The 576,716-nt window shown below is 44.9% G+C and overlaps 2 protein-coding genes and 2 long non-coding RNA genes across 22 annotated transcripts in view; 1 reads left to right on the top strand and 3 right to left on the bottom strand.

Moving 5' to 3' along the window:
- Positions 1-148,353, bottom strand: part of SEZ6L (seizure related 6 homolog like) — a 221,498-nt gene extending 73,145 nt beyond the window's left edge. For all 8 annotated transcript variants that reach the window (XM_016939845.3, XM_016939846.3, XM_016939847.3 and 5 more), the window contains exons 1-9: positions 147,919-148,353; positions 24,707-25,447; positions 23,425-23,558; positions 20,835-21,027; positions 18,736-18,921; positions 8,363-8,528; positions 3,750-3,916; positions 2,620-2,814; positions 694-832 (exon numbers count right to left, since the gene is read on the bottom strand). In XM_016939845.3, coding sequence (XP_016795334.1) covers positions 694-832; positions 2,620-2,814; positions 3,750-3,916; positions 8,363-8,528; positions 18,736-18,921; positions 20,835-21,027; positions 23,425-23,558; positions 24,707-25,447; positions 147,919-148,012 — 2,015 coding nt within the window. In that variant the 5' untranslated portion in view covers positions 148,013-148,353. The remainder of the gene's footprint in view (positions 1-693; positions 833-2,619; positions 2,815-3,749; positions 3,917-8,362; positions 8,529-18,735; positions 18,922-20,834; positions 21,028-23,424; positions 23,559-24,706; positions 25,448-147,918) is intronic.
- Positions 148,354-148,379: 26 nt separating this feature from the next.
- LOC104003723 (uncharacterized) lies at positions 148,380-155,746 on the top strand. Of its 6 annotated transcripts, none has more exons than XR_010156014.1 (6): positions 148,702-149,858; positions 150,775-150,903; positions 153,164-153,633; positions 153,717-153,861; positions 154,380-154,521; positions 155,241-155,746. It is a non-coding gene; the product is annotated as an uncharacterized LOC104003723 (long non-coding RNA). The 6 variants fall into 6 exon arrangements; XR_008541808.2 differs by having other exon boundaries at positions 153,164-153,861; positions 155,241-155,437; positions 155,524-155,746; XR_008541805.2 differs by lacking the exon at positions 148,702-149,858 and adding an exon at positions 148,380-148,679 and having other exon boundaries at positions 153,164-153,861.
- Positions 155,747-260,251: 104,505 nt separating this feature from the next.
- Positions 260,252-576,254, bottom strand: MYO18B (myosin XVIIIB). 7 transcript variants are annotated; one of them, XM_054675970.1, is made up of 44 exons: positions 576,085-576,254; positions 557,541-557,686; positions 555,287-555,447; positions 549,265-550,578; positions 548,521-548,587; positions 547,713-547,825; positions 546,197-546,373; positions 540,930-541,128; positions 538,508-538,650; positions 536,888-536,988; positions 533,342-533,405; positions 520,772-520,916; positions 494,095-494,268; positions 491,275-491,365; positions 488,802-488,994; positions 484,753-484,833; positions 482,308-482,455; positions 473,895-474,054; positions 471,491-471,674; positions 470,109-470,331; positions 466,194-466,303; positions 449,401-449,466; positions 443,362-443,490; positions 441,428-441,571; positions 439,700-439,789; positions 426,833-426,952; positions 426,296-426,404; positions 422,387-422,511; positions 419,206-419,360; positions 414,892-415,015; positions 413,797-413,997; positions 409,169-409,279; positions 406,551-406,655; positions 396,202-396,354; positions 371,136-371,249; positions 369,572-369,688; positions 366,990-367,073; positions 365,027-365,164; positions 362,079-362,264; positions 325,087-325,217; positions 314,267-314,311; positions 312,718-312,855; positions 289,812-291,057; positions 286,838-287,039 (listed from the first exon to the last, which is right to left on the bottom strand). In XM_054675970.1, the coding sequence occupies exons 2-43, from the start codon at positions 557,575-557,577 to the stop codon at positions 289,824-289,826; spliced, it is 7,704 nt and encodes a 2,567-aa protein (XP_054531945.1). In that variant the 5' UTR covers positions 557,578-557,686; positions 576,085-576,254; the 3' UTR covers positions 286,838-287,039; positions 289,812-289,823. The 7 variants fall into 7 exon arrangements, with proteins under 7 accessions (XP_054531947.1, XP_054531950.1, XP_054531945.1 ...); XM_063807774.1 differs by lacking the exon at positions 576,085-576,254 and adding an exon at positions 288,903-288,932 and having other exon boundaries at positions 557,541-557,674; XM_054675972.2 differs by lacking the exons at positions 286,838-287,039; positions 576,085-576,254 and adding an exon at positions 260,252-260,963 and having other exon boundaries at positions 557,541-557,674.
- LOC134809680 (uncharacterized) lies at positions 349,755-355,176 on the bottom strand. The gene is made up of 3 exons (XR_010155999.1): positions 352,873-355,176; positions 351,823-351,916; positions 349,755-349,953 (listed from the first exon to the last, which is right to left on the bottom strand). It is a non-coding gene; the product is annotated as an uncharacterized LOC134809680 (long non-coding RNA).
- Positions 576,255-576,716: the final 462 nt, after the last annotated feature.

Here is a 576,716-nt window from a genome sequence, read left to right as displayed (position 1 = left end):
TTCATTCAGCAATCATTTCCTGAGCATCTACTGTGTATCAGACTCTGCGTTAGACTGTGGAAACAGAGGGTAGTCAGACCCAGCCCCAGAGGAGAGGACCTTCTGGTCTAGTTGAGGGAGACAAACAGGAAAATAAACAACTGTAGTCCAGTAAACAGGTGTTACAGTGCCCCCTTCTTCCTGGCCACACTGGCCATTTGGTCCTTTGAAAATGAGATGCTTGCCACAGGGCCTTTGCACATTCTGTTCATTTGGGCTGCATCACTCCAACTCATCTTTTAGTTCTGAGCTTTAGTATCAGATCCTCGGGGAAGACTTCTCTGACCTTCCTTTTAATATGAAATTCCTGTTAAAGAATCTCATAGCACCATTAACCTCTCCTTACATCACATATTGAAGTTAGAGTATGCAATTATTTGTGTATGTCTTCATTTCATATTTGTTTCCTAGGCTGAATTTCCCAAAGATAGGGACTCTCTCTCTCTCTCCTCTCTCTCTCTCTCTCTCTCTGTGTGTGTGTGTGTATTTGTGATGCTGTTCTCGGTCTCACTATGGGAATGCCTGTTCTCTGCATAGTCCTGGCACATAGTAGATGCTTAGTTAATATTGGTTGAAAGAATAAAGCAGGAGCAATTTCTTTCTCAATCTCCCCAATTTTGCCAAATTAGAGGGCCACCCATTTTAAACACTCACAACTGGATATCTAAGAAGATCCGTTTCTCTTCTCCCACGTGGATCTTCCAGATACAATCTTCACCTTCCACGTAGGGCTCGGGCCAGTTTGGGGACAATACCACCCCAGCCACAGCAGAGAGCTCCCCACCACACATGGCTGTAAAAGACAGACAGGCAAGAAGACGGACTTTATTTGTAAAGGTCAATGTGGCATAGCAGCTAACCATGTGGGCTATGAAGTCAGACAGCCGTGAATCTCTGTGTACTGTGGACAGGTGTCTTCACCTCGGGCAGCCAGCACGTGTGTGTGTGTGTGTGTGTGTGTGTGTAATGATTAAATGAGAGCTGGCCAGCTGCCTACCTTGCACCTGAGGGTTGGTAAAACTTGGGCTAAGAGGTGCTATTGCTCTTTCAAGACCAAGGACAGAGCTCAGTGGTCAGAATGACTCCTCAACAGCCTCTGCTCTTTTGCGGGGTGAGTAGTGGCTAAGAGACCGCCCACTCAAGTTAGGTGGTCCCGGGGTCCCAATCTTGCCTCTGCTGCTAACAGGCTGTAGGAGGAGGTATGTAATTTCCCAGAGCCTCAGCTCCCTTTCTCTACAAAATGGGGGCAATACCACTGCCAACCTCATTGGGTTATTTTGAGGCTTAAGCTCATGAATGTCAAACATGCTGCACAGCGTCTGGCACATGGTAGCTGCTCGATAATTTAGATAATGTTGCTATGACAGGTCCCGGCCCTGAACTGGAAGCAGAGATGTGGCTGCGGCAGGTGCCCTTTAAATTCCACTCTGTGTTTAGCACTTTGGAAAGGTCTCAACATGGCAGAGGCCAAAGCACCAATAAATTCCGCTCTGTTAAATCGGCACATTTCATATAGGGATCAATCCCTCACCATGGCAAGGCTGTGATTTCACACCAACTGCCATTGAGGCGGTGGCTGCCAGGAGTGAGGGCACCTTTCATTACTCCACATGCCAGCAGGAGACCCAGGCTCAGGGTGGCTCAGCAGCCTTGAATATGGGGAAACGGGCCAGGTGCGATGGCTCATGCCTGTAATGCCAGCACTTTGGGAGGCCAAGGTGGGTGGATCACTTGAGGTCAGGAGTTCGAGACCAGCCTGGCTGATATGGTGAAACCCCGTTTCTACTAAAAATACAAAATTAGCCGGCTGTGGTGTCACACGCCTGTAGTCCCAGCTACTCAGGAGGCTGAGACAGGAGAATCGCTTGAACCCGGGAAGCGGAGGCTGCAGTGAGCCGAGCGAGTCTCTGTCTCAACAACAAAAACAATATGGGGAAACTGGCAGGACAGTCTACTGCAGCCTGTGTAGATGAGGGTTCTATGCAGCCAACACAGTCCAGTGGGGCTCAGAGCACAGTGCTCTGAGAACAAAGAGACGTGAGTTCCATTCCTGTCCCTGCCAATTCCCCTTGTGTGTTCTTAGGCAGGTCACTTCACAGCATTAGTTTCTCACCTACAAATGGGGCCGATAGAATCTACTTTATAAGGCTATGGTGAGGTTGAAATCAGATAATGCACACACACTCTTAGCAAAGTGCTGGTAGCATAATTATTACACACCAATTAAGAACTATTATTGTTCTTATTAATGAGGTTGTTGCGTGGGTTGTGCACTGCACAAGCATGCGTAGCAGAGGGAGTATTTAGGAGCTGAAATCCATGCAGTATTCAGCTCACCAAGCTGTGCACTGTGGTACCTATGCCTGGAAGAAGGTGCACCTTTTAAAATTCACCCATTTTGTAATTTTCTCAAGACCAGCAGCAACCCTGAACCAAAGGACAGTGAACCCTGGAAAGGGTTCTAATCCTAAAATTGGTATGAAAACTGGGGACAGGCCTCTAAGCTGGGGCCTTGGTCTTCTCATCCAAAGGGTGGAGATCCCTGGGGTGCCATGGGAAGAGCGTCGTGGATCCACTCACCTCTGCACAGGGGCTCTGTGTCATTCCAGTATGGGTCCCGCACATTGATGCATTCGATGATGGCCGGGCCCTGCTCCAGGGAGTGGCCGGGGTCGCAGGTGAACTCCACTATAGTCCCAATGTTATAGGTCGGGTCGGATGTAGTGAAGTTCCCATTCTGGATGTAGGGCTCATAGCAGTGGCCTTTCTCAAACGCTGAGGAAGGGAAACAAAGAGAGGCAGCAGTTCAGATGATGCAGGGACTACCCCACGGTGCTGTATTTCAGAAGATGGGTCCCCTGTGCTGTTTAGAAAAGCCCCAAAGAAAACAGGTACCAAATTACATGTCCTGGTTCCAGCTGATGTGCTGAGAACCCTGGGGCCACCCAATTGACTCCTTGGGGCCTCATTTAAAAAAATCTAAAATAGGAGTAAGAATCTCTGTCTTCTCCACCCTGTGGAGTTGTTGTGTTTTAATGCCTTTCCACATCCTATATGGATCCTTCCCATGGCCCATAACTTCAGAGCCCTGATTTTTTGCCACTGGAAACTGTAGGGTTGTCTATGATAAAAGCCAGCTTTTCTTGGCAAAGCCAGAACAGAAAGTCCCCCAGCGTACATGAAATGCCCAGCGAACCCCTTCTTCAAGAGTCAGGGTCTCAGCAGGAGAGGCTCTTGCTAAATTCTTCTTGGAGGAAGAAGTGGCTAAATTCTAAGAGGTCTACTAGGTGGAGTGGAGCAGAGCTTCAGGGCTCCCCAGCACAGGATGGACAGAAATCTTAACTCCACCCTTGTTCACTGGTGGTCTTGGGCAGGTCACCCAAGTTTCTTAAACCTCAGTTTCCTCACCAAAAATCAGATACAATAACAGTTCTAATGTTTCAGTGTGATGAGGATCAAACATGATGCAGAAGCTGAAATCCAATCAGACAGTGCACAGAAGGCACTGAGCACGTAGTAAGTGCACAGTTAATGATAGGCATTGTTATTATTAATGAAACCAAGAGCCTGTCTTTGGAAACCAAAGGATCCACATGGCCATGGGATTTCCCACATCCTTCGCAGCCCAGATTTCTATCTCCCCATGCTTTCCCTGCTCCCAGGCTACCCCCAGCCCCACAAGAGAAGGGGAAGCTCCCAGGGACCCTCACCTTCAAATCGGATGTTGAAGGTGGAGGCCGCCCGGGCCTGGTCAGACGTGAACTCGATGCGGATGGTGTTGCCTTCGCTCAGCAGGCCCTCAAAAGGGACACTCTCGGTTTGAAGGGAGTCGTAGAGAAGAGCTGACTTGTTGGTCTGCCCGCTGTGAACCGTCATCCTGGCAGTGGGAGCAGAGAGGAGGGACACTGACAGATCTTCCTGGGTCACTGACATGGCAGAGGAAGGGATGTGCTACGACTGCCTCTGGAGCCTCATTACCGGATCCCAAACCTAACTCTGCCTCTTTTTTTTTGACAGAGTTTCACTCTTGTTGCCCAGCCTGGAGTTCAATGGTGCGATCTTGGCTCACTGCAACCTCCGCCTCCCAGGTTCAAGTGATTTTCCTGCCTCAGCCTCCCAAGTAGCTGAGATTACAGGTGTGTCCCACCATGCCCAGCACATTTTTGTACTTTTAGTAGAGATGGGGTTTCACCATGTTGGCCAGGCTGGTCTCAAACTCCTGACCTCAGGTGATCCACCCGCCTCGGCCTCCCAAAGTGCTGGGATTACAGGCGTGAGCCACCGCACCCAGTCCTGACTTTGCCTCTTATGTGCTCAGACAAGCATCACCTTATCGAACCTGTTTCCTCTTCTGTACAATGGGACTAAATGCCTGTCCTGGCTTCCTTATGGATTTATTCTGAGGTTGTAGGGAGAGTAATGTATATGATGTAATTGCCGAAATGGTGGCTTTTGTAAAGTCAGGCAGACCTGGGTGTGAGTCCTGACTCTGTCACTTCTCAGCTGTGTGACTTTGCACAAGAACACTTCACTTCTCTGAGCCTCTGTTTTCTCATCTGTAAAATGGGTACAATTGCACCTATATCAGAGTGTGAGGCATGGTGGCTCAAGTCTATAATCCCAGCACTTTGGGAGGCCAAGGTGGGTGGATCACCTGAGGTCAGGAGTTAGATAGTAGCCTGGCCAACATGGTGAAACCCCGTCTCTACTAAAAATACAAAAATCAGACAGATATGGTGGCGCGTGCCTATAGTCCCTGCTACTCTGGAGGCTGAGGCAGGAGAATTGCTTGAACCTGGAAGCCAGAGATTGCAGTGAGCCGAGATCGAGCCACTGCACTCCAGCTTGGGTGACAGAGCAAGACTCGGTCTTAAAAAAAAAATAGTTAACAGGACACGGTAGGTAAGTTTTGTTTATTAAGCATTTGACTCCCACCAGGCTCTGTCTCTGATCCCCATTTTCTAAGAGCACTGTGTGGGAAGTCAAGAGTCATAATTCCCATTTCTCAATTCCCCATCTGGATTTACATTAAGTCTTAAAACATCTTTCAGCCTCAGTGTCCTCAACTGTGAAAGGAGAGACCCGACCATAACGTCGTTCTGACCCATCTTACAGGTGGGCTTTGAGAATATTGCAAAATAAAAAGTGCCCTGAAAAATAAAATGTGTTAAACAAAATGTTGGGTATTTATTTTTATTGTTATTAAAGCTATTTGAAGTTGACTTCTTGCTAGCCTTGGTTTTTTAAAGAAATTATGCAAAAGTGGTGAAGAAAACCGTATACAAATTAGATAAGCTTCTTTTATGGAGTCATAAACACACATTTTTAAGCCTTTGAGGTTTTTACTGACTCATAAAAATAGTTTATTTTATGCTGCCCAGATGAATTTCTAATGTCACTAAGATGTATAAATGTTGCAGCCACAGTTTGTTTATTTTGCCATGTGTCCATTATGGCTGAGGCAAGGATGGGGGCTGTGGTAGAGTCCAGGGGGCATTCCAGGAGTGGGAAGGGGCATCTACATAGTCTTCTGATTCCTGATGACTCTGTTATATCTTAGGGGCTGTGTGTTGGGACACCTCTTTCAAAGAACAGAAGCCTTTGGCAAAGAGGGTTGCTCTGGAGGAAATCTTCAAGATCTCAAAATCTCTGTAGTCTATTAATCTTTTAAAACCAGCAATTTTCTAACAGTATTTTCTAGAATGTCTGCAATAGTAATACATTTTCTCTCAAATTCTTAATAGTCTGTGGTCAAATGGATTTGCAAAATGCTGAATTCAATAAAAATTAAACTTTTTTTTCCCTGCAGGACTTATCAGTGCCTTTGTTAGCTAGTACATATTACGACCTTTCAAGGCAAGGATAGGGTGGGCGCAGTGTCTCCCAAACATGTTTGACCAGAGAACTCACTTTTTGGGGGGCATATTATGAGACTGGAGTTTAGAAAGTGTTCATTTTGAGGAAAATCATCTTAAAATCTTTATTCATGTCCCTCCTCGACTAAAAAGACTTTTATAGGCTCTCTATTGCCTATAAAAGTAGCCTGGCATTCAAAGTCCTTCAGGATATAACCCCAATCTAGCTTCCCAGATCTCTTTCCTCCTGTTCTCATGAGATCTTCTGCTGCAGCCCCCCAACAAATTTGCTAATTCTTTCCCCTACATCTTTGTGCTCATCCTCCAATTCTCCATGCTTGGAATACTCCTCCCTCTGTATTTTTGGATCCATTATCCAATCTCCTTCCATTTTGACTTTAGGTCAAAGTCCCATTTCTTATGTAGAGTCTTACCTAGCTCTGAGTTCTTGCAACTGACATATTGTGGTATTTTAGCCATTTCCCCCTCAATAAAGTACATGGGACAGACATAATTGATTTCTCTTTTCTTCTTGGCCCAGAGAGTAGTGTCTTCATCATTTTTTTGTGTGTGTTGACCTTTAACCTTGATGAACTCTACAAACTTCTCTTCCTATTGATATACTTGAAAGCTGGTTTTTTCCTGGTAAGTGTCAGCTCATGCAGATCTTTGCAGGACCCCAGAGAAACTACTAGTGACCAGTGCCAGTGGGGGGCCCATTTGTCAGGACTTAAACAACTTGCAGAAAATAAGAAAATACTCATTTTGATGCATTCTTTTGTCTCTGCTAATTCTTGTTGTCTAGTATAAACTTAAGCTTGGCTCATCTCAAGCACCGCTCAGAAGAGGCAGATCTGAGGTTTAAGATTTGGAAATGGTCCTTCACCAAGGGTTCCCATGCCCAGATTTTCAGAGTCTCCAGAAGAAAGGATAGGGAATCTGATTTTTAAAGAATTCCCCAGGTTATTATTCTGGTGCTGCTAAAAAGCCATGTTTGGGAGCCCCTGCTTGATACCTTACACTTTAAAGCAGCAATTTATCGATATAGAGTTGTTCTGGATAAAGCTGAACTGCCTAGAGGGAAGTGGACTCAAGAGGTATGGGAAAATTATTCAGTTGTCTTTTTTTTTTTTTAAGTCTTTCCAACCTAAAGACCTCATAGTCTAGGTTTGATCCATCAAAGAAGCCAAAACATTAGAATTCTTAGATCAAAGTTTCTTGGACTCCAAAATTCTAAGGTGGGGGCATTCTGGAAGTGCAGTAAACACTGCCAGTGCCCTACCCTCTCCTACCCTTCAGCAGTCAACTGCTCCCACATTTTCTGCTGGCTTCTGACCACAAGTCTCTGAGAATCAGTCAACTCAACCAGCTCAAAGGGTGGCAGCTGATGTTGGGGATAGTTAGTGCTCCTCATCGCATCTCTCATCCAGTGATGAATGGGAGCTGGTGCATAAATACCCCAGCTCCCTCACCCTTCCAACAGGACCACTCTGAAGTATGCTCAACACATTGCCCAGAGGTCTCCAGTGGACAGAATCCCGGTTTTCCCAGCAGTCACCCACTTATTAATGCAGCTGGTATTCACAATCTCACTTTCCCATGTGCCTCCTAGTGCTTACTAGGATCAGCTCCCCAGTAAACTACTTCCTCTCACATCTTTATCACCATGTCTGATTCCAAGGAAACCCAACTCAAGACAGCAAGTCAAAGCAGCTAAAGTCCTAGTTTTCTAGACTATCTTAGAATAAGATCGCAGAATAATCCAGAATATTCTAGAACAAGACCCCATAATATTCTAGAATAAGATGCCAGAATATCCCAGAATAAGATCCCAGAATATTTCAGAATATTCTAGAATAAGATTCCATAATTTCTAGAATAAGACCCCCAAATATTCTAGAATAAGACTGCAGAATATTAAAGTTTTATAATTCTGGATTCTATGCATATTCTGGATTCTATGCATATTATTAAGAGTCTACAGACACACTCTTGCTTAGATATTGCCTGGTAACTTCTCCCTCATTCTTTCATGTGCATACGTCTAGTTTTTCCATCTCAATTTCCTATCATGCCAGAAACTAATATTTTCTACTTCTTTCATGTTCTCCATGGAGCCTAATATATGGCTGGGTACTGAGCAGATGATCAATACGTACTCTCTTTTTGTTCAACTGCAAAAAGGGGTGTGCAAGAGAAAGAATAGGGCAATTCCCTTTTTGCCTCTTCCCCTAGCCTGCTGTGTGAGCTGGGGCAAGTCCATTTCCTTCTGCATACCCTGGTTTCCTTATCTGTAAAAGGAAGAGATTGAAGCTGATGGTGTCTAAGATCTTTGCCATCCACGCCAGCTCTCCTTTTCTTGAATTCTGAGGGTCAAAGCTTCAGCCATTTCAAGACTCCAAGTCCTCAAGCCATGTTCCAATATTCTGGGAAGAAACGGGGTTGGGTGTGGACCTTCACAGCTTTACCTGTCCTTGTCATGCAGCAACAGCCTCTCAAAGTGCAGGTGCAGCTTCTGGCCCTCTGGAGCTTCAATCGTCCAGACGCAGAATTGGCTCCCATTGGTGTTTTCAGGGTAACTTGGGGAGAGGACGCGGCCGATGGTGGCATTGTGCACTGCCCCTCCACAAGGAGCTGATCCAGAAAGGGGTGGGTGGGCAATGGGAGAGAGCAGAGAGGGAGAGAGAGAGGAGAGAGACAGAGAGAAAGAGAGAGAGAGAGAAGGAAGTGAGTGTTTCATTCTCCCCTGATCTCCACCCCTGCCCCTCGCCTAGGATGAAACATCAGAGACCTGGAGCAGGAGGAAACCGGGCAGGGAGAGAAAGCTTGGAAGGGACTTGTCCTCCTGGGAGGGAATCCTCCTGTTTGACAGGAGATTTCACTCTACAATTGGAACCATCAACATGTGTATTTCATGGTAGGGAATGACTGCAATTTAACGACAGTTCTGTGGTGCTGGCTGTGCCCTGACTTTTAATTACAAAATGGCAATCAAGAAGGATATAAACAGGCAGTTCACAAAGGAAGAAATATATTTCTAGTACTTAGTAAGCACTAAAAAATTCAGCCTCACTAATAATAAATGAAATGCAAATCTAAATTGTATTCTACTTTCATCCACCTAATCGGCCAAGATAAAAATCAGCAATAAAATCTGGAGATGGTAAGGGTGATGGGAAATGCTCACTTTCATCATGACTGGTTAGAATGCAAACTGTTACGACCTTTCGGGAGGGCAATTTAGTGAAAAGCCTAGAAAACGTGCTCAAACACTTTGATCCGCCAAATGCGGTTCTGGATAATTATAATAGGAAAAGATTTAGAGATTTGCACCAAGAGTTAGGAATGAGGATATTCATGGCTATCTTGTTTCTAGGAATGAAAAATAAAAAAAAACCAAGATGAATGTCCACTCACAGATGTTTAGTGAAATACATCATGTGCCACATAACAGTGTTTCAATTTACAACAGAGTGTATATATGACAGTGGTCCCATAAGATTTTAATATTATATTTTTATTGTATCTTTTCTATGTTTAGATAAACAAATACCTTTGTGTTACAATGTGTTCAGCACAGTAACATGCTGTACAGGTTTGTAGCGGAGAAGCAATAGGCTGTACCATATAGCCTGGATATGTAGTAGGCTATACCATCAAGGCTCGTGTACATACACTCTATGATGTTCAAGCAATGATGACATCATCTAAAGATGCATTTCCTAGAACATATCCCCATTGTTAAGTGATGCATAACTGTAAATACACTCCACCCATTCAGAAACTAAATACCATGTTCTCAAAGAATACTTCAGCATATAGGAAGATGCTCACTATTTTTTAAGCGAAAAAAAACAAGTTAGAAAATAGTGTGCCATACCTATTTTAATAAGCTATTTTCAAGAATCAATTGAGACCATGAATATAAAAGTGATTTGTTCCTATTTCTTTTTTTTTTTTTCTTGTTTTTTTTTTTTATTAATTTATTTATTTTTATTGATCATTCTTGGGTGTTTCTCACAGAGGGGGATTTGGCAGGGTCATAGGACAATAGTGTAGGGAGGGTCAGCAGATAAACAAGTGAACAAAGGTCTCTGGTTTTCCTATGCAGAGGACCCTGCGGCCTTCCGTAGTGTTTGTGTCCCTGGGTATTTGAGATTAGGGAGTGGTGATGACTCTTAACGAGCATGCTGCCTTCAAGCATCTGTATAACAAAGCACATCTTGCACCACCCTTAATCCATTTAACCCTGAGTGGACACAGCACATGTTTCAGAGAGCACAGAGTTGGGGGTAAGGTCACCGATCAACAGGATCACAAGGCAGAAGAATTTTTCCTAGTACAGAACAAAATGAAAAGTCTCCCGTGTCTACCTCCCTCTACACAGACATGGCAACCATCCGATCTCTCAATCCCTTCCCCGCCTTTCCCCTGCTTCTATTCCACAAAACCGCCATTGTCATCATGGCCCATTCCCAATGAGCTGCCGGGTACACCTCCCAGACGGGGCGGTGGCCGGGCAGAGGGGCTCCTCACTTCCCAGGAGGGGCAGCCAGGCAGAGGCGCCCCTCACCTCCCGGACGGGGTGGCTGGCCGGGCGGGGGGCTGACCCCCCCACCTCCCTCCCGGATGGGGCGGCTGGCCTGGCGGGGGGCTGACCCCCCCACCTTCTTCCCGGACCGGGCGGCTGGCCGGGCAGAGGGGCTCCTCACTTCCCAGTAGGGACGGCCGGGCAGAGGCGCCCCTCACCTCCCGGATGGGGCGGCTGGCCGGGCAGGGGGGCTGACCCCCCCACCTCCCTCCCGGATGGGGCGGCTGGCCGGGCAGAGGGGCTCCTCACTTCCCAGTAGGGGCGGCCAGGCAGAGGCGCCCCTCACCTCCCGGACGGGGCGGCTGGCCGGGCAGGGGGCTGACCCCCCCACCTCCCTCCCGGTCGGGGCGGTTGGCCGGGCAGAGGGGCTCCTCACTTCCCAGTAGGGGCGGCCGGGCAGAGGCGCCCCTCACCTCCCGGACGGGGCGGCCGGCCGGGCGGGGGGCTGACCCCCCCACCTCCCTCCTGGATGGGGCGGCTGGCCGGGCGGGGGGCTGACCCCCCCACCTCCTTCCCGGACGGGGCGGCTGGCCGGGCAGAGGGGCTCCTCACTTCCCAGTAGGGGCGGCCGGGCAGAGGCGCCCCTCACCTCCCGGATGGGGCGGCTGGCTGGGCAGGGGGCTGACCCCCCCACCTCCCTCCCGGATGGGGCGGCTGGCCGGGCAGAGGGGCTCCTCACTTCCCAGTAGGGACGGCCGGGCAGAGGCGCCCCTCACCTCCCGGATGGGGCGGCTGGCCGGGCAGGGGGGCTGACCCCCCCACCTCCCTCCCGGATGGGGCGGCTGGCCGGGCAGAGGGGCTCCTCACTTCCCAGTAGGGGCGGCCAGGCAGAGGCGCCCCTCACCTCCCGGACGGGGCGGCTGGCCGGGCAGGGGGCTGACCCCCCCACCTCCCTCCCGGTCGGGGCGGTTGGCCGGGCAGAGGGGCTCCTCACTTCCCAGTAGGGGCGGCCGGGCAGAGGCGCCCCTCACCTCCCGGACGGGGCGGCCGGCCGGGCGGGGGGCTGACCCCCCCACCTCCCTCCTGGATGGGGCGGCTGGCCGGGCGGGGGGCTGACCCCCCCACCTCCTTCCCGGACGGGGCGGCTGGCCGGGCAGAGGGGCTCCTCACTTCCCAGTAGGGGCGGCCGGGCAGAGGCGCCCCTCACCTCCCGGATGGGGCGGCTGGCTGGGCAGGGGGCTGACCCCCCCACCTCCCTCCCGGATGGGGCGGCTGGCCGGGCAGAGGGGCTCCTCACTTCCCAGTAGGGGCGGCCAGGCAGAGGCGCCCCTCACCTCCCGGACGGGGCGGCTGGCCGGGCAGGGGGCTGACCCCCCCACCTCCCTCCCGGTCGGGGCGGCTGGCCTGGCAGGGGGCTGACCCCCCCACCTCCCTCCCGGACGGGGTGGCTGGCCGGGCGGGGGGCTGAACCCCCCCACCTCCTTCCCGGACGGGGCGGCTGGCTGGGCAGAGGGGCTCCTCACTTCCCAGTAGGGGCGGCCAGGCAGAGGCGCCCCTCACCTCCCAGACGGGGCGGCTGGCCAGGCAGGGGGCTGACCCCCCCCACCTCCCTCCCAGACGGGGTGGCTGGCCAGGCGGGGGGCTGACCCCCCCACCTCCCTCCCGGACGGGGTGGCTGGCCGGGTGGGGGGCTGACCCCCCCACCTCCCTCCCGGACGGGGCGGCTGGCCGGGCGGGGGGCTGACCCCCCACCTCCCTCCCGGACGGGGTGGCTGGCCTGGTGGGGGCTGACCCCCACCTCCCTCCTGGATGGGGTGGCTGCCGGGCAGAGACGCTCCTCACTTCCCAGACGGGGTGGCTGCCGGGCGGAGGGGCTCCTCACTTCTCATATGGGGTGGTTGCCAGTCGGAGGGTCTCCTCACTTCTCAGACGGGGCGGCTGGGCAGAGACGCTCCTCACCTCCCAGACGGGGTCGCGGCCGGGTAGAGGCGCTCCTCACTTCCCAGACGGGGCGGCGGGGCAGAGGCGCTCCCCACATCTCAGACGATGGGCGGCTGGGCAGAGACGCTCCTCACTTCCTAGATGGGATGGCGGCCGGGCAGAGACGCTCCTCACTTTCCAGACTGGGTAGGCAGGCAGAGGGGCTCCTCACGTCCCAGATGATGGGCGGCCAGGCAGAGACGCTCCTCACTTCCCAGACGGGGTGGCGGCCCGGCAGAGGCTGCAATCTCGGCACTTTGGGAGGCCAAGGCAGGCGGCATGCTTCGCCGGGTGGTCAGAGCTATTCGCCCATAGTCCGTAGCCCAGAGCCCGGGCTGCTCGGCTCTCCGTCCCGGGGGGCCGGGGCCGGGCTGGAGGCGTGCGAGCCTCTCATCGCCGCCTCCTTTCTCTTGTTTTTTGATCAGTTATTTTGTTTACTTTGTGGAGAGTTCAACTTTGGAGAGTTGAACTCTATCACATTTGTGGGTTTTATTTCTGTTTTTAGAGAGAGTCTCACTCTGTCACCCAGGCTGGAGTGCAGTGGCACCATCATAGCTCATTGCAGTTTTGAACTCCTGGACTCAAGCGATCCTCCTACCTCAGCCTTCCCAGTAGCAGGGACTACAGTGTGCACCACCCTGCCTGGCTAATCTTTAATTTTTTGTAGAGACGGGTCTCACTATGTTGCCCAGACTGTCTCCAACTCCTGGGCTAAAGCCATTCTCTCCCTTCAGCCTTCCAAACTGTTGGGATTACAGGCATGAGCCACTGCACCCGGCCAAGTACATACATCTTTATAGTGCTTAGAAATATGAAGCAATAGGCTAGGTGCAGTGGCTCATGCCTGTAATCCCAGCACTTTCTTGTTCCTATTTCTTACACTTCACTATTTCTTGAAAAATTTCTTACCAGAATCATCTATTACTTTTATCATAAAAGTCTAATGAAAAATATTAAAAAGTGATTTGTGCACTGGAAAGAACACTTTCCAGTTCTCAAGCAAGAAGGTGTTCTTATTCTTACTCTAATTCTTAGGAGATATTTGGTTCTTAGGAACCATGTACTATATGAGAGAGCAGTTTTGAATTTTCTTTCCTTTCTTTCTTTCTTTCTTTCTTTCTTCTTTTTTCTTCTTTCTTTTTTTTTTTTGAGACAAAGTCTTGCTCTGTCACCCAGGCTAGAGTGCAATGGCACGATCTCGGCTCACTGCAACCTCTGCCTCCCAGGTTCAAGTGATTCTCCTGCCTCAGCCTCCTGAGTAGCTGGGATTACAGGTGCCCACCACCGCACCCAGCTAATTTTTGTATTTTTAGTAGAGATGGGGTTTCACCATCTTGGCCAGGCTGGTCTCGAACTCCTGACCTCGTGATCCACCTGCCTTGGCCTCCCAAAATGTAAGGATTACAGGCGTCAGCCACAGCACTCAGCCAGTTTTGAATTTTCTGAGGAGAGATGGTGGGTAGCAGACACTTCTCACAGAGCGTGGCAGTCAGTCCAGGAGGAAGGGATGTGAAGAATAGCCCAGGGCCACGATTGGGTAAAGCCCTACACCATGACCAGGGTTTCAAGTCTTGGGAGCCATTTCTATCTTTTAGGAGGATCAAAGGAGCTTGAAAAATATTTCCTTCCCAAGCACAGGACGCTTGGTTCCCCCTTCATTTTCAGAGATATAGGAGAGGAAGCAAAAGTGGGACAGGTTATTTGGAACCATCTCACAGATGGCTAAGGAGTTTGTAGGTTCCACAAAAGCTAGGACTACTTTTTGTTTGTTTGCTTTCAGTCACACTACCAGCAACCAGAAGAGCTCCTGGTATGTAGAATGTGCTCAGTAAATATTTACTGAATGACCACTATTAATTTTGCAAAAGAGGAAAAAAGAAGTTCAAAGGTATTACGCCGCTTCCTCAAGGACATACACATAATAAGTGGAGCAGTTGAGACTCAAGCTCAGGCTGCCTCACTCCAGTATCTCTTATTGAAGTCACTACTCCACTGTCTGTCTTATTTATGATAACCTGCTAATCCAGAAAGGTATATGGCATATAGTAGTTGCTTTATAAAATGTTTGTTGAATGAAATAATAAATATTTTTTCCTTTTTGTATCTCTAATATCAGCTCAAAGCTTGATACATAGCAGGTACCCATTAAATGTTTGTTGAATGACAGTATGACTGAATGGGGCTTGCAGTAGCAGAGAATGGTGGATAACTCTTATCTCTGCTCCAGACTGTGTTGTGACCTACAGCAAAGACATTGCCAAGAAGCTCCATACTTCTTTCAGGACCACAGACAGAAAGCTAGGTTCATTTCTCTCTCCAGGCTGCCCTTCTGTCCTAGAGGAGAGATTGCTCTGTGAAATAAGCCAGCCCTAGGTTGAAACCTTGCCAGTTATCTGCTGTGGATCTAAGACAAGTCACATGTTTACCCACTGTAAAATGGTGATAAGTCCACCCTCCTTATAGGACAGTAGTGAGAAATCAATGAAACGATGGGCATGGGGAGCTTCATGCCATCCCTGGCACAGAGTGGGCACTCAAAACATAGCCAGCTCTATTGCCCTGTGGCTCAGGAGCTGAGAGATGGAGGACACTGTCCCTGGTGGGGGGCTCTGGCCATCTGTCCTCCCAAGCTGCCGATCGTTTGCGGCTTCTCTGCTTCCCTTCTTTGCCTGATTAAGCCAACTGATGGCTCTGTTTGGCTTCAATTTGCCAGCCGTGGCTCCCCATCCATCTTTCTTAGCACAAATTGAAGCTTAATTCCTCCCTGATTTCACACATAGATAAAAATTAATGTGAGAGAGGCGTGAAGACCAACCGCCCTATGGTTTGGAATTTTATCTTTGTTTAAAAAAAAGAAAGAAAAATTCTGAAGGGCCTTGGGGGAACAATACTGTAACAATTGAATCTCAGAATTTATCATTAGTTCTCATTTGCTTTTTGAGCTCCACTTGGCTATGAATAACTGGAGGGCAGGAATTATGTTTCATTAGTTCCAATATTCTCTTCACACATGGCTCATAGCCTGGCACACAGTAGGTGGCAGGGCAACCTATACTCTCTCAACCACCATCAGGACTTTTGAGAATTCTAAAAGGGTTTTGCTCTCTTGATAGCTGAAGATGGCCAAGGCTGTGCCCACTGGTGCAGGGACAGTGCGTTACAAACCAGTGCTTCTCCAGGTGTAATGTGCATATGAGTCACCCAAGGGCCATGTTAAAGTGAAAATTTTGATTCATTTGGTTTTGCATGGGGTTCAGGATTATGCATTTCTAATAATTTTGCTAGTCCGAGGACCACACTCTGAGTAAGGAAGCTGTAAGGGGAAGAGCTCAGGAGAGAAGGGATCTGGACTAAGTTCGCCACTTCAAGTATGTTGCTTCATCTCTCTAAGCCTCATTCTCTTTGCCTATGAAAGTGGTAATCTTATCTCCCTGAGTTCAAGTGAAATAGTAGATATTGTCCATCTTGATTTCCATGGATCCACTCTGACCATCCTCAATCATTTTTGCCAAATAGAAGTCAGAATGATCACCCTTATGCTTAAATTTTTCCAGATATCTCCTACCTAGTCCACCTGTCTTCTCATGACCTTGAGCAATACAGTTTCTGACCACTGCCCCAGCCTCCTGTCCCGATATTTTCTCTGCAGTTTAGTCAGATTGATCTTATTTATTTATTTGCTTTCTCAAACTCATCGAGTTCCTTCTGACCTCTGAACCTTAGCATATGCTAGTGCATCTGCCTGGAATGTTTCCCCCTTCTCCCCCCATTTTCCACCCTCAGTCTATTTCCTACTCAACTTCCAAATCTTGGAGTGTTATCAGGTAATCCTTCCCTGACCCTTCGCTCATCACTGTCCTCCTCCCAGGTGAGGTCCTCTATCACAGCTTCTTCCTGTATACCTTTTCTGCATTGCAGCGCCTCTCACAATAACTGATGTCCTCTCCATCCTCACTCTGCATCATTCCACCATGTGAATTTCTTTCCTCGTCCTTAACACAATCTGTTACCAGCATGTTTGCATCCTTGTTTACTCATTTACATACTACAGCCTCACCTTGACTAGAAACTCTGTGAGAGCAGGAACTGGGTCAGGGACCCTGCAATAGCTCTAGCAACAGGTGCAATGCCTACCACACAGTGGGCGCTCAGTGGATGTTTGTCGAATGAGTACCTAGATAGGAAAGGCTCTGAATGACAAACAACGCCCAACAGGTGCTTAAAATTCCTTCTGTCCTCGAAGTCTCAGATTCTGTCTGCTGGCTCAGAAGGCCCACTTCTTTTTACTAGAGGGCATCAGACTGTGTCAGCAGGCTACCTTCAACAATTTCTACATGGAGGCGTTGAGTAAGTGACTTCACCTACATGAGCCTCATCTGTAAAATGGGGATGATGGCTCCCATCCTATGGCATTGCTGTGAGGATTAAATGCAGCCCCTGGCATGGTGCGCAACACATATTGGCTTGGCTTGAAAAATGGCAGTAGTTACACTCAAAGCACAAGAAAGAAAAGAAAAAAATATTTAATTTTGCCAAATGTAAAAGCTTTGTGCATCAAATAACACTGTCGGTAAGTGAAAAGACAACCCATGAAATGGGAGAAAATATTTGCAAACCACTTATCTGATAAGGGTCTAGTGATCAGAATATATAATGATTGCTTACAACTCAACAACAAAAAGACAAACAACCTGATTAAAAAATGGAAATAAGAACACTTTTACACTGTTGGTGGGACTGTAAACTAGTTCAACCATTGTGGAAGTCAGTGTGGCGATTCCTCAGGGATCTAGAACTAGAAATACCATTTGACCCAGCAATCCCATTACTGGGTATATACCCAAAGGATTATAAATCATGCTGCTATAAAGACACATGCACACGTATGTTTACTGCAGCACTATTCACAATAGCAAAGACTTGGAACCAAGCCAAATGTCCAACAATGATAGACTGGATTAAGAAAATGTGTCACATATACACCATGGAATACTATGCAGTCATAAAAAATGATGAGTTCATGTCCTTTGTAGGGACATGGATGAAGCTGGAAACCATAATTCTCAGCAAACTGTCGCAAGGACAAAAAACCAAACACCGCATGTTCTCACTCATAGGTGGGAACTGAACAATGAGAACACATGGACACAGGAAGGGGAACATCACACACCGGGGCCTGTTGTGGGGTGGGGAGAGGGGGGAGGGATAGCATTAGGAGATATACCTAACGTTAAATGATGAGTTAATGGGTGCAGCACACCAACATGGCACATGTATACATATGTAACAAACCTGCACGTTGTGCACATGTACCCTAAAACTTACAGTATAATTTTAAAAAAATGGGCAAAGGACTTGACTAGACATCTCCCCAAAGAAGATCTACAAATGGCCAACACATACATGAAAAGATGCTTGACATCATTAATCAGCAGGGAAATGGAAACTAAAACCATGAGATACCTTCATACCCATAAGGATGGCTACAATAAAAACAACAACATGGAAAAGAACATGTGTGGGCAAGGATGTGGAGACACTGGTACTGTCACATTGCTGAGGGGAAAGTAAAATGGTGCAGCTGCTGTGGAAAATCGTTTGATGGTTCCTCAAAAAGTTATACATACAATGACCCTATGACCCAGCAATTCCACTCTTGAGTATATATCTAAGAGAAATGAAAACCATATCCACACAAAAAACTTGCATGCAAATGTTCACAGCAGCATTGTTCATAATAGCTGAAAAGTAGAAACAACTCAAATGTCTACTAACGAATAAACAGGTCAACAAAATGTGGGACATCCATACAATGGAATATTTTTCAGCCGTAAAAAGAAATGAAGTACTGATACATGCTACAACATACACGAACTTTGAAAACACAGTGCTAAGCGCTAAGTGAAAGAAGTCAGACATAAAAGTCACATATTATATGATTCCATTTACATAAAATATCCACAATAGATAAATCCACAGAGACAGAATGCAGACGGATGGTTGCCAGGGAGTGTGGGGAGGAGGGAGGGATGGGGAGTGACTGCTTTCTGTACAGTGTTTCCATTTGGGGTGTTAAAGATGTTTTGGAGCTAGATAGTGGTGACGGTTGCACAATAGCGTGAACATACTAAAATGTCTCCAATGGTAAATTTCATATTATGTGTATTTTACTCCAATAAAAACATAAATAACAATAGTCATCCATATTTGGAGCAGTTTCTTCCCCTGGGCTGAAAGCCATTCCCTGAGGTCACTCTTGATGTCCTACAGGTTGGTCTTTCCCCTCTTAGTTGGACCATCAGGTTTGGTCCGGCTGAGGCTGGAGCGTACCTGAACAGATGGGCTCCTGGCTGCTCCAGTGCGGCTTGGAGGCATTGATGCATGTCAGCATCTTAGCGCCCTGGAGCTCATAGCCCAGCTGGCAGTGGAAGTGGGCCACCCCACCTGAGTGCAGGTCCATCACCGTGACATCCCCAGAGTCAGGCCGGCGGGGAAAGTTGCAGCTCAGCATGAAGGCTGGGAAGAAATGCAGAGGCAGACTCAGTCATCACTTGGAGTGGCAGATCAAGAACCTGACCCACATCCTGGGAGCCAGTTTGTGCTGGGGAGAGAAGATGAGGCCCCTGGGGACTCCAGAGCTCTGGAGAATGGTATTTTTGTGACTCTCTTTGATCATATCATGCTGAAACTGCCAGGTTAGCACTTTCTTGGGACTTAAAAATCGCCACCCTGCCTAACCAGAGACAGCAGGTTTGGGATGAAAAATGAGTTTCCATACCTCCTTTGAGCCTATCTCTATCTCTGTGGAGACAGATTGGCCTTCTCTCTGGGACTGGGAGGGGCAAGACCACCCAGGAAGTTTAGTCCCACCTGCGTGCACATCTTGAGTGCTTGTTAAAAATGCAGATGCTTGAACCAGGTCTTTGGGAAATGCCCAAGGATATGAAAGCTCGAGAACTACTGGCCTGCGAGACAAGAGCTTGGGCTTTAGAGAGAAAACTAATGTGAGTTTACAAAACGATGTCACCTTGAGACAAGGACTCAGTGCCTCCACCTCACAGGTGGTGGTGGGCATTAAATGAGATAATACAGAGAAAGAGCCTCCTTCGCAGTCAGTAGATGGGGGTGGTAAAAGGGTGCATGGGGACATACTGAATTCCTCAGTTTTCATAAGAGGATGTCAAATTCATCCTAGCTTCTTCACCCTAGACCATGGTCTGACCTCTCCTGCAGCATAGAATATCTGTATTCTCAGTACTGATGAGGAGGAATACATTCAAGTTCATGATTCACATTCCTTTTTGTTGCTGCTTTTAGATTCACAACAACAGCAAAGGGCAGTATCCCACAATGAAAAGTTGTGATGAAGTGGACACTCCCCTTTGCAGTCATCCACCTGTTTCAGAAACAGGTGAGAGGAACGTTGAAAATGAGTTGTTGTTGATTTCAAATGTCTGGACAATTTGATATAACACATGATGGCTCTCAATATCTGGTTGCATGGTTCACGAATCCACTTTCCATTCAGATACTTCAGCAGTTGGTAAGTATCCAAGGGAAAGTTCCCGGGTGAGGCAAAGGAGACCTGAGGTCATGGGAGCTGCACAGAAGGAAATGGGGGTGGAGGAGAGGGGAAGAAAAGAGGAAGGAAAAGGGGGACTAGGAAAGGAGAAAGAGAGAGAAGGGGGGGGAAATAGAGGGTGGAAAGGAAGAGAAAGAGAGGAGGAAATGAAGAAATAAAACAAGCAAGCAAAGAGGGAGGAGAAGAGAAGGGAGGAGAAAGGAAGTAAGAGAAGAGAGGAATGAACAGAGAGCAAAACAGAAGACAGGAACAGACAAAAAGGAAAAACAGTAGAGGAAGAAGAAAAGAGAGAACTACCCTGTGAAGGCTCTTTATCAGGAGTCTGTGGACGCACAGTGGATCTATATATTGAATTCAGGGCCTGTGAACTTGAATGAAGGAGAGCTGCTTGCTTATTTTCATTAACCTCTACCTTAGCTGTGCTATTTTCCTGGCAACAAACTGAAACATTGTAGTAGAACCTGTGACTTTGACACCAAGAGAAACCACAGATATTTTTCATATCATAATGGATATCTCAACCTATTTCTTATGCTCCTTAGTACTTTGAAATGTCAGCAATTATAAGAACTACTAGAAGACATTGTTTAATGAATTAATAAAAAGCACATAGATTAAGGCATCATAGATTATAACAGTATTTTGATAACTGCAGTTCAGTAATACTGTTTTCTTTAAAATCGTATGTATTTTATTTTATACTTTTAAAAACATTATTCTGAGAAGGGGATTGTAGGTTTTACCAAACTGTCAGAGAGGTCCCTGGCACAAAAAGTTTTAAAATCCTTTTCTCCAGAGGGAAACTGAGGCAAACGCCTATGTTTCATCAGCCTTGGCCTGACCCTACCCTGGTAGTGAAGCTGGAAGGTCCCAAGGCCGTCGTCCTGGAAGGTCCGGAAGTAGACGGAGATGGTGTTGGTGGGGCTTCGGATTACCTGCCCCTCCACCAGGAGTGTCTGGTTGGCCAGGACGGTCAGGGTAGGGCCGTCCACCCCGCGGATGGAGAGCAGTTCCCCATCGGACAGGTTCACACTCTTCACCTGGGAACAGGCAGAAGCAGACAGAGAGGAACTCTGAGTTGTGTTTGAGACAGAGCCCTCTAAGGTTGCAAAGATGTCAATGAAAAGTGGCCCAGGTACTGCTAGCCCTTGGTCAACGGGACCCCTGGGCCCCATGCCGAGCCCACAGGAGCCCTGGGAATATCAAGGTCCCCCTAATTTCCCCAAAAGCCAAGGGGATAGAGTGAAACCAAATTGCAAGGCAGAGGCATTGCAAGGGACTTGCAATGTGAGGCCCCCATTGCTGTGTCCCGTAAGAGGGGCCTTTGGCACAGGCCCTGGATGCTAGAGGGTGGGATAGATTATCCTGGAGCTGGTGAGTGGAGGCAGCAGTTGGATCAGCTTGTGCTTGAGATCCAATCTCCAGGGAGCCGGGAGAGGCATTCTACCAGAATGTATACTCTGCAAGGTTAGGGATTTCTCCATGCTGTTCAATGTTTCCAGTGCCTAGAATAGTACCTGGCACATATTAGGTGCTCAGAAAATATTTAAAAAAGATTGAATATATTCTTCCATTTTCTGCATAAATTGGTAAGTGAGGGGTGGGGGCCTCATTTCTAGGGCACTCTCTGGCCCATTCTCTTATTCTCCCCAATGGTGGCTACAACTGCAGGACAATCAACCCCTATCTCAAAGAATCAGACACTTGCTTTGCCATTTACACTCTGTGGGATTTGAGAAGAAAGAAGGGAGATACTTTAGTTGTATGCAGGGAGGCTGAACAAATGGTATGTGCGCGTGTGTGTGTAAGGGAGACTTTAGTCAGGTCTCAATGCCTAATTTGAAGACTTACGCTTTTATGAGTAGGGCTTGGAACTTTAGTTTCTCTGCCTCTCCTCTAAACAGGGCAGGCCTTACCCACAAGCTCTTCTTCCTTCAGGCCCTATATCTTATCCTCTTTTCTCTTTGATGAACTCCTACTCATTCACCAAAGCCCAATTAAAATTGCCCTCGTCTATGAGACCTTCCCTGATTGCCAAGGAGTTTGCCTGTTCCTTTGCTGCGATTCTACAACAACCTCTAAAACACCAATTAGAGTCCCTACTAAATGGCATCCTACGTATTTCTCTTTTAGGGCAGGCATTGCATCAGTTTTTTACATCAACATATTCTCCTGTGTCAACAGCTTTGCCTGGTGCATTCTAATTGCTCAATGAATGAACTCTACTGTGCCTGGTAAAAGGCTCCACACAGTACTGGACACATACTGGGTCCAATACTCTTCATGACATGGAGGAAAGGGTTCTTAAGCACTATAATCATCTGGACTGCAGGTTTTCTCCAGTTTATTTTAATTCCATGAACAATTATTAAGCACCTACAATGTGCCACACACTTGTGCAAAGCTCTGGGGACTGCAAAGACTATAGGTTCTACTGCTGAGGGGCTTACCTTTTGTCTCTCTTATAGAAGTAAAACAAAAACAAAAACAAAAAACCTTCCTAAGGTAAGGTCATACACCTGCCCCAGCTCAGAAACTTTTGACGGCTCTTTATTTCCCATGAGAAAAAGGAACACATTCAGGGTGATTAGCATACTGAAGATAATTGATAACATGCACTGCATGGTCGCGATTTCTGCTGGGCTCTGACCAAATGATTTCTCTCTCTCTCCTCCCTCTCTCTCTGCTGGGCTGTGGCCAAATGATCTCTGCATTGTCACATTTACTGCTCCCCCAAACTTTACAAAGCAGTAACATTATTCCTATTTTATTGATCGGGAAACTGAGGCTCAGAGAGGTGAAGTTCCTTGCTCAAAGTCACGCAGTTTTAACTGGAAGAGGTAGGACTTAAAACCCAGATGTTTGAGCATTATGCCACCCTGCTTTTCCTTTCTTACTGTATGGGCAAAAGTTTAAGAATAAAATGTCCTAATAACCAGAAAATGAAGGAAAGCAAGCAAGCAAGCAAGCAAGCAAGAAAGAAAGAAAAGAGAAAGAAGCAAGAAAGCAGGAAGCAAGCAAGCAAGCAAGAAAGAAAGAGAAAGAGAAACAAGCAAGCAAGCAAGAAAGAAAGAATCAAATGAATCAGGTGGAGCTTCCGTGTGTGTGTGTGTGTGTGTGTGTGTGTGTGTGTGTATGTTTATGCGCGTGCATGCGTGTGTGTGTGTGTGTGTGTGAGATAAGCAGAGTATCAAGGGATTTTCCTTCTGGGAAATGCCTCAGAATTTGTCAGCATGTTCCCTCTATCCCCGCAAGCTATTTTAGCGAGGCATTGAGTTAAGAACTCCTACTCATTCGCCAAAACCCAGCTAAAGTTGGCCTGGTTGGGCAAAGACAGAACCAAACTAGTTAGCATAACAGTAAGCCTGACTCAGACAATCCTCCTGAGACTTCCTGCTAGAAGAGGCAGCCTCTGTGAGGTACTCTCCTGAGGTTACCTGGAGCTCCACCCCATAGCCAGTGTAGACTGTCACGTTGTATGTGCACTCCAGAAAGTTGTTGAGGGGCAGCAGTGGGTAGTCGCTGGAGTCAATGTACCCCTCAGGATTGGAGAAGCTCACACTGCAGAGAGCTGGAAGGAAGGACTTTAATTAGGACACCAGAGACAATTTGGATGTAAGCTCAACCATGGGCTGTGGGGTGGAATGTGGGCTCTAGGGGAACCTGCATTTTGCTGTTCCCATCTGTCCTTCTGCTGTTAATTCCTCAGCTCCAGAATTGACATGATAATAAAAATAGCAATAATTGACACAGAATGATCACTTACTATATCCTGCTAGGCACCATTTTAGCCAGTCAACGGGGGTGACCCCACTTATTCTCATAGGGAGACTGATAATATTTCATCCCCAGTTTAGAGGGAAGTAAACAAAAGCTCAGAGAGGGGCCGAGCTCAAACAGCAAGCAGGATTTGGACCCACAGCTCACGTGCTTTGAAGGGTGGCCACATTGCACTTGTCCAAAATCCGTGTATGCTTGACAATTGGGGGTCCTTCTCCCATTTTAAAGATGGTAGAGAAGACTGGAACACAGAAGAGCATTTTATCAAGTCTAGAAAATACATGTAATGCTAAAAGCAAATGTGCTTTGAAAAGGCTAGTGGCTTTGAAGCAGGTTAAATGAAGAATTCCTTTCCAAGATGAAAAGGTTTTTGAATCTTGCTCATTAGCTGTGTGACCTTTGGCAGGTTGCTTGGGGGTCTCAGGGTTTCAGTTGTCTCATCTTTAAAATGGGGATGTTGGCTGAGTGTCCTGGCTCATGCCTGAAATCCCAGTGCTTTGGGAGGCTGAGGTGGGAGGATTGCTTGAGCCCAGGAGTTCCCCAGCCTGGACAATAAGCAAGGCCCCCTTTCTACAAAAAACAAAAAAATTAGCTGGACATCATAGTGCATGCTTGTAGTCCCAGCTACTCAAGAGGCTGAGGCAAGATGATCACTTGAGCACAGGAGTTTGAGGCTGCAGTGAGCTATGATCGTGCCATGGCACTCCAGCCTGGGTGAAAGATCAAGACCCTGTTGCTAAAACAACCCCCCAAAACAACAAACAAATGAAATGAGGCTATTAATTCTGAGCCACAGGGCGAAGCTCATAGTCAGTGCTCAATGGACGGTAACTGATGGTGGGGCCGGGGCTTCTTGAGATTCCTCTACCCACATGCCCTGAACATACTGAGTGCCTCATGGCTGTTTCAGGATGGCTTCAGGAGTTGGGGGCTGCATACCTGGTGCCTGCTCGGTGGTGATGACCGTGGTGGTGATAATGGTGGAGGTAGTGGTCTCCTGGCTCTCCTCTGAGGCTGACCCAGTCAGCTCATTCTCACCTTTGTCCATCAGGGCCATGGGGCTGGTGTCCTCTTGGGGGGCCTCCTGGGCCATGTCAGGCCCAGGCTCCCCGGGTTCTGGCCTCTGGGGGAGTGTGTGGGCCACATAGGGCTGCGAAGTGAAGGGGGAGATTTGCAGGGGTGCGGGCGTTGTAGGGACCGCACTCTCCCTTTGGTCCAGCCAAAGGGGCACTTCTGATGCTTCCTCGGAGGCCACGATGGGGTCCGGGTCCCCCGGTGGGCCAGGCTTCTCCGTGGAGGAGGAGAGGAGATCTAGGCCCTGGGACGCTGGCTGGGACCCCGCCCTTTGGACAGTGGCTGCGGAGGTGGCCTTGGGCCTCAGCTGCTTCCTGGCAGAGTTCACCTGCTTGAGCGAAGGCAGTTTCTTCTTGGGGGGCAAGGCGTGCTTGGGGCGGGCCTCCTCTGGAAGCAGCGGTGACAGGGCTGGGGTGTCGTGATGTGCAGAGGGTGCGGTCCCATCCAGCTCCAGCTCGCCCAGCACTTCCGCCGACTGTGAGGAACTGGGGGGCGCTGTTACCACTCTCTCTTCGGGGTGCTCTTTGCCAGGACTGCCTCTCTCCAGGGCTCCTGAGGGCAGGAGGTAAGGACCCAAAGGGCTAGCATCTCCCTCGGGAAGAGCATCTTGGAAGAGGAGAAAAGACACCAGTTAGTTTGGGGAGATTTAGGACCTTCACCTGCTGTCAGACTCTGAGGGTGGCCCTCCTAAGGGCGGTGCCCAAAGCTCGTCCGGCTGGCCTCTAAACCAACTTCTCCTTTCTCCCTCCCTCCCTTCCTTTCTTTTTTCTCCTCCTTCCCTCTCTCCCTCTTTCTCTTTTCTTCCTTCTTTTCCTCCCACCCTCCCTCTCTCCTTCCTTCCTTACTTCCTTCCTCCTTCCTTCCTTCCTTCCTTTCTCTCTTCCTTTCTTTCTTTCCTCCCTCCCTCCTTCCTTTCCCCTTCCATTTTTTTCTTTCTTCCTTCCTCCTTCATTTTCTTCCTTCATTTCCTTCCTTCTTTCCTTCCATCCGTCCTTCCTTCCTTCCTTTTCCTGAAGACTTGGGCTTGATCATGCCAGGACTGAGCTAAGCATTAGGAGTATAGAAACAAAAAGCACAGGGGTCTCACTGCCTGGTTGTATATGTACTGGGAAGGGGAATGGGAAAGTAGACACAATCATATTTGATATGATGCATGCTTGGAAAGAGAAAAGCTTGTGTGCTAAGAGGGCAGAGAGGACGGGCCCTAACCCCATCTGCAGGACAGGCATGCCATGTACATTTGGGCAGATTGTTCCCTCTACAAAGACATACAGCTAAGAGGATGAGTGGGGATGGACACCAGGCCACACTCTCTTTTCTAAGCTGTGTGCTCTGGCTGGGCTTGGGGGATGGGGTAGGAGAGTTTTTTTAAATTTAAATTTAAATTTTAAGTTCTGGGGCATATGTGCAAGATGTGCAGGTTTGTTACATAGGTAAACATGTGCCATGGTGGTTTGCTGCACCTATCAACCCACGCTAGGTATTAAGCCCAGCATGCATTACCTATTTTTCCTAATGCTCTCCTTCCCCCAACTCCACCCCCCAGCAGGCCCCAGTGTGTGTTATTCCCCTCCCTGTGTCCATGTGTTCTCATTGTTCAACTCCCACTTATAAGTGAGAACATGTGGTGTTTGGTTTTCTGTTCCTGCCTTAGTTTGCTAGGGATAATGTCTTCCAGCTCCATCTATGTCCCTGCAAAGGACATGATTTTGTTTGTCTTTATGGCTGCATAGTATTCCATGGTGTACATGTACCACATTTTCTTTATCCAGTCTATCATTGATGGGCATTAGGTTGATTCCACGTCTTTGCTATTGTGAATAGTGCAGCAATGAACATGTGCATGCATGTATCTTTGTAACAGAATGATTTATATTCCTTTGGGTATATATGTAATGGGACCCAGTAATGGGATTGCTGAGTCAAATGCTATTTCTGGTTCTAGATCTTTGAGGAATCTCAGCACCATCTTCCACAATGGTTGAATTAATTTACATTCCCACAAACAGTGTAAAAGCAGGGTTGGGGGAGGTACATTTTAAACTGAAGGAATGTAAGAGTGACCTTGTGGGAGACACAGAAATGTTTTAGGATTCAGAGTCACGAGGCAGATTCAGAACAGAGGACTGTGTGAAGACCCATGGAGGCTTGGAGGCTGGGCAGAGGTGGGCACAAAAGAATTGCAAGGGGTTTTGGAGCACAAGTGGAGAGTACGGGGGATAAAGCTGGTAAGGTAGGGAGGCAGGGGCCAGGCCCTGGAGGGCCTTGTATACCTTGCTAACTTCTTGTAATTCATTTTGTTTTTTCTTGAGACGGATCTCACTATGGCTGGTTGCAAACTCCTGGGATCAAGTGATCCTCCCACCTTGGTCCCCATCCTTGCGATTTATTTTTGTCTTGAAGGTAAAACCATTTAGTCATTTTATTTTATTTTATTTTATTTTATTTTATTTATTTATTTATTTTTTTGAGACAGAGTCTCACTCTGTCGCCCAGGCTGGAGTGCAGTGGCGCGATCTCGGCTCACTGCAAGCTCCGCCTCCTGGGTTCACGCCATTCTCCTGCCTCAGCCTCCTGAGCAGCTGGGACCACAGGTGCGTGCCACCATGCCCAGCTAATTTTTTGTATTTTTTAGTAGAGACAGGGTTTCACCATGTTAGCCAGGATGGTCTCGATCTCCTGACCTCATGATCCACCCGCCTCGGCCTCCCAAAGTGCTGGGAGTACAGGCGTGAGCCACCGCGCCCGGCCCAATAGTCATTTTAAAGAAGGGCTAGCCCAGGCAGCTGTCTGGCAGAATGGTGCTGGAAACCAGCTTTGTTTGCTTTTTAAAGACCCAGTTCTGCCAATTGCTGGTTAATGACTTCACTCTCCAAGCCTCAGTTCCCTCAGCTGTCAAATGGGGCTATTATTTCCTATTTCCTGGGGTTGCCATCATTCAGCGAGTTGATGTATGCAAAGAACTTAGGACAGCGCCTCACCCGTAGTGAGTGCTTAGCAAATGCCAGCTGCCGTCATGGTTTTTACTCTTGTCATTGCAATCACAGCCCCTCGGCAGGAAACTGGAGCAATCAGAACATCCCCGTGAAGATGTCTAGATAGAGAGGAATTACATCATGGGGACAAAGGCCCTCGGACTGATAGCTGTCCTTGTCGATTTTCTGCAGGGAGACACTCACTCAGCTACAGTCTCCAGGCCCTCCAGTGCTGTCATTTAAATTTATTTCAGCAGTCATTGGAGAGGCTCATTTACTTTCATGGAGTTGGCGGCAGTGGCTTAATCTATATAGACTGCAACAGTTTGCAACTGGCATCAACAAATGTTCCTGTTGTGTAACATTGATTACCAGCCAGTGTTCCTTCCAGGCCGCCAGTGATGCTGGGCCAGGAATGGGTATCTGGGAGCAGCGTGAGTGGATGGCATGAGGGCAGGTCAAGGTCATTCAGGCATCAGGCAGATTTCCTAGTCCAAGGTGGGGAGTAGTGAAGCTTCAGAGTTAGGGTTCAAATCCTGCCTGTTACAGTTATGAGCTGAGTGAGTCTGGGCAAGTCCTTGAACCTTGCTGAGGTTCAGCAGCCTCTTTTGTATAATGGAGGCATTCTATCTACCTTGTTGGATTAGACCAGACGTGGATCTGCCTCAAAACAATGGCTTTTATGCTCACTGTCGCTTTTCTAAAATGATTGATGTTGACAATCTTTGTAGACTGTGGAGTGATAAGAGGGCATAGGGACAAAAAGAGAAGGGGGGAGGGGTCAGGACACCCAGCTTCCAAGACCCAGCTGTGGTACAACACAAAGTACTTGCATACAACCAGGAGCTGAGGGATCTGGGTGGTGTCCCATCTTGGCCACTATTCACTAGCATGACTTTTCATGGGTCTCCTCTTCTCTGCATCTTCTCTATGTGTCAAATGGGCAGCCAGACTGCATATGAAGGAAGGGCCTTTCTAGCTCAGACATTGTTGGGTTTTTGAAATGACCAGGGAATTGACAATTATTCTTAGAGCCATTTGTTAACCCTGCTAAATTGGAAAAGGTGACTGCTAAATCCCAACACTGGCGGATGTTGGGAGTTTTTTTGGGGTTATCTGGCCAGCCAGCTCCTTTGCAAACATTACCCCTTAATTATAAGTGGGGATGAGAGAGAGAGAGAGCAAGATTGGAAAAACAAGTTGTGTCATCTGCACACAAGGAGGTGACAAAAAGCACATCAATTCACCTTGGCCAAAATAACAGTGATATTTATAATGTTTTAATTTTGATTGCTTTGTTGAGTGATGAAGAGGGCTTTGCATCCATTGCCTCATTTTTAATTCCTTCTTAACCGTATCAGGCAGAAATTATTGTTCCTATTTTATGAATGATCAAAGTGAAGTTTTGGGATGTTAAATCACTTTTTGAGGTCACACAGCAAAGCTGCGTTTCAAATCTTGGTTTTTATGACCCCAAAGACCATGCTACTAGCTCTTTTAAGAAATGTGGGGTATTGATGTCACTTGGCATCCTCCTCCTCAGCTTGAATCAGCCTCTTCCCTTTCCCTCTCATTTTGTTTGTCTCTGCTGGGTGGGCTAGAGTGTTTTTCTAATCTCCAACCCCAACTCCACAGAATTCAGACCCATCACATCTGAATCTCCAGGGGTGGGTCTTGGGAAGCTGATGATTGAAAAACTCCTCTGGTGACTTTTATTATCAGAGTTGTCAGGGAAGTTTGGGAACATGTGAACCCACCTGACTTACTATGTGTTCCTCATGTGTTTTGTCTTCCAAGTGCCTAAGGATGCAGTTGGCAGAAAACAAAGTGTGGGTTTGTGCAGCAGATGGTGACTCTTTGACTCTTTCCAAGGCTTGTGATCTCCCCTAGCAATCCCAGTCCTCCAAGACCCAAATACAGTCAAAAGAACAGAAGGAAATGCAAGAAAACAGATTCCCCAACTGGCTTCCTCTTCACAGCTGCTGTTCTTACTCTCTGGGTCCCCCAGGGTACAAGGGTGCTGTGTGGTTACACAGCAGCTATAAACCACTCTAAGAAGGAAACCCAGCTGGGTTCAGAGTCAGCCCTTTCCCACTGAAAACCTGACCATCAAGGAGAGTTTTGTATCCACCAGATAAATTCATCTCTCAGTCCCTACTATCCCCTTTTCCTTAATCATACAGAAGCTTGGATCTTGCTAGCTGGCTCCAAACTTAAGGCCAAGTCCAACACAGATGATATGCATCTGTGGTCTGCAACATAGGCAGCCCACAGGCCTCATTCTTAGCCAGGATGCTGGCCAGATTAGTGCCATGCAAAACCAAGTCCCAGTGGGAATCAGCGAAAATTGTACTTCAGGGCCTCAGCAGGAAACTGGAGCAATCAGAATATCCCCATGATGATGTCCAGATAGAGAAGAGACTTACATCATGGGGACAAAACTTAACCAGCAACTTTATAACTTGCCCCAATAGCCTTGTTTTTCTTGGTGTCCGATGACTGCTGAGTTAAATTAACTCATTTTTTTCAGAACATTTAAAATTTTCTATCATGATAGTCACATTTATCTGATTCTTCCTTTATCATGTACAGTCCGTGCTCTACTCAAATGTGGTCAGTCAATCAAAGTGTTGGGTGTTCACTTTCTCCTATGGTTGACACTCGACACAAGAGAGTGAACATTCTAAGATTTGGCCCCTGCCCTCAAGGAGTTAGGGAAACACACACACACTGATAATCAACTGCAGAGATCAAACAGAAGAGATGGAGCTTTCCTTAAATGCATGCTGATGTTGCTCTTCCCCTGAAGGACAGAGCCATGCCACGTAGAAGGCAATTGAACATTTGTTCTGCCATCCAAGTTGGGGCAGCAGCGTATCTCTCTTTCTCTCCCATTTTTCTAACTTTGATGGGGAGATGGGAGATTAGACTGGGAACATCCTATTAAAGTGAAAAAAAAAAGCACAAGCTCGACCGGGCATGGTGGATCACACCTGTAATCCCAGCACTTTGGGAGGCTGAGGTGGGCAGATCACTTGAGGTCAGGAGTTGGAGACCAGCTTGGCCAATATTGTGAAATCCTGTCTCTACTAAAAATACAAAAATTAGTCAGGCATGGTGGCAGGTGCCTGTAATCCCAGCTACTTGGGAAGCTGAGGCGGGAGAATCGCTCGAACCCAGAAGGTGGAGGTGGCAGTGAGCCGAGATTGTGCCACTGCACACCAGCCTGGGCAACAGAGCAAAAATTCCATCTCAAAAAAAAAAAAAAAAGCACAAGCTCTGAAGCTGAAGGTTTGTATCTTAAATCCCCAGCCGCAGCAGAATGCCTGGGAGAGGCACGGAATTCCAAGCAGTAGCATAACATATCATCATGCAGGTACAAGGTGATGTGAGTGAAGAAACGAGAGCTGGGAGATGCTACTGCTATAATGTTCAGTGAAAAGAATGAGACATAAAATTCTATGGTATGTATGAAAATGGCTAGAAGCAACCAAGTAAAACAAATTGCAATGCAGAGAATCATGTTTTGACTTGAAGAATGGCACTAAGATGGAGGCCCTGGTGGCCTCTGGGTGTATTTTCTCCTTCCTACTTTTTGGCATTTTCCAAAATATGTATAATAAGTACTTAAAAGACTTTCTTAAATGAAATAAATATTTACAGAACGAGCTGATTTTAAGATGCTGTCTCTAGCCCCTGGTGATTGAGAGGTCTAGGAATGCACACACAAGGTTGTAATCACAGAAGCACTTCACAGATGGAATCATTGAGCCTCTTTGGAATGCAGTTTCCTGGTAGAGATGATGATCATTATTCCCTCATGGCACTATTTATAGTAACTACCTTTAGGACGCAGGACTGGCAGGTGAATCAATAGATGTACTTTTGGTAAAAGGTACTGCAAAACTGTTAGTCACTATTCTAATCCTCATTAATACCCAATCCAGTGGTTATTTCTTATACTTCAGACTCCACAATATAAAGACTCGCCCAACCTGCCTTGATTGTTTGGCCCCACTGGGGACAAAACTGAAAATAAATATCACATCTTAAAGATCAAAAGGCTCCTGGAGATCACGGTTACAAACTGCCCAGTAAAGGAGTGTGAGGTTCAAAGAGGGGAAGCGGTTGTCCAGAGTCAACACAGCATATCAGCAGCAGTGAAAGAACAAGGCTGTTTGAGGCTTGAAAAACCACAGCAGAGCACATCACACAAAATTAAAAACAAAGCCAGGAACATCTGGATAGTTGAAGGCATAGAACCAACTGTACTGCCAGTTACTTTTATGCCTTTGACATCTAGGCTGGATCATTTTTGCTGGGTGACAGAGGCTGCTCTATGCATTGTAGGAAACGGAGCAGCATCCCTAGCTTCTACCCACTAGATGCCAGCAGCAAACCTCCCCCAACCTGCATGCCCTACCCTCCCATCACCTGCCCAGTTGTGACAACCAAAAATGATTCCAAACACTGCCAGATGTTTCCTGGGTGGCAAGATTGCCTCTGGTTGAAGACCACTGGATTAATCACAGTGTACACAACACAGAGGTGATCTGGCACTGCCCTCAGGACTGAGAAAGTCTTCCTTCCCAATTCCTGGAACTGACCAGCTTTGTGTTGCTTGTATCATTGAATTTGAGGGTTGGAGAAGGTCTTAGTTTAATGTCTATTTTATAAATAAAGACGTTGGATTTAGCGAGAGCCGAGTTTCCGTCTCGGGCACATTTGATCATCACTTCATTTATCCATTTATCATTCATTCATTCAACACTTATTACATGCTCGTCACTGGCCCAGGCAACAGCTGCCGGCCCCCTGTGGTCCACTTGGAAGGATAGATTCATAGTATTGATCCCATTTGCACTTTGAGAAGACCTTCTGGAACAAAAGGCAGAGGTGGTGGTGGCCTTGGGGGCAGCAGGGGTCTTCCCTATCAGTCAGTTGCAACCCTCTGCCTGTATGCCCATGCTAACAATACTGATATTCAAGTGGCGATTTATACTCCACAGAGTTCATTCCCTCTTCGGATCTCATTCCGATCTCCAAACAATACTGTAAAGTTGACATTTTGTTTTTCCCATTTTATAGGTGGAAAAAAATAATAAAGACTCCTACGGGGGAAGTGACTTGTTCAAGATCATAGAGAGAAAACTGGGGTAGAGTTAGACACTTTCTGACTTTGTTTCCTGTGCACTTTTCCTCTTTCCCACATCTTCAAATAATTATTTCCTGTGAAATAGTTTATTCAAAAAATTCAAGAATACCTTAGAGGTAAGAAATCAAAAGTACAAGCACTTCTCTCCTACGTTCTGTTCACCAATCCTGCTTTCTACAGGGTATCCGTGTTAATTGCAATCTTGTTTAAACCGTCATTAGGGTTTTTTTTTTTGGAGTCCTGTTCTGTCATCAAGGCTGGAGTGCAGCGGCGCAATCTCAGCTCACTGCAACCTCCGCCTCCTGGGTTAAAGCGATCCTCCCATTTCAATCTCCAGAATAGTTAGGGTTACAGGCATGAGCCAACATGCCCGGCTAATATTTTTTATATTTTTAGTAGAGACAGGGTTGTACCATGTTGGCCAGGCTGGCCTTGAACTTCTGAACTCAAGTGATCCATGTGCCTTGGCCTCCCAAAGTGCTGGGATTATAGGCATGAGCCACCGCACCCGGCCAAGTCTTGTTTCATCTCTAAATAAAATGTAGTGATATAAAAACACTTACGTATTTTCACTTTAAAAGGCAAAATAGCACCTAGGAGTGTGAGATTGGGAGTCAGAACTGTTTGTGTTCTGGACTTAGCTCACTGTTACTGCCGGTAAGATACTGGACAGCCATTCCCCTCCTCTGGGGCTCACTGTTCTCATCTGTATGGTGGGGTTTCATCAGCCTTGTCTTTTGGAGCTGTTAGAGAGTAAAATGAAATCATGCCAGCAAAATGCAGAGCTCACACAGCAGCCTGCCAGCCATCATGAACACAGTTGTCATTTTCTATCTGTCTGAACATTTACAAAGTTATCACATGGCATATATTGTTCTGTAACTTACTGAGTAACACATTTTGAAATATTTCAGTCAATCAAAAAGAGTTAAAGGCTAACGCAGTAAATACCCACATATGTACACCTTCATCTTAAAGAATAGAATACTCCTAGTATAGTTGAAACCCCTGCCTTTCCTTCCCCATAATATTCTCCATCTCCTTCTCCACCCCCTGGAATGAACTACTGCCCTGAATGTGGCATTTAGCATTCTCGTTTATTATGTGCACTTGTTCTTATTTTACCGCTATTATTTATTGTATGCACTTATTTGTTACAGATATAAATATCTGTGAACAATGTATGGCATTGTATGGCACATTTAAAAATATTATATAAATGCTGTCATACCATAGGAATTATCCTGAAAACTGCTTTTTTCTCTGTTTTTTATTGTTGTTGTTGATCAACACTTTATAGAATTCATCCATGTTGATAAGTGCCGCTGTGATGGATTCATTTTTCACTGCTGTATAGTATTCCATTACATTAGTATTCTACCACCAACTTTGTACTTAGAAGCCGTGGGCTTTCGACTAGAACACACATTGTCACTTTACTCTTTTTAAATGATTACATTAAAATATAAACATATACCTCACTGAACCAGTCTCCTATTGATTAATATTCAAATTATTGCCATTCCCCTACCTTCCTCCAATTAGTACTGCAATTAATACGCATCTTTGGGGATTACATTCACATAATTTCTTAAGGAGGGCATACTAGAAGTCGTATTGCAGCCGGATGCAGTGGCTCACGCCTGTAATCCCAGCACTTTGGGAGGCCGAGGCGGGTAGATCATGAGGTCAGGAGTTGAAGACCAGCCTGGCCAATATGGTGAAACCCCATCTCTACTAAAAATACAAAAATTAGCCAGGCGTGGCGGCACACCTGTAGTCCCAGCTACTCAGGAGGCTGAGGCAGAAGAATCGCTTGAACCCGGGAGGTGGAGGTTGCAGTGAGCCAAAATCGCGCCACTGTACTCCAGCCTAGGCGACAGGGAGAGACTCCAACTCAAAAAAAAAAAAAAAAGAAATTGCATTGCTCATTGCTCAGCCAAAAGATTTACACATTTTAAATTTTGGTTGACATAGAAAAAAAAATCACCTTCAGAATAATCTGAACCTATTTACCCTGCCACCAACTCTATTTGAGAGTGCTGCTGCTCTTCAGCAGTGAAGTCAGCATTTCTTTTCTGATGATTTTAACTAGACCATCTACAATGGAATCTGGGGCAGCTGGATACTGGCACGGTAGGCTTCTAAAAAGCCCCCTTGATGATTTTTGAGGTACTCTCGAGCTTTCTCTAGATGCCGCTTTCTACCTGAAGCTGTGCCTACGGTTGGTCCCAACCTTTCACCTGCCTCACCACACTTTTTTCTCAAGAGCATCCAGGGAGCCTATTCTAGGGTGCTTTGCAGACATGCTCCACATCAACCAGAGTTTATGTAACAGGTCAGACTGGAGATCCATGGTAAATGAGGGCTAGGAAGACAGTCTGGGTTCAATGGCCTGAGAACAAAAGAGGCTTCACTGAAACAGCAATAGATTTTTAGGTAAACAGGCTGCCTGGTCATGTCCCAAAGCTGAGAGACCTTTGTGGTCATTGACACGTACTAGGGTGTTGCAAAGTGTTCACAATACAAAGCATTGTTTATAGTAGCAAAAATCTGGAAACAACATACATACTCATCCATAGGGGACTAGTTACATGATTGTAGAACACAGTAAAATATCTGCAGGGTTTAAAGGAATGAGATGAAGTCACTGGTGAATAACATAGAGTGTAACATGGCAAGAACTTTCAGAATTATTTGTACATCTTCCCTTTGACTCATGAGTCTGCTTCTGGGAATTTATCCTACAGAGAGATGTTTGCCCATGTGCAAAATGCTATGCAGACGGGTTAAGCAATGCGGCCCCATTTGTAGCAGCAAAAGGCTAGAAGATAAATCAAGAATACATCAATAAGGTTAAATCAATTACAGAATATCCAGGTGGAATGCCATGCAGCTGAGAGAAGAGAATGATGAAGCTATCTATGCACGGAAGAGGAGAGATGACCAAGGATTCCGTAATGTTAAAAAGTGAGATGTGGTGGAATCCAAAAGGTTGAACTCACAGAAGCAGAGGGTAGAATGGTGTTTACCAGAGGGGTGGGCAGGGGTAGGTAAGGATTAAGGAGATGTTGGTCAAAGGATACATAATTTAAATTAGGATTTCTTAGTTTGTTTTCCACTGCTTATCACAGAACATCGGAACTGGGTAATTTCTAAAAAAAAGAAGGCCAGGTGCGGTGGCTCACGCCTGTAATCCCAGCACTTTGGGAGGCCGAGGTGGGCGGATCACGAGGTCAGGAGATCAAGACCATCCTGGCTAACACGGTGAAACCCCGTCTCTACTAAAAAATTTTTAAAAAAGTAGCCGGCCGTGGTGGCGGGCGCCTGTAGTCCCAGCTACTCGGGAGGCTGAGGCAGGAGAATGGCGTGAACCCGGGAGGCGGAGCTTGCAGTGAGCCGAGATGGCGCCACTGCACTCCAGCCTGGGCGGCAGAGTGAGACTCCGTCTCAAAAAAAAAAAAAAAAAAAAAAAAGAAAGAAAGAAAGAAAGAAAAGAAAAGAAACTTATTTCTTACAATTCTGGAGGCTGAGAATTCAGGCCTTCCTCCTGGTGGGGACTATCTACAGGGCCTCATAGTGACGCAGTGCATTACGTGGCTGCAGGGCGGAGCATACTAATATGCTCATATCGCTCTCCTGCTTCTTATAAAGCCACTAATTGTACTCCCTTGATAACCCATTAATCCATTAATCCATTATTTCAGGAGTAGTTAATCCATTTGTGAGGGCAGAGCCCTCCTTATCCAACAGCCTTTTTGAGTCACCACCTCTCAATACTGTCACCCTGGGGATTAAATTCCAACATGAGTCTTAGAAGGGACAATAATTTAAGCCAAAGCATAGGAGAGATAAGTTCAAGGGATCTATTGTATGACATGATGACTACAGTGAATAACAATGTATTATATCCTTAAAAATGGTTAAGAGATTAGATTATAAGTGTTCTTACCCCAAAATTAATAAATGTGTGAAGTAGGGCATGTGTTAATTAGCTTGACTTAGCCATTCCACGATGCCTGCATATTTCAAAACATCATGTTGTATGTGATAAATATATACAATTTTATTAGTCAATTAAAAATAGATAAATTTTGAAAAATGAGTTCTCTGAACACCAGGTTTCCCTTGGGTTCAACCCTATGTCAATATAGATTCAGGGGAGGTGAGCAGCTCAGAATTGAACTATGATAGTTCTTTGCTCATAAGGGTGGGGTGGGGAGAGGTGGAGGTGTAGGGTGCAGTTTTAGGAATGTTTTCAGACTGTATAGACAAATTGGCTGCTTAGTCCTACTAGCAATAAAGAAGTCTTCTTCCTTCTAAAAAGAAAACAAAAACCAAGGTGCAGAATGATGTGCAGAGTATGCTACCTTTCGTGCAAAAACAGGGAGATAAAACAAGGCTACATATATTTGCATTTGTTTACCTGTGCATAAAGGAACTTTGAAAGAATACACAAGAAATGAACTGTGCTGGTTACAGGGGAGGTGGGGCATTGGAAGTAGAATGATGAGGAATAAAGATGGAAAGGAGAATTTTCATTATAGACCATTTTTTACATGCACATATATGTATATATATGTGTATAAATGTATGTATGTATTTATAGGGAGACTATTACTTATTCAAAAACTACGTAACAAATTGAAAAATAATAAAAAGAATTGCACAGCTGTATGTCAACACAACTCAGTGTGAAGCAAGAACAATCAAGGTAGGCGGGTGTGCATCCCAGCCCTCACATGTGTAACATTTGAACCAGGTAATGGGCTTTACCTCAGCAGAGTAGAAATGAGGTTTGGGCTCAAAGAGAGAATCACTTTTTATTTTTTTTATTGTATATCATTGTATACAGTTGGGTTGTTTTGCCACATGCATGCTATTTTTATAGCAATAATTAAAAAAGAAATAATTAACTCCCTTTGTCACCTCAATTTCAGAGGAGGGCAGAGAACAAACCCCAGCCTTCTCAGGTTTTCTAACTGCTCTCACATTTCCGTGGGGAGCAGGGAAATCAGCTTCTCTCCTGCAGGGAGTCCCCAAGAAAAGACACTTGTATTCTACCTCTCCAGGGGGAGGAGGGATGTTTGGGGGCGTTTAGCAAATGCTGAGGAGCTGATGACGTTTCCAGAAGTTCTATAATTCTGAATGTAGCTGTGCATGGGTGACAGGAAGCAGGGTGTAGACATTACTCACACAAGATCAAGTGCCCCGGCCCCATCCTGATGGAAACTGCTACGGCCTGGTCCTCGGCCTTCTCATAGATCAGTTGTTCTAACTTCCTTTCTTTTTGTCCAATTTTTTCCTCAGGATGAACATGGACAGATCTCTATTCCATGTTCTTCCTCTAACTGGAGATGAATTTATTGGCAGTGAGACAGGAAAGGCAGGAAAGAAGAGAAGGAGGATGGGGTCACAGATTGACTCTCTGTGATTCAACACCTCCAATGTCACGGCACAGGAAAATCCCAAGATCTCCAGCCCTCCTCTTCCTCTCAGAGTCGGTGGCTGGGTGGGAAAACGAGGCTGCAAGCAAAGCCCCATCACATTCTCCCAGAGGCAGTTCACCCTCCGTGGGAGGAGAGACCAAGAAAATCTCAATACTGGGTCTGCCTAAACCAGGAAGCCATCCAATGGTCAACCCTTAGGTTCTGCTCAACACTCAAAAAACTTGCCTAAGGTTATTACTTGCAGTGGTGTTGTGCAGTCACAGACAGAGCATGGGAAATGCCCAAGGGGAATGCCTAACTCTCCACGGGAAGTCGAGGCACTGGGGAGTCATTCAACGTGGTTGGGGGGGAAGTTGGATGAGCTCCACTTTTCATTTTTTCCTTCATTCCTTCCTTCCTTCCTCCCTTCCTTCCTTCCTTCTTTCCTTCTTTCTTTCCCCTTCTTTTCTTTTTTAAAAAATTCATTCCTTTTAATGATGGAACACATTTCATTGTTACAATACACCAAAGAACCCGGGTCCCACCACAAGAGAAGCCAGGAGAGCAAACTGTCTCTTAAAAAGACATTTTTAGGAATGAAATCATGTCCTTTGCAGCTACATGAATGGAGCTGGAGGCATATCCTAAGTGAACTAACTCAGAAACACAAAACCAAATACCGCATGTTCTCACTTAGAAGTGGAAGCTAAACAATGGGCACACATGGACATAAAGATGGAAATAGTAGACACTGGAGACTCCAAAGGTGGGGATGGTGGAAGACGGGTGAGGGTTGAAAACTTACCTATCAGGCACCAAGTTTACTATTTTGGTAATGGGTACACTGGAAGCCCAAACTTCATCGTTATGCAATATATTCATGTAACACATTGCACCTGGACCCCCTGAATCTAAAATTAAATTTTTAAAGAAAGATATTTATTTTTAGATATCCTATTATTCCCAGAGCAACTGTTAGGAAAGCCCTGCTTCTTGCGCGGCCCTCACTCCACAACCTCCTTGCTGGCCTCCACAGCAGCCAGAGAGATCGTTCTAAACTGCCCCTTCCCTGGCCGGTGGTCCTGCCTGGTAAACTTCAAACTCCTTACCTTTCCCTGGAAGGTTCCTGGTGATCTGTCCCAGCAAATTTCCCCATCCTCATTTCTCACTGCCTGCCTCATGGCAATTAAATTATTTCAGTTCTCTTGAGTTCAATCAATCAATGCCTCTCTCTTTCCCTCTCTTCTAAGATATCCAGCATTTTCATAGGCTATTATCGTTACTTCGATTTACTCTCCTTTCCTTAATTCTTAACTCCACCAAAGAAATAAGCCAAGGCATTAATCACACTCTCATAATTACCTGGCTTCTTTCCTGTCTTCCCTACTAGGAGGAAGTTTCTCGAGGACAGAGATCATGTGTACCCTATTCATCACGGTCTCCCCAGAGCCCATTCTGTGGCCATGGTTCTGACACATAGTAGGCCCCCAGTCAGTATCTATTTAATGAATCACAAATGTGCCTGCAGTGCTGAGAACAAGACTTGGTGTGTATGACAAAGTCGATCTCTTTAAGTGACGGATTGTAGATTTGTAGATGGTGTATGCTACTGGTTATCACAAAGGTTAATCCTTGGTAAAATTAATCCTAGATAAACGTGCTTTGACTTACAAGCAAAGAACATGAAGGCAACTCATCCACATAACTCGCATGGTTTGCTTTAGCATTAGGAGGTCAAACAGAAGCCCAGCTGATTAATTTCTTGCTGTTCTCTTCATTTTCTGGCATATGCCACGGTCATACAGATGGAGCGGGGATTTTTGCCACCCTAAACAACACACCAAACTGCACACGTGAACTCACACCCTGGATACCTCCTGAGTCTGCTGCAGAAACCTAGGGGCCTTTGGGGGACTTCTAGCAGGTGTTAAGTGGGAAAGCTTGTGTAGGCAAGAAAAGATTCTTTCAGTCTGGGTGCAGTGGCTCACACCTGTAATCCTAGTGCTTTGGGAGACCAAGGTGGGAGGATTGCTTGAGCCCAGGAGATAGAGGCTGCAGAGAGACATGATCCTACCACTGTACTCCAGCCTGGCTGAGAGAGAGGCTATATTAAAAAAAAAAAAAAAAAAGGCTCAGTGTTTCGGCTACAAGAGTAATTATCGGATAATCGTCTTCTGTGAGCTGGCTTCTCCCCCACGAATGGGCCTCCTTTGTAATTCATGTTGGGTTCAGAAAGCCTTGAACATTCTTTTATGTCCAGTTACATCTCATTAGAGTGCTGGCTGGGCCCTGCATCCATCTTCCTCGTGAATGAGCCCAGAGAGCCTGGCACAGGCGCACGATCTTGCCCTTGTATCTTTAGCAATCTGATTAACTGTGGCTGACATCAATGCCAACTGATTAGCATTTAAACACTCCTCTTCCTTCCCTCCTTCATAACCACCTCCCCTCACACCCCACGCACCCCCACTGCTTTCGCATCTCATGGTACGGCTTTGTGAATTCTTGCAGGTAGCCAGCAAGGGGGAGAGGAATGCAGTGTGATTTATGTGTGTACACACACAAAAAATCAGTGAGTCATTGAGGGAGGGAGACAGACACACAAGTCAGCACAGAGAGGAAGCTCAGGGTGGGAAATCGATCTGCATTCAATTACCTATATGCTATACTTCAATTACCTATGTAGAGAAATATAATACTTGGAAATGAATCCAGTTTGCCAAGTGAGTTTAAAAGCCATCATGAGTAAGTTAACAATTTCTCTCCACCTGTTTGCTCAGATTCCCAGGCAAGAATAAAGAGTAGCTTGACCTTCCCAGGTACTTACAAGGATGTGCTTAGAGGTAGAAAAGATCCAGGAAATCAGGAGACCTGGGTTCTAGCACTGGCTTTGCCCCCAAGTTGCCATGTGACCTTGAGCAAATTCCATCTCTCCAAACCTCAAGTTTCCTGCTTTGTAAAGTTTGGACAGTGATCTTTGACTGGTTAACCTTAAAGAAACACTGGGGTAAAGCAAGGGTTGGGTTTTAGATGTTGAAAGCAGTTTTACAAATGCAAGGCTTAATTGGTCTCATTTAAGAGGTGGGAACTTTACTCTCTTTAGACACAACAGGGACAGCAGTGACTTTGTGATTGTTAACTTCGTTTTAATGGTGAGCAAACTGGGGCTCTGAGAGAGAGGTGTCACAGCTGGTAAGTGGCAAGGCCAGGATTTGAAGCCGGGCTGGTTGACCACACACTTATGCCCCAGTGAGGTGAGGGAAGGGGCTGTATTTGCTCCATGTCTCTCCTCCAGCCAGCCTCTGAATCCTGGCCTGGCTGTGTCCAGAGTGAGCACCACCTACTACAAACAAATCAGCAGGGGATCTGCTCCAGCTAAAAGGTCCCCAGTGACTCCTCAGGGTAGGAGTCCTGGGGATGAAGGAGGACACTTGGTGGCCCCAAAGGTAGCTGACAGCCAGATGCTCCAACTGAGGACTAGACTGCAGAAAAAGGTGGGAGAATAACTTCTGTACAGGCAGAACCAAAAGGCACCTAGGAGGTGGGGGTGCTGGCCTAGCACCGTCATTTTACAGATGGGCAAACTGAGGCCTGTGGTATGACAGAAAAAGCTCTGGGCTAGGACAGTCAGAAAGCCTTATTAACTCACTCTGCAGCCTTTGGGAAGTCCATTGTCATTTCTGGGCCTCAACTTACCCTCTGTATAATGGAATCATTCCTTCAAATAAAACCTTAAGAGGAATGACAATATAGGTGCTCTTTGACTTATGATGGGGTTACATCCTGACTAACCCGCTGTAAATTGAAAACATCTTAAGTTGAAAATGCATTTAATACACCCAACCTACTGAACATCCTAACTTAGCCTAGCCTACCTTAAACATACTCAGAACACTTACATAGGCCTACAGTTAGGCAAAATCATCTAACACAAATCCTATTTTATAATGAAATTGCTATAAAGAATTTTGAATCAAAATTCAAAGTTAGAAGTACTGAATACGTATCTCTTTTGCAACGTTGTAAATTCAAAATAAAAAAAAGTCAAACCATCGTAAGTTGGGGACCATCTGTATACTGCTGTGCAGTAAAGGATTAACTCAGCAGGTCTGGGTTGTCCACACCCTGCACAGTCTGAAAAAAGGTTTGGCCCTTGAGCTTGGCTCCAGAGAGGTAACCGCTAAGTCCTTGGAATATCCTGCTTGATTAGAGTCTTCGTGTACCTGGGGTCCTTGGGCAACGCCAGTGTTAGCAAGATACTCCATGCTAACATTGTGATTGATGGTGGGGGCCTTGGCCTTGGTATTAGCTTGACCTCTGGAGAGGCTGGAGACTAACGGTAGCCACATGAGTGGTCAATCATGCCTGTGTGACCAACCCCAGATAAAACCCTGGGCACTGAAGGTCGGGTGAGTTTCCCTAGTTTGCAATACTCTGTGGGTGTCGCCACAACACCATTGCTGGGAAAAGTGCTGTCCATGGGGCCCCACACGGAGAGGAAAGCTGGAAGCTGTGCCTGGTTTCTAGGACTCTGCCTCATGTACCTCTTCCCTTTGCTGATTTCAGTCTGTGTCCTCTCCCTGTAATAAACCTTATGGTTATGGCTGGGTATGATGGCTTTTCTGAGTTCTGAGTCCTTCTAGTGAATTATTGAAGCTGAAGTAGTCCAGGGGACCACTGAACCCTAATAATAAGTAAAAAATAGGAGCACATGGATTTAATCAGAAGTGGGGGCAGGAGTCTGAGAGCAGCTCCCTAAGTTTTTCCCTTACTCGAATCATCTTTGATGATGATGGTGGTGATGACGAAGGCCAATGGTGATAACTGCTTGTTACATGTCAGGTCCTATATTCATGGTCCTATATCCAAGGTCCTATATCCAAGGTCCTACATTCAAGGTCCTATATCCAAGGTTCTATATGCAAGGTCCTATATCCAAGGTCCTATATTCATGGTCCTATATCCAAGGTCCTATATCCATGGTCCTATATTCAAGGTCCTGTATCCATCGTCCTATATTCAAGGTCCTATATCCATGGTCTTAAACTTATGGATCATTTCATTTGCTCCTCTCAACATCTCTGGGAGGTAGATAATGTTATTACCCACATTTTACAAAAGAGGAAACTGAAGCTTAGATCAGTTTAGTCACTTGCTCAAAGCAATATAGATTATAGAAGGCAGTGCTGGGACTTGAACATAATCTGAAAAGCACTGGACAGAAAGTTCTCTAATAACCCTTCCAGATCTCATGTTCTATGGATGGGTGATCCTAAGGTACAATTTCTCTTTTGGGGCCATGGCTGAGAATTGCAGGACTTGGAGGGAGAAATAGTGTCTGCTTATCGCCCCTGCTCTCTCAGGTGACTCTGTCCATGCCAGGTCTACACCTGCTGACTTCTCGGTCGACTTGAGGAAGCATTTGGATCTCCAACAAAAGAAGAAAATGTCCAGAGTCTATTCTATTCTATTCTATCCCATCCTACCCCACCCCAATCTATCCCATCCTGCACCATCTCACCCCGCGGCAGCCCAGCCCCCAGTCATCCTGTAATCCTGTATTGAGCACCACTTTGAGCTAGGGGGACACAGGGATGCATAACACATCATCTCTACCCTCTTCCTCCAGAGTCAACGTTCTCACTGGGCATCAGAGCCCCAGTGCATGCGGAGGAGTGGACTGGCATCATCTAATGCCAAGCCCCAGGCTCCTCCATTCTTTGAGTTGTGGGGCTTGATGTCTGCCTCCTGGAGTCCAGCCAGCCTCTGCCCAGAGCCTAACGAGCTCTCGCAGCCAACAAGAACAATGCCTCGGATGTGTGTGGGCCTGAGGCCGAGGCGGCGCACAGAGCCTCCCTTCACTTGCAGGCTTGCCCAGTGGGCAGGTGCTGGGTGTGGGGCTTGGGGAAGCATAGGAGGAGGCAAATTTAATGGTCCTCAGAGTGGCCATTGTCAGCTCCCCACCCGGCAGGGGCTACACAGAGCGCCTCAGTGCCCTGGCGCCCACCTGGCCCCCTTCACAGGCATGATGCCTGCATGCGGTGGCACTAGGCCATTTTCCTGGGGTGGGGGAAAGATGCCCTTTTATTCACTCAGCAGCAACTCTGCCAAGGTTGGCTAAACACACGTGGGGCTTGTGACACAGAGAAAGGGAGGAAGAGAGAGGCAGAGAGATGGAGAAGGAAAGATGCCAATTCCCCCCACCCATGAACAATAGCTACAACTTCATTCACATGATGATAGCGACTCTTTCATAATGACAACCATGGCTACCACTTTTTCAGCCTTACAATGTGCTAAGTGTTTTACATGCATTGTCTCATTTAATCCTCAGAACTACTCTGTCATGTGGGGACTGTTGCTTTCTACATTTTGCAGATGGGCGAACTGAGGCTCAGAGATGGAAGTACACACACCCACAAACACACTGAGAGAGGTTGATAGGTCTGGGATTCAAACCCAGGTCTGTCTGATATGAGCCCCATTAACTACTAGCTCTATTTTATTTTAGGTGATGTTAAGAGCATTCTAAATACATTATTTAACTTTCACAAAATAAAATGAATTCACTCATGAATTCATTCATTCATCCAGACCCTCATATAGTCATTCAACAAACACTCACTACAAACCCAGTGGCTGCCAGGTGCTTTGCTAAGGAACATGGAAGGAAATATAAAATACTCCAGAGTCCCTGCTTTTTCCTCTCTAAGGCACCCCCACCTTTCTGAGGCTGTGGAACCAGGGGCAAGGGACATCCCAAAGTTTATCCTTCACCCCTGCCTATGCAGTCTGAGTTTTCCCCTGGGCATAAGATGACCAGCAGCAGCCTGGCCCAGTGGTGATAACACTGGGTAAAAATTCAGTTTTTTTGTGGCCCAAACACAAACCAAGTGTTTGGGGTCCAACATCCAAAGTGAGGGATGTCATGCAGAACCTATTTAGAGTCACATGGTCCTAAGCATATCTTTTCATGTTTTTCATAAACTTTTATTGAATGTAACTCGTACATAGAAAAGTTCCCCCAATTGTAAGAACACAGCTTGATGAAATTCCTCAAATGGGACCTAGATAAATAGCTACCAGATAAATATGCAAAACATTTCCATCACATTCTGAATTTTTTGGTTTGCTCTCTTCAAGGGTAACCTGTATTTTGCCTTCTATGGCCAAGGACCAGTTCTGACTACTGAGAATTCATTGGCTAATTATGCAACGTGTTCTCTTTTGTATCCCGCTTCTTTCAGTCAACATTATATTTGCAAGATTTATCTATGTTGCTGCATGCAGTGGTAGTTCATTCCTTGTTTCTCACTGTGTAGTATTTCATTTTATGACAACACCACAGTTTATTCATCTTCTGTCTACATCACAGTTTATCCATTTTAGTGCTGATGGGCAATATGAGTTGCTTCACAGTTATTATTACGAATAGTACAACTGTAGACATTTCTCTGTTAGTCTGCTCTTGCACTGCCATGAAGAAATGCCCAAGGCTGGGTAGTTTAGAAAAAAAGAGGTTTAATTGGCTCACGGTTCCACAGGCTGTACAGAAAGCATGGTGCCAGCATCTGCTGGGCTTCTGGGGAGGCATCAGGGAGCTTTTAATCACGGCAGAAGATGAAGCGGGAGCAATCACATCACACGGCAAGAACAGAAACAAGAGAGAGAAGGGGGAGGTCCCAGATACTTGTAAACAACCAGATCTCACAGGAACTGACTGAGTGAGAACTCATTCATCACCAAGGGAAAGACGCCAAGCCATTTATGATCATGAGGGGGGATCCGCTCCCATGATCCAACACCTGCCACCAGGCTCCACCTCCAACACTGGGGATCACATTTCAACATGAGATTTGGAGGGGACACATATCCAAACAATATCAACTCCATTCCATGTTTTTGGTGTATGTGTATATTCATTTCTGTTAGGAATATTCCCAACAGAATGCTCGTTGCAGGATATGGTACTTTTGTATTTAATAGATACTAACAAAGATTTAGTGCAAATGTTCTGATTTTGATGAAGAATCTAGACAGCTGCTTTCCTATGATGCTGTAACCAGCAGAGCAACAGAAACCTAATGTTGTTTATATAAATACTACAAATAATTACGATTTCATTGCTCTTCTATGGTTCCTATCCTTCAAGGACTTGGGAATGAAGGGATATGCTAAGCACCGAATGAATGGTTTGAATAAAAACCCAGACACATGTGCACCCAAAGAGGACAATCAGACATTATTATTCTAAGACAAATTGTCATCTTCTGAGGGTCGACTGGCCACGCTTCCTCCTTATTTTTGTATCTGGATCATTAGTGGACATCTCATTACGCCCTTGAATGGGGATTGCTTCTCACAGCTTCCTCTTTAACTAAGCATGAAATGAATGCAGGGGCTGGGCTTGCCTTTAATGAAGTTTCAAGGTGGCTGCCCACTTATGAGGGTTGGAAGCTCGAGGCTGGGGAGCAGGTTGTCCAGGCAGGAGGAGGAAAGATGAGTGTCCTAGCAGACACCAGCGAGGGGTTTTCCTTGACAGCCAGCCTTAGGCAATCAGGCTTTAAGCTTGAGGCAATGTCTCCTCCACTGTTCCACCTGATCCCCTCTTGATGAGGAAGAGATAAAGAAGGGGTATAAAGATAAAATTGCTCAAATCTTCAATAATCCAAAATGTAAATCACTAAGGGATCCGAATGCATGTCCTCTCCCTGCAGAGCACTGAAGGTGTCTATAGCTCCTATTCCATACATTTGCCTCTTATTTTTTGTCCGTCGTATCTACGCTGTTTCTTCCTCCAGGAGTGCTTCACTCTCTGACACACACACACACACACACACACACACCCCTCACAATTGTCAGCACCAACATCTCTGTTCCCCAAATCTCTGATAATTCTATTTCAAGTTAAGCCTCCTGTTTGGTGTTTTGTTTTTGTTTCATAGATGCAAAGGAATTCTTATTTTAGAGTTGGGGAAATTGAGGCCCAGGGAGGAAAGGTGACTTGTCTAGTGTTATCCAGGAAGAAATAAAGATGACAACAAGAGCAACAGCAATAATATCTCCATAATAATCACTGAGCCCTCCCTGTGTGCATTAACTGGGCTAAACATTCCACCACGCATTGTCTTATTCAATCCTTCTGTGCCAGGTTCTATTTTTGGGGGGTCCATTTTATAGATATGAAAACTGAGGTTCAGAAAAATGAAATTGTCATCATGAAGCTTCTGAAGGCAGGCTTAGCAGTGTCCCTGGGTCTGTCCAAGGCTGGGGCAAGTGTCCTTAACCACTTTTCATGTCCTTGCTTCTCTGAGTCTTTCTCTGGGGTCTTTTCCCTGATACTGTCTTTCTTGTCCCCTTCTGGGCTGGCTTCTCTTCCCTCTTTTTTCTGGTCCTTTTCCTTTGTGCACTTGACTTGTAACACGAGAATGACAACTCATTGGCCATAGCTGGAACAACACTGGTGGCCAAGATAATACAATATTGATCTTCCCACAGTAGACTCTATTCCTTGTAGCCGAGCAGAAGGGAGATTAATGCCAGGCCCTGGCAGATAGCAAACAGCATCTGTAAGGCAGCTTCTGTGACAGGCAGGATAACATGCTTTATTAGCCTCATGACAAGACGATGTTTTACCACAATTTTTGATCAGAGACTGGGAGATGTTAGCAGCAAAATATGTTTGGGAGGCAGTCACGCTGCATAAATAGCAAATGAAAAATAAAGGCAAGGACGGGAGCTGGTGCGTCGAAGATTGGGATTAACCTCAAATTTCCAGAGGGACACAGAAAATGCAATAAATGCTCAGATCAGCAAACAACGAGGTTAGGGTTCCAATCTTGACCTGGGGCGGTGTTAGCAATACCTTCTCCCACTCCTGCTCTAGGTTTATGCATCCATTTAAGTTCCTGACCCCCTGCCAGAGAGCAGTGGGTACTGCTAGTTCAAGCTCTGAGGAAGCCTTCTCCTACACGCGTAAAAGACCACTTGCAGCAGAATCTCCAGGGATGATTTTTAAAAGGCAGATTTCTAGGCCTCATTCTGACCCACTGATGTAGGTGGGAGCAAGGTGTTCGCACACTTACCAAGGACTCCAGGTGAGTCACAAGCCTATTAACATTTAAGAACCACGGCCTTCAGGAGTTCTGGACATGGAGAAAAATACATCCCATAATACCCCCCAACCATGCCATTATACCAGCACAGCATTGAACAGCATCACAGTTAATCATGTGACTTTTAAGCACTTTTTCATGTCAAGTGCACAGTCACATCCATTGTCCTGTTTGATCCTAGAGCAAAAACCTTGCAGGGGAGAAATTATCCTTCTCACCTTATAGATAAAAGAATTGAGGCTCAGAGAGACTAAAGGGCTGGGCAAAAGCCCTCACGTTGGGTAAATAAACCAGGCAGTATTTATTCCCTAACCCTTCTTCAGACACATCTTGCTTTCTGAAATTTTCCATAGGCCATTGGTTCTCAACTGACGATAATTTTGTCCTCCAGAGGACATTTGGCAATGTCGGGAGAAATTTTAGTTGTCACAGCTAGGGCAGTGGTGCTACTGGTATATAGTGGATGGAAGCCGAGGGTATTGCTAAACATCCTACAATGCACGGGACAGGCACCTTTCCCATAACAAATAATTAAACATCCCGAATGTCAGTTGTGCGGAGATGGAGAGACCCTGGCCTATGTGCCCTCTGCTCCATCTTATCAGATTTTATTCTGAATTCATTGGGATGCCTCCGGGGAATTCTTGGCTTAAGGGGTCATATGATCAGATTAAGGTGCTAGATCCCCCTGGCTACTGAAGAGGGAGTGTACTGGACTGGAGAAAGAGTCAAACTGGGAGACCAGTTTAGGAAGCTAATTTAACAGTTGTGTGACCTTGGTCATGTTGTCCCTCCTTGCTGAGCCTCAGTTTCCCCTTAGGTAAAGCAGGGGTGGAGGGGCTAGGCTAAACAAGATGCCTCTTATCACTTTAAAAATGTCCTGTGATCTAATTCTATCGACTTTTCTGTTCATACCGGGTGATCTCCTTCAGAAAGAGAGACAAGATCTGAGAAGCTGGCCCAGGCAGAGGACAAAGTCATTGTGCATGTTGGCCAATCCATCTTCCCACCTCATCAGCCAGATTTGTTCCACGTTACAAAGGAAACTCCTGAGGCAGAGAATGCATTGGAAGGAAATTGGATTGGTATTTAATTGATGGCCTGGGCGATTTGCCACAGTCATTAAATTGCCCTGAAAAGCCAGCCCATTGTTCTATAGAGAGGCAGTATGGCTTTGTTTGAATAGTGCCATGTGTATGAATTCAGTTTCTTCCCCACTGGACCCACTGTGAGTAGAAACCTGTCTTTGATGCCAATGGGCCAGATGCAGCCAGACTTCCTCTTCCTGTTGGTCTTCAGCACATCCTGACTGGGAGGGTCTTGAATTCAGCAAACCCTCTAACTCCTGCCTCTTAATTTCAGTCACCTTCCCTGCAGTCCTGGTGACCCCTCTCATCTGACCTTAAATCCTTAAATTCCCTCCATGGATCTCCATCATCTATGCTAGCAATGCCCAAATTCACTATTCTATGGGTTATTGAGAAATACGCCTCAAAAATTAAGTTCGAAGTGCCTTTTCTGTCTCTTGCACAATTAAAATGCCTACTTTCATGGTAGAGGCTCTGACAAATCCTGCAGCAAACAGAAAATGTGTTTAGCTTGGTCGAAGCTATGTTTCCCAAATAATTTGCTTAATGAATTTCCCCCCTACTCCCTCTTTACCCAGAGCTCACTTATTTACATCTTGTAAAATAGTGTTTTGCAGAATTCCAGTTTGGGAAATATTGACCACAAGATCTTTAGCCTAGCATTCAAAGCTCTCTACAAAAAGGTCCTTGGTTATATTACCAGCCTCATGTCCTACTTTCCAGCACTCATTTTACAGCCATATCAAACCCCTGGATACTTTCCTGTGTTTTGAAAACCCACGTTTTGGAAGGGCAGGCAGGAAAACCTGGCGGTGACAGCCAAGCTTGGTATCACAGGATTAGTAAAGCCACTGAGGCACATTTTTGTCATTTTCTAGAAGTGTGAGCTTAGAGAGTTAGCCATCGTGACCTCAATCTCCTCACCTGTGAAATGGGTATGAGAGCACCACCTCATATGGTAGTTGTGAGAATTAAATGAGCAGATGCAAGTAAAGAGCCTAGAACATAGTAAATAATAAATGTTAGCTCTTGGTTTAATTATATTATTTTGACTCTGTACACACGATTTCCTCTGCTCAAAATACCTTCCCTCTAATTGGCCATCTGGTGAAGATGAGCCTTTATTCATCTCAGCTCTAACATCATTTCTTTGCAAAGCCTTCTTTACATCCCTTTGATAGAAATAGGTGCTTCTTCCCCCATATTCCAGCAGCACTTTGCATTCATTCATTCATTGCTTTCACCTTGCATTCATTCATTCATTTGTTGCTTTATGCATTTAATTCTGATTGAGCCTCTACTCTGCTTGCCACTTTATAGGTGTTGGGAACACAATAGAAACAGAACTGACCTGGTCTCTGCCCTAAGTCTAGAAAGAAAGTCAGACTTGAATAAAGCATGGCAAAGATAATGAGCTGCAACCAGGATGAGAGCTATGGGGACACTTACTGGGGCCTTGGTTTTTATTCTTGCTCCTAATATGTTGCTATTTATTTATTTATTTTTTTTTTTTATTTTTGAGACGGAGTCTCGCTCTTTTGCCCAGGCGGGAGTGCAGTGGTGCTATCTCGGCTCACTGCAAGCTCCGTTTCCCGGGTTCACGCCATTCTCCTGCCTCAGCCTCCCGAGTAGCTGGGACTACAGGCGCCCACCACCACACCCGGCTAATTTTTTTTGTATTTTTTTTTTTTTTTAGTAGAGACGGGGTTTCACTGTGTTAGCCAGGATGGTCTCGATCTCCTGACCTCGTGATCCACCCGCCTTGGCCTCCCAAAGTGCTGGGATTACAGGCGTAAGCCACCGTGCCCAGCTGCTTTTTATTTTGATTTTTTTAACACACAACATAAATGCTTCATTTAATAGTCACAGATCATCTCTGTGGGCCAAGCAGTCAACTCTGCCATTGAGGACTCAGCGATCGAGTGCAGCACAGCCTCCGCAGCCTCTTGCTCTGACTCACCATAAATTCCACACACACCCGTGTGCACTGTCCTTGTGAGCTGGTCCTGCCCAGCACCTTGGTGGCCTTGACTAGCTTGACCGGAGGCACACAGCTCATGTCCATGATGGCAGCGAGGCAGTGGTCAGGTGGAGAGCCTTGTATGTTGCATTATAATGACTTGTTTTCAGGAACATCCCCCCACCAGACTGGGAGCTCCTCCAGGGAGCCAGAGTGAGTTCTTGGACCATGGAAGGTGCACCCAAAATATTTACTGAATAGGAAGAAGGCCTGGGAGCAGCAGAGGTTGGGAATGACCCTCACCTCCCTGTCTGCTCCTAGGACATCAAAGGCATGTCTGCCTCTTGCCACCGACCACAAACCCAAGCCCTTAAGAAGAAGAAGAGAGAATGACCTGGTTTATTCTATTTGAAGAACTCAGAGTTCCCAGTGCCCTGGGTGCCTCTTAGAGCTCCATTTTTATTTCTTAAAGAAAAATAATAAACCAGGTTATCTCTAAAGAAGATGGATAGGAACGAAGGCAGGCTAACAGGCGGTTTGCAGCTCTCTGAGGTGCTTTCCTTGTCAGTTCCAGTGAGAGGAAGAGAGAAAAGACACGATTCTTCAAATAGCTCTTCTCTTTTTGGGGAATATGTAATCGTCTCAATTAAAACACAGACCAGAATATTTAATGGCATGGAAATTGATTTTGATGCTATTTAAATAATTTCCCCCTAGAGTACATGGGTATTACTTGGCCTAATTTGATGGAAGCATTCATTTTTTTTCTCAGCTCAGAACTTGCGTGCGGGAGGTTCTGTTCACACAAGGCAGATCTGAATTCCTATCAGGCTCAGAGGACTTTTCCGGGTTACCAGAAGAGGACAGAGCATAAGCTAAGGCAATTCAGGTTGACAAGGGAGGTGCACAGGGTGGTGTAAGGAAACTTGCCCGAGCTATGCCATCCCTACCTCCTCCCAGGATAAGTTTTCATGATGCCCAGCCACAGGGAGGAGCTTCCAGAGAGTGGGGAATATAGGATCCTGCTACACTGTTCAAAATGTCACTAAGAGTGGGGGCTAAGAGGGGGAGAGATCAGTGATAGGTGGTCCTGCCTGTAAACTTCCTCCACCCCTAAAACACATCTAGTGCAATATGAATGCACCGTAACCTGCAGAATATCCCCATATTATTGTCTCTAAGTTGCTTTTCTTGGAAGAAGATACAAGGAAGGGAGGAAATAAACTCATATTTGCTGCTTGCTAAGCACTTGCAGAAGCTCCATGAAAACTCCAAACTTCACATCCCAATCATTTCCCCTTCCTGTGATAACAGAAAATCTATGGGTTTAAAGCAGGTGTTGGCAAACTACAGCCCACTGGCCAAATTTGGCTTTCCTCCTGTTTTTGTAAATTAAGTTTCACTGGAACATGGTCCTGCTTTTTCTTTTTATGTATTATCTAAGGATGCTTTCATGCAGAGTTGAGACGCCCCAGAGACTAAATAACCATCAAAGCATAAAATATCTACTATTTGGCCCTTTAGAGAAAAAGTTTGCCAACCCCGGCAAATGTCTGTTCCTTTAGAGAAGTATAAACATATGATATTACCATGTATTTTAATAGGTAAACTTTAAAAAGGTCAAATGTTGATAATTTCATGGGTTCTATCTAATGACCCATTTTGGCATTAAATTCTGGAAGTCATACAGCTTGTTTCATCCATCTTCCTCATTTGTATTTGCATAGTAAATAGAACTGAAGCTCAGAGAGGTTAAATGATTTGCCAAAGCTCACACAGCTGCAAAGTGACAAGATCGGGGCAGAAGCTTTTCCTGATCCATGTGCCTCTGACCAGAGAGAGCCCTGACAAAGCCTGTGCTCTGTTGTCAACCTCAGAACTCTCACAGTTACCAAATATTCACATCCTCCCAGGCAGTGCTTGCCCTAGCCAATGCAGCCTCAGAATCTGCCAAGAATCCAGAATTGGAATGACCCTGAGTTTACTCTTTGTGTTGCTAACACCAAGTTTTGTGACTGGAATCCTTGATCTGAGAGATGGCCAAAGATAATCTTAGCTGTCCGTGTTGCAGGATTTAGACGCTCTGTCAAAAGCAATGGGGGGTTTCACACGTGAGGTAGAGGGGACATCACTAGAATTGCAAAGATCACTCTACTTTCTGGCTGGAGCTTGGAGAGGGATTAAGGGTGGAAGCAAAACGATCAGTCCAGGTGAGAGATGATGAGGCATGGCTAGCTGTGGGGACTAAAAGGTGAACAAGATTTAAAACAGATCTGTTTAGAGTCAAGAAGTCTTGGGATTGAGTTGGATAGAGAGGGGAGAAGGCTGAGAGAAGGAGGAGATCAAGGAGGATGCCCAGGCTTCTGCCTGAGCAACCAGGTGGAGTGGAGATTTTCCTGCACTGTAAATGCTGAGTAAGGACCAGCTTTGGGAAGATCAGATTTGCCCTACAGGCCACTGCATAAAAGGGAAACTGTCTATCTCAGATGATTGTTGGGAATTGGGACAACATTTGTGCAGAGCTGGACGTAGGGTCTGTATTCCTTAAATGCGTGATTTGAGAAGATAAAAGGATGTCAATAAAAGCATTATGGCAGGATGGAAAGAATGTGGATTTTGGAGTCACAGAACTTTTCATTCGAATCCAGCATCTTCCACTTACACATGAGGTGACCTTGGATGCTTTATTTTACTTATCTGAGTCTTGATGTCTCATCCAGAGATATTGAGACATGGATGAGCAGACACAGTGCTAAGCGCACTTGCACATCTCCATTCGCCGTCACATGCACCCTGACGGGTGGGGGCTACTTCTGCGAGGCTTGTTTTACAAATGACGACAAGAAGGCTCGGAGAAGTAAACATACTTGCCTCCAGGTTACACAGTAGGCAGTGGTGTTGGATTTGAAATGCAGGACTGTAAACTCTGCAGGTAATAACTTCCCCCTCTTGGGTGGTTGTGGAAATGAGTCCAGGGGAGGAGTTCATGTGGCATGTGGCACCCGGTAGACCATGGGAAGCATGAAAGTGCTGAGTGATACCAAGAGTCCTTTCCATAGGAATTTAGGGGAACCAGGGCTAGGTGCTCATGGGGGCTTCTTTGTGGAAATGACATTAATTCTGAGACTGAATGGTAGTCAATATAGCAGGGCAAGACTATGGGAAGAAGGGAAAATAGCTGCTGAAAATATGAGCTTAGTAATTTTGTGAATTGAAAAGAAATCAAAGTTCTCAGCCCTGTGCTCAAACCATTTCGTCACCCTTGTGATTCGCTTTGAAAGTCTAGTGAACTCATGGTGGTCTCCCTTTAGGGACCAAGGTTTCTCTTGATAAAGAATTTGAGCTTCATGTCCTGGGCTTTCAGAAGCTCTCCCATCAACCCATGCACATGCTGGTCCTCCTTCTCCCCTCTGGCTAGTCTTTCTTACCTGGATTTCAGGTTCTCTGCTTCAACATCACCTCTCTGGCTTTCTAGACTAGTTTTGTCACCCATTACAAGCTCCCTGAGCTCCCTGTGCTGGTAATACTTACATCTGTCCTTCACACTAGGAAAGAAGCCTGAGAATGGGAATGGTATTTGCGTTTACAAAACTAGCACCAGCAGCTGCAATATGGGCACATAGAAAAGGCTATGTACTAAATACTTGAATACAAGAATAAATGAATGAGTTTGTGTGTTACATCCTGGTTCCTAATCACATCTGGATTAATATCTTTCCCTTTTTCCCTCAAAGATTTCTGCAGATTTACATGAGGAGATGTGCTGCAGTTGAGTCTCACACCTGCCATATATGTTCTTCTTCTCACAAGAAGGGTCACGTATTTCTTTTTAAAAGAGATAGATAGATAGATGATAGATAGATAGATAGATAGATAAAATATATCAATATATAAAAGATGCATTATATATCTTTTATATATCAATATAAATATATATTTGTTTGTATATCAATATATTAAATATATATATATTCCCATTATACCTCTGGCCACCAGATTATTTCCAGAATTCTTTTATCTCATAGAACTCACTTGCTACCCTGGAAACAAGAGAAAACCCAAATGGTTTGACTAAGCTTTCAAGACCCACTAGGGCTGGGTCAAACAAACCCCTTATTTCCCTCTGTTTCCCAATCGTGGAGGCTAACTCTTCCTCATTTCTGGGTGATCACTCAGCTGAAATCCACTGGTCTCCTCTGTTGCTCCTCCTTGACCAATCCCACCTCCTCCTTAAAGCTACCTCCAATAATCTCAGTCCAATCTGACTTCTCCAAAATACTCGTATCAATTTTGCCCGAACCACAATTTTTATTATTTTATCCCCATTTTATTCATGCTTATCTACCCTCCCAACTCTATTCTTTCAAAGGAGAGACCTCACCTTGGCCAATTTTGTCTTTTTACAGCATCTGTACTTTATGCTTAGTAGGCACACACTACTTGTCTCCTCTGTGTAACCAACATTTCTCTTCTAACTCCTTGTTCAGAGTCTGTCTTCCTCATTAGATTGTAAATTTCACAAGGTTAGGGACTATGATTCATCTCTATACCCTCTGTTTCCTGAATCCATGCAGTACAGTAAGTGGTCAATAAATGGTTTGTTGAAGCAAACGAAGACATAAAGTGGGGAAAGGACACCCTACACAACAAATGGCGCTGGGATGATTGGCAAGTCACATGAAGGAGAATGAAACTGGATCCTCATCAGTCACCTTACACAAAAATCAACTCAACATTGATCAAGGACTTAAATCTAAGACCTGAAACTATAAAACTTCTAGAAGATACATCGAATAACCCTTCTAGACATTGGCTTAGGCAAAGACTTCATGACCAAGAACCCAAAAGCAAATGCAACAAAAACAAAGATAAATAGGTGAGACTTAATTAAACTAAAGAGCTTCTACTCAGTAAAAGTAACAGTCAGCAGAGTAAACAGACAACCCACAGAGTGAGAGAAAATCTTCACACTCTATACGTCCAACAAAGGACTAATATCCATAATCTACAATGAACTTAAATAAATTAGCAAGAAAAAAACAAATAATCCCATCAAAAAGTGGGCTAAGGACATGAATAGATAATTCTCAAAAGAAGATATACAAATGGCCAACAAACATATGAAAAAATGCTCAACATCACTAATGATCAGGGAAATGAAAATCAAATCCACAATGCAATACCGTCTTACTCCTGCAAGAATGGCCATAACAAAAAAAATCAAAATACAATAGACGTTGGCACGGATGCAGTGAAAAGGGGACACTTCTACACTGCTGGTGGGAATGTAAACTAGTACAACCACTATGGATGACAGTGTAGAGATTCCTTAAAGAACTAAAACTAGAACTACCATTTGATCCAGCAATCCCACTACTAGGTACCTACCCAGAAGAAAAGAGGTCATTATATGAAAAAGATACTTGCACACACATGATTATAGCAGCACAATTCGCTGTTGCAAAAATATGGAACCACCTCAAATGCCCATCAATCAATGAGCAGATAAAGAAATTGTGATATATATATAATGTCTATATCTATGCCTATATGTAATATATCAATTCTTTCCAAAAGAATTGCCTCAATTCTTTCCAAAATTGTCATATGTATATATGATGGAATATTACTCAGTCATAAAAAGGAACAAATTAATGGCATTCGAAGCAACCTGGATGGAACTGAAGACTATTATTCTAAGCATAGTAACTCAAGAATGGAAAACAAAACATTCTATGTTCTTACTCATAAGTGGGAGCTAAGCTATGAGGATGAAAAGGCATAAGAATGATACCATAGACTTCAGGGACTCGGGGGAAATAGTGGGAGGGGGTGAGGGATAAAAGAGTACAAATTGTGTTCAGTGTATACTGCTCAGGTGATGGGTGCACCAAAATCTCACAAATCACCACTGAAGAACTTACTTATGTAACCAAATACCACCTGTTCTCCCAAAACATATGGAAATAAAAAAATTTTTAAAAAGTAAATGTTTGTTGGATATATTCATCAAATGCATGCCTCAAACTGATGTTTATCTTTGCATTGTGTATAATTTATTCCTCTATTAGATTAATAATAACCCTAAGCATGCCAAATCAGGATATGGGAGGGGGGTAGTGGTAATGATTTCCCCACTCAAGTTCCCAGAGGGAAAATCAATTTGTAATTGTTGGAAACATAATCAAATGTTCATAAAATTAGATCCCTACATAGTCACACCTAAATCGTGGCTCAATTTTTTTCTTTAATAGCACATAAATCACAAGCTTTTCATCAATAAATTAGGAGAAATTATGAGCTGTGGGAGATGTGATAGATATGATTGACATTCCAGGATTAGAAGGTGGCCCTGCAAGCAGCCCAGAACACGATGGCATTTCAGCACAGCGGACAGCACCCCGCATGGGTGCCTCCTTTAAATACTTGAGCTATTCACGTGGTGGATGGCGACCTCAGCAGATCATGCCCTTAAGAGCTCCGACACCTGTGTTAAGAAGCCTCAGGGTATCTCTCTAAGTTGAGTCTCCTCTCTGCCCTCCTGACCCCTTTATTCTACCATGATCTTTCCTGTTGTTTCAATATTTGTACTCAGTTTTTGCCTCTTACCGATCTTCTTGAATTTGTGCTTTTGCTTTTTCTTGGTAGGCTGAGTTGAAAAGGAAAGCTAGTTGGAGCAGAGTAGCCTTCCAGCTGCAATTACATGGGTTCCTCACCTTTCTCTCCTCCTCAGATTGCCCTTGAAGGCTAAACTCTATTTTGAAATCATTACTATAGGTATATGGGCTATTTTTGCCTCAATTCTTTCAAAAATTGTCAAGGATAGAGAGAGATATCAACAATTATTATCCTACCTCTCTTGGTGCTGACCATTTCATCCTCACCTTCTCACCCCAACCTTACCCCAAAGCTCTTTTCTTTCTCTCATTTGGGATGAAAAATATTTTTCTTCTCATTTCAGCTATTGTGGTAGTCCTAGCTCAAGCCAGAAATCTGAAAATCTCCCATTTCTGCTCCCTCTGTATCCAGTCAATCACAAAATTTTGTTTGTTTTTAAACTTTATCATTTCCTTTACCTCCATTGGGCCATGCCCACTGGCCCAAACTAATATCTTCTCTTCCTTAGATGATTACAGCTGTCTCTTCACTAGTTGCCCTGACTCCAATCTCTCCCTCCAAAACTCCTTCCATGATGATTTTTCTAAAATTCTAATAGGACCATATTATTCCCCAGCTTAAAATCCTTCATATTTCCTCCCTCAGAACAAGGTCTGACTTTTTCAAACATTGTGTATAAGGCCCTTCAAGTCTACCCAGGTCTGCACTTGCAGCCTCAACTCCTTCACTCCTCTTCTTACCACAGATCCTTTATAATTCAGTTATAGAGAATTATGTATCATTTTCTAGATAGATATGACATACAACATAGTGATTAGAAATACAGGCCCAACAGTCAGACTGCAATAAATACTGCAATTTGCTAGCTGTATGTAATATCATTGTACCCCAACTTCCTCATTTAAACACAGAAAAAAATGTAGTAGGTGAATGAGATAATTCACACAAGAGGTCTCAACATGGTGCCGTTTTAATTATCATCAAATGTGCTGTGTTCTCTGTCCTTGGTTCATGCTGGTGCTTTTGCCCTCTCTTTTGCATCTGGTTAATTGCTAGCTTGTCTTCAACTCTCAATTCAGGCATTGCCTCCTCCAGGAAGCCCTTTTGGATTCTGCAGCTGGGGTGATGACTCCCTGCCCACTTCTTACACTGTCCTGTAACCATTCACATGTCTGACACACGCTATGTGAGTATGAGCTTCCTTTCTTCATCCTCAGTGCCCGGTGCGGTGCCTGATGTGGGGTTTAAACTCGGGGAGCACCTGTTGAATGAATGGATATGTAAGAAACTTACTCTCCCTATGCGTCTTTGTGTATTTCAAAGGTAGAGGCTGTACCTTCTCCTCTGGTCTCTCCTCCATAGCTCTCCACCCAGATCTGGGCAGAGCAGATGCTCACAAAAGGCTGTTTAGTTAGAATGAATTGGAGATGACAGACTCATTCCGGAAGTCCTCTCGTGGCCATCTTGATAGAGGGAAAGGGCAGCTGGCTGGCAGGAGCAAGCAGATAAAGCGGGCCAGAGTTGGTATAAGCATTTATTCTTCTGAAAGAATTAAAGCTAATCTTTCATGAGCAGTCTGTTCGGATTCTCATTTCTAATACAGATGCTATCAGGGTCTTAGATGTGATAAACTCCCTGGGGTTTCTATAAGACTCTGAATGCCGTCTGGAGTTAAATGCCTGTTCTTTTCCAAGCTCCAGCAACTCCCTCCAGATCAGTGAGTGGCAGACACCTGGCTGCAGGGAGAAGCTAGGTTCTCCTTGCAGGCTGGAGTAATGGAGATAGGACAGCCTCTGTACTACCTGTTCCCTCTCTTCATGGTTTTCCCTCTTTAGTCCTCAGACCTCAGCATAAATGTCACCTCCTCAGAAGAGCCTTCTCCTGCCACCTTAAATTAAGAAGTCCTTATAATTTTACTGATGCCTTTGATTATTGGGAGCTCCCTGAGGGCAGGAATTGTCCATCTGGTCTGCCATTACATTCTTCTTATCAGCACAGTACCTTTCACTTAGCAAGTTTTCAATAAATATTTATGGAGGAAATTAATAGACAGGAATTAGGAGTGTTGTGAGATGCTAGAAAATAATTTCATTTTTCCGGCTTGTTTTCTCTCCTGTAAAATGAGAAGTTAAATGGGATTTTGTAGGGGATTTTTCCCCCAGATCCATCATCTATAAGCTTATAGGAATGAGATCAAGATAAAAGTATTTTGCATTGGGTGCTTCTCTTCAAGGACTAGAGCTTGCTTAGGTGCATTTACCTAGATTGGGGTTCCTTAACCTCAATACGGTTGAAGTTTGGGCTGGATAATTCTTTATGATAGGAGACTGTCATGTGCATTTTAAGATGTTTAATAGCATCTCTAATCTCTACCCTCTAGTTGCCAGCAGTAACCCCACCCCACCTGTTGTGGGGATGTTGTGACCATCAAAAACATCTCCAGACATTTCCATATGTCCCTTGGAGAGCAAAATTGCTCCCCGTCCTTGTTGAAAACCACTGGCCCAGACCATGGTGGCTCTGATGATCATGCTCAGGAGTCTACACTTGGTCCTGCTTTGAATCTAACCTGAACTTTCTCTGCTGCAACAGGAGCATGTTTCCTCTTGAAGGAATCTCAGCAGATGACAAACTCCCTCCATGGCAGTAGATGTCAGGCTTCAGTGAGCATCAGAACCCCAGGGAGGGCTTGTTAAAGCACAGATGCCAGGCCCCACCCCCAGAGTTTCTGACCCAGTGGGTCTGCGGAAGAGTCTGAGATTTTGTATTTTTAACAAGGTCCCAGGTGATGCTGATGCTGCTGGTCCAGGGACCAGGCTATGAAACCAGTGCCTTATGGCAGTGGTTCCCAGCCGTGGAAGTCCACGAGAGTCACCTAGAGAGCTTTCAACAATCCTTATGCCTGGGCAACACCCCAGCCCACTGCATCAGCCTCTTCGGGGTGGCACTGAGGCATCTGTGTCTTTTAAAGCTCTCCAGATGATTCCAATGTTTCAGACAAGGCCGAGAACTTCTGTACTATGGCACAGAGCAAGCCATGGGTCTCTTCTATGTTTTCTACATTCTGTGTGCATTTGGAAAGAGCCTTTTGACCATTTTGGCTATGGGGAAATATTGGAATGGAGGAATCCTGCTTTTCATTCATATGTTGGTTTCCTCCTCACTCAGGTGGCCTCTTATTCACTTCCTTTGTTCACTTCTTAGCTTATCTCCTTGTCACCATATTCCTTTGTTATTTATTCTTTCATGCACACATCCCTGGCATCCCCGAATACCCCTCTAGCTTATCTGCCTTTCATTGTTTACCTAGTCTATTATGCATTTCCTTACTTCTCCAACTACTCGCTCATGCTCCTTCCCATTTTTATCTTTGCTCATTTATTTCTCCTTTTGTGAGAAGAGAGGGCAGGAGAAGGATGAATAAGGCAACAGGTCTTTGTACATAGAACTCTCTTCCTCTTCCTTCCCTTCCTTCCTAATCTTCCTTTGAACTTCAGCTTAACCATCACTCCCTTGATCTCCCAGGCCAGCCTAAACCCCACTCATGTGCTCTTCCAACACTAAAGATCTCACAGATGTAAGTTTACAATGATTTTAAATGGGATGATGGCTGCTTGTCTGCCCCACATGGCTGTCTGCTCCACGAAGGCAGAGGCCCTATTTATTTCACTTTTATTGGATTCCCAGTGACTAGCACCAAGCCTTCCCTGAGCAGGTGCTCCACACTGCGAGGTCAGATAGACAGCTGCTGCGTGTTACCCTCTCCTGCCTCTGGGGATGCTTTTGCTATGCTGGAGAAAGTAGACATGGAGGTGACAGCCCCATGACTCTTTCCCCAGCAACTGTGAGCTGGGATGAGTTCTGAGATTTCCTAGCAGAGATAGGAACAGGCCTAATTCCCTCTGTCTTGGCAAAAATTATCCTCAGGAGTCATGAAGGATTTCTCAGGGTGGCCTCAGGTGCTGGCGTTTTGATTCAGGCTCACAAACCGCACAGAAAGTCCTTCTCTTCCATGTAGTGGGCAAGGGAGGCTTGTGTTAGCCATCTTCTTTGTTTGGAGACACCACTTTGAAATCTCAAATTGTTTAATGTTTACACAGCAGAGGGGATTCTTCTTCTCTATGAAGGCCACCCAGATAGGAAAGCTTTGGGGATTTATTCTAGGCCTCCTTCAAGCATTAACCAGGCTCCCGAGGGAAGCAAAAGGCAAGTTTGTAAATGCAGATGCCTGGGCCTTAGATGGATAAGTCTTAAGATGCCTTCACATCCTTAGGTCATAGGAAAAATGGGCACTGGAGGTTTGCACTGATGTTTTCGTGGGTGTGTACTCATCTCCAAATCCATCAAATTGCATGTAACAAATACCTACACATTTTGGTATGCCCGTTACACCTCAATAAAGTGGTTTTAAAAAGAGAGAATTCTAAAGTATTCTTTAGAACTGGTCTGCACAATGTATCCCAGGTTGGCTCTGCTGGAAGCTCCTTTATCCAAGGAAACTGGAAACAGTGGCTTGCTCATCAACAATGAGCTAGGACCAGGTGACAGAATTCTGAGGACAGGAAACAGCCCTCAAATTCATGCCTGGAGACACCCACTCCTTAATAAAGAGAGCTGTGTAGGATATCCCTCTATCCACTATCTTGGCAGCTGTCCACTATCTTAGCTTGCTGGGGTTGTATTCTAGACCCTCCTCATTAAGACCCCTGACACTCACCCTCCTTCTGAAGCCCCCCAGTAGGACAGATGCTCAATTGCTCTGGTCTTACTGCTAGTAGAGAGGAAGAATTAATGGCGATAGTACTGTCTGTAGAGCACTCACCAAATGCTCAGCACTATGTTGGGTGTTTTACATGTGTTATTTATTTTTAAAGACAGGAACTCATTTCATCACCCAGGCTGGAGTGCAGTGTCATAATCATAGCTCACTGCAGCCTCAAATTCCTGGGCTCAAGCAATCCTCCCGCCATGGCCTCCCAAAGTGCTGGGATTGCAGGCATGAGCCACTGCAGCTGGCCTACATGTGTTCATTTTGTTTGACATTTTTCCTTCCCTCCCATCTTCCTTCCTTTCCTCCTTCCTGCTCTCCCTTTCTGCTTCCCCTTCTCCCTCTTCTGTCCCTTTCCCTCTTCACTTCTCCTCTTCCTTTTTTTTTTCAGTGCTAGCTGTAGTTAATGAGCATCTTTGTGTATACAAATTTTGCTACAGTTGAATCCATCTTCAAGCAGAAATTCCCTGGAATGAAATCCTTTGGTCAAAGGGCATGAACAGTTCTACCGCTCTAGCTGGACAGAATTGCTGTGTTGCTTTCCTAAGGGGTCTTTCAAATTACAAAGCACCTGAGCTTACCAATGTTCTAATAACCTTGCCAACACCCAGTGTTATTGGTTTAAACATTCTAAGCTAATTTAGTTGGTGTAATGTGGTCCCTCAAGGGTAGTTTCAGGTGCATTCACTTGACCTCTACGAAGGATGAACATTTCCCATGAGTTTTCCACTTGTGTTTCATCCTTGGTGAGTTATTTAATTATGTATTCTGTCTATTTGTGTTTTGTGGTCCAGATTTTTAAGACTAAAACTTTGAATGAATTATATTATAAACTCATCCTTATAAAATCTTTTTTCCTCATTATCACCTGTCCCAGGAGCCTTTTAAGATGACTTTTTCCATGAAAATTTAATACTGCAGATATACTGTATACTTATTTATATACCATAGGAGATCTGTTTTTTATACATACACAGGAACCTAAGCACCAATTTTTGTCCCTTTGGGGGCAACATTGCCCTCATTGAGAATGTATACAGTAAACTAAATTTAACTAAATAGTTCAACTAAATAATAACGCACTAATGATAAAGAACCAAATAATAATTGAACTAAATAATAAACTAACTTCAACAAGCATTTTCTGGGCATCTATTTTGTACAAGCAATGAGCTCGGCACTGTGGGTTTAAAAAATGAAGTCAAGAGCCCTGATATCTTTTCTTCTAGGACTTTTAATGCAAATAGGTGAAAACGTTGAGAAAGGACATTGCAAGTAGGGGGGTAAAAGGAACAGCCTAAATAAGGGTCTAGGGACAGTCAAAAAAACCAACTAAATATCATCAGCAGCAGCAGCATCAGTACCACCAACAATAAAGGTTCCAGAGGCAGGGGAACTTACACATTTTATGCAGGAGTGGAGAGCTGAAGCCAAGACTATGCTGGTGATGCCCTTCTGATGCATAAGAAAGGGTATCCTGGTGGTCAAAAGAGGCCTAGGAGCAGGAAGACCTCGTTCAAAGCCAGATGTGTAATTTGCTTACACTGTGATTCTGGGCCAGCCACATCATTTTGGATTTCAAATTTATAAAATGGAGGAGAATAATAATACTCACTCCTCTAGGCAGATGTGAGGATTAAATGAAATAATTCACTCTAAACTCTTAGCCCAATGCCTGGCCCAGAGGTAGGCCCCGAATACTGTCTGCTACCATTATTAATATTACTCTTTGTTGAACTTAAAGCAGAACTACAATTCGACCTAGCAATCCTCTTACTGGGCATATATCCCAAAGAAAATAAGTCATTCTACTAAAATGACACATGCACTTGCATGTTAATTACAGCACTATTCACCATAGCAAAGACATGGAATCCACCTAGGTGCCCATCAGTGATGGATTGGATAAAATAAATGTGGTACATATACACTGTGAAATACTATGCAGCCATAAACAAAGAACAAAATCATGTCCCTAGCAGCAACATGGATGCAACTGGGTGCCATTATCTTAAGTGAGTTAACTCAGGAACAGAAAGCCAAATACTGCATGTTCTCACTTATAAGTGGAAGCTAAACATTGGATGCATATGTACATTTAGATGGTCACAATAGACAGTGGGGCTACTAGAGGGAGGAGTGAGGGAGGGGGACAAGACTGAAAAACTAAAGATTGGGTAATATGCTCAGTACCTGGGTGATGAGATCAATCATACTCCAAATCTTAGCATCATGTACTATACCCATGTAACAAACCTGTACATGTACCCCATGAATCTAAAGTAAAAGTTGAAATATCTATATATATACACACATGTTTCTTTGTCAATTTTGAGAACTTCATCTGAGGTAGGGAATGATTCTGCAAAGGGGTTTTTCAAGGATCTTGGGTAGAGTCTGAACTTCAGATAGATAATCAAAAATAAGTGCATAAATCACTGAAAAACTAAATTACTTCCTTTCTAGAGTTAGGTTACCCTTTTCTTAGCCCAACCCTTTCCTTTTTTCATTCTCCAGTCCAGCTTCTTAAATTTGAATGTGCACATGAGACACCTGGGGACCTTGTTAAAATGTAGACTCTGACTGGGTAGGTCTGGGATGGGATCCAAGAGTCTGCATTTCTAACTAGCTCCCAGGTGCTGCTGCTGCCTTGCTGCTGCTGTCGCTGCTGCTGCTGCTGCCACCATTCACAGACAACCCTTGGAGTTATTTTGCCCCATTGAGTTTAAATAGGGGTGGGGTGGGGGTGATCTCAGAATTCCAAAGGCATCCAGGGAGATGCATGGGGAGGAGCAGGGAGTGGGCAGGACACCCCCACTTACTTCCAGGGGGATGAGTGGCCACACACAGGACCACTCCTTTGCTCTATCAGGCAAGACTTGAATGTGTGTTGGGATATAGATGTCCATCCTGGCTCAGGGGCTGTGAGTCTCCCTGGCCTGGGGTGAGACACCTCCATTTCACAAATATCACTGAGCAGTTTCCATAATGACATCCCCTTTTCAGGGGGCACTGATTCTGTGCAGGCACTTTGCTGCCTTAGCAAGGATCCTCCTAGCAGCCCTAAGCTAACCAAGATGGGATTTGAATGAAAAACTGACTCCAAGCCTCCTCCCACCCACCCAAATACACAAACCCAAGATGCCTGACTTTCTCCAGCTCCCCTTCAGTCTTTACAGGCCCTGAAGTAGCTTCTGGGACATGCAGCACTTGCTGATGGTTTAATATGTGCAAATCAATAAATGTGATACACTACACCAAAAGAATCAAAGACAAAAACCATATGATTATTTCAAGACTTGCAGAAAAAGCATTTAATGAAATTCAACATCCATTCATGATAAAAAAACTTTCAACAAATTAGGAATAAAAGGAGAATACCTCAACACAATAAAGGCCATATATGGAAAATCCACAGCTTACATCATAATGAATGGATAAAAGTGAAAAGCTTTTCCTTTAAGAACTAGAACAAGACAAGGCTGCCTACTCTCACCACTCCTATTAAACACAGTGCTGGAGACCCTAGCCAGAGCAACTAGGCAAAGAAAGAAAGAACATCCAAAGTGGAAAGGAGGAAGTCAAATTGTCCCCGTTTGCAGATGACATGATCTTATATTTAGGAAAAACTAAAGACTCCACCAAAAAACTCTTAGAACTGATCAACAAATTCAGTAAAGTTGCAGAGTATGAAATTAACATACAAAAATCAGAGGAACTTCTATACATCAACAACAAACTAGCTGAAAATAAGAAATCAAGAAAAACAATCCCATTTACAATAGCTACCTCAAAAATATATAAAATGCTTAGGAATAAGTTTAGCTAAGGAGGTGAAAGACCTCTATAAGGAAAGCTATGAAACACTGATAAAAGAAATTGAAGAGGACACAAAAAAATAGAAAGACATCCCATATTCATGAATTGAAATAATTAATATTGTGAAAATGACTATATTACCAAAAGTGATCTACAGATACAGTGCAATTCCTACAAAATACCAGTGACATTCTTCACAGAGATAGAAAAAGTTCTGAAATTCCTACAGAAGCACAAAAGATCCCGAATAGCCAAAGCAATCCTGAGCAAAAAGAACAAAGCTGGAGGCATCATACTACCTGACTTCAAAATATACTGCAAAGCTATAGTACCTAAAACAGCATGGTGCCAGCATAAAAACAGATACATAGACCAATGGAACAGAATAGCAAACCCAGAAATGAATCCATGTGTTTACACTAACTGACTTTTGATAAAGGCACCAAGAACATTCACTGGGTGAATGGACATTCTCTTATTAATGGTGCTGGGAAAACTGGATATCCACATGCATAAGAATGAAAATAGACCCCTATCTCTTATCATATACAAAAATCAACTCAAAATGATAAAGACTTAAATGTAATATCTGAAACTATGAATCTACTAGATGAAAACATAGGGGAAACATCTTGGTTCATTGGTCTGGGCAAAGATTTTTTGGGTAAGACCTCAAAACACAGGCAACAAAAGCAAAAATAGACAAATGGAATTATATCAAACTAAAAATCTTCTACACAGCAAAGAAAACAATCAACAGAGTGAAGAGACAACCTGCAGAATGGGAGAAAATATTTGCAAACTATTCATTCAACAAGGGATTAATATGCAAAATATACAAGGAACTCAACTCAACAGCAACAAAACAAATAATCTGATTAAAAATGTGACAATGTGCTGAATAAACAAACATCTCCCAAAATAAGACATGTAAATAGCCAACAGGTATATGAAAAAATGTTCAACATCCTTACTACATCAGGAAAATACAAACCAAAACTACAATGAGATATTATCTCATCTCAGGATGGTTATTATCAAAAAGACAAAAAATAACATGCTGGCGAGGATGCATAGAAAGAACTCTTATACACAGTGGGTGGGAATGTAAATTAGCATAGCCATTATGGAAAACAGTATCAAGGTTTCTCAAAAAATTAAAAGTAGAACTACCTTACGATCCAGCAATCCCACTATCGGGTATATATCCAAAGGAAAGGACATCAGTATGTTGAAGAGATATCTGCACTCCCATGTTTATTGCAGCACTATTCACAATAGCCAGGAGAAGAAATCAGCCTAAGTCCATCAATGGATGAATGGATAAAGAAAATCCAAGAAATGGACACACATACACACACACACACATGAATACTATTCAGCCATTTAAAAAAGAAATCTGTCATTGGAGGTAATAAGGATAAGCTTGGAGGCCATTGTGTTAAGTGAAATAAGTCAGGCACAGAAAGATAAATACCACATGTTCTCACTCATCTGTTGAAACTGAAAAGGCTGATCTTACAGAAGTAGAGAGTGAAATAGTGGTTACTAGAGTCTGGGAAGGATAGTGGGAGAGGAGAAGGAGAGGTTGGTTAGTGGATACAAACTTACAGCTAGATCGGAGGAATAAGATCTCATGTTCTATAGCACTAGAAGGTGACTATAATTAACAATTGATTGAATATATTCAAATAGCTAGAAGACTGAATTTTGAATATTCTCAAGACAAAGCAATAATACATTTTTGAGGTGATAGATATGCTGATTATCCTGATTTGATCATTTGTGTACACGTATTGAAATATCACGCTGTAGCCCATAAATATATAAGCTTATTATATGTCAATTAAAAAATACTTAAAAAAGAGAAAGTTTTAGTGCAACCAGAAGATGGTTCTTTTTGAATCTTATTACTTTAGCTTTACCATTCCAAAATATTAAAAGACAGTTCTTATCAGGAGAAAAAAGAAAAGAAATGCATGGGGCATGGGCAGGTTCCCCTAGGAAGGCAGTCTTGCATAGCCGCTTCAGCCACTGGGTTGTTTGTACCAGCTTTGCAGCAGGATCCACCCCATGAAATTTCTTTCCTTAAAACCAGATTCCTTTCCAAGGAAAATGGAGTTGGTCTTTTATGCAAGGTCAACCTAAACTTCCAGAGTTGAAAATGCCACTCACAACTTAACCATTCTGTCTCCTTGCTGGAAGCAGAAGGCAAGTTGGCAAGAGAGGATCTTCGATGCATGAGGTCAGAGTCAGAATTGTATGTCCAAATCCTGGATCCCGTGATTCACGGCTGGGCAACCTTGTGCCAGTTATTTTACCTCTCTGAACCTCATTTTCTCAACCGTGAAAAAGAGGTCATTACAACAATCAAAATAGAAAAACCAGCTGGGCATGGTGGTCCCAGGTACTTGGGAGGCTGAAGTGGGAGGATCACTTGAGCGCAGGAGTTCGAGGTTACAGTGAGGTATGATTGTGCCTCTGCACTCCAGCTGGAGCAAAAGAGCGAGACTCTGTCTCTCTCTAAACAAAAAAGATACCAATAGTAGTTCCCTCTTACTAAACACTTATGTACAAGTCATTATGTATCCTTAATCTCATTCCAATGCTATGAGGTAGGAATGTCACCATTCAGATTTTACAGATGAAGACATTGTGGCTTAAGGAGGTAGTACAATGACGTTGACACTGGAGGCATTCTGAATATTTGGTGTGACTTCTACGAACTACCTGGCACACAGTAGGTCCTGATGCTGAGCTGTCATCAGGGACTTGTCCAGGTATTGCAGCTTTTCCTTGTCCCTGCCCTGCAATCCTCCAAATGCACCCTGAACTCTTTGTCCAGGCTGGCTCTCTGTGATGGAGGCATGGACAGAACTCTCAGTTAGAGTCAGGTGACTACCTGGACACTCTCTGGAGGCTGAGGGCAGGCAGGGACACCAATGAGACAGCCCAGGTCATTGTGGGTTCTAATGGTGATGGTGTCAATGTGTGATCATCTGGAGACCGTTTAAGTGCTGGCACTGTTCTACAACCTTTGCATGGATCATCCTGCAGAATCTGTCTAGTGAGATGTGAGATTTCCGCTATATCATCACCATTTTATAAAATCCCAAAGCCTAGAGAGGGTATATTAGTTTCCGAGAGCTGCCACAACAAATTACCACCATCTAGCTGGTTTAGAATAACAGAAATGTATTCTCTCACAGTCCTGGAGGCTAGAAGTCCAAGATCACAGTGTCAGGAGGGCCATGTCTTTTCTGTAGGCTCCGGGGAAGAATCCTTCCTTGTGTCTTTCAGTATGGTGGCCCCTGGCAATCCTTGGTGTTCCTCGGCTTGCAGTTGCATCACTCTCCTACCTGCCCCCATCATCACATGGCATTCTTCTCTGAGTGTGTCTCTCTGCATCTTCCACATAACCTTCTTAGGAAGATACCAGTCATTGGACTTAAGGCCCACCCCAATCCAATATGACCCCATCTGACGAATTACATCTGCAAAGACCTCATTTCCAAATAAGGTTACATCCTGAGCTTTTCGGCAGACATGAATTTGGGGGAGGGTGGGGACACTATTCGACACAGTACAAAGGAGGAATGACTTGCCTGAAGAAGTAGCAGAGCTCAGTGTTGAACCCAGATTCTGTGAAGCCCAAGTCCATGCCTATTTTAGTGATTTTCTTAATAACATCATTGGGACCTACCTGCCCTACAAATGCCCTTTGTTTACTTGAATCTTAAGTGTGCCTGGTGTGGGCAAAAAGAACACAGCCAGGCAGTCATTTCACATCATGAGATGAGGGTCTGGGGTTTTTCTATTCATATAACAGAGTCTATCTCTACCTCTCAATTCAGACAACAATAAAATAGCACACCCTTGATATTTGCAAAGCCTTCTAGAGTCTGCAAAGCACGTTCGCACTCAGCACTGTGAGAATGACCTCTCAAGAATTTCACATAGTTCCAATTGTCACCCCCATTTATCTGACAGAAACATTGAGACCCAGACGGTGCCATAAGGAAATGCATTAGAAGATGGGTTGGAAGTTCCAAAGTACTGTGCTAATGAAGGGGGTTATTAATAGCTCTAATTAAGAGCAGCAACAACAATGCTAATCATCTTTACCCATTACAGATTCAATTCTATGCAATAAACATTTCCAGGCGCAGTGCTATGTACTCAACAAATATTATCTCATTTAATTCAATTAACGGCAACCACCCAGGAGAAATGTTGTGGGATTAATCGACTGCATTGTAAGGAGGAGCACGAGTGGGTTTGAAACTTTGTACTTTCGTACTTGGAAATACCTTTTTTTTTTTCCTTTGGGCATTGGTGAGTAAAAAAAGAAGACAGAAAGTCTGGAGTTAGAGGGGAAAAATGGCTTTTCCACTGAGACGAATATGAGAGCGTTGGCTTCTACCTTTTTCTCTAGATCAATAACTAGAGGGTCTTGGGATTAGAAAGCAGTATGCCCCATTTTCTTCCTTCTAATTATTTCTTTCTTTTCTTCCTTTCAACAAATGTGAGTGTCTATTACATGCCAAATACTCAGGTTGGGTTAGGGTTAAGATTAGTAATACAATGTGGACTAAATCTGTATTAGGTAAAGGAAGGTGTCTTTCTACAACAGGAGAGGCTGTGTCTTACAAGGGTCTGAACTCAGGATTCTCAATTGAATTTAGGATCACCTAGAATGGAAACGGACATGGAACCCAGACCCAGTGTGAGAACTCAAGGAGAGGAGATTTGGTCAATTATTAAGACTAAGACAAGTGAATGTCTAAGGACTACCTCGCCTAATAAGTTTCAACACCCACAAGCAATCCTATCTTGATATGTGTAGAATACAGCATTTCATTTTTATAAACTCTTCATGTAACAATTTCTCAAAAACTCATTTTTGCATTGTCTGCTTTGGCATAGAGTTTTGTGTTCTAACTACGTGGAGTATTTACAGGAATCATCATCATTGCCCTTTGTAGCAGGTAGCAGCAACATAGGTGTTATAATAATAGCAATGATAAAACAGCAATAGTAATAATAATGGTGACAATAGCAGCAGTAGCAGCAACAACAACAACAATAAAATGCTAATAAAGAGACTGTAGAGCCAGCATCCCCATCTGACACATAAGAACAGGAAGATTAAAGGGAAGGGAAGTGACTTTCTCAAGGTCACACATCAATCAGCGGCCACTCTCAGAGGAGGACCTGGTGTTCTAAGAGCCAGCATTCTTTAATCACAATGCCAAATAACAATAACTGCTAGCATTTTGACCTGCTTACCCTGACCCAGGCATTGTGTGCGAAGCTTGGCAAACAATATTGCAAGTCATCACAAAAACTTAAAGGAGGCACCACCATCAGGTCAGCCCATTTTCCAGGTGGCCCAAGTCCCCATGGTGTAAAATGCATGCCAAATGGGGAAGGGTGGGCTTGGAGAGTCCCTCCCTGGAGGAGGGAGAAGGAGCCTGCAGAACAGGTTCAAGGGAATTCAAGGGCTGCCTGGGAGCCTGCACCCCTGTTCCAGCCGAACATCTTTGTCTCTCGTCTCTCTTGTTCAATTTTACTGCATCCCAGTTTTTCTAAAGTCAGGCTCTCAGCAGCCGGGGATGCTGGCTTCAAGGTCCACAGGAATGGTGCCTGGGGAATTTGCATAGCTACCTTGGCTACAGGCAAGCAAAAGGTTGCCATGGAAACCCTTCATCCCTTCTCAGACCTGCAGCCTGTTCTCCCTCCCCTGATGCTCCATCCCTCACCTCCCCACCACAAAGGGGCACGGGAAACCAGAGCGCCCCAACAAAGGCAGATGTACTTAAGGGTTATCTTTTGATGAGAGCTGGCTTCCTTGCCTCTGGTCCCCTTCAAACCCATCCTTGCGTGCTGCCGAAATAATTATTACTTGTCCAGTTCAGATCATGTCATTTCCCTGCTCAAAACCCTCCGTGGCTCCCCATTGCTGAAGGAACAAACACAAACCCCTCGTTCTGCTATTTAAGTCTCCCTCTCTGCCTCTCTTCTCCAACTCAGCTGCACTGAAATCCCATCAGTCTGTGGTTTCCCAGAGGGATCCCTACAGCCTTGTTCATTGTTGCTTCCCTGGTGCCTCGTATAGCTCCTGGTGCGTAGTAGGCACTTGGGAAGGGGGAAAAAATATAAAAGAAGGGAGGAATAAAAAGTGCCAACTTTTCCTACCCTCAACATAGCCTTTGCTTCAGTTTCCTGTGAGACAAATTGGAGTTTGACATCCCTCCTCAAGATGTCTCCTCCAAGACCAGGTAGGTGCACACCTCAACACCTGCCAAATTCTTCCTATCCTTAGAGCGCTCAATGCAGATGCCACTTCCTCCAGTAAGACTTCCTAGATACACTATTTAAAACAAATATCTCTCTGTTCTAGAGTTCCCTGTGGCTGAGCTGTATGTGCAGAGAGCACCTTTCTCTCTCCTTGGGAAGCCCTTTGAATGTAGAAACTCTGCATTCCTCATTCCTGTGCCCTCCCTCTCCCCAGTGGCTAGGACTTAACACCAAAGGGTGCTCAGGAAACAAATGGAAGCAGGTAAGTTTTTAAGTCATTCACATAACAGGGCACGGTGATTTTCCATGATTTCGGGGCTTCTCAACTGAGCTCATTTTATTGCAAGGTTCACAGCTTCTTTAACGCACATGCAACTTGGGTGATGGGTCACCCTGCTCATTTTTCTACTCCCTTCCTTCCTTCCTTCCTTCCTTTCTTCCTTTCTTTCTTTCTTTCTTCTTTCTTTCTTTCTTTCTTTCTTTCTTTCTTTCTTTCTTTCTTTCTTTCTTTCTTTCTTTCTTTCTTTTGAGATAGGGTCTCACTTTGTCACCCAGGCTTGAGTGCAGTGATGTGATCTCAGCTCACTGCAGCCTCAACCTCTCAGGTTCAAGCGATCCTGCTGCTTCAGCCCCCTAAGTAGCTGGGACTATAGGTTTGTGCCACCATGTCTGGCTAATTTTTGTATTTTTAGTAGACACAGGGTTTCACAATGTTGCCCAGGCTGGTCTCGAACTCCTGAGCTCAAGTGATCTATCCACCTCGGCCTCCCAAAGTGCTGGGATTACCGGTGTGAGCCACCATGCCAGGTCTCCCTGCTCATTTTTCTTCTCTGGGGGCTTAATGGGTTAAATAAAATTACCAGACCAGGTGCTTTGATGAACTTAGAGCTCTGTCCTCCTCCTCTTCTTTTAGTTGCCCTACTCTCATCCTTGTCCTTTTTATAATCTGTTCTCAACGCATCAGCTAGAGTGATCCTTATAAAATGTAAACCACAATAAGGTCGCTCCATGGCTGAAAACCCTCCAGTGGCTTCCTGTCTCTTTAAGACACCCTCAGTCTCTAAGCTGATTGTTCGGCTCCATCTCCACCCTTCCCTCACTTATTCTGATCCAGCACCCTGGACTTTTTGCTGTTTCCTGCACATCCCCAGTGTGGTCCTGCCTCAGGGCCTTTGCGCATGCTCTGTCAGAATGCTGTGCACCAGTTATTTGCATGGCTCATGTCCTCATTCACTCAGCTCTCTCTGCTCAATGCTGTCTTCTCACAGAGGTTTTTCCTGCTTATTCATTATCTGAAATCCTCCTTAACCCTGCTTCACTTTCTCCATGGCACCCTCTGATAAATTCAATGGATATTTGTTTATCCTTGATATCCTTGTGGTGGGTCAAATTGTCTCCCTCAAAGACATATGTTCAAATCCTAACCCCCTGTACCTGTGAATGTGCCCTTTTTGGAAATTGAGTCATTGCAGATATAATCAAGTTAAGATGAGATCATTCAGGATTACAGTGGGCCTTGATCCAATGACTGGTGTCCTTATAAGAGGAGGGAAATTTGGCCACAGAGACAAAGAAAAGGTCATATGAGACAGAGGTAGAGCAGAGACTACCAAGGGTTGCAAGGCAAACAAACACCAGAAACAAAGACACGGAACAGATTTGCCCTCAGAACCTCCAGAAGGAATCAACCTTGCTGATACCTTGGTTTCAGACTCTTGGCCTCTAGAAGAGTGAGAAAATACATATCTGTTGTTTTAAGCCACTTGGTTTGTGACACTTTCTCATGGTGGCCCTAGGACACTAACAAACTCCAGGAGGACTGGGAGCATGTTTCCCGCTGAATCCCTGCCGTCTTGACCACTGCCTGGCAAGAGAAGACACTCTACCAACCTTTTTTTAGGTAAATAAAAGAATTCATTTTTCAAGTCTTCATCAAGAACAACTACGTGTACAGTGCTATGTTAAGTTCTGGTAAGTTTCATGTTAATCCGAGGCCCCAGCATCTCCTCTTCCAAGGAGCAACCAACTTCAGAATAATAATAATTGTTCTTTTTTACATTGCTTTTATTTTTCTTTTTTCTCTCTCCATTTCCACGGGTATCCATAGTCGTGGTTCTTAAACCACTTTTCCAGTTTCTCAAGCACTTTCAGCCCTGTGATCACTCAAGACCCTCACCAACAAGCCAGCAAGCCACGATCTTGAGCTGGACTTACTATCATTATCCCGATTTTCCAAATAAGGAAGCCGAGACTCAGAGAGGTAGAGAGGTTTGTCCAAGATCACCCAGCCAGGCAGGGGCTTGAGCCCAGGGCAGTCTACCTTATACAGATTGAGCCTGGACCCATGGCCTGGAGGGTATCAGTGAAGGAGCATCTCAGGAAGCAGCCCCGAGGTTGTGTTAGGAAGCATTTTTGAGTGCCTACTGTGTGAAGTCAGCCTCTGTGCTGGGCATGGCATGCAGCCCCGTGCACTGAGACAGAAATGGGGAATTGGGGCTCCATGATTTCAGCAACCTGCCTGGGCAGCAAGTCTGAATGCCAGCTTCACTGACAGCTGTTTGATTTGGTCAAGTGACACCTTGTCTTTGAGCTCTGGAGACACCTGTAGTGGCATCTGCATCCACCTCCCCTAACACCTGCCCACCCACTGAATAAGTCAGTTTTCCATGAGCCTCTGAGGTATGGTGGCTCTCCTCAGTGTGCACCAAGTCCCTTAACCATAGTTAATCACAGAATCCCACTTTAAATAAATCTTAAGGGAGCCTAGCTTGTCCTCCCGGTGTCCTTGGTGCCCAGACTCATGTGCCATTAAGCCTGTGACATTAATGGAGAGTTACTCCAGCCTGTGGCATGAGGCAAAGAGGCCCCTCCTAAGATAAGATGGGAATCTGAAAGCCCAAAAGCTATATTTAAGGGAATTTTAGAAGTGTTTGTTTTTAAAATGTAATGAAATGGTTATTATCAACTTTTTTCCTTTCTCCTCCTGTCTTCTTCCCAAACAGGTGCAGTGAGATTAGTAGTAATTTAAAAAGCAGGATTGCCTCTGTGTCAATTTCCCGCTAATGAGCAAAACACGCCGTGTAATTGCTATGTATTGAACGAAGCAACAATACATTTTCAGTGGCTGTTTAATATGCTGGGGCTTGGTTTAACAGATGTTCTGAGACTCGCTTTCCAAGACGGAGGAGCCAAGCCCAGAAGAAGAAGGTGACATTTCCCTTTCTTTTGCCTCTGTCCAGTGCTGCATCCCTTGGAGGGCATGAGGCAAGGCCACGTGAGACACAGTCGGCGCTAGATTCCTGGAGGCAGAGCTGAGGGGAGGTCTTGAAACCAGCGAGGGTAGCAAGCAGAGGAAGATGACGATCCATTCCTCTTATGATCTTCACTATAAGGGACACCAAGCCCTGGGTCATGACAAGGTCTTATATTTAGCATGGACTTGCAACCAGTAAGTGCTGTCCCTTGCTAGTTCTGTGACCCTCTCATGTGACTTAACCTCTCTTGAGTCTCAGCTTCACCATCTTTCGAATGGGGATAACACGTAACATATCTCATGAGGATGAAATGATGAACGAACAGGGCTGTTCCCCTGCCTGGACACTCTTCTCTAGAGTGTCTACATGTCTCTCTCCCTCACTTGGGTGCATGGACGCCTACTGTCCATTGCCCTCCTCTGTCTGCCTCTGGCAAATGCTTTGTGCTGGGGGTTGGTGGATATGAAGGTCAAATGTCACCATCTTCCTAGGCCTTTCCAGAATGCCCTCTTGCCTGCTCTCTCCTTGACATGCTCCATGTTTCTCCCATAGCACCTGACACCCTCCAACACTCTGTGTAACTCACATATTTTTGTTTGTTTGTTTCTCACCCTCTGTCTCTCCTTATTAGAAGGTAAGCTCCACGAGGGCAAGGATTTATGGCCTTTTTCTTCCATGGATGACTCTGAAACGCCTAGAACAGTACCTGGCACACAGTAGGTGCTCCACTAATGCTGAATGAATGATGCATGTGGAAGGCTGAGTCTAGTTCCCACAACACAGTAGTAGCTCAATAATGATAGCATATAACATTATTATTTAATTATTATTAAATCGCCACAAGCAATTTTGTGTCCACTGTCTGTCAGGACTGGATGGGACCAGATGCCATTAACTACATACTCAGTCCTACCAACAACCAAGTATAAGGCAGGTACTATTATCGTGCCCATTTGACAGAGGCTCAGGAATGACTGCCCACATTCACATAGTTGACAGGGAATAGGGGGCTGATTCAGCATCATACCTAGGCCTGAGTCCCAAGTCCTCTTTTCAGGACTTGGGTGCCTGAATGTGGGACGTACCTGATGAATGGGACTCTCCTTCCATCAAAGAAGAGGGGCTGTTTGGTTTGAGCCTTTGAAAAAAAGTCCAACACAAGAGGAGAGAGGGTATATGAGACAGAGGGAACAGCATGAGCAAAGGTGTGGGGGTCTACCAGATGTATTTCTTGTGCATCCTCTATGTGCCCAGCCCAAGGCAAGATGCAATGGTGTGTGTGCGTGTGTGTGTGAGTGTGTGTGTGTCTGTATGTGTGTATGTGTGTGTTGAGGGGATACACAGAAAGCTCCTTCCTTGCATTGGAGAGGGGGTGGAGGGAAGTAGCTCCCAAGAAACACCAGTGGGTAATAAAAGAAAGAGTAAAACAAATTCCACAATGTAATTAATATTTGCAGCTCAAGAAGCCCCAGCCCCAGCCTTGTTGAGGGAAGTTGAATTCTCTGAGTTAAGCCAAGGGTGAGGTGAAGGTGCAGGTGGAGGGGGCTGTGTGCGGTCGTGGGGGGATGGCAGAGGGGATTGGGGTTGGGAGAGAATGAATACAAAATGAATGGCTTTGTGCTTGGGCCTGCACGCAGCAACAGAAGGTCATGCCAGCAGGTTCAGGATGCATTTGGCCAGCATGGAAAGTGAAAAGAGAATGTTTTACAACCTCAGTGGCTCTGTGAGTCAGAAAACCACAGCCGTTCCATGCTGATAAGAAACCAGGGGAAGATAAGTTGCCCCTTGGATCTGAGGAAGAGGTAGCAGGTGGAGTTAGAAGGATTTGGGGTTGGAGTCAGGGGTCTGGGGTCTCATCTTGAATCAGTCCTCCCAGAGGCTCCAAGGCTGAGGGAAAGAACTTTGGTTTCAGAGTACTGGAGGCTTGGATTTAGGTGTGGATTCCCCTTCTCGCTAGTTGCAGTTCCTTCTATACAAAATGAAGATTCCCACAATCCCTTTTCATGGTCTCACTGGATAAAATGCTGCTTTGTGAACAGCATTGAACAAAAGGGTGCAGAACCTGTCTGATGATGCTTGAGAAGGCTTCCAAAGAACTTGCTGGCTAACTGGCAAGTGCTTCTTGACCACCTACTATGAGCAAAGGCTGAGGTGTGTGCTGGGGACCTAAAGCCACAGCCCTCTCCACTCCACTCTGCCCCCCAGCTGGCCAGATGCTCCCCCTCCTTTTTTTGAGACAGGGTTTCACAATGCCGCCCAGGCTGGAGAGCAGTGGCCCGATCATGGCTCACTGCATCATCAGATTCCTGGATTCATGCAATCCTCCCGCCTCAGCCTCCCAAGTAGCTGGGACTACAAGCACATGACACCATGCCCTGCTAATTTTTTAAATTTTTTGTAGAGATGGGGTCTTGCTATGTTGCCCAGGCTAGTCTTGAACTCCTGGCCTCAAGTGATCCTCTTACCTTGGCCTCCCAAAGTGTTGAGATTACAGGGTTGAGCCACTATGTAGAGGCCCAGTTACACTTCTAAAGTCACACTGGACTTTCTGCAGCTTCAACCCAGCAGTTACAACATGTTGTTCTAGTTATTCGAGAGGCAGAGCAGCCTAGTGTGACCAGCAGGGGTTTAAGTTGGAAGGAACTGGTTTGAATCATGGTTCCTTCCTAACTGCGTGAACCTCAGTCAAGTGACTAACGCTTTCCATGCCTCAGCTTTTCCATCTGCAAACTCAGGGTAAAAATAGGACCTATCATCTCATTAAGCAATGGAGAATATTGAATGAAATAACTTATGTGAAGCCTGGCTTATTGTTGGTGCCCAAAAAACAGCAGGTATTACTATTTTTGCTATTATTGTTACAGCTGTTATTATTTATGTACTTTCTTTATCTGGCCACTTAGGCTGCTGTCTCCTGGGAAGCAGTGCCTGCGTTTTACTCCTATTTGACATCCGCAAGGGATCGGAACTGCCTGGCTCAACACAGGTGCTAATCAACAGTTTTGAAGTGGATGAAGGAGTGGTTGAATGAACGCCATCTTGTCATGAGGCCATCTTCATAAACACGGTTCCTCAACTTTTGTCTTCTTCCAGATGGAATGCATATTTTTAGTTCTTGCACATCCTTCTGTGTTTCCCTCCTGAGTGCTTTGCCCCGTAGTGGCTCACAGTGGGTCCATACAAAATACCAGCCTGAATGCCTACGCAGCCCTTCAGGCTAAACCCTTCTAGGACACAACCTTTTCATCAACTGCATGGGGCCCAGAGCTACTCCTTAGCCCCTTTGCCCTTCTGCCTGCTCTGACCAATGCCCTGCCCCTTTAATTAATAATAGGGACATGATTTGCTCAAATCCCGACCTCTGTTCATCCACTGCCCTGGGATATCAGTAAGATGTTTACTCTTCCACCTCCCCCAGGGAACTTGGGTTCCACAGCTCCTTTATCAACAATAATCCTGGGCTGCAGGCTTGATGGTGGAAAATGAATATTCTGGCTCCTTTTCAGTTTCCAGATTGATTGGGGACAAACAGGAACTCAGCCCTCTCAACCAATCATCCAAGGCAGTCAGCTGTAACTAGGTGTACACTTAAACAGCCGGCGTGTGAAATAGCACACTTGTGTTCTGCTGATTAAAAAAAAAAATCCAAATCATTATTCCCCACCTTCACAGGCTTGGAGGCCTAGGAGCAGGTGGGGTGGGGTGGGTGGCAGATGAGGCTGCCTCAGTAGCCCTAACCATTTCATCATTAATATCCACCCACCCACTATGCATTGTACACAGTAAAATGTGCTTTGTCTTCCACACTATATTGGTGAACAAATAAATCACTCAGTTCCTTGGTTTTAGTAAAACAATAAGAGCAACACTGGTGTAGTGTTTACTTTGTTCCAAGCACTTTGCATATATGAACTCACTTCATCCTCCTAACAACCCAACAGGTAGGTATCATCAGGATACCCATGTTATAGATGAAGAAACTGAGGCACAGAGAGGTGAAATAACTTGCCAGGTTTATCCACTGTATAAGTGGCTCTGGCTTCCACTCTGACATCTTTGGATTCCTTCATGCAAACATTTTATCGGGAGTTTCCTATTTGTGAGACGTTGCACCAGAACCTGAGAATAGACAAAAGACCTGGTCCCTGCTCATTGTGGGAAACAGGCGTGTAATTGAAGGAATGAAGCAGTGGCTAACAAGAATTAGAGCTTACTCAGCGGCGAGTCAGTGCTAAGAACCTTTACGTAATAGTTCTCATGACAACCATATTAGGTAGAAACTTGATTATCCTTGTTTGACACACAGGGAAACTGAGGCTTAGGGAGGGGAAGTGGGGAAGTCACACCTTGAGTTGAGCAGCTAAGCCTGGATTTGAACCTATCCCTGTGTGACTCAACATCCCACTGCCTAGAGACTCCCTGGCAGCTAGCCCAGCCTGGATGGTCAGTGGCAGCTTCTGGGAGTGGGAAGACTGAGAGCGAGGCAGAGAATGAAAGGGGGAGCAGGGACAGGTTCTGGTAGAGGGTTATGGATGTGAATAAGGCTGGTGTGTTAGGGGGACTGTTGTGTATGGGGGCTTCTGCATGGCCAGAGGCAGAGGAGAGGCTAATGGTAGCCACACCAAGCTGAGGCTCAGAGGCCATGGTCAGGATGCCATCCTGCAGGTATCACTGATTGATTTTAAGCCAGAAAAACCTGACCTTTTTAGCTAGCACATTCAGCCTTAGTTTTGCTAAGTAGAATCTCCATTAGAGTTTTCAAAACCCTTCGTTTCTCTCTCAGCCCCCTCCTCTCCCTGCCCATCACTCCTTTCAAAGACTATTAGAGTCAGGGGGACCCCAGATTTGAAACTGGTGGTTTAGTCTGTAACCAACTTTTTGAAGGATGCTTTGGAAATAAATGTCACAACCTCAATCAATCAAGTCCACAGGCTCAGAAAGTTTGACTATCTCCTGTTTCCATACCCAGTATTTTAAAAACTTACCTTCCCAGAGAGATCAACCAAATGCATAAATAAATGGAATAAAAAGTAAGACAGGGTCTGTTTTGGAGAGCCACTGGCAATGGCCGAGCCACACTGTGAGAGTCATACATCATTCAGGCATGAGGGAGTTTCAATAATACCCAAGTTCTCAAGCAATTAGAGGGTCAGTCCCCCTCTGTTCAGCTCCAGGAGAACTAATGGGTTGGCCATGCTGAATCTCCAGAGCTGAGCCACACGTTGCACTGCCATCTGCCCTCAAACTCCAAAGGCAATTTGGGCTCAGTGGCAGGTTTAATGGCATGGGTAGATAAAACACTTTCCTGCATCCACCTGGAGGGACAGTCATGGCTGGGAAACTGGTGGACGGGAAGGAGGCTTTTGTGGGCACAGCAGCCTGAGATGCAGATTTCAGGTTGCCCGAGACAGGGGGGCGAGATCCAACCTGAAGGGCAGGGCCAAGGCCAGGCCAAGGCCAGGAGGTGCCTCTGATGTTATGAGAGCATCTTCCAAGGCCGCAAGCCCAGTGACATGCAGCTTCATGAAACTTCTCTGTCACTTTGCAGCCAGAGTTTTTCTTACTTGATCTGATCATATTCCTTCTTTCTCCGCTTGGAATTCTCCGATGGCTTCCCCATGGCCCTCCGGATGAAGCAGACTCTTCTCAATGACTGGAGAGTCCTCTATTCTACCCCTCTAGCCTCCTTGGAGATCCATGCTCCAGGTATGAGCTGCTATACTTCCCCAAAAGGGCAAGTTAATTCAAGCCCCTAAGCCTTTTGCTTGTCATTTCCTTGGCTTAGAATGCCTTCTCTTTCTTCCTTGGCCTAGAATGCCTTCCCTCTCTCTCACCTGGCTAATGTCTATTTATCACCTCATCCAGGGACCCTTCCTGGAATGTGTCCACATCTCAAATGCCCTCACCCTACATGCTCCCACAGCCTCTGTGCTTCCCCATCATAGCCTTGTCTCTTTGCCCCTCCAGACAGGCAACTCTGAGGGCAGCAGCAGTGGCTGTATCTTATATAACACTGTGTTCCTAGTACCTAGCAATGTGTCTGGCCCATGGTGAATATTCAGTAAATGTTTGTTGAATTCATTAATGAAAATTAAGTAGATGAATAAATACATGGATACTCTATGACAGTGGTTCTCAACCAAGAGTGATTTTGTTCCCAGAGGGACATGTTTGCTTGGGGATATGGAGGAGGTGCTACTGGCATCCATTGAGAAGAGGCCAGGGATGCTATTAAGCATCATACAATGCACAGGATGGGCTTCCCCTTCTCCACCCTCCTGTCCCAAACCAGGAATATCCAACCCCAAATGCCAATAGTGCCAAATTTGAGAGACTCAGCTCTATGACTAGGTCCTGTTTTCACTACTGTAGGGGATGGAAGAGAAGGCAAAGGCATATTTCCCATTCCCAGTGAACACGCAATATGGTAAGACACACAAAAGCAACATCCGAGAAAACACTAGGAAACAGAATAAGACACTAACATTTATTGAATTCCTCCCAGTATCAGCCATTGGGGGTATCTCTACCCTGTTGAACTCTCAGCCATTGGGGGTATCTCTACCCTGTTGAACTCCTACTCACCTGTCAAGACTTAGCTTAAATATCACCTCTTCCAGGTAGCCTTCCCTGATACCTGAGGTCATTTCTCTCTGCTACTGCAGTTTTCATCACACTTTCCTGTAATTATTTGTATATGTGGCTGTGTCCCTTCTAGACTGAGGACAGGGGCTGTGCTCTATTTGCCTTTATTTCTCTGGTGCCTAGAGCACAGTATATAGTTTACTAAATGTTTGGGAAAATGAACTTCAGAAATAGGCCTATTGTGGCTATCAAGCCAGCAGTTGGGTTTCCCCACCTTCTGCTGAGATGCCCAGGCATAGAGATGAGCCCCCAGCCTTATTCATGACCTCATACAGAGGAGGAATGCTGTTCTGGGCTGTCAGTACTTTGTCATTGACTTTGCTGCCAAGCCAGAGAGCAAGACGTTCGTTCTCCCAAGGAGCACGTCAACCAATGAGCTATAAATTAGAAAGGAAAAAAAAGGTCTGCTAATTCCAACCCACTCTATTTTTTACTCGCAGCTGCTAGGGAGGGAATGCACTGGCTTTCAGATGGAACATTTCTTTGGCTTAAGTTCCCCTCTCTCTGCTGGCCCCATTATTTCCTTCCCCCAAGGTCCAGCCTAGCTGGAGCCAAGAGAGCGTGGGCTTTGGGATCACACAAACCTGGGTTCCAATTCGGGCCAATCTGTCTTTCCTGGGAATTTCCCAAGATGCAGCAAGGAGCTAACGTGATGCTTCAGAATGACTCCCCTGCCCCCTCTCTTGGATCCTGACACCCCAGTTTCCACAAGGTGGTCAGGAAGTCCTCTAAAGTGTCAAGTGGCTGATTCACGTCCCCCATGCCATGGCTTCCAATTGCACTAAGAATACAATCAAACTCCTACATTGGCATCAGAACCCCATGTGAACTGACTACTCCTGGCTTCCCAGCCTCACTTCCTGCACTCCTGCCTTTCTTCCCAATGCCCAGCCAGGATGGGTGAGCCCGGTCCTCCATCTGGTGCTTGCCTTTGCCTGGAACCATCTTATTCCAGGTCTTCACCTGGCTGGCTCCTCCTCACTGCCCAGGCCCCAGCTGAAATGTCACCTTCTATGGGGGACTACCTTTCTAGGGAACCACATTTACCCTCTTCCCCCATACCCCAACACTCATTATGACACTGCATAGCAGGGGTCACAATTTCAAATTACCTTGCTTATTTGTGGGTTTACTTGTTTGTCATCTGTGTTCCATGTTCAGACCAGAGGCTTGCATGTAGTACGTGCTCAATAAATACATGTGGAATGAGGGAATGGAAGTTCTGATCTGGCACATTCTCCCTAAGCTTGGAGAATCAGGGACTGGAGCAAAGGTGTGGGACCTTGGTCCACATGCTCGACTTCGAGCCTCAGCTTCCTCATCTGTAAAATGAGCGTAATAGACTTCCCTTCCTCATGATGGTGCCAGGAGGCATGGGGTTCTATGAATACAGCATAGCCCTCCTCTTTCCTTATTATTTCTTCCCTGGGTGGGAAGGTGGAGAGTGAGGACTTCGGGGAGGCTCCTCCAGGGTCCTCAGCCCGCAATCCTGGACAAATGTCCACCTTCCACCTGCAAAGATGTGCCGGGGAGGATCACACCACCCATGACAGGATGAAGGCAGCTCCAGGAAGAGGCGCCGCATGAGGAGAGAGAGTGAATGTCCCTGAGGAAGCAGCTCCGCTGGAGACAGGGAAAGGCTTCAGACAATATCTAATTTGTATTCTCTAAGCAATGCAAAAGGACACTGCATCTCCAAAAAGGGAACAATCGGAGATTAGGGACGATTGCTGTGAGAGAAAACCTTGTTTAAATCTATTACTGAACAAAAATGGTCTTCGGGTTTTGAATGGAAAATTTGTGTCTCTGCTTCAATCTTAGATTAACCCATGGCGGAGCGCTGCTGAGTACACAAGGGTGTGTGTGTCGGGGGAGGACAGAGTCTAACAGCTGACATTTGTACAATGATTCTAAAACCCCTGGGCTAAGTGCTTACCTGCAGGGTCCTTCTGAAGCTCCAAACCACTTTCTGACATTGTCCCCGTGGTCCTCCCTGTTTTACAGATGAGGAGACTGAGGCTCGAGGGGTTAAATACAGTCATGTGTCACTTAATGACAGGGATATGTTCTGAGAAATGTATAATTACATGGTTTTGTGGTTGTGTGACCATGATAGAGTGCATTTGCACAAGTGCACTAGATGGGACAGCCTACTACACACCTACGCTGGATGGTGTAGCCTATTGCTCCTGGCTGCAAACCTGTACAGCATGTAATTGCATTGAATACTATTGGCAGTTGTAATGCAATGATAAGTATTTGTGTATCGGAGCATGAAAAAGGTGCAGTGAAAATATGGTATTATAATGTGATGAGATCCCCATTGTATATGTGGTCTGTCTTGACTGAAATGTTGTTATGCGGCACATGGCTGTATTTTGTACAAAGTCACATAGTCAGGGCAGGTAAGGTTGACATTTGAATACACGTCTGTCTGTTTCCAGAGTTCGGGCTCTTAGCGTGTGTGTGTGTGTGTGTGAAAGACAGAGAGAGAGAGAGAGAGACTTAATGACTTTCAGGGCAGGAGGGTCCTCAGAGTTCAGCTCATATTGCTACTTCCTTTCATAGATGGGGAAACTGAGACTCCCTTCGGGTAAGGACTTTTCCTGGTGCTATAGTTGCTCTGAAACCAGAAGAAGAATGGGAATTCTGATTGAATGAGTGCTCACTAGGTGCCAGGAACTGTGTTAAGCCTTCACTTTTTTCTCCTCACCTACCCCATGAGCCCCATTTCATACCTGAGGAAACTGAGCCTTAGAGAATCTAAGTCATTGCTCAGAGTGACGGAACAAGTAGGTGGTGGAGCTTGCATTCAAACCCAGGTCTGTTGCAGTGCCCCATGGAGTGCTGTGGGGACCCCAGGGCAGGTAGCCTTCCCCTCCACGTGCATGTGCCTCATGTCACAGGATGACAAACTGGCTTACCAGGGTCCACAGCCATGGCACTTGCAGTTGGCCTCCACTCAGGTGACAGCTAAGGGCCAAACTTAGGTTGGAATTGATTTTGACCAGGGGTCACTTGCTTAGCAACAGAGGGCTGGGGGCTTCTGCATCGTGGGGGCAGACAAGGAAACGCAGAATGCTTTCTGCCTCTGCCAAGTTGTGGAGCCAGACGCCAAGGCAGGGCGGGCGAGGAATGATCTGTCTCTTGGGCCTTGACACAGAGATATTAGCTTGAAGGCAGCACCAAAGGAAGAATAGAACCGATGTGGACAGCAAGTCTACTTCTAGCGCCATTACTCAGTGTGGTAGAAACTGCATCCCCTACTGCAAACTCTCACTGGACAATGACTGCTGGTCTCCTTGCAGTACAGATAAAGGCATCCCTTCCAAACAGAAAACTCCGCATAGGCTTCCCAGCATATTGAGAATCAAGCTGAGGTAGGAGGCAGGACTAGACACTGGAAGCAGGGCTCAGACACTGAACCAAATTGAGGACTAGCTAAACCAGGGCGAGGGTGGGAGCATCTCCCATAAGACACGCTCACCAGAGTTCCATGTCAGTTTACCATTGCCATGGCAACACCCAGAAGTTACTGCCCCTTTCCATGGCAATGACCAGACAACTCTGAAGTTACCACCCTCATCCTAGAAATTTCTGCATAAACCACCCCTTAATTTGCATGTAATTAAAAGTGGGTATAAATATGGGTGCATAACTGCCTGTGAGCTACTGCTCTAGGCACACTATTATGGGGTAGCCGGGCTCCACAGGGAGCAATACCTCTTGCGCCTGCTGCTGTGCATTGCTACTTCAATAAAAGTTGCTGCTTAACACCACTGGCTGGCCCTTGAATTCTTTCCTAGGCAAAGCCAAGAACCCTCCTGGGCTAAGCCCCAGTTTTGGGGCTTGCTCGTCTTTCATTAAAACTAACTTCCATGCTGGCCTGGAAAGCCTTGGGCGACTTGTCCCTAGGTCACTGTGCTGGCCTCGTCAATAATCAGCCTCTCCATGGCTCACTATACTTCAGCTGCACTGGCCTCCTTTTGGTTCCCTAGACATATCAAAATCTTCCCCTCCTAAGGATCTTTGCATTCACAGCTTGGAATGCATTCTCTCCGGCGCTTCCCAGAACATTCTCCCTGGTTCTTCCCGGGGCTCTCTCCCTCCCTTTTCTCAGGCTTCTGCTTAAATATCCCCTCCTCACTGAAGCCTCATCTGGCCACTCTGGCCAGTGGTGACTGCAGGCAGTCTCCAGTCCGTTTCCCTGAAGGATTTCCTCAGTCCTTGTTCTAGCAGCACTTTCTGTTTATCTAGCTGTGTGCTGAATGTTTATTATCTGATTCATTCCATTAGAAATTAGAATATAAGGACCACAAAAGCAGGAACCTTGTCAGTCTTGCTCATGGCTGTTATCCCAGCACTCAGCTCTGTGCCTGGCGCAGAGTTAGTGCTCAATAAGTATTTGTTGAATGCCTGAACGACCTGACCAGGGTCCCAAAGCACGAGAGAGACAGTGCAGTCAAGGCAGGCTGCATGGAGGAGAAACTTCTTTTTTTTTTTTTTAACCTTTATGGTTAAGGAGTAACCCTCAAGTGGTTATCTTTTTTTCTCCCTCAGTTTCCCAAATTGTTAAGTGAGGGGCTTGATGAGATGGTTCTCATGGCCCTGCTAGCTCTGCCTCTGGGTTTCATGAAACAGCAGATTCTGCTTGTCTCAGTCACCCTTAGCTCTACAGCCTGTAAGCTGAGCTGGAGGGATGCCTGTTCCTGTGGATGCTGATGCCAGGACCACGGCTTAGCCTCAGCTCCTACACAGCAGACGTCTTCACAGCTACGGGCACTGTGCATGGCTTCTCAGATGCTGTGCCCAGGAGATTATTGACGAACATGATGCCACATGCATTAAGAACAATTCCAGGGTTCAGAGAGAGAAGGCTTATTTTAGCAAGAGAATTTGGGCCTTCCATTTCTTCTGGAATATCTGCAGGACCTGACTTGCCTTTCCTGGCAGAGCAGGGGGCATTTGTTAACACCTGCACCTGGCTTTGAACAGCCCTAGCCTGATGTCCCGAAATGCTTCTTAGCTCGGTGGTGGTTCCCAGTCCTGGCTGCACATTTGAATCATCTGGGGAACTTTCAAAACAATACCTGCTTCCAGGTCCCATCCCCAGGGACCCTGTCTCAGCGGATCTGGAGTAAGTCCTATGCCTTGGTGTTTTGTAAACGTTCCCTAAGGGATGCTGAGGTGCAGTTATATTAAGGACCTCAGGCTACACACAAATTGGGGCAGCAGAGTCAGAATCCTCCAGAGGATGTTTCTTAAGTCACAGATTGCTGGGCCTCACCCCAGAGCTGCTGAATCAAAATCCCTATTGGCAATGGGTGGGGTCTGAGAGTCTTCTAATATGCAGCCTGAGAGATTGTTATGCATATTAATGATTTTGATTATTATTATTTTTTAAAACAGCTGGAGACATTATTGACATATAATAAATTGCACATTTAAAGAGTACAGTTACAGGCCCGGGGCAGAGCCTGACATATAGGAGACACTCAATAAAAGTTAACATAATTGATTAAAATATCTCTGGAGGCTGGGAGCGGTGGCTCACACCTGTAATCCCAGCACCTGGGGAGACCAAGGCGGGTGGATCACCTGAGGTCAGGAGTTCCAGACAAACCTGGCCAACACGGTGAAACCCCGACTCTAGTAGAAATACGAAAATTAGCCAGGTGTGGTGGCGCATGCCTATAATCCCAGCCACTCGGCAGGCTGAGGCAGGAGAATCGCTTGAACCTGGGAAGCAGAGGTTGCAGTGAGCCAAGATCGTGCCACACACTCCAGCCTAGTGACAGGGAAAGACTCTGTCTCAAAAAAAAACAAAGTACAGTTTAATACAATTTGACATACATACATCCATGAAACCACCACTACAATCAACATGGTGGTCATAGGTAATCCCTCAAGGGCATCCTCTGATGCACCTTAAACTTTGAGCTTCACTTGCTTAGAGTAAAAACTTGAGGAGGCGAGCACAGTAACAAAGAGGCCAGACTCGGGTTCCTCTTCTGGTGCAGCCAATGAATAGCCGTGGGACCTCGTGGAAGTTGCTTTTCCTCTCTGAGCCTCAATTTCCTCATTGCAATGGCTTCCTAACCCATGGTGTTATTGTGATCATTAAAGGAGATTTTTGGAGAGTACTTTGCTCTAAGCAAGCCCCCAGTAAGTGGCAACTACCATTCGTATTAGATTAGATCCACCATCATCTCTGCTATCCTCAAGGCGGGCTGAGAGGAGGAAGCAGAACTGGGAAGGAGGGAAGGTTGGGAAGCATGAGGAGGTATAGAGGGCTGAACGGTTTTGTCCTCTTCTCCACTGGGTACCCATTGCCCAGCACCATGCTGGTGTATACATGTTTTCCAGTAAAAATGTGTGGAGTGACAAATGGCACAGTGTCACATACAGGACATTGGGGCAGGGGGCAGGGTGTGTATTGTAGCCTTATCTTCCCATCCTAACTCCGCCCCTCACCTTCATTAACCTCGCCCGACCACATTTCCCCACACTGATTTGGGCCACAGAGCATGGTTATTTCCTGGGAATACTCCTTTCATTTTCTAGCTCGTTTGTTTTTCTTCAGAAGTTCATTTGTTCATGCACTTGCTCATTTAATCCATTGTTCAGGCAGGCAAGCATATTCATTTAATCATTTCTGCACCTCTCTTGGTGGGTGCCTGTGTTATCCTAGCACTTAGCTGCTTCCTGGAAGGTGATTGACAAGTGTTTGTTAAGTAAGTGAATGCAGAGGAAGCAGGCTCCCTGTCCTGCACTGTACCCAGGGACGATTTTATCAATGCACATTATTTTGCCCCTTCCTCCACTCTCGCAGGGCCTGTGTCCCTTCTGTGGCTATTGGCACATTTTTACAGATGGGCATTGTGAGTTCTCCATGCATGTGTGCAAATCTTCCATCACTAAGTGAGCAGCCCAGTCCTGGAGGGCAGAGGCCACTCTGCAGGCTTCCCTGGCACCCCAAGGGCCTATCATAGTGCCTTGTACACAGTCAGCACCCAAAGTGACATTTGGAGGTGACAGACCCAATCACTCATAATCGTACTATGAACAAAGGGTGGGTGTGGTGGCTTCTGCCTCTAATCCCGGTGCTTTGAGAGGCCGAGGTGAGAGGATCACTTCAAGCCAGGAGTTCAAGACCAGCCTGGGAAACATAGCAAGAACCAGTCTCTACAAAAAAAAAAAAATTAAAAATTAGCTGGGCATGATGGCGTATGCCTGTAGCCCCCCAGCTACTCGGAAGGCTGAGGTGGGAAGACTGCTTGAATCCAGGAGTTCAAGGCTACAGTGAGCTATGATCACACCACTGCCCTCCAGCCTGGGCAACAGAGGGAGACCTCAACTCTAAAAATAAAACAAAGCCCTATTTTGTTACTAAAAATAGTAACAAATACTATTAACTGAGCTTCTAGTCAAGGTCTGGCACTTTCTACACGTCAGCTCATTAGACCCTCAGAATAACCCCTTGGGATGTTATCATCCAGTTTTTATGCTTGAGGAAATTGGGGCTCAGAAATTAAGCGGCCACACAGCCTTCAGCTGCAGAGCAAGACCCTGAGCCTGAATATGCAGGACTCCAAAGACCGTGCTCTCTCCAGCCACTCATTCAGCAGATGTTCGCTGAGCAGAGACTATGTGCCAGACACTGCGCTGGGGATGCGTGGGGAACAAAAATAGACACGGTGCACATGTTCATGGAGCTTGTATCAGTTAGAATTGAACTGAGCTGCTAGTAACAGGAAACCCTGACCTACTGGCAGTAAGAGTTCCGTGGTACGTGGACCAAAGCTGACCAGACCACCAACAGTGACAACAAGGACCCCAGCTCCTCTTTCTGCTCTCTCATCTTTATTGTGTGGTGCATTCTTCATGGTAGAAGGGGTTTTTGTCTCTCTATTTCAGAGAGGAACAAAGGGATGGGGCAAAAGGAAAAAGGGCATCCAAGTTGAGTCTGCTGTCTTCAAAATCTTTCCTGCATGTCTCAGCTGGCAGCTTCTGCTTACATCCCATTGGCCAGATGGTGTCACATGGCCATTCCTGGGTGCAAGGAAGGCTGGAAATTCAGCCATTTTACAGAAAGGCTAGAGAGGATGGGAGGGGGTTGGGTGTTCAGTAAACTTATCCACAGTTTCTGCCACAGAGCTCACCAGGAGTCTGATTTCCACTGAATAATCAAACACACACACATACATATACACACAAAAAACCCACAAAGGTATATTTACTAGCTGAGATAAGGGCACTGAAGGAAAAGAACTTGATTCTCTGATATGCTTAAGGTTCTGATTTCAAATGTAAGGGTATTTGGGAGCAACAGAGAGGTGCTATCCAGAACTGATGCTTGAGCTGGAATTTGAGAAGCTACTAAGTGAACTTGGTGAAAGTTGGAGGGAAGTGTGTTGCAAGCCCATGGAACAGCTTGAGCAGTGGTGAGAGGTGGGCAGGGAACCAGACCACGCTGGGAACAGTGGATCACATTCATCATTTTGGTCTTTATTCCGAAAGCAATGGGGAGTCACAGAAGGGTTTTATAACAGGAAGGTGGAATTGGCAGATGTGTGTTTTGAAAAGATCTCTATGGCAAGCAATGTGAAGGATGGATGGAAAGCAAGACAAGCTGGAAGCCAAAGGCCCAGTGAGGGATGGTTGCAGTTGGCCAGGTGAGAGCTGATGGTGGCTTAGACCAGGGTGGTGGCAGCAGGGATGGAGAAAATCGAGTTACTTTGAGAAATATTTATGAGGCAAAATTACCAGGACTTGGAGATGGATGGATAAGGGAAGTGAGAGAGAGCAAGGAGTAATGGATGACTTCCAAGTTTTTGTTTTGCTCAACCATACGTATGGTGATATCGTTCACTAAGCCAGCAAATAATGCAGAGACAGGACCAGGTCTAGGGCATGGGGGGAATCTTGAGTTGAGAAGTGAAAGCCAAGGGAAGATTTGCTGCTGGGTGCAACTAGAAGCCATTCTTTATTTGCAACTCCTTCACCTTCCAGACAGCCACAGTCAGTCAGCCCAGCTTGTTCCTAAATGCAGCTGCTTAAGGTTTCTCGTGGAGTCCCACTTACTTACTTCCTGTCCAGATTGCAAATTACCATTTGGGATGGCAACAATTTTCCTCAAGCACATCCCTAATCCCTCTTTCTCAGTGGGGAACACAATGCATTACCCTAACACAGCTAAAAACATCATTTTGTCAGTTGTCTTTCTTCTTCGAGTCATCTAATTCCTCAGCCATGGATGCTGGGCTAGGGCCACTGTGTTTTCCCTTCTATGTGTTCAGCTTGTCCTTGAAAAAAATCCCCCCACCTTCTTTCTCAAAATCAGCCAATCCGAGTCTAATAGCTTCTGACAGACTGAGTGGTCCCGCTGCTCAAAACTAGTAATGGAGGAGCAAGGGCTGGCTTGGCAGTGGTTGTGACTCTTAGTGTTTTGTGGATGGCATTGATTAGGGGGAGGCAAGCCAATCTCTCTGACTGAGTTGGCTTCCTGACCAGTGATGAGCTCGTCCTGTGTTTGGTGTGACAAGTCATCTGCCCAACAGAGTTCCTGAGAGCTGCACCAAGCTAATCAGAAAACTTAAATTACTTGAGCCTGGGAGAAATTGGAGTGTTCCCCTCTCTCTTGATGCCCTGAGTTGTAGAATGGCTGGGACAAATCTTTTCAGGTCACTTTAGTGTCAGACCACCACAGATTCTTCAACCATTGATTTTTTTCATTTGTTAAGAGTAGCTTATTTGTTTGTTTTAGGCCCCAAAGTAAAACATGTTAATTGTAGGGCTTTTTTTTTGTAACAATAGCTAGTGGCACATCTAAAACAGATTTTCTAATTATAGCCCAGCTGAACTGCAGATGGTTGCAGAGTCATGTGGTTGCAGTTCTAAGTCCCTGAGTTGGGGGTAGTTTGTTACACAGCATTATCGTGGCAATAGCTGACTGATGGAGGTTATCAACATCTACCTAACTATTTAAGCTCTAATCTAGGCAGCATCCTGGATTGCCTACCTTCTCCTTTACCCTCCACAGCCAGTCTATTAGCACTTCCTGACAGCTTGACTTCTAAAACATATCCTGTATCTGTATGCTCTTCTCCATCACCACTGCCACCACCCTAATCCTATGTCAAACCTCTGTAGACTCTTATCTAGACAACTGCAATAACTTCCTACCAGTTTCCCACTTTGTCTTTCTGAAGTCTAGTGGCCAGAGTGAGTTTTACACAATCCTATGAAGCTACTCCCTGCTCTAATCCCAACAAAGACTTCCCATTACACATAGAGTAAGCCCAAACTCCTTGCCATGGGCTTAAGGGCACTAGGTGATCTGTGTCTGTCTCCTTCTCTGATAGCTCATATTTCTCTCCCCCTTTACTCCTGCACCCAGTAATAGAGAACGGAAGCTGAGCCAGGCCCTGCCAGGCTGACTCCTAGTTCAGGTCTCCTTCTGCCCCATACCCCTCGTTGGAGTAATAGGTTTCCTCAAATCTCCCTAACTCCCTCTTGGTTATAGAACCTCTGAGAGAGCCAGCATGAGTTGAATTCTTCATTTCTTCTTCTAACTTGGTTTCTGCCTCCAAAGCTCCTTCATGATTTACAGACTCCTAGAATTAATTGTCAGCAACAGCCAGTGTTATTAGGGATTTTTCAATTGGCTCCAGGATTGTGTATTAATTCAACTTTTTTTTTCTCCTTGAGACATTTTATTCAATGACGATAACCCACTGAGTCCACCATTGATCCCTTGATGCTTAATAACGAGGCCAATTTAATAGTAATTAGTTCCAATATTGAATATATTTTCATTAAAAGCAAAAATGATGGGTCAAATTTAGTAAGTGATGAATTATCAGATCCAGACTGTACCAGCTTTGTTTTACAAATGCCTAGTATTCCCCAAACTCTCCAATCTACCACCTTCTCCCTATCCGGGGGCCTTAATTATAATGACAATTATGATGACAATGACCATGATGATAATAATTATTACTGTTGATATTTATTGAGGGCATTTCATGTACCAGGCACCATACGAAGTGTTTTATATGCATTATTTGATTTAAAATGCACAATAATCCTTTTAAGTGGGTTCTGTTGTTATCTCCACATTTTGGAGGAGGAAACTGAGTTCCAGAGAAAGGAAGGGATTTTTTTTTTTTCAGGGACACACAGCTAAAAATCAGCTGGGCCAAGATTCAAACTCAGGCTGATCATAAATCCACATTCTTAGCTCCCAAGCAATACCTCTTACCACTGAAGGGGAGGCTGAGGAGCCACAATTTGTGCTTGAAATTAAACTTGTGAAATCCAATTTACTCTACAATATAATTAAAAATAGACTGTGTTCAATGCAAGGAAATTTAGTGGCTTATGTTGCAAAATATATGGAGTATATGGAGGATTCATCTATGAGGCAAGAACAACACTTGAAATATCATTAATTCTGGAATGAGACCTACCTGGACTTGGAGTCTAATTTTATTTCTTGGTAGCTGCATTATCTTTGACAGGAGACTTGGTTCACATAGAACCTATTTTCTGTCTTCTTCTACTCACAACATCTAACACCACCTTGATATACCCATTTTGTGGGTGGAAGACAGAACAGCTAAGGAAAGAATCCTGTGACTACCACGTTTGGGGTGAGCTGCTACAACTCCTACGGTGGAGGTGGCCACAAAGATGTCACAACAAAAGTAAAAAGTTCACGTCTTACAGATCAGGAATTCTCAACCTAGGCGCTATTGACATTTGGGGCCAGATAATTTTTTTTTTTTTTTGTGGGAGGCTGTCCTATGCACCATTGTATGTTAACCAGCCTCTCTGGACTCTACACAGTAGATGCCAGTAGCAAACACCCCAGGTGTGACCCCCAGAAATGTCTCCAGACATTGTCAGATATCTCCTGGTGGGCAAAATTGCCCCTGGTTAAGAACCACTGTGATGGATAAAATTCTAACAACAGCAAGTCATGGGCCAGAGATTTCCTACTGAGTTCTAGCATATAATATATCCTGCTTACATAAATGAAAAAAATTTTTTCATGTAAACCCATTTTCAAATCATTTCACATGTATGTGGGGGTTCCCCCCGGTTTTTCCCTATGATATTGAGATTTGTCTTATACACCAGAGGATTTTGCTGTTCAGCAAACATGATGCTTTCTCTCCAATCCTCAGTTTTTTTTCTCCAGAATGATAGGCATGGTAATACCTAGCCTTTAGGATTGCTAGAAGGTCCTATGTCAAGTGGCTAGAACACAAGAAGGGCTCAGTAATGCTGGTCATCTCTTCCCCTTGCAGAGCCAGCAATAACTCCTTCCAGAGGAAAAGGTGGGTGATGCAATGGAGTAAAGGCAGCTGGCCAGTGAGGTCTTCGGTTTATGTCTCAGCCCTGTCACTGCCTTGCTGTGTGACCTTGCATAAGCCACTTAACCTCTCTGTGCCTCACTTGCTCCATCTGTAAAGTTAGGAAGTTGGACTAGAAACCCTCAAAGGCCCTCCAAGTGCTGCACTCTAAGTTCCTGTGAGGCTGGGCATGGCAGCAGTTCCCTGAGCATGCACCGGAATCATCTAAGGAGTGGGCTAAAATGCAGATTCCCAGGTTATAACTCGAGAGTTTCTGATTTAGTAAGTCTGGAATGGATCCCAGAAATCGTCATTTCTAACCAGCCACCCACTGCCACCCCAGGCGATTATGTGGAGGGAGCACCGGGCCCATGTTCTGGGAAACTATCTTCTCTTCTATTGATACCTCGACAGGGAAATAGTATTAGAGGCTCCCACAAGCTTGTTGACAACATGCACGCAGATTGCCTTTTCATTTGTCTCTGGTTTCCTGCAATAAGGCCCTTTCTAAAAGACTGGCTTAGATAAAACCATTGGCGAATTGATTCTCACCTACCATAAATCTTTAGAAATGAAACTTTCTTGACTTGGGTCCAAGCAGAAATCAACCAATAAGCATTCTGGTTATCCAGTCCTGTGCTAGGGAGTGTGTGTGTGTGTGCGCGCGCTCGCATGCACACTCATGAGTTCAGGTGCACACACACCAGGTACGAGAGATGGTGCTTTTCTCTTAGAACCTTAAAATATTGTTGAGTAGATGAGACAATCACAGGTTAGGCAACAATAGTAATGATAGCCATTGACACGAGCGAGTGCTTGCTATGTGCCGGGATTCACATGAAGCTCCTTGCACACTTCCTCAGGGTGTAAGTCTTCCTAATACCTCTGTGAGGCAGTGTGTCTATTTCATACTTGGGGCAATGGAGGCTCTGGGAGTTGGAATGACTTTCTCAGTCACTTTCTAGCAAAGTGACAGAGCCAAAATTCTGCCAGCTAGTTTTCCTCCTATAGGCCTGTGATGGTAACCACTACCCAATGCTAACAAGTGCTATGGTTGGTTTCAATTAGGGGAGGTAAGAGTGTGCAACCAAGATGTTAATTGGAAATTAGATTGGAGGAACACTACAAGGCTTGAAAAAAGACCAGTGTCTGTGGGCTGGAACAGACCACAGGGGTAAGATTTAACTGCAGTTTGAAGGATGAAGGGAAGGTCAGGTGAATAAGGCCAGGGGGTAAGCTAAGCAGGCAAAAGAAGGGATCTGGGTTGTATTTAATACTTTATTTGTTCAACATTCATTGACTCTTCCAAAGGAAATTTGCCTATTTCTCCCTCTCTCCATCCCTACTTTTTCCTCTTCCTCTCCCTCTCTTCTTTCTTTTCTTTTTTCTTTTATCCATTCACCTTTCCTTCCTTCCCTCCCACCTTCCTTCCTTTCTTCCTTCCCTCCAAACAACCACTCATCATCTATCCATCCACCCACCCATCCATCCATCCATTCATACAGTATTTATTGTGTGATGTAAGCACATTCCCCCTTCCTTTCTCCTTCTCTCAATTCATCCATTCTTTTATTCATCATGTGCTACCTGAGTGCTTACTGGGTGCTAAACCCCATGCTAAGCTCTGGGGATACCCAGTGGCCCCTGTCATGGATGAGCTCACAATCTAATGGGGGAGGGACAGGCAGAGGATTGCAGGACCATATGACAGTGACTGTGACAGCTTCTGTAGGCTTTACATATAGTGACATCATAGGGATGAGTTCCAGCCAGAGGAAGAAGCCTGTGTAGCACCTGTCTCATCATCATCTCACCTGGCAATGAGACCTGCTTCACCCAAGGCAACTGACAGACAGGCAACTAACACACAGGCAACTAAGTGGAGAGTCAGGAGCCCTGCAACCCAATGCTAGGTGTGTGACTAGGCCTCGGTCTCCTCATCTGCACAACGGGGACACAACAGCTGCTCTGCCTGCCTCAAAGGGATGTGGGGAGAATTGAGGAGGAGAGGGTCAATGGCAGATTCACTGTTATTACTGATGCTGACTTACAGTTCTATGCAAATATCAGCTTCACTGGCAGGGTTTTGCCAGTCTTGTTCATTGATGTAGCTCCAGGACCCTGCCTGGTACAAGGCCGGAGAGCAGTAAATATTTGTTGAATGATCAATGTATGATGATATCCATTTTGCAGATATGGCATCTGTGGCATCTGTGGCCCAGAAAGGTGGAGCCGCTTGCCTGGGGTCTCACGGTGAGTAGGTGGTGGACCTAGGGTTCTAACTGGAGCTATCAGACTCCCACATCTGTGTCTCTCCACTTGCTGTGAGGCTTACTTCACCCATCAAAGCTCACTGGCATCCCCACCACAGAAGCCTCTTCACCTACCTGGTGTGCTGTTGGAAAGACACTGTTCTTTTTTCAGATTTTTATTTTATTTTAAGTTCCAGGATACATGTGCTGGATGTGCAGGTTTGTTACATAGGTAAACGTGTCCCATGGTGGTTTGTTGCACTTGTCAACCCATCACCTAGTTATTAAGTCCCGCATGCGTTAGCTGTTTATCCTGATACTCTCCCTCCCCCACCTCCCTCAACAGGCCTTGGTGTGTGTTCTTCCCTTCCCTGTGACACTGTTCTTTTTATTTTCATCGCTGTCACCAGGCATTGCATGATCCTCTTTATTGCTGAGATTACATCTTCCCTATTCACATACCCAGAACTTTAATGATCCTCTTTGAACTTCTCCTCTTAGTTGTTTTAATTATTATTTCTTTTTCTCATGGCCTCAGATTTTTAAAAATGCCCTTAGAAAGTGGTTAATTTACTGGCTTGTGTAGGTTTCCTGGGCTCAGGAGATGGATTCACATCAAATAGGTTCTTGAAGTCTGAGACAAGAGTCCGTATGGAAAATAAAGAAGCAAGCACTATAATTCGCTCAGTGAAACTTTCTAATTTCTTGATTCTTTCAAACTGTCTATATATAAAACAGATTTTGTAAAAAAAACAAACAAAAAAGAATAAAAAGGCAAGAGGGCTCAGACTTGGCCAATCTTGTTCATTTTTGTCATTGTGGGGTTGTTTTCTTCCTACCTGCTTTCCTACTGATATTTGCCAGGAGCGAAAAAAAAAAAAAAACTTGTATTTCTCGAACATCTTCTATGACCAACTGGGAATATTTACAAGATTTGTTTTATTTAAACATCACAGCCGCCCTGTGAGTAAGGTGATGCTATTTCTACTTTGCTAGTGGAGGGAGCTCAGGCTTAAAGAAGTGATATACCAATTAAAGGCATAACCAGCACTCAAATCCAGAACTTTCTGGCTATGGCTGGGGAATGATTTAAGGCAAAGAAATAGAAAGGAAAAGCCTATGACTCTTCAGGGGGACCGGGTGCTTTGCTTACTTCACTTTTTTCTTTTTTCTTTTCTTTCCTTTTCTTTTCTTTTTTTTTTTTTTTTTTTTTTTTTGAGACGGAGTCTCATTCCGTTGCCTAGGCTGGAGTGCAGTGGCACAATCTTGGCTCACTGCAACCTCCACCTCCTGGGTTCAAGCGATTCTCCTGCCTCAGCCTCCCAAGTAGCTGGGATTACAGGCATGCACCACTATGCCTGGCTAATTTTTGTATTTTTAATAGAGACAGAGTTTCACCATGTTGGCCAGGCTGGTCTCAAACTCCTGACCTCAGGTGATCCACCTGCCTTGGCCTCCCAAAGTGCTGGGTTTACAGGCATGCACCACTACACCCAGCTAATTTTTGTATTTTTAGTAGAGACAGAGTTTCACCATGTTGACCAGGCTGGTCTTGAACTCCTGACCTCAAGTGATCCACCCGCCTCAGCCTCCCAAATTGCTAAGATTATAGGCATAAGCCACCACGCCCAGCCTACTTCACCTCTTTAAGTCTCAGTAATATATATAAAACTAGCAGTTCAAATGAGAAGACATGGACACAGGGAGGGGAACATTACATACCAGGACCTGTCGGGAGGTGGGGAGCATGGGGAGGGAGAGCATTAGGACAAGTACCTTATGCATGTGGGGCTTAAAACCTAGATGACGGTTTGATAGGTGCAGCAAACCACCATGGCACATGTATTATACCTATGTAACAAACCTGCACGTTCTGCACATGTATCCCAAAACTTAAAAGTAAAAAAACAAAACAAACAAACAAAACTAGTGGTTCAGATGGCTTTGGTTAGGGTTGCAAAGGGATAATGAATGGGTATTTATAAAGTGCTCAGCACTGGCCTGACACAAAGCATGTCCTCAACAAATGGGAGACATTGTTTTTCTTTCTCTCTACCTGATGGCTGTGTATATTCCTGCATCTGTTTTCCTACTCAACTGTGTGTTTATCAAAGGCAGGAAGTGTGTCTAATTTACCTCTGCTCTCCAGCACCCAGGAGATTGACAGGACAGAGAAGGGTCTCCAGGAACTGTTTGCAGAGGGAGCCTGTGTCTGTGTTCATTTCTTGTTGACATCAGCCTCAGAAGTGTCTTCTACGTTCAGAATTCAATTCAACTCTCATGAAAGAAAGCCAGGCACTTCGCCTTCCATCGCAGCAGGTGGCAAGGGAATTTTAGAAAATGCCGTATGGCAGGACCTAAAGGGGAAATTCCTTGAGGAGGAGGAGTCCCACCAACATGTTGTATTTACGAGGCCCACTTGGGGCCATATAAGCTGATCTTGAAAGAACCGTGGGGCCTTGTCATCCATTTTACAGATTGGAAGAGTGAGGCCCAGAGTGGGGGACTTGCTCATGGCCATACAAATTGAAATTGGATGGGCAGAGACTTAACATTACCTAATTAAATAATCACATTAATGTGGACCCACTAATAGACGGATACCCCAGAGGAAGAGACAGAGCTGTCTTCAGAAGTGACACTTACACTGAGATCTGAAAGAGAAGTAGAAGGTAATCAGGCCAAAAGTCAGGAAGGGGTTTACAGAAATGTTTAGGAAGAGGGAACAGCAGGTGCAAAAGCCCTGTGTTGGCAGAAGCCACAAGAAGATCAGTGTGGCCGAAAGAAAAAAGGGAGGATGTCACTGATACAGAAGATAGCCAGGACCTGATTGTGCATGTCTTGTAAGTTCCAAAGAAGAGTCTGGGTTTGGTTTCAAGGGTTGGAGGGTTATAGTCAGTGTTGGGTTTGGAAATGTCACTATGGTGGTGGGAAGGGAAGAATGGGGCATTCTGGGGTCCCAGCTCTGCTACCTACTAGCACTGCAATCCTGGAGGAGTGCAAGTTGCCACGCAGGTACTTAAAGCTATTGTGTGGAATAAATGAGATGATAATTAATGAGTTACTGTTATCATCATTAGTCAAAAAAGCAAAGCACTAAAGAGTCAGAAGTCCTGGGTTCAAATCCCAGTTATTCCCATTTAACCCTCAGGAGTGCAGGAGAGCCCAGTGGTTAAGAGCTCTGGCATTGACACCAGACATCAAGGGGTCCAGGCTAAACCCTACCACTTCCCTCGTGGTTATATGGCCTTGAGCAAGTGACTTTACCTCTCAAAGCCTTAGATTTTCCATATGCAAACTGGGGACAATAATGAGAATGACCTAGTGGGTGGTTGTACAGATTTAATACAAATTAATAGCATGATGTCTGATAAATTTTGGCCATTTTGATGATGATAATGATGATTGCCAAATTGGTTTTATTCACATAAGGACACTACTTTTACCTGCTGGACCATTTCTTTTTCTTTTTCTTTTTCTTTTTTGAGATGGAGTCTCACTCTGTCACCAAGGCTGGAGTGCAATGGCGCAATCTCGGCTCACTGCAACCTCCGCCTCCCGGGTTCAAATGATTCTCCTGCTTCAGCCTCCTGATTAACTGGGATTACAGTTGCACAACACTACACTCAGCTAATTACTGTACTTTTAGTGGAGACAGAGTTTTACCATGTTGGCCAGGCTGGTCTCGAACTCCTGATCTCAAGTGATCTTCCCGCCTCAGCCTCCTAAAGTGCTGGGATTACAGGTGTGAGCCACCACACTCGGCCCCTGCTGGATCATTTCTTAGGACAATAAACTAAACATCCACCACTTGGGGACAGGTCAGCTGTCCCCTTAGGGATTGAGTGATTTCTCAGGAAAAGTTCTGAGACAGGAAAGACTGATTTAGCAGAAAGAGCTAGATCATTTCCAGGTCCTCCACTAACTGACCACGTGGGACTGCGCAAGGTCCCAGCTCTCCCTGGTTTTCTGTTTCTTCCTCTCTGGGCTTTGCTTCTGACAGGGTTTCTGTTTCTTCCTCTCTGGGCTTTGCTTCTGTTCCTTTAAGCTTGCTGGATGGTCAGAATGCTCTAGTTTGGGGGCAGGGAGAGAGGAAGATGGGAATCACTCAAATCCAATTTCTGTGGCTTCACCTAGTGCTCCCGTCATGCAATAAGGAGCGTCCGGGACCTCTGCTCTGCTTCTGTCAGCGAGAAGCTGGGATGGTTCAGTGCCTTGCAAAGCGAGCTCATCACATCAGGCTGTTCACACTGCTCTGTAGATAAGGCTCAGCTCATCAGTCAAGATGCCCTAAACGTTTCCTCAGATCCCTGCTCACCCCAGGCGAATGGCCCTTCTTCCCAGAGGTGAACACATCTGAAAGGATCCCTGACAAGTCACTGGGATTGAGCACTTGATCCAAACCCACCTCAGGCTGGGGGCACAACCTTCAGTCTATGAAATGAAGGCCTGGGGAATTCTTTTCATTCATTCATTTACTTCTTTATGGGGTTTCCTTTTGCTCCCTTTTTTCTCTTTACCTCTCACAGCTAGGCTCTCCAGTGTTCTTAGGGATTGATATGGATTGAGCCTTTTCTTTTTTTCTTTCATCCCTTCCTGAGTCTCCATTAGGGATCTGTTTTCTTTTGGAAACAAAACGAATCGCCTCTCCCATTTTGGTTTGCCATTTCAAGATGGTGGGAGTCATCTATCCAGCAAGTTTTCCAAGCAAGGAAAAAGAAGACCAGGACCTCACCAAGAATATGCAGAAGTATGTCTGAGTGGCAGGTGGGGTGAGGGTTGAGAAATTACCTATTGGATAAAATGTTTAATATTTGGGTGATGGGTGCACTAGAGTCTAACCTCCGCCGTTGTGCATGTAACACCTGTGTAACAAGCACATATACCTAGTGAACCTAAAATTTTTTAAAAAAGAAGTACATCTTAGGCCAAACATAAACTCTACAATGATCTCAGTTAACATCATGATTAAAACAATAAATTTAAGTAAATTACAAAGTTACTGATACATGTAATTCGGTCTTTGCTTCTAACCAAGCACCACCCACGTGATGAAAGTTCAGGGCTGAGAAACATTTTTCTTGAATGATTCTGTTCTCCTCCCTTAAAAAGTATGTACCACTTTCATTTCTTTAGTTCAATAAACACTTGCTTAGTGCCTGCCCAATGAATACGTACTAAATCACATTGAGCATTTTTTTCGTCATATGCCAGGCACTCTAAATGTATTCCTTTATGTAGTCATTTATATGTTTCTATTCATCAGTGTTATAAGTTTGATCAATGCCATGCCCACCACCCACCCAGAAACATCCCCGCAAACTCTGTCTATTCCCCAAGTCATAATTCTATGTTTTCTACTTTTTTCCCCTTCTCCTTTCAGTCTCTTTCTGACTGCAGGCAACCCACTCTTTTCTTCCTCCCCTCCAAATCTGGGCCAACTGGCGCCAAAATCCTTTTGTTGAAGCTTCTGAAAAAAACAAGGTGTTGCTGTCTGTCTGTTCACACCTTTTCTCTGGGCAAGCTGCTTCCTTCCTGAAATTCCGCAGGAGATCCGACCAGCATTTCTTATATATAATACTCCACATGATATTCCTGCTTTGTATAGTTCTGGCTCCTTCAGGACTTTAAAGTTTTTTCTTCCCTCTTCTTCTCCATCAGGGAATCCATAACCTTTAATCCATGTTCCTGCAAATGTTCTATCTGAGAAAACGGGTCTAGGATGCAAGTAGCTAAGAATAGCTGATGTTTATTGGTTCTTTTCCGTGTGCCGGGCCCTGCATGAAATACTTCACATGCATCTACTTCTTTAATCCTCAGGACAGCTCTGTGAGGCAGGAACTATCACTGCTTCCGTTTCTCAGATGAAGAAACCAGGCTCAGAGAGGTGAAGTGAGCTGCTCTAGGACACACAGCTAGGTTTAAAGCAAAATTTATCCCAATGCCTTTTTTTCTTAACCATTAGACTGTATAGCTTTTCCTTCCCAAGATACTCAAGAAGGTCACTGATCTCCAAAGTCATTAGTTTCTCTTGCAATGGCAGATCTCTTTGAATTCTTGAAATACTACTATGAATGCCACTGGTTATTAAGCAATGTGTAGACAGAGGCCATCATTGGGAAGTCCTTGTACTGCCCTGTGCCTTGCACAATGTTGGGCTTGTCCTGTGGGCCCAATCCATCCTTGCTCAAGATCTTTCTTTCTTTTTCTTGTTTTTAAGAGACAGGATCTCATTTTATTGCTCAAACTGGAGAGCAGTGGCATGATCACGGTTCACTGCAGCCTAGACTTCCTAAGTTCAAGCAATCCTAACACATCAGCTTCCCAAGTAGGTGAGACTACAGGTGCACGGCACTACACCCAGCTAATTTTTGTATTTTCTGTAAAGACAGGGTCTTGCTTAGGCTTGTCTCAAATTCCTGGTCTCAAGCCATCCTCCTGCCTCAGCCTCTCAAAATCCACACTCTAATTTAAGAATTTTGCCTAGTCCAGCTGTGTGCTGGGTGTTAGGAAGAGAAGGGAAGGTTTAATCCTTCTTGTCAAGGAAGAAAATAAATAAAAGTAACCAGGGGTTGTTAACTTGCAGGGATAGCCCCGGGTTAGTGATCTGTGAATGAACTGCATTTTGGGGTGACAACGTCCATGGCTGTGAGTTGATTACAATCCTCTAAACAGATAAAGATTGCATGTGTTATGACAGCTTCCATAGTAAAGGCAAAGTTCAAGCTAAACTGAACACATCAGTATTTCCGCTCTGCAGGTCGGAAAGCGAATGCCCAGCATGGTAAGGGTTCATGTCCAGGACCACCCAGCCGGTGTCTGGAGCCAGAAGCTGAATTCACTTCCTTGCTTCCTTGTATTAGGTCTCTAATGCTCTCATGTGGAATTGTAATAGTCCATTGTTAAGTCAAAGACTCTGTTTCCATGATGAAGCAGGTATTTTGCTTTAAAAGAAAACCTGGGGGTCAGGGAGAAGGTTATATGGCTAAGTTAAACCTCACCTCAGCCAGCCACATGATTCATACTGACCATTATTAGTGGGAGGAATGTAGGGAGCCTAAGCACCCCCATCCTCCAGGATTTAGAACCCAGCCCTCCTGGATGCACACATATCTAGCACTGGGCTTCGGTTCTGATAACAGGGCTTCTGTCTTCATCTGGACCTTCAGCCCATGTCTTATTAATTCTACTTTATTTTTGCCAACCCCCATCCCAAGCATGGGAGTTCTGACCCCAAGGCTGAGGTCCATCCTCTCACTCTAATCCCACTCTGATGCATGGCTACCATTTGCAGTCTTACTCTCCAGGGACCACATTTGGCTTTTCCTCTCATCTCCAGCTTCTCACTCTTTCTCCCCACTGTGCCATCCTTCTTTCTCAAGGGGCAGGGTCTACTTTCAAGGCCCTTAACCTGGCCAGGCGTGGTGGCTCACACCTGTAATTCCACCACATTGGGAGGCCGAGGTGGGAGAATCCTTGGAGCCCAGGAGTTTGAGACCAGCCTGGGCAGCATGGTGAAACCCTATGTCTACAAAAAATACAAAAATTGGGCGGGCATGGTGGCGCATGCCTGTGGTCCCAGCTACTCAGGAGGCTGAGGTGGGAGAATCACCTGAGCCTGGGAAGTTGAGGCAGCAGTGAGCCATGATGGCGCCACTGCCCTCTATCCTGGGTGAAACAGTGAGACCTTGTCTCAGAAAAAAATTAAAAAAAAAAAAGCCCTTTGTCTTGAAGTATTGCTTGGAGCAATGGGTTTTCCAACTCGTTTTAGCTATAGAATCTTTTATTCCAATGAGAACATATCATGAATCTCAACATAGAAAGAAGATAAAAATGGAGTTTCCTGGCTGAAACTCCATGGGACTGTAAAACCTTTACATTCTGTTTATGATAAAGACCAGGCCCCGTGCCATGATCTGAAAGGCCATGTGCAGTCTGAAATTTCCCCATTTCCCTGTCTCATCTCCACCCACTGACCCGCTTCTAATTCCTTAAACTCTGCGTGTTCCCTCTCATCCCAGGCCTCTGAAATCTGCCATCCTCTTTGGAATAGTCTGTCCTTGCTCCCCTTCACCTAGTTAGCTTCCACTTGTCCGTCACATTTTATTATTTCACTGGGAAATCTTTCCTAGCCATCAGGTCTAGCTGAAATCCCTGTTATGCAAATGAATGGCCCCCATATCCCTCTCCTCGTTTATATTTGATTTATTTTGGGTGGGCATGAATTTTGTCTACCTTTGCTTACCATTCTGCTTGTCACAAACAGTCTCTTTAATTTTTTTAATTTTTATTTTTATTTAATTTAAATTTTTTTTTTTTTTTAGAGACGAGGTCTGGCTATGTTGCCCAGGCTGGTCTGAAACTCCTGGCTTCAGGTGATCCTCTCACCTCAGCCTGCTGAGTAGCTGGGATTACAGGTGTGAGCCACCACACCTGGCTACAAAATGGGCTATTAATAAATATCTGATGATGCTTGAATGGGATGGGAGGCTCTAAAGCCATCTGGCCTGACCATCACTTTCTTGATTTCTATTGGCTCCTGATGGAAAAAAACACTGGACTGAATTATTTGTAAGGTATCTTTTGAGCCTAACGCTCTGTAGAGCTATTGTTGCAGCTCCAGTTGCATATAAAATGGAGTAGCAGTGTGGGCAGGTGGGCAGAGCTGGATCTACCTTCCTTTAGACCTTATATTCTGGGCCTAGGACCTGGAGGTGGGTGGTTGGGTTGCTTCTTCCCCATAGCCTTGCTTCTGGATGACACTGATCTTCAGTGAAATGGCAAAGAGTTTGGCCAACACCATTAGCAGCCCAATGTCATTCCAACAAACTGCATCAACTAAACGGCAGGACTGAAAGTGTACTACAGCAAAACCTTTTGAAAGAGAAAAGGGAAATCTTGAACTAGTTCTTCCTTTCATTGGGCGGAAATTTCCATCACAACAGTACAGACCCGGTTGGCTCCCAGAGCTCTCTTCTTCAAGAAATAGAGAGACCTAGGCTAGTCTGTGGAGAAGACCAGGGCTTGAGGCTTCCAAAGCTTAAGGGCAGGATTGGCAGGGTCAGATGCCCACAAAGGCTGGCAAAAAATGCAGATGAGTGAAGTGGAGCTGGTAGGTCCATAGTATATAAGAGAACGTGGCAGGCCAAAGTAAGGGGCAGGCTACTGCTACTCTACCCCAGCCAACTGTTGGAGTGCAGGAGGGTGAGTCCCAGGTTGTCAACTCTTCTGATTTTTCTAGGGATGCCTGACATTGGAATTGCCATGCAGTCTTCTATTTTAAATGTTGGAACAAATCCTTTAAAGTGTTACAAAATATTTCCAGGCCAAACCCGAAAATGCATGTGGGCTAGTTTTGGCTTGTGGACTCTCTTCTGATTAGGAGTTTGGAAAAATCTCCAACTTCTTTTGTCTCCCTAGGAGTCCTTTGGATTATAATAAAAAAACCATTCTGAGAATGGAGATGAGAAAAGAGGAAATGTGCACGGGGCTGCCAGGCTGGTATATGAATGTCCGCGCACCCACTCTCCCAGGCAAAACACAAAAGAAACCGCCCCCAGGGAAGCTGACTAGGCCACTGTGGCGTGTCACTGACATCGGAATTACATTAAATTATCACCACACGAGCGCCTTCCACTGTTGTTATTTGTGTTCCAAAATATCCCAATGAATTCTAAAAGGAGCGTTATGTTCCCTTAAAGAGAAAAACCTAATGTTCTGTCCTTTATTAGAACCCACTCAGGAAAATGAGCTCATTGTGAATGTGAGCCTTCCCTCCTCTCTGGGGGCAGAGAAGGAAACAGGGAGAATTGATTAAGGCTTTTGATTAGTTCACCGAAAAGTTTTCTTTTGCTTTTATTGTTGCTTTGTCTTTCCCCCAACAGAACTCCACCTGATGGTCTCAGATCAGAACCAATGTGAAGATGTGGTATGTGCACTGGCCTGAAGGGCAGGGGGAGGGCCATGGTTCATCTCTACTGAGAGGCTTCCCAGGTGGTTGGACTAAGTGTCATCCTCCCAATTCCTCACCTTGGTTCACAAACAAATGATATTTTTTGCTAACATAGTGCATGGTATTTACAGCTTCATAATACATATTATTTTTTTCATTGACCCATCCTTCTTCCTTGCTTCCTTCCTTCCTTCCTCCCTCCCTCCCTCCTTCCTTCCCCCCTCCCTCCCTTCTTTCCTTCCTTCCTCCCCTTCTTCTTTTTCTTCCTACCATCTACCCATCTATTTATCTTTGCTCCTCCTTCCCTCCCTCCTTCCCTCCCTCTTCCTTCCTGCCACCCATACACCCATATATGCATCTTCCTTCCTTCCCTCCTTTTTTCCTTCCTTCTTTCCATCTTTCCTTCCTTCCTTCCTTCCTGTCTCCCTCCCTTCCTTCCTCCCTTCCTTCCTCCCTCCCTCCCTTCCTTCCTCCCTCCTTCCGTCCCTTTTTACTTCCTTCTTGCCATCCATTCATGCATATATCCATATTTCCTCCTTCTTTCCTTCCTTCCTCTCTCCCTTCTTTCCTTCATTCATTCCTTCCTTCCTCCCACTTTTTTCCTTTCTTCCATCCATCCATCTATTCATCTTTGTTCCTTCCTCCTTCTTCCCTCCCTCCCTTGCTTCCTTCCTTCTCTCCTCTCTCCCTCTCTCCTTCCTTCCTCCCCTTCCTCCTTCCTCTTTCTTTTTTCCTTCCCTTCCTGTCATCCATCTCTCCATCCATATATCCATCTATTTTTCTTCCTACCTTACTTCTTCCTTTCTTCCCTCCTCCCTCCTTCTTTCCTTTTTTCCTACCATCTATCCATCTTTCTTCCTTCCTTCTCTCCTCCCTCCCTCCTTCCTTGACTTCCTCTTTCCTCTTTCTTTTTTCCTTCCTCCCTGCCATCCATCCATCCATTCATCCATCCATCCATCCATATATCCTTCTTTCCTTCCCTCTCCTTTTCATCCATCCATTTGCTAGAGCCCAACTAAATCAATTGCCAACTGAAACAAAAATATCAACACTCTTCAAAGAAATGTAACCAAATCTAAAGTTTCTACAATAAAGTATTGGCAGCATATCAGTTACAACCCTGAATACCTTGACATATGAAGAATCAGGGAAATTTGACACAGGCTCAGGAAACAAGACATCAACTAAGAACCACTCCATGATGATCTAGATGTTGAAATTATGAGACCAAGATGTCAAGGAAGTAACTATAACTAAACCTAATAAACTAAAAGAAGACATAGTTGAAATCAATGAAAAGATAGAAAGTATCAGTAATGAAGTAAAAAGTATAAAAACTCTGGAATTGAAAACTATATCTAAAATTAAATATTCACTGATGGAGCTTAAAAACAGAATGATGACAGAGGAAAGTGTAAATAAACTCGAAGCTAGGTCAACAGAAATTATTCAATCTGAAGAAAATAAGAAAAAAGATTAAGAAGAATAAAACCCAGGGATTTGCGGGAAATATCAAAACATTACACACACACACACACACACACACACACACACACACAGAGAGAGAGAGAGAGTCAAGAAGTAGAAAAAAACAGAATGGGGCAGTAAACATGTTTAAATATATAATAGTTGAAAAATTCTCAAATTTGATGAAAAACATACATTTACAGAATCAAGGAGTTAGCCAACTCCAGCAGGATAAATATGAAGAAAACTATGACTATGTATGTCATAGTCAAACTGCTAAAAACCTAAAATAAAGAGAAAATATTGAAAACATCTAAAGAAAACAAACATATCATATACAGGATGTATTTGAAACTGTGTACATATTGTACGCATATGCATGATAAGTTGAAACCTCATAGATTTCTCATCATAAATTATGGAAGCCAGAAGCCAAGAACTAATAGCTTTAAAGTTTTAAAAGAGAAAATATTTTTCAAAATAGATTTCTATACCAAGGTAAAATAGCTTTCAAGAATGAAAAGCAAACTAATGACATATTCAGATAAAAGTAACTAAGAAAATCTATCACCCAGAAAAGCTAAAGGAAATTCTTTAGGCTGAAGGAAAATGACACCAAATAGAAATTAAGTTCTTCAGGAAAAATCAGGAGCATTGGAAGTTGTCAGTATGTGAGTAAATGTAAATAACCAACTAATGTTTTGTCTCAGTTTCCTTAAAATACACATGAATATTTAAAGCAAAAATTATAACATTGCCTGTGGGCTTATAAGTCATGTAGATGTATTACACACAGCGACCATAGCATAAAGGATGGTGGATGAGGGGTCAATCAAAGGGTCAATAATTGCAAAGTTTCTAAATTTCATGTAAAGTGGTAACCTTAAGTAGAATATGAAAAGTTAAGGATATATAATGTAATTCCTAGAACAACCACCCAAAATGCAAAAATGTATAGCAAAAAAAAACCAACAGGTAAATTAAAATGTAATTCTAAAATATTAAAATAATTTGAAAAAAGACTGGAAAGGAGGAATAGAGGAAGAAAAACAGAAGGGCAAATAGAAAAAAATACTAAGATGGAAGATTTAAATCCACCCACATCAATAAATACCTTAAGTGTTGTTATGATGATGGCTAACATTTGTTAAGGACTTATGATGTGCCAGGTACTTTACGTGAATTATTTCATCTGATCCTGATAACAACTTTGTAAGATAAATATTTGATTTCATTGATGAAGAAATTGAGGGTCAGGGAAGCTAAATGTCTTGCTTCAGGTGATGAAGCAACAATTGATAAAGCCAATATATGAGGTCTCCCTGCAAAGCTTACAATCATTTTACAGCATCCTGCCTCTAACTAAGGTGGTTACCATGCCTTGTGGTGTCAAAGCAAGATGAATGGAATACTGTGGTGCCTTCTCCTTCCCAGTTATCTCCTAACAATTATAGTGGGTGCAAGTGACTTGAAAACAAAACAAAACAAAACAAAAAAAGAGCACCATAAGAGAAAAATACCTGTCCCAAAGTCTACCTTTGGCAAGAGTGACCCTATATGCCAACCCTTAGTAAAGCTAATATTGAATTTATGCTTTTCGCTTTAAACAAAATTTTAGATGCATTAAGAAGAAAATAAGCGTTGTCGAGGTTCACAAAACACTGGGTTATTCCAGAGATCTCCATTAGAAATAAATTGTCCCTGGAGCTTTCAAAATAAATCACCGTGGCTTCATCAGGCCTAGAAGATTAGCTTTAAGTCCGATACTTCAATGCCATTTTGAATTTTCTGTCCAGAAAGAGATAGCTCAGTTACTCTGAGTTCATCTAACTTTCTCGGATAATTTAATTTAAAACAAGTTTCTCTCGGTTATGTGACAGCAACTCAAATGGGTGCTATTTTTTGTTTCCTAGGATACTGTGATTATCTACGCTAGAGGTAATACATTATGGATGTCTAGACCATCTCGCTGTTTCGTCACAGACAAGGGCCAGTCTGTGCTTTTTGGGATTTTTAGGTCGCTCATGTTATTGGCAGCAGTTTAGTGTTAATCAGATGGCTGTGGTTTTGAATCCTGACTCTTCATCTTATTAGCTCTGTAACCTTGGACAAGGAATGTTACCTTTCTGGGTTTTAGTTTCCTTATTTTCAAAATGGGGATGGTATCTACTGCATGGGAGTTTTGAAAGGTAGTTAAGATAAGACATGCAAAGGATGTAACAAAGTGGCTGGCATATAGTAAGCACTTAATTAAATGTTTTAAAAATTATATACTATGCAGAACTCTTGGATCATAGGGAGTGAGGTGCTGTCACTTCTCTGGAGCAGGAATTGGGGGTAAAGGAGGTGGTTCTGGACATTTTCTCAGAAAAGGGACGATTGGGGTTGGGCCCTCAAGGGCAAGCAGTAATTTTCAAAGGGAGTAGAATGAAGAGGTTATTCCAGATAGTACTAAAAGTATTTGCAAAGACAGGTAGTGAAGCATTGCCTAGAGTGGTGGGAATAAGCCTGGAAATTTATGATATGGCAGAGTTGTGAAGGGTTATGTTTGTAGAGTGAAGGAGTTGTACATTTATTCTATAGGAGAGGCCAAGTTATTGGATGCTGAGAGTGACACATTGCAGGCTCTTTTAGGGGAAGATCACTGTAACAGGAGGGTGAAGGATGAGTTCCAGAGCATAAACTGGACACCTGGAGGGTCTGGAAGTTCTGACATGATGGTTCCCATGAGTGGGAATGGTGGCCTGGACAGCGTTGGTGTCTCAAATCATTACACAGACTACTAGCTAGTCACTGGGAAATGCTTGAAAAGAAAAAAAAGATTCATTCTCTTGAGGAGGAAGAGATTCTGCTAAATTGATTCTTGAAGAGACTCTCGGGAGAATTACAATTAATTCACGAATAAAGAAATTTAGTTAGAGCAGTGTGATTGGATTGGAGGAGTTGCTAAAATGCCAATTTCAGCCTTCCCTTTCCCCATCCCCCACCACCGAGATTTTGGTGCGGAGAGGTTAAGATGGAGAATCAGAAACCACATTTTTAATAGTTGCCCCTGGGTGATTCTGATGTAGGTGGTCCAGGACTCACACTTAGAGAAACAGCGGTTTAGGGATAAAAGAGTTACAGGCATGGTGTAGTTAGAAAGCCTTGCAAAACTGAATTGAAGCAAGGCTTTGTGAGATAAGCAATTAAGGTAAACCTCAGGAAGAAGGTCAGTTGTGAGCTGAATCACAAAGGAGGAGAAGAGGAGTGGGGAGCACATTTTAGGTGAGGAATTCAGAACTAGTAACAACTGATGTCTACTCACTGGCAATGAGAAGACCATCCTGATGCATGTACGTCACTGAAGATAATCTTGGAGAGTAAAAAGTCACTAGACTTGAAAGGGCCTTGAATGCCAGGAAGGCATTGGTAATTGGCAGTGTTTAAGTTGATGGACTGTACCAAAGACAGGCATCCCTATTCTTGAACAAGTAAGAGGCAGTGAAATCTGCCACATAAAGCGAGTTTCTCTTCTCTTTAAATTTGACATTGAGATTTATTTGCCAGTTATACCAATGGAAAGGAATAATGAATGGGAAAACAAGGATGAAAGGGAACCAGATCTGGTGGTTCAGTTATCTCTTGATTACCTGACATGGGTCTGTTCACATGACAAGCCAAGTGGGCTTCTGGCTGGCACATGTCACATTGGTTTGAAGTGAGGTCTTTTATCAGAAAGAGAGATAGAGCTGGGCAGGGGCAGTGAACAGAACCACTGCACAGATTGCCGTGAAGTTTCTTGAAAAAGCTGTCAGAAGGTCCAGAAAATGGATCCAGCTCATTAGAGCATATCTGCTCCTGTCTTTGGCAAATGTGATGAGCTCCAACCTGCCTGGAGCCTTCCCATATAGCGTTCCCTCTGGCAGAACACTCTTCGACCTGCTCTCCACCTAGGAAACTGCTTCACCTCTTTCCACTCTCAGAAAAAAAAGGAAGCCTTACCAAAGTTCCAGACTAGATTAGAAATGGATTTTAGATACTCTCACAGCAATAGATCTTGGTAGTTAAGAACAAAGGCTCTGGCATCAGAATGCCTGGATTTAAGTTATACCACTTATAGCTGTGTGATGTTGGGAAAACTCCTTAACCTCTTCTAGCCTCAGCTTCCTTATCTGTAAAATGGAGTGATATTTGTAATATCTGTTTCATAATTCAATTTGATTATATATTGAGCTAATGGATGTAAAGTGCCTAGAATGATGACTAGCATGTAGTAAGTGCTATATTTGTGGTATGGCTATTATTTTAAAGCCCTCTATACTGTTATTTTCAAGCACCCATCACAATAGTAGTTAGTAATTATGTGTATGATCATCTGTGTCATGACTGACTTCCCATATGGATTAAGAGTCCCAAGAGGGACCATGTCTGTATTGTACCTTTCTATGACTCTAGTACCTGGCACATTGTAGATACTCAAGAACTGTGTATTGAATGGCAGTATCTAATCAAATTGTCATAGTACACATGAGAAAGCAATAAGATGTAGGAATGGAAGAGTACTTTCCTGAGGTCACAGAGGAGTGGGTACTAGAATTGCAGAGTAAGTTCTAGAATTAGGGTGTCTGGAGATTTGAAACACTTGGGGAAGCATTTTGGAAGCTTTCTCCCCCATTCAAAGCCATGGCAGTAACAACCCTCTTGCCTCATAAAATGTAGGGCAAATTACCAGAAATAAAAGTTGAAACATCACCTTACCCTCTCCCTCTCTCTGCTCCTACTCTTCTTCAGCTCTTAAGGGGTCTACATTGTTCAAAATAACCCTTTCTGCACCTCACTTAGAGGTCCATGTGATGGTTCAGGTCTTGAGCTCTTGAGTGAAACATACCAGGGTTCCAAACCTGGTTAACTGTGGGACCCTGGTCGTGTCCAACACCTCTCTGAACGTCAGTTTTTTTTAACTGTAGCATGGAGTAATAAAGTGTCCATATTCTAGAGCTGTTGTAAGATTTAAATGAGAAGATGATGCCTGGCATACAGCATGTGCTTAGTAAGTGTTCCTGTGATTGTTACATCCTTATTTTATATAGGAAGACTAGGCTCAGAGAGGAAAGAAATGTGACAAATGATAAATCCAAATGAATTGACTCATCCATTCAAGAAGCTTGTACCTACACCTTCTATATATTTGCTGCTTGCCAAAGATGTGAACAATAAACAACCCTTATCTCAGAGAGCTCAGAGGCTAGGGGGATAGAGCTATTAGTTAACAATCACAACATGCCCAATGGTGCTATACGTCAAGGAACATATCTGGGATGCAGAGAGCAAAAAGGCCTCATCTAACTCAATCTGGAGGGGTCCAGAGAGGGCTAAGGACATTCCAGTCAAAGGTGCATGGCACAGAGATGAAAGTGAGCAACTCGCAACTGACAGCTTCATTTCAACAAATGTCTAAGGAGCCACACTTTTGTACTCCACTGTGTTCTAGGACCTAGAGAGATGTTCTAGACACTGACACCCTGATGATTCATGAATGAAACACAAAGGCAGAAGCTCTAAGTTGCAGGCACAGATTTGCAGTGGAGCTGCTTCTCACCAAAGCAACTCTAGGAATTTCTCCACCAGTGGGAGCTGCAATGATAATCTGTCCTCAGTGGTGTAAGCAGAAAAATAAAAGTGCTCTGCAATATATGGAAACTTTGTTACAAATTTGAAAACTAAATAGTGCTCTCTAAATATTACAATTAGGAAAAATTATTGCAGCCCAGTGTTAAGGTATTAAATTATTTCTTTTGAACTTTAGTTAATGATGACTAATGATTCGTCCTATGCAAGCTCGATACTACAGTTAGTGGAGAATACTCTAAATCATCCAGGGGCTGATCATTCTTCTAAAGGTCTCCTCTATTTTTGTGTGGTTGTGATTGAATAGCAGATCTGTCCTTCCACCCACATCATCATTAAATTCTCCCTCCCCTCTGCCACTAACCTCATCTGAAAAAAAGTAAGACATAAAATTGATGAATTGTTTACTGAAAAAAGAATATCAGAGTTAACCCCTGTCACCTTCCTGTCGCTCTAGCTTAGGATTCTGTGCCTGACAGTGTCCTCAAGGGAGAGTTTTGGGGAGGAAGCTGGGTAGCCCTCTCATCCATCAATCTCAAGGGTTAGGAACATTCCATAGACAACCCGTGCCTCCTTCACTGTCTATTAGGGAATGTGCCATCATGAATTTATGAAGACCCATGAGAACCTTTGTGCTGCTTCAGCTGTACCTTCCTGTGGCTCAGGAGGATGGGGAAGTGACCTTTTCATTTTCCTATGGGATCATCTAGCAATAGATTCTGCTTTTACACAATTCAGAGATTTAACCATTTGTTTAAAGGAATGTATGTGCAGATAGATGCAGGCATGAGAGAGAATAAAAAAGTCTGACTTGGCCGGGCGCAGTGGCTCACGCCTGTAATCCCAGCACTTTGGGAGGCCAAGGCAGGTGGATCACGAGATCAGGAGATCAAGACCATCCTGGCTAACACAGTGAAACCCCGTCTCTACTAAAAATACAAAAAAATTAGCCGGGCGTGGTGGTGGGCACCTGTAGTCCCAGCTACTTGGGAGGCTGAGGCAGGAGAATGGCGTGAACCTGGGAGGCAGAGATTGTAGTGAGCGGAGATTGCACTACTGCACTCCAGCCTGGGCGACAGAGCCAGACTCCATCTCAAGCAAACAAACAAACAAACAAACAACAACAAAAAATCTGACTCAGCTGTTGCCTTCCTTTTAGAAAAATAATAAAATAATAATAATATCAGTTACCATGTATTGGTCTCCTACTCTTGGCCAGGGCTGTGAAAATGTTTTTGGAGGTATTAGCTTATTTGACCAACGTCAACTGCCCTGAAAGGCAGATATTACTTTTCTCATTTTAAAGATAAGAAAACCGAGGCTCAGAGAAATTAAGGCAGTTGTCACAAACAGTGGTAGTATGGGCTTTAAATATAAGTAGTCATTGCTAAAGCCTATGCTTTTTAACATCCCACCCTTCTACCACCTCCAGAGACGTTTTATTTTATTTTATTTTTATTTTTTATTTTTGAGACGGAGTCTTGCTCTGTTTCCCAGGCTGGAGTAGAGTGGCACAATCTTGGCTCACTGCAACCTCTGCCTCCCAGGTTCAAGCAATTCTCCCGCCTCAGCCTCCAGAGTAGCTGGGATTACAGGCACAAGCCACCATACCCGGCAAATTTCCTCTTTTTTTTTTTTTTTTGTATTTTTGTATTTCTGTATTTTTAGTAGAGATAGGGTTTCACCATGTTGGCCAGGCTGGTCTTGAACTCCTGACCTCAAATGATCCACCAGCCTCAGCCTCCCAAAGTGCTGGGATTACAGGCGTGAGCCACCGTGCCCAGCCTCCAGAGACATTTTAATCAATTATGTTAACTTTTATTGAGTGTCTACTGTATGCCAGTCTCTGCCAGAGGCTCGGGCTCTGAGCTGCATAAAACATGCTCTCTCTGAAGAGCTTAAAGTTCAGCTGAGAGAAAACACAAGTTCACTGAGGAGCAAAACCTAGATGAGATAGGAAAAAGAGTGCAAGGACCCATAAGGCTTCAAGAAGGCCTGTCGGGGGAACCAGCCCTGTTGGGGGAACCGGAGGAGTCTTTGGATTGGGCTGGGATTCTGCATGGGGTTTTGACTGGTTGGGGTTTTGACTGGAGGAGGTAAGTCATATGGAAGGTCCAGCTTGAACAAAGGCTGAGAGGTGGGGAATGTGTTTGGGGGATAGTGAGTCATCCACGTGGTTCAAGCAGAGAGCGATTGTAGGAGTGAGGTTAGATATGTTACCCAGAACCCCAGGATGAAAGCTGGAACTGGACAGAGGCACAGAGTATGTTTAATCAGGGGATAGGCATGATGAGAGAAGTCCTTTAAAATGACAAATCCAGCAACTGGCTGGAGGCTGAGAAGGCTGATGGCACACTGGGAGCAGTGGCCAAGCTGGCTTTCAAAGTCATATTAACTGAGATCAAAGCCTGGGCTATGCCCACTGCACCACATTGCGTTCCTCATCTCCTTCCACCCCTTCTCACATAGGGACTCCAGTAGCTCAGAAATAGTGAGATCTCAGCCCAGGAAGGTGATACTGGGAAGGAGGTGGCTGGTGGGGATTCCACAAGTCCTGCCCACTAACTTGAGGTGGGACTGAAGAAAGAAGGACTTGCTGTCAGCCTGTGCACCCCTTGAAAGCAGAAGCGGTGTCTCTTGCACCAACCACCAAGCCTGGTGCATAGTCAGTGCTCAAAAAAAATTACTGAAAGGATGGATCATATGCACACAAACACACATACACAGGCATGCACATGCATACACACACATACACATACATGCAAACACATACACGCACACAAACATATACACACACCATCATACACACACTTCCAAAGTTCAATACTGGAAGAAAGAAGGGAAGTTAAAAGGTAATATATACATTAGAAGGAGGAAGTTGTTTGAGGCAGGGAGAAGGAAGGAGGGGAATTCAGGAATGCTTGGGAAGCAATGCTACATTCCAGTCCCATCCCCACCACTTCCTATTGGTGTGATCTTTGCTCAGTAGCTTAACTACGTAGTCTCAGTGCCTCACCTGTAAAATAACAGTACCAAGTTGGAGGGCTGTTGTGAGATTTAAAGGGGCCAACTCATGTGAAATGCTCAGCCAAGCACCTGACTCCTGATAAACACAGATGTAAGGTGGTGAATATGAGATGTATGAGACTCACTGGCCATGGGAGGTGCTCTAGAGCTGTCAGTTCCCTTTCCTCCTCTTCATTTGTTTAGTTTGGCCTCAAGTCTTGTGGAACTGAATCTACAACTTCCAGTCTTGGCATGCTGAAAGAGGACTCTACCCATTTCCTGAGAGTATAACTTAGCAGAAGGGAATTCACCAAACTGCTAAAAAGCTGCACTGACAGTCTGAAATGAATCCTCGCCTCTAGTCCAGGATGTACTTCTCTTTGCTTAAGTTTTGCTGCATAAATATGCTCTGGAAGCATCGAGAGGTAATGGAACTTCACATATGAGAGAATCAATTAAATTAATCTCTCCCCAAAAGCATCAGGTAGACAAATTGAACCAATGCAATTAAAGAGATTACTTTTGCCTCTCCTTTAAGTTGTCATTTTGTATAAAGTGGCTCCCAACATCATCAAACTGTGGGTTTTCTCTCGGATGAATAGATACAAGTTAAATCGGTTCTCAGAAAAACCTTTCCCTCCCAGGCTTTCTATTCTGAAAAAAAAAACAGACTAAAGATTAGCCCAGAAGGTAAACAGTAGCTGGAAGTTGGAAGCTGTGTTCAGTCCCTACTAAGCAACAGGCCCTGGGAGCTGTGTGCAGTCCCTACTAAGCAACAGGCCCTGGGAGCTGTGTGCAGTCCCTACTAACCAACAGGCCCTGGGTTCTTTGAGCGCTGGGTATGGTTCTTCATTTTTGCGCCATAGGCTTTAACTCAGTAATTGGTGCAAAAAGTTGGTTGGTGATTGGTAATGGGCTAATTTTCTCCATTGCTAATTTGTAAGTGAGTTGGACCATCCTTTTCCATTCTTTAGGCCTCAATTTTCTCATCTTCTCAATGGGCAGAAGATTATTTTAGAGACCTGTCCAGAGCTGATAATCTCTGACTTGTCCTTAGTAAGCTGGATGTGTCATGACGTTTCCAATGACTCTGCTTATCCAGTTGTCTCTCCAAGTTACTGGGAACATTCCCACCAGCTTCCCATTGGCCAGAACATGCCACATGGCCACATCCAACCACAAGGGAGGCAGAGACTTGCAGTATATTCCAGGTGGCCACATCTCCAGCTAATGTGAAGATTTTGTTATTAAAGACAGGAGGAGGTGGGAATGTCTACCAGGAGCAGTCTCAGCTTCACAGGTCCTAAAGGAAATGTCACAAGGATTCTTCCCCCATGAATGGGATCAGAGCCCTTATAAAAGGGCTCCAGGGAACTAGTGAGGCCCTGTTGGCCATTCTATCTACTGCTATGTGAGGCCACAGTGTTCATCCTCTCTGGAAGATGCAACAACAGGCACCATCCCGGAAGCAGAGAACAGCCCTCACCAGACACCAAACCTGCCAATGCCAGCATCTAGAACTGTGAGAAGCAGATTTCTATTATTTATAAATTACCCAGTCTGTGTATATGCTGGTATCATATCAGCATAAACTAACCAAGATATTTCCTGGTTTTATTTTATGCTTGTTGTCCCCATTGTCTCTCTGAACATCTGTGCTCTTGCAATGACTGTCCATACCACAAGTTTTCAAAGGAATCCCTGAATCTAAGCTTACAGTCTTTGGATAATCTCAGTGACAATCAACATTTATATAGCTTTATGGACTTTCTGAAGTACTTTTACATGTATTATCCATTAGATCTTGGCCAGAGCCTTGCTAAGCCTTTAAGACTAGCCTCATTGTCATCATCATGATAATTGTCATCATTCTGATCACCTCTGTTTCACAGAAGCAAAACCAGAGGCTCAGCATGATTAAATAACTTGCCCAGTGGAAGCCAAGATTTGAACTCAGTTGTGTCTGATTTGTACACATTTGTAGTGTCAAAGAGCAAAGAGATGGATAATTGCATGAGTTAAGAAAACCCTAGGTAGACCAGTAGCTTCTCCTTTTGCCCCAGTCCATCTGTAAGTTTGGTCAAATCTTCAGGGAGATCTGGTGTCACCAAAGCCCTCTAGAGAATCCACGAGAGAGACGACCATGCCAGGGTTGCCTAGGAATTCCATGCAAGTAAAGGAAGCTACACAGATTGCCCATTTACCCCTTTCTCTAAATCCATCCTTTATTGGATGGCGGCATTCTCTTTGGTAGCAGCTTGAAAGCAACCCAAAGGCTACTCGCATGTCTAAGTCACCCAAGTCTACTGGAGATTGGAAAGATCAAGGTGAAAAGTCTCTGTCACCTAGGAAGGAAGCCTGTGTTCCATTTAGAAAAAAAAGTGTTTCTCTTACATATTATATAACCCTGGGGAGGTAGTTGCTTAGCAACTGAGCCCAGTTGACTGGGCTGGGAGTAGTTATTAACTCTTCCTACAGTCAATCAACATTGTTGAGTCTTCCTGGAAGGCCACCAGCCACCCCATTTCCATAACAGAAAGCTCATGCCTTTCATCTGTCACTATACCAGGACCCCTCCTGTCTGTCTCCTCAGCAGAGTTGCAGTTCTCTCCTCCTGGGAAGGATGACAATGTATGCACAATGTTACTTACTCGCCCAGTAAGACCAGGCTCAGGCTTTCCCCAACCTGGGAAAACCCACTTGGCCATTTTAGTTATGTGAAACTGAACACCTGTCATGCAACAGAAGGTAAATGTACACGTAGCAATGTGAAAAAATTATGTTTTCAATGAGCATTTATGGAGCGCCTACTATGTGCCAGTACCCGGCTTAGGTGCTGGGAATCAATAGGGAACAAGACAGTAAGTGCCTCACACTCATGGACCTTACATTCTAGTCGGAGAGATAAAATGAAAAGAAATAAATAACAAGAAAAAAATAAATAATTCTGATTGTGGTGAGTGGCTTGAAGGAAATAAAATAAGATGATGTGAAAGAAGTAGTGTCTGTATGGAAGTGGGTGTAGCTATACCTAAAGCTATCTACATGCATCTCTCTAAAATGTATCAGCAAACAAGATGCATCCACATGCCGTATGCACTGTGTTGCTGACAATAGGGATTTTCCATTCAACGTTAGTGTTGCAAGAGCCTTAAAACTGATCTTGTTTACTCTCTAAAGCCTTCCCTATTGCGGCAAAGGTACCATCTGATCCAGCCAGTCACTCAAGCAGTAACCTGGGAGACATCTTTGAATCTATTTTCTCCCATTTCCCCACATTTTATCTATCAGCAAGTCTATGGACTTTAACTTCAAAATAGACCTTGAACCTGTTGCTTCTCCCTGTCCACATAGGGTCCACTCAAGTCCAAGCCACCAGTCTGCCTCACTGAGATGAGTCCAGCTTTCTGCCTGGTCTTTCCCTACCATTCATTCTCCACCCAGCAAAGTGAGTTTTGAAAATTGAAGCTCAGACCCCATCACACAATCCTCTGCTTAACACCTCTCAGTGGCTTCCTTCCCACTGTTCTTAAGTTGCCTCCAAATTTTGCTGCAAGGCTGTGTGTGTTCTGGAGCCTGACTTTGTCTTCCACCCCACTTCTGAGCAGGCTTGCCCTCATTTGCCATGCTCCAGCTACATTGGCCTTAGTTCTTACTCAGACAGAGTGAGATCATTGTATTAGGGCGTTCTTGCACTGCTATACAAAAATACCTGAGACTGGGTAATTTATATAGAAAAGAGGCTTAATTGTCTCATGGTTCTGCAGGCTGTATAGGAAGCATAGCGGCTTCTCCTTCTGGGGAGGTCTCAGAAAACTTACAAAACTGGTGGAAGGTGAAGGGGAAGTAGGCACATCTTACATGGCCAGAGCAGGAGCAAGAAGAGAAAGGGGAGGTGCCACATGCTTTTAAACAACCAGATATCATGAGAACTCACTCACTAGCATGAGAACAGTACCAAGAAGATGGTGCTAAACTATTCATGAAGGACCACCCCCATGATCAAATCTCCTCCCACCAACTCAATTTCCAACGTTGGGGATTACAATTTGACATGAGATTTGGGCAGGGACACAGATCAAAACTATATCACTCACTCCTTTCTTGGGGCTTTGCACATGCTGTTTCCTTTGCTCTTGGCCTGATAACTCCCTATTCATCCATCAGATCTTAGTTTAAAGGTCAATGCCTCATAGAAGCCTTCCATGACCACCTGATCTCAGCACCCTGATTGATGCTTTCACAGCATTTATTCCTATTTGTAATCACACACACACACACACAAACTATATATATATATACACACACACTATATATATATACATACACACTATATATATATATACACACACACACATACGTATACATACACACACATATTAACTTACTTATTGTCTTTCTTCTGTGATAGATTGAGCATGGAGACCACATCCATTTTGTCACTGTATCATCAGCTTCCACCCCAGGGCTTGACACAGAGTGGTAATTTTTACATATTTCTTTTTGCTAAATAAGTGAATAAATACAACATAATAGAATATCTAGAATATATTGAGTGCTTACTACATTCCAAGCACAGTGCCAAACACTTTACATATTATGATCTCATTTAATCTTCATGGTAACCCAATGAGACAGGCATGAGTACCCCCATTTTCGAAATGACTAGACTGAGATTAGGAGAGAGGTGCTGGTAAGACCAAGGTCACATAGGTAGGCAGTGGTGAGGCTGAAATGAGAACTAAGCTTCCTCTGACTTTCCAAGCTGGGCTTTTAAGTCACTATATAATTCCTAATACTCTGAAGAGTTTTACCACACTTTCATCACCCCCTCTTTGCTTTATCATATGAGGAATATTTAACTCATTGGCAGTGTATCAAAGATAGCTTGAGAGTTTGAGGAGGCACGTCAGGTAAGCCCAGTCTGGCTGGTCTTGCAAAGTCAGGCAAAGTCCAGTTATCTGAACAACCAGAGCACAGCAGACAAAAGAGTGAACCAAAATAACTCCCCACACTGAGTCATTCCCAGTTGTGCCTGGGAGGCTTTGCAGCACAGAGCATCTTTCTATTTCTTTATGTCCTGTCCAGCAAAAACTGTTATTAAAAGGAATATGTCAGTGGATAAAACTGACCCCAACCAGCTCTGGAAGCTGAGGGAACTTGGTTTGGATTAAAATAAGATAATTCGAACTACACCATTTGCCGGGCACTTAGGATGTGCTGAACACTTAAGTAAGATCTTTACATGCTTTTGTATCTACACAAAGTCCCTCCAGGTGGGAGCTATTCCAGCTCCCATTTGACAGGTGAGGAGACAGAGAAATGCAGTTGCTTGCTTTGTTTGCACAGCTTGTAAGTGGAGGAGCTGGGATTCAAATCAAGGTAGGTACAAGTCCAGAGTGTAAGCTCTTGACAATTGTGTTCTATTTCCTACACTACCAGGAACATCTCTTCCCCATGATCCCTCAACTCTTTTCTAAGAGCCTAGTGCATATTATGTCCAATGGTTGATTCATTGCTGATTCCAAAATGTCATCAGCTCGGCCAGGATTAAAGTTACAGTGGATCACAAACAGTTGACCTGCAATCCAATCTTGCCAACCAGTGACTGTAGCGCCAGGCCTTCTGAATTCAGGGGTAAGGATAGCACTCCATGCACACATTTAATCTACATCTTCTTAATTTCAGGATGCCCTAGTTATAACAAAGATCTGCAGGATAATCATGCTAGACAATACCATTGTCTTCCATTTGCATCCCACTGCAAATAACGTTTGCTTTTGTAAAGGCCAAAAAGAACAACAGAATGTGCTATCTTGTGTAATGGCACCAAGGGCTTCAAAAAGATCTTCGTTTTCCCATCTGTGACATAGGAATTATGGGAGTATGGTGGCATGTAAGGTTGCTTTCAGCCCCAAAGTTCTTGCCTACAAGCCTTGAGCTTGCTCTTTCCTGAGCTTGCAATGCCTTTCTCTCTCCCATCTTTACGTTGTCAAGTTTTACTCATCCTTTGGGATCTAGGACGGATCATCTCCTCCAGGAAGCCTCCCTTGACTCCCAGTGTGGGTCAGTGCATCCCTGGACTTCTGTGTCTTATCCCTATCACAGGACACATTGCTCTTTGTCAAAATTGTTTATACACAGAACCTCCCCCCAGCCTCTAAGTCTCTTGCAGGCAGTGATTCCATTCTGGTTAACTTCTTTCCCTCATTAACTAGCACAGTTCCTGATATCCAGGAGATACCCAACATGAGTGTACTGCATACACGTCACCATGAACTCCAGCATGGTAATTATTCCTGGAAGAATTTGGTCCAAATAGCAACAGACGATTGAGCAGAATTGAATGCCATGGGAAGTCTGTATATCATGGAGACTCAAGAAGCATATAGAAACATAAAGAGAAAATTGCTTTTCAAAATTGTAACAAAAGAAAGAAAAGATTTGCACAGGCTGTTAACAGAGGATTCCTTGGTGCAGTGGGATGAGGATGGGTTAATTAACTTTCTCAACACATCTCCCAAATGTTCAGAAATGTCTAATAAAGAAAAAAAGCAAATTGTAAAAAAGAATACCGTTCTCATTTATGCATTTTCCACTATTTTAGGACAAGGTACACCATGTGATAGCAGAACCACATTGGGCCAGGGTCAGCCATTGGTCTGTCTAGGCACAAACTTGCCTTGTGATCTTGAGTATGTTACCTCCACTCCCTGTGTGGAACATGCTTCATCATTAAAAAAGGGAGACAGGCTAGGATATTCACCAAGGGCTCCAATTCATATACATGCTGAAGCATTAAGCCATATTTGTCTCACACGAATTTTTTCCAGTGACAAACTGGGAGTTTTTCTCCCTGGAGAATTCTCTTATTTTCCCATGTTCAAAGACACACAAACTGCTCACAATTCCCTGCTGTTGTAAAAGTAATTTGCCTTCATTATCCTAAACCTTTCAGCACTTCTTGAAACCTCTTTTTATATAGGAAAAAAAATGTTCCCAATGTGATCACAGGAGATAAATCTGCGATTTCACATTTCAAAAAGTAATCAAAATACTCCCTGCTAGAGTAGGTACTCATTACGATTTACAGTGAGCCCTTGAAGTCATCTTTACCTTCACCCCGCATCTGTCCAGAATTATTGTTTCTATTCAGGACAGGAATACCTAAAGGGGTGGAGGGCAAACGTGAAGCAGTTTCCTTAGTGTGAGGTTGATGCTTCATGTATGTTTCCTTTACACATCTATTTTATTATCTTGGGTTGACCAGATAGGCCTTTTGCATAATCTGTCTGTCTTCATCCAATTAGGATCCGGGAAATGCAGGAGGGATGTTAAAAGACTTTGGAAATGGGCCTATTTTACCCATTAGGCCCTGAGGCCTACAAGCTTTTTAAGAGCCCATGAAAATGCCTGAGAGCTGAAAGTAATATATTGGCTCCAAAATAGTAAAAGAAAACTGCAAAAGCAAAATTAATAAAGGCTTAAATTAAATGCCTCCACAACATACCGTTATATCAACCTCAGTGTTTTTTAAATTTAGTGTTCATAAAAGTTTCATTATATTTGAAAAAGTTGATGAGTTAGAGTCTCATTTCACAAGAATTCCTGAGTATGCTTGATGATTTTCAAGAAATTACAGGTATATATAAATTGAGAGAGTTACTGGTAACAATATAATTTCAAAAACATAACTTTAATACTTCTTAAATGTTACAATAAGAATTCTTTAAATGTATATGCTATGACGTGAGTGTGAGACTCCAGAATAATACTGCTTAGATCAAACCAAGGTCTTAAAATGGCTTTGCATAGGATGGGTTGATGAATGGACAGGTTGATGGAGAGATGGAAGGATGGATTAGTGGAAAGATGAATGAATGGATTCATCAACAGGTGGATGAGTGGACAGATAAAAGGATGCATTGATAAATGGATGGATAGGATGTGATGAACAGATGAATGGATGAAAGGATGAATGGATGGTTGGATGGATGAAGAGGTGGGTAGATGGATGGACAGATAACTGGATGCATTGATGAATGGATGGACAGGGGAGAATGAGTGGATGGATGGATGGATGGATGGATGGATGGATGGAGTGACTTGCTTACTATCATTCAGTGAGTTAGTGGATGTGCCCTCACTCCTGACTTTCAAGCTGTCATTAAAGACATTTAAATTTAGTCACAATCACTTGAACACAAGGACTGGAAGTGTCCTGTGAGGCCAGATGGTACAACTGGCTCATTTTGCAGATTAGGAAACTGAAGCTCAGAGAAGGGAAAGGACTTAGTTGATGGCAGATTATTTCTTATTTCCAACTTTTATTTTAAGTTCAGGGATACATGTGCAGGATGTGCAGGTTTGTTACATAGGTAAACATGTGCCATGGTGGTTTGCTGCACAGATCATCCTGTCACCTAGCTATTAAGCCCAGCATTCATTAACTATTCTTCCTGATGCTCTCCCTCCTCCCACCCCCCAACCCTCCAACAGGCCCCAGTGTGTTTTGTTCTCCACCGTGTGTCCATGTGTTCTCATAATTCAGCTCCCACTTACAAGTGAGAGCATGCAGTATTTGGTTTTCTGTTTCTGCATTAGTTTGCTGAGGATAATGCCTTCCAGCTCCATCCATGTCCCTGGAAAGGACATGATTGCATTCCTTTTTATGGCTGCATAGTATTCCATGGTGTATATGTACCACATTTTCTTTATCCAGTCTATCACTGATGGGCATTTAGGTTGATTCCATGTCTTTGCTATTGTGAATAGTGCTGCATTGAGCATACACATGCATGTATTTTTATAATAGAATGATTTATATTCCTTTGAATGTATACCCAGTAATGGGATTGCTGGGTCAAAGGCTATTTCTGGGTGGCAGATTTTCTTTATTCTCATTAAACAAGAGGTTGTTGCTTAAATGTTTGCCTCTTAGAGAGACCTGGCATGGACCTATTGCTCAAACATCCTACATTTATAGGATAATGTTTTACAACCAATGACAAGTCACTGCTAAACTGACATGCCTCTGTCTTGCCACACCCTGTATCTTTTTCTGCACACTTCCCATGCTTTCTCCTGCAGAAGGTAAGGTAGTAAATGGCAGTGTTGGGTCTGGATGCAAGCCACTTTGTTAACCCTGCTGGAGAGAAACATATCTGCTTAATTCACAATTGGGTCATTGTATTATTAGCACACACTCAGTTCCTTTATGAGTCTTTCAGATTTTGATTGAGACATGGCAGGAAAAAAATAAAAAGAAAACTCTTAGTTCCTTAACATGCTGGAGTTCTCTGTGACTTTTCTCTTGGCGAACATCTCCTGACATTCCTTTGGCAAGTCCCCACCTCTCTCTTTCAGTCCATGTGTTGGGGGAGGTCAGGGCTGGCCAATCAGGGTCCTACATGGTTCCAGCCCCAGCGACTTGTTCAAAGATGAGCACATGAACCAAGGCCGACTATAGACTTAATCCCCTCCACAACCCTGTGAAATTGGTACTATTATAAATACCTGTTAAAGATGAGAAAACTGAGGCACAGAGAGATGAAATAATTTGCCTGAGATAAGTGGCAGAGATGGGACTGGAACTCAGGCAGCCTGATTTTAAGTCAGCGTGCTTAACCTATCATCATCCTGCCTTTTAGTATACTGTGTCCTCCAAAAGTACCAGTTGATGGGTTTTATAGGTGCTAAAATATATACGTATATATCTTTGCTCCCATCAAGTGCATAATTTATAACTTCAAAGTGAGTTAATCCCTGGGAAAATTGGACTCAATAACCTCATGCAACTTTACACATATGACAACTTGTTTATCTGAAAATTTGCTTCTTGGTAACCTCAGCTATGTGGAAACCACCAAGAACTAACAATGGGTGAAGAATAAAAACTTCCAAATGGTCAAAGCGGGCTTTAAAACTGGTGGAAGTTTTTCTTTTCTTTTCTTTTCTTTTTTTTTTTTGAGACACAGTCTTGCTCTGTTGCCCAGGCTGGGGTGCAGTGGCGCCATCTTGGCTCACTGCAAGCTCCGCCTCCCGGGTTCAGGCCATTCTCCTGCCTCAGCCTCCCGAGTAGCTGGGACCACAGGTGCCTGCCACCACGCCCAGCTAATTTTTTGTATTTTTAGTAGAGACGGGGTTTCACCATCTTAGCCAGGATGGTCTCGATCTCCTGACCTCGTGACCCGCCCGCCTCAGCCTCCCAAAGTGCTGGGATTACAGGCGTGAGCCACCGCACCTGGCGGAAGTTTTTCATAGAAGAGTCCCTCATTCTGATTTTTCATATTACAGTCGTCTGTCAGTATCCATGTGAGACTCGTTCCAGGACCCCCAGGATGCCAAGATCCACGGATGCTCAAGTTCCTTATAGAAAATGGAGTAGTATTTGCATACAACTTATGCACATCATCTGATACAATTTAAATCATCTCTAAATTATTTATAATACCTAATAGAATGTAAATGCTATGTAAATAGTTGTTATAGTATATTGGTTTTTAAATTTTAAGTTTGTATTATTTTCTATCATTGTATTGTTATTTTCATTGTTTTTAAAGAATATTTTCAATCCACAGCTGGTTGAATACTCAGATGAGAAGCTCTCAGATACAGAGGGGAGGATTGACTGTATTTTTATGTGAATGTTTTCTCAGCTCAAAGTAATTTAGAAAATGGTAATCTGGGAGGAATTAAGTGTAGCATTGTGGAAAGAGTCTTTGACTCAAGAGTTAGACTGATCCAGATGCAAATCCCAGCCAGGAAACATAAAATCCCGGACAAGTCAAGGACTTCACCTCTCTGAGCTTCAGTTTCCTCATCTGTCAAATGGTAGCAATAATGGTATCTACCTCACAACATTGCTGCAAGGAGGAAATTAAGTCATTGGTGTAGAGTGCAAATAGTAGGTACTTGACAATATCAATTTTAATTGACTATTGACAAGTTTCTGTTCCTTCCCAGACTCAGTTTCCTCATTTATAAACTATGACTTATAACAAAAATCCTCCTGGGCCATTTCACAAAGTTGTTGAATAGCAAAGTAAGGTAACGGAAAAAAATTATTTTGTAAGTGGTCAAATGCCTCTTAAGTGTAAGGCAGAATTACATGTATTAATGCTAGAGCAGTAGAAATTATACTATTGTTAGTACTTCCTACTACTATTAATCATCATTATGACTACTGCTATTATTTTTACTGCTGGTACTATAAAAGAATACTGATGCTGGCCCTTAGATTCCTGCATTCTCTCACCATAATCTCCCGGGTTAAGAGTGACCACACTTGGCGTGAACACTTAGAGCCATGGCTTTTCTGTTGAACCTGAACTAACTGCACCTCCTTCGTTGCAGAAATGAATTAGACAAGGGTTCCTTTGTGCAAGGAGACACAGACATAAACCAATGATGGAGTACAGAGTGCCGAATACCTAGCATAGTACCCGCTCAGCACATGGGAACAGCACTATATCATGACTTAGTACAAGGGGGTGGTAGGTTATAGATGGCTGCCAAGTCATGTTTAGAGAGCTTCACCTTTCACTTTTGCTCTTAGGACACTCTCTCTTGGAATCCAGCTCCCATGGTGGGAGAAGCCCAAATCACATGAGGGAAAACTTACATGCTCGGGTGACAAGCAGCTCAAGCTACCAGACAGGCGGTTGAACCCCTTGGAGGCTCAGAGATGATTTGGCTCTTTTCAACACCACGCTGAGCAGAAGAATCTCCAAGCTGCACTCAGTCAAACCACAGAATCATGTGAGATAATAGTAAATATTTGTTATTTTAAGCCACTAAATTTCAGGGATGGTTTGTTACACAAGAATAGTTAACTAAAACAAAGTGGATATGGGTACTGCAATGCGATGCCCCTAACTCAGCTGAGACAGGCAGGGAAGGCTCCCTGGAAGAGGGTACATGTGGAAATCATATGAGATTTGCTGGTTTATGCAGGTGAAGAAGGAAGGGTCCCAGTTCTCAGTTATGGGTCAACTCTCTTCTTTACATGATACATTTTGAGTCCAAGTTAGGTCAGTAATGAGGACCAGAATTTTAAAATCTCCTCTCACCTGGATTATTGTTTCTCCTCTCTAGGGATCAGCCCCACTTCCCCGGCTTTAAATCAAAATGACAGGGCTTCCAAATTGGTTCAGGTTCTCATGCATTTGTAAAAATGTCTTTTGCTGGAAAAAGCTTGGTATGTCTAATTTCTGCCCCAAGCACATTTTTATAGTTCAGCTATATTATAAATGTTGTTTAATTTACCCAGCAATGTTGGCCCTACATTAAACTGAGAGCCAGTGATAATATATATAAGATTCTTTTTGTACAGTCTGATCGGGGTTTGGGAGGCAGGGAGGGGTGGATTTAATCATCATTTGCCCAAATTTATATTCTTTTCCTCTCCTCTCTGCTACTTTTTCTGTATTCTAGACACTATGGGGGAGCAACAGAGAAAATCTTTCAAAGCACCCAGCCACGTTTAAGACGGCAAGTCTGCAGATGAGTTGGAGGTTTTAGACACAGCCAAAGGGTCAAAGGCTGGGGATCCTGTGGATGTTATAGCAAGTGCAGAGCATCAGCCTCCCTTCCATTGCAATTGAAGAGAAATTGCACCGGGAGCAGTAGGCTTGGTGGAATGAAATTTTCCCCACCTAAATCTCATCTTGAATCGTAAGGCAAATTGTAATCCCCACGTGTTGGGAGAGGGATCTCGTGGGAGGTGATTAGATCATGGGGGTGGTTCCCCCATGCTGTTCTCATGATAGTGAGTGAGTTCTCACAAGGTCTGAGAAGGGGCTTTTCCCCCTTCACTTGGCACTTCTCTCTCCTGCCACCATGTGAAGAAGGACATGTTTGCTTCCCCTTCTGCCTTGATTGTAGGTTTTCTGAGGCCTTCCCAGCCATGCAGAACTGTGAGTCAATTACCTCTTTCCTTTATAATTTAACCAGTCTCGGGTAGTTCTTCATAGCAGCATGAAAACAAACTAATACACAAATTGTTCCTAACCTTAGCGGAGAGGCTAGAAGAGGTGACCCTATCTTAAGCTGGGAGGTGTGGGGTAGAATTAACTCCTTCAAGTCCTATCTGTGAGGACCTCCTAAATGATTCCTCTTTTGTCTTTAATGCTCCCATTTTCACATCATAGACAGCATTATCCAACCCAAAAATCCCCTCCCGTGCTCCTAAGCACAGCTGAGAATAAACTCCCAACACCTCTCAGCAAGTCCTCCCTGCCCTATAGGATCTGGGCCTGGCCACTGACAATGATTCTCTGCTTGATCAAACTTTAATCAGGCTCCTGAACCTTCTTCTAGGCCAATTGTGCACTTCTTTGTGGAATCCAATTTTAGCAAAGAACCCTGCTAGTCACTTTAGCAAGAACCCTGTGCTCTGGATATCTGATCACCTTCCATATCTGATCAGGTCCCTCATCCTCCACCATCTCCAGGTGATGTCTGATCATGCTGGTGTGCCTTCAGCAACAATCCTGTTAGGTGGATTTAGGAGAATCTCCCTTACCCCTGATGTTTCCTTTTTTCCATCCACTAACCTCCCCACCCCTACTCTGCACCTTGGCTATAAATTCCAACTTTCCCATTTATATTTGGAGTTAGCCCAATCTCCCCCACTGCAAAATCCCATTGCAGTGGTCCCCATCAATGTGGTGGTCCTGAATAAAGTTTGCTTTATTATGCTTTAACAAGTATAACAACGGAATCATTGTTTTTCTTTAATACTTTCTCTTAACTTCATTTGCCCACTTCCTTCTCTGTTCAGGATATTCTGGCCATGCTGGCTTCTTGTCAGTTCTTCAAATGCCCCAAACTCTACGGACTTATCTCTGGCCAAGCCCAGAGTTGAATCCTGAGTGTCCACAGGTCCCTGGCTCAGCCGTTCCCCTGCAAGTGTAGGAGCGGAAAGGAGGGCTGATGGTAGCAATAATTCATGTCAGGGAGGCTGTCCCCGGTGCGCGGCAAACCTGTGCTTGGTTCATGGGCAGCCAGGGTGTGATCGATCACACACTTCACAGGGCACATTTATTTGGCTTATTAAAAGAGTTAACTAGATTTTCAGGGAATAGAGGAGCCAGGAGAACAGGGCTACCTCTGGGGAGGGAATACGGTGGGCTAAGAGTAGATTCCCACCCCTATTCATACTACAGAGAGGTGGCAAATTCTTTTAAAGTCACATAGACACGGATATGCATGCAGGATCTTACTAGCTGTGTGATCTTGAGAGAACTGCTTAACCTCTCCAAGCCTCAGTGGTTCCTGCTGTAAAATGGAAGTATCAGGCCCCACCCCACTGGTCTCATATGTGGCTTAAATGAGATCATGTGAGTAAAGGGTTTAGCATATGCCTGGCATATAAATGGTGGACATAATTATCATGAACAAAGGAATCATAAAAGGTCATGGCTTGGGGGTCGAATCATCCAGGTGAAGTTTACTGATGGCCTCAGAAAAATCCAGAAGGCAGCATGTATAGCTCAATCATGGGTCCGACTCAGTAGGCAGGGGTATAGCTGGGTTTCTGGGTCTTTAAAAGCTCTTCATGTGATTTTAACTCATAGTCCATTTTGGAAACTATGATTCAGCCCAGGCCACTAAATTTAGAGATGGAGAAACTAAAGACCAGAGAGGGACAGAAATGGGCCCAAGGTCACACAGCATATTTTTGGCAACCGTGTCATCTCCAGAACTCAGGTCTCTGACTCTCATTGGGTGGTCTTTCTGGTAATTCATGCTGAGAAATTATATGTCAGATCAAGGTGTCTGGCTGTGGCTGGTGCCCCCAAGGGCAGTGTGACAGAGGGATTCCCATTCTCTTTGAGATTCTAGATGTTCTCAGAATCCCCCAGCTCTCTTTTTAACCCCTTCACATACATAGTGTGCATTAGAATGTCTGAAGTTCATTGGAAGCCCTTAATCTTGTTTACTATCACAGATTTGTTTTGTTTTGTTTTGTTTTGTTTGGACAGATTCTTGCTCTGTTGCTCAGGCTGGAGTGCAGTGGAGCAATCTCAGCTCCCTGCAGCCTCTGCCACCCGGGTTCAAGCAATTCTCCTGATTCAGCCTCCCAAGTAGCTGGGACTACAGCCATATGCCTTCATGCCTGGCTAATTTTTGTATTTTTAGTAGAAATGAGGTTTCACCAGGTTGTCCAGGCTGGTCTCGAACTCCTGACCTCAGGGGATCCACCTGCCTTCTTGGCCTCCCAAAGTGCCGGGATTACAGGCGTGAGCCACCACAGCTGGCCTCTATCAGAGATTAATAAGCCTAACCTTTTTTTCTTTTATTGTAGGAGTAGACCATTGTTTCTACCCCATTATGCAAACATTGAATGATCCGCATGCTTTGGGGTATGCAGCCCAGCACACAAAATATTAATGAATATTTATTGAATAAATGAATGAATGTTTCGGGCCAATAAATGAATGAAAGATCACAGGGAGCATACATTTCTTGAGGGCTGGCACTATTAGTTTTTGTTCCAGCACCTACAGCAGAGCCCACAAAGTAGACATTTATTAAATATTTGCTTCTTGGGGTTGAATCAGTGAATCAGATTCTGAATTTCCCATGGCCTAGTGGGAAAGAGAGATGCATAAACAAATACTAAGAATAGAGCAGGCTCGTTACTATAGCAAGGGTACCAGCCTGGTGCCGTGGAAGCATTGTGGCAGAAGTGGGGTGGAGAGGGAGGCAGGCATCTGGTTAGGGATACCAGAAGTGGGGTAGAGGGGCACCCTTGCTTGGTACTAGACACTGGGGTAGAGGGAACCAGTGAAGACAGCCTGACTTGGGGGAATTCTAGGCCTTGTTTCAATCATAGCAAAGACACCCAAAAAGGAGAAAGGCAAGTGATAGGCCAATATGGGCTGCATGCTGACATTTTGTAAGAATCAAAAGTCTATATGCCCAAATTGAGGGTCATTCTATAAAGTAATGGGTCTGTACTCTTCCAAAATGTCAATGTCAGGATAAATAAAAACCAAGGCACTGTTCCATGGTGGAGTTTCTCTGACCCTCAGTTTGCTGAAAAACAGAAGTAATTTTCCATAGTACTAGGTCCTCGGAGTTGTTTTTGACAATCAAATGCAATAATGGATATCCTCTGCCATGTGCTAAGCATAAGAAATGACTATTTATTTTTATTATTACTTAGAATAAAACTACCCCAGGACCCAAAGGAATTAATTTGTTTCTGGCCAAACCTTATTAACTGATTGTCCAAGTTTATGCTTTATGGAAATAGTGTGCATATTATTTATATCTATACACATGCTCAGCTGCATCTATATAATTCTCTGCAGTTCTGCTCAGGATATATTTTCCCACATTCACAAAAGAAGGAAATGCCAACATATTGTTGCAATAATTGAAGTCAGCAACGTCGCTCTCAGTAGGCCCCGTTGGAGTTCTCCTCTGCCTCTGTGAAGTCTGAGATGGTTATTGGAGGTTCCCTTAAAGTGACACATTTATTTCACCCATTAACGGAACATCAACTAGATTTTTTTTTCTTGTTGAAGTTAAGGAAGATCAAATGAGCTTGCTTTGTTTCAATAGCAACTAGGGCTATAGGGAGTGGTCCCAGAAATTCATGGCTCCCAACCCTGGTCCCTTGGAGAAAGTTGCCCCCTGCCCGGAAGTCATCAGGACAACGTAGAAGTGAGGAGAGGACAGAAGAAAAGAACTTGGTCCTACCTGAGTTTGAAGAATGGTTAGATAAGTTCTTGAGGGCAAGGATATGTTTTGTTTCTCTCTGTATCCCTAGTACTTATCAAGTGATTGGTACAGAGTAGAATGTCTGAAATAAAGAGAAAGTAGGTCTTGGATGAAAGAATAAAAGAGTCGCAACTCCAGCACTGCTTAGCCATCTGACCTCAGCTTCTTTATGTATAATCAAATGGCTGTAAGGCACCTTTGAAGGTTCTGCTAATAATTAAGCAAGATTCTGTAAATGAAGCCATTAATAGGGATTCTAGTGCATTATAGGAGTTTGTTTCCTTCTCAGCCTTCCCAGGGGTCTGCTTTCTTTAGAAACAGGGAAGGAGTCTGGTGGAGACACAAGCACTGTTGTCTGGAAGCCCCTTGCTAAGAAGTTGCTCTTGATGTCACTCATTCACAGATGGAAAGGCTCCCAGCAGACAGGCCACGCCCATGTGGTGCCTCCTCTAGGGTTTTATGGCTGATCTGAGATAAAATTTGATTATAAAACAACAGCCAGAGAATGATGGATTTACTCACTTGGACCCCTGCCTTCTGCTTGGAACTTCCATTTTATTAAATGAGATAATAACATACCTTAAATTGGGAAGGTGTGCATAGATGTGGTTGTTTTAAAGTCAATGCTCCTCGTTGAATTCCCACAGAATGTTTTCTCTATGGGGATCATAAAATTGTAAATTCTGTTCTAGCTGGTTATTATACACCAGGGCCCCTTTCCTGTATCAAGACACTTGGGAAGGGCCATGCATACATTTATTCACAGTAGTATCTATATTGGGTACCTAATTTGTGTGTCAGGGACTGTGCTAAGCTCTTGATCAAAAATTCCTGATTTTTGTCTCACATCAACTCAATGAAAAAGGTACAGTTAGTTATTTTCCTTGCACATGCTATTTCCATAAAGCACAAATATCTTGCCAAAGTTATGCAGCCAGTAAATGATAAAGCTGGGATGCAGAGTCAGGCCTTGGACCTTAAATTCTGAGGTCTTAAGCACCATCATACACCAAATGAGCACCTGCTGACTACCTGATACGCCAAGCACTGAGCCAAATATTGGTGACCTAGACGTGAGGAGTTTCTAGTCTGCAAGGAAGACAGCCATTCATTCATATGCATGCTAATAAGAATCATTTCTTGCATACTAATTAAGAACAATAACACTTCAGCATTTATTCATTCGACATGTCTGCACTTACTGAGTTTCTACTATCTGGGAGATGTAGTGTTGAGAGGTGGGGATTGGGAGGGAGATAAAACAGTGCCTGCCTTGGAGGGACCTCAGTCTAGAGGGGAGAAAGGCTTTCAAACACATGCACCTATGGGGCAGTGATTAATAATGATGATAATGCATTCATTGTAGGGCAGCCATGCATCTCACGACTGAGCTCTTGCTGTGTTCTAGCACAATTCTAGGTCCTGAGCTCAAAATAACTTCATGTGGGTACACAATGATATGCATTTTTTAGAATTTCTTGTAATATCAAGTGGACAAGATACATTGCATACTTAATGATAATGATATAATATGTTATTATATATTACATATACTGTATAATTATTGAACTTCTGCTACGTACCAGCCACTATTCTACAAGTTTTACAGAGTCACCTCATAACTCCTCACCACAATCCCAGGATGTAAGTCCATTTATCATTTTCATTTCACAGTTGAGGAAATCGAGGCCTAGAGAGGTTAAGTAATTTACTCAAGCTTACACAGTCGGATTAACAAGAGAGGCTTTCTTTAAAAGCCACAACTACAAATAGCAACAACAACAAAAACTTTGTTTTAACCCCAACTGAAGTTAAAGTATGCAAATTAACCTGGCATATCATTTTTTATTTATGCCATAAATTATGCAAATTTCCTTTCCTGAAGCCCTGGAAAACTAGGCTTGATTCCACATATTTTACATTAATTTCCAAGGTGGTTGGCCCAAAATTAGCTTTCCACTCTGTTAAACCTGCTTTAAAAGGGGGCATAGAAGGTGGAGGCCTGATCAGAAGTCCTTAGGGAATGAAAAGTCTTGGGAGCTCTGTCCTTCTTCCTCTGCAAATTGATTCATAGTTTGGTGGCATACTTCCATATTCAGGGCTGCCACATATGGCAGCATAGGTTGTATACTGCTTAATTCCAGGGGTACCATTCACATACACTGCAGTATAAATAGCTCCCTCTGGAGTTGTGCAGGATAGTAGTGACATGCATTGCATTCTCTCTATCCACCCTGCAGAGAGGGGCAAGGGAAGAATTCTGTTCTCATTTTGCAGACGGAAACTGAGGCTTGAGGAGATTCGGTGACTTGCCCCAGCATGACACAACGCAGAATTGGCAGAGTGGGGATCCACAGTCAGTCCTACCTCAGTCCTAATCCTGTGCTGAGTCCCCCCATTCAGAATGCTCACTCTGAGTACATTGTTCTAAACATCTCCTCTCCCTGTTTCCATAATATTAAAACTTTGTAGAAAAATGGTTACCAAAACCATGCATGGAGCCACATTCTGTGTTCCTACCAACCTCCCTTATTGCTCTTAAATCCACTGTCATCATTCCAGATGAATCTCTCATGGGAAAAGGGGAGAGCTCCTGGGACCCCACCTTGAGGCTTCTCTTCATTTTCCACTCCAACCTGATTTTCAATGCCTGGATCACTTTTAAATGTCTAAATACACCAGTTTCTGAGGCTCCTCTTTTCTAGCTCTCTATCACCCACAACTCCTACCCTAAATTATTTTTTCCTAAGTCATTTACCCAAATAATGTGAAGACTGCACATTTTTTGCAAAGACTTTTGTGTTCTATGTCCAAACACTTTTGAGTCATAGCTGAAGACTGCATATCATTCATTCATTGATTCATCCATTCACTCATTTATTCAACTGAATAGCTAAGAATAGAGAGATAATAAAAGTCAACTCCTAATCCCGAAAATTTCATTGTACAGCACTGAGGGAGGCAAGTCAACAGATAGTTACAATGATGACAGGATTCTTCCCAGTTTTCTCGGATGTGATTATCAGACAGGCCACATCTTGATGAATATGTGTCTTAACTGGCAAAAGGGTTGCAGAGCCACATCCTAAAAATGAGAAGAATTGAGAAGCAGCTATCAAGGCCAGCAGTGAAAGTGTGTGAGACACCATCAGTGGCGATTGCTGTATCCCAAGGTATGGTTTTGTGTCACATGGCATGCTTCCCATACCAGTTAGAGATGACTGGATTAAGTATGAAGAACCAACCTATTGCCCAGTTGCCCAGTACAAAGGACTGGGCAGAAATCATTTGTGCTCTCTCCATGCTGTCCAATATGGCGGCCATGAGCCACACATAGCTACTGGGCACTTGAAACGTGGCTAGTAGGACTGAGGAACTCAATTTTTAATTCAATCTGATCTTAATTAATTTAAATTTAAATATCTACATGTGGTTCGTGGCTACCATATTAGACAGTGCACATGTGGTGATTATGCTGGAGAAGCCATAATAGCGAATGGGTAAGTGGAGGTGATGAGAGATCTATGGTGAGTGAGCAGAGGAGTTAGGCAATAGAGAGGAAGCCAGAATGAACAGATGCGTGGGGAGAAGCAGATGCATGCAAGAGAGAAGTGGAGAGAGTCCTGGAATGTTCTTGGCTCAATATTTGCAGTGTCCTTAGAGCAAACCTTCTTATTCTTCAGCTATCCTGAATAAGTCTTTGTTCTAAATGCCTTAGACCCTTTTTGGCTTCTACAACAAAATACCATAAACTGGGTAGCTTATAAGCAACTGGACATTATTCCTCACAGTTCTGGAGACTGGGAAGTCCAAGATCAATGTGCTGGCAGATTCAGGGTCTGGTGAGAGCCTGTTTCTTATACATCACAGCTTCTTGTTTCAACATTTCTACCTCTCATGGTGAAAGGGGTAAGGTGTGTCTCTCCATTTGTTGTTTTTTAAATACAAGGTCTTGCTCTGTCACTCAGGCTAGAGTGCAGTGGTGCAGTCATAGCTCACTGCAGCCTTGGACTCCTGGGCTGCAGTGGATCCCCCCATCTCAGCCTCTTGAGTAGCTGGGACTACAGGCATATGCCACCACACCTGGCTAATTTTTAGAATTTTTTGTAGAGATGGGGTTTTGCCATGTTGCCCAGGCTGGTCTAGAGCTCCTGGCCTCAAGTGATCCTCCTGCCTCAGCCTCCCAACTGCTGGAATTACAGGCACGAGTCTCCACACCTGGCCTCAAGCCTCTTTTTTTAAGAGCATCTATTCCATTCATGGGACCTCTACTTTCATGACCTAATCAATTCCCCAAAGCCCCACTGCTAATACCATCAGCAGAGGGGTTGGATTTCAACCTATACATTGGTGTCGGGGGAGGGGACATAAATATTCCAACCATAGCACTATACCACAAAAATCACATTAGAATATACTATTTCCTCTCTTGGAAGCCATCGCTGACCTGAGAATCAGCTCGGTCCACCAGTAACAACAGCAACTCATAATTCCCCTCTTCATCCTCATCACTACCACCCACTCCCATCATCTCAGAGTTAAGTGACTTGTTCAAGATCACAGCATTAGGTTTGAACCCATATCTCTTGGACTCCAGGGTCTGTGTTTTTTTTATTATGGTGTATGGCTTTGAAGAGCCCATTCCATTTTGGCAATGTGAACTCACCAATTTATGACACTAAGCTAAACTGGGAACAGGTGAGACCAGACAAGGAAACTGACACCCAGAGGCTTATACCCACTAAGACTTGTCCTGAGCTCCAGACCCCAGGTGCTATACTGTATCCACCTACCTTGTTCTAATCTCCAGCCCCAAAACATCACCAGTGTCTACTACTTGCTCCGGGCTGGCACCAACTACATTAGCTATGCCTCACTCAATCCTTCCCTGCTCTCCACATCCCAGATCCCCAGTGGGTTTCTCAATCAGCCACTATCCATGACCCATGGTGAGAGTGAGGAAGCCTAGGAGGGATACCTAGCCTGGGCCTTGGGTCTCCTTGAGCCTCTTCATTTAACTCTTGCTTGCTTGACTCAAGCCAGATGCTTGGATGGCACCATTCCCCGGTGCAAGCTTATCTGCTGGTGCCTTGAAGATTCAAGCGCCAGGTCAGCAGAGGAGGGAGCTATGGCTTGATTTCCACTTCTACCAAAGCCTCTTTCATGCAGTCAGTCTTCCATGGCCACATAATGTAAATGTCCCATGTAGGTAATAGACGCCAGTGGTTTACTGAAAACAGATACCCTTAAAACTTCCATTGCCACACTCCTTGGGTCTCAGGACATAAACTTGAGAGGGATAGGGATTCCATTTTTCTTGAAAGTAGGTGGAAGTCACTTTAGCATGGGAGTCAGAAGACATGAGTGAGGGGTTCAAGTCCTGGCTCTGCCACTCACAGTTGGGACTTTGAGTAAGCCCTTTCTTGTCTCTGGGTCTCTTTCCTCAATAAAATGAAAATATCAGGGAGAGGATTGAGGCAGATAAGAATCCCAAATAACTGCTAGAATCTGATTAATATTACAGACACCAAGGAGGCCTATTCTAACTATACAACCTCTCTCCCATATCATATTATCCCTGAGAAGTGGGCAGATCATAGACCCTCACTCCTATGCAAGGCCCGGTGCCAGCTCAAGGTGACAAAGTGGCTTGACTAAGGATACACATCTAATAAGAAGCAACAGACTGAAACCCAGGCTGCTCTGACTCTAGAGCCTGGGTTTTTATTCACTTTGCTATACTGTCCCAGTTTTCAGCTGGGCATTTGCTGTTTTTGCAGCTGCCGGAGACTTAAGAGAAGGCAGATTCAACAATAAGCAGTAGGATGTCCAGAAGGTTTCTGCTTTGAAATGAGCTTAGGCACAGGGCAAACAATTGCATCCAATATTTCCTTTGGAAAGAAAGATGGCTTTAGTGAGGACCCGATGAATGGCCTATCTTGTGGTTTTGTGTTTGCACAAAGGTTTTTTCTTTTCTCTTTACAAAGTGTATTTCTCTCCTTCCACTTTTTAATTTTTCTTTCTCTTCCTCCTTTTTTGTAGAGTTACTTAGTGATTTCACATCTATTATCTCATTGGTTTTCCTCTACAGCAATCCTATGAGGTTGGACACTATTATTATTCCCATTTTTCAGATAAAAAATCAAGGTTTATACAGGCTGCCTAAGACCACACAGGATAGGAGAGTCAGGAATTAAATTCAGATGTCAGGACTCTAACTTCACCTCCCCAAAACTAAGATTAAGAGGAAAAGTAATTTAACATAATGGGTTGAGAATTTATACTGGATTAGATACAGGCTAAGGGGCATATGAATGAGTAAGATTCAGTTGAGGTTTTCTAAGAGTTCATTGTTTAGGGGGAGGGAGTTATGTAAATTGGCAACTCAGGCATTATCAGTGTATGAATTACCCATAGTAGAGGGATAAAATGTGATAAGGGGCCAAGAGGATCATTCATAATTGGCATAGACAGGAGAGGAGCAAGAGAAGACTTCACAGAAAAGGAGAATTAGGACTGGGTTCTGAAGGATGAATAGAAGTTTACCAGGTTAATAGTAGAGCAATAATGGCAAATTTTTATTGAGTGCTTGCAATGAGCTATGAATATGCACATATATTGACGAGTCTTAACAATCTTGTAATGTAAATCTAATCCTCTCATTTTATATGTCAGGCCAAAACAGGCCTAGAGAACTAAAGTAAATAGCTCAAGATCATACTGTTAAAATCAGCCAGTTGGGAACTTGATTTAGTCCTCTCTACACAACCAGCTATGCGCTCCTCTAGGATGACAGTCCAGGCTGCAGGAATAGCATGAGTAAGATGAGAATAAGGCTCACGCACAAGCCATCAAAGTAGGTATGAAAGAGGCTGGGATAAACTGTTTTCTGTCTCAGAAAGCTGACTTGGGACACCTGGCATTTGCCACTGGATGAGAAAGCATCTCTCCTCTTGGAGTCCTGTCAAACCACCTTGATCTCCAGGCTTGCATCAGCTCTCCATTTCCATTTTGCTCTGTGCTATGTGATACCCACATCTTCATGCCCCAGTATTTAGAACAAGCGTGGGCTTTGGAATCAAAAAGTTCTGGGGTTGAATCCTGACTCCACCGCTCATTGTCCATGAGACCCTGAGCAAGTGCTTGTACCGTTCTGACCCAGTTGCCTTATCTGTAAAATCTAGTTTATCATACCACCTGATAGGAACACATGAGGATCAAATACGTGAATACAGGAAAAGCACAAAGACAGCCTCCTGGCACAGAGTAGGTCCACAATCAATGGCAAACAGCAGTGTTATATTTGCTATAATGCTGGCTATAACAAGCCCAGGAAGAAACACATGGGGGTGTTTGAGGTCTTCAGCCTTCCATGGCAGCACTTACTTCCTCAAGGACTGATTTCTTGGTATGTGCAAAGCATCTTAACTCTCTTGTCCCATCCCAGCCCTGTAAGGACAGCTTGATGAATGTGGTAGTGATTATTGTGATCCATTTTACAGAAGGAAAAATTGAGACTCATAGATAGGAAATGGTTTAGGTTAGGTCCTGAATTTAGGGGCTTACAGAAACCAATTTTATACAATGTGAGTTCTCCATTAATGGTTGGGTGACCTGGAAACTTGAGAAATTGCAAGCAGTCACATAATCTCGGTGCCAACCAATGAAACAGCTGGACTGCTCACTCTCTTTTACGAGGTCTTCTCCTTTCCTCAACTGGAAAGAATAATCCCTATGTTCATCTTTTTTGCGAACTACTGAGGGTTGGTTTTGGTTTCTGTCCTGTCAGTCTTTGGAGTTTGGTGCACTTACCCATCCAGACTATCTGCACATTAATGGTGAAACGGTCTTTCTCACACGTTTCATTTAGAAATACAGAAGGACCCAGCTTGGAAGGCACCAAGAATTTAAACCTTACCTATGCATAACTCAGCTTCTCTAAGCCTTGGTTTCCTCATCTATAAAATGAAATGATATTGTTAAAATTAATTAAAATAACCAACGTAAGTGCCTGAGATATAGTAAATGCTCACTAACTATAATGATTGTGAATTAATTGCCTATAAATAAAATTGTAACCTGTTTTACCTTATGACTCACTTCAATTTGACCAGCTTTACTTAAATGCTTGCTATGTGTGCCAGGGACTGTGTTAGGCATTGAGTACACATCCCATGCGCATCTGGCAAACATACACCATCCCTTCCTATGAACCATCAGAATCTGCACGTGGTCTTGGGGAATGCAGGATATAAAAGGTAGTAGTGGGACTTGATGTCATGATTCTGACACCAGCCTGGATCTGAGGCTGGACTTCAATCCCTTTGTGATGTTAGGCATTGCTTAACCTCTCAGTACCTCAGTTTCCCCAGTCCATACAATGCAGATAACAACTGCATCTCTCTCATGGGCTATTGTGAGAATTCTCTGCACATATCTATATAAAGCACTTATTATAAGGCTTGGCACAAAATCAACACTCAATAAATGCTGTTTGCATTGCTTAAACTCAGTCCTTGCCATGTTCTAGTAAATTATATCTCGTGCATCCACTGACCTCCTCCCAACTCACCATACTTTTACCCTTTCCTCAAAGCAGTCCTATTCCCTGCCCTGCTCCCTATTGTCACAGCCACCAAAGGGATGCTTCTAAGGAACTACAGTAACCAGAGGATTATGCAAACATGCAAATCCACTAAAGCAGTGTTTACCCAGGGCTGTGTGATGCTGTCTGTGCTCAGCAGCTGGGCCTCGCTCCCTTCTGAGAAGATTCCTTCGGTGTCATCACAACCTCTAGTGGACAATAGCGAACACCGCGGCTCAAAGTCCTTTGTTCCAGCTGTCGTCTACCCAGCCCGTGAAGTTCAGGGGAGAGCAGGGAGGACAGGCAGGTCCGACAGATTATCTTTTTTTTGAGCGTGAGCATGTGCACCTGCCTACTTTCTCCTCCCACTCGCTCCTCTGTTTCCTCTCTCCAATTCCGCGGGGGTGTGATGTGTTCTGAGAGTGAAGCCTTCAGGATTTTCCTTATCCTACTGTAGAAATTTCTCCTCTGGCTGCTGGTACCTGTCCTATCCCCTTCAGGGCCAGTTCAAATGCTACGTGCTCCAGGAAGCCTTCACTGACCACCCCTGGTGAGAATTAAACACATCCACGTGAGGTCCCATAGATGTCTGATATCCCCCCACCAAAGAACTTACCACATGGCATGGATGGTAGTAGTTTACCTGCAGATGTCTCTTGCTAGGCTGCCATTACTGGGGCAGGAGCCTTATCATATTATAGTACTCCAGCACCCAACACAAGGTCTACCGCATGCGTAGTGCTATAGATCAAGTGTCTGTGTCCCCCCTAAATCAATACGTTGATGGCCTTATCACCAATGTAATGACATTTGGAGGTGGAGCCTTTGGGAATTAATTAGGTTAAAATGAAATCATAAAGACAGGGCCCCCATGATAAAGATTAGTTCATTTCTAAGATGAGGAGACCCGGGCTCTCTGTCCCTCTTGGCCATATGAGAATTCAGCTAGAAAGTGGCTGTCTGCAAAGCAGAAAGAGAGATGCCAGACACTCACCAGATACTGAGTCTGTTGGCGCCCTGAGCTTGGACTTCCCAGCCTCCAGAAATGTGAGAAATAAATTTCTGTTGTTTAAGCCACCCTATCTAAGGCATTTTTGTTATAGCAGGTTGAACTAAGACACATAGGAAGTGCTCGGTAAATTCAAATGAATGAATGAAAAGGCAAATATCTTTTTCCAGAAGACTTGCTTCTTATGTCTTCTTCCCAACCATTAACCTGCTCTCCTGCATCCGCTCGATCTCCAGTACCATGAACTCTGATTCCTGATGGTAATATTTAGATTCAAAAAGAAATAGCATGAGAGTTTGGAAGGGAAGGGTGTCCGCACCAGGCAAGGTCAAATTCTCATCTGCCAAAGGTGAGAATACAGGTAACTGGAGTTATTCACTATGCCCTTCAACCCCTTTCTACTTTAGCCTGAATAATCCCAATATTTACACCAACATCTGCTTCATGCCAATCGCAGAGATTTGTTTTCTTGGTGTCTACTAATAGGAGCAGTTTGCCCTTTGGAAAGCAGGGAAAGAAAGAAAGAAACATTACTTGAGCACCTACTCCGTGCCAGCTGCTTTTACATGCATTATGTAATCCCTGCAACCATCCTTCCAGACTGGTATCATCAGTCCTCCTTGCCCTGCCCCCATTCCTCAGATGGTGAAATGGGAGTTCAGATAAAATAGTTCTGCTGAAGGCCATGTGTTAATAGACAATGGAGCTGGCCTCTGGACCCAGGTCACTCTAATTATGGAGCTGCACTTCTTTTCCTGGACTTTATAAATCTAATTCCAGTGCCCAGCTCAGTCAAACTCCCCAGAACAGCCTTTCCACAGCCTTTTGGATGTTTTGCAATTTGGCTTCATGAAGGAAACTGCAAAAATACAAAAAGGGCAGTTGGATTGACATTTTCCTTGGAGCATTCTCCGGGCTTCTTTTTACCTTTTCTTTCTCTTTTTCACTGCATGTGTCAAGGGTGACCAATAATTTTTCTCTGAGAAACAGTAATAAAATGTAGTAATCAGAAAGAGGGAGGGGAGAGATGATAGCAAGGCCTCCAGGCTGAGAGGAGCTCCATTCTGCTGACCTTTGGTGTTGCACACACCTGGTTGTTCCACAGGTCAGAATTCCCCTCTCTTCTGCCCTTAGTCGCCAGCTAGATCTTGGAGCGCCCCTAGTGGAGGTCTGCACAGTAGGTATATTGGATAAATTGTCTCTGGACAGAATAGGAGGGCCAGTAAATCGAGCTCATTTGAACAGCTTGCAGGAATGGACTTGTAAGCAAAAATAAGAAAACAAGCCACTCTGATCAGAAAATATCCTTTTGCCTTGGAAGGGGAAGGAAAGGAATGTAACATTATTTTCTTAATACCTAACTGAGCCATATGAACACAAGATGAATCCCTCAAGCTTAGATACGGTGGCCCCTGGCAGGAACGGGCAAAACTCTATGGAAAATAATGCCAATCCATAATGAAAATAGTCTTTAAGTGAATCTAACCACAACACACGTTAGAGACTGGGGAAGCAGCAAATTTGAGTCTTATTGAGCAATACAGAATTTGCCTTATTAATTCAAGAGAAAAAGAAAAGAAATTATTCTTAGGCTTTGCAGTCTTTGCATGTAGTTACAATTATTCCCCATGTGCATATCTTAGACAATAAGGAGGCTCTTCAAAAACAAGTTATACTTTATACTTATTCATGCCTTACAGCGAAATGGCCCAGAGAACCACGTGACCTGCATAAGAATGTAGCAACAAGTCCCTTTTGAGTATTTACAAATCCCCTCACTTCACCGCAAGCAGAAGAACTAGTTCGCAACAACGAGTTAGGTGAATGGTTCTCCATCTGACATTAGTGGATGTTGGGCTCTATATTAAAAATAGAATTTATTGTGGAAGGTCAATTGTCTCCAAATGCACCACCAGACTCGGCAATGCTCATTGGCCAGTATCACTCCCTCCTTATGACTCAGAGTCAGAACCACACACTTATTAATGAGCTTTCTGAAGTAGCACATCACTTGACTTTAATTTGGTGGTGACCTGAAGTCAATTTTTAAAATATGCTGGCTAGCCACGGTGTTGAGCAGTTGGAAAAATAGTATGAAATGTCTTAAAAATTAAAACACACACATGTCTCCCCCTGCTTTTACAATGTGTTTGCAGCCCGTGAAGGAAACAGAATAGGAAATCCTTGTCTTAGATGACAATTCAATACGTGCCATTAAGACAATTTTTTTTTTCCCTGCAAGGTGGTGTATTGGAGAGTGGAGTTCTCAGAGGTAGAACTGCTTTAGAAAATCCAGTAAGCTGCTGGGTAGATTCAGGTTCTTTTTATATGTGTGTTAGTCACAACACAGATTCAAAAGGGGGTGGGGGAGGGAGAGCTGGACTCAGTTCAAGGCCACCAAGCCATTGTTAGAAAGAGACAGCTAATTAAGAAAGGCCATGCTGTGGTGGAAACGATTTGTTTAAACCAAATCTCTTTCCCTATCTTTCCCAGAGAAACTGTCCAGACCTGGTGTAAATTGTGGACATTATTGCCTCATAAAAAAGGGGTGGGGGTTCTTCAATGATATGCTTTGTTAAACAAAAGGTGATGAACAATTTCCTTTGCTCTGCACTCTGGGCTCTACATTTAAAAAGATGGGGAGATGGGGGATAAAATGCCTGATTTATGCTGAGGGGGGCACTCCAGGCCACCGGGAAGGGTTGAAGGGAAAGGGACCCAGAGCCGGGGGCCCATGGAGCTGAGAGCTGTCCAGGGCCTTTGGTGCTGAAAGCAGGTGCGCGCGCTGGGGGTCCAGAACTCCCCGGAAAAGAACACCGCCTGTCCCCCAACTCCGAGTCAAGACGGTGCAAATGACAGAGGCGGAGCCCCAGATGAGCATAGTGCCTGCGCTCCCTCTGTCTTCAGCCTGGGCAGACCCTGCAGCTGTCTGCTTTTTTACACGTGAGGAGCGCATTTCTGGGACCTTGCAAGAAGGCCGGGTCCTGTGGCCAACTAACGCTCCCATTGATTTTCGGGTCTCCTAGGTGCCTGAGAAAACCCCCGAAGCTCTGAGGGTTAGCTTTGGGTGAGTTAGGCGTTGCACCCCTCTCTCTATCTGGCCCTCTCCCCCACCCATAACTTTTCCTGGGGTACCTTACCGGGGTGGAGAGAGGGTATGGTTCCAGGTCTGAGAAAGAGGAGCTGTCATTCTCTGCTAAACTTGGGCCCCTCTTCCCATTCAACAAACACGTGGTAGATGAAACTAACACCCCTCACCCCCATTCCTAACAGTGATCAGAGATGCTAGGCAGTAGGGGAGAGAGTAGAGGGGAGCCCGTTCAGGTTCCCAACTGCTAACTAACATCTCTTCTCCCTCCCCTACCAAGTTCTCAGAGCCCTCAGCCCCCTCCACCGGCCTCTAGCGAAAGCCACACCCAAGTCCGGTATCCTGACGCTTGGCTGAGATCGATCCAGGAACACAGACCCTCGGGGTAGCCTGAACCAAAGGAGTCAAGGGTTTCTGTGGTGTCGGGGGGAGCGGCAAATGCACTGTTTGAGTCTAGTCCTCAGTTGCAGGGTGGGTCAGCTTCTCACCCCCCTTCCTGTCCTCTCCCGGAGAGGAAGATAATTATCTGGCACCCAGCCCCGGGTGCGGTTGCAGAGAAGCGCCGGGAATTTGGGGTTTGGAGGCGACCCCACTCCAAGGAGATCCTCTTTGGCTGCAAAGGAGAATCAGCCCCACAGCCGGGGAAGACCGAAAGGGAGCCCGCAGCCGAAGCAGGGAAGCGCCCGAGTCCTTCAACACATCCCCGCCTCCACACTCCCATCAGCCCGGGCCAAGGGGACGTGCGGTTCCTAGCCCCGATTTTGGACAGCCACCACCGCTTCCCATCCCGGCGGGTGGTGCCTGAGTCGCCCTGGTCAGCCCCGACCCCTGGCTGCCCCGCTCTCCCGGCAACTTTGCCCCCTGCCCGCCCCGCCCCTCGGGGCGCTTACCTCGCTCCAGCGCTGCCGCCGGGCTCCCCAGGAGCAGAGCGAGGAACAGCGAGATCCCGCGGAGTCCCGCGGCGGGCGGCCGGGCCGCGGGCATCGTGGCTGCAGGGGGCGCGGAGCCGCTGGCTGTGGGGCGGGCGGGCGGCGAGGGAGCTGGGGAAGGAGGGCGGCGGTGAGCGAGAAAGGGGAAGCGGGAGCGAGGGAGGAGGCCGCGGGCCGGGGCAGCTTCCGGAGCCCCCTGGGCGGACGCGCGCTCAGCCCCGCGGTCGCTCTGGCCGAGCTGCGCCGGGCGCGGGCGGGCGAGTGAGGAGGAGCCGGCGAGCGAGCGAACGAGCGTGGAGCTAGCGGGAGGAGGGAGGGGGCTGGGGCCGAGTCTGTGCCGAGCGAGTGCAGGGAGGGAGGGGGCGGGCGAGCGGGCAGTGAGCTGGAGGGGCCGCGGCGGCACCGGGGGTGCCAGCCGCCTCCTCTGGCCGCCGGCCCGTCGGCCCTGCAAAGTTTAACGCCAATTCCCCTTGCGTCCTGGGAGCCGAGCGTTTTCTCTCCCTGCTGACGCTCCCAGCAGCTCTGCCTGGCCAGGCCAGGCTGGAGAGCACCCGGACCATTTTCCAGACGGTGAGATGGAGCCCTGGAAACCGAGCTTATGAGCAGCCCGGAGCTTTCCATTGCCTGCCCAGCCTTCCAGATACATCCCAGTTCCAGTTCTTTCCAGAGCCCTCTGGGATCCAGCCAGCCTGCTTCCCCGCCAGGGCCCCACTGCTTCCAAAGTGAGTCCCCATAACCTAGAAAGTCTGTAACTCTGTGGATCTGGTGACAGCTGTGAATCTACTAGAACACTACACATAGCCACAAAATCGTGCATCTAACACGAGGGAGTCTGGACCCCTCTGAAGCCCAATCACGAACTCTAAATTAAGATCCACCTCCACTTTTTAATCTGAGCCCTGTCTCCCATAACCCCTCTGCCGGCAGGGCACTAGCGCTGCGAGGCTTCCTCTCAGGTCAGCCGCTTGCCTCTTCCTGTGTACCCGCTTCCCTATCTGAGCAGGACTACAAGGCCCACCTCTGCAGCATTCTTGCCCAGGCCTGAGTCTCAAGCAAAGTCTTTTCTCCACAAATAGAGGTAGTGAGGGACAATCAATGAGGGAGACAAACAGATACTTGGGGACAGACATTGGCAGAGAGCTAGGTGGGGACAAGCTTATGCACAGTCCTGGAGACTGACTGTCTCTCCCTGCGTAGCCTTGGCAGACCGGTCAGGCTTTACAGGCCTCTCACCCAATTTAGAAGCTGTACTCCTCCCCCCACCCTACCTTGCCATACTATCTACACACTGCAGCCTGAACAGGCAGAGGGAGCAGATGGAGAGAAGGTTGCAGGCAGCAACAGGGGGAGGAATATGTCTTTAGCAGCGTGGTGGAGCCGGGAGTCCCTAGAAAGAATGGGTGGGGGAGGTGAACACTGGATGGAGGAGGGAAGGAGAAGCACTCTGGCCCAGGGTTTCAGAAGACGCTCCACACCCAGAGCTTCCCCATTTACTCACTCAAACAATGCTCTTTTACAGGCCACTGACTATAGGCCCAGACCTGCCTCAGGCTTTGGGGGACAGAGAGCCCCCCCATAAAATCCTATCTTCAGCTGCAAGAGGTTTCCATTCCTGGCAGTAAACCCAACTGGCTTTTATAAAGAAGGTGGCTGAGGCAGGGATGCAGGAGGGCTGATTTCTCCCTTGGAGAAGATGAAGCACTCCATGCTTTACTGTATGAGGCTGCCAGCTCTCTGTGGAATGACCTTGCCTGTTTGTGGCTATACGCTCAGGCTCTGTATAGTATAATGCAGGCATGCAGTGGGTGCTGAGTGAGACTTGTTCAATGGAAACCTAAAGAAGCAAGAAAGATGGAGGAGGAGGGGAAAGGGAAGAAAGCGAGCGAGAGAAAAACGAAGAGGTAGGTTAGCTCCATACTTGGAGGCAAGGAAACTATTTTTAATTCCTAGGTTCAGGGGTACTTGTGCAGGTTTGTTATGTGTGCAAACTTGTGCAATGGGAGTTTGTTGTACAGATGATTTCACCAACCAGGTATTAAGCCTAGTACTCAATAGTAATTTTTTTCTGATCCTCTCCCTCCTCCTGCCTTCCACCCTCTGGTAGGCCTCTGTGTGTGTTGTTCCCCTCTATGTGTCTGTGTGCTCTCATCATTTAGCTCCCACCTATAAGTGAGAACTTGTGATATTTGGTTTTCTGTTCCTGCATTAGTGTGCTAAGGATAATGGTCTCCAGCTCCATTCATGTTTTTGCAAAGAACATGATCTCATTCTTTTTTATGGCTGCATAGTATTCCATGGTGTATATGTACCATATATATGCTCATTCATTGATGAGCATTTAGGTTGATTCCATGTCTTTGCTCTTGTGAATAGTGCTGCAATGAACATACGTGGGCATGTGTCTTTATAATAGAACAATTTATATTCCTTTGGGTATATGCCCAGTAATGTCAGACAACCTACAGAATGGGAGAAAAATTTTGCAAACTATGCATCTGCAAAAGTCTAATATCCAGCATCTATAAGGAACTTCAACAAATTTACAGGAAAAAAACCAAACAACCCAACTGAGAAGGAAACTATTGTGTAAAGAATCCACTGTTTGCCAGGTGCTGTCCCACACCGAGCATGGTCTCTCATTTCAATTTCATAATCGTCCTGAAAACGAGGTGTGGTTATTGCCATCTGAAAGATAAGTATCTGATTTTTTGTGGGGGGTCCCAACCCAGCCAAGGTCACTCAGTCAGGAAGCAGTGGGATTTGGCAGATTCAAGGCCAGCCCTGACTACAGAGCCAGAACCCATTTCACCTTCACAGGCTACTTCCCAGAAATTTGGTGGCTGCCTCTGTGCTATGATTTGATTGCTACCTGCTGAAGCTTCAACCTCTCATCACTACCAGAAGGGCCACATCACTAAAAGTCCATCAAAGGGGTTACTCACTTTGGTAAGTACATTGAACTTCTAGATCATTGCTTGCATGCAGGTGTCTTATGTGGAAGAAGTGACACTGTAAACCATTAACCCATTGAACATGTGGACCGTGATTTACTCATTCCATTTGCTGGCTAAAACAAGGCACAGAGAAAAGTCTTGAGGAAATGGGACACAGACCTCATTATCTGAGATTGTGATGTTGGGAACATAAAGTGATTATTTAGGAGCAGTATCAAGACTATTTTTGGAAGAAGAAATAGCATAATAGAAATAGAATTCTGAAAGGGACTAGAACAGTTTGCAGATGAAAATCTGCAATCACAATTCTGATAGCCATTTTACAGATGAGGAAACTGAGGGCCAGGGAGGCAAAGTAACTTGCTTGATATCACACACTTGGTTTACCTGTTACCTTTTACTGTTTCCATGGCAGTGATGTTGTGGTCTGTCTAATAGGGCACGTCCTGCCTAGATTCTGGTGTCAGGGTGAGCTTCCTGCTACCCAATGCCACCTGGGGAGATAATTTTAGCTTCTCTGCAGATTAGATGATGTGTGCCTACAATTCTATTCACCTTATATTTTGCCATGTGATAAACAGAGCATCAGCTCTTATGCGGTTAAAATTAGTGCAGTGGTGACAAAGGGTTATATCCTAGCCTTGCCTCTTCCTTATAGGATGACAAGGGCAAGTTACTTAACCTCTCTGAGCTTTATTTTCCTCTTCTGAGAAGTAGGGATAAAAATAACACTTATCACATGGAGTGATTGACATAAATGGATAATAATATCCTCGTGGATGAGGGGATATTATGGCACTTATTTCCTAGGGCTATAGAGAAGATCCCATGAACTGATGGACTAAAGGCTAATGCTGTGTGATATTAAGTGAGTCACCAGTCTCTCTGGTACTCTGTTTCCTTATTCATCTACCCACCTATCTACACAGCCACCTATTTGTCCATATATTTACTAGTCCATGCATCCATCCAACAATTTATCTATCCCTCTACCTACCCTTCCTTCTTTCCTCCCTTTCTGTCTTCTTTTCTTCCTTCCCTCCTCCCTTCCATTCATCCATTCATCTACCCATCCATCCACTCAACCACCCACCCACTCATCCATCTGTCCATCTATCTACAAATACTGTTTGAGCATTTACTATTTATTGAATGGCTACCACGTGGCAAGCAGTGCTGAGTGCTGTGGATGCAACAGACTCTGTCTCTGGCTCTCCAGGGCTGACAGTCTAGTGAAGTCTGGCAACACAAGGGCCCAAACCACTTCCAAAATTAATGCTGTATGCCAGGGGAGGCAGTTTAGCAGAGCAGTTAAAAGCCTGGACCTTCAAACCCAACAAGCCTCAATTTAAATGGTTTATCTGCCACTAACTAACAGTGGTGTGATTTTGAACAACTGAATTAACCTTCCAGTAATCATTTCAACAAAAGGCTATCATTTAGCAATCAATGACACAATCATTATAAAGCACTTAGGATAGTGCATATGTCAGGCACTGTTCTGGGCACTGATAATACACAGTGAACAAGACAAAGTTCTTGCTCTCTAGAGCTTATTTTGTACAGATGAGAAATAGACCATAAAGTCATTAATAAATAGGAATTTCAGAGAGCTTTAATTCTATGAGGAAGATAAAGCAAGGTGATATGAGAGTAAAAGAGGCAAATTCTTTTTGAATGATCAGGGATGGGTTCCTAGAATAGGAGACATTTAAGTAGAGAAAGGAATGATGAGACAGACACCAAGCGCAGATTGCAGCACATTCCTGGTGGAGAACACAGCAAGTGCAAGGTCCTGAGGCTAAAATAGCATCATTGCAATTAATGGAAGTCATTGTCGTCATGTGTCTGTGATCCCATTTCTTTGTCTACTCAGATTATGATTAATCAGGGGCTTGATTTTGAGGTCATCAGACAGTCTATGCTCAGTGACTACTTTCTCCATCAACGCACATTTATTCACACCCCCGCCCTGCCAAACCTTGCATCATGTATCCCCCTTAGGAACACCTGGTTGATGGAAAGATTTTAATCACTGAGAGAAAAAAAGAGAAAAATCTTTTGTCTTAGGGTAAAAATGAAATACAAAAAAAAGTCATCTTAAAAGATAAGAAGAAAATGAAAAGAAACAAAAAAGTCCCAGCAATAGTATGTCTCAGTGGACAAACCCACCGTGGATCTTTCAAGGGAAGGCAGAGTATCCAACCAATGTCTCCATGATCTATTTTCAATTTGGTCTTTGTAACTTGCAGATGGGCCTGTGCAGTGTCATTCAGGAAGCCCGTGGTACTCACATCACTCTGGCCAGACGCTAACAAGAAAATGATCCACTGTGACGCAGCCGACCCCATCCAGTGCATCCACATTACCTGGAAAGAAGCAATTATGCCCCTTTGGTTTCCTTGGAAATGCTTGGTCTGTCTCTACCATCCGCCCTGGCTCTTGAGAAATACTCATGCACGGTAGAGCTTTGACAGGGAGACAATGTGTTTATTTTCCAACTGAAAGTTTACAGAATACAAAGTGAGCCTGTAAGATGGTGGCCACTCTCCAGAGGCTTGTTGGTCAGACAGGAAAGAAAACCAGTGCACCATCAGGAACGTGGAGGAGGCTGAAAGAGAGGGACAAACATATTGGATTGGATCGGGCCCCCACAGTCAAGTTCCTGCAAACCAAGCTGGGAGATTTTCCTGACTAAGGGTTATGTTCTTGGGCCTCAAAGGTGAGAAGAAAAATCAATTAAAGATACTGTGTATATTTATACACTCTTTTGGCATTATAAACTGTAACACATACATTTTTCAGTCCATAAAGAACAGGCTGCATCAGCACAGCAGCACACATCTATGAGTTATTCTAAGACTTTTGTGTTTGGGGACCCCATGAGGTCACGTACCCTCTGGAATCAGCAGGTTTATTTGGAATCAGACATATCAGAACTCTGTCCTATGTGAGTAACTTTTAAATGTGGATTTACTTGTCTGTATAAGGTGAAGACTATTAATAACTACTTCCTAGGGTTATTATGGAAGTAAAAGAGGGGATGCATGTTCACTGCTGAACTGATTGTCCAGCCTGTAGTAGGTGCTCAATAAACAGGAGCAATGATCATGCATTATATAAATTGTATATGAAAAATAGAACCCAAATGCTAGAAAAATCTCTTCTCTCATAGGGTTTATTATGTGTATTTATGGGTGTCTATACCCAGAGGAAAGCCCAGCTGGGGTTAAGGGTGCAGAATAAGTAAAACTTCCAAACCCATCAGGGGCTTGGTCAATCTGACCCATTTTTTGTGTGAGCCTCCTCACTCGAAATTAACTAAGGCAGCACTGCTCTGTTCAATTACAGGAACATTCTCCAGCCCTTCGACTTCCTCTCAAATCTCACCACTCTCTTAGTATGGAATATTGAAAAGGCCATACTGGGTCAGGTCCCTACTGATCAATAGCCTGTCCTTTCTCTCAGCTCCCCAGCCAACGCCCAGCTTCTGTGCCGGGGAGGATACAGGAGGACAGACACAGCTTCTGTGTCAGGAGGAGGGAAGAAGGACTAATGTCTGTGGACACTCTGAGGCTCACAGGGAGAAGCCACACACTCGCAGCACCAGGTCTGTGGTTTTTCATGACCCTACACTGTCCCCTAGAAGGAAGTACCACCCAGCAGAAACAGAAGCCAAGGAATTTCCCCATAGAGATCATGGCATGGGCTTGAGTTCAAGAACTCAATGGACAGTGGGCAGAAATTGGAAAGCCCAGAGCCTCCACCACTAACTCCTGTGTGACTTCTGTAAGTCCCTTGCCCTTAATTCATCCATATGAAAAATTAGGAAAAATGATCTCTCACTTCTGAAATTCAATAATTCTATGATGTCAGCAACTAGACCCAAGAGACGATGAGTTCTGCTACAGTTGTCTTGATGAAAGTAAAAGCTGACATTTTTTTAAGCAGCTGCTTAGAGTTTACCACTTGAGATTTCATGTAATCCTTACAACCACTCTAGAAGGTTAGTATTATTATAACCCAAACTCCTACCTTATCCTGTAGGACCCTTCTGATCTGGTCTCTCCTCCCTGTTTGGCCTTATCTTGTACCTCCTTTTATAAAACCCCAGCTGCAAGGATTCTAATCTTAGATCTGTCTAGGACTTTCCTCTTGCCGTGTCCCTGCCTGGAAGGCCTTTCCTTCTGATATATAAGCAGCTGGCTCTTCCTCCTCTTTCTGTGGCCAGCTAGACTGGCATCTCATCAGAGAGAACAACCTTGGCTTTAAATCTTTCTTAGCCTCTATCACTATCTACAATTATGTCTCTTATTTATGTGTTTGCAGGTATATTATCTCTGTTCTCCCACTAGACTTTAAGCTCAGTGGATGCCAGGACCCTTAGAACAAAGCACATAGCAAGTTTTCAGTGAAGTCTTGTTAACTTTCAAATGAAGGAATAAACGAATGACTGTATTTCCACTTCGCAGATGAGTAAACAGAGGCTTGGAGGGGTGATGAAATTTGCCAACAGTCATCAATCAGTAAGTGTGACAGAAGTAGGACTGGAACCCAGGGCTGTCTGACCTCTGGCTTGAGTCTATAACCGCTTGGCCATACTGCCTTTCAGTTCCAGGAACAGGTGATGCTTCCCGGCAGTGAGACTCTAAACCAGCGGGAGTTCCCAGCCAGAGACATGATCTAAGTGCCAATGGCTGAATGTCTGTGAGCATTTCAAGTCATTTTAAGAATAGGCAACATTAGCGGCACCATTAAAGCCTGCTGTTCCTCCAGCCCATCACTGCCATCCCCACCTATTAAAATAATGGTATGAAAAATAAACAGCCTTTATGTACAATTTTATACAGTGCACGCATTGTTTGTTTCTCTTACTGTTTCCATGGCAGTGACGTTTGTTCTCAGGATAACTTCAGGTTTCTGCATGATGGAAGGGAATGGAATAAAATTACTTGAGAGGAAATTGCCAAGCACAGACGTTTTCTTCTTCAGATGCCCCACACTCCAGCACTTAACAGCAGCCACACCCTGAAGTCTTAAGCACAGGATAAAGGCTTCCCCTTAACCTACAGCCTTCCATGGCTCCCCAGTTCCCATAATATGAACCCCACAGATCTAAGCCTGGCTGTAAGACCTTTGCTACCTGGATTCCTCTCCTACCCTTTCACCCTTTGCTATATAGTCCTGCCTATAGGCAACTTCCCTCCTCATTTTGTCCCTTCTCCCTAGAAGTTTTTCACCAACCCACATTTGTTCATGCTGTTCAACCCTGAACAGCTTGGGCTATCCACCTTCCCCCTACCTCTCTACTAGAGAAGACTGCTACTCATTTTTCCACGTTGTGCTTTAGGTGTGACCCTGCACCCGCTTCTTTCCCACGCATTCCTGCATTTGGGTGATGTTTCTTTCCTCACCGCTCCTGTGGCCTTCTCAAGCATTGTGTTTACTCACTGTATGGCCACCCAGACTTCAAGCTGCTTGAGGACAGGAACAGTGCTTATTCAGTGGCTAACAATGTTCCAGGAACATAGTAGATGCTTAACAAATGTTTGTGGAACCAAATTTGAAAAAAATTAATAATCCAGTGGTCTGTGTGGCTGCCTAAGGAAATGGTGTCTGGGTATATCTCCTTCTTTAGGAATAAATATGGAAGATTAAATCAAAGCCCTAGACAGTGCTTCTCAACTTTGATTGCTTCTTGGAATCATCCATGGAGCTTTTAGAAATTCGGTTGCACCCTGAGTTAATTATGTGAGATTCTCCGGGTGTGGGCCCAGGATCTGTATTTTTTTAAAGTTCCAAGGTGATTCCAGTGTGCAGCTGGGACTAAGAACCACTGCACAGAAAGTTCCTGTTCAGAACCATAACCATGGCTTTGCATGAAAGTTTCAGAGACCAGGAGTCTCCTCAGGGGCTGAGTTCACCCCAGAGTCCAAGGACCCAGAGCCAGGACAGAGCTAATCCCCAAACCTGGTTAGAGTGATAACAGCAGCATCGAATGTTGACTAAGCACCCTTGTGTGCTTGGCACATGCCAGCGTGCCTTCCGTAAACCACATCATGATCCTCACTTTAACCTGTGAAGTTGATATTATTCAGATGAGAATGAAAGAGTGGTGGGATTGCTCAAGTTCACCTGTCCAGGCAATGGCAGAGATGGGGTTTGAACCCAGGAGAACCCAGGTTCACCTATATCCCAAATCCATGCCCTGGACCATTTCTTGAATGTAGTCAGGATAGGGCAGCAGGGAGGAGCTGGAGATGTTGGAGGAACTGTACCCTAGCCACCTGGGTCAAAGCCACTAACCCACTTCAGAGGCCCCACAGTTCTACCTGCTTCTCTCCAATGAGTTACAATCCCCTACCTCCTAGTGCACTGCTTTTCTGTTCTCTCTCCCTCCCTCCTTCCCTCTACTTCCTCTCCTTCTTTTTCCTCTGTCTCCCCCTTTCCTTCTTCCTCTATCCCTCTTTCTCTTTTCTCTCTCTTTCCTTATCTCTTTCTACTTTCTCTCTCCCTCTTTGCTCTCTCCCCCTCCTTCCCTCTCTCCTCTTCTCTTTCCTCCCTCTCTCTTCCACTCTCTCTTACTTCCCTTCCTCCCTCTTTCCTCTCTCTTCCCCTCTCTCTTCTCTCTTCCTCTGTCTGTCTCTCACCTCTCTCTCCCTTTCTTTATCTGTCTCCTCTCTCCCCCTCTTTCTCTTTCTTCTCTCTCCACCATCTCTTTTTTCTCTCTCTCTTCCTCCTATTTCTCCTTTCTCTCCCTCTCTCTTCTCCCCTCCTTCCTCTTTCTCTGTCTCACTTTCCTCTCCCTCTCCTCCCTCTCTTTCCTCTTTCTCTTCCTCTCCCCACTTTTCTCTTTCCCTCTCTCTCTCCCCACCTGCCCCCATCTCTGTTGGATGTCCCTAATTAGAGTAGTCTGGGTCAGGGTCTGGTGATCTGAAGGCCCAACAATTTCTGAGGCCTCAGCCTTAGCAGTTCCCAGGACCTGAAGGAGAAGGGGCTCTGCATGGGGCCTCTGAGATGCAGCAGCCTCAGTGTGACAGCTTGGGATTGGAGGGTGAGCGCTGACGCTCCCCACACACCCAGAGCTGACTTGGCATCTGAATGGCGGCTCCTTCGAGCTCGTTTTCCAGATGATGTTTATTGCGTACTTATTAAGTGTCAGATCCTGTTCCCACAACAACCCTATAAACCGAATCACCTGCAAAATGGAATTTGGAGACATGAACAAGAGAACACACAACTCTATTATCCAGGTTTTGCTCAAATCTCTGCAAGGTCTTCCCTGAACAAGGAGTTTAAAATTGCGATGCCTCTTCATCTGCCCCCAGTTCCTGTTCCATGTTCTCTCTGTCCTCCTGCCCTGTTTTATTTCCCCATTGCACGTCTCAGCATCTGAATATTATATTGTTACTTATTTGTGCTGTTTATGTCTGCTTCTTCCAACTAGAATGTCAGTTGCATGAGGGCGGTGTTTTTTTTTAAATCTGTTTCATTTGTTGCTTTATTCTTAGTACCTAGAAGTGCATTTGCTTATAGTTGGCAATCACAGTATGTTTGTCGAGTGAATACATAAAACTACATCTTCCTTATCTACTGAGTTATGTTGACTTCGTTTATGATTATGTTTACATCAGACATAAAATACATTCCAAGGTTAGAATAATGAGACAACAGAGTGCAGCAAGGCACCAGCATATGACAGGGGCTTTGTTGACATGGGATGACCTTCATGACTATACATTTCTTAGGGTTCTTTGGTGGAAAGGAATTGAGGCTGACTACATTTAGCCAGAAAAGGGTTGGAGGGCTTTGTTAGAAAGATAGGAGTATCTCACAGACCAAAGGGAGTTGAACCTGGGACAGCACCAAACCAGTTCTGAGGATCTAGGAAGCAGGGACCCTCCCCACTTCTTCGAAGTGGCTGCACTTTGGCATGAATCACTGCTGAGGTTGAGTCATGTGCCCCCTTTTGGGAAAATGAGGATGGTGCCTTTTGATTGAAAAGCCCACCAAGCTTGCATCCAATCAGTGGTTTTCAAAACAAAATTAAGGTGCTGGTATCCAAATAAAGGTGAGTGTGGATTCTGGTCAGGGAAAACAATAGATGCCCATGGTATTCCACATATTAATTCCACTGGGCACCCCAATATGCCCAGGGGGACTATGTGACTGTAAAGGAGCCAGTTGAGGCCCCTGATGTTTGGGCTGTCCACATTCCTTCCTCTCAGCTATTTAAGGCATGTGAACTGTAAGGGAACAGCTTCAGATTGCATAAAAGGGCACAAGTGTCATGGCAGATCTCTGGACTCAGGAGTTCCAGGTTCCATCTGCTCTACACAAAATCTGCTCTGGAAGTAAGTCCATCAGCCCCTGAGAGGGCAGTATCCACCAACCCACTAATGCATTCAGAGCAAGAACCACAATCAGATAAATGGACTTGATTGATCAATCATTGTTTTAATCAGTATAGGTTAGCATATGCCGCTGTAACAAACTTCAAAACTGGAGTTGCTTAATGCAACAATGGTTTATTTTTCGCTCACAAAAGTCCTGTGGAATTTCAGCTGCTTTCCAGGACAACCGTCTTCCCTGCAGTGACTTGATAATCTGTCACTCCCATTCTGCAGTTTTGTTATCTCTAGTGATGGCTTTCTGACCACTGCTCTTTCCCTCTCTCCAAATGGAAATGCCATGTTTGTGTTCATAGTCTATTGGATAGAAGTAGTCACACAACCTCACTCTGGCCACAGAGAAAGCTGAGAAGTGCAGGGGAGCAGGTGGAATGTGTGATGAGCTCTACAATCCCTTCTATGATGACAGAAATACTCCCCAGCAACTAAAGCCATGACAATGGAACACTGGCCTTGTAGGAGGCAGTACTGAAAAGCCAACAGGATGCCTCTTAAAGACATCTGGTGATTAGAAACCCAGAGACTATTTTATATTCTGTACTTGCCTGAGATATACCACCAACTAAGCAGTCTGTTGAGGATACAGGACTGGATATGGGAGATGGGGAGTCAACTTTGGTTAAATGACTTGTTCCATGCCAGGCATAATCAACATTCCTCATTACATCTTCAACATCCTCTTGAAAGCTGTGCTCATTTTACAAATGAGAAAACAGATTTAGAGAAATATAATGACTTGTATGAGGTCACATAGCTTATGAGTGGCACAGAGTGGAAGGCTACCTGAATTCAAAGTCATGTTTTCACTATGCCATGAAGCTCATTAGAGCCATGACAAGCATTGAGTTTTCTCTTTATTAGATGAAAATAATAATGATGATGTAAATAGTGATGAAGATGATGGTGGTGGTGTGGATGATGGTGGTGATGATGATGAAGATGGTAGCAACTCCTAATTATCAATATTTTACTACAAGCTGAAAAAACTGTAATCTCATTAATCCTTCCAAATACCTTATGGGGTAGGTTCTATCATTATCCCCATTTCACAGATGAGGAAACCGAGGCTCAGCTAGGTAAAACAACACTTTTTCAATATCACCTAGGTAGTAAATAGCAGAGTTCAGACTTGAACTCAAAGTTGTCTTATTTCAAAGCCACTCCACCATACTGAAAAGAGAACAATTCAATTGGTTGTTTCATCCACATGCCTCCAATCACCCGGTTCGACTAATCATTTTTCTTTTAACCAACCACTTCTTATTTTGGCATCTCTTAGATGTCTTTATGACTTGCATCTTTTTTCAAACCAATTTTAAATTCCTCTTAAAAAGGAATGACAACCTGCCCCACCAAAGATCCAGGAAAGAAACATGAAAGCCCTGATTATGTTTCACGGAAAAATATACATTCCCACCTCGCTATCCTTAACAAAAGACAGATGCTAATTAGAGTTTTCACTGGAATTTACAGGCTCGGTTTTAATTATACCAGATCTATCTGAATTTACTGTAGCCCTCTGATTAATAGAGGAGGAAAATCAATAAGCATACCAAAAAATTTGGATGTGTTATACAGCTAATTTCAATTTTATGTTATAATCATGTTTTAATGTGGGTCCTAATGACCATAATTAAGCTGCCTGTGACAGTGCTGGCTGGGACAGAAGCTGTAACTATTCTAAGATGATTTGTTGAAGGCTTTTCCCAGATTTTGGGTGCATTTTGCCATTTGGCTGGTTTGGGGTGCTGTGGGAGTGGGAACAGCATGCCTGTAGATGAAAGTTTCTGGAAGCCCGGCTCTTCCCAGGAAAGCCCTAGATCTAAGGTTAAAGCCAGACCAGGCACTATGGCTGCATCACTCACTTGAGCTGTCATCAAATATTTATTGAGCACTTACTATGTGCCAGGTGCCATCATGAGCCCCGAGAACATGGAAGAGAGTTTTCATTCCACTGGGAAGAGTCAGCCATTAAGCAGCTAATTACATAAGTGAGAAATACCAGGTGATACAGGAGGTATTATAGTTACATATACGTGTGACATAATGGAGAACTCTGGGAGGGCTTCCTAGAGGAAGCAAATTCTTGGCTGAGACTTAGTTAAGTGTAAGGAGACACATCTTAAAAAGAGACCATTCCTGACCAAGGAAACAGAAGTTGTAAAGATTTGGAGCTGAAAGGAGGCTGATGTGAAGTGTTATGAAAAAGGGAATGAGTGGTGCAAGGGGAACCTGTGGTCTGAGCAAGGACCAGACCATGGGGGGTTTTATAGGCCACTTCATGAATGCTCAGTGCCTGGCTACTTCAAGCCCCAAGCCTCTGAGACACCTTCTTCCCTTTCCTCCCTCCCTCCCTCCCTTCCTTCCTTCATTCCCTCCTTCCTCCCTTTCTCCCTTCTTTCCTTCCTTCCCTCCTTCCTCCCTTTCTCCCTTCTTTCCTTCCTTCCCTCCTTTTTTCTTCCCTATCCATACAAAAAGCATTTATTGAACACTATGTACCAAAGCATAAACTTCTAGCCTTTGACTCTTTTCAATGACCATTCATTCATTCACTTTTTCAAAACGCATTTTTTTTGTACCAGAAATTCAAGTACAAGATTTATAGGGATCTACCTTGAACTCTATGCATTTGTTGAAGGCTATTCATTCAGCAACCTCCCACAAAGGCTTCCTATGTTTTAAGCATATAGTATGCTAGCCCTCCACCTCTGTTCATTAAATCTTTAGTCCTTCATTAATTCAACAGTCATGCTAGCATGGGTCCCTCAGCAGCTGACCCTAAGGCTAGCATGGGTCCCTCAGCAGCTGACCTAAGCTGACCAGTTGAGGGCAAGTGGTTGATTTGGGAGGTGATCTTGGAAAATGTCAGTAGGGGAGTGGAGAAGTGAGAGAGAAAACAGGACAGGAGCCAAAGACAGTGCGTGTTATCAAGCAAATGGCTTCCATGAGCATCTGGGGCTCCACTCCACTGGGGGACTCCTACAGATGGTATAGTGTGTTTGTTTCAGAGTTATCCTTCTGAGGAGTGAGGGAGCTGGGGTATTTATACACCAACTTCAATCAGTTCTTGGTTCCAGGACTGCTGGAGGTCATGAGCCAATTCCTGAGGATTTCTGGGCTGCCGTGCTTGCAGGCGGTAGAGAAGGCCTTCAGCCAAAGACATGTAAATGTAACAGTTAGGGGTCAGCACAATGCAATGTTAAGGGCTGAAGGCATATGGGGGATGAGCAGGGGCAGATATTAAATTGACTTACTATAGCTGCATTTATAATACCTACTATGCACCAGGTATTTGAATTTCACTTAGTGACATACATTTGTTCAACAAGTATTTATTGGCCACCACTATCTGGCTTGCACATAAGATCCCACCCCACACTCCTTATTTTATCCACCCCAGAGTACACCACTCACTCGGTATTCTGCATGCATTCATTAAACTTGCACTGGGTTCCTGATATATGTTGGATGCCTAGGCTTTCAGCTTTAATCTCAGGCTCTGGGAAGAAAGGCATGTCCCCCTAAGGACTGTAAGAGGAGGCTTGACAGATCCCAGTGTACCCTCTGTAGACTGGATGCCCAGTCAATGCTGGAGTGCCCTCCTGAGGTCTGAGCTATTATGGGGCAGGCCAGCTGTGGTTGCTGTGGCTCCTGTCCATGACCTGTGGGAGGCCACAGCAGCTAGACAAGTAGCCAGGTGTCAATAGCATCCCCTCCCAGGAGCCTGACATAGCTTTTGAGCATGGAGATGAGAACCAGGCTAACCAGCCCAGGTCAATCGCTTTCTGCCTGACAAAGAATAGAAAGGAGTTTGGAGTTCAACCACACAGAATATTTAACCACAAAACTGTGATGCTCAGCCTGTAATAATCCATAAGAACCACCTGTGAGACTTGTTAAGCATGAAGGTTCCTGGGCCCCACCCCAGATGGTGATTCAATAGGTCTAGAGTGAGCTCTGGGGATCTGCATTTTAAATCTTGTGTGAGTGATTTTGAAGCAGATGGCCCACAGGGCAAATTGAAAGAAATACTGCTTTAGCCTAATAGCTATCTTTTACAGTTGGGGAAATTAAGGCTCAGGGAGAGACCCGAGTTGCAGTGACCCACAGGACCAGGATCCAAGCTCCCCACTGCACAAGCCAGAGCTGCCCTCCATTAGAAGAGATGAGATTTCCAAAGCTCCCAGCTACTTGAGTATTTCAGACGCATTCTCCATTATTGACAGGCACTAATGGGGTAATGAACTAAAGAGACCTGAGTTCACCCAATAATTGCAGGTAAGACTAAAAGAGTAAATATGATCCTCATTAATGTAAAGCAACTTTCTCCACTATAGAAATCTCATGTGAAGCTTTAAGCACAGGCATAGGCCAACCATATCTCTTTTAGTTTTGTTTATTCATTCATTTAGCTTTCAAGAAAAATATACCAGAGTGCTTATAAAATACATACAGTAAGAGAAACCAAAATATGTCAAATTTTCAAACATGCAATCTATCTATATTTGAGTAGGATGGTATGAACATGGACACAGGCATGCATCTATCCGTCCACACTGAGTAGTTACCTGAATGCAGAAGTAAGAGGTGAGGAAGAGAAGGCCTGAGAAAAAATGTATCAGGATGAGATAATACATATGGCATAATGTTAATTGATGCAGAGTATACAATTCTACATATATATTATTGCCAAGGTATAACAATTTTTTAAAATGCAGCTATACAAGTCCTAAAAAGAACAAAATAAGAAAAAAAATTTTCAGGTAATTAAGGACTTTTTTGGGTCAATCACCCCCGCCACCGCCACCCCTTGACCAAACATACACAAAAATAGGAAAAAGAAATTGAGGAGAGAGAAATACAAGAATGTCATAGCAAGAGATAGTGAAAAAAAATTACATTCTGATATATATGCCTTAGACTGGGATTCTGAAACTTTCTTGGAAATGAGAATTGTCTGGGGAGTTTCTTAAAATGTGGATTCCCAGGCTGCCCCTCAGAGATGCTGGTTTTGTTTATTTTGTTTATTTTTCTTTGAGACAGGTCTTGCTGTGTTGCCCAGGCTGGTCTCGAACTCCTGGGCTCAAGTGATCCTCCCACCTCAGCCTCCCGAGTAGCTGGGATTACAGGGGCACGCCAGTGAGCCTGGCTCGAAGATGCAAATTTTTAAATTTTTTATTAAAACCCTTTATATTTTTATTCTATTTTAGCAAAAAATGCTGATTTTAATGAGTCTCTCATATAGTCTTCATTGTCATGAGGACACAATTTGGTCCTAGACAATAATGCCCTTCTCCCAGCCCTTCCTCTACCCCAGACCAATTTAATCACGCCCCAAATCCCAGTTAGAATCTATTTTCTGTAACAAGACCATATTAAAATGCAACCTCTGTCTGGGTGGTCATCTATTGAGAGTGACCATTATAACACTGAGTGATAAGATGAATCCGACCTTCAGACCCTCTCCTGAAACTGGGTTCATGTACTAAGAATAACAAATATTTGTTGTCCACTTAGGGTGGGCCCAATGTTAAGAGCTTTGCATGCTTTCAACAGCTCCAGGGGGTAGTACTCTTCTTATTCCCATTTTCCAAATGAGGAAACAGGTACAGAGAGGTTAAGTAATCTGCTCAAGGTTACACAGCTAGTAAGTGGAAGAACTAAGTTTTGAATCCATATTTTCTTATAATTTAGGAATACACTACCTCTCCCTAAATAAAGTCAAAGAGAAGAGATAGCATCATGCTCCTGGGAATCCAAAATGAATAAAAAGACACATCAAGAGAAGGTAGGGTAGGAAACCAAATCAAGCCTACTGACCATATTTCCCAAGCCCAAATCCCTGAGTGTGGTCAAAGAGCCCCCCTTTTTCCCCATTTTGCAAAGGTATGAAGCTTGAGATGTGAAGTTAAGTAAGTAACCATATTTATTTATATTCTTAAGGTATATGGTATATTCCTTAAAACTACACAAATCTATGGAAATGAGACTGAATCCCTCAATCAGTATGAAGATATGGACTCTGGGTGTGATGATTACAAAGGTGGGTCTAAAAAGACCTCAGCACTTACCTTTGGAAGTGCTTACATTTTAAATTCTCTGATATCAGACAGATTTCCCATACAGTCCGATGCTGTCAAGAAAACAGGTACCGGCCTGGCGCGGTGGCTCATGCCTGCAATCCCAGCACTTTGGGTGGCCGAGGTGGGCAGATCACGAGGTCAGGAGATCGAGACCATCCTGGCTAACACGGTGAAACCCCGTCTCTACTAAAAATACAAAAAAATTAGCCGGGCGTGGTGGTGGGCACCTGTAGTCCCAGCTACTCGGGAGGCTGAGGCGGGAGAATGGCGTGAACCCGGGAGGCGGAGCTTGCAGTGAGCTGAGATCGCGCCACTGCACTCCAGCCTGGGTGACACAGCGAGACTCTGTCTCCAAAAAAACAAAACAAAACAAAACAAAAAACAAAAAAAAAGAAAGGAAAAGAAAACAGGTACTGTCACCCACTAGACGGATCAGAAAACTCCAGACACCAGTGGTATTCATTGTATGTCTGTATCACAATTCGTCTTCCCACTCACCTATTGTTGGGCATTCAGGGTGCTCCCGCTTTTGGGTTACTACAAATAAAGCTGCTACAAGGACTTTTGCCCAAGTTTTTGTGAGGGTGAATGTTTTCACTTCTCTTAGGTAAATACCTAGGAGTGAAATTGTTATATATATGGCAGGTGGATGTGTAACTACTTAAGGAACTACCTAATAGTTATCCAAATTGACTGTTTTATTTTGCATTTCCACTAGTAGTGTATGAGTCTCAACCACTTAACATCCTTGCCAATACTTGGGATAATCAGGTTTTCAAATTTAAGCCATTCTACTGGGCTTGTGGTGGTAGTATCTCATTGCAGTTTTCATTTTCATTTCCTTAATGACTAATGATGTTGAATATCTTTTCATGTGTTTATTTGCCATCGATATATTTTCTTTACTAATAAGAATGTTCAATTCTTTTTTCATTTTTCATATTTTTAAATTTTTGCATTGTGTGAGTTCTTCATATATTCTTGAGACAGAAACCTTTGTTGGAAATGTTTGTTGTTGTTGTTGTTGTTGAGATGAAGTCTCGCTCTTGTCCCCCAGGCTGGAGTGCAATGGTGCAATCTCGGCTCACTGCAACCTCCACCTCCTGCATTCAAGCAATTCTCTTGTCTCAGCCTCCCGAGGAGCTGGGATTACAGGCGCCTGCCACTACGCCCAGCTAATTTTTGTATTTTTAGTAGAGACGGGGTTTCACCATGTTGGCCAGGCTGGTCTTGAACTCCTGACCTCAGGTGATCCGCCCACCTCGGCCTCCCAAAGTGCTGGGATTACAGGTGTAAGCCACCACGCCCAGTCGGATATGTGTTTTATAAACATTTTCTCCAAGTTTGTGGTTTGCTTTTTCATTTTCGTAAGTGTCTCTTAAAGAGCAAAATAATTAAATTTTGATTTTCTCCAACTAATTGATATTTTCTTTTATAGTTTGTGTTTGTTTCATGTTTTAAAAACCTGTGCCATACCCAAGACCACAGTGATTTTCTCTTATGTTTTCTCTTGGGCATTTTGTATTTTTAACTCTTACTTTTAGGTTTATAATCTATTTAGAGTAATTTTTTCGTATATGGTGGGTTTTTTTCAGCATACGACCATCAAATTGTTTCAGCATCACCTAAGGAAAAGATTTTCCTTTCCCCCATTAAATTGCCTTGGTAATTTTGTTGAAAATCCGTTAATCATATATGTATGTGTCTATTTCTCAACTCTATTCTATTCCACAGATCTGTGTATCTTTATGCCAATACCACACTGATACCACCTTATCTACTGTAGCCTTATAATACATCCTAAAATCAAGCAGTGTAGGTCCTTTTTGTTCTTTGTTTTCAATTTTTTTTTGCTCTTCTAGGTTCTTTGATTTTCCAAATTAATTATATAATCTGCTTGTAAATTTATGCAAAAAGGTCTGTTGAGTTTTTGACTGGAATTGCCTTCAATCCATGGATCAATGTTTGGGAGCATTGGCATCTTAATACTAACTGTTCTGATCCATAAATGCAATTTATCTCTCCATTTATTTCTGTCTTCTTTAATTTCTCTCAGCAACATTTCATAGTTCTCAGAGTACAGATCTTGAATAACGTCTGCAAGTTTGTCACTAAGTATTTCATATTCTTCATAGTATTGTGGTAGATTATTTTACTTCAACTTCCAAAAGTTTGTTACTAGTTTATAGAAATGCGGTTCATTTTTGTGTACTGACTTTGCAAAACTCACTTATTACTTCTAGTGGCATCTTTATAGATTTCTCAGGATTTTCTACAGAGATGATTATGCCTTCTGCAAATAACGTTAGTTTTACTTTCTCCTTTTCAATTTATATGTTTTTGCTTCATTGCCCTGGGCAATGTTGAATGGACATGATAAGACCGGACTATCTTGCTTTATTCCTCATCTAAAGGAGAAAGCATTCAGTCTGTTGCCATTAAGGATGATGTTAGCTGTAGGGTTTTGTTTGTTTGTTTGTTTGTTTGTTTGTTTGTTTGTTTTTTAATAGATACCCTTTATCCAGCTGAGGAAGTTCTGTTCTTTGTTGTTGCTGTTGTTTGAAACAGGGTCTCATTCTGTCACCCAGGCTGGAGTGCATTGGAGTGAGCATGGCTCACTGCAACCTTAACTTCCTGGGCTCAGCATTCCTCGTTTCAGCCTCCTGAGTAGCTGGGATCACTGGCATGCACCCCCATGCCTGGCTAATATTTATTTATTTATTTATTTATTTTTGTGGAGACAGGGTCTTACTATGTTCCTCAAGCTGATCTCAAACTCCTGAGCTCAAGCCATCTTCCTGCCTCGGCCTCCCAAAGCGCTGGGATTACAAGCTTGAGCCACTTCACTCAGTGAGGAAGTTCCCTTCTACACCTGGATTGATGACTTTTTTAAAAAAAATCAGGAATAAATGTTGATTTTTTTCAACATCTAATGAATACTTTCTCTGCATCTATTGAGATTACTTTGTTTCCCTTTTTAAAGAAAGTCTCTTATATGACAAATTCCATTTATTGATTTTCAAGTTGTAAACCAACTCTGCATTTCTGTACTTGATCATAAGATATTTTTTGTCTTATGTATTGTTGGATTTGATTTGCTAAAACTTTGTTAAAGATTTATGTGTCTAAGTTTATGAGGAATATTGATCTAAAATTTTATTGTAATGCCTTTGTCTGATTTTGGTATCAGGCTAGTGCTGGCTTCATAGAATAAATTGGGAAGTTCCCTCTTCTCCTATGCTTTGAAAATATTTGTGTTTGATTGTATTATTTCTTCCTTAAATGCTTTGTAGAATTTACCAGCGAACTCACCTGGATCTGAAATTTTCTTTTTTGGAATGTTTTTACCTACAAATTCAAGTTTTTAAAGATACTGGGCTATTTGGGCAACCTATTTCTTCTTGAGTGAGCTTTTGTAGCTTGCGTTCTCCAGGGAATTTGTCCATTTTACCTAAGTTGAGTTTATTTGCATAATGTTACTAATAACATTCCCTAATTAACCTTTTAATATCTATAGCATCAGTAGCAATGTTATCACTTTCCTTCGTGATATTAGTAATTTATATCTTCCTTTACTGATAATTATGGCTAGAGGTTTATCATTTTTATTAATTTTTCACAAATAACTAGCTTTGCTTTCATTGATTCTATTACTTTTTTCTATTTTATTGATTTATGCTCTGATCTTTATTATTTCCCTTATTTTGCTTACTTTTAGGTTTGACATTCTTCTTTTTTTTTTGGTTTGTTAAGGTAGAAACTGAAGTGATTGATTTGAGACGTTTCTATTTTTCTAACATAACCATTTAATGCTATAATTTTCCTTTCAGTACTGTTTCAGCTGCATGCAACAAATTTTGATATATTGTACTTTGAAATTAATTTCAAATAGGTTTTAATTTTTTTATTTCTTCTTTGCCCCATTGGTTATTTAGAAGTTTGCTTTTGGTTTCTAAATATTAGAAATTTTCCAGATATGTTATTGATTTATAGTTTAACTCTATTGTGGTTAGAGAATATGCTTTGTATAATTTGAATCATTTTATATTTATTGAGGCATACTTTATGGCTCATAATATAACCTGTATTAGTAAAATATTCCATATTTTAAGGTAAGACCCATAATATGAGCTCATATTATGAGCACTTTAAGAATATGTATTCTGCCGTTGTTAGGTAGAGGGTTCCATAAATGTCAATTAGGTCTAGTTGGTTGACCATGTTTTTCAGGTCTCTAAACCCTTATTAATTTTATGTCTACCATTCTATTAATTATTTAGATGGGATGCTGAAATCTCTGATTATAATTGTGGATTTGCTTACTTCTGCATCTAGTTCTGTCAGTTTGGGGTTCATATATTTTGAAGTTTTGTAATAGGTGAATACATATTTATCATTGTTACAGCCTGCTAATGAATTGACCCCTTTATCATTACGGAATGACCCTCCTTATCCTTAGATGGTGTTCTTTACTCTGAAATAGACTTTGTTAAGATACCAGCTATTTCTCAAAACCACAGAGGTGAAGTTACTGAAGGGATTCATATTGGTAAAGACCTAGATTCATTATGGAGTGACAATAATGACAATGAAGAAGAAAATACCTGACATGTGTTAACTGTTTACTATCTTCCAGGAACTGTACCAAGTGATTTATGTGCTAATTTCACATTCATAGTCTCACTACATGGTGGCTTTTGCTATTATTTTTCATTTTATGAAAAAGAATCATTTCAGCTCAAAATGTAAAAAACTTTTAGTGGTCGTCTCATCCAGCTCCCCTCTTTTGCCCAAGGGGGAAGCTAAGGCCCAAAAGGACAGGGCACAGAGTAGGAATGCAGAGAGTCAACCCTCAGGAGAGGTTGTTTTGCCTTTCATTATCCACCTTCCCCCAAATAGGCAACAAATGAAGTCTAAGGGTTCAAGTTCTCTCTATTAACATATACTTCTTACCATCTATGGCTTTGTACTATAGCCATTTATTCAGTCTGTCCACCCATCAACCCACCCAACCACCCATCCATCCATTCATTCATCCATCCACTTACCAACCATCCATCCATCCATCCATCTGCTCACCCATCCCTCCATCCATCCACCTATGCATCCATCCATCCACCCATTCATTTATCTGTCCACCCATCCATGCATGCATGCATCCATCCATCCATCCATCCATCCACTCACCCATCCATTCACATGTCCATCCATCTATCCATCCATACATCTACTCATCCATTCATTCACCATCTATCCATCCATCTAAACCATGATCTAGACATGTATATATCCAGCATTCTTATTCTGGGGAAAAAACAACCAGACAAAATCCCCACCTTTAAGGAGCTCACAGTCTGGCAGAGCAAACATCTGCACAGATGAAAGACAGCTTCATATATGCATTAAAATAGAGAGCTGTGCTTGAGAAACCACAAGACAGTTCTACTCCCTCTGTGTAGGGAGTCACTTTAGGCTTCCAGGACAAGAAGATATTTGAGGAGGGTCTTGTAACAAGAGTAAGTTTAAAACAAATGTTAGACAAAGACTCCTGAGACAAGAGACACAGCACCTGTCTTCAAAAACTCTGAATACAGACCAGTGGTTCTCAAAGTGCAGTTTGCAGACCAACAGCATGAGCTTACCAGGGAACTAATTAGTAATGTAGATTCTTAGGCTCTATCTACTAATTTAGAAACTCTGGGTGTGGGACCCTGTAATCTGTAAATAATAGTCCCACTGCGTGATTGTGATGCATGGCAATACTCGAGAACCACTGCTCTAGAGGAGAAGGCTACAAAACAATAATTCAATGTGAAAAACCCTGAGGATGCAGAAGCGAGAGCTAATAACTCTTCACCTGTACCCGTCTTGCCTTCTTGGTTAGGCTTTGAGCTTCCTGAGGATAAGAACTGCATCCTGCTGTTCATTCCATCTCTCCTGGGTCTTACCTATAATAGACGTCCAGTAGGTGAAGATTGGTTTAGACAGAGTCCAGCAGGAGGCTGCAAGCTTCAGGGGCTCCAAAAGGGAGAGTAATCTTTTAGGTAACTAGAGAAGGTAGCCATAATGGGTAGTAAAGGACAGGGCAGTTTTCAGAAGGCTTGAACAAAGGTTGGGCTTCTCTTGGGCAGAAGATCTGAAGCTATAGTGACCACCATTCCTCACAGCTCACCCCTTAAAGACTGTGCAAAAGGGCCAACCTTAATCTCATTTGCTTTTTTTTTTTTAATCAAGCCTACGAGGAAGGCAGGTTTATGGCCCCCACATTACAGATGAAGAAACTCAAGCCCAGAGAGGGATAGTGACTCACCCAAAGCCACACAGCCAGTTTTCAGAAAAGAACAATCCAAAGCAAGTCTTTTGAGGTTCATCCATCGCTCTTTTCAGGAATTATGCAAATTCTTGTCCACTTCTCTGAGCCTGGGTTGGTCATTTGATATGGGCATGGGGTCCATATAAGATTCTTTTCCCTACAGTTTCCTTTTCTCGCAGTTCCGGAGGTAGTAATTCAATGATCCACCCCCACATCTAAAATTCTAAGGATACCAAACAGTTATTTTGACCAGAGATGTGAAAAAATTCCATCTGTTAAAGACAGGAGTTGATAGCATCTCCATTGCTCCCTTCTGATAATCCCCTAGGTTTGTCTTTTGTCAGCTTGCCCACGGGAAAAGTAAGGGAGATTCCCTCTAACAGCCAGAGAATAAAGACCTGTACCCAAGGGCTTAGAAAAGCCAAAACCTCATCCTTTCTCTTTGCTCCCCCAATATGGGGCAAGGAGAGTGTCTTATTCCATGGGGGCTGCTATAATGAAATATCATAGACTAGGTGGCTTCAACAATATACATTTATTTCTTACAGTTTTGGAGGCTGGAAAGTCCAAGATCAAGGTGTCAGCCAATTTGGTTCCTGATGGGGCCCATTTTCTTGGCTTGCCGATGGTTATCATCTTGCCGTGTCCTCACATGGCAGAGCAAAGGGGGGTGGAGGAGGGAGAGAGAGAGCACACACACTTTGTGCCTCTTATTGTAAGGGCATTAATCTCATCATGAGGGCTTCACCCTCTTGAACTGATTACTCTCCTAATACCATCACATTGGGGGTTGGGGCTTCAAGGTATAAATTGGGAGGGCCACAAGCTTTTGGTTCATAACAGGGAAGGAGCAGAGCAGCCACCCACAATGACAACGCCCATATCTGGCTCTGCCACACTGGACAGCTCAATCTAGGACCAGACAAGCCAAAGCATTGTCTTCCTCCTTTAGGCAATGGGTTTTTAGACAAGGATCTTCTCTCAATACACCAAAGTGGTGAAAAATCAAAGTTGGGGATTTCTTGGAAACAAACCCATATGAATACATTACTTAGGTAATACTAAATATCCTGAACACAGCCATATAAGCCATAGAAAAAGTTTGGACCAACCTCTTTATTAACTTGTGAAGTCAAAGAAGTTTGGACTCTGAGCCTCTAAACTCTGTCATGAAGGCTTTTAAATGCGTCTAGTGCTTCTAGAATCTGTTCTCCATTCTCTGAAAATTGTATAAAGACACGGAGTACCTCCTGTATGCCATTAATTTACTTAATATTCCAGCTTGGCTCCCTGGCATGTCTTGGAAGAACCATTAGCTACTGTTAAATAAATAAATCCTTACTGTAACTCACCCTAGAGGTGCCTCTAAGAGTTACCTGTGTGAGATGCAACCGGATCACAAATTAGCGTCTGCAACTCAGTTTATGGCCTTTAATTTGGGGTTCCTATTTGAGGCCATTGTCCATTTCCTCCACTGCATCATCTTAGAACATACAATGTCCTTCCTGATTGCAGTAACTCATGATGCTCCCAGAAAAGCTTTCATTTATACCACCTATATTTTAAGCCAGGCCATTCCAAACAAACCTTTCAAAAGTGGTGAAAAAAACAAACAAAAAAACCCCCAACTCTATTAGCTATCTATTGCTGCATAACAAACTATCCCTCAAAGCTTAGGGGCTTAAAACAACAAGAATTTATTATTTCTCATGAATCTATAAGTCAATTTGATGGTTCTGTTGATTTGGGCCAAGGTCAGATGACTTTGGACCTGCTGTTGCACCTGTGATCAGCTGGCAAGTCAGCTGAGGACTGGCTGTTCTAGGATGACCGCATCCACATATGCAGCAGCAGACTGGTTATAAGCTGGATCAGGTGGTTTTCATGCTTCAGTGAACTAGCTTACATTGCTCTTAGTTGTGGCAAACTTGGAATTGTTCTTAGTTGTGGCAAGATTCCAAGAAAAAAAAGAGTAAATATTCAAGGTCTCTTGAGGCTTAGACTCAGAACTGGCACATCATCACCTACGCTGCATTCTTTTCTCTTTTTTTTCTTGAGATAGAGTCTCGCTCTGCTGCCCAGGCTGGAATGCAATGGCCCGATCTCGGCTTGCTGCAACCTCTGCCTCCCAGGTTCAAGTGATCCTCCTGCCTTAGCCTCCTGAGTAGCTGGGATTACAGGCACCTGCCATCATGCCTAGCTAATTTTTGTATTTTTGTAGAGACGGAGTTTCACCATGTTGGCCAGGCTTGTCTGCAACTCCTGACCTCAGGCTATCCACCCACCTCAGCCTCCCAAAGTGCTAGGATTACAGGCATGGGCCACCGCGCCCAGCCTCCTCCACTGCATACTATTGGTCAAAGCAAGTCATGTGACTCCCCATTTCTTGATGGTAGGACCTGCAAAGTCACATTGCCAAGGGTATGGATAAGGGAAAGGGCAGAGAATTAGAGCCATTTTTAGCAATCGATCACACCTGTCTACTATTGTGGTCACAAACAGAAATTTAATTGTATTTTTGTAGATTGAAACCTCAAAACCCCCATAAGCAAATAATTTGGTTGACCCACAAAAATTTGACTTTCTTTTTCTTTTTTTTTTTTTTGAGACGGAGTCTCGCTCTGTTGCCCAGCCTGGAGTGCAGTGGCGCGGTGTTGGCTCACTGCAAGCTCCGCCTCCCGGGTTCACGCCATTCTCCTGCCTCGGCCTCCCGAGTAGCTGGGACTACAAGCTCCCACCACCACGCCCAGCTAATTTTTCGTATTTTTAGTAGAGACGGGGTTTCACTGTGTTAGCCAGGATGGTCTCGATCTCCTGACCTCTTGATCCGCCTGCCTCGGCCTCCCAAAGTGCTGGGATTACAGGCGTGAGCCACTGCACCCGGCCTGTATTTGACTTTTTAAAACAGCTTTATTGAAGTATAATTTACATATCATAAATTCATCCATTTTAAGTGTGCAATCCAATGATTTTTAGTACATTTAGAAACTTGGGCAAACATCACTATCATCCAGTTTTAGCACATTCTTATCACTCCCGAAAGATCTCTTTTGCCTGTTTGCAGTCAGTCCTCTCTTCCCACCCCCAGCTGTAGGCAACCACTGATATGCTTTCTGATTCTACAGATTTGCCTTTTCTAGAGATTTAATATAAATGGAATTCCACAATATATATGGTCTTTGTGTCTAACTTCTTTCATGTAGCATATTTTTGAGGTTCATTCATGCCGGTGCATGTATCAAATACTTCATTCATTTTCATTGCTGAATAGTATTCCATTACATGGATGTATCACATTTTGTTTATCCATTCACCGGTCTATGGGCATTTGGATTAGTTCCATTTTTTGGCAATTCTGAATACTGTTGCTGTACACATTTGTGTACAAGTCTTTGTGTGTACATATCCCTTCACTTTTCTTGGATGGATTCCTTGGAGTAGAACTGTTGGGTCATATGACAAGTTTATGTTTAACTTTGAGAGAATCTGCCAAACTGTTTTCCAAAGTAGCTACACCATTTTGCACCCTCACCAGCAATGGATGAGAGTTCTAGCTTCTTTACATACTCACCAACACTTGCTATTGTCAGTTCCTTTGACTACCAACAGCTTTTGACCCACAAAAATGGCATTTCATGTAGTTCAACTGAATATCGCCGTCCACATTTTATGGATACAAGACTGAGACCCTCGGGTGAGAGAGAAAATTAGATTCAAATTTGCATTGATCTGTCATGTAAACTTAAGCCTTGTGAGCTGTGTGTGTCTGCCTCCCTTTCTCATTGGAACCTTGCCCCTGGCTTGCTGTTCCAGTCACCAGAGAGGCATGCTCCAATCTCAGATCCCCTTCCACCCATCTCTCAGTCCCTCTGGAGGCTGGCTGGGCCTGCAGGTTTGCAGCCTAGACTCAACTGCAAAAAACAACTCGTTCACGCCTGCTGCTCCACACAACTGATGCCAAGGGAAATCAGTGCTTGCTTGGGTGTGTCTGAGCCCCATGTGCTTATTCCCAGATGAGTATTTATAAAAGGAGTTCTTTGGCTTCTACTTAACGCATCCCCTATGCTATGATTTGATTGTGTCCCCTGGAGTTCGTGTATTAGAAAGAATCCCCAATGCAACAGTGTTGAGACATGGGACATTTAAGAGGTCATTAGGTCATGAAGCTCTGCTCTCATGAATGGATTAATGTCATTAACCCCGGAAGTGAGTTAGTTACCTTGGGAATGGGTTCTTTATCAAAGTTGGCCCCCTTCCCTCACTCTCTTGCTCATGTGATGCCTTCTGCCACGGGAAGAACTTCAACAGATATAGACCATCGATCTTGGACTTCCCAGACTCCAGAATCATGAGCCAAATACATTTCTGTTCATTACAAATTACCTAGCCTGTGGTATTCTGTTTTACCAGAATAAAATGGATTAAGACACTCTATAAATTGCAAGATAAGCTCATCAGAGTCTGTTACTACTTTATTGTTATAAAAAACCGTCTTTTAGGTTTGCTGAATTTGTGCTGTTACCTGGGGAGGAAAATATATATTTGTGTGTGTGTGTGTGTGTGTGTGTGTGTGTGTATGTATGTATATATATGTGTGTGTATATATGTGTATATATGTATATATATGTGGGTATATATGTGTATATATGTATATATACATATATGTATTTATGTATGTGTACATATATATGTAGATATATATATATATAAATTTTTTTTCCTCCAGCTACTTATCAGCTGATACTTTTCTGGAAACACATTATTTTAGAAATGTGTTCTGGCACCCCAAACCTCTGTGCACCCTCCTGCAGAGCCTTGGCAGGGGAGTAAGGCAGTGCTTTTAAAATGCTGGCCTGAAAACCTGGGATGACCTCTGATGAGGTTTCCACTGGTCTTTGTGGAAATGAAGAGAATAATGTTGAGAGAGTGTTCAGAAAGCTACATTTATTTAATTTAAAGGGCTTTCCTGTATCCTGTGATTCTTGCCCCCCACCGTTAGGTGTTAAAATGCCCTTACCTTCTGAAATAATGGAAGTAAAAGATGGTAGTAATTTTTTAAAAATGTCTGCTTTGGTAAAATAGAAAATGGAATATGCTACATCTATCTATCTATCTATCTATCTATCTATCTATATATGTATCTATCTCTCTATCTCTCTATCCATCATCTATCTATCCATCTATCTATCTATCTACCTACCTATCATTTAATTTTTTTCAGCTGCTAAGTGATGTCCAAATATCTGGGAGCCACTGTCTTGGTAGCAAAAACATGGGGATAGGAGAGAAATTATTAAATCTACTTTTTAAAAAGAGACAGGGTCTTGCTCTGTTGCCCAGGCTACAGTGTAGTGGCACAATCATAGCTCACTGCAGGCTTGAACTCCTGGGTTCAAGCAATCCTCCCGCCTGGGCCTCCCAAAGTGGCCAGGACTGTAGCCGTGAAGCATCTTAAACCTACTTTTGAATTCTACAATCCTGGTTTTAAACGTAACCCTGTCTGTTTGTTGCAGCTTGATCTTGGGTAGTAATAATCATGGCAACAATAATGGCAGAAATAAATACCTGCAGTACTCTTTCTATGTACCAAGCACCATTCTAACCACTTTATATTCACAAACTCATTTGGTCTTTAAGATATTTCAGTGAGGTGAGTGCTGTGATCATCCTCAGTTTACAGAGGAGGGCATAAGATCAGAGAGGGGAAGTCATTTGCCTCTGGGGCAGGTGGATGCCGAAGTAAGGACTCTAACTTCAGAGACACAATAATGCCACACTGGATCTGCCACTTCAAGCGTCTGAACCTCAGTTTCTTCATCAGTAAAATACAATGAAAATGACTAGGGTGGTAGTAGATAAATTCATGTGAAAAGGGGCAAATATCTTGATCAACCCATGATTTGTGCCTGATTACTATTAATGTTTCTTTCCATCTTTTCCTCAGGGCAAACTCTCCAGGTTTCTCACAGAAGGCAGGTTAGCTAGTTAACTGCTTGGGTTTGGGAAGATCATAGACCTCGATTTACATCCTAGCTCCTCTGTTTCTTGGCTGTGAAACCCTGGGTGCATTGCTCACCCTCTCTGTGCGTCGGTGTCCTCAACTATTGCAGGTTGAGAGCAGTTGGGGTCATTTTTCACTTTGTATAACATTTGTCCTCTGATGGGGGAAAGGACCAGACATGAGGGATGGGGATGCTGAGTCTTGATCTGCCTGTTTCTCTCCTCTGGCCTGGGTCCACTGCCAACGGCAGTGATGTGTAACTTAGAGTCTCCCATTCTCGGCCTGGCAGAGCCGACTTCCCTGTAACCCCATGCACCCAGCCAAGCTCAGCTGCGAGGCCAGCTCTAACCCCAGAGGAGGCAGGTCTGGCCAGCCGCAGCCAGGCATTAACAAAAGCCTGAGTCAAACTTCATTTCCTCTTGCCTAGGGAGCCTCACCAGCCATGGGCCAGGTGCCAGGCCAGAGTGTTATTGGCAAAGAAATTGATGCTGTGTGAAAGCTCTGCTCACAGTGCCAGTGAAAGCAGGCACTCACACATCCATCCTCTCCCCTGCCATCATGGAGCCCATGGGGACACCTGTCCTTAGGCCCATTGTCCAAATGACAAACTGAGGCTTGGCTATACAGGGTCTCTTGCAAAGCATCCCAGAGCAAAAAGTAACAACTGGGGTTTGATTCCAGGTCTCTTCCAATGCCAATTGTCCCTTCTTTTATGCCATTTGTTTTCCTTGTTTGCTCTTAGGTACAAATGACTCATTAACAAAGCTCGAAATGTGAGGCTGTCCTCTGAGAGCTGCATGCAAAGAAAGATGTCTTAACAGCAGATGATAAAGAGGAGGATTTTAGTGGCAAAAGAATTGTCTTGCAGAGTCTAGAATGGTACCAAGTACCATTTTCTGGGCATCTAAGATGTGCCGGGGTTGGGCTTTTCATATCTAATTGAATCCTTACAATAACCCAAGTAGGTCAATACTAACAGTCTCCATTTTCCAGATGTGGAAACCGAGGCTCAGAGAAGAAAAATAGCTGGACCAAGGTCACACAGCCAGAAAATGCAGGGGCCAGAATTTGATCTCAAGATGGGGGCTTCAGAGCAAATTCTCTGTTGCCTGTGAATGTCAGCCCATGTGGTGGTGACCTGTCCCTCCTGTGTGTAGCCCAGGTGGTGTGCTACACCCACATTCACATGGGATGAATCTCTGGTGCCCTCTCTCCTATACACACATGATGTGGTGCTGGCCACAAAAAAAGTTATAGGTACAGCAACACAGAACTCTGTGGCTCCAGCTAAACATTCCCAGCTGGGGAGCAGAGACACTTGGTTTGTTTTTTTTTTTAAGTTTTAAAAATTAAAAATTTTTTTTTTTGAAACAGAGTCTTGCTTTGTCACCTAGGCTGGAGTGCAATGGCACAATCATAGCTCACTGCAACCTCAAACTCCTGGGCTCAAGCAATCCTCCTGCTTCAGTCTCCCAAGAAGCTGGGACTAAAGTTGTGTGCCGCCATACCTGGCTAAGTTTTAGTTTGTAGAGATAGCATCTCACTTTGTTGTCTAGGCTGGACTCGAACTCCTGGGCTCAAGTGGTCCTCCCACCTCAGCCTCTCAGAGTGCTGGGATTATAGGCATGAGCCAATGAGCCCAGCCCTGGTTCTGTTCTTGGCACTGCCATTCATTGTCTGGCCTTTTCCTCCTTAAGCTTAAATTCAGATTCCGTCAAGGAGGCCAATTAATTCCAGCTTACATACCAATTCTGATCAATTGGAAGTTGCTGTCTAGAGTGCTATATTGAAAAGAACTGTGAGGCTCCACGATCAATTAGCGATGTCTATCACTAATGGGTAGAGGTGGTTCAAGGCAAACATACACTAGGCATTTGCAAATCCCAAACCAGTGGATTTCTAAGGGCCCTACAAAGAACCTCAACACTGTCTCAAAGATCAGATGGCTTCCACTTAAGCACTGGGAGAGAGGGGCCAAGAGCTTAGGGTCATCAGATAAAGTATAAGCATCCTGTATTTTTATTTGCTGAATCTGTCTACTCCGAAAGAGCTACAAACCCAAGAGACTCTGAGAGTATCTCTAAGGCAGCTAGATTTATTCTCAACTTTAGCCACACCGGATATACACAGTAGTCTTCCTTTATCCTTGCAGGGGTATGTTCCAAGACCTCCAGTGGATGCCTGAAGCCATGGATGGTACCAAACCCTGTACACTATGTTTTTTTTTTCTATACATACACATCTGTGATAAAGTTGAATTGATAAATTAGGTACAATAAAAGATTAACAATGATCACTAATAATAAAATAAAACAATTATAACAATATACTGCAATAAAAGTTATGTGAATGTGTATTCTCTCTCTCTCTCTCTCTCTCTCTCTCAATACCTTAATATTTTTGGATGGCAGTTGATCACTGGTAACCGAAACTGCAGAAAGAGAAATCACAGGTAATGGGGAGCTACGGGGGTCACAATGGCCACAGACTTCTGAAAACTTTACTCTTCTTTATAATAAACTCAGTTTATCCCCCATGAGCCTTTTTTTCTACCTGCAAATGAAGATATTCATCTTGTGGAATCAAGGCAACTGAGTCATCTTGGGCAATTACCTGGTTAATTCTGCGTTCTCTTTTCTTGCCTTTTTTCCTTATCCTTAGGTGGCATCTGAGTTCAAGGAAGGCTTCAGGTTGAGCGTGGTTGCTCATCCTGTAATCCCAGCACTTTGGGAGGCCGAAGCCAGAGGATTGCTTGAGGTCAGAGTTTGAGACCAGCCTAGGTAACATAGTGAGACTCCATCACTACAAAAAATTTTAAAAGTTAGCCATGTGTAGCGGTGCATGCCTGTAGCTCCCAGCCACTCAGTAGGCTGAGGTGGGAGGATTGCTTGAGTCCAGGAGGTCGAGGCTGCAATGAGCTGTGGTCATGCCACTGCACTCCAGCCTGGGCAACAGAGAAAGACTCAAAATCTAAAAATAAAAATTTAAATTTTTTTAAAAAGGAAGGCTTCTGTCCTCGCTGGCTCTGCTAACCTCCTGCCAGAGCCCAGGACACAGCCGTCACCCTGCTAAGGTATAAAGCACACCCACATCTGCAGTTGGGCTCACAGGCCATTCTTCTTGTTCCAGCTGAAAGCCTCATCAGGAGATAGCTTTACTGCAGCCCAGGGAGCTCTGAGTGGCTTTGTGAGGTGTGGACAACTCCTTTGGCCATGGGCTTCTAACCCAGGAGTTATGGTGAATGTCAGCCTTATCAATGAATCCTGTGGTTTGGAAAGCCAGGGGCCTAGGATGTACCTCAACTTATGTTGGTTCCAAGGGCCACTGTCTCTTATTCAACCTGAAAGTCAGGGCCCTGGGACCCTTCTGAGGGACGCTTTGCTAATTCTTTCAGCTCTGCAGCATGGAAAAATGGATATTATGCCTTCATACGTTCTCCCAATTTCTGGTTTATGCTCTAGGTTCTTGATATCTGAAGCCAGCTTCCAGACTTTTAAAAAAAGGTGGGGAGATTTTTTTTCTGTGCAAACATTTGATACTTCAACAACAAGGGCATTAGCATTAGCATTATCCTTGCTAGGATTAGGGTTGAAATACATGGGCTTCCATACCATGGCTTCTGTTATAGATTCATAAACATCTATCCAAGGATGCAAAGCTGATACTTTGATTCTTGATTTTTTTTTGTTCTTTTGACTCCCTTTCCTGATGGCGTTCTGATGGCATCCCTCACTGCCGCTAGAAAGATAGGCAAAAAGAGGGAGTACAAGGACTTGAATATAAATACAGTTTTTAATATCAATATATTATGCTGCTATGGATAAATTTGGAATATGTTATAAAATCCACAAACCAAAACGATTCCATTCCTGATACAAAAAAGAACCATGTAAACACAAGCTGTGCATCTCGTCTGACTTATTTCCAGGAGTGCTTATATGTCTTTGGCTATGATCCTACTTTCCCAAGGGTATTTCTGCCCATCCATCATCACACTTCCATCTCAACCACACTGTGAGAAGGCTGTACCAGACTTATTTCTAGAGTCCTGGTGCCAATTTTTCATTCCTCCTCTCTGTTATTGATTCATCTATTCACCCATAGTATTTCTTACCCCTGCACTCTGAGTTAGGGATCCAGTGATAAATCAACCAGAGACAGCGTCTGCCCTCATGAAGCTCATGGTCCAGTATTTAGCCGTCTCAGGAAATGCCTGGTGAGTGAATGAGAAAAATCTGGTTGAATAGCCTTTGGTTAATGTATGACTTTGCTTGGGCTGCCATGATGAAGTACCACGGACTAGGTGGCTTAAACAACAGAAATTTATTGTTCCAAGATTCTGGAGGCTGGAAGTCTGAGATCAAGGTGTCAGCAGCATTGATTCCCTCTGGGGACTGTGAAGGAGAGTCCATTCCAGGCTTCTCTCCTAGCTTCTCGTGGTTTGCTGGCAGTCTTTGGTGTCCTGTGGTTTGTAGAAGCATCTCCTGATCTCTGCCTTCATCTTCAGATGGCATTCTCCCTGTGTATGTGTCTGTGCCCAAATAGCCCTTTTATAAGGACACTAGACATATTGGATAAGGGCTCATCCTAATGACTTCATGTTGGCTAAACTAATTACACTTGTAATGACCCTATTTCCAAATAAGATCCCATTCCAAGATACTGTCAGTGAATACTTCAGCATGTAAATTTTGGAGGGACACAATTCTATCCATATCCGTTACATATGTGGCCACGTAGTTCTCATGTCCAACTGCAAACTCCTTGAGGACAGGCTGCATCTTACACTTGAGTATCCCCAGGAACTCGCAAAGGACATGGCCTGTAGGGGGAGCTCCATAAATGTGTCTTGACCTATAAAGTAGCCACCAATTTATGGAAGAAAAAATGGACACAGTGAGATTAATGACTGGCTCAAGGTCACAGGTGCAGCTAGCTAATGCACAGTGTCCAGCACAGAGTAGGAACTCAAGAAGAGTTTCTGGAATGAGGGAAGGAAGGCAGTACCAGAAACTAGACTGCCTGACCCTTGTCTAACGCATTATTTGCCAGCCATGCAGCAGGTGAGGACGTCAGTAACAGGTAGTTAGTTAAGTGTGTATGTGTGAATGTCTGTGTGTGTGCATTTGAGTGGCAGGTGAGTGTGTGAATACATGTTTGAATGTTATTGTGAGAGTGTGCCTCTGCATGTGCACATATGAATATGTGTGGGAGCGAGTATGTGCGGGTGTGTATGAGTCTGGATGAATATGTGTGAATGTGCATTAGTGTGAATATGCTATGAGTTATGAGTGTGCAAATGTGTGAGTTTATGAGTGTGAGAGTGTGTATGACAGTAAATGATTATTTGATTGTGCATATATGTGACAGTAGGTCTGAGTCTGTGAGCAAGTGTGGTGTTGTGTGTGAGAGTATATAATTATGCAAATGTGCATACGTGTGAGAGTAGCTGTGAGTCTGTGAGCAAGTGTGAGTGTGTAAAGATACAGGTGCATGTGGGGAAGTGAGTGAGTGTGTGAAGGACAATAAATGTGAGCACGGAAATATATACGATTGAGGGAGTGAAAATGAGTATCTGGTGTGTGTCTGAGTGTAATGTGAGAGAGAGTGTGCCTCTGTGTGTGCATGAGTGTGTGCATCTGAGTCTGTGCCTGTTTGTGGTAGAGTGTGTGTTAATGTACACGGGTCTGTATGAGTGAGACTGTCAATGTGTGCTAGTGTTTCTGTGTAAGTGTGAGGCCATGAGTGAGTGTGTAAGTGTGAATGTATGAGACCATATGCATGTGTGAATGGATGTGCCTGTGGTGAGGTGTGTGTTGGAGTAAGTGGGAATCTATAAGTGAGTGTGAGATTGTGTTGTAAGGATTGAGGGTGTATGAGTGAGCTGATGAGTGTGCATGTGAATGAGTGTGAATGTGCTGTGTGCAAATTTGTGGGTGCATGTGTGTATGACAGTCTGTGAGCAAGCATGAGGGTGTGGGTGCATGTGAGTGGATGAATGTGAGCATGGAAGCCTATACAAGTGTGTGTATGAGAGGGTCTGTGAGCAAGCTTGAGGGTGTGGGGGTGTGGGTGCCTGTGAGTGAATGAATGTGAGCATGGGAGTGTGCAGAGTGTGGGAGCCCACACAAGTGTATGCGTGTGAGTGTGGAGAGGGGAGCAAGGACTTCCTCAGAGTCTTCTGCATGGGTGAATGCCTGAGCTAGCTCTGCAGCCAGTGATGGCAAGAATCAAGGATGTGCAGGGAGAAGGTGGGGGCAATCCCAAACCCCACGGCTTCTTCTTTTCCCTGGCCTAACATGCTGTTGTTTTATTTATTTATTTTTCTTATTTTTTTATTATACTTTAAGTTTTAGGGTACATATGCACAACATGCAGGTTTGTTACCTATGTATACATGTGCCATATTGGTGTGCTGCACCCATTAACTCGTCATTTAGCATTAGGTATATCTCCTAATGCTATCCCTCCCCACTCCCCCCACCCCACAACAGGCCCCGGTGTGTGATGTTCCCCTTCCTGTGTCCATGTGTTCTCATTGTTCAATTCCCACCTATGAGTGAGATCACATCTTAGCAAGAAGCCCATATCACCTGAGAACAAGGAAAATGCTAATGCTAATGCCTGTGTTGTTGAATTTTCATTACCAGGACCATGACATGAGCATGAGAAGGATGGTACAGGGGAGAGATTCAGAACTACTAATCAACTTTTCTGAGGTGGAGGTGATTGTCCTCAAAGATACCTGGGCTAGTGATACAGCAAAAACATGGTAAAGTTTCACAAGAACAGAAAACCAAACACCGCATGTTCTCACTCATAAGTGGGAGTTGAACAATGAGAACACAGGGACACAGGGAGGGGAACATCACACATCGGGGCCTGTCAGGTGTGGGGGACTAAGGGCAGGATAGCGTTAGGAGAAATACCTAATGTAGATGACAGGTTGATGGGTGCAGCAAACCACCATGGCACGTGTACACCTATGTAACAAACCTGCACGTTCTGCACATTTATCCCAGAACTTAAAGTATAATTTAAAAAAAAACATGGTTAAGTTTTCAAAAGTCTCTTAACCTCAGAACTTAGCATTAATAATTAATTATTTTACAGGCTTTTGATACCCAAATTAGGAAGTTAAAAAGATACTGAACACACACGTCTATGGTGAAGGCTGCACTTCTGGCTGGTAACTTGCACACACTGCTGTACCCTTAATATAATCAATTCATTGCTGAACATTTATTGAGCACCTATTCTTTGCCAGGCCCTGGAGTAGGTACTAAAGATACAGTAGTATTAATAAATATGAAAGAGACTCATTCATTCATCCATTCACTTACTCAGTCACCACCTTTCTGACTACTTCTCTGTGGTTCTATATTAGAAACCAAGGCTACCATGAGGAATTACACAGGGATACATTCATTCACCCAACAAACGTTCATTCGATACTTACCAGGTATCCAACAAAGTTATTCGTTCATTCATCAAATCTCTGACTCTTACCCATGGTTCTATGGTAGACATCGAGGTTACCATAAATTACACAGGGATATGTCAATTCATTTGACAAATGCTCATTGAGCATCTACTATGTGTAAGACAGTCAGTCCGTCTGTCCATCCATCCATCCATCCATCCATCCATCCATGCATCCATTTATGATATATTTATTGGGAGCCTATTTCACGCCAGGCTAGTCCTAGGTGCTAGGGATACTGTGGTGAACAAGACAGATATGGTCTCTGCCCTTGGAGCATCTGGCAGAGTCACCCCTTTGTTGGTGGCTTTAGGGAATCAGAAAGTCTAAAGGAGAGAGACCATTTCAGGTGATGGGACAAACAGGCTTGCTCCGGGCACCCACCTGAGGAGCTGGAGGTGAGGATAAGGATGGGGCTGCATCCTCCAGATACCCAGAGCCTGTCTTTCGCTGCATTCCTTACAGGCAGGCTCTGCTGCCACATATGAGCATTCTCAGAAATCTCTGCTCACCAAGGACAGGACTGCCCTATGCCATTCCCTGTGGTGCAGACTCTCTTGACCCAGGTGCAGCACTTTTCTCCCTCTGAGTGGTTCTGCCTTCAGCCTAATGTGTGGATATTTCCATTTCAAAAGCACTGTCATGATGCATATCCACCTCATCCCCCTACTCTCAGCATCACGGAGCTGATGTCTGGCCGGGGGGCACTGCACGTCTCATAATAATGCTTGTTATTACAGTCAAGACTCACCCCAGCCTCCATTCTGAGCACACAAATTAAACATCGCACTGGCTTCCCCTCCAACAGCTTCCCGGCCCTACCTCCTCTGCAGGAACTCTGGCTTCAGGCAACTTCTCAGGGATTCCATGGCTTATTTTTGCCTGACCAAGCTGATTTTTTTCCCCTCTCTTATTCTCTCAAGGTTTTATTCTTGGCACAGTTGCTGGAGATGCTCCAGCTTTGCAGTGAACCAAAATGTTATTCGTTACAGGAAAAAAAACAAAAACAAAAACCAGCAAACACTGCAGCTTCCCATAAAATACTTTTTTAACCATTAGGGAAAAGCTGTGGTGAGGAGCGGAAGTAAAAACGTAACTCTTGTGGCAACATTCTTGCTACTAATATTTGCTTAAAGCAGGCTACTTGGGTTCGAATCATTAGGAGCCTTATTAGGAACAGAAGCCAAGAAAGGTATTGGACAGGGAGGCAGCCCAGCCAGAAGAGTCTCCAGACAACCATTGTTTCATTCATTCACTCATTAATTCATTCAATAATGAATTTTCGAAAAATATTTATTGAGCACCTTTATGTGCCAGGCACTGTGCGAAGTGTTTGCCACACATTTATGAGCAGAACAGACAGGCTCCCTGCCCTCGTGAATCTTAAAGTCATGGGCAGAGAGATAGACTGTTAAAAAATCATGCAGTAACCTATGATATGGGAGAAAATATTTGAAAGTTGAATATTTGATAAGGAGTTAATATACAGAATATATAAAGAATTCCTACACTCTGCAACAACATCAAAAAAAAACCCAGTTAAACGATAGGCAAATAACTTCAACAGACATTTTGCACATGAAGGTATGCAAATGGCCAACGAGCACCTGAACAGGTGCTCAACGTCACTAGTCATTAGGGAAATGCCAATCAAAATCACCAGGAGATACCCCCTCTCATCCATCAGGACAGTTACTATCCAAACCACAAAAAATAACAAGTGTTGGCGAGGATGTGGAGGGATTGGAACCCCTGTGTACTGCTGGTGGGGATGTAACAAAAGTGAAATAAGCCAGTCACAAAGGACATGCAGTGCCAGATTCTGCTCAGATGAGGTAGCTACAAGGTCAAATTCAGAGACAGAAAGTAGAATGGTGGTTGCCAGGGCTAGCAGGAGTGGGGGAATGTGAAGTTATTTGTTTGTTTGTTTGTTTGTTTTGTTTTTTGAGACAGAGTCTCACTTTGTCGCCAGGTTGGAGTGCAGAGGCATGATCTCGGCTCACTGCAACCTCCGCCTCCTGAATTCAAGCGATCCTCCTGCCTCAGCCTCCCAAGTAGCTGGGATTACAGGAGCGTGCCACCACGCTCAACTAATTTTTTGTATTTTTAGTAGAGACTGGGTTTCACCATGTTGGTCAGGATGGTCTCGATCTCTTGACCTCATGATCTGCCTGCCACGGCCTCCCAAAGTGCTGGGATTGCAAGTGTGAGCCACAGCACCTGGCTGAAGTTATTGTTTAATGGCTATAGAGTTTTAATTTTGCCACCTGAAATGGGTTATGGTGACAGAGGGCAGTGGTGGTTGCACAACAATGTAAATGTACTTAACACCACTGAACTATTCATTCTAAAATGGCTAAGATGGTAAATTTTATGTTATGTGTATTTTACCATAATTTAAACAAATTCCCAAGTGCATGCTTTTAAACTTTAACAAATGCTATCTGGGAAAAGCACAGAGCTGTGACCAAGGTGCAATGAGGCAGATGATGCCCAGATCCTGTTTGAGGAAAGCCAAGAAAAGCTTCCCTGAGGGGGTGACACTTAAGCCAAGACCGGGAGGAGGAGCTGGAGGAGTCAAGAACACAAAGAAGGAAGGAGGGAAGGGCATTCCAAGCAGAGAGAATGGTGTGAGAAAGGCCTAAGGTGGGAGGCAGGATGTCTGTGGATAGGGCAGGCTGAGAAATAAAATGGCGATATTGTAGTGGGAGGTGAGTTTGAAGAGGCGGAGGAGAGTAGAGTATCTGTCTGTACCTCAAGTTCAATGGGAAATCATTGGAAGGTTATACCCAGATTCCTCCTGACCAGATTCATATTTTAAAGAGCTGATTCCAGCTTCATTGAAAAGATCACTCTTGGCTGGGCACGGTGGCTCATGCCTGTAATCCTAGCACTTTGGGAGGCCGAGGTGGGCAGATCATGAGGTCAGGAGATCGAGACCATCCTGGCTAACACAGTGAAACCTGGCCTCTTCTAAAAATACAAAAAAAAAAAAAAAAAAAAATAGCCGGGCATGGTGGTAGGTGCCTGTAGTCCCAGCTACTCAGGAGGCTGAGGCAGGAGAATGGCCTGAACCCGGGAGGCGGAGTTTGCAGTGAGCCAAGATAGCACCACTGCACTACAGCCTGGGCAACAGAGCGAGACTCCGTCTCAAAAAAAAAAAAAAAAAAAGAAAAGAAGTCACTCTTTTGCAGAATAGACTGTAGAAAGCAAAAGCAAAAGGGAAGAGACTAAGAAGAAGGTTATTGCCTTAGTCCTGGTGAGACATGATGGTGGATTGGCACCCAGGGGTGGCAGTAGGGGCTGGAGTTAGTGCAGCAGCTGACAGTGAGTAAGGAGACCTCACAAGTGAGGAATCAGAAGCCAGGTCTTCAATGGGGCAACTGTGCCAGGTTTTGATCTGAGATGGATAAGGTTGTAAACTGGGACGTAGTCATAAGGTCAAAATTGGAAGCAAGAAAGGAGACAAGGGTTGGGACAAGGGGCTCAGGAATGAGCCCCCAATGCTGGAGGTCAGCTAGCATGGACTTCACAATATGCAGGCAGACCTGATGCCCAGGAGGGCTGGAATGTCTCCATATGTTTACTGCAGTTACACAGGTAATTTTGCAAGCTGGTGAAACCTTCTAATGGGACCAACTGACAGGAGGCTCTTGTTGAAAAATTCTAAAGCCTGTTTCTGTTAAGGTGGGTGCCCTAAGTGTCCTATTCTTGTATCACAATGCTGAGCTCGTGAGAATCAATGATCACTTTCAGTTTTCTGTGCTACTATAGTAACCTTCCTTCATCATGAAAGTAAGACCCCCATAAGAATGGAACAGACTAAATTGTCAGTATCTCAAAGAAAGATGGATCGCGTGATCTTGGGGAAGAAATGTCTATTCAGGTTTATTAAGAACTTGCGCTGCCGTTCTGTCATGAACGTGCTTTATTTGTGTAAAAAAAAAAACAAGGGGGGAAATAACACTGGTTTCATTCATTGCCAGAGGCCTCGTGTATGAATACAAACACTCACAGAAAGTGGTGAGGGCAGTGAGATACTAAAATTCGTAAATTGTTTATGACTTTTGTTGCAATAACAGTACTTTCCAGATCCTTTCTTCATGAAATAATCCTAAATGTGAAATAAAAACTTTATGGATAGAATCGTATTAGCTGCTGTTACTTGTAACAGGTGAAAAATTGAAAACAACCTAACTGTGCAGAACTACAGCCAATAAATTTTGCCTCATTCCACTCAACAGAATATTACATAACCATTAAAAAATGATGATTAGAAAATACATATGCCAAACTGGGCAATGCTTATAATAAAGTTGAGTGAATGTGTATTTAATATCAACTACAGAAAGACAAATCAGCAACAGCAAATATCATTCAGAACAAAACTGGAAGGAAATGTATCAAAATGTTAACCACTGTTGTGTTGCAGTCATGGAACTGTTAATAATTTTCTTCATTCAACTTTATGCAACCATATTTCTATAATGTGTAGGCACTTGATAATTGAAGGAAGTTATTTTAATAAGAAAAGCCATCGCCAGTTAGCTTAGTACTGGAGAAATGGTCTGAGCCCTGCGAGAAGCCAGGTTTTCAAATGTTGATACAGGGATCAAGGGAAGGAGGAGATGAAGGCAGTGTAGGGAGGCACGTTGCATGGTGCTTATGAACTTGGCCTTGGGCTTGGTATTAAACAGATTTCGAGTCTTGGTTAGGCAATTACTGACTGTGACCTTGTATAAAGGACTCAACCTCTCTGTAAGTGGTTTCTCTTCCTCACCTGCAACATGGAGATAATAATAGTGTCCCTACACAGGGCTTGTGAGGATTATTCAAAATGATGTGGGTAATCACTTAACAATGTACCTGGCATGTAGCCTGTCCTCTATAAACGTTAGCTATTCTTAATATTATTGCCAAGAGACCGTCTTAAAGAGACACTTGTAGAAATTGATGACAGCCGAAAAATCCAGATTTCTTTAGTCCAAAGGAAGCAGGCTGCATGGGCTCTTTGCCCTGAAAGGAGAGTGATGTTGTCATTGTCTACTGAGCTTTGTAAATGGAGTTAGTGGTGCATGGCTGAGACAGAAACTCAGGCTACTTGTGACTCACCTTCTCCCAGGAGCTGCCAAGAGCATCTGTGAAAGGTTCTGCATCAAATAGGCTCGTGCAGTCACTGTCACACCAACTGAGGCCACTATAACTGTTCCCTGGCTGAAAAAGCAGCAGGTATCAAAGAGACATTGTCCCCCCCCTCCCCGAATTATCAAAGCACCAACTCAAGCTTTTTGGCATAACCTCCTCAAAGTATGGACTGGGTTGTCTTAGTTGCTGGATCACAACCCCTATTTAACCTCCCCCAATTACTGGGAGAAAGTAGGCTTCCAAAATTCAGTTGAGGGTCCAGCTTCATCTTTTCATCCAGTTGGGGTGTATGATTTTGCATTTCTACAGCTCTGCACAGTCTATTTCCTTCCGTTTGAATGTTTCTTCCGCCACTTCCACCTACCTATGAACTACCTACTCAGCCTTCAAAACTTAGCTGAAATGTCACTTCCTCCAGGAAGTCTTTCCTCAACACCCCTTGCTCCAGAATTAAGGCCTCTCATAGAAATGTTTTCCTACCTTGTACACTGTTAAAGCTGCTTTCATTATAAACCATGCTTTTCTTCTCCTTTGCAGCTCTTGTCACCACCATATCAAAACCAATGAAAGCAGGGATTGTGTCTCTCTTGTCTTGGCTGTCATTTTGAGCAGCTAGCGGAACTTGGCACCCAGCAGTTCTTTAATCAATACTGAATAGATCAATGAATGAATGACTTTTCACCTTCCTAGTTACTCCATGTTGCTCCACAGAACACCTGTTTTTTTCAGACAGAGGAAAGCTCTTTCGGGGGGATGGGATGGTGCTTTTCATGTTCATCGTCCTCTCTCCTGTGATGGACATGGGGATGCACAGCCCAGATCCCTCTTCAAGCACTATTGGCAGATGGCCCTCTGCTGTCAGGGAAGGCTCAGCTGCAGAGAGCTGCCTCGCCCCAGGGCATGGCCTTCCTGGGTGATGTGGGGTAGAAAGCCTGATCTTGTTGGCCAAATTTAGGACAATGCTGAAGGGCCATCCTAGGCCCCGGCCTCCCATGCAGATGGCCAAGACTGGCCCTGATCTGTATCACGGTTCCTCATGTCTCTCTGCCCAGTTCTGCATTCTTCCTCATTCTTTCTACAGGTGTTCCTCCTAAAGGTTCTCTCCATTGCTCTTTAACTGTCTCTGGGTCTGCTTCCCTGAGAACCTGACCTGCAACATCTTCAGTCCCTGCAGAATTTAGGGGTACTGAGGAGCTACTCACTAAACATTTTACGCATGAATAAATGGTGGAGTGAATCCCTTTCTGAATGCATGGTAGCTCTGCCTGCCTCTCACTCTAGGCTGTGAACTCTCCACAGGGAGCTACTGTGTCTTTTTCACCTGTTACCTCAGTACCTAGCACCATTCCAGGTACACAACAGGTGATCAATAGGTGCAGGAGGAATGATGGGCAAGTGCATTCCATAGGAGGATAGATTTAGACAAGAGAACATGAATGAATCAGCATACTCCCATTTACACTCCCAGACCTTAAATTTAAACAATGCTTTCAGCAGCTGCTTTGCCAAGGGTGGGCCAGAGCACCTCCCTTTCCATTTTCATTTCCTTTTCATTTCTAGAATGATCAGGTGGAATGGGTGAGTTTTCTCCTCTGCTTCCCTTCTCAAAGACCCTTTAGATACTGCTTGTTTGAAGAGTAGGCATGGGCTTGGAACACAGCTGAAGATGATAACAATAAATATCTCTTTACAAATGACTTCCATTACCTGTGGTCAGTTTGAGGCTTGCAGGCCATAGAAACAGGTCTCAGCAGGCTTGGAGTTGCGGGGGATTAGCGCAAATTGATTCTGGCAATTAACTCGGCAGTTCTCTAAGGCCCAGGCCCATGAGAAGCTGCTCCTCTTGCTGCAGCCTGAGTTCTGAGTGCAGATGTACTCAGGGCTGCAGAAGGCATCTGGCCTTCACCGACAACCGAGGGGCCATTTTCTAGCTGGGTAATCTCAGTCACAGAGCCTCAGTGACCTCCCTTGTAAAATGGGGCCACATTATACCATACAGAGCCTCTACCAGAACAGAGGAGAGCAGCAGCCATTGCAGGCTTATGATGAAGGAATGCAGACAATTTCCTTCCAGTGAGACTTTAGCTGCAGCTTAGACTCTCCACCCCGTGGAAGCCAGCTTAAAGGCTTAGTCAAACAGGATTCAAGCTAAATCTTGAATCAGCTGGATAGGGTTGCAACCATGCCCCCTTGCTAGCTGTGTGACCTCGAGCAAGATTATTACCCTCTCTGAACCTCAGCCATTTACCTGTAAAATGGGAGTAATAATGCCTATTCTTTGAGGTCAATGAGAGAATTAAAATAGTGCATGGAACACATTTAGTGCACTGCCTATGAACCAGGGTTTGCTACTGTAATAATTCAGACTATGAATGCAGTTCTATGTCCAAGGCAATTATTTCAAAACCTCTGTGGAGTCTACAAAGTGGCTAACAGAGGCTGGACCATGTATCCATCATTGGCTGGCCCAGTTATTTTTTACCAACCTAAATCAATTTTTTTTAAATATTAAACTTCAATTTTTTATGATTATACAAGTAACACATGTTCATTGTAGTATATTTGGAAATCACAGAAAAGCACAAAGAAGCAAATAAATATCACCCAGAGAAAAACATTGCTAATGCTTTGGCTGTCTTTCTTGTAGTCTATATTCTATGCTGTATTCACATATGCAAATGTGCATAAATATTGGTGCTTCCTCCTTTAATTTGGGTCACATGCTGTTACATGGTATAAATCAGACAGTAACCTGGCCTTTTTACTTAATATATTGTGGGCATTTTTCTGTGTAATAAAACACTCTTTCATAACATGATTTTAATTTTTTATTTTATGGTATTCTCTTTTATAGATGTAGTCTTCTTATTTAGCCATTTTCCCTATTGAGATTTCCTCTCCCCCCAAATTCCATTATTATAAACAACACAGTAATGAACATCTTTGTGCCTAAATATTTGCAGGCCTTTTAGATTATTTCCTTAGGACAAATTCTTCAAGGGGAATTCCTCCTAGGTGAGAAGATACACATATTTTTGAGGCAGGATTCATGCATCCAGGGGTCCTGTGGTATAATATGATCTATTTACACATTAAATATCAACATGATTTCTAAGTATTCTGTTGCCAAATGCCTCTCTCTCCAGAAAGGCTTACTAATTTCCACACTTTCCAGCTAGTGTACAAGTGTGATATTTCCTCATACCACGCCAACATTTGTGTCTTGGTCCATTTTGTGTTGCCATAATAGTATACCTAAGACTGGGCAATTTATAAAGAAAAGAGGTTTATTTGGCTCATGATTCTGTAGACCAAGAAGTTCAACAGCATGGTCCTGGCTTCTAGTGAGGGCTTCCACGCTGCATCACAACATGGCAAAGAAGGTAAAATGGGAAGCAGATGTGCGAAAAGGGAAAAACAGAGGAACATCCCAGCTGACAAGGTTTGGGTGTTTGTCCTCTCCAAATCTCATGTTGAAATGTAATCCCCAGTGTTGGAGGTGGGGCCTGATGGGAGGTGTTTGGATCACAGGGGCAGATTCCTCATGAATGGCTTATTGCCATCCCCTTGGTGATGAGTGAGTGAGTTCTTTCTCTGAGTTCATGAGAGATCTGGTTGTTCAAAAGTGTGTGGCACCTCCCTGCTCCTGTCTCACTATGTGACTTGCTGACCCCCCTTTGACTTCTGCCATGACTGTAGGCTTCCTGAGGCCTCACCAGAAGCAGATGCTGGCACCATACTTCATGTACAGCCTGCATAACTGTGAGCCAATTAAACTTCTTTCTTTATAAATTACCCAGCCTCAGATACTTCTTTATAGTAATCCAAGAATGGACTAACACACTGGCTGTATAACAATCCACTCTCTTCCACTCTCTTAGGAACTAATCTATTCCCAAGAGAACTAATCTAGTCTCACTGGAGCAAGAATTCACTCACTACTGCAAGAATGGCACCAAGTAACTCATGAGGGATCTTCCCCATGACCCAAGCAGCTCCCACTAGGCCCCATCTCCCAACACCTCCACATTGGGGATCCAATTTCAACATGAGTTTTGGTGAGGACAAACAAACCATATCTTAACCATGGCAACTGCCTACCAAAAAAAAATTTTTTTAAGCTTTGTCTAATGTGCATTTTTAAAATATAGAATTAAAGTGAAACTACGTTCCTTCGTTCATACTGGTTTCCACCACAAGCTTGCTGCATAACTTTGGGCAAGTCACTTCCCCGCTCTGGACTTCAGAATTTTTATCTATCAAATAAGGGGGTAAACTTTAACAGGATTCTTTTGGTTGCAAGTGACAGATGCAAAACTCAGCTGGCTTTTGGCAAGAATGAATAATTTATTGATTTATGCAACTGTAAAATTCAGTGAGTAGAAATTCAGGCATAGTTGCATCCAGTACTCAAATAATATCAAGAATTGGTTTCTTCTGTCTTTCAGAGGTTTTGATTTTGTTTGCTTCTTGGGCAGTCTCTCTCTCTCTCTCTCTCTCTCTTTTTTTCTTTCTTTTTTTTTTTTTTTTTTTTTTTTTTGAGACAGAGTCTCCCTCTGTTGCCCAGGCTGGAGTGCAGTGACCAATCTCGGCTCACTGCAACCTCTGCCTCCCAGGTTCAAGCGATTCTCCTGCCTCAGCCTCCCGAGTAGCTGGGACTACAGGTGCGTGCCACCACTCCCATCTAATTTTTTGTATTTTAGTAGAGGCAGGGTTTCACTGTGTTAGCCAGGATGGTCTTGATCTCCTGACCTCATGATCCGCCCGCCTCAGCCTCCCATAGTGCTGGCAGACTCTTTTAGTCAGCTCTGGCACCTCTAAGCTGACATTCTCCAGCTTAGCAGCACCTCTTGTGATAGAATCCCTAGATCCATTTCAAGTGCACCGGCGTGAGGCGGGTGCCCATTATAAACCAATCGTTGTGGAGAAGGAGGGAGGTCTATGCTGATTGACCATATCTGTATCTTGCAATCTCCCGGCAGTTAGGGAGAGATGGCTCCAGACAAACCCTGAGGATCTTCTAACCCTGACATCCCAGTAGTCCAGGACACTCTGGTTTCCCCAGCATATTTCCTACAGAGGTTTTGCGTATGTAGTTCCTCCATGGCCAAAGTCCCCCACCCATTAAATCTCATGGACACCTCGTTTCAGTTATCTTTGCTTTCCGGGGGGTACTGGAATGGATGGGGAGGATAATTATCATATAAATTTATAGACCTCTGTTTGACAAACAGGGGACTTTCCTTGCAAAGGCACAAAGCCAGTTTCATAAATATTAATCAGAAGGAAACGGCAATCAACTCAAGTGGGAGAGGAAATGGCAAATTGCTTTTTCCTGTCTAGGACAGAAGAGCAACATTCATTTGTTGTATGACCAGAGGGTGTCTGGCAGGCTGCCTGTTTCTGCCAGCTTTCAATAATAATAATTAACAATAATATTAGTAGCTACTACTGATGATGTACCTAGTGTGTACTACACATAAATGTGATACTTCACATGCATTCATTTTAACTCCTATTTTATAGATGAGGAAACCAAGGCTCTGGAAGACAATGTCACTTGCCCAGGAAGACACAGATAATATGAAGTTGAATCAGGATTCAAGCCCTGTCTACCTGCCCTCAATATCTGGGCCATATCTGCTTATCAGGCTGCCCAGGGTTTCTCCATGAGGGAGGTACTTAATTGTCCCTTGTCATTTGAGTTTTGGGGGTACAATAAATCACATTCCTATTTTATGCCTTTTGGGCAACAGGGAAGGTAGCCAGGGGGTCCTGGCTGCTTTTGTAAAAAGTTGTCGACATGCAGACCTCACAGGCTGAGGGCTTCGGAAAGATCTGCTCCAACCCTGGCTTTGGGCAGGAGCTAGGAGCTGGGTGCCAGGTTTATACACTTGTGCTCATCTCGTGTCAATGATAACTTTGCCACTTAACTAGTCTTGGGCCCATTTTACAGAAAAGGACGTTGAGGCCAGAGCGATGATTGAGATTAGATCGCAAATTTCACTCATTTATTTAATGCATATTTAAGTAAATACTTCACTAAATCTTAGCCAATTTCCTCTTAACAAACTTGCCATGTTTACAGACTCTCAGTCTTGCTAAAAATCATGAGGACTGATGCCCACTGATGGCTAGCAGACACCACTCTCATTTCCCCGGGCACTTGGCACCTCTTAGCCAAGGTGCACACTTACTCTAAGTCGTTTGTGTTTGTTTCCAAACCTGTTTATGCTGGTTGTATATGTTGTTATAATTACACCATTTAATTAAGTAAACCTATTAAAGAACTGCTATCAAATTAGGTGTGGGAGGTGACTGTTTAGGATCAGAGTTAGTGCATATCACATAGATATCACTTGGCAAGAAAAACTATATGAAACACCAATAGCAAAAAACATTCTCGGCCAAAAAAGCCTCACCTTTTGTCTTAAGATCAGTGAATGAATGTACACATCTTTAAGTTTAATAAAATGTGTTAAGGAATTTATCATTTTCATTCTCAGTTTTAACCATTTTCCTTTTGATTTACTGACCAATTACTTATGTGTATTCGGTAAAAAGGGCTCCTCTGTATACACAAGATAATCAGGTGCAGAAGGACTTGGGGTAGGCAGGGAGATAGAGGAATTTGACACATTGAAAATGAACTCACACTTTTTTCTCCTGTTGCAAACGTTCTCCTTCCTCATGAAGAACAAATGGCACCAGCGTCTGCCATCATGACCAAGCCCAAACCAGATGTCATCATGCATTCCTTCTTTCCCCCTTGCCCACAGCCAAAGTCCTGTTGAGCTGCTTCTTTGACATTTCCCACCCCATCCCACCTTCTCTCCTCTCCCCTTTTCCTCCGTCCCTCCTTGAATCATTCCCTTCCTCCCTTCTACCCTTTTCTCCTCCCTCCCTCTCTTCATCCCTTCATCCTCTCTTCCCTTCTGTCCTCCCTTCCTCTTCTCCTACCTGCAAGTATTTATTCAGCCTCTTTTATGTGCCAGCCACTCAGCTGACTCTGGGGAAACATTAGTGAGCCCAGTTAACAAGATCCATGCCCTCAAGGAACTTACAGTCTAGTAGAGAGGACAAAATTAAGTCAGTAAACCAGAAAACACAATAATTACAGATAGACATTGAGAGAACTTTAGAGGGAGCTTATCTGGAAGAAATCAAGGAGGGCCTCCATGAGGAGGTGATGTTTAGGCTGAAACCCAAATGACGAGAAGGAACAGCTGGGAGAAAAGCCAGGAGAAGATATTTTGTGGAGCGAGAACATCACAGAAGAAGGCTGGAAATCAAGTTAGAAAGGAAATGAAAACAGCCCAGGATGACTGGGGTCTGGAAAATGGGGCAGCATGGGAGAGTCTGGGAGGTCAACAGGGCCTGGAAGTCAAGATGAGCATTTGTATTTTATTACAAAGGCAATAGGAAGCTTTGAAAGGTTTGGAGCAGGGAGCCAATTCTCTGTTTTATAAAAAATTGAACTTTTTATTTTGAGATAGTTGTAGACTCACATGCAATTGTAAGAAACACAGAGATCCATTGTACCTTTTACCTAATTGTCCCCAGTGGTAACATCTGGCGAAACTAGTCCAATTTCACAATGTAGATATTGACCTTGATACAGTCAAGACACAGAGCACCCCCACCACCGTGAGGATTCATTCTGTTGCCCTTTTACAGGCACAGCCACTTTCTTCTCACCCCACCCCTTCCTTAAGCCCTGACAACCACTCATCCTGTCTTCATTTCTGTAATTTTGTCATTTCACAAATGTTATATAGATGAAATCATACAGTCTGTGACTTTTGAAATTGTCTTTCCTTCACTGAGCTTAATTTCCTGTAGATTCATCCAAGTTGTTGCAGATATGAAAATTTCATTTCTTTCTATTGGTGTGTAGTGTTTCATGGTATGGATGTACCACAGTGTGTTCACCAAGTACAATCAGCATAAACAGATTCGGAAACAAACACAGCCAATTTGGAGTAAGCATACATTCGCTCATTAAAGGATCCCTGGACTGTTTCCAGTTTTGGGCTATTACAAATAAAGCTACTATGAACGTTCGTGTATAGATTTTTGTGTGAATGTGAATTTCTGTTTCTCTAGGACAAATGCCTAAGAGTGTAATTGCTGGGTCTTGTGGTATTTGCATATATAGTTTTATAAGGAATCGCAAAACTGTTTTTCTGCATGGGTATTCCATTTTACATTCCCACCAGCAGTGTATGAGTGATTTAATTTCTCCACATCTTTGCCAGCATTTGGTGTTTTCATTATTGTTTATTTCAGTCATTCTGATAGGTACATCGTGATATTGCATTGTGATGTCTCATTTGCATTTTTCTGATGCCTGATGAGGTTGAGCATCTTTTCATGTGTTGATTTGCCATCTGTGTATCCTCTTTGATGCACCAGCAAATACTCTTTTACAAATGTATTACTCTGCCTTTATGGACAAACCCCTTTCCCCAGTTAGACTGTGAATTCCTCAAGAACAAGATACGACCACGGATGGTGCTGGACAAATGCGACTCAAATGAACAAATTCAGAACTAGGAACACTGTTGAAGCTTGGACATGGTTTGCCCTGGGTCAGTGTCTCCTTCTCACATCCCAGACTCTGCCACCAACAGTACAAACCTCACCCTTGCTCACTGGCACACAACTGATGGTGTCAGTAAATTTCATCTAGAAAGAATTTGATACCCAGAGACTTGCACTTGCTGTATAATTAGGTCTAGCAAAGCTTATGAAAGTAGTCCCAGATCATAATCACTTTTTAATTATATTTACCTTTGTCGGCAAAGAGGTGAGGTATATTATTGGCTCTGGGAGGTAACAATTCAAATCTTCATCCAAAGAGGCAGGTGCTCTGAGGAGGATGTACAGGCAGAAAAAAATTGCTTGGGAAAGAACCAAATAAATCGAAACAGATCCAAACATAGAGCTTTGGCCTCCTGACTCAGTCTTGGATTCTGAGGCCAGGAAGTTGAGGGTCCTATGGTTTCTATTCTCAGTGAACCAGAAGGGCAATTTTTTTTAACAGTAATATTTACTTATGGAATAATATCAGTGATGAAATAAATGAGCCACATTTCCATGAATAAATAAAGATAAAGTTAGCAAGCAATGTTGAGTGAAAACACCAATTTCAAAAGATAATATGCAGAGTAATATAATTTGTGTAAAATTTAAAACATATATATATATATATATATATATTTTTTTTTTTTCTTTTTTTTAGATGGAGTCTCACTCTGTCGCCAGGCTGGAGTGCAGTGGTGTGATCTCGGCTTACTGCAACCTCCGCCTCCTGGGTTCAAGTGGTTTTCCTGCCTCAGCTTCCCAAGCAGCTGGGACTACAAGCATGTGCCACCACACCCAGGTAATTTTTGTATTTTTAGTAGTGATGGGGTTTCACCATGTTGGCCAGGATGGTCTCGAATTCTTGACCTCATGATCTGCCCACCTCAGCCTCCCATAGTGACAATTATATAATTTTTAATGGTCACATTTTGTGTCAGACATTGCTATTTGCCTACTCAGTATTTGTTTTCTCCTTCTTGATTGCTAAAGTATTACATTATGATCAGAGTGGTGGTGTGTTCACTTAAAAATGCTCACACCAGAGACTTCTTGCAGCTAGGGATGCCCATAGGGCCAACTCTTGTCAACAAGAAGTCAAAGCAGTCTTTCAGGGAAGCTTCTGGTCTAGATGATTCTTATTTTTATTTTTTCAAAATTTCAACTTTTCTTTTAGATTCAGGGGTACATATGCAGATATGTTACACAGCTATATTGTGTGATGCTGAGGTCTGAGATATAAATTATCTCATTACCCAGGTAGTGAGCATAGTACTCAAGAGCTAGTTTTTTTTAAAGCCTTGTCCCTCTCCCGTCTCCCCCCTCCATTAGTTCCAAGTGTCTATTGTTATCATCTTTATGTCCATAAGTGCCCAATGTTTAGCTCTAGCTTATAAGTGAGAATAAGTGGTATTTGGCTTTCTGTTTCTGTGTTAATCCGTGTAGGATAACGGTCTCCAGCTGCATCCATGTTAATGCAAAGGACATGATTTCATTCTTTTTATGGCTGCATAGTATTCCATAGCGTATATGTACCACATTTTCTCCATCCAATCCACCACTGGTGGGCACTTAGGTGAATTCCATGTCTTTGCTATTGTGAATCGTGCTGTAATAAACATTGTTTGGTAAAACAATTTATTTTCTTTTGGACGTGCATCCAGTAATGGGGTTGCTCGGTCGAATAGTACTTCTGTTTTATGTTCTTTGAGAAAACTCCAAATCATTTTCCACCGTGGCTGAACTAATTTACATTCCCACCAACAGTGCATAAGTGTTCCCTTTCCTCCATAGCCTCACCAGTATCTGGTTTTTTATTTTTATAATCGTCATTTTGACTGGTGTGAGATGGTGTCTCATTGTGGTTTTGATTCGTACTTCTCTGATGATTAGTGATGTTGAGCACTTTTTCATGTTTGTTGGCTGCTGTTATGTCTTCTTTTGAGAAAGATCTGTTCATGTCTTTTGCCCATTTTAACAGTGTTGTTTGTTTCTTGCTTATTGAATTAAGTTCCTTATAGATTCTAGATATTAGACCTTTGTCAGATGTATGGTTTGCAAATATTTTCTCTCTTTTTTTAGGGTATCTGTTTACTGAGTTGATAGTTTCCTTTTCTCTGAATAAACTCTTTAGTTTAATGAAGTCTCACTTGTCAATTTTTGGATTTGTTGCAATTGCTTTTGAGAAATTAGTCATAATTCTTTCCCAAGGCCGATGTCCAGAGTGGTGTTTCCTAGGTTTTCTTCTAGGATTCTTATAGTTTGAGGTCTTATCTTTAAATCTTTAATCCATCTTGAATTAATTTTTGTGTGTAGTGAAAGGCAGGGGTCCAGTTTCTTTCTTCTGCATGTGGCTAGCCAGCTATCCAAGCACCATTTATTGAACAGGTAGTCCTTTCCTTATTGCTTATTTTTGGTGACCTTGTCAAAGATCTGATGGCTGTAGGTATTTGGCTTTATTTCTGGGTTCTCTATTCTGTTCCATTGGTCTATGTGTCTGTTTTTGTATCAGTACCATGCTGTTTTGACCACTGTAGCCCTATAGTACAGTTTGAAATCACATAATGTGATGCCTCTGGCTTTGTTCTTTTTGCTTAAGATACCTTTGTCTATTTGGGCTCTTTTTTGTTCCCTATGAATTTTAGAATAGTTTCTTGTAGTTCTGTGAAAAATGACATTGGTAGTTTCTTAGGAGTAGCACTGAATTTGTAGATTGCTTTGGGCACTATGGCCATTTTAATGTTACTGATTCTTCCAATTCATGAGCATGGAATGTCTTTCCATTTGTTTGTGTCATCTTTCAGGAATGTTCTATAATTCTGCTAATAGAGATCTTTCATCTCCTTGGTTAGATGTATTCCTAGGTTTTTTTCTTTTCTTTTTTTTTTGCGGGGGCGGGTGGCTATTGTAAATTGGATTGTGTTCTTGATTTGGCTCTCAGCTTGAATGTTATTGGTGTATAGAAATGCTAGTGATTTTTGTACACTGATTTTGTATCCTGAAACTTTACTTAAGTCATTTATAAGCTCCAGGAGCCTTTTGGCAGAGTCTTTAGGGTTTTCTGGGTGTAGAATGTCGTTGTCAGTGAAGAGAGACAATATTCTTCTTTTTCTCTTTGTCTGCCTCTTACTCCTTTCTCTTGGCTAATTGTTCTGTTTAGCACTTCCAGTGCTATGTTGAATAGGAGTGGTGAGAGGGAGCATCTTTCTCTTGTTTCAGTTCTCAAGAGGACTGCTTCTGGCTTTTGCCCATTCAGTATGATGTTGGCTGTTGGTTTGTCATAGATGGCTCTTATTTTGAGGTTTGTTCCTTCAGTGCCTATTTGGTTGAGAGTTTTTATCCTGAATGCATGTTGAATCTTATTGAAGTCTATTGAGATTATCATATGTTTTTTGTTTTTAACTGTTTATGTGGTGAATCACATTTATTGATTTGCATATGTTGAGCCAGACTTCCATCCCAGGAGAGAGGCCTCCTTGATTATAGCAAATTAACTTTTTGGTTTGCTGCTGGATTCAGTTTGCTAGTATTTTGTTGAGAAATTTTACATTTATGTTCATTAGGGATATTGGCCTGTAGTTTTTTCTTTTGATGTTGTGTCTTTGCCAGGTTTTGGTATCAGCAAGATGCTGGCTTTGTAGAATGAATTAGGGAGGAGTCCCTCCTCCTCAATTTTTTGGAATAGTTTCAGTAGAATTGGTACCAGCTCTTCTTTGTATGTCTAGTATAATTTTGCTGTGAGTCCATCTGGTCCACAGCTTTTTTTGGTTGGTAGGTTTTTTAGTACTGATTCAATTTCTCTACACATATTGGTCTGTTCAGGGTTTCAGTTTCTTCCCGATTCAATCTTTAAAGGTTGTGTGTTTCCAGGAATTTATTCATTTCCTCTAGATTTTCCAATTTGTGTGCATAGAGGTGTTCATAATAGTCTCTGAGGGTATTTTGTATTTCTATGGGATCGGTTATAATGTCACCTCTGTCATTTCGTTTGTGCTTATTTGGATCTTCCTTTTCTTTTTCTTTGTTAATGTAGCTAGTGGTCTGTTAATCTTATTTAACCTTTTAAAAAACCAACTTTTAGTTCGTTGATTCTTTGTATGAATTTTTGGGTCTCAGTTTCATTCAGTTCTACTCTGATTTTAGTTATTTCATTTCTTCTGCTAGCTTTGTGGTTAATTTATTTTTGTTTTTCTAGTCCCTGTAGATATGATATTAGGTCATTAATTTGCGATCTTTGCAAATTTTGGGGGCAGGTATTTAGTACTATAAACTTTTAACACTGCTTTCACTACATCTCAGAGATTTTGATACGTTGTTTCTTTTTTTACGTATCTCAAATTTTTTTTTTTAATTTCTGCCTCAGTTTCATCATTTACCCAAAAGTCATTCAGGAACAAGCTGTTTAATTTCCATATAATTGTGTGGTTTGGGGAGATCGTCTTTGCATTGACTTCTATTTTCATTCCATTGGTGGTCTGAGAGTATGGTTGGTATAACTGCATTTTTTTGAATTTATTGAGACTTGCTTTATGGCTGAAAATGTGGCCAATCTTGCAGTATGTTCCATATGCTGATGAGAATACTGTATATTTTGTGGTTGATGGATGGAGTATTCTGTAGATGTCTACTAGGTCCAATTGATCAAGTGTCAAATTTTAGTCTGGAATTTCTTTGTTAGTTTTCTGCCTTGATGATGTGTCTAATGCTGTCAGTGAGGTGCCGAAGTTTTTCACTTTTATGATGCGGCTGCCTAAGTCTTTTCATAGGTCTAGAAGTCTAGAAGTAGTTATTTTATGAGTCTGGGTATGCCAATCTTGGAGATATATATATATATATATATATATATATATATACACATATATACATATACATACACACACATACACACACACACGCATATATATATATATATATATATATATATATATATATATATATATGATAGTTAAGTCTTCTTGTTCAACCGAAGAGGGCAATTCTTAAGTGCTGAATATGTGCCTACTATTATGCTAAGCAATTTCTGAAAGTATCTCATTTAATCTGCAACATAAAGTTAGTAACAAATGTGTAAAAGAGTATTGGTTAACCAAAGAGGATACATAAATGGAAAAGCAGATGAAAAGTTGCTCAACATCATTAGACATCAGGGAAATGCAAATTAAAATCCCAATGACATATCACTACACAACTATCAGAAGTGTTGAAATAAAAAGTATCTGAAAAGTAGATACTATTATTATCACCATAATTTTACAGAGAATACTGAAGCACAGAGAGGGTAAGTAGCTTATGCAGGATCACACAGCCAGGAAGAGGCAGAGCCAAGATTCAAATTCAGCTCTGCCAGGTATCAGAGTCTTTTAGGAAACCTCAATGCTATAGAAGATTAATCTGGTTTGGATTTGTGTCCTCACCAAAATCTCATGTTGAATTGTAGTCCCCAGTGTTGGAGGAGGGACCTGGTGGGAGGTGATTAGATCATGGAAACGGACTTTCCCCTTGCTGTTCTCAGGATAGTGAGTTCTCATGAGATCTGGTTGTTCAAAAGTATGTAGCACCTCCCCCTTCTCTTTCTTCCTCCCACTCCAGCCATGTAGGATATGTCTGTTTCCTGTTCACCTTCTGTCATGATTGTAAGTATCCTGGGACCTCCCCATCCATGCTTTTTGTACAGCCTGCAGAACCATGAGCCAATTAAACTTCTTTTCTTTATATGTTACCCAGTTTCAGTTAGTTCTTTACAGCAATGTGAGAAGAGACTAATAGGGAAAATTGGTACCAAAAAGAGGGGCATGTCTATAAAGATACCCGAAAGTGTGTAAGTGACTTTGGAACTGGGTAATGGGGAGAGGTTGGAAAAGAAGGGAAGGGCTCAGAAGAAGATAGAAAGATGAGGGAAAGCTTGGAACTTCCTAGAGACTTGTTAAATTGTTGTTACCAAAATGCTGATAGTAATATGGTCTATGTAGTCTAGGTTAAGGAGGTCTCAGATGGAGATGAGGAACTTATTGGGAACTGGAGCAAAGTTCACTGTTGTTACGCATCAGCATAGAGGTTGGAGGTATTGTGTCACTGCTCTAGGGATCTATGGAACTTTGAACTTGAGAGAGATGATTTAGGGTATCCTCCCATTAGTTCTGTTTCTCCAGAGAACTCTGACTAATAAACTCTACAACCAGAACTATTTTGGAGAAATCATAAGTAGTTCTCATATTCATAGATTTTTCAGTTTACTTGAGAAAACAAAAAAATCAACCAAAAATTACAATACATGTGTTAAGAGTTGTGCTACAAGACATACAGGGTCCTATGTGAACCTAGAAAGGTTCACTTAGATATATTAACAGTAGACCCCCAAAATATTCAATGGATGAATTAATTGACCAATTAACTAATAATTTAATTTACCCCTTAGGCCAGATATAGGAGAGTCCAAAGAGATGACACTTGCAATAAGTAGGAATTCTTTGATTGAAATCTACTGAGAAGGGCATTCCAGGCCAAAGGGAGGGGCATAGAAGCTTGCAATAGTATGCCATAGTCAGAAAAACTATGGTATTTTGGTGCATTTATTGTAGAGGATGTTTGTTGCAAGGGCAGATGAGAGAAAAATTTCTGGACAAGTTGGTAGTGGCCAGTTACTAAAGGATTGTGTTGCCCATGTCAAATATTTTAGATTTTATTTCAAGGTCAATGGGAGCAATTTAAGAGATTAAGGTAGGAGGGTGTCATGATAAGAATTACATTTCAGAAGATTACTTTCTGCTGCGTAGAGAATAAACTGGTAAGTACATCAGTTTTCTATCACTATATAACACATTATTTCAAAACACAGCATATTAAAACAACACACGTATATTACCTCACAGTTTCTGTGGGTTGAGAATTCAGGAGCAGCTTAACCAGGTGGTTCAGGATCAGGGTCTCTCATGTGGTTGCTGTCAACTAGGGCTGCAATCATCTGAATGCTTGACTGGGGCTGAAAACTTCTCTTCCAAGATGGCATACTCATACAGCTGTTGGTAGAAGGCCTCAGTTTCTTGCTGGTTTTTGGCAGAATATCTCTATCCCTTGTCATATGAACCTCACCAAAAGGCTGCCTGAATGTCTTCAGAATGTGTCAACTGGCTTTTCACAGTGCAAATAATTGAGGTTGGCGGGGGGAAGGGAGAGAGAAAAAAAGTAGGAGAAGAAGGAGGGAAAGGACAAGAGGAGGAGAGAAGAAAACAGAAGAGACGAAGAGGAGAGGAAGAAGCAGAGGACAAAGAAAGAGGGGATGAAGGAGGAGAGAAGAGGATAGAGGAAAGGAGAGGGGAGAAGAGGAGCAAAAATAATGCCTTTTATGACTTAATCCTAGAAGTCACTCACTATCACCCCCACTACATTCTACTTGTTAGAAATGAGTCTTGTCCACATTCAAGAGGAGAGAAATTAGTCTCCACCTTTTGCCAGGAAGGTTGCTAAATAATTTATGAACACATTTGAAAACCACCACAATGGGAGACGAAAAGGAGGCAATTGAGAGAAGCAGTTAAAAATCTTCAGGGAGAATACGTTTATGGAAAAGAGGGAGCAGATACAGAATCTGAGGGTTAATTACCTATGTGTGTCTGGGATAGGGAATTAGGAGGAGTCCAGAGTAACTGTCCAGTTTCTGATTTGGGCAGGGGATTGCATGATGGCACCAATTCCCAAATCAGAGATTGTAGAGGAGAAGCAAATCGGATGTGACACATGCATATGGAGTCTATGTGTCTCCCACATGTACAAGTACAGAAGGTGGTTAGATATTTGGATTTATAGCTCAGCCAAGAAGCCCCAGCTAGATCTATGGACTTGGGAACTCTCAGCCTATCGCTGAAGGATGAAGCCACTGGCTTGGGTGGGATCCTCCAGGGAACATTTTGGGTAGTGGGAAGAGGAGAGGACTGAACTTAGAAAATCCCTGGGGCACATTGATATTTTATGCTGAAACAGCAGAGAAGAGCCTGAGCAGAAAAAGAAACAGTAGGAAAAGACCAGAAAGGTAGGAATGAAACCAAGAAAAGGAAGTGCTTCAGAGCCTAACAGAAGAGGAGTTTCATGGAAAGGTGTTATCAACAGTATAAATTGCTAAAAAGAGGTCAAATCATAGCAGGCATCTTGAAATCTCAATTCAGCTGCCCTACCTTGGTCAGGTCCTTTCTCTTCTGTGTGCTTTGGTTTCATCATCCAGAAATGTAAAAATACTATCTCAGGGCTACTATGAAGATTCAGACAATATGGATGGTCTAGTAGTGTGTGAGGTACAGCGGGTGCGTAAATATGTGATAGTTTTTCATTCATCATGCCCCCATGATAGACACATCAATAAATGCTTCCAACAAAAAGAGAACCAGAGCATCCTCTATTAAGTGTACATTTAATTTTTTACTCTCACATGTAAAAAGGGTATGTGCTGTGGGAGAGACAATTGGTGGGTTGGGTGATCCTTCTTCAAATGGTCTGGGCTGTCAAGGACTGACTCCTCCAGTTCAAACTGCATGACGACTGTCATTTGACACCACTAAAAGCCAGCTCAGAGTGAACTCCCATAGGAAGAGACTACCACCCGTACCCTGGGCATGCACCCCTATCTGCGGCTGACGAGAGAGCTGAGGCGTCAGAGCTGTCAACCCAGCCTCTTATTTAAGCAGTGAATTTCCAGCAGATGGGGTGTGTATATAATTATCAGGGATGTCGATCCTGACATTAAAACAAACTGTCTTAAACCCCCATCACCTCTAACGGATGGCAGTTTAGGAGGGAGCTGTGGGCAGATCCAACTTGTCAGCAATGATTAGGAGAGGCATATAACTCAGCACGCTGGGGAACACGTACAGCAGAAAAATGGAGGAGGAATTTAATAGCGCAGATTATGTTTTTAATTACTTTAGCAAAGAACTGTTCTTGTGCTTGAGTGGAGTTGTTGGGGAAGCCACCCCCAGTGTTCCCAAGCTGCCTGAGTCACACTATGATGGGGGCTGGTTATGGGGAGCTAGAGAACTTCCAGGATGGCACAATTGGGCTTGCAAGCTATGTTGTCTTTCCAGAGACTCCTTTGCCCCATCCATCTATGGGGAAGACTATTATCAGCATATTCAAGCACACAGATGCTGCAGACAGCCTAACCGAATTTGAAGCCTGTCCCTGCCATTTATTAGCTGTGTGATCTTGAACAAGATAATTGCTATGGATTGAGTTGTGTGCTCCCCAAATTTGCATGTTGAAGTCCTAATCCCAAGTTTCTCAGAATGTGTTCTTATTTAGATACAGGATTGTTGCAGATGTAATTAGTTAAGATGAGATCATACTTGAGTAAGGTGGGCCCCTAATCCAATATGACTTGTGTCCTTATAAAAATAGGGAATCTGAACACAGACACACACACTCAGGGAGAATGTCATGTGAAGATGAAGGCAAAGATCAGTGTGATGCTTCTACAAGGCAAGGAACACCAAAGATTGCCAGCAAACCACCAGAAGCTAAGTGGGGCCTGGAACAGGTCCTCCCTTAGCACTTTCAGAGGAATCATCGTCTTGTTGACACCTTGATTTCAGACTTCTGGCCTTCAGAACTGGGAGATAATACATTTCTATTGTTCTAAGCCACCATTTGTGGTACTTTCTTATGGAAACCATAGCGCACTAATACAAGAACTTTCCCTGTGTCTTGGTTTTCTGGTCTATAAAGATAGCGATGGTACCTAGACCTCATAATACGATTATGAAGCTTAAATGCAACTTGTGTAAAGCACTTGAAACAATGCCTACTACATAGCAAGCTCTCCACCACTGTAAGCTGTTAGTTTTGTTATTGAAAGCTCTTTGCAGTGGGACAGGATGGGGAATTGTCTTTAAATTATAATTAAAAGAGAGAATCAAATGGAATTGGGTGCTTAATATTTAACGGGAGCTGTGTTAGTCTCCTTACACACTTTGTCTAATCTGATACTCACATCTAGAAGGGATTTGAATTCCATTTACTGACAAGAAAGTTGAGGCTCAAAGAGGTGAATTGACATCATACCCAAGTTTCATAGGTTGTAAGTATCAGATGAAATATTCAAAGCATGGGTATCTGACTTGGAAGACAATAGCCAAGCCCTCTTCTAGCTTAGTGTCTCCACATGCATTAACACTGAAGACATTGTTCATGTTCTTGAGATACAGAAAGCAGAAAGTGGCGACAGAACAGGCAGCATGAACAGTGAGCAGCCACTGGGGAGGGAGAGATCTGGGTTCTGGACTCAGCACCATTACTTCCTGGCTGTCTCACCATGGACAAGTCACTTCTCCTGGCCTTGAACCCTAATTTTATCATCTGTGAAATGGAAACAATAACACCTACCTGGCAGGAGTATGGTGAAGACAACATTTAACAATGTCAGTGAATGATGAATATTCAATAAATCTTTACTCATTATTACCATTCTCACCAGGAGAGACTATCACGTTACCTGTATTGTATGCCAGGAGCTTTACAAACCTGGATGTGGGTTGGTCTCTGCTTGATCATTTCATGGGCAGTCTCTCTGGACCTCAGTTTCATCACCTATAAAATGAGGTTATTAATCATCATGATCATTTTAGGTGGTCACTTTTGATATTCCCACTTAGTTGATGAGTTATGACTTCAAGGTCATTGCTAATACAGAGATAAGAGTTTAATGGCCCCTCTGATTAATTTCTATGCATTCACAATTTCTTTGAGTCTCTATTTTTGTATTCCAGTCTGTTTCTGCTGCTTCAGCTGTATAACAGATTGCCCCGGAACTCAGTGGTATAAAACAACCATTTAGATGCTCACAGATTCTGAGGGCCAGGAATTCAGACAGGGAACAGCAGGAATGGTTTGTCTCAGCTCCACAATTCCTAGAATCTCTGCTGGAAGACTTGAAGGCTGGAGCTGGAATCATCTCGAGTCCCATTTATTCTTATGTCTAGAGGTTGATGTTGACTATCGGTTGCAACCTCATTTCTTCTCTGTGTGGCCCCTGTCTGTGTAGTCTTTCAGCATGGGCTGGTTTGGGCTTCCTCATAGCATGATGGATGTATTCCAGAAGTAATTGGAAAGAGAGAGGGGGGTGAGAGAGAAGGAGAAGGAGAGAGAGATGCGGAGGGGAGCTGCAGGAGAAAACTGTCTCCTGTTTATGACCTCACCTTGGAAGTCCCATGGCATCACTTCCACCATTCTTATATATACACACACACACACAGTTTTGAAAACTACAACCTGCCAAGTTCTTTCATAGATCTTAGGTAAAAATATGTCATCAAAGGTTACTAGAAGAGGCAATGTTTGAATAACAATGGGTAGAAACCATGCATGTTTCCACAACAGAACACTGTCCACCTAAGACCAAACCTATCATGATTTGTGACCACAAAGGCCCAAAAGGAGTTTATAAGAGACAAATCCATTGTAGGACACCCTCCTGAGGCCCTGATATGGTTTGTTTCTGTCCCCACTCAAATCTCATCTTGAATTGTAGTTCCCATAATCTCCACGTGTCATGGAAGGGACTTCCTTGGAGGTGACTAGATTATGAGAGTGGTTCCCCCATGCGGTTCTCATGATAATGAGTGAGTTCTCATGAGATCTTATGGTTTCATAAGGGGCTTTTCACCCCTTTGCTCTGCACTCATTCTCTCTCCTGCCACCCTGTGAAGAGGTTCCTTCCGCCATAACTGTGAGTTTCCTGAGGCCTGCTCAGCCATGAGGAACTGTGAGTCAATTAAACCCCTTTTATTTATAAATTATCCAGTCTCAGGTATTTCTTCATAGCAGAGTGACCATGGGAATGGACTAATACAGGTCCCTAACAAATAGAATATTTTGGATCTCATTTCCCTAGTTGCTGTCAACCCAGGGGAGTGCAGGACCCAGCAGCCCATATCTTATTAGGAGGAAAATACTTCCCCACCTGGAAAGAGGGAAGAACAATAGCTAATGGTATCCACTGCACTCTTTGCTTAGTCCCTGCCTAAACCCATGGAGTTTTCACTCTGGACAAAGAAGAGCATTATTGGCTTCTCAGCCACATCCTCTGTCATTTTAGGGCTGGCTTAACATGTCATGTGGCAGACAACTCTGAGCTGAAGAGCAGCCTGGTGTGGTTGCCCCTGGGGCAGGAGGCAAATTTGGGAAGCATCCTGGAAAATTATCTAGTATCACACAAATCATGTTTCGCTTGGGGAGAATTGCATTCCTTTCATTATTCATTATGAAAAATTGATTGAGGAGCTACTATGTACCAGGTTCCAGAAATATTATGGTGAGCAAGTATAGTTTATGGAATCACTGTCAGACAGTTAGAACTCAGTTTATTGAGTGCTCTAAAGCGGGAAGCTGAGGCAGCTTGAGAGTCCAGAGGAGACCGGATTCAGTCTGAGGATCAGAGAAGGCTTCCTGGAAGGGGGGATATCTAGAAGGAATCTTAAAACTAGAGAAGCTAGACAAGCAAAGAGAAGGTGAAGTGGAAATGAGAGTTTTAGACAGAGGACGCCCCATGTTCAAAACCCAGGGATCCAGGTGTGGGGAGAGCAGCAGGGCCACAGCCTCTAGCCCCCAGCAGTGGACAGAGTGAAAGTTTTAGTCTCACCACTACTGAAAACATCATGCCTATTGGATATGATGATGCTGGCAGCTGGCAGCTTCTCTCCACCTTGCTGGAGGCAGCAACATTCTCCCTCTATTTAGAGGACTGAGGGTCTCTAAAAGTCCCTGGTGCTGGGCTGGAGATGGCGGGGGACTTGGAAATAGGATGGGAAGAAAAATGCCAGAGAGGAATGTGGCAGTCAGTTTGGAAAGGGTGCAGATTTTTATAAGGCAATGGGCAAGAGTTGTAACGAGGAAGGGAAAGAAGAGAGTATGGAGGAGATGCGGCTGTAAGGAAGATGGGAAGGGACTGGCTGAGCTGAGGCTGCTCAAGACAGAGAAGGGGCAAGCACCATGAGAAAAGTGGAAGGCTATGTGTGTGTGCAAATGCATGTGTGGGCATGTGTACATGAATGCATGTGTGTGCATGCATGTGTGTGTGCATGTGAGTGTGTATGTGTGTGAGTGTATGAATCCCACTAGATGGGATTCAGGTGCTAATGCAGGCATACACACACACACACACACAAACACACACACACCCCTACACATAGGTTCCACTTTGGTCATTTCAAATGCCCAGGGGGCTCTTTGCCTTGGCCAAACTGTTTTTTTGTTTGTTTGTTTGTTGTTGGTAGCTAGGGAAATGACCCCAGTTCTTCACCCAAAGAAACCATAGGGGAGATACCTCAAGCAGAAAATGAGAAACAGCAATGCACCATTCTTGTGGCTAAAAACAGGTAACATTTATAAAGCACTTTGCCCCAGGCACTGTGTAAGTGATTGTCACAGATTATCCTATTGAGCCCTCTGTAGACTCCCAGGTGGGCCACGGGTTGGCTGGAAAACACCTTGCCTCATCCCAACCCCAAAACATGCTCCGTGAGATTAGACCTATACCCTAAAGCCAAGGGGCCTGGCAGAACTGAGAGAAGCTCGTTTCTTGCAGCCTTATAACTCCATTTATTGGAGCTATCCTTTTAGATAGAACCTACATGGTCTATGCCCTTTTTAGGCCATTCTGACAGACACCTGGGTCTCTCTTGTTTCCAGGCACTGGGAGAGCATCCTGGTGAAAGCACTCTGCAGCAGCATCCTTAATTCTAAGGCCACACCTGGGTTAGTGTCCAGTGAGCCTAGACAATCTGGCTATTCTCTTCTCCAGTAATCTAGAGAGTTCCCCCTCCTGCATCATCAGAATAGCCTTGGGAGAGTAGATAACCCTGTTGTCAAACCCATTTTTACAGATGGGGACACTAGGGCTCATAAAATCACCTGAGCATAGGCAATTAGTAACATACAATTAGTAAGTGGTAGAGGCTGTGTGTGGGCCAGGGATTCTGAATCCACGGCCCATGCTCTTCTCCAATGCCCTACACAACACACATAATAAAGTTAAATTCAAGTGGGAATGGAGTACTCTGATAGTGCACTGAAGAAACAGAAAGTCATCCATTATTTTTTTCCAGGTGGACTATGGGGCTAGGTCTTCAAGGCTATGTAGGAATTTGACTGGTGAGGAAGGTATGGTGGTCAGGGGAGGAAATGGCACATGCAGAGATGAAGCACTGTGATAAGTTAAGGTGAATGAAGGATTTTGGTGTGGCTTGAGAGTGGGGTGCATGGTGATAGGTGAGGCAGGAAGGAGACTCCAGGAGATAAGTCAGGAATCAGCTTTTGAAGGACTTGGGTGCCATATTGAATAATGCCATCACTATTATAGGATCACCACCATCATCATCATTATCACCATCATTGTGACTTTTTCTTATGACCATTAAGGACCTGAGAGTCCACAGAGGGCAACAATGGATTAAGTCAGTTTGCTGATGGGAGGTAGGGTTGCTCTACGGTTAAAAACAAGCTAGAGAATCAGACAGCTGCATTCAAGTCCCAGATCTCTGTCTCCTTGTTGTGTGTCCTTGGATAAATCATGTGACTTCTCTAAGTTTCATTTTCCTTATCTGTAAAATGGGGACGTGGTAATAAAAATATGTAAGTCATAATCATGGAGAGGAGCAGATAATATAATCCACACCTAGTATTGAGCAGTGTACCCGGCACACGGTAAGTGCTTAACTAATATTAACTGCCATTAGCATTATTATTGAAGGAAACCTCTGGAGGAAGCATTCAGGGGCCATGGGGCAGTGGATAGACAGAGGTTAGCAGTTTGGAGGCTGCAGCAAAAATCCAGAGCAGCAGTGATGAATCCTGATTCAAGGCCAAAGCTGTCGGAATAAAAAGTGGAGGGTAGATTTGCTAGGGGACTGGTGAGCATCATTTAAATAGAGGATTAAATAAGCTAGCATATATGGAGGCATTCTGTAAACTGTACACATTTGAGTATGATTACAATCAGGGCTATTTTCATCAGCTTTATTTCTTGGGGGCCTGTCAGCCTCAGTCCTCTAGAGAGAAAATGCCATTTAATTCTCCCAGATCAAATATTTAACAAACATAACACTGCATAAACCGAGCTTTGCCTATTTAGCATGCACTCTGTATTTTTAGTTGCTGACTGAAACTCCAGAGATTTTCCCACCTTGGCCGACAATTCTCTGCCTGAGACTGCTATCTGTAACAGGGACTATACGCACATTCTGACAGCCAAGAACACAGTACCTGGAACTCAAATGCCTGGGTTTGAATCCCAGCTCTGCTGCTTAGCGTGTGCCCTTGGGCAAACTACGCAACTTTTTTTTCTGTGTCCCTGTTGGTAAAATGAATAGAATAGCAGATTTACTTCATGGAACTGTTTTAAAGATTCTGACCTAAAGGTAGGACAGAATCTGGTATGTGAGCATGTCTATTATCATTATCACCATTATACCATGACCATCACCATCATCATCATCACTGTCATCATCGGCATCATAACCGTCACCATCATCATCATCACTATCATCATCATCATCTCCATTATTAGTATCACCACCACCATCATTGCCATGATTATCATTATGATCATCACCATCATCATCATCAAGTTATCACTATCTTCATCACCAACATGGCCATCATCACCATCATCACTATCATTGCCATCATCATTAAATTATCGCTATCACCATCATCATCACTACCACCATTATCATCATCATCATCATCAAATTATACAGACCCCTACATCAGTTATCCTGAATCTAGACTGATTAAGAAACAGATCCATGTTTTTAGCCACTATAGATGTGACTGAGGCTCAGAGAGGTAATGTCTCTTGTCTCTGGTTGGGACACAGACAACCAGAGACAAGGGACATTACCTCTCTGAGCCTCAGTCTCCTCATCTATAGTGGATGAAGCACTGAGAATAAATACTAAGCCTCAGTCTCCTCATCTATAGTGGATGAGGCACTGAGAATAAGTACCACAGTTTATTTACCTCCATATCTCCAGTTCTTAAAGTACCCGAAATGCACGCTGAATTACCATTTGCTGAGTAAATGACTGATTAGATGAATGAATAAATAATGTTGATACTAAAATTCAGTGGCTCTCAAAGTGTGGTCCAAGGACTCCTGGGAGTGCCTAAGAATGTTTCAGAGGGTCCTGGATGTCCTCCTTTCTCTAAATACTTGTCTGTGTGAGAATTTCTTCATAGACTTCCACCAATACCAACACATCACAACAGACTGCATGCAGAAGGAGCTAGAAGAATCTAGGCATTCTATTCAGTTAGGCATTAAAGAGAATTGCAAAAAAGTAAAACAATGCCACTCTTCTCCATATTTTTTCTTTGGTTATGCAAAAATCTAGTTATTTCCCCATAGAATGAATATGTTACTTTACTTATTGGGTTTATTATTGTTTCTTTCTTTTTCTTTTTCTTTTTTTCTTTTGAGACAGTCTTGCTCTGTTGCCTAGGCTGGAGTGCAGTGGTACAATCTCAGCTCACTGCAACCTTTTCCTCCCAGGTTTAAGCGACTCTTGTGCCTCAGCCTCCCAAGTAGCTGGGATTACAAGCGTGCACCACCACACCCGGCTAATTTTTGCATTTTTAGTAGAGATGGGGTTTCATCATTTTGGCCAGGCTGGTCTCGAACTCATGGCCTCAAGTGATCCACCTGCCTCAGCTCCCCAAACTGCTGGGATTACAGGCATGAGCCACCACACCAGCCTATTATTTTTATTTATAAATTAATAAATGCATGTTTTTAAAAACATTTCTATCTTAATTTCTAATACTAGAAATTTTGTTGATACAACCCACATGAACAAAAGTTTTTTGGGGTCTTTGATCATTTGAGAGTGTAAACAGACCAGCAACTTTGAGAACAAGACAAACTGGTCAGTTACAACACAGCAGGAATATATGCACTCGGAATTCCTCATGGGTAGCTGGGATCAGTCCCAGAACTAAGACTGCAGTGGGGTTTCTGGACCCTATGCCATGGTGGGGACTGCTGATCCTGGCCAGACAGGGCTTCAGTGACCACAGGTGACTGGCCCATACGGGAGCAAAGGGAGGTCTGACATCTTTTCAATCTGCAATTCCAAAACCACTGCAGATTGACTGCCCTCCAGAAGCCACAGGCTGAACCTAACAAACAGTTGTTGCACCACTTTACAGACCATTAATCTCCACCATGTCAGGATGAAATGCTTGGCTCAGGTTCACACACTTGTCCGCTCTGGGAGTTGCTTTATTGTCTCTTTACTTTGGCCCCAAAGAGCATCATTCTACTAATTAAAGAGGTCTTTATTCCAGAGCCCTCTAGAGAGAAGGCACACAGAGACTTATTATGCCAGGCTCTGAGACTGATCTCTTGTCGTAATGGTGTCCTTTCTGGGAGAAGAGCAGGAACAAAAATTTTCTAAGTATGTGCTAGATAGGGAAGGTCATAGCATCTGGACATTTTCATGCATGGTTAAGAAGACAGGCTTCAAAAAATCAGCTCCTGCATGCTGCCTACTAGCTGTGTGACCCTGGGTAAGTCTCTGAGCCTCTCTGGTCCTCAGTGTCTGCACCTGTGCAATGGGTATAATCATCACATCAGCCCTTGTAGGACTGTACTGAGGATGCATTGAGAATCCTGTTCAAGGGTGCTTAGGACCCACTGGCTGCTACAGTCATCATCACTAACAGTGCCTGATACTATCCCTGAGAACAGGCTATCACTACTATTTTAATAAACCCATGAGTAACAGAAGAGGAACCCAAAGCTCAGAGGATTAAAATTAGTATTCAAGGTTACGTAGCCATTAAGTGACAAAGCTGGGATTTGAGCCCAGTTCTGCTCGAGTCAGGAGCAGAAAGTCCCATGGATGGTCCTCACTGGGGTGGGCTGAACAGAATCCAGGAGCTGAAAGAACATGCTGCTTGGTGACTCCTGCTGTTTCTATCTGAGATCTCATTTTCCCTCTTTTCACCTTGAGGCGAGTTGCTAATATTTGATAGGAAGCCTGAAGAACAAAGATCTGAAACACAGGATTTGTGTAATCATTTTATCTCCACTCCTTACTTTATTTCTCTGTCCCTGAATGGCAAGAAGGGGATTTGTAGGCAGTCTTTTCGACTAGAACAGCAGTCCTGTTGCAAACACAGCTTTAAAATGATCCAAAGATATTTTAAATCATTACTGTTTTCTCCTGAAATATATCAATTGTAAGGATATTATGCAAACCAGGTGTGGAATGAATGAAGAGGGGGAGGGGAGAGAAGTATGGCAAATGAGGCCTAGGGGGAGATCATGGAAAGAGCATTTCCAAAATTGAGCGGTTGAATTAAGGAATCAAGAAAATGCCCCAATTATAGTATCAAATGGAGGGAACAAAGAGACATGAAACTTACCTTTAAAATGAGCAAGGTAGTGGAAAATTTAAGACCTTGCAGATCAATGGCTTCTACCGATTTGGAGAGAAAGAGCTGCCTTTATGTTCTTGATATCACTTGTGGAAGAAGAGGAAAACTGTCAGATAAGAGACAGGTGTGTGTGTGTGTGTGTGTGTGTGTGTGTGTGTGTAGAGGTGTGTGGAGAAAGAAGCAGAGACAGAAATACAGAGCAAGTGGAAGAGACACAGGTGATAATAGAATCAGTGAACACCCCAGGTTCAATCCCAACAGAGATGCAAGTGGATTTCTGACCTCATCTGTCCCAAAGCCCTCTGACCCTGTCCATCCAGGTCCTCCAGGTAAGAGAGCTCAGGTGCCTTTACCAGCGTGAAGGTTCATAAGACCCATCTCCTGGAGTGTCCTGACTGGGACACTCCATCTGAGTGTCCAGTCTGTATCTATGGGCTGAAGTCCAGCCTGGGAAATAAACAAACTCCTTGCCACCTGTAGGAGATGATGGTGGGGACAGGGGTCAGAAGGTCTATCCAGATCCAGCTCTGCTGGAACTTGCTGTGTGCCCTTGGGCAAACCCACCCAAACACTCTGGGCCTCAATTTTTCCATCTGTAAAATGGGAAAGAGCATGCCTGTCCTTCCTACCTTCCAGGGCTTACATGAGATCATGTAAGCTTACATATTAGGCTTACATGAGATCATGGTTCTCAGGCAGGCTTTGAAAATTTCAAAAAAGGTTGGACACAATGCTGTAATCCCAGCACTTTGAGGGAATAAAGTAGCAGGATTGCTTGAGGCCAGGAGTTCAAGACTAGCCTGGGAAACATAGTGAGATCCCATCTTTTAAAAAAATCAAAAAATTATCCAGTCATGGTAATGTGCACCTGTAGTCCCAGCTAGAGGCTGAGGTGGGAGGATCGTTTGAACCTGGGAGGTTGAGGCTGCAGGGAGCTGTGATCCTACTACTGCACACTAGCCTGAAAGACAAAGCAAGACCCTGTATCAAGTAAATACATAAATAAATAGGAAAAGTTCAAAAAAGTGAAAACAAATGTATATAGAAGTAACAAATTTCTAGTATGATTTGTGGATGTCGAGGCCCACTTTGTTGCATTTCCTGGATAACTCTCCAGTCCTCCTCTTAACCAGGAGGAGTCAATCTGCTCAGTAAAAAGATCATTGTATTTTCAGGCTGAGGGAGGAAACTGTTCAGAGAATTTATGTCTTGTTCTAGTCCAGAGAAAAACCCCTTACAACAGGCCAGGAAACTCAATAGGGAGAAGAATGGTAATGATAATATAATAATAATGATAATAAAAAAGGGAAAAACAAAGCCACTCAGATCAACTAGGATAAAGTATGGCCAAGGGAGATGCCTTGTGATTTTTTTTTTTTTTTGTAAGAGTCTTGCTGTGTTACCCAGGCTGGAGTGCAGTGGTGAGATGGTAGCTCGCTGCAGCCTCAACCTCCTGGGCTCAAGCAATCCTCCCACTTCAGCCTCTCAAGTAGCTGGGACCACAGGTGTATGCCACCACACCTGGCTTCTTTTTTTTTGTATTTTTTGTAGAAATGGGGTCTCACTATGTTGCCCAGGCTGGTCTCGAACTCCTAGGCTCAAGCCATCCGCCTACCTTGACCTCCCAAAGTCTTAGGATTACAGGTGTGAGCCATTGCACACATCCCCTGTGATTTTTATCTTCCTCTCAGACTTACTGGCTTAATCTTCATCAACTTTTTATTTTTATTTTTTGAATGGGCCAATGGCTGCATGGTAATTCCTTTTGGAAACAGTTTGTGGAAGTGATCTTCAGTTTCCAGCACACCCCAGGTCCCTTCTTCCTTAGAGGCCTCCTCTTTGTCTTGAGATGGATTCTGAAGGGAAATGGCTCATCAGGGCTCTCACCTCGCTTTCAGCATTCATCTTGCTCTGTTCAGAAACAAGCCCAGGGAATTTACCAACTGGAAGAAAACAACAACACCGACAATAATTCCAGTCTAGAGCCAGGCATCTTCTCCTTCTCAGGCCTGTGGGCAGCCTGAGGATAGCAGATTGATAATTGCTTACTAAATCAAGGGAGGTGGCAAGAAATGGATTCCTCTGGGCATCTCCTTCCTCATTGCCTAGAATTCACCAGAAACAGGAAATGGAATTCTTCATGGGCAAGAACCTTCTAGATGAAATAACTAAGTTGGAACCAGCTGGGATCCAGAAGGGCCTGCAGCCCTGCAAGTGTGCCTAGCATTGTGCTCTCCTTTGGCAGCTGTAGGCAAGCAATCTTCACCTGCTCTGGGAGGTGAGTTTCGTCAACATCCTGGCTTGACAAGTGAAGCATGGGGTTGTCATGGCAACATGGAAGGTGTGTGGGCTCTGAAGGTCAGAGAGATGAGGGTTGGAATCTTGCCATGGCTCACTGTGTGACTTTCTGCAATTTATTCATCCATTGAGCCTCAGTGTTCTCATCTATAAAGTGGTGAAAACAATTTCCACACTGTTTCATGGAGTAGAGACAGTGTATGTAGAAATATCTTGCATTCAGGAAAATGCAAATCAAAGCCACAATGAGGTATCATCTCACCCCAGTCAGGATGGCTATTATCAAATAGACAAAAAATAACAAATGCTGGAGAGGATGTGCAGAAAAGGAAACCCTTATACACTGTTGGTAGGAATGTAAACTAGTACAGCTACTATGGAGAGCAGTATGGAGGTTCCTCAAAAAAACACAAATAGAGCTACCATATGATCCAGCAATTCCACTACTGGGAATTTATCCAAAGGAAAGGAAATCTGTACTTTGAAGAGACATCTGCACTTCTATGTTTATTGCAGTACTATTCACAATAGCCAAGATATGGAATCAGCCTAGACATCCAACCACAGATGAATGGTTAAAAATGGTTAAAGAAAATGTGGCATATATACACAATGGAATACCATTCAGCCATAAAAAATAATAAAATCCCATCATTCACAACAACATGGATAGAATTGGAGGACATTATGTTAAGTGAAATAGGCCAGGAACAGAAAGTCAAATACTGCATGTTCTCATTCATCTGTGGAAGCAAACAAAAGTTAATCTCATAGAGATAAAATGTAGAAGAGAGGATGCTAGAGACTGGTAAGGATAGGGGGAAGGGAGAGAGAGGGAAAGATTTATTAAAGGATATAAAATCACCCTGATCTGATCACTATACATTATATGTATTGAAATATCACTACGTACCCCGTGAATATTGTACAATTATTATTTGTCAAAAAAAGTTTAAGAAAATATCTTGCATTATATATGAAGTAACAAAAAGAAAAGAGAAAGAAATGACTACCATTAGCTCATTGGTTAAGGGCCTCTGAGAGGTCTAGTCACTTGCCCATGGAAACATTCCTTGTGGGTTTGGGGTTGGGTTTGAGCCTTTGTGCTGAGACTAGACCCCAGGATCCTTTCATTATGTACATATCTTGCATAAAGCAAAGACACTACAATGCAGGATAAACGGCACTCCGCCTATCTCCCTGGTACCTGGTGGTTTCCTACCACAGTCCTCCCTTCCGCAGAAAACATTTTGTTTGTGAAGACAGATGTTATACTTTCCCTTTCATTGAGACTTACCTGACCAGAGTCCCACCCTTTTACGGTTCCACTTTCAGCTTTTTATCATTGCATCAGAATCCAGAACTGATGTTTACAATCCCGGATTAAAACCAGATATCATTCAGTTGTCATAAATGTGAGAAGCAGCCACATATGAGACATCAGGGAATGCTCGGTTCTGGGACAAACCCAATCTAAAATTGTCTCAATCAAAAAATTTTAAAAATATATCAAAGGTGAAATAGATCTCTGGGATGCAAGTGGCTCATGGACCACTTGTAACCTTTGATCCATTTTTCATCTTCTGTGTTCTGCAGAGGGAAATGTGATTTGCCGACAGCCACAGCCTTAATAAACTCTCTGTACAGCCACAGTGGTTTAAAAGCCACATTTCTCTATTCCCAGCCCAGGGTTTTTTCTGCTCTCAAGTCTAACTCATTCATACTACTGTGTTAATGATTGACTAAGCACTTATGCTACTCTTACGAGGGTAACAGTAATGGTACAAATCTGGCTGGGCATGGTGGCTCAGGACTGTAATCCCAGCACTTTGGGAGGCTGAGGCGGGTGGAGCACTTGAGGCCAGGAGTTGGAGAGCAGCCTGGCTGACAGCAAAACCCTGTCTCTACTAAAAATAGAAAAAAATAGCTGGGCATGATGGTGTGCACCTGTAGTCCCAGCTACTTGGGAGGCTGGGGCATGAGAATTACTTGAACCTGGGAGGCTGCAGTGAGCTGAGATTGCACCACTGCACTCCAGCCTGGGCAACAAAGTGAGATCCTGTCTCAAAAAATAAAAAAGAAATCGATGGACAGAGACAGTATGTTGGGAGACATTTGTGGGTAGAGGCCCCACTTGCCCCTTGCCATGTAAATGTTCATCTCTGCTGCATACATTTATTTTCCAATCCTCTCCATTGTTCACGGGAAATGGTGATGTCCATTATTTCCTGCTTGTTTTCCAGCATGGGAGGCTTTCTGCACCCACACGGCTCCATTCTAGGGGAACAGCCCATTAGTTCCTGGATGCTCCCCTCCTCTCCAGGTCTTGGGCTTTCCCACAGCACAGGAACTGACCTGGCAATGAATTCAAAGTGAATGCCGTCTCGCTATATTTCCTTATATGCTCTCTGCAAGAGGGAAGGAAGCATCACGCTCTTTATTTGAATTCCATGACCTTTGCAAACACATGTCTGCTTCTTATTTTATTCTGTTGCAGAGGAAAATGCAAAAGCCCGTGTGATAGGAGAGGAAAATGTGAGACCCCAGAAGTTTCCCTTGGCTGTGTCTCAGTGATGTATGTGTTAGGAGACCACACAGTGTTTGCAGACAGAGTGCTTGACTGGCAGTGCTGGCTTGTGCAACACGCAGGTTTTGAGGAACTTCTATTTTTCCATTTCTAAAATGGGGAGAATAATGATGCAAGAATGTAAAGATTATATAAGAACTGATGTAAGAATAAAACCAGAAAATGCAGCCCAAGTGCCCAGCACAGTGACCAGCACCTATAAATGCTCAATAACGAAGGATATTCTTATGAGTCAGCCTCAGGAGAAGTGGCAGGTAGTGCAGGGTGGCACACCGGTCCGTGGGCCAAATTAAGTAATTAAAGTTTTACTGGAACATAGTCATGCCCATGTATCTATGTATTATCTGTGGCTGCTTTTGTGTTGCAATGACAGCATTGAGAAGTTGCTACAGAAAGGGTATGGATCTTAAAGCTGAAAAAATTCATTATCTGGCTAAAGTGTAGTGACTTCTGACCTAATGGTATCAGACAGAGTTGAGTTCATGTCCTGATGGTTATGGGGCAGTTTGCTTTGCTTCTCTGAGCCTCAGTTTTCCCATCTCTAAATTGGGAATAATAACTGACCCTTCTTAGAGCCTTCTTACAGAGATATTAAGAGGTGAAGCCAGCTGGACTTCCTGGGTCGAGGGGGGACTTGGAAAACTTTTCTGCCTAGCTAAAGGATTGTAAATGCACCAATCAGCATGCTGTAAAAACGCACCAATCAGTGCTCTGTGTCTAGCTAAAGGATTGTAAATGCACCAATCAGCACTCTGTAAAAATGCACTAATCAGTGCTCTGTGTCTAGCTAAAGGATTGTAAATGCACCAATTAGCACTCTGTAAAATGGACCAATCAGCACTCTATAAAATGGACCAATCAGTGCTCTGTAAAATGGACCAATCAGCAGGATGTGGGCGGGGACAAATAAGGGAATAAAAGATGGGCGCCAGCCAGCAGCCTCAACCTGCTGGGGTCCCCTTCCACTCTGGGGAAGCTTTGTTCTTTCGCTCTTCACAATAAATCTTGCTGCTGCTCACTCTTTGGGTCTGTGCCACCTTTAAGAGCTGTAACACTCACTGTGAAGGTCCGTGGCTTCATTCTTGAAATCAGAGAGACCAAGAACCGACTGGAAGGAACCAACTCCGGACACAATATCATGAAGAGTAAACATTACGGTCTGAAACATGGTAGGGACTTAAGTGTTAGTTCCCGTTCCCTCACTTGGCTGCAGCCACTTGGTCTCAGACTGAGGCCCTCTGAGAGCTTGTTCTCTCTCCAGAGACTGAGATCTGGTTTCTGGTAGCAGATGGGCCAAGACCATGTAGGAGACAGTACAAGAGCTGCCATTTGTGAAGACCAGAAGCCAGCTCCCTGCTAAATTCTTGACCTGCATGAGTACAGTTACCTTGTACTATAATTCCGTACATAGGTGTGTGTTAGCATTCATATTCTACAAATAAAGAAAATGAGCTTTGGAGAGTTTAAGTTAGATAGTGGCAGAGCTGGGCTTTGAATCCAGGCCTGCCTGACTCCAGAGGCCAGGCTCTATGAAAGGTGGTTCTGCCATCCAGGCAGGACAAGGGAGGAGGCTGTTGAAGCCTCTGAAGCCAGAATGAGAAATTCAGTCTAGGATGTCAGAGTGGGAAGAGAACTTACAGATTACAAATGGGTCCAGTGCACCCATTGACAGATGTGTAGACTGAGGTCTTAAAGGGTACAGACTTGTCCAAAAGGATTTAGAGGCAAAACACGAATTGCCACTGGGTCCCCAGCTCCCACATCAGTGCTCTGCCTGTAGGCTGTGGCCGCTGAGGCCTGCTCAACTCAAGGCCTTGCCTCTCCCCAGCCCTCTGCTCCAGGCGGACTGGTTCCTCTTGGTTCTTTGCGAGTGTCCTGTCACCCTGCCATCTCCATGCCTTTGAGGGGTGGATCTCTCTGTGCTGGCTTCTTCTCGCATCAACTGGCTGATTGCCCTTCATCCTCTAAGATCTCTCCTTAAATACATCACTACCTGGGGAAGCCTTCCTGAGCCTCCCAGCCTGGATCAGGTACCTCTTCCAGGCTGCCAAAGCCTCTGATGCTTCTCTCATTTTGCTTTATGGTGATCAATCTCACCCATCAGGGCAGGAACTCAACAGATATTTGTTGAATGAATAAATGATTGAGTGAATGAGGCCAGTCACGGTGGCTCACGCCTGTAATCCCAGCACTTTGGAAGGCTGAGGCGGGCAGATTGCTTGAGGTCAGGAGTTCAAGGCCAGCCTGGCCAACATGGTGAAACCCCGTCTCTACTAAAAATACAAATATTACCTGGGCAGGGTGGCACATGACTGAATTCCAGCTACTCCGGAGGCTAAGGCAGGAGAATGGCTTGAATCTGGGAGTCGGAGGTTGCAGCAAGCCGAGATTGCACCACTGCACTCCAGCCTGGGTGACAGAGTGAGACTCCGTCTCAAAAAAATAAATAAAAGTAAAAATAAATGATTGAGTGAATTAAAAAACAGTGCTCAGAGAGATCTCACAGGAAAGGGAAGGGGATGTGGTGAGCAAACAAGAATTCATGAAATGAGGAACGGTTCCCTCATTGCCTTCCATTCCTTCTTCCACATGCCTACTCCTTCCCTCCATGGAAGAAGCATTGGAGAGAGAGTCAGGAGATTATTTCAGCTGTTAGCCCTGCAACTGACTCTTGAGAAACCTTGCATTGTGCCCTCCCTCTGTTGGGGTCAGGATTTCTTCATTGATGGACCCAGAGTGAGGATTGGCCTTGGAGCCGCCGAGGTCTCATTAGCAGCGGGATACAAGCACACTTTGTCCTCAAATGCCACGTGGGATGTTTCCTGAAGGATGACCAAGGGGTTTTGAACCCCACTCCCTTGTTCTCTAATTAGGGCCTGTCTCAGGAATCAGAGACATTTTTTTGCAGAGATATTTTCCTATTTTCACCAAGTTAATATGTGAGAGGTAGACAAACCACTTCATGGCTTAAGATCGGTACCAAGCTAACATGCTCAGTAAACGTGCTGACACTGAGGCCGGGTTAATGACAATTTAGCCAATTCATCAGCTCTAATTAAATCAAACTGAAGGCTGATACCTATGGCCATGACTGGGCAAATCGGGAAGAAGGTTACATAGGGTATCTTCACCATTTAATAATTGTATGACCTTTGGCAATTTGTTTATCTTCTCTGCGACCCAGTTTCCTTCTCTGCTGAATAGAAATGATATTGAGATTATCGTCATGAGGACTGAATGAGTTACTATTTGTAAAATTCTCAGAACACTCCCTAGAATACAATAAGCTCCCTACAAGTATTTTTAAATGAATAAGCTTTCTAATGAGGGTAATACTAGTTTGCTTATATGTAAGACTTAGAATGTAAGGGCCAATAGAATAGAAGTTTTGTCTGTTTTGTTCACTGCTGGGTACCCTCTGCTTAGGGTAGTTCTTGCCCTTAGTAAGCCTGTGAATATGTGTTAGGTTGAATGAATGCACGTAACCATGATGCTGATAAAGAACTATATATAAACTCTATTCTAAAATATAGAGAAGCTCTTCATGCAAACATGTTGAACATGCAATGCAAGTGAGTCTTAAAAGAGGATGTATTAGAAAAATAATGACATTTATGAGTAATAAAAGTAGCAAGGACATCTATAGTCCTTACTAGGTTCTAAGCACTTTACACAAATTGACCCATTTAATCCACACAACAATCTATGATTACCTCCATTTTACAGATGAGGCAACCGAATCACAGAGGTCGCTTTACTTGCCCAAGGTCACGCAGCAGAAGAGTTAGTGGAACCAGCATTTAGACTCCAGCAATCTGACTTCAGAGGCCATGCTTTTAACTGCTATACTATACTGTCTCTTCCAAGGCAGAGCTGAGGAAATTGTGGCTACAAACAAACAAAACAAAGAACAATCAAGTAAACAAACACCATCATACACACACATACACAAAAATCTAAGGGGAAATGTTGAAAAAATACAAAATCCCTCTTGCCTCAGAGAAATGTAATCTCAGAAGACTGGGAGAGGCCCCTTCCCTGTCTGATTCTTAGTTTCTAGGTCTGGAATATGGCGAGGACATATCCACTGCTGTCCTTTCCTGCCTGAGGTTGTGGGTTTCTCTGCAGACACTCAGTTGCCAACTTCAGAACCAGGAGCCTGCAGCTACCATGAAATTCAGGTCCCATGGGCTGAAATATGCTGCTCGTTTTCCAGCAAAATCTGCCTCCCCATAGCCTTTCAATGTGCAGAGCAAAACGGAAACCAGAAAGACTGAACACTTTTATCAAAGGAACAACTCTGGGAGAAGCTGGGAGGCTGCGAAGCCTTGGGAAGGCAAATCAAAGGCAAACTTTGTGGAAACACTCTGTGAAGCAACAGAAAATTCCATCATGCTTGCAAGAGTGTGATCGACTCGGAGGGTAATTTGCTTGGAACAGAGCGAGGCTGTGTCTGCTGGAGCACACTGAAGCAGCGGACCCAGAAGGGAAGTCGGACAAACATCCAGACAAGCTGTCAGATAATTGGCATAAAAATTTTGTTTTTCCCTCACCTCTTGAATTATTTGGCTGCTTCACGAAAGATCTTACATCTTCAAATTTTATGTGGAAACACAACCATGAAGAGAAATTTGTTCTTTATTATTTCCTTTCATTCTTTTCTATCTATCTGAGGATATGTTAGATATATTAGGTTCTATCCATCTATCTTCCAGCTATATGAATATAATATATATATGTTAAGTTCTATCCATTTATCTATCCTCTGTCCGAGTAAATATTAGATATATATTAGGTTCTATCCATCTATCTTCTATATATCTGAGTATATATTAGATATAAATTAGGTTCTATCCATCTATCTCTATCTGAGTATATATTAGATATATATTAGGTTCTATCTGTCTATCTATCCTTTATCTATCTGAGTACATATTAGATTCCATCCATCTATCTGTTCTCTATCAGTCTACATGAGTATGTATTAGATATATATTATATTCTATCTATCTGAGTATATATTAGATATAAGTTTCCATCCATATATCTATCTTCTAAGTATATATTAGATATACATTAGGTTCTAACCATCTAGGTATATATACTATCTATCTAGACAATCTAATAGCTATATATTAAGTAATATAAATGAATCTAAAATGTATCAGAGACACAGAGAAAATATATGTATCAGGCACTATACTCCTAAGAGTATACACATAGATTAGCCTACGTGCTAGGTTATGAGGATTTAGTAATGTACAAGACAGACATAATAAGACAGGGACAATCTGACCTCACGGTAATTATCACCTAGTGGACTACAATCCATCTGTTAAATGGTGGCCTGGAGGAAGTACAGAGGAGTGGGTAGCTATGGGGTCAACAGGAGGCCCAAAATCAGCCTAAAGGGTGAGAAGAATGATCGTCAATAGGGAAGAATCACTGGAAAAAGACATTATCAACAGAGAATGGTAGTCATCAGGAAAGAATCACTGGAAAAAGACACTATCAACAAAGAGCAGTGGACTAAAATTCAGCATCAATGTCTATAGTGTTTGTTTCTCTCTCTTTATGTGATAATGAGCATGTCACTTCCCCTAGGGACCCGTGTCCACATGCATTAAATCAGCTCAGCATTTCTCAAAGTATATTCCACAAAACCTCTGTCCTTCACTCTGTGAAAAATGAGTTCCCCAGCTAACCAGGCATAAGAAACCCATGGGAAATCTTTCTCTGTTGAGAATGCATACTGCATTTTAAGGTATAATAAAGGCTCCAACAAATATTGCAGTAAAAATAATAATAATAATTGAGTTGAACTCTATTTCCAAAATGTCTTTGATAATCCATGCTTTTAAAGTAGAATCTCACTGTTCCATGATTCCACACAATGCTTTCTGAAAACTGCGGAAATGTAATTATGACATTAAAAACACACTGGCTGGGTACGGTGGGTCATGCCTGTAAAACCAGCACTTTGGGAGGCCAAAGGAGGTAGATCACTTGAGCCCAGGAGTTTGAGACCAGCCTGGGCAATGTGGAAAAACCCTGTCTCTACAAAAAATACAAAAAGTAGCTGGGCATGATGGTGGGTACCTGTAGTCCCAGCTACTTAACAGGCTGAGGTGGGAGGATCACTTGAGCCAGGGAGGTTGAGGCTGCAGTGAGCCATGATTGTACCGCTGCACTCCCACCTGGGCAACAGAGTGAGGTCCTGTCTCAAAAAAATAAAAATAAAGAATAAAAACACCTTACATGTGAATATTACTTCAAAGTTTGCAAGCATGTTCATAATGCCCTGTTTGATTCTCACGGAAAGTCTGAGAGGATGATACAACTCCTTCCTCCATCCCTCTTTTTCTTCCTTTCTTCCTTCCCTGAACAAATTTTTTTTGAATGCCTACCTCTACCAGAAATCAACATTTATAAAACATGAGGAAATTGGGGTCTAGAGAGAAGAAGCAATTCACCTAAAGACAAGAGCTGGAGTTAGAGCCCAGGCTGTGTAGCCCAGGGCAAAATCTGAGAAACAGCAAGTCGGGGCCAGTGGTTCCAGCAGCGACGCATTCTATGGTAACCTCTCTGAAGCCATTCTCGGCTCTCGCCCACGTAGAAGTAACCACTGACTCCTTTGTATTTTCATCTTATGCTCCTATCAAAGGTTGTAAGTTAAAACCGTCCAGAGGCCAGGGAGGCAGCATAAATAAGCCCAGTAGACCCGGTGCAGCAATAGGGAGTGGTGGTGACTGAAGCCAAATGAAGAATTGAGCTCTTCTAGTGGGGAGTTGCCACTATTCAACTCCAGGTAATGGTGGCCCTGTGGGAATACAGTCCCGGGATTTCCAGATCTTCTGATTTTGTGTGTGTGTGTGTGTGTGTGTGTGTGTGTGTGTGTGTGTGTGTGTGGACCTCTATTATAGATTCTTATAGATGCTTCCTGATGATTCTTGGCCACAAGTTTGATATTTATGATGACTTCAAAATATGCTAAAGGGCTGAATTTGACTCAGAGGGCACCAGTTAGAAATGCCCCCAATGAATACACTTCAATCACAGCATTTGACATCCTTTATTATACTTAATTTTCATATCTATTCCCTCCCCCGACAACCAGATCACAATGCCCTTGAGGGGAGGGATTGTGGTGCACTCATCTTGGCCTGTCCCAGCGTCCACTAAAGGGGTGGCACCTCAAAGGGGCATAACAAATGTTTATAGAACGAAGGCTTACATTCCCTCCCTCTAAAGCAGCTGAAAAATAAATATATGATAGCTTTTAATTAAAAAGTAACAGGATGAAATATGCATGAGAATCCTATTCTTTGACAGGAGGCAGCATGTTGAAGAGAAAGATTTTCAAATTATGTTTGCCAGCGATGCTCCCAAAAGACTAAAAAAGTTTTCTGGGCATGCGGTCTCGGCTGGCGAAATCCCCTTCTCAGTTCTGCATTGCAACTAATGCTTATTATGTTTGGATAGTTCTCAAAGAAGAAGAACACTGCTTGTGAAAATAGGTTACCGCCCTTGGCGGCTGTAGAGATCTACAACTGAGGAATCCAAACACATCTCAGCTGACCTCACTGCCATTACTTGGACTATTAATGTCTGGGAATGCCTCTCCTCCTGATAATGAAATAATACTAATCGTGTACTGCCTTCAATAAGAGATGTGATTCAGCAGCCTGAAGGTTTAATTATGGGCTTCCAAATCAAGAGAGATCTGAATTGGACTCCCTGGTTTGGCACAACTACCAAGGTGACCTTAGCCAGGGATTGAACCGCTCTGAATCTCAGTTTCCTTTTCTGAAAAATTATATGAATAATAATGTTTTACCTTGTTTTATTACTGCAGGTTGTAAACAGCATATGTGAAAGGCTTGGCATATAATAGATGATGAATAAGTGACAACTACCGTCATCTAAGGAGATGGTTTCCAAACTTTTTGTAGCAGCAGGATCCCTTTCCAAATTAAATCATACCTGGAATTCTGATATAGAAAATAGAGCAAATGAGAGATGCCCAGGTTTGAGTAGAGGAGGGTATACAAATCTTCCTCCATCCCGGGGAAACTCTTCAGACTCTTGGAACTCTAACAAACAAAGTGTAGAAACCATGGGTCTATTCCAACTGTCTCTTTCCAAGATGTAAAGACTGAGTTGCATGTGGAAGTGCGACTTGCCTCAAGACACTCAGTAGGTCTTCAAAGGAACGGGGGATCAGACCCAGAAAACTGGGCTCTTAGGCTGGTAGTGCTAAGAGAGCAACAGGTAGAGATTTAAACAATGGCTTTGGAATCTCTCCATCCTGATTTATATCCAGGATCCGTTTTTGCTGTCTGTGTGTCAATGCATGTGTCACCTACCCCCTGTGAAACTCACTTTCCCCTTCTATAAAATGGAGACTGTGATTAGTACCTAACTCGCAGAGCTATTATGAGAAACAAATAAGTTAATATACATAAAAGCGCCAAACAAAATACTTGGCACATAGTTGACATTTTATCAGCAATTAATAATAGAAATAATTATAACCGCATTCACAATACCTTAAGCCCATATCAAAATTCACATGACACCAAGGGCTTTAATAGTTGTTTTATTCTTACAACAACCAATGACATAGTGATTGTTCCCTCTATTGTACAGATGTAAAAAAAAAGAAAGAAAGAAAAAAAGAAGCTCCAAGAGATGTAGTCATTTGGTTAAAGTCACTGTATAATACACGGGCAAAGTAGGATTTGGATTTATCTTTTGGCAGGGGTCTACTGAAACTCTACCCTATTGACTTAGAGCCACACTGCCATCTAGCTGGACTGATATGCTTTCCACAAAAACATCCTTGGTTCACAAATGGCAGATACACGGCATATGTACTGCCACTCTCCACTTCTATGTTCATGGCAGACATTGCTAATCAATTCCTACAGTAGATTTCTATGGATGACAAATGGCTGATACTTGGTATGTGTACCACTGCTCTCCACCTCTGTTCTTATGGCAGACATTATTAAACAATCCATACAGGTTTTCCAAGTGACCCTCAAAATCTCTCCTTGTGCAAGTGTCTGTTCAGCCATTTACAACAGATAGAGGTTGGGCTCCAGAGCAGCAACTCTCTCCCCACACCCAACCCTTCACCCCCACCCCCGGTCCCTTGCTTTGGGCAGTTGTGCTATGCCTTGCTGAACACACAGAGTTTCGAGTCAGATGGGTCACTGGGACATCTCTTGTCCTCTGGCTCTCTGCCTGAGAAAAGGAACAGCTATTACAGAAAAAGCTATTTGGGCTTAAAAATAATCCTTTATCTAAGAGCTGAATCACATAATTAAGAGACTTTCCCAATAAGATTTAACATTCCCACTAGTATCAATGGCCATTGTCCACCTCCCTGTTGAATTTAGCTTCCTGCCCTCTGCCTGCAGTCCAGCAATTTTCTTGTACCAGAATTATACACTGATGAGAATTGGCTTGTCCCAAATTGGCCCCACTGAGATTTATGCCTCTGAAGGGTAAGGGGAGGAACTCAAGGGCATTTGGATGAGAGGAAAAAACAATCATTCATGATCCCTTGAGAACCTGGTACTTTGTTTTAAAGGCACATGGAGCTGGGGGAATGAAGAGAAGCATCTCAGCCACACACTTCTAGTTTTGTAGCTGTCGCTCCTGACTTCCTCCTTCTCAGATAATCACAGTTTTTCTTTGTTTTTGTTCTTTGGCTTGATGGGAAAAAAATATGATACACCAATGCAGAACAAATGCAACAGTCACGTTCGGATCAAAATGTACGCAGCTCACTTCACAATTATGGAGCTGTCACATAGCTGATAGCTCTGTCATATTTCTAAAAGTTACAAATACCTCTCTCCATGTCCCCTCTAGAGTGAGTTGTAGAGACAAAGAAAGAAAGGTGGGGAAAGGCAGGTAGATGCCCATTATCGTATTCACTTCTTTGCTTTCAATCTTAATATTCTTGTTTTTCTTCCTCCTTTACACTCACCTGGCAAAACTTCAACCCAGATTGAATCCAAGTGCTGATCTTTTCCACACCTGTGTCTCTACAGATACAAATGGCTGGAAGACAAAAAACACCTAGGTCAGCTGGTATCACTTTAACTGTATGCTCAGAACCTATTCCAAGTCCATGATCCCAGCTGCAAGACAACTTTCACGACCCTCCCTTCAACTCTCCAACTCTTCCTCCTCAGTCTTGGTTAATGTCCCTGCTTCCTTTCCCCTAAGAAAACAGGAAGGGGTTATTTGCCCCATGCCACACTTCTGCCACACTCACCCTGCCAACCTTCCCCAGATGAGATCATGTACCTGTCCTCTCCCTGTCCTATGAATGCCTGTCGATGCTGACAGCTCCTCCATGGGAGTTCTGGGTTCCTCTGCCCACACCCAATCAAGCCACATCACTCCAGTGATCAATCCCTTTCTCTCCCAAATCATAAGCGTTTCTCTTTTTACTGGATTATTCCCATCAGCAAATAAACTTGCCATAACTGTTCCCTTCTTAAAGCAAAACAAGTAAAAACAACAAAGAACTTTGACCCACATCCCACTCCAGCCACCATCTGTTGCCTTCAGGAAAAAAGTTACTCAAGAGTCATCTAGATTTCTCCAATTCTTCCTTTTCCATTCTCCCTTGCATTCACTCCAGTCAGGGTGCCCTGAGACCTGTGCTGTCGGGATCACTGATAATCTTCATTTTTCCACATCCAGTGGGCCATTCTTAGGCTCATCTTACCTAAATCAACAGTATTTGTTACAACTGATTGTTTGCTTCATCTAGAAATGTTTTCTTCACTTGGCTTCAAGTGAAGCCACTTAGCATAAGCATGCTACTGGCTTCCCTCCTCCCTATGTGGCTGTTCCCTTCCTATCTCCTTCCCTGGCTCCCCCTCATTGGCTGAATTCTACACACTCTACACAGAATCTCAGGACTCTGGACTCTTCCCTGTGTACACTCATTCATGCAGACTGGGTCTCATTCAGTCTCCTAGCACTAACTACAAGCTCTACCCCAAAAACTCCCATATAAAATATGTATATCTCCAGCCTCAGTCTCTCCCTCGAGCTCCAACCTATATAGTCCTGCTCATCATCTTCCACCTGGAGATGTCTACTAGGCATCCAGCCTAAGGTGTCCAACCCCCTGCACACCTGCACCTCCCATGTCTCATGAATGACAACCCTATCCTTCCAGCTACTTGGAGTTCATTTCGCTGCTTCCTTTTTCTCACTGTGTACATAGACTCCATCAGGAAATCCAGACTTCTCAAATCAGCCAGACTCTGATGACTTGCTAAAACTTTCATTGTTATTATTCTGGTCTAAACTGACATCATGTCAAATCTGGATTATTGTAGTGGCTTCCCCTTGGTTCTTCCTGCCTCCATCCCTGTCCCTAGCATTCGTTCTCCACATAGCAGCCAACAGGATCATTCAAAAATGAAACATTTTATGTCACTTCTCCACTCAAATTTCTCCAATGATTTCCCATCTGACTTGGAGACAGAGCTGTAATTCTTACCATGAGCTGCAAAGACCCTGCATGATCTATCCTCCACTATCTCTATCTTCCTTGCTCGTTTCAACCAGCACCTGGTCTCTTTACAGTTCTTTGAACATACCAGCCACAGTCCTGCCCCGGGGCCTTTGTGCTTGCACTTCCCACCTCCTAGAATGTGCTTCCCCTGAATATTTGCACAGCTTACTCTCACTTTCTGTTATCTCTTCTTAAGTCTTACCTTATCAGAGAGATTTTTTCTGAACACATCATGTAAAATATACCCATGCCCCTACATACATATATACCCTGCCAGGAGAGGCAAGAGCTCGTGGAAATTATTCCAGCTCCCATGCCCAGTTGGTGGGAAAATATAAAGTATGTTTTTTGAAGTCTCTGCAAGGGTCTCCAGCAGAATTGAATTTCAGCTGCCCACAGGAAAACCCACTCAATATCATGTCCTTGACTGGCTTTCTTCTCTTTCTTGTCTCAATTTCCCACTCCCTAATGATGCTTTCTTGGATAACCTCCTAAATAAATGACCTCCACTTGAACCTTCCACTCAGGATTTTCTTTTAGGGGAAACTACACTAAGTCCCACTTTTGTGTCAATTATATGACATGATGTATATTTACCAATCTATTATCTTTGTCATCTGTCTCTTCCCACTGGAATACAAGCCCCAAAAAGATGCACCATGCTCTCCTCTTGGGATGGCTGGTGGGTACTTAGCACATATTTGCTCAACAGAAGAGTTAATTTATTCATCTGACAATTAGTTCTTCAATGCCTATCTTGTGCTGGGCTCTCTTCCAGTTACTAGGGATACAGTGGCAACCACAATGAGTAAGGTTTCTGTTCATAAGGAGCTCACATTCTGAGTGGATAGATGAATAAATGGATGGATGGATGGATGGATGGGAAGATGGGAGTGGAGGGCAAATGGGACCCACTACAGCCTTACAGTACCCAGCATTTGGATGCTAAGGAATCATATCTACTCAAGGACATTTTGCAAATAGCCCCTCATGACCTGTGCTTACTTCTTCTACTCTATTACCTCTACCTCTTAGCCATGTCCCTGCCAAATGATTTTTTTCCCCAGAAATTCTTGTGTATTTTCTCACTTCTGGACAAGCGTCCTGTGCCCGCTCATGGCCTTTGCAGACCCCACTTCACATCCTGTAATGTCTTCTCTGCCCACTCTGGTGCTGATGCCATTCTTCTTCTGGTCCGGGACTTTCAAGGCAATTCTGCCCAAACTCTACATGCAAGGTAATGATCTTTCCTCATGCACTGTTTTGAGTGTAGTGTGATTTGAGTGTGTGTTCATAGGAAATTCTTCTTTCTTGCTAATGGAAAAGGAAGGCAAGGTGAGGAGTGTTCCAGCCTTTCAGATGGGACTCACATGGAGTCTTAGCACCTCCTAGCTGTGTCCCCTTAGCCAGTGACTTCATCTCATGGGGACTCAGTTTACTCATTTGTTAAATATGGATGGGAATAGTTCCCCTCCGCCAGAATGCTGGATGATTCAAATGAAATTATGAGTGTAAAGAAGAATTTTTATTCAAATCCTGGCTCTGTCTCCCACTCATTGTGTGACCTTGGGTAAATATCTTCACCTGTCTGTCCTTTTGTTTGTATAGCAATAAAATGGAGATAACTGTGAGTGCTTTATAAGGCTGTTTGAGAATTACAGAAAACCATGCATAAAAAATGCTTGGCCCAGAATCTGGTACATAGAAAATGCTTAATAAATTCTTACCATTATTATTTTTCTAAAGCCTTTGAGCTCAAAAGCCATAGTGAAATAACAGCCACCAAGCATGCTGGGCAAATCTCTAGAACATCAAGCTGCTCCAGTAAAATGCGATGTCATTGGTGATAAAATCTAGCCTAGAGATGCTGCAGTTCTGGAGTTCAGAATCTTCTGTTCTTCCCTGGGCATTTTGCTTCTCAACAAGCACTTGAGAAGCAAGCCAAGCTTCTTCAATTCTGGGGAAGGCAACTGCTGGAAAGCCTAGGGTAAAATATGAAAGCCTTCCTCTTCACGCTTATCCTGCTAGCAATCTTAAAGAGGGCAACACACCACCCTTTTATCTTCATCTGCAGATGAATGTAAAACACGCTGCTTGGGGGATGATGAATGGGGGAGCCTGCTGAACAGATCAGTTCCCCTCCAGAAGGTTGAGGCTCTTTTTGTGAAGGCAAATACATCATCCAAAGGCCTGCAGAAAAGGGGAGATTCTAGCCAGGAGGGGGGGAAAGAATGATGTTGGTCCTTTTCAATAATTAATTTCATTTAATCTTTAGGAAATTTTACTGGGAAATATATCATACCTAAAAAAGTAGTGAAAATCTATATATACAGTTAAGGAATAATAGCAACATAAATATCTGTGCACCCACTATTTGGCTCATGAAACAGAACATTATTAATAATTTAGAAGCTTCTAAAACATATCACTACCCTGAATTTTGTTTTAATCATTCCCTTGTTTTTCATACAGTTTAACCATCTTGTATATGTTCCTAAATCATGATAGTAATCACAATGGTAATAACAACAACTAGTCAAAAATAATAATAAGGGCTAACATTTACATAGTGTTTGTTCTGTGCCAGGTACTCTTTTAAGTATTTTACATATATTAATTCATTTAATCCTCACAACAACTCTTTGAGGTAGGAACCATTGCTATCTTCGACATTCTTTAAATGAAGAAACTGAGGTACAGAGAGGTTAGGTAACTCATTAGGGTCACTGAGCTAGAAAAAGGGAATACTCAGTCATGAACCCACTTTTGGCCCCAGAGTCCATAATGGCTATGCTCTCCTGTCTCTCAGTATAGCACTAGTTTTGATTGTTCTTGAACTTTATATACATGGACTTATATATTTTGGATTTTTATGGGATTTATCTCTTTGAATGAATATTAAGTTTCTGAGATTCATCCCCATTAATGTGTGTAACTGTAGTTTATTCACTTTTTACAGCTGCATAATGTTCCATTATATCCATTCTCCTCTGATGTGTGTGGCTGTAGTTTATTCATTTTTTACAGCTGCATAATATTCCATTATATCCATTCTTCTATTGTTAGAAACATGAGTTGATTCCAATTTCCCATTTGCTCTCTGCAGAGATCCCACCAAGTAGAATATGATCGTCTTGGTTTTACGGACCAGGAAACTGAGGCTGAGAGATGGGAAGAGGCTTTCCCAGGTCACAGCTGGCATATGCAGAGAAAGATGTTCAACTTGAAACTACCAGCTTTCAAGCTCTAGAGCTTTCTGTTGTTCTGTGCTGAGATATCAACTGCTAAGCACAGCCTTTTAAATCTGAAACTATGGTGCTATTTTTAATCTTTTTCATAAAGAAAAGTCTCTAACACCTCCCTTCTTTTCCTTCTGGGAAGAGCCACATTCATCCTTTCATATAAACAAATGTACATATGTTTGTAAACATACATACATGTAAATGACAATCCCTGAGTTAAGTTTTCTGGATAGAGAGATAAATAAGGTATGCCTGGCCTTAGAATTTCTCTGAGTGGGAAATTCTGAGGGAAGAAGGACAGACATTCCTAACACTAGTTAAAGTGTTAGGATCTAGAAGCACAAGGGAGGAAGCAAAAAATCAAAGAAGACTTCCTGAGGCTGAATAGGAGTTATACTGTTAGGCAAGGGAGGGCATTCCTGATGAGGAAACAACATCAAGACCGTGCAGTAGGAAAGTCATGGCATGTTCAGAGAGTGGGGAGAAATTTGGGGTGCCTTGAATGTCAACTGAGGGAGAGAAGGAAGCATCTAAAGAGAAAAGTCCTATGTTGAGTAGTCCTGGATGCCAGGCTGAGGTGTTTGAACATGGTCTTATGAGGATGATTGTCATTGAGGGTTTCAAGTTGTGAAGGTGACAGGATAAGGCAACTGTTTCAGAATAATCTCATGTCTGACATGGAGATTAGTCTTGGGAAATAGTCATGGAGCTCCCCTTTGGAGAGAATGAAAGTCTAGGATCCCATTCTGGGCAGTGCTGAGGCTCCAGGTGGGAATTCAAAATATGTGTTTATGATCTTTTATTTTTTTCACGATAATAACTATACACAATGTGTTTGGGATGTACTCCATTAACTGGGTGAGTCTGGGAAAATGATTTAATCTCTCTGTGTTGTGGGTACCTTATCTATAAAATGAGCATAATAATATCTCCTAATAATATAAAGAAATTTTACGACAACTAAGTGAATTCATACTTGTGAAGCCATTAGAACTCTGGCAGGCACACAACCTTCAATATTATTGAAAGTTTTATGCTGTCATCATCGGCGTCATAATCATCATCATCATCATCACATTTTTAGGGCACAAAACCAGGCTTTGAAATATATTTAATGATATTGCATCTTTTGACTATCCCTGTGGAGTGGGTAGCACATTTTCCTTCATAGACAGAACAGAGTTTTGAGAGGTTGAGAGAGTTGCCCAATGTCACCAGAATCAATAATAGGCTTGCAATCTCAATTCATATCTTCTTCTGTGTTTTCAGCCATGAACCCTTACACCCACTCTCAGGCCAGGACATTGTTCTATGCCCTACCTGGAATGTGAAAGGCCTTGGAAATGATCAACAATTTGAACTCTGCAATATCTCGGTCAGTACCTTGGACAGTGATGGGCATTCTTAAAGAGTTAAGCACTTAAGTCATAGAGCAACATTCCCCTAATGTTCATTCTAGCATAACCACTATCAGCCTTACGACAAATTAAATAGCATCTTCAGGGGGAGTCTGAATGCCTCCTTACTCACTTTATAATTCTGCAAGACATCCCCCCAGCCTACACTCTTCTTGTTTATCTTCAAGGCTAGTTTTTTATTCTGATCACAGTGGGAAATATGTGCCCAGTTACTGAGCAGTTAATAAAGGTCAAAACTCATTTTCTCAAGAAATAGCGGTAAGATTAAAGCTGCAGAGTATAAGGTATCCTTCATTATTCAGGAAACAGGCATATGCTTGAGGGAGGATGGGGCTGGGAGGAAGATATGAAGGAAAGGGTGAAAATTACATGTTGGCAAACTCATGGGTTAGACCATTAAGATTACAAATCCAAAAATTCCATCTGTTGGATTTCAGGGCCAAAACATGAAGACCAAGAAGAGTGAATCCCTTAAAATAAGCCCAAACAAGCCCTTGTTCTAAATCTCTTAGACTAAGATCAAAGGACCCCAACAAGGTCTTCCAATGACTTAACTCAACCTCTACTGAATCCAGAATTTTCTTCTTTGATGTCCTTCTCAGTGAAACTAAGGAGGATTCACAGATGAACAATATAAATGGAGCAGTCTCTCTCTGTAGCAGCTCTTATTAATGTTCAGCATTTGGACTGGTTCTGGCCACCAGGAGGCTGTTTGGATGCTCCTGGTGGTCTGGTGGAGAAAGAACCCAAGCTGGAAGCTGGAGACTTGGGCATGATACCAATTTTGTCTGTTACCTGAGCCAGTCCTCTATCTTTTCTGGGCTTCAGCATCTGTATCTGTCAAATGCAGATAATACCTACCTTGGTTTCTTTGGTGGAGTGTGTGTGTGTGTGTGTGTGTGTACGTATGTGTGTGTCCACATGTAATCATAGATTGAATGATATAAGCACTTTGAAAAAGTAAACCCAAAAGTGTATAGTTCCCTTGTTTAGCTCTGATCACAGATAACTTAGCAATTATCTGTTTATACGTATTTCTTTCCCAAATGACAATGTGCTTCTTGAAGGTGGGGTCTGTATCTCATTCATCCTTGACTTTTTAGCACCCAAAACAGCTTCTTGTACAGAGTGGTCCTCGCTAAATATTTGTGGAACAAGGGGCAGGATAACCAAATAGTGTAGAGCACAAGCTCTGCATTAGAAAAGCAGGGTTATGTCTTGACTCTGTCACATCTCAGCAATGTGACCTTGGGCAAATCTTGTAACCTCTGCCATCCCCAGTTTCCCCATCTGTAAAAGGGTGATGGCCACCTCAATGGGCCATTGGGAGTAGTAAATGAGGACATGAATATAAAACATTTAGGAGAGCTCTTGGTATCTAGTCAGTGGTCAAGAAACCTTAGCTAACATATTTATCTTCTGTATTCTAATTTTTGTGTTGTGAGCCATGAAGGGTGTCATGAAGGAGCTTAACCACTAAGTGAGCGCTCTGTCATTTTTTGTGTGATTATCCCAAATCTATTGCAATCTAACTGCTTTGTCTACCAGTGGATATACAGAAATAGTCATGACAGTCTCCAGGTGCTGTGGAAAGGTGGGCAGATTACAGTTGGCTCTGTTGTTGTTCTGCTTAGCAACCCCATACCAATTGCTTTCCATCTCCCAGCCTTGGTTTCCCTAGGTAAAGAAGTAGCAAGAACTGATTTCTGAACTCATCCCACTGTTTCTAAGCACCTTGAATAATCTCTGTGCTAAAAAGAGGTCATCCTTTCAGAAACCCCTGCAGCTGCTCCCAGGGAGGATGCTGGCGACCCAGTCCAAACCCAGGATGCCTGAAAGACACAGTTCAAAGCTGAAACAGAGACATGCACTCCGCATTTCATTTGAGGACATCTAAGTGGGAGGGCTCTCCTGAATCACACCCTCATCACCCCAGGGAGTCATTTTACCTGAGTAATACATTTTCCTGAACTGAGTACTCGCTCTTTAAAGGAAGTCATCAGTGGCTGTAATTCAACAAGAAGACCATTGGTGCTATACTGAAAAGTAACTAGAATCCATTTTCTTTCAAGAAATAGGATGCCTGCTTAGGGAATTGAGAAAAAAAAAAAAAAAGCAAAGTAGGCTCTTCTTTACCTCCTTCACAAATTAGACAGAGCATGCAAATCTCGAGGCATCAGCAGTACTGGAAACTGGGGTCTCTTTGTATAGCCTCAGCAGGAACTGAGGATATACCAAACGACACTTGAGAGTTTTGGCTCAATTGCGGCTTTGCCATGAACCAGCTATGTGACTTTGCGCACATCCTTTCCTTTTCCTGAGGCTGGGACTCAGTTGTCTACTCTGACACTGGCTTTTTCTGTCCTAACACAAAAGTAAGTAAGAAGAATTGTCCAGGATGGGTCAAATGCCCCTACTGTGAGTCCAGTACTGATCTGGGTGCTGGAGATGCAATGTAGTTCCTACGTGCCTAGAGCTGATGTGTGAGGAAGCAGAGATATAGAAAAGTAAGTTAGAATAATATTGGCAGCAGGGTTGGAGGAAGCACAGATGCCTTGGGGGAGATATGGGGAGGGCTGTGTGTGTGTGTGTGCATGTGTGAATGCATGTATGTGTAAGTGCATGTGTGTGTGCATATGTGTTCATATATGTGCTTGCATGTGCATGTATGTATATTTTAAGAGGAGTCAGAGAAGCTTTCCCAGAGGCTGGGTATCTAAACTAAACCATAAAGAAATAGAATTAAGATTATCATTTTGTGAGCACTTACTATATGATGGGTAAAGAATTATCTCCTTTAACTTTTTAAAACTTTTTTTGAGGCAGGTAGTATTATCATTATCCTCATCTTAGAGATGAGGAAACTGAGGCCCACACAGGTTAAGTCATTTGCCCAAGGCTGCACAGCTAAGAAGTGGCAAAGTTGGAGTTTGAACTTAGACTCTTAGGCTTCAGAGCCCATGGACTAATCAGCCACCACACTGCCTCTTAGTATGGAGGCTGGTCAGACAAATAGAATGGCAAGAGGGAGTGCTAGCTGGAGAGAACAGTTCATGCAAAGGTCTGCATATGATCTACAGGGTGGTGAGTCTGAGGAGCTGGATGCTGTGTATATTGCCTGGAAGGTAGTGTGTAGGGTGGGTGGAGAGGGTCAAGGAAGCAGTTGGTGGCACCAGATGAGGCCAAAGAGAAAGGTGAAATTTATGCTCATGCCTGCAATCCTAGCACTTTGGGAAGCCAAAGTGGACGGACTGTTTGAGCCCAGGAGTTTGAGACCAGTCTGGGCAATATGGTGCAATGCTGTCTCTACAAAGAATACAAAAAATTAGCTGGGCATGGTGGCGCATGCCTGTAGTTCCAGTTACTCAGGAAGCTGAGGTGGGAGGATCACTTGAGCCTGGGGAGGTCAAGGCTGCAGGGAGCCGAGATTGTGCCACTGCGCTCCAGCCTGGGCAACAGAGGGAGACCCCATCTCAAAGAAAAATCAAAGGTAAAATTTATACTAGGAAATAATAAACCAGAACTTTGTCCTGGGGCAACAAGGAGTTGCTAGAGTTTTCAGCATTGGAGAGCTATCATCAGACTTCTTGTTTCAAACAATCATTCTGGCTACCCTGTTGAGAGTGGAATTTCTCTGCCCAGTGCTGATGGCATAGGACTTTTTCAGGAGACGAAGTGAATTGTCACCACAGAGGAGAGCAGTACTCAACTACCGTCATCCCACCCACACTCAGTGTCATCTTCTCTCCATATATGACCCAACAAGCTTCTGTGTCATCATGGTGACAACATCTCACAATGGGTCACACCTGTCACACAGGGGCCCATGAGGGTTTAGCAGGAAAAGAGCCATTGGCTACTTCCTGTTCATTCCTAGTCAAGGTTTGGGAGAGGTATCCATTGAGAAAGAATTGATAATAGTTTGGAGAAAGAATCAAAGGCAATGAGTGGCTACTCAATGAAAGCAAGTTCGACATTTGGTTCTGTATGCAAATTGTGCTCCCTGCCAGATTGATCGGTGATAACTACTTTGGAGCTTTAGTTTTCTCATCTGTAAAATGAACTGGTTAAAGAAGGGCAGTATTTTCCAAAGCATATTCCAACTTACTGATTTACAAGATGCTCGGGGGGAAATAATTTTATGACAAAATAAATTTAGGAAAGGCTGCTTACTATGGCCCCCTTTAGGCGCTTCGTATGATGCTTTGGCACATTAAAGGCTCTGACAAGTTCTGTAGAGAAGACATTTGCTTAATCTACAGACTTTACACTTGACAATGGACTCTGATGTGACATCTCTGAGCATCACATCAAACCAGTGACCTACAGTATCCACACTGGGGAAATGTGAAATAGAGGATGCATAACTGCTTTCCTTGCTCTAGGAGTTTCTAGTTTGAGATAAAGAGCTCCTGGATGGCAGGAATAATACCTCACACAGTGGTGCTGATAAAATATTGCATGAAAGGAAGAAGTTCATGATTGCTTCATGCCTGTGGATAATCTAAAAAGAATCCCTAATCTTTCTATTTTACCAGGTGCTGTATGATGTACCTGGTAATTCCTATAACCATTTATCGATCACATACTATATGCCAGATTTTGAGGGTGCAGATATAAACAAACTAATTCTCTGTCCACCAGCATTTCCCAGCCTCTAGGGGACCTGGCACTAAACAGCAAGTGCCATAACAGAGACCTATGCAGAGAATGGTGGATATTGGGCTTCTTTTGTTTGCCTTTTTACCCTTTTCCACCCTGCTCTGGCCTCCAGACCCTGATCCATATGGACTATGTCAGCAGACTTCCTTGTCTTTTTGCTGGCTGTTGTTTCCAGCCAATGAAAGGCAGCAATGAGATACTGGAGAGTCAGAGAGAAGTGAGGTTGAGATTTTATTCTCTTGGCTCCCTCCTTGACAGGTCACTATGGTGTGGGTGTGTCCCTTTTTCAAGGCTCCTGCCAGGGAATCTTGTCTATACTTCTAGCCTCTGTGAATGTTATAATTGCTCCTCCTCCCTTTGCAGCTTCAGGACTAGAGGTAGTAACAGCTCTCCAGTATTGCTGGTCCCAGGTGCTGTATTATGCTTTGTCAGTTTCCTTTAACCCTGCCCATTGTAATGCACACTCCATTGTAAACAGTCTCTTAATTAAAGTCTCCTTATGGTGTCTAGTTTGAGTGTGGCATTTGTTCTCAATTGGGACCCTGACTAATGCATGATATGAACATAGAGAGTGGTGTGGTTGATACACAGAGGTGAGGCAGGAAGCTAAACCTCAGGAGAGGAGGGTGATGATTCGTAAAAGTTTCACAGAGGAATAAACATGTGAGCTGCATTTTGAAGGCCAACTAGGAGGTTTCCCATAAGATTTTATATTGATGAGAGATGCACCTGAACAAAGATATAGGGGTAATCAAAGGTAAAATCCATGCCAGGAAATAATAAGTCAGAACCTTGTCCTGGGGCAAGGAGGAGTTGCTAAAGAGGTAAGCTTTACAGGGGTAAACTTTAAGAATAGCTTAAAGTTAAATGATGCTGGCTCTTCCAGAAAATCATTCTCCCATGTCTGAAGCTGGCCATCTTGGAGGATGTGAAGGTAACCTCTGGTCACAAATTCTTCAGGATTCAATGACAAAGATGCTGCAAATAAGCCCTGGTAGCTCTGAGATTGCAAACAAATAGCCTATAGGCAAGATTGGAAATGCAAAGAGTTATACTGGACCCACAAAGATCTTTGAGAAGAAAACTCAAGGCAACACTTACAAATTGAGATAGTGTACTTCAAAACTCTGACTTCTTAAAAATGAAGAGAGAAAGAGATAGTCTGGCAACACCATGCTTGCATTCCCACTTGGCAGCAATCAGTTGGAGCTGGGATGCTCTCTCCAAGGCTAGCATAGGTCCTGTAGTTTTCCACAGTCCCCGCCACTCCCTATTGACCTGGTCTGTGTACTGTTGTCTGCAAAGCTCTATAAAAATTATCCACTGAACTCTATAATGATTTAGATTGATAACCCTGGATATAGAAGATACAGTTCCATCTATAAATTCTCTACTGTTCCTTTTCCCTCTGCCTGTGCCTTAGTTAAACAAAGAACATTTCAACACTCTGACATGTCTTTCTCTGGATCAGTGTCTGGGAAAGGCTGGAGCATGTTTTTGCCTCACCACCTTTGTGCAACTTACACACAGCCTTTTTCTTAAGTGGGCAGAAGGTGGGTTTGATCTGCCTCTCATGATCAGAGCTGGCAGGATTTTAAAAGACTTCACCAGAAAAACGCTTGTTCTTTGATATACGATGCCAGCCCCAGAAGGACTCTGGGAGCGTCAAAATCATCCCCCTCATTTTACAGATGGGGAAACAGATGGAGGTAATGGTAGGACTCACACAGGCCCACACAGTGAATAAGGGGTGGAGTGAAAGAGAAGGGAACCAACATTTGGTGGCTCACTACTAGGTGCTTCATAGGGGAGGGTTGTGTTCTTTTCATAATCAATTAGATAGTTCTTAATTCCTTTTTACAAATGAAGTGATGAATGCTTGGAGAAAATGAGTAAGATATCAGAGGTCACGTGGCCAAAATAGTGTAATGGTTTTGAACTTAGGGGCCCCAGAGTCAAATAATGGGCATAGGTGCCAATATCGGCTCTGCTACTGACAAAAAAGAAGTCACTGACTCATTCCACTGACTCTTCCTAAAAGAAACTCCAGATTTCTAAGCTCACAGAGCGAAGTTGTCTTGGACAATAAAGGGTTATCATGACAGGGACAGTCTCTCCTCTCTATAATGGAAGCTACCATAGTGTGACATTGAAACGGGACAGCCTAGGTTCATAACCCATCCTTCCATTTACCAGCTTTGTATCCTTGACTAAACCACTTCACCTCTCTGAGCCTTGGTGTTCTAATCTCTAAAATGAGAACAGGATGTCTCTCAATGGAGGGGGGTGGTGGTTAAGAAGATCAATGCAATAATATTGTAAAGTGCCTTGGAAATCATAGACTGTGCTTTAAAGATTTGGTCCTGCCTGGGTTGGGGGGTGGGGTGTGGTTCTCAAGACCATCCACTGATTTACTAGAAGCACTCACAGGACTTAGCATGCAGTTGTACTCATGGCTAAGGCAACACTATAAGGATTCACAATCAACCCAGTAAAGGAAAAGACACAGACAAGGGTCTGGAAGCCATGGTCAGGCTTCCTATGTTCTCTTCCTCCTATGGAAGATCACACAGAACACTCTTTCCAGTAGCAATAATGCAGCAATTCATTTGTAATATTTATAATGCCCAGTGTAGCCCGTTTGAGATTCAGAGTTTAGAGTGGTTTTTGGGGGCTGCTCATATCGATTTTTCTGTCTAGCAACAACCAAAATTCCACACTCTCAGAAAGAAAGCAGGTGTTCACCATAAATCACATTGTTTCTATAGACAGTCAAGGCACAAAGAATCAACCTTATCAGTTAGGGAATGGAGGAGACATTTTAAAAGCCAAGTTCCCAGACGCCAGCTAAGGAGCAACTTGCAAACAGGCCTTTAAAAGATTACATCCTCAGCCTTGCTGTTTTAATTCTTTTCTGCAAAGACTCCCTTTCAGAACACTTTTGCTCATTCTACAAATCTTTTTGAAGCTTCTATTCAGTTTCTGGGACCACAAGGCTAGATGTAGAGAACAGAAAGTTCTGAACTCAAGAAATGGGCAATCTTTGGAAGAACAAAGAAAAAAACAAAAGCAGTGACAATATAAGCCTGTGCAGGACAGGAAACCTGTTGGTTTTTTCTACCTGTGCCCTTTCCCTGTTTCTGGGATAACAGTATCCCCTCCTTCTCTTTGGAGAACTGCACCACCATCCACCCAAGAAATTCTCTGCTAAGACTGCCGATCGCAGATGGCCATGGACACTTGCATATAAGCCAAGCCTGGCCAATGACATTCTATTGGCCACCAAGGGACAGAAAGTAGTTGAGACTGTCACCCATGGCAATGTCGTAGAGAGACCATTCGCCAACTCCTGCTTTTATGGTCCCTAAAGCTTGACTGGTCCATGCCCTTTCAGAAGCCTGGTGGTTTCTTCCAATAACTCCTTGTTCTGATTCAAATGAGCTAAAGTTGTTTTTTGACATTTAGACCCTAGCTGGAACCTGCAGGAGAAATGTCTTTGCTGGAGAAGAAGAGTATTGTGGGATATGTATCAGGGACAGCTATATCCTAACAAAATGTAAAATGGGAAGGGATGGCACTGAAATTGCAATCACTAAGAAGGGCAGGGAGCATATTCTATGTGCAGAGAGTATCATACCCAAAGGCCCAGGAGTGTGAGGGTGCAGAGTGAGTTTGAGCAACTGAGAAATTCAGCATCTGAAGTGCTGCCCGGAAGCAGTTGGGGTAGACAGTTTTGGAGATGAGATGGGGTAAGCCAAACCACTGAAACTTGCATGCCACTTGAGGGAGTTTGGATTTTATTTTGCAAGCAAGCATGGAAAGATGCATATTTTGGACAGATTATGCTGACTACAGGGTGGAAGCCTCATGAATGGACATCTGGAGAAAGCCATTATCAAGATCACTTTCTTTATCAGAGAACTTTCATGCTCTTATCTGCATTCCATCTTCATCACATTCCAGAATGAGCGAGGGCAAAATCTATCTCCATTTTTACAGATGGGAAAGTAAAGAACCACCTAGAGGGAGACTAGAGCTACAACATGATGAAGCGGGGTCTCCACACAATGACTCTTGATCTGGAGGGTTTGTCATTGCCGTGAGTAAACCAGGGTCTCTCCCTGTGTACCCCGAGGCAAGCCAATGGGTCTAAAACTCAAATGATTCATAGGCCTAGCAGGTAACAATAAATGAGCATTTATTTTTATGCATCTCTTTATTTACTGGCCATGTGGGCCAGTAGGGGTGGAGATGGGAATGAACTGCTAGCAAAAAGGGGGAAGTGTGACTAGATATCAAGGGAAGGTGGAAGTCTGAATTTTATGTGAAATGTTCTTATTTTTAAGCGCTGTGCTGGTCAAACTAAAACATTCCCACCTGCAGGCCACAGGTCTTCAGCCCCTACGTTAAATTTCCACCAAGCCCCAGCTAGGGTTGCCAGATTTAGCAAATAAAAATAAGATGTCCAGGTAAATTTGAATTTCAGACAAGCAATGAATAATATTTTAGTATAAGTGTCTTAGTCTGTTTGTGTTGCCATAAAGCAATACCTAAGGCTGGGTAATTTACAAAGGAAAGAGGTTTATTTGGCTCCTGGCTCTGCAGGCTGTACAAAAAGCATGGCACTGGCATCTGCCTCTGGTAAGGGCCTCAAGCTGCTTCCACTCATGGCAGAAGATAAAGGGGATCCCGCTTGAACAGCAATCCCATGGTGAGAGAGGAGGAAAAAGAAAGAGAGGGGGGATGTGTTAGGCTCTTTTAAACAACCAGCTCTTGCAGGAAATAATGAGTGAGAGCTCACACTTACATACCCCACTCCCCCAGAGGTTGTTAATCTGTTCATGAGAGATCAGCCCCTGTGACCTAAACACCTCCAACACTGGGGATCAGATTTCAACATGAGGTTTGGAGGGGTCGAATATCCAAACCAAATACGGCATGGAGCATACTTGTGCTAAGAATTATTTTTTTGGCTTTTTAAGTCTAAAATTCAAATTTAACTGGGGTTAGGATTAAGGTTAAGGTTAGCAACCCTATCCCCACAAACCTGCTTTTGCCTTACCCAACACAGAAGAAATAAACTGGCTTCATCTTCACCTCCAGGCTCATCTGGGGCCTGTGCTAATTCTGCACCTTCATCAATAACTCTTGCTGCTCAACCCACAATTCCCCTTGAGATCTATCCTGTCACCTTCTCCTACTGCCGTTGACGGATGGGGACCACAGAGGCTTATTAGAGATATCTGGAAGAGCCCCATGCAACTGGGGCTTGCAACATCCACAGCACAACGCCTATGCCATCCAAAATTGACAGCAATGCAATATTGGGCTGAATATTGAATATCTTCTGTCTTTTGATCTTATAAGAGGGGAGGAAATCCTCCCGACCCTCACAAAGCCAGGAGCTCTGGTTATCTGGTGCTGATTAGAGACTCCGGAGCAGCTCGTTGGGATCCGGCTCCCTCAGTTCACAGATAAGATGATAATATGTCGTGCTTACCTGGATGTGTTACTTGGGAGTATCCAAACAGCCAAATGCAAAGTTTTCTTCCTCTGCCCATCAGGTAGACAAGCCCCCGGTTGCAAAGAATCTTTGTAAATGGCTGAGTAATTGGAGGTGTCCTGATTCTCATTCTTTCTTCTAAATGCCCTTCCTGTTTGTCTTTGAATGTCCTGCTGATGAATGGGCCCACTGTCAGGCAGAGATGAGGTGACAGGAGTGGAGTAAGTCCTGTGACTCAGCTTATTTCCTCTGCCAGGCCCAGCGGCTCCAATACCCACTTACCCGTCTTTCCCATGCCTCAAGGGAGAAACTCAAATGTCCCTGTGCCCCTAGGGCAAAAATGACCAAGACTCACCAAACTTCTCTGACAGTGGGAATGTTTGCCTCCTCTCCCCAACCTGCTTCTCTGACCATTTGAGTCTTCTATGGTTCAACCCTTTGTTTCTCTCCAAAACTGATTCAATTACTAATGGGCCTCCCTGACACCACCCCCTTCTGCCTTCAATCCAGGCTCAGATGAGCCTGGAGTAGGGAGAATTTGGGGTCGGAACGAGCCAGTTTGGAATCTTGGCCATTCCCTTGGAATGCTGTGTGACTCTAGACAAGTTACTTCACTTTTCTGAGGCTTATTCTCTTCATTTGCGACCCAAGGATACTCATTCCAAGCTCACAGTATTTTAGGAACAATTAAATTTTGTATGTGATATCGGTGGTGGGTAAGAGAGGAGGAAACAGTTAAGGTTGCAGAGAATGTTAGCTTTTTGAATACTCCCTGTGTTCCAGACACTGTATCAATTTATAAGTTAATCACTTTGTATAGATTATGAACTATTTAATCCACACATCCTTCCCCATGCAATAGAAATTGTTTTGGGTCTCTATGTTACATAAGAGGAAACAGGCTCACCAGGTTTTTACTGAGCACTTCTTATGTGTTAGGCTCTATACCAGGATCTGACAATGCAATAAATAAAACGGGCACACTCCTCTTGAAGTTTATATTTGGCTGGAGGAGACAGATATTAATAAAATAAAGAGATGCATAAAAATAAAATTACAAATGCATGAGTGCTGTGAGCAAAATATAGAGGGGGCATCACTCCGATTTAACTCAAACTCCTGATTGGGTCCAAGATGTTGATGGAGTTCTTCCCCCAGGAAGTGACATTTGAGCTGAGAGTTGAAGGCTGCTGCCTTAGTTTGAGTTCTCCAGAATCTGACCCTGAAACAAAGATTTGAATAAAAGTAGCTGATTCAGGAGATGATCCAGGGAAGCACTTGTAGAGGAGTGAAGAGATGAGACAGGGATAGGAAAGAACCAATAGAAGGTGCATTATCCAGCCAGGAACCATTCTAGGGAACTAGAGTTCCCAACTGGAAAATCTGGGAGGCTCTGTAGAGCATACTGCAGCCTCCAACTCCCGTCACTTAAGGGATGAGAGGGTCAGAGTTGTTCTCTCCTAATTCTCATCGGTCACTGGTTAAGGGATGCTCCCAGAGAGCATTAATCCTGGTGTGCTTTGTGCAAGAGCAGCCAGGGTTCAAGTGCCCAGGAGAAACATCCCAAGGGTGCTGGAAAGGGCTGCTGGCAGTTGATAGTTGGGTGGGCATGCACAGAAATGGTAAGTGCAAGGGGCTGTGGCAGGGCACCAGCAGTGTTCACTGTAGATGTGTAAGTATCAACTGCACACAGATTTGGAGAGATGGGGAAGTCTTCCAAGTAGAAGACACTGCTTTTGCACGGGCCCTAGGTGGGAAGAAGGAACTTGTCCCCCATCTTATTTATAATAAGGAACTTGTCCCCGATCCTGTTTCTAATAAGCAGTAGACCCAGGTTCAAACTGGGGCCCAATTGACTCCAGAGCCTTAATTTCTAAGACTTCCTGTCTCTATTCCAGCAGAGTCCAACAGGATCCAGAGACAGAAACTGTCAGATCACCCGCACGCTGGCTTCCCAAACCACGATTTAATTACAGCACCAGTGCCAGGGGCTTTGAAAGTCCCAGACTAGGTGTTTAAAACACAGGAAGTAAGAAGGATTTTGCTGTGACTCCCTTCCCCTTCAAGGACTGCTCCCGGGGACACATCAAATCCCCAGCCTCCTTTCATCCTCCTTTTGCTTTTCTAGCTCTTTAGCTGTGGACTGTTTTTTTCTCTTCCAGATAATTATTTACACAGAAGGAGAATAATTAGCAGCCCAGGAAACGCCGCTTTGTTCTCAGCTCTCTGCCCCTGCCTGCCTCTCTTGTCTGAAGTGGCGCCTCTGCTGGGAAGAGAGACATCAAAGCCTGCGGAGGAGGCTTTACGCAGAGAGGGATTTTCTTTGTCTGGCTGAAAAGCAAAGAAAGACAATCTTGGCTTGTTTGTCTCTCTACCCCCTGACTGCTGCTGTGTCTCAGGCCTGAGGACCTGCCAGTGGCCCTGCAGAGGTTAGAATAACAGATTGCTTTCCTGGGTGGCTGTTTTCCCTCTTGGGCTCAATCTGTCTCCCTTGACCCTCTTGCCTTTTGGTCTCCTGTTCGTGAAGGGTGTGTTCTGCCATCTCAGAAAATATCAGAGGTGAAAGAACATGGCCTCGAAAACACAAACTCAAATGCTTTTGCAGTCAGCAGGTTGTGGGCTGAGTGAGGCAGGCAAGCATAAAATAAGGGGAAGAGGGAGGTGGGGTCTCGGGTGGCTCAGAGAGTACATGCCCCTTCTAAAACCTGTTTGTCATTGCCATGTGGTAATAGGGGCCCAATGTTGCTGACCTCCCAATTTTCCTAAAGAAGTTGGACATCTGAATTTTCTCATGACATTTTATGTATTGTAAAATACTGTGAGGGCTAAATGAAACACCAAAAGAAGGTCTGGATCCATTCCCTGACCACCAATTTGCAATGACTGATCTGTTCCAATTCTATCTTCTTACAGATAAGGGAAACAAGCTCAGACAGGATTAGTAACTTAGCCAAGATCACATGTAGGTGATGAGGTCGGACTGGATTCCGAGCCTTCTAGTATGTTATGGCTGTTCTTATCACTTCACAATCAGCATTATGTTATGCGAGGCATACAAATAGTTATCGACTAAATAATTAATAACAATATTTACTTTATATTGTCACTACTACGTTTTAGCACAGTGCTAGGTGCTATGTAGCCTAGATATATTCATCAGTACTCTTTTGGTTGCAAAGGACAGAAACTCAACTCAAAATATTTAAGCAAACAAAGGATAGATTGGCTGCCACATGCAAAGGTGCATGAGCTTTGGGTCACACTCATCATCAGTTTGCTTTGCTATCCCACATTCTCTCTCCTTTTTTTTTTTTTTTTCTAGATGGAGTCTTGCTCTGTCACCCAGGCTGGAGTGCAGTGGCGGCGCGATCTCGGCTCACTGCAACCTCTGCCTCAGCCTCCCGAGTAGCTGGGATTACAGGCACGTGCCGCCATGTCCGACTATTTTTTTGTATTTGTAGTAGAGTTGGGGTTTCACCATGTTAGCCAGGATGGTCTCAGTCTCCTGACCTCGTGATCCACCTGCCTTTGCCTCCCAAAGTGCTGGGATTACAGGCGTGAGCCACCGCACTTGGCCAGGCAGTGGTTCTTAATTGGAGACAATTTTACCCCCAAAGGGATCTTGGCAATGTCTGGAGACATTTTTGGTTGTCCCAGCTTGGGGTTGCAACTAGTATCTAGTACATAGAGGCTAAGGGTGCTGCAAAATATCCAAGAATGTACGAGACAATTCACCACAAAGAATTGTCCAGCCCAAAATGTCAATAATGCTGTGGCTGAGAAACCCTGTTCTAAGCGTTTACAACTAAAGCCTCATGGACATTTATTCAAAGCAGGTAGATGGGCCACAGTCCTGCCTCCCTTCAGGACCTTGTCCATTTGCTTACAATAGGGTGGGGCAGGCAGAAGGATCACAGCTAATCCCACCTCTTGGAAAAGGCACTCCACACGCTGGTGGTCAAAGCGGGTTCAAGCTGGTAGGAAAAAGCTGGCCATTCACAGAGTCAGCTCAAGTTCTAGCAAGCATGATCTGTGGGAATCCAAAGTGTCCCACAGGCAGGGCACCGAAGAGATCAGAGAAGGGGGCACCAGGGGAGTCTGTTTCAGTATCCAGCCTCTGTGCTGGGGTCCAGGGCCCAAGAGGACCTGGAAAGACTGAGGCAGAGATAGAGATCCAGGCCAAAGTGTCTGAGAAAAACCAGAGCACAGGTGAGGGCTGAGGGAACAGAGGGCAAAGAGGAGGCCCAAGTGGAAGATCAGATTATGGGCCAGGGCAGACAAATACCCAAAGTCAGCCCCAAGGCATGGGAGCAGCAGAGGCTTAAATATGGCCCATCTGTAGGCAAGCTCGGTCCTTCAGGCTGAGGAGCAAGTGTGGGTGAAGACCAAGTCCTTACAGGTGTAGAAGGGTACAGGCATGCACAGGTTAAACCCAGGCATATCTTGACTAGTAGAAAATCAAGCCAAGACTTTAAGAATGTATTGTATGTGTATATGTCTGTGGATATGTGTGTGTGCATGTTTCCATTTGTGTATGTATGTTTATATGTTTCAGTGTCTGTGCATTTACCAAAAAGCATATGAAGTGGCTCTCGATCTAAGACCCCCCTGACACATAGTGGGTGATCAATAACTGCTTTGCTGAATGACAGTAAAGTATACTGAGTACAAAGCTATTATTGTCTATAAAGTTCATAAGCTAATGTTTCTCTAGGATCAGCAAACAAAAAAGATGTTTATGCTGACTTGACTATCTCATCTCAATGGTTTGTTAATTCATTCAATTATTGTATTATTTTCTAATCTAAGCACCTGCTTCATGCTCCGTGCTCTGCTCCTACTGAGCATATAGAATAATGAACAAGACAGGCACATTTTTCCTGGAGTTTATGGATGAGTTGGGGAGAAAAACACTAAAGATATGTTAATTGTTTAACTGATGGCCGCTGTCCTTATTAGGGACTGTTAGTTCATCTTAATGGAGTTGGTTGGGTTTGCAAAGAGAGAGAAAATTTACTTATGTCCACCATATTTGAAGGATTGTCTTTAGTATAATGGATCCTCCTCCCCCAACAAAAAATACCCTTTAATGTCTTAAGATGCCATAATAGGCTTTCAGCTAACAAATCAAGAAATAAATGATTAGGAAAAAGAAGAGCTTTAATTGCTATCACACTATTTTTAGTTCTTAACCCTTTATGGTTTGAGCTGGAATCTATAGTCACAGTTTCCCCAGGTGACAACTGGGAAGCCTAATGGTGGAAGGAAAACATAGACATTCCAGCAAAGTGGTGTTTAGTGTTGAGGGGCAAACTTTGGATTTTGGGGTGGAGTCGTTGGGATGGCTGAAAAATGGGAAATAGAGTCAGCTCCATGTTGATCAGAGATGGAAACCAGCTAACCATCCCTGTCTGATGTGCAAAGAGACCTGGACCTGAGTCAGGCATCTCACATTCAAGCCCTGACTGCCCCCTCTGGCTACCTGATATGGGGCACTTTGGGTCATTTTGTATTCTTGGCCACCTGGATGATCCCCTCTGAAAAATGGGGCTAATCACCTTCACCTGTTGAGAGGGTGGTTTGAGCATCACCAAGATTGTTTGTGGAAGCTCTTTTCCAATGTTGAGGGGCATTCAGCATACGAGGTAATATTTTCATTGTTCTCTTCACGCATCGGGTTCTTCTCATTTCTGCCACTTGTTTACACCTGTATTCTTGGCACTTCTGCCATTCCACATGAGTAATTTCTGAATGAAAACTGCTTCTCAGCTGGAAGGCCTTGGAGTCTCTCATTTATTAATCTGAATATCATTCGAGTCAACATATGTTGTTTTCTAGTTGCACCAAGTAAATCATTCCAGGGCTGGAATCAATGATCTTTGGTGTTGGAACGGGTAACAGCAGAGAAGATGAAAATTTAGGGCACATGTAGAATCATGGCATAATTTAAGAAGAGGCACAGTGCTGGGTGTCCATTCCCTGAAGGCCCCATCTCATGGGTTCACACAAAACCAAGATCCAGGATGTCGAGACTGCGACCTGGCTTTGGAAAGATGAATTATGGATGGAGGCTACCCTGTGTTCCTGTCCTGCTCCATCTGTCTTCTCCCGTTCAAGCCCTGATTTCTACATGGCCTTTTCTCTTCAAGGGACCTTGAGTGGTTGGGACAGAATACCAAGCACAGGGCTTGGCCTTGGGGATTGCATTCTAAGGATTCAAAGCCAGCAGGGGGCTTCTGACCCAAGGCAGCATGGCATGTACTTTGAGCCAGAAGAGGCTGTGTTTTCTCCATCTATTAGCCAGGCATATTTTATTTGTGAGAGACAAAAGGGTGAACTCAACCTACCTTAAGCAAAAATAAAATTATTAATAATAGTAAAATAAAAATGGAATGGTAGGATTTATTAGCTCATGTAACTAGGGAGTCAAAGGAATGGAACCAGTTTCCGACTTGACTGGGTCCAGGGGCTCAGGAAATATTGTCAGCGTTCTGCTTTCTCTCTAGCTGTCAATTCTGTTATGGCTCTTGGCTTGGTTTCTATTCCAATAGCTTCTCCATACCTGACAGCCATTAGACCCCTGGCCCACTATTATTCTAGCAACACAATACCCCCAGTGAAAGAAAGAACAAGTTCTCCCTGAAATCCTTGTTAGAAAAGTCTCCTGAGGACTCTGGTTGTCCCAATTTAGATACCTTCCCATCCTCAATCACTGTGGACACAACTGGATGACATCACAACTCTGTTGTTGAAGATGATGGCAGGAAGGTCAGTCCCACCCATACCAGATGGAAAAGGTCTCTGACTCAAGAGAGTTATCCTGTCACCAGAAGAAGGGGGTAAGAGAAAGATGGAATCTGGACAGACAGAAACAACAAATATTCATCATATCAAATAATGTTTCATGGATCCTAAGCCCCATGAGATGATCCCCACACAGAGAAGAAAAGTTCCATGCTCAAATTAGTTTTGAAAACACTGCTGTCTCAATTGCCTCTTATTTTAAAGGCTCTGAGAAGTCCTGTATTGAAGAGACCTCTTTTAATTTGTTTAATCCAGTATTTTCTTAAATGTTCTGACCACTGATTTTTTTTTGTTTTTCAGGATCAATTTTTAAATCATGGAAAAATGATGGGCTAGGAAGGGCCAAGATTCAAATGTTGACAGCATCAAAGCCAAACAATCTGTGGTAGGAGTGAGGTTGGAGTTATTATTCTAGGCTGGAGTTGGGCAGAGGTGTGTTGGGAGTGTGAGCACTGTGGAAACAAGCAAAGAGCATCAGAAGAATGACCTTTCTCGGTGGTAGATGACCTTTCTCGGTGGTAGATGACCTTTCTCGGTGGTAGATGACCTTTCTTGGTGGTAGATGACGTTTCTCGGCAGTAGGGACACAGGAACTGAGAGCTATGATAGTGCCACCTCCCTGGGGTCCCATCTCACTGTGAGCAGCAGAGAGATATTTGAGGATGGAGATGGATATTCATCTGGTGAGGCTAGAGAAGCCCATGATTGTAGCAAGGACTCCTTAGCTAATGAAGCTGTCTGCTCCAACAATTTGGAAGAACACAGCCACCCAGTATTCAAAGCAAAACTCCAACAGCCCCATCAAGGTGGAAAACAGAAAGCAGACCCTAACAGGACTTTGGTGCTATGGCCAGGATTCAGGGTCAGGACCTGGACCTGTCAGGATCCAACCAACAAAACAGAAACAAATCTATGGATTTAAAATCAGGAATTTGATAAAAGAAACTGGTTATACAGGGGATGGAAGGGCTGAGGAATTTACTAACAACCATGGGATATCACAGAGAACAGTACAGCAGGAAGCTCCTACCACCTCCTGGCTGGAGGGTCAAAGGACAGTGTTACTGGAGTCCAGGGTCTGGGGCTCCTCAGCAGAAGCTGGCACTACAGGGGGCCAAGCCAACAGTAGCTGGGGCTACAGAAGGTTCACAGTTGCCACTGGAGATGCTGACTGAATTGTGTGTGTGTGTGTGTCTGTGTGTGTATGTGTGTGCATATGTGGTATGTGTGTATATGTGTGTTCATGTGTGCATATGTGGTGTGTGCATGTGTAGGTGTGAATGTATGTGTGTATATGTATGTTTGTGTATATGTGTGTATATGTGTATATGTAAAACTGTGTGTTTGTGTATATATGTATATGTGCATATGTGTATATGTATAAATGTATGCATGTTTGTATGTATATGTGTATATGTATATATGTGTGCATGTGTGTATATGTATCTGTGTGCATGTGTGTATGTATGTACATATGTGTGTAGTGTGCATGTGTGCATATGTATAAATGTGTGGATGTGTGTGTATATGTATATTTGTGTATATGTGTATGTGTGTATACGTATCTGTGTGTGTATACGTGTGTGTGTGTGTGTTTAATCTTCTCCCTCTTTAGTCTACTGTCAGTATCTGCCATTGCTGAATCCAGACAGAAGCCAGTTGACCCAGGAGCCTCAAACACACCTGTGGGAGACAGCTCCTTTGCAACTTCCTGCATTGCAGAACAGAGCAGGGAAAAGGTCAGGAGGTCATGGACCAGCAGAACCCAGCTTCAAAACACAAGGTTAGGTGGTTTCTCTGATATTTTCTTAAATCACGGGTTGGTGAACTTTTTCCTATAAAGAGCCAGGTAGTACATATTTTAGGCTCTGTGAGCCATTCAGGGTATTTGGTCTCTGCTGCAGCTACTCAAATCTTCTGTTGTAGTTCAAAGCAGCCATAGACCATATGTAAACAAATTATATGTTCTGATGAAACTGTATAAAAACAAGGAGTGAGTAGAATGTGGCCCACAGGCCATAGTTCCCTGATCCCTGCCCTAGAGAGCTCACTAAAGGACGCTGGGGATGTACGAATGCTTTACTTCTTTCAACAGGAACAGAATCCTGTACTGCACTGATCACAAGACTAATAAAATAATCATTTAAAAGAAACATTTTTATGCTTAAAGTTGTTTCCCCAGAATTCTGACTAGCAAAGTCTGTCCTCAGCTGTCACAATAATCGACCACGTTATTCTCACATGTGTCTTTAGGATATGCCAACATGTTGCAACCTAGTCCCATACACCTTCTCCAGCCTTTCCCAGGACAGCATGCAATTTCTTCTTCCAAGAGCTCCAGGCACAAGGGAAATGTGAACAACAGGGGGTTGATTTTGAATTGTACGTAATTAACCACAAGTCAAGGGCTGATCTCTCATTGCAGAGGCTAATTCTGTCTGTGGAACTGTGAGACTAATTCTATACAATGCATTCTTGGGGTTAGAAGATGGAGTTTGGGAGGCAGTGGCAACATGTTCAAGTGGAAATTGATCCAAAGTGGTGCAGACAGCTGCTTAGCCCAGGAAGACACTGTACTCTTTCCCAAACTCAGGGCATCCTCAATGGGCACCTGAGCTTCCCTTGCCTATGAAAGGGGCTTGGTTCTAAATTTTGACACATTCCTGACATAGAATTTCTCCCTTGATGAACAACTTCTCTAGAAAACTCTCATTTCTTAGAATTCCAAAGTGGAAATGCTTATCCTGGCATTTGCATAATTCCTCTTTTCCCACCCTGGAGTAGGGCTGTTCTATACTTCATAACTCACACAATCTCCATCTCATTCACTCCACATTTGGGTCCTCTTCCTTTAGTTCTTTTGACTCCATTTGCTAATGCTTCCAAGATCCATCATCCCAGTAGCCATTGCCTTTAAAGAGGTAAAGTAGCAAGCAAGATGACATAGACTTGTTTGGCTGGAAGAGTCTTGACAGAATTTGCTGACCACGTGGCATTCGCCACTTCTGGGAGTCAGAAAATGTCCTTGTCCAAGTCTACTTCAGAGTGGGAAACAGTCCCAAAGGTTTTGGGAGGGCCTATATTATATTGTCCTTTTCTCCCAATTCTATAACTTTTTCTTTTATCATGGTCACTTATTTTAAAAAGGCGAAGAGGCAAAGAGAAGAGCTATCTTACTCACAAGTGTTGATATGCAACAATTAATACTTTTAACCTGCTCCTTCCACCCTTAAATCTCAGCTTTGTCCATGTCTTAGTCCATTTAGTGTTGCTATAAAGGAATTCCTGAGGCTGCGTAATTATAAAGAAAAGAGGATTTTTTGACTCGTGGTTCTGCAGGCTGTACAAGAAACAGTATCTGCATCTGGTGAGGGCCTCAAGCTGCTTCCACTCATGATGGAAGACAAAGGTGAGTGTATGTGCAGGGATCCCATAGTGAGAGAGGAAGAAAGAGAGAGAGGCAGGGGAGATGCTAGGCTCTTTTTAACAACCAGCGCTTGCAGGAAGTAATGAGTGAGAACTCAGTCATTACCATGAGGACAGCGCAAAGCCATTCATGGGGAATCTGTCTCTTTGACCCTAACACTTCCCATTGGGCCCCACCTCCAGTTTTGAGGATCAAACTCAACATGAAATTTGAGGAGACAAACATTCAAACTATTGCAGTCCCTGAAGCACAGTGGATACCGCATTCTCTCTCAGCTATCAATTTTAGTGTCCCTCCTTGTCAAATTACACTTCCACCTCCACCCTCAGCTTCATGCACTCACACATTTCTCTTGAGTTAATGCCTTCTCCTATTGACTGGCCCTCCAGCAACCACCTTCTCCCACTCACATTCTCATATCCCGTCCCCTCAAGGTGGTCCCTATCCCTACTCTCATCCTGGTTGATCTTGATTTTGTGAGCAGGTTATCAATATCAATTCATGATATTGCCTGTCTCCAAAAATCACTGGTATTAGAAGTTGGTCTGCCCTAGTACTTTGAAATAAATTACTTTGGACTGAAATAATTTTCTGAAAGTGATAGCATTTTTGAAAGCAGACATTCATTTTGTGCTTGTTTTACATCATCTTGAGGACCTTGAACAGTGTTGCATATGGTGTCAATAGTGAATAAGTTTTATCTCATTTGCCAATTCTAATGGATTGGGAGTGCCTGCATGGAGCCACATCCAGGTTCAGCAGGAAAGATTTCCATGATTGATTAGTAATGTCTGCCGTGGCTATTTGGTTATAAGGGTGATGACATGCTTGCTACTTATCTGCTCTCCCTCTGATAGGTGCTCAACTATTACTTGCTGAAGCTGAGTGTGACATAAAGAGCTCAGAACCCAGAATTTTAAAAACTAGCATTTAAAATCAGTGTTACTGCTAATTAACTAGGTTGATACTGAGCAAGTTTCTAGCCCTCTGTGGGTCTCCATTACCTTAACTATTAAGGGAAGAGTTGAGACCAAAACAACAATACTTAACCTAAAGCCTCCAACCTTGCAAAAGCTTGTGAAGAAACTGATGGGCATTCCCCCAAATGAGTGTCAATATTTCAAAAAAACCAATAGAAAAACTGTAGCATGGTTAAAAATAACTTTGTAAAGGCAATGTCCTTTTGAAGCTAAATCCAAAAAAAAAAAAAAAAAAGTGACTTTGCAGTCAGATAAATCTGAGTTTTGAACCTAGTTTGGTAAGTTACAGAACTCCTCTGTGCCTCTGTTTCCTGAACTGTGAAATAAAGACAACTTTATGACAGTCTCATAAGGATTAAGTAAGATAAGCATTGTAAATCCCTCATCTGGGCTTTAGTAAGCACCCAATAAAATCATATTATTATTGATATTATGATTATTTTAGATGAGACAGGCCACTTATCTTTTAGAGGCATCGTATTAACTGAGTGATCATTCGTTATATAGATCTGTGGTTATTCTGTGGGAAACATATCCTTTTTTTTTAGATGATCAGAGCAGTTTAGTTTGCTGGCTGCATCCTTTAGAACAAGGGACCCTAGGGAAAGAGGGGAACATATCAAAGAGTCTTCTGATGTGGAAAAGGCCGGGAACCCAGGGGACGGTTGTCCTCTGAAGCCCTTTCTTATTTTGAACGTCTGCACTCCTCCAAATGCCAGAAATGTGTCTCTACAGGGCTTGGTACACAGGAGGCTTTCCTGATGGGAGGTGAAGCCATTCTGAGATTTTCTGTACTATTCTGTGACTCAGTGTACAGTTCACGTCCCCTGTCGGGCCAATTACCGACTTAAAATGTTGTTAGGAAAAGGCAGGCACGTTCATTATGTAGCAGTGAGCGCCCGGGCCCACTGGTTTTCTATTTATGCTGTTTGAAAAAGCCATTCTTTCCTAGTCCTTTGAATGTGCATGTCACCAAAAGGCTCCCAAATCACAGATTCTTCCCTGGTAGCTGTCCATCTCCCATTTCTCTGCCCATCCATCACCTTCTTCCACTCTGCAGGGGTCGGGCAAGACAGGAATTGCAAGGAACGAAGAGCTGAGTAGGAGTGGATGTTGTTGTTGGCAGAAATGTTACTTCCTGTGAGAAGGAAGAGAATAGAATAAAATGAGGCAGGAATTAATTGATCAAGTTAGATTCTTGTGGCTCAAATTGATGGGAGATCACAGGATGCCATACCTTGGTTAATTTCAATGAAGAACTTGAAACCATCAAATAAACCAACAGGTCTCCTTTGTGGAAGGTAGACAGGACCAGGAGTGAGGATACCTGGGTTCTAGTTAGGGCCCGTTTGACCTTGAGCAGGCCATCAAACCTCTCTAGCTTCCAACCTTTTCTTCTGCAAATTGAAATTGATTGATAAGATTTTCATTATGTTTCCATCCAGCACCTATAATTCATGGATATTTTATTTTATGAACTGAAAGTGGTTGAGAAACTGAGTTCTTTGGAGGGTTCCTATTTTGGCTTTATATAGACCCAGTCTCAGTACTTACAAGAGCTCAACCAGCTACGGCTGAGGATTTCAAAAATTTGAATACACTTTGGATAAATCTATATTTGTTGGAGGACAGAACTTAAAACTTCAGCAACCTGGAATACTATTTATTCATCTGGTCAATTAATCTTTCTTTAAAATTCTGTAATAAATATTTTATTGCAAGAAATACATACATAGGCACTTTTTTTTTATTAATCCAAGTCTGCTATCAATCAGGAAACAGATTAATGCTTTTGCTTTGCTTTTCCTAAGCAAGCAGAATGAGCTCATCTCAGGCGAAGGATTAGTTCCTCCAGCAGTGTGCAGTCTTTTCTGCATCTTCAAGCCAGTTTGACATCTAAAGTCCTTGCCTCATTAGGTGCCTGCTGTTTAGTAAACCAGTCTTTTACTGTCTCCTACACTGGCTCTCCTAATTTTGTTTTTCTTTATTTTTTCTCTCTCTCTTTTAAAAAAATCACTTGCTCTTAAGTATAGGGCACAAGGTTTCCAGAAGGAAGCTTAGGAAGCCTAGATTTCTTGATAAGGTAAAATACAACTCCTGTCCCTCCTGCCTCTCCTCTTGCCTCATGATAAACCAGAAAGATAAAGAGTTTCAAAGTGGTTTGTTCTCTTTTCAAACACCACTTTCCACGATGGCTTTTCCCCTCCAGTCCAAAGGGAATTGTTTTCCTTTCTCCTTTTCAGGGAAGCCATCAGCATCCCAGTATTTACTGATTTAATATGACAAAGGTCTCCTTAGCAACCTCATTCTCACCGGATTAGAGTAGACAGGCCCTCTTCAATGCTCCAGGTCTTGCAAATCCCAGCCAAGACCAGAACATGGCTCTTTCCAACCTTGGTAAATGGAATATAATGAGGTTATACTTAAAAGCCCGAGATAGATGATAGTTTCTCCCCAAGTAACAAGGGAAGGTTGTCATGCTACAGAGTGGTCCTCTTTAACCAAGGGCTTGGTGGATAGAGGATCATATCAATCCCATCCTTAAATGAACTTAGTGTTTTAAAGAGAAAAAACACCAGGCTCTATACAATGCTTACCTCTCAGCTTTTGGTTGAAGCTGCAGATAATAATAAACAAAAGCTCCCAGTGTGGTGTCTGGCACACAGGAGGCAGTCACTAATGAAGCCTGAGGGGTGTGAAGATCTACTAGACTGTGCTGTCTAAGAAGACAGGCGGCCAGTCTGCTTTATTCAGCATCGATGTTGAGCATGCTGTCTGATGCTTGAAAGTTTATGTTGCTTAAATGCACTTTATATCTGGGATCCTCAAGATCCCAGATGAGTTAAAAATCACATCATCACCCTATGTTTCGCAGATGAAAAGTGAGATTCAGAGGCACAGTCTCTGGACTAAGGTTCCACAGTCAGTGGCAGAGCCAGGCTGTGTCCCCAAGTCCCATCGACATTGGTGCCAAAGCTCTAGACCACTCTATTAAACCGTCTCTATAAACAGTAGCTCTTTCTCTGGGCTCTGTGAGGAAAAAAATCAAGGCTCAGTTCCTCTCCAGTGCTCTCAGCTCTGTTTATCAACCAACTTGGAAGAAGCAATTGCAATGAGGAGATTCCTCTCAAGGAACATACAATGTCCTTGTTGCTTTGAAATTTTGTAACTCCACCTCATCCCGTGCTCCCTGGAAGTTGCCTACAAATTTGAAGCCTGAATGATCCCAGGTTCAACACAGCTTGTTCTCGTTCACAGAGGAGAGCTCACTTTCTGTTGCTTCTCTGACATATGTTTATCCAAATTAATCATAGTAACAGGGGATTGTACATCTCTGGCATGGGGCTCTGCTGCTGGGGCAGATTTTCTTGGCAGGGAAACTGAGCGGGCACACAGGACTTGCAAAAGGGGTGGGCTCAGAGCTAATTTAATTGAGCTCTGGTAAGAAACTGTCAGCCCCTTTCCACAGGGCAAGGATTATGGAATAAGAAGGAGGTAAAAATGCAGAAAGCAAGTGATACAACAGAACTCTGTCCTGGGGCTGCAGGATTTATTCATGTTCCTGGGACTCCTTGCTCTGGGCTGATGCTAAGCAGTGGCCTGGGAAAATAGCAGTCACCCAGACTAGAAACCCCAGAGGCATCCAGGCATCCTCTCCTTTTCTCAGCCTCCACATCCAATTAGTTTCTAAGTCCTTTCATAGCCCTTCCTGTTGGCCCGAGTTCACCCATTATCATCTCTTACCTAGACTTTTTCATCAGTGTTTCCATTGTCCTCCAACCCCTCCCAGTTCTCCTTTCTGTTGCATCATCTCTTTTGCAGCTGGTGTGATTTTTTTAGAAGGGAAATCTACTCAGAACCCATCAAAGATTTCTCACATCTTTATCATAAAACCAAATCTGGAAGCCTGGCATTCAGATTCCTTCATAGCTAGTCCGGGTCTGATTCTGTGGTCTCATCTCTTGGCACCCAGACTCAGTCTCTTGAGCATCAGTAGACTTCCTCAACTCCATGTCACTGGGTCTTGTTTCCTTTACCTACAAATGCACTCCAGCCCTGATCACCCTTATGCAATTCCTAGGAGTTAATGCTTCATTGTTTCCCAAGGGATGCAATCTAGCTCTCTAGGAAAATTTTTAGGCAACTATGAATTTGGGGTTCACTACCAAAGGGCTCAAACATATATTTGAGGACAAATTAAGAACACCCTTGCATTAATATAGATTACAGTAATAAGACGGTGACCAGGATGATAGGGGATTCAAGCACGGGCTTTTGAAATAGACATGGGTGTAAGTTCCAGCCCTGGCACCAGCCATGAGGCCAGGAGCAAAAAATGCTGAACCACTTTCCTCTGTTTTTTCCTCTGTAAAATAGGTATAGTAATATTACCTACCTTACTTTTTAATTAGGTAAAACATCTAATGCTGTATCTTTCACAGAAATGTGTTTAACAAGTAGTAGCAGTGATGATGAGGATGGTTGATGATGATGACAGTGATATTAGCATAACCCAAGCACATTTCGGAGTACTACATGGTCCAGTTTTGGAGGAACGTGACATTCAAAGAATCAGTCTAGCAGCCAAAAGGCACTAAAAGGCATTTCCAATATTAATCTTAAAAAGACACCCAATTTGGCCGGGTGCGGTGGCTCACGCCTGTAATCCCAGCACTTTGGGCGTTCGAGGCGGGTGGATCACGAGGTCAGAAGATCGAGACCATCCCGGCTAACACGGTGAAACCCCATCTCTACTGAAAATACAAAAAAAAAAAAAATTAGCCGGGCGTGGTGGCAGGCGCCTGTAGTCCCAGCTACTCAGGAGGCTGAGGCAGGAGAATGGCATGAACCCGGGAGGCAGAGCTTGCAGTGAGCCGAGATCGCGCCACTGCACTCCAGCCTGATCGACAGAGCGAAACTCTGTCTCAAAAAAAAAAAAAAAAAAAAGACACCCAATTCATAACTCACAACATATGTTTAAAGCCTCCTTTTCCAATACCTCTTATCCTTCCATACAGTAGCAGCTTCAAAGTGATTCCCTTCCTAACCTCTCCACAATTCTCAACTCTTAATCAAAAACTCAGCAAGCTGCCAACTTTTCCTCTTCTTTCTTTCTTGTTCTTTTCATCTGTGGACTAAATCTCTCCACTCCCACCCCTTGGTTTCTCACCCCTCATGAATTTTCCTTTTTGCATAATAAATGTCTGGTGGGGATGATGGGAATGCTGAGTGAACAATGAAAACATTTTCCTTAGTAGGGGAAGGGAGGGAAGGAGTGAGAATATCCATCCATTAATCCCAGTGTTTCTGTTAAAACAGCAACAGGCCAACCTATAAAATGACACAAACACTAAATTGCTGAATTGCCACCATTATCTTTGGTAACCAGCCCAATAAATTGGGATGACCTTTCTTAGTCGACAAGAAGATAATGTATGAAATTATCAATACCGTCTCAAAACAACCTGCAGCCAAGTTGGAGGGAATCCCATCCTCCAACCTGTGCCTTTAACCCCTAAAAAGCCAACCCACAAAACAGCCAGCAACAGACACTGGGGAGGTTTAGAATAGTGAAAAACCACACCCAATTTCCATTCCAGTAAAGTCTACTAAAACAACAAGAAGAAAAATACACCTTTCAACATAGCACTTGCCTTTAAAAATTCCTTCCACAAATGACCTCAAACGTATATCCAAAGATGCATATGCAAGGATATTCATTACAACATGATAGAAGCAAAAGGCTAAAAACAATCCAAGTGTTCATCCAGGGGGACTGGTTAAAAAATGATGGTATATTCATGCAATGGCATATTACGGTGGTATTTTTGTGCTAATACAGAAAGATCCTCAAAATACGTTTTTAAGTGCAAAAAGTAACGTGTAGAAACATTTATTTAATATCCTCAAATTTGTGTTTGTAAAATTCACACAAATGCATACATTTGTAAGACACATACCTTTAAAAAATTGTGCATTTTATATTCCTGCTTGTCCATGCATTAAAAATATATCAGGAAAGATAACAAGAAATCACTGGGAATGATTACCCATGGGGAATAGGGCCAAGGGTAGAAGTAGGAAGGAAACATTTTTCACTGCATGTCTTTTTATACTTCTTTTTTCACAGGCAAGTCTTACTTTATAATGAAATTTTTAGGAAGAAAATTGCACTCACTTGGAGACAGACTTGGATTCAAATCCCATCTCTTTCCTTATTAGCTATGTGACTTGGCAAAGCATTTCACTGCTCAGACCTCTGGTTTCTCACTGTAAAATGGGACCAATTACAGGAGATCGAGACCATCCTGGTTAACACGATGAAACCCTGTCTCTACTAAAAATACAAAAAATTAGCCGGGCGTGGTGGTGGGCGCCTATAATCCCAGCTACTCAGGAGGCTGAGGCAGGCGAATGGTGTGAACCCGGGAGGTGGAGCTTGCGGTGAGCAGAGATTGCGCCACCGCACTCCAGCCTGGGCAACACAGCGAGACTCCATCTCAAAAAAAAAAAAAAAAGGGACCAATTATCCATATCTTCTCTGGCTGTGACACTATGTACCTAAAATACCTAGCATGCATCTACAAGATAATAGGTACTCAATAAATTGTAGTTTTCTGCTTGGATCACTGTCTTGAAGTCTTACTTGTCATGTAAGTATTAAATATGTAACACGTGCTTTGTTCCTGCAGGTGACCTGTCTCCCAACCCTGCATCTTTATCTCCCTCTCTCTCAGAACCATATCTATCCTTAAACTTAATAGCTTGTCAGGTTTACCTTCAATACTTGCTTCTTAACATCACTTGTAACTCTTTCCAGCAATTTTTCTCCCCAACCTCATCCAACCTTTTATCCTACAAATAGGAACTATTCGCTGGTGGACCTTCTCAGGGTCCCTCATCACTACTCATAAGCAACAATAACAATATCTAATATTTATTGGGCATTTTCTATGTGCCTGCCACTGTTCTAACATGTAATTCATCTAAATACCTGGGGAGGTAAGGACTCTTAGTATCCTCACTGTACAGATAAGAAAACTAAAGATAAAGCATAGTGGGGTTAAGAAAGTTACCAAGAACCGGGACGTAGCAGAGCTGTGTTGTCCTTCTGCCTTCCATATTCCTACGTGCCCTGTCGAGAAAATTCAGATACAATAAGACCAGGAGATCCTCAGCCTATCAGTGCCATTTAATAATGATACATCCCCAGATCCTCGTCTATTCAAATAGTTTTGTTATTCTCTTCCCTAACAACCCTCCACCCAACACCAGCAGAAGTGACTGCAGAAGGCAATCTTGAAACACTCCCCTAGCCCAGTACAGAGCCATGGCTGAACTCTGAGAACACTTCTGGTCTACAGTCTGTATACTGAAATTCCCAAGGAAACTACCTTGTCCTCATGATGACAGGGCTTCGACTGAACACTGAACCCTGCACGACATACTTCCGGTGTGTAATTATGACACTGTCAGTGCATCTGTGAGTCTGTATCTGGCCACAGATAAATGGCTTCCTTTTCCCCACACTGCCAACTCATATTTAGGTAGTGATTCTGCGGGAGAAATTAATGACGGCTCATCAGTTTCCATGCACCCATTGCCACAGCCTGATGGGTGATGTTCACCCTGGTTTACTTGTTTTATAATTTGATTTCCTACCAGAGATAAATAGTGCTGTTTTTCTGAGGGCATTGCTTGTAAGAATTGAAATCAACTGAAGCATTGACTCCGAATCACTTTGTAAGGACAGCTGTACTTTAAATTTTTAGAAGCTCCAATGTATTGCGTCTACATTTTGACTTTGCAATGCAAAAGAAAGTATGCTATTATTTTGTACTTGTTGTATACCAGCCACTGTGTCCAGCACTTAGCATACATTTTTCCACTGAATTCTCAGGGCAGGTACTATGATTATAGATGAGGAAACAGTGGCTCAGAGAGGTAACATGATTTGCCTAAGCCCACTCAGAGGTGTGGTCAGGACACAAACTCAGGCCTCTGGAGTCCCGGCCCAGTGATTATTCATTTCTTCATTCAGCCACTCATTTATCCAACAATAGTTATTAGTATCTCCCAGTGCTGGGCACTGAGGATTCAGTGGTGAACAAGATGGTCTCACTTCTGTACTTATGAAACCTTTAGGACTGTTTTATCAAGAGCACATTATGCTTGCAAAATAACCATCACCTCTTATCTCCCAGGCACTATAAGGTTTACAAAATGCATTCACATCCATTACCTCATTTTGAATAAACTTACTGTACTCCCCAATGCTTAAATAAATGGCAAATAAGACCTGTGACTCTGGAGTAGGCTGTTACAAAAAGTATATCCTCTTCCACTCAATCTTTCCAAAATCAGACGCTTGTGTTTATTGTACTTGAAGAAATTGCATTGAAATTAAATTACCTTTCTTCTTTCATTCACTTCACCCCTGCTTTCTGTTGTTCTTAAAATGCTCCTTGGGTCTCTAGATAGATGGTTTCTGTTTTCCATTGCCATTGCATCTCAGATGAACAGGTGCTGGGGGCTGGTTGCCACTTCGGAGATCTTTAGGGTACTGTTTTGACAGCTGGGGGCAGCCCCTGAGCAGTCAATCCCTGTCCTGGTAGTCTGCTATTCCCATCCTACATTCTTTTTTTTCAGATTTTAGAGGTTTTTAACCTTTATTTTAGGTTCAGGGGTACATGCGCAGGTTTGTTATGTAGGTAAACTCATGTCATGGGAGTTTGTTGCACAGATTATTTCATGACCCAGGTACTAAGCCTAGTACCCAATAGTGTTGGCGAGGTTGTGGAGAAAACACTTCTACCACTGTTGGTGGGAGTGTAAATTGGTTCAACCATTGTGAAAAGCAGTGTGGCAATTCCTGAAAGAGCTGAAAGCAGAGGTACCATTCAACCCAGCAATCTCATCACTGGGTGTTTACCCAAAGGAATATAACTCATCTGTCATAAAGACGCATGCATGCATATGTTCATTGCAGCACTATTCACAATAGCCAACACGTTTTGTTTTTTTTTTAATAATGAGAGGAGATAACAAGCAAATACTCCTTGAGCATCAATTATGTGCTTATAGTCCTGTAGGTCAGCATAAAGAGTTGAGAGGTTTTGGCCCCAGGGTAAAAGGAAGCCATAGAATGGTGGGTTCTAGCTGTGAGAAGGTCTGGCATGTTCTGCGCCACTTTCGTTTCTGCTGATGGAGAAAGACCCCACAGGCAGGTCACAGGAGTCATGCTCTGCACCCCACCCCCGTTCCTCAGAATTCCCCAGAGGTCTTTAACCCCCAGCCACTAAAAACAATAATGGTAATAACAATGATGGCACTATTCGTAAATCTAAAGCTTGATCTTGGGACTTGGAATCTGGGACTCCCCCACACATTTATCACATTGGTCTAGAGTCTGGGGACTCTTCAGTATATCTGCCAAGACTTTTCAGGGCAGTCTTTTAAAATTATATTTTGAGTTTCTGTTTCATGCCAGGAAAGAGTTCTTGTCCTCGTGGCTTTTACTGAGTAGTAGCGGAAACAGACAAAAACAAAACAAAACAAAAAAACACGCAGACCAATAACTACAGTACAACGTGTGATGCAGACCACAAAGAAAATGAACAGTGAGTGGGGACTAAAGTAACCGGAGGAAGTCTACTCTAGACTCTGACAGCAAAGCACGTTGAAGCTGAGATGTGAAGGATGAGAAGGAGCCGGCCATGAGAATTCCAATGGGAAGAGCATTCCACACACAAGGAACAGCACAAGAGAAGGATCAGAGGTAGAAAAGAAACTGACAGGCAGCCAGTGTGGCAGGAACTGAAGAATGAAAGGAACATGGTGTTAGATGTCAGAGGGGGTAAACAGGGACTGGAGCTGATCTATGCAACTAAAATAGAATGCAAGCCAGAATATGTTTAACATTTCTAGATATTCAAAAGAATATAAATAACCAAGAGAAATTAATTTAAAATATTTAACCCAATATAATGAAATATTTTCAAGTTATTTTATATATATACAATTATTAATATGATTTATTTTACATTTTTTATATCATGTCTTTGTAATCTGATATGCATTTTATGCTTACAACATATCTGTTTGGACTGGTCACTTGAAACTTTCAGTAGCTGAATATGGCTAGTGGCTATCTTATTGGACAGCACAAGGATAGATCATGGTGGTAACCAGTTATATTGGTGACACCTCCTCCAGAACTCCCAGTGAACTACATCTCTCAATAGTCATGCCTTTTTGTAGCATCCCCCCTAAACATACATACAATAAAAATGGGCCAACTGGCTGGGCGCGGTGGCTCACGCCTGTAATCCCAGCACTTTGGGAGGCCAAGGTGGGTGGATCACGAGGTCAGGAGATTGAGACCATCCTGGCTAACACGGTGAAACCCCGTCTCTACTAAAAATACAACAAATTAGCCGGGCATGGTGGCGGGTGCCTGTAGTCCCAGCTACTCAGGAAGCTAAGGCAGGAGAATGGCGTGAACCCGGGAGGCAGAGCTTACAGTGAGCCGAGATCACGCCACTACACTCCAGCCTGGGTGACAGAGCGAGACTCTGTCTTAAAAAAAAAAAAAAATGGGCCTACTAATAGAAGGCGGTAGAAGTGATACCGCATAGTTTCCAAGACTTGGCCTTTGGAGTTCTGTAACCTCCCCTTTCACCTCTTGTAACTCTTGCACTTGGGCTCAACCACCACGGTTGGAGGAAGCCTAAGCAGCCATGTGGAGGCAAACCCATGGAGGAGAACTGAGGCACCCACCTGATGGCCCCACTGGATCTCTGACAGCAACCAGCTCTAACTACCAGCCATGTGCGTAAGGTGATATTGGACTTTCCAGCTACCCCAGTGGGAAATAATATTATTTTAAGCTCCTAGGTGTTGGGGTGGTTTGTTTCCTGATAATGGATAAGAACAACTCATGGTAATACTTTTGTTTTTATTTGGAGTGACACAGGGAGCCACGGAAGAATTCTGAGGGAAGCAATGTCTTGATTGGACTTCATTTTTAACAAAATCGCTTTGGCTATTGGGCTAAGAACAGACAGCTGGGGGCAAGAGTGAAAATGTAGAGCTAAGTAGGGGATGATCACAGCATCGAAGCAAGAAATGCTGGTGCTCTAACAAGAGTGGCAGTGGTGGGAGCAGAGGGCAATGGACCTATTTGGATATTTTCCTGGTAGAGTCAAAAGTCCCACTGATAGATTAGATAAAGGAAGCAAAATGGAGAAGTTGAAGAAATGCAGGGGAAATACTTGGGAGGTGCCCTTGAGGACATTTCTGAGGCTTTCACATCTGTCATGGTGCCCCACTTTAGAATAATTCTGAGTTAGTGCAAGTTAGAAGGTGAAATTGCCTTCTCTCCCTAGAGGCCATTATTTATGGTATTTCCCCAGATTCAATGAGCACAGACAATAATGCTTACCCTCTGCCCCCAAATCACAAGTGTGTAAGTGGATGAGCATGAATAAGTAACAAGTATCCTAAGGTTTTTTTGACAGTTGCTGTATTTTAGTGGCTGCATAAAATCTCCCCCATCCCCTAACCCTCAACAGCTGCTGGGACGCCACAATTGTGCTACTCAATACAAACTGATACTTACTGAAGTCATAAGCACAGATACTATTAAATGGAAATGGGTTCCCTAGCAGAGTCAGGCACATATGCAATTAATAACCACTATTTATTTATTCAGCAGTAGCAGAGCCTCCATTTTTCCCCAATGAGAGGTGAAATGCCTGTCAGTTGAGAGCACAACTAACTCATTGTATCAGTTACCTGTTGTCACGATAACACTGCTAACAAACACTCACAGAAGCCCAGTGGTATACACGGGTAACTGTTTATTGCTCATGTGCTTGGAGTTGTTGGCTAGGTGGTTCTGCTCTGCTCTGCTGGTCTTGGCTGGGACCTTTCAACTATTTGCGGGTGGCAGTCTTGAAGGTACATTGCTTGCATCTCACATCAAAAAGAACTTTATGTTCAGCTGCAAAAGCCGCAGTTACTTGACAGCTTCAAGTTGCTACTCCCTTCAGAATCTCCCTTGGTTTCAAGCCAAGGCCCCACAGTTGGGGTGCAGCCCTCGGATAATGACTTAACAGAGCAGAGTGCCAGAGCCTGGCTGTTCTGCCCAATGCTTGATTCCTATATAAGAGAGTTTTTGCTCCAGAGCTCCCTTTTGGGTTGGTTGAGACTTTGTCCAATATGATCATGATCTTAGGCTCTCTGTTCAACCCTGTTTCTCTTCCCTCATTTCATATAATAGGTATCAGATGGACATTGAGGTCTAAAGCCTTTCCCTGACTAATTCTGCTTCTGTCACCTTTTGTCTTTCACCATCTTGTACTCCTAACTCCATCTACATGTCTGTTTTTCAGATGACCCAGCTGACACACTGGAGGTTGGCTTGCTGGCTATTGGCAGGTCTTGAATGGCCTTGCCTAGGATGTCTGAAGTGACTCAGCCATGCTCCACGTGACTCCCATGAACCAGCAGGTCAGCCCAGGTGTGTTTCCATGGAGATGACAGAGACACAAGAGAGCAAGCAGAAATGTGCAAGCCCTCTTGAGACCTAGGCTTAAAACTGGTATACTGTGTATTCTGCCTCATTCTGTTGGCAAAAAAACAAACAAACAAAAAACAGTCACATAGGAAGGAAATACTCTGCCTTGATGATAGGAACTCCAAGGTCACATGACAACCCAAGAGCATAGGGAGAGATGAATTACTGAGGCCATGATTACAATTTGCCACACTCATTGCCATTGGACAAACCATCTCAACAATAGGCATTCCAGCCTCTGCACCTTCACCCATGCATTTCCTCTCCCTAGAGGCCTCTTCTTCTTATACTTGAATATTGTACCCAGCCTTCCACAGCTATCCCAACCCTCTTCCTCTGTGAAGTCCTTCCTGGCTACAGTTGCTGTTTTCTCCACATCAGAACTGAGAGTCTTCAATGTGATGGTCAAATGCAAATTCAGATGCAGTTCTTCCCGGCTCCAAAATGAATGGTAGGCAAGTATTTATGGAACAAAGAAGTAGATACATGAGTGAAACTCAATAAGAGACCTAAATGAAAGTCATCCTATGTGAAAATGGAGATAATGTTTGTATCTTCTTCATAGACGTGTCAGGGAGAATTAAATAAGACACTCCATGTTAAGCACTTAATATGTCCCTAGTATATTATAAGTGATCATAGATCTAAGTATAAATTATAAACTAAAACAGAAAAGATGCTGGAAGAAAAAGATGAGAGAATATCTCAGTGACCTTTTGAGAAGGCAAAGATTTCTTAGAAAGGGTTTAGAAAGCATGAATCATGAAGGAAAAAAAATAATAAACCGGCTTTACCAAAAATAAAAACATCTGCTCATCAAACTACATCTTTAAGAATACAAATAGGCAAACCACAGACTGGAAGAAAATATTGCAAAACATATCTCTGACAAAGAACTTGCATCTAAAACATATAAAGAATTCTTACAACTGGATAATAAAAAACAAGCAACTCAATTAACAAAACCTGAACAGACACATCACGCAAGAATATTATGCAAATGGCCAATAAGTTCTTGAAAATGGGTTCAACCTCATTAGTTATTAGAAAAATGCCAATTAAAAACACAAAAAGATACTGCTATACACCCACCATAATGGCTAAAACTAAAAAGACCAACATCATCAAATGAGGCTAAGGATGTGGAGGAGCTGGGATTCCTTTACACAGCTGGCAGGAATAGAAAAGGGCACAGTAAAGCCAGGTGCAGTGGCGTGTGCATGTAACCCTCAGGAGGCTGAGGAGCTCAGGAGTTCAATGCCAGCCTGAGCAACATAGTAAGACCCTCAACTCTAAGAAAAAAAGAAGGCCGGGTGCAGTGGCTTATGCCTGTAATTCCAGCACTTTGGGAGGCCAACGAGGCAGGTGGATCACGAGGTCAGGAGTTCGAGACCAGTCTGGCCAACATGCTGAAACCCCATCTTTACTAAAAATACAAAAAAAAATTAGCTGGACGTGGTGGCGCACGCCTGTAATCCCAGCTACTCGGGAGGCTGAGGCAGGAGAATTGCAAGAACCCGGGAGGCAGAGGTAGCAGTGAGCCGAGATCACACCATTGCACTCCAGCCTGGGCAACAGAAGAAGACTCCATCTCAAAAAAAAAAAAAAAAAAAAGAAAGAAAAAATAAAGGAAGAAGAAAACAGCAAATTCTCAAGAAATTGCACATATATCTACCCTAAGACCCAGCAATCTAGACAAATACAACTAGGTATTTATCCAACAGTAACAAAAACGAATGTCCATAAAAAGCCTTGAACACAAATGTTCATAGCAGCTCTCTTCACAACAATCCCAAACTGGAAACAGTCTAAATATTCATCTACAGGAAAATAAATAAGATGACTGTGGTATATTTAGACAATGAAATATTACTCAGCAATAAAACAAAAAAACTACTGACTCATCTAATAATATGATGAATCTCAAAAATGTTTTGCTGAGTGAAAGAAGTCTGCACCAAAAAAAGTACATTTTGCATGATCCCATTTGTATGAAATTCTAGAATAGGTAAAAATAACCTATGACGATACAAATCAGGTCAGTGGTTGCTTGGGGGAGGAGGGAACACTTGACTGGGAAGAGACACGAGGGAACTTTCTAGGGTGATTAAAAATGTCCTGTCCTGATATGCATTCATCCAAACAGACTGAGCAACACACTCTAGGTCTCAGCAATTTCACTGCATGCAAAGTAGATCTCAACAAAAAAATTAGAAACATGAGCTATGGTCATTGTGATTAGTCATTGCTTTGTTGTGTACCAGGCACCAAGGTCCGGTGCCATGAAGGCAGGACCCTGTTTTCTCTTGCTCCTGCTTAGTTCTGTGGTGCCTAGCCCAGTGCCTAGCACATAATAGGTACTCAATAAATGCTTGTTGAGTGAATTCATAAATGAATGAATGAATGAATGAGTGTTTGAAGAGGGAGGGAGAAGGAGTGAAATGAATTTCTGGCTTTCTAAAACTGGAGCTGGGAGAGAGACTGTCCTGATATTTACAGCCTTTAGCATCTCTGTTCTGGTTTGCTGGACAAACGGGGGCTCCTGTAACACTCATAGCTATGTATTTACAAAACAGCCCTGAGGCTACTTGGGAACTAATTCCGCCTCTCTATGAAATTGTTTGCCTTTAGAAAAGACGATGTAAATATTCCCCACTCAGCTGGACAGAATGGCTCCACTGGGCTCCCCCAAACAGTCTTTAAGAACATCTTTTAACTTAGAAAAGATTTGCAAGGGCAGGCCGGGGGATGGGTCTAGGGTAAGAAGGGAAGCTGATATTACTGAGGGCCTACTAGGCGTCATGTTCCGTGCTGTGCTGAGCACTTTCACAGGCACAGTCTCCTTTACTTTTTAGGATGCAGCTGGCAGGGATCATTGTGTCCATTTCACAAATGAGAACACTGAGTCTTAGAAGTGTCCCAGGTGAGTTACACTCTGAAAAGGTTGGCATTGAATACCAGGCCTGCCTGACACCTGGTGGGGGAGTGAACCCAGGGCGCAGTTCCAGCTCTGGCACACGCTTGATGGGTGCCTGGGGGCCTATCACTCTCTGAGCTTCAATTTCTTCATCTGTAGAAAGAAGGCACAGGCCTCGCCTTCTCTGGCTCCTTAGGGTGGAGCCGTGATGACAGCATCCTGGGGACACTCAGAAGGTGCAGATAGTCGCTATTTCTTGGCTTCTCCCACCAGTGAGACTGAGAGGAAGCCCAGGGAAGAAAGGATCTAGCTCTTGCCTTACCCAGGGGAGCTGGGCATGTCACCTGCCAGGAGGTCATCTGCCAGGTTGTGACAGAGGGAACAGGCCCTCATTTCTCCAGTGCAACTTTCCTGTTGGTGCTGCCTTCTAAATTTATTCAGAAGTTCATTCCTTCTCATGCCTGCACTGCTACCACTCTGGTCTGAGTCATCTTCATCCCTCACTGGGATTCATAACCTCCAAACTGGTCTCCCTAATTCTGCTCTTGTCTCCTTAGAGCCTGTTTTGTATCCAGCAACCAGAGAGATCAGCAAAAATCTCAGGTAAAGTCATGTCAAAACTCTGCTCCAAAGCCTACACTGGCTCTAGGCAGGGTGTCCTGTCTTTTTATTATTATTATTTTTTTTTTTTTTGAGATAGAGTCTCACTCTGTTGCCTAGGCTGGAGTGCAGTGGCACAATCTTGCTCCCTGCAACCTCTACCTCCTGGGTTCAAGCAATTCTCCTGCCTCAGCCTCCCAAGTAGTTGGGATTACAGGCATGTGCCACCATGCCTAATTTTTCTAGTTTTTTTTTTGTTTTTTGTTTTTTGTTTTTTTGTTTTTTGTTTTTTGTTTTTTTTTGGTAGAGACAGGGTTTCACCATGTTTCCCATGCTGGTCTTGAATTCCTAGGCTCTAGTGACCCTCCCACTTCAGCCTCCCAAAGTGCTGGGATTACAGGCGTGACCAATCTTTTGGCTTCCCTGGGCCACATTGGAAGAATTGTCTTGGACCACACATAAAATACCCTAACACTAATGATAGCTTATGAGGAAAAAAAAAAAAAAGGCTCTAAAAGAATCTCATAATGCTTTAAGAAAGTTTATGAGTTTGTGTTGGGCCACATTCAGAGCTGTCCTGGGTCACAGGAGTCCCACGGACCGTGGGTTGGACAACCCTGCTCTAGGACCTAGGTCAAACCTCATCCTAGTTTGCTCAGGACTTTCCCTGTTTTAGCACCCAAAGTTCTGTGTCCCAAGAGCTGCCTCAGTCCTGGGCAAAGTGAGATGATTGGTCACCCTAAATGGCTCCCATTCTTACTCTCAGTTAAAGCCAACATTTTTACAAAGTCCTACAAGGCCCTACATCATCTGACCCTCATCACCTCTCTGATCTTGTCCACCATTCCTCACCCACTCGATCACCCTACTCCAACCATACTACCCTCCTTAAAGGTGCTCAAACCCGCCATTCATGCTCCTACCTCAGGGCCTTTGCATTGACTGTTCCCTCTGCCTAGAATGCTCTTCCCCAAGTTCTAGACAAGGCTGGTTGCTTCACTTTCTTCAGATCTTTACTTAAATGTATTTCCCAAGGAGGACTTCTCCTGCCCACTCTATCTAAAATGCTCGCTGCACCACTTCCAATGCCTTCTAGTCCCTTCTACAGCTTCTTTTTTTTCCTCCTCCACGCTTTCAGCGTCCTAATATCTTGTATAGTTCACTCACTCCTCTTGTTTACCATTTGCTCCCACCCCCAACTATCATGTAAATTGCAGGAGAACGTGAATTATCTGTCTGTTTTATTTACTGCTTTATCTCTGGTGCCAGATAAAGCCTGACACCTAGTAGGTGTTTTATGGATACATTTCCTTAGCATCAACCATGAATTGGGCCCTGGACCTCACAGCTGTGTAGAGAGAGCCCCAAGTAAATAGAGAGCTGCAAACCTAAGGGCGGACATGGACCAGCGAATGGATAAAGAAAATGTTATCTTTATACCATGGAATACTACTCAGCCATAAAAAAGAATGGAATAATGTCTTGCAGCAACTCAGATGGAGCTAGAGGCCATTATTCTAAGTGAAGTAACTCAGAAATGGAAAACCAAATATTATATGTTCTCATTTATAAGTGGGAGCTAAGCTATGAGGATGCATAAACATTAAGAGTGATATAATGCCAGTCTCGGCAACGTGGCAGAAACCCATCTCTACAAAAAAAGTATAAAAAATTAGCCAGAGTTGGTATCATGCATCTGTAGTCCCAGCCACTCAGGAGGCTGAGGTAGGAGAATCACCTGAGCCCTGGAGGTCGAGGGTGCAATGAGTTGAGATCACGGCACTGTACTCCAGCCTGGGCAATACAGTGAGACCCTGCCTTGAAAAGAAGACTGATATATGGACTTTGGGGACTCAGGGTTGAGGGGGAAGGTTGGGAGGGGAGTGAGGGATAAAAGACTGCATATTGGGTACAGTGTACACTGCTCAGGTGACAGGTACACTAAAATCTCAGAAATCACCAATAACAAACTTATCCATGTAACCTGAAACCACCTGTACCCCCCAAACTATTGAAATTATATATACATATATAACTAAAAAACAAAAAAAAACCAAAAAAACCTAAAAACAGAGGGAGGCACAGGTGTGCAGGAGGCTGTGGCAGCATTCCCAGCCCCACCTGGAAGTCGAGGAAGGCTGACATCTGGAGGAAGGAGGGCAATTAACAAGGTGAAAAGGCAGGTGAGACTGGTGTAAGCCTTTAAGACCAGTAGATGGTCTTTTGAGTGGATGCTCAAAAAATACTTGGGCATGAGTGAGCATATGAATGAATAAATGAGTGTTCCAGGTGGAGATAAAAGCATGCAAGAAAGCCCAGAAGGGAGAAAGATCATGCTAGGATTGGAGCAGCATCCAGGGCAGAGGCAGGCAAGAAAGGTAGGGACCACATCACGGAAGAGCCAGGTATATAACATCTATAGTGTCTGTGAGAGTGTTGCCAAAGGAGATTAACATTTGAGTCAGTGGACTGGGAGAGAAAGACCCATCCTCAATCTGGCTGGGCACCATCTAATCAGCTGCCAGAGCGGCAAGAACAGAGCAGGCAGGAGAAGATGGAAAAGCAGATTTGCTCAGTCTTCCAGGCTTCATCTTTCTCCCTTGCTTGATGCTTCTTTACCTCGAATATCAGACTCCAAGAGATATTAACAGCCACCATAATAACGACAGCAGCTCACATTTATGGGTGTTTACAAAGTGCTAGGACCAATTCAAAGTGCTTTTTCATGCAAATTCTCAATACCCTTTGCCTTGGCTTTAGTCTTGATGCAGGCTCCCTAGAAAATGCACCTGGGGCAAGTTTTAAATGCTCATATGCCCTTGGAAGGTACAGTCTCAGGGCAGAGAGACTAAGGGGAGAAGGAAATGAGGCAGGAAAGATAAGATACAAGGTCAGTCACGCATTACCAAGCTGGTTACAGTAGTTGGTTGGCTAATGTGGTCTGTCCCCAGTTAAGACCACATAGGAAAATTTCCTGGTGTAATCCAACAGGAGGAGGAGTGGAGAGAGAGTGTAACTACAGCTCCCTCAAATCTCCTGTTTGCCAGAGCTTAAAGTGCACCCTGCCAGGAGATCCTCTTCATAATATGCATGTGGTAGGAGGAGCCAGAGACCCTGGACTTTGGCTTCAGGTGGTGGGACTCCATGGGCATGGAGTATGTTGCCATAGCAACGGCTGTGAATCAGGAAGCAATTGAGATTCCAGGAGTTATGATACCAAGAGAACCTAAGAAGGCTCATGAGATGGATCCAATATCATCGTTGTCCTGACTTTACAGCAGGAAACAGAGGCACAGAGAGGCTACATACCTTGCCCACCCATACAGCCAGCCTATGGTGAGCTTAGCACCACATTGAACAGAATTTGGGCCACTCAGGATTGCAGAGAAAGAAAGAATGTAGACCTAAATCTTTGAGACCAGAACTTGGAGGTGCTGTCAGGATTCTTTAGTGCACCCTAGTTATTTACAATTGACCCAAAGACTGAATTATCCTCAAATCATTTCTCTCCAGCTGTAGAAGGCAGCAGGAATTAGAGGGAAAACACTAGGTTGAAGTCTGCTTCCAAATTACTGTGTGACTTTAGGCAATAGATGCTCCTTCTCTGGTCCTGTTTCTGCATATAAAATAATGATGGGGCCAGTGTAATGTACTGGTACCAGCTGGGCCCTGCCAGCAGTGTTTGCTCCTCAGCCACAAGGAACACTCTTGCCTGTCCCCATCCATGCCCTCCAAACCCACTCCTGGGACTTCCATGCACAGGTATGGGGTATTAGTCCATGGACCATGAGCCATGATGCCCACATAGCCCTAAATGAGACACCCAGTGAAACACCAGCAGCAAGAATAATTTCCAGTACTTCCCTTTATTAGGAAAGGACACATTTAAACTCTTCTAGAGGCCTTTGATGCCAAAAATTGGGTTCCCTCAAACATGGGAGAAGGGAGAACAGGCTGGGCACCTATGGAACAATCCTCTTACCCCACCCCATTTTTGAGGTAGGTCGCTTGAGATTGAAGTGAACAATAGGGATGAATGCCTCCTAGGGCTGAGTGCTGTGTTAGGCCCATATTGGAGCACCGCCTGCCTGTGCTAGTGCAGGGAATTCTTTGGAACTCTTTCAAATGTTCCCTGTACTGGCCGGACAACCAGGCCTGGGACTCGAAGGGGGTCAGAGTGACTGTCTTAGGAAGAGCACTGAATGAAGAGTCAGGAGCTCTGAACTCTAATCCCAGCTTCTCCACTGCTAACTCAGGCCAGTCACTTGGCCTTGCTGAGCCTCAGCTGCCCCATCTGTAAAATGGGCATAATAATCCTTGTCCTGGTGCTCCTGCTGGCCAGACAGGCTCTAAAGATAGGGTCTCCACTCCCACCCCTTATTACTCGAGAAGAAACCAAGAATTAGAGGGATTTAACAAACCACTTGAGGTTACACAGCTTAAAAGATGGCAAAGCCAGGAGTAAACCCAAGCCTAGTCCTAGACACTGGTCCCCGTTGCCTCCCAGATGGAGCAGGCAGGCTCAGGTTTGTTTAGCCAGGAGATGGCACAGGTGAAGTGATGTGATCCATAGGCCCGTTCAGCCAGCTGACCTTATAGGAAAGCACGATCTGCACTGCAGGTTTAGCCCATGGTGTTAGTACCAAGAATGCCTGTATTTGGAGATAGAGCCCAGAGTTCAAATCCCAGCTCCACTTGTCTGTGTTTCTGTCCTGAGTCTCAATGGCTGGTATGGGGAAAAGTCATTAACTTGACCCCTTGTTACGTTCTCTCTCCTCACTCGCTGAACAATGAAAATTGCTCTTTAATTGGTCACCGTCAGCCACAGACACTGACTCACTTTACCAAGGGTGAGGCCACTGTGCTTTAAGGGACTGCATCCTCCAATGTCCTTCCACCTTTTGCTGCAGACCCCCTTTATGCATAAGCTGAGGATCAAGGGAAGACCAAGGGCTTTTGGTAAATGCAGCCATGTCTTCCCCTACCCTTTGCAGCAAGCCTAAGCAGGAAGACCATAAACTTTAGATTCTAGGAGATGGGAGATGGAAAGAGGATTAAATAAGCCATTCCAGTGAATCCCACAAGCTGTAGGCATGCACTATGAGCATGATTTTCCCACCGAGCCCAGAATAAGACTACTGGGCCTTCATGCAGCTATTTACAAAGGAGCATTTTGAGTCATTTTATATTTCTCCTTGCACGTATAGAACACATGGATAGGACAGTGGATCCCAACCACTGTCTCTTAGAAGTGATGTTTGAATATCACCAAGCACAGTGCCTATCTCCTCACAGACACACAGGAATGGGAGCTATGATGATTCTTAACAAAGGGTGACAGGATCACTGTGTCACCTTGTCACCAGAGCTGCTGCTTAACATCTGTCACTATGCTCTGAAGGGAGCTGCCTATATTGACAGCTAAATAAGCAACCAGGTCCAGGGAGTGGGAGTCCATTGTGAACTGTCCATCACCTTCTGAAGACAGCAGCAGGAGCTTGGCCAGGCCATTAATCACAACCAGAGCCTTCTACGGCTGCATCCAACATCCTTTGACACCTGCCTCTTCTAGCTGCAACAACAGTCTCCCCTCTCCTCTGCTTCCTATGTACAATCTTTGGGAGTGGGAAAGAATGCAGAGCCTTAACTCCCCATCCTTGAACTCTGCAGAGAGCCAGGGGCCTTGAAACAGGGCTGGGTCTGTGTTGGCCTGGAGAGGGCCTCTGAAACTTGAGAAACGTACATTTGGCTTATCTGAGTTCCTTTCTCAGGAAATTGACCTTTGGGCCTCCTGGATGGTATCAGAAAGCTGAGGCTTTCCAGATTGCTGCACCCAGACAATGAGACACACCTGCTGCCTGTTGACCAACTCCTCTTTCTTGCTGCTCCTGTTCTCCTTTCCTGCTTTACAAACCCCTAACTTTAGTTGGTTGAGGAGGGAGAGGTTTGACAGTTAGGCTGACGTCACCTCCAATACAGCTTTTCTTCTGGAGCAACATTTGTTGTCTCAATGATTGGCTTTCTGTGTGGTGAGCAGCCAGACCTAGGTCAAACCCCTGGAGTTTGCCAACAAAATTCTGGTTCTCCGATCAGGAATTCATTGCTTACGGCTCAGTGGCCATGGATCAGGAGCATTTCAGAAGCCCTCCTAGCAGCTTCCCAGGCATATTTGGCCAGAGATGGGTTTCAGTCTCCTTCTCTTCTGCATCACCACTGCCAGCCCCAATTGCATTCCTGATTGCCTAGGAAGAACAGGCTTTGAAATCTGACATCTGCATCCAGACAGGTGAGTGCCCTCTATGGGTCCCTGACAGCAGGAGTCTCTCCTCTCAATCTGGGGGAATTCCAAAGAAATTTCCATTTGTTGCAGTTTGGACAAGCCCAGTTGACTGGCTTGAGAGTAGAAGGCACCCTGACTGTTTTGGTTTGGACACTCTTGGGCTTGTTATTTGCTACTGCAGTTAGTATTTTGATAATTGTTCATTTCCATAATAAAGATTTTCTTCCCTGGCAATACTCATGGTCTGCGATATGAGCAACTGGACTTAGGCCAAACCCCTGATGTTTGGCAAAATATCATGCAGACACAGAAGGATGACCTGTAGCTTCTGGACTACTGGTGGGACATCAGGTGGTAGGGGCATGGCCAATGTATGTATTTCCAAGTATATTACCTATCCCCCCCAGTAAACCATAAGCTTCACAAAGACAGGGCCTTTGCCTATCCCATTCTTAGCTTTATCTACAGTGCCTGCAACCATGCTCAGGACATGAGGTGCTATTTGTTGAATGAATAAATGTTGAGTTCTAAACTCAGCTTTGCTATTGAGTGCCTTTGGAAAACTCACTTTCTTCTCTGAGACTCATTTTCCCCACCTGTAAAATTACCTTGAGGCTTTCATCTAGTCCTTATGGTCTAGGGTTCTTTCAAGACATGGGCGCCCTGTTAAAAATGGCCTCAGGGTATAAAAGCAAGAGGAAACATTTGCAGGAGAGCATTTAATCCACATGGATTCATGACCACCAACATCCTCACCTTTGAAATAATTTTGGTTACATCGGCAGGGATGCCATAGCAGGGCACAGCCATATGGTTGGAGCCACAGACTTAGGCGTCAGGGAGCAGTTCTGAGACCAAAGAACAATGATGCCACCATTTACTGCAGGCTATCTGCCAATCAATGGGCTGATTCATGAGCTCTTGATTCCTTACAAGGATGCTGGGAAGCTGGTACTAGTTTAGACCTATTTTCCAAATGAGTGAAGGAGAGGTCAGAAAGCAGTGACATCTGTGAGGTCACACAGAGAGAGACTCTCTGACCTGGGGCTAAGTGGCAAAGCCCAGGCCAGGGGCCAGGCCATGTTGATATCCCAGGTAGCAGAAGTGGTAGTGTCACAGACTTGGATGACGCTTACTACGCCGGGTGCTAAGGGTGAGCACACTGCCTATGTGACATCAGGGCCCACTGCAGAATTTCTGGAGTCATCTTGTAGGAAAGAGGCTCAAAGCCTGGCCAACATGGTGAAACCTCGTCTCTACTAAAAATACAAAAATTATCCAAGCATGGTGGCGGGCGCCTGTAATCCCAGCTACTACGAAGGCTAAGGCAGGAGAACCGCTTGAACCCAGGAGGCAGAGGTTGCAGAGAGCCAAGATCACACATTTCACTCCAGCCTGGGTGACAAGAGCAAAACCCCATCCAAAAAAAGAAAAAGAGAAGAAAGAAGGAAGGAAGAGAAAAAGAAAGGAAGGAAGGAGAGACAGAAAAAGAAAGAAAAAGATACAGAGAGAAAAAGAGGGAGAGAGAGAGAGAAAAAGAGACAGAAAGAAAAGAAAAGAAAGAGGATGAAGTTGAGTAAGTACCTTCTGCTCCAGGCTGTGTTGGGTTGGGGGATTTGAGAGGCATGGGGATGGTTGTCAACTTGCAGCATGTTAAATTGACTTTTAATGAGCATCTTCAGGATTTCTGTTTACTGCTGCATAATGAGGAAGACTTTGCTGTTATTACTTGAAATTAACCTTTTTGGATGCATCCCTTACACATCATTGAAGAATAATGACTGATTTCTTCTTTTATAAAAATGTGCTTCATAAAATAAACGTATTATAAATTTTTAACACGGAACTCACAAGATAATTTCATCTTTATTTTTCTTCATAGTACAGCTTGCTCCTGACAGTATATTCATTTTCTTGCTTATTGTCTGTCTCCCCAGCTAAGATATTCCCTGAAGAAAGGCAGGGTGACTCTGCCTGCTCACTAGAGCTTGGGTGTGGGGAATGGTGCCAGGCACTTAGAAGGCACTCAGAAAATACAGACTGAATAAATAATATTACTGGCACATGAAGAGAAGTGCATGGAAACTCAAAGGTTCCAGGCTCTGAAATGCCCAGGTAACATCAATGCCAGGAAGGCAATGTGAGTCTGTTCCCTCCGGCATTGATAATCTCTTCCTGACTTCCAGAATTACCTCTGTTTGTGGACCAAGCTGGGAGCTTGGGACATATGTATCCTGTATGAATAGTAAATTATTCTGTATAATAATATTCATTCTGTATGAAAATTATTCTGTATGAATAATAAATGATAAATTATTAATAGATTAAGTGATAATAATTAATAATTAAATCACCACTTCCTTTTGCATTGTGTGTTACAGGCTGAATTGTGAACCCCTAAAACTCATGTGTTAAAGTTCTAACCCCCCATACCTTCCAATGTGACAGTGTTTGGAGACGGGACCTTTAAAAGGGTGATTAAAATCCCAGCACTTTGGGAGGCCAAGGCAGGTGGATCACCTGAGGTCGGGAGTTCAAGACCAGCCTGACCAACATGGAGAAACCCTGTCTCTACTAAAAAAAATGCAAAATTAGCTGGGCCTGGTGGTGCATGTCTGTAATCCCAGCTACTCAGGAGGCTGAGGCAAGAGAATCGCTTGAACCCGGGAGGCAGAGGTTGCAGTGAACTGAGATCACACCACTGCACTCCAGCCTGGGCCACAAGAGTGAAACTCCCATCTCAAAAAAAAAAAAAACAGGGTGATTAAAATCAGGCCATCAGGGTAGGCCTTGTTTCAATATGACTGCTGTTCTTATAAGAGAAAAATGTGGACACAGAGAGAGATGCCAGAGGTGCAGCCACACAGAAGAAAAACCATGTGAAGACACAGCAAGAAAGCGACTATCTACAAGCCAAGGACAGAGGCATTAGGAAAAACCACCCCTGCTGACACCTTGATTTCAGACTTCCTGCCTCCAGAAACATGAGGAAATAAATTTCTGTTGTTTAGGCCACCCAGGCAGTGGAATTTTGTTACAGCATCTCTAGCAAACTAATACAGTATGCTATACTTTCCCTTTCCCGGGTTTTATTAGAGTTTAGTAACTGTTGTTCCCATTACTGAGATGAGAAAACTGAGACCCAGCAAGGGATGTGACTTGGCTGAGACTCCATGACTCGATGGATTTCACTGCAGAAACCTTTGGGAGAGCCTCGTGCAAGAGCCTGGGTCTTCTCCCATTCCCACCCCACACCTAAGTGTTGGCGAGCTTTTGGGTGGTGCCTCCTCTTTGCCGGGGCTTCTGACTCCGCAGAGGTCCTGGCTCCTTTCCCCGTGTGTCCCAGCACTCTCCAGTGACCCAGAGCCCTCCTGTGAATGGCAAGAGGTGGATGGTGGATTCACTAAGTGGGAGACTGTGTCTGCATCAGAGACAACAGGGTCCACTGTTCCACCAACGTGCTCCATCAGAGAGGCAGGAAGGTCTCCAGAGACGGTGAGGTCTCCAGTGAATTTCCCTCCTGCCCCATCCTCCTCCCTTGCCTCACTTCTACCCAGAGTCTCTAGTGAGGATGATCAGAGATGAGAGCTCCTCTTTTTGGAGTGACCTTACCAGTTATTATGGGTTGAATCGTGTGCCCACTTCCCCAGCCCCACTCAAAAAATGTTGAAGTTCTAACCCGCAGTACTTCATAAAGTGACTTAATTTAAAGGTAGGGTCTTTACAGGGTAACCAAGTTAAAATAAGGTCATTAGGGCAGACCCTATCCAATATAAAATGGGGAAATCTGGATACAGACATGAACAGAAGATGAAATGAGGAGATACAGGGAGAAGACAGCCATCTACCAGCTACGGAGAGAGGCCCTCACAGCTCTCAGAAGGAATTTACCCAACTGACCTTGAATCTGGACTTCAACCCTCCAGCTATGGTACTTTGTCACAGCAGCCCTAGCAAACACTAACACAGCAGTGATCCAAATGGGAATTCCCTCCCACGGGTGGGAGCTATGATTGGCTACACCAGAGGGGTCCTGGGGATGGAGACAAATTTGGGGTAGGATATGGAGTCTATGCTAGTGGGAATTTAAATAAAGGCAGCATTTGCTACCTAAATGTGGGCACACATATGCTAGCTTCGCCTTGGTAAAAAGGGAATAAATTCAAGGTTCTTGAATGTTGATGTGGGTGCACATTTGTAGGATGCATATATATCAGTGTGTCGCATGCATTCAGGGTGTGTGGGCTCATTTATTTGTTCTTTGGCTCATTCATTCATTCATCATTCATCAGTTTCTTGAATGCTTGTACACACTTATACATACACAGGATAGAGAAATGAATTGGCAAAGGAATATAATAGACAAGCATGGGGATTAAGGGAGCATGGAGGAGGAGCATTTGTTTCAGTTTGATATATCAGGAAAGACTTCCTGGAGGAAGTGAGCTGAAACTGGCCAAGTGAAGAGGAGGAGGAAGGTCATGGCATGTAGACATGTAGGAAGAGAAATAGAAGTATATACCCCAAACTACACACAGTTTGGGTTGGTTCTATTCTTTCTAACAGTCCTACCCCTATCTGCACCCCATCAACACTCTGGAATCCCAGGTAGCAAGGCCATAGAGAAGGCACAGATGCCCAGGAGTCAACACTTTATTTTGTTCAGGCCAACCACACTGGGAGCCCAGCATCCCCGCAGGATATGCCTCTGTGGGCTCATCTCGCCTCTTGAGGGTGGCCATGCTGGCTGGCTCTGGCCACCGGGGAGGCCTGGCCAGTCTCTCTGTCTCCAAGTTATTGCCGAGTCGGGAAGTCTTCAAGGGCAGCTTCAAGGAGGCTGGAAGCAAACATAGGTCAGAGTTGATGAATGGGACAAAGGATGGGTAAGGTTTTTCTTTTTCTGGAGGCAGGGTCTCACTTTGTCACTCAGGCTAGTGTGCAGTGGTGCAATCATAGCTCACTGCAGCCTCCAGCTCCCGGGTTCAAGTGATCTTCCTGCTTCAGCCTCCCAAGTAGCTAGGATTACAGGTGCATGTCACTACACCCAGCTAATTTTTTATTTTGTATTTCTTGTAGAGGTGGGGTCTCATTATGTTGCCCAGGCTGGTCTCAAACTCCTGGCCTCAAGTGATCCTCCTGCCTCAGCCTCCCAAAGAACTGGGATTATGGGCATGAGCCACTGTGCCTGGCCAGGAAGATGGGTACATTTTGATAGAGACAATGAATGGGGTGGAGGGCCTGGAATTCTGTATACCCAGGTGGCGTTACTGTAGCAACTCCACAGAAAGGGATGGCAGAGTGTAGGTGACAGAAGGAGAAAAAGTTGGGATAGATTTCCCAAAGGTCCAAAAATTCCAAAGTAACCTGGCATTTACTGCATCCACGGGGTGCCATGCTCTATTCCAGGAATCTCTCATATTCTCATGAAATCCACAGCGTTACTTTAGGTAGTTGGTATTCTTACCCCTGTTTTCCAACTGAGGACACAGGGGCTTGGTGAGACTGTATCATTTGCCTAGGGTCCAATGGCTAGTTACAGGGCAGAACTGAGCTTTGGGGGGTCTTGCTTGGTTCCAAAGCCCACCATGCATTTGCATCGTTGGAGGTGTTGCATTGTATAGCTGAAAAACTAGCATCCTTGGGGAAGAACCTTGCTCAGGGTAGGGAAGGGGGACTTGAGTTTAAAACGGAATGGCAGAGACAAGATGTTCTGTGATGACTTCTGCTAAGGACTGTTCCCCTCATGGATGTGTGCCCTTTACTTGGCCTTTGAAACTGCTTTCTGTGTCCCCGAGAGCATAATAATGTAAATGAATATCAGATCTTTACTCGGTAATTGAGAGCAGAGAGAAGGCCATGTTAAGTCAAATTAGTTTGCTCTGATATAGTCCAAACCTGTCTCCGCGGAAGGGGCAATGGCTTTTTGATGGGCTGAGGCTGTCTCTCGAAGAAATAGAGGATGTGTGCCTCATTTGGGTCAAGGAGGCCTGGGGGTTGCAGCAGGTGCACCCTGAGAGCCATGTGCAGTCGCTGGACCATCAGAGCCTTGAGCTGCAGCGAGTTCTGAGATTCAGTGACTGGGAGATTTACGAAGGCTCATAGGCTATCAGACAGCTCTAATTTCACTCATGAAGATGCCTGGAATGTGTCCCTAGGGACAACTTTTAAAGATAAATGTAGGGATTCTAGAGCTGGAAACCCAATTATGCCCTGGTGATTCTGTATAAGTGACTTTAATCTTTCTGATACTCAGTCTGTCAACCTGGTAAATGGGAATAAATAACATTCACCACTGCTTGGGGATATCAGGAGTACTAAATGACTGTCTGATGTGTCCTCTCAATAAATGTAAGCCTTGGTTAGCAATGAATTTTTTTTTTTTTTTTTTTTTTTTTTTTTTTTTTTTTGAGACAGAGTCTCGCTCTGTCGCCCAGGCTGGAGTGCAGTGGTGAGATCTTGGCTCATTGCAAGCTCCACCTCCCGGGTTCATGCCATTTTCCTGCCTTAGCCTCCCTAAGTAGCTGGGACTACAGGCACCCGCTACCACGCTCTGCTATTTTTTTTTAGTGGAGACGGGGTTTCACTGTGTTAGCCAGGATGGTCTCAATCTCCTGACCTCGTGATCCGCCCGCCTCGGCCTCCCAAAGTGCTGGGATTACAGGCATGAGCCACCGCACCCGGCCTGAATTCCTCTTCTTACCTTGACTCCAGATGAGTGGCAGGATGAGTGCTAGGAGAGGGAGGAAGGGCAGCAAGTAGTTACTTCTCCTGCATTGTTGCTCTGTTATTTTTTTTACTTGTTCCCTCCCCCCTGAACCTAGGGCCTCAGTTTCTCTCCATATGCAATGCAAGTGGACTCCACTATTCTGAAGGTCTCTTCCAACTTGGCCCTTTGCATGTCTGTGATCCCACCACGGATCTTCTGTCATTATGTGGACAGAACACCATCACAGCTCCTTCAAACCCAGGTGGAATGACGTTAAGAAAAGAAAATGACAGTAGGGTGAGGTAACTTTAAACATCTGGCACCTTTTTTTTTTTTTTTTTTTTCCTGAGACAGAGTTTTGCTCTTGTTTCCCAGGCTGGAGTGCAGTGGTGGCACCCTCAGCTCACTGCAACCTCTGCCTCCCTGGTTCAAGCGATTGTCCTGCCTCAGCCTCCTGAGTAGCTGGGATTACAGGCGCCCGTCAAGACACCCGGCTAATTTTTTGTATTTTTAGTAGAGACGAGGTTTCACCCTGTTGGCCAGTCTGGTCTCAAACTCCTGACCTTAGGTGATCCACCCGCCTTGGCCTCCCAAAATGCTGGGATTACAGGCGTGAGCCACCGTGCCCAGCCACATCCAGCACCTTCTTTAGCGTCATCCCACAGGAACCTCTTACTTTCTGATGTGTCTGCATTTCAACGTACAAGGAAGTAGAGGTACCCAGCAGAGGGCTTCTGAAAAGCTTTGCATCCATCAACACATGACTTCAGCTAAAACCTCTAAAAATCTTGGTCTCTAGAGAAATTGGTTGTGGCATTAAGGACAGTAGTGGCACCTGCTCTCCCCAAGGCTGCAAGGTGAACTCTCATTCCCCCAAGAATAGCCCCAGCCTGTTGCTTTTACCTGAACTGGTTCCTACTTCTGGAGATATTTTTTCATTATGCTCGCAACATCGTCGTGTTTCCTCCCCATCGCTGGCTCTCTCTGCTCGGGGGACGTTCGCTCGCCACCGTCACCCGCAAGTCGTGGGATTCCTGGTCGACTTTTGATGCTGTCAGCACTTTTGAAGGACACGATGGAGCTGGAGGATGAGGACGAGTCGGACAGGTGAGCAGGATCCTCCTTGGGCTCCGGGCTCTTCTTCAAAATGGTCTTGATCCCCGAGAGAAAGGAACGGTTAGCCTCTTCCGTTTCAAAGTGGATGCTTGAACGCTGTGAACCGTCTTGCCCACCTTTGGCTGCTCCAGCCAAGGATGTAGGCGTCTGGGGCTTCCGGATAGCTGGGAGGAAGTCATCGAAGTCCACTTTGGTCTTGCGTTCGTAGTCGAGGCTTGGGAGTTTCCAGCTGAATGGGTCACTGCCTAGAGGTTCCTCCATCAGGTGGGCAAACTGGCGGTTCTGGAAAACAAGCGGCTCCTTTCCAAGGTCTGGACAGCCCGCATCGTCCACAGAGGACTCCAGACACCGCCTCCGAGGACGCAGTGTGGGCGACAACAGCGTGTGCCTGGGTGTGGTCGGAGAGCTCAGTTTTCTCCCCATGCTCGGTCTGGATTCTAAGAGGGACTCGCAGGAACTGAATCGGGTTTTCGCCTTTTCGGGGAGTAGGGTTGTGCCCCCAACACCGTCTGAAGAGATGCATTTGAGGCTGGTGGACCTCAAGAGACCACCAGCGGCCCCTTCGATTTCCAGGGGTGACTTTGCCCCAACCCTCAGCGAGAGGTTTCCCTCGTCACTGCCAGCCCTGCCCCTCCTTAGTGTGGAGGCCCCAGTCGTCTGGTAAATGGGGAGAGTGGGCCAGTCCTCTAGGCCCAGCGTGGACCCCTGGCCTCTCTGGGCTCTCTTCCTCCGGAGCCCTTCCACGAACTCCGAGAGGGCCGCTGAAGGACTGGGCAGCTTTTCCCTCGACAGCGGGGATGTATTTGTACTCCGAGAAGCCAGGCGAGAGGAAGCAGGTTCTAATCTCTCTGTGGACTTTTTCTGGACGGCAAGCCCTTCGCCGTCCCCAAAATGACAGTACTTTTGCCGGCGGACAAAGTGGGGAGAAACAGGCTTGTCTCCCGAGGTCTTGCTGCGGACATCGGTGGACCGGGCTCTGCTTAGTGCCAGTGCCGACTGGGTCCTCTCAGTGTCCCCAGCCTCTTCGTTTATCCTGTGCCAAGAAAAATGCAGTCTGTAGAAATTGTGCAATTCATACAATTTGTGCAATCGGTGTGAGAGCCCCTAAGCACAGGCACTAATATTATTTTTCTTTGGAAATACCATCCCTACCGCACTCTCAAATGAACCATATGATTTAATGTGCAAATTCAAGCCATGTAAATGATTTCTTGTTGCTTTCCGAATGCAATTTCTATCTATAATTAAACCCAGCTAAGTACATTTGAGTAGATTAAAACTGCAGCTAGGACGGATGAATTAGATTTATGAGGCATCATATCTGACATGATAGGACCTATCATCCCAGAGCTTACTGTGAAATAAGTAGTTTGCTTCTTCAAGACCGGAAGGGGACATGCAGTGGGCTGTTTGTTTATTTGGGGCCAAGCCTAGAGGACAGTCCCACCAAGTGGGGCTTCTGAGAGTCAAGACCCAAATATGTGTCTCCACGGGATACCCCATGACATCCCTGATTGTTTCATGGGGTGACGGTGTAGGTAAAATCTTTTTCCCCCAAAAGGGAAAGATTCACATGAAATCAACTTAAAACCAAGACTATACACAAGAGGACAGACGGTTTCTATTCTGGGACTACACCAGACGTGGCTTTTATGCAGAGGGAGTTTGTGGCAGCAGCGCCAAAAACACTTTGCCTCTGAAAAGTAGGAGACTCACAGTGGGACCAAATTATAGACTGTAAAATAAATGGCATCATTCAAAGGAGAGAGACTGGAGTCCATCAACCTTTCCTTTAATAAATAAAATCTATTTGTCCTCTAAGAGAAACGACCCCATTCCCTCCCCACACCAAAGTTATAATTTATTTTTTGAAAAAGTAAAAAAGTTGCCAAATGTCAGAGTGTTGGCACTGCAGATAAAGCCACTGTGGGCTCAGGCCTGAAGAGATGCTGAGGGCGATGCACACACGGGTTTCCAATCATGGGGTCCCTGCCTCTGAGTGCTTTGCTGCTGGAACTGTAACAATCAGGACGATTGTAGGATTCGGAACTCTATGTATAAAGGGTGACTGAGATTCTGCTACAAGACTTTGAGGAAGACTTCTTGCTTACCCAGTTGGGTAACACCACTTCCACTCCTGATCACACAGGACAGTTTAGGAGAAATAGAACTGACCACAATGACCCAATGGGCTTTTGAATCTGGGAAGGAAGCCAACCCAAAGCTCCCTTGAGGTGATGGCCATGGAAGGCACAGGAGGGAATGGCTGGGGTAGGAGAGCAGTGTCTTTCCCAGGGAAATAGGTGGGGGCTGAAATAGACTCAATGTTTGTCTCCCCCGAAAATTAATATGTTGACACCTAATCCTCAATATGATGATATTAGGAGGTGGGGCTTTTGGGAGGTGATTAGGTCACCAGGGTGGAGCCCTTGTAAATGAGATTAGTGCCCTTATAAAAGAGGCCCCAGAGGGCTCCCTCACCCCTTCCACTGTGTGATGACACAGTGAGATGGCCATCTATGAATCAGACAACAAATGTAACTGCTAGCACCTTGATCTTAGATTTCCCAGCCTCTAGAACTGTGAGAAATACATTTCTGTTGTTTATAAGCCACCCAGTCTATGGTGTTCTTGTTATAGCAGCCAGAAGAGACTGAGACAGGCACCTAGACCCTGCCTTCCTGAGCGCCCCTGAGGACAGAGCTTCAGTGATCCCACAAACCTATCTCCTCCAGGTCTGGCAAGAGCTCCCCAGGCTGGGGGCCTGTGTGAGATCGCCATGGCAATGATGGGCCCGGCTAAAGGGCTTCATGAGGACAAGACACAGAGCTGGCTGTGATCATCTGCCTCTCCTTACTCCCTATGTCAGATGGGTGGAGGAGGGTTACAGCAGCGGTCTGGTGACGGTAAGACCTGGGTGTCAAGGTGGCAATGTGGAGGAGCTACCTCCTTTCTCTCTCTGACCATCACCCTCAATCCTTCTCCTGTGTGATCAGGCTTGCTATTCCTGCCCTCTTGCTCACCCTGCTCCAGGACGCTGGTCTCCTGGGATAGGCCAAGCCCTCCCTGCTTCTGGGTCTTGCAGGAGTGGTTCTACCTGGAGTACTCCTTCTACTCCCCGACCCCTAGTCATGGTGCCTTCCTCCTGGGGCAGCTGGGACAGTGAAAGAAACGCCCTTGATACTGTCTCTGGCACCTAATTACCCAAATAATGGTTAGTGGTTATGATGAATAATTTATAGCCAATAATAAATGGTTATTAATCATTAATAATTAAAGGCAATCAATATTACTATTATTTAATTTCTGAATCTCCAGAACCCAACCCCACACTGGACTCAATAAAAGCCTCAACTGAAGTTCAAAGAGGGATGCACAGAAGAATGAATGGGCAAGTGACCTTCTGTCTCACCGTAAGAAGAAAGGTTGGTTCCTATGTGCTAAAACAAAAGCCACACGTTTGCTCAGAGCAGCTCCCTCCTTTCCTATTTCTTGTCTGTTCCCAACATAGCTGGACATGGGCTGGAAGAGGAGATGGAGGGCTCTTTTGTGATTCCCTGAAGGTATATTTGTCAACTTCATTGCTTTGGAATCCCTCCTCGAATACACAGCAAGATGGCATTCACACGCCTGTATTTTTTTTCTTCTTTACTTTTTATTAATAAACAGCTTGGAGCTGCCAGGGGCAGTGGGCTGCCGCAGAACTGACAAAAGTCATTTCCATCCTGTCCTGGCCCTGAAAGGAGGCGGGTGTGATGAATGAGTGTCTTGGATGCTCTGTCTCATCCACCACCTGCCACCTGAGGAGGGCAACATTGAGGGCTCCTGTCACTGAATCTCCCGGGACTCTGCCATCCTGCTCACCCTAGCTCCCACTGCCACTGCTGGCTGCGGACACCAGGGCAGGGCATGAAAACGGAGGGTGAAGAAGTCCCAGGAGGAGGAAGAGGAGGAGGGAGGAGGAAGAGGAAGAGGAGGAGGAGGAGGAGGAGGAGGGAGGAGGAAGAGGAAGAGGAGGAGGAGGAGGAGGAGGGAGGAGGAAGATGAGCCAAAAACATAAGGGGGAAAAAAGGCATAAAAGTAGGAGGAAGGAGAATCACAGACCACAAGTCTGAACTGACAGTGTCTTGCTGACTCTCATTTCTGCACCTCCGGAACTGGCACTGAGCCCAGTATGTAGTAGATGCTCAGCAAATGCTGTCGAATTCAATCAAGGTAGATGAGAAAGAAGAGGTAGTCAGGATAAGAAAAGTGGAGGGAGGGCAAAGAAATGTGGGCAGAAGAGAAGGAAGGCTAGAGCATGAAAGAAGAGGAGGCAGTTTAAACAGGAAAGAAGTTGAAATGAGATGGAGAGAAAGAGGAAGGAGACCCAGAAGGGCGGTGGTGATGGAGAAGAAGGAAGGAGACTTAGGCAAATGCAAGAAGGAGAGACGGGAACATTGCAGAGGCCTTTCAGGCCAGCAACTAAGGATCTGCCATCTTGGCTTTAACAAAAAGGCGAGATAGGCTGGGGTCCATGGCGAAGCAGCCAGCTGCCCAGAAATGGGGATCTGGAGGTCACAGTCTGTGAGTGCTGGCAATCAGGTACAGAGGCCATAGGTTTGCTGGGCCCAAGCCAGGAAGGTTCCCAGCTATGCTGGCACAGGGCAAGATCCACTCGCCTTCCCTGGGGCCCTTGAGGAGCAATGCCTTCTACAAGGCATGGAAGCCAAGATGTCCCAGCACAGCCACTCAGGCCTAGCCTGGCTGTCATGGGGTCTGATGTCTTGAGATTGGAGTGAGCTGAGTCCTACCTTTCTGAAATGGTCTGGTGCCTTTGAAACCTCAGCTGGTGAGCTTAAAACAGGAATACAAGCCACATAGTGTAGACTCCTGGGGGGCTGGAGAGGAGCAGTAGGGGTCGAGTGAGGAGAGACAAGGAAGAGAGGGCAAGAAGCACGGCCAAGTGCTTCTTCCTGGCTTTCCCATGCAGAAATCCACCTACATCTCTGCAAGTGCTTTTTCTACTTCCTGTCTGCACCACCTCTCAAGGTATAAAGTTTCTTGCATCCACTTCTTTCTGTATAGAGACTGAAGAATTTAATCTGAATTCAGATGCCGTTTTGTAGGCTTTGGGATAAGGATCCCAAGTTCTGCTGAGTGAGGCTGGATGATCATCCCCATTCCTGTCCCAGCACTGGACACTTCAAACACATCCTGTCTGACTTCATCCGGGGACCAGTAAGAGTCTTTTTTTTTTTTTTTTCTAGCTGTCCTCACAGGACCAGGTCGGTGTGGCTCAGATGGAACTCTCCATCATCATGATGGAGGGATGTCAGATAATCAACATGTTACCGTGCCTGCTTCCCAGAGCCTGGGCCAGGGAGAGGGATGATGTATAGAAGGCTCTCAGAGTCACTATGAGGCAGGATAGGCAGGGGCACTGTTACTCTTCAAGGAGAGGCTCCAGAAAAGCCTTGGAGACTTCTTCTGCCTGCCCTGCAGTCTGTCCAAAAAGGAATATCCTTCTGGTATACCTGCTATGGGAAAGAGCCAGAGGATAAGCATCCAGCCACAAAGATGCCGGGGCTGGTTCTACAACTTAGTGGATGAAATAGTCATTGGTCACAACAGCTACCCCTGACTAGATACCTACTGTGCGCCAGGTGCTGTGCTGGATACCAGGAATATAGGAGAGAGCAAACGGATGGCTCCTACCCTCATAGCCACCCTGAGAGATAGGGATTATGACCTCCAGGCACAGAGAGGCTGAGTAACCTCTGCAAGCACACACAGCTGGCAACCAAGTCTGGTTTCACCACTCACTAGCCATGTGACCTGGGGACCATTGCCTAACTTCTCTAACCCTCAGCTTCCTTAGCTGAAAAATGGGGGAAACTAGATTGGCCTTGCAATGCTGTGGAGATAAGAACTCCATGAGGGCAGGATTTTTATCCATTGTATTCACTGCTACCAGTGTCTACAGAATAATGTCTTAGGACACAGTAGGTGCTCAATGAATTTGTGTTGAGTGAGTGAGGGAAGCACCAGGGCCCTAACACATTGTAGGTGCTCCATAAACATGTGTTGGATACATGAGTGAATTGCCAGTCCTCAGGCACATAGTAGGTGCTCAATAAAATGTATGTTCAAGTTATGAATCATGCTCCAGTGCTTGTCACATACTAGGTTCCAATAAATACTGGACTGATTAAATGAACTGATGAATAAGGGTATTTATATGAAAATGCTGTAAGTATGGGTTGCTTCAAGTTATAGAAGTTTATTAGGTAAACTAGGACATGAAAACTCAGGAATACTGAAATTGCCACTCTTTCTAACCTGCAAGGCTAAAAGCAAAAAAAGAGCTTCAGATGCAGAGACCTGAGTTCAAATCCCAGCTCTGTCTATTCCAAGCCAGGTATTTTTTCTTTTCTTTTTTTTTTTTTTTTTTTTTTTTTGAGACGGAGTCTTGCTCTATCACCCAGGCTGGAGAGCAGTGGCACGATCATGGCTCACTGCAAACTCTGCCTCCAGGGTTCGAGTGATTCTCTTGCCTCCGCCTCCCGAGTAGCTGGGATTACAGGTGCACACCACCATGCCAGGCTAATTTTTGTATTTTTAGTAGAGATAGGGTTTCACCATGTTGGTCAGGATGGTCTCCAACTCCTGACCTCAAGTGATCCACCCACCTTGGCCTCCCAAAGTGTTGGGATTACAGGCGTGAGTCACGGCGCCCGGGCCCCCAGTTATCTTTTGAAGCCTGAACTTGCACAGGTGTAAGAGTGAGAATGACACTGCCCTAGGTCCCAGGGTCTTGTTAGAAATGAGAGATGATGCATGCCATATGCATATTCAGTATTTAAGAGTGGAAGCCACTTCTACCTCCATTACCCCCAGTACTACCAATGAGGCAAAAGACACTACAGTTAAACTTCCATACATTACTTATTTATCTCAAAGTTAATCCTTTGACATAACAGTATAACATAAATTTTAAAATCTTAACCCTTGTCTGATTGCTTTTAATGACCTCTTTCATCAGTGCTAGAGAAGTCCCCAGATTGAGGACAGATGTTCAAGAGTAAACAATTCCTATGTATGAGCCTACTGTGAACAGCACAGAGAAGGGAAGTGGAGACTGAAGTGGTTGGTTCAGCCTCAGAACGAGCTAGTGTCTGAGACGGTGTCTGCTGCTTGGACCATACCCCTTCCCCTTTCGGATTATCTTATGAATGGGGCCCCATCATTTTATCTCTAGTGTCAGCCACAGAAGCAGATGCTCCATGAAAATCGGTGAAGAACAAAGAAGGAGGCACCTATATCTGCATGTATCGTATGCAGCATCTCATCAAGCTAAGAAGCATCACCGCATCAAAATCAGAGGCATCATCCCATCTTGCAAATGAGGAAACTGAGGCTCAGTGGTGAGAAACCATTTGCTCAAGGCCATACTGCTAAGTGGCAGGGCCTGCATTTGAACCCTGGTGGGCCAGATCTGAATCCCATTCTTCTTCTTCCACTACATCACACACCTACTGGGCAGAAGGCTGACGGGAAACTCAGCCAGTTGAACTTACATCTACACGTACATATTTTTCAAAATCCACTGCGATGTAATGAACCAAGAAAGTCCAAGTCAAGGAGATGCTGGATTTACTGTTATTAGACTTAATCACACAGCAAAACAAACAAAACATAATTCCCAGGACTGAGTGTGGTCAGAGCCTGGCCAATTGTAGCTACAGGAAACTCAGTGCAGATTTAATGACACCGTGAATCATCCCCCAAAGTGTGCTGTCACCCCCCGTTCTTCATCCACTCCCTGAAATTAAAGAGGAAATTAAAAACATATTGATGTTCTTTAATACTGGTGAGGCCTGAGATGGGAAACCAGATGCTCTTTGAAGATGACCTGAATATTTGGTAACTGAGTCCAAAATAACAACGGAGAGTCTGTAACAAAAGTTGACATGGCACCCAGGACTATGCATTATGCAGGGAATGGGAGGCACTTACTAAGCCACTGTGGTGTGCAGGTAAATAGCACATCATTAGAGTTATCATGTATTATGCCTTTAGGCTTTGCAGACTTTACTCAAGTTTACGCTCACAACAGTCCTCTAAAGCAGATATTGCAGTCTTCCCAAGTCAGAACTGAGGCTCAGAAAGAATCAGTAATTTGTCATGTAATAAGTGGGAGAACATGGATTTAAACCAAGGAGTCCTACCCCAGGCCCATGGCTCCCAACTGCTCTGCTCTACTGCCCTTTATCGTCCCATTTTATAAATGAGGAAGCTGAGGCTAAGACAGGCAAATGGGCTTGCTGAGAAGGAGCAGAGCTGAGACTCCCATGCTGGTCTGTCTACCTATAATGTTTTGAGCACATAGCAGCAGAAGATGGGCTGCCCTCCCCTCCTGGGGAGAGCAGTGTAGGTGTTGAGTCTAGAAAAAAACCATGGAGAAGGGTCAGCAATGCAAGAAATTCCAGAGAAATTGTGAAGCACAGACTATAAATGCAGCAAGAGATTGGCAAGGGAGACAGCAGTCAATACTGGTGCCTGGGTGCACAGCGTTCCTTTCTTTTTTTGAGATGGAGTTTCATTCTTGTCACCCAGGCTGGAGTGCAATGGCACAATCTCGGCTCACTGCAACCTCTACCTCCCAGGTTCAAGCAATTCTCCTGCCTCAGCCTCCCAAGCAGCTGGGATTACAGGTGCTCGCCACCACCACATCCAGCTAATTTTTGTATTTTTAGTAGAGATGGGGTTTCACCATGTTGGCCAGGCTGGTCTCCAACTCCTGACCCCAAGTGATCCGCCCACCTCAGCCTCCCAAAGTGCTAGGATTATGGGCGTGAGCATCCACGCCTGGCCATGCACAGCCTTTCTTGACGAGATGGGTTGAGTCAGGCTTTGGAAGAAGGGTAGGATTTCAATGGCGGCGATGGCGCAAGAAAGACACTCCAAGCAAAAGCAGAAGATTCCTCCTATTGATTCTTAGCTTATTCAATCTGCAAAACCCTTGACAAGCAAGGGCTGATATCTAAATTGCACAGGCAAGAAAACTGAGGCTTAGGAAGCTCCCCCACCCCTACATGAGAGGGAAGTTCAAAGCAAGGTGGATGCTGGGGTTTGGGGGAAGGATAGCCAAGGAAGCAGAGAAGTGAGGAGGAGGTGACATTAGCAGCAATCTGTCCCCATGCTGTCCCCATGCCTGGCCACTCCTGACATGGGGAATAGAGTCAGGAAACAGACACAGTGAATATCCTACATTCCTTACAATATGGCAGTTTTTATGAGACAAGGTCGCTCTCAAGGCTTGCTTGCTGTTCTCTCTGATGCTTAAGGTCGGGGCCGAGTCTTTGACAATTTTACAAACCAATCCATCGAGCTGCCCTGAGTGGATACCTGCCTGCATGCCTTCTGTGACTCAGCAGAATTTGCCTTGACTTCACCTACACATTCTTACTGGCTACCAGGGACTAAGGTCAGTGATTTATGCATAGAGTTGCCCATTCAAGTCACCCCTGGAACTCTACACCCCCTGCCCCCGCAAAAAAAAAAAAAAAAAAAAAAACAGTTAAATTGGAGCTGGGTGGTGATAAGGGGATCGTTCTCATTTAAAAGAGATGGAGGAGTAATGCAAGATGTTAATAATAAGAAAAACAGAACAGGGAAAAAAGGATATATGGGAGCTCTCTATGCTTTCTGCTCTTTTTGTGAAAACCTAAAACAGCTTAAAACTAAAAAGTCTATTATTTTTCTTAAAAGCGACTAAAGAAGCATAATCAAATATAATGAGTATCATTCTTTAATAGAATCATTCTTTGAATCTTAGCATCATGCAATATATCTTGGTAGCACACCTGCACATGTACCCACTGCTTTTAAAAATTAAATTTGAAAAATAAATACATAAGGGGATAATATAAAAATACAGTGATACAGGACAGTTTTAGGATAATTGGGTAATATAAAAGTTGAGATCTTAGATAATGTTATGGATTTGTTAATTTTCCTAAGTGCGATACTGATACGTTAGAAAATGTCCTTCTTAGAAGAAAGATGCGAAACTATTTAAGGAGAGCTGTTGTGATGTTGTCAACTTCTTTTCATAAGGGGAAGGAAAGGAAAAGAGAAGGGAGAGGAGGAAGGAGGAGGGGAGGGAGGAAGGAAGGGAGGAAGGAAGGGAGGAAGGAAGGAAGGGAGGAAGGAAGGAAGGAAGGAGGAAAATGTGTTTAAACATAGATGTAGAGGAGGAGCTAAAGACAGAAATAAAGTCAATGTGGAAAATTCTAACAACTATCAAAGTAGAAGCTAATAGTTGATAGTGTCCTCTTTTGTTAACAAATTTAAAAAAAGAAGGAAGAAAGAAAAAGGAAGGAAGGAGCAAGGGAAGGAAAGAAGGAGGGAGGGAGGGAGGGGAAGGGAGGAAAGAAGGAAGGAAGGAAGGAAGGGAGTGAGTGAGGGAGGGAGAGGGACAGAGAGGAAGGAAGGAAGGAAGGAAGGAAGGAAGGAAGGAAGGAAGGAAGGAAGGAAATTAGCCTAATAAGAAAGAATTATGAGGGAGTCAGAGAGGAAGGAACTGACACTCTGCAGGTGATTCTGATAAACCATTATTCTATATTTAAAGAAAAAACAGACAAACAAACATTTTCACTCACCCTTTAATGTTCAGCCCAACTGTAGCTTCCCCCAGGAAGCCTTTCCACCCTCTGGCCTGGGTTGGGGCCTCTCCTGGCTCCCACAGCCTCCTGTGTCCCCCTCTGTACTGTTGTTGTCTATTTACTTATTTGTATCTCCCAGCAAGACTGGGAGATACTGGAGTTTCTGGAGTAGACCATGTCTTTCTTCTATGAATCCCCAGCACCAGGACTGCCTCAAAGAAAGCTTGTAGAATGGAAAGAATGAAGGAATGGAGGAACAGAAAGATGGGAGATTGTGGAACCGCAGAAAGAATGTGCAAAGGGCTGCCTCACCTGGGCTGAATAATTCAGAACCCAGTATCCCCACTCACCGGTCAGTCACATCCACTTCTCCTGGCTGAAAAACAAAATTCAAAACCCACTTCCAGTACACAATCTAAAGTGAGTTCTCCATATTTCTAACACCAAGCCAAGAGCCTTGTTTCATTTCTACAGGATGTGATCAATTTCTAGGATATCAAATTGAGAGGGAGGTGTGGGCCTCATCTGGTTTGAACCCCTCATTCTACACCTAGGAAAACAGAGAAGGGAATAGAACTTCCCAAGTCACACTCTGATGAGATGGTGCAAGTACTGGCTCTACAACTCGAGTCTTTTATCTTCTGCTACAATTTTCACAATGTTTTGAAGAACACAATTCTAGATTTGTAGAGTAATTAAAATCTACTTGGCTTGTAGATTCAATTTGGATTCAACATATTTAACTGAATTTAATGCATCCCTTCACTTTCCATGCAGAGACATTGTCTCACCAGAGTATGGTGAAATGGCAATAGTGACAGAAAATCTCAGACTCATTCATAAAAGCACCCAGTTCCCCATGAAGATGCAGCTTTAACTGGATGGAAATTATGCATCCATTAATATTTCCTTGCATCCATCCTGAATCATTTATTGAGTGTCATGAAGACAGATGCTGTCAATATAGAGATGAATAGTGCTTGTCTTCAAGTAACTTACATTCTAGAGGGGGTGGTAGATGCACTAAGTTAGGACTGGAAGAAAATATAAGTGAAAGTTCATGTTTCCCTAGGTGTAGAAAGTAAGAAAAAAAACTTTTAAGTTCAGGGGTACATGTGCAGGTTTGTGATATAGGTAAACTCATGTCACAGGGGTTTGTTGTACAGTTTATTTCATCACCCAGGAATTAAGTCTAGTACCCACTAGTTATTTTTTCTGATCCTCTCCCTCCTCCCACCCTCCACCTTCTGATAGGCCCCAGTGTGTGTTGTTCCCCTCTATGTGTCCATGTGCTTTCATAATTTAGCTCCCACTTATAAGCGAGATGATGTGGTATTTGGTTTTCTGTTCCTGTATTAGTTTGCTAAGGATAATGGCCTCCAGCTCCATTCATGTCCCTGCAAAGGACATGATCTCATTCTTTTTTATGGCTGCATAGTATTCCATAGCATATATGTACCACATTTTCTTTATCCAGTCTACCATTGATGGGCATTTAAGTTGATTCCATGTCTTTGCTATTGTGAATGGTGTTGTGATGAACCATATATATGCATGTGTCTTTATGGTAAAACAATTTATATTCCTTTGGGTATATACCCAGTAATGGGATTGCTGGGTCAAATGGTTTTTCTGCTTTTGGTCTCTAAGGAATCACCATGCTGTTTTCTACAATAGTCAAGATGGATTAAATACTTAAATGTAAAAGCCAAAACTATAACAACTCTGGAAGACAACCTAGGCAATACCATTCTGGACACAGGAACGGGCAAAGATTTCATGATGAAGATGCCAAAAGCAATTGCAACCAAAGCAAAAATTGACAAATGGGATCAAATTAAACTAAAGAGCTGCTGTACAGCAAAAGAGACTTATCAACAGGGTGAAGAGACAACCTACAGAATGGGAGAAAATATTTGCAAACTATGCATGTGACAAAGGTCTAATATCCAGCATCCATAAGGAACTTAAACAAATGTACAAGAAAAAAAAACCCATTAAAAAGTGAGCAAATGACATGCACAGACACTTTTAAAAAGAAGGCATACATGTGACCAACAAGCATATGTAAAGAAGCTCAACATCATTGATCATTAGAAATGCAAAGCAAAACCACAATGAGATACCAACTCACGCCAGTTAGAATGGCTATTATTTAAAAGTCAAAAAAAGACAGGTGCTGGTGAGGTTGCAGAGAAAAAGGAATGCTTATACACTGTTGGTGGAAGTGTACATTGGAAAAAAAAATGTTTATTTATGTAAGAGAATAAAAGCCTAGCTCAGCACTCAGCTTCCAGATGTAATAGCTTGCACCAGAGCTACTTGGAAAGCCAGAAAAGTAGAATTCAAATTTAAGGACAGTGGGAAGCCATCAAAGCAGCCAGGACTCAAAAGGCCAAATCCTGGAAAGAGGGAAATACACTGAAGGTGAATACAGTATGATGTGGCACTTTCCCTGAGAGTCATTTGCTGACCTGAAAGAATAATTAATATGGAGAACTTATACTTCCAATGCTATATTGGTTCAAGGATGGACACATAGAAAAGTGAAATAGAATAGACAGACATATATACATAAGATCACTTGATTTATGACAAATTTATACTGTTGTGTAATGTGGACAGTATCATTTCTCTAAAATATATGTGCTAGACCAACTCAATATCTATATGGAAAAGAGTGAGCCCTACCTCACACCACAATGAGCCCTACCTCACATCACAAATAAGTATCAATTCATGATGCATTGTATATCTAGATATAAAAGGTAAATCAATACAATGTCTACAAAAAATAAGAAAATACTGCATGATTTCAAAGTAGGCAAATAATTTTTCAACAGTATATAAAGAGCACCAACCATAAAGGAAAACATTATAAACTGGGTTACATTAAAATTAAGAACTTTTCTTATAAAAATAAACCATTAAGAGAGTGAAAAAGGTAAGTGACTGAGTGGAAGAAAACCCACATACCTTATAAAGGGCATGCATTTAGAATACATAAAGAACTACAGAGCAATACAAAAGAGATGGATAACCAAAGAAGAATAAAAATAATGGACAAAAGACTTTCTCAGACACTTCATTAAAGAGGATATTCAAATGAAGATATAAGCATATAAAAAGGTTTATTTACCAGGGAAATGTGAGTGAAGATGAAAATTTGAAACTACTAACATCTATTAGAATAGCTAATTTTTTAAATAACAAAACCAGGCGTTGGCAAGGATTTAGAGCAACCAGAACATTCATTCACTGCTGATGGTTACATAAATTGGAATGACTGTTTTGACAGTATTTACCAAAGCTGAAAACACACCTAGCAATTCTACTGCTGAGTATACGCCCGACAGAAATCTGTATATTCATGCAACAAAAGATGTGTACAAGATTGTTCACAGTAATACTATTCATAATCATGGGAAACCATAAACAACCTAATTGTCTATTAATAATAGAATAAATTAATTATTACTCTATGTTCACACAATGGCATATTATTGACTATGGTTTCTCAGTGGTGGTATAATTGCCATTTTGGACCCGATAATTCTATGTGGCCTGTCCTGTGCATTGTAAGACATTTGGCAACATCGCTGAACTCTACCCATTGGATGCCAGTAGCATGACAGCCAAAAATGTCTCCAGACATTGCCAGCTGTCCCCTGTTGAGATGGGTAGTGGTGCAGAAGTGCCTCCAGTTGAGAACCACTGATATAGACTATAGAGCAATGAAAATAAATGAATTACTGCTACATGCAACAGTGTAGATGCATCTTGAAAACATAATATCGAAAGAAAGAGGCCAGACACAAAAGAGGACATATTGGATGCTTCCATTTACACAGTTCAAAAAGGGGCATATCTAATATACAGTGTTAGAAGTCAGGATGGTGGGTTTCTTTGAGGAAGGAGGAGGTGGTGGCTTGAATGGGCACAAGGAAGTTGTAGGGGCACTGTAATGGTCCAGTCTTGATTTTGTTAGTAATTACAAATTAATTAGGTATGATCAATTTTTTGAAAATTTCCTCAAGATCCACTTTCCTGTATATATATTTCAATGGTAAATTTGCGTAACAAAACCTTAGCTTAATCAGAGAACCACAGATTATAAAAGAATGTTCTGAACCATCAATGATGTATCCAAATAGTTTTCTACAAACTTGCAGCTTAGGTGAACCTCAAATTTTCTAAAAGGTCCACAGACCTACCATCCAAGACCTCGAGTTCTAGACAGGAAACAGCCTTCCTTCCTATAAATACCTGTCTGAGAGGGATTTGGGTCCTAAGGATAAATCCTGTGTCTACATTCAGACTTCACCTGTTTTCACTTGCTCAGGCCTTTGGTCCATGGTTAATGTGTTTGCATTTAATATTTCTGTGCATTCAGTTTCAAAATCTTTTCCACTAATCTTCCTAATACTGATAAAACTAAAAAGACTCCTTATGTCCTAGGAAGACATAAAACCATATTCATGAGAGGCCCTTTCATTAAGTATTTCCAGGATGGATTAAAATTATCCTGAGCTCCAGTTCTAAGAATGCCGAGACCAGTAAATAAATGTACTATTGAAATAAAATTAGCATCAGATGCTTACCCCACTTTGGGAACGAGCTGTTTTTTAAAGCTAAGTACCATTTATTCACATATCCATAATTAATGAACTAATTACAAACGAGTCTTATCTCATCATTTAAGCAGCCCTCACATGACCCATCTTTGGCTTCCTGTCTGTAGTAGAGTAATTGCCCTTCTTTGAAAGTAACGCAACTTTTTTTTTTAAAGACAATACTGTGTAATTTAGACCTTTTTACTTATTCAAGCCAGCCTTATCCCAAATAAAAACAAACAGGGTTGGTGGTAGGGTCTGGATCTTTCCTTTTAAACCAAGAACTGCAAGCCAAGAGTTTGGGGCTGCAAATGTTTACAGAAAGCAAATTTTCCCCTGCAAAAAGGAAAAGTTGTAATGCCATCTTTTAGCCAAACGAAAAGCAGTTGTGTTAAATCGGCACCAAAGCAAATGATACATACAACAGTAATTAGCAAAGATTACACAGTAATTAAAATCACGATGATTATGTGAGTGAGAATAATTTATACAATAATCTCCATGCTCACATTGCAATATGGTACAAGTCCAATAGCAACAGCAGAAAGCCAGGCTTGGTAATAAATTCAAAGCACAGCATCACTAATTATGTGATGATACATTGGCCATTGAAATTTAGGGATAAATAAAGTCTCTGATCAGGAGACACCATTTTCGTTAGATTTCCCAAGGTTACTGAATGGGGACCCCAAACACTCTAATAAGTTTCCTTCCTCCCCACCATTCTTTCTCTTCATAGTCTTGCCCATTCCTGTAGTTCATTCAGCTTCCCCCTTGGTGGAAAACATTTTCTATGCTTATAGTTTTCATCTACCAAGTCCTCATTCTCCTGCTTCAGGTAAGGCCCTTCATTGTCCTTTGGGGAACCCCTCCTCCCTTCATGTTCTCATGGTTTGGTGGGAATTTCCAAGAGCCAGGTGAGAAGACTGACTTAGGCCAAAGGTAAGAGGCTCCTTCAGTCCCCTTGTCCATTCTGACTGGTTCAGGCTCACTCAGGCTTGCATTTTTTGTGAAAACTGTGAAGAAGAGAGAAATTCTCTTTACTACTGGACTCAGAATGGTGCAGGCATGAGTTTGGAGCTGTTGGCCGCCATCTTGTTGCCCCAGAAGGAAACCAACATAGAAGACAGCAGAGCAGAGAGGTTGGTGGGGAACCAAATCCCCATGATCATTTTTGAATTCCTGGATCTAGTAATGCCTGAAGCTAGATTTTCCTTTTTGGTTTCCCAGCTACAGGAAACAATAAATGCTCCTTCTTACTCTGGCCAGGTTGATGGGTTTTATGTCACCTACACTCATAAGAATCCCAACATTACGCAGAGGTTTCTTGGTATCTCCTTAGGGCTCCAGGTCAGAGTTTAAAAAGCTTCTGGACAATTCTCTTTGGATGTCCCCAAACACACGAAGTTTAACATATTTAAAACTGAGCTCACCAAAACTCCACTTTCACTGCCAAGAGGTTTTCTGTTGTGCTCATGGTTTTCTGCTGTGAGTTTAGCCCACTTCTGCAATCTCTGGTATGTGGAGCACCCAGTCCTAGTTTTCCCTAGTCCTGCCTGTCAGCATCCATGCCTTTGGCACAGCAGCATTACCTGGCCTGCTCTGGGATGAAGGACAGAGGATGGAAGGGAGTTTCTGCTTATTAAACACCAACTTGGTGGCAGGCCTTCCAATGAGCACTCTAGAGTGCTAATTTTCTACAGTTGTTAATTCTTCAGCTCTGCAAAGGGAATATTATTAAAGGCTATTTAACGGTGGAGGGGCTGAGACTCGGAGACTGTAACTTCCTCATAGTCAGGAACTAGTAAAGGAGAGGTTGTATTAGAAAACAGATCTACCCTTTACTTTCTTGAAGTATGTTTTCCAGGCCCGCTGGTCAGGCCCTGTTGAACTTTCTGAGCCCACGACATGCTTCTGCCCTCAACCTGCACTCTGGGACCCCTGCTGTAGGCAATGAGGAGCCACTGAAACCAGATTTTCCTTTTAGAGGAATCAAACTGGCTAAAGTATAGAGGATGGACTAAAGGAGGGTGGAGTTGAAAGGTCTTTGCCAGAGTCTAGGAGCACAATTATGGTAGCTTGACTTAAAGGTGTTGGCAGTGGGGGACGGAGAGAAGCAGAAAGAGTATTTGTTTGGGTAGGGGGGTAGAATACAAGACCTACGGATTCGTTGAATATGGGGATGAGAGAGGGGAATGATAACCTAAGATAACAAGGGCTCCAACATGGTGCTTTATGAATAACAGAACCACTCAATGATCCTGATAACACAGGGCTGGTGGGGCAGGATGAGTTTCCTCTTGGACATGCTGAGTTAAAACATCAGGGAGATACCTGGTTGGTGATCACTATAGACAATAAGACAACATACATAAATTTAAAACTTGGGAGAATATAAAGATGTTCATCTGTATTTAGGGGTCACCTGCTGAAAGCTGCAGAGCCAAAATCACAAAAGGAGAATTGCCTGCTATCAGGTGGAGAGAGAATCAGCCAGGTGAGGGCAGTAACCTGTGAACCCTGCATTTGGAGATAAGGTCGTGAGGCAAAGACCAGGGAAGAGCAGTTTGAGGAGAACCAAGGAACAGAAATCTTGTCAAGGCCAAGCAGATAGAGTTCCATGAAATGTTCAACAGTGGCGAAAAGTCCAGGAAAATATAAAGACTAGAGAATTTCCCCTGATTTGTGTCTCTGGAAGCTGCTGACACAGTGAGAAAGGTTTCAATGGAGTGGCAGGGCAGTCTCTGGGCTGTAGTAAATTGAGGCATGAATGTGGAGTAAGTGAAGATGGTACCTATTAACAACACGTCTGAGAAGCTCGAATCAAAAGGAAGGAAAAACAGTAACTCAATAGGACAGCAAGGTGATGGATGAGGACATGGTTAGGATGGGGAGGACCTCAGCTGTTTATAACCTCTGGGGGAAGAACTGAAACAAGGAAAGTTGAGGACACAAGAGACAGAGGTGACGCTAGATGAATCAGAGTGTTTTAGGGGGAAAGAAGACCTGGATCCCAATTAGCTTCAGACAGGGCAGGACTGGACCTCATCTTCTGAGACCAGAGGGAATATGGGGGCAGATAGAGATGAATGCATATACATCACAGCAGAAGTTAAAGCCATTATTATTTTACTTTGAATGAAACAGAAGTGGAGGTACCTCCTGAGAGTGATGGGGAGAGATCAGAGGGAAGTCAGGATGGTTTGGAATAATTGCCCAGGAAATGAGAACAGCGACTGCCCGATGACAATACCTTGGCAGTCTCTACAGCTAGGTCGTCATGCCTGTCAGCATGTGGACCTTGCAGAACAGGGTGAGTGACCATGGCTAGGGTTTTACTGGGCTTGGGGTGAGGATCTAGAAAGAAATGAGGCTTAGACCCTGCTCAGGAAGCCCAATGTGTTGTAAGGGTAAGAAGAAGTTGGGAGCGCCTCACTGCCCTCGCACTCTCATCCACAGAGCAGTGGAAGGAGTGCGAGAAGGAGAGGCCAGGCATGCAGCAGGGACTGACGTAAGCATGCCAGACCCTGGACAGCCCAGGCACCACTTGTGGCCAGATGTTAAGAGAAACTCCTGAACAAAGTGTGACTGCCACCATCCAGCCCATAAACTCCCTCTCTGTGGCCACAAAGGTAATTTAGTGTCTTCGTCTCCAGAAGCGCTTGCACTTATCAGCGGCAGCAGCATGATTCCTAGGCTGTAAATCATAACGCTTTAGGTGTATTTCTCTTGAGTTGACATCCCCTTATAAATAATGTGGGGAATGCTTTTATTTTGTTGGCAGAAGACTGCTTTCTCCCTCTCTTCTGTTTTTAGAGTGACCTTCTTTCTCAGTCAAATGGGATATATCCAAGAGGCTCATTTATTGGGTCTTCCCACGCACCAGGTAATATGGGAGTGGGTATAAATAGGAGTCTTGTTCTCTACTATGATACAGTCTCCTAGCAGAAAGGACATTCATATCTATTAGAGTTTAAAATGCAAATGCCCTTTGATCCAGAGAATCATTTACCCATGTTTATAAGGATGTGTGTTTTTCAAAGCTTGACAAGTTAATATCAAATATCTGGAAAGCACCTAAAAGTGAAATAAAGACACTATAGTTAAATAAAGCATGGCAGCTTGTGCAGGAATTACAAAGAATGAGATGAACTTATGCATACTGGTAAGGAAAGATCTCCAAGGTGTATTGCTGAGGGAAAGAAGTATATTGTAAAAATTTATGAAAAGCATTACATGTAATTATATAATTTATGTTTTTAAAAATCCCACAAATATGCTATATATTTACTACAAGTACATGTATATGTTTATGATATATACATATAAAAAAAGATAGAGAAGGATATACACCAAACTGAAGATGATGGATCCTTCTGAGAAGGAAGCTTAAGACTGCAGTGGTGGCCAAGGGGATTTCAGCCTTCTGATATATTTTGAGTTCTTTGAGAGAAGTATTCATAGATTGCTTGTGCAATTAAAAAGAGCTAGAAGTCAAGACACCTGTACTCTGTGTCAGTTCATACCATAAATTTGGATAAGATATTTCCCTCTGCAGACCTCAGGTTTTCCCATCTATACACTGAGCAAGTTGGGCTGGATAATCCCGGGGTCCTTTGCAACTCAGAATGCCTTGAGTCCTCAAGCTGTAAACATATTCAAAGGAAGGGGTTCATAATTTTTAGGGCTTAATGTCATAGGATCTGGTGCTCAGTAGCACTTTGTCTTGGCTGAACATTGAAGGTTGAATAATAATCCTTAGGCAGTTTTAGTACTAATGAACAGAGGTCAGATTTTTCCAGTAAACTTTACCAGGTGAGTGATCTACCTCCCGGATGAATGCCAGAGAGCTGTGGTAGCATGGCAAATAAAATAGAGGCTTTGGTGGGATTCCAACCTAGGTTCAAACTCTGGCTCTTCCACTTACCTACTTTGTGCTATTAGTGAGCTACCAATCCTCTCTGCGCCACAATCAATGCTGAGCTGTGACCAAATACAATTAATATTTCTGCTCCAGCCTTGATGTTCTGGTCAGTTATTCATTCAACAAACATTTATTGAGCACCAACTGTGAGCCAGCCCTGGGGATGTGGCCATGAGGAAGACAGACAAGAAATCCCTTCTTACAGATGTGTAAGTATCTCCCTTGCCTCCTGCCCCCTCCCTGTTCTTGATGCAAGCACTTTCACTCCAAACAGCAGCTGAACATGCCCAAGAACTTGGAAGGGGAAAGGGAAGAGAAAAGGGAAAGAGACTCTGGATAGGGCTCTCTGGGAGATGCTGAAGACCCACCTTGCCTGAGGGGCCGCTGCAGGAGCTGTAAGACCATCTATGCATGGATCAGTTGCTCCCCCTTCTCTGAGTCTCAGATTTCTCTTCCGTAACATGAAGATAGACAGTGAAGTCCATCTCCTGGGATTCCTCCGGGCATCAAATAGTTACTGCTGCTGATAAAAATGGCTAATTTTTTGTGGCTCTTTCTAGGTGCCAGGCTCTGAGTAAAGAGTGGCTTGTGCATCACCACATTACCCCTGACAACAATCATGATTTACTCAGGAGGAAACATGAACAGAGAAGTTAAGCAGCTTCTCCAAAATCTCACAGCTGCAGATATGCAAGTAAAGAATTGGAATATTATTTTTTAATCTATGTCCGGGTCCATACATAGTAAGCATTTGATAAATGCTTATTGAAAGTTATATGTACTGGTTTGTCTTGTTGTTCTAAAAACGTTGACTTTAAAAACTATACATTGTATACGTTTTCCTATAGATTATGCTTTCTAATCCAGTGCTAGAGAATTCAGTGAATTTGGAAGCAGCCAGAACACTGATTAAAGATGAATCTCTGTATAGAATAACAATTCTAAAACTTTTCAACAGGCCATTACAATGTAAAAAGTGCCTACTTTTTGTTTTGGCAATATTGATATTGCCAATTATATCTTAAACATATATAGCAAATGAAAAAAAAAAAGAATTGGAATCCAGCTCTGACTTCAGATCCTGCACCGAAACCATAATACCCTACCATCTCCCATTCAAACAGGTGCCAAACAACTTAGGTTAGGCTGCAATTCATCTGTTAGGATCCTTATTATCCACCCTAATATAATTAGAATTATGAAACTTGGTTATTATGTTAATGAGCATTCATATTCTTCTCTGGCTGCCTCCAATTCTCCTGCTGCCACTGGCAGACAGGCTAAAGCAAAGGTATTTAGTTTTCAGAAGAGATAAAGTCCTCATAGTTTGGAGTTCACAGAGGACACAATTCCCTTCTTCATACAGGCCTTTGTTTTTAATTAAGAGCAGTAATCAGATAATCTTGCTTTAATTAGCTCCCCAGAAGCAACCCATTCTTGGAGGCTGTCTTTGATATTTTCTACATCAAATCTTTCAGCCTAAGATTATCTGCAGACATGCACCAGACATTTGCCATTTGCCAAATATGCCCAAAAGTTTAGCATAAACTCCCACTCCCTTCTTTTTGTAAAGACAACCCCTGCATCAAAGCAAACACGTTTTGAGTCAGGAAGGGGTTGTCTGGGTTTGCTCCATGAGTCTGTGATTTTTCCAGTCTTATCATATTGGGCCTTCTGTTCACAAAAACTGTGAGCATCTCATCTTAATTATGCATATCTTAATCCATAATTTCTGACTTATGGCCATTAACTCCTAATTACAAGAGGGCCACCCTTGAAAAGGGAAACCAAGTGAGCTCAGAGAAATGGAGCTGAAAAGCAAGAAGGAAGATGGATGATAGAAATTGTGCAACTAAGGGTGAATCCAAAGGCCCATTTATTGGAGGCGGTTGTTGTTGGCAATTCTGTAGATTTGTGAGGCTCCCATATCAGGCCACACCTGAATTCATCCCTTTCTGTGGTAAGGAAATTATAAAATTAAAAATAAAGCTAAAATTCGAATAAAGCTAAAATCTCCAGGTGATAAATCATCTGGCCCAATTTCTTTATAATGACTTTCCATTAAAAAAACTTAAGTGAATATGTTTATTAAAAATTTTTTGAACCTGTAATTACCCATAAATGGAAAAAAGAGTATGATGTGCCTTAAGTAGAAGGCAACTATAACAACTATTACTATTTTTTTAAATGTTCACCCTGTGCTATTTAAAAATCTGGAAAACCATGCTCTGGAGAGGACTGCATTAGGTCCTCATTGCTTCAACCATTTGGATCAGTAAATAAAATTATATTCCATGTATTGCAGATGAGGAAGTAGAAGCTCAGAGAGGGTAAAGGATCTGCCTAAAGTCACACAGCTAGGAAGTGGCAGAGTTATACCTCAGACTTTCAGGACCATGCTTGTTCTTGCCTATGCCAGAGACAATGAAAGACTTGAACAACAACTTTCAAAGTCTGAGATTCTTCAAGCTATTAGCCATCCAGAGGCAGCAAGGAGATACTCTTACCTGGGGCTGAGGATGCGGCTGCTGGTGGCTGACTGTCGAGAAGGAGTCCTCATAGTATCTGTGGCCAGGGACAGAGTACAGCTCAACCAGGACTGCAGGCTGCCCTCTGGCTGGGAGCTGAGGATGGAGACGTTATCCCTAGAATAAGATTGCAGGACACCATCAGCACAATGACAATCACAGTAACAGCAATAATTAGATATTCACCCATAGCATAAGCCAGGCATTGTGCTAAGTGATATACCTGCATAACCTCACTCACCATCCCAGAGAGGTAGGAGCCAGTGCTGTCACAGTTACACAGATGGAATTACTGAGATTTGGAGAGGCCAATTTGGGTCTTGGCCAAGGTCACCCAGCTAGTCAATGATGAAATTGGGATGCAAACCCTGTTCCTTTTTATTCCAATGCCCATGCTATTAATCATGGCACTCTTCCTTGGGGAGATACACACTCCACTACAAATGTTGAGGTCTCTCCAATTTAGGAGTAAAGTTTGGCATTGAATTTGATGTGTTCAAGGAATATATCAAGTGTGAAGGTCTTAACTCCTTCCTTACCTTATCTGGATCATCTTTAAAACAGGGACTCTACTTTTATGTCCCCTGATTCTGAAAGCGGCACAGAAAGAGAGGGGGTCGTCATAGGTCCTCAATGAGACCACGTAAGTTGATATACTCATTCAACATTATGTATATGTGTGTGTATATGTATGTGTGTATATTTGTTTATTAATATTATTTATATGTGTGTATGTGTATATATATTATAATATATAGTTTTTTAATAGGACGCTCTATTTATGCCAAGCACCAGTTCTTGTCCACGTGAACTTAACATTGACCCTGTCCTCAAGACCCCATCTCTATAAATAACAATAAAATTTTTAAAAATTATTAATATTTTCTAGAGGGACAGAGGGTAGGTTTTACTAGAACCTGCTCTCTGTCCCTCTATAAAGCATTAGTAATGGTAGGTTCTAATAAAACCTACCCTCTGTGCCTCTATAAAGCATTAATAATTTTTTCTTTCAAAGAGGGAGCCTTGATTTGCTTCTTGGAGGCCTAAGGAAAGACATCAAGTAGTGAAAGTTGAGCTACATCTTCTTTGAAGGTTAGGGTTTGGCCACGCAGGGACTGAAGAACGGAATTTTGGGTGGAAGGAATCATGTACACATAGGTACAGAGGTCATAAAGGTCGGGGCATAAACAATATGGAAACCAGAAATCACAGTTGGAGGGGAAAGCAAGGGTCTGAATGTGCAGAATACAAACATCAGTGTAAAAAGTCTGTTCTGGGGCAATAGGGAGCCATTGAAGGTGTCTGAGGACAGTAGCATGAGAAGGCATAGGCTTCTTTCTGTCTAAAAGAACTAGGGCAGTTCAATACGATGTTCCTAGTGCTATAGGTTATGACCATGAAGGCATTAGTCTCATGGGCATCACTGATAATTCTCCAAGTGGACATGGATGTTCCCTCTGCAAACTGGACAGAGAGAGCCAGGGGCTCACCCTTGTGAGCTGCTCAGTTCTACTTGGGGTTAACTTACATCTCTTTTCGGCCACTGCTGCCACAATCCACTGCCGTCTGGACACTAGTAAGAGGCACAAGAAAGAGTGTGTTATCCTTGTGCTGCCAGGGGCTTGGAAACATGGTTATTGACGTTAGACAGACATGAGTGTGAATCCCACTTCCAACATTTGCCCCTGTGTGATCTCAGGGAAGTCACTTGCCTTCCCTGAGCTTCCTTTCTTCCTTCCTAAAATGTGGCAAATAATGGGGCTCTGTTGTGGAGCAGAGTAAGTGAGATAACCCTTGTAAAGATCTCAGCATGGTTCCTGGCAAATAGATAGTGCTAATTAAGTGGTAGCAACCATTACCGCTACTCTTGTTTTAGTACAACTAGTACTGCTATTATTAATAGCATTGTTATTGCTAACAAGCAAGGCATTAGCTGTATGTTCTTTGTGAGTGCTAGCAAATCAGACATGGAGCAGGGCAGCTTCCCAGGGCATTGTGGGAAACTCCAATACTAATTACGATGGCAGCTGTTCTTTAGAGAGCATCCCTCCATTCAACAAATATGCTACCCACACAATCTCATCTACCTACCCCATGTGTCTCCATTTTAGAGATTAGGAACTTGACATACTTGTCTAAGTCACACAGCTTTTGATCCCAGGCCTGTTAAGCTCATGCTCCTAATCAGCATGCAATTGTTCAGTGGGTGGGTGCGGACAGCCAAACTGCAAACCTCAGACACCTAGGACATCATTTTAATCTGGATCATCAGGCTGGGGCTTCTCAGTATTCTCTGCTGTAATCTGGACAATTCCTCTTTTAGAAGATCAAGCTGTTTCCTCTAAGAGCTGCACCTGCTGCTCCTTGGCTCCCACCCTCAAAAGCCTGTCACCCTGGGGGCTTCTATTTACATGCATTTGTCCAGGCAGTGACCAACATCCCTTCTGGACCAAGAACAAGTCTTATTCATCCTTCAGCCCCAAAGCTCAGTCAGACCAGAAGTTCTCAGACAATGCTTGGTGAATCCAACAGAAGAAAAGTCAGTAAGCAACAGCCATGGGCCAATTCTAGCCTACCATTTATTTTTATAAATAGAGATTTTTGTCTGTGATTGTTTTTGCACCATAATAGTAGTGCAACAAAGACAACATGGCATGAAAAGGCTAAATATTTACTATCTAGCCCTTTTAAAGAAAAAGACTCTGCAGTGGAACAAAAGCAGCTTTTGTGAACGGCCTTGTAGGAGGCAGAATAATGGTCCCCAAAGATGTTCACATTCTAATCCCCAAAACAAGGGAATATGTTTCTGTACAGGGAAAAAGTTTTATTGGAACACAGTCACCCATTCACTTACATTTTGAGTACTTCCTCACCTACTTTGACTAAACACCAATCTTTACTTGAATCCAGCACTCAGGAAAGTCTTTATAGCCCAATAGCTAATCAAAGCACACACTGGTGTTAGTTCTTGTTTACTATTTACCCTGGCTGACTCCATGAGTACTAGCCCCACGGGGGGACTCGGCATTCAGATTCACCCTCTTCCAAAGGGCTCTTCCCCAGCACTAGAGACCCATTCCCTCCTTGATGTCTAATCATGCTGGGCATCTTCTCATCTCCTTACTCTTCCACATGCTCCTGCTCTCTGACCCACTCTGTCCATACAGGGGGCTGATCTGTATGGACAACATCAATGGGTTCCCTATCCCATGGCTTTCTCTTGGACTCAGCCAATAGGGAATGCAACTGACAGTTGACAGGAAGGAGGGAAGAGAGGGAAGCTGAAGTTACTTATTGTCCTGGATTTCTGGATTTCTCTCTACTGCCTTTCCTTGTGTTGGCTCCAGCTCTCAACCAAAGGCCAGAGCTCCTCCTATCAGGCTTCTCTCTCTCTCTCTTTCTTTCTGGATTCCAGCAACTGCACCCTCTTTTTCTCCCTTCAGACCTTGCAGGAGTTACTGCTCTCAGTTGTTGCTATTCCCTAGGTGCTGCGCCATCTATACCTTGGGGCTTCCTCACACCTTTGTAAATAGTCCTTTTGTTAAGCTCTCTTCATTCAGAGTTTGTCTTTCAGTTTCTGCCAGACTCTATTACAATAGCTAATCTCAATGCTTTTTCTACCTTAACAGGAAGATCTGCATTTATTAGGCCAATAGTTTATATGAGGAAGAAGCAGACAGCAGGCATGACCCAACACTGCACTGCTAACTACTGTTACACCCTTAATCACAGTGTCACAATGTGGGAGAAAAAAAAAAAAAACAGCGAAGAATCTAAAGGGACAATCTTATAAGAGCCTAAGATTATCGGCAATCCTTACTAGCTCCTCCTAAGCTTCTGATCTGGAAAAGAACTAGCCACAAGGACAAATAACAAAGATGGAAGTATAGCTGCTTATTAATCCTACATTTTTATAATATCTGCACACTGGTTGCTTTTGCCCATGAACCTGTTTCACTAAACTTGCACAGAATATCTAAGGCTGAAGTCAAGACCCACCAGCTGGTCTGTTTGTTCATTCATGATGAAATACTGTCCATACCAAGTGTGATATCTGACCTGGACCCCATGCTTCCTACCATTTGAGATGGTCTCCAAAAAATGAGAGTATGTTTAAAATAAGGAGGCTGAATTAAGAGCTTCTGGGAACTATAGCTCACGTTTATTGTACGAACAAATGCTGAAGGCACCTAACACCTTTATCATGAGATGATCCGCAATGAAGCCTTCGGGACAGGAGATTTAAAAAAAAAAAAAAAAAAAAAAAGGCTTTCAGGCAGAAGCAGTGGGGAGCTTTGTACTGTCTGCTCCTGAGAAGTATTAAACCACATGGGCAGAACTCACTACCATATAGACTGCATATAAGTCACAGGTTATTGGTCCTGGAAAGTACTTGAGTTTGTATACCATGGTGCATGGAGCCCTCGAGTTCTGGGAGACCCCATGAAAAGTGTGGGTACCAAGGGGTCAAGAAGAGAGACCTAGGAGGAAGGCTTAGCCCAAAACCTTCCTCTGTCACTCCAATCAGAGGATGGCTGCACTCCATCCTAGGCTAGAATTTTGTACATGAGTTAGCTTTGGTATAAAAAAGGAATTCTACAATAAGGAGGACATTTGAAACACATTGGCCCTTTTACCATGTGAAGAAAGTGTCTCTGGGCTACAAGCTCCACAAGGCAAGTCCATGTCTGCTTGTTCCCTACTGTACCCCCTGTCCCAACACATAAGGTGTCCATTCATTGTTTTCTGCTGAGTGGGCACGGGCCCAAAGGGCAGATGACCTGTCCATGGTCCTGATTCATTTGCTGGTACAGCTGTCTGGGACCCTCATCTCCTGACATGTGGTCAGTGGTTTTCTCTCCCCTTGGTGCAAGTGGCTTTTTAAAAAAAGAACTTGGCCAGGCGTGGTGGCTCATGCCTGTAATCCCAGCACTTTGGGAGGCGAGGCGGGCAGATCACGAGGTCAGGAGTTCCAGACCAGCCTAGCCAATATGGTGAAACCCTGTCTCTACTAAAAATACAAAAATTAGTCAGGTGTGGTGGCGTGTGCCTGTAGTCCCAGCTACTCGGGAGGCTGAGGCAGAAGAATCGCTTGAACCTGGGAGGCAGAGGTTGCAGTGAGCCAAGATCATGCCATTGCACTCCAGCCTGGGTGACAGAGTGAGAGGAGAAGAAGATGGAGAAGGAGGAGGAGAAGGAGGAGAAGGAGGAGAAGGAGGAGAAGGAGGAGGAGGAGAAGGAGGAGAAAGGATGAGGAGGAGGAAGAGGAGGAGAAGGAGGAGAAAGGAGGAAGAGAAGGAGGAGGGGGAAGAGGGGGAGGGGGAGGAGGGGAAGGGGGAGAGAGAGAAGAAGAACTTGAACTTGTGCCAGGAATTTATAAACAGGGTGTTGATGATGAGCGAGATAATTAATTCAATGTCTTCAGCTGTACTTCTTTAGGGTCAGTCTTTGCCAGACAATTCCAGTCTAAATGCAAATGTTGCCTGGGAAGTAACATGTAAATTCATTGGCCCCATCTCACAGTGACAGATACAAGTTCTCCTTAACGACAGGGCAGTTACTGGGCAGAGAACAGAGACCTTGACAAGGGAAAGGAGGAAGTAGGTTACATTTGACATGACAGCAAGGCTTGGCCATTAGCAGTTTAGGTTATGGGGTCAGCCTGGACATCAGACCATGGCTTCATCACTTACTGCATGGATTGGGGCAAATTTCTTGACTTCTCAGTTTCTTCATCTGCAAACTGGGAAGAATAATGGTAGGAGCCTCAGAGAGTTGTTTTGAGGATAACATATGCCAAACAGGTAGCATAGTACCTGCACAAAGCAATTTCTCAAGAAAAGGTACCTATTGTTACAATTATCATTATTTCCTGTAATGCTGGAATAGATAAAGTAGTTTGGAGACCTGACTCTCTGTGAATCCTACTAGCTGGATATATGGGCTAGAAGGAAAGCCAGGTGGTCTATGCAGCATCATTTAAACAGGTGTTATATGGTACTAAGGCCTTGCATTGCAACTTGAACTGCAGCATCAACCTTCTCAGATTAATAGGAATGCTTTAAGCTGTTCTCCCTGGCCTGGAGCACATTCATTACTCACAGGGGACAAACTAGAAAGTAAAAAAGTTGCAGGAAAAGAGCTGTTGGAAGTTCCAATGACTGTCCTACTAGGTAGCAAGAAACTTTACAGTTTGGACAGAGCCTGGGTCCACTCAAGAATAAATTAACTCAGAAGCATGCCCTCAGTAGCAACCAGAATCTTTGGTTAGACCCAGATCTTTCCACTTGTCCTACTGCAGCCTAATTTTAGCCAGGTTATAAAAGGATGTACGTTGGAAAATGTCCAACTTACACTAAACAAAGCAACTGAGGACTCTTTTTTCAGAGCATTCGTCTCAGATTGGGCCAGCTGGTACTTATGCACTTTCAGCTGACCCAAGAGTAAGAGGTCATTCACTGACCTCTCTACATCTCACCCAAACCCCTTTACCCCCTAGCCAAGGTGACAGACAGAGCAGCCGCAGCCCCTGGGCCATGAATAGACAGGGCTGTGTCAGCCAGCACATTCCTCCCTCCAAGAATAATGAGCATACGCCAGGCCTGGGTGACTGGCTTAAAGCATTTCTCCATTAATCTAAGGAGGTTGATGCCACAGTGCAAGTTACAATGCAGGGCTCTAGTGCAGGAGAGCACACGTTTAAATGCTGCCACATAGGCTACCTGGCTTTCTGAGCACGTAGCCACGTTTCCAGCCTGGAAGGCCTGTTATGCTCAGATCTAATTCCCAACATGGGGAAATGTGACTTTTTGTAATTTGAACAAGTCTCTCAAAGAACCTCACCTGCAGCTGAAGCATCTCTCTCTCTCTCTCTCTCTCTCTCGTGTGCGTGTGTGTGTGTGTGTGTGTGTGTGTGTGTGTGTGTGTGTTTCTCTCCTGGGTTGGCTTTGAATTTATTATAATTGAGAACTCTGTTTGGAGAAGTACCTCGAACCAGTCCCTCAGGCTCTAATCCAAACCTCTTACCCCAGGGTGATGAGGAAATTAGGAGTGAAGTGTAGCGTGGAGCTGTTAGCAAGTGGGAGACTATAGACTGGGGCCTGGGCAGGAGCTGGGGGTTCTGCTATGGACGGTGGATTTACAGCCTAGCAACACAAATACTTCTTTTCATTGTTTATAACCAATTTAATTGCACTGTGATCAGAGAACATGCTTTATACAATATTAATTCTTTGAAATGTGTTGAGACTTCATGGGCAATTTTTTCCCCCAGTTTCTCCATTTCTATGATATTACTGAAGTCTACACTGTGTTTCCACTCAAATCCAAGTTCTAAGTCAACATATTAGGATCAAGGCCTGCTGAGAATTAGGAAATGCTCCCTAAGAACCACCCTGGGGTCAGGGCTGGCTTCAGGGGCTTGCGACCCATGCCCAGAAGGGCCTGCATTTTGGTTTAATGCTCTTGTGTTACTGTCTTGAAATCTTAAATAATTTTTTAACAAGGAGCCCCATACTTTCTTTTTTCCTTCGTTTTTTTTTTTTTTGTTTTTTTTTTGCAACAGAGTTTCACTCTGTTGCCCAGGCTATAGTACACTGGCGCCATCTCAGCTCACTGCAACCTCTGCCTCCCTCGTTCAAGCCATCCTCCTACCTCAGCCTCCCAAGTGCACCACCAAGCCCGGCTAATTTTTGTATTTTGGGTAGAGACAGGGTTTCACCATGTTGGCCAGGCGGGGCTCGAACTCCTGACCTCAAGTGATCCACCCGCCTTGGCCTCCGAAAGTGTTGGGATTACAGACATGAGCCACCGCACCCAGCAAGCCTCACACTTTCACTTCACACTGAACCCTACAAATGACGTGGCCAATCCTGCCTGGGGCACTGGGGCATTTTAAGAAACTGAGGGTGTCAGTGGGTTTCTATGGGTCATCTTCAGAGGAGAAGAAAGGTAGGAGAAAGGGAAAGAGGAAGGTGGGATGGAGAAAGAGAAAAGGGGAACAAGAGGGCTGCTGCTCCCTCATCTACCTTCCCGGGGGACACTGGTCTTCTTTCACTTCCTAGAACGTGCCTTGATCTGCCATTACTCATTTTCTTCAGGCCTTCCCACAGCTGGCTCCTTCATTTCATTCGGGTCTTAATTCCAATGCCTTCCTCTCTGGGAGGCTACATCTGCCTACCCTGCTCTTCATCATAGCACCACGTTCTCTGCCCTCGTAACTCCAATTGTATTCTCGTGTTTTATTTATCAATCTGTGCACTTTATTTTTGGACATACACACACACACACACACACTCCACCATCAGAATGCAGGTTTGATAAAAGCAGGACCACCCCTAGGCTCTTCTCCCTCTCTATTCCTCAGCAATTCAACCAATCTGGGCTTTAGACACAGTTCCAAACATTCATTTCTGCCTGACTTCAGGCAAGTTACTCAACCTCTCTTCATCTGTAAGAGGGAGAATAACGATAACAAGAAGCAAGTGGAATAAAACAAGCACGTAACACAGCATCTCACACGCAACAGGTGCTCAGTAAGACTTTATCAAATGAATGAATGAATGCAATTGATGATGATTCTCATTGAGCCCCTACTATGTGCAAGGTAATGTGCTAGGAAGCCATACTTTTTCACTTGCTTCTTATTATTAACCCATCTTAGACTCAAAGAGACGGAGGCTCAGAGAGGTTGAATAACTTGTCCAAGGTCACGCAGAAATTAACCATTAGATCTCTAATTGGCAATCAGACTTGTTGATGTGCAACGCCTATTCCCTCTCAAATTCTTCCTTGACTTCCCATTGTAATAATCCTGCACATTGCATGGGGCTTTTCCAGGTACAGGCACAAGATGCATTTCTTTACACCTGGTTTTCTGTAGTCGTGTCACACCTCACAGCAACTCTGAAATGCAGGTGATGTCCCTTCCAGCTATGAGACAGGTGTTATATGGAAACTAGAGATCCAGTCAAGGGAAAAACATCAGAAGCCCAGCAGGGAGGAAGATTTAAGTCCCTAGAGACAGAAGATCATGAAAAGTGAGAAGGAAAAAATTCAGATTGGATTCCAGGGCATGGAGCTCAGAAAGGGTAGATCAGAACAGAGGAGACAGATAAAGGTGTCTCTTATTAGGATGAGGGTGACAGCAGGGTCCCTTTAAAGCCAGAGGGGATCTCTCCCCTACGCCAAGACTGGAGTGATGTCTGCAACTTTCTGTGACCTCACCACCAGGATCTCATTCTCCCAGTGAGATGTCTGTCCCTTGCTTCTTGTTTTCCTTTTCATTTTATAATGTTTTTATTTTTAACTTTTGTGGGTACATAGTAGGCATATATATTTATGGGGTACATGAGATGTTTTGATACAGGTGTGCAATGCGTAACAACCATATCATGGAAAATGGGGTATCCACCCCCTCAAGCAATTATCCTTTGTGTTACAAACAATCCAACTATACTCCTTTAGTTATTTTTTAATGTACAATGAAATTATCATTGACCACAGTCATCCTGCTGTGCTATTAAATACCAGGCCTTATTCATTCATTCTAACTACATTTTTGTACCCATTAGCCATCCCACCTCCTACTGTCTATTCCCATAGGTTAAATTGTTTTGATTTTTATATCCCACAAGTAAGTGAGAATATGCAATGTTTCTCTTTCTGTGTCTGGCTTATTTCACTTAACATAATGACTTCCAGTTCCATTCACATTGCCGCAAATGACTGAATCTCATTCTTTTTTATGGCTGAATAGTACTCTATCGTGTATAGGCATCACATTTTCTTTATTCATTCATCTGTTGATGGACACTGTCCCTTGCTTCTTGTTGCACCTTCTTCCAGCCTGTCACCCACCCTTCAAGCATGGACCCTCCGCCTCCTTCCAATTTGGTTATGTTTACTTAACTTTTGTTGTTTACTAGAAAAGCAATCTCTTGCTATGCAAGTGAAAATAATTTAAACATTTTGTGTACTGGCCAAAGATGGTTGTAACTACAGCCATTCATTCCTGGTGTAATTCATGCAAAAGCTCTATTGTTTCTATGAATGGGGAAGCCAGCCCAAGCATCAAACAAGTAATATTGACAAAAGGAGTTTGTAATCACACTAAGTTCTGCCATGACACTAATAAAACAGGAGGAGGGGGCAGTGGAGGTGGAATCCTAAATGCAACCATGAGCTGGAAAGCAGCTGCGAGATCAGGATTTGCCCTTTCACCAGCAGTTTGGCAGCTGTGCCAATTAGCAGGGAATGGCGGGAATACTTGGAATGTGCATGGAAGCCACTTTGGCACAAACTGAAGAATTTTTTTTAAGACAAAGTCTTTTATTTACAGGCAAAACATGAACTTTTATTTTCTTACTTATTTTCTGAGACAGGGTCTTGCTCTGTCACCCAGGCTGGAGTGCAGTGGCACAATCACAGATCACAGCTCACCACAGCCTCAAACTTCTGGGTTGAAATGATCCTCCTACCTCAGCCTCCTGAGTAGCTGGGACTACAGGTGCCACCATGTCTGGCTAATTTTTAAAAAGGAGTTTTTGTAGAGACAGAGACTCCTTATGTTTCCCAGGCTGGTCTTGAATTCCTGGTCTCAAGTGATCCTCCCGCCTTAGCTTCCCAAAGTGCTGGGATTACATGTGTGGGCCACCATGCCTGGCCAAGAACATGGAGTTTTAGAGTCCAGTGGCTCTCCATCTTGCTCCTGCTGAGCGCAGACATCGTTACTGGAGAGTCTGAGGTTACAAACCCCTCAGCAGCTATGACCAGCCCAGGACTGCATTAAGGGAGGAGGTTATGCACATTCTAAAATTAGGTATATGGAGTACATAACTTACATGAGCAAAATCTCCTAAAGAGAGTACTAGTAGAGCTAGAGATGTGTGTGCATGTTCATTGCACAGATTTCAGAAAATATAAATAAACTTGAAGAAAAAAAAATTGTCACCCGTAACGCCTTTCCTCGGTGTTAGAATGTTGGTGTATTTCTTCCAGTTTTTTTCCTTGACTATTCATAGTCAGCTCTAATATAGACAATATAGACGTCTGGTTCTTCCTTCTGGCTAAACCAGAGCTGATTTGTAACCCTCTCTGCTTCCTTTGCCTGTCTTGCACCCACATGTCCCAAAGGTCAGCAGCTGCCCCTGCCTCCAGCCCTTAAGAGGGTGTGAATGGCAAAGGTCTGGGTAGGAACTTCAGCAGACCTGAGTTCTAGCTCAGTGTATGAAGCTAATTTGCTGTGTGACCTTGAACTTCTCTGCAGTCAGGACCCTCATATGGAAACAAAGAGGGATGCGTTCCAAGGACTGATGTTTGACTGTCCCGGCTGCAGAAAAAAACAGCCTTCGCAGAGAGGAAGACTAAGAAAAACAGGCTTTTAATGTGGCCTGCTCAGGTGTGTACGGGGGCAGCTTGCAGGCAGCAGGAGGGAACCACCCTGTAGATTCTTTATTGAAAAGCTATGTAAGGAAAGTGTCTTCTCTGCTACCCAGGCTTTGCCACAGAGGCTAGAACGGGGGCAGGGATGTGTGGCAAGACAGGCAGCTGTGGTTCCTAGAGAAGCAATAAGCCAAGGGTACAAAGGTAGCTCCTGGGAACAGAATGCTACAGGAGTTGGACAGCCTGGACCCATGTGCCCAGCTGGGATACCTCAAACTCTTTCCAGCTGAGCGGTCCACCTGTGGCCTGCAGTAGCTTGAGACTCAAGCAGAGATGGTGAAAAGTAGCCTATCTTCTGAGAAAGGCAAGAAGCCCTGCCATTGAACTTGGGTGGTCTCGCTAATCACCAGCCCAACTTTGCATCCTTGAATCAGCCATTGCCCTTGTAAAATAATGTCCATTATTCTGTACAATCATAGCTTCCACTTATATAGCACTTACATATCTGTCATGTTCATCTGTGAACTCAACTCTCAACAACAGCCCTAAGAAATAGGCAGTAGATTGAATATATGAAACTTCCAGTCTGTAGGTCAAAAATAGTCCAATCTTGGCAATTGCATGTGGTTCATCCTAATATTATTATGCCCATTTTACAGATGAGAGAATTAGGCCAAGATTGGACATGGAACTCGTAGAAGACCATACGCTAGTCCTTGTTCCAGTCACACTGCCTCACTGAAGGCTTGGTAAGCTGGACTGAGAGGTTTTAGCAACAGCAAGGAGAGGTTAAACCAGCAGGGCAACATCGTCTCTCCTTACCCAAGTAAACCAGGGGTGCCTCCAGCCCCCAAACATCTTTGGGTTTCCCAGTGAATGTGGCCCCAGCCCGGCTAAAGGGCATAGAGCTCCCCAGGATGCCGCCCACCTGCTGCGCCCAGCCCTGCCGAGCCCCTAGCAAGTTACCTCTCAGTATCACTGTCACTGGATGCCACTTCTTCCAAGGCAGCCTGCAGGTCGGCAATCCGCCGAATGGATGTCTCCAGGTCTGTCTGGAGGGTTTGCCTCACTGCTGCAAGTTCCTCCACGTACTTCTCCTGGGGACAGAAGATGCAAACACACGTTGGCCTTGGGCAAGAAATGCACCACCCATGCATGCATTGGGGAAGAGACACGCCCCAGGCTGAGCCTAGTGTTCACTGAGCACCTATGAAGCGGTAAGTTCTCCATCAGAGGCTCTCTCTGCGGACAGATTTATGGGATCCTCAACCAGGTGTTCCATGTTTCATAGAGGAGGGAATAGCTACTCCAGGGGATGGCACACAGAGCTTGCTCACCTGTGCAGGGGGTGCTGCTCCCACTGCATCTGACCCCAGGGCCATGCTCTGAATCTGCACCACCACCCACAGTGGATACTCAGCCCATCTTGGATGGAGGAGTAAACGTAAAAACCAAGAAGGGTCATGGAGTCTGGTTTAGGAAGCTGAGCCTCAAGGATAAATCTGGTGCAGGAGGTCATGGGGAGAACATAACAAAGAGTTTCCTTTCAAGTCTGTCCCCTAAACACCCCCACCTTGCTGTCCTCACAGCAGCAAAAGCAAAGATGAAAAACCCAGCTGGGCTCCCTCCAGAACAGGCAAGCACGATGGGCATTTACAGAGCTCTTTCTGTGGCCAGAGCTGTGTTGAGTGTTTTGCAGCCAGGATCTCACTCATGCCTCACAGGCCCAGCAGGTGAGTCTTTACTCTTCTCCCATTTCACAGATGAGGAACTGAGGCCTTAAGAAGCAAAGACTTCATGGCGGAGCTGGAACTCAAGCTCAGTGCCTCTGACTCCCCTCTCAGTGCTCATCTTCGTGATCAATACTTTCTGGTACTTTTCTAATTGGATTTTATCTGGACTCTTGGGAAAATCTCTGACTTTAATTTGCAACCTACACATTGCTACCCTTTAACACATAATGATTGTTACCTAAGAGTGATTTTGCCCCCCAGGGGACATTTGGTCATGTCTGGAGACATTTTTGGCAGTCGCAACTTGGGGAAATGCTGCTGGCATCTGGTGGGTAGAGGCCAGAGATGCTGTTCAACATCCTACAAGGCACATGACAATCCCACAAAGAATTATCCGGCCTGAATGTCCACGGTGCTGAGTCTGAAACCCTGGGTGAGACCCAGCATCTAACCTCCTGGTAATTAATTCATCTTATGGGGGATAAATCAAGACACAGAACACAGCTCTATGCCCGAGGATGTTTGCAGCGGTGCTACTGATGACAAGGAGAGGCTGGGATCTGCCTCATCACCCAGCAATTGGGAATGGTTAGGGAAATCACAGTGTGTCACTTTGATGCTCTTAGGCAGACATCAACATTAGAAATAAGAATTGTGGCAGCGTAGAGTGCTTCTTTGAAATAACATGAAGCAAACGGAATAGATCCGAGCAGTATCATGCTCAAATCTATGCAGATAACACTCATGGAGAATTGAGAATATTTATGGATGGGGCAAAGCGGGGTTATAGATGGGATTTTTCTTGTAACCGGCTCTAATTAGGTAAAGTTTATTTTTGGAGTGCTGTGTAAAGGAACATACATACCAACTGAGGACAGTGGGAGGGGAGAAATTTGAGGATGTGGGGTCAAAGCGCAATTCCCAGCTCCCCATGGAACTGAGTAGCTAAGTGAAAATGAATGGTTCACAGCCCCTCTTAGCCTGGAGTCATTTTTTTTTCTTTTTTCTTTTTTTTTTGAGACAAAGTCTTGCTCTGTTGCACAGGCTGGAGTGCAGTGGCGTGATCTCGGCTAACTGCAACCTCCACCTCCCGGGTCCAAGCAATTCTCCTGCCTCAGCCTCCCAAGTAGATGGGATTACAGGCACCCACGACCACACTTGGCTAATTTATGTATTTTTTAGCAGAGATGGGATTTCACCACGTTGGCCAGGCTGGTCTCGAACTCCTGACCTCAAGTGATCCACCCACCTTGGCCTCCCAAAGTGCTGGAATTACAGGCGTGAGCCACTGCACCCGGCCTCATTTTTCTTTATTTTGCAGATGAGGAAACTAAAGCCAGCAAGGTCAGTCAGCGAGGTCACTCAGGAAAGGCACAGAGCTGGGATCTGAACCCTGGGCTTGGTGGCTCCCAGTCCAGTGCTCTTTCTGGGGCTATGACTGCATTCCCCAACGGAAGTCAGCGAGGACCATTACAGGGACACACTCAGCTCTCTGCACATTGGCTTGCCCATTCACATTATTGTAAGTCTGTGCCTTTCCAGTGTTTTCTGATTTTAAAGAGAGAGAGAGAGGCAGCAGGCAAAGACTGAGTAAGCCTAAGGGCCAGGTCAAGCTGATGAGAGGGAGAAGGGGTGGCGGGAAGGACGCCATGGTGGTGGCATGAGAAGGAGCTGCCAGTCCATCCCAGTTGATTGAAGCCACCAACTGTGAAATCCCCATCTCAGCCTTGACAAGGTGAGAGACAACCCGAGGTTGGGGCCCCCAGGCTGTCAGAGGAAACAAAGGACACTGAGGGACTGTGAAGGAGGGGGTGCTCACCCCAGGACATCAGCATGTCAGCTCATAAATGCACCTAGAAAACAGCTAGGTGCAAAATCCCGGCAGCTTCTGGGAGCATCTGCCCAGGCTCCACTCTTTTTTTTTTTTTTTTTTTGAGACAGAGTCTCACTATCTCGGCTCACTGCAAGCTCCGCCTCCCAGGTTCAAGCCATTCTCCTGCCTCAGCCTCCCAAGTAACTGGCACGACAGGCACCTGCCACCACGCTGGCTTTTTTTTTTTTTTGTATTTTTAGTAGAGACAGAGTTTCACCGTGTTAGCCAGGATGGTCTCGATTTCCCGACCTCGTGATCCACCCGCCTCGGCCTCCTAAAGTGCTGGGAGTACAGGCGTGAGCCACCGCGCCCGGCCAGCTCCACTCTGTTCTAGTGGGCCAGGACAATGGTGTCACTGGGCATTAGCCACTTTCTCCCAGATGTGGCACCTGTATCTTTGTAAGACACAGAGGCAGAAAAATCTGTATTTCTGTCTTAGATTCTATCCCAAGTCCACACATCTGGGCCATTGTGGGTTATGTGTTAAGTACAGTGAATCCTATAAGCATTGGTTCAATGAATGTCTAACCAAATGACCTGTCTGAGGTCACGCCGCCGGGAGACCACAAAGCTGAGATGTGCATCCAGGTCTTGGGTTCCTAAGTGGGAACCCTTTAAGTCACATGTGCTGAGACATGAGAAAAGGGTACAGACGTCCCCTCCTCCTTTTGCTTAAGTGAACCTTGCCCATGTCAGTGTCATGCAGGAGCAGCAAGGTGTACAGTCCACATCCTCAGGGAGCTTCCCAGAGGATAGAGGAGAGAGACAGAAGGAGGCACTGTGTCTCAGGGATGGGTGGGCCTCGGCTGGGACTAAGCAAGTGGGCAGAAGAAATAGGAGTCTAAAATGAGTCAAATCCACAATATCATAAAAGTGAAAGTAGGCTCTGGAGCCGAGCTGCCGGGGTTCAAATCCCAACTCTGCTGCTCACTGGCTGTGTGACCTCCAGCAAGTTACAGAACCTCTCTGACCCTCAGTTGTCTCACTGGGGAAATGGGGCCAGTAGCAGACCCTCCCTCACAGGGCTTTTGCAAGGAGTAAATGAGCTTGGCAGAGTGGAAACTTGACCAACAGTGGCATAGCTATCCTTTAATTCTCATAGGAGAAGGAGTCTCAGGAAGAACAGTGTCATCCCCAGGTTACTGAGATTTGCCAAGGTCACAAACCAAATAAAAACATTGGAATGCAGGACTCTGGCTCTGAAGATTTTTCACTATCCTACATAGAAAAGACATGAAAAAAACAAGGGCTGCATAGAAGGTGAGTTGGCTTAGACACAGCAAGAGGTGAGAACCAGAAAGCCATCGTCAGTTAGGCCAGAGTATGTGGACCAAGGACAGGGTTCGCGGATCTGCCACTACCTTCCACCCTCCACCGTTGCCCCCTTGCCGCCCTCTGCATCCCATCCTCCATCTGCTAGGGAAGCATCAGACTCAGTGGGCGCACCCTGAGAAGAAAGCTTGGAGAAATTTAGTGTTGGTGTAATCAGCAATCAGCAAATCTTTCCTGCTTCAACTCCAAAACCAAATGGAGTCTGCTGATTGCAGAGACCATTTCATTAGGCTAAACAAATGCAGTGCCCCAAACAGTCTCCCTGGGACAGATAATACAAGGCCCCAGCCAGAGACCCCTCCGGAGACACGGAAGGGATGCACAAGCAGAAGGGGAAGTGAGCCAGTGCCCCTCTCATGAAACAGGAAGTGGGCGGGAGGCAACGACAGCATCTGACAATCACGCTTGCTCGGGCTTGGCTCAGGGCTGCTCCATGAAAATGGGGTTGTGTGCTGAGGTCGATTGTGAGCTTGGTCTTCTCTGTTATTAGCTCTCTTTAGAGATTTGAAGCATGGAGAGAAATTGGGAGGTGGGGGATAATTAGGATACAAAATGATTTAGATAGATGCATAGATAGCAGAAATCCACTAAGATATATACCACATTCCCAGGGTTATCTAAAACTACAATATAATGGTGTACACACTGTAGACACACATCCATATATCCTGGTATATATTATATATTCATATATTATTCATTCATACATACACATATACATTTAATAAACATTTGTTGAGCACCTACAAGGCGCGGCACTGATCTAGGCACCGGCGATACAAATAAAGTCCTCACTTCCACATAGTTTATGTTCTTGCAGGGAACTAATCTCTATCTGTATTACCAGTGTCTGGAACACAGGAGGTACTCAATACATGTTTGGGGATGAAATGAATGGTGCTATTGTATGACTATTAGTGGCGAATGAGGGAAGGATAAGGGATAAATTATACATTCTAATGCATACATAATATACATGATACATACGTAATATATGGAAGATATATATATCGTGTACACAGAGATCAGTACAATAATATGTAGTATGTAGATAATATGCATACTTGCCAACCTCCCCAGCATCACTTGAGAGAACTATGATTTCTTGTTAAACCCCCGGGCTACTCCCTCTGGAGCATATCACAGAGTTGCCCATGTGAGAAGCGGTTCATATGATAATTAATGGCTGCAATTAAAATCATCTCCTCTTGTGATGTTCAATTAGAGGCTAATATTTAAAACTGTTGTTTGTTGTTTGTTTTCTCTGCCCAGAGCATCTCAATCTTCAGAGGACCCTCTCCTCTCTGCAAATGGACAAGACTCTCATTTGTTAATTTCTGCAGCTCTGGAGGTTGCCTCTCAAACCTTCTGAGGTGTCTCCCAAGGCCCCCCAAAGTTAATTTCACCTGTGCCACACAATTTACACTATAGATCAGACTATCTCAAAACACTTTTGAAACTTGACGAAAATTCATCTTGTTGCTTTCTTCTGATTTAGCAAAGACAAGCAGAAAATGTTACAGAGCCTGGTGCTGAAAAAAATTACACACACATATGCTATTATAAATATATATAAACATGTATATATGCAAACGTGTGTGTACAATATATGCATGTGTAGATACACACCCAAATATTTCCAGCATCTAGCACATAGCATACCTAACAAATATTAAGGACGTATTTATTAGAATCTGGTTGCTGATTAGAATTAGCAAACAGCAATCCCTTCTGGCTTCAACTTGAAAATCGAATGGAGTTGAATTTTGCCTGTAACACGTACTTTATCCTATAGATGAGGGTATATCCTGAAACCTGATGAAAAAATCAAGTATTTTCATATCCTTAAATGTTTAACAAACCTTGAACATAATAAATATGTGTTAAATAAGTGAATATATTTATATATATTTCTTGCATACACAGGCACTCTGCTAAATGTTCAAAATATTTTATCTCATTTAATCTTTATTGAAACCCTCAGAGTCAAGTACTATAGAAACATAAAAAGTGAGCTGAGATTATTGCAACAAAGTGGTAGCAATGGCTATTATCTCTCTGTGGTAAGATATCAGGCAATTTTTCCATTCCTTTTAGCACTCCTCAAGATTTTCTGTAAAGAATAAGAATTATCTTTATCATAGGCAAGTTAAAAAATATATACTTTATTCCTCTCTGATGCTATAATGAACAATCTCCTCATCCACCTGCTCCATGCTGAGAGGTAATCTTCATCACTTTGTCCTGTCCATTTTACAGATGAGCAGGCTGAGGCTCAGAGAGGTTAACTCATTTGCCTAGGGACACACAACCAAGAAAAGATCTAGAGCTAAGCTCAGGTCTCCTGACGGCAGTCCATGGCTCTGTCCAGCTTTGCTTCTAATTGTTCCTGTTTCATCCAATGATGCCAGGTGAGGGAATCTTTCCCAGAAAGAAAGGCTATGAGGAACTGCCATTGCTTCCTTCAAATTGTCCGAGGGTCACTTGCCTGGGAGAAATGAGGCTGACGCTGGAGGGTGTGAAGTGGGGGAATAAAAGCCCTGCGGGCTGGGCGGGGCGGCTCATGCCTCTAATCCCAGCACTTTAGGAGGCCGAGGAGGGTGGATCATTTGAGGTCAGGAGTTTGAGACAAGCCTGACCAACATGGTGAAACCCCAGCTGTATTAAAAATACAAAAAATTTAGCCGAGTGTGGTGGCATGCACCTGTAGTCCCAGCTACTCAGGAGACTGAGGCAGGAGAATTGCTTGAACCTGGGAGGCGGAGGGTGCATTGAGCCGAGATTGCGCCACTGCACTCCAGCCTAGGTGACAGAGCGAGACTCCATCTCAAAAAAAAATAAAAATAAAAAATGCCCTGTGAATTGTGTTCCAGCAAGAGCTCAAAGGCCACATTGGTAATGGAGTGAGCATCAGCAGGTGGTGTTAAGCTCCACTTTGGGAAAGGAAAGAGTTGGAGTGGCCCTAAGAAAACCCAAATGTATGCCCAGTCTCCAGCAGGAATAACGACTGGGAAGAAGTTGGTCATCATTCTACAGGGTCCTTTCCTCATAATTATCCTGAAGATTCATTGCATTATTCTATTTTTTTCTTTTTCTTTTTTTGTTTTGTTTTGTTCTTTGAGAGTGAATCTTGCTCTGTCACCTAGGCTGAAGTGCGGTGGCACGATCTCAGCTCACTGCAACCGCTGCCTCCCAGGTTCAAGCAATTCTCCTGCCTCAGCCCCCCAAACAGCTGGGATTACAGGCACCTGCCATTATGCCTGGCTAATTTTTGTATTTTTAGTACAGATGAGATTTCACCATGTTGGCCAGGCTTGTCTCTAACTCCTGACCTCAAGTGATCCACCCAGCCCCAGTATTATTCTATTTTTATGATGTGATAGCAGACACAGAGAGACTCATCAAAGGTCCCAAATTCATACAGCTAGAAAGTGACAGATTAAAAGTTGGGGCCTTCACAATTTCTAAAGGGTCAGCAAATACCCAACAATACCTCCTGTCCTTTTCTTCACACATGGCAGGCATGTCTAATCAATCATAGCAGAGACCCAAGCAATCAGGGGCTAGAATCCATTCTCTCAACTCACCAAGCCAAGTGTTTCATTCCAGTGATGTCCTGTGCTTCATCTGCCAGCATCGATCAGAACTCTCAACTCTGCTACACTTTTTTTTTTTTTTCTTAGAGATGGGGGTCTCACTCTCTTGCCCAGACTGGAGAGTGCAGTGGTACAATCACAGCTCACTGTAACCTTGAACTCCTGGGCTCAAGTGATCCTCCCATCTCAGTCTCCTCAGTAGCTGGGACTACAGGCATGCACCACTATGCCCAGATATTTATTATTATTATTTGTAGAAACAGGGTCCTGCTATGGTTCCCCAGGTTGGTCTCAAACTCCTGGTGTCAAGTGGTCCTCCCTCCTTGGCCTCTCAAAGCACTGGGATTACAGGCATGAGCCACCGTACCCAGCCTCTGCCACAGTTTTAAATGATCCCAATCCTCCTAGAAATGGTATTCAAATCCTCAAAGAAGATATTTATATTAGTTAGTTGGTTCGCAGGTTTATTTCTCCTTAAAGATTGGTGAGTATTGTGTGGATCTGAGTGAAGCTGAAGCTAATCACACTTCCAGAGAGGCCCTGGTGAGTGCGGAGAGGGAGAGATGCAAACTGCTAACATCACAAACAGCAGGAACAGAACTGGCTTTGGAACAAGATGAACCCTGAAGCAGCTACGCAAATCCCAAAGAGTTACTAATCCTTTCTTACCTTCAGTTCCTCATCTGGTAAAATGACAGTACTGTATTATTCCTTGACAAAAGGTGTTACAAGGAACAAATGAAATAATGTAAGATTGCGTACACCTCGCCTACCTAAATTGGTAGCACGTACTTGGTCCACAGGTTCCTATTTCCTTCTTTCTAAGTAAAGACACGGGAAATATGAGGGCTGCTGGTGTTTAGTGAGGACAACTTCATTTTTCAGAAAATGATGTCTAAGAATCTATTACTTGTTTTGTTGAAGCTGGAAGGATTTTACAGAATGCTTTGGGAAAGCCAGGAGAGATTAGCAACAGCAGGAAGACACTGCCAACCTAGGGCTGGACAAAAAAGCCAAGGAGTTGGGCCATCCAATGGGAAGTGAGACCTCAATAGCGCTGCCCAGAGGAAATGGGCTTCATGGAGGAGGAGAGTCCCTGATAAGATCTGGATTAAAAGGAGGTACTGCTGCTTCCATGGATGCCTCAAGGCAGTGCCAAAGAAAGATATCCTGTCTTCTCCCTTTCTTTTGACCTTCAGTTGTCCATCACTGCCTTTCATTGGCAGAACCTACCAGAAGTCAAGGAAACCAGGAAATGTCCTTTTCTGTAATTCTACAGCAGAACAGAGAAGGGGTAGGAGTGGATCTGAAAGTGAACAGGCAATGACTGGCCCAGAGCTCTGAAGGATCCAGGATCATTTTAGGCTTCATTATTTCAGACAGACAACAGGGTTTTCAGTCTGTACAAATTCATCAAACTGTTCACTTACGTGATTTGCACACTTTTCCATGTCCATATTTTGAGGAAAAAGTTGTAAGACATCCAGAATTATGATCTTTTTTTTAATTTTAGAGACAGAGTTTCACCCTGTCACCCAAGCTAGAATGCAGTAGTGTGATCATAGCTCACTGCAGCCTGAACTCCTGGGTTCAGATGATCCTCCTGCCTCAGCCTACTCAGTAGCTAGGACCACAGGTGCACATCACCACATCCACTTAGGTTTTTTCATTTTTTTAGAGATGGGGTCTCACTATGTTGCCCTGGCTGACCTTGAACTCTGGCCCTCAAGTGATCCTCCCATCTCTGCCTCCCACTGTTGGGATTAGAGGTGTGAGCCACTGTGCTCGGCCACCAGAATTATTATTTTCAAGGCTGCAGCATCAAGTGCAGGATTACAGATCCCTATTCTGTACTAGTTATGTATTGCTGTATACTAGGTTACCCAAACATTTAGAATTTTGAAATATCTAATATCATTTATTATCTCTCATGGTTTCTGTGGGTTGAGAATTCAGGAGTGGCTTATCTGGGTGGTTCTGGCTCAAGGTATTTGGCAGGGTGTATAAAGTCCTCCCAAAGATGTCTATGATCTAATCCGGCAACATGTAAATCCGTTCCCTTGTATGGCAAAAGGCATCTTGCAGATATGAGTATCTTAAGGATCTTGAGGTAGGGGGAGATTATCCTGGATTCTCCAGGTAGTCCCTAAAATAATCATAAGGGTCTTTGAAGATGGAGGCAAGGGGGTCAGTGGGGGAGAAAGCAGCAATGTGGATGTGGATGGAAGCAGAGATTGGAGTGGTGCACCCAGGAGCCAAGAAATGCTGGCAGACACTAGAAGCTAGAAGAGGCTGGAACAGATTGTCCCCTGGGGCCTCCAGAAGGCACCAATCCTGATGATACTTAATTTTTAATGCCGTTGGACTCATCTTGGACATCTGATCTCTACAGCTCTAAAAGAATAAATCTGTGTTGTTTTAAGATACTGTGTTAGTGGTTGCTTGTTGCAGCAGCAATAGGGAATGAAGACAGGATCTATCGAAATGCCAGCCAGGGCTTTGGTTGTCTGCAGGCTTGACTGCAGCTGGAGGGTCCCCTTCCAAGCAGGCTCACTGATGTGGCTACTGGCTGGAGGCCTCACTTCCTCACTAGCTGTTGGCAGGAAGGCTCAGTTCTCTGCCTCGTGGATCTCCCACTGATGTGGTTTGGATCTGTGTCCCTGCCCAAATCTCATGGTAAATTGTAATCCCCAGTGTTGGAAGAGGGGCCGGCCTGGTGGGAGGTGATTGGATCATGGGGGTGGATTTCCCTTTTGCTGCTCTCATGATAGCAAATAAGATCTCATAAGATCTGGTAGCACCTCCCCCTTTTCTCTCTTCCTCCTGCTCCAGCCATGTAGGGACTGCCTGCTTCCCCTTCAACTTCTGCCATGATTGTGTTTCCTGAGGCCTCCTTAGCCATGCTTCCTGTACAGCCTCAGAACTATGAGCCAATTACACTTCTTTTCTTTATAAATTACCCAGTCTCAGGTAGTTCATTATAGCAATGCGAGAATGGACTAATACACCTGCTGAGCTGCTTCAGTGTCCTCATGACACAGTGGATGGTTTTCCCATAGCAAGTGATCCAAGAGAGAACTCAGCAGAAGCCAAATGTCTTTTTATTATGTATTTTTATTATCATTCTTTAGACACAGGGTCTCACTTTGTAGCCCAGGCTGGAGTGCTGTGGCACCATGACGGCTCACTGCAGCCACAAACTCCTGATCCCACGTGATCCTCCTGCCTCAGCCTCCTGAATACCTGGGACTACAGGCATGTACCATCAGACCAGGCTAATTTTTTTATTTTTATTTTTGTAGAGATGGGGGTCTCACTGTGTTGTCCAAGCTGGTCTTGACTTCCTGGCCTCAAGTGATCCTCCTGCCACCAAATGTCTTTTATAGCCTAATCTCAGAAAGGACAACCTATTACCAATGACATAATCAATATGTCACACAGAACAACTCTGATGCAGTATGGGAGGTGACAACACTGGGGTGTGAATGCCAGAGACACAGATCACTGAGAACCATCTGGGAGGCTGGCTGTCACAGTAACATCAAAAGATCTTCACATTTGTCCCATCTCAATTGACTCCCATACCTACAAAGGAAGAACTTCTCATCTCGAGAAACACATCTGTTTATGAGTTGAATCATATCCCCAGAGAAGACAGGTTGAAGTCTTAATCCCCAGGACTTCAGAATGTAACTGTATTTAGAGATAAGGTCTCTACAGAGGTAATCAAGTCAAAATGAAGTCAGCAGGATGGGTCCTAATCCAATATGACCAGTATCCTTCTAAGGAGGGGAAACTTGGACACAGAGATAACACTCAGAGGGAAGAGAATGTGAGGACACAGGGAGAATGTCACATAAAGATTGAGGATTAGAGTGATGTATCTAGAAGCCAAGGAACATCAAAACTTTCCAGTGAACCACCAGAAGCTAGGAGAGAGGCATGGAATAGTTTCTTTCCAAGGGCCTTTGAAGAGAGCATGGCCCTGCTGACACCTTGGTTTTTTGGACTTCCAGCCTCCAGAACTGTAGGACAATACCTTTCTGTTGTCTTAAGCCATGCAGTTGGTGGCACTTTGTTATACCTCCCCTAAAAAACTAATACAACACCACGTGCTCTTTTCTTTCTCTTTTAAACACCATTGCTTTGCTTTTCTGTTTCTAATAGCATTCACTATAGAGAATGTAGAACATTTAAAAAGTGACAAAAGAAAACTTTGAAAATCATCCTTAAATCTATTACTTGGGGACAACGGCTTTTCATGAATATGTTGGTGTATTTCCATCCTGTGTTGATTTCTGCGTATGAGTATAGATAACATCTATTTGACTCACGCTCAGGTAAAACACTTGTATATTAAAGGCAGAATGGAGTTGGCTCTGCAGCCAAGCAGGGGACTCTATGGAACTGTACACCACCCAGCTTTCCCAGCCAGGATTCTCCCTTATCTTCAGGCAGAAGGGCTCGCTGCTCCAGGCACCTGCTTCTGGTCTTTCCTTTCTCTTCTTATTTTTCAACCCGATGGTTTTAAAATGCCCTCAGCTGTTGCCTGAGGGTCTTTATAGCTTTCTGGAAAGTTAACATTTAGGCAACTTGAGCTGTTTAAAATGTAGATGATAAAGAGTTTGCCTGCAGAATGTCTAAGTCGGCTGCACTACTGTGTGCATTCACACATCCCATGAGCATCTGTGGACACACATGCCAGACACCAGGGGCCAAAACGGAGTCTTGGAGCACGAAGTCACCTGGTAAAGATTGCTCAGTCACGGGGTGGCAGAGAAAAAACTACAACCTGGGAGTTTCCTACCCCTGTCCTCTCTCTCTTATCAAGTGCACCCCTCTCTCCATTTCATCCACTTTAGATGGATCATTTCTGCCTGGACATCATTCCAGCTACTTCAGTAATCATAGCGCCAGGGACTGGAGCTTCATTGGTGAGGAAGGGGCTTTGTACTTGGTTCTTGGAGTCCCTGATGGATGGGGAGGAGTGGATGGCACAGACTCCTCAAGACCTTATCACACAGGGATGGAGAATGTGGCTAAGGCTCTCTTGGGGCATTGGGATGGAGAAGGGGAAGGGAAAGGGAGGAGGGATCAGGCTTCAAGGCACGCAACTCTACCTTGGGTTTTTCAGTCGCAAGGTTTGCAAATAAAAATTTTAAAAAGAAATCTCTCTAAAGTTCCTTAAAGCTCTTGCTATTCAGAGCTCCTAGCTTTCCCATCCCTAAAAATCCTCTCCAGCCTATGACTTCCGATGCAGCATCCTCAGAAAGGGGCAAAGAATAGCCATCATGGGACCCCAACAACCTTCTCAAAGTTGATACCAACTGAGCAGGGGATTCACAAAACCCCCAGATGCAAACAGACATCCTGACCTGGGGTAAACTCCAAACGCCCCAATCCCAACTTCCCAGAGTCAACCACCCAGTTGCTCTCTGAATAAAAAAGGCATTTCATTTTTCTGCTCAAACACAAATATGACATATCTGTGCCACCCAATTTTCCTGACAGGGGAATAATTATATCAACATAATTAAGTCTCAACTGCAAAAATTATCTGCACTGCATATACTGACACTACACTTCCCACATCATACTGCCATTGTTCCAGCTGGTAATTACTAAGCCACCTTTGACATGTCTTATTTCAATTTAAATGGAAATGCAGCTCATATTTCTTCTCAGCCCACTAGCCCACGTGATTGCAGAAATAGGGAAAATGGACTTTGAAACTTCTCAAGTGGCCACTGGATTTTGTCTCCAAAGAAGTTTAGCGTGGGAACAATTTATAGCTTACCCTGGATCCCTTCTCTAGGCCTCAAGTATCTCATCAATACAATCTCTTGCATCTTTCCTCTGCTCTCTGTTATCTTTTTTATAAATTTAGTCTTCATCATCATCTCCTAAAGATTCAGATAGTTCTTTTTTTATGGAGACAGAGTCTTGCTCTGTTGCCCAGGCTGGAGTGCAGTGAAGCAATCTCGGCTCACTGCAACCTCTGCCTCCCAGATTCAAGCAATCCTCAGCCACCCGAGTAGATGGGACGATAGGCGCCCACCACCACAACCTACTAATTTTTGTATTTTCAGTAGAGGCAAGGTTTTGCCATGTTGGCAGGGCTGGTCTCGAACTTCTGACCTCAGGTAATCCACCTGCCTCAGCCTCCCAAAGTGCTGGGATTACAGGCATGAGCGACCATGCCTGGCCAGGATTCACATAGTTTTAAACTGGTGTTCCTCTCATCAATCTACACCACTCTCCAACTGTATTCCACAAAGCCTCCAAGGAGGAATCTCTTTAACCTGATCATGTCATTCCTCTGCTGAAAAGTCTTCAGTGTCTTCTCAGTTCCCACAGTCCCAACTTTGTTGTTTCGCATATCAAGTCCTTCAAAGTCTCTGTCCCAACTCACCCTTTCTTTTTGCTGCCCACACCTTGCACCCCACATCAGTAATTCCCAGAGTATTCCCAAGCTCCCAAACATGCCATGTTCTTTGATGCCTCTGTGCCTTTGAACCTACCATTGCTCCATCTGGAATGCTCTACTCTGCCTTATCCCTTCTCTGACAAGTGAACTTCTACTCATCCATCAAGACCCCATTCCATAATCACCTCCTGTATGATGTGCTCTCTGGCTCCCTCTCATAGAATTAGTTTCTTTCCCTTCTATGCTCCCAGCATTTGTACAAGCCACTAGGAAAGACAGATATCCCATCAGATAGGAATTATTTGCCAATGTCTAATTCCCTACTATATTGATCTCCTTATGAATAAGGTTGTACTCGGCCTTATATCCCAAATACCTCGTGTAGTACTCAGAACTTAGAAGTCACCACATAAATACTTCAACTTTAAACTCTTCCTTCCCTAAATTCATGACTTGGGTAGCATGCAGCAGGTCTTACCAACATGGGCCATCGATTCACACAGACAGGAGCTTGCAACCCAGCTCCACCATTTGCAACGTGACCCCAAGCAAGTCTTGTCACCCACTTGACCCTCAGTTTTCTCATCTGCAAAGCGGAAATAATAACAGCATTGTTGTGCTATAGGACTAGCTGAAGAGTCACTGATGAGAGGAAGTGTTTGACACATTGCATAGACTATAGCAAGTGCTTAATAAACATCAGCTCCCTTTCCTATTCTTAGAACTATTGAGTGACAGCTTGTGCAATATGCCAACCTGGGGGGTCTCCTCTGTTTTGATGCTTTCTCACCCTCACCCCATCTTCCCTGTGCCCCTCATTCTCTCCACTCAGGCATGTGCTCTGTACTCTACTAGCCAAACTATTGTAATGCCCCAGCATGGGCCTCAAAGTCCTTCCTTTCTCCTCTCCACAAAAACATGCTCGTCCTATGTCCCACTTCCTCACTGTCAGGTCACAATTCACCATGCCCAAGAGTGAGATACAACCACTACTCCCAATGTGACAACCCCCTGGGGCACATTAGGCCTTAACCTGGTGTAGCATCCATGTATGTTCACAGCAGTCCCAGGAGAGACTCTACTTGGGTTACAGATACAGCAACCCAAATACAAATACAGGAGTTGGAAAATCGGATCACCCCTTGAATAAAGCCATCCAGGCCACTGATGATTAAAATGACTGTAACCCAACAGCTATGCAGATAAGCATAGCCAGGGAGAAACAGCACGGATATGAGAAGGAGAACCACATCCACTGCAAGACATAGAAATGGATCCCACATCTGTTCGGATTCCCCAGGCACCAATGAGTACATCCTACAGTCGGCCCCTCAACTCTACAATAGATGTCAATTACTTCCCTATCTTCAACACAGAGTATCGTGCAGCCCAAGTTACATTCAGGTGCTTTGTAAACTGTAAAGAGCTGAATGCATAGGAGATAATTATCTATCATACTGTTTCTTCATTCTTCAGAGACACACTTCTCTTTTCAGGCATATCCCGTCACCTCGTAACAAATGAAACCTCAATCGGCATTTTCCACAAGCCAAAGAAACATCTTAAATGAGCTCGAGTAAGAAGGGGGAAACAATCCCTCTCGGGCAAATCAAGCCTCATCAATAGTCTTGTATTATTAGATATGTTCTTCCAATAATTGATCAAGGAGGATATGGAATGGAGATACTGGTGCTGGTGATCAATGCCAGATCCTAGCCTTCCCCAGGCTTGGATCAGAGTCAATGCTATCTCCCTCAGAAATAGGGTGAAGGCAAAAGCTACCATCAGAGAAAACGGAGCATGCAACATAAACAGCAAAAGATGCCAATAAACAGCATGTGGCCAGGCATGTTAATGACTAAAATTAAGACAATGATTTCTGGACCTGATTGGTTTCCATCTGCTGTGGCACAAGGATATTAACAGAGTTGTAAACATCAAGCCCTCATTTCAAAGTAGTGGAAAGTTCCACCTATTGATTGCATAATGGACTTTTTTGGTAGATACAGCTCTTATTTATTCATGGCCATTTTTTAGTGGAATGGGTTGAAATGTCCACTAACTCTAAATTAAGTGCACTAAGCGGCCTCAAGAGAGAGGTTCTGGGTGGATTTTTATTTCTGACCAAAAGACACTGAGCAGTATCTTGAGAAAGCAGGGTTTCTCGACCTCAGCATTAGGGATATCTGGGAGCAGATAATTCTTTGTGAGTGCTTACACGGGGCTATGCTGTACATTTCAGAATGCTTAGCATCATCTCTGGCCTCTACCCACTAGATATCAGCAGCACCTCCCACCCAAGTTGTGCCAGCCAAAAATGTCTCCAGATATTTCCTAATGTTCCCTGGGGGGACAAAATCACCCCCAGCTGAGGGTCAAGCTACAGGCATAAGGGTAAGCAGTAGACTTTATTTTTGAAAGAAATGGACTCTGGAGTCAGACAGATGTGAATTTGAATCTAGGACAAACCACTGTTTGCTGTGTGACCTCATCTTAAAAGTGTAAACTTCACCCTTTCATAACTTTGGGGGCCCTGGCATAAAGAGAAACTATGATATAGTACCAGCTGCTCCAAGTGGGGTCTCTGGGCCAGAAGCATCAGTATCACCTGGTTGCTGGTTGGAAATGCAGAATCTCAGGCCCTGCCCCCGATCTGCTGAGTCAGAATCTGCACCTTAACAATATCCCCGGGTGATCTGTGTACAGGTGATATTGGAGAAATGCAGACATTGTGGTTAAGAGCATATGTTTTGGAGTGATCACATATGTTGGTGTCAATCTTTCCTAGCTATCTGGCCTTGGGCAAATCACTTCAACTCTTGTAAGCCTCTTTTGTTAAATATGTAAAATAGAGATAAAAATATTTCCTTGCTCATAAGGTTGAAAGTGCAGATTTAATTAGATAGTATATCGAAAGCACTTTGCACAGTGCCTGTCACATAGTAGACATATAGTAAATGTGAATCCCCAGGCTGCCCTCTGCCTGGCTTTCAGATGCCTCTCAGACTATATGATGTTAGGATGCCAGGGCTCACAGCGGCGGAACATAAAGACGTTGAAGCTACCTCCGTACACTTTTGCGATCTTCCTTTTGATGGAGTCTGAAATTATATCAGCCACTTGGCCACTCATGGTCCATTTATTCATTTATTGACTCAGCAGGAAAGAAAAACAATTGCTAAGCGGTGTGCTCTCTTTTACCTCCACATCTCAAGGTTATGGCCAGGTTGTGCACGCCTCTTGGATGAACAGCCTCATCAAATTCACTTCGCAGCTGGGGCCCATTGACTCTTGCCAGGTCCATCAATTCTGCCTTCCCAGGCACTCAGGATCATCTTTTGCTTCTGATCGAGGGGCGTGACTCACAAGGTCTTCCAGAACTTTGGAAGCCAGGCATTGATTCCAACAGTCTCCCCCATTTTTCTCCAACTCTGGGACATGGCTCTTTGACACTCTCCCAGTGTCAGGGATCGCTTTGGTCACAGCCTCCAAAGTCTCCTTCTTCCCCCGCATTCCCTCTCTGGAGGCCAGACACTGCCCTGGGACAGACAGTGGACTGAACCAATCAAAACTGTGCTTAAAATGGCTCCACATTTGAATGGGACCCTTTGGAACCATAGGAGACGTCTATGAGTTTCCTGTGCAAATCCAAGTGCTTGGTGGGACCCTTTCAGTTTTATGTTCCAAAACAGGGGCGGCAATTTACAACCCTCAGGTCAAATCTGGCCTCCTGCCTGTTTTTGTAAATCAAGTTTTATTGGAGCACAACTAGGCATTTATGCATTATCTGCGGCTTCTTTCATGCTATAATGACAGACTTAGGAGGTTGAGACAGAGACTCTATGGTTTGCAAAACTGAAAATATTTACTACCTGGTCCTTTGCAGAAAAAGTTGACTGGCCCCTGTTCTAAAATCCTAAAGTTCTAAAATTGTGTAGCATTAGGAGCTAACAATTCTAAGAATGTATAGATTACAATATTCCATATTTCTATTAGGATGAGCCAATTACAATCAGCTATATTGAACCAATTTTGACCTATACAAGTGGCAAATTCATATGGTTCAATTTAATAAGATTTTAATATTATGTGTGTCAAATGATTCAAGATTCTATTAATCCTGAGATTTTCTGGCTTGAAGGCTCTAAGGTCTTATATATCAAAGTTCTAGGATGCTATCATTCCAAATGCTGAGATTTGGCAGGTCTAATTGTTGAGTAGCCATATTGATAATTAAGAGATGCTGTTGTATTAGAGGAAGAAAAGGTATGAACATTAATTAGCAGACATAAAAGAGTTTAGTGAGTAAATTAATTTTTCAAAAAATGCAAGTTGATGGTACCTTGTGGAAAAAATGGATGAAATACAGATGTGAGATGATAACGTTTGCCTCCTCACCGTCCTAAGATTAGGATGACCTAAGACACAATTGAGATTTGACCCAAAACAGCTGTGGGACCAAATGAGGCTCAGATGAGTATGTATTACTATTTGTTGCCCCAGAAACAGGTCCCCCTCCTTGTGACAATGATGTGATGATGAGAAAAGTCACGTGTGAGTTCAAAAGGGATTGGAAAGGAAGTGGCATGTGGTCCAGCCCCCTCCACCCTAGGGAGAAGTCTGGGAGGCAATTACAAATAAGATGGGAACACAAAGCATTTGGATTATGCACAAAAGGATTATGCTTGTTTGAGATCATGCCTGCTGTCCAATATGGTAGCCACTAGCCACACATAGCTATTGATCACCTGATGTGTGGCTGGTGTGACTGAGGATCTGAATTTTAAATTTTATTCCACTTCAATTAAATGTAAATATCCCTGTGAGGCTGGTGGCTATCATGTTTGACAACACCATCCTAGGGTATTCATATATGTTATAGAGAGTTAGAAAATAATCTAAATATCACAGAAATTATGGCACTTCACTTGTTCTGTCTGCTGAAATCACCCCATGGGAGAAAACTGGAGGAACTCCAGGCCAAGAGCCACTGGGTTCTGTCCTACGTTCTATGTTCTATATTTCTATGGTCTGAAGGTTCTAAGAGGTGCTATTGTTCTATGTTCTAAAAATGCAAAGCCCTGAAGGGCAGATGTGCTCAGGAAACCCTTTTGATTGATATTCACAGCCACCACCACCACCCCATTTTTAAGAGTAAGCTCTCACTTTTGCATGTGTGAATGTTTCATGGGTTCACTCGGCAATTAGTAAATATTGGAACACCTACTAAGTGTGTGGTTAGCTTCTGGACCCCACACTGGAAGCACCAAGAAGAAAGTGATGCTTAACAATAGGAAGTAGATAGTGTCCTTCAGAAACAAGATCTAGAAGCAAAAAAACAAATCAGTAATACAGAGGCAGGAACCATAGCTAAATTGTGTAGAGGATTGTGTGGGTGAGATCCGCATGGGAGGAGATCCTATCTCTTTTTTTTTTTTTTTTTTCCTTTGAGACAGAGTCACTTTGTCACCCAGGCTGGAGTGCAGTGGCACGATCTTGGCTCACTGCAACCTCCACCTCCTAGGTTCAACCAATTCTCATGCCTCAGCCACCGGAGTAGCAGGGATTACAGGCATGCACCACCACACCCAGGTAATTTTTGTATTTTTAGTAGAGAAGGGGTTTCGCCATGTTGGCCAGGCTGGTCTCCAACTCCTGCTCTCAGGTGATCCACCTGCCTCGGCTTCCCAGAGTGCTGGGATTACAGGCGTGAGCCACCGTGCCCAGCCGAGATCTTGTCTCTAACCTCACCTGCAATTCAGTGCTGATGAAATACCGACATCAGGGCTCCTGCCATGCTGCTGTGCCTACGAGTCACCTGGGACCTTGTTAAAAAGCCAATTCTGACTCAAAGGTGTGGGGCTGAGCCTGAGACTCTACATTTCTATAGCCAAGGCTGCTGATCTGCGAATATATTTTGGAAAGTAAAGCCATAAGTCACACGAAATTGAAGAGAATTAAATGACATGAGGTATAAAACATGCTCAGGCCTGGCATAAATGATAGGCTGTTATATAAGTAATAATAACAAGTAAATACAAGCTATACACAATGCAACTTAAAATATACCTCCAGCTGACATCCTTAACAGACGCAAACCAAGCAAGCAACTAACCACAGAATCACAAATCGGGGTTCTGGTCACACTTTTCCTATGTATATATATATACGTATATATTCATGGAAAAATATATATATAATGACCTGTGAGTCATATATAAATATAAAATACATATATTTTATTTATATATATATGTATGTATTTTTTTTTTTTGAGACAGTCTCACTCTGTCACCCAGGCTGGAATGCAGTGGCATGAATCCCAGTGATCCCAGCACTTTGGGAGATAGAGGCAGGTGGATCACCTGAGGTCATGAGTTCGAGACCAGCCTGGCCAACATGGCGAAACCCCGTCTCTACTAAAAAAAATTTTTTTTTTTTGCCCTTTCAGGTTAAGTGAATCTTAACTATGAGTATCAGCACACATAAGTCTGAATTGTCCCTAGGACCCTGTTTGAAAATCATACCAGTTAAAATGCAAACATGATTGTTAGATTTGACATGCAGCCATGTCTTTGGCTTACAGACAACAAGTCTTTAATGTCGACCCAACTACAACAAAAACTACTCTCTCTAAACAACAAAAGTGCATAAACAGAATCTTAATTTGCATACTTGGGATTTCCTAACTGAGGCCGCGCCTTTGTGATGGAAACGAAATAGTCTGAACACAGGAAGGCATCTTGGTGTGGGAAGGCACTAGGAACAGACAACAGAAGGATCATCCTGGGAAACTCAGAGCTGCCAGACTCTCAAATGAGCTACAAAAAGATCTGCATCACTGAACTGTAACCATAGCTAGGGCCAACAGGAAAGCAGACAGCCTTCTTTATTTGGTTTCACTCTCTCATGTTTTTTGGCTGGGGTCAGCGGGTGAGTACTACAAAGAATTACAATTTATTGACCACTTAACATGTGCAAAACATTCTAATCTCCCAACTACCTGATAACCCATTCTACAGATGAAGAAACAAAGACTCAAAGAGGACAGGTGCCTGAAAGAGATCGAGACAAGATTTAAACCCAGCTCTGCTGTCTGCCTCCAACTCCACTTCTTCTTCCAACAGAGCATAGAGCAAGAGTTGGCCAACTACAGCCCGTGGGCCAAATCCAGTCCACCATCTGTTTTTCTAAATAAAGTTTTATTGGAACATAACCACGCTCATCTATTCATTCATTTGCATACTGTCTAGGGCTGCTTTTGTGCTGCGACAGCAGAGTTGAGTAGTTGTGACAGAGACAGTATGGACTACAAAGTCTAAAATATTTACTACCTGTCCCTCTACAGAAAATACTTGCCAGTCCCTGGATCAGAGCATCCAGTTGCTACCTGTGTGCAAACTCAGCAGGCTCTCAGAAAGAAGCGAAAACCGAAAATCATCTTATTTCTTGAGTTCCTTTCCTTTTGTTTGCTGAAAAGTGACATCAGTCTTTTTTCTTCTCCCCACCCACCAAGCAATTAGCTCACAAAGGCAGGAGCCTGAAGGATTCCCCCTGAGTGTTTGTTTATAAGTCTCTCTCCAGCAGGACGCTTTGTCTCCAAACCACTGCCAAACTTTAATAACAGCATCAACCACATCATCTTCCACCAAAAGCAAACAGGAAAGCTAGTTCTGCCGCCCAGCTGGGTGGATGTCAGCTGCAGACAGCTGCAAATTGCCTGAACAAGGACAGATGTAGCTTGTTTTTGCCTTTCTTTTTCCATTTGAAAACTTTGCGAGGGGGAGATGAGAATGCTGTTAGGGAAATGAATGTGTTGATTCTAATTATCCAAGCGGGCGGGCGGCAGAGGTGACATGCAGCAAGATGGGCTCCGAGTCATTTACCTGGAATGCAGCCAAGACAAGGCTGGAGAAGGCAGAATTCCAATGAAGCTGACACTCAGGACACTGAGCACAAAGAAGGAGGCATCTATGAACTCACAGGTCACAAGGTGGGGTATACAGCATTTGGGGACGTCATTCACAGAATTTTGAAATAGGAAATAATTCAACCACTGGCCTAGACTTATATGCCTGCTCTGAATCACAGGGCTTGCCTACTCTTGAAGGGGCTCTGCAGTGCTCTTTGATTCTAGTCTCACTCTGATAATGATGTGATGATGATGGCGGTGGTCACAGTGATGAGAGTGATAATAATAATTTTCATGATGGTGGTGGTGGTAATGATGGTGATGATAATGATGGTGGTGATCAAGATGATGATTGATGGTGATGGTGATGATGATGCAAATGGTGGTGATGATGACAGTGATGAAGATAATGATGGTAATGGTTGTGGTAACAATGGAGGTGATGCTGATGGTGGGAATGGTGGAAAAGATGATGTGTTGGTGGTGATGGTGGTGGTGATGAAGAAGATGATATGGCAATGATGATGATAATGATGATGATGATGGTTATTATGATGATGATGATAGGCGGGCTTACTTTGTGCCAGGCACTGTAATAAGTATTTAAACACATTATTTTATTAAGTAATCCCCACAATGCTGTGAAGCAGTTGCAATAATTATCTCCATTTTATGAGTTAACAGGGAAACAGAGAAAGTGAGTGCCTTGACTAAAGTCACACAGTAAGTACATGATGGAACTGAGATTTGCATCTAAGTCTCCTTACTCCCAGTTCTTTGTCCTGTCAAGCTCTTTCTTCTCTCAGCATGTATTTTTTTATGCCTGCTCTGTGCTAAGCAATGTTCTAGGGCAAAGGTAAGTGATTTTTTTTTCTGTAAAGGACCAGGTAGTATATATCTTGGACTTTGTAGGCCAAATGGTCTTATCACAAATACTCCTCTCTGCTGTTGTAGCCCCAAAGCAGCCATAGAAAATAGGTAAATGTTTGTGACTATGTCTTAATAAAACTTTATTTATAAAAATCAGGACAGCAGCCAGATCTGACCATAGGTTATCAAGCTGTATTTTATGGTGCTGCCTCAGGGGCCAGGGTGGAAAAGTAGGTGAGCCCTAATGGGGAGCTCTGCTTTTACTTACCACAAATCTGTATCAGCTATGGATTTAAAATAAGATTTGGCTACTTAAAAGAAAAAAACGTGGTAATCTCTGGATACCTCCTTGCTAACTCCCAGGTGAGATAAGCAAGGGATATCTCTCTGTCCTTTGAAACCCTCTCTCCAACAGATAAGGTGACACATCTGGAATCCAGTTGTGGGGTAGCTATAGAATCAATCTAGAATGGGATGGAGAAGGGGAGGTCTATGGGAATGTTGTTGCCCACAGAGGTAGTAATTTCCCCAACCCCACAGTTGCATAACAGAGATGGAATTTTTACCAGTCTGAGGTTGGAGAAGACACCAGTTGGAATGAAGAGGCCTGGGCACCTTCAGGTTTGAGATTGTGTGACTCTGTGCATTGCTCTTGGGGTGTAGGAATGTGCTTGTTTCAGAGGAAGCTGCCACCATGACTATCAGCCCTTTGAGACACACTCAAAGCTTGCAGCTCTATGACCAACCAGCTCTGGGCTTGCCCAGGGGTCTCAGCAGAAAGAGCTTTAAAAGTCGTCTGGTCCGTTTTACAGAGAGAGTGAGTCCAGCAAGGGAAAAGATGTGCCCAAGTCCACAGAGTCAGTTAGAGGCAGAAGTGTGGCTTGGACCCAGACTTCCTGGCTTCAAGGCAAGCTCCTCCTACTGTGTGAGCCACTCCCTTTGAGAAGATAGAAAGGGAATTTAGGCTGTCCACTTCCGGCCTCCATTTCCTTTCTTTGATCTACCCTACTTATGGGATGTCCCAGCCCCAGGAGTAACAGAAAATATACAAAAAGGAGGAGGAAAAAGTCAAGCAGGAGGCAGGAACACAAGCAGAGAAGATAAAACCTAGAAGGGGCCTGTGGCAAGGCAGAGAGATCTCTGCAAGAGTCAAGGCCCACAGATGTGGCTTCCACAGTGGGCATCCAAAGGCTTTGCCTTTTTGGAAACCATTTCTCCTCCTTCTGGCACTAACATTTCAATTTTCCTTTGGGGAATCTATTCTTCTACTCTCCATCCATATGGCTAGGGTGGAGCTGACTCTACTCCTGGATTCAGGGCTGGGCATGTACCCCAGAACTGTTCAATCCAGCCTCTACCCTTCAAGTACCAGTGCTTGGTTTAGGTGTGGGCATATAACCCAAACCAGGCCAATCAGGGTCAATGAGATTCTACTTCTTGGCCTTTGTTTGAGCCGCTGGGTGGAAGGGGCCCTCTTCCTGTTGAGGTTGATAGCCTTGCTGTTTGTCAGCCTAACTCTGTTGCCACTAGGAAGGGAAAGCCTGTCTGAGAATGGCAATCAACTCCAAGGAGATGGGAAGGGAGGGATTCAGTCGGTGGTGTGCTGGTAAATGTTCAAAACTGACTGTGGGGATGAGTGGAAATCCTTTAACATTTGCCAATTTCCATAGTGTAAATAATCCCACAATGGCCAATGTCAAGCTACCAATGTGATGTCATGGAGCATGGAATTGGGAAGAGATGGACACAGTCAGCTCTGGCAAACAGATACGGGTTGACCCCAGCACACCGAATTCAGCCTGTTGGCATCATTTGAGTCCCTGAATTTCACTGAGTCTGAAGCCAGAGGTCATGAAACTTTTTCATTACATGAGCCAATAAATTTCCTTTTGCTTAAGCCAATTTAATTTTGTTTCCGTCACTTGCAACTAAAAGAGCCATAACCTAGACAAGTTACATTCATCTTTCCCCACTAAATACACTTTGAATTCCAAACCAGCCAATTCTCCCAAAAAAACCATTTCGCTTCCCAACTGCTTGGTCGATCCTCATATTCGGAGATCCCCTCTCCCTTTCTTATTGTTTAAGCTCTGTCAAAAAAGAACAGTAAAAAGAGAATTACCCTTCAAACCGAATTATACTTTGGAAATGAATCAAAAACATGAAGTGTCTGATTTGGGGCCCCCTGGATTTCCTTGGGACCACTATCTTTTAAAGATGTCAAATCATAACAATGATCAAGCTTTCTACCATGAAGACTAACCTTCCTAAGCCTCCCTGGCATACAATTAAGTGAAGCATAATCTCATCTAAACAATATAAATTGGATTTATTTGAATAATTTAATATACTCCTGCCATATTCAATCAATATCTCTCCCCTTTCTTTTTTAAGTAATTAACTTTGCAGAGTTAAGTTACTCTAATTTCCAGAAAGTCTGAAGTGACGAAAGTTCAATTGATGAAATCTCAAGGGACAAGATTAGTATCTGCTCCTCTGTTTGCCATCTTGAGCCTCAGCGCATTATTTGTAATTGGTATTAGCAACTTTAAATTCTGATTAATTGCTGGAGAGCCTGTTTTCAATGCAGAAACAAAGCCACAAGTCGGGGAGTAATAGACCCAATTATTCCTAGGTAGGCTTTTGGTAATAGATTTTATTATCAGGATAACTCATCTCAGAGCCAGACGCAAAGAAACTCTTTCGTTAGATGGTAACACCTCTTGAATTGAGACAAGCACATTCACCATGTGAGATAAAGACAGCTTGGGAGAATCCACTTTCAGAAACGTGTCTGAGGCTAGCAGCACCTAAATGCCGATTAGGACTAAGTTTCTTTTGTACAGAAACCTTTGTAGGGAGACAAACAGGAAACCACAGTGCCTAGAAGGAGGGGAGTGACAGAAATACCCATGGGTTCCCCTGTCAGCTCTCTGAGCATGCGGGAGGCCATTAGGAGTAGGGATTAAAAGGAAATCTGTGAACACAGAGTTTATAAGCGTGTTGGGTCATTTTGGATCCCACTGAGATAACGGCGCAGTAATTAGGAGGGCTATCTCCCTGTCAGGAGAGCCATAAAATGTGTTATTTACACCTGGCTCATGGCCCCAAATGCCCTCCATATGGAATGCCTTTTTAAATACTTCAGTTCCCAGCCAGAATAATTCATCTTTACGTTTTCAAGTTCATAGCCATTTGCAGGGGGAAAACACCAAGGGCTTTTTGAAATGAACCCCTTCACTGTGGGTTTGGTGAATGCCATGGAGTAAGTAGATGGAAGGGGACTTTTGAAAACATGGGGTTTGGGAGTGGAAAAAAATTAAAGCAAATGAAAAAACAAAAACAAAAACAAACAAACAAAAAACAGAACCTGACTTTGGGCTTCCTAAGGCCCCTACCTACTGTGTTCAGATTCTCTGAAGGCAGAAGAAAATGAACAGGGAGAGAGGAGCAGGTGTGCTTTTGGGGATAGTTATGTGACAGGCAGATCTAGAAGCATGGCATGAATTACTTGTTTTAGTCTTTTCCAGGAGATGTGACTGCATCTATTTTATACATGAGTTAAAAGAGCATGCTCAGAAGGACAAATTTCTAATGGCGAAGTAATCTTGCTTAAAAAGACAGTCAGTGAGCGATGAGACTTGATTAAGAGCCTTCCACTCCTTCCCCTCTGCCAACCGCCTTCTAACAGGGTATGGGGACACCACCCCAAGGAGACGCCAGGTCACAGGAGTGCAGGAAGTGGCTCATATTGGCTGGCAAGAGCTGATAGCTAAATTTTAGGGAATTTTGCAAGCCAGTTGTCAAACACAGCTATTATTAAAGATTAAATGATACAAGCTTACAACTAAATAAATTATATGAAAAACAAAGGTAATACATACTCAAAACACATTGCTAATTATTTTGCTAACGTTTTGCTCTAACTATGCTTTTGAAGGTATTTGTGCTTTTTGTACCTGTATGGTGGAAATGATATATAACGGTGCGCTACTGGGCATTGCTTCCCAACTCTGCCTTCGGTGACATCATGTAGTTAGGTTGAAATCAGCCCTGGAGGGAGAATTTACACCACAGAAATTGGCAAACACTACAAGCCAGGAATCCACCTGCCCTGGAAAGGCAGTTGTTAAACATTTACCAGCACATCACCGCCCCGATCTTTTTTCCTGGTGGTCTGGTAAAGTCCTCTCAGATCCAAATTCACCTCCTACTCATCTCCTAATCATCAATGGGCTTTTTCCTTCGAGGGAAACTGACCAATATGGAGGGCAACAAGGCCTTCACAAATTGACCAGTACAGAGGGAAACAAGCTATCCTCAAATCTGCTCTACGCCTCACATTCTTTACACTTCTCCCCCGAAGGTGGAAGATATACCCCAAAGTAACACCAAATAAATAATGCATGAACCATATATAATTGATGCTAGATTTAACAGAAGTAGAGCCATAAGTGGTTGTCTATTAACTATTTATGACTTTGCCCAAGCGGCTGACAAGCCAGGCTCAGTGAGGAGATCACACCCATGGTCCCATGTTTTATTTAAACATGATTAAAAGTACACAGTCTGCAGCAAGGCCTTCAATTCCACTCAGAATTAGATTCTGCTGTGAAGTCGCCTCTGGGTCTCAGGAAGGTTGGGATTGGATTTTGCTGGAACCGCTACCGGTTTTTTTCCTACAAGGGTAGGGAGTCTAATTTCCGCCTCTTTCCATTCTTGACTTTCTCCTTTCCTGATGTTCCCCCTTCTCCAGCTGCCCTGCGACCTTGGGCACAGCACCTCCCTGAGCCTCAGTTTAACCATCTGTAAAATGGGGAGTTATCATAGTTGTTAACTAAAGGGTTATGGTGAGGATTATCTCAGACAGGTTGCTCTTAACAGATGGTGATTTTGCCCCTTAGGGGACATTTGGTAATGTCTGGAGACATTTTTGATTATGGTAAATGGGGCAGAAATGCTCTTTGCCTCTAGTAGGTAGAGGACAGGGGTGCTGCTAAACGTCTTACCATACACAGGACAGTCTTCACAACACAGAATGATCTGATCCTAGATGTCAATAATGCCAAGGTTGAGAACCTCTAGATTACAGAATCAAAAGCAACATATATTATTCATTTTTAAAAATTGTACTTGAACACGTAAACACTATGTATCTAAAATTCATTGAGTCGGTCGGACCCGCATTCAAATTCTGACTCTGCCATTTACTGGGAATGTGACTTTGGAGAAATTGCTTCATCTGTCTGGATTTTAGTTTCTTTAACGATAAAATAAGGACAATTACCTCCAACGGTGAGGCTCAAAATAGAGGATTCGGATGTGAGGGCGATCTAGCTGTAACATCTGTCACCCTGTTGATCGCCAGGGCTGATCTGGCTGATCTAGCTGGTTAGGCGGGTGTCCCCTTCCCCCCTCACCACTCCATGTTCATCCCTCCCAAAGCTGCATGCTTCAAGAGGACGACTGTCTCTGATAGAGGAGGACCAGTCTTCGGTCAAGGGTATATCTCCAAACCTCCAAACAAGTTCTCAAAACAGAGGATTCATGTAAAGTACTTAACCCAGTACCCACCATACAGTATATGATAAACAAATATTAAATCCTATTAACATCACTGCCATCCACTCACAGGCACTGCATGGATGTGGAGCTGGTAGAATATGATAAAGCTTGAGTGGAAGGAGAAAATCAGAAACTCAAAGGAAGAGTAAGAAAAGGAAGAAAGAAAATAAAGTACCATCTATTAGGTGCTTATTATGGGCTGTCATTTGACACTTTTGTATACATGATCTCATTTAATCCCCATAGCTACCCAATAAAATAGGCCATATTATGCCTATTTTACAGATGAGGAAATTGAGTTGCTTCAATGTTAACTTAGCTGTCTGAGGTATCAGACTCCAAGCGCAATGCTCTTTTCAACCACCGTATAGTGGGTTAAATAGCGCCCCCCAAAAATCCATATCCACCTAAAAACTCAGAATGGGACCTTATTGGGAAATAGGGTCTTTGCAGAAGTAATGAGTTAAGCTGAGGTCATACTAGATTAAGGTGGGCCCTGAATTCAATGACTGGTGTCCTTATAAGAAGAGGAGAGATACACATGGAGACAGAAAGAGAAGAGGGGAAGGCCACATAAAGACAGAGGCAGAGATAAGCATGATGCAGCCCACAGGCCAAGGAATGCCTGGAGACACCAGGGGAAGGAAGGATTCTCCCCTAGAGCCTTCAGAGGAGTATGTCTCTCCCAACATCTTCATTTCAGACATCTAGCCTCCAGAACTGTGAGACAATAAGTTCCTGTTGTTTTAAGATATCCAGGTTTTGATTATTTGTTATAGTAGCCTAGAAACTTAACACAGACCCTCCTCCCAACATGAGTCAAAACAATTGTGTGTGTGTGTGTGTGTGAGAGAGAGAGAGAGAGAGAGAGAGAGAGGAGAAAGAGGAGAGAGAGAGAGGAGAAAGAGGAGAGAGAGAGAGAAACAGCATGCCTAAGTCTAGACAAGTGAGAACTAAGGAAGAATAAGGAAGAACAAGGAAAGCAAAAGAAAACAGGTTGAAGAGGGAGGAGGAAGAGATTTTGCAATTGGCATGCAGTAGGGGAGCTGCAATGAGAAAGAAGGAAGAGAAGAAAGGAAAGGGGTGAAGAGTCTGTGTTTATATCCCTGTAACTGGTTTCTCTCTGACTCTCCGGCAACCTGGACATTGCCTGACACACAGCAGGCATTCACTAGACACTTGCTGAATGCAAGTGAGAGATGTCATGATAAACATGACTGGATCACTGCTCCCCCAAAGCTGCCAGCCAGTATTTGCTTTATCATTCAAGAAACTCCATACAAGTTTCAGATGAATGATGCATCTTCCATACAATCTCCCCTAGGGCTCCTGTTTGTGTGAAACCATTTCTTACTTTGTCCACACATCCCATCTGTGTCAGAGTTATTGAGGGACATGTGCATCTCCTCCTCTAGATCTTGAGAAATTCAAGGGCACAGTCCCTAGTCCATCCATGTCTGCATCTCCCACAACATCAGGCACAGGGCTAGGTACATAGTAAGATACAAACAACAGTTGGTTGATTTAAAATTTTCCATTTCTAAGATGTACTTTTTTGAGCCATTCTGTTAAGAGGTAAAACTTCAAAATGCTGAGAAAATTATTCAGCAAGCAATTACTGAGCATCTACCCTATACCTGACTCTGATATGGAGGTTGCAGCCCGAGTCAAGTAAAGTCTTCTCTCAGGGTCTCTCTCTCTAGGAAGACAAGAACATCGGCATTTACAATAACTGGGTGACACATGCATTGATGGGGTGGGCACAGGGGGTACGGGAACACAAAGGAGATGCTTAACCTGATATTTGAGTTTTGAAATTTGCATAGGCAGGCAGCAGGATGCATGAGGATAAAGGTGGTGAATCAAGGAGTAACATGGCACTGGGGTCTTGTCTTATTTCAATTGTGTTGCTATAAAGGAACACCTGAGGCTGAGTAATTTATAAAGAAAAGAGGTTTACTTGGCTCACGGTTCTGCAGGCTGCACAAGAAGTGTGACACCAGCACCTGCTTCTAGTGAGGGCCTTAGCTGCTTCCACTCATGACAGAAAGGGAAGGGGAGCTGATATGTGCAGAGATCACATGGCAAGAGCAGAAGCAAGACAGAGAGGAGGAAGTGCCAGGCTGTTTTCAACAGCCATTTCTCAGGGGAACTCCAGTGAGAAGTAACACAGTGAGAACTCGCTCGTTACCATGAGGAGGCACCAAGCCATTCATAAGGGATCTGCCCAAACACCTCCTATGAGGTCCCAATAGGTAAAACCCAACAGGTGCAGCCTCTGAAACAGGTGCATCTGGCAGGCCGAAGTCAGACCTTCCCGTCAGCATCTGGACTTCTAGCTTCCTCAGGCACCCCTTGATTACCCAGTTCTGGGGCCAGGGTGGTTCCCCTGGGCCCTGTAACTACTGAAAAACAACAGGATATATACATCCACAGAGGAGTTGCTTCATCGCTCTAATGACAAAGGGACAGGAATGATCTACAGCCAGAATATTATTTTCTCCATAATGGCTCCTGGAGTCTCCAGGAATAGCACATTTACTAAAATTAATGGCAAAACTGAGGATCAAATTTCAACATGATGCTTGAGGGACAAACATTCAAACTACAGCAGTCCTCAACATCTGCCTTTATGCTTAAGTAGAACAGGTAAGAGGATGAGAGGCAGACAACCAGAGGTGGAAAAATCTAGAGAGGTTAGATTTCTTGTAGGCCATAGGAAGCAGTTTGAACTTTGTTCTGAAGGCAATGGAGACCCATGACCCATGGAAGATCTTTTTGTTGTTTTCTTTCTTTCTTTCTTTCTTTCTTTCTTTCTTTCTTTCTTTTTTAGATGGAGGCTAGCTCTGTCACCCAGGCTGGAGTGCAGGGGTGCAACCATAGTTCACTGTAATCTTGAACTCCTGGGCTCAAGCAATCTTCCACCTCAGCCTCCTGAGTAGCTGGGTCTACAGGTACATGCCAGCAGACATAGCAAATTCTTCTTTGTTGCTTCCTTCCTTCCTTCCTTAATTCCTTCCTTTCCCTTCTTTCCTCTTTCTTTCTCTCTCTCTCTCTCTTTCATAGAGATGGGGTCTTGCTATGTTGCCGAGGCTGGTCTTGAACTCAGGCCTGAAGTGATCCTCCCACTCGTCCTCCCAAAGTGCTAGGATTATAAGGCATGAGCCAACATATTCGGCCCCATAAAAGATTTCTTAGCAGAGAAATAACACAGTAAGCTATGCTCCTTCTTGAAGGATCTCCTGCAGGGCGGACCAAGACTGAAGGGAAAGTGGGGAGACAAGTGAGAAGTCACTATAGAAGCCCAGACTGGAGGGGATGATGCTTAAATAAAGATAGAGTGAGCAAAAATGGGTCAGGAGGGGTGAATTTGAAAAATAATAGGGTAAAATCAGCGGGTCTGACCATTAAGCTATGTGAGCGAGAGGGAGACAGGTTGCTGCAATTTCTAGCTCAGGTCACCGGGTGGATGCAGGAAGAGTAAGCAGAAGCACCATGCAAGTTTTTCAAGACCTGGGGAACTTGTGAAAAGGACACCTGGATCAGGGGAAAGTCAAAACCGGAGAATCAGGCCAAGGTGATGAAGGGTAAAACCCAACAGGTGCAGCCTCCGAAATAGGTGCACCTGGTAGGCCGAAGTCAGGCCTTCCCGTCAGCATCAGGACTTCCAGCTTCCTCAGGCACCCCTTGATTACCCAGTCTTGGGGCCAGGGTGGTTCCCCTGGGCCCTGTAACTACTGAAAAACAACAGGATATATACATCCACAGATGAGTTGCTTCATCGCTCTAATGACAAAGGGACTGGAATGATTTAGAGCCAGAATATTATTTTCTCCATAATGGCTCCTGGAGTCTCCAGGAATAGTACATTTACTAAAATTAATGGGAAAACCTCATTTTTCTTTTTTCTGGGAAGCAAAGTTCCACCGGAGGGGTAATTGATCCTGATCTGGATGTGCCAGAGAGTCAGCTGGGGGTATAAATCATTCACATGCAACAACTCACAGTCCTTTAAACCAACACCAACAGTGACAAATAGTACAGGCTGGGGACGGGCGGAAAGGAATGTGGACAGGAGATCCATCAACATCCTTCCCACTGCTCACCAGGGCCCAGAGCACCGGATCCTTTTTTTGGTCTCCACAGCAGAGCCATTTTTCAGCAAGGTTGGGTTGAAAGGGCAGCAGGGTGACCTGGTGAGGGCTTTAGCATTGGACACGTGGGACACCAATCCCAGCTCTGCCCTTTCTGACCCTGCAGCCCTGGACAACCTCACACCCTGGCCCCTCCATGTTCTCCACTTGCTGAGGTTGACATTAAGTGCTAAAGAAGACAACTTCTGCGAACGGCTTGAACATAGAACAACTCAATAAACGTTTGTTGATGGAATGAATAAATGAATGCTTGGACTGTAGAGTTAGGAAATGTATTCTATCCCTCCCAGGGAGGATTTGAATTCTAAAAATGAAGACAGCCCAGGAGCGGTGACATGCTTATAATCCTAGCACTTTGGGAGGCTGGGGCTGGAGGATGGCTTGAGGCCAGCAGTCCAAGACCAGCCTGGTCAAAGTAGTGAGACCCCACTTCTATTTTAAAAAATTGAAAAATTAGCCAGGCACAATGGTATGCACTTGTAGTCTCAGCTACTCTGGAGGCTGAGGCAGGAGGATCGCTTATGTCCAGGAGTTGGAGGCTGCAATGAGCTATGACTGTGCCACTGCGCTCCAGCCTGGGGGACTAAGACCCTGTCTCAATTAAAAAAAAAAAAAAAAAAAAAAGGAAGATGGAGAAGGCAATACTTTGCCCAAAGAAATGGACTTGTGGTGGTGACAGTGGGCATGGGAGAGAGATTTGGTGCCAACTGGCCTTCTAAAATCCCTCAAATCACAGTGCATGCCCCCTTGTTTTGCCTGTGAAGGCTCTGAGCTCTCATTACGGAGGAAACTCCATACTTGTACAAAGTACACTAGGAATGGCCTTAGTTGTATTTTCTCATGCAGTTATATATTTCCATCTATGAGCTCCTGGGGGGCAAAGGTGTGTGCTCTTCCTCACTGGGTATCCAGCATAAAGCACAGGGCTTGACCCACAGTGAAAACTATGGATACATATTGCATGAAGGAAAGAAGCAAAGCTCTGGCTGCCTTGCAGGATTTTAGTGTAGTTTAGAGAGAACATATGGCACGAAGAAGCTGCCCCTTATCTTATAGAAATGGGATGAGGGAAGGCAAGTTGGTGGCATAGACATGAACAGAAGCCAGGGAGAGTACCAGGATGCCACACCTATAGGAGGGGCCTCAGCAGCAAGACTAGGCTTTCAATCACAGTGAGGACTTAACTCTCCCACTGAGCCCTGTTTTGGGCACACTGTGTAACTTCTACACAGCAAGGACCTTATGATTCCTTGCCCTTCCTCACCAGTGCCTATCCCTGTGCCATGCTCATAGCTGGCGTTGAATAGGTATTTGTTGAATGAATAAATGAGTGATACAAGAAAGCATGACTTCCTCCCTTCTCCCAGTGGAAACTTCCCAGAGCTCAAAGGCAAAGGAAATATTTGAGAGCAAATAGGTTGGTGAGTTTTAGGACATCCAGTATTTGGAAGAGGCTGCTGGCCTGACCTTATTCGTGGAGCTTTGTTCTTCCACAGAAGCATTAAGGAAACGACAGGATGTACTGGATAACTTCAGAATGCCAACCAAGCAGAAATGTGCCTTCCTCTTCTGCAGTGGGTTGGAGGGTTGCCTCCCAAAAGACAAGTCCACCTGGGACTTGTGAATGTGATCTCATTTAGAAAAAGGGTTTGTAGGCCAGGCGCGGTGGCTCATGCCTGTTAATTCCAGCACTTCGGGAGGCCAAGGTGGGTGGATCACCTGAGGTCAGGGGTTCGAGACTAGCTTGGCCAACATGGTGAAACCCCGCCTCTACTAAAAATACAAAAATTAGCTGGGCATGGTGGCGCGCATCTGTAGTCTCAGCTACTTGGGATGCTGAGGCAGGAGAAGTGATTGAACCCAGGAGGCAGAGGTTGCAGTGAGCTGAGATTGTGCCACTGCACTCCAGCCTGGGAGACAGAGCAAGACTCTGTTTCCAAAAAAAAAAAAACAAAAGCGTTTGTAGATATGATTAAGGTGAGGATCTTAAGGTGAGATCAACGTGGATTTAGAGTGAGCCCTGAATCCAATTACAGTTGTCCTTATAAGAAAAAGGCAGAGGGATATTTGGGACACACATACACAGAAAAGAAAGCCATGTGAAGAAAGCCATCACTGAGGCAGCCGCAAACCAAGGAGCACCTGGAGCCATCAGAAGCTGGAAGAGGCAAGGAAGGATGCTCTTCCAGAGCCTTCAGAGGGAGTGTAGCCCTGCTCACACCTTGATTTCAGACTTCAGGCCACCAGAACTATGAGAGAATGAATTTCTGTTGTTTTAAGCTATGCAGCTTGTGATAATTTGCTATGGCAATCCTAGGAAACGAACACTCCTTTCAACCACACTCACCAAACTAAAGAGAAAAGTTCAGCTTTGATAAACTTATCCAGAATCTTGCCATCAGAAATTGGAGACAGATGCAGGTCTAATTTCAGCATGCATGCAAGCTCTTTAAGGTTTTGTGTTGTGTCCATTTTGATTCATATGTGGGAACTATGCTATAATCTTTTCAGTATTTCAGGGCCTTTCAAGATCTGAATATGGCCCCAGGAATGGGGACAGGGAGAGGAAAGAGAGAAAAGAGGGAAGGAGAGAAGAGACAGAGAAAAAGAGATCAAGGGACAGAGAGGAAGAAAATCACTATTTGATCTGGACAGAATGCCTGAGTGCCTGGCTAGTTAAAGAAGACATCAGAGGAGAAAGGCTGGGGATGTTCTCTCCTCCCAGCCAGAGCTTGCAGGAGGGGTGCTCAGCTGCATGAGAAATGGGGCTGGTTAATGAGGAAGTTATCCTGTCAATTGGAGGAAAGAGCTTTTCTCTCTCCCAGGGCCATGGGTGTGGAGGAACTGCCAGTCAGGAGGCCTGGACTTTGTCTGGGAACCTCTGTCTCTGTGCGGTGCTTTACTGCCCCCTCACAGAAGAACCAGACAGCCAGCTTGTCAAGGGCAAAGCTGATGGGGATGACACCGGCTGTGAAAGACAGTAGCCCGAGACATATTAATATATTTGCTGCAGGAAGAACAAGTTGGTAAGACCTCTCACAACACCAGAGTGGATAATGCAGGAAGGAGGAAACAAATGTAATTTAGAGACCTCTGGGCCAAGGCTTGGCATATTGTGGGCTGTCTCTAGAAGGCTGAGTGATGGTAGGCGATAGGGGTGCCAGGTACACCCCAGGTCACAGAATCAGAAATCTGGAACCTTAGTGATATCTGGCCCCGTGGAGAAAAAGTGGAACAGTCACTCTTAGATGCTCTGTGACCTGTGCAGAAAACTTCTTAGAACAACACACTGAATGATGGAGAAACCTTCCCATTAGGCAAGAAACAAATTTTAAAATGTTCCTTGGGGCCGGGCGCAGTGGCTCACACTTGTAATCCTAGCACTTTGGGTGGCCGAAGTGGGCAGATTGCCTGAGCTCAAGAGTTTGAGACCAGCCTGGGCCACAAAGTGAAACCCTGTCTCTACTAAAATACAAAAAATTAGACGGACATGGTGGCTCATGCCCGTAGTCCCAGCTACTCAGGAAGCTGAGCCACGAGAATCGCTTGAACCTGGGAGATGGAGATTGTAGTGAGCTGAGATCGTGTCACTGCACCCCAGCCTGGCAAACAGTGCAAGACTCTGTCTCCAGGAAAAAAAAAAAAAAAGGTTCCTTGGTCCATCCTGGAGACAAAATATGAGTTAGTGACTAAAAGCAGAGACTACATTGTCAGGCAGCCTTGGGTTCAAATTCTTACTCCTGTGTGACCCTGGGCAAGCAAATGTACCATTCGGAGCCTCAATTTGGCAAGTTGATATCTCCACGTGTCAGTTTCCCCACCTTTTTAAGGGACATCAAGATAGCACCTACCTCACAGTTCTGAAATGAGGATTTACATGAGAAATGCTTCCTTCAGAACCTGGTAGGGAGCAAATACTTCACACATGGTGGCTTGAATCATCATTTGTATCTTTTATTTTTGTTGTGCTATTAACAGCCCAGAAATAGCTCTATGTTTACTAGATGTGGCCTTAGACTAGTCATCTCCCCTTCTGCAAGGCTCGGTTTGTCCTCATCTGTGAAATGGGGGCAATAATTCTGACTTCACAGGGCTGACATGAGGATTATAGAATATTATGGATATTGAGACCTGGTGAAAGATAGGCCGTTAATAAATACCGGTTTTTTCCTCTTTTGTATGAGGCCTTCCTGCCATTGGAGTGGAATGAATGGAGCAGGAAAAGAAAGTCTGGGATCTGATATGTAAATGAACTTGGCAGCCATCCGGCAGCAGTGAATGTCATTGGTCCACTTTGGGCCCACCTCCAGGGTTTGCAGCCAGTGACAGTGTTGTCTCAGCCCACTCTCCCCTTCTTGTTTCTCCTGGCTTCCCGCACACCCCGGAGGCCCAGGACCCAAATCTATGAGTCTCCCATTCAGAAGTCTTAAGAAAGGGGGGTCTACCACATTGCAAACCCTCAGTCGCTAAGAGCCTGTGATGGGGACAGGACTCACCAGCTCCATGCACCGCCGGCTGGCCTCTGCCTCCCGCTGCACCAGCTCTTCCATGTCGGCCTTCAGCTCTTCCAGGCGCCGCTGGTAGTACTGGCTGCTCTCCCGCTGCTGGGACTCGGAGGTGGCCGCCTGTGAAAGCTCCTCCCCCAACTTGATCAGGCTGTCCCGAAGCCGGATCACCAGGACCTGGGAGGGGCAGAGACACATGCCCACCTTGGAGTTGGAGGCCAGGGGTATGAAACAAGGGAGCCTCAGGAAGATAAATCCTTTGCCGAGTTTCCTGTGTTTTCATAATCGGGATAAGAATACTGATGTCTGCTACAAAAATGAAGAATTAACAACATGCAAAAAATGATGGTTGGGCACAGTGCTCAAGCCTGTAATCCCAGCACTTTGGGAGGCTGAGGCATGTGGATTACCTGAGGTCAGGAATTAGAGACCAGCCTGGCCAACATGGCGAAATCCCTTCTCTAAAAAATACAAAAATTAGCCGGGCGTGGTGGCACATGCCTGTAATCCCTGCTACTCGGGAGGCTGAGGCATGACAATTGCCTGAACCTGGGAGGTGGAGGTTGTAGTGAGCCAAGATCACGCCACTGCACTCCAGCCTGGGTGACAGAGAGAGACCCTGTCTTGAAAAAATAAATAAATAAATAAAATAACTGCTATTCTGAGAGGCAGTGTAGCACATTTATGAGAACCCTTGCCCCCAAGACCCTCTGGGTTCAAATCCCACCTCTACCTCTCCCTGGCTATGTGACCTTGGGCAGGTTATTGAGGCCCTCTGAGAGACAGGGATGATGATAGTACCTGTGTCCCAGGGATGCTGTCAGAATCTAATTTCTTGGTATGCAGAAGACTTGGGTGCCTGGCACACAGGATGTGCCAGATAAGGGATGGGGGATTATTAATTCTTTTTTTTTTTTTAGCAGCTCCTATTTATCTCGAGGGGCTGGTGCAATGAAGAGAGAACTCTGCTGAAGTCAAAAACCTTTCCCCCACATGTGTTTTTGATTCCTGATTTATAAAATGAGGGTGTTCAGATAATTTCTCATGAGCCTCAGCCCTACTATTTTATGACATTTTTCCTTTCCTGGTGGCAGGGGGGATGGGGAATCCTTGAGGACACAATGAAACAATAGAGAGAAAAGTGCTTTGGCCATCACGAGTGCCACACAAAACAAACCCAAAGACTGTTCTGCAGAATTCATTAGTTGGCCAACAAGCCTGGAACCAATCGATCCTGATGGGCAAATACTCTAGTGTTGACATAAGACGGGACCCACATGAATATTTCAAGCCCCTGCTAAGGACTCTGAGCCCTTTTTCTGCAGCCACAGGCAGTGGGGATAACAGCCTGCAGATCAGACACCGAATAATAACCTAAAAGAAATGCTTTCCTATTCAGTTCACCTCTCAAATGAAGTTCAGCCACAATTCCAAGAACAGCAGGAAGAGTTGGAAGGAGTTCTCAAACTGTGTCTTTGAGGTACCCCATCTCTACACCTCAAAGACCCAGGATTCTACTAAATTCAAATCATAGTGGCAGACGGCAAAATTGAATTTGGAGATAGAATTTTTCTATCTCCAATGAAGTTTTCCCACATTCATTTTCTTTTCTCCTCTGCTGTCATTTCACTACGCTAGAAACAAGTTTTAAAATGGCATGTGATATAGCCCAACTTTACATATTTAATCATTTAAAATATAGTAGATCAAAGTTTCATGGTGATCTGCAGAGACAGTCAGACCTTAAGGGATCCCTTGAGCAATTTCTGGGAACCACTGAGGGTCAAAGCAAAGAAGAATTTCTCTCTGTTCTTCATCCATAGCAGCCTTGTTGGAGACCAGATGCCCCTAGGGAGATCAGGGGGAAATGTTTCAGAATGAGGAATGCAGCCTCCCAACTGTCTAGACGCACTGTCTTACTGTGGTGAAGCCAGCTGGCTGCAGAGAAACTGGAACCTGTAACCAGGAGGAAGTGAAGGTCAGGTGTCCATCTACCTTATCCCATGCACTGCCTGGCTTTATCTTCAGCAAGTCACTTGACCTCTCTGGGGTCATCTTCTCATCAGATAAGGCTTATCCTACCTGCCTCACAGGACTGTATCAAACCTCAAGTGGAGTGGCTTATGTGAAAGGATTTTGACAATGGTGATGTCTTCTGTAAGAGTCCCATGTCACTGGCCTACAGAGCTGAAGAAGTGAACACCTGTGTTCCCAGCTCAAGGGCAATGTGAATGTAATCACTGAACCTCACCCCAGCCCATCCAAGTCTTACCTGTCCTTCAAGGTTCAGCATTAATGCCACCTCCTCCCAGAAGCCCTCCTGATTCCAGAGTCTTGAAAAGATCTCTATCCTCTAAACATCACAGCCCTCTCTCCATATTACAGATATTTATGTACATATCTTACCCACATTGCTTACAAAGACATATGCTTCTGAAAGCAGATCTGTGTCATACATCTGTCTTCTGTGCACCTAAAACAGGGCCTAGCCCACACTGGGTGCAAAATAAATTTCTGTTCAAAATGAGTGTTGGGCATGTAAGTGGTTGAGTAGGTGGACGGAGGTAGGAAGAACTGGATCAATGCATAGAAGAATGGGCAGACAGAGGGGTTGAGGGCTAAAGAAAAAATAATAGAGGAAGAGAAGAAAAAGTAAAGGTGAAAGGAAGAACAAATGGAAGGGAGGATGGAGGAATGGACCCATGATGGTGGAAGGAGATGGAGAGACATACGTGAGGATAGATGGGTAAATGGGTAGGTGGCTTGAGGGATGATGCTATGATGGAAGGAGGGAGGGAGCTTGGGTGAGAAGTGGATGAGTAATGTATATCTAGATGAAGGCATGTGAGTAGATAGATGAGTAGTAGAAGGATGGATGAAGCTTACACAAAAGCTCTCCCTGCTCTCGGCCCAAGCACTATTTATGAATCACTACGTACCTCAAATCTCTTAATCTGCACCTTCTGGAACTCTGTCTTGTTCTCTAGGTCACAGATGACCGCCTCCTGCCTGCTGACGATGGCTCGATCCACGGTGGACTGTTCCAGGTACTCGATGCGCATCTGAGCCACCTGCAGCTGTAAGTATGAGAGAAGTCTATTGGACATCTGTTGTCCCTGATACCAGGACAGAGACATGTGCAGGACCCAGCCTGGGAGGGTGGGAGGAGCTTCCTTCTCTACTCAGGTGTGCTGCATGTTAAATGTCTGCACAAGCAAGAATGGCCAGGTGTCAATCTTGGGACCTTCACTGGACCCTCACACCAGACCCTGATCCTGGGTCTCAGGTGCTGGGAGGTGATGCTTCTTATGCCTTCACAATGGAAAACAAGACTTTTAATCAGTGCTTCCCTTCTCTCCTTCCCTGCTCTGATCAAGGAGCAAAGCTAGTCTGTGAGCAACAAGCTACAGCATCAAAAGATACAAGCAAGTGTGGGTTTGGGAGCTAGGTTTCTGCCTGGTGTGTGAGTCTGGGAAAGTCAGTTCCTTTCCTTGAGCCTTGGTTTCTTCATTTTTCTTGTGAGGATTAGAGGAGATTAGTGACTGGCACATAATAAGCGGCCAGCAAATGGCCACTGCTGCTGTTCCATTTGTTGTGCGTGTTGTTATCCAGCACCCATAGGAAATTGCTTGAGACCTGGTCACTCCAACAGTCACTTTAAGCAGGTGCATGCCAGGGTTCTAGAAGAGCTTTGAAAATTTCATGGATAATAGCAACCCTCTAGGTAATGACGGAAAGCCAGAGATGTTTGGAGGGACCATGACTTCAAAGGAAGATTTCGCAGAGGATCGTGATCCTGTCTTGCACAGACCATCTCTTTGTTCTTGGAGCCACTTCTCAGATGGAGAAAATTCTGCACTGAATGGCTGAGTCTCAGTGCATGGGGCATGCTTGGATTCAGCACAAGCACAGGCAAGAGTAAATGAGTGTGAGTGTGTGTGCATGTGTCTGTCTCTCTAAGGACTGGTCTCAATTCACCTCGCACACAACTGGAATTGAGTGAGTATTTGAATGAATTGATGAATAAAAGAATGAAGGAAACAGTTTCCAGGAGCCAAAGTGTAAGTAAGTGCCCAGGGAGAATCCCTCTCTTCCTCCCTGTGATGGTTAATACTGAGTGTCAACTTGACTCCACTGAAGGACACAAAGTATTGATCCTGGGTGTATCTGTGAGGTTGTTGCCAAAAGAGATTAACATCTGAGTCAGTGAGCTGGGGAAGGCAGATCCACCCTTAATCTGGTGGGCACCATCTAATCAGCTTCCAGAGAATATAAAGCAGGCAGGAAAACGTGAAAAGGAGAGAGATGGGCCTTAGCCTCCCAGCCTACATCTTTCTCCCGTGCTGGATGCTTCTTGCCCTCGAACATTGAATTCCAAGTTCTTCAGTTTTGGGACTCGGACTGGCTCTCCTTGCTCCTTAGCTTGCAGAAGGCCTATTGTGGGACCTTGTGGTCATGTAAGTTAATACTTAACGTATTTCCCAGCTGGGCCTGGTGGTTCACACCTATAATCCCAGCACTTTGGGAGACTGAGAAGGGCGGATCACCTGAGGTCAGGAGTTAGAGACCAGCCTAACCAACATGGTAGAACCCCATCTCTACTTAAAAAACAAAAATTAGCCAGGCATGGTGGCGGGTGTCTGTAATCCCAGCTACTTGGGAGGCTGAGGCGGGAGAATCGCTTGAACCTGGCAGGCAGAGGTTGCAGTGAGCCAAGATCGCGCCACTTCACTCCAGTCTGGGCGACAGAGTGAGATTCTTGTCTCAAAAATAAACAAACAAACAATAAACTCATACACACACACACACACACACACACACACACACACACACATCCTATTAGTTCTGTCCCTCTAAGAAAACCCTGACTAATACAACTATAGGATGGCTCTGAGCACATACTTGTTCTTGTAGCTTGTGCTTCTCCTTCTTGGCTTCCTCCAGCTGCAGCTGCAGTTCTTGGATCTGCCCAATGTCAGCAGCAGACTGGTGAGACAAAAAAAAAAATGTATATATATCACCCTGAGTCCACAAGCCTTGCTGGGAAACCACCCCTGAAAATCCCTACTTTCCCCACCCACAGATGTCTACATCTCTCAGAGCTTCTATGATAATAGCTGTTTCCCAAAAATTACCTCTCACATCCTCCTCACCATCTTTCATTTCAATGTTCGCTGAGTCACTCCAATTATATAAGCCCCTGGATTTGGTCCACTGTCCAGCATTTTATTATATACCCTTGAGAACCCAGACAGAAGTGGGCTGGCCATGGCACTAGGACCAGATTCCGAGGGATGACAGCTACTCGGAGGGTCATTTAACTGAGCTTCTAGACCTGGACCCTGGCCTTAGCAAGCTGTGGAGCCTCTCTGCACCTAAGTCTCTGCATTCATAAAATGGACTGACAATCTCAGCTCAGCCTTTCCGTATTGGGTTTGTTCAGAGATCAAATTAAGCAGTGGAGAGTAAAGGTTTTTTTTAAAATAGAACCAACTGTTGAGCTTCATGACCTCTGAAGAGAGGAATTCTAGAGGGTAGAAACACCTCTTCACTTTCTATTTCCTGTATCTTTATTATTTAAATTATTTATTATGGGCATATGCATATAGTGCCTTTGTAACTGAACAGATTAACCTCTCTTTGGGGCAAAAATAAGTGTGATTCGCAAGTGTAGACAGTGGCATAGGCTATTTTTGTGGTGATTGTTACCATGTGGATGATATCATCAATTATTTTGTTATTATTATTCCTTGTCCAGCAGAAATCCCTTCAGATCCAACCTCTGTCAGATGCATTTAGAGCGTGGCAGGTATTTTACCCCGGCTCTCCTCTGGATGGTGTATTGCAAGGAGGGAGCTGTTCTCCCCATTATGCAGTCATTGTGTGGAGATCTGCTGAGGATTCCACATCATACCCCTCAGCTTCACCCCAAAGCTTCTGTTTCACCCACGCTGCCCTCATGGCTCCTGATCATCTCCCAAGCCCATCCATCCACTCCTCCTCATCTTCACTCCATCTACCAGGCTGGAGCTGTCTTTCCCCTGGACAAAGTCAGCTTTCATTTATTCAACAGTGATTTACTGAGCACCTCCAGGGCAGACACCCTTTTGGCTCTGAATACAGCACTGGACAAGGCAGAGGAGAGTCCTGCCTTTATGGAGATGACAGTCTGGGGTGGCATGCTGGCTGGTCCTCTCCAACTGCTCTTGCCCCTGAAAAGCTTGCCAATTGATTCCCTTCAACCATAAAATAAAACCCAATCTCATAACAGCCTCTAAGACCCTGATCTGATCCTCTTCTTTTGCTGAGCTTGTCTTGTGCCAGATTGTCCTCACTGGTCTCCTTTCAGTCTCTCCAATGCATCATCACAGGCCCTTTGTATGTGCTATTTCCTCTGCTTGGAAGGCACCCCCAATCCCCAATGTCCCACTCCAATCTAAGTGACTCCTATTCTTTGTTCAGATCTCCATCCAAATGACATCTACTCTGGGAAGCCCTTCCTGACTCCCAACCTAGGTCAGGATTTGCAGAATTGTGTTCACTTCCTTTCTGGACTCTTGGCTCAGTTTGCAAGTCTCCCCTCTGCTCTGGGTGACCATATGATAAGGTCTTCCCAGCCCACTAAACTGTGAGGTACATGAAGGTGGGAATGGGATGTGCTTCTGATCACCACAATATACTTAGCATTTTTCACAGTGCCTAACACATGGCAAGGATTCAGTAAATATTGAATAAACAGCTACAGATAGAAAGATAAGAATAAAGAAAGAAAGAGAGGGAAAGAAGAAAAAGAGAAAGAGAATGAGAAAGGAAGGAAGGAAGAAAGAAAAGAAAGAAGGAAAGAGAAAAGAGAGAGAGAGAGGAAAGAAAGAAAGAAAGAAGGAAGGAAGGAAGGAAGGAAGGAAGGAAGGAAAGACAGGGAAAAGAAAAGAAAATGGTGGTTGGATAGGTGAATAAATGGGTAAGCGGTGGTAGGATGGATGAATGGATAAATGAATGGATGGCTGCATGGATGGATGAATGAATGGAAAGATGGATGGATGACTGGATAGATGGATAAATGGTTGGACGGACAGATGGATGGGTGGTTGGGTGGATGGGTGGATGATTGGATGGACAGATGGATGGACGGACAATGGATAGATGGATAGTTAAGTGGGTGAATGAGTAGATGGGTGGAAAAGTGAATGGGTGAATTGATGAGCAGATGAATGATCAATGGGTGGGTGGATGGGCAGATAGATGCATGAATAAATCCAAATCTTTCATGGTGGACACGTCCTCCAGAGATGCACACACCATCTGAAGGTGACACTGTCCTCCATTAGGACCACAGGAAATGCACAATTCCTAATTATCTCTGTGCACTTATCCCTCCAAGATGTTAAGACCAGGGAGTAGTCCAACCACATCACCTTCTCAACATTCCCCATTCACCCCACCCCAAGTCCCTGAGCTTCTTCCACCAAGGTCCCATTCACTACCTGAGCAATGAGGTCCTTGTGCTTCTGCATCAGCTCATTCAGGTCATCCTGGTCCTCATCGATGCGCTTCAGGAGGTCCGCCTTCTCAAACTGCAGCCTGTACAGCTGCTCATCCACCTGGGGGAGGCAGATCAGTGGTCAAGGCAAGGTGAGAGGGTGAGGGATGGGCAGCAAGGTCCAGAGGAAGAGCAAAGAGGGGCTTGCCTATAGGTGTGTGAGGTGAGTGACCATCAATGTTTAAGAGTGGCTGTGGTTACCAATGCATGTGGTAGGTATAACAGCTTGGTGGGTGGGTGGGTGGGTGTGTGTGTGTGTGTGTGTGTCTGTATTAGGCATTGCATGTGACTATGAATTCAGGGTGTATGTGTGTATGAATTTATGTCTGTGCAATCCCACTTGGGAATCTATGTGTGCACATTTTAAATGTGCCTAGTACATATATGAAAATGCAAACCCCGGCACTCTCCCTGAGAACAGGGACTTTGTTCTGTCCACAAACATAACCTCAGCAGCAAGCACCAGACGTGCCCTATAACAGGTGCTCAATAAATATGTATTGGGTGGATGAATAAACTTGGAGGCACAGGTTACCTATATGGAGGGCATTTATTTTGTATGTGTGCCTGGTGATCGCACGTGAATATGTACATTCATTCCTGTGTATACGCGTGTGCGCATGTACGTGTATGTGTGTGTGTGAATGCTTGTAGGCAAGTTCCAACAACATAAGGGACAAAAAGGCCCACAGAGATCTTGAGATAAGCATTTGCCTATAAAACTCTAACTATACCTAAACTTTAGTGTTTTATACATTGAGTATAAATCCAAGCCAACCCTGTACACCCAGATAGGGGACTGGGAAATCTACATCCAATTCTCACCAAAATAATAAATCGACAATATATGTCCATGTGTCCCCATTCAGGGGTGAGCACAGGGTAGTTCCATAATAAATGGCTCAAATCTTCTCCTGGTAATGAGCCTAAGCGGGCCAAGAGACGCCCTTGTCTCCACCTACTAGAGGGGACATGCAGTAGTCCCACAATAAGGAACAAGTTCCATCTCATGATGGTGAGCACACAGTAAGACCACAGCAGATGTCTGAGAACCACTTAGAGTGGCAAGCAGGGTGGGCACACAACATACAGTTGTGTTTCCACATTGGGTACTGAGCAAATAACAAGCTCACATCAGACGCACATTCACAGCACTGAGCACCCATTATGTCCACAACAGACTTCCTTGCTTATCGTTGCAGATGGGAACACACAGTTGAGCCTCACTGATGCCCTTATATCTTTATAATGCTCAGCTGACAGTAGGATGCCTGCACGTTCAGAACGCTGAGCACCTAGTAGGTCTACAATAAGTCCCCTTGTCCCTCTTACAGAGCTGAGCACACAAGAGGCCTACAATGGATGTCTGTACCTCCAAGGTGCTACCTGGTAGGTTTACAATAAATGTCCTCGTACTTCCTATAGTGCTGAGCGCACACTAGGCCCACACTAGCTCCCAGAGGCCTATGCTGGCCCAGGTCCCTGCAGCTGCAGGAAGGGACGGGTACCAGGCTCTTGTTCCGCGTCATGTTCTCCAGCTCGCTGTGCATGCTCTCCAGGTCCGCTGTGAGCACCTTCTGGGTCTTCAAGGCCTCCTCACACTTGGCTTCACTCTGCTCCAGCTGGACCAGGCAAGAGGTGGAGAAGAGAAGAAAAGAAAATGAGAAGAGAAGAGAGGAAGGGAGGTGGGAGGGGAGGGGAGGGGACGTGGGAGGGGAGGGGAGGGGAGGGGGGAGGGGAGGGGAGGTGGGAGGGGAGGGGGGAGGGGAGGGGAGGGGAGGTGGGAGGGGAGGGGAGGTGGGAGGGGAGGGGAGGGGAGGTGGGAGGGGAGGGGAGGTGGGAGGGGAGGGGAGGTGGGAGGGGAGGGGAGGGGAGGTGGGAGGGGAGGGGAGGGGAGGTGGGAGGGGAGGGGAGGTGGGAGGGGAAGGGAGGGGAGGTGGGAGGGGAGGGGGGAAGAGAGCGGAGGGGAAGGGAGAGGGGAGGGGAGGTGAGGCGAGGGGAGGGGAGGTGAGGCGAGGCAAGGGGAGGCGAGGGGAGGGGAGGCGAGGGGAGGGGAGGGGAGGGGAGGCAAGGGGAGGCGAAGGGAGGCGAGGGGAGGCGAGTGGAGGGGAGAGGAGGCGAGGGGAGGCGAGGGGAGGCGAGGGGAGGGGAGGTGAGGGGAAGCGAGGGGAGGCGAGGGGAGGGGAGGCGAAGGGAGGCGAGGGGAGGCGAGGGGAGGGGAGGCGAGGGGAGGCGAGGGGAGGCGAGGGGAGGCGAGGGGAGGCGAGGGGAGGCGAGGGGAGGCGAGGGGAGGGGAGGCGAGGGGAGGGGAGGCGAGGGGAGGGGAGGGGAGGCGAGGGGAGAGAAGAGGCCTCCTCATGAGGCTGCCTCCTTGAATGTCCTTCCCCTCTAGCTCAGCCCAGCCCCTCCCAGGCACGGGATTAATATACAGGCGGCCCTCGTGTCTTCACAACTGTTCATCAACTCACACCTGGGAGAAAGCAAATAAATTTGCATTTGAAGCTGCCAGGTTCTGAGCCCACTCAAAATGTCACCCCTGGTGCATCACCAGGAGTTATTCCTCAGTTCCATTCAGCAAATCCTTGCTGAAGCCCATTCAGTGCCAGGCACCGGACATGCAGGGAACAATCAAGCTGGCCCCTGCCCTCTCAGTGGGAGACAGGCAAGAACAGCTAATGACAACCTCTTTGTGCAGTAGAGGAAAGAGGGGGACACTGGCACAGTGGAAACGCAGGATGGGAATTGAGGGAGGCTTCCTGTAGGAGGTGGTTTGACGGCCCATGGGAACCAGCCAAGTGGAAGTTTCTTAACCAGGGTTCAGGGTTAAAAGTGGGTCCACAGACCCTCTTTAAAAGGGTATGCAAAATAGTCTGCATGTGAGCATTTAGCATTTTGCTGGGTTCATAGCTTTCACTAGATCCTCGAAGGCTAAGAGCCACCGACTTAAATAAAGCTCTTTCTCTCACTTTTCTTTCTCTTTTCCTCCCAGCTGCACACAGTAGGCCTCCTATCCTAGCAAAGTGGAGTCATCAAGATTCGTCCAATTACTTATGTACGTGGCCCCAGGTGACAGACACGCCCCACTGGAGAAACCCATATTCATGCACATACCCTAAATCCATTCTGCAATTGGCAGCTGCCTCTTCTGAACTCTAACTCAGCTTTTTTTTTTTTTTTTTTTTTTGAGATGGAGTCTTGCTCTGTCGCCCAGGATGGAGTGCAGTGCCACGATCTCAGCTCACTGCAACCTGCACCTCCTGGGTTCCAGCGATTCTCCTGCCTCAGCCTCTGGAGTAGCTGGGACTACAGGCGCCTGCCACCATGCACGGCTAATTTTTGTGTTTTTTAGTAGAGACGGGGTTTCATCATATTGGCCAGGCTGGTCTTGAACTCCTGACCTTGTGATCTGCCCGCCTCAGCCTCCCACAGTGCTGGGATTACAGGCGTGAGCCACCATGCCCAGCCTAACTCAGCTCATTTATAATGTTCAGCTCACAGCAGGATGCCTGCACATTCAGAGTGCTGAACATTTAGTAGGTCTACAGTAAGTCCCGTTGGCCCTCTTATCCCCCTTTTCTGTATCTCGGAACAGAAAACACTCTTAGAAATCACCTAAGGTAAACATTCGGGGCTCAGAGAGGGATGGGTCACAACTCACAAAACCCCCTTTTCCAGCCCCTGAGAACAATGTATTCCTGCAGTTGGGCCCAGCAAAAGAGGGCTGGGGGCCCATTTCACTCGGCAAATGGGAGGGATTGAGACACACTGAGAAAATTGATGTAGAGCAAAGGAAGGTAATTGGCCTTGTTAGAGCATAATGGACAGAGGAAGTGAGATGGTCTTATTTTCCAGCAGGTAACTCAAGTGCCTCTGCCACGGCTAGGAGGTGGATGATAGGGCTCCCCTGAAGGCAGGCAGGGCAAAACCAGCCCCTCTTTTGAGCAGAAGTCAGAGGACTCATGAAGGAGAAGCACTTAAGCTAAGACCTAAAAGATGCAAAGGAAGGGCCGGTTGCGGTGGCTCACACCTGTAATCCCAGCACTGTGGGAGGTTGAGACGGGCAGATCACCTGAGGTCAGGAGTTCAAGACCAGCCTGACCAACATGGTGAAACCCCATCTCTAGTAAAAATACAAAAAAATTAGCCGGGTATGGTGGTACATACCTGTAATCCCAGCTACTTGGGAGGCTGAGGCAGGAGAATTGCTTGAACCCGGGAGGCAGAGGTTGCAGTGAGCCGAGATCGCACCATTGCACTCCAGCCTGGGTAACAAGACCGAAACTCCGTCTCAGGAAAAAAAAAAAAAAAAAAAGGAAAGAAAGAAACAAGATGCAAAGTAGATGGCCATGTGCAGAGTGCACTGGGCAGCAGCAATAGCAAGTGCAAAGGCCCTGAGGCAGAGACAGGAACTAACGGTGGTGCTGAGGAACAGAAACCTCACTAGTGCAGCCGGGCAGCTGTACAGAGAAGGAGAGGAGGAGGAGATGCTGAAGATGTGGATGGGGGTCACATCTCTGAGGCTTGTGAGCTGGGCTACAAAGCTTAGATTTTATTTCAGTCTGCCAGGAAGCCATGGATGGTTTCTAAGGAGGTAGGTGGCCTAATCTCCCTCTGGCTGCTGTGGGGAGGGTGGGACCAGATTGGAAATAGGGCAGCCAGTGAGGGGATCGCCATGTTCCTGCAGGAAGGAGGCGGTGGAGGTGCTCCAGCCGGGGTGGAAGGGGTGGAAGTGGAAATAAATGGAAGAATCGGCACAGCAGGGCGTGCAAACAACAAAAGGTCTAGGCGGCAGGAGCAGATGGGCCATCAAGGGAGATGATGTCAGATAACTAATGGTGGAAGAGGAGGCCTCACGCAGGGCCCCTCTGCCAGGCCAAGGAGCTGGGCTGGGAGCCAGGAGGCAAGAGAGAGTCATTGTAAATAAAGCAACAGGGCAAAGCAGAACACGATGACACAGTTCCCATCTGCCCAGCCCCTACTTCAGCAGAGGGTTTCAGCAGCATGATCCCGCCAGTCCTCGGAGCCCCCGGAGAAAGGAGGCTCTATTTTTATCCCCATTTTATAGATGGCATAATGGTGCATGATCCAGAAATGCTCTTTCCTTTCCCTTCTTTCCTTGGAGCAAGCAGAGAGAGGGACGACTTATCCCCAGACAGAGATCAACACAGACAGCAGTCAATGGAGACAGCTGCTGGCCTTCTTAGCTCATACTGGGCTGGAGATAGGATTATCTTGGCCCTGATGGTTTTGGCATTAGCAGTCCCACCTGCTACTGTTGCTTGGGGACCATGTTCAAGGCACTGTGCTTTCTCTGCCTTGCTTCATGACAGCCCCACAGCACCTCTAGGAGAAAGGTGCCACCATTAGGACCTTTTGATAAAGGCGGACTCTGTGAGACACAGAGGGGAAGTGACTTGTTCACCATCACAGAGCTGGTCTGTGGAGACCCTGCTTGCTCCAATGCCAGAGCCCAAGCTCTTAACCACTAAGCTTCACTGCCCCTCATAGAAAGTCACTCACTGGAAGGTCTGACCACACAGACGGAATGGATCAAAATAAAGAGAGAGCTCTGTTGCAGAGAAAACAGCTCAGTGGTTTCGTGCTGTAACGGAAACCTCTTAGGCAGCATCAGGAGAGCCTGGACTAAGTTGGGAGTCTGTAAAATGACAGAACTCGGAGTTTGAGCAAATGTGGTGGAAATATGCATCATTCCTGGAACCTGCCAGGGATGAACACATTCATTCCGAAGGACAGAGGAAGGAAACCAACGTTACCAACACTAAGTGCCAGATTTCACTGTGTGTGTGGTTCAGAGCTTGGGCACTGGCGCCAGACCTGAGGCAGTCTGCTTCTCCCAGCAGCACCGTCTTGCTATGCCTCAGTTTCCTCCTCTATAAAATAGGGATGGTTCCATCACAGGATGTCTGCAGGATACACGGATGAAAACATGCAAAGTGCTTACACAGTGTCTGGCAGTGAGAAAACATTACAAAATGGTAACAATTGTCGTTGTGAGCTCCTTTCATCCCTGGGAAGTGGGAATTTTTAACTCCATTTTAGAGAGAAAGAAAATGAAGCAGAAGCCAAAAGAATGGGCCAAGTTTACACAGTCAGGATAAGCAGGGCCTCAGCACTGACCATCTTGAGGAATTTTAGCCTTCCTGTTCCACTGGGATGGGTAGAGGGAGGTCAGTGACCCTGAGGCACACAAGTCAAGCAGGTCTAGATTTTAAGAGGATCTGGATGGACCAGACCAGGCATTTCCCAGCCCAAGACCTCCACGGGGCAGGCCCCGGGCCGCTGCTGACAAGCTGTCTTCATGCTGAGCTTTAAAAGTTTCAATTTATTGCACTTTAGGGAGCAGAAAGAAGTATGGGGCCACCTCTGGCTGATTTTTTATTATGGATGACCCAGCATAAGAAGAATTCACTGCACATTATTTCCATACAGAGGCTGTTTGACTGATGTTTTTATGAAGTCGGTGGCAAGTCATGTTAAGGACGGAGATCAGATCCTTCAGTGGCGCAACACTGGCCAGACTCGCCTTTGAAAATGCCTTCCCCTGAGGAGCTCCAGGAAGAGCCGTCAGAGAGCAGTGGGTAGTAAAGGTGGTTGGGTTGACAGGCGACAGGGAAGAATTATTGACATTCACTCTCCAACCCTTGTGGCCAGTGTGACAATGAGGACCTGAGGTGACAGATGACACTTCCCACCTTTCGACTCCGAGTAATCATCACGTCCCCATGGACAAGGCCTCTCAGGGGTGGAGAGGTTCAGGGTGAGATGAAGGTCCTGCAATTTCCATCTCTCTCCCGACCTAGTGTGGGCTGGACCCCAATAGACCCTCAACAACACAACCGATTTGATTTTAGTTTAAGTTCATTAGATTTTTGTTTCTCTTCCAATTTTTACTATTTGTAAAATCAATAGAACAATGGCATAAGTATGTGGGTACAAAGCACCAAAACACTTTCAATAGCTAGAAAAAGCACCTTCCTCTGGTGCGTACTAAGTCATTCTATTGTTCTCTAATTAAATCAGCCCAGCTTCCCCAGATCTGCTCGAATTCTGCAAGGCAGGCATCTACGGAGGGCTTCATTGCCTACTATTCCCTTGGGATAGGACCCTTCTTCTACTAAATAGTAAAATGTTCATTCCAAGTCCTCCCCATACTGTAGTTACAGAGGGAAACATGCTTCAGATCTTATGCATAAATTAAGCGCTGCTAAGCTTTGGCCTGGGGATATTTGGTGGGGCCCTGACTCTTCTGTGATTGTGGGTCCTGGAAGCCTGGAGTTCACAGGGGTAAGATGAGATGAGCTCCATCTAGGGTCAAAGAATGGGAGGGAAGGAGAGGTTGCATTCTACGTTCTCTACCAACCGGGGGGATGTTTAACATCACACAGTATCATGTGGTGGTTAGGAGCAGACCCAAAGGTCAGGCAGAATTGGATTTCAGTCCCAGTACCTCCATCCATGAGCCTGTGACCTTGGGCAGGTTAGGTTACTGAACTTTGATTTTTCCCATGCGTATTAGTCTGTTCTCACACTACTAATGAAGACATACCTGAGACTGGATAATTTATAAAGGAAAGAGGTATACTGGACTCACAGTTCCACATGACTGGGGAGGCCTCAAAATCATGGCAGAAGGCAAAGGAGAAGCAAAGGCATGTCTTACATGGGTGCAATCAAGAGGGCATGTGCAGGGAAACTCCCCTTTATAAAACCGTCAGATCTCGTGAGACTTATTCACTATCACAAGACCAGCATGGGAAAGACTTGCTCCCCATGATTCAAACACCTCCCAGCAGTTCCCTCTCATGACACGTGGAAATTATGGGAGCTACTTTTGATTCAAGATGAGATTTGTGTGGGAACATAGCCAAACCATATCATCATCCAAAAAATGGGGGACAAAATGATTTGCATTCATTGAGTAGGACTGCTGAGTACAGCTGTATCAGTTGTGCACTGTACAAGCCTAGGAGATGCCATGCACAAAGGTTATGAGGATGAGCTGTTACTCTGTGCCAGACACTGCTCTGAACACTTTTCATGTATTAATTCATCTAACTTTCAGAACAGCACTCTGAGGTAGGGTCAACAACCATTCCTGTTGTTACAGTTGAGGAAACTGAGGAATAGAGAGGTTGAGTGACTTGCTGATGGTCATTCAAGTACTAAATGGCAGAGCTGGGATATGAACCCAGGTAGTCTGGTCATGAAGTTCCCACTCTGAGCCATTACCTTGCACTCTCTTGGAAACAATAGTGCCCACTACAGATGCTCTGTACAAAAAATGTGGTATGGTACATGCCCAGCATCCACTCCCCATTCTTTTGAGAGAAGGACCCCATCTTCCCTGTGATAAATGTCCATCTCCAAACATCCATGTGCTTTGATGGTGCAGATCCTGCTCCCCAAGCTCAAAGAGGGGCACATGACCTAGCCTACCCAATCAGAGCATCGCCTCCTGTTGGCCACAGTGATTGGTTCTGTAATAACGACATGGTTGACACCAAGATTTTTGCTGAGACTATGAAAATAAAGTTCACTCTTTCTGAAGCAGGATAAAAGCTTGGGAAGTCTGGGCAAGATCAAAAAGTCTGCCTAAGAATACAAGATGGAACATGCTTAAGATATAAGCTGCTGTTGTATCTTAAAGCTGACCTAAGAGGTGGCAGAGACATAATCTTGATGACATGATTGGGGTACCTAGATCTAGCCAAACCTGAAGGCAGTCCTAGCCTCAGAACTTTTCAGATATTTTGGCCAATAACTTCCCTTTTTCTATGCAAGCCAATTTGAACTGGGTTACCACCCAAAACCCAGATACAAATGAGTGAGTGAATTAAAGGAGGTAATGCATACATGATGTTAGCCACAGAATAAACACTCAAAAGACATTGCTATCTGTCAGGCATGGTGGCTTATGCCTGTAATCCTAGCATGTTGTGAGGCCGAGGTGGGAGTATCACTTGAGGCCACGAGTTCCAGACCAGCCTAGGCACCATAGCTAGACCTCATCTCTATAAAGAGCAAAAAATTAGCTGGGCATGGTGGAGCGCCTGTAGTCCCAGCTACCCAGGAGGGTGAGACAGGAAGATTCCTTGAGCCCAGGAATGCAAGGCTGCTGTGAGCTATGATCACACCACTGCACTCCAGCTTGGGCAAGCCCATCTCTTAAAAAAGAAAAACCAAACACTTCCATAGTGTTAATTGATGCTAATCTACCAAAAAAGTTGGATCAAAGTGGTTCCACCCAAAACCCTGTGACAGAGTAACAATTATTTACTGTTTACCTGTTCTGTGTAAGGATCCTTACCCATAGGAGGATCAATATTTCCCTTTCCCGATTACTCATCGAGGGGGAAAGATGGAAGGAGATTTCTTCAACACTCACTACATTAGGCACTGCGTGGCCACTTGAAATTCATTATCACTATAGCCCACAACAGCCCTGCAAGGAAGCAGTCAGCCTTCATTATTTCACAAATGTGAAAACCGCAGCCCAGGAAGAAGTGATTTGCCCAAGGTCAGACTTGTGTGCTAGTGGTTGAGACTCCAAACCCATGCCCTTCCTGGGCCACCCCAAAGACTCCTCTACACACTAGTCTCTGTTCCTGAGCTAAATCTAGGCATTCTCTCCCCTCACCCACCTCTGTTTCATTCAGTGTGAGGCCAATTGAGATTCCTATCACATAAACATCAACTACAAACTGATGAATAGCATTACTTCTCTATGTGAAGCCATCTGCCTGCTTTAAATACCTAGGTGAAATGTTTGCTAGGATTTGTTAAGCTACTAGATGAGTTGACTAGACATATGGAATGAGGTGTGGAGAGGAAAAATTCCAGTCTTTGGGCAGAATGGTTAGAACCTGGATTTCTGGGTCTGGTTGAACAACTGAGGGGATTTAAAAATACTGCATCACAAACACCACAGGGAAAGCATTCTGGTTAAGAAATGGTGTCTTTGGAAGGCTATTCTCAACACATCCCAGGCCTTGACATCCCGTCAGGGTACTTGAAAGAACCAACCTTCAACATTAAGGCTTTCCCTGAAGGGAATCACCCACAGATCAAACTAGAGACAGCCCTAACATCAAACAAAATTGTTAAATGCAAACATATTAAGAATGTCGGCCGGGAGCGGTGGCTCACACCTGTAATCCCAGCACTTTGGAAGGCCGAGGCATGCAGATCACCTGAGGTCAGGAGTTCAAGACCAGCCTGACCAACATGGAGAAACCCCATCTCTACTAAAAATACAAAATCAGCCAGGCGCGGTGGTGCATGCCTGTAATCCCAGCTACTCGGGAGGCTGAGGCAGGAGAATCGCTTGAACCTGGGAGACAGAGGTTGTGGTGAGCTGAGATGGCGCCATTGCACTCCAGCCTGGGCAATAAGAGTGAAACTCCAACTCAAAAAAAAAAAAAAGAATGTCAGGCCAGGTCCACCAATGGTCTGTGTGCAGCCCAGAAGTCTGATGACAGTGGCCATGGGGGAGAATATCTTAAGACAGTGTGGTGGCTACTCTTGGTGACTTTTAACTTAAACTATTTGGGTATATATTGAATATTCCATAATTTTCATGACATTCTGCTCCAGACCATCACTTATCAATGTATCAAAACACTTCCCTGCTGGGCATCGTGGCTTACAGCTGTAATCCCAGATCTTTGGGAGGCTGAGGCAAACGAATCGGCTGAGGCCAGGAGTTTGAGATCAGCCTGGGCAACATGGTAAGACCCACCTCTACAAGAAAATACAAAAGTTAGCCGGGCATGGTGGTGCACACCCATTAATCCCAGCTATTCGGGAGGCTGAGATGGGAGAACTGCTTGAACCCAGGAAGCAGAGGCTGCAGTGAGCCAAGATCACGCCACTCACTGCACTCCTGCCTGGGTGACAGAGCAAGATTCTGTCTCAAAAAAAAAATCTTCCTGAATATTTATTTTTCTATCTTCTTCAAAGTAATAATAAATATTATTAGTAGTAGTAGGATAATCACAACTACTTAGTATCAAGTGTTTACCACGTTGCCAGAGACAGAATTCCGTCCCCTAGAAATGTGTATGTTGAAGCCACCCCCTAATGTGATGGTATTAGGAGATGAGGCTTTGGGGAGGTAATAAGGTTTAGATCAGGTCATGAGGGTGGGGCCTCCATGATGAGATTCGTGCCCTTAGAAGAAGAAACACCAAAAAGTTCCTTCCTCTCTACCATGTGAGGACACAGAGAGAAGGCATTTGTCTGTCTGTAGGCCAGGAAAAGAGCCCACAACAGAACCCAGGCATGCTGGTACCCTGATCTCAGACTTCCAGCCTCCAGAACTATAATAAATAAATGTCTGTTACTGAAGCTACCTAGTTTAATTTACGGTATTTTTTTATGGCAGCCTGAGCTGATTAAGACATGTTAATTTATAACATGTAACATGTCTAGGAAGTAGCTGTTTTCAGTTTCAGATGAGGAAACTGAGGCACAGAGAGGTTAGTTAACTCATCAATGTCACACAGCTAATAGTGAAGGAGGCAGAATCTGAACCGAGGTCTCTTTTAAGTCCACAGCTTTTTCCTGTAAGCCCTGTGGAATATGTTCACCACCTGCTGAGTAAAGCAGGCCTCCTTTCACTTGTCTTAAGTCTATTTCTTTGAGGGCTCAAGAGTCCTCCTAATTTTTTGTATTTTAGGATCTAAGGACTGCTTGAATCCTCCACCACTGAACAGACTTCAAAAGCTTCTATCCTGACTTCCTCTCTGGTGATGATGAATCTGGATCACACTGATGCTCCAAAGAGAGAAAGAAAAATAGAAGAGCAGGATAAAACGTCCAAAAAAGGCCCTCCCTGATCCCCGTCTCATTTACATCCCTCTTTTATTATATTCCAGCACCCCTTTGCTCCCCTGAACAGCACCAGGTCTTGTGCCTCCACGTCTGTCTCCCCACTGGACACTGGGCTCCTGGAGGGTCACCTGGCTCTTGTTCAACTCTGGGTCCTGACATAGTATGAACTCGACACATGTCGTGTACTGGGAGACTGAGGCAGACACGTGAGCTCAGCAGCATCAGTGAACCCGCAGGGTGAGCCAGGACTGCCTGACTGTAGCCTGTCTGCACTGCATGCATCCTTGGGAAGAAGCCCGCAACCAGGAGTGCTCCCCCATCCTCCGTGCATAGGTCTCTAACCCAGATACCCACAGTGTCCACAGGAAGGACAAGGGGTGGGACCTGTGGGCAGGATCCCCCTCTGTAGGAGGAAATGACCTGGACAGGGAGGGTGACCACAGCCTTATTCACCAGACCCCACATACCCGAGCTGGTACCTTTCTTCAGAGCCAGAAGGAGGGTACTCTGGGAGAAACAAGGGAAGCCCAATTATAACCAAGTACCCCCATTTTTCTAAGACACAGGGGGTTTTTTTTCTCTTCTTTTTCTCCTTTCCCCTTTCCCTCTACTTCCCACTTAGCCCTTTTTGAAATGCAAAATAACCTCTCACCTCCCCCTCACCCAATGTTCCCTATAGAGCAAGTTCATCTGTGTGCTCCAAGATGAATTTCTCCTCCAGAGCAGACAGTTGATTTGGAAATCAAAGCATGTCCCCAGGAAAGTACCCCCTCCAGGGGTGGCATGCCTAAGGCATGACCACTCGGCCACTTTTACAACTTACTCTTGCCCAGAAAGGTGCCAACTCAACTGCCCGCTAGGTAACTGCCTGGTAGCAGGGAGACCCCCCTCCCTTGCTCACTCTCCTCCTGACCTTACGGAAGTGTCTGCTTTTTGCTCCAAAGGTAAAGTGGCACACTTAAAGTAGGATGTTTTGTGCCCTTCTCCCAAGCTAGCTTCAGAAATAAACTCACTTTTCCTGTACCAGGCCTGGTTCTTGTTAATTGGACTCTACATGCGGTGGCCAGCAACTAACCCAATTTTCAGTTACACTATTAATGGTCAGGGCAGAGGGCATTTTAATGAGATTTCTCTTTAATAAGTGGATTATTTTGCTAAAAAGAAAACACACCGCGTGTGTGCACACACCCACACGAGCCTGGAAACCACCAGCGTAATTCAAATCCTAGCAGAAACTGATTGAGCACTGAGGGACGGAACCACGAGTAGTGAAAGGAAAATATCTTGAGCCCCCGAATCACTAAGCTAGACGGAAAATTCAAGCTGGGAACTGCTCAGGGCAAATCTGCCCTCATTCTATTCAAAGTCATCCCTCTGCTCACTGAGATAGATGCATATTCTGACTGCCTCCTTTGGAAAGGCTTATCAGAAACTCAAAAGAATGCAACCATTTTTCTCTCACCTACCTGTGACCTGGAAGCCCCCTCCCAGCTTTGAGCCGTCCCTGCCTTTCTGGACAAAACCATTGTACTTCTTACACATATTGATTGATGTCTCATGTCTCCCTAAAATGTATAAAACCAAGCTGTGCCCCGACCACCTTGGGCACTTCGTCAGGACTTCCTGAGGCTGTCACAGGCGCGCGTCCTCAACCTTGGAGAAATAAACTTTCTAAATTAACTGAGACCTGCCTCAAATTCTGGGGGTTCACAGAGTCATGGCCGTGGAGGTAGACTTTCCATCATCCTGCACCACTCCCACCCTCACCAGAATATCCAGCTAAACAGAACACCCTCTGCCTGACCAACTGATTTAAAATTTGGATTCTAAGATGTTTAACATTGACCCATTAGATTACATCAAAATCAAGAATTTCTCTTCATAAAAAGACACCACCAAGAAAATGTAATGGTCAACCCTAAAGTGAGAGAAAATAATGGCAACAGACATATGTAGCAAAGAGCTTCTATCAAAGTATCCCACAAATCACTAAGAAAAATACAAACAACCCAACAGAAAAATAAGCATATGCCTTGGACAGGTAAAAATAAATATCGAAATGGATGATATACTTTGAAAAGGTGAACATCAGAGAAGTGCAAAATAGAATAAAAAATATTCTCCTTCCCTCGGAATGGCTAAAATGCCAACAACTGATAATAATACCAACTGCCAGCCATGACAGGAAGCCAGTAGGACTTTCGTGTTCTGTTGATGGGAATGTAAATGTCTACAGGTACCTTGGAAATTTATTTTGTAGTATCTGCTAAAGACAAAAACCATGTGTACTATGATCCAGAGATATCACACTTCTAGTTATGCACCCTACAGAAATGCATACATTTGCTCCCCTCCCATAAAATAATGTGCAAAAAAATGTTCATACTGGCTCTATTCATAACCAAAACCTAGACAAAACCCACATATCCATAAACAGCAACATGGATAAGATAAATTGTGGTAGTCACATACAACCGCAACAACAATAAACCAATTATTAGGTTGGTGCAAAAGTAACTGCAGTTTTTGCCATTAATTTAATGCCATTACTTTTTGCCATTACTTTAATTGCCTAAAACACACGCAATAATATCAATATAGCTCACATGCATAAATAGAGGAAAAAAAGGCAAGATACAAGGCCAGCACGTGTGGATGGTGAGAATTTCTCTAACGAGAAACATGGGAAGACAGAAGACAAAAGGCCTGTGTGGAAGGGGACAGGTTCTCACACTGGCATTTGGTTCATCACCCTTTCTGCTAAAACCACCAGGTGCCTTTTGAGAACTGGCCTTACTGCAAAGGCCAGGTGGAGGGTGGGGCCAGGGTAAGGAGATTTTATCTTCCCCAGGATTACTCAGTGCTTGAGACACTGGTGCTAGGATGACAAGCTCATCCCTTTTGGTCTGGGACTTTCTGGTTTTAAAAGTCCTTTGTCCTGGGAATCTCAGACCTGCATAAATAAAAATGGCTCTGAAATTGGAAAGAAATAGGGGTTCACATTCCAGTTCACCCAAAATTGAGGAACATTCTACAATGCAACTGGCCTGAACTCTCCAAAAAATGTCAGTATCATAAAAAAAGACAGACTGAGGAACTATGACACCATGAAAATAATGGAAGCAGTTTTACTTTCCAAGTTGGATCCTAAATTGGGAGATAAATTGCTGTAACGGACACTGGGGGGTAATTGGCAAAATTTAAAAAGACAGCAGATAAAATCAGGGGTCAGATAATAATTATTTTAGGCTTGGAAGGTCAAGAGGCAAAATCAAGTATATATGTGGGTACTTACATAACCACCTTAAATGTAACCATTTAAAAACAAACAAACAAAATTCTTTGCTCACCAGCTATAATAAAATAAACAAACAAACAAAAACCACAAAGAAACCTGCAGTTGGCTGGACTTGGCTTTTGGGCCCTAGTTTGCCAACTCCTGGATTAGAAAATATTTTTAGGCGGGGCGCAGTGGCTCACACCTGTAATCCCAGCACTTTGGGAGGCCGAGGTGGGCAGATCACCTGAGGTCGGGAGTTTGAGACCAGCCTGACCAACGTGGAGAAATCCCGTCTCTACTAAAAATACAAAAAATTAGCTGGGCGTGGTGGCGCATGCCTGTAATCCCAGCTACTTGGGAGGCTGAGACAGGGGAATCGCTTGAACCCAGGAGGCAGAGATTGTGGTGAGCTGAGATCATGCCACTGCACTCCAGCCTGGGCGACAAGAGCAAAACTGTGTCTCAAAAAAAAAAAAAAAAGAAAAGAGAAAGAAGGAAAGAAAGAAAGGGAAGAAAGAAGGAAGCAAGGAAGGATTTTTATCAATATTAAATTTTGTGATTTTGATTAGGATACAGGGGCACCATGTCTTTAACTTGCTTTTAGATAATTCAGAAAATTTATAGAGAGAACCAGATCGCAAATGTGGAAAAATATTAAAAGTTGATGAATCTGGGTGAAAAACTTAAATAAGCCCCTTGAACTATTCTTGCAACTTCTCTGTAAGTTTTAAATTCTTTCAAAATATATTTTCTTAAATCTCAGTTCCATCCATCTCTGTGACTTTGAGCAATTTGCCTCTACGCAGAGCCTCCTCCTGTATAAAATGGGCATAGGCTGGGCGTGTTGGCTCAAGCCTGTAATCCCAGCACTTTGGGAGGTTGAGGCTGGAGGATCGCTTGAGCCCAGGAGTTTCAGACCAGCCTGGGCAACATGGTGAAACCTCATCTCTACAAAAAAACAAACAAACAACAACAAAAATTAGCTGGACATGATGGTGAAACTTCATCTCTACCAAAAAAAAAAAAAAAATTAGCAGGGCATGGTGGCACATGCCAGCTACTTGGGAGGCTGAGGTGGGAGGATTGCTTGAGCCTGAAATGTTGAGGCTGCAGTGAGCCATGATTGAGCCACTGCACTCTAGCCTTGGTGACAGAGCAAGACCCTGTCTCAATAAAAAAAAAAAAGAAAAGGCATAATACTAGCTGTCTCCTCTCCTCTGGAGTCTGGTCACCACCTGTCCGGTCTCTCCCCACTCATTCACTGAGCACTTGCTGTATACAGTCACACTCCCACACACTGGTTCAAAACAGAAAAGGCTCCTGCCGTTGCAGAATTCACTGCACTCAAGTGGGTTTGGGGGATATAATCAGGTCATGACGTTGATATATTTGGCACCATGACTAGCACAGTGTAAAGAATCAATGTTCCCCGTCAATATCGTTGCTGTAGAATAGTTATCACGACCTTGACAGGCCCCTCCATGACTAAATGGTAACAGGTCCTTTTGGGGAGATGTCCCCGCCTTCTTGCTTATAATGAAACCAGCCTCTTCCCACTTCATTCATCATAGCATTGAATGTGTCAATATTTGTGGGGTGAACAGGCCTGTGATAACCATGTTTTTAACCAATTACAATTCTGTCTTTATCTTCTCCGACAGGAGGTTATGTTAATATTGAATAAATTCACTCCAACATAATCTTTTTAAAAAAGGCTCTTCAAATAAAACATCGCAGGAAGCCACCTGTTCCATAGTTCCTGGCTGGGGAAAAATGTTCCCCAGGTGCCCACACACAAAAGACTCCCATCAGGGTCATCTTCCCAGTGCTTACTAACTATTTCCAATGTCTCATGGAAGCATGGATGACACACGGTGATAAATGTCCCAATTAAGGGCACTGAGCATGAATCCAGGGTTATTAGTCTTCTAAGCACTAACAGAGAGCCTCGGGCTATTAACAAACCACTGCTGGGAGCTCACAGTGTATAAGTCGCACAAGGCTTTGTGGCTCCATCTGAGTAAACACCGGAGCTGACCCAGAATTCCCAAGTGGAAGGACCTACAGGAGCACTCAGGGTGTCCAGGGAAGATGTGGCCTGTAGTCCCTGCACTTTGGGAGGCCAAGGCGGGTGGATCACTTGAGCCCAGGAGTTCAAGACCAGCCTGGGCGACACAGAGAAACTTTGTCTCTAGCAAAAATACAGAACAATTAGCCAGGTGTGGTGGTGCATGCCTGTATTCTGCTTGAGGTTGAGGCTGTAGTAAACTGCGATTGCACCACTGCACTCCAGCCTGGATGACAGGGCAAGACCTTGCCTCAAAATAAAAAAAAATTTAAAAAGGATGTAATAGCCCCGAGACAGCAGAGGACCAACAGGAGGCATTGGTGGCATGGCGGGGAGAGGTTAAATTCCCAGGTACCTGAGTCGGATTCCTTCAGTTCAAACCCAGGCTGGGATTTTTATTAATTACCTTTGTGACTTTGGCTAAGTCTTTTACTATGTTTACTCACCCCAGTCCCTGCCTTTAAGGGTTTAGAAAAAAAATGATGGAAACAAAGGAATAATTACAGGGAGTGACAAGTACTAACTTAGGGGCGGGCCCAACAGATTGTGGGGAAGGAGAGGCGGCACCCTCACCCAGCCCATGGAGGTCCAAGAGGGCTCCAAGAGAGGACACCCAAAGTCAATTTCACAGAATGCTTAGATGCTTATCAGGCAAAGAGGGATCAGTGAAAGAAGCAAGAACCCAGCCAAGGGCATTGCTTGGGCAAAGGTGAAGAGGTGAGGGCAGGTGCAGAGGACACCAAGCCATCCTAAGCTTCGGGTGAGGGGTGACAGGAGGGTAGGTGCCAAAATATGCATCCGTGTAGGTCAAGGGAAGAAACCTGGACTTTAGGCTGAAGGCAGTGTGAAACTACCAATGGATCTTGAACACACAAAGAACCAACTTTGCGTTTAAATTTTAAAATTCTCTCTCCAAAGATCAGACGGTACAAAGATTGCTCAGACAAGACCAGAGGCCAGCCAACTTGAGAGAAATCCAAGTACTAGATATTCAGGTGGACTGTAATACAAGCAGAGAGAGACGGGGGATGCATTTCAGAGCTATTTAGAGGGTACAATGACTTGGTGGCAGCTTTGTTCTCAGAAGGAAGAGGTGAATACAGCCCCCAGCATGAATTAAGTAAACGACTAAAGAGTTCAGTGCAAATCCTTCTCTATCTAACAGAAAGCAAATAACATATTGCCTCTGTGGAAGAGACAAAGGTCAGAAGCATGAATCAAATAGGGGGAGAGAAAAAGCAACTGCTGCCCTGGAGCAGACATCATCTCCGACTTTCTCCTTGGAGCCAGGTGTTAGCATCTGCTGCTCACAGATGTTATTTGTGCACAGCGATTATCTCAATTATATATCTTGGTTGTTGGAATTGCTTCTGTCTCCAGATTAGTTCGTTTCCAGTGGAAACATTCCATGAGAATTAATTAGAAATCAGCTCTGAAAAAAACAGGTGTCATTAGATTAACCCCACACCTTGTCTACCTACCTGTTCCAAGAGGTCTTATAAAATCATGTGCTCAGAAACTAAAATCTTCCAATAGCTGACACCGGTGAATGAAAGGAGAGAGCCAATTGGGGATGTTATGTTATATTTTGAGATCACTGTCTTTTTTTTTTTTTTTGAGACAGTTTCGCTCTTGTTGCCCAGGCTGGAGTGCAATGGTGTGATCTTGGCTCACCACAACCTCTGCCTCCCAGGTTCAAGCGATTCTCCTGCCTCAGCCTCCTGAGTAGCTGGGATTACAGGCATGCGCCATCATGCCCAGCTAATTTTTGTATTTTTAGTAGAGAAGGGGTTTCTCCATTTTGGTCAGGCTGGTCTTGAACTCCTGACCTCAGGTGACCCGCCCACCTTGGCCTCCCAAAGTGCTGGGATTACAGGCATGAGCCACCGTGCCTGGCCAGGAGATCACTGTCTTAGAGTTTTCAATTTAATGACTCCTTTCAAATCCATGGTCCAGTGTTCTTTATATCAGCCCAATCAGCTGAGGTTATCGTACCCCCTTATTAGGCAAGAAAGACTCTATGCAAGGCAGCTGACTTGCCCAAGATCTGCAGCAAGGTAAGTGTCATTGGCAGGATTTGAATCCTATATATGGCTTTCAGGAGTCTTCTGTATTGTATCAGGAGGGTTTTAAGCCTCAGGTGTTCACTGAGATGTATCCAAAGCTCCCAATGGAGGGAAACTGGGAGAAAAGAACCAAATGATTATCTTAGGGTTCTAGATGCAGGGGCAATGAACAGAGGGGGTGCCTGCCCATCTGGAGAGAAGATGCTGTAGCTAAGGGAAACTGTTGCTGCTGGTAGAGCCTGATATTCTGCACATCAGGGCTCCTGTGATTTAGCTGGGGACTTGCCTTTTTTTTTTTTTTTTTTTTTTTGAGGCCGGGTCTTACTATGTTGCCCAGGCTGGTCTCAAACTCCTGGGCTCAGAGAAAAAGACCTCCCTCTGTCTCCCAAAGTGCTAGGATTACAGGTGTGAGCCATTGCACCTGGAATCCTGCCAATTTTTACAAGCCGTTCTGGCCACACCTTCCTCTGCTCAATAGCTTTCTATGGCTCCCTGTGGCTTTGGGATAAAACTGAAGCTCCTCAGCCAAGCTCACTAAACCATTCATGAACTGGCTCCAGCCTCCATTACCAGCACTATCCTCTCTGCCCTTTTAACCCCTGGATACCTTATACTCCAGCAATACCATGCCGAACTGAATATGCTTTCTGTCTCTGTGTGCCTCTGCCCTTTTACGCACTGGTGTTTCCTCCTAGAATGTCTACATACATGTACCTTATCTAACCAGCAATTCATTTCCATCTTTAAAGAGATAACCAAAGCTACCAGCTCCTCTCTCAAAGCAAAATTAAGGGCCTCCTCTTTAGCTAGTCCAAATAGTCCTCCAATAAAGAGTATCGGGGAATCTGCCCCGATATTCACGTAGGTTCTTTTCTATTTTCCTTAAGCGTCAGCCAGCTTGAGAAATAAAGGGACAGAGTACAAAAGAGAGAAATTTTAAAAGCTGGGTGTCCGGGGGAGACATCACATATCGGTAGGTTCCGTGATGCCCCACAAGCCACAGAAACCAGCGTTTTTATTAGGGAGTTTCAAAAGGGGAGGGAGTGCGCGAATAGGTGTGGGTCACAGATGTCAAGTACTTTACAAGGTAATAGAATACAACAAGGCAAGTGGAGGCAGGGCAAGATCACAGGACCACAGGACCGAGGCGAAATTAAAATTGCTAATGAAGTTTCAGGCACCATTGTCATTGATAACATCTTATCAGGAGACAGGGTTTTGAGATCAACCAGTCTGACCAAAATTTATTAGGCGGGAATTTCCTCTTCCTAATAAGCCTGGGAGAGCTATGGGAGACTGGAGTCTCTTTCACCCCTGCAGTCTCGACCATAAGAGACAGGCGCACCTAGGGGGGCTGTTTATAAGCCTATACCTCCAGGCACGTATTCTCTTTCCCAGGGATGTTCCATGCTGAGAAAAAGAATTCAGCGATATTTCTCCCATTTGCTTTTGAAAGAAGAGAAATATGGCTCTGTTCCGCCTGGCTCACTGGCAGTCAAAGAGTTTAAGGTTATCTCTCTTATTCCCTGAACAATTGCTGTTATCCTGTTCTTTTTTCAAGGTGCCCACATTTCATATTGCTCAAGCACACATGCTGTACAATTTGTGCAGTTAATGCAATTATCACACGGTCCTGAGGCGACATACATCCTCCTCAGCTGACAGGATTAAGAGATTAAAGTAAAGACAGGCATAGGAAATCACAAGGGTACTGACTGGGGAAGTGATAAGTGTCCATGAAATCTTTACAATTTATGTTTAGAGACTGCAGTAAAGACAGGCATAAGAAATTATAAAAGTATTAATTTGGGGAACTAATAAATGTCCATGGAATCTTTACAATCCACGTTCTTCTGCCATGGCTTCAGCCGGTCCCTCCATTTGGGGTCCCTGACTTCCCGCAACAAAAGAGTTTATCACTCTGCTTGTTATAGCCTGCTTCTAGGACTAGGAGCCCCTTAAGGGCAGAGACCTTGACATTTCCTCTTTATCCCTGTAGCTTGGCCTCAGATTCATTCCAGAGTGGAGATCATATCCATATTTGCAGAGTGAACACAGTTCTAACATGTGCATTCAAACACATTCCCTCCTACATGTCCTTTATACAACAAAACTTTCGGCCAGGTGTGGTGACTCACACCTGTAATCCCAGCACTTTGGGAGGCTGAGGTGGGTGGATCACTTGAGGCCAGGAGTTAGAGACCAACTCAGTAAAACCTGGCCAAGATGGTGAAACCCCATCTCTACTAAAAATACAAAAATTAGCAGGGCATGGTGATGGATGCCTGTGATCCCAGCTACTCGGAAGGCTGAGACAGGAGAATCACTTGAACCTGGGAGGCAGAGTTTGCAGTGAGCCAGAGATAGGGCCACTACACTCCAGCCTGGATGACACACTGACACTGTCTTTAAAAAAAAAAAAAAAAAAAAAAAACACCTTTCTCTAGGTTTTCTGTCATCACAGTGAGCGAATGTGAAGGTCGCAGAACATGTTCTAATTTCTTTTTTTTCTTTTCTTTTTGAGACGCAGTCTTGCTCCATCGTCCAGGCTGGAGTGCAGTGGCACAATCTCGGCTCACTGCAAGCTCCACCTCCTAGGTTCATGCCATTCTCCTGCCTCAGCCTTCCTAGTAGCTGGAACTACAGGCTCCTGTCACTGCATCCAGCTAATTTTTTATATTTTTAGTAGAGACAGGGTTTCACCATGTTAGCCAGTTTGGTCTCGATCTCCTGACCTTGTGATCCACCCTCCTCGGCCTCCCAAAGTGCTGGGATTACAGGTGTGAGTCACCGCACCTGGCCTTTTTTTTTTTTTTTTTTTTTTGACAGAGTCTCGCTCTGTTGCCCATGCTGGAGTGCAATGGCGCGATCTCAGTTCACCACAACCTCTACCTCCCGGGTTCAAGTGATTCTCCTGCCTCAGCCTCCTGAGTAGCTGGGATTACAGTCATGCACCACCACACCGGGCTAATTTTTGTATTTTTAGTAGAGACAGGGTTTCACCATGTTAACCAGGCTGGTCTCGAACTCCTGACCCCAGGTGATCCACCCGCCTCAGCCTCCCAAAGTGCTGGGATTACAGGTGTGAGCCACTGTGCCCAGCCACCTGCTCAAGTTTCTGAAGGCTTCATTGCCTTTCCCTCCTCAGCCCCTGGGCCATCATGTGATGATGATGATGCTTTGCTTTAGAAAAAGGGCTCAGAGAGGTCGGGACACTTGTCAAAAGTCATGAATTAGCAAGTGCTGGATCCAGTTTTCTCTACTCAAAAATTAACTAATTTTAAAATAGGGGGAAATAAGATCTGTCACACTAATATAACCTCAGTGACAGTTTCCTCATCTGCAAAATATACATGCTACCACTGAACTCAAAAGGGTGTTCTGAGGGATAAATAAAGCCTATGGTTCCCCCCAGAACCCCTTCATGTGGTTGTTTAAAAATGCAGATCCTGAATTCCAACCAAAACTTGATTTTTTAAAATGGGGTGGGGGAGGGGGCAGAATCCAGAAGTCTGTGATTTTAAAATGGTGTTTAACTTCTCTGATGTGCAGCCAAATTTGAGAAACCCCAAGACACTAAGGAAAAGTCTGGTACATAGTAAGTGCCTGACAATAGAAGTTAATAGGACCCGTATTGGGCAAACCAAGTTGTAAGGGTATAGGACATGTATTGCTGTGTGCCCTTAGGTAAATTGCTCAACCTCTCAGAGACTGCCTCTTCATTAGTAAAATGGGTTAAAAATAGGAATATCCACCTCCTAGGGTTATGGCAAGGATTTTCTGAAATAACACACTTAAGTGTTGCTAACCAAACCTCATCTGCACATCCCATCGATTCCAAATCAGCTCCAAGTTTGTCCCTTCTTGCCATCTCTATCAATACTCCCCCAACCCAGGTGACCATTTCCTCTGGCCTAGAAGGGTGCATTAGCCTTCTAAGGATATTCCCTCATACCCTCCACAATCCAATCTCCATGCAGAAGTACAATCCTCTAAAACGTGAATCAGATTCTGTCACGCTTCGCTCACAACCTCCCAATGGCTTCTCACCACCCCCGGGATAAAATCCAAACTTCCAGGCCCCGTATGTTCTGGTCCCTGCCTATTTCTCCTTCTCCCAGGGTATTTTAGCTGACCACCCAAGCTAAACAGGACGCCCCTGCAGTTCTCTATCTTAGCACCCTATTGATTTCCTTTCTCATTCAAATTAAGGTGTGGGATGATTCTATTTATTCGTATCATTGTTTGTCTTCTTTTCCATCAGATGTAAATTCTATGACGGTGGGTACCACCGCTGTCTCACTATCCATGGTGCTTATATCCAGCACATTGCCTGACACACAGTAGGTGCTGCATAAATATTGAATGAATGAAATTGTTCAGCACCATGCTCAGCACTTAAGTAGCAGCCAGCAGCAGAGTTAGCTCCCTCTTCCTTCATCCTCCTGTCTGCTTTCCCTACCTATGTCCCTGGAGCCTTCAGGCAAAGGACAAATACTGTACATTGGAGAGGAGATGCAGCAATGCCCAATGTCATCACTGCTTTATTTGATTAGCTCTGACTCTGGCATCCGGGACACGTGCGCTGGGAGCCAAAGCAACTGTACCCTGACCTCTGGTCCACGCGATCCCATCCTTATAACGATTTCCATGACAACAGCAACGAAAAGCCAAGGCTGTGGATTTCCTTTGATAGGAGCCGGATGCAGAGACTAGGAAGAAGGACTTTCAGAAGAATGAGGCTCTTTGATTCAGCTCAAAGCGCCTTCATTAAATACCACTTTTTCCCAAGAACATGCATTTTAACCCTGCAGAGGGAGAATTCTCATGAATACTTAATTAAAAAAAAAAAAAAAAGAAAAAGTAACAAAATCTCTGTGTGGTTTCTTTTCAAAAACATCCACCTGTTGGGGGAAGGGAAGCTTGGGTGCTGTGGCACTGGGGACATTTTGATGGAAAATGGGCAGGTATGTGGCCTTCTGCCAAGGGAGTTGCTCAACTCAAAATGCCTGGCCCCTGGCTGGGCAATCACACAGCAACTCTGCCTACCTAGAAGCAAGCCAGGTGCCTCAAGCTTCCGTACCCACCTGGTCAGCCAAGCAGACAGGAAGACGGAATGTGAGTCAAAAGCATCTCTCAATTCTGCACTTAGAATCACAAGCTTGGTATTCAAATCCCCGACTCTGCCACTTACCTGCTGTGTTACTTTGGACACACCACTTGCCACCTCTGGACAACATTTTCTCATCTGTAAAATGGGCACAATGCCACCTCCCCTCCCCTAGGGGTATCATGAGGATTAAGCGGGGCAATGCGTTCAAGCACAGATGATACTGGCTTCCTGACATGGCCATGAAGAGGATAGAATGACCAGCCATCCTGGCTTGCCCAGGACCCAGGACTGGCAATGCTAAAACTAAGAAAGTCTCAGACAAGTCAGGATGGTGGGTCACCCTAGAAGAGAATGATTTGATAAAGGAGATGGCTAAGAGTCGCAGAATTTTCAAGACAGAAGGGCCCTCCCAGTGTCTTCTGGTTTAACAAGTTTACTTCTGCCATATTCTTTCCAATAGCACATAAACTCGCTCTATTCATGAGAAAACCATCAAACCCAGATTAAAGGACATGCCATAGGATACCTGTCCAGTGCTCCTCAAAACTGTCAGGGTCATAAAAAGCAAGGTCAGCCTGAGAAACTGTCCCAGACCAGAGGAGACTGAGCAGGTATGACAGCAAAATGCAGAGTGTGGTCCCGGGTTGGATCCCGGGAGAGGAAATGGGAGAGACTGGTGAAATTCAAACCAAGTCTAAATTTAGGTTTTTGTTTTGTTTTGTTTTGGTTGAGGTCTTCTAGTTAAGCGAATAAGCTCTAACTGAAATGTTTTGTTTTACAGATAGAAACTGACACCAGAGACTGGAAGCAGCCGAAGCTGTGGGATCGCTGTTTCCAACCCTTGGCGCTATAGTCTGCTGCCTTTTGCTGTCTTCCTGGGGACCTGTTGGTCATCATGGGCTGTGTCTCCAGAAGGAAGAGAGAACGGCACTGGGTTTGGAGTCAGGAAACATGGGTCCCAGGCCCAGCTCAGCCTCTGACTGGAGGAAGGGACAGTAACCCTCCAAGAAGGCAGGTGGCAAAGGCATCTGGGCTTAGCAAGAATGACTTATCCGAGGGAAGGTAACATCAATTGCATGGACACAACACTCCCAACAGAGCTCTGAGCCTCCCCAGGTGTCTTCAGCTCCCCATGGGGACCGGTAGCAAATCCTGAGTTCCTGCTACATCATTCAGCTTTGGGACATCTCTCCGCAAGGCTTGCACCACCCTGTGGGATCCATTCACACTTCTCAACACTGGCTGCCCTGGGCCACAGTCCGCCACTGCAACTGCCCACACTCATCACATCTCCTTAGGTCCCCAGGCTCTGCTCCGGCCTCACCTCCCTACCACCCTCAGACCTGCCGCTCCTCCTGTCCTCCTTTGAGACGGCCCAAGGATGGTAGAGCCTGAAGGCCTGGGTTCAAATCCTGGCTCTGCCGCTTTCAAGCTGTGTGACTTTGGGCGGGTCATCGTACCTTTCTGCCACCTGATCACCTGCACTTGTGAAATGAAGCTGATGATCCTCACCTCGCTCAGCAATCCTGAGAACACCATGCAGCACCATGTGCAGAGATACAGAGGACCCAGTACCTAGTGAGGGCTCCAGCTGATAGCAGCCAGTGGTCAACATCATGCCTTGATCAACATCATTAGCATACTAATAGGCAGTCAAACTGCCAACATTTGTATAACTGTTGCTGTTGTTAAGCATTGGTTTTGCATGACTGGCACTATTGCTATTTGGCTCATACCTAGTCCTGGCAGTCACCACACACACACACATACACACATACACACACACACACACACACACACACACACACAATTGCTATTTGGCTCGTACCTAGTCCTGGCAGTCACCACACACACACGCATACACACATACACATACACACACACACACACACACACACACACCAGGCACACTGCACTCAGCCATCCTGGCCAGTGCTGATCTGCCCAAGCCCTCCAGACAGAAGAATTCTGCCTCATCTCTGAAAAAGGGAACAGGACTCCTTCTTAGACCCCTCCTCCTCACCTACACTCCACGTGACCCTCACAGCCCTGAAATGCCCCCCATCTCCCTGCACATCTGTGAAAGTTGGAGGTTGGCACCATGGTTCTGCTCATACCTGGGAGGGACAGCAATTCTCTGCAGGTCGTAGCATCCTCCCCAGCCTGATTCTCAAGGGGATCCCGTGACACCCACCTGGCTGTGCACTTTCTCCAGCTCCTCCTTGCTGACTGATGTCTTGCCATCCTCCATGGTGCCCAGAAGGAGCTGCACGTCTGACAACAGTGCATGTGTCCTCCTGAGGTCTCTCCGAAGTCGCTTCTCCACATCAAAGTCCCGATGACCAATCTGAAAGCCAAAGGGAGACCCATGAGCTTAGGTGGCAAAGCAGTGGCCAGGGTCTAAGTTTTCTGGAACCAGGTTCCCTGGTTTAAATCCTGCCTCTGCCACTCACACCATGTGACCTTGGACAAGACCATTCTCCTCTCCAAGCCTCAGTTTCCTCAACTGAGAAATGGGATTGGCACCAACCACATTGGGCTGCTGTGAAAATTAAATACATGCCTAGCCTAATGCTTGACACAGAATAAATGTACAAGAAATATGAGTTACTATCATTGCTGCTATCATAGCCCGTATGGATCCAAAGCCACTCTGTCATCCCATCTTTTGCACGCAAGTCATCAGTGTGACCTCACCTCATCTTGTAAGAGCCTCATGTGCCAGGTGAATCCCTCTGCTGCTGGTCAGGTTCTGCTGACAGCAGTTAGGACAGTCCTGGGTGGGCAGGGACTGGACAGAGCCTCTGGACTTCTGGAGAGTTATTAATGTTATTGATCTGGGTGTTGTTTTATGAGTTTATGAAAATTCACTGAGCTGTACACGTGGGATACGGAGTACTCCGTATTTGTGTTGCACCTCAGTAAATTGAAAATGTACTCCTTTTGAAGTCAATCCTTTCTGTCCTTTGGTCCTGTTTTCCAGTTTGAGGACAAACAAATGAGATCATTTTCTGCAGAGGAAACTTACCCAGAGGTGAGTACATTCCTTCCCCCCGAATCTTGAATTTGCCAGGGACAGCTGTCAAGGGAGTCCCAAAGAAGCCGCATCCTGGACTGGGCACCAGGAGTGTGACCTTAGACTCCTTGACAGCCTTCAGTGGCCAAAAAGTACAGGTTAAGCCAAAGCAGAAGAGGTGCAGAATTATACCAGGGCCCTACATGAAATTTCGACAGCTGGTCACCTCTCTAGAAATAGTGCTGACTTAAAAGACAACGTGTTAACATCCCTGAAAGAAACTAACAACTCCCTTCTTGGACTCTTCAGGAGACCAGACGATACAATACGGGCCTGTCCATCAGATGGGGAGTTTCAAGGAAAACAGGGTGCAGATGCCTCAACACTGGGATGTGGTTTTTACACACCTGGAAATCTGTGTCTCCACATGAAATGCTAACCATTTCCTGGGATGCTTAGAATGTCCTGGAATATTCTAGAAAAAACATGGGGTTGAGAATGAGCAGATCTAGGCTTTAAACCCTGGCTCACCATTTGCTGACGATGGAACAGTGGCTGAGTCACGCCACATCTCTGAACCTGAGTTTTCTCATCCACAAAAAGAGAGGTTAAAAAAAACACCCTATCCTTCGTGTTGAGATAAGACAAGGATCAGATGTGATAATGGATTCCAAAGCACTTTGTACGCTGTTGAGTGCTTTGAAAATATAAAGGATTATGAGTATTGTCTGAAGACCTAGAATGTGTTCCTCTAGATTTTGTATTTCTATTTCTCTACTGCTGGTTTTGAGTTCTTTGAAAAACGAGCTGGTTCTCAGAATATGGTCTTTATATCTGAAATGTATTGTTTTGGTAGGTTCAAATGCTGTTCTATTATACACACACACACACACACACACACACACACACACACAATCTCACCTGCTGAACTGAGTTAAGGGCTGGGCATTGTGCCAGGCTCTTTGTCACATGTTATTGCATTTAACTCCTGTGACAATCTCCTTAAATAGACCTTATTATTATTGCCTTTACAAATGTAGTAATAGCTTACATTTATAGACAGTTTTAAGTGTCATATACTATTCTAAACACTTTATAGCTATTGATGCATTTAGTCATCATGATGAATCGATGAGGTGTATAGTATTATGATTCCCATTTTACAGATAATGAAACTGAAGTTTGCAAAGATGAAGTAATTTGCCTCAGATCACACAGCTAGTAAGTGGCAGAGTTGGAATATGAATCCAGCTTTTCTGGCTGGAAAGTGGTAATTTTAGTAAAATATAACATTAGATAGGTGTGTTTTAGTCTTTAATTCTGAAAAATATATATTATGGGGGCGCAGAAGAGCATTATCCAGCTCAGGCTGGGATGGAATTGGGAAGTAGGAGGTAGCTACTCCTAGCTAGGGGAGGTGGAGGAAGAGCATTTTAGGTAGAAAGCACTTAATGAGCAAAGGTGGAGAGGCAAGAAATAATCTGGGCTATGCATTTCGGGGTGGTTGCCATGAGGGTATAAAACCCTGAGTTGAGGGGCAGGTTACAAAGTGAAAGAGGTTATCCAGGGCTCTTACATGGAGGAACAACTGATATGAAAGAGCAAATGATCTGCCCAATGTCATATTGCTACTAAGTGGCTATGCAGAGATCTGAATCCAGACAGCTCAGCATTAGGATGTAAGTCTCTAACTACTGCACCACAGTGCCTAGTGGAGCTGCTTCATAAACTCAGATTTACTTACTCTAGAACCCAGACTCATGAGTATGCTTAGGCAGTGGGCTTTGCACATTTCTTATATTTGTGTCTGTTTTTGTTTTGCATATATCCTAAAGTGCCTTTAATTCTCCTGTGGGGCGAGTTAGCATCAGGGACATTCCCTGATGTTGACACTGACCATGCAGTAGAGATGGCTCAGATTCTACGATCTTCACTGCCTGAAAGGCCCTGAAAATGCTGGCACTAACTCCTTTCCAGAGGAAGAACTGCAAACAGAATTCACAAGAAAATCTCAGACCAGTCATCCTCCCATTTATAACAAATTGCTACAGAGAGGAGGGCAAAAAATATCACTCATTAGGTTAATGGGAAATAAATGTCATTCTGCGAGTTTCCCTTTTAAAGCACAAAGATTCAAACTTTGATAAAGATGGTGAATAATTAACTAATAAATCTACATGATGTTTAGTGTTGTTGTGAGTAACTATATTCCAACCTTAGTTGGTTCACCATTTATCATAAAGGCAAATTGTTTGGGGAGCTTGTCAAATGTCCATTGTCAAAGGAATCTCCAAACACTATTAAAATATGGTCTAGAAGTGCCGTTAGGGATAACCAAACCACTTTACAGATGGGGAAATTGAGGCTTGGAGACAGAATGCGTGTTGCTGAGGGCTTCACAAATTAATGGCAGAACTGGCTGCCTGAGAACACTATGAAAAAAAGATGGTGCACAAAAATATGGTTCTAGCTAAGTGGACCTTATCGCTTTTAAGCAGAATCATAATAGGTTTTTAAAATGACAGATATTCAAATAATATAGACCTCATTTAGAATCCGCCTAGGGTACTAACTTGCTATGCAATCCTGGGCAAGTTGCTTTACTTTACTTTTCCGAGCCTCACTTCTTTCATGTATATGAAGGAAATAATAATATCTATCCCACAGCATTACTGTAAAAATTAATGTTAGTAAAAAATTATGATTAAGCATATATCTGGAAATGTATGAGTAACCACCAAAAGAACAGAAATACAGTTTGTAGCTTCTGAATCAATAGTTCAAAAGAGAACATAGAAAACATCGATCTATCCAAAAGTAGGAAAGCAATAGAGGGACAGCAATGTAAAGGGACAAGAAACTAACAAAACACAAAATAAGATAACACAAAATAGTTTCAAATATATCAGTCATTATAACAAATGCAAATAAATTAAATTTTTATATGAAAAGCTAGAGACTAAACTATTGCATTAAAATTATCCAGCTGTTTAAAGAAAACACATGAACATGCATACACACACACACACACACACACACACACACACACACACCCCCCTAACAAAGCTTTAAAATGAAATAGAAAAAGGTCTTGCAGGTAAACTGACTAAAATAAATCAAGCGAAATAAAATAAGGCAAAACTTATTCATGGAGAAAGAAAGACACCAAGTAAGAATCGAAGCAATGATCTTCAAGAAAATAAAGCAATACAAAACTTAGATGCACCTAAATATATAACCATAAAATACATAAAGAGAAACTATGACAGAACTGTTAACAAAATTTGGTATAACCATTCTCATGGTAAGGATATAACAGGACTCTCTTAGAAACAGATTAAGAACTCAAAACCAAAGTTAACAGGAGGTAGTTTTAAAAAATACATAATCATGTATTTTAAAACTTTTCCTTTATGGTTTATGCTTTTATATTCATATGTAATGTTGAAATAAAAATTTAACAAGGTTGATTCATTTGCCATGTATTGAACCCTAGGCCTCATAAACATTTACATTATTTTCTACTCAATAGTTTATTTTTGTTTCTTTGTTTGTTTTGTTTTTTGTTTTTGAGACAAGGTCTCGCTCTGTCACCCAGGCTGGAGTGCAGTGGCACAATCTCGGCTCACTACAATCTCTGCCTCCTGGGTTCTAGTGATTCTCATGCCTCAGCCCCCTGAGCAGCTGGGATTACAGGTGCCCGCCACAACACCCGGCCAATTTTTATATTTTTAGTAGAGACAGGGTTTCACCATGTTGGTCAGGCTGGTCTCGAACTCCTGACCTCAAATGATCTGCCCACCTTGGCCTCCCAAAGTGCTGGGATTACAGGCGTGAGCCACTGTGCCCAGCCACACACAATCCTTTATTAAACTCTACCAATAACTAGAGCAACAAAGAGATCTCAACAATTTCAAAGAAAAGATGTTATGCATTCTACCATGTTATCTGTCCTAAATGCCATTAAATTAAAAATTAACAATAGAAAGTTACTCCAAATCATCCTAAATGTTAATAAACTTGAAACTCAAGTTCTAGATAACTTACAGGTTAAAAGAAAAAAAGAACAAAAGATACAACAAGACACTTAGTAGATGGCACTAAAACAGCAATTCCAGGTAAATGTATTATCTTAAATGTATTATCTTAAAGAAAACAGTTTAAGTGGGATAAAAAATATTGAAGGTGAGTTAAACATTTTAATACTAAAACTGAAGACCAAGAACAAAAATCTAAACCAATGGAAAAAAGAAGGAAAAAGAAACAAATATAAGGTCAGACACTATTAAATACACAACAAAGAAACAATAAAACAAAAGCAGGTTATTTGAAGGGATTACAGACAAAACTCTAAGACTAATCATCATCAACCACAAAAAAACTCAAAAGTAAACATTATTATGATTAAAAAGAAAATAATCTGATACAGTAGAATTTTTTAAATAACGAGAAAATACCATGAACATTTTTTATGTCAACCTATTTGAAAAATTAGATGAAATAATAAATGTCTAGAAACATTAGTTACCAAAGTTCACTCAATAAGGAAAAGAATAATACCTGAATTTGTGTTCAATTATGATTACAGCATTTTGACACAGTAATCAAATAGGGTTACAAGCAAATTGTATCAAATCTGCAAGAACTGCATGATCCAAATTTTACAAAAAATTGTCTCAGAAATAGTGGTGAATTCATTTTATGAGATCAGTACAACACTTGACAAAGACAGTCTAAGAGAAAAAAATTATAAAACAATCTTACTTATGTGCCTGGTTTCAAAAATCCTAAATAAACTGTTAGCAATCCGGAAGAGCTGTGTATTGAAAACATATGACTGAGAAAGGTTTATTTGGGAAATATATCAGGATACATTAAATATCTAAAATATACTACATTAATAGATTGAGACAAGTCATCAGATTATCAACAATTGCAGAAAAAGCATATAATATTCAATAATAAAACATCTTTTTTTAAGATATTAGAAAATTACAAATACAAGACTGATTTAACCTTATTAAAGTTACAGTCACGTGCCACATTACATTTCCATCAATGATGGATTGTATATACAACGGTGGTCCCATAAGCTTATAATACCATACTTTTGATATACCTTTTCTATGTTGAGATATGTTTAGGTACACAAATACTTACCACTGTGTCACAATTGCCTCCCAAATTCAGTACAGTAACATACTGTACAGGTTTGTAGCCCAGGAGCAATGGACTATATCAGATAGCTTAGGCGTGTAGAAGGCTATCCCATTTAGGTTTGTGTGAGTGCACTCTAGGATGTTCCCACAATGATGAAATTGTCTAATGATGCATCTCTCAGAAAGCATCCCTGTCACTAAGCAATGCATCACTGTAATTATCAAAGACACTGCAAATATGTGTATCACAAAACTTTACAAGCACTCCTATTAAGGTCAGGAACAAGAAAAGGATGTCAAATATCTTTCTCTACCATTCAATCTTATACTGGAGGCAAATGAAATAAGGTAAGAAAAAGAAACAAGAAGTAGAAAGTATAACATTTTTTTTTAATTTGTTGAGATCTTTGTTGCCCCAATCCATGGTCAAGAGTCAAAACTGGCCGGGCGCGGTGTTTCATGCCTGTAATCCCAGCACTTTGGGAGGCTGAGGTGGGTGGATCATGAGGTCAGGAGACAGAGACCATCCTGGCTAACACAGTGAAACCCCATCTCTAGGAAAAATACAAAAAAATTAGCCAGGCGTGGTGGCAGGCGCCTGTAGTCCCAGTTACTCGGGAGGCTGAGGCAGGAGAATAGCGTGAACCCAGGAGGTGGAGCTTGCAGTGAGCTGAGATCGCGCCACTGCGCTTCAGCCTGGGCGACAGAGCGAGATTCCATCTCAAAAAAAAAAAAGAGTCAAAACTATTCTTATTTTCAAATGATAAGATTGTCAAGGCAGAAAATACAAAAAAGCCTACAGATGAAGTATGAAAGATAATAAGCGTTCAGGAAGTTTGCTAGATACAAGATTAATGCATGATAATCAATGGTATTCCCATATGCCACAATAACTAGTTGAAATATAGATAGAATACAGAAAAATATTCTATTCACAATAGCCATAGAAACTATAAGTTTCCTGAAAATAAATCTAACAAAAAAGTCCAAGATCTGTATAGAAAAATACAATAAAACATTATTGAAAGCCACAAATAAATGGAGAGGGCATATGCAATAATATAATAGTTCAATATAAAAAAAGTCAATTGTTCCCAACTAACTTGTAAATCAATGCAATTCCAATGAAAATTACATCAGGTTTTGTTGTAGAACCTAAATAAGAAGATTAAAGGGTCAATAAAACAGGCAATTTTAAAAACAGTCAAGGTAAGCTGTCCTACGAGTTATCAAAACCCAGCCATGAAGACCATATGGTGGAGAAATAGACAAAAAAAAAACCAATGAGCCACAATGAGGAGTTCATAAACACACCCAGGCATACATGGTAATTGCAGGAAAAAAATTATGAACTAAAACATAGTTTATCCATATTGAGGAAGATAGATTCCTACCTCATACTATGCACCCCAATAAAATCTAGATGGATTAGAGACCTAAAAATGTCAAAAGCAATACTATAGAACTTTTAAGACACATGATGACATTTTTGTGAACTCAAAGAACAGTATCTTAAGATATAAAAGTGCAAACCATAAAACATGCTTGATTAACACGACTGTATTAAAAATATTTTTTATTAAGCTAAGGACATTATAAACAAAGTGAAACAATTATCCATAGTGTAGGAGATATTTGCAAAATACGTAACCAAAAATGGATTCGCATCTTGTATAAAGATCATGAATGATCAATAGAGAAAAAGGAGACAAACTTCTATGAATAGGCAATTCACATAAGAAAAAGCCACAATCGGCCAGGCACGATGGCTCACGCCTGTAATCCCAGCACTTTGGGAGGCCAAGGCAGGTGGATCACGAGGTCAGGAGATCGAAACCATCCTGGCTAACACGGTGAAACTGTGTCTCTACTAAAAATACAAAAAAAAAAAAATTAGCCAGGCGTGGTGGCGGGCGCCTGTAGTCCCAGCTACTCAGGAGGCTGAGGCAGGAAAATGGCATGAACCCAGGAGGCGGAGCTTGCAGTGAGCCCAGATCACACCACTGCACTCCAGCCTGGGAGGCAGAGCGAGACTCCGTCTCAAAAAAAGAAAAGAAAAAGCCACAATCAACATGTGAAAAATGCACAGCATCCCTAGTAATGAGGGCCACGCAATACCATTTAGCACCCGATGCCTGGAAAAAATGTTTAAAAATGTCTGACAGTGCCACATGTTGGTGGGGACATGAAGAAGTAAAATTTCAGACACGGCTAGTGACGATGGAAACTGCTGCAATCACTTTGGGGAACAATCTGAGCGATATTTAATAATTCCCAAATTGTACATTCCCAGGAGCCAGCAATTCCTCTTCCAGCTACATACCCTGGAGAGACACTCGCCCGTGTGCACAGTGAGGCAGATACGAGACTATGCACTGCAGTTTGGGGTTTTAGGGTGGAAGTAACTAACTACCCACCAATAGAAGTAGGAGATTTTAAAAAAATGAATGCTGTGTAGAAATGAAATGAATTAATTAGAACTGCATGTATCATTATAGACTAATCTCAAAAACATAATATAGAGGGGGACAAAGTAAAGTGCAGAATCATATTGCTGCATGTGGCTGAAGTTGAAATATACATTCAGGGGAATTATACACTTCAAACCCCGGGGAATGGTTTCATCTGGGGAGGGAGGAAAGAAACAGAAAAGCAGAGCCAGGATTGAGATTAGGAAGCGACATAAAGAGGCCACCAACCGTTCTTAAAACGTTTTGTTTCGTTAAAAACATCTGAATAAGAAATGGCAAAATGTTAATTTATGTGAACCCTGAGTGCTTGGTTCATAAACACCGATTACATTATTTGTTCTGCTTTTCCATGGGTTTGGCAAAGGTCATAACAAAAACATTTAAAATCATCAAAAGTGCTAATTTATTAAAAGGATCCAACTTGGTGACTAACACAAAGATGGCTTTTTATTCATTTAAACTTACCTTCTCTTTACATGTAAAATTTATTTTTGCAATTTGTATAAAAACCTTGCTTTACTAGATTATCTATTCTGTTTTCTCAGACTATGCTGAATAGAATGCAACCTTCTCGCAGTGATTCCCCTCTATCATTCTAGAATCTGGTACTGGGCTGTGCTCTCTTGCCCTGATGCTGAAGGAAAGTCACCTCAATGGCTCTGAATTCAATGGTCCCAATTGCTTGGCTGGAAAATTAGAAAACCCAGAGAAGGAAGATTATATTGACTCCCTCAGCTTCCAACTCTTACTCTTGCCGCGTGTGTCCCTGCTGTGGAATTCATTCATTAAATCAATTTGTTTTTTAATACATAATAAGCATTTATTTTGTCCAAGGCATGGCTGCCCAAGATGATCACCTGAAGTGCACCCACATTGTTTTGTGAATAAAGTTAATGAATTTAGGGAAGGATATTGATAACAAGACCACTACTAATTAATAGACATCGAACCCATGTTAAGCAAATACATTAAAACACACTCCTTTGACACTTTAAAATAAATCATAGAAGCCACAGGCATTTCTCTCCCGTGTTGGGATTTCATGCAGCAGCAGCACGGGAAGGGAATAGAGTATCTAGGAGGTGGAAGAGTCATTCCTTGCAACTCTGAAATCGGAAGCTGCCTCTGAGCTCTGCTGGCTACATTAGTACAGCAACAGTTCTCAGTAGTGAGGGAAGTTGATTTTTTTCCCCCAAAGGACATTGGGCAATGTCTGTAGACATTTTTGGTAGTCACAGCTGAGGTGTGGACTACTGCAATGTGGTGGGTAGAGGTCAGGGATGCTGAGTGATATCCCGCGATGTACAGGACAGCCCTCTACCACAAGGAATGATCCAGCTCCAAATGTTCATAGTGATGCAGTTGAGGACCCTGGTGTACACTGATGGACAGTTGAGAACCCTCATGTACAGTGATAGCCACAACCCCATAAGGCTCCACTCTCCAGAAGCTCAGAGCTGTTAACTAGCTCACTCAAAGCCGTGTAGACAGAAGTGGTCCCTCTGGGGCTTAAAGCTACATTTGCCTGGCTCCAAGGCTGACTGCTTCTAGCAAAAGTCACGTTCTCAGGAGGGCAGTCATGTGTGCAGTGGCCATTCACATACATCCCCTTAAAGGAAGGACTGTCTGGTGGACTCTGATCCCAACAGCTGCTGAAGGCAAAGACAGCCTCATCCATTGCTCCTGGCTGGCCCCACTCTCTTTATTCCCCATGGGTTCTTACAAAAACCCTGCTGTTTGCAGGCACCTGAAGGTCTCCTTTGAAGAGCCAGTGAATATGGTGGGAACAGAGCTGATGGAGGAGAGGGTATCCCTCAGGCTGTTCTCTCCATGAGCCCATCTCTCAAATAGGTCCCTGAGATACTCCTCTGAATGTCTGCCAATGTCTCCCCCTTACCTGGTCACAGAGGGTTCCGATCAAGCCTTCCAAATCTTGCTTCTCATGGAGGACCATCTGCTTCTCTTCATACTCTTGCTCCAGCTGCATTTCCAGCTGACGAAGCTGTGGATACACAGGGAAGAAACATCACAGGGTGAATGAACTCCATCCAGACACATCCTACAAGGCAAGGACCCTCAGAAGGCGGAGGAATGTAGAGCTTGTGGCTTTGTTCCATGAGGCTGCCCTAGTGATTGGGTGGTAGTGTCTCTGTGGGAGAATTTAAGAGCCTAAAAGCTTGGGAGATGGACAACAGTAGGGAGGGCTGCTCAATGATGGGGAACCCCTTGCCCTTGACTGTGAAACCCCCTCCCCCAGGTCCCCAGTAGAAGAGATGCCTCTCTCCTGCAGCCATGGCCACTGCTGAATATTTGCAAACCTTTGCACTTTGATTTTTAAAGGCTCTGCACAATATTATAACCAACATATCAAAAATGCATCCCCTCCATTATTAAATACACAATGATACAGTAAAAAAGTTGCATTTGAGATTTTTTGGTGTTATAAACTATATGTGTCCCTCCAAAATTCATATGGTGAAACCCTAACCCTCAGTGCAGTGGTATCTGGAGGTGGGGCCTTAGGGAAGTAATTAGGTTTAAATGAGGCCATGAAGGTGGAGCTTTCATAGTGGGGTGAGTGCCTGAAGACACCAGAAAGCTGTCTTCCGCTCTCTTTCTCCACCACATGAGTGTACAAACAGGAGGTGGTGGTCTGCAAGCCAGGAAGACAGCCCTCGCCAGACACTGAATCTGCCAGCACCTTGATCTCAGATTTCCCAGCCTCCAGAACTGTGATAAATAAATGTTATCGTTTAAGCCACCTAGACAATAATATTCTGCTACAGCAGCCTGAACTAAGACATCTGACTATGAGCGACTCATTTAATTTGCAACTGGCTCTGATTTCTCAGCAATTACCCAGCAAACACAGACATTCCCCACTAGAGCAAATACCCTACTGTGGCTGTGCCTTCCAGACCACCCCACCAGCCTCTCTTGTATACATCATCCATCCTCCATTTCCACCTCATGCCATCAGAGATCCTATTTCACGGGTGGGCAAACTAAGACCCAGGGAAAATCCGAAGTGCATACTCTGAAATTAGTTGCTGTTTAGAGGAGTTAGTGTCCTGTCTCCTGACCCCAGCTCTTTCTGCCACCCCAGACAGCCCCAGCATTCCCACCCAGGTCACTAACTATTGATTTCCTGCCAACGTGAGAGATAGACTGAACAGAGCAGTCACCAGAATGAGAAGTCAATATCAGTATTTGTCATAAGGAGAAAAAACACCTTTCTCTGACTTCACTCTCTCCTTTTATAAATCTATCCAGAGAAAAGCCTCAGGAGAGTCTGGGTCACATCTCCAACTCATTGGAGCCCTGGCTCAGGGCACACACCATACTTTGAGGCATTCTTAGAATAAACCAGAAATGTGTGCAACCTTCACCTGAAGGAATATGGGCAGGGACTGAGAGATTCCATCTCCTGACCCATGGAGGGGCAAAAAGTACTGATTGATGGTCACTTCTATAGAAAGCAAGTTCGTTTCAGAAATTTCGTTTAGGATGGAGAGAAATACAAGGCGCTCTCTTTTTATCTGTTTTTAGAATAAAGACTGGAAAAGCTAAAACCCATCTTGAAAAACACACAAAATAACAAAACTATATATCAAGCAAGGCAAAGTTGAGTGTATTCTGTACACAGGTATGATTCAGGGAACGAGAAGGGAGGGAAGGTCTTATAGAGTACATGTGAGAACCTGTTAAACGAGGCTTAACCCGAAGCTTTCCAGCAATTCCACTTTGAAGATCCCACATTCAAATCCATCAATACAGCTCTAAGAATGTTTATCTCGGCACTGGTTATAAGGGCAGAAAACTGGAAACAACCTAATGTCCAGTGATAGGGGATTTACTGTATAAGTTAGAGGATATGCTTTGGGTGAAAAACTGTTAAGCCATTAAACATATAAGTTAGATCTGTATTTACAGACATGAAAAGAGGCCATGACAAACTGCAGAGACAACAGGCTTCAGAACCACATGGCCTCATTTAGTGAAAATGATATATCTGCAAATCTGCATGTGTGTACAGAGAGTGAAAGAGAGCTATAAAAGAACACTTAAAATAGCAATAATGACGGCTTCTAGGTGATAACATGTCAAGGGGTTATTGCTTTCTTACACACTGTTTGGAATGGCTACAAAGACTTTGGATAAAATGTTAAGAAATGATTTGACTTGTAAGGAAAATAGTAAGAAAGAATTGGTTCTACTATTGAAATTTACAAGTCCTTGGCATCAGTCACACGGCATTACGGGGACTTAGTAGAAATCTCTGAGCCATTATGCTGGACAGTTCCAGAGGCTTCTGGAAGTTCCAAGATCATATTTAAGATGGGCATTTCCGCTCCTACACCTTTGAAGTCACCTCGAAGCTAAGGTCTCAGATGATTGCAGAAAGAGCCTGTCCCCAGATCCCAGACCCTGTCCTACTCCTCACTCTAAGGAAGAGGGAATCCATACCAGACCTGCCAGGATCCAAGGGCACAGCTGTGTTCACTGCTCACGTACCCGCTTCTGGCAGGACTGACGGACATCCTCCAGTTCCTCCTCCTGGTCCTCACGGTCCTTCTGGTGCATCTGCTTCATCCGCTCGATCTCCAGCTCAAACCGCTGGCGGAGCTGCGGGGGCAGCAAGGACAGCACGTGAGGGTGACCCACTCTAACTCTCCAAGCCCTCCATGTCAACCTTGGCATTCCAATTGCATTTCTCATTTTTGGAATACATAAATGAGAGTCAAGTTATTGCCCTAGGCATCCTGGAAGATCACAAATGGTGGGTAAATAGATTAAATATTGCCTCTATCCATTCTTGTGCTTATAACAGACATCACTCATCAATCACACTTTCCCACTGAGTTTAGAAGCAGCCTCAGAATCCTTCTCAACACTCTTTTTTTTTTTTTTTTTTTTTTTGAGATGGAGTTTCCCTCTTGTTGCCTAGGCTGGAGTGCCATGGCGCAATCTCGGCTCACTACAACCTCCACCTCCTGGCTTCAAGCGATTCTCCTGCTCAGCCTCCCAAGTAGCTGGGATTACAGGCATGTGCCACCACACCTGGCTAATTTTTGTATTTTAGTAGAAACGGAGTTTCTCCATGTTGATCAAGATGATCTCAAACTCCTGACCTCAGGTGATCCACCCGCCTCAGCCTCCCAAAGTGCTGGGATTATAGGTGTGAGCCACCATGCCCGGCCCCCTTCTCAACACTCTTAAGATGAAACATATTTCTCATTCCTGGAGCAGGCAACAGCGATGGTTTTCTGGGTGAGTGGATAGGTAGATGAATGGTAGGACAAAAGTGTATGAAGACATGAAAGCCTGGAAAAGAAGATGATTTGCCCAAAATGTTATCTGAGACAATTCACTTTACCTCTAGGTCAGTCCCCTTTCTCTGTAGAAAACAACCGTCTTAGAATGCTACTATGAGAATTAAATGATGATATAAAGCACCTAGCACAGTATCTGATACATAAATATTACTTTCTCTTTCCCCATTATTTCAAAAACAGAAAAGACTATCCCCTCCCTCCCCGGCAACCTGACATAATTAAGAGCTGTGATCCCATGAATGAGCTGGGTCTTTCAAACAAGAACCTCCAATACACATGCAACAGGCATAGAGCCGTGCATAATGTTGGAACCATGTGAAGTCGTATAAAGGGTTCTAGAGTGGAAGGCAAAAAAGTCATGAGTTCTAGGTCTAGTTCAAGACTTCACTTTCCTGATCTGCATGATTTACAGATTGGCCCAAGCCCTGGCTTCTCAAATTTTGTGGCACGTTAGAATTACAAACGCATTTTTAAAACATACAAATTGCAGGGCTTCACCCTAGACCTACTGGATTAGAATCCCCAGGGTACAGGGCCCAAGAAAGCTTTGAAGCTTTCCTTTATCTGTCTATACTCTTTAATGTTACTGGATCATGAAAAAGCATTTGGAACTCAATAGCATAGATGGGTGATATGGTTAGGCTCTGTGTCCCCACCCAAATCTCATTTTGAATTTTAATTCCCATAATTCCCACAGGTCAAGGGAAGGACCTGGTGGGAGGTGATTGGATCACAGGGGGTGGTTTCCCTTGTGCTTTTCTCATGATAGTGAATGAGTTTTCTTAAGATATGATGGTTTTATAAGTGACTGCTCCTGCTTCACACACTCTCTCTTGCCAGCCACCATGTAAGACTTGCCTGCTTCCCCTTCACCGTGACTGTAAGTTTCCTGAGGCCTCCCCAGCCATGTGGAACTGTGAGTCAATTAAACCTCTTTTTTGCATAAATTACCCAGTCTCAGGCAGTTCTTTACAGCAGTGTGAAAACAGACTAATACAATGGGTTACATTGTAGAAATGATAACTTTCTGATCATTTACTCTACTGTCCCAGCACCTCTCATCAAGCTTTTGGAACTTCACAAGTGCTGTCCCCAACATGGAAATTAAGTTCAGAAAAAACAATCTAGGTCTTTTAAAACGTTGATAATATTCCCTGCTATGCCGTGGTGAGGAGCAAAAGGATAGTGTACGTCAGAGGCCCTGTTACAGTTTCTGGCATAAAGTAGGCTCACTTTAAATGTCAACTTCTTGCCTTTTTTTCCTTTAAAATGACAGGGGTTGTGGGAAGATAATCCAAAACCAAGGAGGCTGAGCAAGTAACTATAATATTTCTTTTTCATTTTTTCTAGCCTCTTGGACATTCTTGACATCTGCAATACCATTTATGTCAAACTTATACGAGTTAACATAAAATTCCCTGGAAAAAGTGTTGTATTATAATCAATAAATATCCACTGGATGTCTACAAGGGCACAATGCAGCCTGAGGTTATGGGTGAAGCTGAAGACGGATGAAAGTGTTGAGTCAGCCTCATCTCCTGGGTGAACTGAGCATGGAAATTCAGGCAGCTGCATTAAGTTTTGGGTCCCTGAGGCCATGGTAATACATTTTTGCTTCCGAGCACTAAGTGGTCCCCCAGTGGTATCTTAAAGAGTTAACACAGTTTTCAAGAGGGCTTGTTTTATTCTTGGCTCTGTGAAGATCCTGCTCATTTAAGGAACACAAGGAACACTGGGGTGCTACATGGCACTGCACCGTCATCCATGCCCTTTAAAGACCTACACAGATATTCCACCTTCTTCACAAACCTTCACTGATTCATAGCTGTGGTTGGCAGGAAGCTAGGGGAGAGATAAGGCTCCATATTTGATTGTACAGATAAGGAGACTGATGTCTGGAGACAACAGGGGCTTGCCTAAGGTCATACAGGCAACAAGCTGCCTCAAAGACCCCATATTACAGCTCCTTGAATATCCCACGACTATCCTGTCTTCAGGCTTTTGCACAGGCTGGTCCCCTGCCTAGAACTCTCTCATTCAGCCAATTCTGATTCATCCTCCAGCTTCCCTCTTCAGTAAATATCACTTCCTCCAGGAAGTTTTCCCCGATCTCTCCCCCAACCCTGCTGTCACGACCAGATCTTCAAGTTCAACATTCCCCTAACACTAAGCATGACTATAAACTTTGGGAGGGCAGAGATTGTGTCTGTCTTATTTGCAATTGCACCCTCAGCATCCACAGAGTGCATGATGCAGAGGAGGTACTTAATAAATACAGGCTGACTGAGTAAAAGACTTGTCTTCCTTACCGCTCCTTAGTGAGCATCCAAGACTTCCTGGATCTTGTTCCCCCACACCCACCACCCACATGTCTTGATACTCACCAGGCTCCATCTTGTTGGAGCAGTGGTTAGCAAGAAGCAAGAGGTGACCCCTGGTTCCCCCAACCCCTGTCCCACCCATCCCCACTTCAGTTCAACAGAGCTGCTCAGAGTTCATCTGCTTTACACATTCATGACACCTGATCACATTTTCTCGCGTAACAGTGGCCCCAGCATTTTAAAAAAAAAAAAACACTTTAAAATAATTGCCTTTTACAAAATCCCACAAGAGAAATTCGTTTAGAGCCAAGCATCAGAAGAAGTCTTACTTCCCCTAGAAAAAGTGTTTTTTTTTTTTTTTTTTTTTTTTTTTTATCTCAGGCATGTAACTCACATTTCCTTTTTCTTTCTGGCCACCAGGAATTTTAGAGCTAAAATTATTATGTGTGTAAGACCATATGTTTTGCTTTATCTGCCTATTAATTCACTGCCCCCACCCTCCTCCTTAGTGTCTATTTTATTTTGTACTTTTCTGGTTTGGATTGTTTTATTTATAATTTTTGTATTCTATTATACATGTATCTTGTAAGCTGCCTCAAATTATTCATAGAATGAGGTAAATAAGTAAGTACATAAATAAGCAAGCAGACAAATAAAGTATTCATCTGGTACTTTGCAGAGGGTACTGGTACAAGAGTATTTGATATTTTTGTCTTATTCCCTTTGTTATTTTATTTTCCCCAAAGAGTAGCACTTCAATCTGCCTCGAAGCTGTGCACAATGCCTAGCACATAGTAGACATTCAAGGCAGTGTGGGGTCAGATGACATAGGTTCCAAATCCCATCCCTGATACTTTCTCCATGTCTCTGAGTCTCAACTTCTACATCCGTAAAGTGGGGATAATACTAAGATCTCCCTACATAAGGTTCATGTGGAGATTCGTGAGATGTGTGGGGAGAGCTTAGGGCTGAGGTTAGTATACAGACAGTACTCAATGAATGTTAGATATTTGGTCAACAGCTATTTATTGAGCATCAGCTATGTACCTGGCCTCATTCTAGGCTCTAGGATTGCACTAAGAAGCAAGAGAAAGAGAAAAACAATCTGACTTCATGAAGCTTATATGTTAATGAGAGAGAAAGGCATAAAGCAAACTTTTAAAAAATACTATCTAATACGATGGCAGGTACCAGAGAGTAAAGCAACCCAGCTAAGGAGATGGGAAATGAATGCAACATAGTGGGAGCTATTTGCAAGATGATTAAGGCAGGCTTCTCTGAGGAGGTGACAGTGAACCTTGCAGGGGAGAGCTGGATCAGGAAGGATCTGAATGTCAGACTTAGGAGCTTAAAGGTTCCCTGGGATAATAGGGAGCCATTGAAGGATGAGGAGCAGCCAAGTGAGGCACCCACACTGTATTTTAATAACATCACTCTGCATTGGAGACATGGGACAGGGTGTTGCCCTGAGACAGGGCTTTCCTACCTGCTCCAGCTGCTTGATGGTGTTTTCCTGCTGGCTCTGGATTTTCTGTTGCTCAAGGGCGCTGGATTCCAACTTCCAGAGCCTCTCCTTCAAGCCAGCAACGCAATTTTCCCCCAGAGAGGGTGACCCCAGCAGCTCCCGTTTATGGTCCTGTAGCATCTCCACCTGCTGCTTCAGCTGTGAGGCTTCCTGCTCCTTTTGCTACAGAGACAAAGAGGACAGAGATCTGGAGTCACATGAGTATGCCTCCCTCCTCCCCCAGGGATACCTCTACAACCAACTGGGGCTGGAGTGGCGCTTTCCACTTTCCAATGCCTGCCATTTCCACCTGGACCCCACCGTCCCTCACAGCGCCCCCTGTGGGACACCAGCAAGGGCTGCTCTTGGTATAGCTCCTACAGGCATGGAGTTGGGGGTGGGAGGTAGGATTGGAGTAAATTGTGCCTAGAGTTCGATCTCAGAGCACCTACAGGAAGGGTTGACCCCATTTGTAAGGGAAGTGGAGGCACATAGCTAAAGCTTCCCTGTGTGCCGTCTGAGGCTGGGATTGAGATGTTGGAGCAGGGAGGCAAAGTGCTCAGAAATGACTCTTCCAGGTTACAAAGTCAGCTCCAGGATCAAATAACTTTGGGCCAGATCGTGAAGGAGTTGAACGCCAGGCTAAAGCGCTCAGAGGTTCTCCTGCGAGTAGTAGAGAACCACAAAAGGATGAGGAGCAGCTGAGTGAGGCACCCGTGTTGTATTTTAGTAAAATCTCTCTGCATTGGAGCCTGCCTGGGCCAGGACATTGCTTCTGGACAAGGTTATAGCTAACTCATTCTCTGCTGAGCCTGTTTTACCTCCCAGGTAAGCACCTCGGAACCTGTGCAGGTAACTGAAGCAAGATCCAGACATCAATCTTGCTCAAAGTCTGATTATCAATTTGCCAGCCACTGTTTGCTATTTTATTAAGACACACTGGGATTCAGCTGCTTGACAGACCAGGATACCCTTGTGAAGTTTTCTCCCTGTCACCATTTGCAGCAGGTGCACGGTGCAGTTTCCTGAGATTTAGCCACCAAGAGCCAAGATAGCTCTGTGTCCCCCATCCCTTACCTTCAGCTGCTGCTGAAGCTGGCCTAGCTCCCACCGGACACTGGTGTTCTCCTGGGTCACTTTCTCACGGAGACCCTTCTCAAACACTGACTCACCTAGGGCCTGGGCCAGCTGCAGGTCAAACCTGTGCAAAGCAGAGCACGTGTCAGGGCCCCGTAGGCAGGTGGGCAGGGGAGTGATTGAGGCAGGGGCAGGGAGGGGCTGCAGAGAGGCCGCTAGTTTCCCAAGAACCATTAGAAAGAGAGCAAAAGGAAGAAGAGAGATAGAGAAAGAATGAGAAGTTGGAAGTTTTTCTCAATGCTTTTACGTAAGGCTGTGGATGTAGGGTGGGAATCTGAAAAACCACAGAGCAATTTTTAGGGTTTAGGTAGTCTTGCCACAACAATATTCGATATACTTATTATTCTAGATTTCTCCCTCACCATAGTCATTCTGCCTGAATTTCCACTGTTAGACTGAGACTTCTGCTGCCCCCATCATCTCCCTACTAAAATGCTAATCTAAATGCTAACCCTAAAATCTAATAAAAATATATGGACAAAAATAAAAATAGAATAAAACTATATACAGATATAGAATAAAGGATATATTTTAAAGGTGGCCAGGCATGGTGGCTCACGCCTGTAATCCCAACACTTTGAGAGGCCGAGGAAGGAGGATCACTTGGGGCCAGGAGTTAAAGACCAGCCTGGTCAACAAAGTGAGACCCCCATCTCTATTTTTAAAATTTTTAAATTTTAAAAATTTAAAATTTAAAATTACCTGGGCATCGTGGCATGCACTTGTAATCCCAGCTACTCTGGAGGCTGAGGTGGGAGGATCCCTTGAGCCCAGGAGGGCAAGGCTGCAGTGAGCCATGATTGTGCCACTGAACTCCAGTCTGGGTGACAGAGCAAGACCTTGTCTCAAAAAAAAAAAAAAAAAAAAACCCAACCCAAAAACCTGATCTATCTGGTCTGCCAGCATATGTCAAGGCCCCTTAAATCTACCAGGCCCCATTTGACTTCCAATATTTCCTGACCAATGAACAAACGAATGGATGTAAGTAGAATGAGGATATTCTACATTTCATATTTTAACATATTGTCTGGCTTATACTCTCATATGCCATACTAAAGCATGCTGATTATCAATAAAATGATGGACATTTATACATTCTTGTCCTCATTTGTTTCTCAAGCAGAAAACACAAAGACTAGTCAGTCCTACTGAAAGTCATCCAGGGAATTAATGCCTTGTTAGGGGCCCTCCTGCCCTTCTGTGATGACCACTGGGTGAGAAGCCCCTCCTGGATGTTATGTCACTCTGTTCAGTTGTCTCAGCCTCCTGGCAGTATCACAGGTGAGGAAACCGATAGAGAAGGCTTTGCCAAGCCTCAGTAAGGTGTGACTTTCAGTCACTTCCCCTTGGCCCAAACAGGAAGTCCCATTGTTCCAGAGATCTTGATATGGCAGAAGTGGGCATGGGGTTTGGCCTTTGGTGGCAAGAAAGTCTCGCTTATTATAAGATTATCCAGTGTTCCTTAATACTAGACTATCATTCAAAGTCTCAGACTTCTGAGAGACCCAATCATAATGGAGCCCTCCTGTTGGAACAGCTCAGGAGCTTTCTGATTGGCTGTTGGTGACATCATTCAAGGGGCACTATTTGCTGCCTCTGAACGGAAGCATTGTGATGAGGGTGATGATCCAGCAGTCCCAATGTGTCAGGTCCCGGGCTGGGATCCATGTCATCCTTACAACAGTTCAGCAAGAAACATGTTATTCGATCCATTCACTGAGGAGGAAACTGAAATCACTCGGAGAGGAGGAGTGATTCAGCCCCAAATTCCAAAGTGGTAGAAATGGACTTGGGCTTCCCTAATGTCTTAGCTAGTCCCCCATCTACCTGTCCATTCCTGGGACAGGTGAGGTAAGACAGTATGGACCAGACAGTAACTGATGGTGCAGAGGAGTCCTTGACTTAACAGGCCACTTGATGCCAAAGAATAGCTACTACAAACACCAACTCCTAGCAAACAGCCCACACTGACCAGCCAATTGCCTGAGGCCAGATAGGTTTGCACACAACCTTCAATCTGTTAAGAAAGGGCCTTGGGTCCAGCCACCCTTGAGTGTGGGAATCAGTGAGTCTAGCACAGGGCTTACCCGGAATTTCATCAGCCCTCAGAACCAAGCTTTGTGACCCATAGGGTAATCATGCCACAAACAATCCAACCAAAATGAAACCATCCCAGGCCACTCTGAACTTAGAAGCCAAAGCGGGAAACGGAGAACTCTACCAATGTGGAGGCATCACTCTGTCCTGGGCCCAGCAAACTCAGGAGGCAGCTGCATCTACATTTCGATTAAGCATTGAGAGATGCAAGGAAGTATTACTGACTTCTAAATTTTCCCTTCACCATAGTCATTCTGCCTGAACTTCCACAGTTAGACTGAGACATAAAATGCTAATCTACCTGGAAAGGTAATGCCTGCTATCTGCAATTGGCATCAAAACACAAATTAGCTTCTGCCTAGAGATGATAACAGAGCAGAGGGCATCACAAGAAAGCTAAGTTTTGAGAGGAGGGCATGCAAATATGAAGAAATAGGAACTTTGCTTGGGGGGTATCCTGGGGAGATTCATAAGTCCCTGGAATGAGGGATTCTGTCCAAAGGGAAAAGGAAAGACCAGACAGATGGAATTTTCTGGCTGCACAAACTCCAGAGGCTGGCCCCTTACTCATCAGAGAGTTGAAACCCTCAGTTAGGCCTCTCAGAACAGGAGTAGAACCCATAGTTGGGGGCCAAGAGGGTCACAGCTGGGAGAAACTTGGGGAATGATGGAGTCCCAACCTCTTGTTTCACAGACAGGGGTATATGTCAGAGCCATTATTCAAGATCAGATGACCTGTTAAACTGAGACTTCTGCACCATCTAAACCATCAGTCACTCATCTGAACCATCAGTCACTCATCTGAACCATCAGTCACTCTCTGGCCCAGAGAGGTGGTATTTGCCAAGGACACACAGCAGGTGGCCAAGATGGAGCCAAGCCATTTTCCCCACTGCAGGGGTAAGGTTCAGCCAGAGCACCCATGGGGAGGTGGAAAGGGGAACAGAGTGAGATATCAATAAAGAAAAAATAAACCTTTCTTATTTTGGGGATGGAGAGCACGCTAACAATCCCCCAAAGACCTTTTTCAGATGAAGAAGCCAGCTCAGGAAAGCTGAAGGATAAATAAGATAAATAATATTTAATGCAGATCAAGTTCAAAATCTATGCCACCTCCATGGAAATATAATTCTGCTTCCTACTTCTTGGAAAGGAGGCAGTTTCCACAAATTCACATCTTGGCTCACACAGGAACATTTTTCTGTATTTTATCATGGGCCTTCTAAAAGAGGCTGCTTCCCACCTATTTGCCTAGTATGACATCTCCATTAGGACTTGGCTGGCTCAAAACAGGACCCCTGTATACCTTTCCCCTCACCGAGTGAGCTGGAGAACTTTAGACACAGCCAAGGCGTCCAAGCATCACAGGTTCTGAGGTTTTGCATGAAGAAGCCTATGAGTGTGCGAATCTGGGTACAAATCCAGGCTCCACCATCGCCTCACTGTAACAGCAACCCAAAGGGAATGCAAATATGGGAACCACACCGTGCAGATTCAAGATTAGCATCTTGCTGGTGCACAAGGCCCAGTCTCTGCCAGAATGGCTCACATGATCTGAGAGTCCAAGTCCTAAATGAGAAGGCCATATTTTGGCCTCCTCCTTATTCTCTAGCCCAATTTTCACCAACAGGAAGAGGAACCAGGATCAGTCCACTTAGATGTACTGACTGCATCATTTAGTCCTCAGCACAAGGGGGCGATCTTATCACCAACCTACGGATAAGGAATCTGGCTGGGAAGGGCTGAATGACCTGCTCAAGGTCACACATCTAGAAAGAGGCACCTTCAGGACTTGAATGAGATGACTTTTATATCAATGCCTGGGCTCCTAATCGCCATGCTGTCTTGACCGTCTGCAACAAACCCTTCACTCAACAAATGGGGATGTTAAGGCCCAGAAAGGCAAAGAAAGTTCCCCAAGGTCACAAGATCAATTGGCCACATAGTTGAGGCTGGCTAAGAGAAAAGAATAATTTCTTGCTGGATTCTTGGGAGAACCATACAGGAATAAGGTGTGACGGGACAGGGAGGAAGATTAGAGCAAAACAAGGGAGTTGAAGTGAGGGAGTTAGGAGGAGAACCTGGATACCCCAGAAAACCCCAGCTCCAATGTAGCCCACCCTAGCAGCCCAGGTGATGGTGAGAGATGCAACTCACTTCTTCTGCTTCTTCTCCAGCTCATGGTTTCGACTTTGTTGGTTCTCTAGCAGGACGCGGGTATCCTCAAGGTCACAGGTAAGATGGTGGCACTTCCTCTTCAGTTGGTGAGCCATCTTCTTGGCCCCGTCATAAGCACTTTGCAACTCCCCGAGCTGTAAGAGTAATAGAATGAATTACCCGGCTCTGTGGGCATGGAACGAGCTTTTTACTTTGTATTTCAAGGAGTTGCTATTTCCAAGGTGTGTAATGAGAAAACAGCAGATGCTGGAATGGGGAGACCCTGTCTTGACTACCTTCCTCCTGGGTCACCTCCAGGAAGCTACTTTTCTGAGCCTCAGTTTGCTCAGAGATAAAGTGGGGATAATTCCATCAGTCTCTTAAGGTTGATTTTACTTTTGCTCAATAAACCTCCAGCCAATGCACCCACAGACTTTACCTACCCTGCCTCAACTTGATGACCCCTGAGCCACCAGATAACTCATATCCCCACCAGCCGACATGATCAGAAGGGATATGTGAGGATTAGCCACAGAGCAGCCAAAATGACATACCTAGAAAATCTGACCCGGAATCCCAAGTGACAAGCCTTAAAGGTTAAAGCAGCAAATGGCACTTCGCATGGACTGAATTAATACCGGAATGCACACAGCCTTAAACAAACAAAAGTCAAGACTCTTGCATCTTCCTCCAGGAAACACTCTCCCAAATGCCCTAGTTTAGATCTGGGAAAGAGCACGCAACTCAGCACACTGGCTTTGAAGAAATGGCCTCATTAAAGAATTGCTTTAAATAAGCAAAACTCTGAGTTAATGAAGCCTGTAATTCTAAATTCAGTATTTGAAGGCAAATGGGATGTTTTCTTATATTCTGCTGCTCAGAAAAGGTTGCAGTTTTATTACTTTTTAATGTAGCATAAATATCCCCCTTCATCAGGGAAACTGACTCAACTTTATAATTTGTTATTAAAGAACTGGGGCTGCTTTCCTGAAGTTGTCCATCTGTGTTTATCTATGGTTCAAGTTGTCTCTTGAGGACCACGATGCAATGTTCACCTTGAAAGCGACCACTAAAATCATCACCACCAGCACAGAGGATATCAAGAGTCACTTCCATTGTTTATAAAATCCCATGTGATCTTACCCAGGCCCACCTCTGCAAGGCAATCACATGATACTTTTTGCTCACGTTGAGAATAGAATAGATACACAAATATAACCTCCACCCTATGGCTCTGATATCGAATGGGAGAGACTATGAAGTGAGTAGGTAATTACAATACAACATGATGAGGCCTATGTTTTGGAAGACAACTCAGGGACTCCCAACCCAATCTGCGTCAGCAAAGACTTTCTGGAGACAGTGACATTTAAGCTAAGATCTTAAGAATAGTTGGAGATATCTAGGCAGGAGAGAAAAAGAAAGATTGCTCGGGGAAGAAGAAATAGCATATGCAAAGTCCCAGAGGTGAGAAAGAATCAGGCATTTTTGGAAGGAGAAGAAAAAAAACTGAGTGTGGCTGGAATCAGTGGTGTGCCAGAGTCGGCTGGTACCGACTTGAAAGAGATGCACAGAGCTAATTCTGTGCATCCCTTTCAAATTCCATGTTAGTGACATCACAATGGTAGTTTGAAATTGGCCATGGTGGGAGTATTTACACCAGGGAAATTGGCAAGTGCTACAAATCAGGGCTTTTTCTTTTTTCCAGGGAGCCATTTACTAGCACACCATTTGTTAGAGTGTGAACTGGTTAGAATGTAGACGAGCGATAGTTGGAGGCCACAGAAGACAAGCAAAGAGACCAAACTATCTGTACATTCATCTAGAAAGGCTAGATAAAATTATATTATATATAGATAAGATTGCATTAGATTTGTAATGTTACCTTCAAGAAAGAAGGAAATTTCAGGATATCAGAAATGCAGAGGACACAAAGCCCTAACAATAATGGTACATACTAATATTATGGCAGCCAGGATGAGGGGGAAGAGCAGTTGATAGATCCAGAAGTGTCCTTTAGGATAGAGGTTTGTGTTTCAATGCCCAGACAGAGACAGGAGACAAGGCTCTGGGCTCATGGAAGGTGAAGAGTTGGAATGAAGACCGTTGCATTGACAAACCCCTCAAAGAACTGCATGCACCTCAGTGAGAAGAGAAAATAAAAGCTCCACCTGCTGGCCTGGAAGGTGGTAAGAAAGCTTGCTTTCACCCTGGATCTAGGTGGGGCAAGAAGTACTCTCGTAAGAATTTTAAACCCCAGGTCTAAGTCTCATGTGGGTTTAGAGATCCAATTGACAATTTTTACATGCTGCAAAAAATCTGAGACCAAGAATTTAGCATTATCTCAGGGACTGCTGCCAAAGAAAGTGAAAAAGGGTTTCTTCTAGCAGAACACACCCACGACCCTGTTATCAAAGGGCTCCCAACAAAGTCAACAGAATGTTAAAAAAATTAAATCTCCTGCTGAAGATTAACTCACAATAAAAAATAGCTAAATACACACACAAAAATTCACTGGGAGCGAAAAAAAAAAAAAACATTCCACAATGCAGAACACCTGGGACTACTGGGGGAGGAGCACAGAAACCTGTTGAAGATGAGCTCAAAAACAAAATTTACAAAACACACAAGGAAAAAAATCCAACATGAGAGTCAGCATACTTTATGATCATAGAACAATCTGAAAGAGACCCTGAAACATTCCTTGGCTGCAGTGTGGCAGGTGGTTGAGAGGAGAGGCCAGAGGCAAGGAGGACAGCTAGGAGGCTATTGCTTTGGTCTGGATGAGAGATGAAGGTAGCAGATTAGAACAGAGGCAACAGGGAAATGTGAAGGTTTTGAGACCACTGATAATTATGTAATAGATAAGAAACATGAGTTAAAGTGACTTCCACAAGGTTCACGTAGAAATGGAACTGGAACTCAGATATCCTGAGTTAATGTCCATGTTCTTTACACCACAGGGCAGTCTCTGGATAGAAGATCCACATGTACAGACAATATTTTTCATGTCTCACAGTGACCAGAATTTGTAATAATAGTGGAGATGGAAAAACCTTAAGGGGTTTGTGTCCTCTTCCTCCCTCTTCAGGCTCAGCTAATACCTCGATCACCCACAGTGGAGGTGAGAGCCTGCCCACTCTCTAACACTTCTGTGGCCCAGACTATCCCCACATCTTACCTTTTGCTCCAGCTCTTTCCTGGCTGTCAGCTCCGAGTCCAGCCTCTCCTCGCATTGCTGCAGACGCTTTCTGAGGAACTCATTCTCCATCTGAGCACAGTCGAAGCGCATCTGCCACTCGTCTGCTGTTTAACGGAGTCAGGGAGACCAGGATAAGAGACCAAATGAGTGTAAGGCAAGAGTGTGAGTGGCTCACCTCCACTTTCTTGGCTCTTGGCATGCAATTTCACAATATTCACAGAGCCCCTGAACTTCAACCTTGGACCAAGAAACTATGCTTTAACTCTGAGTTTTAAATAATGCTTCCTCCAGGCAGCCTGTCCTGACCACCTCCAACTGTCTAAAGTTCTTGAGTGCTCACTCTTCTAAGATTGGTTGCCTTATACTGTTTAGTTGTCTCTATAAGTGTATTCATATCTTCCCTTTTCCAAGGAAATTTCATAATCCTTAAGGGCAAGGGAGCTGTTTCAGTCATCTGTGAGTCCTTCACACCCTCTGGAAGAGTTCCCTACAAGCAGATTCCCATACATGTTGATACAAGCTCATGGATTGCTTAATGAACCTAATACAATAATCAGATAAAAAGAGTCATCCTACTGGCCAACTTTATTGGGTTGTACAGAGTATATAATCATTGGCTGTTGGTGGAATTAACAAATAAGTAAATTAGCAATAATTCAAGACTCTACTAAACTGTTCAGAAGATGTCTCCACAAGATAAGATGGATACCAAATCCCTTGATTTGGTAAACATCTCAAAAAAATTATTGGCTGGTTTGATTAAAACTGTTTGACTGATTAGAATGGAATATTTTAGGCTAAGATGTCTTATCTTTTGACTATCTGAATAATAGAATAATGCCCATTAAGTTAATGAAGTTGTGGAAAACATTCCACAAGTGGATGACCAAAGATAGAGACCACCCACTTATTCATCTATCATCCATCCATCCATCCTTCCAACCATCCATTCACACACTCATTGAGCACACTACTTTGTACAAGATAATGAAATGAATAAGAAGCCATATCCACCCACCTTCCAGAATAATCAAGCAAGGGAAACAAGTAAAAAGACAGCTGAAGCCTAGTATGATCAGGGCTTTCATAAAGAAGCTTATAGAAATCCAGAAGAGAACCAAAATTAATAAGACAACAAACTTGTTTTGTTCATCATTGTGTTCCTAGAATATGCTATAATGCCTAGCATATAGTAAATGCTCGATAACTTCCACTGGAAAGGTGGATAGTTGAATGGATAGGACGTTTGACTAGATGATAGGGTGGAGGATTAATGGATAAATAGTTGGTTGGATAGGTGGAATAATGGATGGATGGATGGATGGATGGATGGATGGATGGATGGATGTTAGTGTAGACAGAGAAGTGGGTGCATGGGTGGATGAATGCATGGATTGATATATAAATAAGTGGTAGGGTATATGGATAGGTGGGTGAGTAGATGGGCAGATGGATAAATGGATGAATGGATGGATGGATGGATGGATGGATGGGTGGATGGGTGGATGGGTGGATGGATGGATGGACGGATGGATGGATGGATAGATGGATGGATGGTAGGATTAAGTTCTTGAAAGAGGTGACCTCAATAGAGATTTCTACATCATTAACCAAATAAAGGATGGTATAATAATTAAGAGTTAAAGCTTCTTCAAGCTTCCACCAAGGTAAAAACATCATGATGGGAAAAGCACACTATCTCTCCACCAGGAAAAGCCTCACAATCACAAGCAGCATGGCCTGCAAAAGTAAGAAGCAGCAGCAGAAAGCATTTCTGCAGCTTCCCATGTACTCTGTGCTATGATGTGCTATAGAGCAAGTGGCATGAGTGAGCAACACGAACAAGAGGGGAAACTGTTCTCCTTCAAGGCTCATCTCTACCTCCAACCTCCCTGCCCATGAGTGCCACCCTTAATCAACATGTTTTCCTGAGTTTACCTGATATCCCCATTTATATCGTGAATATCTTGAGAGCAGGGCCCAATTAAAATCCCTCTGTAACCCCCCCAGTGTCCAGCTCCGCGCTGAGTGCACATCACAAAAGGTTCTCTTTAAATATTTAGCCATGCATAAAGGAAAACGTTATTTTTTAAATAATTCATACTCCATCTTGAACCATAGAGGTGGTTGTGGTACCACTGCGATGATATGATTAAAATGTTTTACTGCTTCTTTCAAATTTCCTATATTTTAGACATTTTCTATGAGTATGTATTACTTTCATAATGAAAAACAAAATATTTGTGGGTTGGCTTCTTGGAATGAGCATCCAGAGCTGAGAGCCTATATAGCATTGTGACTAATGTGCCCATGAGCTAAGCACATGTCCCCCTCTCATTAACACCCCAATCTTAACAGAGGAAAACAAACTGGGAAGCATTATTTAGACATGAATTTCACGCAGATGGAACTGACAATGGCGCCCCTCTGGGGATTTTATAGAAATTACCTCCAAGGCCAGAGACTGTCCCACACTACTGATTTTATACCAACATGTTCCCCTCTCTCTATGTGTACCCTACCTTGTTGGGTCTCGCTTATAAGAGAGCCTCAAACTCATCTGTATTAACCTCCCTGGTAAATGCCTGCCACGGGGGTAGCCAGGATAACAAGAACAAGAATGAAACAGAAAATAAATACTCATTGTCTCTTTTCCACAGACCCCTGATCTCCATTCCCCTGGACATCTCAAGGGCACAAATTCTCTGGACACACGGAGGGAATAATGCTGACATTTTATAGAAGCTGAGCCACTGGATATCCTTCTCACCCAACTCCATTAGGCTGGGGAGAGTAAGAGGCACGGTGACAAGGTGGCAAAGATGTCACCGTGCCATCCAATCACGAGGTCTCCAGGAAACTGTATAAGAAGGACACCCCCAGAAACTCCTGGCACTACTGAACAAATGTATAATATCCCTGGGTAAAACCAAGAGTCCTCTCGCCTTCTCGCCATTTGGTAACTGTTGTGCGCCTGACACAGCTTTACCCTCTTTGAATGGGGAGAGCAGTAGTTTCTGTTCCACAGGTTGCTATAAGGATGAACTGTGATCTCATCATTCCTCATAATAATGGTAAAGTAGCTATTAGCTATTCATCACTCTATTCTATACATGTGGCTAAACATTTTCTATCAATTATCCAAGACAATCTCCATTTGAAAGAGGAAGAAACTGAGGCACAGCAATTTCTTTGCCCCAAAATCCAAATCCAGAAATACAACTTCATAGGTTCCAACTTTTAACCACTAGACAGCCTTCCTCAAAATTTACGTTTTCTTTTTGCTTTTATTTTTTTGAGACAGGGTCTTGCTCTGTAGCCCAGGCTGAAATGCAGCCTAGGTCTCCCAGGCTTAAGTGATCCTCCTACCTCAGCCTCCCAAGTAGCTGGGACTTCAGGTGCATGCCACCACACCAGGATAATTTTTAAAATTTTTTGTAGAAATGGGGTCTCACTATGTTGCCCAGGCTGGTCTTGAACTCCTGAGCTCAAGCATTCCTCCCACTTCAGCTTGCCAAAGTGCTAGGATTATAGGTGTGAGCCACCATGCTAGGCCTCTCAAAATTTATTTTTAAAATATTCACATAAACATAAAAGTACCTTGCCCATAAAGCCACTACTTAAAAATCATTCTTTGCATTAAAACTAAACAGCACATATCATACGGATAATTTGTTACCTGGGATATCGTTGGATTATCTGATTAATATCTGCTTATTCCATTAGACTGTAAGCTCCAAGAGAGTACGCTGTGCCTGTTTGCTCTGCCAAAGTCGCAGCCCCTCATGCAATATCTAGCACCTAAAAAGTGCTCTATGAGTGACTGAATAAATAGAAAAGACAACTTTGTCCATCAGCTTCCAGCCCCAAGGGTCCCAGGCTGCTCACCTCCTCCAGTGGGATTCCTTTCCAAGTCATTCAACTGAATTTTCTGCTGGGCTTCTTCCAACTGTTTATTCACATCTCCCAATTTTTTCTGGACTTGTTCATGCTTGCTCTAGAAGAAAGGGCTCAAGGTCTAAACTAGAGCTGGACAGAAGACCTGGGCTGGTCATCTTACCCATGAAGTGCTTCCAAGGCTCGGATTGGCCACCCTCTGCACAGCCCTGAGCCATGCAGAATCCAGGACCATGGGCTAGCCACCTTCAGCATATTTCTCACCCAAATCACCTCCAAGGCCAAAGACTGTCCACCTTCTGCACAATCCTCTCCTATTCACCTCTCTAGCCAGGGACTATCCACCCATAACACCCCCAAGGCCAAGCCTTAGGAGACCTGAGTGTCCCCCAGGACCTTGAGCCCAGCAGTCAGTCAACCTGTGCATCTTGCTTAAACTTACTGATCTCCAATGAGAGGGTCGGGGAGCAGACCCAACCATTTTTAGCCACCGTGTTCAGCCACCCCCGGCCACCCCTGACCACTCACCTTGAGCTCCTGGACCTCCCGGAAGGCCTGTAGCCGCTCTGCCCGCTCACTCTCCAGCACCTGGCAGGCCACATCACCTTTGAAGCGCTCATCGGCAAGGTCAGTGGTCAAGTCAGCAATCTGAGATGGGGAATGGGGTGATCAAGGAACGGTCACTCGATGGAGCCACCAACCCTTCTCTCCCCATGCACAGGATCGCCTTTGGACAAATCACTATCATGGGAAAGCAACCCTTGAGTATAATCAACTCGTTAAGAGGATGGACTTCAGAATTTTATTGGTCTTGATGTGGTTCAACAGTCACTAGCTGTGTGATTTTACACCAAGCAGGATGCCTTGCTGGTTCTCAGTTTTCTCAGCTTTAAAGGGGTGGGGGAAACAACATACATCATTATTTTTGAGGATTCAAGGAGATAATCCATTGAAAGCTTAGCACGGTGCCTGGCACGTAGTAAGTGCTCAGTTTTAAAAATGGCCATTTTAGTGGAATCTCTTCGTAACCAGCTTTTAGCAAATCATCTCACTGGATGTACCAACACTGTCCCTCAGTAAGACACACTGATGGATGCCCACTGCACCAGAATGTTCTCCACCAGACCACCTCTCTACAATGGCCCCATGGCCCATCTGCCTCTAGCAGGTGACAGGCATGCACATCCAGTATCACATGTGCGTGCTCCCAAACTGTTTTTGCCTATTGCATTTTTACCATAGCTATCTATTCAGTTAGCTACTATATAAACTTATAAAATATGGCTGGACAGAGTTTCCATGAAAACTAGGTTGAATGCCTTGGAAGGAATAAATAAAGGTAAGCTGCTTTTTAAAATGCTGCCAAATAGGTGTTGTTGCAACAACTAAAAAGAAACTTGAAGTAAAAAATTAGGTTTTTGTATTCAAATTACTTTGCCATTTGCTCTGTTTTAAAGAAGCCAAAATTGGAAATCATACGGTTGTATATTAGGAGCGTGGTTTAAGAAAGAAAGAAATGGATGGGTCCTGCCTCAGAAATGCAGTGATTTAAATTACACATGTAATTAATTTTAAAATAGGAATTTTTAAATGAATTCCCACCTGCACTGATTTTTTTTTTTCTGATTAACTGACCAGCCACCGATGCCAAATGAGCAGGGCTTCTGTGGCATTATCGTTCCAAAATGAAGCATTCAGGGCTTGAGGATATGGCAGAGTACGTAAGGGGAGAAATATATTAGTGGAGTGTTTATGGCTAAGAGGCGGAGAAACAACCCTATGTAGGAGAAGGGCAGCTCATAAAACTGAGCCTACCTCTTATGGAAGGCAGCAGAATTGTAAAAAAAAAAAAGAAAGAGGTAGGGTGCAAGGTTCGAGTCCAGACTCAACAACTAACACCTTGGACATTCCCTCCTGCTCTGGAGCCTTGGTCACCTGAGCTGTAAAATGCATTGAATTGGGTGCGGTCACATGTCCTCCTGCTGTAAATTTTGCATGTGAAGATGTTAGAATGCCTCACTCTTTCATCGGACCCTCTGCATCATGACTGATATTTAGAGGCGACTCTGCATTATTTTTACTGAGAAGGTAAATGGTTCTTACAATGAGCAACGTAGCTGCCCTTCCCGAGCTAGCCTCTCTCGGTACTGTCAGTTTAGGCAGGCTCAACATTTATTCAGCGGTCCCATGAAGTAGGAAGACGCAGATCTATGTTCTGACATAAAAAAAATATACCCCCAAAATATATTGCCAAAGGGAAAAAAAAGGCAAATTTCCAGAATAGAATGTTTGGTGTAATCCCATTTTTGTTTGCACAGAACAAAGCACTCCCAAACTGTTAATTGAGATTTTTTTTTTTTTTTTCCTGGAAGGATGGGCTCGCAGGGAACTCCAATTTTCTTGTGATGCATTTCTGTACTGTTGATTTTTTAACTGATTTTGTAATCAGAAAACAAAACAAAATATCTTTCAAAAAGAGTGAAAAAAATACAAAATCTGAGGCTGCTCTGTGCATTCCATGCTCCCCATCTGTTTCACTTCTCCAGCCCATCTGCCTCCCACCCTGTTGACCGCATCACCGACTGCTGAGACCAAAATGCACATTTCAATAGACACAGAGAAAGAAGGCTTGGGGGAAGCACTGCAAAGTCACATCACATGTAAAAGGCAGAACTGAGATTTGAACTCAGACCAGTCAGGTCCAAGTCAGGACCTCCAGTTAATTAATGAGGGACTCTCCTAGGGTGTTCCTGGTTGTCTCCAGCATGGAGCTTTCTCTTGCTGTTCCTTACACAGTGCACCGGGGAAGTACTTATGTGGCAATGACCTCAGATGGTTGTTAAAATGCAAATTCTAGGGCAGAGCATGATAGCTCATGTTTGTAATCCCAGTGCTTTGAGAGGCTGAGGTAGGAGGATCACTTGAGGCCAGGAGTTCAAGACCAGCCTGGGCAACATAGCAAGACCCTGGCTTTAAAAGTTTTTAAAAATAAACCAGCCGAGATGGTGTGTGCCTATAGTCCCAGCTGCTCTGGAAGCTGAGGCAGGAGGATCACGTGATCCCAGGGGTTTAGGCTGCAGCAGCTATGATCACACCACTGCACTCCAGCCTGAGTGACAGAGTGAGACCCTGACTCTTAAAAAAATAAAAGAAAATGCAAATTATAGGACTCTCAGACCCCCAAACCAGGATCTCTAAAGCATAATTCAGGAATCTACATTTCAACCTGCTCCAGGGTGATTTTTATGAACAAAAAAATTTAGGAATTACTGCCATAGAAACTGCCAGGGTCTCCTCCTAATTTTGGCCTCACACTTGGATTTGAAGGGGTTAGATTTGCTTAAGGCTGTGCAAAATCATTCTTGCTGCAAGAGTGCTGATTTGCACTGGCCACACAATACAGGGAGGTGCAAGCCAGGAATGCCCCAGGTCACACCCCAACCACCATCCTTGAAATTAGCATTAATTCCAAGCACCAGGACTGTGTTCTCTCCACCTTAGCCAATTAGTGTGAAATTTAATTTATGCTAATCGGCCTGAGCAAGGGGACCACACAATTAATTTGATGCATTAATTTTGAGTTTCGCAGAACCCAAAGTCTGGAGCCCAAAGGACAATTAGTCTTTTCAAATTGGGGGAAATGACACATGTTTTTCTCAGAGACAAGTGGCCCCTGACCTTCCCCTGTCCCCATAAATCCCTATCCCTTCCCACACCATGGGGCACAGGGGCTTTGGATGGAGGTGAGGAGCAGGCACCATGCTCAGAGCTGTCAGGCGATTGCAAATTGAAAACCAATTTAATGAAGGGGGGAGTCTGGTTTGCAAACCCAGAAGAGTCCTTGCAGATCACTCAAGAACCAATTAACTAGAAATTATCTTGAAAACCTCTCCGGATCTACCACTTGGCCAAACCAACAGAAATATTCTTTCTATTGAGGGACAATTACTCCAAGGGCCTGCCAGAGAGAAGGGGACAGGAATTAATAAATTTGTTGTATATTTTGTATGGAGTGGAACAGAAAAAAAATATCCTGTGCACTGGCCTCATTTGCAGCTTGGGCGAGCAGTGAGTAACTGGGATTTCACGGATGTTAAATGCTGGAGGACACACCTGGGGTCCTTGGGACCGTCACTGTTGCTTGTTCTTCACGGATCCAACAAGCACTATGTGAGCACTTACTGTGTGCCAGGTCCTGTTCTGAAGGACCCCACTGGCCAGTCAGAGAGACAAACAAACCACAGGGGCACACACGGGTCTTGGCTTGATCCTGTCCTCAGCTCTTATATTCACAGACTCTCAAGCCCAAAAACCATCTGACCTGCAGACAGCAGGAAACAGCAACTTTTTGCTCTCCTCCCATACTTTGCAATTTGCACAGAAAGATCTGTTCATTATAACCCCTTGTGTGAGAAACAGCTCACACTCTTGAAATGCTGAGGATAGGTATGCCCTAAGAATTTGGCATATGTCATCTGCCTTAAGCCCTTCAAATACCTTATGAGAAGGGCATTTTTGTTATTCCTCTTTTACAGAACAGGAAACTGGGGAGTTGAGAGAGGGAGTGATTTGCTTAGGATCATAGCTGGTAAGTAGCAGAGGTAGCCCAGCTTGGGCTGCCTGATTCCCAGCACCTGGCTCACAACAACCCCACTATTTTCTGTCCCACATCTACCATCTGACCCTTTCTTTGACCTCCCTCACCCCTCTGGCATCTGGAGGTTAGTAAAGCAATTATCCACCTAGAACAAACCAGGCAGCCATAGCCCAGAGAGCTGAGATTAAGTAGCCAGTGGGTACAGATCAAAGACCAAGTAGGATCTGGACCTCAACCACCCTTGCTGGACACTTTGGCCAAAGAGAGCCTAGGTGGATGCCCAGTGGAAGGGAAGCCCCCACTCCCACCCCCTTCAACCTGAGTGAAGAAAAGACAAAATGAGGCAGTAGATACAGGGCCAGCCCAACTGCAGCACCAGCTGGCTTGTGGGATGTTCGTCAAGGAGATTAAGCCATGGCTTCAGTCTCATGGTACTGCCCCCAGAGCTGCCTCAGTCAGCAGGGGAAATTCAGAATAAATCTGCAGCTTAGTGGCAGGCTCCCGGGCTCCCCAGAGATGCCTGTTGGACACCAGTTCCAGCCCTCTGTGCATCCCAGCTGGGTTCACCACTCGCTACTAAGTAACATATAATAACCATAATAATAACCATCGCCACCACAGATAGTGCTTACCACATGCACAGGTTTGCCCACAGAATGCTCAAAATGCTGAGAAGTGGGTACTGATGTTGTCTCGAGGTGGCAGATGGGGAAACTGAGGCACCAAGGTGCAAACACTCACCGAAGGACACCAGCCAGGTGGTGGCTACTTAACCACTCTGCCAAACTGACTCTTGAGGACTCAATGAATACGGGTTGACTGAACTAACAAGTGCATGACAGCAATTCATACATGGGAAGGCTCTATAGGCTCTGGATGTCAGTGGGAATGGGTCAATCTTGTAAGAATGCCAGGAGAAAGGTTATGCCTCTGAGCTGGGCATATGAGGGTGACACACCACCCACTGGCCTTGGGGGTCCCTCTAGAATGAAGGGACAGTTATGGCCTTTCAGGGGCTTTATAAGGGGGTTTCAAGGGCCACTAGGGCCCCCCAAGTGTTTCAGCACAAAGAGGAAATAATCCTAAGATCATGACACCCACATACCTCTTTTTGAAAATGTCCTTTGGTCCTGCCCTCCCCTTCAGGATGAAGTCCAAACCTCGAATATGATTCTCCTGACCCCCTGCGATCCAGTCCGGCTTCATGCCTCATCTCTAACCCATAGGCAACCCCTCAACCCCCCAAACACAAACACATCCCCATACAAGACACTCCAACCACCAGAATTGCACCTGCCAGACCAGGTTCTGCTCTCCGCCTCTGCTCTTGCTGTGCCCTGTACCTGGAATGTCCCCTCACCTTGTCACCTGGCCAGCTCCTGCTTATCCTTCATGACTTCTCCCCTGTGAAGCCCTCCCTGACCCCATTTCCCACCTGAGTAGATGCTTCTCCTCTATCACAGTCTGTTTGGAGTTGACCAGCCCTGGGTTCAAATCACGGTTCTGCCATTCACCAGCTGAGTGATGTAGGACAAATCACTTCAGCTCTCTGGGCTTCCCTTGCCTCATCTATAAGATGGGGATACTAACACCTTCCTCACAGTTTGAGTTAAAGGTAAAATTAGATAATGCAGGTAAATGCTCACAATGCTGAGAGGACTTATCGCAGCAGCTGGCACAGAACATCACTCATTAAATGTAATTTTTCTAATTAAATTCAGTATGACTCCATTCACTGAATTTGCATTGAATGCTTTGTACTAGACACAGAAGGGTATAAAACTGTCTAAGATATGTCATTTTCTTTGAGGAATTCACTCTACTGAGGGGAGGGTGAACATTTAAACAAATATATTTATTGGTAATAGTGGTGATGTGGCTTGCTAGATAGCAGGCAGTGTTATAACTGTTTGACATGCACCTTCTCCCCACAGGCTTATCAAGATGAAGTAATGATTACCATTGCCATTTTACTGATGATGAAACAAAGGCTAAGAGACTTGAAGAATTTGCCCACAATCTTGTAGCAATAAGGGTACAGAGTCAGCCATCTGGAACTCAAGCTGGCTCGACCCTCTGCCCCTCCAAACTGGACACACAAGGTCAGGTCACTGCATTCATTCCTTACCTTGTACAGTGCCCAGATTATTCATCTGTGTTACAAGGCAGGTAGAGAAGAGATTATGGACTCGGTTTTGTATGGGCAAACTGAGGGACACAGTCAGAAAGAATACACCAGCTGTTCTTTAGCTGAGAGGCCTTAGTTTCTTCCACCAGGACCATCTATGAATATGACCACCATGTCTCTTCCACTGTCCACCAGGAGATACTCCCTAGCATGTCCCAACAGTGAAGGCTCAACAGATCCTAATAGCCTAAGACAGATAAGAAACCAGGCTGTCTAATTTCCCCCGGGGATTAGGGAGCTACCAGTCCAGTTCCTCACAGAAGCATGATGCTGTGGCAGGACTATGGAGCGAGGAGTCAGGAGACCTGGGATGTGGTCTGGGCTCAGTTACCAGTGACCACGTGACCCCAACAAGTCACTTTCCTACCTCCTGCTAGAGACAAGCTGGAAGCCACACTCATGACCCATGATCAAACTCCCTCAGCACTTTGCAAATAGACTTTCTGACCTACATACATCTGCAGTCCCCGTCAGTGGATTGTCTCCACAATTTCTTACCAAAAGCGAAACCTCTCAGGCTAATGAGGCCAGAAATGAGGAGTGCATGGGCCTGTCTTTTGCCATAAATAAGGTCTTGGGGGGAAAATCCAGAACCTATTCCAGAGAGGGGTGGAAAAACACCCCACCTCATTATATATCCCATGTGGTCCCAAAACCTTACAGGTGCTTCCAACAAGAAGGCCAGCACTGCCTTCTTATGAAAATAAAAAAAAACCCAGTTTGCATCAAGGCACATTTTGCATGCTTGAAGAGTATTTATAGCCAGATTCTTAGAGGCTCCTCATCTCCTCTTCTGCTCCTTCACAAATGAAGCACTTAAATCATTTTGCAATAGTGATGTCTTTTTAATAAGCCTAGTCAAATGGAGTTTTCACTGACGAGACACAACATGTTTTAGCAATGTTTATATTACTGTTTCTCCCCCTCCGGAGACAAAGGGGTGGCATGCAGAGGCCACGAACCACAGCAGGGGTGTCATCATGATGCAGGGTCCTGGAAGGGTGTCTGATCCCTGTCTGTTAACAGAAATTCCCTTCCAAGGAAGCAGATGCACATGGAAGAAGATATCTTCTAGCTGTTCTCTGGCCTAATGTGTCTCAAAGTGTGGTCCCAGGACAGGCACCTTTAGCATTCCAGCATGTTAGAAATACAGCCTCCCCAAGGCCACGCCAAGCCTACTGATTCAGAATCTCTAAGGCTGGAGTCTAGCAGTCTGTATTCTGAGAAGTCTTACAGGGCATTCTGACACATTTGCAAGTGTCAGAACCACTGCTCTAAAGCAACCTCACCCTCCGAATCAGGATTGCCTAGGGGCTGGAGGGCTCCCTACCCCCCATACCAAGAACCTCCTCTTGGGTCAGACCCTCAGGAGGTGGACTGGGGAAGATACAGAGCTAACTGCTCCTCCCCAGGTGACTGGAATGCTCTTTAAAGTGTAATTACAGGTCTGGTGCAATGGCTCACGCCAGCACTCTGGGAGGCCAAGGCAGGAGGATTGCTTGAGCCCAGGAGTTGGAGACCAACCTGGGCAACAAAGTGAGACCCCCATCTCTACCAAAATTGAAAAAAAACAGCCAGGCATGGTGATGCACGCCTGTGGTCCTGGCTACATGGGAGGCTGAAGTAGGAGGTTCACTTTAGCCCAGGAGGTTGAGGCTGCAGTGAGCTGTGTTTACTCTACTGCATTTCCAGCCTGGGCAAAAGAGTGAGATTCTGTCTCAAAAAATAAAAATAAAAATTAATTAACTAATTAAAAAAGAGTAATGACCTCATGAATATAAGGCACACTATTTGGGTGGTAGTTGCACTAAAAGCCCAGACTTCATCACTATGCAATACATCCATGTAAAAAAACTGCCATTGTACCCTCTAAAACTATTTAAAAAATTTTTAATGTAAAAGTGACCAACATAAACCAGTAGTAGCACTGGAAGTTGGGGAAGATGAAGTGGGAAGGAAGAGAAAGATTTGAGGAAGATGAAGTCATCATAATACTCAGTCATCAAACGTGCTTCCTGGATAAAGCACTGCTTTGATTTCAATTGATTCATTTTTGAAAGAAATGACATCATGCTCTTGGCTTGCAGTTCAGGATGATGCTCCAAAAGTGCTCCTACCCATCTCTTCTCAATTACTGTGTGAATATTGCTGAAGTCATACTTTGCTAAATCCCTTAGAGCCCCTTTTATGAGAATCCATGGAATAAATTTCCCTAACACCTCAATAGCCAGAGAAGTTACTCTTATCTCATGTAAGAGGTGTTTCTTTTTTTTTTTTTTTCAATCTACATGCAAAATGTCTATGAAATAGCTTGTTTCCCTCTTAGCTTTCACTGCTAGGAAGTTCAGTGTTGGATTTTTCTGCCCAACTTTAATGGTTCTATTTGACCATTCTTTATCTATCCTGTGCCAGGGACTGGGATTATTTGATGAACAGGGATGAAAACAGGGATTATTGATCCCTGTTTTAGGGGTTTCAGTTTAGCTGGGACACAGATACAGGAGGTCACTAGGAAAGAGTCAATTAATCCTGTGAGGGGAAACAACAAGGCTAGTGGTAGCACAGAGTAGGGCCCTAACCCACGCTTAGAGCGTTGAAGAGGGCTTCTTAGAGGAAGTGCCACCTAAAATGAGTGACAAGGGATGAAGAGGTATTAACCAGGTGAAGAGAATGAAGGGAGTGTTTCAGGCAGAGTGAACAGCACATGTGAAGGCTATGAAGTGAGAGGGCATCCAAGGCCAAAGGTGGATTTCCATTTTCTACCTCTTCCCCTGGCTTCATACACTCATCAACTCTTATTTCCCTTTGCTCTGGCTTTCTTCACTTTTAAATTTTATCTTAATTTTTCAAGGCCCCATACATCTTGTTGTAACCATGATATAAGCAAAGAGTTAAAGAGGCTGAGCAGAATATTCTGTAGGTGTTGGCATTTGTTTGCTTGGTTCAGGGTGCAGAAGCCTGAGCCCCCACCCTTCCTTCTCCGAGTATCCTGTAAACTGCAGCTCTGGATGCTGAAGATGTTCATCTCATCCCCGCACATCTCCCCCAACAGCCGATGCATGGCAAATCCGACCTGACAGTTCGTGATTAATGACTGCTTCAAATGTCAGCTCGGTGGGAAGGAATTTCTACAGGGAAGTCCCTGATATTCCCAACCAGCCCACAGCTCTCCAATTTTTCACTTCTGCTGTTCTACTCATTGTTGCTGCCAGCAAGAGAGGTCAGACAGCTTGCTCTCGCAAGACATGAATGAGACATCAGGCACGTGTGTGTCATTTCTTCTCCCCCTTACAGTCTTTTGCGTAGGAGGAGCATAGGCTCAAGGTGCATCTCAGCCCAGCCTCTCTTAACTCTTGTGTGGATGTGGTACTTCCTGCAAGGAGCAAAGCTTCTGCCTTCTCCGTGGCCAACTCCACGGTTGACACTTTAATGTGGGGAGAATGGACACAATCTTACAGGGAAGATGAGAAGAAGCAGAAAAGAGATGGCCTCCTCTCAAACTTCATTCCACATCCCCACGTGAGCCATCTCAGGCTCAACTTGGGTTATCAACATGGGAAGATGAGTAGGTTCTGTTGGCCTAATCATAAATCCATTTACAGTTACCATTGTCCATCAACCAAGCCAAACAACATTATAAGCAAGTAATAACACCAGGTGCTCTCGGGTGTAGAAATCTTTAAATTTTGTCCTGGACTGACAAATATTATCTCACATTGTCCCAGGACCTCGGCACCTGCCACATCTACTCTTTCTACCAGATCTGCATATAGATTACAGCAAATCATTCAGATCTAGAGTCCAACATCCCCTTCCATGGAATTCTTCCTTGACCACTTAGGCAAATAGAGCCCATGCTTAACCTCCATCACTGTCACCTCCTTCTGCTTCATATCCGTAGCACTTCATGTGTGACAAGCTTGCTTGTGGTCTGTCTCCCCCTATCGGCCTGGAGACCTTGTGTAAGGACAGGGACTTTCCCACCTTCCTAGCTCTATCAAGGTGTCCAGTCAAATGTCTAACACATGGGAGATGTTCATATACATTTGTTGAGTGGGTGAAAAAATGGGTTTCATTTGGTCTTTAACAGAATCCTTGGAGGTACCCAGAGCTTCATGGACAAACAGAGCTGAGACTAGAATGAAGCACGTAAAACACTTACCTAGGGTGCAACATTTAAGGAGGTGTCAAAAAAAAACTCTCAGAAATCAAGATAAATAATAAGATTTTAATTCAATATTTTAAAAATCTCAATTAGTCAAAAAATCCATGATGAAGAAAATATCAACATTTTATATAAAGATTGGTTCACACTGTTTAGAATGTTTACTTGCCTCACCCTAATCTCGGCCTACAAATTTTGCATTTACTTAAAATTTTGATGTTTTGTTCATCAGGGATTTTTTTTGGCATTACTTTACAATTTTAAAATATTATTTATTTTGCTGAGTGTTTTGGTGACCCCTTACATTTTATTCCCTAGTCAAGTGCCTCCCTTTCCCCAGTCCTGAAAGTCTACATAGAACAGCAGGTTTTCGTCGAAAAGCTCCTCTTTGGTCTAGCCGTGGCTTGCTGACCACATGCAACATAATAGCATATGATATGATTTGGCCCTGTGTCCCTGACCAAACCTCATATCAAATTGTAATCCCTAGTGTTGGAGGAGGGGCCTGGTGGGAGATGACTGGATCATGGGGACAGATTTCCCCCTTGCTGCTCTAGTGATAGTGAGTGCGTTCCCACAAGATCTGGTTGTTTAAAAGTGTATAGCACCTCCCCCTTCTCACTCTTCCTCCTGCTCCAGCCATGTAGGATGTGCCTGCTTCCCCTTAACAATCCACCATGATGTAAGTTTCCTGAGGGCTCCCCAGCCATGCTTCCTGTACAGCCTGTGGAACCCTGAGCGAATCAAACCTCTTTTCTTTATAAATTACCCAGTTCAGGTATTTCTTTAGAGCAGTGCAAGAGTGGACTAGCACAGCATATGACTTTGTCTAGAAGTCTATCTGTAATTTGCAGTGACCTTCTTGGAGTGGGAACTGTCTGATTCATGTAGTCACCCCCAGCCCATGAAATCAACACCCATGCCCATGAAGTCACCCCAGCCCATGAAATCAAAGAGAGAAGGCATAGGGAATATGGTCACACATTCAACCAACATAACCTTCTCCAGTCACATGACCGTACCCCAGGTAACCCCTGCTCTGAATTTGGTGTTATGATTCCCATAAATATAATGACACCATAAGTATACAAGGATATACCCCTAATCAAGTACTCTTCTGTAACTGAATTATTTTCCTTTGGCATTATGTTTGCAAGAGCAATACATGTTGATACACATTTTCTAGTTTAAGGATCAGGAAACTTTTTCTGTAAAGATCCAGAGAGTAAATGTTTTAGCTTTCGCAGGCCACATGGCAAGGCTGAGTAGTTTCAGGTTGCAACTACTCAGCCCTGCCATTGTAACATGAAAGCAGTCATAGACTACACATAAAGGGATGAGCGTGGCTGTGTTCCAATAAAACTTTATTTACAAAAAGCAGGTGGTGCACTGAATTTAGCCAGTGAGCCACAGTTTTGCCTGTCTCTTCATTCATTTTCACTCTTGGGAGCTCGTTTTTAATATCACAAAACATATTCACCTACTGTTCTATTAATAAGCTCCCATTTGAGTGTTTACTTTCCTGTGTTTACATTCCTTCAACAGGACAAAGGCTGTTGCTATGAACTTCTTGTATTTTCATATATTCATGGATAAGATTCTCTAGCATAAATACCTAGAGGTGGAATGGCCAGCCACAGGGCATGGACAGGTTCAACTTTCATAGATAATGCCAAATTGTTCAAGAGTGATGAGATCAATTTATGATCCCAGCAGCAGTAAATAAGAATTCCCACTGCCACACAACCTTGCCAACACTTGGCTACATCACACTCTTCAATTTTTCCAATCTGATGTGTGAAACAGTACCTATTAAGGTGTTAATTTGCACTTCCTAATTGCTAATTAGGTTGAGTGTCTTTTCATGAGTTTATTGGCCATTTGAATTTTTGAACACTTAAACTCTTGAAACAAGCGTCCCTTCCTTGGGAACTGCCCATTCATATTATTGGCTCATATTTGTTTTTCCGTTCTTATTGGAGTGTTTGCCTTCTTCCATTTGATTTGAGAAAGCTCTTTACATGTTCTGGATACTCTTTTCCAGTTTGCAAATTTCTATTCCAAGTAAGTAATATACATCTTCATTTTATGCCCTGATAAACAAAAGTTCATTATTTTAATATAGTCAAATTTATCATTTTTCCCTATGATTTGTGCTTTTGTGACTTATTTAAGAAATTCTCCCCTTTGGAACCAGGTGACATGGGTTTGAATCTCAGTTACACTTGCCGGTTGTGCAGCCTCGAGGAAGATACTTAATATCCCAGGGCCTCAATTTCCTCCACTGTAAAATGGGTTCAATAACAGCATGTGCCTCACAGGTAATTCTGGGGTGCTTGTAAAGCAATTAGCATGCTTTCAGGCATATCATTGTTCTCCCCATTAAACAGATCTCACATACATAAAAACCCCCCCACAAGGACCCAAGAGGAGGGATGGGGATACCTTGCTTTCTAGCAGATCTGTGTTCTGCCGGAGTTCATTCCGCAACTTCTCTGATTTTTCTAGCTTCCGTCTTAGCGTTGTAAGCTCCTCCTACAAAAACAAACAAATGAACAGAAACCATTCCAGACCAGAGATTAAGTTCCACCTGTGTTAGGAGTGAGCAAAGGGCACAAAGTTTCAGTTAGGAGGAATAAACCTTAGCAATCTATTGCACAGAATGGTGACTATAACAAATAATGGTGCACTGTATATTTCAAAATTGCTTGTAAAAAGTAGGTTTTGGCTGGGCACAGTGGCTCACACCTGTAATCCCAGCACTTTGGGAGGCTGAGGCGGGCGGATCACCTGAGGTCAGGAGTTCGAGACCAGCCTGACCAACATGGAGAAACCCCATCTCTACTAAAAATACAAAATTAGCTAGGCTTGGTGGTGCATGCCTGAGATCCCAGCTACTTGGGAGGCTGAGGCAGGAGAATCACTTGAACCCCGGAGATGGAGGATGCAGTGAGCCGAGATAGCACCATTGCACTCCGGCCTGGGCAACAAGAGCAAGACTCCATCTCCAAAACAAAAAGTAGATTTTAAGTGCTTTCACCACAAAAAAAATGATAAATGAAGTGATGGATTTGTTAATTAGCTTTGCTTAATCATTTCATATTGTAAACATATATCAAAACATCACATTATACCCCATAAATATGTACGATTACTCTTTGTAAATTAAAGATGAATTTTTTTTTTAAGAGTGGTTGGGGAATGGAGTGAGTAATTCAGCCAGCATCCATGAAGATACCCAGGTGCTAGGTTCCAACAAGAGACTTTTTGTTTCACCACTTCCAAATTTCAATGTCTCTGTTCATGCAAGTCTGTTCCAGCCCTGCCCAGTCGAGGGGCTGAACACAAATCATCAGAATGAGTCCCTTGCTTTGCCTGAGACTGGGTATGCCCAAGTATGGACACGGTGCTCAGCACTTCATTCTCCAGGGATTGCCTTTCTGCCAGTGGCTCAGCACTGTGCCTATGACAGCACCATTCAGAAGCTGCTTCACCGCCCACCCACAGCAGGCGGGTGGAATGAACTAAGGAGCAGACACACAAAGGAGGGCTATGCAGCCATAAAGACAGAACAAGGAGGAGCTCCACAAGAATGGAAACGGCAAGATTTTCAGAATACATTTTAAGTAGAAAATACAAGTCGAAGAAGAGTATATGTAGTATTCTACTTTTTATGTAAGAAATATAAGAACTAAATGTGTGTGTATATTTACTAATTTTTGCAAAATAATAACAACAAAAAGCATGAACCAGAAACCAATTGAAACAGTTATAAAAGATAGGTGGTGACAGGGAAGAATGAAAGAAAAAGAGTGTTCTCTGAGAGGTAAAAAAATAAATAAATAAATAAATAAATAAATAAATAAATAAATAAAGGACTCAAAGACTCTGCCCATTGAGCTTCTCTGGGTTAAGTAGTGAGTGTTCATGAACCCCCAGGGTGGTAATAGCATCTCTAACCACCCACAGCCTAGAGAGGAGCTGGGCATGGGATGGAGGATTGTCTGTGTTGATGGAGGCAGAGGAACATCTGGAAGGGGCATCAAGGCTGTTGGGCTGAGCATTCCTAGATCAAGAACATTCAGGAATAGGGGCACAGGGTCCTGGATGCAAACAGGAGGAGCAGGGTGTGGGGAGTAGCCACCCAGCACCCTGCCTGCCACATAGACTGACCTCCTTGGCTCGGAGCTGCTCAGTTCCAATGGTGGCACTAAGTAGGGGCTGGAGGGAACCAAGGAGCTGCCACCATGGCCAGTCCTTGACTGCGAGGAACACAGCCACATTCTTCTGGATGCACTGTGCAGCCAGTCGGCGAATCTGCAGGGAAGGAGAACACAGACTGGAGGGTCCTTTCCAACCCAGGTGAGGATAAAGGAAGGAGAGGAGGCAGAGGGTAGCAAAGGGGCTGGAGGAAGTGGGGTTATTTCCCGGTGGAAGGGACTGGATACCTTAAAACACATACATACATACATACACACACACACACACACACACACACACACACACACACACACACACACAGGCTTCCTTTCTTGTAGTCTTTTTGATATGTCAGGCTCTCTGCATCAAACATTATGCCATAATTTAGTCTTGCATGGCCAAATAATAATGGGAGAAAGAGTAAAAGAAACTATACAATAGGTTACATCTTACATGAGGATTAGGTTTAAAGGTCATCATGCAAGGCAAAAACTGCCACTGAAAAATCTCTAAAACTGCCCACAAATAACAATGTCCAAGATTATGTTATTAGCTTATATTGAAGGGAGACCATTTTCACAGTGTATTTAAACAGTAATTTCATGCTTCTCAAACTTGAATGTGCATCAGAATCCCCTGGAGGGCTTGTTAAACCCCAGATGGCTAGACACCACCCCCAAAGGTGCTGATTCAGCCACTCTGGGATGGAGCCTGGAAATGTGCATTTCTAACAAATCCCCAGGTGATGCTGATGCCGCTGGTCTGGGACCACAGTTTGAGAAGCACTGACCCGCTTCATTCTTATCACTGGGGGGAACCAGAACAGCACTGACTGGCAGACAGGCCAAGAGATGCTTTTCCCTCATCACCATCACAGCAGCTGATTCTTGTGCAGCAGACATTGAGACTCGTAAGTGCTAGGCACTGCCCTGAGCATCTCACACACCTCAACTTGGTCTTCAGTATAGTCCTAGGAAGATCATGTTATTTTATGTATTTACAGATGGGGAAAGTGAGGTTCAGAGAGGTAAAGTCACATGCCCAGTGTCACCCAGCTTCTCAGTGCCAGAGCAGGCTTGAACCCTTGCAGTCTGGCTGCAGAGCCCAGGGTCTGAAACTCTATTCCACATCATTCCAAGGTATGAGCTACATGAGCACAGAAGGTCAGTGGGGTTGCCCACAATATGTTCATTATTCACGGTCTCATCATTTTTCTCTTTCTGCCAAGTACATATACTTGAGTTTACAAGTTCACATAAACTGGAGGCACATACAACAAGACTCCATTCTAGTAGTAGCAGTAATTAAGAATAACAATTCTAAGGTAATAGCAGCTAGAGTTTATTGAGCAATTACTATGTGCCATGTACTGTATTAAGTGCACATCATTTCATCTCACCTTCACCCAGCTACTAAGAGGTAGAGGTGGAATTCGAACATATATAATACTTGTTCCCAGAGCCACGTGGTTTTCTCTCTATTGTGCAGCTACAGAGAGGAAATTCAGTCTCCAGAGATCTCTGAAGATGGTGACCCTAAATGGGTCAGTGCTTCAAGCTTGACTTGGCCTTTGGTCCCCAAAACCTCAGTGGCTGGGCCCTGGTCATGCCCTGTCTGCTGACCTGTGAAAGTGAATTTCTCCAGAAACAAGACAGGTTGAAGTCATGAATCAGCCCAGGAGGGCTTGGACAACCTCATGGCTACCTAGCGCAAGGCCGACCTCATGGATAATTTGATGTCAATGTCCCAGAAACAGTCATAACATCTTGCAAAGCCTCACTTAAAGCCTCACTGCTCAGGTTGGATCCTTGGACCCGGTGCACCGGTATCATCCTGAAAGACAGGCAGACCCTATGCCTGCTCCAGACCCGTTGGATCAGACTCCTCATGGGAACAGCATGCAGTACCTTCAGCTTCTTGAATTCCTGGCGAGACAGAAAGCCCTTGCAAGCCGCCTGGAAGAGAACGATGCTCTGAGATACCAGCTTCTCTCGCTGCTTCTCAAGCCTGGAGATCACACCTGCCTTGAGAAAAACCTGGGAAGAGGGAAGGTTTCAGGTGAGTCCTCTGCTGAAGAAGGTTGTCTACAATGGGGGGGGTGCTTGCAAATCAGACCCCACTTCTCTTGCACCCACCTGCAATATTTGTTGGCAGTTGCCCTTTAAGTGGGAGGTAGGGGAGTCTAAATTATCAAAGCATTTTGTCTGCTGATGGCTCCTCTCTCCCTTCCCCTAGGCCCTGGATACTCAGTGTGGTCCACGCACCAGCAGCATTGGCACCACCTGGGTGCTTGTTGGAAATGCAAAATCTCGCACTCCATTCCAGACCTGCTAAATCAGAACCTGCACTTTAACACAATTCCCCGGGGATTCCTGTGCACGTTCCTTTGAGAAGCACAGCTAGCATGGACTTGCCTAAACTGTTCTGTGCACGGTCACCACCTGGAAAGTGCAGTACATGCAGATTCCCAGGCCCCAGGAAAGGCTGGGTTGTGGGTTTAGGGCCAGGCCTGGGAATGTGAATATTTCGGGTAAGCACCCACAGCAATCTGAGTGAAGCAGTGGCTTAGAAACAACTCACTCCAGCCGGGCGTGGTGGCTCATGCCTATAATCCCAGCACTTTGGGAGGCTGAGGTGGGCGGATCACCTGAGGTCGGGAGTTCGAGACCAGCCTGACCAACATGGAGAAACTCCGTCTCTACTAAAAATACAAAATTAGCCAAGTGTGGTGGTGGATGCCTGTAATCCCAGCTACTCGGGAGGCTGAGGCAGGAGAATCGCTTGAACCCAGGAGGCAGAGGTTGCGGTGAGCCAAGATAGTGCCATTGCACTCCAGCCCGGACAAAACTCCATCTCAAAAAAAAGAAAGAAAAAAGAAACACCTCAGTCCAGCCTTGTAAGGAGGGGCAGAGACAGTGGGGGAAGGGATGGCAGTCCTCTTGGTCTGGAGAGGATGGGGCTGGGCTGGTGCCACCCACAGAGATGCTGAGGGATCTAGCAGAAAACAGCTCTCAGTACACGATTTCCAGGCCGTAGCTCATCAATAATGGATGATGGCCTCTGCAGCACTCTGATCAATGCCTCCTCGGCACCCCACAGAGCCACCTTCTAGTAGATTGCAGGGAACAGGAATGAGGGAAGCTAGGACCCCAGGACTGGCTGTCAGCAAAAGATTAAGGCAGAGAGTCCTGGAGGTTTGAGTTAAATACTTTTCTGCGAGAACCTGAAGCTTCTGGGCCAGGCCTGCTCCTGCCAATGCGCAAGGGTAGCTCTGGTTTGCTTTGGTCATTTTCTCAACTTCCCAGAGGCAGAGGAAAAATGCTCTTATGGTGGGATTTGAGTCAGTGACAGGGGAAGGAGTCATTTTTCTGATGCCCTTATGCTGCTTATTTCTAAAAAGAGTCCCATGTGTTTCTTTGTCACATGTGGTTTATAATCCCAGAGGGGGTTATCTGGAGACACTGGATAACTCTGTATTCATTGATGACATTATCAATTAATGGATAACATTTAGGGGGCACTTACTGTGTTTTGGAACTGGACTAAATAACCACTCGACATGCAGGTAAAACACTTTACATGCCTAATCCTATATGGTAGTTATGATGATTCTCACATTTTATGGAGGAAAAAACTAAGGCTGAAAAAAAAAGGCATTTGCCCACGATCCATTACAAGCAAGTGGCAACACCAGGATTTATTTTCCTCTATCTGACTTCAGACAAGGGTACAATTATCACTGAATAGCATGAACATTACACGCATCTACATTTTCCAAAGTGCTTTCTCCTAGGTCTCTTTTTAATACTCAAACAGCTCTATGAGAAATGTACTGGCTCAGGCAGGTTATGAAATTGACTCAAGTTTGCATAATCAGTTGCCAACAAAGCTGAGACCTGAGCCCAGAACTTCAGGTTTATTTCCTGCACCCATTCTCAATGTCTGTCAACATGAAGCTGCCTTTTCTTATCCATTATGATACAAGCACTTGAAGTGCGAGGTTCAACTGCAATTTGATTCCAGGTGGAACAAAGGGTCTCGATCAATTCTCCATTACCCTAAACCCTATTTTTCGTAATGGAGACCACTCATCTCTGACCATCCTGCACTATGCCTTTTCTCAATGGGAAAATAAAAATTAGCATGCCCAGTTGGTACTAACTCTGTTTCCTAACCCTCCACGGCTTTGCAGAACACTTCCTATCAGACAGGGCCACCAAGACCATTAGTCTCATTGAAATAAAGACACAATTGGCTCATTACCTATCAGATTGCTTCAATAATGACTGTATTAATTTCACAAGCTAGTGAGTCCCAAAAGCTGCTATAAAAAAAAATCAATGATCAAAGTTATGACAGCACCAGTTCGTATATTACAATAGATGGCGGGTGCTGCCAAAACCACTATTGATTATGAAGCTTTCATTAAAAAGATAATTGGAAACAACCATACACAGAATGGGAATAAGCCTTTGCAGAATCTTATCTCAATTTCTCTCTGTTTTTTTGTTTTTTGTTTTTGTTTTTGTTTTTTTTTTTTTTGCCTTTTAAGAGCATACTGCCGACCAGAAGGCCGACTGCACGTGGAATCACACCTTTCCCACAAATGCCATGGCCCTCAGCACAAGCCTTGATAAGGCGCCAGAGGCTGAAAAATCACGAAGAAAAATCTAAATTATTTGCTTTTCATGGGTCCAGCAGCTTATCGGAGGCAAACAGAGTGTAACATCCCCAAAGCCCCACTTTTAAGGAATCCATGGGGGACAAAACCATGCAAACTGTTTTTCCTCTAACAATGCTGAAGGCCCAGGTTTTAAAAAAATCTGATATGGAAACAGCTTCCATATCTGGTACCGCCAAGGAATTAGCTCCTCTCCTCTTAGTCACTTTCCAGATTAGAGGAGTTTAATTCTTTAAACATTAAAATGTTATCCTGCTTGATAAGCCTCTTGCCTCACTGACAAATGTATTCAAAAAGTAGTGACAGCCACCCCCTGTTAAATGACACTTTATGGATACCCACAGCCATCTTGGAAGGGAGAAAGTAATGGCCCCATTTTACAGATAACTGAGGCTCAGGGAAGTTAAACCAGTCACTGAAGATTCACACAGTTAGGAAGTGGTGGAGCCTGGGTGTGGACTGGGTCAGCCGATTCTCTTGTCCCCTGAGCTTCATAGCCTTCTCCATTATTACATGCCAATCCTGCAATGCGTAAGATGCTGCATCTGCCCTTAAAGGTCTCAGTATCCCCCAGCCTGGCCTCCAAAAGGACACATTGACTTTGATTTGCTTTTGACAGTTTCTCAGTCAATACCAAGTATTATTCAATAATAGTCATATTTTATTATCTGAATGTTTAGGTGTACAGACTTCTTACTCCTACCACTGTAAACTGCATGTAACGACTGTTTTCTTTCTTCTTCTGCAAGAGCTGCCAGGATCATAGGCACTGATTTTCATATTTATGACATAACTGAGTCATTATCTAGACCAGTGGTTCTCAGACTTGAGAGTGCATTGGAATCACCTAGAGGGCTTGTTATACAGATTGCCAGCCCTGCCCCCCTCCAGAGTTTCTGATTTACTAGGTCTGGGGTGTTTCTAGCAAGCTGTTGGGCGATGCTGATGCTGCTGGTCCAGGGCCCATACTTTGAGAACTGCTGGTCTAGAAGGATGAAGTTCCTGGAGCTGAAGAACAATTCCACAGATTCAGGACCGTAAAGATCCATCTGTAAAGAATATGTCATGTACAGTCATGCACCGCCTAATGACATTTCCGTCAACAATAGACGCATACACAACAGCGAGCCCATAACATTATAATACCATATTTTTACTCTACTTTTTCTATGTTTAAATACTCAGATCCTTACTCTACTTTTTCTATGTTTAAATACTCAGATCATTACCACTGTATTACAACTGCCTACAGTATTCAGTGCAGTCACATGCTGTACAGGTTTGTAGCTTAGAAGCAATAGGCTGTGCCATCTAACCCAGGTGCGTGGTAGGCTATCCCATCTGTGTTTGTGTGAGTACACTCTGTGATGTTCCCACAGTGAAGAAATTGCCTAACCACTCATTTCTCAGAATGTATCCCCATTGTTAAGCCACACGTGACTGCATTTCCATTCATAAACAATAGGACCCAGAGTGTATGGAGAAGACCCTGGCATTTGGACCAATGCAGGTTTGCGTGGAGTCTGAACCCTTGGCTACAGACAGGATCTTGAAAAGAGGCTTATTTCCCAGGGGCACAGCTTCCTCATCTGTAAAGCAGGAACACACTTGATATCTCACAGAAGACTGTGAGTGAGGAACAAAGAACAACAAAACGTGAAGTTGCCTCACATAGTGCGTGGGAGTCCAGTAACTGACAGGTTTACTCTCTCTATTGAAAAAGGCTTCAAAGACTTGGGATGCTGCAACTCCTATCAGGATAAAGTATCTTGAGATCACAGCGGAATAACAGGTTCCACCATATACCTTAGCAGGACCAAGAGGCCAGTGGGGAGACACTAGTGTGTTTAGGGTGGGCTGAGGGGTGGTAGCCAGTGTAGATGACTGTGAGCTCCCTGAGGAAAGGACCGCTCTCACGGATGCATATGATAGGGAGGGCTCCATGAAGAACAAATAGCCAATAATGCCACCCTGGTGGGCTCCTGGAGAGCAGAACTCTCCCAGCACCTCACATAGCTCCTGGAGGTGGAAGGCCATTGACAAAGTTTTCTTAGATGGCATTCATCAACCAGTAAGTAACTAGGTGGGGAAATGTGTGGAGTAGTCTTTCTTTTGGTCTGTTCCTCTCCAGTTTTCCTTCCCTCCCTCCCTCCCTCCTTCCTTCCTTCTTTTTTTTTTTTTTTTTTTTTTTTTTTTTTTTGAGACACAGTATTGTTCTATTGCCCAGGCTGGAGTACAGTGGCACGATCTCAGCTCACCGCAACCTTCGCCTCCCAGGTTCAAGCGATTCTCCTGCCTCAGCCTCCCAAGTAGCTGGGATTACAGGCGCACACCACCACGCCCAGATAATTTTTAAATTTTTTGTAGAGATGGGGGTTTCACCATGTTGGCCAGGCTGGTCTCGAACTCCTGACCTCAGGTGATCTGCCCGCCTTGGCCTCCCAAAGTGCTGGAATTACAGGCATGAGCCAACACGCCCGGCCTCTAGTTTGTATTTCTAAACTGTGTCCCTTTCCCCTGCCCCCACTCCTTGGTCCTTGAGTTTACAATCTCCGTGCCCCACTTCCCAAACTATAATCCATGGAACACTAGCTCCAGAAGATGGTACTAGGTATTCCACACAAACAAAAGGCTGGGGGTTCCACAGTCAAATAGTTTGAGAAACCCTAAATACCATGTATCCCACCTTGAAAACTTCAGCATATATAAGCATATCGGGGAAGTGTGAAATTCTGTTCTAAACATCTGAGCATATTTGGAAGAGCTTTTGGCTCAACACCAGTTTGGGAAAAGCTATTTCTGTCAACCTGAAAAATCACGGGCTTTCTTCTCAAGCCCCTTCTTTCTTTTCCCTTACTGCTGCTCATCAGCTATGACTATAGCTGTGTTAGAGCTGGTTGCAAAGTAGAAGTTAAAAGGCTGTGAGTGAAGATGAGCAGTTCTTCTCAGGTTTTATGGCAGCTCTTTCTGAGACTCAGAAGGTCATCTTGAGGACCAGAATGCTAATTCCTCCAAACCACTTGGGGTCCCCAGGAGTGAAGCCTCCAAGAAATGATATTTCCCAGTGTGATTTCAACTCATATTATGACATTGTCTCTCCGGGACCTTGTAAGATAGGCAGGGCAGAAAATCATTAGCTCTACCTTCAGTTTGGGAAAAAGGAGACGTACAGAGATAATAGACAATTGAGGTAGGACAAGAATCAGGTCATCTCTGGGTCCCTGATGTGATGGGCAGAATGTTGTAAGAAAGCAGCTCTACTCACTTGGCTGTGCCCCACAGCCACCGCCTTCTTTTCCAGATCCAGGGTCTCCAGGAGCTCCTCCACGGCCTGGGGAGAAAAGAAGAGAGAAGTTAGACAGCATAGAAGGTAGGAGGATCCTAAAGGGGAAAGTCAAGCTGGCTCGATGGCTGATGCGCCAGGACGGAGGATGACCCCACATGTCTGTGTGCTTTGGCTAACAGAGCCCCACCTCACACAGGAAGGTGCAGGTGCTGAGCACCTACTGTGTGCCATCCACTCTGCCTTCATACACACACCAATTTGTTTCATCCTCCTATTTTACAGAGCAGAAAACCAAAGATACGAAATGAAATAAAGGATGCAGCTGTTAGGGAAATCAGTACAGAGGTTCCTCGAATAATTAAACATAGAATTACTAGATGATCTGGCCATCCCACTTGTGTGTATATACATAAATGAACTGAAATCAGAGTCTTGGCCGGGCGCGGTGGCTCACGGCTGTCATCTCAGCATTTTGGGAGGCTGAGGTGGGCAGATCACGAGGTCAGGAGATCGAGACCATCCTGGCTAACATGGTGAAGCCCCGTCTCTACTGAAAATACAAAAAATTAGTCGGGCATGGTGGTGGGCGCCTGTAGTCCCAGCTACTCGGGAGGCTGAGGCAGGAGAATGGCATGAACCTGGGAGGTGGAGCTTGCAGTGAGCCGAGACTGCATCACTGCACTCCAGCCTGGGCAACGGAGCGAGACTCCGTCTCAAAAAAAAAAAAAAAAAAAAAAAAGAAAGAAATCAGGGTCTTGAAGAGATATTTATACATTTGTGTTCACAGCAGCATTATACTCAATACCCAAAATGTGGAAGCAACCCAAATGTCCATTGATGGATGAATGGATAAACACTATGTAGCCTATCCATACAATGGAATATTATTCAGCCTTAAAAAGGAAGGAAATTCTGACACATGCTACAACATGGATGAACCTCAAGGACATTATTCCAAGCCAAATAAGTCAGTCACAAAAGGACAAGTACTGCATGATTTCACTTATAAAGGAGGTACTTAGAGTAACCAAATTCATGGAGACAGAATAAAGAATTATGGTGGCTAGGGGTTGGAGACAGGGGGAAATGAAGGCTTATTGTTTAATGGGTATAACGTTTCAGTTTTGCAAGAGGAAGAGCGTTGTGCAGATGATGTTGTGATAGTTGCACCACACCGAGAATATACTGTCACTGAACTGTATGCTTAAAATGGTTAAGATTAACTTTTATGTTATATATATTTTAATACACACACACAACAAAAACTAAATGAAGGGGCTTTCTTTCAAGATTACAAGTTTGCACACAGGGCAGAGACAGATTCCCATTAAGTTCTTTCTGGCCACAGCTATGTCTTGAACAGTACTGCGTGCCTAGTAATTCACTAAGTCCTCCTGTGATAGCCTCCCCGCTCTATGCTTCTCTCATTGCTCTTGCTGGTGACTGCCTCACTCCCACAAATATTTGCTAAATAAATGACATGGTCAATAACCTCACCTGCCTGATCTACATTATGGCAGAGGAGCCTGTGTTTTCTGTACGCACTATAGTACTATTCTTTTTTTTTTTTTTTTTTTTTTGAGACGGAGTCTCGCTCTGTCACCAGGCTGGGATTCTCCTGCCCCAGCCTCCCAAGTAGCTGGGACTACAGGCATGTGCCACCACGCCCGGCTAATTTTTGTATTTTTCATACAGACGAGGTTTCACCATGTTAGCCAGGATGGTCTCCATCTCTTGACCTCATGATCCACCTGCTTCAGCCTCCCAAAGTGCTGGGATTACAGGTGTGAGCCACTGTGCCCAGCCTATAGTACTGTTCTATACACACAGTAGGAGCCCAATAGATATGATGACTGAATGAATAAACACCCAAACCAGAGAGATTCCATAGGGAGGAAAAGCAGCCCCATGCAGGAGAAACAATTTTACTCAAAGAGATTTCTGGATGCAGCATGGACCAATCGCCATTTAATGGAATCTTCCCCTTGTCAAATAGTGGTGCAGGCTTTGAAACAATCAGCCAGAGATTTGGACTCTCAGATAAACCCAGGTTGTGCCTGGTTGCTTAGTGACTGCCAATTCCCCTCCCACCCACCCTCATACTACCCCCTCATTGGTCTTTCACTCACTGAAAATCAGAAAGTCTATTTTAAGAATAAACTGTCAGAAAAGTAATTGCAATGCTCAGGAAGCAAAAGGTATTATGAGGCTGGAGTAATTTAGTAAATGAGTTTCAATTCCATGGGTCAAAGACATCACAGAAAACTTCCTGAGATATCAAAAAAAAAAAATCCTTATTAAAAGTCTAGTCCCAGACTGCAATCAGGAAGGAAGCTCCATCTTCCAACCTCCTGGAAGAACATTCCATGACACTCTTCCAAAATGTCGGTGGTTTCACTTATCACATTTTAGCCAAACATGTTCCAAGGGAGCTGTAGGTGGTAGAAATGAATAAAACCAATATATCCAAAATATAATGCCTTTTTTCTCTACATAAGAAGAAAAAAAAATAAAAAATTGACTGAAGATAAGATGGATGAATTTTTAAAAGGAAATATATGACCAATGAAATTTTTCTAAGTGTACCTTGGAGGTAAAGTCTATGGCAGATGTTTCGGGGGAAAAAAAATCATGATCCAGAGTTAGATCCATCTGGGTTCAGATCTTGGTTTTATCACTCCATAAACTGTGTGGCCTTGGGGAAGTGCTTTACTCTGAGCCTCAGACTCCATTCAGAAAGATGGGGACAATAACGGCACCTGTTTCAGAAAATTCTGAGGCTGTGCTTGTGCAGGGCTACATAGCACCTGGCATATAGTAAGCACTCAATAAATGTTAGGAGTTATTTCATCCTTATAGTCACCTCTGTTTTGGTCAAAACCTTGGAACAGTGCTGCAAAACATGAATGAAGGCCCCCATTTCTCAGATACACTTCAAACCCTGCCAAAGCACATGCTCAACCCACCATAACTGAGGCTCCTTTTCCAGCTCTTTGCTTTCTGAGAACTCTTTAGATGTCTATGTAGCTGAGAACATTAGCCCTAACACAGATATTCTGTTCTGTTGATCTCATTTTACATACAACAAAGCTTGGATTCAAACAGTGGCATGAGTCGGTAAGTGCAGGTATTAAATTATACAACTGACCCTCTTCCCCACCTGCAAAGTGGTGAGAATATTCCCTGCCTGGACCATACAGCAATTCAGAGAATTAATTGAAACTATATGAAAAGGACTTTATAAATTACTTTGCACTTAAATGCTGTTATTTTTAACCCCATTTAACATTACAATTAGATTGAACCATACGAAACTGTCATTGGTTTAGGTCAAATATCAATCACTTCATTTAGTTCAACATAACATAACCATTGTCCAACAAACAGTTGGTGGAAAAAGACACAGCAAGGATCCAAGTGACTGTTAAGAAATTCCTCCTTGTTCTGTGTCTTTATGGAATCACCTCTTCCATGTACTGGAATTGCCCAGGTAATTGAAACTTATCCTTTGCAGCATAAAATGCTGCTTTTTCGTGAGTCAAATGTGGCCATTTTGCTCCAAGAAAACACAGTTTTCAGTCTGTTTTTGAGTCTGAGCCCTGCTCCAACTGCTTTACACGTAACTTGTTTTGTTTCCAACTTTCTGCAGCAGGTACTAATTCATGCCCATTTTACAGAGGAAGAAAGTGAGGCCCAGTGCAATTAAATGACTTGGCAAAGCTCACGTGTTTAGGAAGTGATGGTAGGGGGTTTGAACCCAAGGAATCAGCTCCTGATCTTTTCTCCACCCTCCAACGCTGGGATCAGTTCCACCACTCACTAGCTGTGTGACCCTGAGCAAGCCTCTCCTCCTCTCTGGTCTTCAGTTTGCTTTCTACAACATGGTGTAATCACGCCTGTCCCACAAGGATGTAGTGGAGATTTAATAAGGTCATATAAGTAGCATATAAGGGAGATATTTCCAGAATGGTGGAGCTTAATAAATCCTCTCCCCTCCCCCCAAAACAAGATAAATATGGATAAAATTTCCAACAACCACAGGTTCAATACTCTGGAAATTGGACAATGGGATACAACAAAATGAGAAGCATTTATTCAAGAAAACCTATTGGATCTCAGGTAGAAACAGTGAGAGTTTGTGGCAATATTGATTACAGGTTCTCCCACTCACCACCCACCCCAGCTCTGTCTCTCTCTCTGCAGTAGTTCTTCCAGGGTGAGGCAGCTGTGAAAAACAACAGCTTTGCTTCCAGAAGGGGCTCACCTATATGGAGCAAAGCATGGAAAAAACCCACACCTGGGAGCATTGTCAGAAACAGTAGCAATTTTGGCAGGAAACAAATGAGGAAGGCCAATGGCACAGCTAAGCCTAAGGTTGTTGTCCTGATCGAGGCAAGCACTGGACCTTAAACATGCCAGAAATTTAACAGGAGACACAGGAAATAGGACAGCCACAGTGGGCTTGATAAGTTCCCACATATTCCTGGCTCCAGGCTAAACACAAGAATAAGAGAGACTGGAAAAGGCCCTGACTATCTACATAACCCTATTTATTTGAACATGAAGCCATGTGTACAGGCAGAAACTATGTGAAAGGGCCAAACAGAACGTAGAGGTTGAAGCATAACTGGGAACTGCCTGAATGCTGAGTACATTTCCCAACCCCCACACGGATCCAACAGGTAAATGGAAAAGCCTCAAATATTCAAGATGTTTGATAACAACCTCTGCTGACTCTAAGCTATGCAGACATAGGAGCAACTCCTGGGAAGTCAGATTTAAAATAAAAACACAAATTTTTAAAAATTGGGCAGAGATATCAGTGGTCCCACACCATGAGGAGACAGATCCTGTAATTTTAGTCAAGACAAGTTATAATACTAAATGATTAAGAAAAGATCAGAATGAAGACTTGCTATAATGTATCATCTAAGATGTCCAGTCTTCAGCAAAAATGACAGGATGTGCAATAAACGTAAAATTATGACCCAAACTAAGGGTGAGGGGAAACAGTAGAAAGTATCTTTGTGGGTTCCGAATTTGGACTTAACAGCCAAACACTTCAAAACAGCTATTATAAGTATGTTCAAAGAACTAAAAGAAACAATGCTTAATGAATTAAAGGACAGTGTAATGATAATGACTCCTTAAATAAAAAATGTCAATAACAAGATAGAAATTGTTTTTAAAAGATCCAAATGGAACTTCTTCATTTGAAAAGTAAATTAACTGAAATGATAAATTCACCAAAGGGACTCAACAACAGATCTGAGATGTCAGATGAAAGAGTCAGCAAACTTGAAAATAGATCAATAGAAACTATCCAATTTGAAGAACGGAGAGAAATAGGAAGGAGGAAAAATAAATAGAGCCTCAGAGATATGTATGGCAAATCAAGCGTGCCAATATATGCACAACAGGAGTCTCAGAAGAACAGGAGAAAGACAAAGATTTTAAAAAGTATGAAAAATGATGGCTAGAAACTTCCCAAATTTGACACCCCCCCCAAAAAAAAAGTCTATGCATCCTAGCGGGTCATTGAATTCCAAATAGAATAAACACAAAGAAGCCACCCCAAGATTTATTATAAACTATTGAAAATCTTGAAAGCAGAAAGAGAGGAATAACTTATTGTGTAAAGGGAAGCATCAAAACAATTAGTGGCTGACTTATCTTCAGAGACAATGAAGTCCAGAATGCAGTGAGATTACATGTTAGAAGTGCTGAAAGGAAAAAACAAACATGTCAATCAGGAATTCCGTATATGGCAAAATTATTCTTCAAAAATGAAGGTGAAGTAAGGACCTTCTCAGGTAAACAAAGGCTGAGAAAACTTATTGCTATGAGACCTGCCTTACTGTTTCACTTACATTAAAGGAAGTCCTTCAGGATGAAAGGTATCATATCATACGTAATTCAAATACTTAAGGACTAAAGAGCATGGGAAAACAAAAACACATAGGAAAATGTAAAAATCTTCATTTTTTTCCTTTGCTTCCCTTAACTTACCTAAAAGACATAAGATTAAATAAAAGAAAATCATAAAGCTTTATTGTTGATTTTTTAACATATATAGATGTGATCTGCAGTTATCCCTCAGTATCCATGGAGAATTGGTTCCAGGACCGCCAAAGGATACAAAAATCTGCAGATGCATGAGTCCTTTATATAAAATGGCACAGTATTTACAAATAACCTACTCATATCCTTCTGTATACTTTAGATTACTTATAATACCTAATAGAATGTAAAATGCCATACAGATAGTTATTATATTGTGTTGTTTAGGGAACCGTGACAAGAAAATAAGTCTGTATATGTTCAGTTCAGACACAACCATCCTTTTTTTTCCAAATATTTTCAGTCAGTTGTTGGTTCAGTTCATGGATATAGAACCCACACATACATATGGAGGGTAGACTGTGTATTACAATAGTATCACTAAGGTAGGAGGAAGACGTGAGCTATATTGGAGCAAAGGTTCTATATTTTCCCAGAATTAAGTTAGTATTAACCTGAAGTGGAGCATCTTGAATTACAATACATATTGTAATCCATAGAATAATCACTAGAAGGGGTGTTCAAATGGCCCCTTGGAAAATACCTAGTTTACACAAAAGAAGGAAGTGAAGGAGGAGAGAACTAAAAGAAGGCGTGAAGCCCATACAGAAAATAGCAAAATGGCTATAATGTAAATCACATTACAGATCAATATATTGAACACCTTAATAAAAAGGCAGAGATTGTCAATCTGGATTTTGTAAAAAGATTCAACTATATACCATCTGTAAGAGATGCAGTTAGATACAAAGATAGGTTGGAAGGGGGAAAATGAAATAAGATCTATCATGTAAACACTAAACATAAGATAGCTGGAGTGGCTATACTAATATCAGACAAATTTTGTTTTAAATTTTGTTTAAAATTGAAAACAAAAATCATTACTAGAAACAAAGGGAGACATTTTATAGCAACAAAGGGTTAATCCATCCAGAAGATACGGCATTATAAATATGTCTGTACCTAACCACAGAGCCCCAAAACACGTGAAGCAAAAATGCATAGAATGACAGGATAAATAGAAAATTTAACATTAATAGTTGGAGAGCGTAATACCTGACTCTCAATAATTTACAGAACAATTAAACATAAACGAGAGCAACATGCCAGGCACAGTGGCTCACGCCTGTTATCCCAGGACTTTGGGACACTGAGGCCAGAGGATTGCTGGAGCCCAGGAGGTCGAGACCAGACTAGGCAACACAGTGAGACCCTATCTCTAAAAAACAAAATCAGCCAGGTGTGGTGGCATATGCCTGTAGTCTGAGCAACGCAGGGGGCTGAAATAGGAGGATCGCTTGAGCCCAGGAAGTCAAGGCTGCAGTGAGCCATAATCGTGCCACTGCACTCCAGCCAGGGCAACAGAGCAAGAGCCTGCCCTGTCTCAAAAAAAAAAAATAGCAATGATATATAAGACTTGAACAATACTATCAACCAAATTGCCCCAACTCACATCTATAGACTACTCAACAACCACAGAATACATGTTTTTTATAAGCACACTTTGAACACTCTCCTAGATATATAATATTAGGCCACAAAATAAGTCTCAATAAAACAAACAAAAATAAATTTAAAAGTACTGAAATCATATAACATATGTTCTGAAACTAAAATGGAATTAAATTAGAAACCAACAAGAAAAAAGGTGAGAAAGTTCCAAATATGTAGAAATTAATACACTTCTTAATAAACAACGGGCCAAAGAAGAAATCACACTAGGAATTAGAAAATATCTTGAACTAAATGAAAATTTTTGTGTGATGCAGCCAAAGTAGTACTTTGAGGAAAATGCATGCTTTAACCATGTATATTGGAAGAGGAGAAGGATTTTGAACCAATAATTTGAGCAAGATTCCATTTTAAGAAACCAGGAAAAGTAGAGAAAACTCAAATCAAGTGAAAGGAAGGAAGTAACATAGAGTGGAAATCAATAGAAGACAATAGAACCAAAGAAAACAGAAAAACAACAGAGAAAAAAATCAGTGAAATCAAAAATTTGTCCTTTGAAAAGACAAAACTGATGAAGTTTATTTACACTGACCAAGGAATAAAGAGGCAGAAAGAAAGAGATGCTACTAATTAGCACAGTCAGACCAATAGAATGAATTTAGATTACGAAAATAAACTCTTCATTTATGGCCAATAAATGTTTGACAAAGGTTCCAACACAATTCACTGGGAGAAATGATAATAGTCTTTCCAACAAATGGTACTGGGACAACTGAATATCCATATGCAGAAAGATGAATATAGGCATGTATGTTACACCATACACAAAATTAACTCACAACAGATCAAATGTCTACACGGAGGAGCTAAAACTACAAATCTTGTAGCGGAAAATGGGAGAATATCTCTGTAACCGAGGGGTAGGTAAAGCGTTCTTAGATATGAGAAAAGCACCAGTCACTTAAAAAATTAGTAAACTGAACTTCATAAAAATCTCTGTGCATCATTATGAAAATGAAAAGACAAGCCACAGGCTGGAAGAAAATATTTTCAAAGATACATCTGATAAATAATTATGTCTAGAACAAATAAAGAACTAGTACAACTCTATAAGATAAACAGCCTAATTAAAATGGGCAAAAAAAATAGAGATTTCACAAAAAAAGAGATAAAACGGCTACTAGGCACATGCAAAAAAAAAAAAAGTCAACATCATTAGGGAAAATGCAAATTAAAACCACAATGAGATGCCGCTTTGCACACAACAGAATGGCTTGAATCAAAAAGGCAAACAATTCCAAGTATTGATAAGGATAGAAAATGAAACCCTCATGCATTGCCAGTGAGGATGAACAATGGTAGAGCCACTTTGAAAAATAACTTGACAGTTTCTTTAAAAGTTATATTTAAAACTTAAACATAAATTTACCATATAACCTAGCAATTCTCCTCCAAGAATGCACCCAAAAAAAGTAGAAACATGTTTCTTTGCAAAGACTGATATGCAAATGTTCACAACATCCTTTTTCATAATAGTCAGAAAATCAAAAACTATCCAAATGTATTTAGAGATGATCAGTTGATTAAATATCTACTACTATTAATCAAAAAATATTTTATCTTAACAATTATTTGAGGTTTTTAAGGCAAATATTAAAGCCTTCATTGTATAGAAGGGGCATTAAAATCCATATAAATAGTAAAATTACTATTTTTACAACAAAATCATCATTGATTACATTTATTATTTACTCTGTGTATATGAAAGTCACCATGTCAATACGTTAAATTGCTCAATCCTCCTATCAACAGTATTAGAAACTATTAGTATGCCATTTTAAGATAATAAAACTAAGTCAAAGAAAGGCTGAGTGACTTGTCAAATGTCACACAGCCAGTGAGCAGATTAGACACAGTATGTGCTCAGAAAGCCTGACTCCAGAATCTGTATCCTTAACCTGTTAAGCTATCCCACTTCGAATTCACAACTAGTAAGATTCATTCAATGAAGCATCCCAGGCATTGAGCATAGATGGGTCATCGTCTTCACTGTAAGTCAACATTACACCTCAGCAAACATGGCTCCTGGCAAACCTGAGATCTCTCCACCTTAAGTAGGAAAATTCCGATAGCCTGCGTCAAATTGAGCCCAGATTTTGGGGTCTAACTGATTTCAGTCACATCCAACCCACAGCCCCCACTTACAGAGTTCCATTGTTTCCTAGAATTTTGCAAAGAGCTTTCTCTCCAATGTTCAAGAAGAGTGTACCCAAAAAGCATATGGGCTGACATCTCACATTTGGCTGTATATGCCAGACAGGCAGAGAGACTCCAGAAATAATGAAGAGCCATAGCTGCAAAGTGCTTCCCCAACTCACTCCTCAATGAACAGTTTGATATGAAGAATCTGTGTCTATGGAATAGGATACTCATCCTGTGAACCATTTGGCTGCCATTCATATAGCACCTGCCCCCATGAAGCCCACACCATGGTCCAATGGCTTCCATATGTTGAGCTCCTATAATGTACCAGACACTTTGCTATGCCATACTATATGTTGCCTATGGTCATACAGCTATCAAGTATCAAGGGCGTGGATTCATAGAGAGAGATATGAAAGAAGACACAATTTGAACTCAAGTCTATCTGACTCTAAATCACATACTTTAACCACTGAGCCTCTCACACAAGTGGCCAAATCATTCCATAAGGGTGCTAACTGTGTCTGTTTTTTAACTATTTATGCTCAAGCCTATAAATGAAATGCCTGGAAAAAGGCAGAAACTATCCAAAAACCAAATGCACATGCACACACCAATTACATTGGGTTGATTAAAATTGAGTGGAAAACATGTAAAATAATTAAAACAATAGACCCAGCTCACAGTGCACGGTGGTTCACACTTGTAATCCCATCACTTTGCTAGACCAAGGTGGTTGGATCATCTGAGGTCAGGAGTTCAAGACCAGCCTGGCCAACATGGCGAAACCAGGTCTCTACAAAAGTACTAAAATTAGCCTGGCGTGGTGGCGCATGCCTGTAGTCCCAGCTACTCAGGAGGCTGAGGCAGGAGAATCGCTTGAACCCAGGAGGCAGAGGTTGCAGTGAGCCGAGATAGCACCACTGCACTCCAGCCTGGGCAACAGAGCGAGACTCTGTCTCAAAAAACAAACAAAACAATAGACCCAAACTGGAGGGAGACAGCAAGGTGAACAAGAAAGGGATGATGAATAAATTTCAGGAGCGAAGGTGGTGGGAGCCCATGAATAATTATTCAGCACCTAGAGAGCAGACAGCTCCCTCCCTGGCCATGGGCTCATAAGAGTTTCTTCCCAGCAGATAAAGACTCTTGAGATGAATTCACAGGAAACTGGGAGTGTCTGCCAGGGTGGGAGACAGAATAACAGTGGCTGCCTTTGAGAAGATGGATTGACAGCCCTTAATTATGTTCTTCAGATCAAGTCCTCAGGGACAGAGATTTTGCCGGCTAAAATCAATCAACACTGTAGACACTTTGCGGGGAGGAGGGCAGGCCCAAGGGTTTCCTCACATCGATCAGATAGACTTGGCAACTCCTGCTTCAGCAGCAGAAAAATGGAAGGGACCAGAATCTGGGACGTAGCCAAGGTGAGCTGAAAGAGTGCCTTCACTGACCTGCCTGAGATTCCACCCTTGTATTCACTCTATGTAGGCTTTGGTGTAGGTTAAAGCATCATCTAACCAGAGGAGGTAGCCTGGGAGACAGGAATGGAACTGAAGATGATTACAGGGAGAAGACAGGGTCATTTGGGAGGCTTCAGTATGTGCCTGGGTGTCTAGAGGAGACAGGGGACTCTGGAATAGCCAGAGGTCAGCATGAAGACACTGCTTCCTAGAGAGGACCATGGAATGGGCAGCATGGACTTTGCTTCCTTCATAATTTTGCTGAAGCCAGTCCAAGTCACAAAGATCAGGTCTGCTATGCCACGTCCCTGCTGAAACCCTTCAGAGGAGCATCACTGAACACCTGATAAAGCCCAGACTCTCTAACTTGGCTAACAAGAACCCAGAATTTGCTTCTGTCAAACTCCTCAGCCCCTTTACTTGGCACTTGGCATCTTTTATGCTCCAGCACCACGAAACTATCTATGCACCTCCATGACTCCAGATCTTTGCAATCCTGTACCCAACATGAGAATGTCCTGTAACCTTTCTCCTACTCAGTTCCTCCAGAGTGTTTCACAAACCTCATCTCAAGCATCACCTACTTCTGAAATGTCTTCCCTGAGTGCCCCACTCTCACCTCCCTTGGAAACATCAAATGTTTTAGTGACATCTCCTGGGGTGTCCCAAAGCCAGCTCTGTATGGAAGTTGCTGGTGCCTAGCACAGGATCTGGTGAAAAGCAGGCACTTGGTTAAAGTTGGATGAAATTAATGATAATTATTTAAAGTTAATATCCATGAATGGCATGTCCTGTAACGAACTGCACTAAATACTTTGCCTGCCCTCAGAGGGCTTCTATTCAACTCCTGTGTGAACATGAAAAGATGCTCAACACCCCTAATCATGAGGAAAATGCAAATCAAAACCACATTGAGACACTATCTCACACCCATTAGCATGGCAACTATCAAAAAAACAAAACAAAAAATAACACATTGGCAAGAATGTGGAGAACTTGCCATCCATGTGCAGTATTGGTGGGAATGCAAAATGGTACAGCTGCTATAAAAAACTGTATGGCAGCTCATCAAAAAATTTAAAATAGAATTACCATATGATCCAGCTATTCCACTTCTGGGTATATACCCCAAAAAACTGAAAGCAGGGTCTCACCAGGGCCTACTGGAGGGTAAAGAGTGGGAGGAGCGTGAGGACTGAAAAACTACCTATTGCGTACCATGCTTATTACCTGGGTGATGAACTTATCTGTACACCAAACCCTTGTAACATGAAATTTACCTAGATAATAAACATGCATGTGGACCTCCCCTGAACCTAAAACAAGAGTTCAAAAAAAAAAAAAAGAAAGAAAGTAGAGTCTTCAAGAGATATTTGTACATTCAACCCAGCAACCCCATTACTGGGCATATAGCTGAAGGAATAGAAATCCTTCTATTATAAAGACACATGCACACGTATGCTCACTGCAGCACAATTTGCAATAGTAAAGACATAGAATCACCCTAAATGCCCATCAGTGATAGACTGGATAAAGAAAATGTGGTACATAGACACTATGGAATACTATGCAGTCACAAAAAAAGAATGAGGGCCGGGCGCAGTGGCTCACACCTGTAATCCCAGCACTTTGGGAGGCCGAGGTGGGCGGATCACGAGGTCAGATCGAGATCATCCTGGCTAACATGGTGAAACCCCGTCTCTACTAAAAATACAAAAAATTAGCCAGGCGTGGTGGCGGGCGCCTGTAGTTCCAGCTACTCAGGAGGCTGTGGCAGAAGAATGGTGTGAACCCGGGAGGCAGAGCTTGCAGTGAGCCAAGATCGTGCCACCGCACTCTAGCCTGGGCAACAAAGCAAGACTCCATCTCAAAAAAAAAAAAAAAGAATGAGATAACGTCCTTTGCAGAAACATGAATGGAGCTGGAGGCCATTATCCTTAGCAAACTAATGCAGGAACAGAAAACCCAAATACCACATGTTCTTACTTATAAGTGGGAGCTAAATGATGAAAGCAAATGGACACATAGAGGGGAACAACACACACTGGAGCCTGTTGGAGGGGAAGGATGGGAGGAGGGAGAGAATCAGGAAAAATAACTAATGGGCTAATGGGTACTAGGCTTAATACCTGGGTGATGAACTGATCTGTACAACAAACCCCCATGACACAAGTTTGTTACAACAAACCTGCATGTGTACCCCGGAACTTAAAATAAAAGTTGAAAAGGAAACATGGAATCAACCCAAACATCCACTGACAGTCGAATGGACAGGTAAAATAAGGTATACATCCACAATGGAATATTTTTCAGCCTCAGGAAGGAAATTCTGACACCTGCCACAATATGAATGAACCTTGAGGACATTATGCAAAGTGAAATTAACCAGTCATGAAAGGACATATGCGGCATGGTTCTACTTCTATGATGGACTTAGAATAGTCAGATTTATAGAGACAGAAAGTGGAATGATGATGGCCAGAGCCTGAGGGGAGGAGGAATCGGGAATTATTGTTTAATGGGTACCAACTTTCAATTTTGCCAGACGAAAAAATTATGGAGATGAATGGTGCTTATTGTTGCTCAAAAATATGAATGTACTTAATACCACTGATCAACACACTTAAAAATGGTTATGGCGGTAAAGTTTATGCTATGTGTATTTTACCATAATTTTTTTTTAAGCCCTATGTCAGGAATCTGAGAGCCTGAGTTCAAATCCCAGCTCTACTACTACCTGGCTGGGTGGTCATGGCCTCAGCTGCCTACGCTGTGAAATGAGGATGATTCCCAGAGTGGGAAGGCTTTATATTTTGAATACTGTCTTAGCTCATGGTTCTGTAACCTTTTCATAGTATGTCTGATATTTTGTAATGAGAGTTTATGCATCTGTGATAAAAGACATATGCTATTTTTGTTTCAGGAACACAATATATCCATCAGGTACCCACCAAATGAGAGTACTTCATTGGCAAACAGTCTTGGCATGAAACACCAACATTCAGACCCCACACGTTAGACCCACAGGGGACTTCACCAAGACCCATTTTACACCCGGACAATGAATCCCCTCTGCTGCCGTCTAGTGTCTAATGACAATATTGACCTTTTCTAGCTGTCAACCTTGTCTTATTAAATCCTGAGGTCTTAACTGCTTTGCACACAGAAACTGATAGTTTGCCCACCCAAGCACGTGTTCATGTATAATTCATGGCATATCATGTGGCCTGGCAAATGAATATTTATCAGTTTTTTCATAAGAGGCAGGATGGTGTTTCTTTTCGTTGCTACCAAAATTCTATGCTGCAGCAAATAAAATTTGTGAGCAAATAAAAAAAGAAGAAGAAGAAGCAAAAATTCCCAACCAAGTCCATTCTCCTTGTAATTTTCCATTTTCTGAGGCCTCTAGCGTGTATGGAGGTGGTTTTGGTTTGGCTACAACAGAGAACTGCTGACTCATTCAGAGTAGAAACACTTCCATATGCTACACCCTTTGCCTCCACAAAAAAACTCCCCCACACCTGACTCCTGCACCATTTTCAACCACAGAGGAGCCCAAGACCCTCTCAGTGGCTCCACTCAGCCCCTCTAAATGAAGTCAAATTTTCAGAGACCAAGAATAAGGAACCCCATGAACGAAGACTGGTACAGAGTGGTTGATAGCACCAAGTCAGGCAGAATTTCATGGCTTCCAAAATGGGCCACTACCCAGAGAAGGGACAGCCCTGTGCCACAGACATCTGGGGGTGATGTCCCCTCCATAGTGAGTTAGGAGGGCCCTGCAGAAGGCATTGCCTTGTCTACTGAAAGTGGCCTGTGCCCTGGTGCCCACTGCAAAGAAGAACTAAGAAGACACCTAAGAATTGTGACTTTACATCTAGTCTTCTGACTCATTCATTGAGGACTGCAGTGCTGATGATCTCAGGCACACACAGGCACATGCAGTTGCAACAGGATTGTGAACACATGGTCTGTGCGGCTTGTGTGTCATCGCCCTGGATTTGAAAGAGGATGATGATATTGATGGTGCTGCTGCTGATGTTGATGATGGTGGTTAATGTATATTGAGCCCTTACTATGTCCCAGGACCTGTGTAAGGTACATGAACTATACTATTACATGTCATCCTCAGAACACTCCATCGAGTTTCATGGAGTACTCTTTCATCTTGCTATTCAGATCCCAGCTCAGCTATCATCCTCCATCACATCCACTTGTTTAATTAGTTTTTGTAGCACTTATCCTGAAATTATGTGGATCCCCTATGTATTTTCTGCATTGTGGTCCTTCCCACTTTACACACGAGGAAACTGAGGCAGAAAGATGACATAACCAGTTTACATTCACACAGCCCCAGCTGGGAATCAAATTCAAGTCAGTTTGAACTACCTCCCTTTATGAACTATGCTCTTTAAACTATCCTCCCCTGGAATTGAGAAACTTGAGTCCAAGGAGCAAACCCACAAATGCCTGGCTGTGTGGCCTCAGGAGTGCCACTTCATCTTAAGAAACGTGGTGTTCTCTTTTGTAAATGGAGTGTAATAGCTCTTCTTTTGCAGGGCTGTTATGAAGATGAAATAGGGCTTTGCAAATTCTAACAAGCTCTCTAATCATCGATAAGCCTGTGGCCATTCTCAAGAGAAACATTTATTGAAAGTTTGGCACTGGAAGTAGAGATGAGATTCCATGAGTTTACGGTGTAGTTGGAGAAAGAAGACACACAGGGACAAAAATACAAAGTTAGGTCTGGGTATTCATTCATTCATTCATTCATTCATTAACTCAACAAAAAAATTATTGAGCTCTTGCTGGAAGCCAGAAAACACAGAGGAGATTCACATTATTTCAGATAAGTGCTACATAAACATCAAAACAAGAGGATGTGATGAAGAATGGTATCTGAGCTGGGATCTCAATAGCAAGATGACACCAGCCATGCAAAGATCCGGGGAATGAGTGCTCCAGGCAGAGAAAACAGCTCGTGCAAAGGCCCTAAGGAGTGATGTTCATTAGAATTCTCAAACATGGGGCCCTGATGTAAATATTTCCTAAACATTTTGGACCCTGAAGCCTTCTTTTCATAGACCACCCCAGGGTGCTGGTGCTGAATGGAACACACTTTGCAAATGATGACCTTTCACCTTGCTAGGGTCCCTTTTAGCTGGGATGCTCTCTTCTCATGACTCTATTCTTATTCTTTTCCTAAAGTTCCTTATCTAGGGGTCAGAAGGGTCATTCTGGGCTGAGTCGGGTCCCAAATGACATTGTTGTAGGGGTTTGGTCTAGAGCAAGGATTTGAGTGAAACCTCATGCTGCCCTCAGCACTGCCCCCATGGTCCTGCTTTCAGATTCCAGCTGGTCCAGATGCCCCCTGGGGCAATCCCTTATGGAACATGAGCCCACTGGTCCTTAGTCAAAGTCATATTGCCCAGGCTGATCTTGTACTCCTGGACTCAAGTGATCCACCCACCTGGGTATCCCAAAGCACTGAGATTACACGCATGAGCCACTCACCGTGCCCAGCCTTGGAACATATCCGATAACCAACATATCCATATCTAGGGCCTTCACCCCTCTCGCATGTGCTCCACCTACCTTCCTTTCATCTATTCCCTCGGAGGTCGACATGAGCTTCTTCAGGAGTGGAGCGTCCAGCACCTGGAATTGCCGGCGGAAGTGAGTGAGCCCCATGTGGTCAGCATAGCCTAGGGAGGTAGAAGCAGGCAGGAGAAGAGCACAGAGTCCAGATGAGAAGACCCAGCCCAGTTCCCTAAACCCCTAGACAGGAGTTCAGGGTCCTGCTTCCTAGCCTGGCTACTAACTTGCTGCATGGACTCATCTCTTGGGACCTTAGTTTCTCCATTTGTTAATTTAAGAGACTATATTTGATTGGCACTTCCCAGAGGTGTTCCTGAGAACACAAACCCTATAAAATGCTCCACTGAAAGTTTGAAAAAGCTGCACACTCATCTGCCTCTTGGAAGGTCCACGAGCCATGTCAGCATCCAAGTCAAAGGCTCTGAGAACTCATGCAGGGGAGATGCCTGATAAGCCTTGAGTTTCCCAACGTTAGCCCAGAGGTTCCCAAACCTGTTTGACAAAGGAAAGTGTTTTGTCTAACACATATTACCACCCCATACACTGTATGTGAAGCATGCTGCATTGGGCAGTTTCTAAGGGCATTTGTAAGTCTACCATGCAGGGTGGACACAACTGCATCCTTCTATGTGGGGAACTGGGAAGAGAAGGGGCACCTGAAAAGCTGTTGGGAGAAAATGACATTAGATTCAGTTTTTGAAGAAGCCATAGGGTTTTCCAAAAGAACTTGGTATGGAAGAGAAGTCTAGGCAGAAGGGGCTGTACAGACAAGACCTAGAACAGGGAAGTATAAGATACTTTCCAAGGCTGGGCACGGTGTCAACAAAAAATACAAAAATTTGCCAGTCGTGGTGGTGCGTTCCTGTAGTCGCAGCTACTCTGGAGGTGGGAGAATTACTTGAGCCCAGGAGGCAGAGGTTGCAGCAAGCCATGATCGTGCCACTGCACTCCAGCCTGGGTGATAGAGCGAGACACTGTCCCAAAAAAGAAAAAAATTATTTTATAGTCCACAGTAACAGCCAGCATTTACTGAGAGCTTATGTGTGCAAATCACTAGGGTAACAACTTCCTCGTGTTATAGACACTCATGGGCCTATGTTATCATCCTCATTTTACAAAAGGGGAAATTCAGCCCCAGAGAGATGAATTCACCTAGTTACACGACACAAAATAGTAACTGTCTCAGCTGGGACTCAAACCCAGGCAGCGGAGAGTAGCCAAAGACGAGCAGAGACCAGGTCCCAAAGGAAACTGAATGCAAATTCCAGGTCTCGAGGTTTAGACTCTTCCCTGGGTACAAGAAGAGCCTCAACTGCTTCAGAAAGACCCCTCAAGTGACTGGATCAGAAAAGGTATGGTAAAATCTCACTCCACTCGAGACTTCACAATAAGCCAGATGCATCAACTAGGAAGAACAGCAATTGTGTGTGTGGCTAATCCTGGAAGACTTCCTGGGGAAGAGGAGGGTCTCAGACCAGCTTTGAAGGATGCAGACAGCATAGAGATGGGGGACCTGGGAGGTTACCAGCCTCCTTTAGGGCAGACCTATCTGCGTTCATGTCCCGTCTCTGTGCTTATGAGCCCCGTGACTGGGACAAATGATTCACCTTTCTGAGATTCAATTTCTTCACTTGTCAGATGAGAATAACAAGATCTATCTTCACATGGTCACTATGAGGATTAAATGCGATGACAATTATAGTAAAAGCGGCTAATGGGTATTATGTGTTCTTCCACAACCTGCCACTTTTCTAAGCTTTATTGTCTTATTAATGCACCCAGCCCCATAGCAGCCTTCAGCGATATGAGCTATTATAGGAGAGGACAGGGAGAGAAGCTCTAGGGAATTTCCTGGGGTCACACGGCTGGTGAGAGGTGGCGGCCAGAATCAAGGCCAAACCATTTCCCTCCAGAGTTGGAGCTGTGCCTACCAGGCTGCACAATAGGTAATGTTTAATGAATGTTTACTACATACCTTTAGCACAGCAAAAATGATCTCATTTAGTATATGTGACAACACAGTGTCTAGTACGTAGTAGGTACTCAATAGCATGCATGAGTATGTATCACACATGCATGTGTATATATGCATATATACATTATATATGCACAGATTCCAAATAATAAATATTTGATGTATCTGTGTATGCATACAAATCTATCTCATGTGAGTGTGAAACAGACAAACATGACTTACAATAGAAATAAAAAGAGGAAATGAACCAGGTCTAGGAGACAGAAATTGGACATTTCTACCATGAGATATCAACCCTTCGCTTAGCTGGAAAGTTCATCATGGCTGAGCTAGGCTGTACTGAGAACAGAGATGGTGTCGTGAGGTCACGTGAACACAGGAACGGGATGCCCTGACCCTGTGTGCACACAGGTATTCTAACAGTCTGACCCAGGCGCAGGGCGCCTGCAAAGGCCCAGCACTTCCTGCCAAGCAGCCAAATACAATCGATTAAGTGTGGGGGACCAGCCACTGGCTGTGACCATCCCCCTCTTCTCTTGTGACATTATCTGTCTCCCTCCTCTGCGGCTGTGCGGGTGGGAGGGAAAATCACTGATATGCTCAGCGGAGTGAGGGTCTCATCTTTGCTTCTAGCTGCTCCCAGTCAAATACTCTGTGCCCAGGGGTCCATTATTAACCCAGCAGGGGGAGATGGGAGAAGCGACCATACACTAGGGCACTAGTGACCACGGAGACTTTAACCAAATGAGGTGCTCACCTGAGACTTCTGCCTGTCCCAGCCACCCTGTCCTCTGCAGAGAGCATGGCCATGTCTGAGCCATTTCTAACTGTCAGAGAAGGGAGTCAGTGTGGTGGCCTTTGGAGACTGAGAGGCAGAAAAGAATAGCAAGGACTGAGATCAAACTCAACTCCTAAGATTAGCTAATGTGGGGACATCAGGTGCACATTTGCTTACTAAAATACGGACCCAAAAACTTCAATCCCTTGATTAGAACCCCCCCATCCCCCTGCCAGCCCATCATCTCCCCAGGTGGACCTGGTGATAACCCAACAGAGGCATTCGCAGCCTGCGCTGGTGGATGCCTCAGCCTCTTCTCCCACAACTCCTTGCTCATTCTGAATCCACTTCCCTGAAAACCTGCCCGTTTTATGCCTCCATCCTTCATACTTGCTGATCCCTCTGCCTAATGTTCCCTCCCCTTGCCAGAGGTGACAGTTTCTTATGCTTCAAGGCCTGACTATGGTATTACACCACTGTGAGCTTTCCCCAAACTCCCAGTGAGAGTAGGAAGCTCCCTCCTCTAGGCCTCAGGGCCTCCCGTATCCCTGGGTGATATGAGCCCTCATCAAGTCATATCGTCATCTCCTGGGATCACAGCAACCTCCCAAACCAAACTGAGCATTGTGAACATCAAAATATCACTCATCACAGGAATTCCACCCTCTGTTGCAAGACAATGCTCCTTAGAAATTCATGGCTAAAAGGAAGACACAGCCCTAGTTTTCTGGGAGTGTACAGGCAATTCTAGAAATAATATGGGCTTTTTCAACAGGTGCAGCCAACCACCATAGCACACGTATACCTATGTAACAAACCTGCATGTGCTGTACATGTATCCCATTTTGTTTGTGTGTGTGTGTGTGTATGTGTGTTTTCAGAAGAAATAAAGAAAAAAAAAAACAGTGGGCTTCAGACTCAAAGAGAGCTGGGTCCTGATCCAGGCTCTGCCACGTCCAGGCAATGTGACCATGAGCAAGTACTTCCACCTCTCTGAGCATCAGTGGCCTCATCTCAGAAGACTGCTGGGAAGAGTAACCAGGATGCTGGGTGTGAAGCTCCTAGTACATGGCAGGGGCTCCCATCCCTTGGCTGCCACTGGTGGGTGGACATATCCCAGGAGTCAGAGACAAGGTGCTGTGTCCTAGCTGTCTCTTACCTGTCCTATGCAGACGCAGAGCCTCCAGGATGTGGAACCCAGCAAGCTGGACCCTCAGTGCTGGGATATCCAGGGCCAGAGGTCCACCTGCCCCAGGCTTGTCTCTACCAGGCTGCGGTGGTGTTGGAGATTCCTGCCCACTCCTGCTTTCCACCACAGGGTTTGGTACCAGGCAGTGGATAAAGTGCAGCCGGGACCTTTTGATCATGCTGGTCAGCGCGTCCTAGGACCAAATAGAGGGAGGTCAGGGACAGTTGTCTCATAGAGACACAGAAAGGGGACTGGACCCTCTCCATATATTCATTAAGCCCAAACTGGGCATCTTTGGGGCCCCTATGTCCCACACCAAGGAGCTCCCACCTACAGCCTGATTTGTGCTCACGAGAAATAATGGTTCTTGTTGAAACAGATGGAGAAACTGAGGCATGGAGAGAGCAAGTGAGTGGCCCCAGGTCACACAGACCAGTGGCAGAACAGCTGGGACTAGAACTCAGGACTCAGACTAAGGGCATTTCCACTATAACGCACTAGGAGGTTCATTTTTTTTCTTTTTTTATTATTTATTTATTTTTTATTTATTTTTTTTTTTTGAGACAGAGTCTCACTCTGTTGCCAGGCTGGAGTGCAGTGGCACGATCTCAGCTCGCTGCAACCTCCTCCTCCCAGGTTCAAGTGATTCTCCTGCCTCAGCCACCCAAGTAGCGGGACTACAGACATGCGTCACGCCCAGCCAATTTTTTGTACTTTTAGTAAAGACAGGGTTTCACCATGTTGGCCAGGCTGGTCTCGAACTCGTGACCTCGTGATCTGCCCGCCTTGGCCTCCCAAAGTGCTGGAATTACAGGCGTGAGCCTCTGCGCCCGGCCACTATAAGGTTTATTTAAAGGTGTCCTTCCCTTGTCTCAGCCCATTCTCATTTCTGCTCAGCCTGGCCATTGACCAATCTCATGTTCTCATTTATTCACGGCTTCACATTCCAGGTCTAGGTACCACATTTACATCCAGCTGGGTCCTGCCGCCTTGCCCCAGGGGAACCTAGTGATGAGCAAGGCAGACAGGGCTAGTCTGGCTCTCATATGTGTCACTGGAGTCAAGAGGGCATTCATAGCTTGTGGGAGCTCCCCCAGGCCTCTCAACTCAACACCAAGCAGCACAGGCTTAGGCCTCAGACTTGGATCAGTCACTTCCTGGGGGTGTGACCAGGGCCAAGTTTCATTGCTGCTGGGAGCCCCCATTTCCTCCTCTGTGGAGCGTGGGGTGACACTCGCCCCTCTGGCCTTGCTGGGGAGGTTAGAGATGATGTAGGCACATGACTCAGCCCAGAGGAGATGAGGATGGAGGCAGTGAAGGCCAGGACACCATGAGACAGGGTGCCCACTCACCATCTGCAGCTTGATCTGGGAGCACGGGGCTTTCCTCCTCACCGCGGCAAGGCTGCTGGCAAAGGTCCTCCTCACCATGCGGCTCCTCTGCAGGGCCTGCTGGGAGGTGCCCTCCAGGCCTGCCACAGCCCGGCACACAGGAGGCAGCTTGGCCCGGGCCTGGAATAGACTCCGCAGCTCCTCTCTGGTGGGGAGGAGGGAAAAGAGAGAGGAGCTTTAGGAGGTTCTTGGGAAAGCCTTGGCCTGGGTGGTGGCAAAGGGAACAAACCTTCTTGCTTCCTGCTCCTCAGCTTCCTAAAGCCTCCTCTACAGTCATGTGTCCTAGCTGCTCCCCTTCATTCACAGCCCCTCCTGCCAGGTGAGGCTTTGCTTCATGGCAAATGCCAGCTCCTTCCCGATGCCCGTCTTCTACCTTCAAATGCTCCCTCCCTGCCTAGGCTTAGAGCATCTGTCCTATGGATATTCTTGTCACTTACATACCTACAGCAATGCTACGACACCTGTACTCTCTTAGAGGTCAAAGTCCTCTCTGCTATTCCTAGACCAGGCCTAGCACACAGTAGGTATGTGCCATGTGTTTCATGCAAGAAGGAATGACTCAGGCTGGGCACACAGTTTCTGGAGCTGCAAGATAATGTCAAATAAATACCCAGCCTGATACCTGAGCAGATAGTGCCTTCTCTCAGCATCCCTGTCATGGACAGATTCTGAGGTTAGTGGCCAGCATGCTAGCTTTTCATTTTTGTTGTTGTTGGTTTTTTTGAGATGGAGTCTTGCTCTGTTGCCAGGCTGGAGTGCAGTGGTGCAATCTCGGCTCACTGCAACCTCCGCCTCCCGGGTTCAAGCGATTCTCCTGCTTCAGCCTCCCGAGTAGCTGGGACTATAGGCACACGCCACCAGGCCCAGCTAATTTTTGTGTTTTAAGTAGAGACAGGGTTTCACCATGTTGGCCAGGATGATCTCAATCTCTTGACCTCGTGATCTGCCCACCTTGGCCTCCCAAAGTGCCAGGATTACAGAAGTGAGCCACCGCGCCCGGCCAAGGGTGCCAGCTTTTTAAGTGTCTGTTCCAATAAAGCAGAATGGCCTACCCTCTTCCATGAGCCAACTATGAACCAGGCTCTCTAATAGATCATCTGCTACTTTACATCACTAAAGCCTTCTTAGATCAGACATGGGAGCTTTGGAACCTCATTCCCATTTCTCAGATTATGAAACTGAGGTCCAGGTCATGTAGCTTAAAAGAGGGAAAAACAGAATCTGAACATCTTCCTGTCTCCAAAGCTGGGCTATAGCCGCTGAGTCTTGTAGCATCGTCCCGCTCTTATTTATGGTACAGGAAGGAGAAACAACCGACAGGAGGGAGAGCGACTGCCCACGGTCACTCAGGTGACAAAGGGCAGGGCTGAGACTCAACCCGTGCCACCTGGGTCATCATTCAGTCCTCTGTGTGCTCGCAACTCCTGTTGCCCCATCCCTGGCCTGAATCTCTCTCCAGGAGCTGGATGTTCACGAGCCCCACTCCTGGATGTGGGTTTCCAATCAGCTCTGACATAATGTCCTGGGAATTCTCCAAGCATCTCTTAGACTCAAGCTGGGTCCTGGCTGTGCCACTGTTTTGCTGTGTGAGCAAAGGCAAGCCACTTCACTGCTCGGGGCCTCAATTTTTCTCATGTGTAAAATGGGACTAAGGATCTTGTGTTGTGATAAGGATTCAGAAGATACTCATAAAGCGTTAATGCTGATCCAAGGCACATAGGGAGTAGTGAGTAAGTGTTTCTTTCTCATCCTGGTGCCCATCTGAGACACCAGCACCTCCCTGGTGGTCTCAGTTTCTCTTCTTGTCTCTAAGCTCTACCCCTGAGGAATTCAGGCATTGAACTTGGGAGTGTGCATGCACACACACACACACACACACACACAGACACAGAGACAGCATTTTCCAATAACCCTCTGAACTAAAAGCAGAGAATGCTGCCGGCCTCATGCCAGCACTCTGGGCTGAGCAGCCAGGGAACATGGTGAGCTTTTTTTAATGCTACAAAACGTATCATTTCAGTTTTACGACCCCCTAGTTCTTGAATGTCCATAAAAGTTGTTCCAGTCACATCATCTCTCAGATACTTAATGAAAAGCAAAGTGCCAAAATAAGAAGTCACAGCTTTTTAGCTTTTGTTCCACCTCCCCAGAAGGCCAGCTTTTCTCCTCGGCTGGATTCACTCTGGCCCCAGGGAGACACTGCACTGCTCCAATTCAAGTTATGGTTCTTTGTTCCATTATGGAGGGATGGGATTCCTGGGCTGGCCCTCCCACACTGTGTTGTCGTGACTGCCTAGTTTAGGTGGGAAGGAAAACACAGCGCCTCCAATGCTCCATCCCCGTCCCCAGCCCTGACCCAACTCACCTTTTTGACTGTTGCAGGACCTGGGGTGCATCCAGGGCCGAGAGGTTGGGCTTGGCTCTGTGGAGCCAGCCCGTGAGGTCGTACCGCACAGGGTCCCATCCCAACTGGTGGAAAATCTCACACTGGAGGGGCTGCTCACAGGTCCGCAGGGCAGAGGACCCTGGAAACAGACATGGTGGCATGAGTGCTGGAGCCTGGTGAGGACACTCTGCAATCAGCTGGCATCCCTTAAACGCACAGTATCCATCTTAACGTGTTTCCAGATAGCTAACGCTCATGGTCGAAGGCACCCACATTTCTCCTGCTTGTAGTGAATTTGTGTACATTATTTCCAAAGTGGATTTTATTTTTTCTTGCTTTCTTAAATCTAGGATACCTGTTTTTCCCAAACATCATCCGTACACTCAATCTCCTCGAGTTTTTCTATATATATAACCACATATCACCTGGACTGTGATTTACTTGATGTTTTCTTTAAATCGACTTACATTTTCACAAGTACAGTACATTCATTTTAAAAGAAGCATCATATTGCAGACTTGATGTGCAAGATATGTTTATTTTCTGATATGCATGGAAATTATGATGAAATATTTTTAAAATATTTAGTTTTATGCCACGTAAAATCATTTTGAATACCATCAACCAAATAAATACAGGGAATACTTTTGGGAGATACAGGCACATCAGTTCCAAGAGACAGGGTGGGAGAAAAAAATGGGCCTGATCTTGGGGGCTAGAGAAATCCTAGGTTCTTTACCATTTATTACTGTGTGAAAGGTGCCAAGCCCCGTAAGTCTCTGAGCATCAGTTTCCTCGTCTGTAAAATGTGGATTAAATAAAGCATACCTCCCAGAGTGGCTTATGGCTTAAAGGAGATAATGTATGTAAAATATTTTAGTATAGTGTCCGGGCACATAATGGTCACTCAGTCAGCAGTAATGGTTGTCACTGCCCTTGACTGCACTTAAACCTTTGCTGATGTTCCCGAATCACAAAGTGTTGTTTATGTTCACATCCCCAGTGCCCAGCATCATGCTTGGCACATGCAGAGTCCAGAAGTGCTTGCAAAATGAATGCATGGATTAATTAATTAATGGATTGCTGTTCATTTATAATATTACTCTAACTATTGTGATGCTCACAGGTTGCAGTCACAGGTTTGGGATAGCTGTCTCCATACTGAATGGCCCCAGATGAATTTTTTTTTTTTTTTTTTTTTTTTTTGAGACGGAGTTTCACTCTTGTCACCCAGGCTGGAGTGCAATGGAGCGATCTCGGCACACTGCAACCTCCACCTCCCAGGTTCAAGTGATTCTCCTGCCTCAGCCTCCTGAGTAGCTGGGATTACAGGCATGAGCCAACATGCCTGGCTAATTTTGTATTTTTAGTAGGGATGGGGTTTCACCATGTTGGCCAGGCTGGTCTCGAACTCCTGACCTCAAGTGATCTGCCTGCCTTGGCCTCTCAAAGTGCTGGGATTACAGGCATGAGCCACCACACCCGGCCCCCAGATGGATTCCTATTAAGAGTGGTCAGATTATCATGACTCTTGGATCTATTCGGAACGATCTTACTTTGCTTTCCCATCCTGCTATTGCCAACGTACTCGCATGCACTAGGGTCCTGAGTCTTCCCCTCAAATCCTAATTTGCTACCTCTAAACTCCAGTAAGCTAGGAAACAAAGGACCTGCATTTCTTGGAACTCTCTGCAAAATACAACAGTGTGAGAGTCTGCGGCTTTCGTGAGCCTTTGTAGGAGTAAAGGGCGTGGCATCTGCCACCTGTGTGGCTGCTTAGAGGTACTGTGTGCTCACTTCCCAGATTGCCCCTGTCCAGGATAACGGAAGTTACCAGCACAGAACCCTTCTAGCAAAGTGAAGTTTCCCTGTTTCAAGAGTGTCCTGTGAGGCTTTCAGAGCTGTGCAGTCCCTGCCCTCAAGAAAGTCCCCTTCCAATGGGAGAGTAAAGCACCCACAGGGAGTAAGGTGACAAAGCACACACCAGGCTTTGGCGCAAATGTCCATGCTGCATTTACAATGCTACAGGTATCTGTTTACCTGGCTGCCTCCTTCCACTGGAGAGCAGGGACTGGTTGACTCATTGTTAGGCTCAGCAGCCAGTACAGGGCTGAGCTCTGAATGAGGATCATGACCGAGTAGGGGACAGGGAAGAAAGAAGAAAGGATTTTGATGTTTGCTAAGCCCCGGCTCCTAGCACTCTCTGCTGGACATGCTACCATGAGTGATTTCACTCTGGCTGGTAATGTTAGCATCTCTGGGCTAGTTTCTAGAAGATGACACTGAAGTTCAGAGACATGAGGCAATTTGGCTAATGGGGCACAGCAGGATGAGGCCACAGGTCTGCTGGTCCAAAAGCCTGCCTCTGTCCAGGGTGGTGTCCGGCACATGGAAATGCCACATTTCTCAGGCAATGTCCTGGAAAACAGTACCCAGCTGCCAGGCCTGCTTGTTCCCCTCATTCACTCCTTTATCCTGAAGTTGACTTTTATTCCACAATTTTGTCCATGAAAGCATTTCCCATGAAGTCTTTGGCTTTCAGGAGCCCCATGGATACTTCTGGAAGATGGAGCCTTATCCAGCATATCTCTCTCACAGCTTCAGACTCTGTCACCTCCCCCAGCAGCCTGAACCCCCAGACAGGGCCCCCTCAGCCTCTGCAGGTCACACTCGGAGGTTGATGAGGGCCTGTCACCTGACCGTCCACTGTGCCTGGGCTCCATGAGAGTTGATCCCAGTCCCTGCTGGTCCTTGTGGGAACACTCAGCAAATGCACCTGAGGTAAGGAAACGAGGTCATAAACAGCGAGCCCTGGGTTAGCCGGAATGCCCCAAGTGTTCTGGATGATTGAATGTTCTCATTAACTCAGAGCCAACCAGAAAGCAATAGAGGAAGAGAACTATTTTTTCTTTTTAACCAAAATGTCGTAATTAATGTGTCTTCTCAGGGGGTTTAAGGCAAAGGATATGGACAGAGTCTCTCCCTTGGGTACTAAGGGCTTTATAGCACACTGCTAGGGATATCTGGGACTGACATCATAGACCTCATGGATAAAAGGGGAGGGGCCACAAATCTAGCCAAATCCCCTTCTGCCCATCCAGCCTCACCCTACCATATGCCTTCTGCTTCCAACCCTACTTTCCGTCTCTTTTACCTACAAGGCAGGATCCAGAAAACATTCCCTTTGATAATACATTTCCTTGATTCTAGATCACTGAGTTTTCACATATTCATCAGTTTTGTAAAAAGTATTCACTGTGCACCTCATCCCGCCAGCTGTGCCAGGCGTCATCTCCACAGAGGTGACCAGCCTCGCCCCTGTCACCATGCAGCTGGCCTTCCCCAAGGGGAAATGACTGATGAGCAAGTGTGGGACATGCCCTGGTGACCAATGCAGCGGGGAAGAGAAAAACCAGGGAGGGAGCCAGGATCGCAGGCAGGGAGGCGTCACCGCTTTTTACAAAGAGGTCAGGAAAGTCCATGAGCAGCACTGGGCTGGAATGTGGCGGAAGGGCCCTCCAAGCAGAAGGAGCTGCTGAAGCCAGGGCCCAGAGGTGGGAATGTGCATGCTATGTTTGAAGAGCAGCAAAGAGAGCTGTGTGATGGAGACAGGAGAGAGGAGGGGAACATGCACATATGGCCTTGTTATGATCAGGGCCCTGGGGAGACAGTGAACAGGAGCAACTGTCCTCGGGGAGCGCCCAGGGTTGTGGGGAGAATGGCAACAAGCAGGCAAGCAAGCAGAGAAACAACCACAACTTCACAGAGCTGGCAAGGGCCCTGAAGGAAGAAACAGGGAGTTGTGATGGGGTAGCGAGGCTGCCAGGGGGACAGCTTCAGACAGGGCAGGGAAGGTATCTAAAGGGTGACCTCTGAGCAGAGAGCTGAAGGAGGGGGAGGTGGAAATGCTCCGTGCAAACAGCACCTCCATCCTCGCCACAGCCCACGGGTTTCACCAGGACTGCCATCCTACAGAACCGGGAGAGGACTTTCCAGGAGTCACCAACAGTGCAGTTGAGCGGTGAGCAGAAGCCAGCTCAGGGCTCTGGGGCCCAAAGCCTGGGCTTCCCCAGCTCTTTCTCTTGGCTTCTTTTGGATCTGAGTGAGATGCCTCCCCTGCTCCCCAAAATCTCCACTCTTGAGCCCGTATCATACATAGAGACAGGGGTCCCTTTGACAGCCCGGAAAGTCACAAGTCCGACTGGCCTTTGCAGTAAGGCCACCCAGGTTCAGCGCTAGCCCTGTGCTCGGTGCCTATAGGGCCCTGGGAAGCCACTGGACCTCAGCAAGGACTCAGTCACCTCCCTGTAGCTGGGGTGCAGTAAAGCCCACAGGCCTGGCTCCAACCAAGGGCTCCACAACTAGCAGTTTCTGCCACTCATTCATTCTCCTTCCCCAGCTAGCAAAGGGGCAGACACATCTCACACCCCAGCCTGTGTGGAGGGGAATCCATCATTGCCAGGATTAAGTAAATGCCAGGACTCCTGCAGGGTGAGCACGGCCAGGGCCGCGGCACAACTTCCTGGGCCCTAGGCACGTTTGCTTTCATGGGCACCTTCCTCCATGAAAATATATATACACACACACATATACACACATGCACACACATATATACAAACACACTCATACATATATACACACACATATACACACATGCACACATATACAAACACACTCATACATATATACACACATATACACACATGCACACACATATATACACACTCATACACATATACACAAACATACATATATACGCACACGCACACACGTACACACACTAATACATATATACATACATATACACACATGCACACACATGTATACACTCATACATACACACACAGGTGCACACACACATATACACACAGGCACATGCACTACATACGTACCCTCACATATACAAACAACTAGACATACACACACATGCACGCACACAGGCACACACAGATATACACATACACATATAGACACAGATATATATATATATACAAACATGTTCACACACATACACATATATTTACACACAGGCATACACACATACACACATACAGTTATACAATGGAGATATGTTCTAAGAACTGCATCGTTAGGTGATTCGGTCCTTGTGGGAATACCATAGGGCATGCTAACCACAACCTAGATGGTAGAGCCTACCACACACATAGGCTGTATGGTACAGCCCATGGCTCCAAACTACAAACCTGTACAGCATGTGACCGCACTGAATACTGTAAGCCACCATAACACAATGGTAAGTACTCGTGTATCTAAACATATCTAAACATAGAAAAGGTGCAGTAAAAATACGGTATTATCATCTTATGGAATCACCATTTGTATACACAGTCCGTTGCCTGAAACACTGCTATGTGGTGCATGACTGTGTGTGTGTAATCCTAGCACTTTGGCAGGCCGAGGCAGGTGGATCACTTGAGGTCAGTAGTTCCAGACCAGCCTGGCCAACAAGGTGACACCCCATCTCTACTAAAAATACAAAAAATTAGCCAGGCATGGTGGCAGGCGCCTGTAATCCCAGCTACTTGGGAAGCTGAGGCAGGAGAATTGCTTGAACCCGGGAGGCGGAGGTTGCAGTGAGCTGAGATCGCGCCACTGCACTCTAGCCTGGGCAACAAGAGTGAAACTCCGTCTCTCTCTCTGTATGTATGTGTATATATATATTTATATTTACATATATTTATATATATATTTGTGTGTGTGTATAATTTAATATATAGGCATATATTAAAGAATAGCACTTGGCCTAAAAGTTCTTTTTCTTTCCAGAAATTAAAACATTTTCTGGGAGAGAACAACACACACTGGGCACATGGTAGGGTGAGGAGGGAGAGCATCTTGAAGAATAGCTAATGGATGCTGGGCTTAATACCTGAGTGATGGGACAATCTGTGCAGTAAATCACCATGGCACACATTTACCTATATAACAAACCTCCACAGCCTGCACATGTACCCCTGACCTTAAAATTTAAAAAAATGAAAAACAACATTTTCATGGGCCCCCAGAACACCGGGCACTGTGCCTCCATGATAGGCAGAGAAGTCAGCTCTGCGCCAGTCACTGGCAGAGCCGAGCTCTCTGGGAATAATTTAGGAATTTGCACTGTGAGCTTGCTCCAGAGAGAGCTGCAGGAGGCATCAGATGCTGTTGCTGCTTCACTGGTTAGACAATCCTGTCCTGATGTGGGCAAAGGAATCCATCATGAATGTCTCGGACAGAGGTCTCTGCTGGTCACCATAAGGTGGAAGCTTCTGCCGGCGCTCACTCACTGGATGGTTGGCTCTTCTCCCAATTTCTTATCAACTGTTCCAGTTGGACAATCACCCGAAACATTCCATCAAGATGCATCTGTCTATGTCTCCAATGACTTCGACGAGGCCAAATCCAACGGTCATTCCCCAGCACACACCTCACTTGACCTTTCAGCCACATTTGATAAGGTCAATCCCTCCTGTGGCTTCCAGGGAGTCACATTCTCCTGACTTTCCCTCCTGCCTCCCTGGCCACACCTCGGTCTCCTGTGCTGGTTTTTTGCCTTGTCCCTGACACCTTGACATAGGAATATCCCAGAACCTAGTCCTTGGACATCTTCTCTACCAAGCCTCATTCTCTCAGTGACCTCAACCAGAGTCACAGTCCTCAGTCTTCTCCTTTCAGATGCACCTGCCTTACTGTCTCTTCTCTGCTGGAAGATGCATCTCCTGGGCTAGGACAGTGGCTGCCACATATTAGGTGCTCCATCCGTATTTTCTGAATGGACCAAGGAATGAATGAGTGCGAGCACATATCCTGGCCTCAAAGAGGGTTGGGACTGATAAGATCACTAAGTGCATTTGCCTTATTATTATTATTATTTTGAGACGGAATTTCACTCTTGTTGTCCAGGCTGGAGTGCCCTGGTGCGATCTTGGCTCATTGCAAACTCCACCTCCTGGGTTCAAGAGATTCTCCTGCCTCAGCCTCCCGAGTAGCTGGGACTACAGGCATGCGCCATCACACCCAGCTAATTTTTTGTATTTTTAGTAGAGATGGGGTTTCACCATGTTGGCCATGCTGGTCTCAAACTCCTGACCTCGAGTGATCCACCCACCTCGGCCTCCCATAGTGCTGTGATTACAGGCATGAGCCGCTGCGCCCCAGCCAGTACATTTGCCTTCTTAAGTGCCTAGTGGTGTAGGGATCTGAGTCTCAGATCCAGACAAACCATGTTTTGAATCTGTCTTTTGACCCTTCTCCTCTGGGTGACCTTGCACAAGGATTTCTGGAACTCAGTTTTTGAATAAGAATATGTATCTCCAAGTGTGGGACAGAATCCTACCAGGAGCTATCCATAAAGCTGCGTATGCTGCTCTGAGTGCAGTACATGCAACACTCCCCAACCCCAGAATCATGTTCTCCATCACCATCAGCATCCTCATCCTCATCAATAAACCTGCAACACCTTGACCCCGGTGACAAAGCTCTGCATGCACATAATATTACCCAATCATCGTAGCAGAAATTCTAGAGAAAAAGGGGCCAGGGGTGACTTCTTTCCCAATTTTAAAAGCACATCAACTAAGACTACGAGAGGTTTGCCCCACATCACGCAGGGGAAAGCAGAAATAACTGGACTTCAACTTGGAGCCCATGGATACCAAATCTCATGATCACTTTGTTCTGGTTTCACGCCTTCATCTCCCCTCTTGCTCCCCCTTCCACCAATCCAACTCCCACCAAGTGCTATGGACTTTACCTGCTAAACACTTCCAGAGGTTTCTACCTCCTGGGGCAGGCCAGCTCCTCTCTCACCCTGGCCACCTGCCTTCCTACCATATCTTCACACTACAACCTCGGGGAACTTTCCAGAACATGAAGCTCATCATGTCTCCCACTGCCTAGAATCCTTCATGGCTTCTCGTTGCTCTAGGGTTAAGACCTTTGCATGACCAGCAACGGCCTCTGCAGTCTGAGCCCAGAAGCCATCTCCAAACTTGTCCTGCATCGTGTTCCTGGCTCTCTGTTAGATTCATCTGCACGCATCTCCCACTGGCTACCAGAAAAATGAGAAACGCCCTGATGCGCCCCATTAGAGTGCAGTTGCAGGCTCATTGTGCACGCATGTGCTTGGCTGTGAGCTTGTCCCCTCCCCATGAGGATTGGCCCACGCCAGGCTGGTTAACACATGGAACAGTACCCAGCACATAGTGGCTGCTCAGTGAGTTCGCTGAATACTTGAATGAATGAAAGCACACACAGGCTCATGCACATTCACCTCTGCACGTTGGAGCCTCTGTGCAGGCCTTGTCAGGGCTTTCCCTGCAGCAGAGAAGAACAGATTCCAATACCCAGGCTGGACTCAGGCCCCATCCCCAGCCCCTTGCTTCCTTACCTTCAGTCCCAGCTCCTTTCTTCTCGAAAGCAGCACACAGACGTTCGAGCACCACACTGTCACTGGAGCCCTCTACACGGACTTCCTCATCTAAGACCCAGAAAAGGCCTCTGGCATCCTGGGCACCTCCTCCAGCTGGTAAGCGGACCTGGTGGGAGAACCAGGATTCACTGAAGGGCCCTGATACCCATCAGAAGCCTGTCTTGGGCTTCTCTTCCCACCGATAGGGAATGGGAGCATCCAAGTCCCAAGTGTCAGGACTCAGAACGTGCCTACCCAAAACCATGCTCCCAATCACCCCAGACTCTCAGTGTTGAAGCTACAGCAACCTCTCATTTGCAAGCTGTCTGAATCCTGCCTCTGTGCTCACCTCCTGTGTGGCCTTGGGCAACTTACTACACTTTTCTGAGCCTTGTTTCCTCCTGTGTAATGGAGACTGAAAATACCTTCCTTGGAGGGCCGTGGTGGGGATTTAACAAGGGGAATCCTCTGGAAATTACACATTTCTAGATACATACAGGCAGCTGGTCTATTTGTGCACAAACGAGAAAGGATTAATTCCGTCTGTATCGTTTCCTCTAAGAAGTCCTTGTATTTTTTAAACTAAAATCTTGGGGAGGAGAAAAAAAGCACTCAAAGAACATTTCAGAGAAGAAGGTGAACACGAGTCAATAGCACTGACGTAGAATTTGAAATCTAGCCACAAGCTTCAGAGACCATCTAGTCAACCCTGTAATTTTGCATATGGGAAACTGAGAGAGGCCTGGGGAGTTTAAAGGGCCTCTCTGAGGGCCCACAAGGAGTTGGCACAACCAAAAAAAGGCCACCAACTTGTTATAGAGGAAATGCAATATGCACAGTAACCAACTGTCCTACTTTGCCCAGGACATGAAACTTTCAGTGCTAAAGCTGGGAAAGTCCTATGCAAACCAGGACAGTTGGTCACCCTGAGGAATCCACACCCCTCAGAGGCCTGGAGAGGGGAAGGGGCACATCCAGGGTCTCCCGGATGGACAGTCAAAGATGCAGAGCTGGAACTGGATCCCAGGCATCCTTCACCTTGGCCTTCTTTATTGGGGCTGAAACTGATAGCCAGCCCACGCTCAGAAGGTCCTCAGAAAATAGTTGTTAAGGGTGGGTGTGGTGGTGCATGCCTGTAATCCCAGCTACTCAGGAGGCTGAGGCACGAGAATCGCTTGAATCCGGGAGGCAGAAGTTGCAATGAGCCAAGATCGTGCCACTGCACTCCAGCCTGGGTGACAGAGTGAGACTCTGTCTCAAAAAAAAAGAAAAAAGAAAAGAAGAAGAAGGTAGCTATTTGCAGCCACAGGCCCTGGAGACTACCCCGCCCTTCCCAGCCAACACTGCTAAATCAGCCCTTCAGGCCCACCCTTTCCCAGGAGAGGCACAGGTGAGGAAGCACAGTGTGGAAGGAAATGAACTAGACAGATGCCAACCAGAAGAACACACTGACAACAGCCAGCTGGGCTTACACAGGAGAGGGCTTTGCAATGATGGGTACAGCCCACTGTGTGCCAAGAGAAAGCTTGCAAGCCATCTCTGGTCAGCAGGAGACAAGGAAGGAAGAAAAGGGGAGGGGCAGCCTGCAGTGTCAGATGGCAGGAGAGATGCCACCGGCAGGGCACCTCCTGTGTGCCAAGCATCACGCCAGGTGCCTTATGTGCAATATCTCATTGATATTCACAGCAACCCAGAGAAAGTAGCATCCCCATTCTGGAAATGAGGAAACTGAGGCTCAGAGAGGTGAAGTAACATGCCCAAGGTCACCAAGACTGGACCCAAGCATGGCAGGTTTCATGGCCCAAGCACTTTTGTAATAAAATGTGAAGAGGAAGACAAAAAAATCAAGTGAAATTGTCAAGGGCAGTTCTGAGTCGAGCAGAGGTGCAGATCTGGGGTAGCAAAGTGAGTTCTAGGGGTGGAGAGAGTGAGGTAAAGACTCAGTTTCCCTCAAACTGACGCCTGTCTGCCCCCAGATGAGTTCAGGGCCCTGAACCCAACATGGTCCCCTGTTCTCCAGTGCCCAAGGTCCCCAGTCTCTGCTGGGCACAGCACCTTCATTCAAACATCTGACCTTTCCAGGCCAGAGTGGCTGGTGGCCTCTGGCCATGAGCCCTGAACTCACTTTGGCTCAGGCCTCAGGCTCCCAGGCACGAGTCTATTCTAAGACATAGACTCAGACATAAAGGACAGCAGCAGTTCTCAACCTGATGATGCTTACATTTCCACTGTTCAGGCCACACCCTCAGAACAATTTACACAGAATCTGGGGTTGGGTCCCGGGCATCCATGTTGCCAATGATCCCGGGGTGACTCTAGGTGCACACGGCATTGACAACTAGTAGACTGAAGACTCAAATCCACCAGCATTTCAATATGGCCAACTGGCATCTGAGAGCCTGGATTGGCTGGGCCCTGTGTTACCTGAGAGGGATTTTGATCCACAACAGCCACGGTGGCCCCTGGGGAGGGGTCCGGGAGGTCAAACGGCACAGGAACACCTTCCTGGAAAATAACAGGATGTAAAAGTTAGCACTTTTAGCGAGCTGAAGCGGGAAGAAAACTTCTGAAGAAGGAAAAAGCGGAGAGGACTTCCATCACCTCTTGGCCCTTTAAAAAAATCGTTTTTTAAATTTTGGCAAAAGATGCATAGCAGAAAATTTACCATTTTAGTCATTTTAAGTATACAGTTCAGTGGTATAAGGTACATTCATGTTGTTGTGCACCCATCACCACCAACCATCTCCAGAACTTTCTTCATCTTTCAAAACGGAATCTCTGTACCCATGAGATTTAACTCCCTATTTCCTTCTCCCCCAGCATCCTACTTTCTGTGCCTCTGATCTCGACTTTTCTAAGTAGCTTATGTAAGTGAAATCATACAGTATTTGTCCTTTTGTGTCTGACTTACGTAACTTAGCATAATGTCCTCAGGGTTCATCCAGCATGTACCATTTTATCAGAATGTCCTTCCTTTTGAAGGCTGAATAATACTTCCTAGTAAGTGCGTATCTCGTAATATGCGTATCTCATTTTGCTTGTCCATCGCCTGTCAATTGCAATCTATATATGAGTTGCTTCTGCCTTTCAGCTATTGTGAATAATGCTGCAATCTGGTGCACAAATACCCGTTTGAGTCTCTGATTTCAATTCTTTTCAGTATATACCCAGACATGGAATTGCTGAATCACATGGGAATTCTATTTTTTTTAGGTTTTGAGGTCCACCATTCTGTTTTCCACAGCGGCTGCACTATTTTACATTCCCACCAATACTGCACAAGGGTTCAAGTTTCTCCACATCACCCCAACACTTGTTATTTTGTTTTTTTTTTATAGTAGCCATTGTAGTGTGTGGGAGGTGGTGTCTCAATGTGGTTTGGATTTGCATTTCTCTTACAATTTGTGATGGTGAGCTTCTTTTTGTGTGCATTTGTAAATCTCTGGAGAAATGTCTGTTTAATTAATTTTTCCAGTTGCTAATGGGGTTGTTTGTTTATTCATCACCTTTTAGCCTTTGTGTGGGAAGAAAGATTGTAAATCAACACTCCAATGACATTCTGCTCATCATGCAGTGTGTCAGCTGTCATGCTGAGAGCTTTATCAGAAACTGATAACTCAGTCCAAACTTTTAAAATATTTACTGAGAACCTAATGAGTGCTAGGCTGAGTGTTCGGTGCTGGAAGTAACAAATGTAAACTATGGGGAATAATAGTTGCCACAAACATGTCACCAGAAGCTGGATGCTGTGGCTCATGCCTGTAATCCAAGCACTTTGGGAGGCCGAGGCAGGCGGATCACCTGAGGTCAGGAATTACAGACTAGCCTGGCCAACATGGTGAAACCCCATCGCTACTAAAAATACAAAAATTAGCCAGGCGTGGTGGCGGATGCCTGTAATCCCAGCTACTTGGGAGGCTGAGGCAAGAGAATCGCTTGAACCCGGGAGGCAGAGGTTGCAGTGAGCTGAGATCACTCCATTGCACTCCAGCCTGGGCGACAAGAGCGAACCTCCATCTAAAAAACAAAAAATTTTTAAAAATCACCAGAAATGTCCAGGAAATTCTGTGGACAAAGATGTTCACTGCAGTATTGTTTATAAAGCCTTGAACTTAGAAACTACCCTGATGTCTATAGGAGAGGGAATACAATCAGATCTAACCACTGCAAGCAGGTTTACTAAGATTTGTAAGTGGAGGGAGGTTATGTGAATAATGTAATACTGTGAGGAAAATGACAAGACAACAAACTCATATATACAGGAAGATCCAAAATCCACAGACAACATAATAAAGGGAAAAGGGTAAAAAAAAAAAAAAAAAAAAGAAAAGAAAAGAAAAAGGAACAGAATAGTAACAGTGGTTGCCTCTGAAGTGCCAAAGGAGATTGTATCTTTAGTTTCTTTGTACTTATATGAACTTTCCAGCGTTTTAATTAAAAATGTATTACACTGATAATCAGAAATAAGTGAAATATTATGGGAAAAATAAAATAGCTGTTACACTCTTTATTCTTGTTCATTAAATGTTCAAAACGGCCCCTTTGGGGAGTCTGGTAACAATGATCTAAAACAACCCCGGTTCTCTGCACTTCCCTGTATCCATACTCTCTGCAGAGTGACACTGCAGTGCCTCCATCAGGAAGTGGAGCCTGCTTTCCTACCCCTTGAATCCATGCTCAGCCTTAGACCTGTTGTGACTCACCGAACACAGTGGAAGTGATTCTGTGCAGGCCTCAAGTCCAGGCCTCAAGGTCCCCTGCACACTTCTGCTTGCTCTCTTGGAACCCTGCCCAGCACTATGAGGACAGCCCAAGCTAGCCTTCTGGAGGATGGGACATTTGTGGAACAGGGACAAGGTTACCCCAGACAAGGCCTGCCTAGATCCGTTCATGGCCAGCTGATCCCACGCATGAGCGAGCCCTGCCAAGATCATCAGAGCCATCTACCCCAACCTACACCTGAATCTGAACACAAGCTCAAGAACCATCCTGGACCAAGAGAGCTGCCCAGGCCATCCAGACACTTGTGAGCAACAACCAAAGATTTTTTTCTAAGCCACTACATTTGGGGGTAGTTTATTACGCAGCATTATTATGGCAAATCATAACTGATACAAAAGTATTATCTCTGTTTTCCACATAAAAAAAAAATTGAGGGTCAGAGAGGGTGAGTGCCTTTCCTAAGGCCACACAGCCAATAAGCAACAGAGTTAGGATCAGACCTCAGGTTTCATCAGCGTCATCTGTTTGAGATTCATTTATGTTGGTGCTTTATTTTTATTACCAACCAAAAACATGACTGTAACTTCAATACCTATTATTCTATATTATTCAACTGGTGAACAATATGGCCATTTCTAATATTCTGCCAGTGGTACTTATTGGAATAAAAGTGGTCACACCTTCAGGGAAGAAGGTGGGAGTCATATGGGGAATTGAAAATACTCTCATTTTCACGTGGGTGATAGAGACACACGTATGTTCATTTGGGTAAATTCACTGAGCTATATGCTTCTGGTTTATGCACTTTTCTTTGTAAATTTATTTTATTTTATTTTATTTTATTTTATTTTATTTTATTTTATTATTATTATTTTTTGAGATGGAGTCTCTCTTTGTCACCCAGGCTGGAGTGCAGTGGCGCAATCTCAGCTCACCACGACCTCCGCTTCCCGGGTTCAAGCGATTCTCCTGCCTCAGCCTCTCGAGTAGCTGGGATTACGGGCGTGCGCCACTGAGTCTGGCTAATTTTTGTATTTTTAGTAGAGATGGGGTTTGCCACGTTGGTCAGGCTGGTCTTAAACTCCTGACCTCAGGTGATCCGCCTGCCTCAGGCTACCAAAGTGCTGGGATTAAGGCATGAGCCACCATGCCTGGCCTTATATTTCAACTTAACCTCTTTTTTTTTTTTTTTTTTTAATGAAAAAAGAAGGGCTGGCAGGATCATGCCTGTACATGCTTCCTGGTTCACACACACAGTTTCTCTCAGGTGCCTCCTAGAAGAGGAATTGCTGGGTTTTGTGGTGCATGTACCTTCAACTTTGTGAGACTCACCGTGCTGTGCTGCAGAGGGGTGTGGAGCCCACTGCTGCCACCCACCCACAGGACTCGAAGGGCATTCCCCCCCTGGGCAGATGCAGACTGACTCTTGGAGGAGCCTTCTGCTTAAGTGAAGTGGGAGAGAATGAAGCAGTCATCCCAAAGAAAGGACAGCCGTGGAAGCAAGGACTGGGGAAGCCTGAGTTCCTTGGTGCTTCTGGGCTGCGGGGTTCAGAAGGTGGCAGGGGGAGGCTGGGCTGTGGAGGGAGCAACAGAGGTCTGGGGAGCCAGGCCTGGGGAAAGGGCTTTGTTCTCTGGTGAACCAAACAGGGTGAAGCTGCAGGCTCCTGGGGAATGGGAATCCCACCCCTTCCCATCTGACCTCACACCGTCCACGGAGCTCTGGTGAAAGCCCTGCTCCAGCCCAGGCATACCTCTTGATATCGCTGTAGCGTGGAGACAAAGGTCCGCTGGTAGAACAGCAGCTGCAGGCGCTCATGGGCGTAGTTGTGGCACAGCTCCTCAAAGGTGGCCGCCCGGTCCTTGCCCTGGTGCCGGGGGTTCTGGAAGCCTGGAGAGTCCACCACCATGATGGAGGCCATGGAGAGATGGTGGGAGGAAAAGGATCTAGGGAGAGAAGAGAGAGGTGGAATGTCTGAGATGGCGTGGAATCTAGGAGCACACTGATCCAAGCCTCCAGCAGAACTGGTTTCAAAACCAAGCTCACCTCTTACAGGCTGTGTGACCTCAGGCAAGCTACTTAACCTCTCTGAGCAGGGGTTTCCCCAACTGTTAAATGAAGATGGGGGTGAGTAGGCTTATCCCAGGGATAGCTATAAGGACTAAAGGAATTAAACTGCCTCCCACTGGCCCAAAGTAAAAAAAAAAAAAAAAAATGACTAGCTTAAGGTCACCCAGAAGTTGGCTACCATATGAAGCCTAGGCCCTCCTTTTCTTTATTCAGAGGCCTATTAAAATCAAAAAACTATTTTATTTAATACATCAGTTTACAAAATTCTTTCAAGCTATCACCTCCTTGTATTCTCCTGATGAATCTGTAGGGGTGGACACAACAGGGATTATTCACATCAAAATTCAGGACTTAAGAGATTTTGGAGCCAGTCACATGTGGGCTTCAATCCTTGCTCTGTGACAGAGGGGATGTGTGTCTTGGGAGAGTTGCTCAACCTCTCTGAGCCTCCACCGTCTTAGCCACCGTCTCAGTTAATGATGGTGACTAGCTCAGAGGGCTGTTGTGAGGGTTGGGTGTGATAAGCTTCCATGGCTGTGAAAGCAAAGTTTGCCATGTGGTTAGTGCTCAGTAAATGCCACCTGCTCTCATCACCATGAGTATGATCAGCTAGGAGCTTTGGAGGGCCCTTAGTTGAACCTTGGTTCTTCTGTTGTTTGCCAAGGTTTTCCAACTATAAAATGGGGATAATAAGAGCAGCCACCACACAGACATGCATGAAGATGAAGTCGGTTTATTCTTGGCAAGACAGACACCTACTAGGTGCTTATAAATGCTGTAGTAGGTACTTTGATCATCAATGCGGCATTTCACAGATGTGGCCTCTGAGAACCCAAACCTTGAAGCAGCTGCCCTTCACTGGTGAAGGCAGTTTCCTCCGCCAGCAGTTCATTTCCCATTCCCAGTACTCCCTCTCTAAGCACGCATGATCCCCTTGGTTTCTAGATAATATGTCTGTGGGCTCAGATGGTAATTACTTCAGCAGCGTCAGAGGGAGTTGATTCTGTGTCCACGACAACTTGGAGAAACCCGGCTGCTCTGTTGCTATGCGCCAGCCTCATCCCTTTAACAGGATTTCAGAAGCCTAATTATGCTTTCTGCTTTCACAGAGGAGGAAGGCAAGCCTTTGCCTAGGCTCTGGATTAGCTCTGCTGAAAAAACTGCTTAAAGGGTTTCCAAGCATGGGCTCAGTGCATTGTGCATAACGATGGAAAACAGAGGCTCCTGGTGCCTGCAGCCCCGCAGACACACATCAGAGGCACACCCCAGCCCACTCCATATTTCTACCATGTTGCTCCCATCCCCAGCAAGACAATTTTGAAAAATAAATGGATGAGAGCAATGTGCTGGGCTATTCAGGGGAACTGAAGGTATGACATGAGAATGTGGCATTGTGTTTGCATCTCGGTTCTACCCCTTCAAGATTTAGTCTCCTCCTCTGTACAATGGGCCCATGTGAGTATTCAATGATGCAAAGCAGGTTACACAATTAGTGCAATCCCTGGCCCTCAGTAGACACTCAAAAGTACTTAGATTTTATTATTGGTATTTTTACAATCACTGTTAGGAAGAATTTGTTTCATTTTGTTTTGTTTTGAGAGAGTCTCGCTCTGTCGCCCAGGCTGGAGTGTGGTGGCGCGATCTCGGCTCACTGAAACCTCTGCTTCCCAGGTTCAAGCAATTCTCCCTGCCTCAGCCTCCCGAGTAGCTGGGATTACAGGCGCCCACCACCACACCCAGCTAATTTTTGTAATTTTTAGTAGAGACAGGTTTTCGTCATGTTGGCCAGGCTGGTCTTGAATTCCTGATCTCAGGTGATCCTCCTACTTCAGCCTCCCAAAGTACTGGGATTACAGGCATGAGCCACCACGCTTGGCCAGGAAGAGTTATTTAAATTCATTATTTCTTTTAATCCTCACAACAGTCCTTGGGAAGACAGCTATTGTACAGACAAGGAAAGGGAGATCAGAGAAGTGAACTGATTTACCGACCTCACAGCCAGTGGGTGGCCAAGGTAGAAGTTAAACCCAGCACTGTCCACCTTAGAAACCCTCTCGCCAGCTCAAAAACTGCCACTTTGTTCAACTGCCCGGTATGTGAATTCATCTGTGCACCTGCAAGAGGCCAACTGTGTGCCTAGGAAAAGGCCCCGTTACCTGTTGATGAGTGAGACCACAGCCGCAAAGAGTTCCTGGTACAGGCCCGAGGCCATCCCCTCCACACAGTCCACTCCTGTCATCTTGAGCCCTGGGAAAGAGGACAGAATCAGCATTCTTGATTAGGGATCTTGCCTGGGGCCAAGGACATCACTGCAGAGCAGTAGGGACCACTCAATTTAGAAAATCCTTCTTTTCTTGCCACATCCCTCCACTGCTGAAATTATTTCCCCAGGTTCTTAGGACAAAGTCTAAGTGTCCTTTCAGGGCCTACAGCATCCTATGTAACCTGCCCTACCTTCACCCCAGAGTGATCTGCTCATCACTCAGGGTTCAGCCCAAATGACACCTCCTCAGGAAAGCCTTCCTTGACTACCACCATCACCACCACTAGGCCAATTCCCAGCTCTATGTTGCTTCTAATAGCACTTCCCATAGCATCATCTTTCTAGTATAGTTATTTTATTAACCTGTGTCTCCTTCATGAGGCTGGGCATGCCCTGAAGATAGGCGCTGTCCCTGGGTTTGCTGACCTTTAAATTGCCAGTGTCTGGCACATAGCAGACACTCAGTAAATGTTTATGATTCCCTTTTGCTGGAGAGAAATTTGACAATTTTGTATTAGAAGCCATAAAATGTTCGTATACTGGGACCTAATAATTTCACTCCTAGGCTTTTATTCTAATGAAATATTGAGAGAAATAAAGCTTTCTGGGGACACAGGTTCTTCCAATTGTTGATTAAATTGGCAAAAATCACTTTTTGAAATGACTTGAGTGACCAACAATAGAAAATGGGTTAGGTAATTTGTAGTCTACCCATACAAAGGAATGCTTAAAGTCAGGTATGAAGAATACTGAATGAGATTGGAAAAGTGCCTACCTAGAACGTTAGGAGGAATATAAAGGCTCAAAAACTATAATTACAGTTGTGGACTTGATTTTGCTCGAATACACACACACACGCATGTATGTGCATCCCATTAAAATCACCAGCCTTGATTAGGGTGCATTGAACAAAGCAGAGTGAGGAGTGTAGGGGATCAGATCACAAATTCCGTCCCTTAAGTTTCAGTTCCATCTAAAAAATTGAAAACACAGTTTCCAAATCAGCGCGCACTAGTGCCTGGAGGAGTAATTCTGCTTGTACATTCCAGGCAGCCCACTGCAGCCCCGAAAGCATTTCCCACCCCTCCTCTGAATCCACCCCCAACCTGGGCTGTTGCTAGGCAACCCACAGCCTCCCGGCATCTCTCCTAAGCCCGAAGGTCCCCTGCCTGCTTAATGTCTACTCTTGAGACCTCAGCCTGAGAGGTTAACTCAGACTCACAAAGTGGTGACTGCATCTGTCTGTGCCTGTGTGTGATGCACCCATCCTTAAGTATGTGTGTGGTGTTTGTGCCTGTACATATGTGTGCACGTGTGTGCTTGTGTCTATGTGTGTGTGTGTAGTTGTATGGTATGTGCATGTTATATATATCTGTGCACGTTTACACACACATGTGCCACACATATCTGTGTGTGTGTGTGCTGTGCATGCTTGCAGTATATGTGTGCCAGTGTCTGTGCATGTGTGTGTTCATGTGTGTCATTCCGTGGTATCTGTGCACACGTGTGCATACACAAGTTGTGCTGTGCATATGTGTGGTGTGTGCATGTGTGTATGCACACATGGTGTGTGCAAGCATGTGTGTGTATGCTTCTGGGAATGTGTGTGCATGTCGAAGAGGAGAGGTAATCTTCAAGAAAACCACAGTTCACACCAGAGCACAGACCTGAAAGGAGACATAGAGGGCCAATGGGGTCCAAGTGACATCAGTCCTCACGCCGAAGTCCCTGAAAGGTGGAAGCAGCTCCAAAGGTGCAAAGGAGCTCCAAGAGATGGGCCCCAAAATCACAGCTCACAACACTCCTACTCATTAACCCCAAACTCTGCTGTCTCAAGGACAGCTGCTCTTAGAGAGCTCCCAAAGATGCACAGAGGCTGCAGACTTGGGACCCAGCAGATCACATCCTTGCAAGTACAGTACAAAGTCCTCCTGTTTTTCCCCCCACGGCAGTTCAAAGCATCCTCATTCTTCCAGCTGCTGGGGCCAAAATCCTAGCAGCCACTGCTGGTCTCTGTCTTTCTCTCAGGGCCCATGCTATCACCTCAGCTTGTAAACTAGCCCCTGAATCTGTCCACCTCGCCCCGTCTCCACTAGCACTTCCGACCACCACCTATCACCTGGTGATTTTTATAAGTTCCCAGTGGGTCTCCTGTCTCCCACTCACTCCCCAACCTTCATCCAGGCTGAGCTTCTTAAAGCCAAATCATGCCATCCCCCTGCCTAAGCCACTCCACGGCTTCCCAAGGGTCTGAGAATAAAAACCCTCGTTTATAAACCCTTAGTGAGCGGACCACACCTTGCTCTCCACCCTCATCTTCTCCCATCCCTCCACCTCGCAGCAGCCACTCGGGATTTCCATCCCTCAAACAGAAAGACTAGTCTTTCCCCTACTTAGTAGGTGCTCAACAAACATGAAATCCAATGGAAATGCATTGGTCCATTGGCCCTGCCCACGGCATCCCCTCCCCACAGCGCGGGGCTCCCTGCCAGGTTTCAGCAGCCTTCATGGCCACTGAACGGAGATAGTTATTTGAGCATTAGCATTGACCGGTCCCTTTCCACCCACGATGGCTTCCCCTGCATCTAACACACGCCTTCATAGCATAGGCCCTTAACAAATCTTTGATAAAAAAGTTAAAGAATGCTGGTGTATCCCCAGGAGCTGGCCCAGAGGGGGGCCCAGCTCACCCAAAGAGGCAGCAGCCATGTACCTGAGCTGGTTTCCTCATCCTCGAGGCCCCATCGGCTTGGCCCAAACGTCATTTGCTGGATGATCTGTCGAAGGTGGTGCTTGAAGGTGGCCGTGTTCAGCTCCTCATACTCGCAGCCCAGGGCCTCAGCTGCGTAGTTTGCCCACTCAAACCTCATGAACTGCTTCCGACCCACTGCAAAGGGGACAAAACAGAGGCGTGGCAGTGAGGCCTTGGGCATGGGGTGAATGAACGCCCGAGAGGACCTCGGAGAATCTCAGCACCCTCCCAATCTCCAGGCCAGCCTCCTCAGCCGGGAGCTTGGACAACTGCCCAGGCCTGGGCCCCTAGGCAATGGCCCTGGAGGAGTCGGATTTCCCAAGAGACTTGCTTATCCGACTTCCTCGCCATTTGCACTGCTTACTTTTTCAAAGCGATTAAAAATATCATGGGGAAGCACTCTAACTGTGAAATTGGGGGATGGTTGGTAAAATTATGATTGATTCACCCACCCACATATCCATTTACCTATCCATCCAGGCATGCACTATCCCCTGCAAGCCACCTACCTATCCTTTCAACTCCTCATCCAATTAAGGAAGGAGACCACTACTACTCCTGCTGCCCTCCTCCCCCAACCTTGCCTAGTTCACAAGACAGTAGGAAAGAGAAAGCAAAAAGTTGGAAACAAACAGAAGTAAGACAAATAGCCAGACAACCTTGGCACCACCACCCGGCCCTAGGAGTTAAAAAAGTAATAATAATAACATCAACCCCTGACCTAAACTACTTGTGTTATCTGTAAATTCCACACATTGTATAAGAAAGCATTGCAAAACTTTCTATTCTGTTAGCTGATGCATGTAGCCCCCAGCCACGTTTCCCAGCTTGCTCGATTTATCACGACCTTTTCATGCGGACCCCTTAAAGTTGTAAGCCTTTAAAAAGGCCAAGAATTTCTTTTTCAGGGAGTTCGGTTCTTAAGACGCAAGTCTGCCGGCACTCCCGGCCAAATAAACCTCTTCCTTCTTTAATCCGGTGTCTGAGGAGTTTTGTCTGTGGCTTGTCCTGCTACACAATCACACATCCAACCATCCAACTAGCCATCTGCTTACTGTGTACATGTTGACTGAGCTCCCCTCATGTGACAGGCACTGTGTCTGCCACCAAAATCAATGAGCAAGACAGACAAGGTGCCTGTCCTCATGGAGCTTATAGTCCATTGAGGGAGTGTGACAACAGACAAGTAAACAAATAGATAAGATCATTTCCAGCCATAAAATTATAAAGTTCCCTCTGCCCTCTGCCAAACAGAAACTAAAGCAGGGTGCTGAGATCAAGAGAGACCAAAGGAGTTGTTTGGTGTCTATGGTGGTCAAAGTGGGCTCTATCTGAAGACGTGATGTATTAACTGAGCTATGAAAGGTGAGAAGGAGCTATTACATAAAGAACCAGGGAAGTGCTTCAGAGGTTGAAGGAGGAGGCAGTGCAAAGGCCCTGGGGCAGAAATGAGCATGGTGTGTTAAAGCAATGCCAAGCAAACCAGTGTGGCTGGAATGTAATGGGGTGGGGAGAGGAACCAGACGGGATTAAAGAATCAATGGAGAGCCACTCTTTGGACCGTTATAAAGCCATTTAAAATTAGCAGTGAAGACTGTGCATACCATGGACAATGCTTACATCTGAATGCTAAGTGAAAAGCAGATTAGAAAATGATATCATAGTGATATCAACTGTGCGAATCATTCTAAACTGCTGTAAAAAGTAATAAAAGGGAAATATGGCTAAATATTAACCATCACAGCTAGGTAAAGGGATTTTTTATTTTCCAAATTTTCTACCATGGTTGAGCACTACTTTTTTAATCCATAGAAAAATAAATGACTTCTTTTTTTTGTTTGTTTTGTTTTGTTCTGTTTTGTTTTTGAGATGGAGTCTCACTCTCGCCCAGGCTGGAGTGCAGTGGCACAATCTCAGCTCACTGCAAGCTCCGCCTCCTGGGTTCACACCATTCTCCTGCCTCAGCCTCCCGTGTAGCTGGAACTACAGGCACCCACCACCACGCCCAGCTAATTTTTTGTATTTTTAGTAGAGACAGGGTCTCACTGTGTTAGCCAGGATGGTCTCCATCTCCCGACCTCATGATCTGCCCACCTCAGCCTCCCAAAGTGCTGGGATTACAGGCGTGAGCCCCCACTCCCAGCCAATAAATGACTTCTTAAAACAAATAATAGTGCCGTCCTTAAAACATTTTCACTAACAAATACATGAAAAAATGTTCAACATCTCTAATCATCAGGGAAATGCAAATCAAAACCACAATGAAGTATCGTCTCACTCCAGTAGGATGGGGTGACAAAAAGCAAAAGTGCTGGCAAGGATGCAAAAAAAAAAAAAAAAGGAACTCTTAGACATTGTTGGTGGGAATGTAAACTAGTGCAGCAACTATGGAGAGCAGTATGAACTTTCCTCAAAAAACTATAGATAGAACTACCGTATGATCCAGCAATCCCACTACTGGGCATTTATCCCAAGGAAATCAGTGCATCAAAGAGACATCTGTACCCCATGTTTACTGTAGCATGATTCACCGTAGCCAGGAGAGGGAATCAACCTAGGTGTCCAAAACAGACAAATGGGTAAAGAAAATGTGGTATATATACACAATGGAACACTATTCAGACATAAACAAGCATGAAGTCTTGTCATTCATGGCAACATGGGTGGAACTGGAGGATGTTAAGTGAAATAAGCCAGGCACAGAAAGACAAATATCACACGTTCTTATTCATATGTGGAAGCTAAAAAAAAAGATTTCATAAAAGTAGAAAGTAGAATAGAGCATACTAGAGGCTGGGAAGGGTTTGTGGGGAGGTAAGTGGGTGGATAGGGAGAGAGTTGTTAAAGGACACAAAATCACAGCTAGATAGGAGAAATACGTTCTAGTGTTCTATGGCATTGTAGGATGACTGTAGTTAACTGTAATAACATTATATAGTTTCAAATAGCTAGAAGGAGTATATTGAATGTCCTAACACAAAGAAATGATAATTGTTCAAGATGATGGATACACTAATTACCCTGATAACTGTACATGTTTAGAAACACCACTATGTACCCCATAAATATGTACACTTATTATATGTCAACTTAAAAAATAAAACTAAAAAAAGTTCTCTCTTTCATCTCTTATTTTCCTATAAATGTGTTTCCTTCTTTGAAATAAGAATCACAGCCACCAACAGGGATTTTTCAATCAATCAGAAAGAGATTGTGAGGGCCCAATTCTTCAAGTAGACAGCTTGAAGAACCAATCTGGCTTACGGCAAAACTAGAAATTTGGAAAAGGACTTTATCTAGGACTTTGACCCTACCCAAGGAAGAGGTCTGGCCCCAATCACTAAGGGCATTACAAATAGATATTGCTTACTGACATCCTCCTAATGTGCCAATTACTCTGCACTGGTCACAAGAGCATCACTGTATTATCCTCATTTTACAGACTATGCTCATTTTATAGATGATGAAACTGAGACTCAGGTAACATGGCTAATTTTTTAAAATCCTGTCACTTTCAAAAATGATGGAGATGATGGTGATGATGATGATGATGATGGTGATGACAGTGATGATGATAGTGATGACGATGGTGATGATGGTGTGATGATGATGATGATGGTGGTGGTAATGGTGATGATGATGACGATGATGGTGATGATGGGGTGATGGTGATGATGATGATGATGGTGATGATGGGGTGATGGTGGTGATGATGGGGTGGTGGTGATGATGGGGTGATGGCGATGATGATGGTGATGGTGATGATGGTGGTGGTGATGGTGATGGTGTGATGATGATGGTGATGGTGGTGATGATGGTGTGATGATGGTGATGGTGGTGATGATGGTGTGATGATGATGGTGATGGTGTGATGATGGTGATGGTGGTGATGATGGTGTGATGATGATGGTGATGGTGTGATGATGATGATGGTGATGGTGGTGGTGTGATGATGGTGATGGTGCTGATGACGGTGTGATGATGATGATGATGATGATGGTGATGGTGGTGATGATGGTGGTGGTGATAGTGATGATGAGGGTATGATGGTGGTGGTTGTGATGATGATGGGGTGATGATGGTGGTGATGATGATGGTGGTGATGGTGATGATGGTGATGATGATGGTGGTGATGATGATGGTGGTGATGATGATGGTGATGATGGTGATGGTGGTGGTGATGATGGTGTGATGATGATGGTGATGATGATGATGGTGGTGGTGATGATGGTGGTGATGATGGTGATGATGGTGGTGATAATGGTGATGATGATGATGATAGTGATGGTGATGATGATGGTGGTGATGGCGATGATGGTGATGATGGTGGCGATGGTGGTGATGATGATGATGGTGGTGATGGCGACGATGGTGATGATGGTGGTGATGATGGTGATGATGGTGATGATGATGATGGTGATAATGATGATGATAGTGATGGTGATAATGGTGGTGGTGGTGATGGTGGTGGTGATATGATGGTGGTGATGGTGATGGTGGTGGTGATGATGGTGATGATGGTGGTGATGGTAGTGATGATGATGGTGATAGTGGTGGCAATATGACGGTGCTGATGGTGATGATGATGATGTGGTGGTGATGATGATGGTGATGGTGATGATAACAGTTCTAATTCACTTACCTGATTTTATTCAACATTGCGTCTTTGTTCAGCTCATGACTTTTACAGTTGAAAAGCCTGGGTTCTTGTTCCAGGAGTGACACATGGAAAAAGCTCAGTACTTATTAGTTGTAGTTATTTATTATTATTGTTATTATTAAATCTTCACAAGAGTCCTAAAAAGCTCTATTATTAATCCCATTTTATAGATTAAAAATCTAATTGAGAGAAGTCACCAGAAAACAGGCTGATACTAAGTGGAAGAACTACATTTTCACCAAAATCAGTCCTTCAAATATCATCTTTTTTGCCATATCTTTGTGACTCTACTTTTAAATGGACTCACTTTTCATCTTCACTTAAATACACTGTAAACAGAAATATTATCACACTATGTTAAATGAGAATTCATTATCACCTGCCACAAATAGAAAGTAGAAACAAATATTACATAAGCACAATAATGTCATTAGATTCTAATTAAATACTGTTACCTGTGAGCCTGAAATCTGCTCTCTCTTTGTTAAGAAGGGAGATTAGCAAATATTAGAGAGAGGCATTAAAGGCTATTAGCACTGAATGAGACTTTCTTCTTCCTGAGCTGGGGATTGAGAGTGAACTAAATAGGAGATGTCTTTCTAGGTAGGTGAGGTCCTGTCCCCTCCTCTTGCTCTACTCCATGCCTGCTCTCTAAACACTTGCAACTGTAGTGACCTTTCTGGCCTCAATGAGCTGGGAGAAGTCATAAAGGAAATTGGCAATTGATATTTCTGAAAAGAAGAGTGGTTAATGGATGCTGGCTGGACTCTCTAAATCCTGCCTGACCTAGGGGGGATATTTGCAGGTGCAGCTGAGATGCATGCTGCTGGTGCAATCCAGGTGGGCACACAGGGAGCTTTGCCAGGAAAAGCATCTTCTACTATCAGCTCCCCGAAGGCTGGCCGGTGCACAAAATCCAATCCCATGGATTCTTCTATCTTTGCTTGGACATGGGTGGTGACCAAAGTCTTTTCCCAGGGGAGGTCAAGAACCCTGAGTTGGCACCTGAGGCAGGGAGAAAAGGAACTGGGCAATAACATGGGTGTTGGCCCAAACCGGATCTGGGTCCAATTCCTGTTTCTGCTATTCCCAGTTTGTCGCACAAAGCCAGGTAACACGGCCTTTTTGAGACTCAGTTTGTCTGTGAAACGGAATCTTAAAAGCCCCAACACCTCTTCATAGGGTTGCAAGAAGGAGATGAGATGGTTACATGTGAGATACCCAGCAGAGTGCCTGGCCCAGAAAAGGTGCTCAAAAAATTGCAATTCCCTTCTCCACCTGCAAAACGAAGGAGGGTACCCTTCAGCCCAGAAGGGATTATCCTGTCCTGCTGGCTGCAGAGACTTCCCCTGCAGGTTCTTGTCTATTCACTGCTTTTTAAAGAGGCCATGTGGAATGGATAATGGATTGGTGCACTTGGGATGTGGGTCACGCCCCAGAGCTTCTGAGTCAGCTGAGGTCACTTCTTCTCAAGCCATCAAGTGTTGAGCATGGCCTATGTGCCAGGCACTGAGCTAAAGGCTTTCCATGCCTCATCTCACCAAAACCCTCTGAGACAGTGCACAAATGCAGAACAGACCCAGGAAAGTCAAGATTCTTGTGCAAAGAGGTACAAGATGTGATTTCTGCCCTGCTGTGGCTCATCTCAGGCTCCATGCTCAAGGAACCATCCATGTAGACCATCAGTGCTTTGCAAAGCCACAGCAAGGGAAGATGAGATACAAGATAAAACCAAAGTGAGAGAGGCAGAGAGACACAAAGAGGGAGAGGCAAAGAGAGAGAGAAACAGAGAGAAAGGACAGAAAATATTCCTCAAAGGGAACTCCCCATTGGGGGAAGTAGATTTTCCCCTGCCCCCAGCCCACTCCAGAAGGGATCACACACTCTATCCAGGTACTTTTCTCTCCACCCACCAGGAGGCAAGGAGATTAGGAGACAAGGAAATCCCAAAGCTAAGTGCAGAGATCATTTCTGGTCTGTGCTTTTGGTTGTCAGCCATTTTTCGGGTTGCTAGGGAGAAACAGGTCCCCATGGCAGATGGGCCCACAGTTCCTGCCTTCCTACCCCATTTCCCTTCCTCACTGCCCTCCTGGAGAATGGGTGTGAAGCAGGGCAGAGTGGCCGGCCACAAAGGTGGGGATCAGAGTTCCCCAAAGGTGCACCTTGTAGTGGTTGTTCTATGGAATGGTCATCAGTATCACTGGGAAAAAAATGAATAATGTATCATATTAATTTGGTCAATGCTTGGTTAAATAAGTTTCTTAACTGCAGGACTTCTCGAGCCTTTAAAGTATATCTTATGAATCTGTAAGAAGGGGAAATTCTGTTCAGACTTAGTTGGCCTCAGAATGCATTTACAGAATCTCTTGCGGATCTAATGATCCATGAGACAGTGGTTTTGGAAAGAGTGATTTAGCTGAAAGAGTGGTTACCTAACCAGGTGACCCCAGGCAAACTGCCTCACCTGAGCCATTTGTCAGGTCACTCCTTTGGTAAGAGGCAGGCTGGGATTTGAATTGAGAGAACAAACAAAAGAGAAATGAGAGAAAAAGAAGAAAGAGGAAAGGGAAGGGGAAGGGAACAGGAAAGGGAAGGGGAAAGAGAAAGGGAAAGGAAAGGGAAAGAAAAGAGGGAGGGAGGGAGGAAGGGAGAAGAAGGGGGGAGAGAGAGAGGGAGGGAGAGGGAGAGAGAGGGAGGGAGGGGGAGGGAGAGAGAGAGAGAGAGGGAGGGAGAGGGAGAGAGAGAGAGAGGGAGGGACGGAGGGAAGGAGGGGGAGAGAGAGAGGAAAAAGAAAAGAAAAGAAGGAGGGAAAGAAAGAGACAGAAAGAGAGACAAAAAGAGAAGAAAAAGAAAGAGAAAGAAGAAAGAGAGAGAGAGAAAGAGAGAAAGAGCCAAAGAACAAAAGAAAAAAAGGGAGGAAGGGAGGAAAAGGAACAAGGGAAAGTAATGAAACTGCAGTTTCTGAGTTGCTCAAATCCACCTGCAAAGGCAGGTTTTTCCCTTTATGTCAATACAAAATGAGAGAGAGAGAGAGAAATAACATAGCTGTTTTTCCCCACCCACTATGAGTTCAATTGCTATCAATTACTGTGGCCTCCTGCATTTATTAATAACCAAGTTATTTCTCCTTCCAACAATAGCTGTGCTGTTCCTGAATTACTCAACATTATGTGACGTATTTATAATCTTGCTGCATCTGGTTCACTTTTCCTCACACAGAGGTTTACAATTCGGAGGCCTGTGAGGAAGGAGGCTGCCTGTAGAGAAGAGATAAGTCTAAAAGGCTGTAGCTGCTACAGGAAAAGGCAATGTTCTGGAGACAGACTGCCTGAGTTCAAATCCCACCTCCACTGCTTACAGCCGCGTGATGTTGGCGAAGTCATGTCAACACTTTCAGCCTCAGTCTCCTCCTCTGTAAAATGGGAATGACGAACAGAATTTACTCCATGGAGTGCTTGTGAAGAACGAATGAGGTTATATCATTCTAAGCAAACTATCGCAAGGACAGAAAACCAACCACATGTTCTCACTCATAGGTGGGAGATGAACAATGAGAACACATTGACACAGGACGGGGAACACCACACAGTGGGGCCTGTCTGGGGGTAGGGGGCTGGGGGAGGGATAGCAGTAGGAGAAATACCTAATGTAAATGACAAGTTGATGTGTGCAGCAAACCAACGTGGAACATGTACACCTATGTAACAAACCTGCACATTGGGCACCTGTACCCTAGAACTTAAAGTATAATAATAAATAAAAGAAGAATGAATGAGGTTATATGGGCAGGAAGCATAACACGCAAGCTGCTCAGTAAATGTCAACTCTATTATGATCCCACTCAGAGATTTCCACCCTTAAAAATGACAAATGGGTCAGAAAGAGAAACCCCAGGAGAAAATCCAAGTCAGGCAGCTGTGGCTTTCTGCCCAGGGACATCCAGAAAAGTTCTATTTTTGAGAACATGGAAAATGTAACCTTCTCATTCTTAGAGGCTAGAACTTCAAATCCATTCCTGTTTCTTAGGGCTCCTTCCAGGTCCTGCTGCCCTCAGGTGCCATGCAGCCCCACAAATCTGCACATATTGTTCCACCTGACTGGGTTTGGAGAAAGTTGTCCAAAGGCCTGGCCGATGTGCCATCTATAGATTGATGCTGAGTTATGCATAATCCAACATGAATCATTGCCCGAACCTTAACAACTGAGAACACAGCACACAGACCATTCCCAGTGTTCTGGGGACTATGAGCAGGTGTTTGGGGGAAAAGAAGGCTTTATGGACAAATCAGTTGGAGCAACATCAAACTAAACTCAGCAAAACAGGTTTCCTTCTTGCAGGACTTGTCAGAACCTTGAATATGCCAACGTGTATGTGGAATTTACAAGAGGAAGGGAGCCTGTTGGGGGGGTGGGGTGTCTCTCAAACTAATTTGATCAAGAAGCTGGAGGAGAAAGATGGATAAGGATGCATCTTTGAGGTGGTGGGAATTGTGGAAAGAACTGGAAGCTGGTTGTCCAAAGATAATTTCAACCTGGCTGCAAGATCTCAAGTAGGAGATATCAGCTCTCTGAGCCTCAGTTGCCTTATCTGTAAAATGGGGTAGCTCCTCTCCCGTCTGGTTGTTTTAAGAATGAAATAAGACATTGAATGTGTCAAGCTACCTAGGAGTGTGTCCCAGAGCAGGTGACCCAACCTGAGGAGCAGAGTTGTCAGGGAGACCTTGGCTGGAAGATGTCCCATGGGGCACCTGCAGGGGCAAAGGCTCAAAGAATGGACCAGCTGCAAGTCTATGCACAACTTGCCTGAGGTCACTCAGCTAGCAAGGTAGAGCCCAGGACCAAGCCCAGATCTAGATGGTCCCCTCTAATGCTCTTTCCACATTCATATGCCCCTTGCCAAGGCAGGCTGAGCAGGGGCCATTCAATCTATCAAACTGTCCCCTTTCAAGCTATTTCCTGGGTCCAAGGGAAGCCCAAGAGTAGCTGGCATTTTCTAAGTATTCACCATGCGTCTGAGCTTGTGCTAAGCACATAATCTCATCAATGCAACAACCATACAAAAAGGCATGATTATGAATTCCATTTATTGGTATGAACCCTGCAATTCAGTGATGTAAAGAATAAGGGTGTGGGATTTAAAGACAGAACCTCTTGGTCCCAAATTGGGCTCTTCCCCTCCCTATGTCCATGACCTTAGGTAACTTACTTTACTTCTCTGAGCCTTCACTTACTCATCCATAAAATGGGTATAATCTACCACAGAGTTATGAGGATTAAATGGAATAATCCATGCAAAGCACTTAAATCATGTCTGGCAGAAGATGAATTCTTAGTAAATATTAACAATTCATTCCATCATCATCGCCACTGTCATTGTTATTGCTAGTATTGTTATGCTTTGTCTCTGAATCATGAGTCCAGAACTCATACATATTGGAGTTCTCACTGAGCCATCACTATCTCCCTTCCAAAAAGGGGTGAATAGGGTATCTGGTAATCAAGGAAAAAGGGACCCTGGAGAGCACCTAGTCCACCCTATTTGGCAAGTTCTTTCTCCCCTCTGAGCCTCAGTTTCTTCATCTGTAAAATAAGATAATAGCATCTACGCCATGAGATTGTTGAAGTAGCCGAAGCTCTTAGAATAGTGTCTGGATCCAAGCTACCTGGGAGGCTGAGACAGGAGAATCACCTGTACCTGGGAGGCAGAGGTTGCAGAGGGCCGAGATCGTGCCATTGCACTTCAGCCTGGGCAACAAGAGTGAAACTCTGTCTCAAAAAAAAAAAAAAAAAAAGAACGGTGCCTGGGAGCATGGCAAGCACTGATTAAATGTGAGCTACTGTTATTATTTAGGAGAGACAGAGACCCAAAAGAAGGGTAGGAACTTTCACAGAGCCACCCAACAAGTGAGTGGCTCAACCAGTCTGAAATCAGGGTCCCGCAGGTGTCCTAATCTCCTCACTCCACCTTCCCAAGGTGTGGGACTACCAGTGAGCTCCGTCTTCCAGCATCGCCACTTCTGAGCATGTATTTTTTAAAAATATTTGTTTACATCCCAAGCAGCATTCCAGCTTTATGAATAAATTCTACATGCTCAGAAAATGCAGAATAAATCCCTGCCTGCAGCCCAGAATAGACCTGGTTGCAGTAGCTGTCAGGTTGAGAGCCAAGTCACCAGCTGGGGCAGGGAGGAGGATGCAGGGCCTGCAGCCGTGGGAAGGCATTTGGGCAGGATGGGGCAGAGGAGGTGACAGGCCTCAAGGGTGCTGGGTCCAAGGACGGATCAATGAAATCTCCAGGATGCTAGGCCACATGGCAATCCTGTCTCCATTAGAGCCCTTAGGTTCACAGCACCAGTGCAGGGGCCCTTAGGCTGATGCTTTATGAACAGGAAGACAGAGGCCCTAGGCCTTGCATTGAGAAGGAGGACCCTGAACCTGCTCCATGCTGAATCAAGCCACTGTGTCTTTGCCATTCAGGTTCCTCTGCCTAGAGCACGCTCCTTAATTTATTCTGTTTTCAAGATTCAGTTCAAGGGTCTCTGCCTCTAGAAACCCTTGAGTGGAGCTGACCATTCTCAACTTTGGTTGCCTCCTGCCCAGAATTCTTGCCCCCAGCATCATCCACCATCCAAGATAGCCTGGGTTTATCTTTCTTAATTCCATTGAAATTTCATCTTGGAAGGTGAGGGCTTATCATCCAATAGGCACAGAGGAGAAGAAAAGAAGGGAGAGGGACAGGGTGCGGTGGCTCATGCCTGTAATCCCAGCTACTTGGGAGGCTGAGGCAGGAGAATCGCTTGAACCCAGGAGGTGGAGGTTGCGGTGAGCTGAGACTGCACCATTGCACTCCAGCCTGGGCAACAAGAGCGAAACACCGTCTCAAAAAAAAAAAAAAAAAAGGAAGAAGAAGAGGAAGAAGAGGAGGAGAAGGAGGAAGAAGGAGGAGGAGGAGGAGGAGGGAGAGGGAAGGGAGAAGTGGAGGAAAGAGGAGAATAGAAGAGGGAAGAGGGGAGGGGAGAGAAAGAAGGAAGGGAAGAGAAAAGAGAGACGGAGATGAGAAAGAAGGAAAGGAGGAGGGAAGAGAGGTGGGAGGAAAGGAGAGAAGGAAGAGAAAGAGGAGAAAGGAGGGAAGGAGGGACAGAGTCAAACAAGATCAACAGAACACTGGCTCAGGAGTCAGGTGACCATGATTTGAGTCCCCTGTAGCCTCATTGGGTGACCCTGAGAAAGTCTCTTCCCTTCTCTGAGCCTTGGTCCCTGCCCTGTTCAAAGAGCGGCTTAGGCTGACTGCAGTCCAAGTCCCTTTCCAGCCCTTGGACTCTCCACCCATCAGGGATGCTCTTAGGGCCAAGTGGGCAAGTGACTCCTTGGCTCTTTCAACCATGCAGAGAGATCTCTATGGGAACTGGCAGAGCCCTGGCAAGTTGAGGCCATGGGAGGCTGAACTTGCTTGTCCAAGGCCCTCTGCACAGAGAAGCCACCCAGGCCCAGCCCTGCAGCTCTCCCGCTTCTCCTGACTCCACCACTCTTCACACCCTTTAATTCGGAGCTTGAAGAATTGAAGAAAGCTGTCCCAGCCAGCTGGGTCCCAGACACCAACTCTAATCAGCACCCTCAGGAAAAATGTAGGGGAAGTAAATGTACTCTGGGCTTGGAGCACCTCGTTACAGGGTGAAGCTCACCTCATTAAGGGGTGGAAGCAGCTGGGATGGAGGTGGAGAAGGAAGGGAGAAGCCTCTCAGAATTGGAGGAGAGCCAAGCAGAGTTATGAGCTGCAGTCAGAAGCCACCAGATGGGCACCTGGTCGGGCTCTTCTGAGCCCCGCATTCTTCACCTAAGGAAATAGATGCGAGCCCAGAGATGCAGATAGGCCAGGCCTGTCTTGGAGGAGAGGACAGAGGTAGCATCCTTAAAGTGGAAAGAGCAAGTCCCTTTAAAAATGCCAAGCCTTCCTCGGACCCCCAGTGACATAGTGCATGGCAGACAGAGAGTCCAGCTTTGTGCCACTTGGGACTGTGTGACCCTGAATTAGTGGCTGCACCTCTCTGAGCCTCAGCTTCCCCACCTACAGATGGAAATGATAACCTCATAGTATTTACCCCATAGATTTGTGAGGGCTAAATGAGTCAACCTGCCCGTGTTAACATCCAGGGAGGTGAATTGGGTGGGTTCATTGAAATGTTGAACATTGGACACACCCTTGACCTAATAGTTCCCCTGCCAGGAAACCATGCCTCCAAAATGCGCACAACTGTCCGTACACAAGGATGTTCAGTGTGCTGTTATTTATAATACCAAAATGGCAAGAAACAACCTGAATGCTCATGAACAGAACTGTCATATACACAGAGGCCCATTCATTCTGGACAGTCCCCTGCAGTTGACGAAGAGAATCAGGAATATCACTATGAAGCAATGTGGAAAGAGGCCCAAGGCAAGATATGACATGTGAAAAAAGCAAAGGGCATAGAACAAAGGTGGTGTGAACCCACTGGCATAAAAAGCAATAACCAACCACTTAATCCACATATGTGTTAAATGCATAGATGTAGTTAAATGCTCAGTTTTGAGGCCTGAAGATACGGCTGCTTGGATTACAGTAATGCACCGCTGTCGATGTCATGGTTTTGATATGTACTGCGGCTATGCATGACGCCCTCACTGGGGGCTGCTGGGAGAGGTTTCATGGAATGTTATGTGTGATTTTTACAATTTCCTGGGATTGCATAATTATTTCAAATCAAAAGTTTAAGAAAAAAGCCTGGCGCGGTGGCTCACGCCTGTAATCCCAGCATTTTGGGAGACTGAAGTGGGAGGATTACCTGAGGTCAGGAGTTCAAGACCAACCTGACCAACATGGTGAAACGACATCTCTACTAAAACTACAAAAAAAAAAAAAAAATAGCCGGGCACAGTGGCGGCCACCTGTAATCCCAGCCACTCGGGAGGCTGAGGCAGGAGAATCCCTTGAACCCAGGAGGCAGAGGTTGCAGTGAGCCGAGATCACACCACTGCACTCCAGCCTGGGCAACACAGCGAGACTCAGTCTCACAAAAGAAAAAAAAAAAGTTTAAGAAAAAAACAAAACTAGCCAGTTTAGGGTAGTGAAATTATCCTGTATGATACTAACAACGGATATATGACATTATATAATTGTCAAAATCCATCAAAGAACACAACAGAAAGAGTATAGATGGACCTTTGCGGCTAATAGAGTAGCAGTATTGGTTCATCACAAGATATCAGTAATAGGGAGAGCTGTGGGGACAGGGAGAAGCGGTATGTAGGAATTTTGTACTTTCTGTTCAATTGTTCTGTAAATCTAAAATGCTTTCAGAATTAAAGTCGGCCAAGCACGGTGGGTCACACCTATAATCCCAGCACTTTGGGAGACTGAGGCGGGATGATCGCTGGAGGCCAGGAATTTGAGACCAACCTGAGCAACATAGTAAAACCCTGTTTCTACAAATAAATAAATAAAAATTAGCTGGGATGGTGGCGCACACCTGTAATTCCAGCTACTCAGGAGGCTGAGGTAGGAGAATCGCTTGAAACTGGGAGGCAGAGGTCGCAGTGAGCCAAGACCACGTCACTGCACTCCACCCTGGGTGACACAGAGAGACACCATCTCAAAAAAAAAAAAAAAAAAAAAAATTATAGCCTATTTAAAAAAAAAAAAAAGCCTGAAGGAGGACAGGCACAGTGGCTCACACCTGTAATCCCAGCACTTTGGGAGGCTGAGGCAGGCGGATCACGAGGTCAGGAGCTCGAGACCATCCTGGCTAACACAGTGAAACGCCATCTCTACTAAAAATACAAAAAAATCATCTGGGCGTAGTGGTGGGCGCCTGTAGTCCCAGCTACTTGGGAGGCTGAGGCAGGAGAAAGGCATGAACGCGGGAGGCGGAGCTTGCAGTGAGCCGAGATGGTGCCACTGCATTCCAGCCTGGGCAACAGAGCAAGACTCTGTCTCAAAAAAAAAAAAAAAAAAAAGCCTGAAGGAAGGGTATACCCCAAACTGTTCACAGTGGTCACCTTTCATAGCAATGGGATTTGGCACTGGGGTGTGAGGAAAGACCTTTTTTTTTTTTTTTAAACTTTCTATTCTTCTGGACTATTTCCATTTTTTATAGACAGACAACATTGACATATTCCTCATACGATTGCTTTAAAATAAGACTGGTAAAACACTTCCCAAAGCTCTTGAATATATGGTCATTGTGTTATGTTAACAGTCCCTCTGTTACTATCACTGACCATCTACACTCAGGTCTTACCACAGCTTGAAGAGCATCCAGCCACCTCTTCCTACCCCTGGATGGACCGTCCTTGCTACTGGTGTCGGGGTATCCCAGTTCTGTGTGGGACTGGGCCCTTGTCATTATTGATATTGTCTCTCCTCCCCATGAGCACCTCCTGGCTCCCCGAGTTACAGCCCCATCCATTCCAGGACTGATAACTTTATGATGGTAGCAGGTGGGGAGTGAGGTGCCAGCTAGATAGCAGCCTCCCTTCATAACCCCATCATGGGGCCCCTCGCTGGGTTATATATGGTTCTGACTGCGTCGTATATTAAGCAATGGGTCAGCAGCAAGTAGACTGGCAAATTTAGTGAGAAACAATAAATTAAATAACCCATCGGCCTTCAGAGAAAAAGGAAACCAAGCAAAGCCCCCATCAAGACAAGCATTGCTCATCCTTGTCACTATTTCGAGTTCCGAACATTACTGTCATTTCTGTCAAGTGGTGAGGGACAGGAGGCAGGCTGACCAATAGTCTGATTCTCCAGGGAGATGCACATCAACTCTTACAGCTACAGGACCACAGGGATCAGAGAAGGTTAAAGACCAGCCCAGGCTGGTGGCTCACTCCTGTAATCCCAGCGCTTTGGGAGGCTGAGGTGGGTGGATCATGAGGTCAGGAGTTCAAGACCAGACTGGCCAAGAGATGGTGAAACCCCATCTCTACTAAAAATACAAAAATTAGCTGGGTGTGGTGGCGGGTACCTGTAATCCCAGCTACTCGGGAGGCTAAGGCAGAGAATTTCTTGAACCCAGGAGGCGGAGGTTGCTGTAAGCCAAGATCGCACCACTGCACTCCAGCCTGGGTGACACAGCAAGACTCTGTCTCAAAAAAAACAGCCCAGGTCAGCCTCTTCTAAAAGTTGCTGGGGAAAACTCTCCTGGGCCCTGGACCGATTTTTCGTTAATAACAATAATGCCAATGATAGAAATGACACAGCTTTAAATACTCAAGTTCAATAATGTCAGTCTCACAAGAACCCTAGGAGGCAGGCACTCTGATTATCCCCACTTTACAGATGAGGACATTGAGTCTCACAGGTCAAAGGAGTCACCTGGACCATGCAGGAGAAACAGGGTTGAACACTGGTCAGCCTGGTTCCAGAGCCCATGCCTTTAGCCCCGAGTCTGAGCTCTCCTCGATTCTGCTTAGAGGGACAACCTTCCAAATTGAGGACTGGATGGAGATTAGATGGAGCTGAGGAGGTGCTCTCAGGAGAGAGGGTGGAGATCCTAGCACCCAGAATGTACCCACCAGCTTGGCCAGCTGGGTGGCCTTGTAGTGGAGAAGAGCAAGAACTTTGGAGGCAGACAGGTACTGAGTTCTGACCTTGGCCCCATCACATGCTGCTGTTTGACTTTGACAAAGATTGCAAGATCCTGAGACTCAGCATCTTGGACCACAAAAATGGTGACTCCTTCCCTACCTGTCAGGGTTTCTGTGAGAATTAAAAGTGAGAATTTATGCAAAGTGATCCCCAGCCTGGGGCTGAGGTGGAGAACAGGGAAAACTTGGAGAGGATTTTAACAGAGGTCATTCCTGGGAAGAGGATTGTGTCTGATTTTAATACAAAAAAAGAGGCCCCAAGACAGAGAAATCGTATCTTGCTGCAAAGAGGACATAGAGTTCATCCTTGATTTGCTCTTCTGTAGGAAGAAGGTATTTTGGGGGTCTCAGAGAATGGTCGGGGGCACTGGTAATAAAACAGAGAGCAAAAGTCTCAGGCCCCCACCACAGTAGGGACCGGGATGCATTGGCTATGGAAACTTTGCAACATTATGATTTTTAAAATCTAACTCTTACTTACATGCCTGGCACTGTACCCCAAAGCCCTTGGCAAACAGCATCTCAGTTCATCTGCAAAACAGACCTGTGAGGCTCAGAAAACTGAGCTTCAGTTTTCTGAGCCTCAGAAAGCTTAAGTTACTTGCTCAAGGCCACTATGGCAAGATATGGCCACGCCAATAGCTCCCATCCTATACGCACTAGAATCTTGCTGCTCCTTCATCTAGGGGTGGAATTTGGTTTCGCTCATCCTTGAAATTGTGACATGATTCTTACCAACAGAACATGGCAGAAGTGTTGCCACTCAGAAAAGGTGATGCACCTTCCATCTTGCTTCCTGGAAACTTGCACTTGGAGTCCTGAAGACACCATGCCATAAGGAAGCCCAACTAGCCCACAGGGAGAGACCTGAGACCACATGAAGCCTGGGAAATGGGCTATTCCAGCCTTCCTACGCTTCATCAGCCACCAGTTGACTGCAGCCACATGAGAGACCCCAAGCCAAAACCTCCCAGTTGAGCCCTTCCAAAGTGCAGATACACAGAAGCCTTGGGAAATAAAAAAGTGATTGTTCAAGCCATGGGCTTTGGGGCTGATTCCTTCAGCAGCACTGTAACAGAACAGCCACAAAGCCAGCCAGTGCTGGAATTCTTACTTCAATCTGAGTCCAGATCTGTGTCACTCTAGACTGTGCTCTAACCACTGCCCTACACTACCCTTGGCCTCTCGGGCCTTCTGCTAAGCTGTGTAAAGAGCACTGAGCTGAGAGTCTAGAACTGGATTCTAGTTCTGAACTTGCTGTTCTCTAGCACAGAAGTTTCATTTTATGACTTTAGGTGAGGAGCCACACTTCTGAGAGGTGCAAGTTCTTCACTGACCAAATGGGTTTAACAACCCTCACCAAGCCCATCTCAGAGGTAGGCTTTAATGCCAACAGAAAGAAATGACAACCAAAATGCTTTGCAAAGAAAAGAGAGTTACTGCTTACTGAATACCTCGTATGTGCCAAGTACTAAACATTTATTATCTGACTGTACAATGATTGTAGAAGGTAGGTGGAGTTATTATCAGACAAGAAAACTGAGGTCCAACGAGATGAAAAGTCACTAACACAGGGTGAATCACACTGCCAGGAGATCAGGGAGCCTGGACTCAAATGCTTCTCTGTCCAATTCTGGGAAGCCAGCTCTCCCCTCCTCCCTACTCTCTCTTTACCAAGTTTAGCTCCAGAGAGCATCCATTGCCTGCCATTCGAAATACACAAGCACCAGCTAATGGTTCCACAGGCCACTTTTTGCCAAAGGAGAGAAGCGTGAGCTTGGATGAACTGTTGTCTAATGGACCTGGAGTGATGGCTTGAGCCATGAGCCTTGGTGAACAGCAAATCAACCACGATGTCAAATCACCTGGTGTTTTCTGCCTGCCATGTGGTGCCACCCCTCAGAGCCCCCTCCCGCTGCCTTCCCCAGGAACCCATCAGTGATGGCAAGCCAGAGAGACAGAAAGGAAGTGTGGATACTATGCAGGCAGAGGGAGGGATGCAGTCTCATTGCCACCACAAGAGCAGGCTTCTAAGATCCAAAGGCCAGCTGTGCCCAGCCTCTCGAGACAAATCTGTAATAAACTGACTAAGCCCAGGAGCCACCTGTCCTGTGATGGGAAGTGTCCTAGAGTCAGGGCAAGAGGGGATGCCCACAGGAGCCGAGTGGTTGTCGTTCAGTGCCTTTGTCTGTCTGTCCTCCTGCATGGCCCCTCTCCTTCACCTGCCAATGTGATTAAGTGCACAACCCCTTCACATCCCTCATCGCACCTCCATTCCAGGGCAACTTCTCCCTCCTTTGAGAGTTGCCAAGAAGACACATGGCTCAGTAAATACCTATTGAGCACATACTATGTACCAGGCCCTGTGCTAGGCCCTGGGGATGCAACGATGAGCATAATCAGACAAGACCTCTGTACTCACAGAGCTACAGCCCAGCATGGGAGACAGACATTAATCCAATAATCAATCATCCCACATGAAAAATAAATAAAGGTGGCCAGGGAATGCCTGGAGCATACAGATCAGGAAAACCAGACCTTGCTCAGGGCCAGGGAAGGCTTGTGGGGGCAGTGACTTTCGAATCAAGAGCTGAGGGGTTGACAAAGGGAAGTAGGGACAGCGGGAGAGGACAAGACTGCCATACCACAGCTCTTGCAGGGAATAGCAAGAGAGTCAAACTGGAAACATCCTCTGCAGCTGAGCCACAGCATCATGGGTGCAAACTGAGGCTGGAGAGGTGGGCAGGGACCAGACCAGCTGGAATTGCCCTCATACAGGGTCATCGGTAGCTCTACTGAAGTAACCCGACCAAACGTGTGAACTTGGGAGTTCCTGCTGGCTACGACATGAGTAGAAAGGATGGGGAAGAAGGGAAGCCAGGAGACTAGCTGGGAAGCCATTCCAGGCTTCCAGGACAGAGATTATGTCCAACTGGGTGACGTGATCATAAGACGAGGATCCCTGGAGAGAGCTCTAGGGCTCCCAGCTGAGGCTCCAAGAATAAATCCACAGCGATCTTGCCCTGGTCCAACCTGAGAGTCCCCAAACAGGGACCATTTGTCCTTTGACCATCCTTTTTGCATGCTGCAGTGGAAGGAAGAGGCCTTGGAGCCAGACAGACCTGAGTTCCAGTCCAAGCTCGGGTGCAGCCTCATTGTGTGCCCTGGGCAAGCGGTTTCTCCTGGAGGAGCTTCAGTTTCCTCATCTGCAGAATGCAGATGAGTTTATCTGGAGGAGCGAATGGGATGCCACGTGCTAAATCGCAACGTGGGGCTGGGATGGGAAGGGTGCCTTAACATGGGGCTGCCCAGTTCCATCCCCACTGAGAGCTGGGCACAGGGAGGGCACGCTCAGAACCTGTACATGAGGAGTGAGGGAAAGGGGAGGCCATACTTGACCTCCAGACACCAGAGGAGCTGAGAGATGAGCATCTCCTAGCCCATCACAGCCATGGGCCCTTCGCTGAGCCCCCCTCAGCAGGCAAGCCCACCACACCTTCTGCACAGCATGGACATCCTAGGTGAACCAGACAATTAGGGGTCTATGGGTGATGCCCACGGTCTTCCATCATATCCGATCTCACAGTCCTGACAGTGCCCCACCTGCCAAGGCTGTCAGGCAACATCTAATGCAAGTTCAGGAGCCTTCTCGCTGCCAGGACCTTGCCAGACAGAGCAGGGCCACCCCCTGACATCCAGGCTGAGCAAAGTACAGTTGCCCTGGACAACCAAGAAGTTTATATGGAGGGTGTCCACCTGAGCCCACCTGGCTTGTGCCAAAAGCTACCTTCCACACACAGGAGAATTGCTTAGACTTCAGGAGTGCTCTCTCTCACACACACACAAAAGAAAACCTCAACTATGCTGACGTAACTAAGAAGGGTCCTGGTCCCTGTGCAAAGCCTGAGAGCCTTAGGTTCAAGCAGCTTTGTGCTCCATCACTTCCCGGCTGTGTGCCCTTGGGCACGTCACACCACCTCTCTGAGCCACAACTGCACCACACTCACCTTAAAGCATTATCTTGAATATTTCCTCAGGTCCGGTGATCTAGCAAGTAACTCAGCACAGAGACGGCTTGGGAATCATTGCTCCCCTATTCTGTGGAAGCTTGGAGATCTCTGTGGCAGCCTTAGCTTGCCTCTGAGCAACCTGGGCAGGCATGGGGACAGAGGAATGGTGTGGGCTGGGTTTTGTGTGAAAAGGGCCACTCTGGTGGCCAGGTGGAGAGACTGTATAAGGTTAAAAATCAAAATAAAGGTGAAACAAAACCCAAAATGGGATTTGTAGCTGCAGAGAAAGTGGATTTACCACAGTGAGTTTCTGGGCATGGTTGTAGCTACCTGCCAGTGTTGGCGTGTTTTTGTTTTTCTTTTTCTTTTTTCAAACTCACGAATACAGAAGATTCCCTCTGTGGTTTAGTCTCTATAAAATGTGTGTGTGTGTGTGTGTGTGTGTGTGTTCACTGAGTCAAGAGGTAAAATGTTTCTTACCGTAAGTTGAGGTCAAAATAGTGTAAACCCCAACAAGTTCAGAGTAATTGGCTAGAAGTTTAAGAGAGGACTGGGGACACAGACCCAGAGGACTGGTTTATGTCTACCATGGGATCTGCAGGACAAACAAAACAGACACATTTCCAGAAGCACAAAGCCCTGAACTAATGGCTTCCTATGAACATCGTTGCGTTTCATCACTCCTCACCCTATAGAGAAGGTGTCATAGCTGTCTCCATTTTATAGATGAGAAAACTGAGGCTTAGATACGGGAAGTGACCTGTTCAAGATTACACATCCATTAAAAGGCAGAGCTGAAACTTGGCTGGAGGTGGCTGACTGCAAAGTCTAGTCTTGGCATACACATACATACTTGACCCATCACAGAACCGCTCTGCCTCTGGGCTCTCCTTTGCAAAATGGGCCTAATTTTACCTGTTGTGCAAGCCAGTTTGGGGCATACATTCTACTAGAATTTTCTGAGCAGTTACTATGACCCAGCTCTCAGGAAGAATAAAAGAAAAAAAAAAACTGGTCCATGGGTAAACAAAATATGGTATATCCATATGATGGAATATAATTCAGCCATAATAAAAAGGACTAAAATACTGATCCATCCTACAAAATAGATGACTCTTGCAAACACTACACCACATGAAAGCAGCTAGTCACGGCCAGGCGTGGTGGCTCACGCCTGTAATCCCAGCACTTTGGGAGGCCGAGGCAGGCGGATCACGAGGTCAGGAGATCAAGACCATCCTGGCTAATACAGTGAAACCCCGTCTCTACTAAAAATACAAAAAAAAATAGCCGGGTGTGGTGGCACACGCCTGTAGTCCCAGCTACTCGGGAGGCTGAGGCAGGAGAATGGCATGAGCCTGGGACGCAGAGCTTGCAGTGAGCAGAGATCGCACCACTGCACTCCAGCCTGGGCGACAGAGCAAGACTCCGTCTCAAAAAAAAAAAAAAAAAAAAAAAGAAAGAAAGAAAAAAGAAAGCAGCCAGTCATAAAAGACAACAAAGATATGCACATATTGCATGATTGCATTCATGTCAAACATCCACAACAAGGAAATCTACAGACAGAAAGTAGATTCATGGTTGTTTATGGCTGGGGGAAAGCATTGCTTAGGGATGGGGGTTTAGAGGGCAATAGCTAAAGGCTATAGGGGTTTTTTGTTGTTGTTGTTGTTTTTGAGACAGAGTCTTGCTCTGTCGCCCAGGCTGGAGTGCAGTGGCGCGATCTCAGCTCACCGCAAGCTCTGCCTCCCGGGTTCACGCCATTCTCCTGCCTCAGCCTCCTGAGTAGCTGGGACTACAGGTGTCTGCCACCATGCCCGGCTAATTTTTTGTATTTTTTTTTAGTAGAGATGAGGTTTCACTGTGTCAGCCAGGATGGTCTCGATCTCCTGACCTTGTGATCCGCCCGCCTCAGCCTCCCAAAGCGCTGGGATTACAGGCGTGAGCCACCGTGCCTGGCCCAGCTATAGGATTTCTTTTTAAGATGTGACAGAAGAGGTGGAGATCGAGTTAATTGCCAATAATTTGATCAATCATGCCTGCATAGAGAAACCTCCATGGAAACCCCTAAAGGATGGGGTTCAGAGAGCTTCCAACACATCAAAGTGCTGGGAGGCTGTCGGCTGTCATGCCTAGAGAGGACAGGAATCTCTGCCCTCTCCCCATCCCTTGCCCTGTTCCTGAGTTGTATCCTTTATAATAGAGCAGTAGTTGTAAGTAAAGTGTGTTCTTGAATCCTGTGAGTCATTCTAGTGAATTATTAGACAAGAGAAGGGGGTCATGAGAACTCACTATATAAAAGCCACTTGGCTAGAAGTATGGGAGGTCGGGTACTTGCAGCTGGCATCTGAAGTGGAGACAGTCTTGTGGGATTGAATCCTTAACCTGCAGGGTCTGTGTTAACTCTGCTAACTCAGGGTAGTCTCAGAATTGAGGTGAATTGTAGGCCTGCCATAGGCAAGAACACAGAGTACTTGGGAGGTGGGAGGTAGGAGGTGTGGTCCCAGAGGCTGGTCTCAGGGCTCAGAGCTCAGGCAGACCTAAGTCCAAATCCCATCTCTAGCTTTAGCTGTATGTCCTGAGGAATATGCATGAAACTCTCTGCTGCGCATCAGTTTCTTCCCTATAAAATGGGCATCGTAACAGTCCTCACCCCTCCCAGGCTGTTCTAAGGAGGTGGTGACATCATCGAGTCTATAAACACTCAGCACAATGGCCCCAGGAAAATGAGAACGGCCCAAGCCCCACTCTGGAAGGTACTGGCTGTGTGATACCAGATCAGTGGCATACCTTCTCTGAGCCTCTGTTTGCTTGTCTATAAAATGAGACGGATGAAAATGAACCCTTATGAAACACCCCGCCAGGAGCCAAGTCCTGTGTACCACAGTTTTTGCCATTGACTCCTTCAGTTCTCATGAGAAGCCTACAAAGTGGGTACCATCATTAGCCCCATTTTACAGAGGAAGAGACTGAGGCTCAGAGAGGCTGAGCCAGGATTCATATCCAGCAGGCTGACTCCTGACTCTTGCCCATTAAGTTAGCACATACATCTAATCCAATCAAAGGGCATAATAGAGGTATGAGTGCTTTTGAAACTGTCAAACACCAGGCCAATATTAGTGGTGACTGTCATTGCTATAACAGTTCAAAAACCCTGTGTCCAGTTATAAGGCCCAAATTCTCCCCAAAGGGAACTATTATTGATTTTTAAAAACAGGATTGGGGCTCTCAGAATTAGTTAGGAAGCCAGGCACACCGAGAAGGGAGTATCATTTTAATGAAAAAAAAAAACCTGATTAATGAAAATGATTCTTAATACATTTCAAAATGATCTGTTATGACACAAAGCAAAGACATTTATATACGACTTTGAAATTCTTAATAGCTGATTTTAGAGCAACCTATTATGAAATCTTTCAAAGCAGAATCTGTAAGTAAGTAAATCATCAGGCAGGCCTCCCAGGCAGACTGACGGCAGCTCTTCTTAAAATAATTTATAACGTGGGGTCGGGGGAGGACTGGCAGAAATTATTGCCATCATCAAGTATTAGTAAAATATTTATAAAAGTGACTTTCTCTTATCATCAGATGCACTGATGTGATGGGTCAGGTCCTTGAGCCCACATCAGGGGGCGGGGGCCCCCCACTCTGCCCCAGGAGGAGAAACTCAGGAATAAAATTGAGCTCCTTCACTTCCCTGGTGACAGGCTAATAAGCCAGGGGGCTCCCCCTTAGTCTCTGGATAAATATCTCAACTTCCTTGTCTCTTGGATAGGACAACCAGGAGGCATATTCCTCAGAGTCTCCCAGGGGTCCCCAGCTGGACTGAGCCTCAGTTTCCCAGGGGTAAGTCACTCCTTCATGCACCTTATACTACCTGCCTTCCCTCTCCTGTGTCATTTTCCCATTTCCCTGCCACAGCCTTCTGGGGTCCTTCCCCAAATATGCAACATGTTCCCACATCTCTGTCTAAGGGTCTGCTTCTGACTCAGGTTGGCCTCAGTGACCAGGACGTTGAGTGAGAGACATTACAGTTCCCTGAACAAAGTAGTGGTGATGCCCAAACAGCCAAGTGCTGAGCATGGCCCACAGCTGATTTTTTTTCCAATCATTTTGTGGGTACAGGTGGTTTTTGGTTAAGTTCTTTAGTGGTGATTGAGCAGATTTTAGTACACCCAACCCCCCTAGCAGTGTACACTGTACCCAATATGTAGTGTTTTATCCCTCACCCCCTCTTAACCTCCCCCACCTGAGTCCCCAAAGTCTATTATATCATTCTTATGCCTTTGCATCCTCATAGCTTAGCTCCCACTTGTAAGTGAGAATGTATGATATTTGGTTTTCCATTCTCAAGTTACTTCACTTAGAATAATGGCCTCCAGCTCCACCCAAGTTGCTGCAAAGGACATTATTTCATCTCATCTTTATGGCTGAGTAGTATTCCATGGTGTGTGTGTATATATATATCTCTCACATTTTCTTTATCCACTCATTGGTGGATGGGCACTTAGATTGGTTCCATATCTTTGCCATTGTGAATGTCCATGGATGATTTTTGGAAAAACAAGTGGCATTTGGTATTTTCATATTTGCCCCAGCCCAGCATGTCTGTCCTTGGCTTGGATCAACTGTTGAATCCCCATCTTACTTACTCCTGACCCAGTATGACTTCTAGAAATTTCCAAAATCAAAACAGTGGGTTAATGTATGTGGCTCAAATGGATGAGAATCAAAGGAATAGGCCACAGGGCCCGGGAATGTGGGGATGACGGAAAGGATGCACCAGTACCTTCTCGAAGATTCTACTGCCCCCGCCAAGGTAACAGCCCAGAATGTCAGCCAGAATCCATGCACAGTCCCAGGACAGACCTCAATTCACACACGTGTTCATTCAATAAGCAACCTCCAGTTCTATGCTCTGGGCCCAAAGGAAGCCACCAGCCACTGATAAGAGCTAGACAAAGTCACAATCATAATACAAGGCACCAAAGGCCCCATGAAGGCAGAAACCCTTGCTCTTCATCCCCACTCTCTCCCCAGAACCTTCTATATTGCCAAAAAAGGGAGCAGCTTTTGAGGTGAGGAGGTGAGGAGCTTTGAATGCCAAGCCAAGGAATTTTATTTGACTTGGAGGCAAGGGAGAGCCTCCAGAGGATTCTAAGCGAAGAATGACAGTATGGGTCTATGTTGTAGAAAGGAACCTGATGGTCATGATGAGAATGGGTAGGAGGAGGAATGCAGGTATCAGCAAGGAGGCTACTGCACCCATCCAAGCACACACACACACACACACACACACACAAACGTAAACACCACATGTAAGGTGATAACAGTAAGGATAGAGAAACTAGGACAGAAATGATGTCACAGAGACTATCTCTGGAACATAGTGAATGATTGAATACAGAGAGGGTAAGGACTAGGGGGATGGCAGGAACCACTTGGAAGACCAGGTCAAAATAGGGAAAATTGTAAGCAGACACTTAAGGATGCGGACAAGGATACAAGATCAGTTTCAGGGCATGTGGCAGGGAACATCTCCAGGATGTCTAACTAGAAACACAGCACCTTGGCTGGGCGCAGTGGCTCATGCCTGTAATCCCACCACTTTGGGAGGTCAAGGCAGGAAGATTGCTTGAGCCTAGGAGTTTGAGACCAGCCTGGGCAAAAAGTGAGACCCCTGTCTACAAAAAAATAAAAATATATATATTAACCAGGCATGGGGGTGCACACCTGTAGTCCCAGCTACTCAGGAGGCTGAGGCGGGAGGATTGCTTGAGCCAAGGAGGTGGAAGCTGCAGTGAGCTATGATCGCGCCACTACTGCCCTGAACAACAATGCAAGACCCTGTCTCAAACAATGAAAATTTAAAAAAGAAAAAGAAAAAAACACAGCACCTTTACTGCAGAGACCCAACCTTCCCTTGCATATTCTAGAGCTGCCCTACTGTACTGCCAGTACAGTAGCCACTGGCTACCTACGACTACTTAAATTTAAATTAAGTAGAATTAAATACAATTAAAAATTCAATTCCTCAGTCGCACTACTATATATAAGTGTTCAGTAGCGGCCTGTGGCTAGTGGTTACTGCACTGAACCGCAGTAATCTCCATCATTGCAGAAAGTTCTTGTGAACAGAGCTGGTCTAGAAGGTTTGCTTGAAACGCCAGCCCTGTGTCCTCCTCACGACGCCTAGTTTCAGCAGCCTCCCCAAGAGAAGTCCCAGAGACACAGAAGGTGACAGATTGACCCTGTTCCCACCGCTCCGAGAAGGGCCTTGTCAGGCACCTGCCAAAGGAGACAGCTGCCCTCCCAGGTGAGCCCGGCAGGAAGGACGTACCTTTGCAGGCCCCCGCCACGCCCAGGTGGTAGATGGCTGCCAGGACCCGCCAAACGGCCCGCTGCTCGCTCTCTGAGATGCCCAGCATCTCCATGGCACCCTGGAGCTGGGCAAAGGCAGCTGCCGCCTTCTGTTTATCTTCAGGCTGCGGGCAAAGGGAGAGAGGAAGAAAACAAGGCCATCGCGATGGAGAAAACACAAGCTCACAACTTGAAGCTGAGCTCCGTCTCGGAGGAATGCGGGGGTCATTTTATTGCCACAGTAAATTACCCACAATTAAGCTGAGGAGTACTGACAGACAAACTCAGGCGACTGGGAAAGTTATCCAAATCATTTTTCTCTGACTTTGAAATGCAGTGTGGCTTTTATTCCTTCATGTGTGCACGCACTACAGATTTATGGAAGCTCTGCTCTATGCGGGGCTCTGGTCTGGGGATGCAAAGATGAGCAAAGCCCAGACCTTGACTTTGAGGCCCTCTCAAGGTAGAACTGGAAAGAGACATAAAAGCTACTAAGTGTGAAAAGGGCTAAGTGGTAGGTAGGCTATGGGTACAGGTTGATACATAGGCTATATAGGGTCTATAGGTAGAGCCTAGAGGTAGGCTCTGTAGGGTAAGTTGTGCTATAGGCCTATGCAGAGAATCATGGGACATCAGAGGGAGAAGGGGTAATTAATCCCACCCAAGACAGCCAAAGGGAATAGCATAGAGCAGATCAAATTGTGATAGCAGTTTGAAAGATAAATAGGCAGAGTTGGCCAATTTAATATAATAAAAGTCCCAACAGGCAAAGGGAACCACATGAGCAAAGGGGATCTGGGGAGACAATAGGTGGTCAACGGAAGCAGTTATTTTTGTTTTGTTTATTTTTGAGACAGAGTCTCGCTCTGTTGCCCAGGCTGGAGTGCAACGGTACAATCTCAGCTCACTGCAACCTCCACCCCCACAGGCTCAAGCGATTCTCTCACCTCAGCCTCCTGAGTAGCTGGGCTTACAGGCACCTGCCACCACACCCAGCTAATTTTCATATTTTTAGTAGAGAAGGGTTTCACCACGTTGGCCAGGCTGGTCTTGAACTCCTGACCTCAAGTGATCTGCCCACCTCGGCCTCCCAAAGTGCTGGGATTACAGGCGTGAGCCACCACGCCGTCTGGAAGCAGTTATTTTTGGAGGTGGGTCAGATAGAGATGGGGAGAAGATAAAGCTGGAGAAGCCGGCATGGGCCACCCTTGAAGGCCTCAACCATGATACTAAAGGGCGTGGGCTTTAAACTCCAGTCATGATTGGTAAATACTGATACGTGCCCCCACGATATTCCTGAGCTCATAACAGACATCATTAATCAATCAAGATCCTACAGCAAGCCAGTGAGTCCAGATTCCTTTCAGGACACTGCTTCTTGTGGCCACCACCAACTGAGCTTTCCCACTAAAGGAAATGGCACTTGTTTTCTGTCTCCTGTGCAGCAATAGAAAACTGCTAATTTTTTTTTTTTTTTAGACAGGGTCTCACTCTACAGCCCAGACTGGAGTGTAGTGGTGTGATTATAGCCCACTGCAGTCTCAAACTCCTGGGCTCAAACGATCCTTCCACCTCAGCTTCCCAAGTGGCTGGGACTACAGGTGCACACTGCCATGTCCAGATGACTTTATTTTATTATTATTATTTTTTTTACAGATGGGGTCTCGCTATGTTGCCCAGGCTAGTCTTGAACTCCTGGACTCAAGCGATCCTCCCACCATGGCCTCTGAAAGTGCTGGGATTACAGGCGTGAGCCACTGCACCCAGCCTGCCAAAGATTTTAACAGAAGGAAACAGAAAATGACATGATCAGATGTTTATGGATTGTAGGATTTTTTTTAAGATTTATGATCCCAATTATGTTTGATTGAATATTAAAATTAGTCTGAAGCTACTATGCACACACCATCTGGCCAAGGAGACTCAGCCCAGAAGCCGGCTGGGTGGAAAGGAAGTGGGCTGGGAATGGGAATTCTTTTGTCAATAATCCACCAGCCGATAATGAGAAACTGATTTGCACTTGGCCTGCTTAGAGAACTTGGGTGATGAACTGTAGGCTGTTAAAGCCAGCAAGTCTTCGAATTTTGCAGCAACCAGTGCCCAGAGAGCGGGTAACACTTGCTCAAGGTCACACAGCAAATTAGTATCAGATACAAGACTAGAAGCAGGCTTTTCTGATTCTTGAACTGATTCCCAGTCCAAGATACTTGTCCCCTCCACTCAAGCCACTTCCTCTAACTGGGAAACTTGCAAGAATCATCAACCAATTGGGATGACGTCAAAGCATACAGTGACATTAAGAGATTTGCTTGGGAAACATTTCAGTTAATAGCAAAAGCATGTTCCATTGATCCATCATATTTCTGGGCCGCCACAGGATCACAAAATCCCTAGCAACCAGGAGCTCAACCTAGCAACTGCAGCTGGAGCAAACAGAAGGACGGAAGGCATCTCACCAACATACTCTGTTATTTATGAGATCTCAAAGTAGCAGGAAAAGGGCGCCAAAAGGACAGTGCCCACACATTTATTATGGCTCCCACTGTGACCTATGAGCATTTGACTTTCAATTACAGAAGGATTCCACCATCTACCAGGTAGCTTGTGTGAAGAGAAGAATGAGAAAACTTCCACTAAAGCTCATTTGCTCCTTTCTCTTCCTCGTCCCCTCCCAATGTCTTTTTCTGAACAGAAGACATGGATCAATAAATATATATGTTTCTGATTCAAAATGATTAGGATCATGAAAACAGTCATAGTTTCTTAAATTTCCAGAGAGCCAATTGTTCGTCAAACACCTCTGCAGAGTGCCCTGACAAAAGAAACTCTTTGGATCAAAATCATGAAAATAGAAATAAGTCAAGTGAACAGAATAAGTCAACTGACAACCCAAATGTCTATCAGCAGGAGAACGGAGCCACAAAGAGTGGTATACCCAGAGCACAGCGATGGAGCGCTACACAGCAATGAAAAAGAACAAGCCACTGAGACATGCAGCCACATATAGGCATCTCACAGACCCAGTGTGGAGTCAAAGAAGCCAGGCACAAAAGCCTGCATCCTGTGTGCTTCTGTTTATGCAAAGTTCAAGAATGGGAGAAACTAACATGGTAAGAGAAGTCGAGACAATGAGTCTGGAGTGAGATGGGTACCTCCGATGGAGATTGCCTGGGAGGGGGCTCAAAGGAGCCTTTCATGGAAGGAGGAATGTTCTGTATCTTGATCTGGCGGATAGTTGCTGGTGTGTGTTTAATAATATTAACATCAGCTGGGTGCAGTGGCTCACGCCTGTAATCCCAGCACTTTGGGAGGCCGAGACAGATGGATCATGAGGTCAAGAGATCGTGACCATCCTGGCTAACACGGTGAAACCCCGTCTCTACTAAAAAAAAAAAAAAAAAAAAAAAAAAAAAAAAAATTAGCTGGGCGTGGTGGCAGGCGCCTGTAGTCCCAGCTACTCGGGAGGCTGAGGCAGGAGAATGGCGTGAACCCAGGAGGTAGAGCTTGCAGTGAGCCAAGATTGCACCACCTCACTCCAGCCTAGGTGACAGAGTGAGACTCCATCTCAAAAAAATAAATACATAATAAACAATAATAATAACATGGCCAGCTGTGGTGGCTCATGCCTGTAATCCCAGCACTTTGGGAGGCTGAGGTGGGAGGAGTTGACTAGCCTGAGCAAGACTGAGACCCTGTCTTTACAATAAAATTAAAAATCTGCCAGGCATGGTGGCATGAGCCTGTAGTCCCAGCTACTTAGGAAGCTGAGGCGGGATGATTGCTTGAGCCTAGGAAATCAAGGTTGCAGTGAACCACGATCACACCACTGCACTCCAGCCTGGGTGAAAGAGAGAGAAAGAGGCCGGGTGCGGTGGCTCATGCCTGTAATCCCAGCATTTTGGGAGGCTGAGGTGGGTGGATCACGAGGTCAGGAGATAGAGACCATCCTGGTTAACCAGTGAAACCCCGTCTCTACCAAAAATACAAAAAATTAGCCTGGCGTGGTGGTGGGTGCCCGTAGTCCCAGCTACTCAGGAGGCTGAGGCGGGAGAATGGAGTGAACCCCGGAGGTGGAGTTTGCAGTGAGCCGAGATCGCGCCACAGCACTCCAGCCTGGGCGACAGAGCAAGACTCCGTCTCAAAAAAAAAAAAAAAAAGAGAGAGAGAGAGAAAGAACATGGGAGAGAGAGAGAATATAAACATCATTGAGTTGTACACTTAAAATTAGTATACTTTATACACTTTATGTTTTACCTCAACTTTTAAAAATCAATGGATAAAATTCAAATAAGAAGATGCCCAGGGTTTGTCTGAGGTAAAGTCTCAAGGTCAATCAAAGTCTTCAGGTAATTTGGTAAAAGAAAATAAAAGCCAAAATATTCTCTCTCCATTAAACCAGGCTGGGCTTAGAGCGCCCAGGAGATTCCTACAATCCAGAGAGAGGCCAGGTTTGGATTTGGAGTCAGACAGAGCTGGATGCCCTCTAGACTCTGCACTCCCAACCACGCGACTTTGCAAAAGTCCCTTGCCCCGTGCATGGAGGCTCAGTTTCCACTTCTTCAAAGAGGAAATAAGGCCAGGTGTGGTGGCTCACACCTGTCATCCTAGTGCTTTGAGAGGCCAGGGTGGAAGGATCGCTTATGTCTAGGAGTTCGAGACCAGCCTGGGCAACGTAGCAAGACCCCTTATATCTATAAAAAATATATAAAAATTATCCAGGCATGGTGATATGTGCTTGTAGCCCCAGCTACTTGGGAGGCTGAGCCAGGAGAATTACTTGAGCCAAGGAGTTCACGGCTGCAGTGAGCTATGATCCCACTGCTGCACTCCATCCTGGATGACAGAACAAGACCCTGTCTCAAACAAAATACATAAAGAAAATGGAAATCATATCTTAGCATCCTCCCAGGGCTGCTATGAGGACTAAATGAGTTTATGTGTGTAAGGCACCCAGCACAGAGGCCAGCACACAGTGGTACTCAATAAACGGTGGTTTCCACTTACTACTGCCTCTCTCCCTCCATGCCTTCGCCTAGGCTGTTCCACCTTCCAGGGACACCGTTCCCCATTGCTGCCCAAGTTGATGCCCCATACTCTATAACAAGTTAATCGGGTATGACCCTGCCCTCAGGGGGCTCCCAGTCCACTGAAGGGGACAGGTGTGCAAAGAGATGACACACAGAGCACACACCATGGGCTGGGAGACACTGGGCAGGGGTAAAGGAACTGAATGGAAGGATGTTTCTACAACCAACATGCCCAGGGATTCCCACCCCTCTGCCTCCCGGAACGGGAGCTAACTTGGGGAGGAAAATGCTGGACACTGATTGAATGCATCTCACGCCTGTAATCCCAGCACTTTGGGAGGCCGAGGCAGAGAGATCACAAGGTCGAGATTGAAACCATCCTGGCAAAAATGGTGAAACCCCGTCTCTACTAAAAATAAAAAAATTAGCTGGGCATGGTGGCGCGCGCCTATAGTCCCAGCTCCTAGGGAAGCTAAGGCAGGAGATTGGCTTGAACCCAGGAGGTGGAGGTTGCAGTGAGCCGAGACCGCGCCATTGCACTCCAGCCTGGGCACAGAGCCAGACTCTGTCTCAAAAAAAAAAAAAAAAAAAAAGAAACATCACATAGGTGCCCGCACAGGCCAGTGAATCTCATAGAGACTGCAGGGAGGGCAGGACAGGTGTCAGTCCACAGCCAGGAGCTGCCCTACCTGTCGCTCAGCATCTCACCAATCCACTTCTTATCTCAGCATCAAGAGTCCATTTAAGTGGAGAGGAGAGAAAGTGTTCACTGAGCACGTATTCTGTTGTACTGGGTGCTTTTTCCCCACGAGGCAGGCATGGGTCTCTCCAACCGACAGAGGAGGCAATGGAGGCTCAGAGAGGTGAAGTTACTTGCCCAAGGCCACCCATTTGGGGAAGGGCACGGTCAGTAAGTGTCACTGAGCCCCCAATCCTTGGTGTCATCCAAGGGTGTTGCTTTACCCATCCCACAGGTGAAAAACTGAGGCTGGGAGAAGTGACCCAAGAGTGAACGTGGACCAGACCTTAGAGCACATTGTCTTCAGCCACGATCTGAATCGTGATCTGAGATGACAGTGGGAAGAACGAAAGTACCAAATTTAAAGTCAGGCCAACCTGGATCCCAGTCCTGACTCCACCACTTAAAAGCTGTGTGCCTTTGGGCAAGTAGCTTCACCTCTCTGAGCCTGGCTACTTCTTCTGAAAAACAGATATGATCATAATTCCTTATTTAAAGAACCATTGGGAGAATTAAGTAAAAGCAAGGTCCTGGCAGAGCCCCTGGCACGAGTGAGTGATCCCTCATCCTTCCATTTGGGCACCATTCCCTAACAGTTGACAACTGGGTCATAAAAAATAAATGTGCCTCGGGCCAAGGCCTGGAATGTGACAGCCAGAAGCAAACTGCTGGGTGGCAAGGATTATTATTATTATTACCACTGCTGCTGGGCACATTTTAAAAAAAATTAGGCTAGGTTGCAAAAAAGAAATTATAGAGAAGACGAAAATAATATGAAAGCTTTGTGATTTCAGATGTATCCTGGTGCTTGGCAGATCTCAAGTAAGTTCCATTTACAAGCTGCAATGTGGCAGGCAGCAAGGGCGCAGTGTGAGGACTAAGAGGAGAAACTGGCAGTCACCGGGTACACACAGCCTCTGAGGACCCGGCCAGCGCCACACTTGGGATCTGCACACTTTTACCCTGGGGTCCTTGCTTTGGCTGGCCATTCATGTTTACCTTTGCATCAGGTGCTCAGTGTAGCCAGAACACTGGCCTCCCTGCACCTGTCTAATTCATTCTCAGTCCAGCTCCAGCTCATGGTTGCCTCCGCCAGGCAGCTCTCCCTGATATGCCTCTCCTCCTCCCAGCTTGGCCTCAGCCTACATACACCACCACTCAGGCACATATCTCTCCAGCTTGGAATGATCTGTTGATGTAGACATGGCAGCCCATCACCACCTCCCAAAAGTGAGTCACTCGATGGGTGAGACCCAGTTGAGTTATTTCTGTGTGCCAATACCTGGCATCTAATAAGATCAATAAATATCCATTGACAATGAGCTTCTAGCGACCATCCCCAAATAAGAGCCACTGATGGTGGGGTTGAGTGTGTTCACCCACTGAGCTGGGTCCACAGTACTACTCAGCCCAGATTTGAGGACCCCAGGCTGCCCACAATGACTGAGGGATGGGACCCCCAGGCTTTCTAATCCCCTTCTCTGGGTCCTCAGAGATTCCCAGCAACTGCCCCAGCTCCCAGGACCCAAGGAGTGGGTCCAAAGGCAGACATGAGATCCCCAAAGACCTAGTGAAATGACACTGGGGAGAAAATAAAGTTTAATTAACCGATCTCTGCTGACCACAGTAGCAAACGATTTGAAAATTGAAAAGATGTGATTTTAGTTAAGTGGTGGTGAGTTGGGCATGCTCGTTCATTTATTCACTCAACATACCTTTATTGAGCACTTGCTGTATGCCTGGCTGAGCGCTAGGCCTTGTCTATTCAGGAGTGATCAAGATAAGTAAGACTCCCACCCTCATGGAACTTAGGGCCGAGGGGAGACAAATCATAAACAAACAGTGTGATCAGAGATGGGAGACTGTTACCAAGGAGACAACAGGAAAGACGATAACTGGAGACATCTCCTTAGACGGAGGTTTGGGAGTCTGAGATGGTAATACAAGCCAGACGGCCACCTTATCACTAAGAACCACAAAAAGGTTTAAAACCATGTAAATGTATGTAACTAACCTGCACGTTGTGCACATCTACCCTAAAACTTAAAGTATAATTAAAAAATAAAAATAAATAAAACCATGTAAATGGACATTAGGGAAACAGCAGTTCAGTGAACCACGTCCCCTCCATGAATGTCTGGTCATTAAAAATAATATTTGTGAAAGTTTGTTTTTTGTTTTTTTTGAGACGGAGTCTCACGCTGTCGCCCAGGCTGGAGTGCAGTGGCGCAATCTCAGCTCACTGCAACCTCCGCCTCCTGGATTCAGGCGATTCTCCTGCCTCAGCCTCCTGAGTAGCTGAGATTACAGGCACCTGCCACCACGCCCGGCTAATTTTTGTATTTTTAGTAGAGACAGGGTTTCACCATAATGGTCCGGCTGGTCTCAAACTCCTGACCTCAGGTGATCCGCCTGCCTTGGCCTCCCAAAGTGCCAGGATTACAGGCATGAGCCACCATGCCCGGCCAGAAAGTTTTAATGATATACAGTTTGTTATTAATTATGTAAAATATTTGCAGGAAAAATACTGGAAGAACACCTGCAGGTATAGGACCAGTGGGTTTCTCAGGGTGGTGAGGTGAATGGCACTTGTTTTCTGGTTTGCTTGAGTGTGTGCGTGTATTCTGGTTTTTGGTTTTGCCCTTGTGTTTTTTCTGATTTCTCCATAGGAAGTACGTAGTAATTTCGTTGTTTTTTTTTTTTCTTGAGACAGAGTCTCGCTCTGTCACTCAGGCTGGAGTGCAGTGGCGTGATCTCAGGTCACTGCAGCCTCTGCCTCCCAGGTCCCAGTTATTCTCCTGCCTCAGCCTCCCAAGTAGATGGAATTACAGGCACGTGCCACTACACCTGGCTAATTTTTGTATTTTTAGTAGAGATGGGGTTTCACCACGTTGGCCAGGCTGGTCTCAAACTCCTGACCTCAAGTGATCCGCCTGCCTCTGCCTCCCAAAGTGCTGGGATTACAGGCGTGAACCACTGCGCCCAGCCATAATTTAGTTGTTTGGTTTTTTTTTAACAGATGCTTCATTAAAAATATGAATTAGAAGAGAATAGAGATAAATTCAGTAAGAGGGAAAACAAGACGTGCTGCCAAGGAACATGGAATGGGAACTGAGTGCCTAGGTAACGTGTCTTGCTGTTGGGGAGCAGGCCAAGCCCTCCCAACTTGCCCAATGCTGCCATCCTTGATGATGGAGGAGGAGGAGGAGGAGAAAGAGGAGGAGGAGGAGGAGGAGGAAGAGAAGAAAAAGAAAGAAGGAAGAAAGAAGAAGAAGGGCTGACATTGGAAGTGTCAGGCACTGCCGAAGTACTTCATTGGCTTTATCTCATTTCATTTGAGGTCAAGGTGGACTCTTGCTCTCCTAGTTTTCAACAAGGAAAAAAATCGAGGCCCAAGGAGATGAGGTCACTTGCTTAAGGCCACCCAGCTTAACCTCTGGTACTGGGATTCGAACATCACTACGTCAGACTCCACTGTCGCCAGTGAGTTTTCAGTGGAGATGGAACCAGCTGTTACAGATGAAACAGAAGCAGAATTAATCATAGTACGGGGGCTGGCTAGGAGGAGAAGGAAGGAGGAGGGCTCAGCCAGGGATGAAGTTGGGTTGAAGTTGGGTTGTAGAGTTGCCAAAGAAAATGCAAGCCATCCAGTCAAATCTGAATTTCAGATAAACAATGGATAATTTTTTTCATAAATATGTCCCCCACAATATTTGGTACAGCAAGAATGCTGGCCTCACTGCATCTGACTACTTTCACTCTCACTCCAGGACCAGCTTGTGGTCCACTCCTCCAGGCAGCCTGCCCTGATAGGCTCCCAACCCTTCAGGCTTCCCTGTGCAATATTTGGGACATGCTTATACTAAAACATTATTCAATGTTTATCTGAAATTCACATTTAACTGGGCATCCTGTATGATTTGCTAAGCCTGACAGCCTTGGGGACTTAGCAACTCCCATTATTGGGGGACATATCCTGATCACCAGATTCCCTTAATGAAGCTGTACCTGGCCCACCCGACCCCAGTAACTAGCCCAGGCTTGTATCAAAGACCAATGAATTTTCAGACTTTATTTTTCTTCTGAAAGAACAGAGAAAACATTCTCTTGATACCTGCCAGGTAGCAGAGAGAGAACAAAGAAACACCCTACCAGTTCCTGCAAATCAATTGGTCTAAAAAATGCCCCACAGAAATAAAGAGGAAAAAAAGCAAACCACTTCAAATGCTTCTTTGACACAAATTCACGCTGTGACCAATGGCTTTATGCAGACTGTTAACAAACAGGTCAGGTTGGAGGAAAGCTCAGAGGACCCCAGCCTGGGTCCTTTTCCTTCTCAAAAACAGTAGGAAAATAAACAACTACTCTTCTGCTGATTCATATGGATATTTTGGGCCAAAGCTCATTAAACGAATGAGAAAAATCAGTGCTGAGGTAATTTCTCATCTCTTGCCTTCAAGGTGGAGGTCTGGGCTCCTCATGACCCCAGATCACGGGGGAAAGGGTATGAAAAAAGAACACACTGCTGAGTCCCCCAAGTAAAGAAGCTGCCCCCCTAGTATTTGGTTTAGCAAGAATGCCAGCCTCCTTGCATCTGTTCATTTCATTCTCATTCCAGCTTGTTTCATGTATGAGTTTTGAGAATGAAAGAAATTTCATTCTCATTCTCATGGCCAGCTCTTGGTCACCTCTTCCAAGCAGCCTCTCTGATATGCCCCCAACTCTCCAGGCTTGCCCATACAATATTTGGGACATACTTATAAGGTGACAAGTAGATTAGCCCCCGGAGTTCAAAGACGGGGCAGACACATCACCTCACCCAGTGCAGAAACAGACTCTACAACAGTCGTTCTCAAAGCCGGGTCCCTGGACCAGCAGCATCAGCATTGCTGGGAACTTGTGAGAAATGCACATTCTCAGGCCTCACCCAGAGCTACTGAATTAGAAACTCTGCAGATAATACTCAGCACTGTGTAAGACAGACTGTGTGTGTGTGTGCGCGCGTGCGCGCGCCTGCACGCGCACAGGCTTAGCAATTTTTTTTTCTTTTTTCTTTTTTTTTTGAGACAGAGTCTCGCTCTGTCTCCCAGGCTGGAGTGCAGTGGCACAATCTCTGCTCATTGCAACCTCCACCTCCTGGGTTCAAGCAATTCTCCTGACTCAGCCTCCCAAGTAGCTGGAACTACAGGCATGTGCCACAACGCTCAGCTAATTTTTAGTATTTTTAGTAGAGATGGGGTTTCACCATGTTGGCCAGGCTGGTCTCAAACTCCTCACCTCAGGTGATCTGCCCACCTCGGCCTCCCAAAGCGCTGGGATTACAGGCGTGAGCCACCGCACTGGCTGAATTTCTTTAATGACCAATGATGTTGAGCATATTTTCATGTGCTTAGTTGCCATCCATTTACATTTTTTTGTATGTTCCACATTTTGCCCGTCTTTTTTGTTGGGTTGAGTTTTGAGAATTACTTTTATATTCTAGATAAAAATCCTTTATCAGATAAGTGATTTGCAAATATTTTCTCCCAGTTGGTGGCTTGCTTCTTCATACTAATAGTGACTTTAAGAGAGCAGACGCTGTTCCTTTTGATAAAGTTAATTTGTTCTCTTATGGACTGGGATTTTGATGTCTCATTTAAGAAATCTTTGCCCAGCTCAGGGTTACAGAGATTTTTCTCACCTTTCTTCTAGAAATTTTGTGGTTTGAAGTTTTGCAATGAGATCTGTGACTCATTTTTTGTTAATTTTAGTATATCATGTGAAATACGGATTTTTTTTTTTTTGCACCAGGATATCCAATTATTCCAGCACTATTTGTTTCCCAGACATGTATATTCAAAAAGAGGCTTTGGAGTGGAAATTATCTACTTCCCTCCATCTGGTGAACTCCTATTCATCCTTCAAAACCCAGGCCAAATGTTCCCTTGGCTAAGAAGTCTTCCCTGGCAAAGTCCAAGTAGCTCTATCAGCTATCTTGTGGTGCCCGCAGCATTTCATGCAACCTCTGACATATTCTTATCTCACATGATTGCATTAATTTCCAAGTCTGTGTCTCCTGCTAAAGTGAAAATCCATGGATGAGGATCATACTCCTAGCACTCAGCAGGAACATACACCTAACACAACACAGGCCCAGCACAGGTGGTGATGAAGGTATTTGCGAGAGAAGGGAGAAAACAATGGTTAAAATAATTGAATAATAAAATATCAAACCCGTGAACCATTTGCTTTTTTAAGCAATGAAATACCTAACTCTCAGCCCCACTCATAGACTATATTCATCAGGAAACCATCGCTGAGTGCCCCTACCCAAGTTAACCACCACTAGTACTGACAAAGAGCACCCTATTGATTGATTTAGGCCAAGCCCTGTTCTAAGCACGTTATACACATCCTGTCATTTCACCCTCACAACAACCCTATGAGGCAGATACTGCTACTATCATTATTGTACTGAAGAAGAGACAGACCTCCCAGGAGGTTAAGGTCCATGCCTGAGGTTCACCTACTTAACAAGTGTCAGAGCTGGGGCTTGAACTAGACTGATTCCAGGGCCCTAATCCTACCTCTACGTATACTATGTCTGGTTTCCTTTATTTGTCTGAGTCTTCTTTACCCAATAAGCCGAGACCCTACAAAGGCAGTCCCGACTCTTCCACATGACCAACTCTTGCCAACTATGAACCCCAGTACCAAAAGAGACAAGTTGCATGGCGACTCATCACCCTCCCATCTAGCCCCAGACACAGACTCACATTCCACCCGTGAGGGACCTCCTCCTTACCTTGGACCACACGCCCATGCCAAAGGAGCTGCTATCTGCCATCTGGTGCAGGTTCAGCTCCGTCCTGGAAGCACAGAAGGAACCAGGAGTCAGGGGGGCTGTCCACACCAGCCCTGGCAGGGCAGGTGGTCGTCACAGTGTGAGGCTCCACAAAACTGACCGGACACCCCAGGGGCTGTCCCTGTCCCTGGCCTTGGCCCCACTAACTCTGCCGTGGGATATCTTTGATCTCCCAAATATTCCTCACGCACAGCCCTCACTTGGCCCTCCCTAAAGGCCAGGAAATCCCAGGAGAAAGGGTTGTAGAGGAAAATCAGGAGAGCAGGGACTAACCCCAGATCTTGTAATCAGCTGAGTGACCTCACTCAAGGATAATATTAAAACAGTCAACATGAACGAGCCCTTGCTGCAAGCAAAGTCCTAAGATGACTCATGACAGCCCCACTCCATGGGTACAAACATTATTTCCATTTTACAGTTGACAAAACAGAGGCACTGAGAGTGGGTACCTGCCCCAAGACTTCATAGCTAGCAAGCATGCAACCAGAAGCTGAGCTGAGGTCTGTTGGCCCCTCGAGCCCAGACTCCGCGCTATCCTGCCACATGCGCCTCTCCCGGCCTCAGTCTGCACTTAATGAAGCAACACAATGTTTAAGGCTCCTTGCCGTGTTCAACCTGCAGGTTCCTCGAGAGTGAGACCAGCAGATGGGCCATCCACTTTTGCAGGCTTGAGGAATGCAAGCCAAAGGCGGGGTGGGCACAGCTATGCCCCCTGCCCCTTCGAATCACACTCTCTACTCACAAAAGCATGGTAGAGCCCAGCCTAGGATCCCCAATCCCACGTTGGTTCAAATTGGTTCCTGGAAAGTGGGGATTACTCATCAGTCTCCAGCCAGCTTGTCTGGTTCTGAGGCCTTCAGCGTCCTCTCCCTGGATTCTCTACAGACCCCACACCCCTCTCTGCCTCGTGACTTTGAAGGAGTCTTACCAGCTAGGCTTCAAGTCCAACCCCAGTGCTGCCATGTGGCAGACAAGGTAATTCTCTTCTCTGCAACTCACTTTTTCTTATCTGTAAAATGGGCCCCCTACTCTACTTGCCTCCCAGGATTAAATGAGATATTATACATAAATTCACACTGCCAGGCTGGCATGGAGTAAGCGCTCTGTTTTCCTCACACTCTCCTCCATTCACTGGAAATTAAATCTGACAAATAATTAAGAAGCATCTACCTGGTGCCAAGCCCTGTGCTAGGTACTGGGAAAGCAGAAAGAACAATGACAGGGCCCTGATTCAAAGATCTCCCAGTCCATCTGGTGAGGAAGGGAGACTGCACTGGCAGGTTTTTGAACCAGAAGCACATACCAGGCACCAAAACGGTATAAAGGAGAAACTGAGGAGCAAGAATCAGGCAGTGCTCCTCTAAAAAAGGGATCTGGAGTAGGGTTTTGAAGGATGAATAGGAGTTTCCCACATGAGTGCATGGGAGAAAGGACATTTGTGCAAGTGAGAACCCGTTTTTGACCTTTGGAAGCTTCCATGTGGGTGACGGACCAAGTTGGCAGCAGCAGAGGTAGAGAAAGGGAAGTAACTGGGGGATCACCAAGGAGGCTTCAGAATGACAATGACTCCCTGAGGGGGCTGAGTTGCTCCAAGCACTTTACTCACTCTCTTAGGGTCCCTGAAACTCATCTGGGCCACCTCTTCCTCTCAGAGGCAGCTTTGGCCCAGCTCCTAAGGATGCCAAACTCAATAAGGATGCCACCAGCATGGAGGGCCCCTGGCCTAGGCCTGGCTTGGAATGAACGTCTGGCATCCTCTGCTAGCCACAGTTGAGCCTCATCCTTCCTGGGCCCGCCCCAGGGTAAGCCTCCAAATCCCCCTCTCCGGGAGGCAATTCTTCTATCCCCAGAGCCAAGCCCCACCCATGGGGTACAGAAGAGAGAACCCCAGTGTGGAACTCCAGGGCTGGAACAAGGGTGATGTGTGTGTCTGAGAGATGTTCTGAGAGGTGAGAAAATGGAGGTCCCAAGAGGTGAGGCCACGGGGCTGAAAGTGGGATTCCTATGTTCAGGGCCCACCTACCTACTCCTTCCCACATTACACCATTACTATGCACCGCACGTGGCCCCTGCTGCCTTGACACGCGATCTCATTTAAATGCCTACGGGGTTGGCACTAGTAGGAACCCACTTTACAGGAGGAGAAACCAAGGCTCAGAGAAGCCCATGTGGGGCAAAGCCCAGATCAAACCCATGTCTCTCTGAATCCAAAGTCATTTCTTTGGATGACCTGGTCAGGGCCTGGTCAGGGCCTGTCGGGGGTATCAAGGCAGATCAAATCCTCCAAAAACAAGAACACAGACACACAAAGCATTCGCTATGTCTGGGCACTATTTTAAGAAGTATTGTCTGCCTGTTCATATTTTAATCCTCACCACAACACTGGGATACAGTCACATCTATTTTTGTAGATAAGGAAAGTCAGGCTCAGAGAGGTGAAGTCATTAGCTCAAGGTCACACAGCCAACAAGTGGAGAAGCCAACATACAAATCCACATAGCCTTGTCCTCGAGTCTGTGGTCCCTGTCACTCTGCTATACCACCCCACTCCAAGTTCTTCTACAGATTCTCAAGATCTTCTAGAAGTTTCCCTGCTGCTCAGTTACAATCACTCTAAAAACTGGGAGTTCCCTCTCTACTCTGCCTTCTCTCTGCAGGTTACAGCTGTCCCTGCAGCCTTAGCCAGGACACTCCAGACAGGTTGAGGCTGTTCTTCAGATGGGGAGGGAAGGTTGGGGAACAAACAATGGTGAGGTTAGAGCACAGTAACCACAAATTATCACCCCTCATGTGGGAAAACCCACTTTTTCCTCTCCCCGACACTTCACTAGGACTATGCCCATCCATCCAACGGAGGAGGAAACCAAGGCTCTGGGAGAGGAAGCCACATGAGCCACATGCCTAAGGATGCCCTGTAGATTTGGGGAAGGGCAGAGATGGCTTTTTAGGCCACCTCCTCCAGGAAGCCCTCCAAGATGAGGCTTGCCTGACTACCCAGCTCACTGCTCCACTCAGCTCCAGGTCCATCCTGAGGAACCTCATGTAGGCATACCCTACCATACACCCAAAGCTCCCACAAAAGTTTAGAAACTTCTGGAAGACATGCGGGTCTGCTGTCCCTCTCCCTCTTCCCATACCGCTGCCAGGGCCAGTACTGACATGCCACTATCACAGCAGACAGCCTTGACTCCCAGCATTTATAAAGAGCTGAATGTAAATTATCTCTCTTAATCCTATAAGGTCTATGCAAGGTGTTGTTTCCACATTACAAAGGAAGAAACCGAGGCTCAGGGTGGATGACATGTGACCAAAGTCACCCAGCCCATGAGCTGCGTGTACCCAGACAGCTGGAATCGGACACCATGTTCCTAATCCCTGGGTCCCACGGCCTCTCAGTGCTGGGCAGAAGCTAAGGCTGGGCCCCCAAAGAACATGTGCCCTTTGTCGCACTGCCCTCAGCTGTCTCTTCCTGCCCCACGTGCTCACCTGAGATCCAAGTCCAATCCAGCCAGCATCTGGGAGAAAACCTGGAAGTTACTTTCCCCTTCCGGCTGCCGCGCCACGCGGCTCTTCTCCAAAAGCATTGTCTGCAGGGAGAGAAGAGGGGCACCCAGTCAGTGCTTTGGGTACATCTGCACATGCCTGAAGTCCAGCTACCCAGAAGCCCCATTGGGGTGCCCCACTCTGATCCACTCTTTTTTTTTTTTTTTTGAGACGGAGTCTCGCTCTGTTGCCCAGGCTGGAGTGCGGTGGCGTGATCTCGGCTCACTGCAAGCTCCGCCTCCCAGCTTCACGCTATTCTCCTGCCTCAGCCTCCCGAATAGCTGGGACCACAGGCGCCCACCACCACGCCCGGCTAATTTTTTTGTTTTTTTAGTAGAGACGGGGTTTCACCGCATTAGCCAGGATAGTCTCAATCTCCTGACCTCATGATCCGCCCGTCTCGGCCTCCCAAAGTGCTGGGATTACAGGCGTGAGCCACCACGCCCAGCCTCTGATCCACTCTTCGAGACAACATCTCAGGTCCAAATTAATTTTGCTGGCAACCTCCACGTCAGAACTTCTCAATCCTTTGTCTCACTAATTCAGAGTCCACCTAGGAAATTAACTAATGCAATAGATTCATTTCAATTAAGGTATCAAAGGTAATAACAATCAAATGAGGCCACCTTCCAACATATTCCCTTTTTAATAGAAGCCTTTAATACCTTAACCCAAATGGTGATTAAGGGTAGGATTTCAGGGCCAGGACAGAAAAGGGACTTATTTGGCATGGAGGGGTTTTCCTTGAGTCTGGATATTATACCAGCTCCATGTTACAAACAACCCTTCTAATAACCTAATCCTATTTTCTGTTCAAACAGGATGTTTGAGGGAGACGGGGAGGAGTATGGGTGATTTTGGAGATAGGAACAAACAGGCCATGTGTTCGTCACACGCGGACTGCTGCAGAAGGCTGGCAAGCGTCTGTTTAATTTCAACTTGCGCTTTTAAGACCCGGCTAATGACAGCCTGAATTCTATATTTGCTCATGAATATTTCATCCCCCTGAAAGTCTGAAGCACAGACGGGCTGGCTTGCTCCAGAAGGGGACGTTCCAGGGCACCTAGCGAGGTGGGGAGCAACTGGCCCCAGCTAGGGGATCCATGACCATTTCATTATTTTATTTTTATTATTATTACTATTTTCTTTCTTTCTTTTTTTTTTTTTTTTTGAGATGGAGTTTCGCTCTTGCTGCCCAGGCTGGAGTGCAGTGGCACAATCTCGGCTCACTACAACCTCCGCCTCCTGGGTTCAAGGGATTCTCCTGCCTCAGCCTCCCGAGTAGCTGAGATTACAGGTACCTGCCACCACACTTGGCTAATTTTTGCATCTTAGTAGAGACGGGGTTTTACCATGTTGGTCAGGCTGGTCTCAAACTCCAGACCTCAGGTGATCCACCCACCTCGGCCTCCCAAAGTGCTGGGATTACAGGCCTGAGCCACCGCCATGACCATTTCAGACACATCCTAGAGTCCCAGCTGGAGGCGTGGGCTCTGCTGAGTCCCGGGGTTAGAGACACAGCAGCCCCAAGGGCCCCCCTGCACATCCCCCCAGAGGCCTCACCTGGAGCTGAGCAGCCGTGATGCGGCCTGTAGCGTTGAAGTCCAGCGACATCACCATGGAGAACCGGGTGGCACTGCGGCTGTGGGCCATGGACACAGAGCCGAAGGCCCGGAGGACAGTGAAGGTGGCTCGGATCTTCTCCACTGTTGGGGGCAGCATGGGGCCACATGTCACTGATGGCCCAGGTGCTGCCACTCCCACCTCACACAGGTCCACCTTTTCCACGGCCCCTGCTTGGGCCAGTCCCCATCCTGGCCTCAGCCCCCGGTAGGCTTCCTGTGAGCTTTCTGCCACCCATTCCCTGCCCAACCCAACTATAAACCACATACATTTCACTGAGCACCGATTGCTGGGCTGACCCTGTACTACCAGCTCTAGTGTAGGGGAAACAAGACTCAATCTAGAAGGGCAAGGGCTAGGCACAATCTGGGTAACAGAGGCTGCCCTAGGGCTTCCCAGACCTAATGGAGCCTAGGAAGAGGTGAGGATAACATTCTAGGGCCTGCACTCACAGCTTAGAGGCAGGCTTGCAAAATCCTATAATCTCCCCACTACTATTCATTGCATACCTACAATGCAACAAGCACTGTGCTAAGCACCTGGATACAGCCTGACCTGACTTCCACCCTCAGACACATGCGATTCACAGCACAACTACACTGTGAGAGACTGTGCCTCTTCCCACTGTATCTCTAGCTTTTAGCATGAGCCAGATGTAGAGTAGGTGTTCAGCAAAACACTGGAATAACCCCAGTGGAGAAGCAGTATAGCCCAGCGGTTAAAAGAGATTGAGGATCTGCGCTTTCCTGGTTACCTGATTTGGGGCAAATTAATTAACTAGTTAATTCATTAATAATTAACTAATTAAATCTAGTCCTCATGTGGCTGTCATGAGGACCAAAAGATTTAATAATGTCACATGCTTAGAAAATATTCCAAAAGTGGAACTGTTATTATAGTTATTATTATTAGAAACACAATATTCCCTGCATCATGTATTCTCAGTGGGGAGGATATTGCCCCTGAGAAGAGCAAAAACTGATTCTTAGAAGTGGTGGTAAAAAAAATTTTACTTTTTATGTATAAAGCACAAATACACATAAAGGAATATATAGCTTATCTGTGGTATTAACATTTCATCATAGGGGAAATGATTAAGGGGAATAAATGTCTTAAAAGGCTTTTCAGAGTGTGCAATAATGAAAAAAAGCTGAGAACACTGCCACAATGGTTAGAGTTCTACAGCCAGTAGGCCTGGGTTTGAATCTCAGCGCTAGGAGTATTTGCTGTGTGACATCAGGCAAGCTAGTTAACATCTCTGAATCTCAATGCCTTCGATCTATAAAATATAAATAATAATACCTACCTTATAAGGCTGTTTTAGATTAAAAAAAAAAAGTTCAGGTTGGGCACAGTGACTCACACCTATAATCCCAGCACTTTTGAAGGCCAAGGTGGGTGGATCACTTGAGCCCAGGAGTTCTAAACCAGCCTGGACAACATGGTGAAGCCCCATCTCTACAAAAAAATACAAAAAATAAAAATAAAATAGCCAAGGGTGGTGGCGTGTACCTGTAGTCCCAGCTACTCAGGAGGCTGAGGTGGGAGGATCACTTAAGCCTTGGAGGTCAAGGCTGCAGTAAGCTGGGATCACACCACTGCACTCCAGCCTGGGTGAGAGAGTGAGACCCTGTCTCAATAATAATAATAATAATAATAATAATAAAGTTAGTATCCTTAGAATAGGGCCTGGTACATTAGGCTTCAGCAAGCATTTACTCTGATCGTTATTAATATTGTAGTTGTTATTATTAATTGGTACTCTTTTTTAAGGCCCAGATCAAATATCACATCCTAAAAAAAGCCCTCCTGCAGCCCTCCTCTGCGCTCCCTGAGTTTCTTCCCTAGCCTGCCCTGCCAGCACTTTTTGAAGAACATTCAAGTTTTGAATGTAGGTACAGTTCAATTTCCTCTCTGGCTATTAGCTTCTCATGAGTGTAGACTCTGCCCTTGAAGCTTCACTCTTCGAGTCCTCTGTTCAGTTCAGCAAGTTGTGCACTGCCCAAAGACACCACATCCCAGGGGCGCATCATTCACATCACACTCTCCTAGATTTGTGTACGTCTATTAGGATGATTTCCCAGCAGATGGCAGTCAAGTATCCGGTTCTAACAATGTCCATGTATGATGATTGTTCTGCAAACGGCCGTCAATGTCTTGAGGAAGGAGTACCTTATTCTAATTTCAACAAATGCATCCCAATGACCTAGGGATAGCCCTGCCCAGTAGCAAGCATGGGGTCTGCACATATCTGGTGCTCAGTGAATGCTAGCTGAATGAATATAAGAAAGCAGCTCAGCATCCCCTTCCAACTCTCCCCGTGCTGACCCCAACTCTCCATGTCACCTAGAGACCACCATACCTGAGACCCTGCCATCCACACTGCCTGCCATCCCCACCAGGTGTTCCAGGACCTGCTCACAGCAGGTGGTCTTCCCAGCGCCACTCCGGCCCAGGGCCACAATGCTCTGGTCTCTCCGCTGGTTCAGCAGCGCCCCGTATGCCCGCTGTGCCATGGAGCCAATGTGGGCAGGCAGGCCATCCCGGCGGCCCTTGGGCACCTGCAGGAAGATCACAGGTATCAGCCGTCCCATCCAGCCACTGCCTAGGGAGCATTCTAAGACAGCGCCCCGCCCCAGGCCTAGGGTCCAGATCTGTGTCCCTGCCTCCAGATCTGCCTCCAGATCCCTGACTCCCTTCCTACTCAACTAGGAGGAGCCGAGCCTGTATGTCTAGTCCTGCCCCTGGCTCCCTGTGAGTCCTTGGACAACCCATGCCTGTTTTCTGAACCTAGTTCTCCTCTTTAGTTAGAGGCTTGAATGAGAGCTGCATTCATCCATGAGATTCATCTCACTGGTTACTCAAAGCATCGAATGGTATCTGCCTGAAGCGAGGCAGCTGGATCGATGGCATAATTATCCATTACGATTAGTGATGTCTGCTATGGACACAGGGAATGGCACATGGGGGAGTTAGTGGTATGTGTGCTATATATTTGCCATAACAGATTTAGGTGATAACTAAAACCGTATCTGCTTCATCCATTCATTCATACTTCATTCAGTAAAATAATCCATTGAGTGTCTACTACGCAGCAGGCACTCGGGCACAGCATAACACAAAATGGATAAAGGAAATTCCAGCCAATCGCAAAGAGATACCATTAAATGCCTATTACAATGGCTGAAAAAACATTTAACAGTCACTACCAAGTTTTGGTGAAATGAGGAGCAACTGGAATTCTCATACAATGCCGATGGGAATGCTGAATGATACAGCCTCTATGGAAAACAGCCTGGCAGTTTCTTCTACAGTGAGATACACACTCATTACCCCTCTCCACAACCCCACAACCCCTCTCTAGGTGTTTACCCTAAAGAAATCAAAATGTATGTTCACAAAAAACCCCTCTATGTCATTGGTTATATTGACTATATATTCAAAATCACCAAAAACTGAAAACAACACAAATGTCCTTCAACTAGTGAACTAGGATAATCACCCAACCTGGTTGTTTTTTTGTTTTTGTTTTTGTTTTTTGTTTTGAGACGGAGTTTTGCTCTTGTTGCCCAGGCTGGAGTACAATGGCACGATCTCGGCTCACTGCAACCTCCACCTCCCAGGTTCAAGCGAATCTCCTGCCTCAGCCTTCTGAGTAGCTGGGATTAAGGCGTGCACCACCACGCCTGGCTAATTTTTGTATTTTTAGTAGAAATGGGGTTTCACCATGTTAGCCAGGCTTGTCTCAAACTCCTGACCTCAAGTGATCCGCCAGCCTCAGCCTCCCAAATTGCTATCCTGGTTTTGGCATTGAAAGTCTCATGTCCCAGAAAACGTTTTAGTCCCAGGAAAACCAGGACAAGAGGTCACCCTATGAACAAATAAGCACAGTAGTGCATCAATGAAATAAAATAAAGGAACAAACTGTAGATAAATAAAACCACATGGGTGAATCTCCAATGCATTGTGCTGCCTGGAAGAAGCCAATTCAAAAGGTTACATACCATACAATGCCATTTATATGGGTTTTTTAAGGTAAAACTATAGGGACAAAAAAACAGATCAGTGGCTACCAGGGGTAGAACTTGGGGCTGAGTTGACCACAGGGGGCCCAGAGAACTTTTGGGGGTGACGGGAACTGTCATGTAATTGATTATCAAAGCAGTTATACAACTATACACTTTTGTCAAAAATGCTCAGAACTGTACACTAAAAAGGTGCATTGAACTATAATGTAAGCCTGATTTTTTTTTTTTTAAGTCCCTGCTTGGTGGAGCTTGCCTTCTGGTGGGAAGACAGAGATGATTGATGAAAGAAATTAATTCAATTACAGTGAACGGAGGCATTTGAAAGCCACAAGCCTGGATGAGATCACCAAGGAAGAGTGTGAGAACAGAGCATCCTGACAGGGACAGGTCAGGGAGACCACAAGGAAGACTGACTGGGCGGCCAGTGGGCGGGAATGAAAACCAGGAAAGCGGAGTCTTAGAGCCGAGGAAGGGTGTGTTTCCAGGAAGAGGGAGGCAAATGCTGCTGAGTTCAGTAAGAGACCAGAGACTTGACATTAGATTTGGCAGCGAGGGAAGAGGGCAGGAGGTTACTGTGAGGTCAGCAGGAGGGCACCAAAAGGAAAAGAGGAATGGGCCCTGCTGCAGGAGGATGTCTGAAGCCCAAGATGCTGAGGGTGTCCACTGGGTCCGGCAAGGCCCCATCTGCCCTCCCTAGCGCAGTCCTTTGGCCGAACTAGGGGCACAAACCCTGGTGTGATGGCCCTCCCCTCAGCCTGGATGTCTAGCTTGGGGCTGGGGCTGTCTCCAATCCACTGTTGGCTTTTCCTGCTCCAAGCCCCTGAGGAACAGTCATGAGTCCCTATCCTGATGCCAGATGTAGGGCTCAGCCGGAACCTAATGCAGGCAAAGGGGGGATATGCCCCCACACTGGCTGGACACAGCCTTAGGGCATAAGGCAGTCAGAGAGTCCTGGGGTCTCAGTCCTAGAGCCATCCCCCAGTCTGGGAAAACTAAAGTTCAATGAACGGGCAGTCCTATCCATCAGCCCGCTCAGGCCCACTGCCTAGGGGGAGAAGGAAGAATTCTGCACATCCAGGTTCCTGAAGGCACTCATATATGCATGCATGCACACATGCCTTTGCATCTGTGTACATGTGCCCTTGCACGCATGCACAGAAGTGTGCTTGTAGGCACATGCACACAACAGTTGCGGCGGGCTCTGCACACAGAGATGGGATCCACCTCTACCCACGCGGTCACACCCATGCTCAAACTCACGCTCTTATTCACCTAGACCTGCATGTCCCCAGGCACACACCCAGACCCCAGCTGCCTGGTGGGGCTAGCCCCATAGTGAGAGAGTCCCCCGGTATGTCCAGACCCCACCCAGCCCATCCTCGAGGTGGTCTCAGCCTCACCGCAGGCCTGTGCTCCCACCTGGTGGCCATTTGGGGAATCAGAGGTTGATCCGGCCTAAGGACAGGAGGTGGCTGTGGGTTTGAGTGTGGGAGGCTGGAAGACTTGAGGGAAGGGTGGGGACCAGTGCCGCACCCCACCCCAGGGTTAGGAAGGGAAGTAGGGGGATCTACCTTCAGAGTGCGTACCAATGCCTGCACCTTTTGGCGCTTTTGCCTAAGTTCTGATGCCTCAATCCAGGATGGCCAATGAGGACCTGATTGCCATCTGGGTCTATAAAAATGTCCCTTCCAGGGATTTCCAGGGAGCCAGAGGAGTCACTCGGCAATGTGGACAGCTCAGAGGCCTTGGGCTGCAGTAACAGAAGCCTAAGCACTCACCACAAGGACGGGAGAGGGCACGTGCCAAGCTCTGGCCCACCCAGAGCTTCTGAGGTCCTCCCAGGCCCTTGACCATGGACAGCGGTGGTGGGAGAGCCCCTGGGAGTGACTGAAGGGGTGGTGTGGGTCACTCTGGAGGAGAAAAATCTTGGAGAGAGGGGTACAGGCCCACTATATCCCCTTTAATGGATTTAGCATTGCTCAGGGACTAGGGATGGATTTGTCCCACAGGGCCCCAAAGGGCAAGATGTGTTTTCACCCCCAGTTGGCAGAGGAGAACATGGAAACCAGAAGAGGTATCATGATCTTTGCTAGACACCAGGTGTCCTAGGGGCTTCTGACTTCCCAGTGAGTCTCCAGAACAGCACACAGGTAAGATGTCTCACCTCCGACAGGCCTCCCTGCCTCCACCGAGCCTCTTCCCATCTGTCCTCCACCCAGCAGCCAAAGGCATCCTTTTACAACCTAAGTCACAGCATGTCACTGCTCTGCTAAAAACCCCAGTAGGGACTCTCTCTAAGCCTAGTCTGGCTCAGGAGGCTGCCCAGTTCATAAAAAATAGATAAAAATCGGCCAGGCGCAGTGGCTCATGCCTGTAATCCCAGCACTTTGGGAGACCAAGGTGGGCGGATCACGAGCTCAGGAGATCGAGCCCATCCTGGCTAACATGGTGAAACCCCATCTCTACTAAAAATACAAAAAATTAGCTGGGCGTGGTGGCGGGTGCCTGTAGTCCTAGCTACTCGGGAGGCTGAGGCAGGAGAATGGCGTGAACCCGGGAAGCGGCGCTTGCAGTGAGCCGAGATCGTGCCACTGCACTCCAGCCTGGGCGACACAGCGAGACTCCGTCTCAAAAGTAAATAAATAAATAAATATCCATAGTAGCTGCCATCCCACTCAGAGTAAAAGCCAGAATCATCATCCTGAGAACTGACACGGCTCTGTCCTGGCTTTTCCCAACCTCTCCCACCTGTTCCTCCACTCATCTGCTCGGGCCACTCTTATCTTTATTGTTGATGGACTGTCTTTTCTTCCTAGAACAGCAACTCCACAAGGGCAGGGTTGCTCGCCCGGCACCTTCCCTGATGTTCTTTGTGCCTGGCCCGGTAGGAGACCCTCAATCAATAGCTCAATCACTATGGATTGAAGGAATGAAGGGGGCCACGCTTCAATGACTCGGCTGAGGTGCCTCGTGCGTCCACAAGGTGGCGCTTAGAGATTTCCTTTGCTCTTGCCCATCTCAACAAAAATTGGCCGTTTCTACACTTCCGAGGAAAAAAACTAAAGTACAACTGAAGCTTCTGTTTCCCCGTTGATGTGGGTGCTCAGGACTCCTGAGAGTTCAGCATGGGATGAAGAGCACACAGGAGCCCGGTACCCTGGGTTTTCTCCCAGCTCCTCTGCTCGCTAGACCTGAGAGTTTAGCCTGCGCCTGGCCCAGCCGGCTCTTCTCATCTGTAAAATGGGCTAATCACAGTACCCGTGTTTTCAGGTGGATATGTGAGACTCAACTGAGTTAATACAAGAAGGTGCATATAGCAGTGTCTGGTAGAGTTCACACTCATTCAGTATTTTCTTTCATTACTCTTGTGATATTTAATGCTGCTGTTTCTGTCCTAATGGTGACTGATCGTTCCCCCCAGGGAATGGGGGAATCTCATGGTCCATGCCCCAGGATGCCACAATGCCGCGAGAAGGATGCTGCTTGCAGACAGGTCGACTGGGGGCTCTGATGGTTCTACTGTCACCTCAGATGCAGAGGGATCCCCCCAGACCCCCCTGCCCTCAGCCCCCCAGCCCTGCCCACCATGGTCCCACCTCACCTTCCCTGCAGAAGGCGCCGAGGGCCCCCGGGGCTGGAGGACGATCAGATCAGGCCCTGTGCAGGTGTGCGGCAGCTGAGCCTTGTAGCGCTGCAGAAGCGTGTTCAGGACACTGGATTCGTTGACACTGATGAGAGAGGCCAGGTCCTCGACCTGGTCCAGCTCAGGAGGGTTGGCCTGTGAAACCATCACACAGAGTCTCCTCTGGCCTTCTGGCCCCCTGCCCCCCCCAACCCCCCCGCAACCAAACACACACTAATCCCTCCTCTTGAGAGCTATGTGCCAAAGACCAGAACAGAGCACAGGGACTCTGGAGGGAAAGCGATGAAGCCCTACAAATAAAATAGGGCCATCCCTTCTCCTTGCCCTCTGTGCAACCTATGAGGCACCCCCTCTTTGCTGTGGTCCTGCACTCCATGCACCATGAGGGGAGACGCTCCCAAGGCAGAATTGACAAAATTCAAAACACTTTCTGGATCTCAAACACCACAAAAAGACAGGTGATGCTCCAGTGTGTGCGAGCATCCGCTGCCATTTCCTCCTCTTCTGGGTCTTACGAGGAAGCTCTCAATATGCTCCATGATACCCAGGAGTGGAGGCCAATGGCCAAACCACCTCACTGGTCTCATAGCCCATCATGCATTGATTCCTAGGAAACCACCCAAACCCTCAGAAGCAAGGGTTATGTGAAGCTGCTTCTTAAAACATCTGTTCTAAGAGGCGTCCTATTATTCTCTCCAGCTTCAGTGAGTTTTCTGAACCTAGTAGTCTCAGGTTTGGGCCAAGCTTGAGCCCTCTCATGGATCAGCCTTTCTTGCAAGGCCACTGAGCCTCTGTAAATGCCCAACGCGGGAGAGGAAGCCTGAGGTGGGCAGAGGAGGAGCAGAAAGGAATGCAGATGAGCAAGGAGGAAAACTCCTAAGATAGCAGGCTGTGAGGGGCGGGGGAAAGGGCATGACAGAACCTTTCTTTTCTATCACTACACTGGGACTTGTCCTCAAAAGGATTTATGGTGCACAACAAAAATGTATTCAAAGCAATTTAAAGAGCAAAGCTGAAAGAAAGTTTGATGCCAAAATATAGGCCATTAGAACCTATGCTATGGTTAATGGCAAGCAGCAAATTTGGCTCTGAGTTCCCTGGCGGCCGGAGTGAAAACAGAAACATGCTGTGTAGTATGATTTGCAATATCCAATATCTATGAATTAAAAGCAGTCATTTTCTTGGGTCCATCAGAAGAACTCCCAGGGCCAAGACCTGACAAACATGTTCTTTGATGTGTCCTCATTAAGGGAAACCACAGGAAAGGGTGAATGACCCCCTAACAGTACCCCTCCAGCAGAGCAATGAGTTCAGTGGGGTTCTTCACTATAATTCCCTCCAGGGCATCAAGCCAAAATGGGATTGGTAGTCAGGAACAAGGAAATCTCTTGCAGGGCTGGGGAAGGAGGGTATGGAGCTGGGGTGAAGTGGGGCAGGGGACTCATGCTGGGGGACGGCGGGACAGGGGACTCACCCGATGGACATGCTCCTCATCCACCTCAGTGATGGTTTTGTCAGCATCAATGCAAAGTCTCACCCTTCCTGCTGGCAGGTCTGCTGTTCCCTCATCTGGCTTTAGCACCGTAGCTGGTTGGACATCCCAGAGAGAGAAGGGGAAAGGGGAGGAGATGGGAGGGGAAGAGGGGAAAGAGGCGAGGGCAGGAGATAAGAGAGGCTCTAAGCCGGGCCAGCAAGCTTGGGAGGAGGCTTGGGACAGGTCTCCATTTGGTGTCTATTCACTTGGAGCTGAGTTGTGACCCCAAATCCTTTAAGGTCAGGCTAAGTCTGACTCACCTTAGGCTTTTACCAGCTGTCACAGTGCCAGGCACAGAGCAGGCACCCAGACAGTTGGGTACACTGGCCTATCTCACACACAGACTGCCATTTCCCCCTCCAGTGCCCATGGCAGACATCACTAATCAACCACTCTTCCCAGCCATGTTCAGACTGAGACTCAGCATCACTTCTCAGTAGAGTGCAGTGATCAGCCACAACCAATCGACAAAAGTAGGCTCATGAGATCAAATCTATTGGCCCACTTGTACCAGACTCTGGCTTCCTCGAAGAACGCCATAGGAAGAAAGCATGCTTGTTGCATTAGTGAGTTACAGTAGGTAAATAACTCATTATCAAGACACAAATGCCTTTGAAAGACAGTCTCCACTGCTCCTCTTCCCTCCTGACCACCAAAGTATAATCAGGACCTGGAACATATGGCTGGCAGCAGTAGGGGGCACAGGAGAAGACTCAGACCCTCCAAAGGTGCTAACACCCCTACTTACCAAGAGTAAATCCATCCTTCTGAGCCAGCCAGACTTTCTCTGCCTCATACCATCTGTCCTCAGGAGCCTGAGAACCAACATCACGTAAATTAAACCAGCAAATGGCACCACTGCCCATCTTCTACCTTACACGGGGGTTTCTCACAGTGTGCTCTGGAGCCATCTAAACCAGAATCTCCTGGGGGAGAACAGGTGAGGGAGTGTGCTTATTTAAATGCATTCCCGTTGCGGACCCGGGAGGTGGAGCCGAGATCACACCACTGCACCATCTAGCCTGGGTGACAGAGCAAGACTCCATCTCAAAAAAAAAAAAAAAACTAAATAAATGCAGATTCCTGGGCCCCACTCCTGGCCTTTGAAATGAGAGACTCCATGGCTGGCCCCAGGAATCTGCATTTTTAACAATCTACACGTTATGCCATCCCGTTTGAAAGCTGTCGTGTGACATCATAAGCAAGCTCTACCATGTCAGCCATGAGGAGACACCTCACACTTTGGGGACCTTCCCTCACTGTGGGGAATTCCCACCCCAGGGCAGGTGCAATGGAAACTTCAAGACTTCTGCTCATGGAGGAAGTGCTCGTCCCCTCCTCTGGGTGCCTGGCAGTTCTAGCCACCCCTCTCCAATTCCCTGCCCACCCCCCGTCCACCCCTTGTCCATCCCTGGGGCAGATCTTTCCCATCCCTGCATCTCTGGAGAGGCCTGTCTGCCGCTTCCCGCTCCCAGGGCCGCAGCCCCCTCACCTGGTCTGAGTCTCTGCTCTGGCCTCCTTTGCCCTCCTCCTGGGGGGCTGGCCCATCTTGGTTCTCCTTCTGTATCCGAGGCCTTTCAACATCCTTCTCCAGAGCAGGCTGGCTGGGTCCTTCCAGCTCTGTCTCCAGGGCACCAGCCCCATCACCTGCTCTTGAGCAGGGCTCCTCTGCTTCCTGCCCACGGCTTCCTGGCCAGCCTCCCTTCCCAGGAGCTGCTGGCGACTCCACCATTGTGCTCACCTCCTTTGGGACTTCACAGCCCTTCTCTGTCTGACTCCGAGCTTCACCTGCGTTCCCGGACTTACCCTGGGGTTGCCCCATCTTTTCCTTCTTATCCCAGGACTCACCTGCCTTCCCAGTCATGCTCTGAAGCTCACCTGCTTTCTCCCCCATTCTCAGATCGTCCCCCAACTCGCCCTGCACTTGGCTTGTCTTCTCCATCTGGGTCTGAGGCTCACCTGTCTTCTCTGCCTTACTTAAGAGCACCCCTTCTTTGTCCTTCTTATTCTGGGGACCGTCCCACTTACTCCTTCTTCCCAGGAAACCTCCCCACTTTCTCCCAGGGATTTGGGGCCTTACGTGCTTCCCTTCACTCCCTACGTCCTTAGAGACATTCCCCTTTTCCACCGTGTTTGTGGGCTCTGCTCCCTCCTTCTCTGCTTTCCCTGGTTGCACCCCCTCGCCGGGCCCTTGGGCTTGGGGCCTGGTCCCCTGCCTGTCTTTGCCCTGGGGCTCAGCCTCTTTCAGCTCTGTGGTCTTGGGGGTCCCAAGCCCCTTCCCCACTATGCTTTGACCCTCCTCGCCTTTTTTCAGTGCCACAGTTCCTTGGCCTGGGTCCCCAAGACCCCCAGTCCGAGTCTTCTCAGCTTTCGGGGCCAAGATCTCGGTGCTGGCCTGGGAGCCACAAGGAGTCCTAGAGTTCTCCCCTTTCTTTTCCTTTCCAGTATCTGTGGCTGGGGGAGGGCTCTTGCAAGGGGGTGTGTCATGGGGATGAGTCTTCTCTGGCTTGGCTGAGTCCGGGTCCAGCTTGGCCACCATCAACAACACATCACCCCTCCTCACGCCCCTCTTGAAGGGGACAGTCTTTTTGGTTGGTGTCGCACTGGAGCCCAGCTCCTGGGCCTTCTCACCATTGATGCTTGTCATCTGCTCAGGGTCGGGGCTGCGGGACCCCTCGCTCTCCTTGCCCAGAATGTCTGAGCTCCCAGGAGAGCTTGACTGGTCGTCCTGAGAGATCTGCTGGCTTCCAGATCTGGTGCCACTGCTGGACTTGCTGTTGGGTTGGCTGATGGAAATTTCTGGGATCTAGGAGAAAGAACACAACCATGCCTACATAGCTGCTTGCTGACCTGACAGCTTTGTCATTCACTCGTGTTCGTTCATTCATTTCGTTGTTCACTTCTCCATTCATCCTTCCACAGATGCTCGAGCACCTCCAAATCCAACAGGCATGGCCAAGCCTAGCACCCTTGACCTTGGCCTAGCCCCTCAAAGTTAAGTGATGGAGTGGAAGGAGTGGACTTTGGAGCCCAACAGAACCAAGTTCAACTCCTGACTCTGACACTCTATAGCTGTGTGACCTTAGCTAAATGACTTCTCCTCTCTGAGTCTGTCTTTTAATCAATAAAATGAGAATGATAAAAGCCTACCTTGCAGGGTAGGTGTGAGAATGTGTGACAATATGTAGAAACTGAGCCCAGTGCATAGTGTGTCCTCAACAACAGTAGCTGCTGCTACTACTGTTGTTATTTCTGCCTGGATTTTTCCTAGGCGAGTAGGGGATCCGGGAAAAGACTCAGGGCCTGTCACTAGAGGACCTGTTCTCATCTTGGCTCTAACACTCTCCAGCTAGGCTTCCTTCTATGTCTATCTGGGCTACCATCTCTTCTCTCTGGGCTTCGGGTTTCCCCAGTACAGGCAGATACCACCTGACCATCCAGATCTTTTATAGGATGAGATGTAGAAATGCACTTTGGAGATCAGAGAGAGAGGAATAAACTGAGCTGCTGCTACTTCCACTGCCCTGATCCCCATATCACACTTCCCATACCAGCTGAGGGCCCTGGTTTCTGCCCCTGGGGTCCCCCACTCTTGCCTGACCCAGACATTTGTGACTGCATAACACCCAAGGGGTTTCCACTGCCTGCTCCCTTCCCAGGCCTTGTTACTGCCTTGTGATTTTAGCCTTGCACAGAGCTTCATCCTCAAACCAGCCTGGCTATGGCCTGAAGAGCTCACAGGTCCAGCTGTGCCTCCATCTCTGCAGAAAAAGACCTCAACCTCATAAGCAAGTTCCACCCTGATGTCTCGCTTCACCACCAGCCCTAGCCTGGGTTCTTCCATCTTGGACAATGCCAGCACAGCCTCACAGACACCCATGCCTGGGAATCTGGGATTCTCCCCCTCCTCTTGCATTTAAACCAGTCCCAGGGGCATGTTGATTCCACCCTGCCAAGCTTCACATCTATGTCTCTTTTTCCAAACCCATGTCCGCTATCCCTCACTTGGGCCATTGTCACAGCCCGTGAACTGCTGTCCCTTCAATTTGCTGCCAGCCATTTTATACCAGATCAAAAGATTTGGGTAGCTGCCCACAGCCTAAAGGAAAATCATTTGGCACCACCATTGGTCTTTCAAATTCCTCAACAAGGAACCCCAGCCTCCAATCTGACCATATTGTCCCTACTTGTTCCCATGCATGAACTGTACTGGTCACCTTCTCCCACCTGACCCGTCCCTGCTTCCAGGCTGTTGCCCATGCTGAGCTTGCTGCCTGGCGTGCCCTTTCCCCTCTTCACTTGTCCATGGTCTACTCATCTTCTATACCCAGCTCAAATATCTCTTCTATCTCCTCTCTACAAATCTTTGCCTGAAGACCTCAATCAGAAATTGTTCCAAGCTTGCACAAAGTTCCAGAGCACTATGCTAGTACACCAGTCACAGCGTGGCCACCTTCTGCATTCCATTCTGGCTTTTGTGTCTCTCTCCTGTTTTAGGTGACCAATGCCACAGCAAAGTCTCTGTTTTCATCTTTGTAATAATCACAATAATAGTATCTATCATTTATATCTTCCTTGCAATGAGCCCTATATCACCATCATGCAATCTCCTATTTAATCCTCCGAAGGAACAGCTGGAGTAGATTCTGAACTTCTCCCCATTCTACAAGCAAAGAACTAGATGTAAAGATGTAAGGTGACCCAGCTACAAAGGTGAAATGTAAAGCCAGTTCTCTCTGACTCCAAAGCCAGTGCCTTGAACTGCTGCATATTAGATGCCCTTCCTTTTCTCTCTAGGGCTCTCTGGAATCTCCTGGGGCACTTTTAAAACCTTAACTCCCTGGCCTTATTCCCAGAGACTCTGATTGAGTCTGCCTGGGTTGTGACTGCCCGGGTGATTACGAGGTTCAGCTGGTGCTCAGCATCATGGCTCTGGGGCCCAAGGCCGAGTAGCTTCTCCCGACCTTCTGGGGGAAGGCAGGACATAGCCTTGGAAGGGGGATTGACTGCACTTGGCAAATCTCACCACTGTCTACACATATTGAAAAGTGAGTCAGTGCCTTATTTTTAACCAACCACCACAGAGGAGACAGTAACATGGGGTGGGCCAAACAAGATAACCAGTGCCAGCCTCCTCCCACCCCACCCTCATATGCCCATGGATTCTCTTCCTTTGGACCTTCAAAGTCATCAAAGTCTTTGGTCCCCCCCACCCTGCCACCCTTTTTAGCGTATAGAGGAAACAGCACCTCTAGAATAACTGGGGCCAATAGGAAACTAATAGCACATTTTTACAGATGAGTAAACTGAGGCCAAGAAAGGGAAGGGGTTTAGCCAGGACCACAAAAAGTGGCAGGGCCAGAGCTAGAATCTAGGTCTCCTTGACATTCAATACGGGTTACTTTCCACTCCAGTGTTATTCCAGCCTCTCCCTGTTCCTCACTGGCTGGGTAGCCCTAGGAGAACCAGGTCACTTCCCCAAGCCTTGTTTTCCATTCCTGCAAAATGGGATGGATTCTAACGGCTTCTTGCAAGGATTAGACGAGGATCAAATGAAACAGTTGTGCTGCGACAAGGCAAAGGAGTACGGAGTTATTTATTGATTGGGACAAGACAATTAAATTGGCAGGAACCAGCCAGAGCTTGCTGCCTTGTGGAAACATGTCCTGAGGCTCCCTTGCTCCAGCCCCAGGAATATCTTGGCCCATGGTCCAGCCACCTGCTGTGGGCTGAGGCTCAGAGCCATCCTGCATCTTGGCTCTGAGTCTCCATCCAGGCACAGCAGTGACAGTTTGTCCCCATCCATGGCTTAGCTCTGCCTCTTTACTTGCTCACAGTGACACCAGCGCTGCTGGTGTCAATCTCATGGAACGCTTTCCCCCAGGTCTCTGTGGCACCACCCTGGCCACCTCACTCACCAGACTGGTCCTTTTCCAGGCATCTTGTGAGAGCAGAGAACACACAGGCTCTCCCCCTCGCTCTGCCTCTATCTGGTCTTATGACCTTGGGAAAATCACTTGACGTCTTTTGGCCTCAGTCTCCACCTGTGATAAATGGGTAGAATCCCATCCACCTGCATTGCTGCACGGGGTATTAAATGAGCCCATGAGCAGCAAAGCAGCATTGTCTGGTGATAAACAGCACACAGTAACATTTCATCATAACCTAACAACAGCCTGCCGGGGTCAACTTTGGCCCCCGCTTATGCCTTAGGTCAGGCAAGAGTGGGAACAGAGCCTGTCCTCCCTGTCAACCTCCCCAACAAAGACTTGGCCGAGGTATTTCAGCAGCTGCTGCTGTTCAGTTGCTGGAAGACCTCTCTAATGCATCAAAGTCGTTCATCAGACATGTGGGACTAGCCGGGCAAACCAAAGCTGAAGGGGAGGGGAAGGAAGAGTCAGGATGGGTCACTGGGCTCAAGCCAGCACCAGGCCCTGAGGCCACCAGACCTCTCAGCCCAAGCATTGCAGCATTCACCTTGTCTGAAGGGGGCGCTGGAGACACAAAGAGATGCCCTTTCTACCTAACACAGGGATACTCCCAAGATGCATTGCATTCCAAGCCTGCCTCCCTCATGGTCCACCTTGTCATCCTGCCCAGATTCCATGGCTAAAGAGGACAAGAGAGAAATAGCACTGGCCACCACCAGCGACAAGTTTACAAATCCTTAAAGTGTAAGGGCCACATTGCATTCAACTATTGCTTCAATCCAGCAGCGCTATTCAGAATAGCTAAGGATTTTTAGTGGACATCAACCAATCAGGAGGGACACCAGCTGGAGGAAGGTACTGAGGTTCCTACCTGTGCCAAGCATTAACCCTGTAATTATTGGATTGTAGCCATTCCAAGGGACTCAGGAGAGGGACCTGGGTAAACATGGCAGCTGAGGGCACCTGGGGGGCCAAGGGTTACAACCATTTACCACCTGGTATGAAGGATTCAATATTTTAACAATCAATGCAACTACACCAGTTAGTACCAACTCAATAGCTTTCTACTTAAAGTGAACCAACTATACATCTTAGCCAGTATCTAGGTTTCCTTTTCTATAAAAATAGTGGTCAAGTAATCCCCACCAACAATGCATCAATGAATATCATTTATTCATTCACTAAACAAACTGTTAAGCACTCACTACTGGCCAAGTACTATGAGGGCTGCTCAAGATACAGAATTGAATGAGAGAAATTGTTGTTGCTCTTAAGGAATTTCTAGTCAAATAAGTCATATAATCAAATAAGTACTATGCCAACCAACCACAGTTAAGACAGGCATAGAAGGTGCAGCAGGATTCAGAGGAAGGCAGGCAATGGAAGAACTTTCCAGAGATGTGCTATTTGAGCTGGGTTTTGAAGGGTACATAAGAGCTCAATAGATCAAGTTGAATAAAGGACATTCCTCAAAACCAGCATAGCAGGAGCAAAGGCAGGATGACAAATGACTCAGAGGAAGCTCACAAGACAGAATGACGGGTATGGAAACGCATATGGTCCTCCTTCTTAGGAACCACTTACCTCTGGTTCTGGAGAGGCGAGAGCTAACTGTTTCCTCTGTCTCGCTTCCTTGGCCTCTTTTTCAGTCTCCCGGACCAGTTGCTTAATGAAGCCCCCTGGGATGACAGAGAAAAGAGGAGGGGGCGAGGACGGTGGAGGGCTCTTGTCTTCTTCCCGAATCTGTTTTGCAGAAGCAAAGAAGGAGAGAGCTCAGTGAGTCAACCAGCAGGAGCAAGCTGCCCTTCAAAAAGTTTGTGATGGAGCCTGGGAGGGGGCGGAGGAGACATACATGACCAAGCCCATGTATGAGAAGCCACAGCCAAGCAGGTGAGGCACAGCAGGACTCAGGGGGGTCCCTGAGACAGCGCATGAAAATGGAACACAGGGGCAGCCAGGAATTATGCAGGTCAATGTGATTTCTGCCTGGATCCACTCTCCTTGTGACATGAACAGTCACTTGTATGGTCAAGACTGCTGGTTCCCTTCCTTGCCATGGGACATGCCCATTTCTAGAAGGACCTGCTCTGAAAGGAGGTTTCCCAGTTTCCAGAAAGGGACGGATCACAGGGAATCATCCACACTCTCCTGGTCCCCCTCAGCTTATAGTTAATATAATAGATGAACCAATTAATCACTTACTATGCACCAGGAACATGGTAAGATAGGGAAGGGCTTATAGCCATGACTTATATAAGGACCTGACCTTGTGGCTCCAACCCACTCAACTGACACAGTGCTGTGGCTTCCTGACGGTCCTTAAACCAGGACTTGGCCAGCCAGGAGCTCTCTAAACACTGGGTCCTAGAACAGACAGGTTGGACCCTGATATTTTACCCCCCAGAAATACAGCCTAGGCCAGCACTGGCTGGACTTGTGGTGCAGCTGAGACCCCTCTGTTGGCTACAGCGACTTGGAGGCTGAGGCATGAGACCGGCTGTGGCCGACTGAAGTGTGTCTTTAGCCTGCATCAGTGACAGCCCATGAGAAGAAAAAAAAGTCACCAGTGCTTTATACGGAAGAGCTCCATACTGGTCTAAAATAGCCTCCTTATCAAGAACCTCTGTGCATGCATGGTAAAGACTTGCTGTGTGTAGCCCAACTGATAAGGGAGGAATTCAAAGGAGATAGCAAAGGCCAGGAGACAAGGCCATGGGATAAAGCTGGTGAATGCAGACCTCTGCCCAGGGACAGAGAAGCAGGGGCAGCACTGCAGGGCCCACATCAACATCATTTCCCTTCTTTCCTTCCTGATGTGGGACTGAAAGACACTTCATAAGTGAGAGACAGTCTTTTTTTTTTTTTTTTCTTTTTTGAGACGGAGTCTCGCACTGTCGCCCAGGCTGGAGTGCAATGGCGCGATCTTGGCTCACTGCAACCTCTGTCTCCTGCCTCAGCCTCCTGAGTAGCTGGGATGACAGGCACACACCACCACACCCGGTTAATTTTTTGTATTTTTAGTAGAGACGTGGTTTCACTATGTTGGCCAGACTGGTCTCGAACTCCTGACCTCATGATTCACCTGCTTCGGCCTCCCAAAGTACTGGGATTACAGGTGTCAGCCACCACGCCTGGCCAAGAGACAGTCTTAAGGCACCCTCTGCAGCTTCCAATGCCATTTTAGCCGCTACCCCCAGATCAGGCTGGGAGGGGCAGGGGCAGGCAGGAGGCAGCCAGAAAGAAGCTTCTCACCCTCCCACCTCCAACTCATCAAATCACATGCACAAGGTGGAGTGAGGGTGCAGGAAGTAACAGGCATCTTAGAAAGAGGCAGCCCTTCGTAGCATATCATGAAAAATACTAAAGGGGAGAAAGGAATATCTGGGGAGGAGAGCCCGTTTCCAGTTCTCTATGGTGCCCGAAGGCAGGGACCACAGAAACCCACCCCTGTGGCATAAACCTGGCAGCTGACAGCCCTGCCTCTGTCCCCCATGTGCCCCTCCTCCCACCCAAACTCCAGTGCTCATCAGAGCTGCCATGAGGATCCAGCTGGGACAGCTGGTCTACCACCCCCCCCCCAACCACCACCTGTGGAACAGGAAACGACCAGGCAGCCCTGGGAGGGGGTCAAGGGTGTGGCCATCAGTGTCCAGCTGGGTTGGAAAGGCCAAGGCTAACCGAGCTGGCTGGGAGAAGGCTGAAGGTGGGATTGCACATGCTACTAGGAGGGCTGGATGTCAGACTCCCCACTCAAGGTGGGAAAGGTCGGACTTGTCTCCCGAGGGTCGAGTCAGTCCCTGCAGATGGCTGCAGCCCCAGCCATGAGTGTCACTTTCCTTCTGCTCCCACAGGGCGAGGCGTGATGAGATGGCCATGCTGAGGCAGTGCCAGGGCCGTGAGATGATGAGATGAGATGGAGCTTCCTGCCAGACAGCACGGAATGAGGCTTTACAGACACACGCAGCACATGAGATGGACACAGAACTGACACACAGGGACACAGTGGGGAGAGAAGAGAGAGACAGGTTAGCTCATGGGCACAGCCCTACTCCCACCCCCACCAACGCCATAAACCAAGACCACATGGGGGAATGGGCACAGTCAGGTACAGACACTGTCAGCTACCTCTGCGAGGAGGATGGTCAGGCAGGACCCTGCAGGCCGCGGAGTGAACAGTGCCCTGAAATATTCTTCCTCTTGGCCCCACACGTTTATACAACCAGAAAAATATATCATAAGGTACAGCTCAGTGGCTCTTACAGAAAGAACACACCAATATAACTAGCACCCTGATCAAGATTTAAAAGTTATAATTTTATTTATAAGAAGTTCAAGAACAGGCAAATCTAATCTATGGTACAGGAAGTCAGAGGAGCCATTAGCTTTTGGTTGGGAAGAAGCATGAGGGAACCTTCTGGGGCTCAGACAATGCCTTGTAGCTTGATCAAAAAGTAAACAGAGACCTAGAACTTAGAACTTCCCTCATGCTCCCTTCTGGTCAATATTTCCTCAAGGGAAACCACTATTATTTTTTGTTTTTGTGGTTTTTTGTTTTTTTTTTTTTTTTGAGATGGAGTCTTGCTCTGATGCCCAGGCTGGAATGCAGTAGTGTAATCTCAGCTCACTGCAACCTCCACCTCCTCAGTTCCAGCAATTCTGCCTCAGCCACCTGAGTAGCTGGGATTACAGTTGTATGCCACCACACCCGGCTAAGTTTTTGTATTTTTGGTAGAGAAGGGTTTTCATCATGTTGGCCAGGCTGGACTCGAACTCCTGACCTCATGATCCGCCTGCCTCAGCCTCCCAAAGTGCTGGAATTACAGGCATGAGCCACCGCGCCCAGCCAGGAAACCACTATTCTGACTTCTAACACCATGAATCATGGGTTTTCTTTGTGGAGGGAATACTTGGTTCCATAGTTGGAAGATGAGGTAAGGGCAGGAAACTGTAGCTCTCAATCTGTCCCACGCTTGGAGAAATCATTCATCATCATATTGAGAGCCTTAGAAAATTTTGATAACTTTTGACCTAGAAAGCCCTTTTCTGGGAAACAAGTTTGAGGAAGTAATCGTAAACCAGAAAATTTCATCACCATGTTGACTGTAGCATTGAAAGAGCAGACACAAAGTCCGATTAACTAGAGAATGTCAAATAAATTAGAGTACCTCCAATTCGCAGTAAAGTATGAAACCATCCAAAAAAAGTGTTTAGCAAGCATAGTTTTTACTTGCCATATCTCCATACAATTACTATATTTCCTTGTTTATTTACACCTGTTACTTCCCAGCCAAAGTTGTAGCTTTATTTTTATTACACTTTAAGTTCTGGGATATATGTGTAGAACATGCAGGTTTGTTACATAGGTATACACGTGCCATGGTGGTTTGCTGCACCCATCAACCCATCATCTACATTAGGTATTTCTCCTAATGCTCTCCCTCCCCTAGTCCCCCACCCCTCGACAGGCCCCAGTGTGTGATGCTCCCCTCCCTATGTCCATGTGTTCTCATTGTTCAACTCCTATTTGAGTGAGAACGTGCAGTGTTTGGTTTTGTTTCTGTGTTAGTTTACTGAGAATGATGGTTTCCAGCTTCATCCATGTCCCTGCAAAGGACATGAACTCATTCTCTCTTATGGCTGCATAGTATTACATGTGCCACATTTTCTTTATCTAGTCTATCACTGATGGACATTTGGGTTCGTTCCAAGTCTTTGCTATTGTGAACATTGCCACAATAAACATACATGTGTATATGTCTTTATAGTAGTATGATTTATAATCCTTTGGGTATTTGTTTTTAAAGTTATATTGGGGTATTATTTGTATGTCATAACATTCAGCTTTTAAGTTTCAACTTGATTTTTAATAAATTTACAGAGCTGTGCAATTGCCACCACAATCTAACTTTAGAAATTCTCATCACCCCAGCCAGGCACGGTGGCTCACGCCTGTAATCCCAGTACTTTGGGAGGCCAAGGCAGGCAGATTACTAAGTCAGGATATCGAGACCATCCTGGCTAACAAGGTGAAACCCTGTCTCTACTAAAAATACAAAAAATTAGCCCGGCATGGTGGCGGATGCCTATAGTCCCAGCTACTCAGGCGGCTGAGGCAGAATGGTGTGAACCTGGGAGGAGGAGCTTGCAGTGAGCAGAGATCATGCCACTGCACTCCAGTCTGGGCAACAGAGTGAGACTCTGTCTCCAAAAAAAAAAAAATTCTCATCACCCCCAAAAAAACTCTTCTTTTCATGCCCATTTACTGTCACTAGTTGTTCCCTCTCTCAGCCCCAGGCAACCACAAATCTACTCTCTATCCCTATAAATTTGCCCTTTTTGGACATTCGCTATAACGGAATCATAAAGTATTTGGTCATTTACCCCTGGCCCCTTTCACTTTGCATGTTTTTGACATTCATCCACGCTCCTGTGTGTGTCAGCCCCTTATTACTTTGTTGCTCAATTGCATTCCTGTTGCATGGATAGACAAGTTTTTGCTTTTTTTTTTGCTTCTTAATCCATGCAAGAGGTGATGAGCAGCTAGACTGTTTCCACTTTAGGGGCACTACGAATAATGTCACTACAAAGTCACATAGGTTCTTCTGAGTGAAACTGCTGGGTAGTATAATAATTTTATGTTTAATTAAAAAAAAAAAAAACTTTCCTGCCAGTTGTGGTGGCTCACATCTGTAATCCCAACCTTTTGGGAGGCCGAGGTGAGTGGATCCCAAGGTCAGGAGTTCGAGACCAGGCTGGCCAACATGGGGAAACCCCGTCTCTACTAAAAATACAAATATTAGCCTGGTGCGGTGGCAGGCACCTGTAATCCCAGCTATTCGGGATGCTGATGTGGGAGAATTGCTTGAATCCGGGAGGCGGAGGTTGCAGTAAGCCAAGATGGTGCCACTGCACTCCAGCCTAGGCAATGGAGTGAGACTTGGTCTCAGAAACAAACAAACGAACAAACAAAACAACAAAGAAACTTTCCAACTGTTTTCCAAAGTGACTATATCCTTTTCCACAACCCCACCCCTGCGGCGTGTGAGAGTTGTTTGGGAAACATTTGCAGAATCATTGAAAGGTGCTTGTCTCAGCTTGTAAAGTAAGATTGAGTACAATGTTGCACACACCAGAGCTGTCCAAAATGAACAAAACACTTCCTGTAGAAAATCAAGTGGGAGGAAATATACCAAGGTCTTAGTAGAAGCGGTCTTGAGTGGAGGAAGGTGTCTCTTCTGCCTTTGGCTTTTCTCACTTCTAGCTCTGGTTGGCCAGGCCCTCTGAGCAATGTGCTTCACTGACCCCTCCTGAGAGACACCCACCCTCCATCCCAGCTGCCAGAGCAACCACTGACCAGCAGTTTTATTTTTTTGTTGGCTTTTTTTTTTTTTTTTTTTTTGAGATACAGTCTTGCTCTGTTGCCCAGGCTGGAGTATAATGGCACGGTCTCGGCTCACTGCAACCTCCACCTCCTGAGTTCAAGCAATTCTCTTGCCTCAGCCTCCTGAGTAGCTGGGACTACAGGCACGTGCCACCACGCCCGCTAATTTTTTGTAGAGATGGGGTTTCGTCATGTTGGCCAGGCTAGTCTCGAACTCCTGACCTTGTGATCCGACCCTCGGCTCCCAAAGTGCTGGGATTACAGGCGTGAGCCACTGCACCTGGCCTGACCAGGACGTCTTTAAGGCCTTGTAAGCCTGGAAGTAGCTGCCCTCCAGTGACTTGACTAGAAGGTGGCTATTATAAATAAAACTGCTATGAATTTTTATGCAAAAGTATTGAATGGACATGCATTTTCATTCCCTGCCTGATACCTAGAGTAGAATAGTATGCCATATAAGAGGCGTATGTAAAGCTTTTTGTAAGTTATAGTGTTCTATAGCACTATATGACTATAGTTAACAATAATATTATATATTTTTTTTTGAGACAGTCCTGCTCTGTTGCCCAAGTCGGAGAGCAGTGGCATGATCTCGGCTCACTGCAACCTCCACCTCCTGGGTTCAAGTGATTCTCCTGTCTCAGCCTCCTGAGTAACTGGGATTACAGGCACATGCCACCATGCCTGGCTAATTTTTGTATTTTCAGTAGAGACGGGGTTTTGCCATGTTGACCAGGCTGGTCTCCAACTCCTGACCTCAAGTGAGCCACCTGCCTCGGCCTCCCAAAGTGCTGGGATTACAGGCGTAAGCCACTGCATCCAGACAACAATATATAGTCTCAAATAGAAGGACATGGAATGTTCCCAATACAGAGAAATGGTACATTTTTGAGATGAAAAGATGAAGGCTGCTTAGGCAGTTTCACATTCTGGAAGCTGGTGAGCCCAAGAGCTGGCTGGGCCCTGCTGCTGTGCTGAAGCCCCCACTATTCATCTTGAGAGTCCATTGTGAACATCTCTTTCCAAGTCTGCATTCAGCAAAGCCTAATTCATAACTTAACGGCAGCCATGGGAGTGTTTACACCACAGAAATTGGCAAATGCTACAAATCAGGGCTTTTATTCTGGGAGCTGGCCATTCCACGCCTATCAGCATGTCACTAGCTGAGACCTCAGCATGTCACTAGCTGAGACCTCAGCATGCCTACTACGCAGCCCTGCAGGAGTAAAATCCCAGGATCCAAAAATCCAAGGAGCATTTCGGCTCTAATGAGGTCACATGCCCAATGGGAGGCCACAAAAACATGTCCAAGTGCCAACAGCAAAGTCTTTACCTTAAGAAAAAGTTTCCCACAGTGTGGACTTTTGCATTAGTCTGCTTTGTGTTGCTATAAAGGAATATCTAGGGCTGAGTAAGTTATAAAGAAAAAGTTTGGCCAGGCACAGTACCTCATGCCTGTAATCTCAGCACTTTGGGAGGCTGAGGCAGGCGGATCACGAGGTCAGGAGATCAAGACCATCCTGGCTAACACGGTGAAACCCCATCTCTACTAAAAATACAAAAAATTAGCTAGGTGTGGTGGCGGGCCCCTGTAGTCCCAGCTACTGGGGAGGCTGAGGCAAAAGAATGGCGTGAACCCAGGAGGCAGAGCTTGCAGTGAGCTGACATCATGCCACTGCACTCCAGCCTGGGCAACGGGGGTGGGGGAAAAGAAAAAAAAAAGAAAAGAAAAAAGTTCAACTGGCTCACAGCTCTGCAGGCTGTACAAGCAGCACTGCACCTGCATCTGCATCTGCTGAGGCCTCAGGGAGCTTCCCATAACCGCAGAAGGAGAAGGGGAGCTGGCATCACATGATGAGAGAGGGAGCGAGAGACAGAGAGAGGGAGGAGGGAAGTACCAGACTCATTTTGAACAAGCAGCTGTCCCGTGAACAAACAGAGCAAGAACTCGCTGATTAACCCAGGGTGGGCACCAAGACATTCAGGAGGCATCTGCCCCCATGACCCAAACACTTCCCACTAGGTCCCACTTCCAACACTGGGGATGACACTTCAACATGAGATTTGGAGGGAACAGACATTCAAATTGTATCAGATCTCCAGCTTACAAAGGCACAGGAAAGTGGCTGGGCGCAGTGGCTCACGCCTGTAACTCCAACACTTTGGGAGGCCGAGGCAGGCGGATCACCTGAGATCAGGAGTTCAAGACCAGACTGACCAACATGGAGAAACCTCGTCTCTACTAAAAATACAAAATTAGATGGGCGTGCCAGCGCATGCCTGTAATCTCAGCTACTGGAGAGGCTGAGGCAGGAGAATCGCTTGAACCTGGGAGGCGGAGGTTGCGGTGAGCCGAGATCGAGCCATTGCACTCCAGCCTGGGTAACAAGAGTGAAACTCTGTCTCAAAAAATAAATAAAATTTAATTTAAAAAGACACAAGAAGCTGGGAGGGTGGACAAAAGGGGAGAGGGGATGGGGGAAAGAAGAGAAGGAAAGACATCCTTCCTCCCCTCCCCATCGTCCCCTTGGGAGACACTGGCGAGGCCCCCGAGTGACTCACAGGCTCCATGCTAAGGAGCAAAGCCCGAGTTATAAATAGGCCTGACGTGAGGTGGCTGCCTTGGCCGCCACTACCCGCCTTCCTCTCCAGCCCAGGCCTGGCCACGTCAGCAGCCGCTTCCCAAGAATCACCCTCAGCTTCGGGCTCCAGGGGGAATCCTGGCTGTCGTAGGGGCTGTCCTTAGCCCTGGGGCTGCCAGCCTTCCCAGAGGGCCTTAGCAGAAAGGGACAATGCGAGGGAACCCCATGTGGGGCCTCACCCCTCATGTCCTGCCCCCTCAGAGGTCCTGGGCCAGCTCCACTGACCCAGGGCCAGGAGCCAATCCCGCCGGGGAGGTTTTGTCAAGACTTAATTTAAGCAAGTGTTCTTATCGCCATACTCCGGTCCGGGCCCAAAACATACACCTGCCTCGTCAGCTGCTGTTTTAAGCCCATGAGGTGGCCATAGACATTTGGAACTCACGGTATAAAATCGCGAGTCTCCCCTTAAAGGGGAGAGAGGCTGGGGAGAGAAAACGCAACCCCAAAGCCAGGAGATGACTTGAAACTGTTTTCCGCGTACATATACTGGATCTGAGTAGTGGTCCCATGGGACCCTCAAGGCTTTCCCCCACTACCCCACAATGTCCAGTTGTAACATAGCACCTGTCTCATAGAATACATTCCCAAGTCTTTGTAGCGCCCCCGCCATGACCACCTGTCCTAGCGACCCTCCCCTTCTATCCTCCCTGTCAATTACACTGACCTCCAGGATACACCCTTCTCACCTCAAGAACTTTGCACATGCTGTTCCCTCTGCCTCAAATGCTTTTCCTTCTGCATGGCTCACATCGTCACCTAAAGTCTTCTCAATGTGCCTGTGCTCACTCCCTATTTAAATTGCAGTTTAACTCCCAATCCTACCCTACTCCTCCTCCAGAACACAGCCCCTATGAAGGCCAGAATTCTCACGCGTTCTCTTCACTTACTGTAGTCCTTAGGGCCTAGCACATACTTAGCTTTCAATCAACGTTTGTTAGTTCAGGCACAGCAGATCACACCTGAAACACCAGCACTTCCAGAAGCCAAGGCAGGAGCATCACTTAAAAGCCAATAGTTCCAAAAGAGCCTGGGCAACATAAAGGCCCTGTGTCCGGAATTGGCGGGTTCTTGGTCTCGCCAACTTCAAGAATAAAGCCGTGGACCCTCGCAGTGAGTGTTAACAGTTCTTAAAGACGGTATATCCAGAGTTTGTTCCTTCTGACTTTCGGACGGGTCTGGAGTTTCTTCCTTCTGATGGGTTCGTGGTCTCACTGACTTCAGGAGTAAAGCTGCAGGCCTTCGCGGTGAATGTTACAGCTCTTAAAGGCACCGCGTCTGGAGTTGTTCGTTCCTCCTGATGGGTTCGTGGTCTCGCCTGCTGCGGGAGTGAAGCTACAGACTTTCGCGGTGAGTGTTACAGCTCACACACGCAGCGTAGACCCAACAATTGACCAACAGCAAGAATTATCGCAAAGAGCGAAAACACAACCACCTCACAACGTGGAAGGAGACCCGGGCGGGTTACCAGTTCTGGTGCTGGCAGCCTGCTTTTATTCCCTTATCTGACCCCACCCACATCCTGCCGATTGGACCATTTTACAGAGAGCTGATTGGTCCGTTTTACAGAGAGCCGACTGGTCTGTTTTGACAGGGTGCTGATTGGTGCGTTTACAAACCCTTAGCTAGACACAGAGTGCCAGACTGCTGATTGGTGCCTTTACAATCCTTTAGCTAGACATAAAAGTTCTCCAATCCAGCAACCCCCGCCCCGCGTACACCCGCCCCCAGCCGACTCGGGAGGCCAGCTGGGTTCGCCTAGTGGATCCTGCGCTGGGGCCGCGGGCTGAGCTTCCCGCACTAATCAGCGCTTGGGCAGTCCATGGGACCAGGTGCCGTGGAGGCTCTGGCTGCGCGCGATCCTACCAGTGGGGGAGCTCGGCTATGGTAGGCTGCAGGTCCTGAGCCCTGCCCCGCGGGGAGGCGGCTGAGGCACGGTGAGAATTCGAGCGCGGCGCGAGCGGGCCAGCAGTGCTGGGGGACCCAGCGCACCCTCCGCAGCTGCTGGCCTGGGTGCTAAGCGCCTCACTGTCCGGGGCTAGCGGCGCGAGCCGGCCGCTCCGAGCACGGAGCCTCCGACCACCCGGAACTCGCACTGGCCCCGGTTCCCGCCTGCGTCCCTCCCTCCACACCTCCCGGCAAGCAGAGGGAGCCGGCTCCGTCCTCGGCCAGCCTAGAGAGGGGCTCCTCAAGCATGGCCAGAGTGGACGCCGAGGCGGAGGAGGCACCGAGAGCGAGCAAGGGCTGCTAGCATGTTGTCACCTCTCAACCCCATGTCTAAAAAAAATTTTTTTTAATTAGCCAGGTGTAGTGGCAGATACTTGTGGTTTGCAGCTATGCAGGAGGCTGAGGCAGAAGGATCACTTGAGCCCAGGAGTTCAAGGCTACAGTGAGCTGTGATCACGCCACTGCTCTCCAGTCCAAGTGGCAGTAATAGACTGTGTCTCTTAAAAAATTAATTAATTAAAATAAAAGTTAAATATTTGTCAAATGAATAAGTAGGTGAATGAATGAATGAATGAACAGTTAGAAATGAGCGTGAGAAGGGATAGAGCAGCAAGTCTGTGGGCAGAGATTTCTGATGTCCCCCTGTGCTGTCTGCATCCACACATAATGGGAAAGCATGTTTATCATGGCCTGAGTTCACATCCTTTGACACCCCAGGGAGCTCTCTGAGCCTCAGTTTTCCTAGCCGTGCAATGAGAGGACACCCACATAACAAGCATGTGCTGGATCCCTGGTAACCTCTCTCAATCAGATTTTCACTTTCCCTTTACTCCACGGTTAAAACCAGACTGAAGACCCCAGCCCAGCACCCAGCACAAGACAATTCACAGAACATTTAGGGAGAACCAACCGTGTGCCAAGCACCGATATAGATCCTTACTCCTAAACTCCCCCATGACCCTTATATTCCTACTGGACCTGGAATTTCATTATATTAAAATCCATGATCACATTTCTTTCCCACAATAGGACTACATGGTTGGCATCACTCCCACAGAACAGACTCAGAGAGGTTGAGACACTTGTCTGAGGTCCCCCAGCAAGAAAGCCAAGGTGAGACTTACCCCAAGGTGTGCCTTACTCCTCCCACACATGCTCAGCTTCCCATCGAAGCTCCACATCAGTGATGATAAGAGAGGACCAATCTGTGGGTGCCAGGCCAAGCCTCAGAGGTGCCCTATGTCCTGGTGGCAAGCTGTGGAAGCCTAGGAAGCTGGCTCAAGTAGGTACATTCAGGGGTAGGGCAGGGTGTGCAGGGGACACTGGTATTTACTTAGCATCTGTTTGGTGTTAGTCACAGCACAGGGCGTGTGGTAGTTGGGATCAGAAAGGTTAACAAATTGGATCAAGGTCACACAGGAGGAGGTGAAGATAACTTAAGTGCCTAAATCCCTGTATTTTTTCTGTTCCACTCTGAGATTTCTGTCCTTCCTCCCTAGCAGGAGGGGACACGACAAAATCAGGGCTATGGATAATGGTACCACTAGGATTTCTGCATTACTCAATACTGAGGACTTAAGTAGATCACATCGTTTACTCTTTCCATCCGAAGAGGTGGATTCTCTGAGTAACTCTATCTCAGGACACTCAGGCAGAGGGAGGGGATGTGTCTTGCACCCAGCCAGGAGGTGGTGGGGCTGATTCTTGGACCAGATGGTCTGACTTTAGAGGCTGAGCTCACAGCCACTTTAGCACACTGGCCTCCCAGCATGGACTGCCACGTGTGCCTGGCACACGGCAGCTTCTCAATAAAAGCTGTTTCCTTCCCCTTCCTGGCTCTGACTCCGCCATCCTTCACGTGCCTGTGGGGACACCTTCCTCCATGACACCATGCCTGAGGGTGCCAGCCAATGTCACCCTGCAGGATTCTATGACAGCCTCCTGCAGCCTCCACCCAAACACCCGCTGTCACCTGCCCTCCCCTCCACTGGCCACAAGGCTTAGGTCACTATTTGGTTCTTTATTAATTGGATCTTCATTTAGAATTCTGTCTTGCCCATAGTCTGGTTGGTGAGTGTAAGCATGTAATTCCTCAGCTTTTCCACAAGGTTCCTGGAGGCAGGCAGAGGGGTTGGCCAGTGAGAACACCAGCATGGAGCTTAGATGCTCAGCAGGAATGATCTGAGTGCCTGACACCTGGCTTCTGTGATGGTCATATCGGAGGCCAGACACAGAGGGAAAAAAAGGATGCTGGAGAACTGAAGACACCATCTTCAGATTCCCCCTCCATCTCTTCTACCTTGCTCTATGTCTGGCTGCTGACCCTGTGGACTCTTCCAATGGACTCCCTCACTTTCCATCTTCCAGGTGGGTTCAGCTAATGGGAATCATCCACTAGTAGGAGATCAGAGGGCATCTGTCTCTTCACTCACTCTCCCTCCTGGATGACCATGGTTGCCTTCCTCCCTCTTCCAAAGGCGCCTTCAGGCTGTTCTCTCCACTCTCTCCCCTCTCCTGTTGAGGCAGCAGCTCCCTCCTCTGACAGTTCAGGCCCAGAAAAGTAACAGCTTCACTGTTGCTATCCTCAAAGTGCTGCAGCATCCCTTAAGGGAGGCAGCAGCAAATATTTTCTGTAAAGCGCCAGATAGGAAATCTTCTGAGCTTTGAGGCCTGCAGGTTCTCTGTTACAATGACTCAGCTCCACCCTTGCAGCTCAAAAGCAGCCATACTTAGTACGTAAATGAATGGGCATGGCTGTTTCAATTTGACTTTATTTTTAAAACCAGGCAGAGAGTTGGATCTGGCCATGGGCTGTCATTTGCTGACTGTTAACCTTAATGCTACCATTGCATCCTGCCCCTACTTTGGTAAACAGTTTTTTTCCTAAACTCCTCAAATGGCCCCACTGGAGTGAGCCCTCTGCACCCTACTATAGCCCTGACTTTACAGCTGCCTCACCCCAAGAAGGAAAAGAACATCCCAGGAGAGGATTGAGTAATGGGGAACAAGACGACCGCCCTGACATCCACGTGGCATGCCCTCTCCAAGGGCCACCTTCAGGCCACACTGCTGTGTGCCCCAGGAGCTGACCACTAGGCATTGTGCTCCCTACCCCCAGGCTCTCTTGCTCTCTGGCTTCCCCTCGTTTGGCCAATGGAAGGCTCTGGGAGGACCTGCATATGAGAGGAACTAGTAGTCAGGGTATTTAGTTCCCACTCTACCCACCTCTCTCTGTATCAGGCCCTAATTTTAGAAATGCTGTGTTTCTCTATCTACAACCACAACACCCTTCAAGTGGTCCCTGTCCACCAACTCCAGCTATCTCTGTGTTCCTAAATCACCCCTCCTCTCCCTTGTCCCATACAGCCCCAAGGCTAGTAAGGTATTCCCACCACTGCTTATCTCTGAGAGCTTCAACATGCTTTGTTGGTTCCCCTAACCCTGCACACATTTCTTGGGAGAGTTCTTTCATTAAAAAGGCTCTCCAGGATACCAGTTGAGGGTGCTGTTTTCTAGTGGGACCTTGACTGATACAGTCAGTAGGGAAGAAGGTTTTAATTCACATATCAATCCTGATAGACGGATAGTGGTTGCCTCGTGGGTTACATGGGAAGGACTCTGAGCTTTTATCTGGGCTGAGTGGAAGAAGGGTGCTCTGATTGATTATTAATGTCTGCCCTGGGCGTGGAAAGAGGGAATGGGGCCTAAGTGCTATCTATTGCCGTCCACAGGCTAAATGGACAAAAGAGACTCATGATTCATACAAAGTCCAGCCTACTTCACCCAAGCCTGGAGTTTGATGGCCAAAGAGCCAGGCAATAATGAAAAGGGACTTTGCCCAGCACACAGATCCTCTCCCTAATCAGGGCAAGGGTGGTTCACAGCCAGCTATAGCCAGGGATTCAGATCATGCTCACAACAATACACATGAAGGTGAGAAAGGGAGAGGGATGAGTGAGAAACAAGGGCAGGAAGGTTGATGGAGGGAAAATGAAATGTTGAAGAGGGAGGGAGGAAGGAAGAGAAAAGCAGGTGGGGTGGTGAGGTGAAGAAGAATGGCGGGGAAGGGAGCAGCAGGTGTGAAGGCTGCCAGAAATGCCCCTCAGCATCAGAACCTGGGGCCTTTACACGTGGAGAAACCCCAGAGACCCAGCTCACTTCACAAGGAATTTTCAGGATAGACAGTCAATGAGTTCCCTCTTGGTCATGTCCATTGACAGGGAGGTCACTAATACATAGGACATTTGGAGTCTGCTCTAATTGTGTTTCTTCCTTGGAACCAGAGCTCCAAAAGGCCCTCAGAAGCCATAAAACCTACTTCTCCTATATCCTGGCATCCATAGACCAGGGAAGGGAAGTGACTTTCTCGAGGTCCTACAGCGACAATAGCAGAACTAAAGTCCTCATGTCCCAATGAGTAAAGTCTGATGCTTTTTCTTCCTTCTCAGAGAGCTACCTCCCCAGGACAGTCACACAGTGGCCTCAGTTCCACTCTCTGGAACAACAGACAACGAGGTTAACCCCTTTTCCAACTGAAATGATGGAATCCGCCCCCAGTTTTCTCATCTGTCGCCTTCAGCCTTTTCTCAGGGGACATGGCTCCTAGTTTCTTCAGAACAATGCTCAGTCTCCTGGGACTTCTCTAACCTGCCTTCTGCCACAGAAGTGGACATTTCACTCTGCAAAGGGTTGACGAGGGTACACACAGCAGGCTTCCTGCATTTCCATGGGTCCACAACAGCCCTGGAAGTCTTAGATCTAAGAGTGGGCCTCACTATGCCTGTTGTCAAACCTCTCAGGTCACCAACTCCTCTGTCTGTCAAATGGGGATGCAGTTTTTCTCGCCCACTTCACGGAGCGGTTTGAGTACTAGATGCTCCGTAGGCCTGTGAGCCATTTCTGACGTTATTACCATGTCCTTGGCAGCAGCTATGTCCCCGGTTGACTCAGATTCAGTCCCAGGCAGATTAAAATCTTCAAATGCTTTGCATATCAGTGGCTGACCAGCCAGTAGCCTCACCCCACCCTGCCAGCCTCCATTGCTAAATCATGCAGTGGGTGTTTCTATGAGAAATTAGAAAAAAAAAATCTCAGCTCCTCCAGCCCATTGGCTCTCCCCTCTCTGTATCATGGTTGCTCCACTGACCTAGGCTGGCCACACACTCCTGGCCACCCGGTGAGTCATCAGGCCACTCCTACAGGCTGATGAGATGCTGGACCTCACAGATGGGCCTCGTGGCTGAGTGCCAGGATGGCCAATAATGTTTCTTTCACCTGCCAGCACCAACTGATCTGTAGTTGGGGGCTGCCCAGAGTGTTGTATTGAGAAACATTCTGAGCTGTGCCTGGGCTGAACAAGACAGCATGCTGTGATTGACTAGCAATGTCTGCCATGGGTATAGGAATGGCTAGGGATGGAACCTATGCCAAGTATTTGCCATTTCCAACCTAGTGTTTCCCGGCCACCATGAAGCAAGAAGCTGGTTAGACTTTTGGTAACAGGTTCCCCTGACTGATTTTAGGGATTGAGTGCTCCATCAAAGGGCTAATTTTCTTTTTTTATTTTCTTTCTTTCTTTCTTTTTTTTTTTTTTTTGAAGCGGAGTCTCACTCTGTTGCCCAGGCTGGAGTACAGTGGTGCCATCTCGGCTCACTGCAAGGTCCACCTCCCGGGTTCACGCCATTCTCCTGCCTCAGCCTCCCGAGTAGCTGGGACTACAGGTGCCCATCACCACGCCTGGCTAATTTTTTTGCATTTTTAGTAGAGACGGGGTTTCACCGTGTTAGCCAGGATGGTCTCGATCTCCTGACCTCATGATCCGCCTGCCTTGGCCTCCCAAAGTGCTGGGATTACAGGCATGAGCCACTGCGCCCAGCCTCAAAGGGCTAATTTTCTATCCACTACTGTGTTGCTACCTAGAGCTGTACTAATACAGTAGCCACTAGCCACAGGTGGCTTGTGAAATTTAGATGAATTCTAACTAAATTAAATCAAAAATTTAGCGTCTCAGTTGTATGAGCCACGTGGTTCATGGCTACCACGTTGGACAGCACAGATACAGAGGATTCCTATCATCGCAGAAAGTTGTGTGGGACAGAACTCACCAAGTGGTGATTGTGCCTGCCAATGGACATTTTTGGAAACATCCTAGAGACATTTTGGGTTGTCACAACTGGAGAGGAGGTGCTACCGGCATCTACTGGGTCAAGGACAGGGATGCTGCTACACATTTTTCCAAGCACATGACAGGTCCACAACAAAGAGATATGCAACCCAAATGTCAATAGTGTCTACGCTGACACTGGTCTAGAACCCTGGTCTGGAAGAATCATGACAAATGGGAAGGAGCATCAAGAGAAGAAGACGGCAATATCATCTTTGCTTTGAATAATAACTAGGTGTAACAGGGAAAGAACTGAAAAAATGAGTCATCCACTGTTGGCAGAAAAACAAGCAGAAAAGCAAGTCACTAAACCTCTCTGATGCTGAGTTTCCTCTTCTATAAAACTGGGACTATATCACTACCTGCCTTGATCATCAGTGGATTAAATGAGGTAATGAATGTGAAAAAGCTTTCTTATCTGTCTCTGTGAAACAATGCCACACAATTTATTATCTCAACGGATGTTGTTTATTACATTATGCTGAACAGTCCAGTCTCTGGCAGGAAGGTATTCAGTCCTGCTTTTATTTCACCCTGCATAACCTGGGGTCACTCCAGGCTCCAAATCTCACTTCCTGGCCTGTAAAATGGGGCTAATAACTCACACCCAAGCTCACTGGACTATTAAGCGTGAATGAGACATTTAATCCCATCAAGCAACCATCTCTACCTCAATGCAACAGTTAATCCAGCTGCCCTCCATGAAATTGAAACTCAAACCCCAGCTGGTACCCAAGAAACAGCTGAAAATGCATTCCATCTTTTATGGGCAGAGAAAAATTCACTTGAAACCCTGAACCTTGAAATTCTTGCTACCCTACACATGAGCACTGGCCAAGTGGTAAACTCACTTTGCCGATTCTTGAGGATCTTTCCTCTGTTGCCAGAAACTACAATTCTTAAAAGTAAATCAGCATCAGGGAGAAACACAGTAAAAAAGAAGCAGATAGGGAAAATTATGAAACTGGATGCGTCAGGCTGTGGGAGAGGAGAGATTCATATGAAGCTAATGGTGTCTCTGGATCCTTCAGACTGAATGAGATGTGTGTGCGTGTGTGTGTGTGTGTGTGTGTGTGTGTGTCAGAGACAAAGAAATCTACCTTGATGTCCAAGGCCCTTGTTTGTGTCATAAAGTTCATTTTCTGCCAGGCGCAGTGGTTCCACGCCTGTAATCCCAACACTTTGGGAGGCTGAGGTGGCTGGATCACTTGAGCTCCCAAGTTTGAGACCAGACTGGGCAACATGGTGAAACCCCATCTCTACAAAAAGTATAAAAATTAGCCGGGTGTGGTGGTGCACTCCTGTAGTCCCAGCTACTCAGGAGGTTGAGATGGGAGGATGGCTGAAACCTCGGAGGCAGAGGTTGCAGTGAGCCGAGATTGTGCCACTGCACACCAGCCTGGGTGATAGAGCCAGCCCTTGTTTCAAAATAAAAATAAAATAAGGTGCAATTTATTTTTGCTGCCCCCATTCAAATGAGAGCTGAGGTTTATCCTTTCCTTAAGATCTTGGTGGGGGGGATAATATGGTGGATTTGACCATTATTTCTAACATAAGGGGCTCGTGGTTGCTCCCTGAACACCAGCCGTGACAGCAGGGGCTGATCTTGGCCCAATGCTCTTGCTGCAGGGCTGTGTGTCCTTGAACAAGTGGCTTTCCCTCTCTGTGCCTCAGCTGCACCATCTCTCAACAGGAGGGGTTGGATTTGGCAGCACTCTGGAGGGGAGGGGGATCCTCCCTGGTCTCAATCCCACCTCCTCCATTTTTCAGATAATTTAATTTCATTTTGTTTATTTTTATTTTTATTTTTATTTTTGAGACGGAGTCTCTCTCTGTCCCCAGGCTGGAGTGCAATGGCGTGATCTCGGCTCACTGCAAGCTCCACCTCCCGGGTTCATGCCATTCTCCTGCCTCAGCCTCCCAAGTAGCTGGGACTACAGGCACCCACCACCACGCCCGGCTAATTTTTTTGTATTTTTAGTAGAGATGGGGTTTCACCGTGTTAGCCAGGATGGTCTCGATCTCCTGACCTCGTGATCTGCCCACCTCGGCCTCCCAAAGTGCTGGGATTACAGGCGTGCGCCCCCGCGCCCGGCCACTTTGTTTAAATATTAAAGATATGCCACACACCACAGCAGCTGACCATGTGCTTCAAATGGGCCATTCAGACAGTTGTTTGTATCTACCAGGACCAAGTGAAGGGCCATCTCCCCATAGCCTTGTAGGCTCACAGCCCCAGGTCCCTATCTTTTGGCAGCTGGAAGTGGTTCTGCTCAGTTTGGGGGCCCTCCATTCCCACCTCAAAATGCCACAGAAAGTCTTGATCTTACCCCTGGAGGAACACCTGCCCAATAAAATCTTTGCGATAGTTAGACCCTAATAAAGTGCTGTGCACGTTTTCCGTGTTCGTGAAACATGGAAATTCCATGAGTTTTGACAGGGCAGGTGCTGAGCAACAGCCTTCTGTGGTTTTGTTAGCTCAAGTGAAAGGAAAAGCTCTTCTCCAATTTGGGTGAGCACCAGAACCACCTGTGAGGTTTCAAATCTGTGGATTTCTGGGCCCCTTCCCCCAAGACTGTTCAAAAGGTCTAGGATGAACCCAGGAATCTGCATTTTAAAACAGCCCCCCGCCTCCTGCCCCACATGAGTCTGATGGGTAGGTCGTCAACGACCGTCACTTCAAGAAAAACCTTCCTGGATGCTGAATCCTAGGAAAGATCCCAGAGGTGGTCTAGCCCAACCCCCTCAGGTTTTAGAAGGAGAAACTAAGTTCCGACTGGGGAGAGTACTCGTCCAAGGTTACAGAGCCCACACCAGGATATTCAAGGTGACCAGGCCTGGAGGCAGGTGACATCAAATATTTGTTGATTGGTAACATGCAGCCCTTCAAAAGCCAGGAGACCAGGAGACTCCCTCTTCTCCTCCGCTTCCTCCTTCTCCTCCCTCCTCCACCCACTTGGCCTTTTCTTTTGGCCTTTTCCTTTGCTATTATTCTTCTCCTCCTTCTTCTCTTTCTCCTCCTGCTTTTTTTCCTCCTCCTCCTTCTCTTCTTCTCCTTCTCCTCCTCCTCTTTCTTCTTTTCTCTCTCTCCTCTCCACTATTATTTTCTAGAACTCATCCATAGCCTGAGTATATAGACCCCTCTCTTTTCTGCTCCCAAGGTACACACTGGACATGGTACCCAGGCATAGGAGAATACAACTTAGGTCAGCAATGGATACAGCACCCAAGGCCACCATTATCCTTGCTGGAGTCTAGAAGCCCTAGTGGGACACTCAGCCTCCATGAGCTGGTGCACTGAATGAGGCAGCATCTTTTTGGACAGCCACAAAGTGAAAGTAACAGCCTCGTCGTATTCCAGGCCCTACAGGATAGAAGCCCAGATCCCCACACTTGCGGGTTGAGGCCAGACTGGACAGCTTGGAGCCGACTGGGAGCCGACTGGGCTCCCCACTCCGGGCCTCCCCACTCCTGGCCTCCTCCATGGAAAAGCTGCAGGAAGGCAGCAGCCCAGAGGCCTGTAGCTGGTGAGGTCTTCTCCTCTCCTGGGAGAGAGCTCCATGTCAAAGCATAGCCCCCTTCTGCCCCACTACGGGGCCACTGAGACCTGTGAATCTTCTTCATTCAAACAAATGCCTGCTATCCGGGGTGCCAGATAAGACACCTTCCCTCAGACAGAGCTCAAGGAAGGTGGCATGAAATTGAAACCTTCAGCCATGAACTTCCATTGCCCTTCCCCCAACACTCATACATGCTTACTTTGCAGTTTAAAAAAGAACATTAAAATTAACATTTCGACTCAACAGCGTTGTTAACACGAAAGGGGAAGCCTGGCTCTTCCCCGACCATAACTGAACACCAATTAAGCAGAAATTACTGGTAGTTGAGGAAAAATATAAACCCTGACGTCTGCGGGCAAAGATTCACAGTGGAGATTAACTCATGATCCTAAACACATTTTTAAAAATTATTAGCGAACAGCTGGGGCCTGAGGAGAGTGATTCTTACAAATGTCCATTTGCCCCAGCATTTTGTTCTCAAATCCTTCCACCGAAACACTCTTGTTTTCAAAGTGAGCAGCACGGGCAACCGGCAAAGGAATCAGGCCTCGGAAGCTCTGAACACCAGAAAGGCCTAAAATAGACCAAAAGACCGGAGGCCTGCCCCCGCAGCCCCCAACAGCGCATTCCGGAAAATTATAACTTGCCGATCCGCTCGCAAGGTGCCCGTCTAAAACCCAGCCCAATAGTACCTTCTGCAAAGAGGACACCGATCACAGGAACCACGACTGTCTAAGACGTCTCCCCGGGTGGCCGCGAAGGGACCCCACCGAGCCGGGAAAGCAGGAGCGAAGGAGCACCCTCTCCACACACACCGACACACATCCCTTCCCCTTACTGCCCCTCCCCGACCCGTCCTCCCCCCACCCTCCTTCTGGGCCAATGTGATAGCAGCAGCTGAGTCGACCAGTCATTTCTAAAATTAGCTTGTGAGCTCCAGGTCTGGCCAGGAGACGGCAGCCCGGGGTGGCCGTTGACCAGGCAGCAGAGACCATGGACATATTTGGTGGCCCCTGAGCAGGGAAGGGGACAGCTCTGGACACAAGCACATGCTCTCTCGTCATCCCTGTCCGAGGGCAGGGCCACACACCCACACTCCCGCCTCTGCCCACACAGATAACCAGAGGCTGCAGGAACTGTTTGAGGAGGAGAGCTGGCCGGTTCTACATTCCAGGCAGACTCTGGAAGAAAATAACTTGAATGAATGCTGGTGCGTCGTGGTAAACAACCAGTGCATGTAAACATACCTTATGTCTAGGTAGCGGTTATCGCATGCCACGCACCGAGGGCTTTCATGAACTCACTTAATGTTCCCTATGAGGTA

This window comes from Pan troglodytes, chromosome 23 (genome assembly GCF_028858775.2).
Source record: "Pan troglodytes isolate AG18354 chromosome 23, NHGRI_mPanTro3-v2.0_pri, whole genome shotgun sequence".
Lineage (NCBI taxonomy): Eukaryota > Metazoa > Chordata > Mammalia > Primates > Hominidae > Pan > Pan troglodytes.
This window is presented reverse-complemented; position numbering and strand designations above follow the sequence as displayed.

What these genes read in the sequence shown, in the direction of transcription:
- MYO18B (XM_054675970.1), bottom strand. Translation starts at nt 557,577, where the DNA reads ATGGCCATCTCATCACGCCTCGCCCTGTGGGAGCAGA. An exon ending in GGATGAGGAAACCAGCTCAG is followed by an intron (nt 491,366 to 494,094) that starts GTACATGGCTGC and finishes CCTCTTTCCCAG; the next exon opens with GGCTCAAGATGACAGGAGTG. An exon ending in ACAAGGACCTCATTGCTCAG is followed by an intron (nt 367,074 to 369,571) that starts GTAGTGAATGGG and finishes TTGTCTCACCAG; the next exon opens with TCTGCTGCTGACATTGGGCA.